Consider the following 514,994-nt stretch of genomic DNA (forward strand, 5'->3'; position numbering starts at 1 on the left):
ATTTTGCTTTTTGACTTCCCACCCCTCCCTCCTTGTTCTTTTTATTCTTATTCTCAGCTATTACATTATACTGTTTGGTAAACCTATTATTATTATTAGTCCTTCACCTGAAGGTCCCAAATCAGGCTACAGCATTAAAACGCAAAATTAAAAACAATGCAGAATAACTTACAACTATAAAAATAAGGTAGGTCCTAAAAACGTTTAAAAAAGGGAAAGGACCCCTGGACGGTTAAGTCCTGTCAAAGGCGACTATGGGGCTGTAGCGCTCGTCTCACTTTCAGGCCAAGGGAGCCGACGTTTGTCCACAGACAGCTTTCCGGGTCGTGTGGCCAGCAGGACTAAACCGCTTCTGGCACAACGGGACACCGTGACGGAAACCAGAGCGCACGGAAACGCCGTTTACCTTCCCGCCAGAGCGGTACCTATTTATCTACTTGCACTGGTGTGCTTTCGAACTGCTCGGTTGGCAGGAGCAGGGACAGAGCAACGGGAGCTCACCCCGTCGTGGGGATTCAAACCATTGATCTTTCGATCAGCAAGCCCAAGAGGCTCGGTGGTTTAGATCACAGCGTTACCCGCTCCTCAAGGGGTCAAAAGCCAGGGTAAATGGTTCTTTCCCAGCTTGCACGGCTGGACTAAGATCCCTTCATCCAACACTCGGGCAAAAGGGCTGCAGAGGAAGCTTTCCCAGCTGCAAAAACAGTTGCCCAAGTTGGTTTTCCCACCCCAAAAACAGATACAACAAACCGCTTTCTGCACAGCCCAGGACGGAGAACGGTAGCGGGTGGCGGTGCTTATTTCCAATTTGGACGCCTAGAAAGATCGCCAGGCAGGGGGGTCAAGACAAGCCTCTCTTGGTGGCCATCCACCCCAGCCCCTCAGGTAGGCCCCCGCCTGTTCCCATTGAAGGAAGAGAGACACCTTCAGCCATGTGTCCTTAGCAAGGGGACTGGGCTGCTTGCCACAGTGGCTGGTGAAATCTGTCTTGTCCAGAACTCCCTTTATCTCCTGCCCGGGAGTGATGAACTGCCAAAGCCGACCTTGCAATCCTGCTACTGAAATTGCTGCTAAGTTGCGGAGGGAGATAGCAAGGTGCTAATAAAGCAGTTGGGGTGAGAGCAAGGGGGTGGTTTTGTGGGGGGAGGAGAGATTTTGACCTCTCTCCTCCATTACACATTCTGTTTTCCCCTCTTTCTTTAGCAGAATCATAATTGTAGAGTTGCAAGGGATCCACTTCTAGTCCAAACCCCTGCAATGCAGGGATTGCAACTCATTAGCTGCCGGTTCTTAATTGCGGTGTCCAATTCTGGACGCCACAGTTTAAGAAGGATATTGACAAGCTGGAAGGTGTGCAGAGGAGGACAACCAAGGTGATCAACGGTCTGGAAACCAAGCTTGATGAGGAGTGGTTGAAGGAGCTGGGTATCTTTAGCCTGGGAAAGACGAGACTGAGAGGAGATAGGAGAGCCATATTCAAATGTCTCAAAGGCTCTCACATGGGAGAGGGAGCAAGCTTGTTTTCTCCTGCTCTGGAGGGCAGGACTCGAACCCATGGCTTCAAGTTGCAAGAAAGAAGATTCCAACTAAACATCAGGAAGAACTTTATGACAGTAGATGCTGTTTGACAGTGGAACGGTCTCTCCTTGGAGGTTTCAAAGCAGAGGTTGGATGGCCATCTGTCATGGATGCTTTAGCTGAGATTGGGTTGGACTAGATGACCCCCGGGTCCCTTCCAACTCTACAATTCCATGTTCCTATATGATAAGCCCTCAGTGGCCAGATATGGGCGCTGACACTTTTCCCAAATGATGTTTCCTTTGCTAGGGTGTCTTTGAACCTAGTTTTGGTGGGTGTGCCTTATTTTGAAGAGGATTGGTTGGGGTGAGGGAAAACCCTGTGTTGACTGTCAGAAAACATATGTGTTGGAGGAGGGAGAGAGGAGGGTCGGATCCGGCCCAATCGCCTTCTCAATCCGGCCTGTGGACGGTCCGGGAATCAGCGTGTTTTTACATGAGTAGAATGTGTCTTTTTATTTAAAATGCATCTCTGGGTTATTTGTGGGGCATAGTAATTCATTCATCCTCCCCCCCAAAAAAGTATAGTCTGCCCCCCCCCAAGGTCTGAGGGACAGTGGACCGGCCCCCTGCTGAAAACGTTTGCTGACCCCTGGGCCCAGGGGCTTATGATGCAGACCCCACACTCAGGGTCCACATGTGCAGACCCTTGCCAAGACTATACCACCCCTGCCCCCTAAGCTTTGAGGGTCAACAGGTGCAATCCTGACCTCCCACGGCATCAGTCGGTGCTTTGCAATGAACTGCAGAGCAGACCCAGTTTCTCCAAACAGGTAAGTCAAGTTATGCAGTTTTTGAGAGGAGGGGAGTGGAATACGTTTGAGGGCTTGGCAAAGAAGGGCTTGCCCTTCTTGAAAAGGTCTACTAAAAACTATCTGATGGGGAGAATTCAGAGCCCCATATATGGCTTGATTTTGTTCCTTAGATGGCTGTGGGGAGGTGGGGACTGGTCCATAGCAGAATACCTACCGGGGATGAACTGCTGCACTCATGAAACTTAGCACATTTCCCGCGGTGTTTGTGTGTGTATCAGATTTCTAATTTTATTTATCATTTTTCATTATAATGTTTCACATTTCATTGATTACAACCATACATTCAATCACTGACTTCTTCGCTTCGCTCCCTTCCGTGGTTCTATTTATTTATCCGTTAAGGCTGCATATTCTAATTTCCCCATATATTCATATTTCTCCCTTCCCCCTATATCTTTTAATACTTTAACAGTACTGAATTTACACTAACCCTGCTAACGTTTTAACCTGATTAACATAGTTCTTCTGATATTCTGCAAACATTTCCCACTCTTCCTTAAATACTCAATCTTCCTGATCTCTTATTCTCTTAGTTAAATTTGCTAATTCTACATCATCATCATCATTATTAATTGAGTTTATATACTGCCCTATATATGGAGGGAGGTCTCAGGGCAGTTCACAGAAAATATCACAACATATATAAATAAAAACATCAACCCAATAACACTCCTCCCCCCCCCAAGAGCCACATTTTAAAAGGGTACAGGATGCCAAACAGATCAACCAAAGGCCTGGTTACAAAGGAACGTTTTTGCCTGGCGCCTCAAGGTGTATAATGAAGGCATCAGGCAAACTTCCCTGGGGGGAGCATTCCACAGACAGGGAGCCACTGCAGAGAAGGCCCTGTTCTCGTGTTGCCACCCTCCGGACCTCTTGAGGAGGAGGCACACGAAGGAGGGCCTCAGAAGATTATCTCAGGGTCTGGGTAGGTTCATATGGAAAGAGGCGGTCCTTGAGGTATTGCGGTCCTGAGCTGTTTAAGGCTCTATAGGTCAAAACCAGCACTTTTAATTGGGCCCGGAAACTAACTGGCAGCCAGTGCAGTCAGACCAGGATCGGTGTAAGATGCTCAAACAGTCTTACTCCGGTGAGCAACCTGGCTGCTGAATTCCGCACTAGCTGAAGTTTCTGAACCATCTTCAGAGGCAGCTCTACATATAACACATTGCAGTAATCTTGAGGTTACTAGAGCATATTCAACAGTAGGCTATCCCTGTCCAGATATGGGAGTAGCTGGGCCACCAGCCAAAGCTGATGGAAGGCACTCTGGGCCACTGAGGCCACCTGAGCCTCAGACAACAGCACAGGATCCTGGACTACCCCCAAGCTACGAACCTGCTCCTTCAGAGGAAGTGTAACCCCATCAATAGGGAACCACCCCTCTAGGGAACCACGCACGAACAGAGCGTCAGTCTTATCTGGATTGAGTTTCAGTTTGTGGGCTCTCATCCTGTCCATTACCAAGGAAAGACAATCGATTTCACCCATGAGATATTAGAAGGTGGCTCTCATATCTTCTCCCAGTCTCCTCTTTTCCAGGCTAAACATTCCAACTCCTTCAACCGTTCCTCATAAGGCTTGTCTTCCAGACCCTTGATGACCTTGGTGGCCCTTGTGCACATGGCTTGGCTGGAACCTGGCCCAGGACTTCTGTCCAATCCAGCTGGAGACTTGGGGTGGGGCAGAGAGATAGGTTTCCTGAGAGTTCAAAGACCCCTGGACCATTTTACCCGGAAGCGTCGCTTAGAGTCGATGAACTGCCTTCGACGTTGAACGAGAGGATGACGTCCATGCTTGGGGAGTCCCGGGAGAATTTGACGGCCACCTTCAGCATCGTCGCAGCGAGGCCAGTGTAGACCTCTCCCTCCCACACTTTGTTCTGGCCCAGTTGCAGCTCCCATCGTGAAGGACCGACAACGTGAGCGCTGCAGGCCTCAGGCATCTTGATCCGAAACCTCACCCAGCTTTTCTCTTGCAGGACTCCTGACCTGGGTTCTAGGAGGACACACCCCTTCCTCCACAAGCTGTAGACCCGGGGAAAGGGGAGCCACTGGGGGTTGGTGAAGCAGCGGATGATGTAATCACATACGTGGACAAACTCTTTGTTTTCGGCGTCCCTCCCATACAAGCTGAGCCTGTAGACTCCCGATTCAGGGAGCAAGACGGAGACACTCACCTTATTCTCCAGGTGGGTAACCAAGACGAACCGTTCCATCGGGTACGTTTTGCTGGTGATTTTGTCCTTGCCCAAAGTGGCGGTGACTTCAAAGCCTGGCTGAGTACGAAAAGTGACAGTGCACCGTCCCTTTTTGGTATTGATGATGGGGGCAATGTGGCTGGGATTCGAAAGACCTCTCCACTGGGAGCTGATCCCAGCTCCGCAATGTGCGCTGAGACCCGACGGGAAGAGCTCGTTGTGGTTGACGGGGCTGGAGCAGCGTATAAGGAAGTTTGCGGCGTTCTTGAACCTGTCTTCGTCAAGCTCCTTGACAAACACCGAGAGCCTGTAGTGGCCCACGAAAGGACAGAGGATGTGGCAGCTGAGTTTCTGCTCTTCCACTTGGGACACCAAACACTTCCTGCTCAGAGAGCTGTCCATCTCTGGGTGAACCAACTCGTAGGTGGCCAAGAGAGGCCTCTGGGTCTGCAAAGCCAGCTTCAGGGCCCCCGTGGTGGCAACGATCAGGTCTTCTTCCCAGTTGCACTCTTCAATCCCAAACTCTCTTGCTTTGGGGTGGAGCCCCCAGAAAGCGAAAGGATTATCCGGCAGCCCCTCTTGCCGGTGGGGCTCCAGGCACTCGATCTGGTGGGAACACACCCAAGTGCACGGCTCCGGGGAATCGGAAGGGCGGGCAAAGATTTGCAGTTCGAAGAGCCCCTCTGTTGGGGGGAAGACTTTGAGGACCATCTTTTTGTCAGACATGGTTAACATCCCGTGAGTCTTGCCCATATCCTCTTTGCTGTCGTCGTCCTGGCAAAGCTTCAACAGCTGGTAAGTGAACTCTGTTGAACGGGCACTTGCTAACGAAATGGTTGCTTCCCCTTGGTCTGTGAAAAGGAAGGGGGAGAGGGATTGTTCTTGCCTGTTTTTAACTGCAGAGCACCACACTAGAGCAGTTAACCTTGGGGTTTTTTTTTACTGCAGTCCCACAATTGCCTAACTCTTCCCTTGGGTATGTATTTGCCCTAAACACCCCCAAAGCAGCACCCCCCGAACCTGCTGCTCTCCAGATGCTTTGGCCTGGCTCAGGTGATGGGAGTCATAGTCCAAAACATCTGGAGGGCATCAACTTGAGGAAGGTTGCCTGAAATTTTAGCGAGCTTTTGTTAGGGGCTCAAAATTTCAACTTCTGTTGCTGCCTCAATATAGTTCTGTATTTCTGTCCCTGGGCTCCATTGAAAACAGCTTCTCCATGTGAACCAGGAAGTGACCTCTCCAGCAACGGAATTACTCTTCTTTTCTTAATTTATGCAGCTGTGATCCCCTGGGTGACACAGACGCCGTTAGGCAACTGAATGCACATGCTTACTCCTTCTCTTTCCCTCCCATCCAACCTGCACGGCCCCAGGCACTGGAAACCCACGCTACGCCACCGACGCCATGCCACTTCCTTTCAGCGGGATTAAATTTCTGAGTGTGCCAAAGCAACCCAATGCATCCTTCTGTGAACATACCTGTTTTAAGCCTGGAGGTGTCTGGAGAGAGGAGGGCAAGCTGAAGTTTGAAAAACTCTGGCGTCTTGAAAACTCTCCCTTCGAAAACCTGCAGTGGGACGGGAGGCTGAGTGAGCTGCCATTTTGGCTCATCGGGCCAGTGGCTTTCGACGAAATCTTCAGGGTCGGTTAGGAAGAAAAAATCCTCGTGCCTGGGGGAGTGGGGGAAATGGGGGGCGTCTTAGACATCACATGAAACAAAGCACATTCCAGAATGGCAAACAAGGAAGGGGGCAGGAGGCTAATAGCTTGTCTGTTGTTAAAAGATGAAAAGTGGGTGGCTTGATGGGTAAGGAGTACTGTAATAAAAAAATTAAGGTCTTATATATATAATAAATGTTCATAAATGTATCAACCAAGCACGTACATAGATATGTGGACCACATGTCTGGAGCAGTACAGGAAGATCGCCCTGAAACCATTTTGACTCCCAAACTGACCAAATGTTTTCTCTGCGAGGAGGGAGGGGGTGAGGGAACCTTCCCATTGTCTCAGGAATTGGGTAATCACCATCTCAAAGGAATGGCCAGACTACCAGGAAAGGCAATCAGATAAGGCATTAGATAACCTGGCCAACAGGAAAAACAACATTCAAATTTCTGTTGTAGACCGCCTTTTCTGTGATGTATGTACGATGTATGGAGGGGTGGTCTTGAGCTCCAGGGCAGGGAATTTAAAATGTCTATATAAGGGCGGGTACACCTTTGTTCGGGGTCCTCCTCCTTTCCTGCGTGTGAGGGGAGCACCCTGTTGCAACAGTTCAATAAAGATCAGGCTTACGAGCTGCTGTGCTTCTCAATATTCTCTGGTTGGCCTCTGTTATTTTCTCCGATTGATGGAGAACCTGCAAAGGACTCTATAAAGGCTCTTGGATACCCCATAAGGGAAGAAGGGCAGATTTTGTTTACAACAGTACCCTGCTGGGTCCGGCCAAGAACCCATTTAGTCCATCATCCCTGCTCTCATAGTGACTGACTAGATGCCCCAAAGGAAATTCCACAAACGGGACATAAGCACAACAACTGCTCTCCCCAACAGCTCTGTATGAACAAGGTGTGCAGCCTAGAAGAAGTCCCAAGATCCTTTGCGGTACATGATGCTCAGTCAGCATGCTACTATTTATTTCTTTTTATTTCTTTTTATTGAATTTCTATACTGCCCTATACCTGGAGGCCTCAAGGCGATTCACAGAAAAGATCACAATATATAAAATAAAAATAAAAACAACAACCCAAATAACTAACACACACACACACACACACACTCAAAAGAGTCAGTCAGGTCAACCAAAGACCTGGTTAAAAAGGACTGTTTTTGCCTGGCGCCTAAAGGTGTGTAATGAGGGCATCAGGTGAACTTCCTTGGGGAGAGCATTCCACAGACAGGGAGCCACTGCAGAGAAGGCCCTGTTCTCATGTTGCCGCCCTCCAGACCTCTTGAGGCAGCCATCTCCTAATGTAAAATATTGAGGAAATGCATGTTTAAAGGGAAGTGTGGGCTCAGCTTGAAAGTAAATGTGAAAATGTGGGTCCCCGGAAAGTATCTCCAGAGTCGCATTTTAACTCTTCCCATTTCAAGGCCTTGCTTCTCTCACCTTGCACATTCAAAACAACAAATCGATCTCTCTTCCCCATGCATGCTCACACACACACACACTCACACCCCAGAGCAAATTTGTTCCACATAACATGATTAGATGTTGCAAATGCCACACGGGCTCTTATTATTTTGCATTGGCTGGAAAGTGACAAGTGCATAATGCATCTAGCGGAAAATAATTTAACACGATTAATAATTTTTGAGGCAAGTCATTATTTACTCTCGGTCTGAAACGTGTGGAGGAGGCTCGCGTAATTACATCTCAGGCCACCTAATAAACCTGCTGGGGAGCGGGAAATTAATCATTTTATCAAAGGGTGGCTCTGCTGTCTAATTAAAGCAATGAAGGGGAAGAAGCAGAGCATCCGATCCAAAGTTATTTGCAACTATAAGAGGCCGGCTAGTGGCCAGATTGGCTGCTCTCTGCAGATTTGTCCATCCCCAATCGCATGCTCTGAAAACTCTGGTTTCGCTCTTAAAAGGGGAATAATTTAAGGGCTGTCTGAATTTCCTGGACATATCCAGGATTCATCCGCCAAAAATAGTGTCTGGGTGGAGTTTTCAGAAATCGGTTAAAATGTCCGGGAAAATCCCGGCGTATGGCAGCCCATATCGGAAGTACAGTCGTACGTTGGATCTCAAACGCCTTGGCTCCTAAACAACTCGGCTCATGAACAATCGAAACTCAGGAGTGTTCCGGTTTGCGAATGTCTGATGGGGCTTCCGATTGGCTGCAACTGTGCTTTGGTTTCTGAACATTTTGGAAGTTGAACGGACTTCCGGAACCGATTCCGTTTAACTTCCGAGGTATGTCTGTAGTGGGTTTTTTTGTGAGTTTCCTAAAAAAACCCTCAATTTTTTTTTTTTTATTATTATTACTGAGATTTTGAGGGAGAAAGCTCCACAACTTTTGTGTCCGGATTTTGAATATGGCAACCCTAGTCTTAAAATATTAGCAACCTGCAAAGACAAAGCTTAAGGCAGCCTCTCAGTTGCTTTTAACCTTAGGCCAGGAGAACATGCGTTTTGGTTTTCTTACTTTAGGACTGGCTTCCTCAGCCTTGGCCCTCCAGATGTTTTTTGGCCTACAACTCCCATGATCCCTAGCTAGCAGGACCAGTGGCCAGGGATGATGGGAATGGTAGTCTCAAAACAGCTGGAGGGCCGGAGAAGCAGGACTAAGATGTGGAGATATGCTTCAGAGATCCAGACCGTGGGGAGCTCTGAGAAATTAGTAAATACAATTTGGACTATAATTTGATCTTTTTTATTTTAATTGAAGTACAGTGGTGCCCCGCAAGACGAATGCCTCGCAAGACGGAAAACTCGCTAGACAAAAGAGTTTTCGGTTTTGGAGGTGCTTCGCAAAACGAATCTCCTATGAGCTTGCTTCGCAAGACGAAAATGTCTTGCGAGTTCCTGCGGGGGTTTTTTCCTCCCCCCCTTTTTCTAAGCCGCTAAGCCGCTTATCAGCTGATCCGATAAGCTGATAAGCCGCTAAAAGCCGCTAATAGCGCTAATCCTCTAATCCGTCAATGGGCTTGCTTCGCAAGACGAAAAAACCGCTAGACGAAGAGAATCACGGAGCGGGTTCTTTTCATCTTGCGAGGCACCACTGTATTCTGACTGGGTATTTAATGTCCCAGCGCCTGCCAACCTAGCAGTTCGAAAGCACCCCCGGGGGCAAGTAGATAAATAGGTACCGCATACCAGCGGGAAGGTAAACGACGTTCCGTGTGCTGCGCTGGCTCGCCAGATGCAGCTTTGTCACGCTGGCCACGTGACCCGGAAGTGTCTCCGGACAGCGCTGGCCCCCGGCCAATAGATGTGAGATGGGCGCACAAACCCCAGAGTCTGTCAAGACTGGCCCGTTCGGGCAGGGGTACCTTTACCTTTTATTTAATTGGATGTTTTTTATTGGAAAATCAATAAAAATGATTTTTTTAAATAAAAAAAAACATCTGGAGGGCCGAGGTTGAGGAAGCCTGCTTTAGGAAATTCTGAACCACAGGCTAGTGGTCTGATCAGACAGGGCTGCTCTTGCCTTCCCCACACCAGGGCTTAGAACTTATAAACACCGAGAGATCTCACCGAGGGATGAACAGCTTCTTTTCGACATCCACGAGGCCGGCTCCCCAGCAGACGTCCAGAAGGAACCACTGGGCTCCCAATTGCACGGCGTTCCACATGTGGTCGGACTTCTTCTGCAGGCAGCTCTGGCCTCGGCTGTACCCGGCCCCTCGGCCGTATCCCGAAACTTCGGCGCAGGTCAAGCCCGCTTCCCTGTAAGGATTCACAAGAGGGCACGGAGGCTGGGCAAACTCAACGTACGGGGGTGGGCAGCTGGATACAAGAGTTACGGTGCCGCCAAGTTGCTCCTTGCACTTGGACTCCAGGTGCAGATCATAGCATGGCTCAGTGGCAGAGCATCCATCCCCAGAAGTATTTCCGGGTACGATAATCTTTATTGTCATTGTCCCATACAGAACAACGAAATTGAAAAAAATTGCATCAGACATTCAAAAACTCACAAGCCAGCTCTCCCAGCCTGGTTAATCCCCTAAAAACTCTGATACCCCATAATTAAATACAATATGCTCCCACGGAGACTACCTTAAAGGTAAAGGTAAAGGGACCCCTGACCATTAGGTCCAGTCGCGGCCGACTCTGGGGTTGTGGCACTCATCTCGCTTTATTGGCCGAGGGAGCCAGCATACAGCTTCTGGGTCATGTGGCCAGCATGACTAAACCGCTTCTGGCGAACCAGAGCAGCGCACGGAAACGCCGTTTACCTTCCCGCCGGAGTGGTACCTATTTATGTACTTGCACTTTGACGTGCTTTCGAACTGCTAGGTTGGCAGGAGCAGGGACTGAGCAACGGAAGCTCACCCCGTCACAGGGATTCGAACCACCAACCTTCTGATCGGCAAGTCCTAGGCTCTGTGGTTTAACCCACAGCGCCACCCTTCTGGAGACTACCTTACACTGCGTTTAAAACCCAAATCACATCTGGATAGAAACTGTTTCTCAGGCAGCTGGTCCTAGTCTTTATAACCCTGTACCTTCTTCCAGAAGGCAGAAGCTGAAAGAGATCATTTCCGGGGTGCGCACTATCCTGGGCTGGGAGAGACCCCCACCTGCATTCTTGGACAGCCATTGCCAGTCTGAAGCCAGAAGCCAGAGAGTCTAACTCAGTATAAGGCCATTTCATGTGTTCGTACGTTCTGCATTTCTTAACTGGCTGGCTCGCTTTCGTATCAGAGGCCCTGGTCAATAATAACTGACACTTATATTATGACGTCTGCCATTATCCCCACACTTTCCTGTGCGTTTTCTTATCACCGCCAAAAGATATAATAAAATAAAATAAATAATCATTGGGGGTTTATTTTGGAAGAGGATTGCGCAAGTACTCAAGAGCACTGAATTCATTTTACAGGTGAAAGTCAAAAAATTAGAATATCGTGGAAAAGTTCCTTTATTTCAGTAATACAACTTAAAAGGTGAAACTAATATATGAGATCGACTCATGACATGCCAAGCGAGATATGTCAAGCCTTGATTTGTTATCATTGTGATGATCATGGCATACAGCTGGTGAAAACCCCAAATTAACCATCTCAGAAAATTAGAATATTCAATGAAATCAGCAAAACAAGGATTGCAAACAGAGCAAGACTGGACCTCTGAGAAGTAGAAGCATGTCTCGCTTTGCATGTCATGAGTCAATCTCCTATATTAGTTTCACCTTTTAAGTTGAGTTACTGAAATAAATGAAGTTTTCCACGATATTCTAATATTTCGAGTTTCACCTGTAATTGCACAACCAGAATTTGTTGGTATACAATGAAATCATGCCTGCGCAATAGTGGAAGTGGCCTGGAAGCAGGCTATGAATGGCCGAGGATAGATATTGGACTGTTTTCCCCGTATGTGCCATCTGTTCCATATTTAAATGGTTACATTGAGGAGATGCTCTAAGCTTTAAGGAAGTGGATCATAGAATCATGGAACCCTAGAATTGGAAGGGACCCCAGGGGTCATCTAGTCCAACCCCCTGCAATGCAGGAATCTCGGCTAAAGCAGCCATGACAGATGACCATCCAACCTCTGCTTAAAAGCCACTGAGGAAGGAGAGTCTGTTAGAATTCCTGCTCCATGGTTGCAGTCATAGGATTGTTGTCTGTCACATGATGGTGTATGTTTTGTCTCCACAGAGTGGGAAGTGATGGAAACAGGATGTTTGTGTTCCTGTGTTCCGTGAAGTGGGACTATTGTCCTTTGTTCTTTTTCTCTTTGCTGTCTGATGCTAGAGAGAGAGGGAGCCATGTTTCATTACTCCGCGTGTGTTTATATGTAAATAAAGTAGATTAGCCAAAATGCTGAGTTGCTGAGGTCTGTCACGCAAGTTGCACAAACTCTGCGGATCCCTAAGTGTGCCGATTTCTGTTGGCATCGGTCGCTGTAATGTTCGGGCTGAAGAAAGCTTTTGAAGCCCCTGAACGATCGACCAGGAGGGAGAGAACATGCCAGAAGGGCATGTGTTTCTGCCAGAGTCCTACTTGAGTGTAGGCTCAACTCCTGACAGAGTCCACCACCTCCCGAGGGAGTCCGTTCCACTGTTGAACACCAGTTCTTCCTGGTGGTTAGTCAGAATCTCCTTTCTTGTAACTTGAAGCCTTGGGTTCGAGTCCTACCCTCCAGAGCAGGAGAAAAGAAGCCCATTCCCTCTTCCATGTGACAGCCCTTGAGATGGGACATGTTAAAAGCCACAGCAGCGCATACCTGCACATGTCACGGTACAGATGGGCATACCCAGAGCACACGCCTCTCCTGGTGTGAAGGACCTGCTCAGGGGTGTGGATCTTCTCTGAGAACCCCAAGAAGCCGTTGACATCGTACTCTATTGCGGAACAAAATCAAAACATTGCTTTACCAAGAGGTTGTTACGATAGCAAGCACCCCATCTGTCTTGCTTGTGTTGGAAGAAAGGTGGGTTAGGCTTATGAAATCCATACGTCACTGCCCCCCCTAAAAATACCCCCAAAGGAGGTTTGCATGAGAACATACTTACCGATATTGTGGCACAGCCAGATCCATATGGCTCGCGCCTTCTCCAGCTGGCTGTTGGCTCCTTTGGTAATCAGTGGAACGATGGTCTGGACGGACCAGGATTCCTGGTTGGTTTTCAGCTAGGGAAGATAGGTTGGGATTTGGACAATCAGCAGCAATCTGTTTCATAGGATAAGCAGCCATTCATTTGTCTAGCCCAGCCATTGCCAACATCTAGCCATTGCTAGATGTTTTGGATGAGGACATCCGTCAGCCCCAGCCAGCCCATGCTGGTTGTAGTCAAAATCTCTGGAGGCCGCTAGGTTGGTGAAGGCTACTTTGTCCCATCCCAGCTGGAATTCTGCTCAGCATTTGTAGAGAATGCCTGGATGAAGGAACTGGGCAGCCTGTGGCCCTTCCAGATGTCGCGGGACTACAAATCCCATCATCCTCCCATCCACCTTCCATGTTGGCTGGGGCTGATGGATGTCAGAGTCCAACAGTGCCTGGAGGGACCACACATTGATCATCTGTGACCCATCTGGGTAGCAGGACCAACTCAAAGGTCCACCTAGCCTCGCATGCTTTCGCCCACTATGGCCAGCCAAATGCCCCCCAAGTAGGCTTTGAAGGGGGCAGCTCCCTGCCCCACTGTCAGCTTGTGTTTGGGAGTCGGTGGAAGACTGCCTCTGGGTATGAGCTCTTCAACCTTAGCCCTGCTGATTTCGATCTGAGCTTAAAAGCTTTAGCCAGTGACCGTTTAAGTCCGCTCCACTTCCCCATGTGGAGGAGTTGCAGTGGACCGCGTGGCCACACACTTTCCTCCGGGGGTGGGGGACTTAGTCTCCCATTGCCCGGGGGATCTCGGCCACATCAGCGACCGGTCAGCCAATCCGCTGGCCAGGGGGCGTGGCCAGGACCATTTAAGCAGAGGGCTTCCTCTTTGGCTCGCTTCCTCAATCACCCGTCCTCCCTCCCTATTTTGCAGGTTCTAGTCATTGGCCTTGCTATAGACCTTGGTTGGTCACACTTGAGGGGCCTGGTAGGAATTTTTCCACTTGCCAAATTGGCACAGGCCATTTGGTTTTCGCCTACCTCGTAGCAATCGTCACAACTTTGTTAGGGTTGCGGTTAGGCATTGTTTGACCTCGTGATGGGGGAGGGGAGGTGTGGCCATCACCTGCCCCTCCAAGCTTAAGGGTATTCCGTTAAAGGAATCCAGGGTGTGGATCTTGTCCGAAGCCCAGGGCAGGGCTAGGGCCATGACACGACCCCAACAGGAACACCAGGGGGAACTCGAGTTGGTCTGCATCGACGGGGCTCCCCCTTCCAGTGGTTTACCCTTACTGGACTTCCTGTGCATCTGGCAGGAGTCAGATATAGTCGGGTCCATTCAATGCCTAATACCGCTCACATTCTGCAACCAATAAAGCTGTGGCCAAAATTTGCCCAATAACAGTAACCTAATGTCTGTGTCCTTGTGTGTGTTATTTCTCAACGATGGGGTGGCTTCAGGGTCTCGACACACAAATGGAAGACCACCTGCAGCTCTAGCGGAAAGGAGAAATGGTAGAACTTTGGGACGTTCTTTTCTCCACCCACCTGCTCACTCACACGAAGAACGTGGGCGTCCAGCTGTCTGAAAACCTCTGAGTCTGGGAAAAGATCTCTCCGCCTCTTCCGCTGGGTTGTTTCAGGGCTGGTGGGAGGAGACCAGCATCTTCCCTTTGAGTCTTCTGCGTCTTGTTCCTCACATCGGTCCATCATCTCTTGCACCTGGTGTGCCTTTTTGGAGCCTGATCTCCATGGGGCCATCTCGTTGCCATTGCCAGCTTTCTTTGTCCAGAACAGAAATACGTCCTTTCTGGGGAAACCTTGCTGGGTAATTCTGGTGGGCGGGATTTCTTTGCACCGCTGGCCAAAATGTCGAAGCTGCTTGTTCCCTCCATTGCTTCCTGGAAGCTTTTGGCAGGAGACCGCCAAAGACCAACTGCAGAGAGCTTCGGAGGGTCCTCCTCCTCCCTTGGGAAAGTTGCCATTGCAGATGTCCGTCATTTGACTCTCTCTAGCAGTGGACGAGATGGCATCTTCCTTGGTCTGTGCCATTTTCCCTCTGCAATTTGAGATGTTTGATTTGTTTATAGCAGGACAGCCCCAGTTGGCATTGCGGTGTGTTGCTGATGGGCTGATAAAGGGCACCATGATGTCCTCTGTGTTTTGGGTAAGTCTTTGGTGCCCATCTCGCTTCATCCTTTCCCACTGAGACTGGCGTGGAGTGGAGATGGCCTGTTAGTTCACCCTCCCTTTTTTCACAGGAGACTTTTCTTGCCTGAGAAGAGCTTCCTCAGATCTTGTCTAGAGTTGTGCTGTAATAAACAGAGGTAAGAGTTTTACAGAATGGGCTTCAGGCCAGAATAAGACTTGGTTCCTACAGCCAACAGAAAAAACAATGCAAACTGTAAAGGCTATACGACTTTCAGGGAAGGACTGTTCACATCGGCTGCCACAGATTCATCCTCATTGCCTCAGTCCTCTTAATCTGCTCCAAGCAGATCACGGACCAAACCCTAGGGGTATAGCGTCTGATTTGCATGGTCCAAGGTTTCAGTCCCTCACAGCATCTCCCGGTAGGGCTTGCAATGCCCCCTGTCTTCCCTGTGAGAATGTTCATTGATGCAGGAGAGGATATATTGTTTGATTATATCCTTTCCAACTTGTGTTAACAAGTTCTACAATTTAGCAGAGTAACATTCCCCTTTTTAAACTTGCACAGCCGATGCGTTTGCTCAGGCTCGCTAAAGCCTCTAAAATGTGTTTTCCTTTTTGGTAATTCCCCATTTAGTCCCTCATAAAAAGATAGACACGATACAGTCTTCTATAAAAGTATAAAAAGAGTTTACTCACACATTCTGTTCACAACTGGATCCCAGAAGGCAGACTTTAAGTTACAAAAGTAATATACATGTGGAAACTATCCCATAAGGAGACAGCTCCTCTGTCCTCTCTTGGCTGGAAGCATCTTAGGCTAAGCAGATGTTGCTTCTTCGACAAATGTGGTCAGAGAGAGAGAGATGGCTGACCGACCAGTCCTGCTCTTTTGTTACCTGGGCAGGTGAGGTCATGCCCACCTCTAGTCACATGCAGAGGAAGTCTGTCCCAGCCTGGGAGAAACAGGAAGTTCTGACTGGCTGGTCCAGACACCCCCTTTTATGTCCACTCTAAGGATGCTGTACTTGACTGCTCTTGTGTTTCACATCCCACAAAAACACCTACACAAATTGGGAGTGGAGTCCCTAAAGCTGTTAAATGGTCTCCTTCCAGCAGCTCCTGCAGCCAAGCTGCTGCCAAACATCTTGCTCTGCTTTCCTTTGGACCCCATCAGAAAAGTGCCCAGGTTTGTGCCCCGGGAAAGTCACTTTGGTGCTGCAAACACCCCCGGAGGCACCCTCCATTGTCTCTCGAGACAGACAGATGCCAACAACATTTATTTACAGAGAGCTTTTCCGCTTTCTCTTGAAGCTGTAAAAAGAACATAGCAGAATCTCTGCAGATTCCTCTGATCAGAATGAAGTGTGGGGTGTGTCTGTGTTTAAACTTTCCTTCTCTGGGGGCTTGTTAGAGACTGGTCTGCAAAAGCCAGTGAGTGGGCAGCTGTGGAGGAGCCAGCAAATGCCTATGGTTTCTGCAAATGCCCCTCGCAGGAGAAAGGCAGGATGTCGTTACGAGAAATAAAGAAAGGAATAATACTTAGCAGTTATCTTAGCGCAGAATTTCTATCCTGCCTGCTCGCCAGATGGCCTGGAGCCAGATTATAATGTAAAGTGCTAAAAGAGAGCCAGCAGCAAATAGAAACAGCCATTGAGAGAGAGAGAGAGAGAGAGAGAGAGAGAGAGAGAGAGAGATTAAAAATTGCAACTAAAAAAGAGCAGCAAAGGCAATTACAAGGATCTCAGTTACAGATAGGTAGCCGTGTTGGTCTGCCATAGTCAAAATAAAAAATTCCTTCCAGTAGCACCTTAAAGACCAACTAAGTTAGTTCTTGGTATGAGAACCCAGATGCCAACTTTGCTGCCACATACACCCGGACAACACCATTACTGGCCCCAACAACATCACACATACCATCTCGGGACTATTTAATTGCTCATCGTCTAACATTGTGTATGCCATCAAATGCCAACAGTGTCCTTCAGCTCTCTATATTGGACAAACAGGCCAAACCTTACGCCAAAGAATAAACGGACATAAATCTGACATCAAGAATCACAAAACAGAGAAACCAGTAGGAGAACACTTCAATCTCCCAGGACATTCTATACAAGATCTCAAAGTAGCTGTTTTACTACAAAGGAACTTCAGAAATAGACTGGAAAGAGAAGCTGCTGAATTGCAACTCGTTACCAAACTTAAAACTATGGAGAGACCTGGTCTGAACAGAGACATTGGATTCTTATCTCATTATACATGACTAAGCCATTTCTCACCTTCTCACCCCTTGCCTTTTCCTGTAAGACCTACTGCAGTCGTTAAGAGTCGTCAACAGGCTCATCTCAGCTATCTGCCAATCTCCCATTCCCACCACCCTTCTGAGTAATACCCCTCCCCACCTTCTCACTATATAGAAGGATCTGGCAACTTCTGTTTCAGTGTATCTGAAGAAGTGTGCATGCACACGAAAGCTCATACCAAGAACTAACTTAGTTGGTCTTTAAGGTGCTACTGGAAGGAATTTTTTACAAGGATCTCAGATGCCACTGAAAGCACATGGCACTTCTGACTGTTCAGAGCACGATTTCATGGCAGTCCTGACAGCGAGAGCACTGCAAGGGAAGCCAGTATGAATGTCCCCCTATTCCAAGGGAGGAAGCTGCTTCTGGGAAGAGTAGAGCTTGCAGAACTGGGGTCCTGCTCATAGCTCCTTCTCTTGCCCCCCAAGGTGAAAACTTCCCCATGGAGGGCACCTCTTACTAAGTACCGCATTGGCCTGAATATAAGCCGCACCCGAATATAAGCCGCTCCCTTAAAATTCCGCAGGCACTCACACCCATTCCGTTTCTCCCGGCGTTTTCAGCTGTACGCAGACCAATAGTTCTAACTGGCTTAGCATTGCCCACACGGACTGGCAGCAGCATTCCAGGGTTTCAGGCAGGGGAACAAATGCTAGTTCTACCTGGAGATGTCTGGGACTGAACCTGGGACCTTCGGTATGCAAAGCAGACCCTCTTCCACTGAGCTACCTCCCCCAAACCAGAGGAAATTGCCATTCTGGAGAGTCAGAACATTGGCCCACCTGCCTCCATACTGTCCACACCGACTGGCAGCTGCTCTCCAGAGTTTCACAAGGGACGATTCCCGCCCCTACCTGGAGTTGAAGTTGGGACCTTCCGTATGCCAAGCATATGCCCTGATCACTGAGCTAAAGCCCTACAGGAAGTGGCCTTATACTACCCGCCTAGGGAATTTAGGGGAGCGCGGCCTGTTTGCCCGCACTGGGCATTAAACCAAGAGGGAGGTACAGCAATGACTTAGACCGGAAGGCGAGAGGTGCCAAATTTTGGCATCGCTGCTGGAATCTGAAAGCCCCAAGACCTCCACTGATCTCAGTATTGTCTACTCTGATTGGCAGTGGCTGTTCAGAGTTCTCATTCTCAGACTGAGCCGGAGACCTTCTGCCTGCCCTCTCTCTGGGCAAAAGCCATTCGTCGCATGCTTTTACCTCCCGGTTTCATCCTTGGATGTCTCAGGGAACCGTCTGCCTGGTCCCTGGATGCCAGTCTAGTCTGATTCTTCTTGCCGTTGCGATCTCCAGGCACCGTGCTTCTGCCAGGGTAGCGAAAGGTCCTTGCGGGAAGCTCTATATGTACCAAGCCTCCTTCCTTCCCTCCCTGCCGGGGCCTCGGCTGTCCTGATCTTCACCTCCCCGGTGCCAACGGGTCTAAAAATATTACAAAGCCCCGAAGGACTCAGCACAGACTTTCCACCGAGCGACCACTCCACGGGGCCTGATAGCGGGCGAAATCGGAGATTATTTTCGAATATTATCAGAAGCTGGCATTCAGAGGTGCAACGGCTCCCTGTGATCATTCAGCGGACGCGGCAAGATTCAGAACAGGAGCTGAACTTTTAACATTGGGGGGGGGAGTGGTGTGTCGAGGAGAGGCAGTGCGGCACAGTGGTTAGAGTGCCGGGCAAAAGCCTGGGAGACTGGGTTCCAAATACTCAATTGGTCATGAGTTTGAGGCTGAGCTGGGTAAAGATGATAGAATATATAGAATTAGCCAAAATGACGGGAAGATTAAGAAACGACTCAAAACAGAGATTAAATAAAAAATGGAATGTCCCTAGGCAAACTAAGGCCCAGGGGCCGGATCCGGCCCAATCGTCTTCTAAATCCGGCCCACAGACAGTCCAGGAATCAGTGTGTTTTTACATGAGTAGAATGTGTCCTTGTATTTAAAACGCATCTCTGGGCTATTTGTGGGGCCTGCCTGGTGTTTTTACATGGGTAGAATGTGTACTTTTATTTAAAATGCATCTCTAGGTTATACATTTTACAAAAACAAAACACAACAAAAGAAAAGAAAACAATAACAACAAACCGAAACACCAAAAACCTCACATGTTCTCTTGACTTCCATTCATCCCCTTCATTTTTCATTTCACACTTCTATATTTCTTCTTTCTAAATATTTAAAATTACTGTGTTATTTCTTCCTCTATTGTCTTGCAAGATTCAGTCCAGACCCATCAAAGCATTTAGATTTTTACAGTACTGTTTTATATACTCTCTAAAGCAGGGGTCAGCAAACTTTTTCAGCAGGGGCCGGTCCACTGTCCCTCAGAACTTGTGGGGGGCCAGACTATATTGGGGGGGGGGAATGAACGAATTCCTATGCCCCACAAATTGTAGGTATTGTTCTAAAAAAGCTTTTTTTTAAAAAAGAGGCTGAGCCAATTACTGCCTCTCAGTCTACGCTATCTCACAGGGTTGTCGTATACTGACTGCCCAGAACCTGCAGATCTGTGGGTGGTTCATATATAATTTGCTTTTGTAAAAAAATGCAATAGAGGAACGTTCAGCTTCTGATTTCTATTTGATTCTTAAACAAAAGTTTAAAAGCTTCTTTAAAAAGAAGAAGATGAAGCCAGCCTAGGGATAAAGAGCTGTGTTTTATTTTAGCAAAACAGCAGACTCCTGCTGGATCCGACCAAAGTCTTGATCTATCCCATAATCCTGGTGCAACTAGTGAGGCATCAGGCATAAGCCTGCATTTTATTAATGTTTGATCAGGACTTGTATATTAAAGAGAGAGCTTAAATTTTCAAAAGTTTCAAGCCAGAAGACCAGCAGTTTACAACCTTGGTAATGTTTATTCTTCTAGACAAGGGCCCCTTTGATTGATAGCAGAAAACAATTCTCAAAGTCGTAAAAGCTGGAATTACAGACTGAGTGAGGACACTGACCCTATATGTTACAGAAGATAAAAAAGGCAGAAATAAATAATTAGGAATGAGTAAATAGTAAAATAATGCCAATGTGCCTCCCAGTAAAATGAGCCAGATCTTCTTTCCAAGGTTAAAGACCAAATGGAGAAGCATCTAGCTGGCAAGTCTTTTTTTAAAACTGTTTCTTTCTTAAACTGAAGAGAGTTAAAGGGCAATAAATGTTGGGAAGAGCTAATGGAAAAAGCAGCTGGCTGGAGAAGGGGGGGGGAATTGTAAACAGGGGAAGAGGCTTCTTTTAAAGCGGTTTTTTACTGTGTTCCTTTTTACTGAGTTCCTTTTCTACTTTACAAAAGGCCTTATTCCTTTTAAAAGGCTACCTATGTTATGTATTAAATATATTGTCTTAAATGTAATTATGCAAAGGATTTGAGAAATGCTAGATTTCATATAGTTGTAAGAGTTAAATTAAGTCAGCCACCAGCCTAGCCCTGCCAGACAAGAAGACGCCATCCGAGCAGTCCTGATTTATTAGTTGTCAAACATTTGTTTAGAAACCTTCAAATGAGGGAGATCTTTCAATGTTGATGTGAAACTCAAGATCCTTGACATATGTTTAAGATAAAAATTTAAGATTAACCATTTGTTTTAGAAGGCAATAGGGCAAGGAGGGCAAGAGGTGAGCTGGTAATTAAGATGCCTTGTTGAGACACATGTAAGATATATTACTACTTATTTGTCATTTATAGATGTAACAATATATAGCTCTTTGTGTTCCATATAAGGACAGGAGGATATGGGTGTATCTTCTAGGATTGGTTCTAGCAATCAGCCAATAGGAAATTCAACCAGGCTGATTGGACAGAGGTAGCCACAGGAGGAGCAAAGGGGGCTGGATTGAGGGAATATAAGTGCTGGCCATAATGGCAGGAGGCCAGGCCAGAGCTTGGTAACCATATACCACTGTGCCTCTCATTTATTTGTCTGACAAATAAATAATTATTTTAATTTCTCTATTGCTGCGTTGAATATTTCATTCCAGCTAAGCGTTAACCACAAGCAGGGTGCTACATTTTATGGTGCCTGCGACTCGGATAAGTGGTCTGCTGGAACGCAGCCCCTTCGCCCTACTGGGCAGGGTACAAGAGAGAGGACCACTCACTGCCTACCCAGCGCGCACTGGAAAGTTTTTTTCCAGGGGAACGCAGAAGTCTCATCTGTCTGATACCCTGCTCACTGGCGGCGACGGACCGGGGGGAAACGGAACCAACCAAGGGTAAGTGCACAAAGGGATTTTTGGCCCTCCAATTAACTGGGAGGAAGAGAAGTCTTGATCAAACTTCTGCGTCTCAGTAAGTGGGAACTGAGTACGCTAGGTGGTTGGGTATATCAGATGGTGGTCTGGTGGGGGAAAAGGGAAGAATGGGAGGTAGTGTGTGGTGAAGTATCTAGCGCATTGTATGTGTGAGAAAGTACAGAGCAATCTGTAGCTGACCTGAGTGTGGAGTGGGCAGTACTTCGGTTCCTGGTAAGGCGACTTCACCAGGCAAGGAAACCCACGAAGCGTGTGTGTGAGTGACTGAGTGGATACTTCACAGGGCCATACAATGGGAGTTGGGGGTTCAAAGGGGGGAAATACACCTCTTGAATGTATGTTAAATAATTTTAAGAAAGCCTTCTCAGGGGCGTATGGAGTCAAAATGACGCCAGAGCGCCTGAGAACGTTATGTGAATTAGAGTGGCCGAAGCAAAATACTGAATGGCCATCTCAAGGAACCTTTGATATAAATTTAGTAAGCAAACTTTGGTCTAACATCGCCAAAGAAACTGGAGGGTGCCCAGAACAATTTTCATATATAGATTCTTGGCTGAGCACATTAAATAAAAATCCTCCATGGATAAGGGAATGCAAAGTCCAACGATGCAAATTATTGGCTGTAAAAGCCGAAGCTAGGAAAGGAATCTTGCCAAATAAACTCAAACCCATTTTTGAGGGACCAGAGGAAGAGCTGCTTCCACCTCCACCCTATGCTCCACATCGAAGGGAGCCTAATCCAAACACTCCACCAGTTGTAACCCCAAGGCAAGAAAGTGGAATGAATAATGGGGCTGGAGTCACAGAACTTGATTCCTTGATAGATTATGATAAATATCTTCAGGAGGCATTGGAGGCCTATAATAAAGCCCAAGCAGAAGTGGTTATTCCACCTGTGAGTCCCAGTAGAACTCCATCTACAGTCTCTTTTAGTGGAATAACTGATTGCCTACCCCAAACTCCTGTACATCCAAGTCCTAGAGAATTATTACAGAAGTTACAGGGAGACCTTAATCGGTCAGCAAGCAATACAGCCAGGCGTATAAGGCTGCTAAAAGAACGCCTTGGGACAAATACCATCCCCTATGATTTGAGGCCCCTAGAGCAAAGCGAAGAGAAAGATCACGTACTAGCCCCTCTCAGAAGAGTATTTGATGCACTTGAGGAGCCTGTGCTGGTTAACGGGCAACCCGGACCACGGCCACCTCGAACTTCGACCCTCCAGTACATTCCATTCACAACTACGGATCTGATGAACTGGAAAACACACACCCCATCTTTTGCAGAAAAACCTCAGGCTATGATGGACTTGGTGACTTCAATAATAAACACTCATAGTCCTACTTGGACAGATTGCCGCCAGCTCCTGAATACTCTGTTCACCACTGAGGAAAGGAGAGACATAATTGAAAAGGCACAGATATATTTGCGTGAGCAGGCCAGAGTGGGAAATATTTATAATATTGACCGTCATCTCCAAGACCACTTTCCCTTGGAAGATCCTAATTGGGATCCAAACAATGTAATTCACCTGGCCAGACTTACCACCTATCGCCAGACGCTTGTGCAAGGTATCCGCAGGGCATGCCAGAAGCCCACTAATATGTCTAAAGTCTCAGAAGTAGAACAGAAATCAAATGAGAGTCCAGGAGACTTTTTAGAGAGGCTGCAAGAAGCCTATCGTATATGGACTCCTTTTGACCCTGAAGCCCCTGAAAACAGTAGAATGATTACTGCTACATTTGTGGCCCAGTGCGCTTCCGACATTCGTAAGAAAATTCAGAAATCAGAAGGATGGGAAGGGATGCTGATGAGCCAAATTATGGCCATTGCATGCAGAGTTTATCGGAATAGGGATGAGGCTGAGAAGCAAGAGAAGAAGAAGTGGCAGAAGGAAAAGATGGTAATGCTGGCCACAGCAGTGAAGCAAGACTACCGCCCCTTAAATGGAGGAAGAGGGCGGGGAAGGAATCCACCACTGGGAAGGAATCAATGTGCGAATTGCAAGAAGGAGGGTCATTGGAAGCGGGAATGTCCTGAACCTCTGAGGTTGGAAGAAGTACGCCCAGGCCCAGGCCCAGGCCCAGGCTCCGGCCCAAGAAACCAGGGACGGGGACGGGGAATGATCCGAAATGGAAGATATCAGAGACCTGGACAAGGACAGAGTAGAGACAATTTCATTGGACTGGCAGAGGAGGATTTTACCCAAGACTAGGAAAGACCGGACTCCATAAAGTTAGGCTTCCAGGAGCCCACGGTCACGATTCAATTAGGAAGCCATTTAATAGACTTTATGATTGATACTGGGGCTGAATACTCAGTACTCCCAGAACTATTGCAGAAAAAGGCATCCAAAAGTGTAGTCATTAAAAGTGCCACTGGTCAGTCAGCTAAGAGGTCTTTCCTCCAACCTTTGGAATGCCAGATTGGGGGACATCGTTTAACCCATCAGTTTTTGTATATACCTGAGTGTCCAATACCTCTCTTAGGTAGAGATATGCTGTCCAAATTGCAGGCCCAAATCACCTTCACTCCTCGAGGTCCAGAAATGAAACTGCCATCAAAGGCAGCAGGAATAATTTCCCTCTCAGTACCTAAGGAACAATCATGGCGCCTAATGTCAGCCCTGCAAGTCCAACCCACATTGGATACAGAGTTAAACAAGCTCCTCCGAACCCTACAGGTGCCACCAGGAGTATGGGCCGAAAATAGCCCACCAGGAATGGCCAAGAATATAGCTCCAATTGTAGTAACCTTAAAACCTATGGCTACCCCTGTATCTGTAAAGCAATATCCTTTACCCCGGCGAGCAGCAGAGGGCATCCAGAAACATTTGGACCGCCTATTAAAATATGGTCTGCTTAAGCCCTGCCAATCAGAATGGAACACACCCCTTTTGCCTGTTCGAAAACCTGGGACAGATGAATACAGGCCAGTGCAGGACTTGAGGCTCGTAAACCAGGCTATCGAGACCTTGCACCCAAATGTACCAAACCCATATACCTTGCTGAGTTTGATCCCACCAGAAGCAACATTTTTTACTGTATTGGACTTGAAAGATGCATTCTTCTGTTGCCGGCTGGCACCACAGAGCCAACCTATATTTGCCTTCCAGTGGGAAGACCCTTTGACAGGAACAAAAGGCCAGCTAACCTGGACAAGATTGCCCCAGGGATTCAAAAATTCCCCAACTTTATTTGGCACTGCCTTGGCGAAGGATCTAACAAGTTACCCCTCAATACCTGGAGAAAAGGTGGTTCTGCAATATGTAGATGACCTTATACTAGCAGCAAAGGATTTTGATACCTGTAAAGAAGGTACAGAGGAACTGCTCCACTTGCTCTGGCAAGCTGGCTATCGAATTTCCCAGAAAAAGGCACAGTTATGTTTAGAAAAGGTCAAATATTTGGGCTTTGACATCTCACACCAACAACGAGCATTGAGACCAGAGAGGAAAGAAGCTATTTGCCTTATCAAGGAACCCACCACAAGGAAACAACTCAGAGGATTCCTGGGAATAGCAGGGTTTTGTAGACTATGGATACCTGATTTCAGCAGTCTGGCCAAGCCCTTACATGAAAGCACTCGAGGTGCAGAAAAGGACCCATTCGTATGGGGACCTGAGCAGCAACAAGCCTTTTTAGTTATCAAACAACGACTTATGGAGGCCCCAGCCCTTGGACTGCCTAATTCAGAAAAACCCTTTCAGCTGTATGTACATGAACAGAATGGGATTGCAGCGGCAGTCCTGACCCAGAGATTAGGAAGTTGGAACCGTCCAGTAGCTTATTTGTCAAAACAATTGGACTCAGTAGCAAAAGGATGGCCTCCATGCCTAAGGGCAGTAGCGGCCACTGCAAGCCTTGTCAAAGAAGCTGATAAATTTACCTTCGGCCAGACGATGTACGTGAATGTACCTCATGCTGTTCTGACACTCATGGAATATAAGGGTAGTTATTGGCTAACGAACCCAAGGATGGCTAGGTACCAAGGCCTATTGTGTGAAAATCCCAGGATTCATCTACGAGTAGTGAATATGCTCAATCCAGCGACTTTGCTGCCCCTACCAGAGGTAGATGATGAAGAATCACATGATTGTCTCCAAATAATGGATGAAGTTTATTCCAGTAGACCCGATCTGAAAGATGAACCATTGAAAAATCCAGATGTTGTATATTATACTGATGGTAGCAGTTACCTGCATGAAGGTGCCAGACGAGCAGGATATGCTGTGGTCACCAATGAGGAAGTTGTGGAAGCTGAAGCTTTGCCTGCTGGCACCTCAGCACAAAAAGCTGAACTTATAGGTTTAACTAGAGCTCTGCAATTGGCAGCCGGATGTAAGGCAAACATCTATACTGATTCTAAATATGCCTTCTTAACCCTGCATGCACATGGTGCTCTATGGAAAGAAAGAGGTCTAATAGGAGCCCACGGGAAGGCCTTGAAATATGGACCTGAAGTAGAAATCCTGTTAGAAGCAGTATGGGCTCCAGAACAGATTGCTGTAATGCACTGCAAAGGTCATGGACGAGGAAGGGATCCAATAACCAGAGGAAATCATGCTGCTGACAAAGCAGCTCGAGAGGCAGCCCAAAAGCCTGTGGGAGGATTTATAGCAGCCCTCATACCAGAGGTAGTTCCAGAAGAAGTTAAACCTCACTATACCCCAGAAGAGAGGAAGTGGGCTGAACAGGAAGGAGCGGTTGTGAAGGACGGTTGGATGATCCTGCCGGACAATAGGATTTATGTACCTCATCATCTAGCAGGCACAATTGTAAGAAATTATCATGAATCTACTCACCTTGGCGGTACTGCAACCAGAGAGAGTCTCAGTCGGAAGTTGTATATTATTAATCTATCACAATTAGCAACTTGCATTTCACAGAAATGTGTTCTTTGTGCTAAAAACAATCCCAGGCAGGGACCGGTACAACCTCCTGGAATCCAACATGTGGGATATGTCCCCATGGAAAGCCTAATTGTGGACTTCACAGAGCTGGTCCCTTCTAAGGGATTCAAGTATCTCCTTGTGTTTGTGGATACTCTTACCGGATGGGTTGAAGCTTTTCCCACCCGAACTGAAAAGGCACGAGAGGTAACTAAGAGACTCCTCACTGAATTGATCCCGAGATTTGGGTTACCTAGATGCATTGGAAGTGACAATGGGCCAGCGTTCATTGATCAAGTAGTACAAGAAGTATGTCGAGTCCTACAAGTGAAATGGAGACTGCATGCAGCCTATAGGCCTCAGAGTTCAGGGAAAACTGAAAGAATGAATCGGACTCTGAAAACCCAATTGGCAAAATTAACCCAGGAAACGGGATTGGGATGGGTAGATGTGTTACCCATAACACTGTTTCGTGTTCGGTGTGCACCCACAAAAAGACTTAAGTTGTCACCTTTTGAGCTCCTGTATGGGAGACCGCCCTCCTTTGTTCAGGATATTTCAGTTGACCTTAAACAAATAGGAGACCATGTGACACAGGGACAAGTGCAATCTCTCTCCCGTGTTTTTGTTTCTCTTAACAGGTGGGCCCTCGAGCGCACGCTGTGCAGCATTGCCGAGCCGATTCATCAGTTCCAGGCTGGCGATAGCGTATGGGTGAAAGAGTGGAAACGTGATCCACTTGCACCTAAGTGGCGTGGACCTTACACCGTCTTGCTCTCTACTCCAACAGCGGTGAAGGTAGCTGAGGTGACCCCCTGGATTCATCACTCCCGTTTGAAGAAGTCCGAAGGCAGTTGGACGTGCAAAGGTGACCCCTCTAATCCTCTTAAACTGACTCTCTCCAAAAACCCCTGTATCTAGCCCTACCGGGAACGGGCTAGGTCACGGGCAACATTAGACGACCGGCCTGCTGCAGCCACAACCTGGAAGCTGGCTGACCTGCGCACGCCTGAAGCTTGAGGAGCATCTGAACCAGCGATTGTGAAAGGAAAGATTCTCTTATACAATTAATTGACTGCCCCCCCCTTGTGGAACAATTATCAGAGATATTACTCATTGGGGATCCTCGGGATATATGTTTTGGTCTTGGTGGTTCCCCATTTCTGACACTGGGGGAATTATATTGGGACTAATATTTATCTGCTATCACAATAAGGTAATCTTTTGTGGAAGGAATGCATATGCTAGACATCAACATGATTTTATTATTAATCCTGATCCCTTGGAAAGGGGAAGGGTCCTTGAATCTGACCAAATTGACTAAATATGGATTCCGCCATGACCACAATATGTGGGTAGGTTTAGCTGAGATGGTAGCCAATGTTGCAAATAGGACCAATTGCCTTGTTTGCTCTCTTGGGCCAGATGATTCAGAGGGAGGTATGCCCTTATTACCGATACCATTAGATGCCATTGGTATGGTAAGCGAAATACCACACCAAACAGAAATACAGAATTTCCCCGGATGGAACTCAACTAAACCAATACGAGTTATACCTGTACAAGGGGAATTCTGTGTACATAAATCATCAGATGCAGCTGATTCTATCATGATAGGCTCTTCTCATTGTCGCTATACTTGGGATAATATTAAGAATACCTGGGCACACGGTACTACCTATCGAACTCGGAATGCCTTGCCCTGTGCACCTCCTTTTATTCATGCATGGAAAGTGGTATGGAACATAACTGTGACAGAAAAAGGCAATCTAACATACTGCACTGTGAACTCTCTACCTCTTTTGCTATTTCGCCTTCTGTACTCCACGTACCAAAAACCTCAGACCCGATGGTTGTGGTGGATATGTGGAGAATGGGCATACAAGAAACTCCCCTCCAAATGGAGTGGGACTTGTTTCCTGGGATGGGTATTACCACCAATGTGGATTATGCCCACTAATTTGGCCAAGCGTACACGAAGAAACGCTGATATTTCTCATATAGCAGGAGGAAGTACCCAAAGTTGGAGCGGTACTGATGATTGGCCACCAGAGCGTATTATAGCCTATTATGATCCTGCCTCCTGGAATCCTGGTGAGCTCATACAAGGGGCACGGGATCCTATTTATAATCTAAACAGAATAATTCGATTGCAAGCAGTAGTGGAACTTGTAACCAATGCAACGGCCCAGAGTTTGAGACTTATTGCACAACAGTTGGATGAAAGTAGAGCCGCCATTTTGCAGCTGAAAATGGGAATGGATTATGTACTTGCCAAGCAGGGAGGCCTATGTGGAGTCTTGAACTTGACAGGGAATGCCTGTTGCTTTAACATTTCAGATAATGGTGAGGCAATCCGTGTGTTGGCCACAAAGATGGAGAATATAGCACATGTCCCAGTACAAACATGGGAAGGATGGGATATGGGATGGCTCACCAATTGGTTACCTAATGTCACAGGACTCAAAGGGATACTATTGTCTTGCTTGTTTTTCTTGACAGTAGTGGTAATGGTTTTATGTATGATGCCATGTATCATTTCATGTTTTAGAAGTACAATTAGCAAGATGGTTTCAAATGAAACTCTACCTCATATCATGGCCCTATACAGAGCTTTACCTCAGGAACATGATGAAGGTCAAGCTATCAAGGACACTTGGGATGAAGGTCCTTGAGCTTGAAAGGGGGGAATGAGGCATCAGGCATAAGCCTGCATTTTATTAATGTTTGATCAGGACTTGTATATTAAAGAGAGAGCTTAAATTTTCAAAAGTTTCAAGCCAGAAGACCAGCAGTTTACAACCTTGGTAATGTTTATTCTTCTAGACAAGGGCCCCTTTGATTGATAGCAGAAAACAATTCTCAAAGTCGTAAAAGCTGGAATTACAGACTGAGTGAGGACACTGACCCTATATGTTACAGAAGATAAAAAAGGCAGAAATAAATAATTAGGAATGAGTAAATAGTAAAATAATGCCAATGTGCCTCCCAGTAAAATGAGCCAGATCTTCTTTCCAAGGTTAAAGACCAAATGGAGAAGCATCTAGCTGGCAAGTCTTTTTTTAAAACTGTTTCTTTCTTAAACTGAAGAGAGTTAAAGGGCAATAAATGTTGGGAAGAGCTAATGGAAAAAGCAGCTGGCTGGAGAAGGGGGGGGGAATTGTAAACAGGGGAAGAGGCTTCTTTTAAAGCGGTTTTTTACTGTGTTCCTTTTTACTGAGTTCCTTTTCTACTTTACAAAAGGCCTTATTCCTTTTAAAAGGCTACCTATGTTATGTATTAAATATATTGTCTTAAATGTAATTATGCAAAGGATTTGAGAAATGCTAGATTTCATATAGTTGTAAGAGTTAAATTAAGTCAGCCACCAGCCTAGCCCTGCCAGACAAGAAGACGCCATCCGAGCAGTCCTGATTTATTAGTTGTCAAACATTTGTTTAGAAACCTTCAAATGAGGGAGATCTTTCAATGTTGATGTGAAACTCAAGATCCTTGACATATGTTTAAGATAAAAATTTAAGATTAACCATTTGTTTTAGAAGGCAATAGGGCAAGGAGGGCAAGAGGTGAGCTGGTAATTAAGATGCCTTGTTGAGACACATGTAAGATATATTACTACTTATTTGTCATTTATAGATGTAACAATATATAGCTCTTTGTGTTCCATATAAGGACAGGAGGATATGGGTGTATCTTCTAGGATTGGTTCTAGCAATCAGCCAATAGGAAATTCAACCAGGCTGATTGGACAGAGGTAGCCACAGGAGGAGCAAAGGGGGCTGGATTGAGGGAATATAAGTGCTGGCCATAATGGCAGGAGGCCAGGCCAGAGCTTGGTAACCATATACCACTGTGCCTCTCATTTATTTGTCTGACAAATAAATAATTATTTTAATTTCTCTATTGCTGCGTTGAATATTTCATTCCAGCTAAGCGTTAACCACAAGCAGGGTGCTACACTAGAGGTTTTTGGAAGCTCACAAGCAGAGTTATGCCCTTCCTCCTGGTTTGTCTGCAGCAATTGATATTCAAAAGTAGTACCTTCTGAATGCTACCTGTAAGGTAGCAAAAGGATTTTGGGAAATGATATATAATGAGTGGGGAAAAAATGTTTAAAATAACCTTTGCTAAAAAAAACCCTGAAGCTTTTTTTAAAGGAATTCTAGGTGCTGAAATCCCCAGGGAGCAGAAAAGACTTTTTATGTATGTGACCACGGCTGCACGGATGTTACTGGCCCCAGAGATGGAAAGAAGATAAAGTCGCTACCAGAGAAGAATGGCAGATGAACTTGATGGACTATGCTGAAATGGCTAAAATGACTGGAAGAGTCAGAAATCAGGAAGACCAAAATTTTAATAAAGGATGGGGAAATGTATAACTTATCTTAAAGACCATTGTAAAACTCGTCAGTTGGATTGGAATATCCCTGGTAGTTTAAGGGTGAATTCTGGGCACAATGGAGATGTACAGTGGTACCTCAGGTTACATATGCTTCAGGTTATATATGCTTCAGGTTACAGACTCCGCTAACCGAGAAATAGTGCTTCAGGTTAAGAACTTTGCTTCAGGATGAGAACAGAAATCACGCGGTGGCAGCAGGAGGCCCCATTAGCTAAAGTGGTGCTTCAGGTTAAGAACAGTTTCAGGTTAAGAACAGACCTCCAGAACGAATTAAGTACTTAACCCGAGGTACCACTGTAAAAGATTTGGATCATCATAAAAGATGTGGGAGGAAATGATTAATAATTGGATCCACAAAGGGGAGGATGGAAGTTTTTATGTTTTTATGATTTATGTTTGATATATCTGTAAAATTTTAATTTGAAAAACCAAATAAATAAATAAATAAATAAGAAAGACATTCAGATGTAGCAGACTGCTTCTGAACATAGAAGTTCTGTTAGCTATAGGTAAAGGTAAAGGGACCCCTGACTGTTCAGTCCAGTCATGACCGACTCTGGGGTTGCGGCGCTCATCTCGCTTTATTGGCCACGGGAGCCGGCATACAGCTTCCGGGTCATGTGGCCAGCATGACTAAGCCACTTCTGGCAAACCAGAGCAGTGCATGGAAATGCCGTTTACCTTCCCGCCGCAGTGGTACCTATTTATCTACTTGCACTTTGACGTGCTTTCAAACTGCTAGGTTGGCAGGAGCAGGGACCGAGCAACAAGAGCTCACCCCGTCACAGGGATTTGAACCGCCGACCTTCTGATCAGCAAGCCCTAGGCTCTGTGGTTTAACCCACAGCACCATCCACGTCCCCTCTTTTAGCTATGGAACTACACTATTTGTAAAGTAGGTGGTGCAAACCATCTAACTGGGATGGGGAGGACACAAATATCTTCTGCAACAGATCCCTGACAGCCTCAAAGGACGCAACACACCCAGGCTGCTTGCCCAATTAACATAAACGGGCCCTACAATCCACTACAGGGCATCCACATCTATAATTTTTTGCTTCTTCCTTCCGTTGCTTTACTCATCCGGCTTCCCATCTGCCACCTACTGGTCGCAGAGAAAACTCAAGTCCCGATTAATGGATAGATCCATCTGGATTCTGCAGGGTCTTCTAGACTTTGGGCATTCTTGCTTCAGAGAATTGTAGAGTTGGAAGGGACCACAAGGGTCATCTAGTCCAACCCCCCGCGATGGAGGAATCTTTTGCCCAACGTGCGGCTCGAACTCACAGCACTGAGATTAAGAGTCCCATGCTCTACTGCCTGAGCTATCCAACAGTCTGTGGGAATCTGCAGCTTGAGTCATCCTATAGATATTCGGTCCAGTATACCTGAAGGAGCGTCTCCATCCCCATCGTTCAGCCTGGACACTGAGGTCCAGCGCCGAGGGCTTTCTGGAGGTTCACTCACTGCAAGAAGCCAAGTTACAGGGAACCAGGCAGAGCGCCTGCTCAGTGGTGGCGCCCGTCCTGTGGAACTCTCTCCCACCAGATGTCAAAGAGAAGAACTATCAGACTTTTAGAAGACATCTGAAGGCAGCCCTGTTTAGGGAAGCTTTTAATGTTTAATAGACTACTGTTTATACCCCAGCCAGATGGGCGGGGTATAAATAATAAATTATTATTATTATTATTATTTATTCTGTATTTGTATTCTGCACTGTAGACTTGTGTAAGCTTTTCTCTCTATTCCATGGGGTTGCTAGTGGACAAAATCAAACCTTGATTGCAATCCAATGAATCTACATTGGCCAGGATTTGGCCCGGTGTGCACTGACGTTCATGGGATCTGCGGAAGAACACGCACAAATTTCCACGCTGCAATCCTTTAACTCTTAAAATGCTTCCCTTTAGCTCATTTTTTTTAAAAAAAGCTCTGGAGTAAGAATGTTTCAGACTGTGCCTTTACCTGAGAGTACAAATTGTTGGACAGGGGTGGGGTGGGACTAACTCACCTGCCCCAGCTGCAACAAAACATGTCTCCTGCATCAGTCTCTACAGCCACGGCAGCGGTTTGACTTCACAATGGGGCGCACTCCCCCATTGTCTCCCGAGACAGATGGGTGCCAACAACTTGGGAGGGTGAAAGGCTCAGCAAGTCCTATATTTGATGTCACCGGTGTTGCTATGGTAACCCAATGCACCTGGTATCTTATATCTGAACATCCAGATGTGGGGGATGTGCTCCTCAAGACACGAGCCCAGGGTGTAACTTAACCAATTTCTCACAGTACACCAACACCCCAGCTCTACCCTAGAGAACCACCCTATGTCAAAGTTCATATTGTGGGCTACATGGACTAAGGGTCTGACTCAAAACAAGGTAGTTTTACCTGCTCACTAGCTTTTACTGCTTTTAACCTGACTCAGAATAAGGTAGTTTTTCTACGTGCCTTTGAAGGTGACCCGGAAACTGCAATTAATCCAGAATGCAGCAGCTAGACTGGTGACTGGGAGCAGCCGCCGGGACCACATAACACCGGTCCTGAGAGATCTGCATTGGCTCCCAGTACGTTTCCGTGCACAATTCATAGTGTTGGTGCTGGCCTTTAAAGCCCTAAACGGCCTCAGCCCAGTATACCTGAAGGGCGTCTCCACCCCCATTGTTCAGCCCAGACACTGAGGTCCAGCTCCAAGGGCCTTCTGGCGGTTCCCTCATTGCAAGAAGTGAGGTTTCAGGGAACCAGGCAGAGGGCCTTCTCGGTAGTGGCGCCTGCCCTGTGGAACGCCCTCCCACCAGATGTCAAGGAAATAAACAACTATCTGACTTTTAGAAGACATCTGAAGGCAGCCCTGTTTAGGGAAGTCGTTAATGTTTGATCGTGTTTTTAATATTCTGTTGGGAGCTGCCCAGAGTGGCTGGTAAAACCCAGCCAGATGGGTGGGGTATAAATAAATTATTATTATTATTATTACTACTACTACTACTACTACTACTACCTGCTCACTAGCTTTTACTGCTTTTAACCTATTTCATACACCATTCACACACCTCCCTGCAGCGGAGCTCCAATGAACACACCCTCAGGGAGACTGATTCACCATGGAGTTGTCAGCGACAGAGACGTCAAACTCAGTCCCAGGCCACGTGGTTCAAGCAAGGACCACCTTCAGGGCAAATGGCACCCTGCGTGGCTCAGCTGCCGCTACAGCGCAGCTTCCAAGCTTACTTTACTTTTCCCGAGCCGAGCAGAATCTCACCCCGTGTCCTCATGCTCTCTTGCCTTCCAGCTAGGGTTTCTGTCCTTTTCCATTTGCTGTCCTCAGCCAACCTGCGCTGTGCGCAGAGAAGAGTCTGTCATCAGGGATGAGCAAAGCAGCCAGAGGACACTGACGGCGTCCCGGCTCCCGCCCAAGGCACACTGACAGAGGCTGCTACTTAGAAGGAAGAAAAAATAGATTTCATGGAATCGCAGAATTGAAAGGGACCCCAAAGGACATCCAGTCCAACCCCCTGCAAAGCAGGAATCTGAGCTAGATCATCCATGACAGATGGCCATCTGATCTCTGCTTAATACTTGACATGAGCCAACAGTGTGACGCGGCAGCTAAAAAAGCCAATGCAATTCTGGGCCTCATCAATAGGAGTATAGCATCTAGATCAAGGGAAGTAATAGTGCCACTGTATTCTGCTCTGGTCAGACCACACCTGGAGTACTGTGTCCAGTTCTGGGCACCACAGTTCAAGAAGGACACTGACAAACTGGAACGTGTCCAGAGGAGGGCAACCAAAATGGTCAAAGGCCTGGAAACGATGCCTTATGAGGAACGGCTAAGGGAGCTGGGCATGTTTAGCCTGGAGAAGAGGAGGTTAAGGGGTGATATGATAGCCATGTTCAAATATATAAAAGGATGTCACATAGAGGAGGGAGAAAGGTTGTTTTCTGCTGCTCCAGAGAAGCGGACACGGAGCAATGGATCCAAACTACAAGAAAGAAGATTCCACCTAAACATTAGGAAGAACTTCCTGACAGTAAGAGCTGTTCGACAGTGGAATTTGCTGCCAAGGAGTGTGGTGGAGTCTCCTACTTTGGAGGTCTTTAAGCAGAGGCTTGACAACCATATGTCAGGAGTGCTCTGATGGTGTTTCCTGCTTGGCAGGGGGTTGGACTCGATGGCCCTTGTGGTCTCTTCCAACTCTATGATTCTATGATTCTAATAACCTCCAGTGAAGGGAGTCCATTTCACTGCTGAACAGCTCATATCGTCAGAAAGTTCTTCCTGTTACAGTGGTACCTTGGGTTAAGTACTTAATTCGTTCCGGAGGTCTGTACTTAACCTGAAACTGTTCTTAACCTGAAGCACCACTTTAGCTAATGGGGCCTCCCACTGCCGCCGCACCGCAGGAGCACGATTTTTGTTCTCATCCTGAAGCAAAGTTCTTAACCTGAAGCACTATTTCTGGGTTAGCGGGGTCTGTAACCTGAAGCGTATGTAACCCGAGGTACCACTGTATTTAGTTAGAATCGCCTTCTTGTTACTTGAACAAGTATCTGAAGAAGTGTGCATGCACACGAAAGCTCATACCAAGAACTAACTTAGTTGGTCTTTAAGGTGCTACTGGAAGGAATTTTTTTATTGTAACTTGAAGACATTGGTTCGTGTCCTTCCCTGCAAAGCAGGAGAAAACAAGCTTGCTCCATCTTCCATGTGTCAGCCCTTAAGATATCTGAACCACATAACAAGACCACATAACACCGGTCTTGAAAGACCTATACTGGCTCCCAGTACGTTTCCGAGCACCATTCAAAATGTTGGTGCTGACCTTCAAAGCCCTAAACGGCCCGGCCCAGTATACCTGAAGGAGCATCTCCACCTCCATCGTTTTGCCCGGACACTAAGGTCCAGCTCTGAGGGCCTTTTGGTGGTTCCCTCCCTGCGAGAAGCAAGGTTACAGGGAACCAGGCAGAGGGCCTTCTTGGTGGTGGCACCCGCCCTGTGGAACGCCCTCCCTTCAGATGTCAATGAAATAAACAACTACCAGACTTTTAGAAGACATCTGAAGGCAGCCCTGTGCTCTTCTCATGTTCATACGAACTAGACAGGGCTTGGATTGGATGTGGCAAGGCTGTTCTCAAAGGCAGGATGACTCAGACAAACCTCTTCCTCATTGCTGAGGCTCACATGTCTCTACAGCAGCAAGCACCCTAGGAGAGTAGGCAGTTTCCATGGCAGACCTCTTACCAGCTCTGGAAAGTCCTCAGCGGAGTTGACTTCACCCAGTTTCTCATTAGGAAACTTGCCTAATTAAGACCAGGCTCCTTCCTAATAATCAACCTCGGCTTTATGAAGGGGAGATGACTTCATAGCAATGTCTTTGTTGATACACAATAGATAATACCTGGAGAACTCTGTCCCTGTTAGGATATAGCAAATAGCTGGAGTCTACGCAAAAAACAAAACAAAACAAAAAAGCATCGCAGACTGATGTTTCCTTTTGTACTTCTGCAATTCCCATCCAAATAATTTGCCTGTTTTTTGCTCCCAGATTTGACCTGTGATGTGGGAGAAAAGAAACTGAAGGCAAGTGAAGAGCTCTTCAAAGAGAGCATGCGAGTCTTAATCTCAGGGTTGTGGGTTTGAGCCTGTGATGGCCTGGGACTCAGGCTAGGACTCGGAACCAGAGGAGTCTCAGTCCACACCGGATCCTTTGCCTCGGGCATCATCTGAACTGAGTCTGGGGCCTGATCCTGAAGAGTCCCAGTCTGCACAGGTTCCCCTGCCACAAACACCAGCTGAGCCAAGTCAGGGGCCTGAGTCTGCCCTGGCTCCAGATGTGGGGATGACCTCGTTGCCTCCAGCTGGGCCATCACTTATAGCTGCTCCACTACCGGTTGGGTCAGGGGAGGCTGAGGTGGCCCCTGGGTCTAGTAACCCACCGACGTCTGATCAAGTCCAGTGATGCTTCTTGATCCACAGAAAAGACTTCTGGGTCAGTTTTGCTTACTGACCCTGAGCACCCAAGAGACTTGCATACCTTCCAACATTTCTCCAATGAAAATAGGGATGCCCTGTTCCATTATTATTGATATTAGTAGTAGTAGTAACAGTGTCCCTGAAGGACCAGGTGTGCATCCTGTGGGTCATTTTGGACTCACAGCTGTCCATGGAGGTGCAGGTCAATTCTGTGTCCAGGGCTCTACCAGTTCCATCTGGTACATGTGCTGAGACCCTCCCTGCCCACAGACTGTCTGGCCAGAGTGGTGCATGCTCTGGTTATCTCCCGCTTGGACTACTGCAATGCACTCTACGTGGGGCTACCTTTGAAGGTGACTTGGAAACTGCAACTAATCCAGAATGCGGCAGCTAGACTGGTGACTGGGAGTGGCCACAGAGACCATATAACACCGGTCCTGAGAGATCTGCATTGATTCCCAATATGTTTCCTAGCACAATTCAAAGTGTTGGTGCTTTAAAGCCCTAAATGGCCTCAGCCCAGTATAGCGTCTCCACCCCCATCGTTCAGCCTGGACGCTGAGGTCCAGCTCCAAGGGCCTTCTGGCAGTTCCCTCCCTGCGAGAAGCCAAGTTACAGGGAACCAGGCAGAGGGCCTTCTCGGTAGTGGCGCCTGCCCTGTGGAATGCCCTCCCATCAGATGTCAATGAAATAAACAACTGTCCCACTTTTAGAAGACATCCGAAGGCAGCCCTGTTTAGGTTGGTTTTTAATGTTTTATGTTTTATTGCTTTATTATTAATAATAGTAATGTTCTCTTGGGAGCTGCCCAGAGTGGCTGGGGAAACCCAGCCAGATGGGTGGGGTAAAAATAATAAATTCTTCTTCTTCTTCTTCTTCTTCTTCTTCTTCTTCTTCTTCTTCTTCTTCTTCTTCTTCTTCTTCTTCTCATCCTCCTCCTCCTCCTTCCCCCTTTGTGCATCTGAGGAAGTGAGCTGGAGTTCAGAAAAGCCTTGCCCAGTAATACCCTGTTTCCCTGAAAGTAAGACATCCCCCCAAAATAAGACCTACTTCCAGTTTTGCCTCTCGCTGTAATATTAGGCATCCCCCAAAAATAAGACCTCCCTGATAATAAGGCCTCCCCCGAACACAAGGCCTCCCCAGAATTCTTCTTCATGGAAAAATAAGACCTAGCGCATCTTTGGGAGCAAAAATTAATATAAGACGCTGTCTTATTTTCGGGAAAACAGGGTAGGTTTGTTAGTCTTTAGAGTGCCACGAGGCTCTGTTGTCTCTGTGTCATCCTCGGCCAACTCAGGACGGCTCTCTGGCACAGCAGGCTGGCTTTGAAGATGGCACTTGCAACTGGGATGTGTTCCTGGGCAAGTTACAAGCTCATGCTCTGCTGGCGGATGGCACGGTGCCCGCTGGCAGCCTAGAATATTGCCGTCCATTTTTAATGAAGCCCAGACTGGAGCCTGCTGCCTCTCGCTTTGATTTAATTCATTTCTCGAAAAGGGGGAGAGATTTACTCCAGTTACTTGATTCCTGCGATAATTAATTTCCAATCAAGTCGGAGTTAAAGTAATTGCACCCAGACAGCTCACCGAAAAGGAAGCATGCTTGTAGACACTCCTTGGCTTGGCCATTTGGACGCCTTCCCAATTTCTGAATGGAGGTTCTTTAAAGAGAGATGTTGACATCCTTTTTAGCCGGTTGCCGTGGAAACAGCATCAGCACCCGTGCTGCCATTCCCCCCCCCACCGCCACCACCTTTGCCGCCCTCAAGGCTCTCAACCAAATTGTTTCCAGCAGCTCACAAACCAATGTCTGATTAGCTGAAGCCTTGCCAAAAAAAGAAAACTTTGCAGGAGGCCCAAAGGAACAAATACATTTTTTTCCTCAGCAATGAAGAAATTGAATCTGTGTACCCTCACCAGGTGAAGCTTTTCATAAGGGCTATTTCACGCACAGTAGATCCTGGGTTGGTTCTGAGAGGATCCCGTGAGAGATCCGCAGCCAGTCCAAGCTCTTGGTTGGGTGCCCTTGTAGGAAGCACATTTCGGAAAGGCCAGGCACTCACAATGTACAGGCAAGAACTTAGGAGGAGCCTCCAGCATCAGGTCAATGGACCCAACTATTCCATCCCAATGCACAGCATCTTCAGACAGGGCTGAGAGATGCCCCATTGGAAAGAGAGATCAGGGCAGACAACACTGAGCTAGATGAACCAATGGTCTGATTCAGTATAATAATAATAATAATTTTATTATTTATACCCCACCCATCTGGCTGGGTTTTACCAGCCACTCCAGGTGGCTCCTAACAGAATATTAGAAACACGAGAAAACATCAAACATTCAAAACTTCCCTAAACAGGGATCTACACGTCCTTCCACAGTGGGGAATTTGGTTTCCAGGCGGAAGTTGATCACGGTGTGGATTTGCCAAGCGTGCCTTCCTGTTAGCACGTTTCTCCCTTTTGTCCTGAGTTTGAGTGTCTTCAAAGCCCAGGACACCTTTGGTAAAGGATGTTCTCCAATTGGAGCGCTCGCAGGCAAGTGTTTCCCAATTGTTTGCGTTTATACTACATTTTTTAAACTTTGCCTTGAGAGAGTCTTTGGACCTCTTTTGTTGACCACCAGCCACCAGCATTACTCAGTCGCTGGATCATCGCCTTGTCGTGGTGAGTGGGCTTACACGTTCCTACGACCCTTGTGAGCAAAGCCGTCGGGAAAGCCACTTCCGCCTTCAGAGGAGGTCGTGTTGCGGGCTTCATGCCCCCACCATGCGCGTGGTGGCTGGCTCTCAGCCTCTGCGCGATCGAGGGAATCCCGGCTGCGTCATCCCCTGGACAGCCAATCAGCTGGCTCAGGGGCGTGGTCTGCCCTATTTAAAGCAGGATGCGCCGGGGATCTCCCTCTTTTGCTGCCTCCAGCTGCTCCAGTTTCCCATCCTCCCGCCCTATAAGGTTTTCGTTCCTTGACTTTGCTATGGACCTTGGTTGGTCGCCGTTGAGGGGCCTGGTAGGATTTTTTTCCACTTGGCAAATTGGCACCAGCCACTTGGTTTTTTGCCTACCTTGCAGCAAATCGTCACAACTTTCCTGGTATTGGCGGTTAGGCATTGGTATAGTTCTGTAGATGGAAGAGGGGAGGTAGCGTCATCACCTCCTCCGCATATGTGTGACGCAGCAGCTAAAAAAGCCAATGCAATTCTGGGCTGCATCAATAGGAGTATAGCATCTAGATCAAGGGAAGTAATAGTGCCACTGTATTCTGCTCTGGTCAGACCTCTCCTGGAGTACTGTGTCCAGTTCTGGGCACCACAGTTCAAGAAGGACACTGACAAACTGGAACGTGTCCAGAGGAGGGCAACCAAAATGGTCAAAGGCCTGGAAACGATGCCTTATGAGGAACGGCTAAGGGAGCTGGGCATGTTTAGCCTGGAGAAGAGGAGGTTAAGGGGTGATATGATAGCCACATTCAAATATATAAAAGGATGTCATATAGAGGAGGGAGAAAGGTTGTTTTCTGCTGCTCCAGAGAAGCGGACACGGAGCAATGGATCCAAACTACAAGAAAGAAGATTCCACCTAAACATTAGGAAGAACTTCCTGACAGTAAGAGCTGTTCGAAAGTGGAATTTGCTGCCAAGGAGTGTGGTGGAGTCTCCTCCTTTGGAGGTCTTTAAGCAGAGGCTTGACAACCATATGTCAGGAGTGCTCTGATGGTGTTTCCTGCTTGGCAGGGGGTTGGACTCGATGGCCCTTGTGGTCTCTTCCAACTCTATGATTCTATGATTCTATGATTCTATGATTCTAGCCACTCCAGGTGGCTCCTAACAGAATATTAGAAACACGAGAAAACATCAAACATTCAAAACTTCCCTAAACAGGGATCTACACGTCCTTCCACAGTGGGGAATTTGGTTTCCAGGCGGAAGTTGATCACGGTGTGGATTTGCCAAGCGTGCCTTCCTGTTAGCACGTTTCTCCCTTTTGTCCTGAGTTTGAGTGTCTTCAAAGCCCAGGACACCTTTGGTAAAGGATGTTCTCCAATTGGAGTGCTCGCAGGCAAGTGTTTCCCAATTGTTTGTGTTTATACTACATTTTTTAAACTTTGCCTTGAGAGAGTCTTTGGACCTCTTTTGTTGACCACCAGCCACCAGCATTACTCAGTCGCTGGATCATCGCCTTGTCGTGGTGAGTGGGCTTACACGTTCCTACGACCCTTGTGAGCAAAGCCGTCGGGAAAGCCACTTCCGCCTTCAGAGGAGGTCGTGTTGCGGGCTTCATGCCCCCACCATGCGCGCGGTGGCTGGCTCCCAGCCTCCGAGCGATCGAGGGAATCCCGGCTGCGTCATCCCCTGGACAGCCAATCAGCTGGCTCAGGGGGTGTGGTCTGCCCTATTTAATGCAGACACGGCCGGGGATCTCCCTCTTTTGCTGCCTCCAGCTGCTCCAGTTTCCCATCCTCCCGCCCTGTAAGGTTTTTGTTCCTTGACCTTGCTATGGACCTTGGTTGGTCGCTGTTGAGGGGCCTGGTAGGGTTTTTTTCCACTTGGCTAATTGGCACCAGCCACTTGGTTTTTTGCCTACCTTGCAGCAAATCGTCACAACTTTCCTGGTATTGGCGGTTAGGCATTTGTATTGTTTTGTAGATGGAAGAGGGGAGGTAGCGTCATCACCTGCCCCGCATATTGAAGGGTAGTCCATTAAAGGATTCCGGAGGGCGTGGCCCTGTCTGAAGCCTGGGGAGGTGAGGGCCTAAGGCATGCCGCCTATCGGTGGCCCCGGGGGAGTTCCTAGTTGATGTGCATCAGCAGGACTCCCCCTTCTGGAGGTTAACCCTTCCCGGACTTCAAGCGGACGGGCTGAAGTCGGATATAGTCGGTTAGGACCAATGCCTAAGCCAATACCGCTCATCACTTGTAACCAATAAAGTTGTGGCCTTATTTATCCCATTAACCTTAATAATTGTGTCATGTGTCTTTATTTCCACTGGGGGGGGGGTGGAACTCGCCATGAAATTTCGTACTCCCATCAGGGTCACCCAAGGATGTAAGATCAAAGGGAAGGAGCTAGACAAAGGATGATCCAAGAAGTCCTCAACAGCAGAGCAGGCAGATGATAACAAGCAGTTTGTTACAACGGCTGTGAAGGCAGCAGCAGATAAGAATCTACCAATTGTCGTGATACTCATGCCATCGGAACAGAGCCTCTCTGCGAAGACTCTGTGTTGGTCAGCATGCACTGATCTACACACATAAAACAAATTGACGCACAGGCATCTATAGTTCTATGCCTGATTAGAAGCAAATCCCATAGAGTTCAATGGAACTTACTCCCAGGTAGATGTGTGTGCGACCGGTACCTGAAATGCGCAGCGCTTCCAGCATTTGAGACTGGCTAACCTGGAGACATTCTGAGAATGCATTTGAAGTAGATCTCGAGAGAGCGTCCATGTAACCCTATATGGAGATTAACTCTTATTGGATCTGGTTTCCTGTTGCTGTTGCAAGTTTATACTTTCAGCCCTGTATCCTATTGCCTTCAGTCCAAAGACAAATCGAATTACAGCGAGTCATGGCTGTCTCTCTCGAAAGAACAACAAACTCTTCCAAATTTAGGTATGGTTAATGGAAGCCTGTTTTGAGGGAAAGAGAATTAAAGTGGGGTGGGGAGTGGGGGGACAAGGTTAATGAGCTCATTAAAAAGATCCATCTCTGATCAAAAGAAAGGCTTTGCAAAAGAGGATTCAAAATTCAATGCTATAATAATTCAGAACAATAAGAAATTGCTATCAAAAACATATAATCTTTTAATGGACTGGGAATTGATGGATGAAGAAGTGAAAGAAATGGTTAAATGGGCCCAGGATGTCGGTCACACTATCTATCTAGAGCAATGGGAGAAATTCTGGCGAGAAGATATACAATTTACCGCCTCATATACAATCAAAGAAAACTTTGTTAAGATGTTCCATAGCTGGTATTTAACACCAGTTAAGCTGGCAAAGATATACAAATTGAAATCCAACCTTTGTTAGAGATGTGGTAAAGAAATAGGAACAACAATACATATGTGGTGGAGGTGTGAGGAAATTAATAAATTTTGGACAATAATACATGAAGAATTAAAGAAGATGTTGAAAATATCAATAATAATAAAAAACCAGAGATATATCTCCTTGGATTAATAGGGTAAGAGATACCATGGGGGGAAACAAAGAATCTTCATATATGCAAGTACAGCAGCTAGAGTAGTGATTGCTGCTAAGTGGAAGTCACAAACTTAAGGGAGGAATGGATTTGTAAACTAAATGAATACTTAACTCTGGCAAAACGAACAGCTATTATAAGAAACCAATCAAATCAAAAAAGGAGTGGGGATGTTTGGACGAATATATGGTAAAATATTGCTCAAAAAAAATGCGCTAATATGCCTAGATTAAAATGTAAAGTATCTGAGGGAAGGTAAATTAGTAAGGAAAGATAATAAGAATATATAGAAGATTTGAGAAGATAAACGTAATCTCAGAATGTAGATGAAATCGAGTGGGGGCGGAGGGGAGTGGGGGGAGGGACAAAAGAATATTAGGTTTGATTGATGGATATATGGGGGAATGGGGAGGATGTGGTGATGGCTTTGGTTTATTTATATTGTGATGTAATATGGAAAAAACCAATAAAATATTGTATGGGGGGGGGAGAGAATACAGTAAAAAAAGAGCCATGGATCTTAAGACCTGCTCAGAAACTGGGGGCGGGGGGAGGAGAGAAAGATATGAATGGTTCTCAAACTCTACATGTGCTGTTGTGAGTGGGTGTACATTTCATTCTCCCTGTCAAAAAAGTTGGGGTTACTTGTTGTTGTTGTTTAGTCGTTTAGTCGTGTCCGACTCTTTGTGACCACATGGACCAGAGCACACCAGGCACTCCTGTCTTCCACTGCCTCCCGCAGTTTGGTCAAACTCATGCTGGTAGCTTCAAGAACACTATCCAACCATCTTGTCCTCTGTCGTCCCCTTCTCCTTGTGTCCTCCATCTTTCCCAACATCAGGGTCTTTTCCAGGGAGTCTTCTCTTCTCAATGAGGTGGCCAAAGTCTTGGAGCCGCAGCTTCACGATCTGTCCTTCCAGTGAGCACTCAGGGCTGATTTCCTTCCGAATGGAGAGGTTTGATCTTCTTGCAGTCCATGGGACTCTCAAGAGTCTCCTCCAGCACCATAATTCAAAAGCATCAATTCTTCAGTGATCAGCCTTCTTGATGGTCCTGCTCTCACTTCCATACAGCACTACTGGGAAAGCCATAGCTTTAACTATACGGACTAGCCGAGGCTTTCGCATGATGAATTCTGCATATAAGTTAAATAAGCAAAGAGACAATATACAGCCTTGCCGTATTCCTTTCCTAATTTTGAACCAATCAGTTTTTCCATATCCAGTTCTAACTGTATCTTCTTGTCCCACATAAAGATTTCTCAGGAGACAGATGAGGTGACCAGGCACTCCCATTTGGGGTTACATAGATCATATAATTATTTATTACTAATTTCCACCCCACCTTTTCCTCCAAGGAGCTCTGGGTGACATTCATCTTTCTCCCCTGCTTCATTTAATCCCCGCCACATCCCTGTGAGGTAGATTACGCTAAGAGAGATTGACTGGCCAAAAGTCACCTAATGGACTTCATGACTGAACAGGGATTTGAACCCAGGTCTCCCAGGTCCTAGTCCAGCACTCTAGTCACTCCTCCACACAGGGTCAACCCAATCAGAATGACATGTGACATTGACCAATCACGATGACCCATTGCCATGGCCAATCAGAAGTCCTGAGCTTGGGAGACCTCAGGCTAAGGGGAGGGGAGACAGACTTTGTGCTGGCCGATGGGCAATGGCTTTTTCCACCTGCCCTGCTCCTCCCTCCAGCCCCAGGAGTTATTTACAGATCGCGTTATTTAAGAAAAGAAGAAGCAACAGAAAGGAGAAATGTGTGGTTTTTATATATATATATATATATATATGCAGGTTTTGGTGTCTTCGGGTGTCTTCCCGTGTAAGAGTCGGGGTGTCTGGGCGACGTTTCGACGAGGTCTCACTCGTCATCTTCAGGCTGGTGCTTTCGGCTTCTTGTTACTGGAACAGAGCAGAGTCTGGTGTTTGAGTTCCTATAAATACTGTTGAGGGGTGTGGTGTATAGCCTCCAACGTTCTGGGCAGAGAGGAAGTTCCTAGATTAGTGTGCCTTTTCTTCTTTTGTTCCTTAATTACTTGAGGGATATCTTGGGTGATTTCATGAGTGATATTCTGAATACCACTGGGTGGGTCATTAAGTGTAGATTAGTTGCTAAAGCTTTCGTGTCTTGACCTCTTGAGCTTGTGAAGAGTTTTTCTGAGAAGATGGCTGTGCTGCATTTAGTTGTGCTCTGGCTTGGCTTCGTGTATAGGGGCGAGCTGTGGTTTTGTGCCTTGTGCCAGCCAGATCTGTGTAGGGATTGCAGGGGGGTGCAGCATCCGGAGGTGCCACTATAGTTTGGCTACTGGATGGAGTCTGTAATATGTCTGTGGAGAGGGTCTGGGTTTGGGTCTGGTGTGGTTGATTGGTGACGGCGTTCTGTGTGCCTCTGGTTCTGGTGTCGGTTTTTGTGGGGAGGGCTAATTTCCAGATGTCTGGCAGGCGGGACGTGTCGTCACGCTTGTTCATGTTGTGAGGGTGTTTCTCTATCTCGATGGCTTCCATGATTATTCTCTTGTGGTGATGTTCCATGTTAAAGAGCAATTTGGAATCTGCAAAATTAATTTCGTGTCCTGTTTCTTTCATGTGTTGGAAAAGAGAGGAAGTTTTTTCTTCTTTTTTGACGGCATTCTTGTGTTCTGCGATACGTGCATTTATTCGTCTGTTTGTTTGTCCAATGTACGTGGCTGGGCAGACTTTGCAGGGTATTTCATAGACCCCTTGGTTTTCCAGCTGGATTTTGTCTTTTGGGTTTCTGAGGATATTGGCTATTTTTTGGTTGGTGCAGAAGGCTGTTTTGATATTGTGTTTATGGAGGATTTTGCTAATTTTGTCTGTAGTGCCCTTGATATAAGGAAGGAGGGCCATGCCATTGTTTTCTTCTGTGTCTTGGTTTTTGGGGGGTGTTTCTTTTTGGATTAGCTTCGTAACCCTGTTTTTCTGGTATCCATTGGCGATTAACACATTTGAGAGATTCTGTAACTCAGTTGTCAAGTGGTCTTTGTCAGCCAGGCGTTTGGTTCTGGAGATGAGAGTCTTGGCTACGGAGTTTATTTGTGCAGGGTGGTGGTGTGATTGTGCATGTAAGTAGCGGTTGGTGTGTGTTTTTTTCCGGTAGATAGTGTGTCCTAGGGAGCCATCAGGTTTTTTGTAGATTAGGACGTCAAGAAAGGGGAGTTGGTTGTTGTCTTCTATTTCCATAGTGAATTGTATTTTGGGGTGTAGGCTGTTGAGATGTGTGAGGAAGCTATCTAGTTTTTCTTTCCCGTGTGGCCAGATTACAAAGGTGTCGTCAACATATCTGAGCCAAAGTTTGGGTTTGTGTTCTGACTTGTCTAAAGCATTGGTTTCAAAGTGTTCCATGTACAAATTTGCGATGACCGGTGAGAGGGGTGATCCCATAGGTGCTCCTTCTATCTGTTTGTATCTTTGTCCATTGTGGATGAAGTACGTGTTGGTTAGGCAGTGGTTGGTCAGGTCCAGGATGTGTTTGGGGGGGTTGTATTTGTTTTGAATGGCTGTCAAGGCTTCATTAATGGGCACTTGAGTGAAGAGAGATACAACATCGAAGCTCACAAGTAGGTCATCGGGATGTAGGTATTGCTTTTTTATTGTTTCTATGAACTGGAAGGAGTTAGTAACGTGTGAAGCGATGGATTCTGCATAGGGCTGAAGTTGCTTAGCGAGAAATTTAGCGAGATTTTGTAGAGGTGAGCCTATGGAGCTGACTATTGGTCTGAGTGGTGTTCCTTCTTTGTGTATCTTGGGGAGACCGTAGAGTTTGGGGCATCTGGATGATTTTTCTCTGGGGATGATTCTTAGCTGGATTTCTTCACTGATAGGAGAGGCTTTTATTTTGGATTTGGTGGTTTTTTCCAGATAGGTGGTGGGATCTGTTTTTATAGGTTGGTAGGTAGGGTCTTGGAGTAGATTTGATAGTTTATTTATAGGAACTCAAACACCAGATTCTGCTCTGTTCCAGTAACAAGAAGCCAAAAGCACCAGCCTGAAGATGACGAGTGAGACCTCGTCGAAACGTCGCCCAGACACCCCGACTCTTACACGGGAAGACACCCGAAGACACCAAAACCTGCATTCCTGTACCCGTGAAAATCTACGAAAGCATATATATATATATATATATATATATATATATATATATATATATGCAGGTTTTGGTGTCTTCGGGTGTCTTCCCGTGTAAGAGTCGGGGTGTCTGGGCGACGTTTCGACGAGGTCTCACTCGTCATCTTCAGGCTGGTGCTTTCGGCTTCTTGTTACTGGAACAGAGCAGAGTCTGGTATTTGAGTTCCTATAAATACTGTTGAGGGGTGTGGTGTATAGCCTCCAACGTTCTGGGCAGAGAGGAAGTTCCTAGATTAGTGTGCCTTTTCTTCTTTTGTTCCTTAATTACTTGAGGGATATCTTGAGTGATTTCATGAGTGATATTCTGAATACCACTGGGTGGGTCATTAAGTGTAGATTAGTTGCTAAAGCTTTCGTGTCTTGACCTCTTGAGCTTGTGAAGAGTTTTTCTGAGAAGATGGCTGAGCTGCATTTAGTTGTGCTCTGGCTTGGCTTCGTGTATAGGGGCGAGCTGTGGTTTTGTGCCTTGTGCCAGCCAGATCTGTGTAGGGATTGCAGGGGGGTGCAGCATCCGGAGGTGCCACTATAGTTTGGCTACTGGATGGAGTCTGTAATATGTCTGTGGAGAGGGTCTGGGTTTGGGTCTGGTGTGGTTGATTGGTGACGGCGTTCTGTGTGCCTCTGGTTCTGGTGTCGGTTTTTGTGGGGAGGGCTAATTTCCAGATGTCTGGCAGGCGGGACGTGTCGTCACGCTTGTTCATGTTGTGAGGGTGTTTCTCTATCTCGATGGCTTCCATGATTATTCTCTTGTGGTGATGTTCCATGTTAAAGAGCAATTTGGAATCTGCAAAATTAATTTCGTGTCCTGTTTCTTTCATGTGTTGGAAAAGAGAGGAAGTTTTTTCTTCTTTTTTGACGGCATTCTTGTGTTCTGCGATACGTGCATTTATTCGTCTGTTTGTTTGTCCAATGTACGTGGCTGGGCAGACTTTGCAGGGTATTTCATAGACCCCTTGGTTTTCCAGCTGGATTCCTATTTATAGGAACTCAAACACCAGATTCTGCTCTGTTCCAGTAACAAGAAGCCGAAAGCACCAGCCTGAAGATGACGAGTGAGACCTCGTCGAAACGTCGCACAGACACCCCGACTCTTACACGGGAAGACACCCGAAGACACCAAAACCTGCATTCCTGTACCCGTGAAAATCTACGAAAGCATATATATATATATACACACACACACACACACACACACATATATATATATATATATATATATATATATATATATATACACACACACACACACACACACACATATATATATATATATATGCTTTCGTAGATTTTCACGGGTACAGGAATGCAGGTTTTGGTGTCTTCGGGTGTCTTCCCGTGTAAGAGTCGGGGTGTCTGTGCGACGTTTCGACGAGGTCTCACTCGTCATCTTCAGGCTGGTGCTTTCGGCTTCTTGTTACTGGAACAGAGCAGAGTCTGGTGTTTGAGTTCCTATAAATAAGTTTCCAGAGAAAAATCATCCAGATGCCCCAAACTCTACGGTCTCCCCAAGATACACAAAGAAGGAACACCACTCAGACCAATAGTCAGCTCCATAGGCTCACCTCTACAAAATCTCGCTAAATTTCTCGCTAAGCAACTTCAGCCCTATGCAGAATCCATCGCTTCACACGTTACTAACTCCTTCCAGTTCATAGAAACAATAAAGAAACAATACCTACATCCCGATGACCTACTTGTGAGCTTCGATGTTGTATCTCTCTTCACTCAAGTGCCCATTAATGAAGCCTTGACAGCCATTCAAAACAAATACAACCCCCCCAAATACATCCTGGACCTGACCAACCACTGCCTAACCAACACGTACTTCATCCACAATGGACAAAGATACAAACAGATAGAAGGAGCACCTATGGGATCACCCCTCTCACCGGTCATCGCAAATTTGTACATGGAACACTTTGAAACCAATGCTTTAGACAAGTCAGAACACAAACCCAAACTTTGGCTCAGATATGTTGACGACACCTTTGTAATTTGGCCACACGGGAAAGAAAAACTAGATAGCTTCCTCACACATCTCAACAGCCTACACCCCAAAATACAATTCACTATGGAAATAGAAGACAACAACCAACTCCCCTTTCTTGACGTCCTAATCTACAAAAAACCTGATGGCTCCCTAGGACACACTATCTACCGGAAAAAAACACACACCAACCGCTACTTACATGCACAATCACACCACCACCCTGCACAAATAAACTCCGTAGCCAAGACTCTCATCTCCAGAACCAAACGCCTGGCTGACAAAGACCACTTGACAACTGAGTTACAGAATCTCTCAAATGTGTTAATCGCCAATGGATACCAGAAAAACAGGGTTACGAAGCTAATCCAAAAAGAAACACCCCCCAAAAACCAAGACACAGAAGAAAACAATGGCATGGCCCTCCTTCCTTATATCAAGGGCACTACAGACAAAATCAGCAAAATCCTCCATAAACACAGTATCAAAACAGCCTTCTGCACCAACCAAAAAATAGCCAATATCCTCAGAAACCCAAAAGACAAAATCCAGCTGGAAAACCAAGGGGTCTATGAAATACCCTGCAAAGTCTGCCCAGCCACGTACATTGGACAAACAAACAGACGAATAAATGCACGTATCGCAGAACACAAGAATGCCGTCAAAAAAGAAGAAAAAACTTCCTCTCTTTTCCAACACATGAAAGAAACAGGACACGAAATTAATTTTGCAGATTCCAAATTGCTCTTTAACATGGAACATCACCACAAGAGAATAATCATGGAAGCCATCGAGATAGAGAAACACCCTCACAACATGAACAAGCGTGACGACACGTCCCGCCTGCCAGACATCTGGAAATTAGCCCTCCCCACAAAAACCGACACCAGAACCAGAGGCACACAGAACGCCGTCACCAATCAACCACACCAGACCCAAACCCAGACCCTCTCCACAGACATATTACAGACTCCATCCAGTAGCCAAACTATAGTGGCACCTCCGGATGCTGCACCCCCCTGCAATCCCTACACAGATCTGGCTGGCACAAGGCACAAAACCATAGCTCGCCCCTATACACGAAGCCAAGCCAGAGCACAACTAAATGCAGCACAGCCATCTTCTCAGAAAAACTCTTCACAAGCTCAAGAGGTCAAGACACGAAAGCTTTAGCAACTAATCTACACTTAATGACCCACCCAGTGATATTCAGAATATCACTCATGAAATCACCCAAGATATCCCTCAAGTAATTAAGGAACAAAAGAAGAAAAGGCACACTAATCTAGGAACTTCCTCTCTGCCCAGAACGTTGGAGGCTATACACCACACCCCTCAACAGTATTTAGAGGAACTCAAACACCAGACTCTGCTCTGTTCCAGTAACAAGAAGCCGAAAGCACCAGCCTGAAGATGACGAGTGAGACCTCGTCGAAACGTCGCACAGACACCCCGACTCTTACACGGGAAGACACCCGAAGACACCAAAACCTGCATATATATATATATATATATATATATATAAAACTTTTTACACGGTTTTTTGTATGTATTGTGGTATTTAGTGCACTGTGACTTGCTGTTATTTTTACTGATTGTAGCTTAGTAATTTATCACAATTGTTAAGAGTGAATTTCTTATTTGCTGATATTTTATTTTATTGTGTACTATTATATTTTAAAAGATTGTTGAATATTGCTTTATTTTATATAAGTTGCATAAGAATGTATGATCATTATAATAGGCTTTTGAGTCGCCTTCTACCATGGAAAGTGTTCAAGGCGATGTACAAAATGATATCACCATCATCATCATCATATATAGTCTTTTCAAGGTGGGGGCCACAACCATAAAGGCCATGTTACATCCCTGGAGTCTGATGATCAGTTTAGTGTAGACATACTATGAACTGGGCAGCCAAACCCACCACTCAGCATCTGTGCAGGGCCCATGTTAATAATTTCCAGGTCAGTGGGGCGGGGTGGAAACCATCATGAATTCTACTTTCATTAAGGTAAAGGTAAAGGGACCCCTGACCATTACATCCAGTCGTGACCAACTCTGGGGTTGTGGCGCTCATCTCGCTTTATTAGCCGAGGGAGCCGGCGTACAGCTTCCAGGTCACGTGGCCAGCATGACTAAGCCGCTTCTGGCGAACCAGAGCAGCGCACGGAAACGCCGTTTACCTTCCCGCCGGAGCAGTACCTATTTATCTACTTGCACTTCGTGCTTTCGAACTGCTAGGTTGGCAGGAGCAGGGAACCGAGCAACGGGAGCTCAGCCCGTCATGGGGATTCGAACTGCCAACCTTCTGATCAGCAAGTCCTAGGCTCTGTGGTTTAACCCACAGCGCCACCCGCATCCCTTCTACTTCCATTAGCCACTACTAATTGGGAAGATGACAGATTGATGGCAAGATTTCTAGTCACAGAATCATAGAATTGTAGACATGGAAGGGACCCTATGCCGAAGATCATCCAGTCCAGTGTTCCCCAAACTTGGCTCTCCAGCTGTTTTGGGACTACAACTCCCATCATCCCTAGCTAGCAAGACCAGTGGTCAGGGATGATGGGAACTGTAGTTCAAAAACAACTGGAGACCCAAGTTTGGGAAACCGTAAATTCCAGTCCAACCCCCTGCAATGCTGGAATATGCAGTTGTCCCATACAGGAATCGAACCTGCAGCCTTGGCATTATCAGGACCTTGCTCTAACCAATTGAGCTGCTGTCATATGAAACTAATATAGTAAGTCCCCAAAAGCTATTCTGCCTCCCTGCTGTTCCATTCTGTTGCCCTCCAGATGTTGCTGAGCTCCAGCTGCCAGCTCTCCGGCCATTTCCCTTGCTGGCTGGGGCTAACATCTGGAAGCCCAAAAAGGTTCACCCATACCGGCCGTAGTGTACTGTGTAGACCTCAGGAGCGAACATGGCTTCTTCCATCAAGTCCTGGGTTTTTGTGGGGCATGCAGGCAGGATGGAATAGAGTTCAGTGTCAGGTGTGCATGAAGGAGCCAGGCCCTGTGACTAATAGGACTTTGCAGGACTGGGGTGTTCCTATGTTTGTTCTGAAGAGACAAGGCGTGGCCGCCCAGGTGAGGCCGATTGGTAACTCACTGCACCTGGTGGCAAGAGCCGGGAAGCGATATAAGGTCAGCATTTCCCTTTGGCTCTTTGCCACAGCAACATATTCTCCTGGCTTCTGGACTCCCGTTCCTGCTCCCACCCTGCCATCTTGTCCCCGGTCCCAACGTCCTCCGCCAGGACTTCGATTGCCCATAGACTGGACTGTGACATTCAGGGCAAACTCTCAGCTAAAGGAGGTGGAAAGACGAGACTCTGGAGCTCCAGGAAATATACCTTGCAAAATGTTTTAGTGGTGAGGAGAGGGCGGCTGCTTGGCGGGTCAGCAGTTGCCTGCAGAGCAAATGGCGCGGCAGAAAGCAGGCTGTGCAGCTTAATCCATGCAGACACATCCTTGCTTGAACCCACAAGCGCCTCCGTGAATTTCTCTCTGGAGAGAAGCTTATCCCCAGCAGTGAGGTGAAAAGGGAAGCCTCAGGGGGTTCGCCTTGCTCATTCCAGCGCATTATTTTATAGGATTTGGAGGCTTGAGAAAGGGAGCGTGGAGTCTGCATTAATGCAGTCTTCCTTTCTATGGTTTGCTTGTTGCAAGTCAGGGCTGGGGCCTCTTTTCTTTAATTTAGAAATTTCAATCATTGCAATGACATAATAAATACAAAATAAAAATATTCCTTCCAGTAGCACCTTAAAGACCAACTAAGTTAGTTCTTGGTATGAGCTTTCGTGTGCATGCACACTTCTTCCAATACACTGAAACAGAAGTTGCCAGATCCTTCGATATAGTGAGAAGGTGGGGAGGGGTATTACTCAGAAGGAATTTCAGAAATAGACTGGAAAGAGAAGTTGCTGAATTGCAACTCATTACCAAACTTAAAACCATGGAGAGACCTGGTCTGAACAAAGACATTGTATTCTTATCTCATTATACATGACTGTCAGGGGTTCAGGAGCAGAGGCGAGGGAAAGGGAGGAAACAGAGAGCGAGGGGGAGGAGGCAGAAGAGAAGATGAGTGATGACGACGACCCGAGATCTCCGAGTCTGTCCAGTGAATCAGAAGATTCACAAAAAGGAACACCAGTGGCCAGGGCAAGGGGGGAGACTAGGGGGACACCCCAGGAAGATAGAGCCAGAGGGGACTCAGAGGGGAGCAGTTGGAAATCGGGACCAGCGTCACCGCCAGAGAGCAGGGATGAGGAAGGGCGCCAGGGATCAAGCGCTGGCAGCTCACAACAGGAGGGAGGGCACGAGTCAGGAGTGGCCACACCTCCATCGGGGAGCGAAGAGACGGTTAGACAGAAAGTGGAAGGTTGGGCGCGCGCGCCAAGTTCAAATGCACAGGAAGGTGGCGCAGTAGGCAGCCCGGAAAGGGAGCCAGGTCCTAAAGCCCGGCGCAAGGAGACAGAAGGGTCCGGGGGGTCAGCGTCAGAAGAATCCCGGAAGGAAGAGACCCCGGGAGGCAGAGGGACCCAGAGGAGAACTGTCAGGCGGAAAAGGTGGAGCAGGGCTAGGATATTAAGTTGGTGCACAAGGGGCGGAGACTCAGACGGAGCTTCGCCGATCTAAGCATAAGACGTAGAGTTGCGCGCAGCAGCTTGAGAATGGAGACTGTAACTCAATAAAGACTTTTATTTAATGATCGCTGGCTGGCGTGATCCTCTGTGAGCTAGGATCTGGAAGCAACCCTGACAGTAAGCTCCGTCCCTTCAAATTGTGGGCATCCACGGCCTCGCGGAGAGGAGAGAAAGCGGGTGCCTACTAGAGAGCTCACGAACGGCAGACGCTATGACGGCCGAACAGCAAATAGCGGAACTGAGAGAAGCAGTTTCACGACTGAATGCCGAGGCGCTGGCGTCCAGGAAGAGAGAGGAGGAAGCAGCTGCCGCCTACAGGGATCTCCAGGTCAGGTTGGACGTGCTTACGAAGCAAGGGCAACAGACACCCAAATCAGGGGGGATTGGGTTGGGGAGACGCACAGGCGGTCTGGTCTCTCACTTCGATGGGAATTTGCAACAGTACCCCAACTTTAGAGCAGACGTAATGTGTGCACTGCAACTACTGCACAAAGACTTTAGAGATGAACAAGAGAAAGTGGGGTTCATCATGTCCCATTTGCATGGAGACGCAAAAGCATGGCTGCGCAATTTGTGGAGAGATAAGGATCCTGCGCTCCAAAATGCGGACGCCTTTATTAAAGCGATGGATGGGTGTTTTTTATCAAGCATTGACGTGGATCTTGCCCGGAAGGAGGTGCATGGACTAAGGCAAGGGAGAGCCAGCGTAAGGCAGTACCATGCCCGCTTTTTCGCTTTGGTCAGTGCCCTGGAATGGGACAGAGATTCGGCTCCTGTCAGAGACCTTTTTTGGGAGGGCTTGCACAGCTCGGTTAAAGATGAGATTGCGAGGGGGGAGAGACCCCGGACCACGCAGGAGATCGTTCAGAGGGCGCTGGCGGTGGGGGTGCGGCTGGAAGAACGTCCGTGGAGCAGGGAAGAAGGGCGCAGCGGGCGCGAACCAGCCAGGGGCTCCTCCTTCCTTCCCAGAGAAGCAGCGCGTGCGCAATCCACGCCTCCAACAGGGGGAGGGGTGGAACCGATGGAGGTTGGGAGTGCAAGGGCTCAGTCAGCAGCCAGAGCCCTAGCACCGGCAGCAGTGAAAGCGAAGCCTCCTAGAGGGAACAGGAAGTGTTATATCTGCGAGGATCCAGGGCATATGGCGAAAGAGTGTCCCCGGAGGCTCCACAAGCACACTGCAGCTTCGGCAATGGTGACTGCAGCAACGCAGCAAGGAGAACCGCAACAGGGAAACGACGATGTCTGGCTGGAGGAAGAGGCACTGGGGCCCAGCCAGACGTGTCAGTGAAGCAGTCCCCAGGGAATTTACCGCCCATGGACCCCCTCCCGCCCAAGCCAGTAGTGAGGCTCACCGCATCGCTCCAGCTACCCAATGGAATCACCATGGACGTGCCAATCACCGTCGACTCGGGAAGCAATGCAGACTTCATAGGGCAGGACTTTGTCGACCGGCACGCTATACAGTTGCTGCCTGCCACGCTGCCCCTGCAGGTTGTCACGGTGGATGGCAGGGAGCTGCTAGGGGGGCAAGTGGTGAAGCAGACGCCACCTATGGTGCTGCGGCTTGGAAATCACAAGGAAATCATCAGCTTCAACGTCACTCAACTGTCGGACACGCCTATTGTATTGGGCATGAGTTGGCTGGACAAGCACAGCCCGACGCTGGCTTGGTACCAGAGGCAGCTGACCTTCGGCTCTTCCTTTTGTGCTGAACACTGCATCATGCCCCGGCAGGAAGGGGAGCAAGAGGAGTCACAGCTGCTGCTAGGCACGCTGCAAGCGATTCCCCACAAGTACGCAGAATTTTTGGAGGTTTTCTGCGAGAAGGAGGCAGACAAGCTACCCCCCCACAGACCATATGACTGCAAAATTGACCTGCTGCCGGGGGCGGCGCTGCCCAAAGGGAAGCTGTATTCCATGTCTGAGGACGAACTGCAGGAACTCAAAGAGTTCATAGATCATAATTTGGAGCGCGGTTTCATCCGAGAGTCCAGGGCAGCGGGGGGCAGTCCGGTATTCTTTGTTAAGAAGCGAGACACGCCCCAAAAAAGACTCGTGGTGGACTACCGCATTTTGAACAGTGTCACCAAGCCATCGGACTTCCCCATGTCCCGAATCGACGACCTCCTCGCAAAAGTACGCAAGGGCAGCGTGTTCACCAAGTTGGACCTGCGAGGGGCGTACAACCTCATTCGCATGCGGGAAGGAGATGAGTGGAAGACAGCCATGTTCACGCCCCTGGGCACCTATGAATATAGAGTTATGCCTTTTGGATTACAAAATGGCTCCCACGTTTTTCAAGCTTTCATGCATCACGTGTTGGCGGGGCTCCTCTACAAGACGTGCGTCTGTTTCTTGGATGACATCCTGATCTTTTCGGAATCGCAGCAGGAGCATGACAGACACGTCAGGGAAGTGCTGAGCAGGCTGCAGCAACATAGGCTGTACGCCAAGCTTGAGAAGTGCCAATTCGACGTAACGGAGGTGGATTTCCTGGGCTACAAGTTGTCTGACAAGGGGCTCGCCATGGACAGCACCAAGGTTCGAGCGGTGTTGGATTGGAAAAGCCCACGCAACCGGAAGGAGGTCCAACGGTTTGTCGGCTTCGCGAACTTCTATCGCAAGTTTATCAAAGGCTTTGCTATGCAGACAGCGGCCATCACGGACACGCTCAGCTCCAAGAAGAAGAAGTTCATCTGGACAGCGCAGGCGGAGCAGTCCTTTCAGGCACTCAAGCGTCTCTTCGCGTCGGAAGAACAGCTGCTTCATGTCAACCCCAGCAAGCCGATGAGGGTTGAAACAGACGCCTCAGACAGGGCCGTCGGAGCCGTCCTGCTGCAGAAGGACCCGCAGGGGGTTTGGAGGCCGGGAGCGTTTTACTCCAGGAAGCTCAGCAAGTCCGAACAGAACTACACCATCTGGGACAGGGAGTTGCTGGCCATTCATGCAGCATTCAAAGCGTGGAGGCACTTCCTGATCGGCGCCAAGCACACGGTGCAGGTATGCACGGACCACAAGAATCTGGAGCACTGGCGCACGGCACAGTTCCTGAACCAGAGGCAGATACGTTGGGCTGAGTTCTTTGCGAACTTCGACTTCCGAATAGAGTATGTCCCGGGGGACACCAACATCATGGCGGACGCGCTCTCCCGTAAGCCACAGTATCTGGAGGACGCCACGCCAGCGGCCGCCATGCACATCTTCGCACCAACAGTGTGGGCGTGCGCTGCGGCGACAGTGGACCTGGAGGCGGTGCGACGAGCGTTGCAGAATGACTCCTTCGCGCAAGCTAAGATGGCAGAGATACAAAGGGGCACGGCGGCGACCGAGGGGTTCCAGCTGAGAGATGGATTGCTCATCCGTAAAGGGGCCATCTACGTGCCGGGAGACGAACTTCGCGCCAAGGTACTGCATCAGCTGCACGACGCGCCCACTGCCGGGCACTTTGGCAAGGAGAAGACGGTGGAATTAGTCGCCAGGGATTTCTGGTGGCCCGGAATGAGAGAGGAGGTCGCGGACTACGTGGCGAGGTGCGACACCTGCCAGAGGGCCAAACCAGTGCACAGACCGCCGGCCGGACTGTTGGAACCGCTGCAAACTCCGGTCGAACCATGGGAGAGAGTCGCCCTGGATTTCGTCACGGATCTGCCCAGCTCGAGGGGCAAGACAGCTGTGCTGGTGGTGGTGGACTTGTTCTCCAAGATGGCACATTTCATCCCGTGTGCAAAGGTGGCCACGGCGGAACAAACAGCCAAACTGTTCATAGACCACGTGTTCAAGGTTCACGGTCTGCCACGGTCTATTCTGTCCGACCGCGGGCGGCAGTTCATCTCGAATTTCTGGCAGAAGCTGATGGGCTTCCTAAACGTCAAGATCAACCTGGCGTCGGCGAGACACCCGCAGACCAACGGGCAAGCGGAGCGGGTCAATGCCATCATGCAGCAGTACCTGAGATGCTATGCGAATCAACAGCCTGCGACGTGGGTGGATTACCTGCCGCTTGCCGAGTTCGCCTACAACAACACGAAGCACGTGTCCACGGGGGTCACGCCGTTCTTCGCCAACAATGGGAGGCACCCCAGAACCTTCCCGGGACTGGAAAGAATGGTGGAGGGGGAGCCGCAGACAGCAGATGCATTCGCGTCGGAGTTGCAGGAGGTCCACGATCAGCTGCGGCGGCACCTGGAGCTGGCCAAACACGCATACAAGGTGCAGGCAGACAAACACAGAAGGGTTGGCGAAGAGATCCATGTGGGAGACTGGGTCTGGTTAGCAGCCCACGCAGTGCCGGCCAGGTCGTTGGCCAAGAAGAAACTAAGGCATAAGCAACTGGGGCCCTACCAAGTCGAAGAGCAGGTCAACCCGGTGGCTTTCAGGCTGGCGCTTCCGGAGGGTTCCAGGATGCATCCGGTGTTCCACAGATCGGTGCTCACTCCCTACAAGGCACCTCACAGATTTCAGGAACCAGGAACGGCGCCGAGTCCGCTCCGAGAGGGAACCGGGCAACGGGGAGTGGCACAGGAGGTGCGCATCAACGAAGTCACGGAGATTTTGGACTCCAGATGGGGGGAAGAGGGGGTAGAATACCTTCTCGCTAAGGAGGGCACCCCGGCCAGTGCCAACAGCTGGGTGCCGGGCTACGCTTTAGACGAACCTCTGCTCAAGGAAGAGTTTCATGCCCTCTTCCCGCATAGGCCAATGCCAGCGGACTTTTTCGACGACTGGCTTTTCACGCCCACGCTTTCAGCCAGCACGTTCCGGGGGTTCGACTCGGATGAGGAACCGACACGAGACGCCAGTTCCCCGGAGGGGTCGCCCTCGGGATCTGCTTCAGAACCCTCGTATTGGTGGGATGATCGACCAGAGGAGCAGTGGCGCAGGAAGTGGCTGGAGGGTCCAGGACGAGCAACGCCTCCAGAAGAAAGCGAGGGAGAGACGGACATGGACGTTTTCGGGGACGACCAGGGTTTCGAGCACGGCGGCACAGAGATGGAAGCAGAGGTGACCGTCGTCGACGAGAGCAGGGAGGAAGAACCGGAAGACTTCAGATGGAGGCCCGCCACGGGAAGCGAACTGTACCCGACATTCGTTCCCTTGACACGGCAGCACCCAGCTCCAGCACCGGAAGGCGGGGAGGGGGGAAGAGGGGGCTTCGAGGGGGGGATGGATGTCAGGGGTTCAGGAGCAGAGGCGAGGGAAAGGGAGGAAACAGAGAGCGAGGGGGAGGAGGCAGAAGAGAAGATGAGTGATGACGACGACCCGAGATCTCTGAGTCTGTCCAGTGAATCAGAAGATTCACAAAAAGGAGCACCAGTGGCCAGGGCAAGGGGGGAGACTAGGGGGACACCCCAGGAAGATAGAGCCAGAGGGGACTCAGAGGGGAGCAGTTGGAAATCGGGACCAGCGTCACCGCCAGAGAGCAGGGATGAGGAAGGGCGCCAGGGATCAAGCGCTGGCAGCTCACAACAGGAGGGAGGGCACGAGTCAGGAGTGGCCACACCTCCATCGGGGAGCGAAGAGACGGTTAGACAGAAAGTGGAAGGTTGGGCGCGCGCGCCAAGTTCAAATGCACAGGAAGGTGGCGCAGTAGGCAGCCCGGAAAGGGAGCCAGGTCCTAAAGCCCGGCGCAAGGAGACAGAAGGGTCCGGGGGGTCAGCGTCAGAAGAATCCCGGAAGGAAGAGACCCCGGGAGGCAGAGGGACCCAGAGGAGAACTGTCAGGCGGAAAAGGTGGAGCAGGGCTAGGATATTAAGTTGGTGCACAAGGGGCGGAGACTCAGACGGAGCTTCGCCGATCTAAGCATAAGACGTAGAGTTGCGCGCAGCAGCTTGAGAATGGAGACTGTAACTCAATAAAGACTTTTATTTAATGATCGCTGGCTGGCGTGATCCTCTGTGAGCTAGGATCTGGAAGCAACCCTGACAATGACTAAGCCATTTTTCACCTTCTCACCCCTTGCCTTTTCCTGTAAGACCTATTGCAGTCGTTAAGAGTCGTCAACAGGCTCATCTCAGCTATCTGCCAATCTCCCATTCCCACCTTCCTTCTGAGTAATACCCCTCCCCACCTTCTCACTATATAGAAGGATCTGGCAACTTCTGTTTCAGTGTATCTGAAGAAGTGTGCATGCACACGAAAGCTCATACCAAGAACTAACTTAGTTGGTCTTTAAGGTGCTACTGGAAGGAATTTTTTTATTTTGACTATGGCAGACCAACACGGCTACCTATCTATAATAAATACAAATATGGGTCCAGATTCATGTTCTATCTCTATATCTATCTATCATCTATCTATCTATCTATCTATCTATCTATCTATCTATCTATCTATCTATCTATCATCTACCACCTCTCTCTCTCTCTTTCTATCTATCTATCTATAGCTCATAGACGTAAATACCATTATTACCAATACTATAATGCAATAATTGTAAAATGTTCTTCATTTACCACATAGGAATACTGCTGTACTCATCAATATTTATCTTGCATCTCTTTCTTTACGTATTCGATTAAGGGATTCCATTTGCCTAATTCCTCCTCCCTCTTGTTTACCACCCCTCAGTCTTATTAATCCTGTAATTTTATACCTTACCGCTCCCGTTCAAATCTTTGCCGGCTATTCTTTCGTTGTTGAGGCTGACCTATTTTCCCATTTTTGTGCAACTGGCAGGCGAGCAGTGACTGTTACCTTCCCTATTAGCTCCTGAGGCTTAACTCTTTGACTCAAATAGCCCCATAAATGCCGTTAGGCGAGTCTAAGGGCAAAGTAGTAGACGTGGTCAGTGAGATGGTTCTAATCACTTTCTCTCCCAAACGCAGGCCTCTGTTTTTGGCCCTCGCAACCCTCTCCAGGTGACTAACTCACAAACCTCACCAGCCTAACTTCACATCCTCCTGGAGAGTTTTTGCTTCCCTGAGACCTGTCATTGGATTGTCATTATGCCCTTTGCTTAGCTAGCTGGGATGGCTCTGTTGGTGGGGGTTTTTTTTTGGGGGGGGGGTTATTTGGTTGTTTTTATTCTGACTACAGTGGTGCCTCGCAAGACGAAATTAATTCGTTCCGCAAGTTTTTTCTTCTTGCGAGTTTTTCGTCTTGCGAAGCACGGTTTCCCATAGGAATGCATTGAAAATCAATCAATGCGTTCCTATGGAGACCGTCCGGGGACAGAGCGGAAGCGCCGCGCCCCTTCCCCTCTGTCCCCGGACCTGTTTAAAGCAAGGGGCGGCGGGGAGAAGATCGCTTCTCCCCGTTGCCAGCCCCGCAATCTCCGGGGACAGAGGGGAAGGCGCGCGCACCTTCCCCTCTGTCCCCGGACCTGTTTTAAAACAAGGGAAGGGGCAGCGGGGAGAATCGCTTCTCCCAGTTGTCGCCCCTTGGTTCAAAAGGGGTCTGGGGACAGAGGGGAAGGCGTGTGCGCCTTCCCCTCTGTCCCTGGAGATTGCGGGGCTGGCAACGGGGAGAAGCGATCTTCTCCCCGCCGCCCCTTCCTTCAAAAGAGGTCTGGGGACAGCGGGGAAGACGCGCTGCGCTTCCCCGCTATCCCTGGAGCTTGCAGGGCAAGCTTCGTTTTGCGAAGCAAGCCCATAGGAAAATGCGTCTTGCGAAGCGGCTAAGAAAACAAAAAACTCCTTCATCTAGCGAGTTTTTCGTCTTCTGAGGCGTTCGTCTTGCGGGGCACCACTGTATATATTTTGTGGTTTAATATTTTGATTTTGTTCTGTGAATTGCCCTGAGACCTCCAGATCTAGGGCATGATATAAATTCAGTAAATATTATTATTATTATTAATAATAATAATCTCAGGGTTGTGGGTTTGAGCCCCACTCTGGGCAAAAGATTCCTGCATTGCAGGCTGTTGGACGAACCTCGTGGTCCCTTAGGTAAAGGGACCCCTGACCATTAGGTCCAGTCGAGGACGACTGTGAGGTTGTGGCGCTCATCTCGCTTTATTGGCCGAGGGAGCCGGCGTACAGCTTCCAGGTCATGTGGCCAGCATGACTAAGCCCCTTCTGGCGAACCAGAGCAGCGCATGGAAATGCCGTTTACCTTCCCGCTGGAGTGGTACCTATTTATCTACTTGCACTTTGTGCTTTCGAACTGCTAGGTTGGCAGGAGCAGGGACCGAGCAACGGGAGCTCACCTCGTTGCAGGGATTCGAACCGCCGACCTTCTGATCGGCAAGTCTTAGGCTCTGTGGTTTAACCCACGGCGCCACCCGTGTCCTTTTACAACTCCACAAATTCTATGGTTCTATGAATCCGTGGATCGAGGTTAGATAGATTTGTGTGTCTAGAAACTCATCTACTGTACAAAGGCACATATTACATTCTTTGATCCACCAGCTTTTGTCTCTGCCGATGCCCAACACTGTCATTGTCCAGAATTGAATGAGGCTCTTAAATGAGGCTCTATACACCTGCAATGGGTACTGGGTTAAGTTAATTGACATTCAGGGCCCTTTCTAATGCTGCGATTCTATTATTTGAATGCCGACGCATTTAACTTTTTGCGGCACATGTTTAAAACCCGAAGCAGAACCTCTTGCGAATTCTCAAGGTGTTTGCAGACCTGCAGGTTGTACTACCTGTCAAGATTCCTCCCTCTGGTACCAGTCCTCTTGAGTGTGCAAATCACTGTATCCTTTTGTTGCCAAGGCAACAGCAGCATCCTCTTTAGGAACCAGAAGCAGCCTTGCTCCCGTTGCTTTTATCTTGTGGGTTCCTCCTGTGTGACTCTCGTTAATCTGCTTCCATCTTCTGGGGATGTTCCTAGTAATTTTTCATTGCTTCCTGCTCCAGGGAGACTTCCGGCCATTCTTCTTACTCAGAAGTTTGCAAAATGTCCTGTGTCTTGTGATTTTTGAAGGAATTATTTCAATTGTGTGGGTTTATTTTTTAGAAGACATCTGAAGGCAGCCCTGTTTAGGGAGGCGTTTAATGTTTAACAGGCTATTGTATTTTAACATTTTGTTGGAAGCCGCCCAGAGTGGCTGGGGAAACCCAGCCAGATGGGCGGGGTATAAATAATAATAATAATAATAATAATAATAATAATAATAATAATAATTTATTCTTTTATTATTATTTCCTCCTCCTCCTCCTCCTCTCTCTCCCCTTCCCACCCCCCAAAAGAAAAAGGAGAGAACCATTCATGGGGAGCTCCCATTAAAATGGAAGCTGAAATCATCATCTCTTTTTTAAATGCAAATAAAACTCAGTGGGCCACAATCCAAGAGAAAAATCTCCCGTGATCAGTTATGGCTGGAGAGACTTGTAGGGCAGATGGCAAATGATAAGGCCCAGACAACTAATTCTGATTTTCTCTTCATTATCCTCCCTGCCACAGAAGGGCAGCGCTGAGGAAGCTCATAGTCAGTGCTACCCCTTGTCCTGCTTGCAATTCAAAAGGCAAAGAGGCAGGAGGGCTCTGGCATAAGGAAGTGATAGGGCATTGCCCCGTTTGCTCAAATGTGCCAGCGCTCGCTGCATGTAATCCTTCCACAGTTATGCAGAAGATGGAACAAGCTTTTCTGCTGTGCATTGCTTGGACTTGAAACAATGGATTGCACGCCCCCGAGTGGTGACACCCGTGGGATCCTAGTTGGCGTACTTCAACAGGACTCCCACGGCTTGTGGATAACCCTTCCCGGTCTCCATGCCGGGTAGTCGATAGGAGCCAATGCCTAAGGCCAATACCTTTCAATTCTGTAATCAATAAAGTTGTGGCCTTTTTATGCCCATTAACCTTAAATAACGTGTCCAGTGTCTTCATTTCACATGGGGGAGGGGACTTGCCACGCAAAGCCATTTCCGAGCTTGGGAGGAGAGGGGGTTGCGGGTTACCCCCCTCTCACACACGCGGGGGCTGGCCTTTTGCCCCTGCGAGATCCAGGGAATCCCCGGGTGTGCCCGCGACCCGGCCCGCCAACCGGCGGGCTGGGGAGGCGTGGCCTAGCCTACTTAAGGCCAGGCACGCCCGGGGACCGCCCTCTTTCCCCTTTCCAGCTGAGCGGTTTTCCCATCCCACCCACCCTTAGGCTTAGCTAGCTATGACCTTGCTATGGACTCCGGTTGGTCGCCGCAAGGGGCCTGGTAGGAATTTTTCCAATTTGGCTCACTGTCAGCCTTTTGGTTTTTTCGCCTACCTCGTAGCAATCGTCACAACTTCCGCGGTATTGGCGGTTAGGCATTGGCAGGGGCTTATTCTTAGGCAAATGAATGGGGGGGAAGGAAGCGCCATCACCTTCCCCCAATGTGAAGGGGTAGTCCGGTAGAGGACTCCGGGGGGCGTTGCCTTGTCTGAAACCTAGGGAGGTAAGTGCCTCCGGCACACCCCCGAGCGGTGACACCCGTGGGATCCTAGTTGGCGTACTTCAACAGGACTCCCACGGCTTGTGGATAACCCTTCCCGGTCTCCATGCCGGGTAGTCGATAGGAGCCAATGCCTAAGGCCAATACCTTTCAATTCTGTAATCAATAAAGTTGTGGCCTTTTTATGCCCATTAACCTTAAATAAAGTGTCCAGTGTCTTCATTTCACATGGGGGAGGGGACTTGCCACGCAAGAAAGGAGATTGTGGCTTAACTTCAGGAAGAACTTTCTGATCATAAGAGCGGCTCAACAGTGGAACGGTCTCTCTTTGAAGGTGGCAGACTCTCCTTCCTTGGAGGTTTTCAAGCAGAGGTTGGATGGCGACCTGTCCTGGATGCTTGAGCAGAGATTCCTGCATTCCCAGGGGGTTGGACTAGATGACCCTCGTGGTCCCCCCCAACTCTACAATTCTATGATTCTAAGCTTCTCTGAATACACATGTGCAGTATATACATGGCACTCAATGAATACAACATTTAATTTAAAACTGGTTAATCGAGATTCAAAATGACCTGAACAGATGGGGGAATGGGGCCCAAACTAACCAAATGAATTTCAAATGTAAGGCAGAAATAATCCGATGCACAAATGTAACATAGGGGACACCTGGCTTGCCAGTAGTTGGTGCGAAAGTGATCTAGGGGTCTTGGTGGACCACAAGTGCAAGGTGAGTCAACAGGGTGATGCAGCAGCAGCAAAAAAGCTACTGCTATTCTAGGCTGCATCCACAGAAGTCTGGTGTCCAGATGGCTCACAGCACAAACGAAAAGAGAGACAACAGAAAACATGGAATAAATATAAGTGTTTTTTTAAAAAACACACACACAATGACAACAGTTTAATCAGTAAACCTATCAGAAGCAGCACTGAAAACACTTAAAAGCATTTAAAAGCACCATAAATAAAATGAATCCCAATCAAGGACTGCTAAATAGAAGGCCGATTCTTCCCTGCTGACTTTCCTGAAATAGCAAAACCCTCCACCCAGTCGTCTGACAGCATTTGGAGCCAGAAGCCCTGGCAGGGTGTGTAGCAGGATCGAGTTGCCGGAGAACAATCCCCACACCTGATGGGCAGGCCTGGAAAGCTGTGCAAACAAGCCGAGGGGAGGAAAGGGGAAGCCTTTGTGAAGGACAAGTTGGGCAGAACAAGGGAGGTTTGCATGGCTCATTCGCAAAGCGAATCGAAACTGCAAGGTGTTTCTGCTCAGAATCTAAGAAGGAGCAAAGTCTAGGGACGCGTCGGGGATCCAGGACTGGCTATACCAACTCCTATCCCTGCAACAAAAGGTCAAAATAGGGTTAAGCGTAGGTCCAGGCCACCTGAAGGACTGTATTTTCTCATATGGATGCGCCCAGGCTCTGAGATCCTCAGGGGAGGCTGTTCTCTGGGTCCTGCCCCTCTGCCAGGCATCCTTGATATGGACCCAGGTGAGGGCCTTTTCGGTGGCTGCTCCCAGACTTTGGAACTCCCTCCCTAGAAAAGCCAGACTGGTTCCCTCCTCGTCCTTCTGCCAGCAGTTGAAGACTTTCTTGTTCCAACAGGCTTCTGGCAACTGACTGTGTTTGTTTGTTTTTTAAAGGAGAGGGTTTTAAATAGTGCTGTGCTGTTTTTAATATCTTTAATAGATCTGCTTTGATTCAATTTGTTGTTGTTTAGTTGTTTTGTCGTGTCCGACTCTTCGTGACCCCCTGGACCAGAGCATGCCAGGCACTCCTGTCTTCCACTGCCTCCCACAGTTTGGTCAAACTCATGCTGGTAGCTTCAAGAACACTGTCCCACCATCTTGTCCTCTGTCGTCCCCTTCTCCTTGCGCCTGCCATCTTTCCCAAGAAGAAAAGTCTTCTCTTCTCATGAGGTGGCCAAAGTCTTGGAGCCTCAGCTTCAGGATCTGTCCTTCCAGTTAGCACTCAGGGCTGATTTCCTTCAGAATGGATAGGTTTGATCTTCTTGCAGTCCATGGGACTCTCAAGAGTCTCCTCCAGCACCAGAATTCAAAAGCATCACTTCTTCGGCGATCAGCCTACTTTATGGTCCAGCTCTCACTTCCATACATCACTACTGGGAAAACCATAGCTTTAACTATATGGACCTTTGATTCTATTAGATTTGAATTATTTTTTTAACAATTGCCTCTGATATGTTTCTAGCTTTTTGTTGTTTTGATTTGTGCAAGCCGCCTTGAGTCCCAGTTAAGAAAACAGCCGGAACTGTCAATCAATAATTCTTTCTATTTTTTAAAAAATAATTTTTATTAACAGGCCAATCAAATCACATTAATTCCAAATCACATTAGTTCCAAATTATACAGCCAAATTTTAAAAATTTTATTGGGGGTGCCCATACTTCGAGCTCCGAAAGGGATCCAATCATGTAATAGGTATGAGTTACTCGTGCGTAAGCTGGTGCCTTTCTCGGTTAATTTGCCTTGTTAAACCTTTCTGACTGCACAGCCCCTTCTCATCGTGGCTGCCTCAGTCACTGGCAGAATCCGTCAGTGGGCGTTTCTTGAACCTCTTCCAACATAAAAGTTGTTTGACACCCAGTCTCCTCCTCCTCTCACTGCGCGGGAGTCTTCTGCGCAGGGAAGGCGTGGGTAGCGGAGGACCTGGGCTCTCCTCACTGATGTCCAGTGAAGAGTCCTGGAGCCCTCTCTCCAATTCCCCCGTCTGCCCCCCTTTATCCCTGGTGTTGCGCTGATTGGCTTCCCCCTCTACTGAGCTGTTTCTCCCCCTGCTGCTGGGTCCTTCACCAGCATCATCTGGGAGCCTCCCCTTCACCTCTCCCTCCGATGTCAGTTCCCTGACAAAACATCACTCTTGTTGCTGCTTTAATTACACAGTTCTGTCCAATTCTGTCCAGATAGTCTCTTTGTTATTTTCCTCATCTTCTTGTTATCATATATTCCTTTCTTTGTGATCTCTGATAATCTTCACAAGCAGGTTGAAAACAAACATATCCTGTGTGGATTTTACACTCTCCAAGAGCCATATCACATAAAGGACAGGCGCCATTTCCACACCTCCGCAAAGAACATTCTCACAGTCTGTCCGTTGATTTCCACAGGCCTGCGAATCTATATCTCAGGGGGGCCCTGCCAGGTCAAATCCACATTCCGATAACCATACATTTACATTCCGATGACCATGGTCCTCCTCCCCCTCGTCCTCCTGTGGGCAGGCCTGTCTTAACGAATCTCCATTTGAAACTGCGTCACAAAGCTTTCTTTCCATCCGACGTTCCCACCAGTCCTCTCTTTGATCAGTAATTCATTTCCACACAGTTCTTAATCTCCTTCTTGTGATTAGTAATTTGCAACGATTCTTTCTCTCTGGGAGGGAGGATTATTGGGTACTCACATAAGACAAAAAAAGAAAAGTTTTTCCTCCCCCCTTCTGTTTCGCTCCGACATACCGATCTTTTAATGATGAGTCTTCACTTGATTTATTGTCCAACCCATCGCTCCGCTCACAGAGATCCCATTAATCAGCAGTCTTTACTCCCGATCTTCACTTGAAGTATGTGCATTTGCTTCTATTTCCAATTATATATTTCGAGCTGATGCAAACCAGTGCGCGATTCGGAGACAGCGTCCGGGAGAGCCGACTCCACCTGAGGGCTTTGTGCCTAGTGTCCTCACCCCGTTCTTTCGAATCTGGGGGTGAATTATGGACACAGCAGGCAAGGTAGTACCCCCCATTCCCTTGGGGGCAAGGGAGGTTGCATACTCCCACATCAGTCTCTCAATTACCTCGTGTGGGTCGGAGAGATGTTATTGTCGGCCATCTTCCAATGCGCCCCCTGGTGGCCCCCCAATCAATCATTCTTTCTAAGGGTTGTTGCTGGGCTTGGGACAGGACACCAATGTATGGAGCAGTAGTCTTTGAACTTTTTGGGGGCCTGGGATGGGGTTACACCTGAAAATCTAAAGGATTTTCTTGGGCACCACCAAATGCCCATTTCACAGAAGAAAAGCTTGCAACGCTCAGATCCTGGTCTCCCAACAATAACAGGCAAAGCACCTCTCCCCAACCCAACCTCATTCCGCGGTGGGCAAAGCGTTCAGAAAAATGACAAGAAAAGATCTGCAGGCTTGTGCAGGAAGAGATTTAGCTGTAGCAGAGATTCCTGCATTCCAGGGGGGTTGGACTAGATGACCCAAGACCCCACCGATCTGGCTGGGTTTCCCCAGCCACTCTGGACAGCTCCTAGATGGGCTATGGAGCTTTGCAAGTTCGGACCCAGAAACGCCCCCCCCCCAATAAATTCACACATGACTCAAATTTTGGTTTGGTTTTTGGCAGAATTTAGGCCACAACTTTATTGATTACAGAAAGTGACTGGTTGCATAGGCTCTGGTTCGACTAGCTCCCTGCCATACAGGTAGCGCTGACCCAGGGTTCCAGCATTGGTGAGCCAAGGGTGAACACCTGGATAAACGTTAAGCCGAGAACGGGCTAACTCCGCCACCCAAATATCTGTATCCAGGGCAGCTGTCTACCAACTCCACCTGGTACGCAGGCTGAGACCCTACCTGCCCGTGGACTGTCTCGCCAGAGTGGTGCATGCTCTAGTTATCTCCCGCTTGGACTACTGCAATGCGCTCTACGTGGGGCTACCTTTGAAGGTGACTCGGAAACTACAGCTAATCCAGAATGCGGCAGCTAGACTGGTGACTGGGAGTGGCTGCCGAGACCACATAACACCGGTCTTGAAAGACCTACATTGGCTCCCAGTATGTTTCCGAGCACAATTCAAAGTGCTGGTGTGACCTTTAATTTGACCTTTAAAGCCCTAAACGGCCTCGGCCCAGTATACCTGAAGGAGCATCTCCACCCGCATCGTTCTGCCCGGACGCTGAGGTCCAGCGCCAAGGGCCTTCTGGCGGTTCCCTCATTGCGAGAAGCAAAGCTACAGGGAACCAGGCAGAGGGCCTTCTCGGTGGTGGCACCCGCCCTGTGGAACGCCCTCCCATCAGATGTCAAAACGATAAACAACTACCTGACATTCAGAAGACATCTTAAGGCAGCCCTGTTCAGGGAAGTTTTTAATGTATGATATTTTAGTGTTTTTTTGGTTTCTATGGAAGCCGCCCAGAGTGGCTGGGGAAACCCAGCCAGATGGGCGGGGTACAAATAATAAATTATTATTATTATTATTATTATTATTATTATTATTATTATTATTATTATTATCTCCCTGGACTCAGGCACGGGCACAGCCCCCTCTCAGGGGTTGACCAAACCATTGAGTCCCTGGATTCCTTTACCAGAATAACCTTCACATAGGGATGGCGAGAACGTTCTCCCATCCCTATCACCTGAACCAGAGCCTATCCGCAACCTTACAAGTTGTGGCGATTTGCTACGCAGCAGGCGAAACCCAAATGGCAACAGCCAATCAGCCAAGTGGGGGAAATTCCTGCTGTGCCCCTGTCCCAAAGACAGACGACACACGACAGCATAGCAAGGTCAAGTGCACAGCCCTAAATATAGGGAGAGGTGGGCGGGTGTTCCAAATGCACGTGCCGAAAGAGGAAGCTCTGGGTCACGTGCATGGGAATAAATAGGTCCCTTGAACTGTTTGGACTCCGTCCCATTGGCCAGATTGCACCCAGCTTCGAGGGACCTATCAGTCGGGTGTTGTGGCTGACCAATCGTATCCGCCCACAACGCAGGGTGTCGGTTTTTCCAGGTCTCTCCGCAATGTGTGCCCTCTTTAAGGGAGGACCCGATTTCTCGCACAAAAGGATGTGATGGCCACCAGCCTGGATGGAGTTAAAAGAGGATTGGAATAATTCATGGAAGGGGGGGGTCACCTAATCCAATTCCTGCAGTGCAGGAATGTTCCACCAACATGGGATTCGAACCCAGAACCCCGAGATTATAAGCCTCATGCTCTGCTGACTGAGCGGCCAGGCTCCTGACTTATCCTAATGCCATCAGTGCCGATCACCTTTCAAGGGAACAACAAGCTGTTTTATCGACTCTCTGCTACTTCTTTTTTAAATTTGAAAACAGAGGTTTAGATCTTGATGATATCGCTTATAATTCCACAATGCAGAGAGCTGGAGCGAGACTAAATCAAAGGATGGGGTGTCAAATATAAAGGCATTTAATTAAAGGAATGAAAGGTCTTTTGCTTGCATATATAATAATAATACGTCACAAAGCCCAGAGCTGAATGTTCCGCAGGTCTCTTTGCCGCATAATGGCAAGATTTGCAAAGATTTCCATATGTAATGTTTAGAAGACAAAAGACGTACCATGTTCACTAGTCTGTTTTATTCTGCATCGATCATTGTTTAAGAAACGGCCTTGGAACATCACCAAGGTCTTTGAATGTTCCAGTTTCACAGTCTTTTGTCATACAACTGTCAGTCAAAAGGAGACAAGCATCACGTTTGGATCTGAAGTACCATGATAAGTATTTTTCCTCCCTCCCTCCCTTTTGTGTTTTACAAAGTCCCAATCTTTAAGGAATGTTGAGTGTGCAGAAGGAAGAGATTTACTCCCCAGCTGTGAGCAGGTAGGTACTGTCCATGCTTTGCTCTTCGCCAGACTCCCACCAGACTTTTTCTTTTTAAACAAAGTAGTTTTTCTAACACACTTTTGTAGGCAGCCTTACCAAAATATCGACAGCAAGAGGCGTATTTTATTTTACGTTGATTTCAGCTGGAGAATTTTGCACACACTTATTAGGGAAGCATAGGAAACAAACGGCATTAAGCCAAAATAAAGTCCTCCTTCATTCAGGGAATAGTTAAACTATGGAACTCCCTGCCACAGTAGGCAGCAATGGCCACCAATCTAGATGGCTTTACAAGAGCATTAGAAAAATTCATGAATAAGAAGAGGGCTATCAATAACCAGAAGCTTTTCTTTGGGAATTATAGGGACAGAACTACCTGAAATGTATAGAAACTGATTCATGTATGCTACTACAGCGGCAAAAATGTTACTTCCCCAAAAACGGAAAGAAGCAAGAAGTCCCTGTAAAGGAAGAATGGATACAAAAAGTTATGGAATATGCAGAAATAGCAAAACTCACTGGAAGAATAAGAAATCAAGATAACAATTTTTTAAAAAATAAAAGAATGGAAATGGTTTAAATTTGCAGATGACACCAAACTGGGAGGGGTGGCTAACACCCCAGAGGACAGGATCACACTTCAAAACGACCTTGACAGATTAGAGAACTGGGCCAAAACAAACAAGATGAATTTTAACAGGGAGAAATGTAAAGTATTGCACTTGGGCAAAAAAAATGAGAGGCACAAATACAAGATGGGTGACACCTGGCTTGAGAGCAGTACATGTGAAAAGGATCTAGGAGTCTTGGTTGACCACAAACTTGACATGAGCCAACAGTGTGACGCGGCAGCTAAAAAAGCCAATGCAATTCTGGGCTACATCAATAGGAGTATAGCATCTAGATCAAGGGAAGTAATAGTGCCACTGTATTCTGCTCTGGTCAGACCTCACCTGGAGTACTGTGTCCAGTTCTGGGCACCACAGTTCAAGAAGGACACTGACAAACTGGAACGTGTCCAGAGGAGGGCAACCAAAATGGTCAAAGGCCTGGAAACGATGCCTTATGAGGAACGGCTAAGGGAGCTGGGCATGTTTAGCCTGGAGAAGAGGAGGTTAAGGGGTGATATGATAGCCATGTTCAAATACAGTATATAAAAGGATGTCACATAGAGGAGGGAGAAAGGTTGTTTTCTGCTGCTCCAGAGAAGCGGACACAGAGCAATGGATCCAAACTACAAGAAAGAAGATTCCACCTAAACATTAGGAAGAACTTCCTGACAGTAAGAGTTGTTCGACATTGGAATTTGCTGCCAAGGAGTGTGGTGGAGTCTCCTCCTTTGGAGGTTTTTAAGCAGAGGCTTGACAACCATATGTCAGGAGTGCTCTGATGGTGTTTCCTGCTTGGCAGGGGGTTGGACTCGATGGCCCTTGTGGTCTCTTCCAACTCTATGATTCTATGATTCTACGGTTTATTGAATACTTACAGATAAATTATAAACAGATAGAAACATTGGCAGGATTATTGTCACAACCTGCAATTCTATAAGAGAATATATTTTAAAAAGGGACGTGGGTGGCGCTGTGGGTTAAACCACCGAGCCTAGGACTTGCCGATCAGAAGGTTGGTAGTTCGAATCCCCGCAATGGGGTGAGCTCCCGTTGCTCGGTCCCTGCTCCTGCCAACCTATCAGTTCAAAAGCACATCAAAGTGCAAGTAGATAAATAGGTACCATTCTGGCGGGAAGGTAAATGGCGTTTCTGTGCGCTGCTCTGGTTTGCCAGAAGCGGCTTAGTCATACTGGCCACATGACCCAGAAGCTGTACGCTGACTTCCTCGGCCAGTAGAGCGAGATGAGCGCCGCAACCCCAGAGTCGGCCACGACTGGACCTAATGGTCAGGGGTCCCTTTACCTTTAGGCTCCTATGATGTAAGTCATGGGCCCCGCCTGCTTGCCTGCTCCCTAAAATATCACTGGTTTGCTCATTTCTATATACAGTGGTACCTTAGTTCTCAAACTTAATCCGTTCTAGTAGTCTGTTCCAAAACCAAAGCGTTCAAAAACCAAGGTTGGCAGGAGCAGGGACCGAGCAACGGGAGCTCACCCTGTCGCGGGGATTCGAACCGCCAACCTTCTGATCGGCAAGCCCTAGGCTCTGTGGTTTAACCCATAGCGCCACCCACATCCTCATAGGAGCCTACACAACACAAAACACTGTTGCTGCACGTAGGTTTTATTTTATTTGTTTTTTATCTTATATTTTGGAAATGTGCATCCAGGTTTTTTTTTCCTTTAAATTTTTTTGGGGGACCCAAGAGAGTGGGGCCCTAAGCTATAGCTTGTTTAGCTTATATGTAAATCTGGCACTGCCATGTTCTACCCAACACATCTATCTGGCACTGCCATGTTCTACCCAACACAGCTATTCCTCAGGAACCTGGACTTGAGGTTCTCCACTCCACCCCTGACTAAAAGATTTGGCACCCTTTCTCCTTTCTTCGCAAAGAAGCCAGCCATTGCTTGTTTTTTTATGGGAAATTGCTCAGAACAGGGACTTCCAATCGATGGAGGTTGCTCAGAGCATTGGCTTGATTGATCGGGACGACGATCGACCGACAGATGCTGACGCTGACCCAACGGCTTATTGGAAGAGTCGCGTGACCTTGCAACCTGGACTGTGCATTAACTGTCACAGGGGATATGCAGAAAGGAAAAAGGTCGGGGAACAATTTATTAAGGGTTGTTAATAAATCCTGTAAGCAGTCTTGCGTGGGTTGCTATTTGGCAACAACTCTTAAAGGTTCCAGAAGCAAAAAAATCACAATATTGATTCCATTCCTCTCCTACCCAGCTCCAAAACAGTGGTGGCATGTTTTGTTGGAACCAATTCCTGAATCTTTTTTTTAAAAAAACTGAGTCAAAAGAGGGTGGTTGTTTGTTACATGTCAAAATTTATACCCTTAAGACCACTGGATTTTGAGATCAAAGTCGTGAAGGTTAGTAAAATCACTTAAATAACACAGGTGGGGTGTAGAGAAAAGGAATTGTTATGTACTGAAGTTCTCATCCTGGGCCAGCAGGGGGATACTGTAGATAGTTATGCAAATGAAGGATCGAAAGTGACGTTCAATGATTGGATAGTTTTAGAAAGTTGTTACAGTAACGAGGTACTGGAGCTCTATATAAGCAGGCTGACTGAGCTCCTCAGTTCAGTTCTGTTCCAGCTTACAAATAAAGAGCTGCTTTGGAAGAATTGCTGTGTCGTCTGATATGTTCGCCCACAACTTAACAGGAATTAGGAATGGAAACTGTCCAAAAGCAGTGTACAGTCAAACCTCTGTTCCCAAACGCCTCCGTTATCATATGTTTTGGTTCCTGAACGCCGAAAACCCGGAAGTAAGTATTCTGGTTTTTGGACGTTTTTCAGAAGCCAAATGTCCAACAATCTTGCAATCAATTGGAAGCCATGCCTCGGTTTTCAAATGGGCTTCCGGAACGAATTAAGTTCGACAACTGAGGTTTGATTATATAATTTTGGGAGAAATTGTAAACAGAGAGACTTTGTCTTTCTTACTTGAGGCCTGGTAAGTAGCAAGGAAACATTCAACTAAACACAGAAGAAAACTCGCTCAGAACTACTCAGCCAATCAAGGCAACAAGGCATATGCTACCTCAGTAGAGATCATGTCGCTCTTGCTGCTAAGCAACAGTTCCCGCCCCCCACCCCCGGTTGGCTGACTTAGTGTTGTTGTTGTTGTTGTTTAGTCGTTTAGTCGTGTCCGACTCTTCGTGACCCCATGGACCAGGGCACGCCAGGCACTCCTATCTTCCACTGCCTCTCGCAGTTTGGTCAGACTCATGTTTGTAGCTTCGAGAACACTGTCCCACCATCTCGTCCTCTGTCGTCCCCTTCTCCTTGCGCCCTCCATCTTTCCCAACATCAGGGTCTTTTTCCAGGGAGTCTTCTCTTCTCATGAGGTGGCCAAAGTATTGGAGCCTCAGCTTCAGGATCTGTCCTTCCAGTGAGCACTCAGGGCTGATTTCCTTCAGAATGGATAGGTTTGATCTTCTTGCAGTCCATGGGACTCTCAAGAGTCTCCTCCAGCACCAGAATTCAAAGGCATCAATTCTTGAGCGACCAGCCTTCTTTATGGTCCAGCTCTCACTTCCATGCATCACTACTGGGAAAACCATGGCTTTAACTATACGGACCTTTGTTGGCAGGGTGATGTCTCTGCTTTTTAAGATGCTGTTTAGGTTTGCCATCGCCTTTCTCCCAAGAAGCAGGCATCTTTTAATTTCCTGACTGCTGTCACCATCTGCAGTGATCATGGAGCCCAAGAAAGTAAAATCTCTCATTGCCTCCATTTCTTCCCCTTCTATTTTCCAGGAGGTGATAGGCCCAGTGGCCATGATCTTCATGGCTGACTTAGTAATAACAGAATTAACCCTCAAGTAACAAACTGAATGATCCTTGCTGTTGCACACCCAGCAACACATGCACCCTGTCCTCTGTTTAGGTAGCATCATGCGCTGCGGAGCAGGGAAAGAAGCACTGAAAACAAAAAGTTTGCTTAAACTTTCCAAGTTCATTTCTTTGTTAAACTGACATGGTAAACACAACGTAAAGCTTGCGCATGCTTGCAATATGTTATGTAATGGGCACAAAAGCATCGCAGTTACGTGACTCCAGCCCATTCTTTCCGCTGCGGTCTGTGTGCTCTTTGAGTTACTGCGCAAGCAAGATCAAGTGTCTAGGCCAACTCTATTGTTGCTCGCAAGACAATGCCTTGCCTGATTGCAATAGGGTTAGTCTCTTGTCCTCCAACCTCCCTCCTCCAAAACCAGCCCTGAGAGCCAGTTGCAAAAGTGCAATGCTCTGGAAAGAGCAGATTGAGGTTTGCAGCCAATGCCAGAATTTTTGAAGGACGTGGCAGGTCCCACGAAGCAATCAAACGAGTGCAAATTTGGAAAGGCCTGCTATTTCCCACCTGCGAATGTGCTGGCATTTATTTGATGTGCCAAGGCGTTCATCTGATAGGCGTGATTTCACAAAGAAGTAAGCAGAGACAAAGGCGGAGGGCAAGTCCTTGCCTGGGATATAACGTTACAGGTTTTGGATGAGGAACAAGAACAACATAGAAGGGGGGAAAGTGATGCTGTTCCTGTGCGCATTTTGCAGTGTGCTCTAAAGCAGAGCTTCTCAGCTCTCTGGTGTGGTGAGGCAGCAGTTATTCCCACCCCCAATGTTCCACAGCAAGGCACCATATCAGATCACTGAAGTGTCCCACTCAACCTGGACTGTGGTGGAATCACGATGAATGGTCAGCTGATGGTTTGTGAACTGGTACCGTTCCGTGGACCATCACTTTGAGTTGCTGTTGGCATCCGTCAGCCTCGAGAGACAATGGGCTGCATCTCTGGTCTGCCCCGTAGAGGACCTTAAGGTCAATGAATAACCATAGTTTAGAAGTCCTGGGCCCCAAGGAAGTCAGACTATCCTCCACCAGGGCCAGGGCCTTCTCAGTGATGGCTCTGACCTGGTGGAATGCTCTGTCCCAGGAGACCAGGGCCCTGCAGAATTTAACTTCCTTCTGCAGGGCCTGTAAGACAGAGCTATTCCACCTGGCTTTCAATGTGAACTAAGCCTGATCTTTTATTCCCCTTCTTTCCCTCCCTCTCCCCTTTTTATGAAGATTACCTGCTCTGGTATCCCACAGCTATAATAATAATAATAATAATAATAATAATAATAATAATAATAATAATAATAATAATAATTTATTTGTACCCCGCCCATCTGGCTAGGTTTCCCCAGCCACTCTGGGCGGCTTCCACAGAAACCAAAAATACACTAAAATCACACATTAAAAACTTCCCTGAACAGAGCTGCCTTAAGATTTCTTCTGCTAATTCTCCCCTAGTCTCCTCGCTGGCCCAAATAGGACTCATTTAGCCAGCTAGCAGCACTGAAGTGACCTCCCTGGGGCGCAAACCTGGGCAGTGTGGATGAGGTCCTGGGCTGCACAGAAGACAATACCCTCCTGTCAGCTACACTGATGGGGTCCAAAGGAAAGCAGAGCAATGCGTTTGACACCAGGAGTTGCTGGAAGAAGACGTATAAGGTGCCATCCAACCACCTTAGGGACTCCAGATTTGTGTAGGGTTTACTCCTCAGCATTTTCTTCTCCTGAAGATGTCCTGCAAGGCAGTGAAAGTTTAGGGTGAGAGTTTTCCTTCACCTAGATGGGCTACTTCCCCAGGTTGATAGTTCCCCATCTGCCCCTCACTTCCTTCTACAATCACGTGCAGAACCCGCCTTCTTGACCAATGGATCCATTCTTGGTCTTGTCTGCTCCATCTGCCAGAGCCTGTCTTTACATGCAGAGGAAGTCCCTAACTCACTGAGAGTTTGAGACCCATCAGCTACCCTCACCTGGTTTAGATGGCCAGTCGAAGCCGTTCCCTAGTTGTGGCTGCTGTCTCATTTTGGCAGTTTCCAGGAGCCACAGGTGAGACCTGAGTGCAGGATGGACATCAAAGTTAGACCTACTACCCCAGAAGGAGCATGGCGTGTCCCCCACCAGAGGTGCCAGCCCTCCCTTAACACCCCACCCCACTCCACCCCTTTGAGTTGTTGTTGTTGTTGTTTAGTCGTTCAGTCGTGTCTTCATGACCCCATGGCCCAGAGCACGCCAGGCACTCCTGTCTTCCACTACCTCCCGCAGTTTGGTCAAACTCATACTGGTCTCTTCCAGAACACTGTCCCACCATCTCGTCCTCCGTCGTCCCCTTCTCCTTGTGCCCTCCATCTTTCCCAACATCAGGGTCTTTTCCAGGGAGTCTTCTCTTCTCATGAGGTGGCCAAAGTCTTGGAGCCTCAGCTTCAGGATCTGTCCTTCCAGTGAGCACTCAGGGCTGATTTCCTTCAGAATGGAGAGGTGTGATCTTCTTGCAGTCCATGGGACTCTCCAGAGTCCCCCTTTGAGTAGCACTGCTCTAAAGCTCCCACAACACATGCTTTAAATATATATATATATGCAGGTTTTGGTGTCTTCGGGTGTCTTCCCGTGTAAGAGTCGGGGTGTCTGTGCGACGTTTCGACGAGGTCTCACTCGTCATCTTCAGGCTGGTGCTTTCGGCTTCTTGTTACTGGAACAGAGCAGAATCTGGTGTTTGAGTTCCTATAAATACTGCTGAGGGGTGTGGTGTATAGCCTCCAACGTTCTGGGCAGAGAGGAAGTTCCTAGATTAGTGTGCCTTTTCTTCTTTTGTTCCTTAATTACTTGAGGGATATCTTGAGTGATTTCATGAGTGATATTCTGAATACCACTGGGTGGGTCATTAAGTGTAGATTAGTTGCTAAAGCTTTTGTGTCTTGACCTCTTGAGCTTGTGAAGAGTTTTTCTGAGAAGATGGCTGTGCTGCATTTAGTTGTGCTCTGGCTTGGCTTCGTGTATAGGGGCGAGCTGTGGTTTTGTGCCTTGTGCCAGCCAGATCTGTGTAGGGATTGCAGGGGGGTGCAGCATCCGGAGGTGCCACTATAGTTTGGCTACTGGATGGAGTCTGTAATATGTCTGTGGAGAGGGTCTGGGTTTGGGTCTGGTGTGGTTGATTGGTGACGGCGTTCTGTGTGCCTCTGGTTCTGGTGTCGGTTTTTGTGGGGAGGGCTAATTTCCAGATGTCTGGCAGGCGGGACGTGTCGTCACGCTTGTTCATGTTGTGAGGGTGTTTCTCTATCTCGATGGCTTCCATGATTATTCTCTTGTGGTGATGTTCCATGTTAAAGAGCAATTTGGAATCTGCAAAATTAATTTCGTGTCCTGTTTCTTTCATGTGTTGGAAAAGAGAGGAAGTTTTTTCTTCTTTTTTGACGGCATTCTTGTGTTCTGCGATACGTGCATTTATTCGTCTGTTTGTTTGTCCAATGTACGTGGCTGGGCAGACTTTGCAGGGTATTTCATAGACCCCTTGGTTTTCCAGCTGGATTTTGTCTTTTGGGTTTCTGAGGATATTGGCTATTTTTTGGTTGGTGCAGAAGGCTGTTTTGATATTGTGTTTATGGAGGATTTTGCTGATTTTGTCTGTAGTGCCCTTGATATAAGGAAGGAGGGCCATGCCATTGTTTTCTTCTGTGTCTACACACTATCTACCGGAAAAAAACACACACCAACCGCTACTTACATGCACAATCACACCACCACCCTACCGGAAAAAACACCACCCTACCGGAAAAAAACACACACACACTATCTACCGGAAAAAAACACACACCAACCGCTACTTACATGCACAATCACACCACCACCCTGCACAAATAAACTCCGTAGCCAAGACTCTCATCTCCAGAACCAAACGCCTGGCTGACAAAGACCACTTGACAACTGAGTTACAGAATCTCTCAAATGTGTTAATCGCCAATGGATACCAGAAAAACAGGGTTACGAAGCTAATCCAAAAAGAAACACCCCCCAAAAACCAAGACACAGAAGAAAACAATGGCATGGCCCTCCTTCCTTATATCAAGGGCACTACAGACAAAATCAGCAAAATCCTCCATAAACACAATATCAAAACAGCCTTCTGCACCAACCAAAAAATAGCCAATATCCTCAGAAACCCAAAAGACAAAATCCAGCTGGAAAACCAAGGGGTCTATGAAATACCCTGCAAAGTCTGCCCAGCCACGTACATTGGACAAACAAACAGACGAATAAATGCACGTATCGCAGAACACAAGAATGCCGTCAAAAAAGAAGAAAAAACTTCCTCTCTTTTCCAACACATGAAAGAAACAGGACACGAAATTAATTTTGCAGATTCCAAATTGCTCTTTAACATGGAACATCACCACAAGAGAATAATCATGGAAGCCATCGAGATAGAGAAACACCCTCACAACATGAACAAGCGTGACGACACGTCCCGCCTGCCAGACATCTGGAAATTAGCCCTCCCCACAAAAACCGACACCAGAACCAGAGGCACACAGAACGCCGTCACCAATCAACCACACCAGACCCAAACCCAGACCCTCTCCACAGACATATTACAGACTCCATCCAGTAGCCAAACTATAGTGGCACCTCCGGATGCTGCACCCCCCTGCAATCCCTACACAGATCTGGCTGGCACAAAGCACAAAACCACAGCTCGCCCCTATACACGAAGCCAAGCCAGAGCACAACTAAATGCAGCACAGCCATCTTCTCAGAAAAACTCTTCACAAGCTCAAGAGGTCAAGACACAAAAGCTTTAGCAACTAATCTACACTTAATGACCCACCCAGTGGTATTCAGAATATCACTCATGAAATCACTCAAGATATCCCTCAAGTAATTAAGGAACAAAAGAAGAAAAGGCACACTAATCTAGGAACTTCCTCTCTGCCCAGAACGTTGGAGGCTATACACCACACCCCTCAGCAGTATTTATAGGAACTCAAACACCAGATTCTGCTCTGTTCCAGTAACAAGAAGCCGAAAGCACCAGCCTGAAGATGACGAGTGAGACCTCGTCGAAACGTCGCACAGACACCCCGACTCTTACACGGGAAGACACCCGAAGACACCAAAACCTGCATTCCTGTACCCGTGAAAATCTACGAAAGCATATATAATTAAATTTTCAACAACCCCCCCAACAAAACAAGCAATAACATACCCAACTACAACAGCAAACAAAAAAAGTATACACAAAAACAATATCAAATCCATAAAATGGGATTCTCTGAACCCCATGTCTTCCCTCCATCCCCATCCCTGGTGCCTTAAATTTTCTTTTCAACTGCATATCATTTCTGCTCCAAATTATTTTTTCAACTCAACTTCCAACAAGTGCTGGAAATGTAAAGAAAAGGGAGGTACCTTTTTCATATGCGGTGGAACTGTAAAATAATTAGAAATTACTGGGATATGATTTACAGTGGTGCCCCGCAAGACGAATGCTTCGCAAGACGGAAAACCCGCTAGACGAAAGGGTTTTCTGTTTTTGAGCTGCTTCGCAAGACGATTTTCCCTATGGGCTTGCTTTGCAAGACGAAAACGTCTTGCGAGTGTTCCGATTTTTTTTCCGCTCCCCCCCTTTTCTAAGCTGCTAAGCCGCTAATAGCCATTTAGCCGCTAATCCGCTAAGCCTTTAATAGCCGCTAAGCCTTTAATAGCCGCTAAACCGCTAATAGCGCTAATCCGCTAATAGGGTTGCTTCGCAAGACGAAAAAACCGCTAGACAAAGAGACTCGCGGAACGGATTAATTTTGTCTTGCAAGGCACTACTGTGAAATGAAATGAAAAAAATGTTCAAGATAACCTTTGTTAAAAGACGTGAAGCATTTTAATTAGGTATTGTAGGTCAAGATTTACCAAAAGACAAGAACAGTCTATTTGACTTCACCCATGGAGGTTCACTCCATTGTCTCTCAAGCCAGAAGGATGCTAACAACTTACTATATTTTTCACTCCGCAGTACGCACCTGACCATAAGATGCACCTAGTTTTTAGAGGAGGAAAACAAGAAAAAAAAATAAATATTCTGAACGAAACAGTGGATGCATGATTTTTGCGGTTATACTGTGGCCACAGACATGTGATTTGATGGTGAGGATGCGGGTGGTGCTGTGAGTTAAACCATAGAGCCTAGGGCTTGCCGATCAGAAGGTCGGTGGTTCGAATCCCTGCGACGGGGTGAGCTCCCGTTGCTCGGTCCCTGCTCCTGCCAACCTAGCAGTTCAAAAGCACGTCAAAGTGCAAGTAGATAAATAGGTACTGCTCCGGAGGGAAGGTAAACGGCGTTTCCGTGCGCTGCTCTGGTTTGCCAGAAGCGGCTTAGTTATGCTGGTCACATGACCCGGAAGCTGTACGCCGGCTCCCTCGGCCAATAAAGTGAAATGAGCGCCGCAACCCCAGAATCGGCCACGACTGGACCTAATGGTCAGGGGTCCCTTTACCTTTACCGTAGCCCAATGCAAAAATCCTGAAAATCCATGTGGGTCCGTGCTTTGTAACCATGTTTTTGCGCCATTGTAGCCCCACGAAACAGTGGATGTTTTTGTGTGCAGTCTGTAGCCATGGACATGCAATGTGATCTGATGGTGAATTTGGGGTAACCCAATGCAAAAATCCTGAGGATCCATGTGGATCTGTGCTTTGTAACCTAAGAACTATGAGACCTACTTTCACAGCCTGTTCATTTCAACCACTGGTTTTGCGGTGGGTGCAGGCCTGAGCCCCACAAACTTTTTTTCTTTCTTTTTTTTACTGCCGCCTTGCTGTTAGAAAAGCATCCTACTGAACACACAAAGTTACAGCAGGCAGCCTTTTCCTGATAAGGGGATAAAGGAGTGTGGGGAACTGGCCTCACGAAGTGCGTATCTATCAGGCACCGGAGCCGGCCTAGTAGGAAAGTTGGCAACCTTAGGCCTACATTATTTCCCGCTCTGTCTGCAGATTTCGGCACACTCCCTCAGCAGGTATTTCTCCAAACTCAGACCTGTGACTGCACACCCATTTGTCAAGAGGCCTGCTCCACGTTTTGTGGACTTGGGAGAGGGGAAAACCAGTCTCTGCAATGGCTGGCTTCTTGCAAAAACTTCTGCATTAATTCTCAACCTCCTCCTCCTCCTCTTTGAAACAAAGGCATGCAAATAACTAAAATAAAAAAAATTCCTTCCAGTAGCACCTTACAGACCAACTAAATTACTTCTTGGTATGAGCTTTCGTGTGCATGCACACTTCTTCAGATACACTGAAACAGAAGTTGCCAGATCCTTCTATATAGTGAGAAGGTGGGGAGGGGTATTACTCAGAAGGGCGGTGGGAATGGGAGATTGGCAGATAGCTGAGAAAAAGCCTTTTCCTGTAAGACCTATTACAGTCGTTAAGAGTCGTCAACAGGCTCATCTCAGCTATCTGCCAATCTCCCATTCCCACCACCCTTCTGAGTATTACCCCTCCCCACCTTCTCACTATATAGAAGGATCTGGCAACTTCTGTTTCAGTGTATCTGAAGAAGTGTGCATGCACACGAAAGCTCATACCAAGAACTAACTTATTTGGTCTTTAAGGTGCTACTGGAAGGAATTTTTTTATTTTGACTATGGCAGACCAACACGGCTACCTATCTGTAAATGCAAATAACTGTTTGCAAACGACTTGGAGCTGCAGTCCTGGGTGCATGGATTTAACCCTTGCTCTGCAAGGCCGTGAGAGCCACCCGAAAACCCACACACCCCTTTCCTCTTGCAACACAGACCCCATCCTAGGATCATAGCTGTTTTATTGTGTGTCTCTGCATATATACCGTGTGTGTGTTATTCTCCCCTTCACACGTCATCGGCCGCAAGCTGAAATTGTCCGTGCATCTATATACATGTTTCCCCAAATGCAAACTAAAAAAGAAAGAAAAGGGGAAAAAAATGTGTTTACAGTGTTATGTATTGTTATTTGATTCTCTTTCTTTTTCTTTTCTTGTAAAATTCAATAAAATATTAAAATTAAGAACAGTCACTAGTGATGTACTAGATAATCTGTACTAAATAAACAGAAGAGAATATTTATTTGGAAACAAAAAAGAGAAATTGTGCGTGCATCATTTTTCCAGAATAAAGTGCGGGGCTTTGAAGGTCCCCCCACAAAAACCTATTTCTATTGCATCATTTCCTGTCCCCCAAGGCTTTTCCAAGGAGAAAATCCGGCCTGCTCTTGCCATTTCCACACTCTGCAAAGCAGTGCACTTTGGGCAAAATGAAGCCTGATTCAGAGAGGACCGTGTGTGAGAGCTACCTCTTGCCTGTAGTGGAAGGTAAGCATTTCTTTATTTTTAGGCCTGCAAGCAGCAAAAAGCCACTGTTGAAACAGGTGTGGTAAAGAGATGCATGCATAAAAGACTGTTGTGTGTTGAGAGCTCAGAGAGTTGTTGCAGCAGGCGAGCGAACAAAATGGCGGCCTGGATAGATGGAGACTCAACTGGGAGAAACAGGCCCTTTGGGGAAAGTCTTCTCATTCCTCTTGATAAGCGGTTCTCAAACTTCTTTTTTTTTGGTTCGTCCCCACCAACCTCGGTTCTGTAAATTCATCCCCAACCCTAAGGAGGACACTAACACAATAGAATAACACAATAACAATTGAATAACAATAACAATAGAATAACACAATAACACAATAGGTGCTACTGGAAGGAATTTTTTTATTTCGACAATAGAATTCAGAACATCAAAGGTCAATTGCACATTCTGCTCAAAACCCAGCCCAAACTTCTTCCTCTTTTAATTTAATTTTAAGATTTTGAAATTTACAAACAATCATCAAACAACCAAAACAGAAAGATAATTCCCTAAATTTCCATGGACATCTTCTGTATTAATCTACTCTATTAAATCTCCACTGCAACCATAGTCCAACGTTCAACTACGTTCCAGTCCTCCTATTAATTTTAATTGTTTACAATGTTTACAATGATTTTTAAAGTAAATTATATATATTTATCCATTCCTGATTAAAATTTTGGTCTTCCTGGTTTCTAATTCTTACGGTCATTTTTGCCATTTCAGCAAAATCCATCAGTTTAATTTGCCATTCTTCTCTGGTAGGGACTATATCTTCTTTCCATCTCTTGGGCTAGTAACATCTGAGCAGCATGCTTTCTGTTTTGGTGGTTTGACAATTGTTTGTAAATAATAATAATAATAATAATAATAATAATAATAATAATAACAACAACAACAACAACACCCAGCCAAAACTATTTAGTTTAATTAATTCAACAACAACAAAGTTATTATTTATAGCCTGCCCATCTGGCTGGGTTTCCCCAGCCATTCTGGGCGACTCACAGCATATCTAAAAACATAATAAAAACACCAAACATTAAAAACTTCCCGATACAGGGCTGCCTTCAGATGTCTTCTAGAAGTTATGTAGTTCTTTATCTCCTTGACATCTACCGAAAATGGATGGGCTTGATCCAGAGATGTCAGATAACTGCATTTCAAATATTTTTACTAAGGGAAATGTAAGGATGAAGGCAAGGCATAATATAAAAGACTCATATATAACATGCACAAACCCTTAGTTTTTTACCTGTAATTAATTACAGTGGTACCTTGGTTCTCAAACTTAATCCGTTCCGGAAGTCCGTTCCAAAACCAAAGCGTTCCAAAACCAAGCCACGCTTTCCCATAGAAAGTCATCCAAAACAGATTAATCCGTTCCAGACTTTTAAAAACAACCCCTTTTTACCCATCGTTGTCTTTTTAATTGTATATATTGCTTTTATATGTTGCTATGGCCGTTGGCTAATGTGAATAAAGTTTATCTATCTCCCCTAAAATAGCAATTTAACATGAATTTTACTATGTAACGAAACCATACAATGAAAGCAATAATCAATGTATAAAGGTAAAGGGACCCCTGACAGTTAAGTCCAGTCGCAAATGACTCTGGGGTTGCAGTGCTCATCTCGCTTTACTGGCCAAGGGAGCCAGTGTTTGTCTGCTGACAGTTTTTCCGGGTCATGTCGCCAGCATGACTAAACCGCTTCTGGTGAACCAGAGCAGCGCACGGAAACGCCGTTTACCTTCCCGCCGGAGTGGTACCTATTTATCTACTTGCACTTTGATATGCTTTCAAACTGCTAGGTTGGCAGGAGCTGGAACCGAGCAACGGGAGCTCACCCCGTCGCGGGGATTAGAACCGCCGACCTTCTGATCGGCAAGCCCAAGAGGCTCAGTAGTTTACACCACAGCGCCACCCATGTCCCAATAAAAAAGACAGTACTGTATTGTAGATGATAAAAATTAAAATTAATTTTTTTCTTAGCTGCACTGATGTTAGTCATTGTTTGGATTGGGGGCTTTTATCCATTTCTGCAGTCACAGAATCAAGCAACCAATCAGTAGCTGAACTGGGTTCCACACAGTCACAAAAACAAATTAACCGAAAAAGCCTCAAAAACAAAAAGGCAAAATAAACAGCAAAAGCGCCAAACTTAATCCGTTCCAGAACGCTGTTTGACTTCCAAAATGTTTGAAAACCAAGGCGCAGTTTCTGATTGGTGCAGGTGCCCCAGAAACAATAGCTGACAGCCGCAACAGACGTTCGGCTTCCGAAAAACGTTTGAAAACCGGAACATTTACTTCAGGGTTTTTGCTGTTTGGGAACCAAGGCGTTTGAGTACCCAGGCATTTGAGAACCAAGGTACCAACTGTATAAGCAAATCAATAACTATGACCAATAATTTGCTATATTGTGGAGTGTGACGACTTAGATCCGAAAATACAAACAAACATGGACAAAGGGAATAGTTCTGGAAGCGACAAGAGCAGTAAAATTTAAGTATCCAGTGAGGAACGTGTTTCGCTCTGCTAAATTTCCACTCGTGTCTGTTGTAGCCTACAGCAGAAAGCCTGTAACTTTCTATACCACAAATATGTTCCCGCTTATTTATCTATTTTGTGTCCCGCTTTCGTCATGCTTTATAGTGCAAGACCGCCCCTCCGGACGGCGATATTGTGGTAACATTGGGGAAGCATTGCAGAACAACCAGTAAAGCAGAATGTCGTGCCGACGGTCCAGTATGAATCCGCAACAATTTTGTTCTTGTTCCGTGTTTGCCACTACTGAAAAAAAATGCCCAAAGGGGCATCATTTGCTATTGAAACTGAGAGTCCGTGCATTGCGTTATGAGTTTGGGGAGGGGTAGGCTGTACGCGGAGGCCCTTCTAATTCCCGGAATAGTCAGGCTAGTTTCATGGTGAGGTATTGGCTCTAAGTATGGGTCATTAAGGTAACAAAGGAAGTGGCTCCGTGCCAGATGACAGGCGAATGGGTTCCCCCTCCCTCAACTCGCTCGTAGTTAGAAAAACAGCCCAGAGTTGGCAATTTTGAGTTAAGTGTGCTAGAAGCTAGAGGAACAGGCAGGCTGGAACCTGAGAGGGGGATACATGCTTGATTTCTGCTCGATTGGGGTGTTAATGCTGTGAACCCTTCCATTGCAGGCTCAGGTTGTAGATATGTGCGTATACAATACAGTCGTGCAAAAACCAGGAGTTTCTGCACCACATTTAACACAAGAGGCATTGCACATATCCAGCGTAGTGGGCAATTTATGATTTTGCTATTTCATATTATTTGATGCATTGATTGCCGTTTTGTTACATCTTGGTCTTGTATTAATGGGACGTTCTCTTCTGCGGGGGCTTACCTACCAAAAAATGATGTATAAATAAAATGTGGACTGTCCTGCCTTGGAGCTTTCTAAGCAGAGGTTGGATAGCCATCTGTCATGGATGATCTAGCTGAGATTCCTGCATTTCCGGGGGTTGGACTAGATGACCCCCAGGGTCCCTTCAAATTCTACGATTCTGTGATTTTATAATGCAACAATTAAAGAGCAAATCCTGACCATGCAAAACCACTCAGAGCTGGGCCAGTGAGGGAGTGTGGCCTTCCATCATGTAGAATGGATTGGTGAGTTGCATTCAGCCGGTTCCTCACTGGTTGTTGTTTAGTCGTTCAGCCATGTCCGACTCTTCGTGACCCTGTGGACCAGAGCACGCCAGGCACTCCTGTCTTCCACTGCCTCCCGCAGTTTGGTCAAACTCATGCTGGTAGCTTTGAGAACACTGTCCAACCATCTCGTCCTCTGTTGTCCCTTCTCCTTGTGCCCTCCATCTTTCCCAACATCAGGGTCTTTTCCAGGGAGTCTTCTCTTCTCATGAGGTGGCCAAAGTCTTGGAGCTTCAGCTTCAGGATCTGTCCTTCCAGTGAGCACTCAGGGCTGATTTCCTTCAGAATGGAGAGGTTTGATCTTCTTGCAGTCCATGGGTCTCTCAAAAGTCTCCTCCAGCACCAGAATTCAAAAGCATCAATTCTTCGGCAATCAGCCTTCTTTATGGTCCAGCTCTCACTTTCATACATCACTACTGGGAAAACCATAGCTTTAACTGTACGAACCTTTGTTGGCAAGGTGATGTCTCTGCTTTTTAAGATGCTGTCTAGGTTTGTCATTGCTTTTCTCCCAAGAAGCAGGCGTCTTTTAATTTCGTGACTGCTGTCACCATCTGCAGTGATCATGGAGCCCAAGAAAGTAAAATCTCTCACTGCCTCCATTTCTTTCCCTTCTATTTGCCAGGAAGTAATGTGACCAGTGGCCATGATCTTGGTTTTTTTGATGTTGAGCTTCAGACCATATTTTGCGCTCTCCTCTTTCACCCTCATTAAAAGGTTCTTTAATTCCTCCTCACTTTCTGCCATCAATGTTGTGTCATCTGCATATCTGAGGTTGTTGATATTTCTTCCAGCAATCTTAATTCCGTTTTGGGATTCATCCAGCCCAGCCTTTCGCATGATGAATTCTGCATATAAGTTAAATAAATTAGTGCTTTGCAAACCAGCTGAACGTCCCAAACAAACCAGCCCTGTATGGTGGGTTAGGAGCATAATGCCACACTTCAGATCCCGTCCCGCGTACAATCCCGGAGGATACAGTCCAGTCCAGCCCGTGGCATCCTCGCTTGCCCCTTTGCACACCATCTCTGGTGCACTAAAGTGTTTTAACACCGCAGACTCTGGGGTGTCAAAATGCAATTCTTGTGTAACGTTCCGTTTTGTCTGGGGAGCAAATGTTCCATCATTTTCCTCCCTCCCCAACTCCTTTCTATAGCATAGGAGACATCGGGAGAAAAACGAAGATAGCGAGGATTCTCCGCCACCCGAGCTGGAATGATGGAAAGCGTGAAAGTAAACTAATTTGGAACAAAACCGTTCCAAAGTGCCACCGATGATTGAGAGCGAGTGTTCTTTAAAAACAGAGCGCTGAAGTGGGCAGGCTGTCGTGGCAAAATGCCACATCAAATTGGTCTGTTGGTTTAAAGCTCTGGAAAGTTTATTATCGTTCAGCATCCAAGGGCTCAGCTTTTCTAATGCGAAAAAAGCAGAGAGTTTATGTTTCGCAAGTGGGGGATCTCAAGTGGGGAGGAGCGAAGCAGGGGTCCCCCCTACAGGTGACTCCCACAACCGGCATTCAAAGAGTAAAGGTAAAGGTAAAGGGAACCCTGACCATTAGGTCCAGTCGTGGCTGACTCTGGGGTTGCGGCGCTCATCTCGCTTTATTGGCCGAGGGATCTGGCGTACAGCTTCCGGGTCATGTGGCCAGCATGACTAAGCCACTTCTGGCAAACCAGAGCAGCACACGGAAAACCATTTACCTTCCCGCCGGAGTGGTACCTATTTATCTACTTGCACTTTTTGTGCTTTCGAACTGCTAGGTTGGCAAGAGCAGGGACCAAGCAACGGGAGCTCACCCTGTCACGGGGATTCAAACCATAACCTTCTGATCGGCAAGTCCTAGGCTCGGTGGTTTAACCCACAGTGCCACCCGCGTCCCTTATTCAAAGAGTACAGGCCCTCCAAACATCCCTATGTTCCAGGGACCATCCCAGATTTACAGAAGTCATCCCGGTTTCTGATAAGATGTGCAGTAGCTCAGTGGCTTAGAGCATGGTGCCGATAATGCCAAGGTCGCAGGTTCAATCCCCGTATGGTACAGCTGCATATTCCTGCACTGCAGGGGGGTCAGGCTAGATGATCCACAGGATCCCTTCCAACTGTGTTCCTCCCAAGAGTGATTTATGTGTTGTGGATAGATACATAATTTATTACAGTCAGAGACCAGCTTATAAAACACACTTGGGGGTAAAATCCTAGAAAGAAAACAAACAGTTAAAACAATGTACAACAATAAATTTAAAATTTATAAATGCGATAAGCATATAGACACTTAAAACTAAGCTACCGCAGAGAGTTGACCCAGAGTCACCCATGGAACCGAGTTTGGGGATTTTCTTCACGAACTAGTTTGAGTCGGGGGACGGTCTGCGCCTACAGATCTGTACACAGATTCTGCCGACCATCCAGGTCGTCTTATGATCTTTCCCTAACAGGAAAAGGTCGAATTTTGGGGGGTGCTCGTGTAATCTCACTGTATACAAGTTGTACAAGTGACAATAAAGTATTTCCATTTCAATTTTATTTCCATTTCAATTTTCCGGGAGGTCAGCGAGCCTCACCAGCAGGGGATCAATGGTCTTACTAGGTGCCTCTTCATAAAAAGGGACATCTAAAGAGCAAGTGCTCTGGGCTTCCTATCTCCCCCAATGAACAGGCACAAAATCTCTGAGCATATGGGACTTTTTTAAAGGCTCCTTCCAGGACCGGCGAGGGCAAAGCCGAGCTTCTAACCCTTCTAGCATTTTTGGATACGAGAAAGAAGAAATATGCTGCCGGTGCGGCTATCTCTCTCTCAATTTCTCCAATTTTATAGTCGGGGCACCTTGAGCAGTCCTGTTGTCTCTCGGTGTCTATGATTCTTTACCTGACTGTAGCTTTTGCCTGGCCCAATCCCAGACTTAGAAGGGCTTGGGGGGCAAAACCCAGTTTCTGGAGGGTGCAGTGGCGTAGCGTGGGGGGTGTAGGGGGGCCCGGCCGCACCGGGCGCAACATCTGGGGGTTAGGGTTAGGGGGCGCAAATCCACGGGTTAGGGGGCACAAAATACTTGCCTTGCCCCGGGTGCTGACAACCCATGCTATGCCACTGGGAGGGTTTTCAGTAGTGGTGTCAGCCAGCCTGACTGATTATGTGTTGTGAGTTGACGATTTGCATAGTTGGCCATATTGATGACCCCCACCCCCACCCCCTTAGCAGGCCAGTGCTAAAAGCTCTCCAGTAAAATGGTTTCTGTACGCCACCACAGCAGCAAGAGTACTCTACGCACAAAAATGGAAAACATCAGAAATCCCAACAAAGGAGGAATGAGTACTCGAGAGGAATGAGGCACACAGAAATGGCGGAACTCATGGTTTAAATAAGAAATCAGAAAGATGAAATATCTTTGGAAGAACGGAGACTCTTTTCAGTCTAGATAAGCCCACAATACAGCCAAATAAAAGTTCAAACAGGTTTTGACTTACGAGCAATGGAAAGAAAATAGAAAAACATTGTAATAGAGGTTTTAGGTCAGGGGCCAGCAAACTTTTTCAGCAGGGGGCCGGTCCACTGTTCCTCAGACCTTGTGGAGGGCCAGACTATATATATTTTTTTTTGGGGGGGGGGAATGAACAAATTCCTATGCCCCACAAATAACCCAGAGATGCATTTTAAATAAAAGCACACATTCTGCTCATGTAAAAACACCAGGCAGACCCCACAAATAACCCAGAGATGCATTTTAAAAAAGAAGGACACATCCTACTCATGTAAAAACACCCTGATTCCTGGACCGTCTGCGGGCCGGATTTAGAAGGCGATTGGGTCGGATCCGGCCCCCGGGCCTTGGTTTGCCTACCCATGGTTTAGGTGGATAGGTAAGGTTAAGAAGTTGGACTGGCAGCAGGCAGGAGAGAGAACGAGACCCTCATGGATGTAAGGATGAGAAGTCACCAAGATAAATAGATTTTGATGTACAGTGGTGCCGCACAAGACGAAATTAATTCGTTCCGCAAGTTTTTTCTTCTTGCGAGTTTTTCTTCTTGCGAAGCACGGTTTCCCATAGGAATGCATTGAAAATCAATCAATGTGTTGCTATGGAGACCGTCCGGGGACAGAGGGGAAGCGCCGCGCGCCTTCCCCTCTGTCCCCGGACCTGTTTTAAAGCAAGGGAAGGGGCAGCAGGGAGAATCGCTTCTCCCCGTCGCCGCCCCTTGGTTCAAAACAGGTCCCCGGAGATTGCAGGGCTGGCAACGGGGAGAAGCAATCTTCTCCCCGCCGTCCCTTGCTTCAAAAGAGGTCCGGGGACAGCGGGGGAGACGCGCTGCGCTTCCCCGCTATCCCCGGAGCTTGCGGGGCAAGCTTCGTTTTGTGAAGCAAGCCCATAGGGAAATGCGTCTTGTGAAGCGGCTAAGAAAACGAAAAACTCCTTCGTCTAGTGAGTTTTTCGTCTTCCGAGGCGTTCGTCTTGCGGGGCACCACTGTAAATTGTATGTTACGCGATCTGAATGTAAGTCAATGTGGAAAAAAAACATATTTTCAAAGAAAAGAACAAGCTCTCCAGTAGTACAGGGGCTTTTCTGGGCACTTAGACATGAGATTTGTAAGGGCAGCTCGACAGGAATGCCGAGTGTCAAACTGCTACCTTTTGGAAGATTTGCACCTGCAATTTAACTACCAGTGGCTTTTCCCTTAATGTACTTTAAAAATACTTTTGATTAAAAGCCTAGCTAGAGAGAGAAGCAAGTGTAAGGCCTGCCAAACCTTTGATCAACCCTGTTAATTTATCAAGCCCAGAAAGTGTGGCTTTGCCATTTAAGCATTGCTAGCAACGCACAGCGTAAGAAGAAAACCGATAGCTGAACTCCCTCCAGCTTTTGTGACTCAAGGAGCTAATGGAATTATTTTCTTGGGTTGTCGATAAGATGCGACTGTGATTGATGGCGCATGCTGCCGCCTCATTTATAGAGCGCCCCGTATTATCTCTGAGGGTTATGCACACTGGATTAGGCAGCTTTAATTCCCGATGGATTAATCATAGATAAATGTTCCCTTTTGGGTTTTATGCATGCAGTAACAAGCTCAGACTAGAAGTACATGCAGAGCATAAGTTTTCAGTAAATGATAATGGGGGATGTAATCCACTGGGAGCAGTCAAATACAACATTCCTTGTTTTCCTAGAGTGGACATGCAAGGGGATGTTTGGTCCAGCCAATCGAAGCTTCCTGTTTCCTCCTGGGCTGGAGCATCCTTCCTTGCATGTGACTAGAAGTGGGCGTGACCTTACCTGTCCAGGTAACAAAAAGGACGAGTCACGCAGCACTCTCTCTCTTTTTGACTTCCTTATTCGTTGGACCAGCTTTTTAGCTAAGGATTTCTATGCTAGCTTTCAGCTAGCATAAGCACTTGGATTATACCCCCATATGGGGTAGATCCACATGTACATATTTGTAACTAAGTCTGCCTTCAGGGATCCAACTGTGAACTGATGTGAGTAAACTTCTTTTATTGACTTTAGGTAAGATTGTTTGCAGTGATAGTTTTAGCTATAGTATGAGAGGGAAAAGTATACTACAGTGGTGTGTGTGTGTATGAGTGTATGTATGTGTTTTCTTTAAATAGGGGGGGGGGAGAGAAAAAGAGAGAAGGAAGAGGAGACAAGGGAAGAAGAGGAGGGGGTGGGAGAGGTAACTATAGCAGTGGCAGTGGTGTGGGGAAAAGTTTGTTTTAAAGGAGGGAGTTTAGGTAAGATTGTTGTGTCTTTATTCTTTTATGAGGGATTAAAGGAAATTTACCAGGAACTATACAATTCAATCTGAGACAGACTGAATTGTATAATAGTGAGAGGCTTACACAAGCCTGCAACCAGCTATCTGCTGTGCATGTAAAGGGGAATGTAAACTCTGCTAAATAAAGGAACTTGCTAGCACAAGTTAGGAAGGATATTAATAAACAATATATCTTCTCCTGCCACCCTGAACATTCGCACAGATAATTTGGTCCACCCGCTTTATTAGGTTAAAGTGTAAAGCATGGGTGGACTTCAGTTGCACAGTGAGGATTTAATATTTGGCCAATGAGTATGAGTTGAGATGAGAGAGAGAAAATATTCTCTGGAGAGAATAACAAACAAAATGGCATTTGCTGAGTTTGAATATCTGCATCCTGTTTCAGCCTAATTGAATATAGTCTCCTTCAGAGAATTACTCTGAAGGCACGTTGCAATTTTCTGATTTGTATGATCTGCGAGCCTTCCACTGAAAGACAGATAATGGCCTTTGCTTGCTTATCTTGCTTATCCCATTGTTCACAATTAGCAGCTGGGCATGGGTCAGCAATAGCTCTGCCACAAATCTTCCTTACCAAGGAGATTCTATAATTTGAACTTCCACAGTTGAAAATTTTGCTCGTTCAACTTGCAGATTATTTTATTTGCATACATTCTAGCCATTTTGTTTGTCGTTCTCTTCAGAGAATATATCTGCTATTTCTTTCATCTCCACTCATCCTGCAAACAGTACCTGCATAAATAAAGCCTTTGAACTCCAGAAACTGTAAGTCACTATTCCAATCTATTTCACCTAAACAGCAAGTTCTGCTAACAGCAGTGTGCTAACTCCAAGTGTTTTATATAGAAGCACAGTTGGTATTTCCACCTATCCTATAACCATCTTGGGAGGAGTGGTGCTTATTATTGATTAAAGTTGGAGTCTTGACAAATTACTTTCCCCAGTGAATTGGAAACCATCAGTCAGTCACTTGCCCTTGAGAAAGCTTCATCTTTTAGTCTTTAGTTATTATAAGACCACTTCCGAATGATGTTTTATTAAGCATTCATTCTGATTTGTTCATGACATTGGACCAAGCAAACGTTGCCCCACACTTTCCAGTACATTTCCCTGTGACTTTGCTTTGTGCAAAGATTCCAGTGTTGGAGGGGAGAGAGGAGTGAGGTTGTTGCAGTAGAGCACTTCCATTTAAACAGCTGGCATGGAACAGGAATCCCAACAAACAGAAGAGGCATCTAGCTAATTTGGTATTTGTGCTAGTTTGCCACCAACTTTATATAGAACTTGAAAGCCTCGTTATCACTCCATTCCCTGTCCAGAGCAAGGAGGGTTCCTCAGTTACTTTGGCGCTCTTGCAGGTGACGTCATTGCTCTGTATTTTTTAAAAAAAGCCATGGACCCTTGTTCATCCTCCTTTATAGCATGGCTTGTACCGTTAACAAGACGTCTGTACTGTATCATGATTACTGTTAATGGTGGTGTTAAGGGCTGAGATGGTTTTGTCGCTTATCAGAAATAACAGCCTAAAATAATTGGGTGCTAACAGTCCTTTAGCAGATGCTTTAAATTAGCACTTCTCCTTTGCAGGTTGTTCACATTTCCTGTTAAGGTGTTTCTCTCCCCCCCCCTTTTTTAAATGCCACTTTTGATCATGCGTTAGTTTTATGAGGTGAAAATTACCCGCTCCATAAACATTTCTCTTTCAATACATGCTTTTGCCGCCTAATGAAAAGCACTTATGAGTAAGCACTGTCGTGGGGGAGATGAGATCTCAAGTTCTCACTATTATGTTGGGGATCTTAAGAATTCATTATGTGTGCAGAGGGGGAAGCATTTCGGAGCTGAAACAACTACAGACATTATAAACACCCCCCTCCCTCAAAAATGCATGCTACTATATAATGCTTTTAAACTGTGTGATGCAGCAGCAAAAAAGCTAATGGTATTCTAGACAGCATCAACAGAATTCTAGTGTCCAGATCAAGGGAAGTAATGTTGTTGTTGTTAGTCGTTTAGTCGTGAACGACTCTTTGTGACCCCCTGGACCAGAGCACGCCAGGCACTCCTGCCTCCCGCAGTTTGGTCAAACTCATGCTGGTAGCTTTGAGAACACTGTCCAGTCATCTCGTCCTCTGTCGTCCCCTTCTCCTTGTGCCCTCCATCTTTCCCCACATCAAGGTCTTTTCCAGGAAGTCTTCTCTTCTCATGAGGTGGCCAAAGTCTTGGAGCCTCAGCTTCAGGATCTGTCCTTCCAGTGAGCACTCAGGGCTGATTTCCTTCAGAATGGAGAGGTTTGATCTTCTTGCAGTCCATGGGACTCTCAAGAGTTTCCTCCAGCACCAGAATTCAAAAGCATCAATTCTTCGGTGATCAGCCTTCTTTATGGTCCAGCTCTCACTTCCATACATCACTACTGGGAAAACCATAGTTTTCCCTATACTGGCCTTTGTTGCCAAGGTGATGTCTCTGCTTTTTAAGATGCTGTTTAGGTTTGTCATTGCTTTTCTCCCAAGAAGCAGGCGTCTTTTAATTTCGCGACTGCTGTCACCATAAGGGAAGTAATAGTACCACTCTATTCAGCCTTGGCCAGACCACACCTGGAATACTGTGTCCAGTTCTGGGCACCACAGTTTAAGAAGGATGTTGATAAGCTGGAAGGTGTGCAGAGGAGTGAGACTGAGATGATCAAGGGTCTGGAAACCAAGCCTTATGAGGAACAGTTGAAGGAGCTGGGTATGTTTAGTCTGAGAAAGAGGAGACTGAAAGGAGATATGAGAGCCATCTATTGATATCTAAAGTGCTGTCACAGGGAAGATGGAGCAAGCTTGTTTTCACCTGCTCTGGAGGGTAGGACTCGAACCCATGGCTTCAAGTTACGAGGAAGGAGATTCCAACTAAAGATCAGGAAGAACGTCCTGACAGAAAGAGCTGTTCATCAGTGGAACGGATGCCCTCTGGAGGTGGTGGACTGTCCTTCATGGGGGGCTTTTAAGCAGAGGTTGGATGGCCCCCTGGATGCTTTAGCTGAGATTCCTGCATTGCAGGGGGTTGGATCAGGCATGGCCAAACTTGGCCCTCCAGCTGTTTTGGAACTACAGTTCCCATCATCCCTGACCACTGGTCCTGTTACTTAGGGATGGTGGGAGTTGTAGTCCCAAAACAGCTGGAGTGCCAAGTTTGGCCATGCCTAGACTACATGAATCCTGGGGTAACTTCCAAATCTACAATTCTACAGTGGTCAATTCTGTGTCCAGAGCAGCTGTTTACCAGGCTGAGACCCTCCCTGCCCGCGGACTGTCTCGCCAGAGTGGTGCATGCTCTGGTTATCTCCCACTTGGACTACTGCAATGTGCTCTATGTGGGGCTACCTTTGAAGGTGACCCAGAAACTACAACTAATCCAGAATGCGGCAGCTAGACTAGTGACTGGGAGTGGCCACCGGGACCATTTAACACCGGTCCTGAAAGTCCTACATTGGCTCCCAGTATGTTTCCAAGCACAATTCAAAGTGTTGGTGTTGACTTTTAAAGCCCTAAACGGCCTTGGTCCAGTATACCTGAAGGAACGTCTCCACCACCATTGTTTAGCCCGGACAATGAGGTCCAGCGCCGAGGGCCTTCTGGCGGTTCCCTCATTGTGAGAAGCCAAGTTACAGGGAACCAGGTGGAGGGCCTTCTCAGTGGTGGTACCCTCCCTGTGGAAAGCCCTCCCATCAGGTGTCAAAGAAATAAGCAGCTATCCTATTTTTAAAAGACATCTGAAGGCAGTCCTGTTTAGGGAAGTTTTTAATATTTAATGCTGTATTTTTTTAAACACTCGGTTAGGAGCCACCCAGAGTGGCTGGGGAAACTCAGCCAGATGGGTGGGGTATAAATAAATTATTATTATTATTATTATTATTATTATTATTATTATTATTATTGGAAAATCAGTGGTTAAGGTCAAGCACACGGTGTGGATTCAAGCAGCAAGGAGATTGTTCAAAGCAGAGCTGACTTACTTGGACTCAGGGGAGAACTTTGTTAATATGGCACCCTGAGCAAGGACAAAACTTTCCCCTCCCCAGATATTTATTATAATTTTCACAATAATTCATTTTGGTCCAGTTGCTTTTTATGGATCTTTTCAGTAGTTACCTGTATAGATATAGGTTATTCTTATTCTTGTATAAATATAGGTGGTTGTTGTTTTTTTGTGCCCCCTCGATTTGGTGCCTTGTGTGGGGAAGAACTGCTTACACTGCCCTAACTCTGGACTGTCTTCATCCCTGCGGCCAGTTTCATAACAAGCTTGTTAGTCTTCGTTGTAAGGAATATTCCCTGGGCAATTGCTATGTAAACTGATAGCATCTGCTGCCTCAGTGAGTGCGGGAGAATGAAAAGCACTTTCTCTTCTCCATTTAGTCGCTGTTCTCGTTCTGGTGTTTTCCATTCGCCGGCGTTTATGAAGCGTGCCGCCGTCCTAACGCTCGTCGCAATAAAAGATGCGCCTGAGCATCCTAGTTGCAAGGGATGCGTAAAAAATAAGCAGCGTCCGGGCCTTTTTGTTTTGGTTCTGTCTAGGGGGAAAGGTGTGCCAGGGCAGAATGCGACAGAGGCGTACAGAATTATTCAGGGCCTGGGAAAAGTGGATAGGAATAATAGTAGAACTCAGGGAGACTGAGCTGAGCTGGGTGTCAGAAAATGAAAAACAGGCAAAAGAAAGTACTCTCGCCAGAGTGGTGCATGTTCTGGTGATCTCCTGCTTGGACTACTGCAATGCGCTCTATGTGGGGCTACCTTTGAAGGTGACCCGGAAACTACAACTAATCCAGAATGCGGCAGCTAGACTGGTGACTGGGAGCGGCCGCCGAGACCACATAACACCAGTCTTGAAAGACCTACACTGGCTCCCAGTATGTTTCCAAGCAAAATTCAAGGTGTTGGTGCTGACCTTTCAAGCCCTAAACGGCCTCGGTCCAGTAGACCTGAAGGAGCGTCTCCACCCCCATCGTCCAGCCCGGACACCTGGGTCCATCTCCCGAGGGCCTTCTGGCGGTTCCCTCCATGTGAGAAGCCAAGTTACAGGGAACCAGGCAGAGGGCCTTCTCGGTGGTGGCGCCCTCCCTGTGGAACACCCTCCCACTAGATGTCAAAGAGAACAACAACTACCAGACTTTTAGAAGACATCTGAAGGCAGCCCTCTTTAGGGAAGCTTTTAATGTTTGATGCATTACGGTATTTTAATATTTTTTTGGAAGGCGCCCAGAGTGGCTGGGGAAGCCCAGACAGATGGGTGGAGTATAAATAATGAATTATTATTATTATTATTATTATTATTATTATTATTATTATTATTCTGCTGGCATCCGTCTGTCTTGAGCGTCGATGGAGTTCTCCTCCAGGGCTGAAGTCAAACAGCTGTTTTAGCAGCACTGAAGTGACCTCCCCGGGCAGGAGTTGCCGGAAGGAGGCATACAAGGTGCGATCCAACCATCTTACGGACTCCACTCCAGATTTGTGTACGGTTTCCTCCTTGGCCCTTTCTTCTCCCAAAGATATCCCACAAGGCAGCGGAGGTTTAGGGTCAGGGTTTTCTTCTGCCAACCCTCGGGGTCATTATTTTCTTTTTTTGGCTCCTGTCGTTGTTTAAAACCCAACCGGGACACATTTGCCAAGCCCTGCAAAGCTGGAAGAGGTTTGTCAGTGAGAATTTGCGAACAGCGGACAGGCAGGCAATTGGATTTCTCTTTTGCTTTCGACGCCTCTTTTGCGAAACCTGCTGGCTTCCCTCAGAATTCCTACAGGTGCATTCCTCCCAAATTGGCTCCAGTTATTCCTTCAGGCGAAAAGCTCCTATTTTGAATCATTCTCCATCTCTTTCTCCCCACCCCAATAAAACAAAAATCCCTCTGCCTTTAATCCGTGGCTGGAGGAAAGACTATATACCCAGACGACTCAAGGGGATGTATGCGCGACGTTGTTCCATTGGCACAAAATACGACAGGCTTATTTCTTTTACCCTGATATTGCCTATGGTTCTGAAACCCTACCAGGCCCAAGGCAGTTTACAAAGAAAAGAAAGAAAGAAAGAAAGAAAGAAAGAAAGAAAGGCAATTTTTTTTATTCCTTTTTTTCGTCCACATAACTACGCAACTAACAAAAGATCATCACAACATATTGGTCGTCACAAGCTCCTGCAAGAATGAAACTTTAACGGTATTGACACAGTTCAGTAGATCATTCCACAAGCACAATACAGACTGCAGAGGTGATCTTTCATTGTCTTCTGTTTTTTACGTAGTCTAGAAATGGTTGGCAACTGTTGTGAAAGGAAAAGTGATTTGACTTCCCTTGAGCAGCTCTAATCTGATTAGTTAATTTTTCTGCTAAGGCAGTTTTATTGTATTTTTAATATTTTGTTGGAAGCTGCCCAGGGTGGTTGGAGAAACTCAGCCAGATGGGTGAGGTATTAAAAATTATTATTATTATCCAAACTCTTATGTCTTGTGTGTCCGAAGTAAGACCCTTGTCCCTCCGCCAGGATTGAGTGATTTCCATCCCAGCAGCTACAAATGAAAACCTTAATAGGTCTTTATGTGTAATCCATCTTGGAGGTTTTTCTTCCCATAACCCGAGCAATGCTGGCACGATAACATTTGTCCTGGAAACGAGGCTTATTTCTCTGAAAACCATAGTTGAAATTTGACTACAACTCAATCACATACGAAAATGAGACGTTTGATCCACACATACCCTCCAGCAGTTGAGATCTATATTATTATGCGACAATCTTAAAGGCATCCATGAAGAAGTTTAACGAGTTTTCCATCATTTTAGCCAGCACCAATATTAAAGGTCCTTTTTTCCCCATAGAACGTTTCGCCGTTCATGAGTAATTTCAACTTCTGAGTCCGTCCCCCATAATCTCCCTGCGGACCTAACTTACAGAATAAGAGAACAAGAAGAACATACAGTGGTACCTCGGGTTAAGAACTTAATTCGTTCTGGAGGTCCATTTTTAACCTGAAACTGTTCTTAACCTGAAGCACCACTTTAGCTAATGGGGCCTCCTGCTGCTGCCACGCAATTTCTGTTCTCATCCTGAAGCAAAGTTCTTAACCTGAGGTACTATTTCTGAGTTAGCGGAGTCTGTAACCTGAAGCGTATGTGACCCGAGGTACCACTGTAGATTGGAAAATGTTTATTGAATATACGGGGGATAATAGTGTACACTTGAAAACATGGGCAGCCTTAAGATAAATTCAGCAGTGTAAATAAGTGTTGATGGATGTAATAATGGAATACGGAATGGCTTAGTTTATATAAAATATGCAGGGATTTATGCTATGTAAAATGAACCATGGAAAGAGAAGAAGAGAAATCATTGATATTTTAAGGTTTTTTATATGAATCCAGTGGTACCTTGGTTCTCAAACAACTTGGAACCCAAACACTGCAACCCCGGAAGTAAGTGTTACGGTTTGCAAACTTTTTTCAGGAGCCGAATGTGCTCTTTTTTTGAGTGTTACGCTGAGATCTGTCTGTTTTTGCTATTTATTTTGCGTTTTTGTTTTTGCGGCTCTTGTTTTCGTGACTGTGGAACCCAGTTCAGCTTCTGATGGATTGATTGTGTGACTGCAGTACATTATCTATTGCTTCCATTTTATGGATCGATGGTCTCGTTAGAGAGTAAAATTCATGTTGAGTTGCTGTTCTAGGGGTTGTTTTTAAAAATCTGGAACGGATTAATCCGTTTTGCATGACTTTCTATGGGAAAGCGCGCCTTGGTTTTGGAACGCTTTGGTTTTGGAACGGACTTTCGGAACGGATTAAGTTTGAGAACCAAGGTGCCACTGTATTCTAAACTGTAAAACAGAAAATTTAATAATAATTATATAAAAAAATAAAGAAATTAAACGGCAGCTCTTGGGCACGATATCACCCAGGAGATGAATGCAGTCTCCTCTGATATCCGAACTTTCCGCTATCCAGCTCCCCTTGTTGGTGGGAAAACTTAAATACCAGGAAAGGAATGAGCTTTTTCTTTCGGCATTCCCTTGGGGAATGAGGCGACTTGTGTCGCAATGCTTTGGCGCCTAATGGAGTTGTTTTCGTCTAAGAAGGCTTTCCCGAAGGTCCCCGTCCTCGGTGTAACATTAATTGCACATTTGTAGGAACGGTTTTATTTATTTTTAGAACTTTTGGGGAGGCAGTTTCATATCTCATTTTTTATTGCCGTACACAGCTTCGAGGACTTCAAGGCGGCCAAGCGGTTTATAAATGTGTAGTATAAGTAAGACAAATAAATAAATTTCAAAAGTGGCGCTTGGGAAGCAGGATGCTTTTGCCCAGGTTCATCAATGCATAGCTGTCAACTTACAGTTTGAAAATAAGGGACCAGCAGCCTCAAAAATAAGGGACCCGCAGCCAAAATAAGGGATTTTAGTCAACCAGCTGAAATACGAAGTTAAAAGGGACCAGATAATTTTGGAGAGCAGCTCCGGTTTTTAGCCCTTCGTTTCCAGAGGTTGCTGCTCAAGACACCAGCTGATGAAACACTGCAATTAAATAACTACAAGCAGCAACCACTTTTTGCACAAAACAAAGTCCAAGCTACGAAGATGCTGCTGCTGTTCTGTATCTTTTCTCTCGTGCTCCATCTGCAGCTCTCAGTTCCATCAGGCAGGGCGTAAACCCGCAGATCAGACCATCTATGCTAGTCTACCACTACAAATCTATGGGAGAAGTGCTTGTGGTCCTTCCTCCACTTTCCCCCAATATGGTTAGCCCTTGGAACACCTGCCCACGCCTCCTCTCTCTGAACTGCTTTCTCGCTCTCCTCTCAAGGCTCCTCAGTCCCAGCAGGGAGGGGATCCCGGGGGCCAAGGCTGGTGAGAGGAGGCTGCAGGGGGCCGGGCTGAATCATAGAATCATAGAGTTGGAAGAGACCACAAGGGCCATTGAGTCCAACCCCCTGCCAAGCAGGAAACACCATCAGAGCACTCCTGACATATGGTTGTCAAGCCTCTGCTTAAAGACCCCCAAAGTAGGAGACTCCACCACACTCCTTGGCAGCAAATTCCACTGTCAAACAGCTCTTACTGTCAGGAAGTTCTTCCTAATGTTTAGGTGGAATCTTCTTTCTTGTAGTTTGGATCCATTGCTCCGTGTCCGCTTCTCTGGAGCAGCAGAAAACAACCTTTCTCCCTCCTCTATGTGACATCCTTTTATATATTTGAACATGGCTATCATATCACCCCTTAACCTCCTCTTCTCCAGGCTAAACATGCCCAGCTCCCTTAGCCGTTCCTCATAAGGCATCGTTTCCAGGCCTTTGACCATTTTGGTTGCCCTCCTCTGGACACGTTCCAGTTTGTCAGTGTCCTTCTTGAACTGTGGTGCCCAGAACTGGACACAGTACTCCAGGTGAGGTCTGACCAGAGCAGAATACAGTGGCACTATTAATTCCCTGAGCAGCCAAGCAACACAGTTGGAGCCTCCCTCCTCCCTGGCCTGCAGGGAGGGAGGGATGGAGAGGAGCTGCTTCCTTTGAAACCCGGGAAATTTAAGGGACATCATCAATAAGGGACAGCAGCGGGACACGGAGCTGGCATAAGGGAGTTTCCCACCAAATAGGTGACGGCTGACAGCTATGCATCAATGGTCCATCAGGTTCCAACAACAGATACTGGGGTTCTGTACAAAGTAGGGGAAGGAAAACCCCCAAACCCTCAAAGAAACAGTATTTTTTTTGTTAAGAAATGTAAAAGGGATTAGGGCAAAATTAATACCAATACCACATAACAATTATATTAAAGTTGCCTAAGAATTTCCATTTGTTGGAATACAGACTTTGCAATCAGGGTGGATATGATCACATCAGTGAGACTTGATTTACATCGTATTTTTTTTACAGAAAGGCGCATTCTTGCTGGTATAATCTTAATATTTTCAAATGAATACAGATGAAGCTTTTGTTTTTGGAATAATAAATTTTCAGAGTAGCTTTTACATTTATATCAAAAATTACTGATTTGGTTATACTATTAGAAAAACATAAACAGATAATTATGAAATTATTGTGAAGTTTAAGAAGTTAACTGTTTATATTTGGACAACTTTTCTGCTGTCCTTTATTGGAAGGAGAAAAATGATCATTTCCTTAATAACAATTTAAACAATTTATTTAACTAAAACAATAACATTATAGCATATGTATCCATGTTTTTTAACTGACTTGGTGAAACGGTGGTGGTTTTTTTGTTTTAAACAGACTGAGTTTTAGCACACATGAAAAACTTAAACAGATCCTTATTTCTTGCTGAATAGCCTTTGGACTATAATGTAACTTAAATAGAAAACTAACTTTAGAAAGATTTTTCCTCCAAAGGCATTTTATTTTAAAAATCCAATTTAAATAAAAAAAAACTGATTTAAATTTAAAAAAATCAGATTCTTTTATTTTTTGTTAAAAAAAAGATCATAGATTTTTATCCACCCTGTTTGCAACTATTTATTTATTTTTATTCCATGACCACGACGTCTAAGGGGTGCACCTGAGGGGCAAATAAATCTGGGGTCTTCTCCAGACTCCCTGTTTGGTGAAGAAACTGCAAGCGATTATGGGGTCGGTTCTCCCATTGCTACTTCCAGCTGAGTTTCCCCCCGTTATTGGCGCCTATAGAAAACACTCCCAAATTAAAGGAAGTGAACACACAGAGACAGAGTTGGGAATCTTTCAGTATGCATTTGCGTTATCTTTTGAGGTGTTTTAATTAGACCCTTAGATTAGTCAGCTAGCTGGATTTATTGGATCAGAAACCTGCAAATAAACTGACAAGGTGTATCTATTTAATTGGGCCATGTGTGTTTTTAAAACCGAAAGACATTTTTAATATCAGTGCTTAGAAACGCCGCAGATGTCTGGCACCATCTAAGAAAAGTCATTTTGCTTCTCTCTCGCAAAGCAGAGTTTTAAAGGAAGCAGAACTGCTTGCCCAACCCATAGTAGTTTTTTTTTTAGTTTTTTTTAATGACCAACCAATTTAATGGACATATTAAATTCGTGTCTGAACCAATTAGGACCAAAGCCATTAATTGGCAAGATGCATTAATTGGCACATGCATTAACTGTTCTAACAAATTAATCACAAATGTTCAGAGTCCCCTTCACTCACCCAATGAAACTGTCACTGAGAATGCCTGTTCAGACATCTTCCAGTCTCTCTCTCTCTCTCTCTCTCTCTCTCTCTCTCTCTCTCTCTCTCGATAGCACGCAGTGTGTTTAAAATTACTCTTATTATTTTGTGGCGATGTTCTTTTGCTGACTCCCCCCTCCTCCATATTTTCTGGGCATGCACGGTTACAAATCAGTTTTGGGGAAAAGATACTGTTTTTGGGAGACAGGGAGCGGGCGTGTGTGGAGGACTTCCTGGTCCTGAATGGGGTAACTGTGCCCCTGAAGGACCAGGTGTGCAGCCTGGGAGTCATTCTGGACGCACAGCTGTCCATGGAGGTGACGGTCAATTCTGTGTCCAGGGCAGATGTCTACCAACTCCATCTGATACGCAGGCTGAGACCCTACCTGCCCGCGGACTGTCTCGCCAGAGTAGTGCATGCTCTGGTTATCTCTCGCTTGGACTACTGCAATGTGCTCTACGTGGGGCTACCTTTGAAGGTGACCCGGAAACTACAACTAATCCAGAATACAGCAGCTAGATTGGTGACTGGGAACGGCTGCCGAGACCATATAACACCGGTCTTGAAAGACCTACATTCGCTCCCAGTACGTTTCCAAGCACAATTCAAAGTGTTGGTGCTGACCTTGAAAGCCCAAAACGGCCTCGGTCCAGTATACCTGAAGGAGCGTCTCCACCCCCATCGTTCAACCCGGACACTGAGGTCCAGCGCTGAGGGAATAGCTGCCAACTTTCCCCTTATCTTGTGAGGAATCCTATTCGGAACAAGGGAATTTCCCTTAAAAAAATGGAAACGTTGACAGCTATGGCTGAGGGCCTTCTGGCGGTTCCCTCGCTGCGAGAAATGAGGTTACAGGGAACCAGGCAGAGGGCCTTCTTGGTAGTGGCGCCTGCCCTGTGGAACACCCTCCCATCAGATGTCAAGGAAATAAACAACTACCTGAATTTTGGAAGAGATCTGAAGGCAGGCAGCCCTGTTTAGGGAAGTTTTTAATGTTTAATGCTGTATTGTGTTTTTAATATTCTGTTGGGCTGAGGAAACTCAGCCAGATGGGTGGGGTCGTTTAGGGCTTTACAGGTCAGTAGTTTGTGTGAAAGGGATCTAGGGGTCTTGCTGGACCACAAGTTGAACACGAGTCAACAGGGTGATGCAGCAGCAAAAAAAGCAAATGCTATTCTAGGCTGCATCAACAGGAGTCTAGTGTCCAGATGAAGGGAAATCATAGCACTGCTCTATTCTGCCTTGGTTAGACCACACTTGGAATACTGTGTCCAATTCTGGGCACCACAATTTATGAAGGATGTTGACAAGTTGGAACGTGTGCAGAGGAGGGCGACTAAGATGATCAAAGGTCTAGAAACCAAGCCTTATGAAGAACAGTTGAAGGAGCTGGGTATGTTTAGCCTGGAAAAATGGAGACTGAGAGGAGATATGTGAGCCATCATCTAATATCTCAAGGGCTGTCACGAGGAAGAGAGAACAAGCTTGTTTTCTCCTGCTCTGGAGGGTAGGACTCGAACCCAAGGCTTCATGTTGCAAGAAAGGAGATTCCAACTAAACTTCAGGAAAAACATATGACAGTAAGAGCCATTTGACAGCGGAACCGTCTCAAATGAAACGTGGTGGACTTTTCTTCCTTGGAGGTTTTTAAGCAGAGGTTGGGTGGCCATCAGTCATGGATGCTGTAGCTGAGATTCCTGCGTTGCGGGGGTTGGACTAGATGACCCCTGGGGTCCCAACTCTACAATTCTACGATTCCATGAACCTATGATTCATTGCTGTGCCCACTTTTGCCCCTGGGCTAGCCCAATACTTGCGTGCGGCCCCCGCAAGGTGGCCCTCAGGCTGCAAAGACTTTGTGTTGCCCTGATCTAGATAGAAAGTAAAAAAGCCAAGTGTCGTGCTGCTGCTTTGAAGACTCAGGGCTGCTGCGGCCCCAGCGGAACAGACTTTTGCAATGGTATTTCCCTTTCCCCTCTCCCCCCTTCAGTCTCCTATGCACCCTTAAAACCTGCAGGTTCTTTGGGGCACATGTTTGTAGGATCTCGTGGAGAAATTGGGGAAATCCTCTTTTGTGACTGGAACCCGTGCCAAATGGGATACAACTTACTGGATGCAATTTATTATGGCGTCGCCTTCCGTGGACAGGAGTTGATTTCGCCAGATGCGGACTGTTGACCGAGGTCGAAAGCAAGCTCTTGGACCCGGGCCCGGGCCCAAAGCCAACTAATCCAAGATCCAGGAAAAGGAATCCGGGTGTGTCTGTAGGGGTTGGACAGGATTAATAGTGACCACAACAATTGCTGTTTAGGGTTGTGCTGTGTTCAAACACATATCCAGAGCGGGCAGGTAGAGCGCTGAGCCCGTGCTACTCAAAACATTGCTTTCCTTTTAAATTGCTTTTGTTTTGGAGTAGTTAAATAATAGCCTACCTTGTGAACCCGGCTGAACAATGGCTCTATTCAGCTCTTGCCTTCTCTCTCCCGTAAGGAAGCAATGTTTATGTGACATGTACAGCCACTTGCTAGAATTAGCCCTCACGGCAAAGGGACAACTTTGGGACTATGTTGCAGATTGAATGGAGAAAATCGGGGGGCTATCTGTGGCGAAAGCACGTTTTGCCAGTGCTGGTGGGATTGTAAACCCGCCCTGAAAAGTGGGAAGGGGCTTAGAGAGGGATGGATGCTTTTGTCAACTTGGGTAATTCATTTTTCCAATCTTAATTCCAGTTCTCCACATTTTCTCATCCACTTGTGATATATATATATATTTAATTCACAGACATTTTAGTGCATGTTAATGTACGTTTCTCCAAAAGTAATCATTTTCGCAAGCAGTTTCCCTCAATTCAATATGGTTTTTTTTTGTGTTACTTTGACTGCTATTTGAGAAACGCCTTAGTGCAGCTGCAGCAGCACAACTGGATGCCTTCGTCTGCCCCAGCTGCAACAAAACATGTCTCTCCCATATCGGTCTCTATGGTCACAGCAGGCTCTGCAACCGTCCAACAGCTTGACCTTACTCTTATCCACAGGCGAAGGTGTCCAGTTGTGCTGTTGCAGATGCACCAGGGAGTGTTTATTCTCTCTGCGCTCCTCCCAGCAGTCATTCCTCCTCTGGTTGTTGTTGTGGATACACGACTTGGCTGCCTGTCTCCAGGCACTGCGGTCACTTGCAAGAATGCTCATTAAATAGCAATAGTGTCGTCTATTAGCATTGCTTAATCTGCCTGCAAACAAAGGGGCTATATTTTCAGGTTTGCCTTGTTTTCACCTTTTAAGCAACTGAAATGTGTTCCTGTTCGTTTTATTGATCAGATAGTCCAGCACCTTTGGGAGGGCCACAGGTTCCCCCGTCCATGATATATGTTTTCATCTTTCTTGCCACCCCCACCCCAGTATCACATTTATCCTATCCACCGACTAATCGGTCCAGGGCATGTTTAGCTGCAACATCAGTATTCAAAATTCACCAGGTGAATTTTGCACCTGGCTCCCAGTCAGGTTTGAAGATGTTTGGGGGCCAGGATGGCTCCTGAAGTCTCCACCATTTGGGGATCGTTGGATCTGGACTGTTTTCATAGCCTCCAACGTTTCTCCGATGAAAATAGGGACAGCCCATTCCATCATGTTAATTTTACTATTTGTACGCAGATCCTTCTTGCTGGGTTGCCCCAGCCACTCTGGGCAGCTTCCAACATATAGAAAAACATAATAAAACATTAAACATTTTTAAAATGTTAAACCTTCCCTATACAGGATTGCTTTCAGACAGCTTGGGGGCTGGATAACTCCATACCTTCCAACATTTCTCCAACGAAAACAGGGACAGCCTACTATACAGTCATACCTCGGGTTGAAGTAGCTTCGGGATGAGTATTTTTGGGTTGTGCTCCGTGGCGACCCAGAAGTAATGGATCATGTTACTTCCGGGTTTCGCCGCTTGCACATGCACAGATGCTCAAAATGATGTCACGTGCATGCACGGAAGCGACAAAGCGTGATTGCAGATGCGTGGCCGCGGGTTGCGTTCGCTTCAGGATGCGAACGGAACACTGGAACGGATGCCATTCGCATCCAGAGGTACCAGGATGAATTAGGAATGTCCCTGGAAAATAGGGACAGTGTTTTTCACACATTAATACCACATCCTGTAGAATTCTATCTGTTATATTTTATATGCACAATCGGAATGAATTTTAGGAACCAAATTGCTTTTTCTGTGCAGCCTGAGCAGGGGCAGTGAACAATGGTATAGTTAATTGTTGTAACTTGTCTAAGACAATTGCCCCACTGCCCTGCTCACAGTTGTGAGGAATATTCTTATGTTACGAATGGTCCATGTCACCTTTAAGAAAAAGCAGTCGGAATTGGACAATATATATGTAGACGGTCCCTGGATCAAGGGACTTTTCATTAAGTTCTCAAAGCTCTTAACCTGGCTCAAAGTTGCCACCTGAACTAGGCAGATGTTTAACTGAGAAGCAATCATAGCTCGGGATGCAGGTGGCGCTGTGGGTTAAACCACAGAGCCTAGGACTTGCCGATCAGAAGGTCGGTGGTTCGAATCCCCGTGACAGGGTGAGCTCCCGTTGCTCGGTCCCTGCTCCTACCCACCTAGCAGTTCGAAAGCACGTCAAAGTGCAAGTAGATAAATAGGTACCGCTCCAGCAGGAAGGTAAACGGTGTTTCCATGCGCTGCTCTGGTTTGTCAGAAGCGGCTGAGTCATGCTGGCCACATGACCCGGAAGCTGTACGCCGGCTCCCTCGGCCAATAAAGCGAGATGAGCACCGCAACCCCTGAGTCGGTCACGACTGGACCTAATGGTCAGGGGTCCCCTTTACCTTTACCCTTTAATCATAGCCCATCATTTGAAAAATAAGACATCCTTGCATACATGCTCCTTGCATACATGCTCCTAAAAACAAGAGACCTACTAGTTGTTGCTCCTGAATAATTTGGCCTCATTCAACAGGCTCCCACCAACCACTGCTTGATCATTAGGGACGGGAAATAAATTTGCTTAGGCTTTTAACATCAACCTACATATTTCACGTCTTCCAGGACAATATGTGAGCCACCCTCTGAAATTTGCACTCCCCCAAATTTTGTGGCACAGTTCTTCAATCAAATACTATATATTTATATATTACGGGGAAGTGTGCTTTTAAATGTATATGCTATAGAACATGCAAAATGCATTATATTGGGGGAATATTGCTTAAATATATGCATGCATGTCAGATACAACTGCATACCTAAATAAATCTACGAGGAGAAATTTGCACCAAAATATTGGTGAATTTTTATGAGGACGTTAAGAGAAAGTTGCAAACCCGATGAAGAAATGTAGAGAACTGAACTAAACTGAAAAACAGCAACAGAGACTGACAGATCCATTCATCCCTACTGATAGTTCCTTCTCTGCTCATTCTGCATAATGCACAAAATGTCAGCTTTTTAAAAATTGCTTATATAGAGGAAGAGATTGGTTTTTCTTTTTCTTTTTTTTTTAAAAAAGAGAGGGTTCTTTTGTATTGCTTTTTCACTTAAATTGCACCAGTCCTAGATGTACAGCGCATAAATCTTGTCAAAGGAGGTTTCGTAATGTTGAGGATAAGGAAGGACACCCTGTACGGGGCTCTCAGCTGGCTCTTTGCACTTCCATTGTTCTCGCAGGAGCGGGGGAATAATTTCTGACCACAGAAAGGAAATGAATGCTGCTGAGTTGGTGCCCTTTCTTGTTTTGATGAAAATGCAATGCCTTGCAGGGAAGCTTCCTCCTTTAACGATAGCCGAAGATGCCTTCGCAGCGGGCACAATTGGTGTGTTTTAATATACAGCAGTCTGGGGTGAGTGATTTTGGCATGCAAATGACAATAGCGCTGCCCAGCTTGGAAAAGCAGGGGGAATCTCTACTGCTGCTGGATTATTGGCCTGCTTTTTAAAACCGTGATGGCCCTTTTCATAAAAATATCACGATGCTATTCTTTGAAGGGAAGGAATTACAGTGGTACCTTGGTTCTCAAACTTAATCCGTTCCGGAAGTCCGTTCCAAAACCAAAGCGTTCTAAAACCAAGGCGCGTTTTCCTGTAGAAAGTCATGCAAAATGGATTAATCCGTTCCAGACTTTAAAAAACAACCCCTAAAACAGCAATTGAACATCACAGCGTTTCTTCTCTCTGCGGTCCTCCCAGCAGTCATTAGGGAAGCGGCTGGCGCTGTGATCTAAACTACTCAGCCTCTTGCGCTTGCCGACTGGAAGGTCGGTGGTTTGAATCCCCGCGACGGGGTGAGCTCCCGTTGCTCGGTCCCAGCTCCTGCCAACTTTGAAAGCAACAGTTTGAAAGCACGCCAGTGCAAGTAGATAAACAGGTACTGCTGAGACAGGAAGGGAAATGGTGTTTCCGTGCGCTCTGGTTTCCATCACAGTGTCATTGCACCAGAAGTGGTTTAGTCATGCTGGTCACATGACCTGGAAAGCTGTCCGTGGACAAACACCGGCTCCCTGGGACTGAAAAGTGAGATGAGCTCTACACCCCAAAGTCGCCTTTGACTGGGCTTAACTGTCCAGGGGTCTTATACCAGCGGACATGTCTCCTTTGGTCACTGCTACGTATGCACAGTCTGACTTTGCAAATGACCTAATCTACACTTTCTGAAACACTGTGCGAAGCAAACACGAAGCCATCCGAAATTCACTGAATTTTGTAGTGATGCTCTCCGACCAAGAAAGACGCAAAAGCCAAAGGGTAAAGTATGTACGGCAGTCCATGCCTTTGTGAAAACGACGTACTGAAATGCATAAATATTAGGAGGGGGGAAGCTTTGCAAAAATGCGCGTATTGGAATAAATTCACACCAATGAATTTTCATGAGAGCTATATGTTTTCATTGCAAACTGGTGAGGAAATGTGGAGACCTGAAATTAAGAAGAGAAAGATGAGGAACTGAGATGGACCAGAACGGACATATTATTTGCCCACCCCCGACTACAGCTCCCATCAGCACCAGCCAATCTGGCCAACGGTGAGGGATGATGGGTGTTGTGGTTCTGCAACATTTGGAGAGACACAGATTCCCTGCTCCTGACATAGGCTAATTCAGTTTTAACTGTTTCCAAGTTGGAATTTTAAATTCATGTAACCCACCCTGGGGCCTGCGGGTGAAGGGCTAGTAAATAATAATAATAATAATAATAATAATAATAATAATAATAATAATAGTTCCCAGAGAGGACATTGGACCCCTCCTTCTTTAAGGGCCAGTTTCATTTTAAAAACCAAGCCGACAGAAGTTAAAGTCTAATGTAAGTAATCAGGAAAAAGAAAAATGAGCTTTTCAGTTGACCCAGACACATTTCTACCACACACGGTTAAGATTTCCTATAACAAAATATGTGTGTGCATTTGTCTCTCTTACGGTTCTCAAGAACTAGTGTGGCTTGATATCTTGGCTGCCGTGGGTAGTTTCAGGCGAGGAACATCCTGCATGCCAGTGAAAACTGACTTGGCAACACTAATACAAAACAAAAGGTGCAGCAGCCAGAAAAAGGAATGCATTCCTTACCCGGATTAAAATTCCAAGTACCGTATTTTTTGCACCATAACACTCACTTTTTTCCTCCTAGAAAGTAAGGGGAAATGTCTGTGCGTGTTATGGAGGAAATGCCTACGGGTGGCATGCCTACGGATTTTCCTCCTCTAAAAACTACGTGTATGTTATGGTCGGGTGCGTGTTATAGAGCGAAAAATACAGTAATTCCTGGGTTTCCTGGTTGCATTGGGCAAGGTGTGCTTACAGTCTCCTCCTGGAAACACCCAAAGCTCACAATGCTCTTTGCTAACAGAACTGTTCTTAGGAGGAAGAAAAAATAATATTTATTGGAAGCAATCCAGCAAGTTAGAAAGTGGCTGCAGTTGTGGCATGTTGGGAGACAGAGGACAGAAGTAACGATAGTGTGGCATTATCATTTTGAGTTGAAGGAGGGGGCGTAGAGAATAGCTGTCATAAAGGTAAAGGGACCCCTGACCGTTAGCTCCAGTCATGACTGACTCTGGGGTTGCGGTGCTCATCTCGCTTTATTGGCCGAGGGAGACGGCGTACAGCTTCCGGGTCATGTGGCCAGCATGACTAAGCTGCTTCTGGTGAACCAGAGCAGCGCATGGAAATGCCGTTTACCTTCCCGCCAGAGTGGTACCTATTTATCTACTTGAACTTGATGTGCTTTTGAACTGCTAGGTTGGCAGGAGCAGGGACCGAGCGACGGGAGCTCACCCCGTCACGGGGATTTGAACCGCCAACCTTCTGATTGGCAAGTCCTAGTCTCTGTGGTTTAACCCACAGCGCCATCCGCATCCCTGTAGATTAGGTAGGCTTGCCTTTAAATGCAAATGGAATTGAATTTCAACCCCCCCTTGCTTCTAATCCCACATTTGTCAGAAGTTGGCTAATGCTGATGTTAGTTGGACCTCAGCTATGCACCCCCTAGCTTATGCAAACCAAAACAGGGCCTTTCTAGAAAGTTCTGGCTCCCTTCTGCCCGTGAGCAGTCATGTTCTGTTCTTGGGGCTGGGATTGAGGAGGAATCTGCTCTTTCAGACACATTTCCATTCTTTCTGCAAAGAACATGCAAAGAGAAGAAGATCACTTTCTCTTTCTGTCTGTCTCTCCGAGTTTGGGTGCAATTTTGGGTTTTCGTTGAATCAAGTGTCCCCAAGTGTCCAGCACCCTGCAATGCAGAGATCGCCATCATTTCTCGACAACTGGGATAGCTCTGTTGGTAGTGCAGGACACTCTTGTCCTCAGGGTTGCGGGTTTGAGCCCCACTGTGCTGGGCGTGGGGGTAACCTGTGAAACGCGGTCCAGGACCGGTCCAGAATCCGAAGGTTCTGCTGGGAGTCAGTGTGACAGGACCAAGGCAGGAAACCAGGCAAGGACAGGTACAGGATCTGGCATACAGCAATGTTGCTCCCACAACCTGGGGTGGGTCCAACAGCCTTTTATCTTTGTTAGGGTAACGGCCGGTCCTGATCCCCCCGGCGACTCACCTCCCTGTTTTGCCTGAAGGCGAGCACTCCTCCTGTGAGTACTCAGGTCTCTTCTTCTCTCAGACCTGAGTCTCTGCAGCTTGGGAGACGTCGGTGGGTTACCAGACCCAGGGACCGCCTCAGCCTCCCTTGACCCAACTGGTAGTGGAGCAGCTGTAAGCGATGGCCCAGCTGAAGGCAACGAGGTCATTCCCGCATCTGGAGCCAGGGCAGGCTCAGGCCCCTGACTTGGCCCAGCTGGGGCTTGTTGCAGGGGAACCTGTGCAGACTGGGACTCTTCAGAATCAGGCCCCAGACTCGGTTCAGATGAAGCCTGAGGCAAAGGATCTGGTGATATATAATGAACTGAAAAAGGTATTTAAATATATATACCTTCCTGAAGAAACCAGAGGCCTTTCTCCTGGGCATTGTCGGCCAATTGGAGCCAAAGAAGGACAGAACTTATTTTATGTATGCTACACCAGCAGGAAGAATACTCATTGCAAAGTACTGGAAGACACAAGATCTACCCACTCTGGAAGAATGGCAGATGAAAGTGATCGACTACATGGAATTGGCAGAAATGACTGGCAGAATCCGAGACCAGGGAGAAGAGTTGGTGAAAGAAGACCGGAAGAAATTTAAAGATTATTTACAGAAATATTGTAAAATTAATGAATGTTAGAAGGATGTTGGATAGAAACTAAGGGGTTTCCAGCTGTAATGCTTTAAGAGATACGGGGGAAAAAAAGGTTTATAAATGGGTAAAAGCTTAATGGTAAGGATTTGCTGAACTAACAAATTGAAGTGGAATACAAAGAAGGGAGGTATGAGGAGGTCTGTGGAAATAAGCGTAAGAAAGATATGTTATGGAAAATTATTTGTTTTTTAACTGTTTTTATGTTGTATTTTGTATTTTGTTTTTTTCTATTTTTTATTTTTTTCATTGTTATATTTTAAAAAACTCTAATAAATCTCTTTAAAAAAAAAAAAAAGGATCTGGTGCAGACTGAGACTCCTCTGGCTCCAAGTCCGAGTCCCAGGCCATCACACCCACATTGGGCAAAAATATTCTTGGGCTAGATCATCCTTGGGGTCCCTTCCAACTCTACAGTTCTGCGATTCTGATCTCTGTCATTTCCCACAGACGCAGGGAAACGCAGGAAACAGGCAAGGCTGGACAAATGTTTCTAGACCACGGACAGCTCCGAATGAGCAAAGAGCTCTGATAAAAGTTGGGAGTTGACTGAGACAGAGGCATAACGCTCCGGAGACCGCCTCTTCCAGGCTGCAACTCCTTGTTAGAGAGCTTCAGGCTCTGAAAAGGTCTAGTCTCTGAACTGAAGACTCTTTCTTCGTTCTATAGCCTCCCTGCTTGCACAGGGCAGACACCAGGAAATCTGGGGGGGGGGGGAATCTAGATCTGACCGATGGATGGCATGATCAGAGTATCCTTGGATTACATTTGGCCAAGAATGCTGCTCGCTCCAAAATGGAAAGAAGCAGAAGTCCCAGCAAAGGAAGAATGGATGCAAAAACTTACGGGATATGCAGAAATGGCAAAACTCACCGGAAGATAAGAAAGCAAGTAAACAAACTAAAAAACAACAACAAAAAACAGAATGGAAATGGTTTATCGAATACTTACAGATGAATTGCAAACAGGTAAAAACATTGGGAGGATTATCGTAATAACCCACGGTTTCGTAAGAGTTTATATTTAGGTAATTCAATGAGCAAATTAAATGAATTTGGATATGCAGAAGATTTTAAAAAATAAGGAACTGCAGAAAAAGGGGGAAGGAAGTCAAACTTTGAAACGTTAAAATAATTGTGAAATTAATGATAGGTATAAATTTGGTATAAATTTGGCCACGTGACCCGGAAGTGTCTTCGGACAGCGCCGGCCCCCGGCCAATAGATGTGAGATGGGCGCACAAACCCCAGAGTCTGGCAAGACTAGCCCGTTCGGGCAGGGGTACCTTTACCTTTACCTATAAATTTGGAAAGTGTAATAAAAACTAAAAAAATATATCTTTGCCTATATTTCATAGAATTGTAGAGTTGGAAGGGACCCCGAGAGTCATCTAGTCCACCCCCTTGCAATGCAAGAATATCAGCAAAAGCATCCAACCTCTGCTTAAAATACCAGGATCTCATTAAATCTACACATCATTCCCTTGGAGTTCATAAAGATGACAAGTAGGAAGAGAACAGGGCTTTGATGGATTTGCGTCTCCTACTTTTCTGGCTGTTAACTAAAGGATGAGAGACTGCGGCTGTTATTTGCGTGACTACAGAGAAGGCGAATGTAGACATTAATGAGCAATATAACTAGTGATAAACACCTCTGGGAAGAGAGAAATGCCTCATTAAGGACTTCTTTTTTCGGTGGGGGGCGCGCGCGAATGGGCTTTATCGGTACATACCTTGGATCATTACAGGCCTAACAAAATTAATACTTGTGGCTATTTCGGCATACTAGGGCAAATAAATAAATGAATCACAAAATGGCGGGCAAGCTTTTGAAGAAGCCACCCTCCTAGGGGCACAGCTTTAAAACTGCAGGCACATTTTCAAAGTTAAGCAGGGTCCGTGTCAGGAGTGCGTGCAGGAGCCAGGCCCTGTGACCAGTAGGGCTTCACAGGACAGGGACCTTCCTAAGTTTCTTCTGAAGAGGCAAGGTGTGGCCGCACAGGTGAAGCCGATTGGTAACTTGCTGCACCTGGTGGCAAGAGCCGGGAAGGTATATAAGGTCAGCATTTCCCTTCGGCTCTTTATCACAGCAACACGTTTCCTGCCTTGCGGTGTTTGGCTTCTTGTTTCTTGGCCCTCGGACCCTTGACCTTGTGACTCCTTGCTTCTGACCCTCAGACCTCAACTTCTTGACTCCTTGCTTCTCAACCCTCAGACCCTTGACTCCGTGACTCCTTGCGTCTCGACCCTCGGACCCTTGACTCCATGACTCCTTGCATCTCGACCCTTGGACCCTTGACTTCGTGACTCTCTGCTTCCTGACCCTCGGACCCCTGGCTTCTGGACTCTTGTTCCTGCTCCCACCCCGCCATCTTGCCCCCGGTCCCGACATCCTCAGCTGGGACTTGGATCGCCCGTAGACCTGACCATGACAGTCCGGTCCGGTTTCAAATTGGATGGGAGAACCACGCGCTTAGATTCCTGCACGGCTGGGGGTTGGATTGGATGACCCTCGGGGTCCCTTCCAGTTCTGTGATGCTACGCCAGGGGTGGGTGAGGTGAGAGACAAAAGGGGGTGGAGCAAGGAATGCAATGCTTACCTTTGTACAAGAGGAGGCTGGTTTTGACTAACACACCCCTCTCCATTTTATGCCCAGGCCAGCAAGAGACATTATCAGAGTTTGACACATCCCATTCTGGAAAAAAACAATATTCAAGGGGTGTGTAAAAAAAGGCCAGTGAAGGGTGTGTCTGGGAAGGGGGGGCAGCCTGGGGGTGGTCCCAGGGCGAGAGAGAGAGAGAGAGAGAGAGAGAGAGAGAGAGAGAGATAGGTTTGGGGGTCCACATTTGCCCTCCAGGCTGAAGAACCAAGTACGTTCTACGCTTGGATATCTTTCGGAGTCATCTAAGGTTCTACAGCCTTGGGAGTTTCCAAAATGTTCTTGTCAACATCGTGACAACAAATACAGCAGGATTAGGAGGGGGAAAAACAAAAAAATCCCAGGAATTCACGATGTGCTTTGGAGAGACAGAAGAAAGGGGAGAGATGATTTCCTCAATAAATGCACACTGTCTCGCGCTTCCACTTAATAAATCACTATTCACTTCGTTGTCCTTGTGTGCTGGATTTTGTGAGCAGCGTCGAAGTGTAGAATTGTTATCTCCTAGCAACTTCAATCCCACCCTCCAGCTACTGCCCCATTCAGCAAAGGGCTCTTTATTTTAATTGTAATTCGCATCAATTTGTTTCATGTTAAGGCAGGTCAGTGATTTCTGCCCCCCCCCCGCCGAAATAGCTTGGCGCCGTTTAATCTTCAGACGTTAAATTGATTTCACCTCTGTAATGCACGAATCTTCTGCTCAAAACGGGACTCGAAACGACAATCCTGAGATGAAGAAGTTTCGTTCTCTACCTTGAAATGCAAACATTTTTTTCACTTCTTTGCTGAATTTGTATACCATGTTTCATCTGAAGATCAGATAAAAAGTGCAAAACGAAAACACAAAAATACAGAATGAAATGAAAGCAAAACAAACCAGTAACACGCACACCCCGGCACATTTAAAAGGCCATAGACGCCGAACGGCTGGTTGAAGAGAAATGCTTTTTCCTGGCGCCTAAAAATATGCAATGAAAAATGGCGTCTTCCTTTAGGCTATTTTTGTTGGGATCATGGCAAGGAGGGAGAGATTTTTAAAATTTCATTTTAAATACTCGCTGCCTGTTGTGGTGCCAAGATTGTACAGGGCTCTTGGGCACCAGTTACATTAAATTAGGAATGTGCGTATTAATTCCATTTGAGCAACTAGCCTCAAATCTACTTTGGCCCCTAAACATGTGGGGTTATTTCCTCCCGCCACTCCCCAGACATCAGTAGGGTATTAACTTCCTTGCCCAAGTCTTCAGGATGGGGTGAGGCACAAGGAAGACTAAATAGCGTCGGCGCATAGTAACCACTTTCAGGTTTGCTAATGACTGTTGCAAGAACTCGTCCCATAAGCACCTGACGATACTATTCAAAAGACGCCCATTTTAATAAATGGGGGCAGCAAGTTTGTCATTGCAGTCCAGGGCGTTCTCTTCTGCTAGAAGTCAGCCACACCTTGTTTCGATGATCTCTGAGCACAGTCGTGCCAAGGTCTTGCACAGCTGCCTCTAGGTATCATGTTTCGAAGTGTGTTCTAATGCATGTGCATTTGATGGTTATCGTGATGCGCTGAGTGTCTTCGAGGACACGCTCCAAGAGCTGCAACTGCAAAAGGATGCTGACAAGCTGGAAGGTGTGCAGAGGAGGGCAACCAAGATGATTAAGGGTCTGGGAACAAAGCCTGATGAGGAACAGTTGAAGGAGCTGGGTTTGTTTAGCCTGAAAAAGAGGAGACTGAGAGCCATGTTCAAGTATCTCAGGGGCTGTCACATGGAAGAGGGAACAGGCTTTTTTTTAAACTCCTGCTCTGGGGGGGTAGGACTCAAACCAATAGCTTCAAGGTACAAGGAAGGGACGCGGGTGGCGCTGTGGGTTAAACAATAGAGCCTAGGACTTGCCGATCAGAAGGTCAGCGGTTCAAATCCCCACGAAGGGGTGAGCTCCCGTTGCTCGGTCCCAGCTCCTGCCAACCTAGCAGTTCGAAAGCACGTCAAAGTGCAAGTAGATAAATAGGTACCGCTCCAGCGGGAAGATAAACGGCATTTCTGTGCACTGCTCTGGTTCGCCAGAAGCGGTTTAGTCATGCTGGCCACATGACCCGGAAGCTGTATGCCAGCTCCCTCGGCCAGTAAAGCGAGATGAGCGTTGCAACCCCAGAGTTGGTTATGACTGGACCTAATGGTCAGGGGTCCCTTTACCTTTACTTTACAAAGAAGGACTAAACAGCTCAGGACCGCAATATCTCAAGGACCACCTCTTTCCATATGAACCTACCCAGACCCTGAGATCATCTTCTGAGACCCTTCTTTGTGTGCCTCCTCCTCAAGAGGTCAGGAGGGTGGCAAGACGAGAACAGGGCCTTCTCTGCAGTGGCTCCCCGTCTGTGGAATGTTCTCCCTAGGGATGTTCGCCTGGCGCCTTCATTATACACCTTTAGGCACCAGGCAAAAACGTTCCTTTTTAACCAATCTTTTTAACCAGGTTGATCTGCGTGACATCTGATGCCCTTTGAAAACGTGGCTCTTTTCTGGGCTGTGTGTGTTATTGGGTTGTTGTTTTTATTCTGATTATATATGTTGCCATCTTTTCTGGGACCTCAGGGTATAGGGCGGTATATAAACTCAATAAATAATAATAATAAGCATCAGGAAGAACTTTCTGACGGTAGAAGCTGCTGGAAAGTGGAACAGACTCCCTTGGGAAATGGTGGACTCTCCTTTCATGGAGGTTTCTAAGCAGAGCTTGGATGGCCATCTCTCATGGATGCTTTAACTGAGATTCCTGCATATCAGGCGGGGTTGGGCTAGAGGACGCTTGGAGTCCTTTTTCCTTTAGTAAATCCTTATATGTAGCCCAATTTTGTTCCATGTTTTTCTTTTTTACCTTTATCGCTTCTGAAGGTGAAATCCACCAGGGTGTCTTAGGTTCCAGTAATTCCTTGTACTTTACCCATACTCTATATATTGGTTTCCTTACTATGTGATTAAGAAATCCCCTGTGGACTTTCACCTTTTCATATCTTAAATAAGCATGCCACCCATAGGTAAAAGGGACCCCTGACCATTAGGTCCAGTTGTCGCCGACTCTGGGGTTGTGGCGCTCATCTCGCTTTATTGGCCAAGGGAGCCGGCGTACAGCTTCTGGGTCATGTGGCTAGCATGACTAAGCCGCTTCTGGCGAACCAGAGCAGCGCATGGAAACGCCGTTTACCTTCCCGCTGTAGCAGTACCTATTTATCTACTTGCACTTTGATGTGCTTTCGAACTGCTAGGTTGGCAGGAGTAGGGACCGAGCAACGGGAGCTCACCCCGTCGCGGGGATTCAAACCGCCGACCTTCTGATTGGCAAGTCCTAGGCTCTGTGGTTTAACCCACAGCGCCACCCACGTCCCTCCAGGGTGTCTTAGGTTCCAGTAATTCCTTGTATTTTACCCATACTCTATATATTGGTGTCCTTATGATGTGATTAAGAAATCCCCTGTGGACTTTCACCTTTTCATATCCTAAATAAGCATGCCACCCATAACGGTTGTTAAACCCTTCCAAATCCAATAGGTCTCCATCTTGTAATGTTATCCACTCTTTCAACCAATCTAAGCAGACTGAGTCATAGTACAAATTTAGGTCAGGTTGGAGTCCTTTTCAGCTCTATGAGACGATGATTCTAATATTCTACGAAATGTGTCTGTTTACCAGGAATACATTTTGTGAGCCTCGGCAGGGCAGACACAGCACACTCGTTTCATGCTAGTTGCAGTCTCTGCTTTCTGTTGCCTTCTCTCAACAATACCAGCCTTGGTTTTGATCGGGGAAGCCCCTTAGTTCCAGCACCTCTCCGGTGGGTGCCATTGCCAATCTAAGAGAACAGGAGAGGTGTTCATGGCGAGTTCTGGCACTTCTTTTTGTTAAGATAATAATATCTATATTCCAGCCTTCACCAGAAGATCACAGGGCGGTTTACAGTGTAAAACCACAAAAATGCATGGCACAACATCAATGAGAACAACCCAGTCCCAAAGAGTCCTCCTGCCCATGTCGTGCCACTCTTCCCATTTCTGAATTAGCATGAAATCAATTCCACGTTCAATAGCTGGCATTCATCTTCCATAGGGGGGAATCATGCTTGGCCCATAAGAGCTTTGATGGAACAATCCTGTGTAGACCAGTTTTGTCGTGGTGAGACTTAAACGAAACCACAGGGTTTAAAATTTTTATTTCTGGAAGTTTCAGCTTTAGGGTGAACTTGCACAGAAATGGGATTGTTCTGCATTCATGGGAGCTTTTGATTCCGGAGTGTCAAGCAGTTTGGAGTGCATTTAAATAGTTCCTCACTTAAAACAGTTGATGGTGCTCAAGCGATCGCTGCCATCATTCACTCCCCGGAACCACAAGCACTCTGCGCTCTTGCCTCTAGCAGAACACGATCTGAATATATTATGTAGTCCAAGGATCCGTGTGATTTGCTGGCAGTCTTGTGCTGCTGTTTATTTATATTTATTCAGTTTATATATTGCCCTTTATCAAAAGATCCCAGGGTGGTGTACAACATTAAAAACACATTGCAGAACTTCAGTGATAAAAACATAATAAAAGGCATAATAATAATAAAATAGTCATCATAATAACAGTCCACTTTTGCACACTTTCAAAGGCCGTAGATTATTTAATAGTCCTGGGGAAAGAGGAATGTTTTTGCCTGGAACCTAAGGACGTGCAATGGTGGTGCCAGGCGAGCCTCTCTGGGAGGAGCGTTCCACAACTGGGGGGCCACCACAGAAAAGGCCCAGCTCTTTAAATAAGTTGTAGGCCAGCCCTGTTCATAGTAGAAGCCATGGTAGAAGCTGACAAAGCGGTGTAGGACAGAGCTGAAGCTTGTACTCTGTGTGTGTGTGTGTGTGTGTGTGTGTGTGTGTGTGTGTGTTTGTGTGTGTGTGTGTCTAACGTGGCTCTCTAGATGTTGCTGGACTCCAACTCCCATCACCCCCAACTTGCATGGGCTAGTAGCCAAGGATGATGGGAGTTGTAGTCCAGCCACGTGAGGAGGCTCGGAGGTGAGCCACCCCTGCAATAAAGGACGAAGGAGGCGAAATCGGGGTCTCAATCCAAGTCCGCTGGATTCTTTTGCATTGTGCCCTTCAATATTGGGTGCCAGGTGCGAGCAAAGCATAGAAACGGCACAATATTCATCCCCATTTGGGTTGGCTGGCAACAGTTATGTTAAAGGTAAAGGTAAAGGGACCCGTGACCATTAGGTCCAGTCGTGGCTGACTCTGGGGTTGCAGCGCTCATCTTGCTTTATTGGCCGAGGGAGCCGGCGTACAGCTTCCGGTCATGTGGCCAGCATGACTAACCCACCTCTGGCGAAACCAGAGCAGCACACGGAAACGCCGTTTACCTTCCCGCTGGAGCAGTACCTATTTATCTACTTGCACTTTGACGTGCTTTTGAACTGCTAGGTTGGCACGAGCAACGGGAGCTCACCCCGTCGCGGGGATTCGAACCGCTGACCTTCTGATTGGCAAGTCCTAGGCTCTGTGGTTTAACCCACAGTGCCACCCGCATCCCTAACAACTACGTTACAAAGGCTTATTTCATTTAAAAACAGTTGGTACCAGATCTTAAGTCATAAATGTCATCGGTGTGCATCAGCAGAGCAGGACTTCAGCGTCGTTGTTTGTGGAGGCAACTATCCTGGTCTCCAGACCTAAATTATTTTCAGCAATGCATGCGCAGTTCTGATGCACTTTCTTAACATGAAATATGTCGTGTGGAATGAGAGGAATTGAGAACCTACAGTGCTGTTCTTTCAACGAGTTGGGGAAGCAAAACCTTCTGATTCTCTCCCACCCCCTTTAAAAAAATGCTTTCCAACCCCCCCCCTTCTTGATTCAGTGTCGTTTGAGGCTGGCATGTACCAAGTGTTCGCTGCGTTCTGCATGCTGCTTCCGACCTGTCAGCAGCTGTTAAGGCTGTGACAGCGAGATAAAAGGCGATGTTCTGAAGTCTGAAGGTTTCTCGAAACCACATCCCAGGCTCTCACAATTCTTGTTTTCAATGTTCGGAAGTAGAATTGAGCAGAGCTCGCACACGGCTCTGAGTTGCACATGAGTGGCAGATCTGCTTTGTGGGCATCGGCTGAGGTTCTTGGCTTCTCGGGTCCATCTTTCGGCGCAGAAGATGGCTTGGAAAGTTAGGCTGCCTCTCGCTGTTTGGGGCACACGCTCTGGTCGCCAGTTGCAACCGTCATGCGCCGTGGGTCCCAGCACTCCGTGACACGATGTTCGTGACAATATCGGGTAAAGTGAAATCCCTCCCATTTTCCAATATTTGTGTGTGAGTGCGTGTGTGTGAGAGAGAAGTAATTTGAACAAAAAAATAGTGCCATGCTTTTCGTTCTGAAAAAACGAAACCAATGTTTGTGTGTGTTTCAGTAACTGGGGCATGACTCTGTTTTCCCCCTCTGGTTGTGGTGCTCAACAGGAGAGTGCTCTTGTGTTGTGGCTTCCAGCTGCAATTAAGGCTCTTTTCAAGCATCCTTTTTGCTTTTGCTGAATATGCGCTGTGCCTCTGCACTTTATGTTTAAGAGCAGGAAATCTTGGACTCGGAGCCTCTTATTGTCCCTCCGTTTTAAAAATAACTACCCTCCTTATCTAGCGAAGGATGCCTCCGGCAATAGCAGGAATGCATTCCCTCGGTTTGAGTCATAGCGAAATAGCATGGAGGGAAAGAGAAAGGAGATGTTGACAAGGAGACCCTGGATGGCGAAGCTTTAAATTCAGCTCTTGCACAGGAGAATTGGCAATACGGCTTTGGATGGGATTTACGTTTTTCTCCTCCAGTGAGAGCCGCTTTCCGAGCATCTGTTGACGTATTCTGCCTTGGACGAAGGAAGCTTTATATAACCCACTTGAGCTGGGGCACTTCCGTTGCTCCTTTCATTCTTTGCACCCCGGAAAGTAGAAGTTCGGTGCTGCAGCAGCACATTTTGGCGACCCTGCTGCTGCCGTTTCCCCAAATCATTTGGCAAACCTGGGTTATTACAGGTGTGTACATTTCCTTGAGAGCATCTGGCCCGAGGAGGAACTCACTTTTCAATCAGCTGCTTCACCTGTTCCCACCAAAAGCTTAAGCCCACCATTTCCCAACTGAACATTAAAGGTAAAGGGTAAAGGGACCCCTGACCATTAGGTCCACTCGTGGCCGACTCTGGGGTTGCGGCGCTCATCTCGCTTTATTGGCCGAGGGAGCTGGCGTACAGCTTCCGGGTCATGTGGCCAGCATGACTAAGCCGCTTCAGGCGAACTACAGCAGCGCATGGAAACACCATTTAGCTTCCCGCTGGAGCGGTATCTATTTATCTACTTGCACTTTGAGGTGCTTTCGAACTGCTAGGTTGGCAGGAGCAGGGACCGAGCAACAGGAGCTCGCCCCGTCACGGGGATTCGAACCGCCAACCTTCCGATTGGCAGGTCCTAGGCTCTGTGGTTTAACCCACAGCGCCACCCGTGTCCCTGTGATGCAATGGGGATTGTACAAAAAGAACTGAATATTAGTAATTATTTTGGCCCTGTTTTGTGGATCAGATCCTAACAGATAACATATCTTTGGACCAGTTCCTATTTCTAATGCCCTGCAAAGATTTGGTTTATCTTTTACAAATATAAGAATCCAGAATCTGGATGCATGCAGATGCACGCACATCAGTCTCTACTTCTGTTTTCTTCTTCGGTCTGAACTCTGCTGCCCGAAGGATACAAAGTTCAAGCTTGCAAAGCTTTTAGTGGGCTATGTAAGCAATTTATTTTTATCTTACAACTGAAATATAAGGGCCTTTTGATTTTGTTAGCTTGGTTCATAATACCGAAAGCAGAAAGGTATTTTGTCACTTCTAAAGAGGAATGAATGGTATTATGACTAGTGATAGAAAAAGGAATTAGGTCTTGTTTGCATTTGGATGCAAATCTAATTAATCCGTGTGTCCTGAAGCGGTATGTGAAACAAAATGCAACTATTCAAAATCTGCACTTCTGTAACCATAAAAAATGTGCATATTATGGGAATGTGTGCTTAAGAACGCATATATTAGTGAGAAAAACATAGGAAGATGCACTGTGTTAGGGGAAATCACTTGCAAAATCTGCACGTTGGGCAAAACTGCAAAGGAAAATATGCGTGTTAGGATTAATGGATGCTAAAGCACTGAGGAATCACTGGGAGGATTTTAAATAAAACATTCAGAAAGCGACGCTGAAATGAGGCAAACAGAACCTGTGTCTGAAAAATGAGAAACGAAAATGGACAGAGCCACTCTATAAACATTTGTGAGCGAGGTTGCGCTTCTGAGAAAGTGGACTCCGGTCAACAGAAACGTTTGCCGTAATAAATTTATTGTGCCTTTTAAGATGCCTCAAGACTCTTGACTGGTTTGGCAGCTGTAGACCAGCAGAGCTACCTCTCTGGAAATTGGGGGAAAGCAAAGTTCTCTTCTGGGGTGAGATGCAGTTGCGCAGCTAGATAAGGAATATACAGACAGCTTTGACACTGGTAATCATGTTGTGCGGATGCATGATTATCGTCTTCCAAAGCAACTACTCTATTCCGAACTTAAAAATGGAAAGCGTAATGCTGGTGGTCACCAAAAGAGGTTTAAAGACTCTCTCAAGGAAAATCTAAAAAAAATGTTGTATAAACACAGACAACTGGGAAACACTGGCTTGCGAGCCCTCCAGTTGGAGAACAGCCTTTACCAAAGGTGTCATGGGCTTTGAAGATACTCGAACTCAGAATGCAAGGAAGAAATGTGTTAAGAGGAAGGCACACTTGGCAAATCCACACCGTGATCAACTCCCGCCTGGAAACCAATGTCCCCACTGTGGAAGGACGTGTGGATCCAGAATTGGCCTCCACGGTCACTTACGGACTCACTGTTAAGACCGTGTTCATGGAAGACAATCTTACTCAGCTACGAGTGATCACCAAAGAGGAATAAATGCAGACAGCATATGCAAGAACATTAAACCCCACATCGTATCTGAAACCCTCTTGCGGTCAAAGCTCTCCAATACAAACACCCATGCGGAATAGTTGCGATAGAGCTGGAAGCATCTTTGCCCACCTGCTATGCCAAAAAGCTCTGTGTACTAGCAGACGGTAGTGGCTGCTGGGGCACACGGCGTAATAAAATTTGGCCGGAGACGTGATGTTCTGCTAGGCTAATGACCTGTGAAAATATGGAAGAGGGGCTCCGGTAGTTGTTAAGTGCTGCAACAGAGAAGGAAACCAAGGATGGGTACGGAAAGCAAGGCTGGAGCCGAGAGATTCTTGTTGCTGCTGATTGACTCCGCAGATCCCGTTCTGCAGCATTCCCCCGACAGTTGAATGGGACCCGTCCCCTGCGGTTCCAGCACCCAGGAGGTGGCTCCAGCCCTGGGGATGTGCCATGGGGTGAGGGCGTGTGGAAAGGGCTTCCTGATAAACCGGGGCCTTCGGCTTCGGAGCCGAGTTCACAATTTTGCCATGCGACGGTGGGAAAATAGCTGTGGGGGCTCCAACGCGGAGTGTCTGCTCTGAGTTCTTCCAAGAACAGCTTGTTTAGGCCTTGAGTCTTTCCAAGGGGACTGGAGGCAGCAGGAAAAGGCAAACAAAACTATAGAAGGGGCTTCCCTCATGGACAAGTAGCAAAGTTTGAGGATTTTTTTTTTTTTTAATTTAGAGGGAAGGCAAGTAAGCAGGTTTATGATAGAGGTGTGTGATGTGGAGAAACTAGATGTCCTGGCTGGAGTCCTGTATTTATCCCTGTTTTGCTTTTTAAATATTGTGGGTTTGTGCACCGCTTAGAAATTACAAGAATATTAAGCCGTCCAGAAATACCTTTAAATCAAAAAATCTCTTACCTTTAAAGCCAAAATAAAATTGGGGGGAACTTATAACATTAGTTTTTCTAAGACAAGGTGAAAATCCAGTCTATTCCTAGGTAAAGGTAAAGGTAAAGGTAAAGGGACCCCTGACCATTAGGTCCAGTCGTGACCGACTTTGGGGCTGCGGTGCTTATCTCGCTTTATTGGCCGAGGGAGCCACAGTTTCCTTTTTTTCCCCAAGTGAATTTTTATTGTTTTCCTTACATATTCTTTTCCAACAAATTGTAATAGCACCATACATTCCCTTTGACTCTGCCGAGTCACGACCCCCCTCCCTCCCCACAACTGGTATATTTATCCTCTTTCCATCACAAACATCATTCTCAAATTAGTACTATTGTACATTAGAGGTGTTATGTCAATCCTGCTAGTGTCTTGACCTCTTTACAATTCTTCTTTAAATATTCAATAAATTTACTCCAGTTATTTTGGTATCTTTGAGGGAGCCACAGTTTCCGGGTCATGTGGCGAACCAGAGCAGTGCACGAAAACGCTGTTTACCTTCCTGCCAGAGTGGTACCTATTTATCTAATTGAACTTGATGTGCTTTTGAACTGCTAAGTGGGCAGGAGCAGGGACCAAGCAACGGGAGCTCACCCCGTCGCGGGGATTTGAACCGCCGACCTTCTGATCGGCAAGTCCTAGGCTCTGCGGTTTAACCCACAGTGCCACGCGCGTCCCAGTCTATTCCTAGGGAAACACAAAATCCCATATCTAGATTCTTCAGGCAACCCGTTAGGTTTGGATTTTACTGCCTTTTGGACTCATTGGAGTTACTCTAAATATAACAGGGCAGACAGAAGGACAACACACACATATAGAACACAGACAACATTTAACTCTTAACCCTTGGTATTTTCTACAATCGTTAAGAAGATATTGGCAGAACGAGACTGTTGCAGCAGAAGAGGTCAGTTTGTTAAAAAGCACCTTATGAAAAGAAAGTTTTGCATCTCCTCCAAAATGGGAAGCCAGGGAGCTTCCTTGTGAAGACAGTCCTGTAGCTGTGGAAAGTCCTTCCTTGGTACCCGATAATAGAATAGTAAATACAGGAAGAGAGTGCCTTAAAGCATGGACAGAGTGCCTTCTCCCCCTGCACAGATTGACCACAGCCTGTCATTAAGAAGCAGGGGGTCAATGGCCTACCAGCCCACCCATTAATCCTAGCTTGCCAACTCTTGAACTCGCTTCAGCCTTTTGTTACTTTACTGGCAGCGTACAAAGGTAAAGGTAAAGGGACCCCTGACCATTAGGTCCAGTCATGGCCGACTCTGGGGTTGCGGCGCTCATCTCGCTTTACTGGCTGAGGGAGCCGGCGTACAGCTTCCGGGTCATGTGGCCAGCATGACTAAGCCGCTTCTGGCGAACCAGAGCAGCGCACGGAAGCGCCGTTTACCTTTCCGCCGGAGCGGTACCTATTTATCTACTTGCCCTTTGACACGCTTTCAAACTGCTAGGTTGGCAGGAGCTGGGACCGAGCAACGGGAGCTCACCCTGTCGCGGGGATTCGGACCGCCGACTTTCTGATCGGCAAGCCCTAGGCTCTGTGGTTTAACCCACAGCGCCACCCATGTCAGCGGCGTACAAACCATGCCTTTAATTCATATTTTTATAACATAATTCCCCCCTAAGAGTCCTGGGAGCTGGACTTCATGCTTCATAAAGCTACAATTCCCAGCACCCTGAACAAACTACGGATCCCAGGGATCCTTGGGGCCATTTTCTGACAGACTCTTCCTTCCTGGTACTGACTAAAGCTCCGCGTGCCTGGCGTGCATTTAAAGCACCCGCCCTCTAGAATCTAGGGACGTGTAGTTTGCCACTCGCAGAACTACAATTCCTTCACAGACGCCAGCTCCCAGGTTTCTTTGGGTGAAGTCGCATAATGTACTTTAAATACTCGGTGTATATGAAGCCTACATGTGCGCAGGATGAGTCACAGGCTGGGATGAGCTGGAAGACTCAGAAATGCCTGCCAAGCTCATGGGCTCGTGTATCACCTCTTTGTCCTCCTGGCACAAGCGATCTCGTCATTCGCAGTTCCACGCAGAAACACAGTGCTCTGCGAGTGACTCAAGCGGTTGAAACGCCCTGGGATTTCTTGTCTGTAGAGTCGGGGCCCCGCTCTGAATTGTAATGCGTTCTCCTGCAAAGCGTATTTGAGTGTTGGAGAATTCTGTTGGAAACTGAAATGGGAGTGGACGTTGCCTCGGTTTTTACGTTCGTCTTGAGGTCAGGAATGGAAATCACGCAAGCGGATATGGTCACTGGTTTTTTTTAGTCCACGATCACCTCATCAGTAATTACATTGTGTTGTGCATTGTTTCTGACATTTCCATTCTGCTGAAATGCATTGACATCAATTGCAATTACAGTGGACGCTTGGGTGGCGAATGTGATCTGTTCAGGATGTACATTCGCAACCCGCAGTGGTGCGTCTGCACAGTCGCGGGTTGCGATTCGGCACTTCTGTGCATGTACAAAGTGTGATTTAGCGCTTCTGCGCATGCGCGACCACCAAAACCTGGAAATAACCTGTTCTGGTACTTCTGGGTTTTGGCAGCCCGTAACCTGAAAAAACGCAACCTGAAGCATCTGTAACCCAAGGTATGACTGTATTGAAATCTTTTTCAATAGCAAAATAGCAAGATGAATAATGTACATTTTTGCAGAAGCAGAACTGCATAACGATGGAAAGAGCGCCGATTTCAAATTAAAAAGGACGGGACAGAAACTGCTGCCTCCTTGCAACCCAGGTCCTGGATGTGTTAGCAACTTAAGGGCTGTTTAGTAGACAGTGGAGCTGACACGGCAAATCGCTGCAAAATTCTAAGTCATGTTTTTTTGGTGTGTCTTCTTTAGCAAAGCATACAAAGGGAAGCTGAAACACCCTCAGAATGTCTCAAGGGGCTTTGCATATCCCTAGCTGAGAACTGGTTTTCGACGCCACAAATTGCCATGCATTTGCATTGTGCAAAGTGCAGAGAGCATGCCACAAGGCGGTCATGGTACATGCACCCAGCACCATGTGACAGGGCATGGTAGATGTTCCCCGTAATTGCTAAGTGTGACAGCTCTCTGTGACAGCTGTTTTCTAATGGTGCATTCATGTTGAGTTCACTTCCTTAAATAATATAATGAACCTCCTCCAAACCTTGCCCTGTAAACCAAGTGGAACACAGACGCGGCAGATGCAGCATCTGGAATCCGAATGTGAATGTCTTCTTCTGCATTTTTCATGCGCCCAGCTTCTCAGGAAAGCACCTGCAACTAGCTATGTGATCTCCAGGTCTCCCTCGCCAACAGAAGATCTTGCATTTGCAAACCCTCCTGGCCTGTGTTGGGTCATGGAGATGCCCCCAGAGGAAGATTTTGTGCTATCTCTCCTCTCTTAAATAATAATAATAATAATAATAATAATAATAATAATAATAATAATAATAATTTATATCCCCAGCCACTTTGGGCAGCTTCCAACAAAATATTAAAAATACAATAAATCATCAAACATTAAAAACTTCCCTAAACAGGGCTGCCTTCAGACGTCTTCTAAAAGTCAGATAGTTGTTTGTTTCCTTGACATCTGGTGGGAGGGCTTTCCACAGGATGGGTGCCGCTACCGAGAAGGCCCTCTGTCTGGTTCCCTGTAATCTCACATCTTGCAGGGAGGGAACTGCTAGGAAGGCCCTCGGCGCTGGACCTCAGTGTCTGGGCAGAACGATGGGGGTGGAGACGCTCCTTCAGGTATACTGGGCCGAGGCCGTTTAGGGCTTTAAAGGTCAACACCAACACTTTGAATTGTGCTCGGAAACGTACCGGGAGCCAACGTAGGACTTTCAGGACCAGTGTTATATGGTCTTGGTGGCTGCTCCCAGTCACCAGTCTAGCTGCCGCATTCTGGATTAGTTGTAGTTTCCGGGTCACCTTCAAAAGTAGCCCCACATAGAGCGCATTGCAGTAGTCCAAGCGGGAGATAACCAGAGCATCCCAAGCAGACACTGCCTCTTTCTGATCTGCTCCTGTGCTGATGGCGACTGCCAGGGCAGAAAGGGGATTTCTCTGTACATTTCTTAAGGTCACGGTTTTTAGGGCTCGTTCACCACTGCGGCTTACATCTGATCCACCCCGAAGCAGCTGAAACTATTAACCCAGCAAAGCTTTCGTTTGACGTAAGCCCTGCCCTTTAAGCGCCTTTGCGGAAGCCACGGACTGACGCAGGATCGACCAGCCCTCCTCTGTGCTGCTGCTTGCTATCGAATGATTGCTCACTCACTGGGAACGGCATGCACCACGGCAACATCTTGAGAGGTTCTGCACATTCTCGCCCACGCATATGACATTGGGCACACCTAGCTGCTTTCGTGTGTCCCATCTTGGCAGGGGGTTGGACTCGATGGCCCTTGTGGTCTCTTCCAACTCTATGATTCTATGATTGTATCTGCATACCCAGACGCTCTTCCTAGTCCTGGGCCATGGGTTTCACCCTGGCAACACTGCTTCTTGGCACGGCTTTCACCTGCTTCTTGGCAATCTCCCCCATGAAACTCCTTGAAGGGGTTGTGTTTGAAGTTCTTTGAACATGTGCAGAGTAGAGTGTCTTTGGCAGAGCGCCAACACTACCTCCCCTCCAACAGAACTGGGGGTAGGTCTGATTTACAGTGGTGCCCCGCAAGACGAATGCCTCGCAAGACGGAAAACTCGCTAGACGAAAGAGTTTTCCGTTTTGGAGGTGCTTCGCAAAACGAATCTCCTATGGGCTTGCTTCGCAAGACGACAATGTCTTGCGGGTTCCTGCGGGTTTTTTCCCCTCCTCCCCCCCTTTTTCTAAGCTGCTAAGCCGCTTATCAGCTGATCCGATAAGCCGATAAGCCGCTAAAAGCCGCTAAAAGCCGCTAATAGCGCTAATCCGTCAATGGGCTTGCTTCGCAAGACGAAAAAACCGCTAGACGAAGAGAATCACAGAACGGATTCTTTTCGTCTTGCGAGGCACCACTGTACTTGGGGTTTTTCCTCCTTACACAAAGGTGCACCTGTGTTCTGTGAGATTACAGTGGTCCCTCAGGTTATGAACTTAATTCCTCCCGGAGGTCTGTTCGTAACTCAAAACCGTTCTTAACCTGAGGCGCACTTTCGCTAATGGGGCCTCCCGCTGCCACCGTGCCGGCGGCGTGCGATTTCCGTTCTCATCCTGGGGCAAAGTTCTCAACCTGAGGTACTGCTTTCGGGTTAGCGGAGTTTGTAACTTGAAGCGCTCGTAACCTGAGGTACCACTGTACTGTTGAAATTCAGCACTAGGTGTCATTCATTTTTGATGAAAGCAGGAGCTGAATTTGCGGGTGTTCGCTTATTTGTTCCATATCCATAATGCAATCAATTATGCAAATGATGGTACTCTGTTGTTGTTGTTGTTATTTATATCCCGTTTCTCCCCAGACTGGGACTCAAGGTGGCTTACACAAATTAGAACCACAGAGATGAAACACGAAAAGCTTTTTTAAAAAAGAAGTTAAAAAGTAATTTAACGTATTTGATTATGTCCTCACCCCCTTTGCATTGCAGTTCCTCTGCACTGAAATGAATGCTGTGGAATATGACTTATTGACAACATAATTTACCTAGTTCATTCTGTAAATTATGTAACTTACATAATTTGGCCACAGTGGACGGCGAGACAAATAATGTACGTTTTGGTGGAATACCAGCTGCAATGGAATGGAAACAGTGCGGCCTGCGACTTATACAGGGTGGAATGGAAAATGATGCTTTCTTACATCCCAAAGGTGTTAAATAAGAATAAGAATGAAATAATCAATTATTATATTTATATACCACCTTTCTTTCCAAGAAGCTCAAAGTAGTGTACACGGTGTAGTGGTTAAGAGCGGTGGACTCGTAATCTGGTGAATGGGGTTCGCTTCCCTGCTCCTCCACATGCAGCTGCTGGGTGACCTTGGGCCAGTCACACGTCTCTCAGCCCCACTCACCTCACAGAGTGTTTGTTGTGGGGGAGGAAGGGAAAGGAGATTGCTAGCCGGTTTGAGACTCCTTCAGGTAGTGATAAAGTGGGATATCAAGTCCAAACTCTTCTTCTTCTTATATGCTCACAACAGCCCTGTATGTTAGGCTAGGCTGAGAGGCAAGGGCTGGTCTCCAAGGTCTCCCCAGTGAGTGTCATGGGGCTGAGTGGGGATTCGAACCCTGCTCTCCCAGGTCCTATTCCGACACTCTTAACTGCGGCGTTGCAGATTGTGTTCCACTGTTTGTATTGGGAGGTTTTCCTCGTGGGAAAACAGAGCTTGTAAATGCTGACAGATTTCATTCTCCCCTTCTCTCTTAAACACTAACATAGATGTGGCCTCCCTGCTGGGAGAAATCGAGATGTGCGAAAGAAGTTCAAGATGTTCTGGCTTTTGCCCGGGAGGGATACCCTCTCACTGTGAAAAAGGGCCTGCTTCCCACATTAGCTCTTTTAGGGAAGGAGCGTGCAGCCAGCGTTTACTCACAACATAAAAATAAAACAAAACAGCCACCCTCGGCCCTGAATGCATTTTGGCACAAAAGCACCATTAAGGACATTTGTTTGGCGTGTGTGTCCAGCCGGCTGGCCCAGAAACTGCAATCCTGGCTGCCTTTTGGGAAGGCAGATCTAGCCAATAAATTCCAGAATTAGCAGTAAACAGCCCCATTTCCTAGGAAACTCTGGCATGAAGTCGGAGGGGAAATCCCTGCTTGTTTGGCCCCAGCATATCCTCCGCCGCTGTGCTGGACCATGGATGGAAGAGACCATGTTTAACGTTGGAAAAGATGGCGAGCAGGGGACCTCGTCTGCAGGAATGTGCAAGAGCCACATCGTTCGGGGTTGCTGAAAGAAAAGGAGGTGGCGAAGATCTCCAAAAGGACCTCTTTTCAAACTAAGTGGATGGGCAGGAAAACGGCGAATGCAATTCAGTGTAGACAAATGTAAAGTGATAGGGGGCGGGAACCTTAATTTTGCATATATGCAAATGGGTTCTGAACTGGCAGTGATGGACCAGGAATGAGACCTTGGAGATATCTTGATGAACATGTCAACCCCACTGGGAGCAGCTCTGAACAAGGCAAGTTCGGTGCTAGGGATCATTATAAAAGGAACTGTGAATAATGGTGCCAGAATCCTAACGCAGGGATACAAATCTGTAGTGCAACCACATTTGGAATACTGTCTGCAGTTCTGGTCGCCTCACCTGTGCTGGAAACCATAGGAGGAGAGAGGGCTGTTGTGCTCACATCCTGCTTGTGAGCTTCCAACAATGGGCATCTGGTTGTGTTTTTTTAAAAAAGGTAAAGGACCCCCGGATGGATGGTTAAGTCCAGTCAAAGGCGACTATGGGGTTGTGGTGCTCATCTCGCTTTCAGGCCGAGGGAGCCGGCGTTTGTCCACAGACAGCTTTCTGGGTCATGTGGCCAGCATGACTAAACTGCTTCTGGCACAACAGAACACTGTGGCGGAAACCAGAGCGCATGGAAATTCCGTTTACCTTCCCGCCGGAGCGGTACCTATTTATCTACTTGCACTGGTGTGCTTTCGAACTGCTAGGTTGGCAGGAGCTGGGACAGAGCAACGGGAGCTCCGTCGCGGGGATTCGAACCGTCAACCTTCCGATCGGCAAGCCAAAGAGGCTCAGTGGTTTAGACCACAGCGCCACCCGCCTCTGGTTAACCACTGGGCGAACAGGGTGCTGGATGAGATGGGCACCCTTGGGCCTGACCCGTAACACTTGCTGATGACCACATCATGAAAGATGGGTCTATCATTGGGTGATAATTCTTATGGACCAAGTAGAATCTCCATCATTAAAGTAGTGTATCTCTTTGTTGATGGTTGCGGAGAACAAACACATTGACCATCGCCTTCATGCCCACCTTGAAAATTTCCTAGGTGACCTAATGATGCTGCTGAACCCCAACTCCCATCAGTGCCCGCTGAGGTCCAGCACAGAGGGCCTTCTGGCAGTTCCCTCATTGCAAGAAGCAAAGTTACAGGGAACCAGGCAGAGGGTCTTCTTGGTAGTGGCACCCACCCTGTGGAACGCCCTCCCATCAGATGTCAAAGAGATAAACTACATGACATTCAGAAGACATCTGAAGGCAGCCCTGTTCAGGGAAGTTTTTAATGTGTGACATTTTAGTGTATTTTTGGTCTTTGTTGGACGCTGCCCAGAGTGGTTGGGGAAACCCAGCCAGATGTGCGGGGTACAAATAAATAATAATAATAATAATAATAATAATTATTATTATTATTATTATTATTATTATTATTATTATTATTATCCCCAAAACTCTGGGCAATCATCCCCCCAAAAAGTTCAAAGCTCAACAACTCTGGGCCATCTCCCCCCTCCCCATTTTCTTAAATTTGAGTCCTGCAAAATATAGGTAGTCTTGTACGGGGGCATGTTATACACGGAAAAATGCTGTATAATCCTCCTTCTCCTCAGCCAGAGCTAATTGATTTGTGTGACTTGCTTGCTCATTCATTCTCCCTGTACTTTGTCGCTCTCTTGATTGTGCAACCACGAGGAGCTATCCACGGCAGCACTTCTGCAAGGGAGAAAAAGACAGGGCTGCTTGCTGGAGCAGCTGCCTTAACCTTAATTGCCTGCGTTCTGTCACTTACCTGAGGCTGCTAGCTAGGAAAGCAGTAGGAAAGGAACTTTGCTTTCCAAAGCAGCTGGTTTTGCTCTTGCTGTTCTGCGCCTGACTTTGCCTTTGTCTGGTGAAGTGTCAGAGACTCTGGAGACAGGCAGGAATACAGTGGTACCTCGGGTTAAGTACTTAATTCGTTCTGGAGGTCCGTTCTTAACCTGAAACTGTTCTTTTTTTAATTATATGATATTTATTAAAGTTTCAAAGAAAAGATTACATAAATAAAAAGAGAAAAAGAAAAAAGAAAGAAATTTAAAAAAATACAAAATACAGAAAAAAGATAATAAACATTAAAAAAAACACATCAATCTTTCCGTACCTTACATTTCATTTCCTTGCTTCCCTGACCTCCCCACACCTCCCTTTTTTGTATTCCAGTTCTATTAATTGATTCAGCAATTCCTTTCCCTCTTTGTTTTTATCTTAATCCTTTAACTTAATAAATTACGACTTTGGATTTTCATCTGTTAACAATCCATTTTTACATACACCTTAATAACATTGCTGCTAAAACCACTTAACTTCATTCAGACATCATTCTAACATTCATTAATTTTGCAATATTTCTGTAAATAGTCTTTAAATTTCTTCCAATCTTCTTCCACCGACTCTTCTCCCTGGTCTCGGATTCTGCCAGTCATTTCCACCAATTCCATATAGTCCATCACCTTCATCTGCCATTCTTCCAGAGTGGGTAAATCTTGTGTCTTCCAATACTTTGCAATAAGTATTCTTGCTGCTGTTGTAGCATACATAAAAAAAGTTCTGTCCTTCTTTGGCACCAATTGGCCAACCATGCCCAGGAGAAAGGCTTCTGGTTTCTTCAGGAAGGTATATTTATATACCTTTTTCATTTCATTATAGATCATCTCCCAGAAAGCCTTAATCCTTGGGCATGTCCACCAAAGGTGAAAGAATGTACCTTCAGTTTCTTTACATTTCCAACATTTGTTATCGGGCAAATGATAGATTTTTGCAAGCTTGACTGGTGTCATGTACCACCTGTATATCATTTTCATAATATTCTCTCTTAAGGCATTACATGCCGTAAATTTCATACCTGTGGTCCATAACTGTTCCCAGTCAGCCATCATTATGTTATGTCCAACATCTTGTGCCATAACAGATTTCACCGTTTCATCCTGAGTATTCCATTTCAACAGCAAGTTATACATCTTTGACAAAATCTTAGTTTTGGGTTCTAGCAGTTCTGTTTCTAATTTTGATTTTTCCACCTGGAAGCCAATTTTCTTGTAACCTGAAACTGTTCTTAACCTGAAGCACCACTTTAGCTAATGGGGCCTCCTGCTGCCGCCGCGCCGCTGGAGCACGATTTCTGTTCTCATTCCTGAAGCAAAGTTCTTAACCTGAAGCACTATTTCTGGGTTAGCGGAGTCTGTAACCTGAAGCGTATGAAACCTGAAACATATTTAACCCAAGGTACCACTGTACCTGCCCCCTTGCCCTGTCTTTCTATACGGTGTAGAAAGATAAAGTCTCTGAAAAGTACAATAGATAGTCTGCTGCAACGTGGCATTGCCACGCAGATGCATGAAAACAGATTCTAAGATTTTGCACCAGTGAATTTGCTCCCGTGAGCCAGTGGTTGCAATCGCAAATGCACCCGAGTCAGACCAGAAACAAAATGAATTCGAAAGATTTGCTTAAATCGCAGCGCAGGAACAATGAAGATAAACACACCCAGCGATATCTGAAATACAAGGAGAGAAAATAATGCACGAGAAAATAATGCAGAGGACAGCGATTTGTAAAGGGAAAGCATAGTTAGACTAGCAAATAAAGTTTTTTTTTTAATTGTTATTATGCCCTGATTGAAAACCTCCAGAAAAATCCCTTCCATCAGTTCAAACTAGTTAAAAGTTTACTAAACTGCCTTATAGCAGTGTAACCTGAAGATTAAGGAGTGGATTATAGTCTGTGTGGACGAATGAGGAAAGTTGAGAAAGATGAAACGGATGAACAGGAGCCCAAATGGCACAAATCGGAAATTAGTTCAGGAAAAAATCGAGAAGTGTTTAAAATTGAAAAAAGGGAAGCTTAAGGCTCACAAAGGAATAAACAGAAATGTCAGGGGTTCAGGAGCAGAGGCGAGGGCAAGGGAGGAAACAGAGAGCGAGGGGGAGGAGGCAGAAGAAAGGATGAGTGATGACGACGACCCGAGATCTCCGAGTCTTTCCAGTGAATCAGAAGATTCACAAAAAGGAGCACCAGTGGCCAGGGCAAGGGGGGAGACTAGGGGGACACCCCAGGAAGAAAGAGCCAGAGGGGACTCAGAGGGGAGCAGTTGGAGATCGGGACCAACGTCACCGCCAGAGAGTAGGAAAGAGGAAGAGCGCCAGGGAGCAAGCGCTGGCAGCTCGCAACAGGAGGGAGGGCACGAGTCAGGAGTGGCCACACCTTCATCGGGGAGCGAAGTGACGGTTAGACGGAAAGTGGAAGGTTGGGCGCGCGCGCCAAGTTCAAATGCACAGGAAGGTGGCGCAGTAGGCAGCCCGGAAAGGGAGCCAGGTCCTAAAGCCCGGCGCAAGGAGACAGGAGAGTCAGGGGGGTCAGCGTCAGAAGAATCCCGGAAGGAAGAGACCCAGGGGGGCAGAGGGACCCAGAGGAGAACTGTCAGGCGGAAAAGGTGGAGCAGGGCTAGGATATTAAGTTGGTGCGCAAGGGGCGGAGACTCAGACGGAGCTTCGCCGATCTAAGCATAAGACGTAGGGTTGCACGCAGCAGCTCGAGAATGGAGACTGTAACTCAATAAAGACTTTTATTTAACGATCGCTGGCTAGCGTGATCCTCTGTGAGCTAGGATCTGGAAGTAACCCTGACAGTAAGCTCCGTCACTTCAAATTGTGGGCATCCACGGCCTCGCGGAGAGGAGGGAAAGCGGGTGCCTACAAGAGAGCTCACGAACGGCAGACAATATGACAACCGAACAGCAAATAACGGAACTCAGAGAAGCAGTTTCACGACTGAATGCCGAGGCGCTGGCGTCCAGGAAGAGAGAGGAGGAAGCAGCTGCCGCCTACAGGGATCTCCAGGTCAGGTTGGATGTGCTTACGAAGCAAGGGCAACAGACACCCAAATCAGAGGGGATTGGGTTGGGGAGACGCACAGGCGGTCTGGTCTCGCACTTCGATGGGAATTTGCAACAGTACCCCAACTTTAGAGCAGACGTCATGTGTGCACTGCAACTACTGCACAAAGACTTTAGAGATGAACAAGAGAAAGTGGGGTTCATCATGTCCCATTTGCATGGAGACGCAAAAGCATGGCTGCGCAATTTGTGGAGAGATAAGGATCCGGCGCTCCTAAATGCGGACGCCTTTATTAAAGCGATGGATGGCTGTTTTTTATCAAGCATTGACGTGGATCTTGCCCGAAAGGAGGTGCATGGACTAAGGCAAGGGAGGGCCAGCGTAAGGCAGTATCATGCCCGCTTTTTCGCTTTGGTCAGTGCCCTGGAATGGGACAGAGATTCGGCTCCTGTCAGAGACCTTTTTTGGGAGGGCTTGCACAACTCGGTTAAAGATGAGATTGCGAGGGGGGAGAGACCCCGGACCACGCAGGAGATCGTTCAGAGGGCGCTGGCGGTGGGGGTGCGGCTGGAAGAACGTCCGTGGAGCAGGGACGAAGGGCGCAGCGGGCGCGAACCAGCCAGAGGCTCCTCCTTCCTTCCCAGAGAAGCAGCGCGTGCGCAATCCACGCCTCCAACAGGGGGAGGGGTGGAACCGATGGAGGTTGGGAGTGCAAGGGCTCAGTCAGCAGCCAGAGCCCTAGCACCAGCAGCAGTGAAAGCGAAGCCTCCTAGAGGGAACAGGAAGTGTTATATCTGCGAGGATCCAGGGCATATGGCGAAAGAGTGTCCCCGGAGGCTCCACAAGCACACTGCAGCCTCAGCAATGGTGACTGCAGCAACGCAGCACGGAGAACCACAGCAGGGAAACGACGATGTCTGGCTGGAGGAAGAGGCACTGGGGCCCAGCCAGACGTGTCAGTGAAGCAGTCCCCAGAGATTTTACCGCCCATGGACCCCCTCCCGCCCAAGCCAGTAGTGAGGCTCACCGCATCGCTCCAGCTACCCAATGGAATCACCATGGACGTGCCAATCACCGTCGACTCGGGAAGCAATGCAGACTTCATAGGGCAGGACTTTGTCGACCGGCACGCTATACAGTTGCTGCCTGCCACGCTGCCCCTGCAGGTTGTCACGGTGGATGGCAGGGAGCTGTTAGGGGGGCAAGTGGTGAAGCAGACGCCACCTATGGTGCTGCGGCTTGGAAATCACAGGGAAATCATCAGCTTCAACGTCACTCAACTCTCGGACACGCCTATTGTATTGGGCATGAGTTGGCTGGACAAGCACAGCCCGACGCTGGCTTGGTACCAGAGGCAGCTGACCTTCGGCTCTTCCTTTTGTGCTGAACACTGCATCATGCCCCAGCAGGAAGGGGAGCAAGAGGAGTCACAGCTGCTGCTAGGCACGCTGCAAGCGATTCCCCACAAGTACGCAGAATTTTTGGAGGTTTTCTGCGAGAAGGAGGCAGACAAGCTACCCCCCCACAGACCATATGACTGCAAAATTGACCTGCTGCCGGGGGCGGCGCTGCCCAAAGGGAAGCTGTATTCCATGTCTGAAGACGAACTGCAGGAACTCAAAGAGTTCATAGATCATAATTTGAAGCGCGGTTTCATCCGAGAGTCCCAGGCAGCGGGGGGCAGTCCTGTATTCTTTGTGAAGAAGCGAGACACGCCCCAAAAAAGACTCGTAGTGGACTACCGCATTTTGAACAGTGTCACCAAGCCATCGGACTTCCCCATGCCCCGAATCGACGACCTCCTCGCAAAAGTACGCAAGGGCAGCGTGTTCACCAAGTTGGACCTGCGAGGGGCGTACAACCTCATTCGCATGCGGGAAGGAGATGAGTGGAAGACAGCCATGTTCACGCCCCTGGGCACCTACGAATATAGAGTTATGCCTTTTGGATTGCAAAATGGCTCCCACGTTTTTCAAGCTTTCATGCATCACGTGTTGGCGGGGCTCCTCTACAAGACGTGTGTCTGTTTCTTGGATGACATCCTGATCTTTTCGGAATCGCAGCAGGAGCATGACAGACACGTCAGGGAAGTGCTGAGCAGGCTACAGCAACATAGGCTTTACGCCAAGCTGGAGAAGTGCCAGTTCGACGTGACGGAGGTGGATTTCCTGGGCTACAAGTTGTCTGACAAGGGGCTCGCCATGGACAGCGCCAAGGTTCGAGCGGTGTTGGATTGGAAAAGCCCACGCAACCGGAAGGAGGTCCAACGGTTTGTCGGCTTCGCGAACTTCTATCGCAAGTTCATCAAAGGCTTCGCTATGCAGACAGCGGCCATCACGGACACGCTCAGTTCCAAGAAAAAGAAGTTCATCTGGACAGCGCAGGCGGAGCAGTCCTTTCAGGCACTCAAGCGTCTTTTCGCATCGGAGGAACAGCTGCTTCATGTCGACCCCAGCAGGCCGATGAGAGTTGAAACAGACGCCTCGGACAGGGCCGTCGGAGCAGTCCTGCTGCAGAAGGACCCGCAGGGGGTTTGGAGGCCCGGAGCATTTTACTCCAGGAAGCTCAGCAAGTCCGAACAGAACTACACCATCTGGGACAGGGAGTTGCTGGCTATTCATGCAGCGTTCAAAGCATGGAGGCACTTCCTGATTGGAGCCAAGCACACGGTGCAGGTCTGCACAGACCACAAGAATCTGGAGCACTGGCGCACGGCACAGTTCCTGAACCAGAGGCAGATACGTTGGGCTGAGTTCTTTGCGAACTTCGACTTCCGAATAGAGTATGTCCCGGGGGACACCAACATCATGGCGGACGCGCTCTCCCGTAAGCCACAGTATCTGGAGGACGCCACGCCAGCGGCCGCCATGCACATCTTCGCACCAACAGTGTGGGCGTGCGCTGCGGCGACAGTGGACCTGGAGGCGGTGCGACGAGCGTTGCAGAATGACTCCTTCGCGCAAGCAAAGATGGCAGAGATGCAAAGGGGCACGGCAGCGACCGACGGGTTCCAGCTGAGAGATGGATTGCTCATCCGTAAAGGGGCCATCTACGTGCCGGGAGACGAACTTCGCGCCAAGGTACTGCATCAGCTGCACGACGCGCCCACTGCCGGGCACTTTGGCAAGGAGAAGACGGTGGAATTAGTCGCCAGGGATTTCTGGTGGCCCGGAATGAGAGGGGAGGTCGCGGACTACGTGGCGAGGTGCGACACCTGCCAGAGGGCCAAACCAGTGCACAGACCGCCGGCCGGACTGTTGGAACCGCTGCAAACTCCGGTCGAGCCATGGGAGAGAGTCGCCCTGGACTTCGTCACGGATCTGCCCAGCTCGAGGGGCAAGACGGCCGTGCTGGTGGTGGTGGACTTGTTCTCCAAGATGGCACATTTCATCCCGTGTGCGAAGGTGGCCACGGCGGAACAAACCGCCAAACTGTTCATAGACCACGTGTTCAAGGTTCACGGTCTGCCACGGTCTATTCTGTCCGACCGCGGGCGGCAGTTCATCTCGAATTTCTGGCAGAAGCTGATGGGCTTCCTAAACGTCAAGATCAACCTGGCGTCGGCGAGACACCCGCAGACCAACGGGCAAGCGGAGCGGGTCAATGCCATCATGCAGCAGTACCTGAGATGCTATGCGAATCAACAGCCTGCGACGTGGGTGGATTACCTGCCGCTCGCCGAGTTCGCCTACAACAACACGAAGCACGTGTCCACGGGGGTCACGCCGTTCTTCGCCAACAACGGGAGGCACCCCAGAACCTTCCCGGGACTGGAAAGACTGGTGGAGGGGGAGCCGCAGACAGCAGATGCGTTCGCGTCGGAGTTGCAGGAGGTCCACGATCAGCTGCGGCGGCACCTGGAGTTGGCCAAACACGCATACAAGGTGCAGGCAGACAAACACAGAAGGGTTGGCGAAGAGATCCATGTGGGAGACTGGGTCTGGTTAGCAGCCCACGCAGTGCCGGCCAGGTCGTTGGCCAAGAAGAAACTAGGGCATAAGCAACTGGGGCCCTACCAAGTCGAAGAGCAGGTCAACCCGGTGGCCTTCAGGCTGGCGCTTCCGGAGGGTTCCAGAATGCATCCGGTGTTCCACAGATCGGTGCTCACTCCCTACAAGGCACCGCACAGGTTTCAGGAACCAGGAACAGCGCCGAGTCCGCTCCGAGAGGGAACCGGGCAATGGGGAGTGGCACAGGAGGTGCGCCTCAACGAAGTCACGGAGATTTTGGACTCCAGATGGGGGGAAGAGGGGGTAGAATACCTTCTCGCTAAGGAGGGCACCCCGGCCAGTGCCAACAGCTGGGTGCCGGGCTACGCTTTAGATGAACCTCTGCTCAAGGAAGAGTTTCATGCCCTCTTCCCCCATAGGCCAATGCCAGCGGACTTTTTCGACGACTGGCTTTTCACGCCCACGCTTTCAGCCAGCACGTTCCGGGGGTTCGACTCGGATGAGGAACCGACACGAGACGCCCGTTCCCCGGAGGGGTCGCCCTCGGGATCTGCTTCAGAACCCTCGTATTGGTGGGATGATCGACCAGAGGAGCAGTGGCGCAGGAAGTGGCTGGAGGGTCCAGGACGAGCAACGCCTCCAGAAGGAAGCGAGGGAGAGACGGACATGGACGTTTTCGGGGACGACCAGGGTCTCGAGCACAGCGGCACAGAGATGGAAGCAGAGGTGACCGTCGTCGACGAGAGCAGGGAGGAAGAACCGGAAGACTTCGGATGGAGGCCCGCCACGGGAAGCGAACTGTACCCGACGTTCGTCCCCTTGACACTGCAGCACCCAGTTCCCGCACCGGAAGGAGGGGAGGGGGGAAGAGGGGGCTTCGAGGGGGGGATGGATGTCAGGGGTTCAGGAGCAGAGGCGAGGGCAAGGGAGGAAACAGAGAGCGAGGGGGAGGAGGCAGAAGAAAGGATGAGTGATGACGACGACCCGAGATCTCCGAGTCTTTCCAGTGAATCAGAAGATTCACAAAAAGGAGCACCAGTGGCCAGGGCAAGGGGGGAGACTAGGGGGACACCCCAGGAAGAAAGAGCCAGAGGGGACTCAGAGGGGAGCAGTTGGAGATCGGGACCAACGTCACCGCCAGAGAGTAGGAAAGAGGAAGAGCGCCAGGGAGCAAGCGCTGGCAGCTCGCAACAGGAGGGAGGGCACGAGTCAGGAGTGGCCACACCTTCATCGGGGAGCGAAGTGACGGTTAGACGGAAAGTGGAAGGTTGGGCGCGCGCGCCAAGTTCAAATGCACAGGAAGGTGGCGCAGTAGGCAGCCCGGAAAGGGAGCCAGGTCCTAAAGCCCGGCGCAAGGAGACAGGAGAGTCAGGGGGGTCAGCGTCAGAAGAATCCCGGAAGGAAGAGACCCAGGGGGGCAGAGGGACCCAGAGGAGAACTGTCAGGCGGAAAAGGTGGAGCAGGGCTAGGATATTAAGTTGGTGCGCAAGGGGCGGAGACTCAGACGGAGCTTCGCCGATCTAAGCATAAGACGTAGGGTTGCACGCAGCAGCTCGAGAATGGAGACTGTAACTCAATAAAGACTTTTATTTAACGATCGCTGGCTAGCGTGATCCTCTGTGAGCTAGGATCTGGAAGTAACCCTGACAAGAAAGTAAAATGAAAATGAATTTAGGGGAAGCAAAAACCCTATAAATATTGCATCTGTTTCAGAACTGTTCATCCTGGCTCAGGAAAAATGCCCAAGATCAGCTTCTGGAACTAAATGAGGTTATTTTCTGAGTCACTTTTCTCTCTTGCCCCATTCCCCCCACTAAAATTCACTTCTGTATTGGCAAATGATCCATCGAGGGCAGGCCCCTGCTAAAAGCAGGTGTTTTGCTTTAGATGATTTTAAATTATTTTGGGGGAGTGACATATTCCCAAGGAGTCTCCCGAAGGCCACTCTAAGCTGCTAATGAGCCTTCTATCTTCGCCCGGCCTCGTGATCTCAGCTTGACTAAAGCCTCGCCAAGCTTTCTGCTTCCAGGCAGATGGAGAGACTTTTGTGCCTTTGAAGGAGACAGCTCTGCCTGCTTAAAACCGTGAGCCACAGCACTCTGGAGCAATGTTTATTCCCACTTGGTTCCTGGAGATTCTCTTCTACCCTGCAAGCAGACACACGTCTCTGAAAAAGAGCAGAGTAACAGAATCATGGGATTGGAAACGGCAGTCTATCGGAGATGCCAACAGGTTCAGAGGTTGATCATCTGCTGTGCTTGCAGAAGTTCTTGGGTTCAATCCCAGGCATCTCCAGGTGGGCCTAAGAAAAGGCTTCCTGGCTGAAACCCTGGAGAGGGCTGCTGCCAGTCTGAGTAGACAGTATTGGGCTAGATGTGCCCAATGGTGTCGCTCTGTATAATGCAGTTTCTTATTCTGATTTCTGGGCCTGCCTTTCCGTCTTGCTGGAGAGAGGCGAACAGCCTAATTTGAGCTCAACAGACACCAGCCCAGGGAAGAGCAGCCACATCAACCTCGAAGCACCCTACTTTCGCCTGCTTGCTCGTTTCATTTATTTGTAGAAAACTGTACCGCTTAATATAATAAAGTCTCTCCAAGCAGTTTGTGTTAAAGTGCTTTTAAAATAAAAATAAAACTCAGCAAACGTTTCCTGAAAACTAGATCAAAACAAAGGAAAAGTGCATGTCACCCGTAAAACTGAGCCCTGCACATACCGGAACAACTGCCTCACGTAATGTGCGCGAGAAATGTCAGCCTTTATGTCCCCGTCTAATTTAATTCCGTGGGATCAGTGTTGGGTTTCCTTCGCGTTGTTTACCCTGAGGCTTTGAGCTCTGTGTGAGCTGGCCGGCCGTTCTCCTCTCCCAGGCTCCCAACGCTTGTTGACATTTGTCTCATGCTCTTTTTTGATGAAAAGGTATATTTGGTGTGGCAGGAGAAGATCCTGGCTGCTGGGCCAGACCAAAAGCCTGTCTGGTCCAGCATTGGATTCTCAACCAGAGGCAGACCAGAGGTTGATGGAGGAGCCTGTAAGGGGCACATGGACAGGGCAAGAATACTCTTCCCACTGGCTTCCCAGCAACTCGCATTCGGAGGCACGCAGTCTCTGATCCCGGAGAGGGCATGCAGTTAACGTGATCAGTAGCCATTGTCTAGTCACTTTCTAAAGCCATCTGAGATGGTTGCCATCACTACCGTGCTTCCTTTATTCTTTCCCCGAGTCTTCCATCATTCAGCTGCAAGGAATGACCCTATTGGGTCTTAATAGCATGACAGAAGGAGGAAAACCTCTCCGTAATATCCAGGCATAGTTTTATGTATCAACCCCCCATCCTTCTGCCCAGGCTTCAACCCTCAAGGTCCTTGGTCCTCGCTTCACACCTTCCTCCTGGCAGGAATGCATTCTTCAGCTGGAATGTGCCCTTTTGTCAGATAGAAGTCGTCTCCAAACCATCCCGTTCTCACCATTTTATTATTCTGGGAATTGTGATAGTGTCTCTTTCTTGCTGGGAAGGAGATAAGTGCTTGTGTGCTGTTGGGGTAAAACCTTTGTGTGCAGGATGGAATGTAGCCTGCAGCCTCAGTTCCCAAGTTTTTCTCTCCCTGAGCGGCTTGAAAATTGCTGACGGCGAAACACTTAATTTTTTTTTTATTTTTTTCCTGCCTGTCGCAGCAAGTGCAATGCGCTGTGCTAGATGCTGCATGGTCTGAAATCCCATCTTAATGGCTTCTTTCGCTTCTTATGCATTGCACTTTATCCATAGGATTCAAGCGGAAAGGCAATGTAAGATGCAAAATAAAAACGCAATTGCGTGTGGACCCCCAAGATACCCTTGAATAAAAACACATTCACACATCATTTTGTTTGTTTGTTTGTTTTTGGCATAATTTTTGGCCACAACTTTATTGAATTACAGTATGTGAATGGTTGCTTAGGCATTGGTTAGCGACTATCTGGTCCCACTTGGAAGTAGGAACAGAACTGACAGCCACACCCGTGCAGGAGTCAGTAAGGGTAAGCAATTTTGGGGAGAGAATAAAGCTGGGTGCCAGGCTCTCACCTCTTCCCAAATGCTCCCTGGGGCTCTTGCATGGCCCTAGCCCTTTGTCAGGGATACGGACAAAAGCATGGCGAGCCCCTGGATTCTTTTTTTAAAAAATAAATATTTATTAAGTTTTCGCACATTTTAAAAACACATACAATACACACCAAACAAAAATATACATACAATAACAAACAAACACATATAGTTTCAACTCCTTTTTTTCTTAAACTTACTTCCTCGACTTCCCCATACCTCCCCTTTCTGCATTCCAATTCCCAAAATTATTTCAGCAAATCCTTCCCCTTAATTTAACCATTTTTTCCCCTTTCTTTTCTTTTACTTAATCCTTAACAGCTGTAATCCCTTACTTTATATAACCACAACACTTTAACATTCATTAATTTTACAATATTTCTTAGGATAAATTTTAAATTTCTTCCAATCTTCTTCCGCCGTCTCTTTCCCCTGGTCTCGGATTCTGTCAGTCATTTCAGCCAGTCCCATGTAGTCTATTACCTTCATCTGCCATTCTTCCAGAGTGGGTAGATCTTGTGTCTTCCAATACTTTGCAATGAGTATTCTTGCTGCTGTTGTAGCATACATAAAGAATGTTCTATCCCTCTTTGGCACCGACAATTGGCAGACAATGCCCAAGAGAAAGGCCTCTGGTTTCTTGGGAAAAGTACATTTAAGTACCTTTTTCATTTCATTATATATCATTTCCCAGAAGGCCTTAATCTTCGGGCACGTCCACCAAAGGTGAAAGAAAGTACCTTCAGTTTCTTTACATTTCCAACATTTATTATCGGGCAAATGATAGATCTTTGCAAGCTTGACTGGGGTCATGTACCACCTGTAAATCATTTTCATAATATTCTCTCTTAAGGCATTACATGCCGTAAACTTTATACCGGTGGTCCACAACTGTTCCCAGTCAGCAAACATGATGTTATGACCAATGTCTTGTGCCCACTTAATCATAGCTGATTTAACTGTTTCATCGAGCCCCTGGATTCCTTTAACGGAATACGCTTGCAGCAGCAGCAGCAGCAGCATTGGAGGGGCAGGCACAGCCAACCTCATCCCCTCCACCAACCCAAAAAATTAACCTGCAATCTTACAAGTTGTGACGATTTGCTACGCAGTAGGCAAAACCCAAATGGCACCAGCCAATCAGCCAAATGGTAAAATTCCTACCAGGCCCCTGCTCCAAAGCAGACGACCCCATGACAGGTATAGCAAGGTCAGCGCAAACAAACCCTAAATAAAGGAAGGGTGGGCGGGTGATCTGATGCGCGCAGCAAAAAGAGGAAGCTCAACGCTGCACACAGGTACCTATATAGCACCCCCGTCAATCAAATAAAATAGCAACAATCAATTTCCCCCAGCAACATTGGAGGTGCCCAATCAAATCCGTGGCCATCCAAACTAACCCACCCAGCAACAGGGGATGTCATGGTTGCTCCCACCGCAACACGTGCTCTCCATGTAGGAAAACCCGCTTTAGCAATCATTAGGGATATTTAACGTGATGGAGATATGTAGATGTTCCATGGAGCACCTGAATGAAGCTTGCAGACCACTTGGGGACCCCCGTCTCGTGTACAAGCCACATCCATTGAGCCTTCCACTTCCAGCACCACACTTGCCCCCACCAAGCGGCCCCCAGATTCCTGGGTCATGAGGTAGACTAGGGCTGCAAGCTTTAATTAACTGCTAGATTAATCACTGAGAATTGCTCCCTCTATGTGTGTTTTTAATTGCAGAGTGAACCTTGCCTCGCAGTTGATGGGCAGAGTTGGGATTGTTCAGCAGTTATCCCTTTCAATCTGCATAAACTCATTTCATTTTCCTTATGCTAACATAGTTGGGGGCGGGGGGGGGTAGCAAATTAAAGATGTGTGGTTTTGGGCAGGGATCCTTGTTCCCTAAAACACCTGCCAGTTTTGCATTTCAGGGTGAGAGATGAGAATGACTTCCTTCTAGCAATCCAAAACGAGAGTCAACTGAATCTGACAATGATCAGACGAAAACTGGAGCCGACACAATCTCTTTAATCTGGATCTCCTGCAATACTTGTTGGTTTTGCTGATGCTGCTTTGATGTGTTACTAATAATAGGAAATCATATTCTAGGTTTCTCAACATGACAAGCACACTTATCAGGAAGTAAACCCTCCTGAACTCAGTGTGACCTCATTCCGGGTAGATGTGTTGAAGACCGGGTTGCAGATTATCTCCCAGTCGAAAAGCAACAACTCCCTTCCTCCAGCCTCCTTACAAAGGCATCTTCAAAAGATTAGGATACGAAATCAAATCACTTAACTAGTAAATGGCTGGCTAAAATCCGCAAGTGCTCAAGTTCAGTTTAATTCCGCCTTTGTGTGGCTTTTGATGTTAGAATTTGATGTGTGTTTTTATTGCTTGTATCAGTTGCAATAACTTTGTTCTGTTGTGGAAAGAAAGAAAAATCTGGTCAAAGAAAGTGTTGGAAGGTGACCCTGAGGATCATCTAGGGCAGGCACCCCCAAACTCGGCCCGCCAGATGTTTTGGGACTACAATTCCCATCATCCCTGACCACTGGTCCTGTTAGCTAGGGATGATGTGAGTTGTAGTCCTAAATCATCTGGAGGGCCGAGTTTGGGGATGCCTGATCTAGGCCAGCCTTTCTCAACCTGTGGGCCTAGATGTTGTTGAACTACAACTCCCATCACCCCTAGCTAGCAAGGCCAGAGCTCCAACAACATCTGGGTACCCACAAGTTGAGAACTGCTGATAGGCCAAGGTTTCCCAAACCTGGGTCTCCAGCTGTTTTTGAACTACAACTCCCATCATCCCTAGCTATCAGGACCAGTGGTCAGGGATGATGGGAATGGTAGTCCAAAAACAGCTGGAGGGACAAGTTCAGGAAACCCTGAATCCTAGTCCAACCCCCTGCCTGCAATGAAGGAATATGCACCTGTCCCTTATGGGAACCAAACCTGCAACCTTGGCATTATCAGCACCTTGCTCTAACTAGCTGAGCTATTCCTCACCACATCTCTGTCTTTTGTGTATAAAGAAAGAAGAGAAGCTAACGATAAAGGGAAAATTTTAATCGTTAAACTGTGGGATCCTCCCCAGAGTTGCCGCGATAGCCTTATCTTCCTCCTAGAATTTGCCTAATCCTCTTTTAAAGCCATCCAAATCGGTGTCTGTCAGTGGATATTGCTTAGGAAGCATGGGCTCTGTGCTAGCTCACCATATTGGATGCAACATCCCTCTTAGTGCCAATTCCTGCGCATTCCAGTACACCTTCTCTCGCGTCCTCCTTGCAGGCTCCCATCCCATAATCATCTGGTTGTCCGTGACGGGAAACGGGGGAGTGGGCTAGAATAATCCAGCTGCACCCTTTTAATATTTTTCTGCTAAACCTTCACGGCAAACAAAAAAGAACAACACAAACCTAACACATCACAAACTGTCCATTATCCAAGTCATTCCCCGCCGGTATTTAAAACAAAGTTTAGATGCTATAGCCAGAGCCTTGTTGCGGTTAATGAGTAGAACTTACAGTATATCTGTTGCTGATCTGACCCATGTCTGGGAGGGCCCTTATCTAGCCAGCGAAGAAATGCTCTCCTCTGTTCTGAGAAAACTTGGAGAACAAAAGGAGGGTTGTGTGTAATCTTAAGTGGTTCTCAGCCCCTAGGTGAGGCAGAAGGTATTTTCCAGCGGAGCAATGAACGTTTTGCAGGTGCAAGCACTTCCAACGCAGGGATGGGATGGGAAATTTTCAGGCATGGGACGTCCTCAGGGCTCTTGCAGAAGCGCTGCTCGGGGGCCCTGTGTCGCAACGGCTAACCTCTGATCTTGCCAAACCCGCTAGGGGAGAGACTGCAATCTGCATGTTAAGGGGTGTGTGTGTGGGACAGGGACTGCAGGCGACTGGCTCCAGGCCCTCTGAGAAGAATGCGGCTGTTGGCACGTCACCAAGGATGCTCTCTGGCTATGTGAACAGAAACAGGCCTCTGCACAAAATCGGAAAGAGGCAGCGGTCTGTAAAAAAATCCAATGCTTCCATGCACAAATAGTTTGCAATGCAGGCGTGGGTGTTTTGTGGCCAGCTGTCCATGGAGGCACCAGAGTGGTGCATGCTCTGGTTATCTCCCGCTTGGACTACTGCAATGCGCTCTACGTGGGGCTACCTTTGAAGGTGACCTGGAAACTACAACTAATCCAGAATGCGGCAGCTAGACTGGTGGCTGGGAGCGGCCGCCGAGACCACATAACACCGGTCTTGAAAGACCTACATTGGCTCCCAATATGTTTCCAAGCACAATTGAAAGTGTTGGTGCTGACCTTTAAAGCCCTAAACGGCCTCAGCCCAGTATATCTGAAGGAGCATCTCCACCCCCATCGTTCTAGCCGGACACTGAGGTCCAACACCGAGGGCCTTCTGGCAGTTCCCTCATTGCGAGAAGCAAAGCTACAGGGAACCAGGCAGAGGGCCTTCTCGGTAGTGGCACCCTCCCTGTGGAACACCCTCCCACCAGATGTCAAAGAGGAAAACAACTACCAGACTTTTAGAAGACATCTGAAAGCAGCCCTGTATAGGGAAGCTTTTAATGTTTGATGTATTACAGTATTTTAATATTTTTTTGGAAGCTGCCCAGAGTGCCTGGGGAAACCCAGCCAGATGGGCGGGGTATAAATAAATTATTATTATTATTATTATTATTATTATTATTATTATTATTATTATTATAGCGGTACAGCTGTCACATTTGGGGATTGGCATTCGTCTCTCTCGGGAGATAACGGAGGAGTGCGCCTTTGGGGGTGAGGTCAAGCTGTTGGCAGACTGCAGCACCTGCTGCGGCTGCAGAGACCGATGCAGGAGAGACATGTTTCATTGCAGCCGGGGCAAAGGAAGGCGTTCGGTTGTGCGGATGCGCCAGGGCGTTCCTTCTCCCAGCGGTCCTTCCTCCTCTGGTCCTAGAAATGGGCCGTATAAAGGGCAAAACGAGAAGGCCCCGAGCTCAGGGGGAGCACATCTCTTTGCACGCAGAAGCTCCTGGGTCCAACGGGTTACGAATGTCTCCAGCCTCAAGCCCTGGAGAGCTGCTGCCGGCCAGTGTAGCCAATACAGTGGTACGTCGTGTTAAGTACTTAATTCGTTCCGGAGGTCCATTCTTAACCTGAAAGTGTTCTTAACCTGAAGCACCACTTTAACTAAAGGGCCCTCCTGCTGCCACGCTGCCGGAGCACGATTTCTATTCTCATCCTGAAGCAAAGTTCTTAACCCGAGGTACTATTTCTGGGTTAGCGGAGTCTGTAACCTGAAGCGTATGTAACCCGAGGTACCACTGTACTGTGGAATAGTGGTCTGACTTGAGCATAAGGCAGTGTCCTGTCTAAAGGATCACAGAGAAAAAAGCCTTCATTGTTTACGGGTCCTGGTCATAGCTATCAACGTTTCCTTTTTTTAAAGGGAAATTCCCTTATTCCCAATAGGATTCCTCACAAGAAAAGGGAAAAGTTGACAGCTATGGTCCTGGCGGCTGCATACCGCTTCGAGTTTCCTAGTACTGCCTGCAGATGTTGAGGATTGAACTTGGGACCTTTTGATTTATTATTTGTACCCCTCTCATCTGGCTGAGCTTCCCTGCCACTCCGGGCGGCTTCCAACAAAATATTTAAATACAGTAATGCATCAAACAATAAAAGCTTCCCTAAACAGGGCTGCCCTCAGATGTCTTCTAAAGGTCTGGTAGTTGTTGTTCTCTTTGACATCTGATGGGAGGGCGTTCCACAGGGCGGGTGCCACTACAGTGGTACCTCAGGTTACAGACGCTTCAGGTTACAGACTCCGCTATCCCAGAAATATTACCTCGGGTTAGGAACTTTGCTTCAGGATGAGAACAGATATCGTGCTCCGGTGGCACGGCGGCAGCGGGAGGCCCCATTAGCTAAAGTGGTGCTTCAGGTTAAGAACAGGTTTCAGGTTAAGAGCGGATCTCCGGAACGAATTAAGTACTTAACCCGAGGTACCACTGTACTGAGAAGGCCCTTTGCCTGGTTCCCTGTAACTTGGCTTCTCGCAGTGAGGGAACTGCCAGAAGGCCCTCGGCGCTGGACCTCAGTGTCCGGGGAGAACGATGGGGGTGGAGACACTTCTTATACATTTTAGCAAGTCTAAAAGGTAAAGGGACCCCTGACAGTTAAGTCCAGTCGCAAACGATTCTGGCGTTGCAGTGCTCATCTTGCTTTACAGGCCGAGGGAGCCGGCGTTTGTCCACAGACAGTTTTTCCGGGTCATGTGGCCAGCAGGACTAAGTTGCTTCTGGCGAACCAGAGCAGCGCACAGAAACACCGTTTACCTTCCTGCCGGAGCCAGATTAGCTCAGTTGGTTAGAACAGGGTGACAACGACAAGGTCGTGGGTTCGATAGCCATACAGGCCACCTGCATATTCCTACAGGATCCTTTGGGTTCCTTGCATCTTTACGGTTTAAGGAAACCTGCCTGTCTTTTTCCCACCTGGTTGGCCACTGTGGGAACAGGGTGCTGGACCTTTGATCCTGCAAGGGGCTTCTGATATTCTTTAGACAGTGCATCTCTTCTTTGCACAGTCCCACTGTTTGTTTGTGTCTTGCTTTTCTACTTGGCTCTGCCCTGGCAAATATATCGGTCAGTTTGTACCACCTCTCAGATGCCTTTGCTTAGCTCCCCAACATACATGCCAAAATCTCCCCCCCCCCCAATTGAAGAGCTGCTGTTGCACTTGGGTCCATCTTATGGACATCCCATAATGCGTGCCTGGTTGGCCACCATGAGAACGAGATGCTGGGCTAGATGGGCTGCAGACCTGATCCTGCATGATTCTTAGAATCATCGAATTGTAGAGTCGGAAGGGACCCCCAGAGTCATCTAGACCCACCTGCTGCAAAGGCAGGAATCTTTTGCCCAACGTGGGGCTCGAACCCCAAACCCTGAAATTACGAGTCTCATCATGCTCTGCTGACTGAGCTATCCAGGTAAGACTTCACATCCCTAATCCACAAAAGCTTTTCCCGCAATACAGTATATTTGATAGTCCTGATAAAGCACCACAAGACTCGTTTGGGCTGCGGTCACTGGACTCGCCTGCAGCGATGGCTGCTGCCCGTTGGGACTGGAAGGGGGGGGGGAAGGACCACAGCAGGCGGAGCCAGCGTGAATGAGAGGCGGAGCCACAGCTCAATGAGAGGCGGAGCCAACTAATGCTAGTTAAATACCCCATATCCCCCTGCTCTTTGGCAAGGGGGCACCACTCTCCCACTCACACAAGGCAGATCCATATCTAGAGGGAAGTAAGGAACCCAAGAGTCCCACAGGCTGAATCAGTTCTTCAAAGGCAACACAGAGGAGGAGGTTGATTCCAGCCGGCAGCGCCACCCCCTGGACTGGTTGTAAGTAAGTACCAAAGCAAGACAGGTACAGGCAGGTGGGCGGAGGTTTGTTGGGCAGCTGGTTGCCCTGATAAGTTTACAAGGACCCTACTGGTTGCAGTGGCGAACTCTGATCTCTGCAAACTGAATGTGCATTTTGGGAAGCTGTGTCACTTACTTGGGAAAGTCAAAAGCTGCTAAAAAAAATCACCTCAATTCCTTCCTTCCTTTTCTTTTTCCTTCCTTCCTTTCTGTTGCAGAGTTTCTTTTAAGAGCAGTTGAGAGTCGGAACTGGAGAGGGTTTTGAAGGAGTTTCCAGGTCTATTGTCTTCTTAGGACATAGCTTGGGATCTGCTGGGTGCTGGGCTTTCTTGCAAAGAGTGCTGGGTGGGTTGGATTTTGGTATCTATCATCTGTCTATCATCTATCATCTATCTATCTATTTCATTTGAATCCCACCCTTGCCCCTAGTGGAGCCCAGGGTGGTAAACAGAGTAAGCTCATAAAACTCTTAACCTTGGAGTCATGAATTCAACCCCACAGATCCCTGCATTGCAGGGGGTTGGACTAGATGACTCCGGTGGTCCCTTCCAACTCTACAAATCTATGAACTTCAAGCAGCCAGCAAGGCCACTCAGGGATAAGAGGGTGAGAGCTGTAATCTGCAAGCCTTTGGAGGGCTGTGGGGTCCCTTTTCCCTCTATAATGCAGCGAAGATCCTGTTGGTGGAGCGCAGTGGCTCCTCTCTCTCCCTCCAGTACTGAAATCCAAAGACAACCAACAGAAGCTGAATGTTGTGCTTTTCCACCCATTGCATAGTTAAATTATGAAACTCACACCTGTTTTTCTTGGTGTTTTTGTAAAAAAAATAGCTCAGCAACAACTTTGGGGTTTGTCAAAAAAGAAAAAAGCCCAACAATTTTGGGGTGTTCTGGCAACTCCAAAACCACTTTGAGGTTTCCACACAAGCGACATAAACAACAGGTAAATAATAAGGGAAAATAAGCGTGCTCCCCAGAGATCCGAATTCCAAAGGGAAGCTGAAACAACCGAGATCCGCAGGGCTTCTCCCTCCTTATCCGTGCAAAACGAATTATTATTATTAAATTAATTTGTGTACCACCCGTCCCTCGTAGGCATAGGAGCCAACTCCTAGGGGCCGAGGTCCTTTCGCCCCCCCCCGAAATATTTGAGGGAGTGGGTCCCCTCAAAGTTGATAGGCATTACAAATAGTGTTTGTGCGTGATCTTGTGATCGATTATGTTGGGTGGGGCTTACACGGCCCCCTCTATGGGTGTAGCCAGGATTTATGATGGAGGGGCAGGCTTTATGGTAGGGGGAGCAGAACCTCAGCTACAATATTTTTATTGATTTCTGTTGATTTGGGGGGCATCTGCCTCCACTGCCCCCCCTTGGCTACGCCCTTGGCCCCCTCCCCAACATTTTACCCAAGTCGGCACTCTGCCCGTGGCTCTTGGATCAGTTCAAGGCGACTCTGTATCCCCCTCCCCATCCTGGGGCGCAGCGTTCGTGCGCAAAGAGGCGCTGGGTCCTGCTCGACGGCTGCTGCGCGCAATTGCGCCTCCTTTTGGAAAGCGCCCCTAGGGGGCTCGAGCGCGCCAGGGGCGAGGCGCCCCAGGGTGCGGGCGCAGCGGGAGGTCGCCGGGGCCTCTCCTCCCTCCGCCTCCCACGCCTCCTTGGGGAGAGCCTCGCCGCGGGAAGCGCGCTAGGACCGGCGCGGGAGGGAGGGAGGTGTGTCCCTCGGCGCGGCTGCTGCTGCCGCCGCTTCTGCTGCGCCTCCGCCGCCGCCTCCTCCTGCTCCTCCTCGGCCGTCCCTTCCCCTTTCCACCCTCCGCCACCCGGGCCGATGCGCGGGCGCTTTCAGTTCGGGCTGCTCTGCTCCTTCCGACGGCGGCGGCGAGGCGGCAGGCGTGGCGCGCCTCGGCGATGGTGTGAAGCGCAGCCCCGGAGCGGCGGCGGCGGCGGCGATGGCAACGGCGAGGCGCGTCTTCCACCTCCAGCCATGCGGTGAGCGTCTGCTTTTGCCGGGGCGGGCGGAGGCAGGAAGGAGCCCGGGCAGCCGCAGCAGCCGGCGAAGGTGCCCCTCGCCCGGCGGGGTCACGGGCCAGCTGTTGCAGCTCGCTTGCAAAGTTGCAGCTCCTCCCCGGAGCGCCTTTTGCAACTGCGCGCTCCGTCCGGTTTCTGGGGGCAAACACTCCCAGCTCTTCATAAAAAAAGAGGGCTGACGGTTCCCCCCGCTTCCGCAACTTTGGGAAGACTTCCTCACCCCCTGAAAAGCCCACAAAACCGTCTCCCTCCAGTTTGGCTTTTGCACGGCTCTGCAAAAGTTTTTTGCAAACCAGCGAAAGAGCCGAGCTCGCTTTGCGCACGCAGAAGGGGAAGCAAAAGGGAAGCGGCCCTTTTTTGACAGGAGGATGGAGGGGAATTTAAACAAAAGGGAGGGCAGGTTTCGCTGCGCGTAAACAACTCCGAGCAAGAAGGCAGATCCTGTACTGGCCCGTGTCAAGGGCTTGGGGAAGGGGCACATACAAAAATTAAAGGGTTTGGGGGCGCTTCTTCTTGGCCAGCCGCAACTCCCCAAAGATCTGCGGAGCGAGCAGCGAGCTCTCCTTTTTGCTCCTAGCTTAAGGGAACAAGAGGTTTGAAGCCTTTGTCAAATACTGGGTTTTCAAGCTATTGTTAGTGAAAAGGGTGTGCTGTTTTGGCAACATCCAGCGATATTTTCTGTACTTGACTATTTGAAGACAAAACAAAACATAATGGGCTTTAGTTGCTGCAATTGCTCTTGTTGAAATAAGGTAGTTGATGGTCTTCGAGTTATTTGCAAGCGAAACAGGCAGTGGATGTTGTGCAATTCAGTTTGTTTTTGGTTTTTAAAGCGGTTATCAGCACTTCCTTGAGTCTTTTTTTTTTGTTTTTTTTTTTTGAGGTTGCTGGGCTTCTCTCCTCCCTCGCCTCCCTTTCCTTAGAAGCAAAGTGACTCCGGTATAATCTTGTGGGGGGAACTTCTCCAGCGTTAGACCATTGGAGTGAACGGGGCGATTCTTATCCCTAATTTTGCAGGATGCACAAATCCCATTCATTCCCTTTTCTGGCGTTCTGGTTGCTTTGCTCCGCAGCAGAAAGAGCTGTAGGTGGCAGAGCAGTTCAGCTCATTGGGGACTCACAAATCTTGACCGCTGCAAGCATTTCCTGTAAGGTGTCCAGTCCCGGGATGTGTGTGGCTGACCAATATATGAGTTGCAAAAGGTGCCATTAACTCTGCGAGGCCCTTTCCAAACAAGTGCACCTGTTCTCTTTTTATAGCTATATTCTTTGTCTCTTGTTACTAGAATTACCTGTCCTGGGGTAGCCACAATATCGGAACCCAAGTGGACTTCTGGGATTATCCAGCTGAGTATAAAGACAAGTGTTTGTGTTGATGATGGTCAACGCATAGCCTTTGATGATGAGGCAGCTTTTCTTGCCTCATGTGAAACTGTCAGCTTCTCCAGATTGTTGTATTCTGCAGCTGCTAAACCAGATGAGGGTTTGAGCCAATGAGTCTCAAAGCCTTTCTGAGTTAGGGATGTGAACACCTGGGAAGGAAGCCCTTCTAGGAGAAGGAAAGCTCTGGTCCTAAACCTCCGCTGTCTTGTGGGATAGCTTTGGGAGACGAAAAGGCTAAGGCAGAGCTTTCCAAACTTTTCACGTTGGTGACACACTTTTTAGACATGCATCATTTTGCGACACAGTGGGGAGCGTCCGTGCGACACACCTAGACACTGCCGCTGACGCACTAATGTGTCTTGAGACACAGTTTGGAATGCTCTGAGCTAAGAAGTACAGAGGTGCCTTAGTTCTCGAACGGCTTAGTTGTCGAACAAATCGGCTCCCGAACGGCGCAAACCCAGAAGTAAGTGTTCCGGTTTGCGAATGTTTTTCGGAAGCCAAACATCTGACGTGGCTTCCACTTAGCAAGCTCCTGCAGCCAATCAGAAGGCATGCCTTGGTTTTCGAAGGGTTTTGAACAGACTCCCAGAACATATTAAGTTCGAGAACCAAGGTATCACTGTGAACCCTACACAAATCTAGAGTGAGGTCCCTAAGACAGTTAGATGGCGCCTTGTACTCCTCCTTCTGGCAACTGCTGCAACTAAGTTGGTACGTCTTGCTCTGCTTTCCTTTGTACCACAGCAGTGAGGCCGAGGGGGGGGGGGTCTTGTCACCTGGGCAGCCGAGGACCTCCAGTCACACTCCATACATTGCAGGGGGTTGGACTATTACTATTATTTATTAACTTTGTATACCGCCCTTCATCTGAAGGGCAAGCCAGTGTGGCATAATGGTTATCGTGCGTTGGACTAGGACCTGGGAGACCAGGGTTCAAATCCCCGCATGAAGCACACTGGGTGACGTTGGGGTGGTTGCCTTCTCTTAGCCTAATCCGCCTCGCAGGGGTGTTGTGAAGATGCAATGGGGGAGGAGCAGAACCACGTACGCCACCTTGAGCTGCTTGGAAGAAAAAGATGGTATACAGATGTAATAAATGAATAATAAATAAAAAAATAAAATGAGGATACAAAATACACAATGACGCGAAAACATAGCAATAATCCACCTCCCATAAACACATTTTAAAAGCCATAGAATGTTAATCAGCTGAATAATAATAATAATAATAATAATAATAATAATAATAATTTATTATTTATACCCTGCTATCTGACTGGGTTTCCCCAGCCACTCTGGGTGGCTTACAACAGATTATTAAACGACAATAATCTATTAAACATTAAATGCTTCCCTAAACAGGGCTGCCTTCAGATGTCTTCTAAAAGTCTGGTAGTTGTTATTCTCTTTGACATCTGGTGGGAGGGCGTTCCACAGGGCGGGTGCCACTACCGAGAAGGCCCTCTGCCTGGTTCCCTGTAACTTGGCTTCTTGCAATGAGGGAACCACCAGAAGGCCCTCGGAGCTGGACCTCAGTGTCCAGGCAGAACGATGGGGGTGGAGACGCTCCTTCAGGTCTACTGGGCCAAGGCCGTTTAGGGCTTTAAAGGTCAGCACCAACACTTTGAATTGTGCTCGGAAACGTACTGGCTTGGAATGCCTGGCAGAAGAGAAGCATTTGTGCTTGGCACCTTAATATATGTAATGAAGGTGCCTGGAGAGCCTTCTTGGGGAGAGCGTTCCACAAACAGGGAGCCACCGCAGAAAAGGCCCTTTCTCATGTTTCCACCCTCTGGAGACTAGGTGAACCTCATGGTCTCTTCTAGCTCTACGAATCTGTGATTCTATAAAAAAGAGGGGAGCTGGCTTCTTGAACATTTGGAGCTGTCCTTATGTTGGGGAAGGGGGGGCTTTTTCGTTCAGGGTAGCTGAGTGCTGCATACTTTAACTGGCAGTGCATCTCCAGAGTCCCTGGCTTTTGTTATTCGGCTACCCGGGACCCCTTTTCTTCTGGAGCTACACAAAGGTGATGAACCTGCAAGCCTTACACATGTAAGGTCTGTGTCCTGCCGCTTGGCTGTGTCAAACCGCGATCAAATAGGGAATGGCAGCTCCAGACCTTGGGAGCAATAGAAATTAGGAATGGAAGAGAGAGAGAAAGAGAGAACTTCTTAGTAATGGAGGAAGGAGGGGAGAACTTTGAAAGTAAGGGCTGCTATGGCAGCATGACGGCGTCAGCTCTTAAAGAGAGGAATGTAACGGGCAGAAATGCAGAGTTCTTGCAAAACCCACTTCCATGCTTCTGGAGGTGGGATGGATGGATGGAAGGAAATGGGGATTGTGTCCTGGCCCAGTTCCCATGAAATTGTTCTCCTTGGCCATAGCACCCCGGGTATAGGGCAGTGGGTGATGCGGGTGGCGCTGTGGGTTAAAACACAGAGCCTAGGACTTGCCGATCAGAAGGTCGGTGGTTCAAATCCCCACGACGGGGTGGGCTCCCGTTGCTCGGTCCCTGCTCCTGCCAACCTAGCAGTTCAAAAGCACGTCAAAGTGCAAGTAGATAAATAGGTACCACTCTGGCAGGAAGGTATATGGCGTTTCTGTGCACTGCTCTGGTTCGCCAGAAGCAGCTTAGTTCTGCTGGCCACATGACTCGGAAACTGTACACCAGCTCCCTCGGCCAATAAAGCAAGATGAGCACCACAACCCCAGAGTCGGCCACGACTGGACCTAATGGCCAGGGGTCCCTTTACCTTTATAGGGCAATATATAAATTTAAGTAATAAATTAAGTGCTCCTTCTAGAACACTGCGAGCCGGAGCGTCTCACCTTCTCCAGGTAAGTGGAAGGCGGTCCCCCAGGTATGATGCTCAAGAGATCTGGAACAAGCACAATCTTCATTTGCACTGTCCTGGGATTGTCATTTGCCTTAAAACGATTCCAAATGTTGTTTCTGAACTGTTGTGACCCGCCCTGGGACCTTAGGGCAGAGGGCAGGCAAAATAAAAAAACAACAAAGGCCGGGACATCAGGATGGGTTGGTTTGACACCGAAATTACGATGCACGTTACGATTTAGCAAATGCATCCCACTGGTGTTGAGGGTTGAGGCTGCAGCGATGATGAGTCACAGAGGAGGCTGAAAGGTGTTGCAATTAGGGAGATCCACAATCACTAGTTGGGATGGTGGGGGCATTTGTGGTCGGCCAATTATATCGAGAGAGAAAAGGGGAGTTATCTCTTCAAAAACAATGAATAATATTTCGTCAAACGGAATGGCAGGTGGAAGCTGAGAAAGATCTAGAATGCTCTCTTGGATTTCTCCCTTGGTTTCTGATAGAAAGGTTTGGGTATGAGGCAGGGCTTTAAACGAGGGCTCGGATTTGTGTTTGCACAATAAACTGTGGTTTCTTGTTGTTGTTTAGTCATTTAGTCACATCCGACTCTTCGTGACCCCCTGGACCAGAGCACACCTGGTACTCCTGTCTTCCACTGCCTCCCGCAGTTTGGTCAAACTCATGCTGGTAGCTTCGAGAACACTGTCCAGCCATCTCATCCTCTGTCGTCCCCTTCTCCTTCTGACCTCCATCTTTCCCAACATCAGGGTCTTTTCCAGGGAGTCTTCTCTTCTCATGAGGTGGCCAAAGTCTTGGAGCCTCAGCTTCAGGATCTGTCCTTCCAGTGAGCACTCAGGGCTGATTTCCTTCAGAATGGAGAGGTTTGATCTTCTTGCAGTCCACGGGACTCTCAAGAGTCTCCTCCAGCACCATAATTCAAAAGCATCCATTCTTCGGCGATCGGCGAGTAGCCCACTGGTGGTATATGCTGCTCAGTTGCTCTGGCTTAGCTCTTCTCCTAGAGAGAGCAAGATGAACAAATCGGACCAGCAGCAAACAATGGTTTATGTTTAGGAGCAGCCAGCCACTACCAAGTATTTAACCATAACTAGAAGCCAAGGTTAGTTGTGGATTCTGAGTTTGTTCTTTCTGCTTGCATTAGAGGAGAAGGAATGCAAGAGTGCTTGGGCAGTGTCAGTTCTCTGCTTTTTCACAGTAAACCATGACAAGCCAGAAACCATCGCTTTTCGTAATGCATGAGTGCAGCCTTTATTTTGCAACGTTTTTGAGAGCTGGCTACCCTAGAAAAACTAAAGCTGGCAAACCTGGTGCAGTATTTCCAAGCTGCAGAGCAGCTTTGAGCAGTTTGGTCGGCTGTCTGTACCTGCACTCAAGAGTTTTAATTGTTGGGCACCGACAATCCCGTAGTCTCTGTGGGAGTGTTCTGGTCTCTTGAAGGCCAAGCAAATTGCCTAGATCCGTGGTACAAAATGAATAAATCTCATACCTGTCCAAGCTTCAGGGAATATATTTTCAAACAAGCACAGGACGTACTGTTCTGTGCTGATGGAGAGCTGTAAATATCCAGTTTTACATGAGCAGTCATCACTTCCTAAAGTGAAGCCTCTTGCTTGTAGGCGTCACTCCAAAATCACAGCGTGTAGGATACATTAAGCAGCTCATATGGATGGAGTTTGGTTGACAGTAGGGCTGTAAGGCCTTGACCTTCATCTTCTCTTCCCTCTTCCCTTGTAGAACTTGTAATTATGTACAGGAATGATAATTTGGGGAAGGGCCATAGCTCAGTCATAGAATCGTAGAATTGTAGATTTGGAAGGGACCCTAAGAGTCATCTCGGCCAACCCCCTGCAATGCAGGGATCTCAACACACAGTTGGTCTCCCATCCAATTTGAAAGCATACCAGACCCTGCTTAGCTTTGCAAACGTGCCAGCAGACTGTCCTGAGCTTAGATATTCCAATTGTCAGACTCAGGCCTCATCTGTGTTGCACATTTAAAGCTGTATCATACCACTTTAAGTAGTACTGGCTTCCCCCAGAGAATCCTGGGAGGTGTAGTTTGTTACGGGTGCGGAGATATGTTAGCAAACCCATTTTCCCTTTGCAGAGCCACACTTCCCAGAGTTCCCAGGGAAGAGGGATTGATTGTCAAACGAAGGTCAATGGTTCGAATCCCCGCAATGGGGTGAGCTTCCGTTCCTCGGTCCCTGTTCCTGCCAACCTAGCAGTTTGAAAGCATGTCAAAGTGCAAGTAGATAAATAGGTACCTCTCTGGCGGGAAGGTAAACGCCATTTCCGTGCGCTGCTCTGGTTTTTCCAGAAGCGGCTTAGTCCTGCTGGCCACATGACCCGGAAGCTGTACGCCGGCTCCCTCAGCCAGTAAAGCGAGATGAGCGCCGTAACCCCAAAGTCGGTCACGACTGGACCTAATGGTCAGGGGTCCCTTTATCTTACCTAACATCGCTCAGCACCCTGAAAAAACTACAGTTCCCAGGATTTGGGGGGGCGCCTCTCCTGGTATGCCTCGCGGAAGACCTTAAGGTCCACAAATGACAACACTTTGGAGGTCCCAAGCCGCAAGGTGGTTAGATTGGTCTCAACTAGGGCCAGGTACTGGCCCCGTCTTGGTGGAATGCTCTGTCCCAAGAGACCAGGGCCCTGTGGGACTTGACATCTTTCCGCAGGGCCTGCAAGACAGAGCTGTTCCGCCTGGCCTTTGGTTTGGACTCAGTCTGACCCTTATGTTTCCCTCCCCTTATGGTTTTGATCTGTGGGCTACAATTAAAATGAGGCTGCTTTTTAAATTGTATTTTAACCTGTATTTTAAATTGGTTTTTTTTCTTCCCCCTATTATGTTGTTATTGTTATTTTACTAGTGTTAGCCGCCCTGAGCCCAGCTCTGGCCGGGGAGGGCGGGGTATAAATAAAATTTATTGTTATTATTATTATGACTGTTAAAAGTGTGTGTGTGTGTGTGTGCGCGCGCGCTTTCAATGTATATTGCAGATGCAACCTCAGCGAAAGGCAGTTTCCTGTCTTCCTAAGTGAATGGTTATTCATCTTTTGCAGAACATGTCTTCTTTCTGAAGGTTCTGTTCTGCTTTTATCTGTGCCCTTTCCTTCAGCGCAAACCTGCCTGGAATATGATTCTTGTTACAGATTGTCACGTACTTATAAGGAAGGGAAGCATTTGTCCACAAAAACACACACAAATCTACCTGTAGGGGAGTCTGGCAAATCTTTGCTTCCTTCATTTCTGCCCCTCACTCCTGACAAGATTGGGCATGCCACATTTCCTCTGGTTTTTTTGGTGCTTTTGTTTGTGGCGATCATATTTGTGGATTGGTAGTTGTCAATAATTAAAAAATGCATTGCCTTGGACTTTCTGGGCGGCCAGATTTACCGGATATGTGGGCCTTTAAGATGCCATTAGAGCCTATCTCCAGTTCTGAAGCCATCTATGGCTTTGCAAGGCGTAGAAATGACAGAAATAAACCCCTAGAGCCCAGGCAAACTGCTTGATGTACGATCTTATGCAAGGTTCCCAACTGACACTTCGTTTGAGGACAGTTTGCATAATTAACTGTTGGGTAACATGCCTGACCCCCATCGCATGCCAGTAAACACATTATCCGACTTGTGTTTTGATTTTGTGTCTCAACGTTTCATTCTTCATTCTTGTCACTTGCAAAAATGATGTGTGAGGCTGTTCCTTACATCCATATGCCTGGAGGGCAAGGGATCTGCGGCTTCAGATGTTTCTGTGCCACAGGGACAGATCTATACTTGCCTGGTTTCTTTTCCTGGTTTCCGTTCAAAATTGCAAAACAAAAGTTGCAAATGCTTGAAATCTCCCTGTTGGGCTGTCCAATAAGTCCAATAAGTTCGAGCGGAGTTGGCGCTGGCTATAATATACGGCAAATGGCAATTTTCAAAACAAGCGTCCTCGTCATCCAAGGAACACCTTTTTTCTTTAAGAGGGCAATTTCCTTGTAAGGGATTTGGTTGCAGAGGGGGAAGCAACAACAGCCCGAGTTGTTGTTTTGCTATTGTCTGAAATAACACATCATTCCAGAGACGTTTTCCGCCCTTTAATTAGATGGATCACAAAGGCGTGGCCCAAACATAATTTGGCTGCTTATTACACAAGCAAGGGGGGATGAACGTCTGGTTAGCTAACTTGACCTTTTTCAGAGCTTCAGTTTTCCATCTGTGAAATGGGAACAATCTGCTCCCAAATACAAGTTGCAAGAGAGCCGGTGGGTCTTCTGTTAGCTGGATATTCTTGCATACAGTGCAAGAACAGCTGTGATTCCTGCATTTTTTTGGGGGGGGGGGTCTTGACTGGATAACCCTTTGAGTCTCTTCCATCTCTACAATTCTGTGATTCCACAAATGCCTCGACTGACAATATGAGGAAGTGCTTTAGTTTCAGATCCTCATCACTTTCGTTTCTGCAGAAGAAACTGGTGTAGCTCTATCTTAGCCTTTTCTGACTTGGTACCAGCATTAAAAACTCAGATATATAAGCTAATTGCCAATTGGCACCTTAGACCTTGTTGTTTAGTTGTTTAGTCGTGTCTGACTCTTCGTGACCCCCTGGACCAGAGCACGCCAGGCACTCCTGTCTTCCACTGCCTCCCGCAGTTTGGTCAAACTGATGCTGGTAGCTTCAAGAACACTGTCCCACCATCTCGTCCTCCGTCATCCCCTTCTCCTTCTGACCTCAATCTTTCCCAGCATCAGGGTCTTTTCCAGGGAGTCTTCTCTTCTCCTGAGGTGGCCAAAGTATTGGAGCCTCAGCTTCAGGATCTGTCCTTCCAGTGAGCACTCAGGGCTGATTTCCTTCAGAATGGAGAGGTTTGATCTTCTTGCAGTCCATGGGACTCTCAAGAGCCTCCTTCAGCACCAACCTTAAACCTAGGTTGCCACAATGGAATGTTTAGGCGCCATTTCCCCCGCAATTGAATTTATTATTATTACTCATTTCATTTCTATACTGCTTTCTATTTTAAAGGAAAAAATCTCAATGCGGTTTGCAAGACATTCAAACGTCAAATAAAACAAATCCAGAATGAAACAAATTCACAAGGAAAAGATTTCAGGACCTTCTCCAACTGATATTTTGCTTTCCCCATATTTTATCTACCTACTTAATTTATATAGCTGCCCCATAGCAGACGTACTCTAGGAAGCCAGTGTGGTTTAGTGGTTTGAGAGTCGGACTAGGACCTGGGAAATCAGGGTTCAAATCCCCACTTGGCTATGACCTTGGACCAGTCACAGCCTCATAACCTACCTCACAGGGTCATTGTAGGGATTAACTGAGGTGGGGGGTGAAGCATATACTCCGTGGAGAAAAAGGTGGGATGTACATTCAATAGGTAAGGGACGCGGGTGGCGCTGTGGGTTAAACCACCGAGCCTAGGACTTGCCGATCAGAAGGTTGGCGGTTCGAATCCCCGCGACGGGGTGAGTTCCCGTTGCTCGGTCCCTGCTCCTGCCCACCTAGCAGTTCAAAAGCACGTCAAAGTGCAAGTAGATAAATAGGTACCACTCCAGTGGGAAGGTAAATGGTGTTTCTGTGTGCTGCTCTGGTTCTCCAGAAGCGGCTTATTCATGCTGGCCACATGACCCGGAAGCTGTACGCCGGCTCCCTCGGCCAATAAAGCGAGATGAGCGCCGCAACCCCAGAGTCGGCCACGACTGGACCTAATGGTCAGGGGTCCCTTTACCCTTTACCTAGGTAAGCTCTTTTGCTGACCTGCTTAAGAAAGCCGGAGGGGCCAGCCAGATGGAGGTGTCATTCACCAACCGGGCATTCAGAGATCTCCATATGGTCTCAATTGGACCTGCACCATTTGCAATACGTGCCTGGGGAGTTCCTAGCTTGGTGGCTCCTTGCAGATTTTCATTTGTTTGTTTTGAAATCGTTTTTTTTAATTTTCCAATACAAAATTATAAAAAATTCAAATACATATCCATATACAGAGATTCCTCCGAACCCTTTTTAGATTAATTTTTATTAATTCTCCATTATATAATATTTAAACACATCATCATTATCCATTTTACTTCTTTAGCTCTTAAGAGCCTGTCGACTCCCCTCCTTTCCGCCTCATGGTTTTCAAAGTTAACCTTTATCTCATAGCATTTATACGTTTTCCAGTTTACGTTTCACTCCTTCAAAATGTCACAATTTTTAAATAAATATAAAAAGGGAAGAACAGTTGTCATTACAAGTCTTTTTATGACCCTGCTAGTGTTGTTAATTGCTTGCAATAGTCCTTCAGATATTGTATAAATTTACTCCAATCTTTTTGGAATGCTCGGTCACGATGGTTTCGGATTTTCCCCGCCAGCTTCGCCAATTCTGCAAAGTCCATCATCTTCGTCTGCCACTTTTCTTTCGTTGGGACTTCTTGTTGCTTCCATTTTTGGGCTAAAATAATTCCTGCTGCAGTTGTTGCATACATAAACAGTTTTCTTTATCTCCTTTTGGTATCTCTTCCCCCACTATACCCAGTAAAAATGCTTCTGGTTTTTTAACAAAAGTATTTTTATAGGTTTTCTTTAACTCCGATTCCTCCAAATCTCAGGACTTCCCCTGGAGTCCCATTTTAAACATTTAAAACTGCATCTTCTTCCAGACTCTTTATATCAGTCCGTATTTTCCATGGTAATTGTTACACCACAAGTGAAATCAAAATCCTGTCAATGTTTCCATCGGCTTGCGGTGGTCTCTTAGATAACTTAGAAATTTTCCCCATTCTTTTGTAAAGTTTTTGTCCTCTTGGTTCCTGAGTTTTCCGGTCAGCTTTGCCCTCACCCACAGCCCATCAGCTTGGTTTGTCATTCCTCTCTGGTAGGAAGAACCTTGCAGATATTTTGTTGTTTTTTAAAAAAAACAATTTTATTGAAAATTTAAACAAAACATATTATCCAAAAACATATCATCCTTAATTCCCCCCCCCCCATTTTTCCTCCCTCTCCCCTTCCTCCCACACATAACCCACCCTCTCAGTTCCAGTCTTTGGTTTCTCTGTAAATGCTGTTCTCTGCATGTTACAAAGTTGTATAGATCCTTAAATTATATGACTTATTATTATCAATAAAAAGTTTGTGAATGTTTATTCAAAACCTGCCAAGGAGTCCAGTTCACTTTGTTGCCTCTTCAAATGTTTTGTAAAGGGCTCCCACTCATCTTTAAAATCACAGTTATCCTTGTCCCATAGCTTATGTGTCAATTTTGCCAGTTCCGCATAGTCCATCAATTTTTCTTGCCATGATTCTTTAGTTGGGGTTTCTTCAGTCTTCCATCCTTGTGCTATTAGGACTCTCGCAGCCGTTGTCGCATACATGAATATGTTTTTCAGCTTTTTTGGCAGGTCTTTCCCTACAATTCCTAGCAAAAATGCTTCAGGTTTTTAAACAAATGTTAGATGGAACATTTTTTTCAATTCATTATATATCATTTCCCCAATTTTTTAAATTACATTACAGTCCCACCACATAAAACGTCCCCTCCTTTTCCTTACACTTCCAACATATATTTGAACTAGTTTTATACATTTTCCCTAACTGCACTGGTGTCGCATACCATCTGTACATCATCTTCATGTAGTTCTCCTTCAACAGGGAACAGTCTGTGAATTTTAAATCCGTTTTCCATAATTTCCCCCAATCTTCCATCATAATGTTGTGACACCTTGCAGATATTTTGGACTCCAAGCCAGCGTGGCTGTTGTGCCTGAGGCTGCTGGAAACTGTAGCCCAAAACATTTCGGCAGGAGGGAAAGGCAATGTTCTTTGTCAAGGTGGGCAGTGCGCGACATGTTGTGGCATTCCCTCGTTGGCTGTTCCTGCTGCGCTTGGAACAGGAAGGTCTGGATTTCTGCCTGTGGCTAAGCGCCGTCCAGGATGGAACCATTTTCTTTTCTTTGGGAGGGACAGGGAGCATCTGAGAAGTGGTATGTGCCAATTGCCTCAAGGGTTCATCGCGGGCACCACATAAACAGACAGACGCTCCCCGTGAGCATTGCAGGGAGACTGAGTTGTCAGAACAAGGATGCTCAGAAGCTGTGAGGCACTTTCTGTTTCATAACTGGGATGTTGCAAAGTAAGGAATGTTGTCTAACTGGGCACGGGCTGCCCCAAAGTGGACCGCGAGGCCCACGAGCGAATTGTGGGGGCCCTGTGTGCGAGTTGTCGAGCCGGATGTTGCCAGTCTGGGTGTCTTCAGCTCCTCACCTGTTGAGGGTGCTTTGAGAAGATATCTGAAGGCAGTCCTGTTCAGGGAAGCTTTTAATGTTTGATGCATTACAGTCATACCTTGGGTTGAATATTCTTCAGGTTGAGCATTTTCAAGTTACGCTCCGCGGCAACCCGGAAGTAACCACCCTGGGTTTCCCCAACTGGTTCCTTCCACCATTCCTCTGCATCCAACCAGTCCATGAAGTGCTGTGGTTGGGAGCTCTGACCATTGAAGGCTTTGAACAGCAGCTGAAGCCAGAATCTGTGCAAAGCAGCAGAGAGACATATTTAAGTTGTGTCACTGCTGTGCCATGTTGCTCTGGTGGAGAGCGTGGGTTGTGTATGTGTGTTTGTGTAGAGTCTTCCACATGCAGGAGCGTTTTAGCTCTTACATCCAGAATCCTTTCAATATTAGATGGAGGGAAGAAGGTGGAAGTAAGCAGCTCCCCCACCAACACCCCAGCATTTCAGAAGCCATTCTCTGGAAATGCTGGAGATCTTACTCGCATTGCACACAGCAATGTGAGCGCACTGTCAGCAAACACATCGTCCAAGTTGTTCCTGGAAGAGGCTGGAGTGCTGCTGCTGCTGCTACTTGAATATTGAAACCTGCCTTATCGATTCCTGGCACGGGAAGATGGGGTTTGGCCTTTTCCTGCTCGGCTTTTGCTGTTTTGCATATTTTCCTCGCTTTCCAACATGGCTTAGAGAAGCTGCTGGTGGCGAAGCACAGAGGAGCATCGTTCAGGCTGGCCGCTTGTTCCCGTTGCAACTCAGCATTGCCATGGGAGGAAAACAGGGCAGTGCATGTCTTTGGGGCCCCCCAGCTGCTTTCTGCAGAATGCATTTATTCACTTGGACTTCTGTCCAGCCCTGGCATGTATGTTCTAGAAGGTGCTTGCCAGCCAGGCTAGTTATCCTCTTGGCTTTGATTGCACCACCAAGTTTTCAGATCCTGGGCACGGCTGGCAAAATCACAGCTGCCTGCTGATTGGCCAGGAGCCTATTGGATCCCTCCAGCATCCCTGGACTGTGGGATGATTAGGAGCACTTTCCAGCAGGGAGGGGCAACCTGTTGGGCTCCAGCTGCCATCAGCTGCAGCTCCTGTGGTCAATAATAATAATAATAATAATAATAATAATAATAATAAATTTTTATTTATATCCCGCCTTTCCCAGTTCAAAAACTGGGCTCAGGGCGGCTAATAACAAATTTAAAACACTTAATTGTAAAAGCAGCATAAAATACAGGAGAAAAACATGAATACAGTGGTACCTCTGGTTACATTCGCTTCAGGTTACACACTCCACTAACCCAGAAATAGTGCTTCAGGTTAAGAACTTTGCTTCAGGTTGAGAACAGAAATTGTGCAGCAGTGGCGCGGCAGCAGCGGGAGGCCCCATTAGCTAAAGTGGTGCTTCAAGTTAAGAACAGTTTCAGGTTAAGTATGGACCTCCAGAACGAATTAAGTACTTAACCCGAAGTACCACTGTAACAATAAAATTCAAAGTTCAGAAATCAGTTTAGGGGAAATCCATCTAATAAGCATTAGATAACCACCAGGGCTAGCTAGCTGAATTAGTCCTGCTTGGGCCAGCGAGGAGGCCAGGGGAGAATTAGCTGTGGGGTCTCAGAGCAGGTGATCTTCATAAAAGGGGAGGGAAGAGAAGGGAAATAAAAGATCAGGCTGAATTCAAATTGAAAGCCAGGCGAAATAGCTCTGTCTTACAGGCCCGACAGAAGGGGGTTAAATCTTGCAGGGCCCTGGTCTCATGGGACAAAGCATCCCACCAGGTCGGAGCCATCACTGAAAAGGCCCTGGCCCTGGTGGAGGATAGTCTGACTTCCTTAGGGTCCGGGACCTCTAAACTATGGTTGTTCATGGACCTGAAGGTCCTCTGCAGGGCAGACCAGGAGAGGAGGTCCCGTAATACAAGAGGCAGGGGTGATGGCAGCTGGGAGTCTGGAGCGCCCTGGGTCTCCCAACCATACTTTTAAAGCTTATGTCACAGGCTGGTTGGATGCAAAGGAATGGTGGGAGGAACCAGTTGGAGAACCCCTAAAGGGGGAAGGCTCAGCCCAGGGATTGGTGGTGGGGTGGTGATGAGGGGTCAGAGGGGGAAAATGGGAAGAGGAGATGTCGGACGATGAGGAGGCAACAGGGCTTTTTGAGCAGGGGGAGTTGGTGGCAGAGAGAAGTACAGAATCGGAAGCAGGAAAGAAGGGAGACCAAGAGGCAGAGATGACACAGGGGTGTCTCCCCCTCTTGCTATGACCAGCTCCTCTCTCGAACCAGGAGAGGCATGAACAGGGCAGAGGAGAGGTTGGCTTCATGCAGGCGTAGTCTCCGATCGCTTGGGAAAAGCCCCGTGGAAGAGGGGGATCTAGGCAGCTGTGAGAAGAAGAGTTTGGATTTGATATCCTGCCTTTCACTCCCTTTAAGGAGTCTCAAAGCGGCTAACATTCTCCTTTCCCTTCCTCCCCCACAACAAACACTCTGTGAGGTGAGTGGGGCTGAGAGACTTCAGAGAAGTGTGACTGGCCCAAGGTCACCCAGCAGCTGCATGTGGAGGAGCGGAGACGCGAACCCGGTTCCCCAGATTATGAGACTACTGCTCTTAACCACTACACCACACAGGGGACCTTCCATCTCAGCAACTGCTTCATGGGGGCAAGACCAGCCGGAGATGAGTTGCTGTGCTCATTAGGCCTGACACCCCTGTGCTGATCCTGTTTTTGCTAATGAAGAGTTTGCACAGTGTGATTTACTGCCGGCTTGTTCCTGCCAGCTTAGAAAGGACATCTTGTCTCTGCCTTTGCAAACCTGGTTTCCGCCAGATGTTGTGGAGCACAACTCCCATCAGCCCCTGCCAGCACATGCTCAGCAGTTAGGTATGATGGGAATTGTAGTCCAAAGGAGCTGGAGGGCACTGTTTGGACTCTTGATGACAAGCATTCAGGCCTTGCAGATGATGATGATGATGATGATGATAAATAATAATAATACTTTATTATTTATACCCCGCCCGTCTGGCTGGGTTTCCCCAGCCACTCTGGGTGGCTTCCAACCGAGTATTAAAAACAATACAGCGTCAGGCATTAAAAACGTCCCTAAACAGGGCCGCCTTCAGTTGTCTTTTAAAAGTAAAATAGCTGTTTATTGCCTTGACATCTGCTGGGAAGGCATTTCACAGGGTGGGAGCCACCACTGAGAAGGCCCTCTGGTTCCCTGTAACCTCACTTCTTGCAGTGAGGGAACCGCCAGAAGGCCCTCGGCGCTGGACCTCAGTGTCTGGGCTGGACGATGGGGGTGGAGACGCTCCTTCAGGTATACAGGACCGAGGCTGTTTAGGGCTTTCAAGGTCAGCACCAACACTTTGAATTGTGCTCGGAAACGTACTGGGAGCCAATGAAGATCTTTCAGGACTGGTGTTATACGGTCTCTGTGGTAGAGATGCATCTGAGTATAATCGGAAAGAGACGTAGAGGATCGGTCAGGGTGAAAGCAAAGATGAAGAGCAAAGATAGCTGTATAGGGAGCTACTCCCATAACTCTTCCTCACCCTAAGTAAATAAGCATTGCTACCAACCTGAAGATGGAGGTTGGGAAGGGGGACCCCTGAGGGTCATCCAGTCCAACCCCTGCAATGCATTTCAGGGGGTAAGACTATATGTGCCTTGTAGGCCCTTCCAACTCTATAATTCTATGATTCTTCGATTCAAAGCAATTCCCATGTGGGCATCCACTGCAGGGGAAATTAGGGAATCCTCTCCTTCCTTTCCTGCTTGGCAGGGGGTTGGACTCGATGGCCCTTGTGGTCTCTTCCAACTCTATGATTCTATGATTCTAGGTGAACCATACCCCCCCCCCAAATTCCCAGTTTCCTTCCGTCCCATTTCCAGCAAAATGTGCAGGCACAGTTCTTCTCTTTTGGTGTGTGTGTGTGAAATGAATCTGCTCCCCTCTTTACAGTGTTTCAGGTTGCTCCTGCCTCTGGAGGAATTCCTCCCGTAGCTTCCTAATAAGCCCCACATTTGCTTGGCTTTGGAAATGCCTCCGTTTCCGGGGCCTCCATCTCTCGTACGTGAGAACTCTCCTTGCTGGGTCTGGGCAAGGAAGGTCCATCAGGATGGACTCCCCATCAGTCCCATCACACAACATCCATAGTTGTGGGATGATGGGAATGGTCTTCCAGCAACTTCCAAGGCACTACAGATGCCCCCTCTCAGGTCTAGTCGAACACCCTGCTTATCACAGCACCCACCCAGATGTTCCCAGATGTTCCTTCAAGCAGGCCATGCGGACGTCTGTCCTTCCCTGGTTGCCTATTCCCCAGCAAGTGACACCTACAGATACACTGCCACTGAATCTGGAGTCTCCATTTAACTATCCTCGTGGCTAATAATAGCTGCTGATAAAACTTCCTAGTCTAGTTCAATAGGGTCTGAAAGTGAAGTGTTGAGGACTAACGCTGTCGAATTTGGGCACCCCACACCCCCACGTTGTAGAGAAGCGGTTCCCAAAATTGGCTGCTACTGCCCCCTGGGGGGGAATTACTGGGGGTGTGTTTGTGCTAAGAGGTGGCAGGGGGCCACTGAAGTGTAAAGTGACTCTCAGACTTTGAAAAGCTGGTGTCCCTGGACCAATTTTGTTGAATTAATTAAACTGGCTTTAATTGGCTTTCGAACAAATGTGCAATTCATGTTTGGAATTTCATGGCGTTCTTACGGGGCACAGGGGATGGGCTTATGGGTGTCTCCACGGACGTAGATTTAAGTGGCATTGCTTATCTTCTGCTTGTACCCGTAAGTATAAAAATATCAGCCTCTCTCTCCCCAGTTTGTCTACACATACCTGTGCTGGACTGAGTGATGGAGAGAGTCCGATGGTTTTGCCTAAGGCCGGGGCATAATTAAGCTCCCGAGTTCGGATTTCTTGTAAATTTCTTGCGGAAGGAGCGATGGAATGCGGCGGGTTACTTTTTCAACCTGAAGTTCCAGTTTCGGAAGTGTTTGCGCGGTTATGCGTCCAGTTTGGGAAAACAGAAAAGCCCGTAAATTAACCAATCAGGGTTAGAGATGACTTGTTAATCCTCCAGCGCCTTATAGCCAGCCTTGGGAAAAGTGCTCAGAACCGCCTAGTAATTATAGTGTTGCCTTTACACCCCCCCCCCCAAAGAAAACATTGAATAGCTATCCATCTATATGGGAAAGGAGTATAGAGTTTAAGTAAACACGGAATCCTCTGGTAGTCTAGCAAGGAATGCTACACCATGGGGAAGTAAGCTGAAATTCCTCTCTGGTTTATGCTTCTAATGCAGATATGTGAGATACACGCACATATATACATATATGACCTATTTAGTCTGGTATTGGGGGTTTCATGTCTCCTCCACCCCCATTCTGCTCTGCTTTACTTTTTCTGGAATAACATTAAAGCAGATACTGACTCCTTCCGATCAGTGATTTTCTTTGGGGTTTAATCCCCTATTATTCAGCTTTCGGGTCCCAAGACTCCACACTCCAGTATAGAGTTCCTTGAGCATGTGCAGAGTGCCTTGCCACCTCTGTAAACTAGGCGCAGTCCTACCTTGGTTTTGGAACTTCTTAGTTCCCGAATGTTGTGGCTCCCGAATGGACTGTTCTGGTTTGCAAACTATTTTTGGAAGCCGAACGTCCAACAGGGCTTCCGCGGCTTCTGATTGGCTGCAGGAGCTTCCGGCAGCCAATCAGAAGCCGTGCTTTGGTTTCTGAACGTTTTGGAAGTCAAACTGACTTTTGGAAAGGATTCTGTTCGACTTCCAAGGTACGACTGTGCAACCCTGCTGCGTAAATCGGCAATAAAGGGGAAAGGGGTTGTTGGGCATAGGACCTAAAGGAGCTGCCCTTTAACCAAGCCGTAGAATTATTGAATTGGACGGGACCCTAAGACAGTGTTTCCCAACCGGTGTTCCGCGGCACACTACTGTGCCGTGAGACGTTGGCTGGTGTGCCGTGGGAGGGAGGCGGGCGAGTCGGGCGGTGAGAGGCGGCGGCAGCGAGGATCCGCGTCGAGCCGGGGGCGGCTCCGGAGCGCAAGACAGCGGAGGAGGAGGAGGCCGGCATGTCCGGGCAGCAGCAGCAACAACAGCAGCAGCAACTCCCGGCGACGGCTCCTCAAGCTCCGCCGCCGCCCCCTCCTCCGCCCGCTATCGCCGCCACCACCACAAAAGCCGCCGCCGCCTCAGTTGCCGCCGTCCCTCAGTCCCTCACTCTGCTGCCTCCTCCCACCCCCAAAGCTTGGAGGTTCCCCGGCAAGGGGGAGGGAAAAAACTTTCACTTTCGTGCGTCCCTCCCGGCGTGACGCTGTGCGCTGACGTCACGGGGCTGTAATGGTGGTGTGCCGCGAGATTTTTTTCATTAAACAGGTGTGCCGTTGCCCAAAAAAGTTTGGGAAACACTGCCCTAAGAATCATCTAGTAGTCCAACGCCCTGCAATGCAGGGATATGCAGCTATCCTATACAGGGATCGAACCTGCAACCTTGCCATTCTCCGCACCATGCTCTATCCTGAGCTATCCTGTGAGTCACACTGCCATGCAAGAATCTTTTGCCCAACGTTGGGCTCGAACCCACAACCCTGAGATTAATAATCTAATTTATTTATTACAGTTGCTGTTATATTTGTGTCCTCTCCTTCCTTGGAGCTTTTTTAAGCAGAGGTTGGATGGCCATCTGTCATGTGTGATCTAGTTTAGGTTCCTTCAGTGCAGGGGGTTGGACTAGATGACCTGGGAGTGTCCCTTCCAACTCTAACAATTCTACGACCCTATGATTCATTTATATTCTACAATCCCCCAGACCGGGAGTCCAAGCGGTTTACACAAATTAAAACAATGCCGGTAAAAGGCAGAAGGCTGAAAAAGTATTTTAAATAGTACTTAAACTGTAAAAGGATTAAAGCAATAGAAAAACAGTTCTACAGTGGTACCTCAGGTTAAGTACTTAATTCGTTCCGGAGGTCTGTTCTTAACCTGAAACTGTTCTTAACCTGAAGCACCACTTTAGGTAATAGGGTTTCCTAATTCCGCCACACCGGCGGAGCACGATTTCTGTTCCCATCCTGAAGCAAAGTTCTTAACCTGAAGCACTATTTCTGGGTTAGCGGAGTCTGTAACCTGAATCGTATGTAACCTGAAGCGTATGTAACCTGAGGTACCACTGTATTAAAAGGCTGATAGGAAAAGCAGTGCAGCACTATTTAAAATCCTGTTCCTTTAAAAAAAAAAAAAAGGCAGACTCCCCAAATCTGGCTGGAATAAAACAGTCTCTACCCGCCAGCAAAAGGAGAGCAAGGATAGAGCCAGTCTAGCTTGCCTAGGAAGGAAGTTCCAAAGTCTGGGAGCCACCACTGAGAAGGCCCCGCAAAAATAATAATTACCTTATACCAGGGGATCTCATTGTCCTGTCTAGCTCATTCTTGACTGCAGAGACTGGGTTTCAGGTCGGGACCATTCTCAGCCAGACCTGGAGAATCTGGTAGCAGGACTGAACCTGGGACCTTTCCCACAAAAAACAGGTGCCCTCTCATTGCAGTTGCATCCGCACTGGACATTCAAAGCACTTTTATACCCCTTTAACAGTTGTGGGGGATCCTGGAGGCTGTAGTTTGTTGAGGATCCTGAGAACTGCAGCTCTGTGAGAGGTCAGCACCCTAAGCAAACTACAGATCCCAGGATCCTTTGCAAGGCGGGGAAAGAAAACCGGGGCTGTTAAAGGGACGCAGGAGTGCTTTAAATGCACAGAGTGGGCGTGACCTGAGCTGTGTGGTTGTGTGAATTGAGCCCCAGATCTTTGCCCCTGTGCTGCTGAACCCCAGAGGCAAGCAGGGGCTGTCATTCTTTGCAGCCTTCCCCTTTGCTTTACTGCCTCCCAGTGGCTCATAGCTTCCCCTCGCATCTGAGAGATGCTTCCAGGTGTGGAAGCATCGGCAGAGAGGCCGTTCCTTGCACACAAGGAGGTTTCGCGCTGTCCTCTTCTGCGCCATCCCCTCTTCCCCAGATGGCGGGTTATAAACGTGGGCAAGCAGAACTGGCAGGGAACTCCTGCTTTTTGCCCTCAAGCCGCGGCCTTGCCCACCCCCTCCTCTCTTCACCCCCTTCCTCCTCCTGCTGCCCTCCTCTGGGTACCATGCCTCTCTCAGTTCCAGCATCTTGCAAGGCTTTTTAAAGGAGAAAACAGCCAGCTTTGCCGGGTATCCAACCTAAAAGCAGCGGCTGAAATGTGCAGGGTCGCTTTAATTGTTCAATCCCCCCCTCCTCTTTCTTCCTATAGACCAGCAGAGGCAGGAAAAAAAATATGTTGCGATCCAGCAAAGTGCAGAGGCAGGCAGTGTCGTCTAGGGAAGGAGGGAGAGTCCAGCTTCCCGGACTAATCCGCTGTGCCACGGAATGCAAATTTGCAAGGAATTAGCTTCGCGAATCCTCCTGGCACCTTTTGGCTTGGGAAGCCGTTTTCCAAAGACCTCTGTGGACGAGGCATCATCTCTCTGCCTCTCTCTAAACTGGATTCGAGGCTTGCCTTTCTGCAATCTGACGGGTCCGTTCTCTTTTTCCCACCCATCGGCCGCTCTCCAATTGGAATCGAGTTGGGTGGGGGGGGGAGGAGAAGAGATGCCCAGGCTTGATTGATATTAATATTGAAGCCACGGCTGGGACCACGAGCTACTCCCTTTCCTGGCCACCTGGGTGCAAACTGTCACCAGAGGAACAAGTGTTGCTGGCTGAAGCCTTTAAGGGGAAGGAGATCTGCAAAGGGGAGAGAGACCGGTCCTGCCTTTTGGCTCTAGAGCATCTCCCTTTAAAGTTGCAGCCTAGGTAAGTTCTCTCTCTCTCTCTCTCTCTCTCTGAGAATAAACACACAATCTCCTACCTTCGATTTGGGCGCTGCTGTTGCCGGGCGATGCGTCCCCTTCAACAGGTGATTCCGCGAACTCTTAATCCGCCAGCTTTTTAAATATTTAATTGCAGAGAGTAAGGCGATACTTTGTTGTTTTTCCTTACGAGCCGTTCTGCCTTAATAATGAAACATCTGGGTCGATTCCTATCCGGACGCTGAACGAAAAGGAAATGTATCGGGGTTATTAAAACAAGGTTGCTTGTGTTTGCTGTGAAGGGAAATAAACCAAGGTGTGTGTGTGTGTGTTCTCAACTAATACATCCTAACAGCACAGATTTTTGCACACTGTTGATCCTGCCCAGGGTGACGTGTAGAATAAAGGGGGGGGGGAGACCCATCACCATCGATCATGGGATTAATTGATCGGCCAACTGCATGTAAAGTGCCAGTCCAATGCTGAAATCTTTGCTCCTGTGGCTTTGCAGCTGTGCAGCTTGGCTAATTAATCTGCGCAGGGTTATGTATGAGATGAATGAAAATTCAGAAGTGCCTAGCCATTTGGGGTCCCCACCTCCCCGGAAAGGTACGACTTGTGTTTTGATGGGCAAGAATCTGAAGATTCTGCCTTACCTTGATTTCCAGCATAGAAATTCAGAGTTCTTTCTCGAGATCCGTGGCGTGGGAGTTTATCTGTTTGTTCATAGGTGTGTGTGTGTTCACGTTTATCTGACCAGATGGATGGATTGATGGATAGATTTTGGGTTTCACCCTGGCTGCCACTCCCCACTTCCCTGGTGGCGTTAAAGTTCCTGTAGTCCCGAGATCTTCCTCCTCACGCTTCTGTCTGTACACAGCTTGCCAATATTAGGACACAGCTTCTCTGGAAACAATGTCCACCCCTCTCCCAATTCCATGAAGTACAGTGGGAATACTCTGATTGTCTAGTCTGTGATGCTCTCTGATTATTTAGCTCGCCCACAGCATTGCGGCCAGATTGATTCTTTCCCAAATCCCTGCTAATACATCTTCGTTTTGTGGCTTAATAGTTTCCGCTGAGTTGAAATGGCCACAAGTTTGGATCAAGGTGTCGTCTTCTTGTCGTTGCTATTTCTCTCCCTGTCTGTATTATTACTTTCTTCTGCCTCACACACATCTAGGGACATGAATTTCTTATCTCCAATGGTTTTGCAACACTATCTTCTATTTTTGGGGGGATCCAAAATTCAGTATATTTTGGATTTGTTGGTGTACCTTTGGCTATTACAGATGAAGATCAACATCTGCTTTGAATTCTCTCGTTAATTTAGTTTTAAGTGGGGATCTTCAGACAACCTGTTGCTGCAGGCACACCTGTGCCCTGTCTTAGAATCAGTGTGAAGGTGGTTGTTGTTTTTAATGTTGTGGCAGGTTCTTGTGCTTTTATTCATTTATTGGGGGGTGGGAATTATACACATTTCTTCATCAGGGAAATAAAAATGCTCGTTCAACAGGATGGCTTGTAGGACGGCTATACTGTGAATAATCCATATCATCTTGTTACCCCTGTGTGATCCGGAGGGGTTTGGATACGTCCATTTCTGCTGTTGCTCATCGTTTAAATGTAGCGTGTTAAATTAGTTACCCCCTTAGGACCTGAATGATCTCGGATCTTAAAGTTTTCAGTAGCTTATGTGCAGGCAAAGATCCTACCAGATTGTGGCCCATGCAAAATTTACGTAGCAATTAAAAATCTGCAAGCCGCTGCATCCTCCTTATTTATTCCTAGTCGGCTCGTGTTATTATACCCATTTCATGGACAGGGTACTGTGAGGCTAAGACGACCCAACCAAGGAGCCTCTCCCATCCAGATCCTTCCTCCGGAGGATTTTATCCCCTGGGCTTCCACAGCCTAGCCTTTGAGTCAACAGAAGACATGGGATTAGCTCTCTGATTTTATGACGATTGCATAGGATGCTTGTCTAGGATCATAGTGTGAACACCGCGGTGGGGAAAAGTGTTCAGAGGTTGTGTGGCACAGATGATCACATTTCTTTTTTAAAAAAAACCCTGTTTGGAAGCATGAAGGCTGGAGGCTTTAAAGAAACGAAACAGCAGAACACACAAAGGTGAGGTAGCTAAGAATCTCAGGTGTTCCTCCAAGGACTATGCAACTTGCCAGGTACTTTTCAAAGCGTGGCTTTTGAGTTTTTATGTAGCAGAGCCTGTGGCTCTGGGGATGTTGCTGGACTCTTATTATCAGATAGGACTTTATTCGATATACGTCGTTCCATTTTAAAGTTTTTGTATTGGATCTGATTATTATAAGGCATGTGTTCTTTGTTGTATATTTTGTAGCTGTACATCGCCTTGGGCATAGTAATAAAGGTGGTATACAAATGTGGCTGAATCCGAGACCAGGGAGAAGAGTTGGTGGAAGAAGATTGGAGGAAATTTAAAACTTATTTACAGAAACATTGTAAAATTTTTGAATGCTGATGACATTGAAATGAATTGAAGGGGTTCTAGCAACAAGGTAAAATGTAAGATGGGATTGATAATAGATAAACTAATAGGATATGAATTTGCTGAACCAATTTGCAAAAGGGATACAAAAAAGGGAGGCGTGAGGAAGTCAGGAAAATAAGTTAACTAAAGATGAGAAATCAAAAAAAGAGGGAGTTTTGTTTTCTTTTATATGTGTTTTTTCTTCTTCTTTTTCGTGTTTAATGTTTGTATTTTGTATTTTTTTGTTTTTGTATTTTTCTGAACTTTTCTATTGATAAAACTTAATAAAATATTAATAAATAAATAAAAGGCGGTATACAAATGAAAAGTGAAATGAACTCCACCTAGCCTAGCTCACTGGTCAGGGATGATGGCAGCTGCACATTCAGGGCGGCAGAGATAACCTTTCTGATAGGAATAATTATACTTCAGATCAGAAAGCATTTCAGGGATTCATCCAGTCTTGCATTCTGTTCTCCACAAAGGCCAATCAGGTGGTTTTTCTGCCTTGTTCCCCTTCAGAAACCATGGACCTGCTTTTCTGAGTTTCCACTAGTAGACTTGACACCCGATAAAATTCCCTTTAAAAGCGGGGAAAGGAGACCAGTGCGTTCCCATGGCCTTGACATTCGCCTGTCCCGTTAGTCTTGTCCCTGTCCCTTCCCGATCAAACTCGCAATTGTGAAAACTCACTGTTGTCCGCTGCCAAAAAGAGGAGCAGTTGGCGTGGTGGGTTTTCTCTGTGTCCCTGTAGTTCCTTCCTCCAGAGTTGTTGTTTTGTGGGGGGCGGAAAACTAGCCGGCCTTTGCTTCTTGGTGACACCTGTAAGGGAACGCCGGCCAAGATGGGGAGGATGGGAGAGGAGAAATAAAAAATTTAAAAACAAGCGTAGCTGCTTCCTGGTTGCTTTCGACAGCTGCCCAGTCCGCTCGGTTGCGGGGAGACGTTTCCCCCCCCCTTTGGACTTTTCTCAGGGAGGCAGACTTGCTATGAAAAAGAGCCCCGGATCGCGGACACCTTTGCCTGGGCTCGCTTGGTTGTTGTTGTTGTTGTTGTTGTTATGGCTCTTGTCCCTAGCGTTGGCTGGAGCTGAGCCGCCGGTTTCAGCAGCAACCTGTTTCCACTCCAGACACACGGTGTGTGTGGGTGGATGTTTTTGCCTGCAAAGCCCTCAGCCGCTGGAGAATCCCCTCCTGTTTCTGCCGGTGGGGGATGAGATTGATTTTCCACTTTGCATCATTATACCCGTTTCTGCGCTCTCTGCCTTTAAAAATTCGTTCTGCAGGCGCTGTGTTCTGTGCACAGCTTCCCGGTGTATATATGTATGTGTGTGTGTGTGAGAGAGATCCGTCCTAGGCTCCTATTACAGAGGGGAAACTGAGGCTGAGATGGGGCGGCGGTGCTTTGCTGTAGGTGTGTGGCAGGAAGACTTGAACTCGAGTCAAACTCTATAGGGAGCTGGTGAAGGCTGCCATCCTAGGAACGCGAAATTGGCAGGTCAGGCCAATTGTGTGCCGTTTTTATGGGAGGTTTGATAGTTTTGCAGCTTTGTGAGGAATATCTGTCATCCGGCTTAGTACTGTCTGCACTGACTGACAGCTGCTCTTCAGAATTTCAAATGGGGGATTTCTCCCAGCCTTGCCTGGGGATTGAGCGTGAGACCGTTTCTACCAGATGCTCTGCCCGTGAACTATGCCTTCGTTCAGAGCCAAATGCTCCCCTACCCAAACTGAGCATAGAAGTGCTGGTTTTCCTCTTCCTGGCTCACCCCTGGAAGTGTAACAAAACCGATTTTGCCTCACATCATGTGCAGAGTGTTTTCCCGTCTTTACTGAACAACTCCAGCTTTGATCAGGTTGGTGTTCCCTGTTGCAGAATGTGATTTTTTTTTTTTTTTTTTTTTGCAGTCAATGGAAAAGAGGGGGACGGGACAATAAGGCTTCTGTTTCCTTCTCCCCTCAAACCTTCTTGCAAGGAATTGATCTCTGGTTTTACTTTCTTGGGTTCCATGATCACTGCACATGGTGACAACGGTCACGAAATTAAAAGACACCTGCTTCTTGGGAGAAAAGCAATGACAAACCTAGGCAGCATCTTAAAAAGCCGAGACATCACCTTGCCAACAAAGGCCTGTGCAGTTAAAGCTATGGTTTTCCCAGTACAGTGGTATCTCGGGTTAAGTACTTAAATCGTTCCAGAGGTCCGTTCTTAACCTGAAACTGTTCTTAACCTGAAGCACCACTTTAGCTAATTGGGCCTCCTGCTGCTGCTGCTGCGCCGCCAGAGCACAATTTCTGTTCTCATCCTGAAGCAAAGTTCTTAACCCAAGGTACTATTTCTGGATTAGCGGAGTCTGTAACCTGAAGTATATGTAACCCGAGGTACCACTGTAGTGATGTATGGAAGTGAGAGCTGGTCCATAAAGAAGGCTGATCGCCGAAGAATTGATGCTTTTGAATTCTGGTGCTGGAGGAGACTCGTGAGAGTCCCATGGACTGCAAGAAGATCAAACCTATCCATTCTTAAGGAAATCAGCCCTGAGTGCTCACTGGAAGGACAGATCCTGAAGCTGAGGCTCCAAGACTTTGGCCACCTCATGAGAAGAGAAGACTCCCTGGAAAAGACCCAGTGAGCTTCATGGCTGAGTGGGGATTTGAAACTTGTTCTCTCCCAGGAGCGGGTGAAGGTTGTCATCCTAGGAACGCGAAATTGGCAGGTCAGGCCAATTGTGTGCCGTTTTTTTGAGCGGTTTGATAATTTTGCAGCTTTGTGAGGAATATCTGTCATCCGGCTTAGGCCACCTCATGAGAAGAGAAGACTCCCTGGAAAAGACCCTGACGTTGGGAAAGATGGAGGGCACAAGGAGAAGGGGATGACAGAGGACGAGGTGGTGGGACAGTGTTCTCAAAGCTATGAACATGAGTTTGACCAAACTATGGGAGACAGTGGAGGACAGGAGTGCCTGGCGTGCTCTGGTCCACATGGTCACGAAGAGTCGGACACGACTAAACGACTAAACAACAACAAAAATATATTTCCTTCTCCAGAAGTTGCCTTATTAATTAATTAAAAGGATCTATAACCCACCCTTTACCCGAAGGCACCAGGGCAAGAATGGGTACAACCTGTGCCAAAATCCAGCAATTATTTTATATATTCCACATTCGAATTCTATTCCGTACACGATGCTACATTTGAACATATGTCTTAGAATCAACAATCTTGTTTGGGCATATGGGCCGCCTCTGCAAATATCTGTGTTTAAGTCAGGATTCGTAGACCGTTCTTATTGTAAATGGGAGAGCGCATTTCTTTCTGTTGCATTTGCAATAAAAATAAGGGTTAAAGATAATGTTAAAAGTGCGTAAAAAACAAAAGACAGACTTCCAGTTAAAATCATGGAAAGATAGAATTTGTAGAGTTGGAAGGGACCCCGAGGGACATCTAGCCCAACCCCCTAAAATGCAGGAATCTCAACCAGATCCTCCATGACAGATGTGCCTCCAACATCTGCTTAGAAGCCTCCAAGGAAGGAGAGGCCACCATTTCTTGTGGATGTCTGTTCCACTGTCAAACAGCTCATACTGTCAGTTACAAAGAAACCAGCAACGATGTCAGATTTCCAGATGCCCAGTATTCATATGATAGTTTAGTTGGCCGAGCATCTCAGGTTCACGAGTTCGAGCCCCACGTTGGGCAAAAGATTCCTGCATTGCAGGGGGTTGGACTAGATGACCCTGAGGTCCCTTCCAACTCCAGAGTTCTATGAGTCTATATCCCAACTTTTTCTCCAAGGAGCTCATGGTGGAACAGATGGTTCTTCCCCTACCCCATTTAATCCCCTGGTCCACTTCTCATAAAGAAGGCTGATCGCCGAAGAATTGATGCTTTTGAATTATGGTGCTGGAGGAGACTCTTGAGAGTCCCATGGACTGCAAGAAGATCCAACCTCTCCATTCGGAAGGAAATCAGCCCTGAGTGCTCACTGGAAGGACAGATCCTGAAGCTGAGGCTCCAAGACTTTGGCCACCTCATGAGAAGAGAAGACTCCCTGGAAAAGACCCTGATGTTGGGAAAGATGGAGGGCACAATGAGAAGCGGACGATGGAGGACGAGATGGTTGGATAGTGTTCTCGAAGCTACGAACATGAGTTTGACCAAACTGCGGGAGGCAGTGGAAGACAGGAGTGCCTGGCGTGCTCTGGTCCAGGGGGTCATGAAGAGTCGGACACAACTAAACGACTAAAGAACAAAAAATACAACCAGAGCCTAAGATGGCAGGGCCCAGGGCACCAGCACCCCAGAAGGTCTTGCTTCTCCCATCGTCAAAGCCTTGAATTCCAGCAGAAGCCGAGTGTGGCTCCCCCTCTCTGGCTTCTGCCTGCAGCCTGCTTCCAAAAACTACTGGCTAGTGTCCTTCTCACCACCAGTCAAGTGAGGAAGGGGTCCAGACACCAGGCACAAAGCGACCCTCTTTTTAATGCTAGCGACCAGACTTCTAGAATTGTAGAGTCAGAAGAGACCCCCAGATTCATCTAGTCCAACTCCTTGCAATGCAGGAATCTTTTGCCCAACGTGGGGCTCGAACCCATGAACCTGAGATCCAGAGTCTCATGCTCTGCCAATTGAACTATCATATATCATCCTTCCTTGGGTGGCCATCTGTCATGGATGATCTAGTTGAGATTCCTGCACCGCAGGGAGTTGGACCCTTCTGTAAATTCTGTGGTCCATGATTTTAACTGGAAGTCTGTCTTTTGCTTTGCAGTGGTGCCTCGCAAGACGAAATTAATTCGTTCTGCGAGTTTTTTCGTCTTGCGAAGCACGGTTTCCCAAAGTCTTCAAATTCACCAAAGTCTTCAAAAAACCTCAAAAAGGCTACCACACCGCGTGCTATGAGTTGCTCCTCGAAGTCACCCTGGGTATTAACGGTTTTAAGAAAAAGGAAACAAACTTGCAAGACGTTTTCGTTTTTCGTCTTGCGAAGCAAGCCCATAGGGAAATTCGTCTTGTGAAGCAACTCAAAAAACGAAAAACTCTTTCGTCTTGCGAGTTTTTCGTCTTGCGAGGCATTCGTCTTGTGAGGTACCACTGTACGCTCTTTTGACATTATCTTTAGCCTCCATTGGATTTTAACTCTTCCTGGATCCAGGGCCCCAGGAATTGCTTAAGGGACTCTGGCATCAAGCAGACCAACCCCACAGCACACAACCACACGCCACATGCTTAAGAGCATAAACAGGTACATCTTCAAAGGTGATGAAAGCTTCAGAATGAGGGTGCCGAATGCACTTCTGTGGGGAGGGAATTCCATAAGATTAGAGTTTGTTGGCTGTTGGATCTCCCTCCCTCCTTCCCTCCCTCCCTCCGATAGTCTCCCTTCTTTAAAAAATAAAATAAAATGCAATTCTGTCTGTCCTACATTTTCTGAAGTGAGGGCAGACACAAAGAATTAATTCAGCTGCCTTGCCCTGCTGTCTCCTCCTTTAATGCTCCTTTCAGTAGTGCTTTGTCTTCTGTGGCCAGTTCTTCTAATGTATTGTATTATTATTATAATTATTATTATTTATTATTAGGCTTAAACGGTCTTAGCAATGGACATTTCAGATTCTCCTTTCCCTTCCATTATCAGCTGCGAACTTGCCAAAGTTTTTGTGTTCCTTTTTGGTCTTGTTTGGGCAAGACTTAATGAGGGGCTCGCTTTGCCGTGTTCTCTCTCTATATATATATACTTATATATCACACCATAAAAAAGACAAAACCATGGGAACTAGTTCACTCACCATGGAACTACAACTCCCAGTACCATTAACAAACTACAGTTCTCAGGATTCTTGGGCGGGGGGAGAGAGAAATGTGCTTTAAATGGATGCTACGATGGATGCGACCTACCAGTTTGTGGCAGCTCAGTGTTTTGCTGCCGTTCAGATCTGCACTGGAAACTGCCAGTACTGTAATATTGATTGATTGATTGATTTTATTCTATTTCTGTGCTGCTTTTTATTCAAATACATCCCAAAGCGGCTTACAAACAAAAGATAAAAATAACATAATGGTAATCTGCAGTCGGTAGAACATGCGGCTCTTAGGGTCTTGGGTTCGAGCCCCACGTTGGGCAAAAGAATCTTGCATTGCAGGGGGTTGGACTAGATGACCCCCGGGGTCCCTTCTGTTATGTACTGAAGTTCTCACCCTGGGCCAGCAGGGGGATACTGTAGTTTTCACTCAGGTCCACATATGCAAATAAGGGATTGAAAGTGACGTTCAGTGATTGGATAGTTACAGAAAGTTGTTACTGTTGCTTTGTAGTGGAGCTCTATATAAGCAGATTGGCTGAACCCTTCAGCCCAGTTCTGTTCTGGCCTGTGAATAAACAAGAGCTGTTTGAAGAATCGCTGTGTTGTCTGATATGTTCACCCACAACTTAACACCTTCCAACTCTACAGTTCTGTGATTCCTTTCATGCGCTCGACGCTGTTTGGGTGCCATTTGAGCCCTGTCCTTTCTTGCCATCATCCAGAAGGAAGCTACTCACCTGGAATTGCTCCTTTCTTCCATTTCCAACTCAACTCAAGTCTAAGATAGTTGGGACGCAGGTAGCGCTGTGGATTAAACCACAGAGCCTAGGATTTGCCGATCAGAAGGTCGGCGGTTCGAATCCCCGCGACGGGGTGAGCTCCCCTTGCTCGGTCCCTGCTCCTGCCAACCTAGCATTTCGAAAGCACAAAGTGCAAGTAGATAAATAGGTACCACTCCGGCGGGAAGGTAAATGGCGTTTCTGTGCGCTGCTCTGGTTCACCAGAAGTGGCTTTGTCATGCTGGCCACATGACCCGGAAGCTGTACGCCGGCTCCCTTGGCCAATAAAGCGAGATGAGCACCGCAACCCCAGAGTCAGTCACGACTGGACCTAATGGTCGCAGGTCCCTTTACCTTTAAGATAGTTGCAATTTCCACTTTCTGCAGCCTGTTCCTCTTTGCACCAGCTGTGGACCACCTGTTCCCTCTCACTTTTCAAAACGGCACTTTCTTCTTCCACGAACAACTGGGCCTTTACGTTTCCGCTTGCCCTTTTCACGCACAGACTTTCTCATTCCATCCCGGTGCTTTTCTTTTTTTTTTAAAAAAGATATTTATTAATTTTTTTTTAAATATAACAGTAAAAATGAAAAAGAAAAAAGAAAAATACAAAATAAAAACAGTTAAAAACATACATTTTTCCTTTTACTTATTTTCTTTTAACTTATTTCCCGGACCTCCTCATACCTCCCTTTTTTGTATTCCACTTCAATTTATTGGTTCAGCAAATCCTTACCATTAGATTTTAACCCATTTATAACCCCTTTTTCATATTCCCTTAAATCATTACAGCTGGAAACCCCTTAGTTGCTATCCAACATCATTCTATCATTCATTAATTTTACAATATTTCTGTAGATAGTCTTTAAATTTCTTCCAGTCTTCTTCCACCAACTCTTCTCCCTGGTCTCGGATTCTGCCAGTCATTTCTGCCCCATCCCGGTGCTTTTATTTCAACTTGTGGCAATTGGCTTCTCTGCCGAGTCTTCACCAACGGGCGCAGAGAAGTTATTTTTGCTCTTCCCGCTGGCTCTCTGGCTCCCGTGGGCTCCATTTGCAGACGCACACAGCAGCTGCTACGACCAGGATCCTGCCGGGCTGCAAGCTTCCTCTGTGGCAAAGGGGAAACATAAAGTGAATGGAACGATGCTTTCTAATGGGTCCAGCTGGCGGCTTTTGAACTGTGTGCTCTTCGTTAGGGATGCTTGCATGCAGTTTCGGAAGAGAGATGGAGATGGCTTGGCTGCATCTGTGAAACCATATCCAGTAGCAAAGGATATCTAACTAGGTTTCAGGTGCCTTGTGGTCTGAAGTTCATTTTTTGTTCTATACACTCCACTGCCCATTTCCCGTTATTAGAGACATGTGGAGGATAAGTGATTTTCCTTGGTATTCAGTTGGTGAATCTGAACTACACCAAAATGTTCTATATCAGCATCAGCACTGAGGTTGAATCCTGACAAGACAGAAGTACTGTTTTTGGGGGACAGGAGGCGGGCAGGTGTGGAGGACTCCCTGGTCCTGAATGGGGTAACTGTGCCCCTGAAGGACCAGGTGCGCAGCCTGGGAGTCATTTTGGACTCACAGCTGTCAATGGAAGCACAGGTCAATTCTGTATCCAGGGCAGCTGTTTACCAGCTCTATCTGTTACACAGGATGAGACCTTCCCTGCCTGCAGACTGTCTTGCCAGAGTGGTGCATGCTCTGGTTATCTCCAGCTTGGACTACTGCAATGCACTCTACGTGGGGCTACCTTTGAAGGTGACCCAGAAACTACAACTAATCCAGAATGTGGCAGCTAGACTGGTGACTGGGGGCAGCCGCCAGGACTACATAACACCAGTCCTGAGAGATCTGCATTGGCTCCCAGTACGTTTCCGAGCACGATTCAAAGTGTTGGTGCTGACCTTTAAAGCCCTAAATGGCCTCGGTCCAGTATATCTGAAGGAGCGTCTCCACCCCCATCGTTCAGCCCGGACACTGAGGTCCAGCACCGAGGGCCTTCTGGCAGTTCCCTCCCTGCAAGAAGCAAAGCTAGAGGGAACCAGGCAGAGGGCCTTCTCGGTGGTGACGCCCACTCTGTGGAACGCCCTCCCATCAGATGTCAAGGAAATAAACAACTACCAGACTTTTAGAAGACATCTGAAGGCAGCCCTATTTAGGGAAGTTTGTAATGTTTGATGTTGATGTGTTTTTAATAATCTGTTGGGAGCCACCCAGAGTGGGCAGGGATAAATAATAAATTATTATTATTATTATTATTATTATTATTATTATTATTATTATTATTAACATCTGCTGTTGTCTGTCCGGTGTGATGGCTGTTGTGAGTCTGAAGTTGTTGTGAGTCTGAAGTTGATCTCTTGGTGGCTCCAGCAGGAAAACCATGGGATTCAGTGGTTTGTAGAAGTTCCTTCTTGGGGCTTCAGTTTCCTGCAATATGCAGTTTTCTTGCTTCCTCTAGAGTCAGTTTTGCCAGCCTAGAGGTTCCAATTTATTTCATTTATCTATTTTGACAGTGTATATACTGCTCAACTGCAGCAGTCTTTACAAGCAACTCAATCCAGTGAAAACAAAAGCAGTTAAGTTCATAAAATGCTTGCTGGAATGAAAAGTGTTCGTTGTGATGGACGTTTAACGTACTGCAAAATTTGTTAGGATGCTTTAACCTTTCTCTTCTGCATATTGCAAAGCACAGCTAATACATAAACACATACATCAGACATGGAGTGAAAACTTAATTGCTAAACTTTAGGAAATGAACTTGCATTCATTTAGCGCCTGTTTTTTTTAGTCCAGTACTGTATTGTCATGCCCCTACAACTTCCCTCTACTTATATTTTTCTGTCCTCCTCCTACCCTCTTCAGAATTCGTTTCCTACCCCCGTTCACTTGGCATTTCAGCAGGCAGAGATCCATCCAGTCCAGGGGGCAGCAAACTTTTTCAGCAGGGGGCCGGTCCACTGTCCCTCAGACCTTGTGAGGGACTGGACTATATTTTGGGAAGGAAAAAAATGAACGAATTCCTATGCCCCACAAATAACCCAGAGATGCATTTTTAATAAAAGGGCACATTCTATTCGTGTAAAAACACGCTGATTCCTGGACCGTCTGTGGGCTGGATTTAGAAGCCGATTGGGCCGGATCCAGCCCCCGGGCCTTAGTTTGCCTACCCATGCTCCAGTCCATCTCTCATTGGGCAGGATTGCTGAATCATTTCTTCCAAATCCTTTTCATTTCCTCTGTGCCCGCAGAGCTCCAAGCTGTAGCAGTATTCAAATCTTTCCTTCCTCTTTGCATATTAGATTGTTCTCTCTCTCTCTCTCTCTCTCTCTCTCTCTCTCTCTCCAGCTTTCTCTCTTCATAAAATGCCTCTTCTCTTCTCCCTAGAGGGAATTTGCGCTCTTTCTGGTCTCTGCTTATGGGGCACATAGCTTATTGCAAGGCCCTGGCCTCCACTTGCCCCCCTTGCCCATCTCTTTCCACCTGAACTCTTCTGTGACCCTTCCTAACTTGGCTACAGCCCTCCGTTCTTTGAGTTTTTCATCATCCTTTGAAGCTGTGTACACCTGGGTACCAAAGGCTGATTGAGTCCTCACTATTACTGTGACACAGCAAGGGACGGGCATGAGGTCACTTGCCTGGTTAAACTGGAACGGTGCTTTGCAGAAGCATCGTAAAGAACTGGAAAGTACCTAGGAGGTCATTTGTTGTTGTTTAGTCATTTAGTCATGTCTGACTCTTCGTGACCACATGGACCAGAGCACGCCAGGCACTCCTGTCTTCTACTGCCTCCCGCAGTTTGGTCAAACTCATGCTGGTAGCTTCGAGAACACTGTCCCACCATCTCGTCCTCTGTTGTCCCCTTCTCCTTGTGCCCTCCATCTTTCCCAGCATCAGGGTCTTTTCCAGGGAGTCTTTTCTTCTCATGAGGTGGCCAAAGTATTGGAGCCTCAGCTTCAGGATCTGCCCTTCCAGTGAGCACACAGGGCTGATTTCCTTCAGAATGGAGAGGTTGGATCTTCTTGCAGTCCATGGGACTCTCAAGAGTCTCCTCCAGCACCAGAATTCAAAAGCATCAATTCTTTGGCAATCAGCCTTCTTTATGGTCCAGCTCTAACTTCCATACATCACTACTGGGAAAACCATAGCTTTAACTATAAGGACCTTTGTTGGCAAGGTGATGTCTCTGCTTTTTAAGAGTTTTGACCAAACGTGATCCACCGGAGCAGGAACCGGCAAGCCACTCCAGTATCCCTGCCAAGAAAACTTCATGGACAAAGACAACAGGAGGTCATAGAAGCCATAGAATTGTAGAGTTGATCATCTTGGTCGCTCTCCTCTGTACACTTTCCAGCTTGTCAACAGCCTTCTTAAATTGTGATGCTCAGAACAGGACCCAGATGTGGTCTTACTATCTCAACCCCAGCTCATTGTAGGAGCTGCAATATGAGATGCCTGGCCTTTGCTTCCATTGCCTGGGATGCTGTCATGGTTGTTTTCAGTGTCTGCAGCTGAAAAGTTGTGTAGAACCCATGGTGGGGTCAGAGGGAGGGCAGGTCCTGATGTTGTGCATTGAACAGTTACGATGCCTGGTTTGCACTGGAAAACTTTACGGTTCCAAAAATCTACAGACAACTCCCGTCACCGATTTATTGCAAACTTAGAAAACAGGAACAGAACAAATGGAGGAATGAGAAGCACACATGCAGAGAGGGGCAGGCACACGACCGGAAGCAATCTCATACTGACACAAGAAGGGCTTTTACTCTTGCTAGAAGCTCAGCCTTGCCCTCACCGGTTCTGGAAGGCTCCTATAGAAGAGTCTTATACACACAGAGACTTTGTGCCTGCCCATTAGGGGGAAATAGGAAGCCCCAAACACATATTTTTTAGATGTCCTTTTTATGTTGAGATTCGTAGAGACACCATTGATCCTTTGCTGAAGAGGCTCGCCGATCTTTCAGACGAGTCTAAATTTAATTCTCTCCTCTTAGGCAAAGATCACAAGACGACCTGGCTGTTAGCCAGATTCTGCGCCCAGATTTGTAGGCACAGATCATCCTCTAGAATAAAATAGCTTACTAGGGAAATGCTGAAGTTGCCCTTTGGAGCGCCTCAGGGTCAATTTTTTATGGTAGCCCAAATCTCAGTTGTGCGGGTGTATGGATATATCTCAATTTTAACTCATGAGCTATTGCTGCAATCTGCTCTGATTGTATATTTTATCTTTATGAACGCTGTTTTTATTGTGTTATGTTATGTGAGCTGGTATTTGACCGTAATAAATTATCTATCTAATTTGATGCTGGCATACTCTTTAAAAAAACAAAAAACACCAGCACATCTACAGTGGTGCCCCGCAAGACGAATGCCTCGCAAGACGGAAAACCCGCTAGACGACAGAGTTTTCTGTTTTGGAGGTGCTTCGCAAAACGAATTTCCTATGGGCTTGCTTCGCAAGACGACAATGTCTTGCGAGTTCCTGCTGGTTTTTTCCCCTCCCCCCTTTTGCTAAGCCGCTAAGCCGCTTATCAGCTGATCTGATCAGCAGATAAGCCGCTAAAAGCCGCTAAAAGCGCTAATCCGCTAATCCTTCAATGGGCTTGCTTCGCAAGACGAAAAAACCGCTAGACGAAGAGAATCACAGAACGGATTCTTTTTGTCTTGCGAGGCACCACTGTATATCCAAAAACAGCATGCAGGAGCTGGGTTTCTTTGAGATTGGCGCAGGTCCAGTTACCCAGGTGCCTGTCATGTTTTGTAACTGATGTGGGTCCAGTTGTGGCCACGTGGAGATCTCTGGATCTCAGGTTGGCGACTGACCTCTCCACCTGGCTGGCCCTTTCAGCTTTCTTAAACAGGTGAGCAGAAGAGCTTTTTATATCCCACCTTTTTCTCCAGGGAGTACGTGGCCGTCTCCTTCCCGCTCAGTTAATCCCTGCAACAACTCCGTGAGGTAGGTTAAGACTGACTCCAAGGTCACCTTTCATGGCTGAGTGGGGATTTGAACCCTGATCTCCCAGGTCCTCATCTGACACCCTAACCCCACTGGCTTCCTAGAGTACTGCCTGAGGCAGCTTCCCCAATGTGCTTAAGGATAGGGCCGGCCGTCTGCCTTAATATCCTTGCAAGAACGACAGGCTGGAAGTGTGATGAATAATAACAAGAAAGAGGGAAATTAAAACTCTTGTTGCTCCTTCGGGATGGAGAGAAGGGTCCCCTCTGCTGGTTCCCGTGCTATTTTTAAAAAAACGGAGGCGGCTTCTTTCTGCAAAGCAATCCCTTTAGTGCCTGCAGAGAGCGATCCTGGCAGGGGGTCTACTGTAGCCGGCGCCTGGCTGGCTTGGGAAATGAGAGGGGCTAGAGGCTGAGCTGCGAAACCTCCCTTTCACTCTTCTCCCTTGCCTGTGAAATCAGAGCAACCAGAAAGTCGTGTTGAAAAATAATACAACTTTTGAGCTGTCTGCCCTCTGAAATGGCAACTATGCATTCCGTCTTGGCGACTGTAACCCTGGTTTAAGGAGCCGTTTTGAGCCTAGCTTATACAGTCATACCTCAGATTACAGACGCTTCAGGTTGCGTTTTTTTGGGTTACGGACTGCTGAAATCTGGAAGTACCGGAATGGATTACTTCCGGGTTTCGGCGGTCGCACATGCACACAAGCACTAAATCGCGCTTTGCGCATGCGCAGAAGCGCTGAATCACAACATGCGCAGACGTGGGTTGCGAATGCTGCGGGTTGCAAACGTGCATCCCGCATGGATCACGTTAGCAAACCGAGTGTCCACTGTATAGTGAGTTGAGTTTCTAACCCTGCCTGTAGAGTGGTCCTACGAAAGGAGCAAAATTGGGTGTGTTTTCGGCTTAGGGAGCGAGCAGCCCAGATTTGGCCTAGATGTAACCCCCCCCCCCACGACTGTCTCCGAACCGAAATCTCATTTTGAGACGCAGAGCTTGGCAAGATCAATAAACGAACTATATTAGGGGGTTAGGCAACCAGTTGCAGAATTTTGGAACTATCCAAACACGAGGCTGTTTCTTGTCCCCTGGGGTTGCTGTGGGATTGTCGGAGGCAGGCACCAAGCTGGACCCCTTCTCAGAGATGGCTCCGTTGTGGATGCCTTTGCCCTCTGCCCATAATAATAATAATAAATAATAATAATAAATAATAATAATAATAAAATTTTATTTATATCCCGCCCTCCCCAGCCAAAGCCGGGCTCAGAGCGGCTAACAACAATAAAAGTAACACAACATTCTAAAATCAATTCATTTTAAAATCAGTTCAAAATTAAATCAAATCAAGTTCAAAATCAAATTAATGGCAACCATTAAGGTAAGGGAGGGAGGTAGGAGGGAGGGAGACTGACAGGCAGGCGCCCCCGGGTCCTCCTGACTGGGTGTTGCTGTTTCCGCGTCCTCTTCATTTTCATGGGCAGGTGTTATTCCTCCTTAGCCGTGGCTCTGAGTGATGCCGCGCAATATGAGGGAGGCCTGACCTACTTAGCGAGCTTGTACAGCATTTCTTATTTCTCATTAGCGAAGCTTCCCCTTCCCTGTTTCTGTCAATCTCTTCAGCCGCAACAGAAGCAAAACTGGGTTAGGGCTTGAAGTTTGACAAAGGTGTGTTGGCAGCGGAGATGTGTTTGGCACCAGGAAGGAGGGGAACGCTTCCTGATGCATTTTTTCAGCAGAAACCAGAACAGAATTAATGATCATTCACATGAGCTTAGCTTCTCTGCTGGGGAAATACAGCGGTGTCTTGACCCAAGCGAAGTTGTTGGCATTTTCCCATTGTTAAGATCTGTGACAAAGTTAAGGTAAAGGTAAAGGGACCCGTGACCATTAGGTCCAGTCGTGGCTGACTCTGGGGTTGCGCCGCTCATCTGGCTTTATTGGCCGAGGGAGCCGGCGTACAGCTTCCAGGTCATGTGGCCAGCATGACTAAACCGCTTCTGGCGAACCAGAGCAGCGCACGGAAACGCCGTTTACCTTCCCGCCGGAGCAGTACCTATTTATCTACTTGCACTTTGATGTGCTTTCAAACTGCTAGGTTGGCAGGAGCAGGGACCGAGCAACGGGAGCTCACCCCGTCGCAGGGATTCAAACCACTGACCTTCTGATCGGCAAGTCCTAGGCTCTGTGGTTTAACCCATAGCGCCACCCACGTCCCGTGACAAAGTTAGCGAGTAGTTAATAAAGTGAGTAGTTCAAAATGTTGGTGCTGACCTTTAAAGCCCTAAATCCGGGGTAGGCAAACTAAGGCCTATACAAACAAAGACACACAACTTCTAAAACCGCTAAACTCCACCTTCCCACCCTCCTGGTGGTACGAAATAACCGGCCAAATGTAGGCACAAACCCTCTCTTTCCTTAATTGTCCACCTATTGAATCCTGGGCCAACAGCCAAAAAAAGGCCAAAATATGGATGAATAAAGACTGTCCAGCATCTTGCATCCGGAAGAGGCTGCTGTCTGTGAGCCTGTTCACTGTTCCTTGAGGATGTGGACCTCACCCTTTCCGAAACAGACCTTGTCTCATAAGTTCTGTAAGCAGCGGCTGCACGGACACCCTAATAGGATGTTGCAAAAGCAAATTGGCAGTGTCTGTTCAGGGTTGGACTGGAAGGTGCACCTCCCAGCTCCCACTCTTTGGAAAGGGGTGTGCAGGAAAGAGACTGTAAAGACAGAAGCTTAGCGAAATATTGTGGGCAAATCGTTTTATGCATTAATCAGATACAGTGGTACCTTGGTACTCGAACGCTGCAAACCCAGAAGTAAGTGTTCTGGTTTGCGACCGTTTTTCTGCAGCCAGTCGGAAGCCGCGCCTTGGTTTTCGAACGGTTTCGGGAGCCAAACAGACTCCCGGAATGGATTAAATTCAAGAACCATGATACTACTGTATTGTGAAGGCCCACTAAGGCATTGGCAGCAAATTCCCCTGTCTCTTCCCTGCCCTCATTGTAATTTAGAGCTGTTTGCACCCAGCAATCTGTTGCAAAATGTAGGGTTAGGGTGGGTTTTGAACCTGGAGGACCTGGGTTCGAATGTCACCTTGGCTCCAGGCTCAGCTGCTTCCAGTATCCTTGGGAGTAGGGAAGGACCTCCTCAGATCTTGCATGGCTTTGTTGTGATCCCTAAAGGTACTGCAACAACTGTTTGGGGTTGTGTCTTGTGCTGGCCTCGGGCCTAACGTTGCGTTCCAGGATAAAAAATCCTGTGAGCAGATAATACATTCACCTTTTGCACTGGAGAGAATTGCTTCCCCTTTGGGCAGTGGTAGAGCATTTGCTTGGCATGTAGAAGGTCCCAGCCAGGTGCAATCCTGAGCATCTCAAGGAAGGACCAGGAGAGACTCAGGCCAGAGAATCCTGGAGAGCTGTTGCCAGTTAGAACTGACGGTATGTTGCTAGATGAACCAATGGCCATACCAAGTCAGTTTCATGTGTTTTCAAACCAAAGGGCGTCACTGAAGTGCCACAGAATGGTGGGTGGCAAGAAGACAAGACGGTGACCCCGTTCTGTGCCTGCCCCAAAGCTTAGTGCCCTTCCTTTTCCCGGTGCCTGCTCTTCTTCTTTCTGAATCTCATTGTGCTCATCCATCACCCCTATCATGGTGAGATTCCTAGCAGCCTGTTTGCCTGGAAATGAAGACGAAAGTTCAGGACGAATCTGGATAGGATGGCTTCAACTTGCACATGGGACGTTTAAGAGTTGCCATTTTGGTAAAAACACGTCGACTTTAGTCTACTTCTTCACGAAGCGCATTGTCAAAGGAAGGCTCGCCTGGCGCCTTTATTGCATGTATTTAGGCACCAAGCAAAAACTTTATTCTATAACCAGGCTTTTGACTGTCTGTGGCCTTTTAGAAGTGGGTGAGATGTTTTTAATCCATTTCTTTTCCCTCTTGGGTTTAACGAATCTCTGTGGGAGGTTTTGCCTGTCTGTTTGGTTGGTTGTAAGTTGTTTTTGTGAGATAAAGTGAATACTAATAATAATGAATACTAATAAATAAAGGCTTATGGAAACCCCTATGAAATGGGGAGTTTTGCAGGGCCGTGGAACAGTGGCTTAACTGCAAATGATTTTGGGCATCTGAATAAAAGGACGTGATGGGTGGAAACAACAGCATGGAACTGGGGAGGTATTCCCTTCAGGTTGCCCCCAAGTTAGAAATGCTTCTGTGAAGTATTCGGGGAATGCAAGGTTGTCTTTTTATGTTGGGGATATAGCAGAGCTCAGGAGACTAGAATTTGCAGGTTTTGTTATGTTTTTAATATCAAGGAAGCTGGCTGGCAAGACACCGAGGAATTCCTCTTCTGAGGAATTTAATAACGGAATGTTGTTGGATGCAAATGTGCAAATGTGAAAGGGGGGAAAAATCTATGAAATGGAAAGAGGAAAAGAAAGAGAGGCAATATCCCTTCTTGTCTCTCAGCTGCAGTTGACCCCTTCACCTTGATGGGGCCGGAGTTTCAAGACGTTCTTTTGCAGCATCCCTTATTAAGGAATGTTTTCAATTCCAGGGTAATATTCCTCGTGTCAGAATGGCTCAACGCAGAAGCACTGCAGAACGCACACGAGCTAATAATATTCTGACTATTATTATTTTTTGGAAAAACATTGATCTGACAAGCCTGCTCCTGTGTCTTGTTCTGCTTTCTTGTGCTTTCCTGAGATTCCGGTATTTGCACAGCAACATGTCTTGAGTGTGTTCTGTCTCGGGGACATTTCTGAAAACACTGCCGTTTAAAGGCACAGGGTTAGCCCTTCAAATTGCTCTGTTCTTCTAGATCTCTATCTCTTTATTGAACGTTTTGTGCATGGGATCCTCTTCTTATTGAATGCTTCATGCATGGGGTCCATTGCGGCCTCATTCTGTGACAAGAAGTATAAGGGCTGCATCTAGACGCAGGAGGAGCAGAAGCAACACCTTCATGCTCAGGTCCACAAAGCAGATACCTGTTCGAATTCCTAGCCCTGGGACCTAATGGCTTCCAATTTGGCTGTGCTCACGTGCGATGTTAAACCAGACCTCTCCAAAGTGGTGCTGTCCAGGTAATTTTTGTCGTTTAGTCGTGTCCGCCTCTTCGTGACCCCCTGGACCAGAGCACGCCAGACCCTCCTGTGTTCCACTGCCTCCCGCAGTTTGGTCAAACTCATGCTGGTAGCTTCGAGGACACTGTCCCCCCATCTCGTCCTCTGTCGTCCCCTTCTCCTTGTGCCCTCCATCTTTCCCAACATCAGGGTCTTTTCCAGGGAGTCTTCTCTTCTCATGAGGTGGCCAAAGTCTTGGAGCCTCAGCTTCAGGATCTGTCCTTCCAGTGAGCACTCAGGGCTGATTTCCCTAAGAATGGAGAGGTTTGATCTTCTTGCAGTCCATGGGACTCCCAAGAGTCTCCTCCAGCACCAGAATTCAAAAGCATCACTTCTTCAGCGATCAGCCTTCTGTATGGTCCAGCTCTCACTTCCATACATCACTAGTCCAGGTAATAATAGAATAGTATTATTTGTCCCCTGCCATCTGACTGGGTTGCCCCAGTCACTCTGGGTGGCTTCCATCAGCTACAAAAACATAATCATGGCTGTCTTCTAAAACATGGGACACGGGTGGCGCTGTTGTCTAAACCACTGAGCCTCTTGGGCTTGCCGATCAGAAGGTCGGTGGTTTGAATCTCCGTGACAGGGTGAGCTCCCGTTGTTCGGTCCCAGCTCCTGCCAACGTAGCAGTTTGAAAGCACACCAGTGCAAGTGGATAAATAGGTACCACTGCAGCAGGAAGGTAAATAGCGTTTCCGTGTGCTCTGGTTTCCATCGCGGTGTCCTGTTGCGCCAGAAGCGGTTTAGACATGCCGGCCACATGACCCGGAAAGCTGTCTGTGGACAAACGCCGGCTCCCTTGGCCTGAAAGTGAGATGAGTGCCTCAACCCCATAGACTCCTTTGACTGGACTTAACCGACCAGGGGTCCTTTACTTTTAAAAAAACTTGTATGTAGAACTTCTATCTCCTTTTCATCTGGCAGGAGGGCTTTGCACAGGGCGGGCGCCACTACCAAGAAGGCTCTGCCTGGTTTGCTAGACTACTACTCCCACCATACCAGAGTCCCTCAACTTCTGCAGATTCCCCATCTTTGCCTTAAGAGGCAAGGGCTCATTTTTTTGATATACGAGCACCTGGAGGAAAGTGAGGGATGTGCCTGTAAACAAAGGCAGAGATGGGCCTCCGGGTGACCCTGGGATTATGTAACGGTGAAAGAGAGTAGCCTCTTTGCTGCCTCCTGGCAAACCTTGTGTGCCGTTTCACGTTGCATTAGCCTCTTGTGTGAGTCGCCCCGAAGCTTTGTGCCCTTCCCGGTGCCTGCTCTCTTTCCGAATCTCATTGTGCTCATCCATCACCCCTATCGCGGTGAGATTCCTAGCAGCCTGTTTGCCTGGAAATGAAGACGAAAGTTCAGGACGGATCCGGATAGGATGGCTTCAACTTGCACATGGGATGTTTAAGAGTTGCCATTTCTGTAAAAACACGTTGACTTTAGTCTACTTTTTCACGAAGCGTGTAGTCAAAGGAAGACTCACCTGGCGCCCTTATAGCATGTATTTAGGTACCAGGCAAAAACTTTATAATCAGGCTTTTGACTGTCTCTGGCCTTTTAGAAGTGGGTGAGATGTTTTTAATCCATTTCTTTCCCTTCTTGGGTTTAATGAATCTCTGTGGGAGGTTTTGCCTGTCTGTTTGGTTGGTTGTAAGTCGTTTTTGTGTTGCCCTGGGTGAGATAAAGTGAATACTAATAAATAAAGGCTAATGGAAACCAGCGCTTGCAAATATACCTACGTTTTCATATGTTAAATCCATGTAACGGAGACATTCCGGAAGAAAAGTGAAGCATGCCAAAGAATAAATGTCCATTCGTTTAAAAAGAAACCCCTGAATTGTCTGAGATGCCCTCTTAATTTGTTTTTCTCTTATTTCTCCTCTTAGAAAGCCCACCGGCAGCGATGTCCAGGAACGGCTACTTCTTCGAAGAAACAGGCAAGTAGAATCCTACCTTACGAGTAGCAAATTCAACTTCTGCTAATGTAGCCCAAATGGCAACACTCTGCGCTGCAACACCTTGTTGCAGAGCCCACATGTTTGTTTGTTTTATCTCCCGCTGGCTGACTTCTTTGCATTTTATCTCTTTGCTGTCTGTTCTTCCTTCAAAGCAGCAGTTCCCAAATGTTTCCTGGAGGGAGGAGACTCGCTCCCTTCATCCAGAACTTAGCAATCAGAAATCTTATCATTTCTTGCAGCGTCCTACGGGGAGTTAATCTTGTTCTCCATTGCTATTCACCAGTTATATGAAAGCACCGGGGGACTTTGTCAGGGTGTGACACACAACTCCATCTCTCCGTACCATCTGAATCGGGAGAAGGCAGCTCAAGTGTTTGACCGTTGCCTGGAGGTGGCGATGAGATGGATTGGGGCCAATAAATAGAAACTGGCATGATGGAGGGTGCTCTGTGTTACGAGCTCTTGGGTCCAGGAAGCAAGTAGATTTCCTTCTCTGGGGAATATGGCCCTCGCCTGGAGGGATCATAGAGTTGGAAGGGACCAGGGGCCAGCAAACATTTTCAGCAGGAGGCCGGTCCACTGTCCTTCAGACCTTGTGGGGGGCTGGACTATATTTTGGGGAACAAACATGATGCAAAGGCACCACGAGCCCCGGTGGCTGCTTACCAGTGTCTTCCGAGCGGCAGGGTCTGGTGGCGGCGGAATGATGAGCGGCATGAGAAAGGGCTCTGGAGAGGGGCTGCTTAAAATGGCAGCCGCTCGAGTGCAACAGCTGCTGCTGGCACCAACAAGGCCCAGCCCCCTTCCTCCTCTAGGCACGGTGGGGAGAAGCCAGGAGAAGCCACTCCCACCGTATGAGGGAGAGGGAAGGAACGTGCACGCTGGCGATCCATGCAGCAATTCCCGGACCGTCTGCGGACCGGATCCAGAAGGCAATTGGGCCTGATCCGGCCTGCATGCCTTAGTTTGCCGACCCACGATCTAGTCCAATTCCCTGCAATATACAGTGGTCTGTTAAACATTAAAAGCTTCCCTGAACACGGCTGCCTTCAGATGTCTTCCAATAGTCTGGTAGTTGTTATTCTCTTTGACATCTGGTCGGAGGGTGTTCTACAGGGTGGGTGCCACTACCAAGAAGGCCCTCTGCCTGGTTCCCTGTAACTTGGCTTCTTGCAGTGAGGGAACCACCAGAAGGCCCTCGGCACTGGACCTCAGTGTCTGGGCAGAACGATGGGGGTGGAGACGCTCCTTCAGGTATACTGGATCGAGGCCGTTTAGGGCTTTCAAGGTCAGCACCAGCACTTTGAATTGTGCTCAGAAATGTACTGGGAGCCAGTGTAGATCTTTCAAGACTGGTGTTATGTGGTCTCAGCAGCCGCTCCCAGTCACCAGTCTAGCTGCCGCATTCTGGATTAGTTGTGGTTTCCGGGCCACCCAACCTCTGCTTAGAAACCTCCAATGAGTCCTCCACCTCCTGAGGTCATCAATTCCACTGCCAAACAGCTCAAGGAAGTTACTTGGAATCTATTTTCTTGTCATTTGACTCCATTGGTTTGGGTCTTCCCCTGTAGAGCAGGAGAAAACATGGTGGCTCCATCTTTGATGTGACAGCCCTTCCAATATGAAAATAGCTGTTATCTCCATCTCCTGTGGATAGCTCAGTTGGTAGACCACGAGGCTCTTAATCTCGGGGCCGGGAGTTCGAGCCCCACACTGCACGATAGATAACCCTTGCGGTCCTTTCTGACTCTACAATTCTGCAATTCCTCTTTCCCAGCTCTCAACTGTCCTTCGTAAGGCTTGGTTTCCGAGACCCCTTCATCATCTCCCTCCTCTGCAAGTAACATGGATTAATGGTTCTGAGCGATTTGCAGCCCTCCCTGGTTACATGCCTTGCTTAGTGCCTCTCCGTCTTGGCGAACTTCAGGGATCGACTAATTGGTTTTGCTGGCAATGCAGAGCTGCAGTCTTGCTCCAGGGCACTGAGGTCCCCAGACAACTCCAGTTGTTGTCTCTGGTTCCTCTGTCTCTCTCCCCCCCCCCCCAGCCTTTTTGAATTGCATTCCCCCCCCATTACTTTTGTCATTGCGTTTGGTATGTCTGCCTTGTTTATAACTCTCCAAATTCTTTGCCTGACTGTGGAATTAACCCAAATGCTTTACTGAAGCAAATCCATTCAAGATGGTCCTGGGATATTTCCTTGCTGTCTGCCTTGTTTTACCAAATGAACACACAGACAGATACACACAGTGAATTGTCAAGGGGTCTTGGAATGGCAGGCTCTCTTTTCTAGGGCAGATCCATACTGCTGGCTGCATGCATGGTTCTTTAACCAGAGGGGATGCAGAGAAGGACTATTGCATTGCAAGCATTGCTGTAAGGTAAAGGGACCCCTGTCCATTAGATCCAGTTGCAGACGACTCTGGGGTTACGGCACTCATCTCGCTTTACTGGCCGAGGGAGCCGGCATACAGCTTCCGGGTCATGTGGCCAGCATGACTAAGCCGCTTCTGGCGAACCAGAGCAGCGCATAGAAATGCCATTTACCTTCCCGCCGGGGCGGTACCTATTTATCTACCGTATTTTTCGCTCCATAAGACGCACCTGACGATAAGGCACACCTAGTTTTTAGAGGGGGAATACAAGAAAAAAAATATTCTTTACAGAACAACAAGAAAAAAAATACAAGAAAAAAATTTTCTTTAAAGAACAACAACAGCAGCAAGATTACTCATTGCGAAGTATTGGAAGACCCAGGAGCTACCCACACTGGAAGAATGGCAGATGAAAGTGATGGACTACATGGAATTGGCAGAAATGACTGGCAGAATTCGTGACCAGGGAGAAGAGTTGGTGGAGGAAGACTGGAAGAAATTTAAATACTATTTGCAGAAGCACTGTAAAATTAAGGAATGTTAAAATGACATTTGATTGAAAAGAAGTGGAATTGGTAAAAATATTTTTAAGAAAATGTAAATGGAGATTGATAAAGGATAAATGCTAGAGGGTAAGGATTTGCTGAATTTAATATTTGAACTGGAATACAAAATGGGAGGTGTGAGGAGGTCAAGAAACTAGCGAATGAACTATAAGAGATGAAAATCTTAATTTATTCTCTGTTCTGTTTTTTGGTTTTTCTCTTTTTTCCTTTCTTTTTCTAATGGTTTGTTACTGTGTATTTTTTATATGCTTTGTTTTTGTATGCTTTTATTCTTGAAGTTTTCCTTATGTTTAAATCTTGAAATTTTTTATTGTCTGTGAAAATTTAATAAACATTATTTTAAAAATAAATAAATAAAGGGAGCGCTGAGCAGAGCCTATATGCGTCCCAGGCTCTGCTCAGCGCTCCCTTTCACGAGCCGCGTGGAGCGTGTGTGTGGCACTTGCAGGCTTTTCCCCAAGGAGGGAGAAGGGCAGCCCCTCACTGATGGCTCTTTAAAGGGAGTGCGGCTCTTGGGGGTTTTCCGGGAGGTGGGGGGAGGGATAGAGGGGCTAAGCCAGGAGCTAGAACAGCAAGAGGGAGCGCGGCACAGCAATCCCTCTCGCTATTCTTGCTTCTGGGATAGCTGTGCAGCCTGCATTCGCTCCATAAGATGCACACACATTTCCCCTTACTTTTTAGGAGGGGGAAAGCGCGTCTTATACAGCGAAAAATACAGTACTTGCGCTTTGACGTGCTTTCGAAGTGCTAGGTTGGCAGGAGCAGGGGCCGAGCAACGGGAGCTGACCCCATCGCGGGGATTTGAACCACCGACCTTCTGATCGGCAAGTCCTAGGCTTTGTGGTTTAACCCACAGCGCCACCCGCGTCCCAGCATTGCTGTAGGATGGTGCAAAGGACAAGGATCCGAGGAAACCGAAAAGAGCCGAAAGCAACATGTGCCCACAGTTTTTCCGTTTTGCCTGTTCCGCCTCCTGCCATTTGCCATCTCACCTGTAGTTAAGACTTCATGCCATCTTGAGGCATCTCAAAACCTGCAGAATGGTTTACATTCCTTCCCACTTGCAGCCAAAGACTTAAGGAAACCAGATGGAGAAGGCTACAGTTTATAGTGTATTCTGGGGTCTCCGTTAGGAAAAGGCTTGAGACTCTCCGGCTTGTTTATATTGGGGGTGGGAAAGGGGGGGAGGGTAAGGGAATGTTGATACTGGGAATACTTCGCGAAAAGTCTTGCCAATTCTGTCTGATTTGTATTTAAAGCATCTGCCCCCCCTCCCCACCCGCCGCCAAACTGACAAGTTTAGAAAAGGAAAAGGGTGAAGGGGGGGGGGGTTGGGGGAGCCGGAGCTGGCTGGAAAAGGCCGAGGATGAAGCCTTCTGATTTTGCGTGCAAATTCTCTCTTTCGTATGAGAGCTAGATTATAGATTAAATGCAGCGCTCCAGCGCTGTCGGGAATAGTGCCGCAGGGCTCACTTTAAGACAAATCCCGAGCGATCTGTGCGACTTAAAGGTTTGTGCGGTTCTTCAAGCTGTGTTGACACACAAACAATTATTTTCAGGATTAAAAAAAAGGAAGAACCAGTTCAGGCATTTCAAGCATCTTTTTCAGAACATAAGGAAATCCTGCCCGCTGGATGGGGCCAAAGCGGGTTGGACTAGATGAGCACTGGGTGCCTTCCAACTCTAGGATTCTGCTCCTGCACTCCATTCTCACAGGGACCAACCAGATGCCCATGGGAAATCCGGAAGCTGCTTCTCAGTGCGCCCCCCCGCTTGTGATTTACACCAGTTGGCAGGCCTCCTGGGGGATGCCAGGACTCGAACCCGGGACCTTCTGCTTGCACGGCTAGTGCTCTGCCACTGAGCTACGGTCTTTGCCAACTCAAGAGGCAGCCATATAACCATATACACTGTGACCACTTCTTCTTCTTCTTCTTCTTCTGGATGTTTATTATTTATTTTTCTTTTAAAAAAGCATCCTTAAAATATCAAGGACTTCCCTTCTTCTCCTTCCATGCTTCATTTTCCATATCATAAATCCCTGCATATTTTACATAAACTGAACCATTCAGTATTCTATTGTTACATCCATCAAGACTTATTTACACTGTTGAATTTATCTTAATGCTGCCAGCGTTTTCAAGTGTATACAGTCCCCCCCCCATATATTCAATAAACATTTTCCAATCTTCTCTAAACGTATGATCTTCTTGTTCTCTTATGTTAAGTCCGCAAGCTGCGCGTATTCCATCAGCTTAAGTTGCCATTCTTCTTTAGTTGGGACCTCGCTCGTTCGCCATTTTGGGGCTAACGAAACACAAGCTGCAGTAGTGGCATACATAAATAACCTTTTTTGACACCTGGTAATTTCCATCTGAATTATCCCCAAAAGAAAGGACTCTGGGGGGTTTTTTTGGAACACTCCTTTTAAACACTTTTTTCAATTCATTATGGATCATTTCCCAATACCCTTTTACCATTTAATAGGTCCACCGCATCTGAGAGAACGTTCCCTCCATCTCTTTGCATCTCCAACACTTACCTGATTCAGTCTTTTACACCTTAGCAAGCCTGCTACTCCGACTCTTCTGTCTCCCCCCCCATTTTATTGCACACATGTGATTTGTTTGCATGTTGGTGCAGTAGGAGGGTGCTTCAACCCTTTCTCTCTTACCCCAACAGCTCTCTGGATCCGTGCTTATCTAGAACCCACAGGGTTGGTGCAGCAGCGGGGTAGAGTTCAGTGGGAAAGCAGTTGCCGCGAGTTGGGTTAGACATGTCTCTTCCTGCTCCCCCTTGCTTCTTCTTCTTCTGCACCAGTGTGGTGTAGTGGTTAAGAGCAGTGGACTCGTAATCTGGTGAACCGGGTTCGCTTCCCCGCTCCCCCACATGCAGCTGCTGGGTGACCTTGGGCTAGTCACACTTCTCTGAAGTCTCTCAGCCCCACTGACCTCACAGAGTGTTTGTTGTGGGGGAAGAAGGGAAAGGAGAATGTTAGTCGCTTTGAGACTCCTTAGGGTAGTGATAAAGCGGGATATCAAATCCAAGCTCCTCCTCCTCCTCCTCCTCCTTCTTCTTCTTCCTTCGGCAATCACTTTGTCGAGTAAGACTGTCTTCCATAAACATGGTTTTAACAGTGGGTTCGTAAGCGACTGTGGAGGCCAATTCTGGATCCACACGTCCTTCCGCAGTGGGGACATTGGTTCCCGGGTGGGAGTTGAGCATGGCGAGGGTTTGCATCAATTGCCGATTGCCGTGGGACTTTGGGTTAGGAATGGGTTTTTGGAAGACGCCTGTGCGTGAATTTGTTTTGTGTGTGCAGATCAGTGCACACTGACCAGTGCACAGTCTTCGCAGTAAGGCTCTACAGTGGTACCTTGGGTTACAGACGCTTTAGGTTACAGACGCTTCAGATTACAGACTCCACTAACTCAGAAATAGTACCTCGGGTTAAGAACTTTGCTTCAGAATGAGAACAGAAATCGTGCGGCGGCGGGAGGCCCCATTAGCTAAAGTGGTGCTTCAGGTTAAGAACAGTTTCAGAACAAATTAAGTTCTTAACCAGAGGTACCACTGTATTCCGATGGCATGAGCATCACCACGACCAGTAGATTCTTATCTGCTGCAGCCTTCACAGCCATTGTAACATACCGCTTGTTATCATCCACCTGTTCTTCCATTGAGAACTTCTTGGATCATTCTTTGTCCACCTCCTTCCCTTTGACCTTTCCGCCTTGGGTGAGCCTGCTGGGAGTACGAGATTCCCGACGGCTTCGCTCACAAGGGTCTTAGGAACGTCAAGCCCACTCCCCACGACAAGGTGATGATCCCTTGCAATGCACACCCATCTCCCAAGGTGTTTTGCAGAATTCTAAAACGAAAGAACCTCCCCAAATTCCAAGAGATTTCGATGCATTCTTCTGCGTCTTGTAGATTCTTGCAGAAAGGTAGGAAATATCATTCACCGGCCTTTGGGTGGTTGCCAGTGTTGATAAGCGCAGAATTCTTTTTTGCAGCCGAAGCAAGGACAGTCTGATTGATGCTAAAACCTAATAGAAATGGATACAGCAGAGATCCGAGACACTGAAGTCGAAGGTGGTTCTTACAAAAAAGGGAGAAAGTAGCACCATGTGCCACTTAGCAGTTTTAACAGATGGTGGTCGTTGCACGAAAGGAAATTTGCACAGAATGTTGTGCAATTATTATTATTATTTGTTTTACGAACCGCTCAGAAGCAATTTTGGTTATCAAGTGGCAGTGTTTAATAATAGGTGAAATCTGGCTCAGACGTCCGCCTTTCTGATATCTCTTGCCAATAATTCCATAAATCTTGTTGCATGCACTCACAGCGCCGATGCAGATCTGCTCTCTTGCCTTCTAAGCTCAAAGCAAAATTTATTTATGATTTTGTTTGTTTTTCTTTGTCAGCTGCTTTGAGACACATGTGAAAAGCAGGGTGTGATTTTTTAAAAAAATAAATAAAAGCATGAGTGTCTGCAAAAACCAATTATGACACATACCCTGCGCTGCTTGTCGGTTAATTGAAAAATAACCCCTCTGTCTTAAGTTCAACTGTTATTAGATTGGGATACAGATTCAAAGAAGTGATTGACTGGTTTCTGTCTGTTCCCCCAATCTCTTTAAAACATGTGGGCAACCTCATGTCTTTTGCCTAATGTTTGCAAGCCCCCCCCCAAAAAAAACAACCCCTAATTTCAAAAGCTCTCTGCAAACAATTCAGTTCAGATCTCTGGCAAGAATGATGTGATACCTGCCTGCTACACAGAGAGAGAATAACCACTGAATTTAAGGGGTTATTAGCTGTAATGATTAAGATAATTGGGGGGGGGGAGAAGAAAGGAAGGTGTAAAATTAAGTGAAAATTAAGGGAGAGGATTTGCTGAAGGAATAATCTGAATTGGAATACAAAAAGGGGAGGTATGAGGAGGTCCGAGAAATAAGTTAAAAGAAAACAAGTGAGTGAGATTATATGTGTTTTTAATTTTTTGTATTTTTGTTTTTTGTCTTTTTTGTATAAACTTTGAAAAGTTAATAAATATATATTTTTTTAAAAAGAGAGAAAGGCAATGGGGTGGCTGGAAGAGAAAAGAGGTGGCCCCATCCATTTCCTTCTCTGGTACCCCACGCACAATCCACATGCAGCCCCCTAATGGATTTCTTATGGTAGGGGTCGGCAACCTTTTTCAGCTGTAGGTCGGTCCACCATCCCTCAGGCCATGTGGTGGGCCAGACTATATTTTTTTGGGGGGGAATGAATGGATTCCTATGCCCCCCAAATAACCCAGAGATGCGTTTTAAATAAAAGCACACACTCTACTCATATAAAAACACCAGGCAGGCCCCACAAATAACCCAGAGATGCATTTTAAATAAAAGGACACATTCTACTCATGTAAAAACACGCTGATTCCCGGACTGTCCGGGGGCCGGATTGAGAAGGCGATTGGGCCGGATCCGGCCCCCGGGCCTTAGTTTGCCTACCCCTGACTTATGGAATCAACAGGCAGCCCTGTTTAGGGAAGCTTTTAATGTTTAATAGGTTATTGTATTTTAATATTCTGTTGGGAGCCGCCCAGAGTGGCTGGGGAAACCCAGCCAGGTGGCCGGGGTATAAATAATAAATTATTATTATTATTATTATTATTATTATTATTATTGAATGGTTGAGTTGGAAGAGACCCTGAGGATCATCTAGTCCAACCCCCTGCAAGGCAGGAAAATGTTGCTGCCCCATACGGGGACCGAACCTGCAACCTTGGCGTTATCAGCATCACTCTCTAACCAAACTGAGCCAGACGTTTTCAACCTTTTTGGGTCCACGGCTCCCTTGACCAACTGCATTCTTTCTGTGGCTCCCCTGTGGGGCTCAGGAGCCCTGTTAGGTCACCCCTTTGCCTGTGGAGCTGGCGGTCTATCATGTTTTTTGAAACCCTCCCTTGTGGGGCGTTCCCTCCTCTCCCCTCTCCTTGGGAGTCCTCTGGGCAGCCATTGCTACTGCCCCTGCTCCCCAAGCTGCCCCCTTTGCCCCAAAGAGAGATGCCTCTTCACACTGCCCCACAGGGGCCTGGGAAGCACCCCCTGGCCAGCACCAGAGACGCCATTCACCTGGAGAGCTTGTGGCCAGGGCTGCTGCAAGAAACAGCTGTGCAAGGCTTGGGGAGGCAGAGATGCAAGAGGTTCATCAGGGATGGAAAGAGGGACAGAGGCCAGTGCTGCCCGTGGCACGACTGACCATCATTCAAGGCACCCCAGGGTGCCACGACACACTGGTTGAAAACACTGAACTGGGCTGTCCAGGAATACAGCTCTTAATAGCAAAAAGATTGGCTTCCCTAACTTTGAAAAAAGGTGTTACCTTTTGACGCTGGGCATCGCCTCTCCTGGTATGTCCCACGGAGGACCTTACGGTCTTCAAATAAAAACATCTTGGAGCTCCTGGGCCACAGGGAGGTTAGGCTGGCCTCAACCAGAGCCAGGGCTTTTTCGGCTGTGGCCCCGATCTGGTGGAACGCTCTGTCCCAAGAGACTAGGGCCTTGCAGGACTTGATATCTTTCCGCAGGGCCTGCAAGACAGAGGTGTTCCACCAGGCCTTTGGCCAAGGCACAGTCTGACCCCCTCCCTTGGCAATTCTCATAGAACTCTAGCCCAATGGTTGCCATTAATTTGATTCTGAATTGATTTTAGAATGAATTGATTTTAGAATGCATGTCAATTAATTGATTGTGATTTTATGTAAACTGTGTTACTTTTACTGTTGTTAGCCGCTCTGAGCCCGGCTTCGGCTGGGGAAGGCGGGATATAAATAAAAATGTATTATTATTATTATTATTATTTCATGCTACGGCGGTATAGAAATATTTCTCTAAATAAATCACATTTTTTTGTTATTGCCTTTTGCACCCCATCTTTCCTCAGCTACACGGGGGTAGTTCTTGTTCTCCACCCACGTTTTGCCCTGTCATAACCGAAGAGCAAACAGATCCCCACATTGTTTAAAAACTAGGTGACGCTTGAAACATTAGCTCGCTTTCCCCAGGAGCGATTGTTTATGAAAAAGCCCGTGAACCTCCTATTATTAAACCAATTGCATGTTGCAAGACTACTTGGGCTGCTTAATCCTTTAGAGCCAGTTCACTGCGGCATGTCTACATCAAGCCAATAATTTGTGCTTGCAAGATGTTAAAAAAAGCGAGCGAAGCACTTCTAATTAATTTAATCCGGCTGGCAATCTAGGTGTGATTCTTCACCCCCCCCCCCCAGTATTGTTTCTGCAATCAAAACCCCGTGTGTCCGTATCTCAAAAATTCCTGGTAGTTCTCATTCCGGGTGGTTTGGGACGCTGTGGCACAGTGCATGCTCTCACGAAGAGCTGCCTGTTTTGCATTAGACCAATACCCATCCCCTCCAATCACCAGTGAGATGAACATATACGAGTGAAGTTTGTTTCCTCACCTGCCTTTCAAAGCCATCTCAGCTGGAGGCTGTCTCTGTCTCCTCTTTGCAGCAGCAAACTCTGTATGCTGAACATGCGTTGCATGATGTAATAGGAGCGAGTGGGAAATGTTGAAACGAAACCTTTCTGGCGACTGGCGCGGAGCAGCCTAGTTGTCCAAGGACGTGTTCAGAATCCAGCCTGAAGATGGCAGCCTTAAAAGGATGCTTGCTGTCTTTGTGTGACATGGATCGGTTCCCGTCGGAACGCACAGAAACCAGATTTCCTCGAGGGCTCCTGCTTAAATGTAGTAGCTGTACTTTGGGGAGGAAGCCAGGTCTGAGTCTGAGCAGTGGGAGGCTGCAAGGGAACCGTAAGCTGCTGCCCCGGGTTCCAAGATGGAAGAAAAGCGATGGGCATATGGAAATACAGCAGTACCTTGCTTCTCAAAAGGCTTACTTAACAGACAAATTGGCTCCCGAACGCCAAAAACCCAGAAGTTGAAATATACTCGGAGTCGAGAGTGGATTTCATGCTCTTTATTCAGCTCATAGTGTTGAGGAGGAATGGAAGTTCCCCCAGAATGTCTGCTTTATATACATTATTTACACAATGGGCCCCACGTGATTGGCCAATTCCGGGATTCTCCTGTAGGCCAATCAGGTTCTGGATTCACTTCCACCTGGAGCTGGATTGGGTGGCTCCTGTGGACCAATCAGACTGCTGCATTTTGGGTCCTATTATTCTAGGACCAATCAGACTGCTGCATTTTGAATCCTATTCAACTCAGTACATAACATAAGTGTTCCGGTTTGCAGACTTTTTCGGAAGCCAAACGTCCGCCGCAGTTTCCGCTTGAGTGCAGGAAGCTCCTGCAGCCAATCAGAAACCATGTCTTGGTTTTCGAACGGTTTCGGGAGTCGAACGGATTAAGTTCGAGAACCAAGGTTCCACTGTAAATAAATGATTTGTGTGCAGGAAGCTCCAGGTTCAGTTCATCTCAGAAGGATGAAGGTAGCAGGTGATATGGAAGACGCCAGAAGACTTGGAGAGGCACTGGCAGCGTGCTCTCAAGGTTGGGCTGGACACCCAAATAGCCTGACCTAGAATGATAGAGTTGGCAGGGACCCTGAGAATCATCAAGTCCACCCCCTTGCCGTGCAGGAATAGGCAGCTGTCTCTTACAGGGATCGAACCTGCAACCTTGGCACTGTCACCAGCATGCTTTAACCAACTGAGCTTGCTATAACTGTCCTGTATTCCGTTGATCTCTTGTGCAAGGGCAAGGGCTATAGTAAAATGGTAGGGCATCTGTTCTGCATGCAGAAGGTCCCTGGTTCAGTCCTTCCCATTTCCAGGTATGGCTGGGGGAAAGACCTGAAACCGCAGAGAGCTGCTGCCAGCCAGTGTGGGCAGTTCTGAGTTAGAAGGACCCGTGGCCTGATTCAGTGGAAGGCACCTTCCAATGCTCCAACTCCCTTTATAGTGTTCATTTTATTGCATCTTCCTCTTGGACTTTCCCCAAAATCCTGGAACAAGATTTTATTAAAATGTGGAGGCTCTCTGCTTTCTCTCTTCTTTTCTTTAAGTTTTGAACCCTCTTGACTTCAAGGAGCAATTACAAAAGGCAAGCTTTGGTCAGCCTTTAAGTTGCACGAAGCCAATTTATTGCTCTGGTACCTTTTTCTTATTTCTCCCTCCTGAGTCTGAAATTCCTTTGACCCGCTCAGAGAATACGCTTGGAACGTGCCTGGTGGGAACAACATGGTTCCGCCGAGAGCAAAAATGGCTGCTTTGTTCTGCCTTTGCAAAAAACACCTTGATAAGACTTTGCTTTGATTCCCTGAGATGTGTGGCAGAGAGTGAGCAATAAAACAGTCTCTCTCTTCTTGCAGGCTACCTTAAGTGCGATACGGACGATGGCTGTGAGACCAAAGAAGAAGTCGGGGGTGAAGAACTTTTTGACACCGTCAATTCCTCGATCGTCTCCGGGGACAGCATCAGGTTCTTTGTGAATGTCAACTTGGATGTACAGCAGAACGTTACAGGTAAGGATGCTGCGTCCTTCAGACCTGAGACCATCTTGGTGTGTCTCTCTCTCATAAATTCCTGTCTGGTTGTAAAATTGTTTTCCATGGCCTGCTTTGCACATCACTTTTTAGATCGCAGCTAAGTTTAACGATGGGACGCGGGTGGCGCTGTGGGTTAAACCACAGAGACGAGGACTTGCCAATCAGAAGGTCGGCAGTTTGAATCCCTGCAACGGGGTGAGCTCCCGTTGCTCGGTCCCTGCTTCTGCCAACCTAGCAGTTCGAAAGCACGTCAGAGTGCAAGTAGATAAATAGGTACCACTCCGGTGGGAAGGTAAACGGCGTTTCTGTGCGCTGCTCTGGTTCGCCAGAAGCGGCTTAGTCATGCTGGCCACATGACCCGGAAGCTGTATGCCGGCTCCCTCGGCCAATAAAGCGAGATGAGCACCGCAGCCCCAGAGTCGGTCACGACTGGACCTAATGGTCAGGGGTCCCTTTACCTTTTAAGCTTAACGATGGCTTAAAGGTGGATACCATTGTGTTGGTGATGGGGAGAAAATCATCCCTCCTTTGCTCCTTCTCTGGTCCTGCTGCCGCCACGCTACTGGCAACTAAACCATGGTTTGATTGAACCTTGTATCCAAGCCCAGACTCATGGTTTATCTCTATCCCAACAAGCCTTTGTTTGGATGTTAACACTAAACCAAAACACGTCTCAACTCCAAGTAGCGGCTGTGATCTTCTCCCCGTGCAACACCAGGCTATGAGTTCACCTTTAAACCATAGTTAAGCTTACCCATGGTTTACAGTGTTGTGCGAACGAGAACGGGGCCATTTCTCATTTTGCACAAGGCGGTCGTCTTGGCACCTGTTAGAGGACTCGGTTGTGTGACGGCGCATAAGTGTTCAGAATGGGAAGACTCTTTGGGGTGTGTATTGAACTCAAACAGGAATTGGCCTCACTTCTGTAGGTGTGACCGTGCGACTAATACAAGTTGAGCCAAGGCTGGGTGGACTGGCCTAAGCAGAGGGAGAGATGGGTAAAGAGGCTGCCCTTAAAAAAATATCCTTTTCCTGGCACACTTGGAAAATACTTCCATCTTCCCAGAGAGAGATTTGTAAAAAGCTGGGAAACACTGAATTAGCCCCTAAATTGTTAAGACTTAACAGAATGCTCTCCCCCCACAAAAAACACACACCTAAGACTACGGAAGTCAATTTTGAAGACACAGGCTGCTTTCTATTTGCAGAAGAATTGGAAGGTTTTTTTATTTGAAACTCTGTTTGCATGTGCGTTTGTGTCATGTTTCTATATGCAACGAGGTGTATAATGGTACAGTTGATCGCATCAGGAGGAGAACAAAGCACGGGCACAACAGAGGCACAAAGAGTCGTCTGCATCATTTTTACAATACATAATTTCCCCCGTAATGTCCCGCTTGTCTTCGCTTCCATCTGCGATGTTTGCTGACTGTGTTAGCACAACAGCAGGTGCCTGAGCTTCTGGGAAATCTCGTTCCGTGCCAGGGGTTGTCAAACATTTTGGGCCTATGGATACATTTCCAGGCGGGGGAAACTGTTGTGAGAATTGCACACACACACACACACACACACACACACACACTGCAACCAAGCACACACCACAAATCTCTTCAGTTGCCTTCAACAGAATGCTGCCTCCATGCTTAATTTCAGCAAGAGGAAAGGTGGGGGAAGGGGACACTGTGGGCACCAGGGAAGGCCTCTGCAGATGTGCCCTTGGGCACCACACTGGTAACCCCCTGTAAAGCCCATCTGAACCCCTGCTGCCAGTCAGCTTGATGGCCCAATATCCTGGTCCAGTATAAAGCACTTCCTTCGTTCTTAAAATTGAAAGAAAAGACTGTAGCTGTCAGGAGCAGGTCAGCAAGAAATCACACGGCATCAGCGAAGTTAACTGTTTACTCACAGAAACAAGGTTGACGCAGGAGGTCAGGCCTAGCAAGCTCAGCAACTCGAATTGGTAGATCTTGCCCCTGTTGTGGAGACTGAAGATCCCACAGTTCCCTAAGTCTCCTCCCTTCCTGGGTCCTTCCCAAGCAATCTGAGACTATGCCACCATGCCAGAATTTGCTCCTCCCGCTTCATACCTCTTCTGGTTCTGGGAGACCACTGGGGAGGGGAGCTGGTTGCAGCAGGAGGGAGATACTCCCTGGATTCTTCAGCCTCATCGCTGCCTCTTGGCCCCTCCCCTACTCTCCAACCTTTGCTTTTGCCTCTGATTCTGGACTGCTCTCTGCCACAGACTCTCCCAGCTCACGAAACCCTGCTGCCTCTTCCTCCCAGTCTGCTCCCTCTTCTCCCTCTGACCCACCACTAATCCCCTGACTCTGAGCTTTCTTCCCCTGGCAATTCCCAGCGGTTGCCTCCCTCCCACTCCTCTGCATCCAGCCAGTCCATGACAGTAGCTCAGCTGGAAAACTGCTGCCAGACAATGTAGACCACACTGAGTTAAATGGACCGGTGCTCTGATTTGGCACAAAGCAATTTCTTATGTTTCTGTGGCCCTGTGTAGCGCATCTCTCTCACTGTCTCTGGCTAGGCTGCCCTTCTTCGCCTAGGGAGAAACCACCTCCTTGACTCATCTGCATTAGCTCCTGCTATGTTTCTCTCCCATGAACTGCGATGTATATCTTTCCATCTTTCTCCTTGCACCACGAGGCGCTTTCTTCTCTCTGCACCTTGAGATACGCCGGCGCTGACAATGCAATAAGCCCAGCGGCCCCCGGAGGGTTGGGTGGGGAGGTGGACGCAGGGCGAGGCGAGGCGAAATGAGGGGCAGCTAAATTTAGCACCTTCCCGTGGGGGTGTGCATGGAGGAATGCCAGAATGCCGGCCTGCTCATTGTGCCCCCGCTGCGTCCCTATCTTGCTATTCTGTTTACGCAATCGATTGTGCCATTATTTGCCTCTCTGCTATTCGAAAAATCCTGCCCTTGTGAATTAGCATTGTTTGACTGCAGAGGGAAAAAACCCTCGCCGGAATGAATAGAGGATGCCGGCCCCTTGCTCTTAGCTTTCCCCGGCGGGTCTAAGGCCGTTTCCCCTGCTGCTTTCGCAAGCTGCAAGTTACGTGACTCCCATCGCCTGCTGAACCCAAACATGCGCCGTATAACGCTTGGCCCACAGCTGTGAGGCGTCTGTCTTGCAGTGCAGAGAGAAGTCCGGCTCATAGCTGCCAACTTTTCCCTTTTCTTGCGAGGAATCCTATTCAGAATAAGGGAATTTCCCTTTAAAAAAGGGGAAAGTTGACAGCTAAGGTCCGGCTGCCGGATCAGGCCAAAGGCTCATCCAATCCAGGGGCCAGCCAGATGCGGCGATGGGAAACCTCTGAGCTAGACCTGAGTTCTGCCTGGAACTGCCTGCCTGTTAACAATGGGCAGGCACTTTTGCTATGCTCTTTTACGACTTCTTCTAAAAACGTCACTCCATGCCAGTAAGGCTACCCAGACACATTGTTTAGTTATATATACACTAGTGGTTTTTTTTTAAAAAAATCTGCTGATTACTATCTGTGCATCATGGATGATCGCTTTATATACCCTGCCTAGAGATGTATAGTGGAACCTTGCTTCTCAAACTTAATCCGTTCGACTCCCAAAACCATTCGAAAACCAAGGCACGGCTTCCGATTGGCTGCAGGAGGTTCCTGCAGTTAAACAGAAGCTGCGTCGGATGTTCAGCTTCCGAAAAACATTCAAAAACCGGAACACTTACTTCCGGGTTTTCGGCGTTTGGGAACCGATTTATTCGTCAACTAAGCCGTTTGAGAAACAAGGTATTTCTTTTTGATTAAGCAGTTTGCAAGTTTTCCCAAGTAAATAATAACAGCGCATGAGAGAGGTTGGCGCACTTTGGAGAAGGTGGCGCACCTCTTTATGCACGTCCAGAAACTGACAATCCGTTCTCTAAAACGGGGGGGGGGGCAACTTGAATAAAATATTGCGGGGTGCAGATAAGCCCCACCCCCCCACATCATTGATCACACACCATTTGAATGGCAACGGCCGTCAACTTTGGGGAGGCTAGGCCCTCACAAATAATTTATTGGCGGGGCTGAAAAGACCTCAGCCCCTAGGAGTTGACTTGTATGCTCTAAAATAACATGTCACCCTTCCTGTTACTCTTCCTCCTAAACTCTGGTGGGCTCTTAGGGCTGCTAGTAACCGCCATTCCATATTTTGTCTTGTGGATCTAGGGATCTTAGTGGATCCAGCAGCAAATAAAGCTAATGCTGTTCTAGGCTGCATCGACAGGGTCAAAGGAAGTACTGCTCTATTGTGCCTTGGTCATACCACACCACTATTGTTTCCAGTTCTGGGTACCACAATGGAAGAAGGCTGTGGACAAGCTGGGACATGTACAGAGGAGGCCAGCCAAGATGATCAAAGGCCTGAAAACCAAGCCTGATGAGGAATGGTTGAGGGAATTGGGTATGTTTAACCAGGAAAAGACTCCCTGGAAGACTCCCTGGAAAAGACCCTGATGTTGGGAAAGATGGAGGGCACAAGGAGAAGGGGATGACAGAGGATGAGATGGTTGGATAGTGTTCTCGAAGCTACCAGCATGAGTTTGACCAAACTGCGGGAGGCAGTGGAAGACAGGAGTGCCTGGTGTGCTCTGGTCCAGGGGGTCACGAAGAGTCGGACACGACTAAATGACTAAACAACAACAACCAGGAAAAGAGGAGACGGAGGAGATGTGATAGGCATCTTAAGGGTTGTCACTTGAGAGAGGGAACAAGCTTTTTTTCTCCCACTCTGGAGGGTAGAACTCAAACCCAAGGCTTCAAGTTACAAGAAAGGAGATTTCGACTAAACGTAGGGAAGAACTTTCTGGTGGTAAGAGCTGTTGGAGAGTCGAACGGACTCTCTCGCTCCCTGGACCAAAGACTTGGTTTGGGGTTCTTTGGCTAAGTTCTCACAGCCATCACTATTTGATGGAAGGGAGAAATTCCTACTTGAACGTTTGGTACTGTATCTCTTTGATAGCAATTTCTTGGGAACAGATTGCACAGAGGCCACTGCACATCTCAGAGACTCACTTTTAACAATGAAGAGTTAAATAAAATTTGAAGCCGTCCGCTCTCTATGCACGGGCTCATAGGTATGACTCATGCAACCTCAGTCTTCAGAAGGCTGTTAGAATATAAATTTCTCTGGGCGTTAGTGCTTCCTAGAAATTGCGCGACACGCTTAGTTTCTAAAGTATCTCTTCCAAATCATTATGCACTGTAGAAGAGCAATTTAAAAATGCAGTGCATTCAAATTTAATCTAAGCACACAGGCTGTTCAAATATTATTGTTATTGCCCATTAGACTGCTGCTGCCACATTCTGAAATTAATGATTAATTGAACTCCACAGCTGCACACAAATGTGTCCCAGTTTCCTGCAAAAACTGGCAATTTTGGTTGAGGTAGGAAGGCTAAGGCCTGTTAAGGGTTGTCCAATTTGGTGGTGGCTGATTTCTCCCTTGGCTGTATTGGTCCATGGATGTCTCAGCCAATCAGGGAACATGTCAAAATACTACATAGCCAATCAGATTTGATCTGCAAGATGATGCAAGTGAGAGCAATTGCAATAATTAAATGTTTTCACAAAGAGAGCTGAAACATTGCCAGAGACAGACATCCTTTTTTGGTGTGATTGACACCATTTGTCAAAACGAAACGAAACACCTTGCTCTGCTAATCTTTAAATGTTAAGTTTTAATCTGTGCTCAGGAGGCATGCCTAGTCTTTGCTCAGTGCTTCGTTCTCCTATCTGAGAAGCAGTTTTGGTATACAGTCATACCTCATGTTACATTTGCTTCATGTTACGTTTTTTCAGGTTGCGTCCTGGGGTGACCCGGAAGTGCCAGAAAGGGTTATTTCTGGGTTTCGCTGCTCGCGCATGTGCAGTAGAGCTAAATTGTGCTTCGCACAAGCGCCAAATCACGCTGCACTCCTGTGCAGATATGGCGCTTCAAGTTGCAGGCTTTTCATCATTAAATTTGTCCATGCTATGTAGCGGTAAGGGATGCGGGTGGCGCTGTGGGTTAAACCACAGAGCCCAGGACTTGCCGATCAGAAGATCGGCGGTTCGAATCCCCACAACGCAGTGAGCTCCCATTGCTCAGTCCCTGCTTCTGCCAACCTAGCAGTTCAAAAGCATGTCAAAGTGCAAGTAGATAAATAGATACCGCTCTGGCAGGAAGGTAAATGGCGTTTCCGTGCGCTGCTCTGGTTCGCCAGAAGCAGCTTAGTCATCCTGGCCACATGACCTGGAAGCTGTACGCCGGCTCCCTCGACCAGTAAAGCGAGATGAGCGCCACAACCCCAGTGTCGGCCACGACTGGACCTAATGGTCAGGGATCACTTTACCTTATGTAATGGTAAACTACCTTAAAAGCCTTTTCAGGAGAGGGTTTTTTATTATTTTTTATTTAACACCTCAGCTTGATGGAACAGAATCCAGGAGGAAGAGAGTCTACAGTGATGACCGTTACATTTTTATCCCACCTTTCCTCTGAAGAGTTAAAGGTGCTGCACGCGATTCTTTGCCTCCTCATTTTATCCCCACAATGACCCTTTGGGGTAGGTTAGAGTGAAATAAGAGTGCCCCAATGAGCTTTGTGGTTGGCCCGGGATCTGAATCCGGGTCTCCCAGATCCTGGTCAAACACTCATAACCAAGATTAGCATTCGGAGTTGAGCCTGGAAACCGACTGACAGAAAACGCAGCCAGGCCAGAATTCAGGTTATAACCTTGGGTCCTCCTGGTCCCGTTCAGCAACTCGGCTGCCGAATTCTGCGCCAGCCAAAGTTTCTGCAACTGTCTCCAAACGCAGCCCCAAGCGCCGCACAGTGCAGTAGTCTAACCTAGATTGCTAAAACGGCGTCGGTACAGAAGCCCAGCGTTGCCAACACCATACCCTCCAACATTTCTCCGATGAAAATATAGTGGACGCTCAGGTTGTGAACATGACCCATGCGGGATGCATGTTCGCAACCTGCAGTGGCGTGTCACGATTCGGCGCGTCTGTGCATGCGCAAAGTGCGATTTAGCGCTTCTGCGCATGCACGACTGCTGAAACCCGGAAGTAACCCGTTCCGCTACTTCCGGGTTTCGGCGGGTGCGCAACCCGAAAAAACTCAACCTGAAGTGGCTGTAACTCGAGGTGTGACTGGAAGTGTACAGCGGGACATTGCGGGATCAAATCGGAAACCAGGACGGCTTCTGTAAATCTGAGGCTGTCCCTGGAAAACAGGGACACTTGGAGGATCTGCAATGCTCCCTTTTGTCTGTGACGTTTCTGGCTTCTCTGCTGGTCTTAAACATGACGGCAATTATTGCAAAGGCAGAATTTCTGGTGGTTTGGGGGGGGGGCTTGTAGCTTGCTGTGGCTGCTCTCATTTTCCCTTCCAACCCCCTAAGTCACTGACTAGATGGACAACTGACCTAGTTGTCCCCCTGCCCCACTGATAGGTCAGACCGCTCTTGTAATAGCATTCAACTCCTGTTTTAATAGACCATTGGGAACAGACGTTTTATACCCTTTAAAACTATGTTCTGAGCTCTCTGGGAGCACTTAACTCCTAACAGGCTCATCTGAGCCATGCGATTGAAAGCAACAACCCCTTACTGTTCATGTTGTTATTTATTAGGTTTAGAAAACATGCCCAGAGCCTCAAGGCGTTTGGATGCATGTGCATAATGCAAGTATAATAAATCTCATACTTGGCCTGTCATAGGCTTGCTTTTAAAACTGCCAATGTGCTAAACTTTAGCATAATTTCGCCTGGGGGAGTGAAGGAGAGGGAGGGGGAAAAGAACAGGGCTTGCACAATTTATTGAAGCTAGTCAAATTGGAAGTCTGTCTTGTGGAATTCAGGGCTGCGCTATGTTTTTAAATGCCCCCCCCCATCCCACCTTAGAATCATAGAATAACAGAATTGGAAGGAAACTGGAAGATTGCTTAGTCCAAGCCCCTGCAATGCAGTCGTCCCGGTCGGGGATCGAACCTGCAATCTTGGCGTGATCAGCACCACTCTCTCAACAACTGAGCTATCCAGGCTGACATTGGAACTTTTTGAATACAGTGGTACCTTGGTTCTCAGACTTAATCCATTCTGGAAGTCTGTTCCAAAACCAAAGCGTTCCAAAACCAAGGCGCGCTTTCCCATAGAAAGTCATGCAAACTGGATCAGTCCGTTCCAGACTTTTAAAAACAACCTCTAAAACAGCAGTTTAACATGAATTTTACTATCTAACAAGACCATTGATCCATAAAATGAAAGCAATAAACAATGTACTGCAGTCATACAATCAATCAATCAGTAGCTGAACTGGGTTCCACACAGTCACAGGAGAGAGAAAAAGAGCCACAAAAACGCAAAATAAATAGCAAAAACAGATAGACTTCAGCGCAAGACTCTAAACAGAAGTGTGGCACTCAAAACGGAAGCGCAACACTCAAAACAGAGCACGTTCGGCTCCCGAAAAACGTTCACAAACCGGAACAGTTACTCCCAGGTTTGCAGTGTTTGGGTTCCAAGTTGTTTGAGTACCAAGGCGTTTGAGTACCAAGGTACCACTGTATTGGAAAAGAACTGTCCTGTACCCTACACATGGCAGGTCTTCTTTTTTGGGGTGGGGGTAAGGATAAGAGCATTCAGAAATATGACCTGAGTCCGCCTCTCAGGTTTCTGGGGCCACTTCCATGTCTTAAGAGCAAAGGCGGATTCATAGAACTATGTTAAATTTTATGTGCCCGAGAAATTACTAGTCCTTAGGAAGGTATATGACGAGTCTGCAGGTTTGTGATAGCTTTAGTGGTGGAAGGAAGTAGCTCTGTGTACAGTAACTACTACAACATTCCAGCAGATTGAAAAATACAGGGAATTAGACCTGAGACTTTTTGCTCAAAGTTAGGAGAATAATGCAGCTATTTAGAATCAGAAAATTGTAGAATTGGAAGGGACCCCGAGGGTCATCTAGTCCAACCCAATCTCAGCTGAAACATCCAGGACAGATGGCCACACAACCTTTGGAACTTAAGCCTCTGAAGATAAAAGGTTTGATTCACACATTCTGTCTTTCAGGTACAGGGTGTCTGCTGTGGATAATTCCTCTGCCCTGAACTTGCAAGCATTTTGCATTGTCCTAGACCAGGGGTCAGCAAACTTTTTCAGCAGGGGGCCGGTCCACAGTCCCTCAGACGTTGGGGGGGTGGACTGTATTTTTTGGGGGGAAATGAACAAATTCCTGTGCCCCACAAATAACCCAGAGATGCATTTTAAATCAAAGGACACATTCTACTCGTGTGAAAATACGCTGATTCCCGGACCGTCCACGGGCTGGATTGAGAAGGTGATTGGGCCAGATCCGCCCCCCCAGGCCTTAGTTTGCCTAGACCTAGACCTAGACCTAGACAACCAGCAACAGGAGGGAAACACAAGTTATTCGGTGGTGACGCCATTTCTCGTTCCACAGCACAATTTGATTGATTGATTGATTGATTGATTGTATTTCTACCCCACTGTTCAAAGGAATCCCAAAGCAGCTTACAAGCAATAAATAATAATAAAAATAATTTATTTGTATCCCACCCTCCCCAGACGCAGGGACCCCCCGAAATGTCCTTGCCTCAGCCATCTTCAGCTCATTGTACATCTCCTTTAGCAAAATGACAGACTTGAGACTGAGAGGCTTTCTGTGGGGAAACTGAAAGGTGAGCCCATTTCTGATCTCAGATTCAAGATTGTGAAGTTAAATATTGGATATTGCCAGCTGGGGAAGAGTGTAGCTCCATTAAAGAAGACCTGCTGTACGTGCAGAAGGTCCCGAGTTCCAATCCTGACATCTCCAGGAAAGGCCAATCTGGAATCCTGGAGAGCTTCTGCCAGTCAGTGTAGACAATACTGACCAAGATGGGAGCAAGGACAGGTCATTTTTTTATTTCCCCCGTCTGTGCTCACTCTTTTACTAGCTGGCTTGTTTGCTAATGGCAAACGCTTCTCCGTGCATCTGTGCCTGAGGTCGAAAACAAGAAAGGAAAAAGTTTCTGGCAGTGGTTGTGTCCACCCCCCCCTTTTCCTAAATCATTATTATTATTTTCTCGGTGGTAGCAATTTGGTGGAGAGCCAGTTGGAAGGCAGGAAGTGGCTTTGTTTAGCTGTAATAATGGGGCAGCCTTTACACTTTCTTGCACACAAACACCCACTTTTAATAAGGCTTGTCCCACCCTCCACACAATAGACCGTGCCGAGATACTGAATCGACAGTTTCCTGAAAAGCGCTCCAGACGCATCGCAGGCACACCCGGGGCAAACCACCGGGAAACTTAACCGGCAAGCGAGAGCTTCCAAAACATGGGGGGGGGGTGAGAGCAGGAGGTGGGTCCCGCTGCTGAGATACCCCCCCCCAAAAAAAAGGAGGGGTTGCGTGGATATAAGAAGGAGCCCACTCTGTCGGCGCCAAGGAATTCCAGAGAGAGAGCCGTCCAGAGACAAGTGGTCTGGGACGGCATGGGTATCATTCTGCACACAATAGTTGCGTTTCCTCACATTAATAGCAAAGCCCTTTTCATGTCGCCAGGCACAATGCCGGCCCCGCGAGCTCCATCTGATAAATCCTATTTTAGAAACCCTGAAGTCAGGGTGGGATGCCGGCCACTTCAGCGCTTCCGACTCCGAGAATGGAAAATGGATGGGCCAATTGTGTTCCCCAATAGGTTAGGCCTCTGTCCGTGCTTCCTGGTTGACAAGGGCAGATCAAGAAGGGGGGGAAAGAATTTAAATGTCTCTTAGGAACTTCGCTCGCCCGGCTTAAAGCCTTTGGAGCGCTTATGCGCAGATCTCGCGTGCGATTTCGAGGTCGGAGGCCGGAGGGTTTTGTTTCAGATGGGCCAGGATAAACCCCAAATGAGCAAGGGGAAAGTCAAAATGGTCTGGCCTCTGTAGAGTTTGCAGAAGAGGCTGCTGTGTATATGGGGAGGTCAGCAATGTCTACGCAACACAATGACCATGTACATACGCAATGGACAATCTTTATAGAATTCCTTGGGACACGGGTGGGTTAAACCACAGAGCCTAGGACTTGCCGATCAGAAGTTCGGCGGTTCAAATTGCCGCAATGGGGTGCGCTCCCGTTGTTCCGTCCCTGCTCCTGCCAACCTAGCAGTTCAAATGCATGTCAAAATGCAAGTAGATAAATAGGTACCACTCCGGCAGGAAGGTAGACAGCGTTTCCATGCACTGCTCTGGTTCGCCAGAAGCGGCTTAGGCATGCTGGCCACATTACCCAGAAGCGAGATGAGCACCGCAACCCCAGAGTCGGTCACGACTGGACCTAATGGTCAGGGGTCCCTTTACCTTTACCTATAGAATTCCTTCAAACCATAACAAGTACAAAATATCTTTAGACTCAAAGTCTGAAAATCTTTAAATGAAGCGAGGTACCAGACTTTGTACGATGAAAGACGAGCTGTGAAGCTTTCTGTATTCAGCAAATATGATGTCCAGCACTGAACGGTGATTCCAGATGTTGACTACTGTTTCGTAGAATTCTTTGTCAGCGTGGTGGGAGGATATAGAACTGCTTCGTAAACTGAAAAAAAATTTTTTACAGACGATGGCTTGCGTGCACATATCATTTTACAAAAATTATAAACCATAATACAAACAGTAATGAAAAAGAGTACATACCCCATCTTATTTCGAATGAATATATGTAAATGAAAATATTAAATGCTATGTATGTGAGGAGGCCAGGCGCTGCCCAGGTCTAGAGATTCCTTCCAGTGCTCAAATAAGGCAAGCTCTGGTCTCAGGGTGCCCATGTGTCCTACTTTGCAGAAGACAGTCCTCTATTTGAATGGCTGCCAGGGTATCTGAAGAAGTGTGCATGCACACGAAAGCTCATACCAACAACTAACTTAGTTGGTCTCTAAGGTGCTACTGGAAATAATTTTTTTTATTATTATTATTTAGTTTCGGCTGCCAGGGGGACAGTCTTCTGCCAGAAGCCATCCCCTCCTGCAATAGCTGCCCAGGACTAGTCTGGCTTTAAGGGGCCATGGTGGAAGTTGCTTGTCTATTGCAACCACCTCAACACCAGACCTAGCAGGGATGCGAGCAACCTGGGTACCATATTCCTTTTCTATGGTGAGATAGGTTGCATCTCTTTTTAAATTGGAATCTCAGTGGTACCTTGGTTCTCAAATGCCTTGGTAGTCAAACAACTTGGAAGTAAATGTTCTGGTTTGTGAACTTTTTTCGGAAGTTGGACGTGCTCTCTTTTGAGAGTTACGCTTCCGATTTGAGTGCCATGCTTCCATTTTGAGTGCAACACTTCCATGTTGAGTGTTACCCTGAGGTCTGTCTGTTTTTGCTGTTTATTTTGCATTTTTGAGCATCAGCTGCTGGAAACCACAGGATTTGGGAGTGCTCTTGCACTCTTGCGCTCTTGCGCTTGCAAGTTTCCCACAGGCATCTGATCCTGATCCGGCAGTCCCTCCTTGCGTTCTCTTGTGTCGCCTGGCAGGTCCACCTCAAACGGTCTCAGTTTAATTGCCCCAGAGCCTCGTATACACTTCAGAATGCAGGTTCTCGGTGCACGTTGGAGAATGGATTTTTCCCCTTCCCTGTCTGACGGAATGAGCAAGTTATTGTGGGGTGCGATGAAACCTGCGGCTTCCAGGGGGTTGGAAATCTCAGCCCCGCCTGCTCTGCCGCAGGGTGAGAAGTGAAATAGCCGCAGCTCAGGGGATGCAACAGGTTCTTTCGACGAGAAAGCGAAAGGGGCTGCTATTTTTTAGAACTGGCGATGGCAACACAGCTGTCTCTTCGCCACGCATGCAAAGGAAAGAGCTCAGCCAGGCTCAGCGAGGGACCCAAAAGGGCGATGGAAGCCTTATTGGATGTTTCACACCTCCTTCAACATGACATGGGCTTCCAGACACCTGCTTATAAGCTCTCCGGGGTTGGCAGAGGTTGCAATTTCTTAGGATCCCTGTTGTTTCTCTCCCTTGTTGCGACATCTGCAGCACCACCCCAGGTCTCAGTTGCATCCCTGAAATTAAAAAATATATATACCAAGGAATAATAGCGAGGTGGTCTTAAAAGCTCAGAAAAGACAAAAGACAACAGGCCGGTTTTTGTTTTTCTTCAGATTTAGGTGCGAGCTATTTTCCTATTTTTAAGCATGATTCCAATTAGGTGTTTGTGTTTTCTTTCTGCAAATAGGAACGGATGACTAATTCTGACCTAGGAGAGAGAGATCCTGGGTAGAAATCTCAGAACAGCTCGCTCGGCTTTAGTAATGAGAGCTGCTTTTGAAGTATTAAAACAGGCGAAGGAAAAAAGTTACATCAGTTGTATAATGTCAGCAGAGCTAAGCAGCTCTTTACTGCATCTCAAGTGTTTTTGAGTATATCTTCCATCCCTTAAATCATCTGGTGTCCTCCAGGTATTTTGGACCAGAGCTCTCTCCCATCATCCTGGCTATCGGCTGTGTATGTTGACTGATGGGAATTGGAGTCCAGAAGAGGGCACCATGTTGGGGAAGCTGGCTTTAGCAATCTTCAGAACAGCCCTGTAAGGCGAGGCAGGCTGCATTAGGAATATGTGTGCGTGCAGTTTAGGTTCCCCAGGACACTCGGTGTTTCGCCTTGGTGAAGAATCATAGAATCATAGAATCCTAGAGTTGGAAGAGACCCCAAGGGCCATCGAGTCCAACCCCCTGCCAAGCAGGAAACACCATCAGAGCACTCCTGACATATGGTTGTCAAGCCTCTGCTTAAAGACCTCCAAAGGAGGAGACTCCACCACACTCCAAAGTAGGAGACTCCACCACACACCTGTGAGAGCCAGTGTGGTGTAGTGGTTAAGAGTGGTAGTCTTGTAATCTGGGAAACCGGGTTCGTGTCTCCGCTCCTCCACATGCAGCTGCTGGGTGACCTTGGGCCAGTCACACTTCTTTGAAGTCTCTCAGCCCCACTCACCTCACAGAGTGTTTGTTGTGGGGGAGGAAGGGAAAGGAGATTGTTAGCCGCTTTGAGACTCCTGAAGGGGAGTGAAAGGCGGGATATCAAATCCAAACTACTCCTCCTCTTCTTCTTCTTCTTCTTCTTCTTCTTCTTCTTCTTCTTCTTCTTCGCAGCAAATTCCACTGTCAAACAGCTCTTACTGTCAGGAAGTTCTTCCTAATGTTTAGGTGGAATCTTCTTTCTTGTAGTTTGGATCCATTGCTCCGTGTCCGCTTCTCTGGAGCAGCAGAAAACAACCTTTCTCCCTCCTCTATGTGACATCCTTTTATATATTTGAACATGGCTATCATATCACCCCTTAACCTCCTCTTCTCCAGGCTAAACATGCCCAGCTCCCTTAGCCGTTCCTCATAAGGCATCGTTTCCAGGCCTTTGACCATTTTGGTTGCCCTCCTCTGGACACGTTCCAGTTTGTCAGTGTCCTTCTTGAATTGTGGTGCCCAGAACTGGACACAATACTCCAGAATAAGGTGTTTGTGATGCAGAGGCTGTGTTAAGAGGACAGCTCAAACAGCCTTGGTCTATTCTCATTCATGATGACCTATGCAGTTGTCCTGAGTGTGATGATCGTCCCCAGCTCTGGCATTGAAACCTCCCAGCTAGGAAGAGGTCTTCGCAATCCGGGACCCTCCTGGCAGCCCGGAGCAGTTCCTCGTAGAACTGGTTCTTGGTTTGTACATCAAAGCATATAGTGGGTGCATAGATGTTCAGGATGTTGACCGGACCGGAACTGGTTGTGAGGCAGAGGGAACTGTTCTGAGCCCTTGCTTGGTGGTTCTTTTGCAGGCAGAAGGGAGCTACTCACTGCGAAGCTGTGCTTCCACAGTTGGAGACATCAATGTTCCTGAATACCAGTTGCTATAAGCCACAGGAGGGGAGAGGCCTCTTTGTGCACAGATTCTGCTTTTGTGGTTCCCTGATGAGGCATCTGGTTCGCCACTGTGAGAACAGAACGCTGGACTAGATGGGACATTGGCCGGATGATGATGATGATAATGATGATGACGATAATAATAATAATAGTACTACAGTAGATGCTTGGGTTGCGAATGTGATCCGTGCAGGATGAACGTTCGCAACCCGCAGCGTTTGCAACCTGTGTCTGTGAACGCGCGGGTTGCGATTCAGCGCTTCTGCGCATGCACGACTGCCGAAACCTGGAAGTAACCTGTTCTGGTACTTCTGGGTTTTGGCGGTCCGTAACCTGAAAAAACGCAACCTGAAGCATCTGTAATCCGAGGTATGACTGTAATATTCATTCATTCCCCCCCAGCCACTCTGGGTGGCTCCCAACAGAATACTAAAAACACAATAAAACATCAGACATTAAAAGCTTCCCTAAACAGGGCTGCCTTCAGATGTCTTCTAAAAGTCAGGTAGTTATTTATCTCCTTGACATCTGATGGGAGGGCATTCCATAGGGCAGGCGCCACCACCAAGAAGGCCCTCTGCCTGGTTCCCTGTAACCTCACTTCTCGCAGGGAGGGAACCGCCAGAAGGCCCTCGGTGCTGGACCTCAGTGTCTGGGCTGAACGATGGGAGTGGAGACGCTCCTTCAGGTATACTGGGCCAAGGCCATGCTCGGAAACGTACTGGGAGCCAATGTAGGTCTTTCAAGACCGGTGTTATATGGTCTTAGCGGCCACAGCAGGACTCTTCTTCCATTCTTATGGCATAGGCAAGAGACTGACCACCTGCCTCTGCAAAAGGCATCTTTCCAATGTTCCCCATTCATCTCTCCCTAATTTTAAATCTGGTTCTCCCGACTTGCCCATTGATGAATTAAAGAAGCAAGTTGGTCTTTTTAACCCTCTGAAACTTGGGCTGCAAAGGCACTTCTACCCCCCCAAAATCCTTCATAAATTTCATGCCCAAGTCAGCATATAATTACACTAATGGCATGGGCATTCTGCCACTCAGGTTTTGAGAAGGCAGATTTTGATTCGTCAGCAAAGCCATGCTAGATTCCTCTTGCATTGCATCTAATTATTTGCATATTTTTATTGGATTCCTCCACACCAGTTTGTGTTTTTTTAAAAGACAATAGGAGAGGGGGAAATGTATGTTCTCTGAAGGAAGACAAGACAAGACTGTGGTTAGCAGTTCTGCTCCTGTCAGCATATTCGCTTCAATATTTCTTCGGCAAGTGGCAGGCATTTTTGCTGCAGGGCTGATGAATAGCCGCTTGCAATCCCTAGGAATTTAATGCACGTCACGAAAGGCTGGTGGGTTTTTTTTAAGAAACTGTATTTATGAAACAATAAGAAGTGCATGAGGTCAGGAGCATCTGTATTGGGCCAGAATGGCTGGCATGCGATCGTTCTGAAAATGGGGCCAAAACTTATATTACCGCTTCACATGGGAAAGCTGTGAAGGCCAGCCTGTCTTCATAGATCATAGAAATGTAGAGTTGGAAAGGGGTCCCACGGGGTCATCCAGTCCAGCCCCCTGCAATCTGCTATATTAGTAGTTCTGCAGTGCTTCCTCAGAGTTTCTGCATCTTGAAGAGCCTATAGTGCAAAAGATAAAATAAAATAAAAAATAGCCAGGAATGGGTGGGGATTAAAAGCCTGCAACAGGTGCTATAAGGAGTTGAAGGATTTCAGCAGCGAGTGAGAGGCATGTCCTGACTGGAAACAAATCATTGTGTCTGCCCCAAAACCTTTGCAGGTGCAGTATTATTGCTATTATTTTATTTTTATTATTTATTGAATTTATATACCGCCCTATACCCAGAGGTCTCAGGGCGGTTCACAGAAAAGATCACAACATATAAAATCAAAACAAATACAATAACCCAATAACACACACAGGCCCCCAAAAGAGCCACATTTTAAAAGGGTATAGGATGTCAATCATGTCAACCAAAGACCTGGTTAAAAGCAGCATCACATCTAACTGCCTTGTAAGCACCGTGAGCACGAATCATCATCAATGCAATAAAAGGGACATATCCTTGGACCTCTCAAAGTCATTTTCGTTTTATAAGAAGCATGGAATCATGGAATTGTAGAAGAGTTGGAAGGGATCCTGACGGTCAGCAACTTAGGAAGTCCCGCCGGTGCCTGGGATGCATGTGAGCTCTATGTCATGGAGGCGAGGCAGGGCCGGATTTAGGTTTGATGCGGCCCCAAGCTACTGAAGGTAATGGGGCCCTTTATTATATGTCCACCTGTCCTTTGTCGACAACAAATTGCCGCTGTTTTTTGTGTTGAATATATGCTATATGGTCATTTATGGACCTAATAGGTATCTAAAACTATTTGTGCATGCAGAATGTAGGCACCCTATATATAGAAATGAGCAAACCAGTGATATTTGAGGGAGCAGGCTAGCAGGCAGGGCCCATGACTTACATCACAGGAGCCTACACAATACAAAACACTGTTGCTGTATGTAGGTTTAATTTCATTTCTTTTTTATCTTCTATTTCGGAAATGTACATCTAGGTTTTTTCCCTTTAATTTTTTTTGGGGGCCCCCAAGAGAGTGGAGCCCGGAGTGGTTGTGTCCCAGACATGTGCCGGCCCTGTGCTGCTTTTTCGGGCAGCGCTGGGCCTGCAGGGAGTCCAAGCCATTGTATCCCTCCTGGGCGCCCTCCAGCCAGGAAAGATATAATATATATAATATAATTTATTATTTATACCCTGCCCATCTGGCTGGGCTTCCCCAGCCACTCTGATCGGCTTCCAACAAAATATTAAAATACAGTAATGCATCAAACATTAAAAGCTTCCCTAAACAGGGCTGCCTTCAGATGTCTTCTAAAAGTCTGGTAGTTGTTTATTTCCTTGACATCTGAAGAGAGGACGTTCCACAGGGCGGGTGCCACTACCGAGAAGGCCCTGTGCCTTGTTCCCTGTAACCTCACTTCTCGCAGTGAGGGAACCGCCAGAAGGCCCTCGGCGCTGGATCTCAGTGTCCGGGTAGAACGATGGAGGTGGAGACGCTCCTTCAGTTATACTGGGCTGAGGCCATTTAGGGCTTTCAAGGTCAGCACCAACACTTTGAATTGTGCTCGGAAACGTACTGGGAGCCAATGTAGGTCTTTCAAGACCGGTGTTATATGGTCTCGGCGGCCGCTCCCAGTCACCAGTCTGGCTGCCGCGTTCTGGATTAGTTGCAGTTTCCGGGTCACCTTCAAAGGTAGCCCCACGTAGAGCGCATTGCAGTAGTCCAAGCGGGAGATAACCAGAGCATGCACCACTCTGGTGAGACAGTCTGCAGGCAGGGAAGGTCTCATCCTGCGTAACAGATAGAGCTGGTAAACAGCTGCCCTGGCGGCTCAGACGCCCTGCAGGTCCAGTGCCGCCCGGGTGAACCGCCCCCCTGCACACCCATAACTCCCCCACGACTGAGGGTTCTGCAATTCAGGAATCTAAATGAAAGTATCTATGACGCTTGGCCATCCAACCTCTGTTGAAAAACCTCCAAGGAAGGAAAGTCCACCACGTTTCATAGGAGACGGTTCCACTGTCAAACTGCTCTTACTGCCAGAAAGTTCTTTCTGATGTTCAGTCGGAATCTCCTTTCTTGTAACGTGAAGCCATGGGTTTGAGTCCTGCCCTCCAGAGCAGGAGAAAACAAGCTTGCTCCCTCTTCCATGAGATATTTCATAGAATCCTAGAGTTGGAAGAGACCCCAAGGGCCATCGAGTCCAACCCCCTGCCAAGCAGGAAACACCATCAGAGCACTCCTGACATATGGTTGTCAAGCCTCTGCTTAAAGGCCTCCAAAGCAGGAGACTCCACCACACTCCTTGGCAGCAAATTCCACTGTCGAACAGCTCTTACTGTCAGGAAGTTCTTCCTAATGTTTAGGTGGAATCTTCTTTCTTGTAGTTTGGATCCATTGCTCTGTGTCCGCTTCTCTGGAGCAGCAGAAAACAACCTTTCTCCCTCCTCCATGTGACATCCTTTTATATATTTGAACATGGCTATCATATCACCCCTTAACCTCCTCTTCTCCAGGCTAAACATGCCCAGCTCCCTTAGCCGTTCCTCATAAGGCATTGTTTCCAGGCCTTTGACCATTTTGGTTGCCCTCCTCTGGACACCTTCCAGCTTGTCAATATCCTTCTTTAATTGGGGTCCCCCAGAAGTGGACACAGGACTCCAGGTGTGCTCTGACCTAGTGGTGGTTGAGGTCCTGATCAGCTCTCCACCAAGCTGTTATTAACCATGGAATGCAAGGGTTCAGATTCCTGGTTGGAGTAAACCAGATTTGGGGGCGCAGCGCATCAGGGAAGGGTTAGAGCTCCTCGCCCCATGGCTCAACCCAAATCAAAGATGCTTCCGCAGAAAGAAAATTTCACCAAGAGCTCTCAAACGCCATAATGTGTTGTCTGGCTCAGTAGCTGGCCTTTCTGAGATGAAATGGGATGAACATTTAAATACGAAAACATGGGTCACAAAGCTGGGATTTCCCCCGTAGGTGTGTTGCGAACCTAAAATTGCAACTTTCCCTCTTCTTTTCCAGCAGAAAGCGAAGGCGCTGGGTGCGTTTTATTACACACATCAAGAAAAGTAGGTACAATTGTCTTTATTTATTATTGTTGTCTTTTAAGAACAACTTGCCTTTAATACGCTCTCAGCGCAGAAAGAAAGGTGTTTAGCCTTTGTCCAGCCATTCCCTTTTCCGTAGAGTAGAGGAAATGTGCGTCTCTTGCTGTCTCTAAAAATCTGTTCACCTAAATCCCTAAAGTTTGATGTTCTTCTGAAATAATAATGATTTTCACTCTCCTTAGTGCAGTAGTTCTCCCTTTGATGATGCTGGTGATGGTAATAATAATAATAATAATAATACAGTTTTATTATTTATATGTCACCTGTCTGACAGGGTATTCCTGCTTTACAAGATGCTCCTAGACCTAGGGTTCAATTGTGGGCTCTCTTAGCTGTTTTTTTCCTTGCCGTCAAGATTCCTCCCTCCCTAGGACTGCTTTGCATCTTTTTTGAGGGTTTCTGCCTACCTGGAATACACCTCTGAACTCTGGCAGTGCATCTGAGAAAGATCAGAGAGGGGTGTGTGGGTGTGCAGAAAATAGCCTACTGCACAAAGGTGACATTTACTCCACCCACTTTTCCCTCTGGCTCCACCCACCGCTGCCCATGCGGCCCCTGAGAAGTTGCCCAGAAGCGAATGCGGCCCCTGAGCTCAAAAACATTCACCGCCTCTGCCATTCTGGAAGAAAACGTAGAACCAAATAAACATAAGTCTTGTAAGTCTCTGGAAGTCTTTGTAGACTATGCAAGTCTCTGAAAGAAGCAATGGGTCAGATTCTTATCTGGTGAACACAAGCCGTAAAGCTTTGTATTATGACGTCCAACACTGCCGAAGTGGTCTGCAAACAGACGTAGTGAACAGTGATTCCGGATATACCCACTGTTTCGTGGAATTCTTCTTCAGCACAGCAGAAGGATACAGAAATGCTTCATAAACCCATCTATATGGTAAATGGAATTGTGTAACAACAATATCTATGGAGCAGTGGTCATAAAGTTATTTGGTTCTATGTTTTCAAGAGAATCCATCAAGAGTGCATATTTAGAGACTTTCGGAGATTTATAAGATTTCTGTTTATCTGGTTTCTCATATTGTTCAATGTTCCATATAGACTATATAAAGAGTTTATATTGATATTGCATTGTTGTACTTGGTCATCGTGATGCCTTGGATATTACTGATAATTGTTTGCAACACAGGGGTTTAATTGTCTGGTTACTTATTCCGGAAGAGAAGGCGTGTTTCTCCTTACGTTGGCCTGAGTCTGATACTGGCAAATCACAGAGAGTATTTGTGCAGAAGGCTCTCAGTTCCAGCTTGGAAAGGCTCCATCTCCCATCAGCCACAGCCAGCATGCCCAGTGAGCAGGAATGATGGGAGTTGTAGTCTCAGAGCATCCTGAAGACCACAGGTTTCCCCATCCCTTTGTGTAGACAACATTGAGGTAGAGGGGCCCAGTGGTCTGTTCCAGAACAAAGCATCTTCCGCTTTAAGTGCAATCACACCTCCTGACATATGAATTATAGCTCGGTTGCCCTCTCCACAGGTCCCTCGTGCCCCATCCTGGCTGGCTGATGCCAGTATTTATTTACGACTTGGTATAGCTATAGTAACATTTGCCCCCTGCCAACGAACGGTGTGGCGATGACTACATAATTACCGTAAAGGAAAGTTAGATTTCCTGTTTCACAAGCACCGGTGCCAACTCCGCAGCCTGGCAAATTAAAGCAGCCTTCCTAAAGCTTTAATCTTTTCTGCCGACATTCTTCCACTGCAGCCCACTCCCTCGAAGGGGGCGATGCCTTTGATGTATATTCCAGCCTGTTAACCTATCCCAGGCTCTTCCTTCCGCACTCGGCGGCTGTGGCAGTTTATGCGCAAGGAACGCATGAAATCCCATAAGGCGCTTATCTGCTTGCTGGGTGGAGAGGAAGGCACATCTGAAACTCAGAAGGTCTTGCTCTTTGTGCCCAAGGGGGGAGCTGGCCGGGCAAACTGTTGGCAGCGCTGACGGGGATTCCTGCTCCATCCTAGATGGTGGGCATTCAGAATGAAAGGCAGAAACCAGGTGTTTTTCAGGGTCTGCCTTCTTTGTTGTCTTGTACCTCTTCTGGGGAGGGACGCAGGTGGCGCTGTGGGTTAAAACACTGAGCCTAGGGCTTGCCAATCAGAAGGTCGGCGGTTCGAATCCCCGTAACGGGGTGAGCTCCCGTTGCTCGGTCCCTGCTCCTGCCAACCTAGTAGTTCGAAAGCACGAAGTGCAAGTAGATAAATAGGCACCACTCCGGCGGGAAGGTAAACGGCGTTTCCGTGTGCTGCTCTGGTTCACCAGAAGTGGCTTAGTCATGCTGGCTACATGACTCAGAAGCTGTACACCGGCTCCCTCGGCCAGCAAAGCGAGATGAGCGCTGCAACCCCAGAGTCAGCCACGACTGGACCTAATGGTCAGGGGTGCGTTTACCTTTACCTTTACCTCTGCTGGGAGATTGAACTTTGTCCGCTCACGTTAAGCAGTTGGGGAACTGAGGCCGAGGGAGGGTGACTTGCGCAGAACCTCCTAAGCCTCCTTTAAAATAAAAATATAAATCAATTTCTTCCTATCTGGGTTGAGCTGCTCAAGACCTCAGCCTGGCTTGAGCATATTCCTTAAATGAAAGTAGCATGCACCTGACTGTTTCAAAGTGATGTTTGCATAACTCGTTGGCGAGGAGCAAGGACATACAACTTATAAAATTGTGTTTTTAAAAAACATTCTCTTCTCTCTTTCCCAGCTGCTTTTGTCATGGTCTGGGAAAGGCTGCTAGGGCTTTAGGGTGGGGCAAAGCAGGTGGGAAAAGCCATTGCCTGATAAACAGCAGAAAGTCTCTCTTACCTTGGATAATGTAATAGAAAAGATTCAGAAATTTGGGGAAGTGGCAGGATTTAAACTAAATAGGAACAAAACTAAACTACTAGTCAAAAACTTGAAGGAAGAAGAAAAAAAGGATATTGAGATAGAAGTCCATAAAAAGGTTAAGTATTTAGGCAATATGGTTAACATCACAAAATATAAACTTATATAAAGATAATTATGAAAAAAATTGGTTTGAGGTAAAAAGAAATTTAGAAATATGGAGCAGAATGAATCTCTCATTGCTAGGGAAACGTTTCTAAAGCATCGCCTTTCCATTGCAGTACCTAAAGTTAAAGAATTTTGAGGAAGAAGTCCGAGCTCACCGCGACCTCGACGGGTTCCTCGCCAGAGCTAGCATCATCCTGGACGAGACGGCAACTTCTCTGGACGATGTCCTGCGGGAGATGCTGAAACACTTTGCGGAGGACTCTGACAACGCGGAGCCCAGCTGCAACTTTGACAAAATCATGAGCACTTTATTCACCGATTCGGGAGCCCCCAGAGAAGGGAATGGTGAGATACCTCTTCGTTCTTCCTATTTGCCTGAGCTGAAAGAGGTCGAGTGTCAGTCCGAAGCCCTGGAGACGCTTCCAGTCAGTGTCGACAACACAGAGTTACGTGGCGAGTTCCCGCCCTCCCCCCAGTGGAAATAATCACACAATTATTAAGGTTAATGGCCTAAATAAGGACACAACTTTATTGGTTACAGGTGATGAGTGGTATTGGCTTAGGCATTGGTCCTCACCGACTATATCCGACTCCAGCCCGTCTGCTTGAAGTCTCGGAAGGGTTAACCACCAGTAGGGGGAGTCCTGCTGATGCACATCAACTAGGAACTCCCCCGGGGTCACCGATAGGGGGCGTGCCTTAGGCCCTCACCTCCCTAGGCTTCAGACAGGGCCACGCCCCCCCCCCCCGGAATCCTTTATCGGACTACCCTTCAATATGCGGGGCAGGTGATGGCGCTACCTCCCCCTCTTCCATCTACTAAACAATACCAATGCCTAACCACCAATACCCAGAAAGTTGTGACGATTTGCTACGAGGTAGGCGAAAACCAAGTGGCTGGTGCCAGTTTGCCAAGTGGAAAAATTCCTACCAGGCACCTCAACGGCAACCAGCCAAGGTCCACAGCCAAGGTCCATAGCAAGGAACGAAAACCTTATAGGGCAGGAGGGTGGGAAAACAGAACAGCTGGTGAGCAGCAAAGAGGGAGATCCCCAGCCGGTGCTGCCTTAAATAAGGGAGGCCACGCCCCCTGAGCCAGCTGATTGGCTGGCCAGGGGGTGACAAGGCCAGGAATCCCCCCCAATCGTGTGGGGGGCCCGTGAAGCCCGCCACCCCACCTCCTCCATAGGATGGATGTGGCTTTAGATGATCCCAATAGTCTGATGTTTTAAGGCGAGGTTTTCCTGCACTGCTGCTACCTCTGGCATTTTTATTTATTTGTGAAACTTCCACCCCCTTCCTCTTCATCACCAAGTCCTCTTCAGACGGGTTACATAATAAATGGACATGCACAATGGACTCAACCAGCGTGACATTAAAACCCCGCAAAACAGCGTAAAACACAGCAAGGGTGGAATCCAAATCAAGACTTTCAGTTTTGCAAAAGAGCTTTGCCTTTTCTCTGCTTGCCTGGCAGTCCAGATACTCCCTTCTCCCAAGGCTCCTCTAATTCTAGAGGAAGAGGAAGGGTTTTAGGGGACGCCAGCCATGTTTGGGAGGGTGGGAGGAGCATTCCCCAGCCAGGGTGCCACCACTAAGAAGTCCCCGTCTTGGGTCAGAGCTTCCTGTGAGCATCTGATTGGCTGCCCGAGAAATGGAGTGCTAGACTAGAAGGGTCTTTTGCCTTTTTCCAGTAGGGCGCAATTCTTATATTGCCACAGCTCCATTAGCAGCCCCAAATGGACCCCACCCCCACCCTGAGGGGAAACCCTGGGCAGTGTCTATTTAATGTCCTGGGCTGCCCGGATGTTCCCTCTCTTGGCTTCGCTGATGTGGCCCAAAGGAAAGCAGAGCAATATGTTTGGCCCCAGCTTGGCTGCAGGAGTTGCTAGGAGGAGAGTCCAATATTTGTGTCGAAAGAACTTAATGTAGTTCCTAATGTAAGTTAGCTTACAGGTACTGATAAACTGCTGGGATTTTTGCATGCCGAAAGACTAGTAGAACAATTCCATGCAATCTGATGGAACTAAATAATAATAATAATAATAATAATAATAATAATAATAATAATAATAATAATGAAATAATTTATTTATACCCTGCCCATCTGGCTGGGTTTCCCCAGCCACTCTGGCTGGCTTCCAGCAAAATATTAAAATACAGTAGCCCTTCAGATATTGAATGCTTCCCCAAACAGGGCTGCTTTCAGATGTCTTCTAAAAGTTGGATAGATGTTTATTTCCTTGACATCTGATGAGAGGACGTTCCATAGGCGGGTGCCACTACTGAAAAGGCCCTCTGCCTGGTGCCCTGTAACTTCGATTCTCACAGGGAGGGAACCGCCAGAAGGCCCTCAGCGCTGGACCTCAGTGTCTGGGCAGAACGATGGGGGTGGAGACGCTCCTACAGGTATACTGGACCGAGGCCATTTAGGGCTTTCAAGGTCAGCACCAACACTTTGAATTGTGCTCAGGAACATACTGGGAGCCAATGTAGGTCTTTCAAGACCGGTGTTATGTGGTCTCGGCAGCCACTCCCACTTTCCAGTTATTATACGTTTCAACCAATGACCTGCACGACTCCTTACCTGCAAAGAAACAAAGTTCACCTGAATTATGTGTTATTTTAATATACCTATGTAGAATTGTACCTACCATTATTGTACAGTGGTACCTTGGGTTACAGACGCTTCAGGTTACAGACGCTTCAGGTTACAGACTCCGCTAACCCAGAAATAGTACCTCGGGTTAAGCACTTTGCTTCAGGATGAGAACAGAAATCACATGGCAGTAGCAGGAGGCCCCATTAGCTAAAGTGGTGCTTCAGGTTAAGAACAGTTTCAGATTAAGAATGGACCTCTGGAACGAATTAAGTTCTTGACCCAAGGTACCACTGTATAAGCATCTGATGAGTTTCTGTGGTTTTGTGTCGCTGGTTGTCATTGTTTTAAAGCTATCGCGTATATGAAAAGAATTGAAATTATCACATGTGTATGATAATATACATAATATAATGCAGATGGAACCTCTCTAATATGTAGCGGGATGGTATATACGCACTCATTTGTCACTGATTTAGCCTCTAGCATTTTCTCTCTGCTTTTGTCTCCCATAACACCGCTTGTGTCTTCGGTCCAAGCCATACTTGGCCAGAACGTTTCGTTTCCCAATTAAGCAGGAAGTTGCAAAATGGAACGAGCAGGGAGAATAACCCGATCCTACCCTCTCGGAAAACCTAGCAAGCCACATTAGCCATTGTTCCTCTTTTCTTTTCAGCTCGAGAGAGGCTGAAACTTCACACTTCAAAGCTGCAATGGGTTTTTCAAGGATGGCGTTTCATTGAGATTTCCCTTTTTTTAATGCTTCTTATCTCTTTATACCAAGGCCATTGAGCGGCTGAGAGTGACCCGGCCTGTTAAAAAGCTCAGATAATAGTTTGTGTCTGAATGAAGATGTAATTCCATATATGATAGTCCTTGAATATAATTCGAAATGTATTTAATTTCCTCTTCCTCCCCCTTTTCTGCAGTTCACCTCTTGTCAGATACAATTCAGGGCGTCACAGCGACAGTCACTGGGGTACAGTATCAACAGTCCTGGCTTTGTATCATGTAAGTACAGTATGTTTCTGTTGAAATTTGCCAGAGCATCTCTGTCCAAACTGTGTGGCGGGCACTATATTTCTTTGCTCTTATCGCAAGGCTCCATCTCCTTTTTCTCCTTTCTGCGCACAAGTTTCCGGAGGGAAAGCGCTATAGCTCAGTCCTAAATTATCTGCTTTTGCACACAGAAGCCCCCCCAAGTTGAATCCTCGGCTCCTCTAGGTAGGAATGTCTCTAGCCTCAAACCCTGGAGAGCTGCTGCCAGCCAGTGTATACAGTAATGAGCTAAATGGGCCAGTTGTCTTGACTTGGTATACAATAGCTTCCTGTGTCTAGGGGGTTGGGGTTAGTTTAGAACAGGCCACCGCCTACAGATCAATTGAAATCCGGTGTTTTTGCAAGCAGAATTCTGGTGAAAAGGACTACTCCACTAGGAAATCTTGTCCTAGAATGGAAGGGACCCTGAGGGTCATCTAGTCCAACCCCCTGCAATGCAAGAATTTCAGCTGAAGCATCCATGGCAGATGGCCATCCAACCTCTGCTTAAAAACCTCCAAGAAAGGAGAGGCCACAACCTTCCATCCTACGGTCAAATTAGCTCTTACTGTCAGAAAAATCTTCCTGATGGTTAGCAGGGGTGTTATGTACTGAGAACAATAGGATCCAAATTGCAGCAGTCTGATTAGTCCTAGAACAATAGGATTCAGAATGCAGCAGTCTGATTGGCCCTGGAACAATGCAGCAGCATGATTGGTTGGCAGGAACCACCCAATCCTGTTCCAGATTGAAGTGAATCCACAACCTGATTGGCTTACAGTAGAATTCTGGAATTAGCCAATCATGTGCAGCCCATTGTGTAAATAATGTATATAAGGCAGATACTGGGAGGGGACTTCCATTCATTCCTCCTCACCACTATGAGCTGAATAAAGAGCATGAAATCACTTTGCGACTCTGAGTATATTTCACTGGCGACGAAGGTGGGATCCCGCTGAGCTGACTGCCACACACAGCACCGCAGCACCGCCACCTGCCGCACCGCTGCCTCGCACCGTGTATCCAGGCTTCAGCTCCGAGACACAAGGAACTCAGAATGGCAACCAACAGCAGCTTCTCGCCATTCAACCCAGCATCTGGAGACTGGGAAGCGTACGCCTCCCGTTTCACCTTCCTCCTGGAAGCCAAAGGGGTCACCGACGAAGAAGACGCCAAGAAGAGGGCAATATTCTTCAGCGTCTGCGGAGAGGAGACGTTTGAAATCGCCCGGGCTCTCCTTGCGCCTGAAGACGTCGCTACTGTTCCATACAAAACAATAATGGAACAGCTGAAGGGGCACTTTTCGCCACAGCCCTCAGTGGTGGCTCGTCGAAATGCCTTCTACGCAAAGCGACAAGCCCCTGGGGAAACCATAACTGGGTTTGTGACCTCTCTCCGCCAAGCCGCCCGGTTCTGCAACTTCTCAGAGCTGGAGAACATGCTTCGTGACCGCCTCGTCGGTGGCCTGAAGGATGAGAAGCTGCAACGACGCCTCTACGCTAAGAAGGACCTAACGTTCCAGGTCGCTCTGGAGGAGGCCCTGGCAACGGAAGCTGCCGAGAGGTCAACGCAAGAGGCACGGCCGAGCCTGCCATCCCAACCAAGGGTCCACCACGAAGACCTCACCGACGACTCAGGATCCGACAGGGAGGAGGTGCACCGAGTACAGCAGCGCACTCAAGCAGCGCACAGACCACAGCTGCCTCGACGAGAAGGAGGAAACTGCGCAAGCTGCGGGGAGAGTCACGAGAGGAGGACCTGCCGTTTCCGCAACGCAGAGTGCAGGCAGTGCAGAAAATCGGGACACATCGCCCGGGTGTGTCGGGCTCGGCCCACCCGACACCAGGCATCAGATGACCAACCCAAGAGCCCCAGGTCCCGGGGCCCAACGCACCAAGGCAACTCGACGGAGCTCACGGACTGCCAGGTATACCAGTTGCCCCACCCCAACGTAGAGAAAATTTATGTAGAGGTACAGATAGAGGGGGCCCCATGCCGCATGGAGCTTGACACGGGTTCAACTCTATCCATAATCTCGGCAAAGACCTTAAGGAAACTGTGTCCTACTGGGGGTCCCAAACTCAGGCCGGCCCCATTCACCCTACGGGACTTCCAGAAACGTAAGGTCCCCACAATGGGGGTGGGGACCTTCAGGGTGCAATACCGAGGGCGGACGCGGCAACTGGACTTGCTTGTGGTCAAGGGCCCCTACATTAGCTTACTGGGATTGGCATGGTTTGGACCACTGGGGCTAGCTGTCACCGGGGTGAACCACACTACCTTACAAGTGGACGTGGACGCCATATGCAAGGAATTTCCAGGGGTTTTCGACGGGAAATTGGGACAGTATACGGGCCCCCCCATTGCGCTACAGCTTGACCCCGCAGTACGACCGGTCAGGCTCAAGGCCCGCCGAGTCCCGTTCGCCTTGAAACCCCGTATAGACGAGGAATTGGACCGACTCGTGGAGCAAGGAGTGCTGGAGCCAGTGCCTAATGCCCCCTGGGAAACCCCAATCGTCACACCCGTCAAGCCTAATGGTTCGGTCCGCATCTGCGCAGACTACAAATGTACCATAAACAAGGCCCTCATGGCCCACGCATACCCAGTGCCAGTGGTCAGCCATGTCCTTGCCACCCTGGCTGGGTCGAAAATTTTTGGCAAGCTGGACTTGGCCCAAGCATATCAACAGCTGCCAGTAGATGAGGCCACAGCAGAGGCACAGACGATTGTGACGCACAGAGGAGCGTTCAGAGTAAAGCGGCTGCAATTCGGGGTCAGCGTGGCACCAGGCATATTCCAGAATCTAATGGACTCTCTCCTTAAAGGGATTCCTGGTGTCACCCCCTTCTTCGATGATGTGTTGATTGCCGGGCCCACACCAGAGGAGTTTGAGGACCGCCTCCGCACCGTTCTGCACCGTTTCCAGACGGCGGGTCTCAAGGTGAAGCGGGAAAAATGTCTACTAGGAGTGCCTCAGGTGGACTTTCTGGGATTTATGGTGGACGCAGAAGGGGTCCACCCGACTGGGGACAAGGTACGGGCCATTTGTGATGCCCCCGCGCCCAAGAGCAAGACTGAACTTCAGGCCTTCTTGGGATTATTGAACTTTTACCATTCCTTCCTTCCCCACAAGGCGGCGGTAGCGGAGCCCCTACACAGACTCCTGGACAAGCGGGCCCCTTGGGTGTGGGGCCAGCGCCAGGAGGCCGCATTCCAGGCAGTCAAGGACTTGCTTGTCTCAAACTCTGTCTTGGCACACTTCGACGAGAGGCTGCCGGTGGTGCTAGCATGCGACGCCTCACCCTATGGCATTGGCGCTGTCCTGGGGCACCAACTCCCGGATGGAAGAGAGGTACCGGTGGCGTACTTTTCCCAGACACTCAACGCAACCGAGCGGAACTACTCGCAAATTGACAAGGAGGGTCTGGCAATTGTGAAGGGAGTAAAAAAATTCCATGATTTCTTGTACAGGCGGCCCTTCACCGTGGTGACTGACCACAAGCCGTTGCTTGGCTTGTTTGCCCCCGAAAAGCAGACCCCCCAAGTGCTGTCTCCTCGCGTCCTCAGGTGGTCAATTTTCCTTGCCAGCTACCAGTATGCACTGATTCACCGACCTGGGAAGGCGATGGGCCATGCGGACGCCCTCAGCAGGCTACCACTACCGGAAACAGGCCCTGACCCAGCACCGGCACAAGAGGTTATGAGCCTGGAGCTGCTTCCCGACCGCCCCATTCAGGCACAAGAAGTTGCACACCATTCCAAGAAAGATAGGGTCATCTCCCGGGTCCTGGACTGGGTGTGGAGGGGATGGCCCAGCAGCAGCCCCGGGCCAGAATTCGCCGGCTACACAACCCGCAAACATGAACTGTCGGCCCACAAGGGGTGCCTGTTATGGGGAAGCAGAGTCGTTGTTCCCCAGCCCCTCCGCAAAAGGATCCTCACAGCCCTACACGAGACACATCCAGGGGTAGTAAGAATGAAGGCCCTTGCCAGGAGTTATGTGTGGTGGCCAGGGATCGACGGAGAGATAGAGGCCTGGGTCAAACACTGCCAGGCCTGCCAAGAATCCCGCCCAGATCCCCCAAGGGCCCCAGTCCAATCCTGGGAGTCCGCCCGAGCACCATGGTCACGCCTGCACGTGGATTTCGCTGGCCCCTTTCAGGGGAAAACATTCTTCATAGTGGTGGACTCCTACACCAAATGGCTGGAAGTCGCACTGGTACCGTCCACTTCCACGTCCGCAGCCATCCGGGTACTACGCAGGCTGTTTGCAACCCACGGGCTCCCTGACACTCTCGTCTCAGACAACGGGACTGCATTTACGTCAGGAGAATTCCAAACCTTCACAGCACAGAACGCCATCCGCCACATCCGTTCGGCGCCGTTCCACCCTGCCACCAATGGCCAAGCAGAACGCATGGTGCGGACCACCAAGGACACCCTTCGCCGCATGACGCAAGGGGACTGGGAGTACCGCCTTGCCACATTCCTTCTAGCACAGCACAGCACCCCCAGCTCAACGACTGGCCGGAGCCCCGCTGAACTACTAATGGGTCGGCGCCTTGCAATCAGATTGGACCGCCTTCACCCCGATAGAGCTCAGGATGAGGTAGTGGTGGGGGAAGGCAGGAACCCCCGGACCTTCGAGGCCCAGGACCCAGTGTACGCAAAGAATTTTGGGGCAGGCCCAGCATGGGTACCCGCCACAGTCACCAGGGTCACTGGCCCAGTGTCGTACGAGGTGCTAACGGATGGGGGGCAATGCTGGCGCCGCCACTGCGACCAGATACGGCGACGATTCCCGGGAGAAACCCAGGAGGAGGACAGGTCAGAGGAGTCCCAAGGGAACAGCGGGGCAGTGAGGCCCATAGAGCAAGAGGGGCCAGCAGGAGAGGCAGAATCAGTAAATACAGAGAGGACCCGTGAGGCCGAAAGGACACCAGAACCAGAACCACGACTGAGCGAGCCGGTTGCACCAGACCAAACAACCCCATCACAGCCAGCACCCTTGGAACACGAGCCAGAACCTGAACCCCAGACCAGGGAACACCACAGGCCGCAACGCACACGTAGGCCACCGGCATACCTTGAGGACTATGAATGCGACCTCCCGGGCAGGACTGGAACTTAGAGGGGAGGGGTGTTATGTACTGAGAACAATAGGATCCAAATTGCAGCAGTCTGATTAGTCCTAGAACAATAGGATTCAGAATGCAGCAGTCTGATTGGCCCTGGAACAATGCAGCAGCATGATTGGTTGGCAGGAACCACCCAATCCTGTTCCAGATTGAAGTGAATCCACAACCTGATTGGCTTACAGTAGAATTCTGGAATTAGCCAATCATGTGCAGCCCATTGTGTAAATAATGTATATAAGGCAGATACTGGGAGGGGACTTCCATTCATTCCTCCTCACCACTATGAGCTGAATAAAGAGCATGAAATCACTTTGCGATCTCCTTTCTTGTAACTTGAAATCTCCTTTCTTGTAACTTGAAATCTCCTTTCTTGTAACTTGAAGCCATTGGATTGAGTCTTGCCCTCCACGGCAGGAGAAAACGAGTTTACTTTCAACCCATCCTTCCCCACAGAATCTCACGAACATCTCTTTGCTGTATAATACTAATACTAATAATTTATTGTTTCTACCCCGCCCATCTGGCTGGGTTTCCCCAGCTACTCTGGGCGGCTTTCAACGGAACATTAAAAACGGAATAAAACTTCAAACATTAAAAACTTCCCTAAACAGGGCTGCCTTCAGATGTCTTCTAAAAGTCGGATAGTTGTTTATTGCCTTGACATCTGATGGGAGGGCGTTCCACAGGGCGGGTGCCACCACCGAGAAGGCCCTCTGCCTGGTTCCCTGTAACTTCACTTCTCACAGTGAGGGAACCGCCAGAAGGCCCTTGGAGCTGGACCTCAGTGTCTGGGTTGGATGATGGGAGTGGAGACGCTCCTTCAGGTATACTGGGCCGTTCTTTATCTCCCATAAATTAACACACACACCCCAACTGCTGGGATAAACCCTCTACAGAAATTGAGCCAGTGGGGGCCGGTTTGTTTGGAGAAATGGGGCACTGCCCCACCAATCTGCCCTTCTCACAACCAATCCAGGGGGTCACACTTCCTATCAGGTTCCTGCTCCTTAAGCCACAGAATTCACAGAACCTTAAACGGCGGAGTTTGAAGAAACCATGATCCAACCCTTTGCAATACAGGAATCTTTTTGCCCAACCTGGGATTCGAACCCACAACCCAGAAATTGAGTGTCTCGTGCTCTACCACCGGAGCTAGTTAGTTGGCTATTCCTGTCTTCCAACCTACCAGTCCCAAAAGGCGCTGCTGGCTTTCCTCTCCCTCTTACACCTGGGGAGGTTATGCCACCCCACCATATAAATATAAAAGAAAGTAAACTGGAACAAAAGCCTGGAACATTTCTGCCTGATAAGCTGCGTTGGAAAAGGGCCATAACTTGGCAGAAGAGCACCTGTATTTGATATCCCAACGTCTCCAGACAAGGCTGGGAAAATAATCCTTTCCAAAACCCTGGAGAGCTATTGCTCATCTGCATAGAACAGCAACCCTCAAACTTCGCAGTTAATGCAAACCTTTGAAAAATTGCTGGGGGTCTTGGCAGACCACTTGGCAAACTTTCGTTTTCTTTTATCAAAAACAGTGCCGTTCAATGGAAATTGTGGGCCCTCGGCCAACCGGTTAAGAAAGGCCCACTTTTTTCCTTTAAAAAGGGAGTTATTTTGGGGGAAGAATTAGCAGACTGCACCCGCTCCATTGCGGACGTCATTGGCCTTGCCAGCCTGCTTCGTAAATCTGGCACTAATTTTATCAGCTTTGGTTGTGATGATCAGGGGTTGTGTCCATGGCCAAGTGAGTCAACCGTCTTGACTTTTTCCGCAACTGAGTGGTGCTCACAAGCAACCCTTTGAAAACCTCTGCTCTGAATGATTCTGTACTAGGTGGACCAATGTCTGGCCTTTGTAGAAGGGAGCATCTTGTGTTTGCAAGGCCATCTGATTGGGAGAATTACCTTGCAAACTGGATACGAGGTTCCTTTAACCAGGGTAAAGGTAAAGGGACCCCTGGCCATTAGGTCCAGGCGTGGCCGACTCTGGGGTTGCTGCGCTCATCTCACTTTATTGGCCGAGGGAGCCGGCGTACAGCTTCCGAGTCATGTGGCCAGCATGACTAAGCCACTTCTGGTGAACCAGAGCAGTGCACAGAAACGGCGTTTACCTTCCCACCGGAGTGGTACCTATTTATCTACTTGCACTTTGACGTGCTTTCAAACTGCTAGGTTGGCAGGAGCAGGGACCGAGCAACAGGAGCTCACCCCGTGGCGGGGATTCGAACCACCGACCTTCTGATCGGCAAGCCCTAGGCTCTGTGGTTTAGACCACAGCGCCACCCACATCCCTTTTAACCAGGGTAGCCTTAATGCAAAAAAAGCAAAAAATAAATAAATAGTCTCTCCGTGATGGTTAAGCAAAAAACCAACACAAAACCAGAACCCACACAGGAACACAATTCTTAACAATTTTCCATTCACTGATTTTCGGCAGCTAAAAGTTGTTCACATTTTGGTGACTGGGAAAGGAAACGAGGCACATTTAACTGTAAATGTATAGTTTGTGTGTGTTTGTGTGATGTTGTGACTTTTGTACCAACGGTCCTTGGTGAAAGTTGAATGCTGGAGGAATTAATTATTCCCCGATCACCTTTTAAATTTGCTTTGTGCATCCTTTCTTTGAGGTTCAAATGAGACAGGCTTTGTAAATATATGTCTTTTTAAAGCACGTTCGAGTTAATAAAAACTCTGACCTTTCAAGCTCTCAGAGACATAGGGTTTTTTTCCCCCTTGGAGAAAAAGAAAAGTCATTTAAAAAAAAATAATTTGGCTGGTGCTTGGCTGGTTGATCCCCCTGAATGCTCTATTGTGAGGACAAAGAGTGTGTCTAGGTCAATTAGTTTCTAATAGAATCTGAGCTCGCTTGCCTTTTCCAGGAAAGATGGGCTGGGCTGAGATTCTCAGGGCTTTGAGTCAGAGGAGAGCAGCAGAATGGATGTTCTTATGTGATAGAATTATTATTAAGTGAATTTACAGCCTACCCTTTATTGCAAGAGATCCCAGGCCAAGGGACAGCACTCACATTACATGAAACAAACTATTATAAACTATAAACTTTAGAATGAAGAATCAGAGCTGTTTATAAACTACAGAGCGGGCTACTCGCTGTCAATCAACAAATGCACTCAAACGCTGCTGTCAGGGGTTCAGAAGCAGAGACGCAGAGAAGGGTGGAAACAGAGAGCGAGGGGGAGGAAGCCGAAGGGAGAATGAGTGATGATGACGACCCGAGATCTCCAAGCCTAAGCAGTGAGTCAGAGGACTCCCAAAAGGGAGCCCCAGTGAGCAGAGCAAGGGGGGGATCCGGGGGGACACCCCAGGAGGAAGGGAACAGAGGAGATTCAGAGAGCAGCAGCTGGAAGTCGGGACCCACGCTCATAACTGAGGGCGGCAGCAGCTGGAAGTCGGGACCCACGCTCAAGACTGAGAGCAGCAGGGAGGAAGGTAGCCAGGCATCGGGTTCCGGAGGCTGTCAGCAGGAGGGAGGGCACGAGTCAGGGGTGGTCACGCCCTCCTCAGAGAGCGAGGCAACGGTTAAGAGGAAAGTAGAGAGTTGGGCGCGCGCGCCAAGTTCAAATGCAGCGGAAGCTGGAGCAGTAAGCAGCCCGGAGAGTGAGCCAGGTCCTAAAGCCCGCCGCAAGGAGGCAGAAGGATCAGGGGGGTCAGCGTCAGAGGAGAGTAGAAGGGAGGAGGCCCAGGGGGGCAGAAGGACCCAGAGACGTAGGGAGAAGCGAAGGAGGTGGAGCAAGGCTAGGGTATTAAGCTGGTGTGCAAGAGGCGGGGACTCAGACGGGTCTTCGCCGACCTAGAGCAGAAGGTGTAGAGCTGCACGCTGCAGTTCGGAAATGAAACCTGTAACTCAATAAAGACTCTTTTAAAGTGGACGCTGTGTGGCGTGGTCCTATGTGAGCTGGGACCTGGTAGCAGCTCTGACAGTAAGACCCGTCTCCTTCAAAGCTTCAGAAACCTGAAACCTCGCAGCGGGAGCAGAAGCCGCTAGGGGAGGAAGAGGGGTGTCTGTAAGCGAGCTCACAAAGGTTAGCAAGATGACGGAAGAACAGAGGATCTCCGCGCTGCAAGAGGCAGTGACCCAGTTGTCCTCAGAGGTATTGGCTTCCAAGAAACGGGAGGAGGAGACTACAGCCGCCTACAGAGACCTACACGCCAGGTTTGAAATGCTTGTTAAGCAAGGGCAACCGGGACCCAGACCGGAGGGCGTGGGATTGGCACGGAGAGCAGGAGGGCTTGTGGCTCACTTCGATGGGACTTTGCAACAGTACCCTAATTTTAGAGCAGACGTAATGTGCGCACTGCAACTGCTGGCAAAAGACTTTAGAGATGAGGAAGAGAAGGTGGGGTTCATATTGTCCCATTTGCATGGGGATGCCAAAGCCTGGCTGCGCAATTTGTGGAGGGATAAAGATCCGGCGCTTCAGAATGCAGATGCCTTTATCAAAGCGATGGATGCGTGTTTTTTGTCTACTATTGATGTGGATCTTGCCAGACGGGAGATTCATGGACTAAAACAAGGGAGGGCGAGCGTCCGGCAGTATCACGCCCGATTTTTTGCGCTGGTCAGTGCTTTAGAATGGGATCGGGATTCGCCCCCTGTCAGAGACCTCTTCTGGGAGGGTCTAAGTTCAGCGGTTAAGGATGAAATTGCAAGGGGGGAGAGGCCCCGAAGCACGCAGGAGGTGGTCCAAAGGGCGCTGACTGTGGGGGTGAGGCTGGAAGAACGTCCATGGTGCAGAGATGAAGGACGTGGAGGGCGCGAAGCAGCGAGAAGTTTCTCTTTCGTTCCGAGGGAAGCAGCGCGTGCGCAATCCACACCTCCGCCAGGAGGGGGAGGGGAACCGATGGAGGTTGGAGGTGCAAGGGCTCAGTCAGCAGCCAGAGCCCTAGCACCGGCAGCAGTGAAAGCGAAGCCTCCTAGAGGGAACAGGAAGTGTTACATCTGCGAGGATCCAGGCCATTTGGCGAAGGAGTGTCCCCGGAGGCTCCACAAGCACACTGCAGCCTCAGCAATGGTGACTGCAGCAACGCAGCAAGGAGAACCACAGCAGGGAAACGACAATGTCTGGCTGGAGACGGAGGCACTGGGGCCCAGCCAGACGCATCTGTGAAGCAGTCCCCAGCAATCTTGCAACCCACGGATCCCCTCCCACCCAAACCAGTAGTGCAGCTCACAGCATCTCTCCAGCTACCCGACGGCGTCACTATCGAAGTGCCGCTTTCTGTGGATTCTGGAAGCAACGCAGACTTTATAGCGCAGAGCTTTGTGGAGCAGCACGCTATACAGCTATTGCCTGCCACTCTGCCCCTGCAAGTCGTCACAGTGGATGGCAGAGAGTTGCTAGGGGGGCAGGTGGTGAAGCAGACGCCACCGATGGTGATGCGCCTTGGCAACCACAGGGAAGTCATCAGTTTTAATGTCACCCAACTGTCGGACACGCCCATTGTGTTGGGCATGAGTTGGCTGGACAGGCACAGTCCGACACTGGCTTGGTACCAGAGACAACTGATCTTCGGCTCCTCTTATTGCGCAGAACACTGCATCCTGCCCCGACGGGAGGGAGAGGAGGAGGAATCACAACTGCAGTTGGGAACGTTGCAAGCGGTCCCCCACAAATACGCGAGCTTTTTGGAGGTCTTCTGCGAGAAGGAGGCGGACAAGCTACCCCCTCACCGGCCATATGACTGCAAGATTGACCTCCTACCGGGGGCGACGCTGCCGAAGGGGCGGCTATACTCCATGTCTGAAGATGAAATGCAGGAACTCAAACAGTTCATCGAGCATAATCTGGAGCGTGGCTTCATCAGAGAGTCCAAGGCAGTGGGGGGCAGTCCCGTTTTCTTCGTGAAAAAGAAAGACACGCCCCAAAAAAGACTAGTTGTGGACTACCGCCTGTTGAACCAGATGACCAAACCGTCTGATTACCCCATGCCCAGGATTGACGACCTCCTCGCGACGGTGCGCAAGGGACGCGTGTTCACCAAGTTGGACCTGCGAGGGGCGTACAATCTCATCCGCATGCGGGAGGGCGATGAGTGGAAGACGGCCATGTTCACACCGCTGGGCACCTACGAATACAGAGTTATGCCCTTTGGATTACAAAATGGCTCTCACTGTTTTCAAGCTTTTATGCATCACGTGTTGGAGGGACTCCTCTACAAGACATGCGTCTGCTTCCTGGATGACATCCTGATTTTCTCTGACTCGCAGCAAGCTCACGACCGAGACGTGAGGGAGGTGCTCAGCAGGTTGCAACAACATAGACTGTACGCCAAGCTGGAGAAGTGCCAGTTCGACACGACGGAGGTGGATTTCCTGGGATACAAGTTGTCGGACAAGGGGATAGCCATGGACAGCACCAAGGTTCGTGCGGTATTGGATTGGAAAAGCCCGCGCAACCGGAAGGAGGTCCAGCGGTTTGTCGGCTTCGCCAACTTCTATCGCAAGTTTATCAAGGGGTTCGCGATGCAGACGGCAGCAATTACGGACACGCTCAGCTCCAAAAAAAAGAAATTCATCTGGACGGAGCAGGCGGAACAGTCCTTTCAAGCGCTCAAGCATCTCTTCGCATCGGAGAAGCAACTGCTGCATATCGACCCCAGTAAACCGTTGAGGGTAGAGACAGACGCGTCAGACAGAGCCGTGGGAGCTGTCCTGCTGCAGCGAGACCCGCAGGGGGTGTGGCGGCCGGGAGCGTTCTACTCCAGAAAGCTCAGCAAGTCGGAGCAGAACTACACCATCTGGGACAGGGAGTTGCTGGCCATTCATGCAGCTTTCAAGGCGTGGAGGCACTTCCTAATCGGCGCCAAGCACACGGTGCAGGTCTGCACGGACCACAAGAATCTGGAGCACTGGCGCACGGCTCAGTTCCTGAACCAGAGGCAGATACGTTGGGCGGAGTTCTTTGCTGACTTCAATTTCCGAATAGAGTACGTCCCAGGCGACACCAACATCATGGCGGATGCACTGTCCCGAAAACCGCAATACCTAGAAGAGGTGACGCCAGCGGCGGCCATGCACATCTTCGCACCGACGGCGTGGGCGTGTGCCTCAGCTACAGTAGACCTGGATGCGGTGCGACGTGCATTGCGGGACGACTCATTCGCGCAAGACAAGATGGCGGAACTGCTCAGAGGTACGGCTACCACGGACGAGTTCCAGGTGCGGGACGGCTTGCTCCTACGCAAAGGGGCTGTCTATGCACCAGGAGACGACCTTCGCGCCAAGGTACTGCAACAGTTGCACGACGCACCCACGGCCGGTCACTTTGGCACAGAGAAAACGATGGAATTAGTCGCGAGAGACTTCTGGTGGCCCAGGCTGAGAGGAGAGGTCGCGGACTACGTCGCGAGGTGCGACACCTGCCAGAGGGCCAAGCCGGTACACAGACCACCGGCGGGACTGTTAGAACCGCTGCAAACACCGTTTGAACCGTGGGAGAGGGTGGCCCTGGACTTTGTGACGGATTTACCCAACTCGAGAGGCAAGACAGCTGTGCTAGTGGTGGTGGACTTGTTCACCAAGATGGCACATTTCATTCCGTGTGCGAAGGTGGCCACGGCGGAACAAACCGCCAAACTGTTCATAGATCACGTGTTCAAAGTGCATGGCCTGCCACGGTCTATCCTGTCCGACCGCGGACGCCAGTTCATCTCGTCTTTCTGGCAGAAGCTGATGGGTTTTCTAAATGTCAAGGTCAATCTGGCATCAGCAAGACACCCGCAGACCAACGGGCAAGCAGAGAGGGTCAATGCCATCATGCAGCAGTACCTGAGATGCTATGCCAATCAACAGCCTGCGACGTGGGTGGATTACCTGCCGCTAGCCGAGTTCGCTTACAACAACACGAAGCACGTGTCCACAGGAGTGACGCCGTTCTTTGCCAACAATGGGAGGAATCCCAGAACCTTCCCGGGACTGGAGAGAGTGGGGGAAGGAGAACCACAGACGGCGGACGCGTTCGCGTCAGAGCTGCAGGCGGTCCACGATCAACTCAGACGGCAGCTGGAGCTAGCTAAGCACGCCTACAAGGTGCAAGCTGACAAGCACAGGCGGGTTGGCGAAGTGATCCAAGTGGGAGACTGGGTCTGGTTGGCAGCCCACGCAGTGCCGACCAGGTCGCTTGCCAAGAAGAAGTTGGGGCACAAGCAGATCGGTCCGTACCAAGTCGAAGCGCAGATCAACCCGGTAGCCTTCCGACTGGCGCTGCCGGAGGGTTCCAGAATGCATCCGGTGTTCCACAGGTCGGTGCTCACTCCCTACAAGGCACCTCACAGGTTCCAGGAGCCAGGGACGGCGCCAAGTCCGCTCCGGGAACGGACGGAGACGCGGGAGGTGAAGCACCAGGACCACATCAACGAGGTCACGGAGATTTTGGACTCCAGATGGGGGGAAGAGGGAGTCGAATACCTCTTAGCCAGAGAGGGCACCCGGGCCAGCGCCAATAGCTGGGTACCAGACTACGCTTTGGAGGAACCCCTGCTCAAGGACGAGTTTCATGCCCTCTTCCCACACAAACCCATGCCAGCGAGCTTCTTCGACGACTGGTTGTTCACACCCACACTTTCTTCCAGCACGTTCCATGGATTCGACTCAGAAGGGGAACCCGCACGGAGCACCCGTTCCCCAGAAGGTTCACCGGCAGGTTCGGCATCAGGCAACTCGTATTGGTGGGACGATCGACCAGAGGAGCGATGGCGCAGGAAGTGGCTGGAGATGCCAGGTCGAGCGACCGACGCAGAGACTGACATGGACGTGTTCGGGGAGGACCTCGGGTTCGAGCACGGCGGTACAGAGATGGAAGAGCAACAAGTCAACGTCGACGACCGCGAGGGGGAAGACTCGGAGGTCTTCAGTTGGCGGCCACCCACGGGGAGCGACCTGTATCCAGCATTCCCTCCCATGATGATGGAGCGCCCAGCACCCACACCTGACAGCGGGGAGGGGGGAAGGGGGGGCTTCGAGGGGGGGATGGATGTCAGGGGTTCAGAAGCAGAGACGCAGAGAAGGGTGGAAACAGAGAGCGAGGGGGAGGAAGCCGAAGGGAGAATGAGTGATGATGACGACCCGAGATCTCCAAGCCTAAGCAGTGAGTCAGAGGACTCCCAAAAGGGAGCCCCAGTGAGCAGAGCAAGGGGGGGGATCCGGGGGGACACCCCAGGAGGAAGGGAACAGAGGAGATTCAGAGAGCAGCAGCTGGAAGTCGGGACCCACGCTCATAACTGAGGGCGGCAGCAGCTGGAAGTCGGGACCCACGCTCAAGACTGAGAGCAGCAGGGAGGAAGGTAGCCAGGCATCGGGTTCCGGAGGCTGTCAGCAGGAGGGAGGGCACGAGTCAGGGGTGGTCACGCCCTCCTCAGAGAGCGAGGCAACGGTTAAGAGGAAAGTAGAGAGTTGGGCGCGCGCGCCAAGTTCAAATGCAGCGGAAGCTGGAGCAGTAAGCAGCCCGGAGAGTGAGCCAGGTCCTAAAGCCCGCCGCAAGGAGGCAGAAGGATCAGGGGGGTCAGCGTCAGAGGAGAGTAGAAGGGAGGAGGCCCAGGGGGGCAGAAGGACCCAGAGACGTAGGGAGAAGCGAAGGAGGTGGAGCAAGGCTAGGGTATTAAGCTGGTGTGCAAGAGGCGGGGACTCAGACGGGTCTTCGCCGACCTAGAGCAGAAGGTGTAGAGCTGCACGCTGCAGTTCGGAAATGAAACCTGTAACTCAATAAAGACTCTTTTAAAGTGGACGCTGTGTGGCGTGGTCCTATGTGAGCTGGGACCTGGTAGCAGCTCTGACAGCTGCAAACACCTTATGCCCATATAACTCAGTACTGTACAGACCAGAATTCCCCGACCTGTTGCTTTGTACAGTGGTACCTCAGTTGTCGAACGTAATCCGTTCCGGAAGACCGTTAGACTCCTGAAACGTTCGACAACCGAGGCGCAAAGGGCCGTTGGCAAAGTCAATGGAGAAAAAAGAAAAAAACTGAGGTACCACTGTAGATGTTTTGGACTACAACTCCCATGATCCCCGGTGTGCTGACAGGGGATTATAGGAGTTGTGGTCCAACAACAGCTGGGGACCCAAGTTTTAGAAACACTGCTCTTGATGTTGGGCACAGTGGCCTTGAATCATAGAATCAGGATTCCCCTCACAGGAATCGAACCTGCAACCTTGTCATTATCAGCAGCATGCTCTAAGCAGCTGAGTTATCAAGCTGGCTTTAATTACTGCAACACACCCTATGTAGTAGTAGTAGTAGTAGTAGTAGTAATAATAATAATAATAATAATAATAATAATAATAATAATATATTTATACCCCGCCCATCTGGCTGGGTTCCCTAGCCACTCTGGGCTGCTTCCAACCAAATATTAAAAACAATACAGCATCAAACTTTAAAAACTTCCCTAAACAGGGCCGCCTTCAGTTGTCTTTTAAAAGTAAAATAGATCTGCTGGGAGGGCGTTCCACAGGACAGGTGCCACCACCGAGAAGGCCCTCTGCCTGGTTCCCTGTAACCTCACTTCTTGCAATGAGGGAACCGCCAGAAGGCCCTCAACACTGGACCTCAGTGTCCGGGCTGAACGATGGGGGTGGAGACGCTCCTTCAGGTATACAGGACCGAGACCGTTTAGGGCTTTCAGGGTCAGACCAACACTTTGAATTGTGCTCAGAAACATATGTAGGGATATATGTAGCTGCTGCAGAACAAAATATCTGAATTGTTGACTGTCTTATCCCATTGACATGATAGAATTTCTCTACTGAAGGTATTGCAGTAGAGTTTTGTCAGTGTGGTTTAAGATGGTCACAAAGCAGAAAAATGAAATGGGTTTTTAGATAGAGAGATATTTTATTAGTTGTCGTCTAGCTTCCTCTGCAGATTTGTGTCTTAAGACCGTTATAAGATTCAGCTTCATTAGTTTCTCATTATGAGCTTTGCAAAATCTGGCATTTTCTTTGGCGCTGAACATTATCCGTGGTATGTGTACAATGCACTATTGAATAAGAGAAAGAAGAATGTTTTTAAGGTGCATTAACAATATGAAGGCCGGGGGGGGGGGGGAGAGAAGAGAGACCAGGACGTGTGCTATCGGTAAACACTCTGACGTGATGTGTGAAATCTCTGCTTTGAGGATAGAGAACCTTATCGGCCGCCCACCAAGGTCTCCCTTTGGGCAAACTCATGATGAGACCCTTCCCGTGTGTTAACAGAGGTTGTCTTCAATCAGGCACTATGAATCACAGGTGAGCAGGTACATTTTGCCCGAAAAACAGCAACCCCAAACACCCACACACCTCTCCTAAAATGTTCCAGCCAGTGCGGCTGTTTACCTACAATTCTTATCTCTCAGACATCTAATTGTGTTTTTGTCAAGTCTTTGGAAGGGAAGATTCCCACGCTAGGAATAAGCTTTAAAAAATTTCAGTCTTGGCTTGGTAGAAAAACATGAGCGCTTGACGACGACATTACAACCATGTTATATGGCAGGCCTGGGGAACCTCAGGTCCTGAGGCCAGATCTGGCCCCCCCAGATCTATTTGTCTGGCCCTCAGGACTCTCTCCAGACTTCACCCCAGCAGCAACCCCTACTAGCTCAGTTTTGTGGCCTCCTTGAGTTTTTCTTTCTTTAGCTGAAATGTGTTCTCCAGTTCTGAAAATGCATCTCACTTCCTTGGATGGAGGTTTGAGTGGGTTGCGTAGCAACTAGCCTGCTGCACAAAGGGGAGACATGCATTTGTTTCTCGGCCCACTTCTGCCTCTGCCCACCACTTGAACACGGCCCCCAGAAGAAGGCCGAAAAGCCCTCCCCCCCCTCCCATCCCTTCTACAAGGCAACCGTCCTCATATAAAGTCCTCTCTCCAGGGAGGCGTTTGCTGGTGAGATTCACAACGCACCTCTTTGCGTCCTTGCTCTCTTGCCATATTTTGATGTGGGAGAATTTCCTAGGGAGCAAAGGTTCTGGTTAATTAAATGCATGTGGCAAGCTGCTGTCGATTCCGATGTTCCCTTCTTCGGAAGGCAGGCAGCCGCCCGCAAGGAGTGAATAACACAGAGCATCTGAGTCATGCATCCTTCCGTGGCAGCCTTCGTCAACCTAGTGCCCTCTAGACATTTTGGGCCACAACTCCCAAAATGTTGGTTGTCCAACACATCTGGAGGGGGCACTTGGTTGAGGAAGGCCTCAAGAAATTGGTTTATATCCAAATTTTTCTGCTAGTATGTTGGTTAGTTTTCTACACACACACACACAGAGAGAGAGAGAGAGAGAGAGAGAGAGAGAGAGAGAGAGAGAGAGCTTTTGTATGCCTTATTTTAATCAGAGTAACCGCATGTATTTTTGCTGGACAGCGGCGGATACGTTAATTGCAGTGATGACTCTTAAGAAACTATTTCCCCCATATCCTTCCCCCACTGTCCGCGTTTTAGAAAAGCTTTAAATAGCAGCATGAGTTTTGTTTTGTTTTGGACAATGTGTTATTGTGCCTTTACATATGTGTGTATTTATATATATTAGAAACACTTTATAAATACAGGGTATAAGCAGCAAAGATGTTAAGGCACTTGTGGTTTGTCAGATGAAACAAAAACTCATTTCTATTTTTAAGACCTTGTAGCCGGAAATGTCTCGAATGTGTTGTGTCCCAACCGTGGGCATGAACATAAACGCATCGTCCCTCGTTGCTCTTCTGCGGGCGACACTTCGGATCTGCTCTGTTTGTTGACAGCAGAGATGATAACAAAACACGTTTTCAAAGGGCAGCCTGAGACAGAAAGAGGCCAACACAGTGCCTCCTGAAAGGGTGGTATTAATTGATTAGAACCTGCAAATGAGCAGAGGATCTCTTCTCTTGTGGCGTGAAAAATCAAAGCCACCCAAAAGGGAATCCATTAAAGTCTGATCCTTGCACCAGCAGCAGCTGAAGCGCGCACACACACACACACACAAAAAATAAACTTTGCCCCAAAGCTTTTCTTCCTAAGCCCATCTGTCAAATGCTGCAGCTGGCACAGATTTCTTCAGAGAGCAGTCTGGATAGTATCTGCAAAAACTGTCTTGCCAATATGGATGACTTCAACTTAGCTCTCTCTCTCTCTCTCTGGCATTGCTCTCCACTTGAAATGTACAGTCGATTTTCTTTCAGAATATTCCCCTGAAATATGGCATTAAGATGCACTACGTGGGAAATTGTCCAAGAAATCACGGTTTATTTTTTTCTCTGTGAAGTGGCACTTCCTGTGTATATCGAGCATTCATCCTGATTTGTTTGCTTCGGAGATTGGAAGACTTCTTCGCAGGCAGGTTGGATGGAATTGTGTTATCACACACTTTCCTTGTGGGCCTACCTTTGAAGGTGACCCAGAAACTACAACTAATCCAGAATGCGGCAGCTAGACTGGTGACTGGGGACCACATCACACCGGTCTTGAAACCACATCACACCGGTCTTGAAAGACCTACATTAGCTCCCAGTACGTTTCCAAGCACAATTCAAAGTGTTGGTGCTGACCTTTAAAGCCCTAAAGGGCCTCAGCCCAGTATACCTGAAGGAGCGTCTCCTCCCTCATCGTTCTGCCCGGACACAGCGGTTCCTTCCCTGTGAGATGTGAGGTTACAGGGAACCAGGCAGAGGGCCTTCTTGGTAGTGGCACCCGCCCTGTGGAACGCCCTCCCACCAGATGTCAAAGAGAACAACAACTACCTGACATTTAGAAGACATCTGAAGGCAGCCCTGTTCAGGGAAGTTTTTAATGTGTGATATTTTAATGTATTTTTTAATCTTTGTTGGAAGCCGCCCAGAGTGGCTGGGAAGCCCAGCCAGATGGGCGGGGTACAAATAAATTATTATTATTATTATTATTATTATTATTATTATTATTGCAAAAAGTCCAACAATTTGGGGAAGTGGGTTACAGCAACCACACTCAATCCGCCAGAGCCTGTCTTCCCATATTCAAATATATTTAATATGTGTTTCTCTTGATTACGGCCCCACTTGAATTCTACATTGAAAGCGGTATCATGCCACTTTAAAGAGTCATGGCTTTCCCCAACGAATCCTGGGTTGTGTAATTTGTTAAGAGTGCTGGGAGTTGTTAGGAGATACCTACTTCCCCCTCTCCCCGCAAGCTGCAATTCCTGGTGTTCCCTGGGAAGAGAGGACTGTGAAGCCAGTCTGAGCATAACCGCATCCGCAGAGGAATTTTCCCACCCACCTTCAGGTGTCACAATTTGATGGGTGTGATATTTTCTGCCTCCATGCATGGAGGAATTTCCATCTCCGGTTTTCGGAGACTTATTGAGCTTCGAGGGCGGCAGTTGTCATCTTGACAGCTCCTGGGAGCTTGTCTGCAGAGCTCACTGGGCCTCCGCACAGATCTGCTTGCTCAGAGTGTTCGGGGGCTATTGAGTGTGCGCATGCAAAGAGGTGAAAGTCAGCTCTGTGTCCTTCAATCTATCGAGCCCTTGCTGGTTTTGTAGAGCTCCAACATGAGCTTCCTTTTGGCTATAACTTACAGAATCCTAGAATTGTAGGGTTGGAAGAGGCACCCAAAGGTCAACTAGTCAATGCAGAAATCACAGCTAAAGCATCCTTGACAGATGGCCATCCAACCTCCGTTTGCAAACCTCTCAGTGAAGGTCCACCACTTCTGAGGTCATTCGTTCCTCCATCAAACAGCTCCTCCCATCAGAAGGTTAGTCGGAATCTCCGGATCCATTGGTTCAGATCTTCCCATCTGGAGCAGCAGAAAACAAGATTGCTCCGTCTTCACATAGGACAGCCCTCCAGGTATTTGAAGATGGCAATCATATCACCTTCCAGTCTTCTCCTGGCTAAACATTCCCAGGTCCCTCAACTGTTTGTCCCCTTGAACTTTTGATTTGCCTCCGGTATTTGTACCAAATCACAAATCTGAGCCAGAGGGTTATAAGCTTTATAAGCAACAACCAGTGTGGCTGTAACTCAGTGTTTCTCAGACATGGGTCCCCAGCTATCGTTGGACTACAACTCCCATCATCCCTGACCACTGGTCCTGCTAGCTATGGATGATGGGAGTTGTAGTCCAACAACAGGAGGAGGCCCGAGTTTGAGAAACACTGTTGGAACTCCTTGGTGAGTGGTCTGCTGGATTCTTCTGGCTTTTGTGTGTGTTTGTTTAGGATTGCACTGTTCATGATTCCTCACAAGTGCTTGCTGGGGCTGATGGGACTTGTAGTCTAAAGCATCTGGATGGGACCAGGTTGGGGGTGTCTGGAGAGCCTCACTCCTGCAATATTCACTGCTGCTTGCTGGAGACCACATTTGCAAAGCTGAGGTTCTGAGAACCTTAGCACCCCACCTAGAGCTTGTGGCTGAGTAACCACTCAGTTGATTTCTTGCTTTCTGCAGCAGACAGACAACGGCGAACGCTTCTGTTTGTGCAATCGCGGCCCACGCTTTGCCCTGTAATAGGCGACAGTCCAGAATGCGCTTGTCTGCTTTATTATCATTATTATTATTATTATTCAGAAAACCCTGCCAACTGGTGCGATGAACAGAGCTGCCTCCTTCTGTCACAGTTATTAGGCATTTGAAGGGCAGCGAAATCTTCCTCTTAATTCAATAAAGCCACATAGCTGCTGAGCGGGGAGGCAAAAATAGCCTTCGACTGAAACGCGGGCAATGATGCCGTACATTGGATTATTCCTCTAATCTGCAAATGAAGCTGTCCTCGTGGGAATCCGGAATGATCAGCGACACACAAACAAACAACAGGTTTCCCCTTTACGGAACAAGTATCGGAGTCGTCCGAGCCAGCGGCCTCAGCAGGTTTGCAGAGCAGAAAGATCTGAAGCTGGCAAGTGGCCACTCAGTTCCCTTAATGCGAACAATTCGTCTTCATATGACACATTTTCCCACCCCCGAGCCCTGGGATGTGCTGAGGAGCAGTGAATTATTTCTGCGAGTGATTTAATAGTAATTTTCTCCCTGGACTTGAGGCCACTTTTCTTTTGGTCTTCTGGGGCTTGAATTACTGTGGTGAATCCAGGTCATTATCATGCAGTATTTTAAAAAGGAACATGCGTTTTACATCTAAGGCGCCTAAAGTGCCACAATTAATTAGAAGTTGTGCCCTGGAATTACGCAGCCAAGTGTTATTGATTTTCTTTTAGTATTTTACCCACACCCTTAAAGTGTTTTTTTTAAGCAGTAACTTATTTTCTGATTTTATCTTTTATTTTTATGTTGCGAACTGCCCTGAGATGTACGGATGGAGGGCAGTATTCAAATCTAATGGCGCAGCAGCAGCAACAACAAATAATTTGCTGAGGTTGCTGAATATCTTCCTTTTTTCTTCTTGACTCTCTCCTGCCCTGCCAAACTAAGCATGCAGAACTTTCTGTTGAGGCAGTGATAGACAGCCTGTGGTCTTCCAGATGTTTTTGGACTACAAATCCCAGCATCCCTGACCATTAGTCACGCTGACTCTGACAGATGGGAGTCCACTTTCACTCTGCTGCCTTTTGGCCACTTCCAGGCCAAAGGTTGCTGAACCCTGTGCAGTTTGCTCAGCATATCGATTCTCACTCTCTCTTTTTTTTAAAAAAAGATATTTATTAAAGTTTTTAAAGTATAACAGAAAAAAATGAAAAATAAAAAGAAACATACAAAGTAAAAACAATTAAAAAACACATTGATTTTCCATAACATATCTTCCTTACACTTATTTCCCCGGACCTCCTCATACCTCCTTTTTTTGTATTCCACTTCAGTTTGTTGGTTCAGCAAATCCTTACCATTAAGCTTTTACCCTTTTGCATACCTTTTTTCCTATCTCTTAAAGCATTACAGCTGGAAACCACTTAGTTTCTATCCAACATTCTTCTAGCATTCATTAATTTTACAATATTTCTGTAAATAGTCTTTAAATTTCTTCCAGTCTTCTTTCACCGACTCTTCTCCCTGGTCTCGAATTCTGCCAGTCATTTCTGCCAATTCCATGTAATCCATTACCTTCATCTGCCATTCTTCCAGAGTGGGTAAATCTTGTGTCTTCCAATACTTTGCAATGAGTATTCTTGCTGTTGTGGCATACATAAAAAAAGTTCTGTCCTTCTTTGGCACCAATTGGCCGACAATGCCCAGGAGAAAAGCCTCTGGTTTCTTCAAGAAGGTATATTTAAATACCTTTTTCAATTCATTATATATCATCTCCCAGAAAGCCTTAATGCTTGGGCACGTCCACCAAAGGTGAAAGAATGTACCTTCAGTTTCTTTACATTTCCAACATTTATTATCGGGCAAGTGATAATAAATCACTCTCTGCGAGCCTAGGAACCGTCTTGGCCTCCAGAGCAGGACTGCATAAGAAGAGTTCTGCTGAAGCCGAGCAAGAGTCCCTTTAGTCCAGCGGTTCTCAACCTGTGGCTCCCCAGATGTTGTTGGACTACAACTCCCGTCATCCCTGAGCTTTGGCCTTGCTAGCTAGGGGTGATGGGAGTTGTAGTTCAACAACATCTGGGGACCCACAGGTTGAGAAAGGCTTGTTGTTTAGTCGTTTAGTCATGTCCGCCTCTTCGTGACCCCATGGACCAGAGCACGCCAGGTCTTCCACTGCCTCCCGCAGTTTGGTCAAACTCATGCTGGTAGTTTCGAGAACGCTGTCCAACCATCTTGTCCTCTGTCGTCCCCTTCTCCTTGTGCCCTCCATCTTTCCCAACATCAGGGTCTTTTCCAGGGAGTCTTCTCATGAGGTGGCCCAAGTCTTGGAGCCTCAGCTTCAGGATCTGTCCTTCCAGTGAGCACTCAGGGCTGATTTCCTTCGAAATGGAGAGGTTTGATCTTCTTGCGGTTCATGGGACTCTCAAGAGTCTCCTCCAGCACCATAATTCAAAAGCATCCATTCTTCGGCGATCAGCCTTCTTTATGGTCCAGCTCTCACTTCCATACATCGCTACTGGGGAAACTAGAGCTTTAACTATACGGACCTTTGTTGGCAAGGTGATGTCTCTGCTTTTTAAGATGCGGTCTAAAGGCTGCTTTAGTCCAATTCCCTAATTAAAACAGTAGCCAATAAAGTGCTTCCAGGGGGGCAGGGCAGGAAAACAACAGACCACTCACACCACATGCCTTCAGCATTTTGTATTCTCAGCTATGCTGCCTTTGCATCTGGAGAATCTACTTATCTTTTGTTGATGGCCTTGCCGTCTGTGGCTCTTTCTGCTCCCCTTTCAGCGCCATCTCAAGTCCTTGCCCTTGCCACATCTTGTGGCAGCGAGTTCTGTAAATTAATCCTGCACTGCGTGCAATATTTTATCACAGCATGTTCCATAATTCCATACCCCGCAACTGGCCCATTTTGAGCGGGTACGATCCGGATCCCGGCTTCTGTTTGGATCCCTTTTAAGACTGCCACCCTTGTGCGAGTCAGCGGGGTCGTGCCAGAGCCTGCTGACGGGCACCAGAGTGTCTTCTTGGATCGCTTTGGCGCGACCGTCAAAGGGTTGTGCAAAACCACCTCATCGTTGGCACGATCTTTTCACGGTCGCCTTCCAGGAAGGCACTTTGGCCGCAGTGGCAGAGGAGAAGGCAGGAGAAGATTTTTTTTGGGGGGGGGGGTAAGACAAGTCAAGTAACCTTGATTGGCATCACATAAGAACATTCAGAATACATTCAGAATAAATAGGCCAGTGCGATCTCGTTGCCATTTCAACAGTAGAGTCATTTGCCAAAGAGAAGAAGAGGCGAGCAATCCAGTGGCGTAGCGTGGGGGGTGCAGGGGGGGCCGGCCGCACTGGGTGCAACATCTGGGGGTTAGGGTTAGGGGGCGCAAATCCATGGGTTAGGGGGCGCAAATCCACGGGTTAGGGCGCGCAAATTACTTGCCTTGCCCCGGGTGCTGACTACCCACGCTACGCCACTGGAGCAATCTATTTCACCTCTGTGGGTCTCCTGCAAGGGCAGGATCCTGCAGCGTACTTTGGTGGCAAAAAATCAAATAGAGGAACTTAGCTACTGTCTTGGTGAGCTCCTGGTCTCTCCCCTGTAATAAGAAGCGTATAACCTCTGTCTCCGGTTTCCATGTTGGAATACATAGATGGTCTAGAAATTGTTGGCGGAGATCATCATACGTTTTACATTTAAGGGCCATGTGAGCTAGAGTTTCCACCAGGTGGGCATCGCATGGGCACATCCTGTCTCCTGCCATACCCGCAAACCTACCCCAAAGGAGGTTAGAAGGATCAGAATTGAATCTAGCCAGCCAAAAAGCCCTTCTTTCTTGCGGGTTAAACAAAAATTGTAAGTCATTGGGCAGGAAGGCAAGGGAGCGGGTGTGTGATGAGTGGGCGCACGATGGCAGCGGGATGGTGCGAGGGTGCTGGTCCCAATTTGCCCTCCCCAAATTTTGGAAGGGTATGTAATTCAGCAGCAGCAGCAGCAGCACATAAAGGCAGAGAATCATTCCTGCCCCCCCCCTCTTTGCTAAGTGGAAAATAACTTGCTTTGAGAGCAAAAAAACCTGTCTGGGTCACTGACTCTGGACTAAGCAAACCAGGCCTTGCTTGGATCACGTCCGACGCAATATGGTTTCAGTCTGTGGTTGTTGTTTTTTTACTCTCGGCATGAGGAAGTTGTTTTTTTTGTGGTTCAGGTATGTGGTGTTCCCTTTGTTGCCATGTGTTCGGATGACATTTTGGCAGGACAACGAATGACGTCACTGCGTCATTGTCGGGGATTGTTGTCTCCTGTGAAAAGCCCACTAGGAAAACTGCACACTCTTGAGAATCTGTTCGGGGCTTTTGGCTCAGGCAGTAGCTGTGGATACTTTATTTTCAGATGTTGTTTTCCCTGTTCTTGCCCATAATTTTATTTTTTAAAGCACCTGCATCCCTTTGTCCCAATCTGCTGAGCCTCCTAGCCCAGCCCTTTCAGCAATATCCTGGCTAGCTTGCCCATCTGAAAAAGAGCTAGTAAAAGAGTCTGTGTTCCCCCCGCCAAAGCCCTGAGCCCACCAGCACCATCATAGATCGCTCTGTTCTGTTAAACCAGCATCACCAGCAGTCTGTAGATTCAATCATTGATGGCAGAACTCAAAAAACCCGAGCATGACCAGTAAGCTGCTCTTCTCCTCTTTGGGCCTGCCTGTGCTACGAAATCTTCCAGACATGCCTTTCTCTCAGTCCTGTCAACATCTGAAGTGTGTTTGGCAGAACTCAAAAGAAGGGCCTTTTCGGTGGCTGCCCCAGGATTCTGTTAAGTCATAGGGAGCCACCTCTCTCCTCCTGCCAACACATAGAGGCATTTTTATTTAGACAGTTCTTTGGCCCGTCGAATCAGGTTCGTTTTCCTTGCTGCGTCTTAATAGGACTTCAACCTGATCTCTGTTTTACAGCTGTCCTGTTTTATTCAATCCTCCGACTGGTTTTTATTGGCTTCTGTTTAATGTGTATGTTGTGATTTGCACTGTTTTTGGGTGTGTGTGTTTTTGCAGAGTGCAATGCACGGAAAGGTATCAATGTGGTATTTAGACAGATAAATTAAGAACCAGCATGGGGTAGTGGGCAGTTTTTGATTTAGACCAGACGGACCTGAGTTCAAATCCTGGGTCTGCCGTGGAACTTACATGGGTGACTTTGGCCAGTGTACCTCTGCTAAGGATCCTTCCTCTTCGTATTTTAAACATGATTCATCTGATCAAAGGAGTCTTGGCTTTAACCTCCGACCAGACGAGAACTTCGCATGACAACGTCAGAGCCAACAAACCAGAGATCCCGACCTACAATTAGGGGTGGGGGAAGAATCCGCCAATCTCGGATTCCAAAGCAAACTCCCCTCATCCAATCCGGGTGAATCAAGACCCAAATTGGATCAGGGAAACCTAGGGAGATGGGCGGGGCATAAATAATAAAATTATTTAAAAATCGTAAGTTATTATGGCCACGTTTTTGCCTCTTATACAATTCTCCCTAAGAGTGATGGGTTGCTTCCCGGGGGACTTGCTCCATTGCATTCAAAGTGTGCAGTGGCAAGGAGTCCCATAGGCTTTATGTTGCAGGCCGGTTGTATTCAATGTTTTTACAGGTTTAAAGGGCAAATATCCCATTCTGAAGATTCAGGCCAGCAGTGCAGCCATTGGACTGGCTTGTAAGTCCTCTTTAAAGGATTTTCCATTTAAAAATCTTTGCGGAACTGGGATCGACCAGGCAGTCCCATTGCTTCTTACAATGCAGTCATCAGTGTTGATGTACAGAACAAGGTTCTTGTGAGGATACAGTTAGGTAGCCCTCCGTGTCTGCCACCCTGAGAAGCAGAAAGAACAGCAAACATGAACAGTTATTATTATTATTATTATTATTATTACTTAGCATTCATACTCATGATTCCAGATAGCACCTGGGTATGTAATCAAACCATTGTTCCTTACCGCTGGGGGTGATACATTTCAGCTTCATTGCCATGGCAAAGGTAATTAATTATTTTTCCTTGTTGGAACCCCCTTAGTTATATATTGTCTTCTAATGATGCCATTCCAAAAACTGGACCCCCCCCTCCCATTTAAAATCAGGGTGGCACTAAAAATATAATCGAAGTATTTATTCCCAGCCCTGGTGAGCTTGCTTCAGTCACAGAGATCTTGTGAGTTTATAAACTGTTAAGGCATAAACACTCAGGTCAGCTGTCGGTTTTTACATGCTCACACACATTTTCCCTTTTCTCCCATATGCCTTAAAAAAACAACCCCAAACCCTTGACTCTTGATTTTGCCTCACAACCAGGAGATGCCTTACGTGTCTCGAGGCAGCCGCCTGCCGAAAAGATCTCCAGGTTTCCCTTCGGTGTGTGGTTTGATTAGGCCAAGTTGGTTGACAAGATAATCATTGTCAGCTGTTTGTCACATTGTCATGGGGAATTTTTGGAGGTCAAGCCAAGGGCCCTATGATCTGTCCTAGCCGAGTCTTCTTGTTAACATGTGGAAAGAATGCTTGGCGTTGAGATTGTTAATGATGTTGCAAAGAATAAAAGTGATGGGAGGCTTTCCTCCTCCTCCTCCTCCTCCTCCTCCTCCTCCTTCTTCTTCTTCTTCTTCACTGGTTTCCTTTTTGTTGTTGTTGTTTAGTTATTTAGTCGTGTCCGACTCTTCGTGACCCCATGGACCAGAGCACGCCAGGCACTCCTGTCTTCCACTGCCTCCCACAGTTTGGTCAGACTCATGTTTGTAGCTTCGAGAACACTGTCCAACCATCTCGTCCTCTGTCGTCCCCTTCTCCTTGTGCCCTCCATCTTTCCCACCATCAGGGTCTTTTCCAGGGAGTCTTCTCTTCTCATGAGGTGGCCAAAGTCTTAGAGCCTCAGCTTCAGGATCTGTCCTTCCAGTGAGCACTCAGGGCTGATTACTGATAGGTTTGATTTTCTTGCAGTCCATGGGACTCTCAAGAGTCTCCTCCAGCACTATAATTCAAAAGCATCCATTCTTCGGCGATCAGCCTTCTTGATGGTCCAGCTCTCACTTCCATACATCACTACTGGGAAAACCATAGCTTTAACTATACGGACCTTTGTTGGCAAGGTGATGTCTCTGCTTTTTAAGATGCTGTCTAGGTTTGTCATTGCTTTTCTCCCAAGAAGCAGGCGTCTTTTAATTTCGTGACTGCTGTCACCATCTGCAGTGATAATGGAGCCCAAGAAAGGAAAATCTCTCACTGCCTCCATTTCTTCCCCTTCAGTTTGCCAAGAGGTGATGGGCCCAGTGGCCATGATCTTTGACTGGTTTACTAGTGGACCACATTCAGAGCCTTTAAATAAGGGGTTGAGGAAGCTGTAGTCCTTTGGACGCTGCTGAATTACAACTCCCATCATTGTCCCAGTCCATGAGAACTGGAGACTATTGGAGGGCCCCAGGTCCCTCACCTGTGCTTTAGAGGCTATATTTCAATGGTCGGGGAGCCATTGCGCTGAGTCCCCTTTCCATTCTGTTTGGTAATGCCTGCCTCTTGGGGAGTGTCTACTCTGCAGTTTGCCTCAGGCCACTTTGGGCCTTCAGATTTGCTGAGGAAATACTGTGCGGACTCGTCTTACGCAACCTCAAGACAAATTCGCCAAAGTGACCTCCCCGGGGCGCAAGACCGGGCAGTGTGTCTGGACGTCCTGGGCTGCGCAGACTACAAGACGCTTGGTGGACCAAAGGAAAGCAGAGCAAGATGGTTGGCACTAGGAGTTGCCGAAAAGAGGCGGACAAGGCTGTGGGAATGTTATGGATAGTAGAAAAGGATATACTAAATAAGTATTATCCTTCCTTCACTCACGCTAGTAAGTGATAATAATAATAATAATAATAATAATAATAATAATAATAATAATAATTTATTATTTATACCCCGCCCATCTGGCTGGGTTTCCCCAGCCACTCTGGGCAGCTGCCAAAAGAATATTAAAAGACTGTGATACATCAAACATTAAAAGCGTCCCTAAACAGGGCTGCCTTCAGATGTCTTCTAAAAGTCTGGTAGTTGTTGTTCTCTTTGACATCTGGTGGGAGCGTGTTCCACAGGGAGGGCGCCACTACCGAGAAGGCCCTCTACCTGGTTCCCTGTAACTTGGCTTCTCGCAGTGAGGGAACCGCCAGAAGGCCCTCGGCGCTGGACCTCAGCATCCGGGCAGAACGATGGAGGTGGAGACGCTCCTTCAGGTATACTGGACCGAGGCCGTTTAGGGCTTTAAAGGTCAGCACCAACACTTTGAATTGTGCTCGGAAACGTACTGGGAGCCAATGTAGGTCTTTCAAGACCGGTGTTATATGGTCTCAGCGGCCGCTCCCAGTCACCAGTCTGGCTGCTGCATTCTGGATTAGTTGTAGTTTCTGGGTCACCTTCAAAGGTAGCCCCACGTAGAGCGCATTGCAGTAGTCCAAGCGGGAGATAACCAGAGCATGCACCACTCTGGCGAGACAGTCTGCGGGCAGGTAGGGTCTCAGCCTGCGTACCAGATGGAGCTGGTACACAGCTGCCCTGGACACGGATTTAACCTGTGCCTCCATGGACAGCTGTGAGTCCAAAATGACTCCCAGGCTGCGCACCTGGTCCTTCAGGGGCACAGTTACCCCATTCAGGACCAGGGAATCCTCCACACCTGCCCGCCTCCTGTCCGCAAAGATGTAGCAGAACAGATTTCTCTCAATGTAGGTGGAAGCTAGTTTGCAGATTCGTTAGTTAAGGATATTTCCTGGTGTCCCCTTTAATCCCTCTCAAAAGAATAAGGACACCAGAGACTTTCTGAGTAAAGTAACAAAAAGTTTACTCACATTTCAGTTCACGATTTGATCCTTGAAAGGCGGGCTTTACTTGGTAGTTTCATCAAGAAACAGCGTGAGTTCATTCTTGACCATTGGTCCCACTCTCGGTCTTGTCCACTCCATCTGCAGGAGCCTGTCTTTACATGCAGGGGAAATCCCTAACTCACTGAGGGTTCGAGACCCTTTGGCTACCGCCACCTGGTTTAGCCAGCCAGTTGAAGCCCTTTGCTGGGTGTGGCTGCTGTCACATGTTGACAGCTTCCAGGAGCCACAGGTGAGAGCTGAGTGCACCGTGGGGACCCAAGGTGAACAAACTACCCCAGAAGGAGCATGACATGTCCCCCACCAGAGGTATTACCCCTGCCCTGATACCCCATGCACCCCAACATGAGTGCACAGAGAAAAGGACATGTGATGGGGCCCCTCGTTGAGTCAAACATAAAGCAAGTGAGGTGTGCTTAAACACAATCCTAAAACTAGTACAGGAATCTTTCCTTTTTATTCCCTCCGCCTCTCTCAAGCTTCCAGAATTTTAACCTTTAAGGGTGAAAAGGGTTGCTCACTGAACACACAGAACAAAATGGCAAATTGCAAACAGTACATTAGCTCCTCACCTCTCGGTTCACTCGCCGGCTCTGCTGATGAATATGTATGAGAGTAAAATGATCTGCGAAGCTAGATGACTGAACACCCAAATAGTCCTAGGAACTGAACAGCCTATTTATCTGGAGCGTTCCATGGCAATAAATACGAATTTGCACAAGAGGGTGTGAGTGCAATTAAATCGAAGCACACTTGATGACTCTGGGGAATTGAAATTAGCTTCTTGGAGCAAATGATATTCAAGTTCTGTTTGTTTAGCTCAATGGAGGGATGTCATAGAAGGTTTTCCACCTGCGCTGACGCATCGATGTCTCCAGGCTTTCAAATGAGTTTATACAAGCCATTTTATGTAGTACTTATTTGTCACCTAGCGTGGAGCTGTAGCCAATCCCAGTTCTTGCTCTTTCTTTCGCTGGCATATAAATTTTATTTTTGCATGTGTGATCTTGCTCTGACTGACAAATCGTTATAGACAAATCGGCTGTTTCTGCAGGAAGGTGCAGAGAATGCTTTGCATTATTGTGGGGAAGCAATTTGTCAATGCACTTCAGCCAACCAGGGAACGCAGAGCAGGATCTCAGGTGTTGAGCGGAAATTGCAAGGATGAATCTGCAACAGGAGAAGGAAGGCCTTCATGGTAAAACCAGCAACTTTAATTGAGCTCAGAAATGAACAGGTGACCTATGCAGGTCAACTCGGACCAGAGTGGTTTGATCTTTTCACAGGAATGAGAGAGAAATACTATTCCATTGACTTGTAAGGGCGAACCCACCTAATCTGTACTTCCTGAAATAATGAACCTGAAACAGAGGAATCCTTCGAAAATTGTACATTGCTGAATTTTGCAGTGGGCTTCTCCAGCCGAATAGTGTGCATGAAAATGCACTGCCTTGGGGGAAGTTCCATACAAAAAATACCCAGGAGAAATTCACATGCTGGTGAATTTTCACTCTTTAAAAAATAATAATCACAAATTGATGTGGAAAACTGGACTTAAAGTTGGAAAAATGAGAAAGTGGGAGAAACATGGGCAGATTCCCTCTCTGCTCATAGGCAGTAGGTTGGTGGCAACATTGTGGACCAGTTAAGAACATAGGACAAGCCGGCTGGATCAGGCCAGTGACATATCGGAAGGCAGCCCTGTTTAGGGAAGTTTTAAATGTTTAATGTGATATTGTGTTTTTAATATTTGGTTGGGAGCCACCCAGAGTGGCTGGGGAAACTCAGTCCGACGGGCGGAGTATAATGATTATTATTATCTGGTCCAGCATCCTATTCTCACATTGACCACTCAGATGCCTCTTGGAAACCTGAAAGAAAGACTCCTGAATCTGGGAGAACTCTCTGTTCCTGAAGCTGAAGTTTTTGGGTGCTTTTCATTATTGGAAATCATGTCTCCAATTTTTGTGATTCAGTTATAAACCTAACCCATAAATGATCCTCATAGCCCCAGAACGTTTGGTTTTATCAAGAATAATTAAATAATAATAATAGGGCCCTAGTCTCTTGTGACAGAGCATTCCACCAAGTCGGGGCCAGTACTGAAAAGGCCCTGGCCCTAGTTGAGACCAATCTAACCACCTTGTGACTTGGGACCTCCAAGGTGTTGTCATTTGTGGACCTTAAGGTCCTCCGTGGGGCATACCAGGAGAGGCAGTCCCATAGGTAAGAGGGTCCTAGGCCACATAGGGCTTTAAAGGTCAAAAGCAGCACCTTAAACCTGACCCTGTACTCCACCGGGAGCCAGCGCAGTTGGTAAAGCACTAGATGAATGTGATCCCGCGGCAAGCATTGGAGGAGAGTATTGCACCTTTCTCCCTGCAAGAAAGAGGCGCAGTCTAACCTTGTTATAATAATAATAATAATTTATTATTTATACCCCACCCATCTGGCTGGGTTTCCCCAGCCACTCTGGGCGGCTTCCAATAAAACACTAAAATACAATAACCTATTAAACATTAAAAGCTTCCCTAAACAGGGCTGCCTTCAGATGTCTTCTAAAAGTTTGGTAGTTATTTTCTCTTTTACATCTGCTGGGAGGGCGTTCCACAGGGCGGGTGCCACCACCAAGAAGGCCCTCTGCCTGGTTCCCTGTAACTTGGCTTCTCACAGCGAGGGAACCGCCAGAAGGCCCTCAGTGCTGGACCTCAGTGTCCGGGCAGAACGATGGAGGTGGAGACGCTCCTTCAGGTATACTGGACCAGATGGAGCTGATAAACAGCTGCCCTGGACACAGATTTGACCTGTGCCTCCATGGACAGCTGTGAGTCCAAAATGACTCCCAGGCTGTGTACCTGGTCCTTCAGAGTCACAGTTACCCCATTCAGGACCAGGGAGTCCTCCACACCCACCCACCTCCTGTCCTCCAAAAACAGTACTTCTGTCTTGTCAGGATTCAACCTCAAACTGTTAGCTGTTCTGCCCGGACACTGGGAAGCCCCCTCTGAGTGCATTTTTGTTGGCGAGAAGATATTCAGAATAGGAGAGGTTTGGCATTTCTCCTGGGAGGCCGGGTCATTTAGAAAGTTGGGTCAGAAAGAAAGCAGGCAGCAGAGAGAGGCCGTGCGAGAGAAACGGAATATCTTGCATGCCTGAGAAACTCTCTAACCGTCCTCATCAGCATAATGGAAATGAAAAAATTCCTTCCAGTAGCACCTTAAAGACCAACTAAGTTAGTTCTTGGTATGAGCTTTCGTGTGCATGCACACTTCTTCAGATACACAGATATAATGGAAATGAGCTTGTCTTTGTTACGGTTCGCGGGCGGCTTTCATTTGCATGACTTAACTACCAAGGTGTCGATCATAAAGGGGCCCTCCTTCAACATTCGGAAACTCTCATATGGATTCACTTATGTGCTAACCAATGGCACCTGGGTGGAAGGAATTAATTCAGATCTGGCAGACTCCGTCCGAGACCCAGAGAATCTCGCTCTGAGCAATTTGACTCAGGATGTTTATGGAGGTGTTGATAAAGAAAAATGTGTGCGGGGAGAAGGAAGCCCAAGTTTTGGTCCAGATCCTGGTGGGGCCTCATCCAACTCCTTTAATCATCGGCCATTCTTTGATTGGCTGGCTAATGCCTCGCATTTGAGGAAAGGATGCATGTGTTTTCAGACTGAGGATGGGAGGTAGGCGAGGGGAGATTGCTCTTGAGAGATGTTGTATCTGCCCAGAGTGGCTGGGGAGGCCCAGCCAGATGGGTGGGGTATAAGTAATAAATGGTACCTCTGGATGCAAACGGGATCTGTTCCAGAGCCCCGTTCACATCCAGAGTAGAACGTAACATGCGTCTGTGCGTGCACGGGTCGTGTTTCGCTTCTTCTGCACATGCGCGTGACGTCATTTTGTGTGTCTGTGCATGCGTGAGCGGCGAAACCCGGAAGTAATGCGCTCTGTTACTTCCGGGTCGTCGCGGAGCGTAACCTGAAAACGCTCAACCTGAAGCATATTTAACCCAAGGTATTATTATTATTATTATTATTATTACTCTGGACCTTACGAAGAAGGGAAGGGGGGGGGAATCCACGAACTGGTCTTACGCCTTAGTTGTTCAGTTTAATGTCATGGATAAAAATGGTCAAGGACCCCAGAAAGTTAAGTTCAGTTTCCTTGAGGAAGGGGAGAAGGAAGGCTAAAGAGAGGTTTGGCTTGGGGATAACACAAGTGGCTGGAGTGGAGGCAAGGCCAGGGAGAGAGATTTGTTCCCTTGGCCTGGGGCTCCTCACCTCTGCATTAACGAGATGGCCCATTTGGTTACCAACCCAGCTTGAATGATTGATCTCTAAGGTTAAACTCACATTTTTGCTAGCAGAAAACAATAATAGTTAGTTACCAACTCAGTTAGAGCTCAGTCTTTTATTTGGTGTCAATATATAAAAAAAGGTAAAGGACCTCTGACCGTTAAGTCCAGCCACAAACGACTCTGGGGTTGCGGTTGTCATCTCGCTTTACTGGCCGAGAGACCCAGTTTTTCCGGGTCATGTGGACAGCATGACTAAGCCGCTTTTGGAGAAACCAGAACAGCGCATGGAAACGCCATTTGCCTTCCCGCCGGAGTGGTACCTATTTATCTACTTGCACTTCGACGTGCTTCCAAATGTCATGGATTGAACAGACATATATTTTTGTTTGTTTGCTTGTTAATTGGATATATGGGCACCTGGCAATGGATCGTTGCTAGCTACCCCAGCATTATTTCACTGAAATGCCAAAATCCGTCATTTAAAACCTTGCAGAAATCTTTTTTTAAAAAACATCTTAAAAAGGTGGGGAACCGTGGGCCTGTCAGATGTTGCTGAACTAAAACTCCCAGCATCCCTTGCAAGCATGGCCAGTGGCCAGGGATGATGGGAGCTGCAGTTCAGCCGCATATGGAGGGCCATCGGATTTAACACACCATCCCCATAGGTGCGCTTCAAAGTTACTAGTCTACATGCGTTCCTTTATCAGTCGTCTGTGATAACAGTGTCCTACTGCCCTTACTTAGGAACCTGATTTCCTTCTTTGAAGGCAATGGTCTGCCACCCTCTGCTTTGCTTTGACGACTGATAATATTCTTATATTGTTTGACAGTTGCACTATAAAATCCCTTCAGCGTCGCCATGTTTGCATCAGCCGCCTCGAAAGGCCTCAGAACTGGGGGGAGAACTCCTGCGAAGTGCGATTCGTCATTCTGGTCCTTGCTCCTCCGAAAATGGTAGGGTTGAGCTCCTCCTCCGTTTTATTTTATTTATTTTTTTAAAAAATAAATCCTGTGCCTTTCCCCTTATCCTTTGATATGCCATTATAATAGAATATAAGAATATGTATGGTATTTTTATATATAAATAAAAGTTGCAAGCAGCTTGGGATCTGAACATCAAAATCCCACAAAGAAAGATAATTGTATCCACTAGTTATATCACAAAACATGAGCAAGAGTTGTTGAGCTTTTTTGAAGGGGGGAATAACCTTCATCGCTCACCTTAAAGTACGCCGCTAACAAACGCACGCAGCGCAAGAAACAATCATTGTATTCCCAATCGCCAACAGAAAGCGCCAAACGACGCCCACTGGACGAGGCGGAGGGGCAGAGCGAGGGGGGCGGGGGTAAAGACATTCATTTCCCAGTTTTTTTCAACCCAGCGATCAATAAGGATGCCACAATCGACCAGGATCACCCAGGGATCTACCTGTCGATCGCGGTTGATCAGTTTAAGCTGTCTGATCTAAGGTATAACATAAAACTCAAGCTGTGGTGTAGGTAACTCAAACCACTCACGGATGTGCCCTGTTTTTCCTCCCTCAGAAAAGTACCAAAACTGCAACTGAAGTGGGCCGGACATTTGCCACAATGTTCTCAGATATAACCTTCCGGCAGAAGCTTCTAGAAACAAAAACGGAGGAAGAGTTCAAGGAGGCTTTGGTTCACCAACGCCATCTGCTGACCGTCGTGAACCAGAGGCCATCGGCAATGGCCGACGGGCACATAGTACACAACCACAAGCCCCTCAAGGTACGTGTGGCAAAGGTCCACTCTTTCAGGTGGACCTTACAAAGCCAAATCATCTTGAGATGAATACCAGACGCTCGTCCGAGGAGGCCCAAGTTGCGTCAATCCTGACAGGGAGTTGGGCATCCCGTCAGAGTCAAGGTCCAGGTCTCTCATCCTGGGTCGACAGAGCTCATCCAGCCCTCAAAGTCCCATATGTCCATTGTATGAAGAGAAGTCCCACCAAAAAAAGTTCAGGACTTCTCTGCTGAGTGAAAAGCAAGTTAAGCACAGAGGTGGGCATGATAGAGGTGCATAGAATTGTGCACAGTGGATCGAAAAAAGTATAACCGCCCCCTTGCTGAATTGGTCACAATCCTTTTCCTTCTCCCTTTTCTGCCCTGTAACGCCAGCAGCTTCTCGCATGTCACGGCGGGACAAGTTTGCTAGAAGCTGTTGTGCTCTTTCCTTTGACCTCTTCCATTGGGAGTGTAGCAGGAACCCCACCCCCACCCCAATCATTCTGTTTGTACAAACTTCACACACACTCACACTCACACACTACATACGCCATATTTCTGTTATAAATTCATAGAAAAATCAACCATACATCAGATTTGCACTGTTCCATTTTTATTTTACTCCATATGACAAGGACTATCAGAGGGGGGTGGCTTGGTTCTGGTCAGCCATAATCCCTTCACTATCCCAGCACATCCACAGGAGCCCTGCCCAGTTGCTATGCCAACCCTGATGGTCCTAGACAGAAGACAATCAAAATCACAAAGAACTTGCATATGGGAGTGGATTCAGCATGGACTGAAACAAAGGACAATGATCAGATCTTCCCTCTGGGGGCAGGAAACTGCAAACTCCCCTTTGTCTCCTGGAGGTGACTCATGGGGAGGGGGGAAGCCAGGTGACAGGACACTCAGGTTACCACCACAACTCCTCCCTCAACCCCTCCTTTCTGTAATGTATGCATGATGTCAACCCCTCCTTTCTGTAATGTATGCATGATGTTTCTGGGGGTGGGCTTGACCTAGAGGATGGGAATTTCAAAAGTTTTTATAAGGTCTTGCACACCATCTTTCTGGGTCTTTCCTCTCTCCTGCAAGTGAGGGGAACACCCTGTTGCAACAGTTCAATAAAGGCCAAGCCTACAGGCTGCTGTTTTGCTCCAAATTATCCTGGTTGGTGTCTTTGTTTTTGTCCAAGGGAGCCCTCGGATTTTTCCGGTAACAGGAGCTACTTAAAAAGAAAGAAAGACAGAAAGAATCTTAAAAATAGGCCTTTTAAACTCTGCTCAAATCATTCTGCACTTTAAACCCACCCTCTCCCTGCCACCAGCCCTGTAGACAATTGTGTCTCAAAACAAAGGAGCAGAAATGAATTTTCTCCCTGGAGGGAGAAGAGGGGCAGAGGTTAGAAATCCCTGTTGCTGTAACAGGTTGTCCCACAAGTGGAGAGACGTAATGGGGATGAGGCAGGGAGAGGCTGGAAGGGACAGACAGGGAGCCAAGCAGCGAGGGGGCAGGCGAGGGCCATGGAGGGCTGGCAGCAAATGCCACAGCATATTCCAGGTACCCCTGCTGGGTTTTGGAAGCTGCTGTTGACAGATGCACTTTGCATCCCTTTTGTTTCCAAGTGTATGTCGGAAACATGCAAAGCTGCCGCGTACAGACCCAGGAAAAGGCTATCTTCCGACCACTAGGAGTGGGAGAGAAATGCAATCCTGTTCCCATTCAAAGGCGAATTTTCCCCATTCGGACTTACCCAAACAATACGTGCACCTAAACACAGTTGTCCTTCAAAATCTGCACTCCTCCAAATGTTACGTTGCACTTCTGGGGACTGTAGTTTATCCCTTGGCTCCCAAACGCCGCAAACCCAGAAATGAGTGTTCTGGTTTGTGAACGTTCTTTGGAATCCAAATGTCCGACAGGGCTTCTGCGGCTTCCGATTGGCTGCAGGAGCTTCCTGCAGCCAATCAGAAGCCGCGCTTTGGCTTTCAAGCGTTTTGGAAGTCGAACGGATTTTGTTCGACTTCCAAGGTACGGCTGTATATGCAAAATCTGACTGCTGATTGGCAAGAGGGGGGAGCCTTCACGAAAGCCCTCCCCGTATCTCACCTGCCTCCTCTCCTCCCTGCACAGAGGTAGTATCAAGAGAGTCAGTCAGTCAGTTTTATTGCACATAGCCAAAGGCTGCCGCAATGTACACAGAATCATTCAACAATTAAAAGAAAATATGCTGGATTAATACAAAAAACTTAAAATATTTATATTATCAAGACGTTAAACAGAGCTATAAAAGTACCTGATTATACAGGTTCAGACATTAAACAGTAAAATTTCTAGGCTAAAATCACCACATGGCCACTAATATATTAACAAAACCATGTTAATTAATACAATGTGCAATTATATTCAGAGTTTGGTGATAAAGATAGATTATAGCTTGATGTAGATAGGGTCAAATTAATTCATCTCCTTTACAGTTGGTGACTATCTTGGCTATATAATTTGCTCTGATTTTCCTAGCGGCAGTTGCAAGGAGTGCTACACGCCAGGTCACATACTTATCTGTGTCTGTGAGGAGATATGAAATCATGTCAGAGGGGTTCTGGCCAGGGGACCTTGTCATTACAGGTGCTAAAAATCGTTCTCTTGCTTCATTATATAAGGGGCAGCACAAGATATAATGCATAAGGTCCTCTACTTCAGGACATCCCCTAATGCAAACACGTTCATTTGCTGGTATGCCTCTGGGAGCGGGAGAGATAGGAAGCCATTTTACAAATATGGCGCACACAGTAGAGGCAGAGTTCCTTTTCTTGCTCTTTGGGCGGTGCTGAGACGGGGTGGTCGCTTTGCCAAACCACGTGCATTGCCTCGTTTGCACAGTGGCGGGTTGGTCTAGATGACCCTCGGGGTCCCTTCTATGATTCTGTGATTTAGCATCTCCTCTGTATAGCCTTTAAAGGAAAGCCGTTGGTTTTAAAGGTCTCGTGGCAGGCGGCTCAAGCCTCCCTCTCCTCTCTCAACAATAGATGAGCATTTGAACTGACATAACATTTCCTTCCTCTCTCCAGCTCCACGAGTTCTTCAATGTTGGCAAGGGAATTTTTGATGACATCGCACGAAGGTTTCCAGTGTACGCGCTGGACTTTACTGATGGTAGGTGAGCCATTGTTTACGACAACGCCGGCCTGACTGGGGTCCTCGTAGCACCGTGTCCTGTTTACAGAGCACTCTCTTATTTTTTGGGGAGGGCAGGGAAATGTCTGCAGTAGCTCTGTTGTTTCTGAAAGACAATCACACACTGGACCAGGAAGGATCCCATGTGTTGGGCTTATGGATTATTCCTAATGTCTTCAGCCAAAGCTGGTGCTTTAGATAAATTCCTTGATCCACTGAGGCTAATCCACATGTAGAAACACATTTTCATTCATAAGCAAGGGAAAATCCAACAGAACTAGAGTTCTCATCCTTGTTTTTGGCAAAATCGTACTGCTGGCGCTTTTTAAATGAGATTTCTGTAAGCTAAATGATGAGTAATGTCTCCATAGAGTAGAGATTGGCAATTCTGTCAATTTCATTTTCTCATTAATTTCGGTTTTCCGTGGAGTTTTTCTTTTTAAAGTCATTTTTAAAAATAAAAAAAACAGCATTTTAGCGCAATTTCTCCTACAGTACACAATTTTTTACACTATTTTGTCTAATCACATTTTTGCAAAGCATACCCCCCTAAAGATTGCATTTTTTAGTATTGTTTTCGCTGCTTCAAGAAAAAAAATGATATGAAAAGGTTAATACACTGAATGCCAAGATCCAAGGCTGGGGCAATTACTCTTTTGTGAGAGGACCCCAGCAGAGATTTAAAGTCACAAAATATGCAACAGAACAAATTTGGAAATATAGGCTGTTAGACCCTTAAAATATACCCTTTCAAGGGCGTTCCAAAGTTTCCTTCTCCCCCCAGCGAAGAAAAAGCCCACACATTTGGGAAGTTTAAAATGGTTTACTTACAAACTCTCCAAAGGTCATATTCATGTGCCTTTCCATGTAGCATTCAGAAAAAGTTGCACAGGCAGTAAAACTTAGCTTAGTTACAAAGTGTTGAGAGTTTCTAAATTATTGGTATATGAACTCGGAGAGTGGCTTGTGAGAGCTGCCTGGGGCTGGTGGGGGTTGAGCAATATCGGGAGGGGCCCAGATTCCTGGCACCTGAGGAAATGGAATGATGGTCTGACTCTGTATAAAGGCAGTTTTGTATGAGAGGCTTCACATTCGCGGCCTGTGCCCTTCCATGTGCCATCCATCCCCTTCCCTCATTGCCTAAGAGCTCTGCAGGACTGCTTTTTTCTACCTAAATAGCTTTGTGGGAATGCAAAGAAAAGCAATCATTGCATGCTCTGGATAGAGCACTATTGCTTATGTACATATATCTCAGTGATGTGATTTCCCATAAATTTGGGTAGGATTCCTAGGCAGAAGCTATTACCGGCCTTGTCTGACTGCCGACAATTTCATCTGCAGTTTGCCATTTATCTCGCGAAGGGGCCTGTTTCAGAAATGCCGAGAGCTGATTCTGGCATAAATGCCTGCGATACTTTCTCTGTTTTCCTTTTATTTACTGCGCGCACGTCCCTCTTTCTCTGGGAAGCTCAGAGCAGATTACGCGGGGCTCCAGGCAGTCTCCTGCCTCCTCGCTGTGACTAAGCTGAGGCTCGCTGAGCTGCGATAAAAGCTGTGCAACAGCCATAGGTGAGTTTTGAAACAGCTTTGCAGGGTTGGTGTAGTCCCCCCTCTGGCCTAATGCCTTCGGTCATCCATGCACCCGTTACTGCAGCTGTTCACATGGGGCTAACTGTGTCCCAGTCGAAACCTCCATGTTCCTTATACAGTACATGATCAGGTTTATTTAAAAATAATATTGATAGGGCAAAGAGTGTAAACAAAGAGTGACAGTACAACAGAAAGGCACCAGGGAGAGGAAAGCAGGCAGGCATTCTTCACTTCCTTGGCAAAGGAAGTTTGCCAATCAGTGTTTTCAGCAGGGAACTCTGTCTTGCACCCGGTTGTTACAGGACTTGCTGTCGCTGCCGACCAGCTGATTGGCAGCGACAGCAAGTCCTCCCTTGCCAATTGCAAGTGTGTTTTGGTATTTCTGGTTCTTCGTTGGGAGGCATATTTTTCCCTGCCCCATGCCTGACGTCATGCACAGGCGTCCCCCCCCCCATTAATGCGCAGTCAACTTGTGTGTGACTGTGTTTGCGTGCAAGCCGGGAAAGAAATCAGTCAACGGAAGCAGTACGTTTCAGAGCACAATTCAAAGTGTTGGTGCTGACCTTGAAAGCCCTAAACAGCCTCAGTCTAGTATACCTGAAGGAGCATCTCCACCCCCATCGTTCTCCCCGGACACTGAGGTCCAGCTCCGAGGGCCTTCTGGCGGTTCCCTCACTGCGAGAAGCCAAGTTACAGGGAACCAGGCAGAGGGCCTTCTCGGTAGTGGCTCCCGCCCTGTGGAACGCCCTCCCACCAGATGTCAAAGAGAACAACTACCAGACTTTTAGACAACATCTGAAGGCAGCCCTGTTTAGGGAAGCTTTTAACGTTTAATAGGTTATTGTATTTTAGTGTCCTGTTGGAAGCCGCCCAGAGTGGCTGGGGAAACCCAGCCAAATGGGCGGGGTATAAATATATTATTATTATTATTATTATTATTATTATTATTATTATTATTATACCAGGAAACGGCGGGAGAAAGCTAGAGAGTCCTTGTGGCTCGTGAGAAGACACACACACACCCCGAACCTGAAGAGGACATCAGTGAGGGCAGAGAAGGGGCTCGGGGCTCGGTGGGGCTTTGCTTAGGCTGCTCAGCCTCTCCGCCCAACAGCTGGCTTGCGTGGCAGCATGGCAGCTGCAGTTTTCCAGCACCTCCTTCAGCTTCTTGCCAACCTGGTCTGGATTGGAGAGAGAGCGGGAGAACGGGGGAATAGGCATTTAGGAGCTTTTTTTTAGAGGATGCTCCCCACTTTGCACGATTTCACTTGAGTGTGGGGGCCCAGAACGTAACCTGCGCATTAGTGGGAGGAGGCCTGTATAAGATGGGGTGTGGGGCACGTGGGCATGGTTGGGGGAAACAGGCTCATGGGTCAAATTAGGCCCCATGTTGGGCTTAATTAGGCCCATGGGCCAAACGCTCCTCACCTTTGCTGGATAGGTTCAGCCGGCCTGATTTGGCCCGCAGGCTTCCTGTGGTGAGGTCATGCTAGCTGTTGACTTCGGGCCTGCAGAGAACTTTAGCCACAAAGAGGCTGTTAATTCCTTGAATATCCATGTAGCTTAGCATTAAGCTGTGGTTTCTCAACTGAGAGTGTATATTTGGGGCTTCAATGACACACACACCTGTCCTATGAAATCCAAGTTCTTGGGAATGCTGTTTGGAGATGTGCAGCAACTCTGTGGCATTTCTCTTCCCAGTTCTGGCACCATGGGCTCAATTCCACAGCCAAGCACCTCTTGGCAACTGCTTTTCCTGCATTCTTTTTTTGGACTTGATATTATTTTTTTATTAATTTTTCTTATTTTCGGTTAATTCACACTACATGTTAATTGCCATACACCTTCAGCCTTGTACCGTAGATTCCGGCATATAAGACGACTTTTTAACCCCGGGAAAGAGGTTAAAAGTCGGAGGTCGTTTTATACACCGGGTATGGCTGCAGTGGGCGGCGGACTCCGCTCTCCGCCAGGAAGAAGCCACCCAATGAAGCTGGGTTAGTATTGCTGGGCAGCTTCCTCCGGACGCAGAGCCTGCTGCCCACTGCTGCTGCCGAAGCGTATAAGACGACCCCCTCCCTCCCAAATTGGCATCTTATATGCCCAGTCACCTAATACGCTGGAATCTATGGCACATAACATGAATATATTGTTTCTGCAAATTCCCCACATCTAACCCTGCAAGACAGGAGGGCCTGTCATGCTCGGGTCCAGGGGGTTACGAAGAGTCGGACACGACTAAACAACAATCCTGCAACCACCTCTCCTTATACCCAAATGCCCAAAATAAGTTGTGTGACATCCAACTTATTACTTAATAAAAACCTCTAACATTCATTTTTATTCGTTACGATAGTCATTCATCTACAGTGGTGCCCCGCAAGACGAATGCCTCGCAAGACGGAAAACTCGCTAGACGAAAGAGTTTTCCGTTTTGGAGGTGCTTCGCAAAACGAATTTCCTATGGGCTTGCTTCGCAAGACGACAATGTCTTGCGAGTTCCTGCTGTTTTTTCCCCCCTTCCCCCCCTTTTTCTAAGCCACTAAGCCGCTTATCAGCTGATCCGATCAGCAGATAAGCCGCTAATAGCGCTAATCCTCTAATCCTTCAGTGGGCTTGCTTCGCAAGACGAAAAAACCGCTAGACGAAGAGAATCACAGAACGGATTCTTTTCGTCTTGCGAGGCACCACTGTATTTGAAAAAAAGGAGCGGGGAAGGAAAACATAACTTCTTCACTTAATGGGTTCAGTCTATACTTATCCAGAGATTTCTGATAGAATGATTTTGTACAATATATTCTTCAAAACATTTCCATTCCTTGCTTTTTCTGCCTTCTTGTTGCTACACAGAGGAGTAAAGGAAAAGAAAATGCCAGGGAGCACTGTAAGCAAGGTGGCCTTCTGGGTCTCCCCTCTATCATGTTAGCATCCGGCAGCCAGGATAGCTCAGTTGGTAGAGCATGAGACTCTTGATCTCAAGTTCGTGGGTTTGAGCCCCACGTTGGGAGAAAGATTCCTGAATTGCTGGGGGTTGGACTAGATGACCCTGATGGCCCCTTCCAATTCTACAATTCTATTATATTTGCTGTGAACTGGGAATTCCACTTGCCCTTGGGACAGACTTAGGGAGGGGGTGGAAATTCGGTTTGCATTTTAATGCGAACCTCCCTCATCCTCGCTTTTCAAAACGGCATGCAAAAGGGAACACGGCTGTCCCTCAAAATTCGCACTTCTCCAAATTTTGCAGCTCTCCAGCCAAACAAGGTTTACAAAAACGTGCATGTTAGGGTGATATGTGTAGATAAAAACACATGGCACTGGCGAAAATACCACATGGATATGCATTGCATTAGGAATGTCGCTTGCAAGAATGTACATCAGGAGAAATTTGGTTTAAAATGCTGATGCACAAAAATGGAGAACTGAACATGAGATTGGAAAAATTAGAAATGGGGGGAAATGAAATTGAGAGATTTCTCTGCCCCTAGAAAAGCTGCACAGCAGAATATTTTGATATGCCGCACACTGAAATGAAAGAGGGCAGCCTGCTTTTAAGTGTACATGTTCAATAGCAAAACATTGAACTGCTACAGAAAGTAGTTTTAGGCTTGCTGTGAGGTTGAACCTGTTGTCCTTATATTACATTGGGTCGGGCACACCATTCTATGCCTGGGTCCATGCAAATGCAGCTTATTATAAACTGCATTATGCTGCAGCCTGAACACTTTGGCAGTGATGCTGCCTTCATGCAAGTGAGATCACCAAACCATGAAAGGCTTGGTTTAGCTTAGCATGGCATCTGAACCCAGGATTGTGGTTTCTTTTACTCTAGCCAGCCGCAGTTACCAAGCCAATCACAAAACTATGGTTTAAAGCTGTCTAGCCATCATGGTTTGTTGTTAGGGCGAAACAAACCAAAACTCCAGGTTTGTTTGTGTGTTTTTTAAAAATATTTTATTAAGTTTCATCAATAGAAAAGTTCGGAGAAATACAAAAACAGAAAAATACAAAATTACAAAATACAAAAATACAAACATTAAACACAAAAAAGAAGAAGAAAAAACACATATAAAAGAAAACAAAACTCCCTCTTTTTTGATTTCTCATCTTTAGTTAACTTATTTTCCTGACTTCCTCACGCCTCCCTTTTTTGTATCCCTTTAAAAAATTGGTTTGAGCACCACACTAAACAAACTCGTGGAATCATGGAATTTTAGACTTGGAAAGGACCCCTGCAATGCATGGCTTCTACAAACTGCCTCCCCCCAACATAAATTCTGGCTACGTCCATCCTCAGGCCTTCTTTAAACCATGAGCCAGGGTTTCATGACCAATGTTTGCTTCCATTCCACTCCATAATACATCCAAATGCTCTCCCCTCACCAAAGCATCTAAGTAACACTAGGAATGCCTATATCCAGAATTTCTCAGAAATTTCCCAGGAATGTCAGCTATAAATAGTGTCAGCGCAGAATTTTCAAAAATTGGTAAAATGTCTGGGAAGTGTTTTTTGGTGAATTCCCTGAAAAAAAAGCTCAAAAACTTTGCATTATTTTTTTTGTGTGTGTTTGCAAAAAACAAACAAACAAACAAACAAACACAAAAAAACCAACGTAAGCAGTTTTGCCAGAAATAAAAGCTCAACAACTTTTTGAAATATGGCAACCCTAAGTAACAAAGAGGTGTATAAAAAAAGACTTTCTGAGGTCTGGAGCTCAGTCACGCAGCTGTAGTTGTCTGAATGCAATTTTGCCCTTCTTTTCCTTTCCCTGCCCACCTTCCCCAACCCCAAATATTAATATTTGAGTTTTGAACTGTAGGAATAATAGGCACTTTCAGTTATACCACCCTAGGCTGTTTGTGGCTTTGTTAATTTCTCAAGTGGCTTCCTGTACAAAGCCGGACGTTGCAGACTCTGAACACAGCAAGCATGTGATTCATTTGTCGTAAGAACTCTGCATCGCCTTTGCAGCCACAAATGTAACTTTTGGTTTTTGTTTCACTCCTAGTGCGTCGTGCCTACTCCCCTTAGAACAACTTTGTAATTCTGCAAACTGGAATAAATATGCTTAATTTACATGCTTTTAAATACAGTCGTACCTTGGAAGTCGAACGGAACCCGTTCCAGAAGTCCATTCAACTTCCAAAACGTTCGAAAACCAATCACTGTTATGCTCCATCTTACTTTTTCAGCAGTGAAAACTCCCTTGACAACACTAATTAATTTTTTGCTTCATTTAACTAATGGAGACCATGGACTTTCAAACTGTTTGTGTCTTTGTGTCCCTTCCTTTAATCTTATTCTGTAATTTAAAGACTTTCTTTGACATACTATATTTTGTTAAACCACTCTCGTTCCGAGGGTGCTTCTGATCAGCGCCATTTAGCAGCTAACAACGTTTTTGCAGCTCTTTAATAGATTTCCTTAAAATTAAAATAAGATGTTTTGGACCAACATCATTTTGCAGGTATCACAGCAGAACTTGTAATGGATTTAAAGGTGTGGTATAATTAACCATATCTTCTGATAAATTTAAGATTTTCTCCCAATAAGTTCTAATCTCATCACAACTCCACCAAACATGTAGTTAACTTTATTTCTTCTGCTTTTCCAACAATGATCACTAAGGTTGCACACCTTTTAATCTGATTGAAAAATTTAAATTATAGGGATTCCCCCCCACCCCCTCCAGGGACTAAGGAAGATGGAGGTACCTCAGAGATTGAGGAATGATTTATGTAGAGGCCAGAAGGATGGAGCAGAGTACAAAATCGCCCATCTGATTTTGCAGATACCTGCCCAATTTTTTGTATATTTCTTTACAGATTTAATATCCCACCAGTCCTGTGCAGCTTGCAACTCTTGCAAAATTCCTAAAAGTGAGAGCCAGTAGCTTGAGACATGAGAAATGTGTGCGTTGTAAAAATGTCGTAAGTCAACTGTGATATCTGAAGAAACAAGCCAGATACGTGTTCTAATCAAGTTTAACATACCAAATAAAAAAGTTTCCCAAGTAAGAAGTCTCCTCCTTTTCCCTGCAAGGCTAGGCTCAGATTAGCCTCTCTGGAAAATTGTGGAGAAGTCTCTACTCCACATCCCCAACCTTTCTGCCAGTAGAAATGAGTCTTTTGAGCCGAGGTCTTACTATAGATCAGGGTTTCCCCAGTTGGGTCTCTGGCTATTGTTGGACTACAACTCCCATCATCCCTAGCTAGAAGAAGCAGTTGTTGGAGATGATGGGAATGGTAGTCCAAAAAGAGCTGGACAGCCAATTTTGGGAAACCTTGTTCTGTATCTCATGTTGTGTGCCCCTGCAAAGTACGCAGGACCCCAGGAAGAGACCCAATGCTTTGAGTCACTACCATTTTGCTTCGTAGCCAAAAGGACTAAAAAAATGTGCAGTGTGTACATCAAGAGAACTCTGATGCTTGCTTTTAGAAATGGGAAAATCGCCCAACACAATGTGCTCCCAGCCGCGCATAGCGTTAGATATCTTGGTTCAAAGTGTGCTGTTTCCCAAGAAGGTCTGATTAAGGTCTTTCCAGATAGCATGTGCCTACTTTGGGGGATGTGTAGTTGTCACTTAATTCCTTGTGGGATGTAGAGGAGGCTGCATTCTCGCTCTCCCGCCGCCCCTGCTGAGTTGGACACGGTGAGCTGGGTATGTTTTCGCCTGGAGGAGAGACGATTAAGGGGAAACCCGATAGAATTCTTCAAATACCTGAGGAGCTGTCAGGCAGCAGACAGAACACACTTGCTTCCCTGCTGCTCCTGTGGACGTGACTAGAACTAATGGGTGGAGATTGCAAGAAGGCCGATCTTGGTTAAGCGTTAAGAGAAAGAGCTGTCGGACAGTAGAACAACGGGCCTCTGGAAGTGGGAACTTTTCAGCAGAGCAGGAGTACCACTTTGGCCCCGTGACCGTGGGTGCCCAGGGCCATGGGTTCCATGCAACATGCATGGCCCTAGTGCCGAAATTTGTGGGTGCCCAGCCACTTCATGTAGAATTTTATGGGTGCTTGGGCACCCAGGGCCCGAGGGAGCCAGCACCTATGAAGCAGAGGGTGGATGGCCACCTGTCAAGGATGTCGTTGTTGCATCCTGCACTCATTTAGCAGAAGGTTGGGCTAGAAGCTCTCAGGCTCCCTTGCAACACTATGATTCTTCCCCGATGAGTGGATGCTGCTGGGGTTGCCATGTGGCCTCTTTTTCCTGGACACGTCCTCTTTTTCATAGGTATGTAGGAGGAGAGTCGCCATTCATGGTTTAAGGTAAAGGGACCCCTGACCGTTAAGACCAGTCGCGGACGACTCTGGGGTTGCGGCATTCATCTCGCTTTTTTGGCCAAGGGAGCCAGCATACAGCTTCTGGGTCATGTGGCCAGCATGACTAAGCCGCTTGTGGTGAACCAGAGCAGCGCACGGAAATGCCATTTACCTTCCCACTGGAGTGGTACCTATTTATCTACTTGCACTGTGTGCTTTCGAACTGCTAGGTTGGCAGGAGCAGTGACCGAGCAATGGGAGTTCACCCCGTCACAGGGCTTCGAACCGCTGACCTTTTGATCGCCAAGCCCTAGGCTCTGTGGAAGTCATCAAATGTGCCCTCTTTTTGGCTCTTCAAAATATGCATCTCCCTTTGCTCAGCCTCTCTGGCATTCTCTCTCTTCATTCTGGCCACAGTTGTCTATCAGTTCTTTGGCTGTTTCTCTCTCTCTTTTTAAAAAGGTGGGATGAGAACAGGGTTCTCAGTCTCCTGCTACTTTCTTACAGTGTGAATGTGTCCCTTGAAGCTAGAGTTTCAGAGCAGATAGTTTGGAGCCTATTGCAGGCCAAGTCGTTTCCCTATGTGAGGGCGAACCATGTTTGTCATGAGCAAACGCTTGCACTTCAGAGTGGTGAGATCACTGGGAGTGGAGACTTGCAGTGATGGATGCTGCTGCCTCTTCCCTGCCAAAGGCTAGCCTTGAATTTGTCACTTCCAGCCTTGTTTTCTTCACACGGGTGTTGTGTCACCTAATTAGAGTTTTGTGTTTTTGCAGTTCTGCAAGGAGCGCGATTGGCAAGGACTGCAAAACAGTGAGCATCCGTCTGCACAGATTTTTCCTCTTTCCATTATATTGCAGCTGTTCAACATGCGTAGTTGGGGAAAGGCGGGAGATCCAATTCGGTTTGCGTTTAAAGGCGAACCTTCGTCATTCTCACTCGCAAGAACCAGGATGCTGCCATCTTTCGAAATTCGCACTTCTCTGAATTTTGCAAGGTGGTTCTCCAACCGAGTGATGCGTTTAGAAATGCATACATTGGGATAAAGCTTGTGTTAAGGATGCATATATCACTTTAAAAAAACGCGTGCTGAGGAATTTTCATGGGGACTTTTTAAAAAAGGCAAATAGATAAGGAAACATGGAGAACTGAACTTAAAATAAGAAACGGAGAGAAAACAAAACTTACTGATTTGCTCTCTTTTTTTGTGGGAGCTGCATTTAGAGATGCGTTCAGAAATGCATACATTGGGATAAAGAGATTTAGAGATGGAGCGCTTGCTTGGTATTCATAGGTGACAAGAAAAGCTTGCAGGTGTGAGCAGAACTAATGGAGAGGAGTCCGGGTGCTCCATCTCTCTGGAATACAGCAATGGAAACCAGAGAGTCTGGAAGAGCAGGAAAACCCTCTTCCACTTACCTAGTATAGAAGAGCAGTGAGCTGCTGCAAGAGGCATGGTGCTTCTCATCCCTTCCGCTGCCAGCCCACAGTAGGCTAGGTGGAAAAATGATTCTGTACAGGCTAGTAACTTCTCTGCACCTATTTGCAAGGCTGGACAAATAGTCTGGCTCAGCATAAGGCTATGTTCCATGAATTCATAAATATTTTTTTAGAAAATTCGAAAGCAACATTTATCTCCCCCAGGGATAATGTTTGTTTGTCAGCGTGCTTTCGAGCTGGAAGCTCCAGTCTCAAGGGCTCACACAAACACATCTATTGAGCATAGTCTAAAATAACACCCAGACAAACAATTATTGAGCATAGTCTAAAATAACACCCAGACAAACTCAGCATGTAAGGAATACGATGCCGTGTGCATTCAGCTGTGTGCAAATACAGATTGCCAAATTTGTGGCGAAAAGTGAACACTTTGATTAAAAGTGTGTGTGTGTGTGTGTGTGTGTGTGTGTGTGTGTGTGTGTGTCCTCTCTGTGAGATATAATAACCGTGAGGAGTAGAAGCTGTAGAGCCATTGAAATCCCCTGGGTGTTCTGTTTATTTTCTCAAATTTAGTTTCCTCGCCTGGGAGTATTTTCCTCTGCTTAAAAAGAAATCTTATCTTCAGCAAGGAGGAGTGTGTGTGTGCATGTGTGCATTGCAGAGCCTTATTCAGCTATTTCGCAGGCAGTCTTTGGCCAAGTCAGAGGAAATCCTTCATTCTGACCCTCTGCCCTTTGTTATATTCAGGAAAAGCAGGCAGATTCTGGTTCAGCTGCTGCTAGTTATTTTTCCCCTCCCTCCCTCCCTCCCTCCTGCTAGTTTGAGTCCTCGCCTTATACATGAGTGTACAAGCCAGGGCTTCATTTATTCGCAGGAATCAATCGCCCACCAACTTCCCCAAAGGAGCCTCTGTGATGCTTTAGCATGGGTCCATGTTTGATTTTCCTTTGTCTGTTTGGAGGATTTTAAAAATAAAATAATTGACTCACGTCCAGGGAAGTAAATGCCAGCACTTGAAGCAAGCCAGCGAAGCCGTTTTTGAGGTGCTGTTTTGCTGCGTGTTTTTCCTTTTCGGCATTTCGTCATACATTCTGCTAAGTCTCCTGCAGCGCTGTGTAAACCCCTGGAGGCTGGCTGCCAGGGCAACAGGGTGTGCAAGATTTGGTTTGCATTGGGTTTTCCCCTAAGGGCTTCTTGGTCTCTTCCTGCCACCCCACGTCACGCTATAATTGGAAACATTTGCTAAAGATTTTGCAGTGGGTGCAAACCCAATATGCAAAAGAGGGCGGCTGTACAATGATGGCTTTTTCCTTGGACCAGGAATTTAACATGACCTGGTATAAAGTGAAACAGAGGGGTTTTTTGGGCGGGGGCCAAAATTACCCACTAAGAGGCAAGGAGACGGGTGCTTGCAAGGTGCAAATGACTACCGGACTTTGAAAAGCTGGTACATCGGGGTTTTTTGAATGAATTAAACCAACTAGTTTTCACTGGAATAAATGTGCAATGAGTTGTTACCGATTTGAATTTTATTGCATTGCTATCTTCGTGCAAACCGCTATTCTGATTACAGTGGTACCTTGGTTGTCAAACTTAATCTGTTCCGGGAGTCCATTCGACTCCTGAAACGGTTCGAAAACCAAGGCGCGGCTTCTGATTGGCTGCAGGAGCTTCCTGCACTCAATCGGAAGCCACGTCGGACGTTCGGCTTCCAAAAAACGTTCGCAAACCGGAACACACACTCACGGGTTTGCAGCGTCCGGGAGCCAAAACATCTGAGTACCGAGGCGTTCAGGATCCAAGGTACGACTGTAATGCGCACTCTTCTCTCTATAGGGTTTTATAAACAAGAATAATGCTTTTTATAGGGTAGGGGGCACGAGGGACTGCATTTATCTTTTATTCCCCTTCCTTCCCTCCTCCTTCCCTTTTTATGAAGATTACCCGCTCTGGGATCCCACTGCTAATTCTCCCCTGGTCTCCTCGCTGGCCGAAATAGAACTAATTTAGCCAGCTAGCCCTGGTGATCATCTAATGTTTATTGGATGGATTTCCCCCCTAAATTGATTTTTGATTTTATTGTTATTCACGTTTTATACTGTACTTTATGCTGTTTTTTGTAGCATCAATTAAGTGTTTTAGATTTGTTGTTAGCCGCCCTGAGCCCGGTTTTCTGAACCGGGAAGGGCGGGGTATAAATAATTTATTATTATTATTATTATTATTATTATTATTATTATTATTATTATTGGAACTAAGGGGCAGTGGCCCCCAAATTGTTTAGGGAACACTGATAGTGAAGCATAGCAGCAGATTCACTCAGGGAAGTCTCCAGACCAGCAGTGGCTAGTCCAGTAGGGCAAATGGGGCACTGTCCCAGCCAACCCCCTCTTAAAAGGGGTGACTCTTCTTGTCCATGTGCTTCTTATTAGAATCATAGAGTTGGAAGGTACCGTGAGGATTGTCCAGTCCTTTCCTCTGCACTGTGGGTCTGCCCTTTTGGTTACGGCTTTGGCGTCGAGCGCGCTTCGATCCATGTGGAGTTCCCCCACCCCTTTCTTCACTTTACTCTTTGGGGTTTGTTTCAGGCATCATCGGCAACAACAAAGCCATAGGCAAATACATCACCACCATGATCTTTCTGTACTTCGCCTGCCTCCTGCCTTCCATCGCTTTTGGCTCCCTCAATGACGAAAACACGGACGGGGTCATCGGTGAGTCTTCCCTCCTTCCTGCCCCATCCCTCGCTCGCCCCCCTGGAAGTTCCGGTTCTCACTGGGGACCTCGGAGGGAAGATCTAATCTGTGTGATCACAACCAAAGAAACCACTGTTGTCTAAACAAAGGAAAATAAAAAAATTCCTTCCAGTAGCACCTTAAAGACCAACTAAGTTAGTTCTTGGTATGAGCTTTCGTGTGCATGCACACTTCTTCAGATGCACACGAAAGCTCATACCAAGAACTAACTTAGTTGGTCTTTAAGGTGCTACTGGAAAGAATTTTTTTATTTTGACTATGGCAGACCAACACGGCTACCTATCTGTAACTTAAACAAAGGAAGCCCTTTTAAGGGCGATTTTTCTTCTCTCCCCAAGATAAGCTTAAAGGTAAAGGTAAAGGGACCCCTGACCATTAGGTCCAGTCGTGACCGACTCTGGGGTTGCGGCGCTCATCTCGCTTTATTGGCCGAGGGAGCCGGCGTACAGCTTCTGGGTCATGTGGCCAGCATGACTAAGCCACTTCTGGCGAACCAGAGCAGCACACGGAAACGCCGTTTACCTTCCCGCCAGAGCAGTACCTATTTATCTACTTGCACTTTGATGTGCTTTCGGACTGCTAGGTTGGCAGGAGCAGGGACCGAGCAACGGGAGCTCACCCCGTCGCGGGGATTCGAACCGCTGACCTTCTGATTGGCAAGTCCTAGGCTCTGTGGTTTAACCCACAGCGCCACCTGCGTCCCAATATAAGCTTGCTGCTTAGATTAGACTAGTAGTTCACAGACACACACACTCGGCCTGGGCGATCTATTGGTATATCGCCCAGAACTGGTTTGAGAGCCAGTAGAGTGCATGGCGCATTCACCCGGTGGTATGTCAGAAGTAAAGCCCATTGGCTTGCTCTAATGAAAAAGTACAAATGGAGCAAATTTGCAGGTTCACTATAGCTTTGCATAACACATGCTTCATTTCAGCGTTTATAGTCTGCTTTTTCCAGTTCATGGTGGCTTGCAGAAACTGAAAGCAATGCATGATAATAATAAATTATTATTATTATTGGAAAATATCCAGCGCAATTGAAAAAGGGCGAAAAGTCAGCAGTGCCTTAAAAGAGCTTACTGGAGTAAAACTGCCTTGACTGCTTGTCTGAAAGGAAGCCGTGTTTATTAATGTTATTTATTCTGGCTTTGCCAGTCAGAACGAGGGGTATCAAAGACTCGCCCCCAACCCCTGGAAATTAGACCCAGACCCTGCCCTGCCAGTTCCTCAGATTTCCACACTCATTGTTTGCATGTGGTTCTTCACTGTCAAATGGACTGTGAGCTTTCTTGAAAGCTGAAAATCTGAAGTTGGTGCTTAGCACTGCATCCAGTTCCACTGTACTTTGTTAGGATACTTTTTTAAAAGATATATGCAGTGCAGGCACTGTGGCTGCAGTACGAAGGAGAAGACTGTTACAAGGAGGAGGAGGGACTTAACTGTTTTGCTTTTGCACCAAAAAAGATGCAGGCATCTACACAACTGTGTCCAGTGTGACAGTCCATGCTCCCACAGCTCCGCTCCTAGCTAATGCTTTGAGCATGTCTGTTGCACCAGCGTGCATAGTGCACTGTGCTCTTTGCACCATCAGTGGTGCCATCATTTAACGCAAGCTTGCTTCGACAACCACCTGATTCTTGCAAATTCATCTTTCTCTCCCCCCCTCCTAACTTTTCAGATGTGCAGAAAACCATCGTTGGCCAGTGCATTGGTGGTCTTCTCTATGCGCTGTTCTCAGGCCAGCCACTTGTGGTGCTGTTGACGACGGCTCCTTTAGCGCTCTACATCAATGGTGAGTTTGTCGCGCCAGCTGCTTGTGTTGCATCTGAAGGCAGCCCCGTTTAGGGAAGTTTTAAAATGTTGGATGTTTTAGCGTGTTTTTTAATATTCTCTTGGGAGCCGTCCAGTGTGGCTGGGAAAACCCAGCCAGATGGGTAGGATATAAAAGAAAAGTAGTAGTAGTAGTAGTAGTAGTAGTAGTAGTAGTAGTAGTTATTGTTGTCATTGTTGTTGTTGTTGTTATTGCATGTTTACAATATGTATAAACAAATCAAGCCCCATGTGGCACTACAGTTCTGCAACATGATTTAATAACTATATTCATGTACATGCCTTCTTTGTGCAACTGCATGCGTTGTTGCATCCAATTGTTTATGTGCTGGTTACTTTAGGCGTAGAATATTACTTGTATATAATTATTGTTATTGACTATATTTATATACTGCCTGTTTTCCAAGGATCGCAGGGTGGGTTACAATATAAAAACACAGAAACCTAATTCTTGTACGTGGCTGGTGGTTGTATTTGGTTAGCTGAGGCTGCCATTGGTACATTTCTGTCTTTGTGTGATGATGCTCTTTTCGTTTTCAGTGATCAAAGGGATCTGCACTGACTACAACTTGGAATTTCGCGCTTTCTACGCCTGGGTGGGACTCTGGAACAGTTTCTTCCTGATGCTCTACTCCCTTTTCAATTTCAGTCTTGTAATGAAGCTCTTCAAAAGGTAACTCCTCACATTGTCTGCACCACTTTGGTAGGCGGGAAATTGCCACCATAGGACTTGGAAGGGACCCTGAGGATCATCTAGTCCAGAGCTTTCCAAACTGTGTTTCGCGACACTTCAATGTGTAGGTGTGTCACACGAACGCTCCCCGTGCTCCTCACGGGGCTGGAAAGGGGTTTGTTTAACTTCCGGTTTGCTAGTAAAACTGAATTACTGTGTCACGAAAGGATGCATATCAAAAAAGTGTGTCACCAACATGGAATTATTATTTTTTTAAATCCAGTAGCACCTTAGAGACCAACTAAGTTTGTTCTGGGTATGAGTTTTCGTGTGCATGCACACTTCTTCAGATACACTGAGACAGAAGTCACCAGACCCTTATATATAGGGAGAGGGTGGGGAGGGGTATTACTCAGAAGGGTGGTGGGAATTAATGATTGGCTGATAGGTGTGGTAAACCTGTTGGCGACTGTTAATGACTGCAATTGGTCTTACAGGAAAAAGCAAGGGGTGAGATGGCTAAAAATAGCTATATCATGTATAATGAGATAAGAATCCAATGTCTCTATTCAGACCAGGTCTCTCCATGGTTTTAAGTTTGGTAATAAGTTGTAATTCAGCAACTTCTCTTTCCAGTCTGTTTCTGAAATTCTTTTGTAACACGACAGCTACTTTGAGATCTTGTATAGAATGTCCTGGGAGATTGAAGGGTTCTCCAACTGGTTTCTCTGTCTTGTGATTCCTGATATCAGATTTATGTCCATTTATCCTTTGGCGTAGGGTTTCACCCCTTGCTTTTTCCTTAAAATATATTTTAAAACGCTGATGCAAATAAGACCTTGTAACTCATATTCAATGACCCACATGGAATTTCTTCACAGGTCGACGGAAGAAATCATTGCACTTTTTATCTCCATCACATTTGTCCTTGATGCTCTCAAGGGCATAACGAAAGGTAAGCCAGGCAGCAGGTGACTCTCTTTGTTGTTGGTTGTGGAAGCCACGAGGAATTGTGTTGTTGCAGCCTTCTGTTCTTTTGTTGTTGTTGTTTAGTTGTTTAGTCATGGCCGACTCTTTGTGACCCCGTGGACCAGAGCACGCCAGTCACTCCCATCTTCCACTGCCTCCCGCAGTTTGGTCAAACTCATGCTGGTAGCTTCAAGAACACTGTCCAACCATCTCGTCCTCTGTCGTCCCCTTCTCCTTGTGCCCTCCATCTTTCCCAACATCAGGGTCTTTTCCAGGGAGTCTTCTCTTCTCATGAGGTGGCCAAAGTATTGGAGCCTCAGCTTCACGACCTGTCCTTCCAGTGAGCACTCAGGGCTGATTTCCTTCAGAATGGAGAGGTTTGATCTTCTTGCAGTCCATGGGACTCTCAAGAGTCTCCTCCAGCACCATAATTCAAAAGCATCAATTCTTTGGCGATCAGCCTTCTTTATGGTCCAGCTCTCACTTCCACACATCACTACTGGGAAAACCATAGCTTTAACTATGCAGTCCTTTGTTGGCAAGGTGATGTCTCTGCTTTTTAAGATGCTGTCTAGGTTTGTCATCGCTTTTCTCCCAAGAAGCAGGCGTCTTTTAATTTCGTGACTGCTGTCCCCATCTGCAGTGATTCTGTTCTTTAGTCATGCAAAAAGGGCTTTGTAGAACGAGGTGTGGAAAGTGTTTGGAACTGAGGACCTTCATTCGTGCCTTGTTTTTGTGCCGTGATTCCAAAGGGTAGAATCGGCACAGATCATACCGCAGATCTGCTGAACGCTTGGACTCCTAACCTTAAAAAGCAAGTTCAAGTTCAATTTGGAGGCCTCTAATAGCGGTTGCTGGTTGAGAGGCTGAGGCCCAGAACATTTAGGGTGCGCCGGGCCGGCAAAATGCTGCCTGTGGACACATTCATTCCATAAATTTAAAGCTCTGTGACGCCACTTTAAACAGTGGTAGTTTCCCCCAAAGAATCCTGGGAGATGTAGTCTGTTAAGGGTGTTGGGAGGAGACCCCCCTGTTCCACTCACAGAACTACAGTTCCCAGAGCTCCCTGTGAAGAGGGATTGATCATCAAATCAACCTGGGAACTGTAGTTTTGGGAGGGGAAATGGGGGTCTCCTCACAACTCCCAGCACCCTTAACAAGCTACGACTTGCCCAAATATTTAATCAGGATAAAGCAATAGGATTTGAAATTAAGAATACAAAATTACAAAAACTATTATTACAAAACTCGAAAAAGAGTATATCCAAAATGTATAATTTATTATTAGAATGTGAGTTAAAGGATGAAGAAGTAAAATAAGTTATGACTAAATGGGCATGCGATATAGGTGACGCAATTCGGCTGGACCAATGGGAGAAATTATGGAAATGTGATATTAAATTTACGGCATGTTACACAATCAGAGAAAATTTGGGGGGGGTGTTCTTTTTTGTTTGTTTTTGTTTTCCTTTTTTTTGTATCCTCCCCACCCCCCATGTTTGTATGGTATTATTTTTGATTCAATGTTTGTAATTTCTGTTATAATTTTGCATGGGGGGGGGGACAAGCTACGACTCCCAGAATTCTTTGGGTGGAAACCATGACCGCTTAAAGTGGGGTGAAAGTGCTTCGAATGTAAGGCATGAATGTTCACAATTTCCTCTGCCCCAAATGAGTGCAAGAAATGAGTTGTTTTCCTCTGCCCCTGTGGTCTGCAGATGTACGGAATAACCAGAATCTCTAGCCCTCATTAACCCCCCGATTGTTTTTTTCGGAACTCGCTTGCTGGGGGCTTGGAGGGGGGAGGCCGTGTCCTTTTCCATCCCTGTGTATGACCCATTTCCTTCCAACGGGAAGATCAGTTGAATATCTCTCCTAATTTCTAAAGCTCCGCTGGTCCAGCGGCTGTGCAGGAAAGGGGCGTGGGAGGTTTCCCGCTCCCTCTCTTTTTAAAATCTCATCACGTTCAAGCCGCACATTCTTCTCACTAGCTTAATGACACTTTGTTTTCCAAAGTTGTGGCTGAGCCACCTAAGCTGGACTCCTGTTTGATCTTGACTTCTGCACTTTGCAGGAAACAGCCAGGCAGCAGCTGAAGCAAACAACATCAGAGGGACCTTAAATAACTCCCCGAAGCCGCCACAGCTCTGCTTTAGTCAGGAGACGCCTTTTGTGTTATTTAAAGGGCAATCTCTTAATCAATTTTCGTGCAGAGAGGGATCCCTTCAGCTGTCCTCCTGCGCCGCATCAGCCGAAAGTTGTTAATAAGCAGCAGTTGAATATTAAATACTAAATTCCTAATTACGCGACGGGCTTGGGGAGATAACCTGCCAGTCAGTTATCACGAACCGAGAAATGGGAGCAGGAGACAGAGCGTGTGCTTAGGATAGTTGGGAGGGACCACAAGGGTCATCTAGTCCAACCCCCCTATAATTCAGAAATTTTCCACCCCACATAGGGTTCAAACCCACAACCTGGAGATTAAGAGTCTCAGTCCCTACCGACTGAGCTATCCCCCATGCTTGTAGTGCCAGACATCAGCAGTGGGGGGTGTTTTTCAGCCTGAGGGCCACCTTCCTTGTAAGCAACCTTTGAGGGGCCACATGGCAGTGGGTGGGGCCAGGAGCAGAAGTGGGTGTGGCAATGGGCGTGGCTCTTACTCTTGCCCAGATAGGAATGTGGCCTTCAGCTTGGACGACAGTGTTCCCCAGCCCAGCAGCACAAAGCTGGAAATAAGTTCTGCTGGTGTAAATGGATGCCTGAATCAAATACCTGAAGGAGCCTCTCCACCCCCATCGTTCTGCCCGGACGCTGAGGTCCAGCGCCAAAGTCCTTCTGGTGGTTCCCGCATTGCGAGAAGCCAAGTTACAGGAAACCAGGCAGAGGGCCTTCTCGGTGGTGGTGCCCGCCCTGTGGAACGCCCTCCCATCAGATGTCAAAGCGATAAACAACTACCTGACATTCAAAATACATCTTAAGGCAGGCCTGTTCAGGGAAGGTTTTAATGTGTGACATTTTAGTGTATTTTTGGTCTCTGTGGAAGCTGCCCAGAGTGGCTGGGGAAACCCAGCCAGATGGGCGGGGTACAAATAATAAATAATAATAATAATAATAATAATAATAATAATAATAATAATTATTATTATGGAAGCTCCAAGCGAGCATAGATAGGGACGGAGATGCAAATCTTGGAAGAGAATGTTGCAAAAAGGGCCGGGGGCTGTGGCCTTGGGGTTCCCTCGAGTATTCCAGCCGACAGCCACAAGTTCCCCACTTTATTATTGTCATTTTATTATTATGTATTTATTTAATTTCTATGCCACCCTTCATCCAGTGATCACAGACCGGTTTACAGTACAAAAACACAAAAAACATACCATAATAACAAACAAAAACCTTCCCCACCACAGAATTTAAAAGGCCATAGATTGGCTACTTAGCCAAAAACCTGGGAGAAGTGGAATGTTTTTGCCTGGCACTTAAAGGAAATAATTTATTACATTTTTATGCCGCTTTTCAGTGAAACGAATTGCAAAGTGGCTTATGAACAATAAAAGACGGTAACATGATGGAACTTCATAGAATAGGGGTCAGCAAACTTTTTCAGCAAGGGGCCAGTTCACTGTCCCTCAGACCTTGTGGGGAGCCGGACTATATTTTGGGTGGGGAATGAATGAATTCCTATGCCCCACAAATAACCCAGAGATGCATTTTAAACAAAAGCACACATTCTACTCATGTAAAAACATGCTAATTCCTGGACCATCCGCGGGCTGGATTGAGAAGGCGATTGGGCTGCATCCGGCCCACGGGCCTTAGGTTGCTTACCCCCCTCATAGAACATCACAAATGCAACACAAATCATATAGAAAAATAAGGGAGCCGCCGTTTTATGCAGTTCTTCATGTGCACAGACAAAGGAGCAGAGACCCTAGGTGTTATTGGCAAAAGTTGGCTTTATTCATCCAAAGCATAGGAACATGACGTAAAGATCAGCCATTTTCTACAGACGTATATATCCCGTGGCATTTCAAAGGTGCACACATCAGATCTTAGGTTATATATTAAAATGACGTTCATCAGCTTCCAGGGAACAACAATTGAACTGTGGAACAATGGTTAGCAAACACCTGTGCTTAGCCGGCTCTTGCATGAGAGCACATCTACACTGTTGTCCGCTGCTCAGCATCTTTACCTGTTACCGTATTTTCAGCCCTATAGGACGCACTTTTTCCCCTCCAAAAATGAAGGGGAAATCTGGGTGCGTCCTATGGGGCGAATGCAGGCTTTCGCTGAAGCTTGGAGAGCGAGAGGGGTCGGTGCGCACAGACCCCTCTCGCTCTCCAGGCTTCAGGAAGACATCCGCAGCCTAGGCAGCCCTGCGGGAGGTCCCGCAGGGCTGTCTAGGCTGCGGATAGCAGCCTGCTTCCCAGAGCGCTGGGCACCCTGAAAGCAGAGCACCCGGCGCTTCGGGAACACCTCCGCAGCCTAGGCAGCCCTGCAGGAGTTCCCCGCAGGGCTCCCCATGCTGCAAATAGCAGCCTGCTGCCCGGCGGGCAGAGCACCCTGAAGCAGAGCGCCCCGCGCGCCGGACAGACATCCGCAGCGTGGGGAGCCCTGCAGAAGTTCCCCGCAGGGCTCCCTACGCTGCGGATAGCAGCCTGGCGCGCGGGGTGCCCTGGAGCAGAGCGCCCCTCCGGCCGGGCAGACATCGGCCAGCCCCACAAGCTCGGGGGACAGCAGGGAGGCGCAGCGCCGCCATCCCGCTATTCCTTGACCTGGTTCGGTTTCCCCGACCTGCTTTTGGGGGGGAAATAAGGGGGAGGATTTTCTTTCTTCCCCCCCAAAAAAACTAGGTGCGTCCTATGGGACGGAGCGTCCTATGGGACCAAAAATACGGTAACTTCATGATGTCTTAAAAGGGTCTGCAGCTCTTTTAACTGGCTGAAAGGCTGGGCTTGGAGGCATGGTCCTGTCTTGTTTACCCTTTCAACCAGTGCATGACCTATGTCAGCTTGTTCCCTTCACGATTCTGCCTTCTTTCTGCGAAAACAATCTCTCTCTGGCAGGCAGAAAAATCCTCTCCACCTGACGGAACCCCAGACTTTGCGTAAACAGTGATTCTAACCAGCACCATATTTTGTGTGGTTTTATGTGTGAGGGAGATGGAGCGTCTTCAAGGTGTCTGAGCGAGCAAGACTAGACACTTCTGGATTTAGGTCAGGCTCCCCATGCAAAGCCTTCGAAATATGAGACGAATATCATATTTCACAGACTGGGAGAGTCTGTGGCAGGGAGAATCAGAAACTGAAGTGGAGGAGGACAGAGACTAAGAGGCAGAGATAAGTCCGGCTGGTGAAGAGTCATGGCTATTTCCTATTCCTGCTGCGACAAGCTCCCCTCCCCACTTGTCTCCCAGGACCAGAAGAGGCATGAAGAGGGCAGAGGAGAAATTAGGGTCACGCAGGCACAGTCTCAGATTGCTTGGGGGGAAACCCTGAAGAGAAGGGGACTTAGGCAGCTGTGGGGAGGTGAGGAACTTCAGTCTGAGCAACTGCTTCATGGCGGAAAGACCTGCCGGCGTTGAGTCGCTGAGCTCATTAGGCATGACACCCCTCTGGAGATCCTGCTTTCTGCTAATAAAGACTTAGCTCAGCTTGTTTGGGCGATTCACTGCTGGCTCACTCCTAACAAAGAGAAACCTTGTGTGCTGAGCCTAGCATGTAGTTTGACCAAAGATGTCTTCCTTTTCTTAGAAAGATCAGAGAAGGTAATACAGTGGTACCTTGGTTTTTGAACGTCTCCATTGCCAAATGTTTCGGTTTTCGAACGCCAAAAACCAGGAAGAAAATGCTTCCGTTTTTTAACGTGCCTCGGAAGTTTAACAGCTTCCTCTGCGTGTATCTGTTGTTTTTCACAATTTTCTCTATTGAATTAGCAGGCCTCGGTTTTCAAACATTTTGGAAGTCGAACGGTCTTTGGAACAGATTATGTTTGAAAACCAAGAAAGATTGTGTGATCCTCTGGAACAAGAAACAAGTTCTCCTCGCCCTTGTCCCTGTCCCAGCCCCACCTATGGATGCCATAGGCCTGGCTTCTATTAAAATGCACTCATTTTTCTTCTCTCTCTCTCTCCCTCTCTGTTTTAGTTTTTACAAAGTACTACCATTTCCCGAGAGTGCACAGCACACCAATTGATAACACCACCTTCTTCTTGAACATGTCAGCTGAGCGCTCGGCGCTGGGGAACCAGACGGACGCCCCCCCTGCCGCTACGCAGTACGGGCGAGAGACGGCCGTTCTTAGTCTCATGCTGATGCTAGGAACCCTTTGGCTCGGTCACACGCTGTATCAGTTTAAGAAAAGGTACGTCAAAGCTGATGGGGAGCCCTTGGCCCTCGGGGTATTGCTGGCATCCCATTGGCCCCAGTCGGCATGAGCAGTGATGAGGAATTATGGGAGTTATAGAGCAGCAAAAAAAAGCAAAAAAAAAAAAAAGCTGGGACACAGGTGCTGCTGTGGGTTAAACCACAGAGCCTAGGACTTGCCGATCAGAAGGTTGGCGGTTTGAAGAAGAAGAAGAAGAAGAAGAAGAGTTTGGATTTGATATCCCGCCTTTCACTCCCTTTAAGGAGTCTCAAAGCGGCTAACATTCTCCTTTCCCTTCCTCCCCCACAACAAACACTCTGTGAGGTGAGTGGGGCTGAGAGACTTCAAAGAAGTGCGACTGGCCCAAGGTCACCCAGCAGCTGCATGTGGAGGAGCGGAGACGCGAACCCGGTTCCCCCGATTACGAGACTACCGCTCTTAACCACTACACCACACTGGCTCTCACTGGTTTGAATCCCCGCGACGGGGTGAGCTCCCATTGCTTGGTCCCTGCTCCTGCCCACCTAGCAGTTCGAAAGCACATCAAAGTGCAAGTAGATAAATAGGTACCACTCTGGCGGGAAGGTAAACGGCGTTTCCGTGCGCTGCTCTGGTTCGCCAGAAGCAGCTTAGTCCTGCTGGCCACATAACCTGGAAGCTGTATGCTGGCTTCCTCGGCCAATACAGCAAGATGAGCGCTACAACCCCAGAGTCAGTCACGACTGGACCTAATGGTCAGGGGTCCCTTTACCTTTAGAGCAGCAAAAATAAAAATAAAAATGGAATAGCAAAGCCAGACATAGTACCAATACTTGGTGGGTTGCAAACATCTTAGAACCCGGTACATTAGATTGAAGGGGAAGGCCTGTGGCTCAATGATAAAATGCTGCTTTATATGTTGTGAACTGTCCTGAGATCTACATAAGGAGGACAGTATAAAAATTGAATACCTAGATATGCAGAAGTTCGCAAGTTCAAACCTTGGCATCTCCAGGTCTTTTTAAAAAAATAATAATCTGTGTTTCAAGTATTTTTAACTTGGCTTATGTGCTGTGTGTTGGTTAGTTAATCTGATTTTACTCCTCCCTTCGCTAGAAATATAGGTGCAAACTTAGAAATAAAAGCAGTCTAAATTGGTTCATCCATCCTATGTCCATAAAGATTCCAGGGGGGATGATGATGATGATGATGATGATGATGATGATCGGCAGCAGCACCATGCTCTAACGCACTAACTTATCCAGCTGGGTCTGCTCTGAGTAGGACCAGTTCTGTATAACCACCCGCCATTCTGCCATTTTAAGCCCCTGAAGTAGAAATGCTGTATTCCTTTGCCCTGACTTGAGTATTTTTTATATATTTATCCTTGCAGCCCTTATTTGCACGCCAGAGTCCGCGAAATCCTGTCCGACTGTGCCTTGCCCATTTCTGTCCTAACCTTTTCCGCTGTGGGGTCTTATTTCTTCAAGGAAATAACAAGTAAGTCTTTGGTCTCCTCGCAGCCGGGAGGTTTTTGGGATCGCAAACATGCCTGAGGAAGGTATAGCTCAGAACTGTGACTCCGAAACCCCAGAGCTTCCCCGCCTGACCCCCCACAACCCAAATAATCACCTCCCAAGTTCACAGTCGGCGTTAATTCATGCGGCGAGCTAATCAGACGAGATGGTATCAGCTGGGTTTGTTTTGTTCCTGCGAGTTATTCCAGCCTGTAATTTAATTTCAGAGTAATAAAAATGCCGCTTTTTTGCATTGTTTATTATTATTAAAGACCTGATCCTCCGTATGGTTCTGGCAAGGGAACAAAAGTCTCTCCTAATTGCCAAAGGCAGGAAGACTTGTCAGCAAACCTACAGATGTTCTGGTGATGGGTTTGACCTGTGAGCTTTCCCCTCCGTCCGCCACTTAATATTTTTCCTAATTGAAACGTGCTGATGGCCTGGTACATCTGCTAGGACGATCAGATGCACAAGGAAACCTGAAAAATTATCCAGGCTCCCTCTTGGCCAAGCGGGTCACCTTTTCCACATCAGGAAGGCAGGAATCGCCTGCCCCAGTGATGACGCGCATGGGAAGTGCGAGGAAATGAATGGAAGAGAATTAAGAAAGGTTCCTCTCCCCCCCACTTTCACCCCCCCCCCAGGTGACCATCATTCCATCCATTCGGAACTGGAAAGTGGGCAGCTTTCGGTTGCGTGTGTCCATGCCTGCGCCCTGACTTCCTTAATGACAATTGCTCCCTTGCCACCTGTCAGAAAGCAAACTAATGCGGGGTATTTTGTGGAAATCCCCGTTGCGCAGCTTGCAAAGGAACAGCTTCAGATGCCCCTCAGCTGCTGAGATGGGAACTGGCCCAAGCGCTGGAGGGATGAAAGATTTAACTCTGGTGTTTTGCCTGAAGCCCTTGGCCATCTTCTGAGTGCAGCCACTCTGGTTTCCAGGCGCACAGACACACAAACGCCATCACACACCCAATAACAACAACAGCTGCCAGCTGTTCTTCCTGCTGCGTACGGAGAACGGGGAAGACTGACCTTGCAATTTCTGGTCCACAGTCGTCTTCTACCTTGGGTCGCCATCGGCTGTTTGACTACGGCGCCCATCATCCCTAGCTCTCTTAGGCAAAGGGTTGGGGGTGATGGGAGTTGTAGTCCAACAATATTTGGAGGACACTGAACTAGAGGACATGCTTTTTCAAGCCTTGCTGGACCAGGCTTGCTTTGGCTGTGTAGCTTAAAAGAGGGGGGGGCATGGATATTGTGGGTCCTGGTGGGGTTTAGGGGAGGGGAGGGTTAGGAAGAATGTGGGAGGCGGGTGGCACTGTGGGTTAAACCACAGAACCTAGGACTTGCAGATCAGAAGGTCGGCAGTTCGAATCCCCGCGACGGGGTGAGCTCCCATTGCTCGGTCCCTGCTCCTGCCAACCTAGCAGTTTGAAAGCACATCAAAGTGCAAGTAGATAAATAGGTAAGGTAAATGACGTTTCCGTGCACTGCTCTGGTTTGCCAGAAGCGGCTTAGTCATGCTGGCCACATGACCCGGAAGCTGTATGCTGGCTCCCTCGGCCAATAAAGTGAGATGAGCACCACAACCCCAGAGTCGGCCATGACTGGACCTAATGGTCAGGGGTCCTTTAAGGAAGAATGCCAGAGTCACTGCCACTGCTAAGGAACTCCAGGGATCTTGAATAGATCTTGGCTAAGGGTCACAATTCCATAGGGAGAAGTCATCTTCAGAGCAAACGGCAATATTCTGCAGCTCTATGTCTACTGTAAAATGATAATGGGAACAGCTTCTGTTGGGACCGGAGTCCAAATTGCAGATGTCCCATGCATTGCACCAAATGTGCATTTTGGGGGAATAATAATAATAATAATATTTATACCCCACTCATCTGGCTGGGTTTCCCCAGCCACTCTGGGCGGCTCCCAACAGGATATTAAAAACACGATAAAACATCAAACATTAAAAACTTCCCTAAACATAGCATGGCTGGTGGCCCGAATTTGCACATGAGAGGCAGGTCAGACCATGCTTGGGATCCCAGAATGGTTCGTCCCAAAGGTGAAGGCTTGGATCACCCACCTCCAGGGTAGCAAAACTGACCAAGTGACTTTGCAAGGCTGCATTTCACACTACAGAAGTCTGTAGCTAGTTCACTGCTGCCTACTCAACTAAAATTGCCTCCGTCCAACAGGGTTGCATGATCCCTTGGTTCAGATTCTTCCAAAATTAGCACTTCCCATCCCCAGCTATATCCAGGTGATCCATTGACTCCTTGCCCCTGGTTGCTCAGGAAGATCAGGGCAGTTTTGCAAGGTCCCATCCGCCATCTTGTTTCAAAATGGTATCCATTGGTTGTGATATCGCAAGAGTGTTCAAATGTATACCAAACACACAACTTTCCAAACAAATGTGGTAGATCCATCCTGATTTGTTTGCACAAATTTTGAACAGGTGTGTTACCTCTTTTTATTACCCTGGGGGCCCACTCTTCCATTGACAGACGGATAACAACTAATTTGCAACTATTACATTTATTGAACATTCGTTCTTCACGTTGCATATGACATTGCCCAACATCATTGTTTATCCCACACTTCCAAGCGCATTTTCCTTTTTATCCCAAATTATTTTTTATTCATTTTCCAAGTGATTACAAATCAAACCAAATTACTTTAATTTAATGCAATTTCTTAAAATCAAGTTTCTCGCTCCTGTTGCAAACTTATGTCGATCGTTTCCTCCCGTAGACGCATCATTTCTTATTTAATGTCCAATTGATCTTTCACTTGTCGTTAGTCCATTCTTTCAGCTGACCACATTTTTTCCTCCTTACAGAAAGCGCCTCTGTTACATCTTATAAATATAAAATCCATTTCACATAGACATAGTTGTTTCAGACCTGGGAGAGTTAATTACTATCTTCCATTGTTCAGCGCATTTTCCCATCTCTGTTCTTGCTGTAAAAAGGCCTCCCCCTTACTTTTTCTTTCTTTGGAAATGGGTTTCTTGCACAAGAGCAGCGAGTCCACTTTCTTTCCGCAGCCTAAGTCTGCCCGCAAAACCGTGGCAGTCGGGAAGCAGTTTCTGAAGAAGCCTTTACTGCCTGTTTGTGTCTTTCAGTGTCTAAGTTTAATTACAACCCATCGGAGAGCTTGTTCGTGTTGGCCCCCCTCCTAGAGCTCTCCATTGGCTCCGTTATGAGTGCGATGGGCCTGGGATTCCTGCTCTCCATGCTTTTCTTCATCGAGCAAAATATAGTGGCATCACTCACAAACGCTCCAGAAAACAGGTATTTTTGTGTGTGTGTCTGTTTTGTGTTCACCTGTCCTGTTATAATTCTTCCACGTTTAAGGTGGAAGTGGGGTGGGGGTAGGGGCAGGGGGCATGCTGGGAAATTCTGCTTCCTTCACAATGAGGACAATACACTGATGAAGCGTCTCCACCCCCGTCATTCAGCTCGGACACTGAGGTCCAACTCCAAGGGTCTTCTGGTGGTTCCCTTACTACAAGAAGCCAAGTTACAGGGAACCAGGCAGAGGGCCTTCTCGGTGGTGGCGCCCGCTCTGTGGAATGCCCTCCCATCAGATGTCAAATAAATAAACAACTGTATGACTTTTAGAAGACGTCTGAAGGCAGCCCTGTTTAGGGAAGTTTTTAATGTTTGAGGTTTTAATGTGTTTTTAATATTCTGTTGGAGGGACGCGGGTGGCGCTGTGGGTTAAACCACAGAGCCTAGGACTTGCCGATCAGAAGGTCGGCGGTTCGAATCCCTGCGGTGGGGTGAGCTCCCATTGCTCTGTCCCTGCTCCTGCCAACTTAGCAGTTGGAAAGCACGTCAAAGTAGATAAATAGGTACCGCTCCGGTGGGAAGGTAAACGGCGTTTCCATGCGCTGCTCTGGTTCGCCAGAAGCAGCTTAGTCATGCTGGCCACATGAGATGTACACCAGCTCCCTCGGCCAGTAAAGCGAGATGAGCGCTGCAACCCCAGAGTCAGTCACGACTGGACCTAATGGTCAGGGTTCCCTTTAACTTTTTACAAGCCTGGCAGAAGGAGGTTAAATCCTGCTGGGCCCTGGTCTCCTGGGACAGAGCATTCCACCAGGTTGGAGCCATCACTGAAAAGGCCCTGGCCCTGGTGGAGGATAGTCTGACTTCCTTAGGGCCCGGGACCTCTAAACTATGGTTATTCATGCACCTTAAGTTCCTCTGCGGGGCAGACCAGGAGAGGCAGTCCTGTAAATACAACTCTCCAGCCCTCACAGTCTGTCTGTGTCTCCAGAATCATCCTGCTCTGGTCCCCCACATGCCGGGCAGCATTGACCAAAGGCTGTGAATATGAATTAAGAGGCCGGTATATCCAGAATCCCTTTCAGCCAGAGATAGAGACCAGCGCAGAGACGTAAGAGTCTTGCTGCCAGGTCATAGAATCATAGAATCATAGAGTTGGAAGAGACCACAAGGGCCATCGAGTCCAACCCCCTGCCAAGCAGGAAACACCATCAGAGCACTCCTGACATATAGCCTCTGCTTAAAGACCTCCAAAGAAGGAGACTCCACCACACTCCTTGGCAGCAAATTCCACTGTCGAACAGCTCTTACTGTCAGGAAGTTCTTCCAACTAGCCCAACATCCTGTTGCGTGGCAAGTCCCCCCCCCCAGTGGAAATAATGACACATAACACAATTATTAAGGTTAATGGGCTAAATAAGGACACAACATTATTGGTTACAGGTGATGAGCGGTATTGGCTTAGGCATTGGTCCTAACCGACTATATCCGACTTCAGCCCGTCTGCTTGAAGTCCGGGAAGGGTTAACCACCAGTAGGGGGAGTCCTACTGATGCACATCAACTAGGAACTCCCCCAGGGTCACCGAAAGGGGGCGTGCCTTAGGCCCTCACCTCCCTAGGCTTCAGACAGGGCCACGCCCCCCGGAATCCTCTATCGGACCACCCTTCAATCTGTGGGGCAGGTGATGGCGCTTCCTCCCTTCTTCCATCTTCAAAACAATACAAATGCCTAACTGCCAATACCCAGAAAATTGTGACGATTTGCTACCAGGCAGGCGAAAACCAAGTGGCTGGTGCCAGTTTGCCAAGTGGAAGAAAACCCTGCCAGGCCCCTCAGTGGCGACCAACCAAGGTCCATAGCAAGGTCCAAGAAGGAAAACTTTATAGGGCGGGAGGGTGGGAAAAGCTGGAACAGCTGACAGCAAAGAGAACAGCAAAGAGAGAGATCCCCGGCCGCGTCCTTCCTTAAATAGGGCAGGGCACGCCCCCTGAGCCAGCTGATTGGCTGGCTGAGGATTCCCCCAATTGCCTGGGGGCTGGGGGCGTGAAGCCCGCAACACCACCTTCTTTGCAGGGTGGAAGTGGCTTTCTCACAGTGGCCAACGAAATGCTTCCCACCCTGCTCTCCGGTCTACAAGGCAGCGCAGCCCTCAAAGGGATTTGCGCCGCGGAGCTGCTCTCCCACGCTGCTGCTGCTGCCGTCATCGTCGCTTCGTTCCCCCGGTGCTTGTGTCTCCCTCTGAGCCGCCCAGCGGGCGGGTGAGCCGAAAGTAGGCCAAGAAATGGAACGTGCTCTTGCTTTTATCCAGCGGAGAGTCCTGATTTATGCACAGGCTCTGCAGCGCTTGAGAATTCCCTTTGATGTTTCTGAGCTAACTAGAACCAAGGGGAGCGTCAGATGTTGGCTGGTGGGAGACGGCGTTATTTTTTCTTCCTCTTCCTATCTGACAGGAGGCTTTCTGAATTTTTTCTTTCTGTATTGGTTGAGAGAGAGAGAGATGGTGTCTATGAGCACCAGAATTCGCCAGAACACAAGGCTCTCTCTTTTTAATAATAATAATAATACAGCCATACCTATTATTATTATTATTATTATTATTATTATTATTATTATTATTATTATTATTAATACCCCACCTATCTGGATGGGTTTCCCCAGCCATTCTGGGCGGCTTCCAACAGAAAATTAAAATACAAGAACCTATTAAACATTAAAAGCTTCCCTAAACAGGGCTGCCTTCAGATGCCTTCTAAAAGTCTGGTAGTTGTTCTTCTCTTTGACATCTGGTGGGAGGACGTTCCACAGGGCGGGAGCCACTACCAAGAAGGCCCTCTGCCTGGTTCCCTGTAACTTGGCTTCTCACAGTGAGGGAACCGCCAGAAGGCCTTCGGTGCTGGACCTCAGTGTCCAGGCAGAACGATGGAGGTGGAGACGCTCCTTCAGGTATACTGGACTGAGGCCGTTTAGGGCTTTAAAGGTTGCGTCCCGCAGTGACCTGGAAGTACCGGAAAGGGGTACTTCCAGGTTTCGCCACTTGCTCATGCTAAAAATTACGTCATGCACAGAAGCAGCGAATCACAGCACGTGCAGACACGGGTTGCATTCTGCTCATGTTGGGAATGGGGCTCCGGAACGGATCCCATTCTCAACCAGAGGTATAATAATAATAATAATAATAATAATAATAATAATAATAATAATAATATTTATTTGTACCCCGCCCTCCCCAGCCAAAGCCAGGCTCAGAGCGGCTAGCATCATACAAAAAAGCACAGTATACATAAAAATAGGCATCAATGAATTAAAACACATCTTAAAATTAATTCAGACAAATTAAAATCTGGACAAATGGCTGTTATCAGGTTAAGATTGAGAGCGGTTAATACTTGCCAGGACCAAATGTTTTCGCTGATCATATAGTACCAGTGAATAGGCTGGGAGGCCTCCTTCATGCTTGTTCTTATTCAAAGGAAAGTAGGTCAGATTGCCCCCTGACCAAAGGCCCCCTGGCCAAAGGCCTGGCGGAACAGCTCCATCTTGCAGGCCCTGCGGAAAGACGTCAAGTCCCGCAGGGCCCTAGTCTCTTGTGGAAGAACGTTCCACCAGGCCGGGGCCACAGCTGAAAAGGCCCTGGCTCTAGTCAAGGCCAGTCTAATTTCCTTGGGGCCCAGGATCTTCAGAGTGTTGTTGTTTGCAGACTGTAAGTTCCTCCGTGGGGCATACCAGAGGAGGCGGCCACTGGTGCACGCTTTGCACCTCTTCAAATATCCCCACACTCCTCTACCACCTATTTGCAGCTTTTCACATGTGAATCAAAGGCCTCGGATGCATTGGCGGGGGGTCTCCCGGGTCTTAGTTCTGACTTCCCATTGCCCTGTTCTGGCCTTCTCCCCACAAAGGGCACTGTGCCCCCGTTTTCTGGGAACAGGAGGCCCTGTGCCCTTAGAAGACAGATCTGGAGAGTCACCCAGAAAAATGCACACAGCTTGGTCTAGTGCAGGCACTTGATCTCACAATTCCCAGGGATTGAGGTTGAATCCTGACAAGACAGAAGTACTGTTTTGGGGGGACAGGGAGTGGGTTGGTGTGGGGGATTCCCTGGTCTTGAATGGGGTAACGGTGCCCCTGAAGGACCAGGTGCGCAGCCTGGGAGTCATTCTGGACTCACAGCTGTCCATGGAGGCGCAGGTGAACTCTGTGTCCAGGGCAGCTGTCTACCAGCTCCACCTGGTACGCAGGCTAAGACCCTACCTGCCTGCAGACTGTCTCGCCAGAGTGGTGCATGCTCTAGTTATCTCACGCTTGGACTACTGCAATGCGCTCTACATGGGGCTACCTTTGAAGGTGACCCGGAAACTGCAATTAATCCAGAATGCGGGAGCTAGACTGGTGACTGGGAGTGGCCGCCGGGACTACATAACACCAGTCCTGAGAGATCTGCATTGGCTTCCAGTACATTTCCAAGCACAATTCAAAGGGTTGGGGCTGACCTTTAAAGCCCTAAACGGCCCCGGTCCTGTATACCTGAAGGAGCATCTCCACCCCCATCGTTCAGCCCGGACACTGAGATCCAGCGCCGAGGGCCTTCTGGCGGTTCCCTCATTGCGAGAAGTGAGGCTACAGGGAACCAGGCAGAGGGCCTTCTCGGTAGTGGCGCCCGCCCTGTGGAGCGCCCTCCCATCAGATGTCAAAGAGATAAATAATTACCTGACATTCAGAAGACATCTTAAGGCAGCTCTGTTCAGGGAAGTTTTTAATATGTAACGCTGTACTGTTTTTAATACTGATTGGGAGCCGCCCAGAGTGGCTGGGGAAACTCAGCCAGATGGGCGGGGTATAAATAATATATTATTATTATTATTATTATTATTATTATTATTATTATTATTAGCAGCTCTGCTAGTCCCATGACTCTTACCTGGTCAAGGGCTTAGCCCAAGACCCTGTTTTTTCAGCCCAGAGCTCCATCTTGGACTTATCTCTGGGTGTCCACGCTCGCCTCTCCATCGCTTGAAATTTGCCATCACCATTCATCAACTGCTGCCAATTTTAAGTTGCCTCTTGTTAAGGATGAGGACTTCTGAAACTGCCCTGAGCCCAACACTGGTCTGTCAGCTGCAACATCATTCATTCATTCATTCATTCATTCATTCATTCATTCCACTTGTGTCCCACAGTTCCTTCAAGTTACTCAAGGTGGAGTACATGCTTTCCCCTTCCCAATTAATCTTCACAACCACCCTGTGGGGTAGATTAGGCTGAGAGACAGGGTCTGACCCCCAAGGCCACCCAGTGGGCTTCCTGGCAAAGGGTGGATTTGAACCCTAGTCTTCCAAGCTGTAGCCTGACACTCAGACATGGAGGAAGAAAAAGTGATAGTTGGACTCCAACTCCCATTAGCCACAGCCAACATGGCCAAGAGTCAAGGATGTTGGGTATTGTAGTCCAACAAAATCCGGAGGGCATCAGGCTGGCTAGCCCTGCTCTAAGCACTGCACCACCCTCCCTCTTACCAATATTCCCTGCCTCTAGCCTTTCCCAGTCTCTCCTTTACTAATGTGGGTCCCCCCCCCCTAAATGTAAATAGATGCAGCCTTCAGACTCAAACCCTGACAGTGTTTTGTCTTGGCATTATAAGCAACCAGGCAATCCTTTCTGACTTGTGGTCTGGGCTTTGTGTTAAAAGAGATGTTTGGGGCAATATTATTAAATGCGAACATGCTCAGAGGTCATTGTGGGCCCAATGCAGACGAGGCCAAGAGCAAGTTTAGCTCAGTTGGTAGAGCATGAGGCTCTGAATCTCAGGGTTGTGGGTTTGAGCCCCATATGGGGCGAAAGTTTCCTAAATTGCAGAGGGTTGGAGTAGACTGTTCCTCGTGGTCCTTTCCAACTCATTGATTCTATTATTATTATTACTATTACTATTATTATTATTATTATTATTAAATGTGTATACTGCCCTATACCCATAGATATCATGGTGGTTCACAAGTTAAAATTACAATATAAAACACAAAATACATAATAAAAATAAGAACAGAAACAAACCATTAATCTCCACTTCCATAACACATTTAAAAGAGCATTAGATGTCAATCAGCCAAAGGCCTGGTGGAAGAGGAACTTCTTTGCCTGGCACATAAAGTTGTATAATGAAGGCGGCGCCATGCGAACTTCCCTGGGGAGAGCATTCCACAAACGGGGCCACTGCAGAGAAGGCCCTGTTCTCGTGTTGCTACCCTCTGGACCTCTCAAGGAGGAGACACACAAAGGAGGGTCTCAGAAGATGATCTCAGGGTCTGGGTAGGTTCACATGGAAAGAGGCGGTCCTTGACGTATTGCGGTCCTGAGCCACTTAAGTCTATATAGGTCAAAACCAGCACTTTGAATTGGGCCCGGAAACTAATAGGCAGCCAGTGCAATTGGACCAGGATCGGTGTAAGATGCTCTAACCGTTTTGCCCCAGTGAGCAAGCTGGCCATTATGGTTTTCTGTGATTCTCTTAAGTCTCTTGTTTCCCAAGTGCATAATGCTCTGTGTGACCCAAGAGGCTTGCTGTGCATTGGGGGGGGGGGGTGCTGTTCTGACTTGGGTCTACTTGCTGCCACCTCCTGGCTAGCATGCATTTACAACTGTACTAACAAGAGTTTATTTCAGGTTAGTGAAGGGAACGGCTTATCACTGGGACCTCCTCCTTGTGGCTTTGATCAACATAGGGCTCTCCATCTTTGGGCTGCCGTGGATCCACGCTGCATTCCCCCACTCGCCGATGCACGTCCGAGCCCTGGCCTACGTGGAGGAGAGGGTGGAGAACGGGCACATCTACGAGACGTAAGTCGGGGTTAACGTTTGTTTGTTTGTTTGTTTGTTTGGAGGCCAGGGCAATCAACAGCGTATGAAATATAAGATAAAGGTAAAGGGGCCCCTTACCATTAGGTCCAGTCGTGGCCGACTCTGGGGTTGCGGCACTCATCTCGCTTTACTGGCCGAGGGAGCCGGCGTACAGCTTCTGGGTCATGTGGCTAGCATGGCTAAGCCGCTTCTGACGAACCAGAGCAGCGCTTGGAAACGCCGTTTATCTTCCCGCAGGAGCGGTACCTATTTATCCACTTGCACTTTGATGTGCTTTCGAACTGCTAGGTTGGCAGGGACCGAGCAATGGGAGCTCACCCCGTCGCCGGGATTCGAACCGCCAACCTTCTGACCTGCAAGCCCTAGGTGCTGTGCTTTAGACTACAGCGCCACCTGCTTCCCATAATGAATTATAATCAGTGCTTTTTTCTGGGGGGACACAGAGGGACGCGTACCCTTAAACATTTTGCGTTGCCCCAACTGACCAACGGACGAACTGACATGTCAGCTGTCTCCGCGGTAAAAGCGCGGACTGGATCTCCATCGTTCTCCCCATTGGTGCCCGGGGAGGGGAGTCTGGGGCACCCACAGTGGAGGCGACAGAATTCGCCTCCTCCTCTTGCCAGGCTGGAGCCAGCCGGCGAGCGCTCGCCCCTCCTTGCTGAAGCTGAACCGCTGTCGCCGGGGGCCTTCCAGTCCTCTCAGTGCCACCGCTGCCTTGAGTCCCTCATCCGGGAGTTGGGAGGGAAGAAGAGGGGGAGCAGCAAAATGAAAGTATTGCAATAATAAAAAATAAAAGCAGCCTGCTGGATCGGACCTCTGGGTCATCTAGTCCAGCGTCCTGTTCTTACTGTGGCCAACCAGATGCAGCAAGCAGGATCTGAGCGCTAGATCCCTTCCCCTTCCTGCTGTTTTCAGCAGCTGGTATTTAGACGCATTTCTGCCTTCGACTGCAGAGTCAGAGCAGAGCTGTCTGGGCTGGTAGCCATTGCCTGATCCTCTTTCAAAGGCATCTAAGCTGGTGGGCAACTGGAGGAGGGAGTATCTCAGGATCGCCCTCTGCCCATGATCAGATGAAATCTTTTAATTTTGGGCATGTTTAGCCTGGAGAAGAGGAGGTTAAGGGGTGATATGATAGCCATGTTCAAATATATAAAAGGATGTCACATAGAGGAGGGAGAAAGGTTGTTTTCTGCTGCTCCAGAGAAGCGGACACGGAGCAATGGATCCAAACTACAAGAAAGAAGATTCCACCTAAACATTAGGAAGAACTTCCTGACAGTAAGAGCTGTTTGACAGTGGAATTTGCTGCCAAGGAGTGTGGTGGAGTCTCCTACTTTGGAGGTCTTTAAGCAGAGGCTTGACAACCATATGTCAGGAGTGCTCTGATGGTGTTTCCTGCTTGGCAGGGGGTTGGACTCGATGGCCCTTGTGGTCTCTTCCAACTCTATGATTCTATGATTCTATGATTCTATTTTAAGAAATGCTGTGGCCGCTAGAGGGCGCCTTGCAGTTAGGAACATCTATGTTGGATGCATAGTCTATTCGTTTTGGTTGGCTGTAAAGAGGGATTCAGCAGGAAGACTGTGCCGATCAATGGCTATAAAAGTGAGCCTCCGGGTTCAGAGGCAGTCTGGGCCACTGTTTTCCTTCATCCTCCACTTGTGGACTTCCCTGAGGAATCTGAGATACTACAGCTGTGATCTGATCTATCAGGGTACTTTAGGAATAGTAGTAGTAGTAGTAGTAGTAGTAATAATAAATTTATACCCTGCCTATCTGGATAGGTTTCCCCAGCCACTCTGGGCAGCCCCCAACAGAACATTAAAAACACAATAAACCATCAAACATTAAAAACTTCCCTAAACAGGGGCTGCCTTCAGATGTCTTCTAGAAGTCAGATAGTTGTTTATTTCCTTAACATCTGGTGGGAGGGCGTTCCACAGGGCAGGCACCACCACCCAGAAGGCCCTCTGCCTGGTTCCCTGTAACCTCACTAATCTCAGTGAGGGAACCGCCAGAAGGCCCTCGGAGCTGGACCTCAGTGTCCGGGCAGAACGATGGGGTTGGAGACGCTCCTTCAGGTATAGCCCTCTGGAATTACAGTGGTACCTCAGTTACAGATAGGTAGCCGTGTTGGTCTGCCATAGTCAAAATAAAAAAATTCCTTCCAGTAGCACCTTAAAGACCAACTAAGTTAGTTCTTGGTATGAGCTTTCGTGTGCATGCACACTTCTTCAGATACACAAAAAGTGGTACCTCAGGTTACATACGCTTCAGGTTACAGACTCCGCTAACCCAGAAATAGTGCTTCAGGTTTAGATCTTTTGCTTCAGGATGAGAACAGAAATCGTGCAGCAGCGGCACGGCAGCAGCGGGAGGCCCCATTAGCTAAAATGGTGCTTCAGGTTAAGAACAGTTTCAGGTTAAGTACGGACCTCTGGAACAAATTAAGTACTTAACCTGAGGTACCACTGTAGTGGGTCTGTTTTCTCAAGGGCAGAAGCAGGGCTAGAGGGCCTGGGCTGAGAGTCCTGCGTCTCTGCATATTGTTGAACTGCCAACCCCCAGCCAGTATGGCCCAGTGTCCACGGTGGGAAGGTAGGAAGCTCCCTTATTTACCAACCATCTCAGTATGGACCTCACCGACTTTCAGTGGTTCTGCAGGGGTCTCTCCCAGCCAGCGGTGTGCAGTCAGTGAACTGGGGGACTAGGCTAATCCCCTAAATGCTCCCTTCCCTCTTGGCGCCTCCTTCCCAAAACCTGGGAAGCTTTTGCCCAGTTTAGGGAGGGAGGAGGTGCGATGCTCATGCACACAGTGTCCAGACGTCCTGGCACCTCTGCCCCTAACTGTTCCCCTATGAAAAATTTCACTGCACCCCACTGCTCCAAGATTGAGCTCGGGGCCTTCTGAATGCAAAGCAGATGCTCTCGCTGGATAGGAGTGGGGGAAGAAACGAGATTCAATTCTCATTTAAAGGTGAACTTCCTGAACCTGCAGCATCTGAAAATTCACAAACCGAAACAGACCCATCTTTTGACATTCTCGCTTCCCTGAATTTTGCAGTGTGGTTCACCAACCTAGTCTTGTGTGAAAACCCATGGGCCAGGGTAAAGCATGCATAAGAATGCCTACGTTATCAAAATTTTTGCTGCACGCGGGGGAATTTGTTTTGCAAACGAATGTGTGTTAGGATAAGTTTGCATGAAAGGCTGATGAATTTTCTCAGGGACTTGAAGCAGACAAACTAAATGGTTGTGGAAATGTGGAGAGCTGAGCTTAATAAGAGAAAAAGATGTTGAGGTTGACAGATTTGATCACCCCTAAAAAGCAGAGCCAACAAAGGTCCGTATAGTCAAAGCTATGGTTTTCCCAGTAGTGATGTATGGAAGTGAGAGCTGGACCATAAAGAAGGCTGATCGCCGAAGAATGGATGCTTTTGAATTATGGTGCTGGAGGAGACTCTTGAAAGTCCCATAGACTGCAAGAAGATCAAACCGATCCATTTTGAAGGAAATCAGCCCTGAGTGCTCACTGGAAGGACAGATCCTGAAGCTGAGGCTCCAAGACTTTGGCCACCTCATGAGAAGAGAAGACTCCCTGGAAAAGACCCTGATGTTGGGAAAGATGGGGGGCACAAGGAGAAGGGGACGACAGAGGACGAGATGGTTGGCCAGTGTTCTCGAAGCTACCAGCATTAGTTTGACCAAACTGTGGGAGGCAGTGGAAGACAGGAGTGCCTGGTGTGCTCTGGTCCAGGGGGTCACGAAGAGTCAGACACGACTAAACAACAACAACCCTTGAGCCACAGTCCTTTCCCCTTTGATAATGAGAGTCATTGTCCTGCAATATCTCAGAGGCCACAGCTGCCCCCATTCCTGCTGTCTAAGCACTGGGGACAGCTTTGCTGACCCAGAGTAAGCCTGTCTTTGCACACTCAGCCCTGCCCAAGAATTATAGAATTGTGGAGTTGGAAAGGACCCCAAGGGTGAACCCCTTGCAATGCAGAAATCTCGGCTAAAGCATCCATGACAAATGGCCCCTCAGCCTCTGCTTAAAAACCTCCAAGGAAGGAGAGTTCACCACCTTCCAAGGGGGTCCATTCCACTGTCGAACAGCTCTTACTATCAGAAAGTTCTTCCTGAGCTTTAGTCGGAATCTCCTTTCTTGTAACTTGGAGCCGCTGGTTCGAGTCCAACCCGCAGGAGCAGGTAGCAGAAGGGCAGCGTAATTAAAACTCGTTTAAACATTGTGCTCCAGGAACAGCCTTGCGCCCGTTCTCCTCCTTTGGGATGGTTGCGGCTTCGTAGAACAGCATGGAGGTTGTGTGCTGTGTCTCTGTACAGCAAACCGTGTCTTTGGACCCGCGTGAACCCAAGGATGCAGACATGGGTGGAAAACAATTCCATCTGCCACTAAACATCCTGTTTCCACACCGGTGCACTTTAGAAGAAGGTTTATCATGATGCATGTAGCTGGCGGGTAATAATAATAATAATAATAATTTATTATTTATACCCCGCCCATCTGGCTGGGCTTCCCCAGCCACTCTGGGCGGCTTCCAAAAGAATATTAAAATACTATAATACATCAAACATTAAAAGCTTCCCGAAACAGGGCTGCCTTCAGATGTCTTCTAAAAGCCTGGTAGTTGTTGTTCTCTTTGACATCTGGTGGGAGGGCATTCCACAGGGCGGGAGCCACCACCAAGAAGGCCCTCTGCCTGGTTCCCTGTAACTTGGCTTCTCACAGTGAGGGAACCGCCAGAAGGCCCTCGGTGCTGGACCTCAGTGTCCGGGTAGAACGATGGGAGTGGAGATGCTCCTTCAGATATACTGGACCAAGGCCGTTTAGGGCTTTAAAGGTCAGCACCAACACTTTGAATTGTGCTCGGAAACAAACTGGGAGCCAATGTAGGTCTTTCAAGACCGGTGTTATGTGGTCTCTGCGGCCGCTTCCAGTCACCAGTCTAGCTGCCGCGTTCTGGATTAGTTGTAGTTTCCGGGTCACCTTCAAAGGTAGCCCCACGTAGAGCGCATTGCGGTATTACGATACCTCCTGGCACTTGGAGCATATTTTCCAGATTCTGCTCCCTCTCCCCTAGCCCGCCCCCTGGAAGTTTCTGCTAGGCATGTGGAATCGTAGCAAATGTATTCATATGTATAGGATCCAGGTACATATTGAAAATCAGGCCTGTTCTGCTTGTGTGTGGGGGAATCCTGTAGGCTCAGATTATAGGTGCAAAACAAAATAAAACCATTATACCTGCGTGGCAAATGCCCTTCGCTCCCCAGCCCTCCCCCCTACTCCCTTCTGCTTGCTTAGCCTTAAGCCCCCGAACAAGTTTTCAAATGCTTCCCAAATGTGCTCAAGCTTGGACTGAAGTAAGCATTCAGGGACCGAGTGATCTGCAGCTGGTCTACAAGTCACCGATAACTCCTCTGATGGCAGCCTTTCTTGTCTGAATGTGACGCAGAATGCGAGAGGCTGTGGTAGTAGAGGGGGGCTATGGAATCATCCACAATTCCGCTTGTCCTGCCACTTTCCGCTGGGGAAACCCACTGTTCGCTGCTGAATCGGAGCAAACGTCGATCAGGTTTTCTCCGGATTTCTGTTTTCCCCGATTTAGCACCAAAGAGCAGGTTTTCTGGGGAAAGCAGTAGGGCAAAGGGGAAACCGCATGGACCCATGCCTTGAAAGTGTGGGGAAGCGCTTGGAGCTGTGCTTTCTAGGCATAGGGCAAGCAGGACTATGGGGGAGCCCTGTCTTACGCTACCATTTCAACAAGGTAATGTCACTCTCCATCTCAGATTTTGATGAAACTTGGTGTACACCCTTCCCTTGTGGTTGAAAGAACCCCCTTTAAATTTGCCTCCTCTATCTGAAACAGTTTTGATTTTATAACACTTCAAAGTTTCATTAAGTATCTTGTGCGGAGGGTCTCAAGAGGGACAGACAACGCAGATTTAACGAAACATCAAAGTGCTACAAAATTAAAACCATTTGAGATAGGGGGGGGGAATTCAAGGGTGTTTCTTTCAACCATAAGGGAAGGGTATACACCAAGTTTCATCAAAATCTGAGACGGAGAGTGACAAAACCCTTGTTTTTTGCGTCATAATTATAATAAGTAATAATAATAATTTATTATTTATAACCCACCCATCTGGTAGTTTGGTAGTTATTTTTCTCTTTGACATCTGGTGGGAGGGCGTTCCACAGGGTGCCACCACCGAGAAGGCCCTCTGCCTGGTTCCCTGTAACTTGGCCTCTCGCAGTGAGGGAACCGCCAGAAGGCCCTCGGTGCTGGACCTCAGTGTACGGGTAGAACGATGGAGGTGGAGACGCTCCTTCAGGTATACTGGACCGAGGCAGTTTAGGGCTTTAAAGGTCAGCACCAACACTTTGAATTGTGCTCGGAAACATACTGGGAGCCAGTGTAGGTCTTTCAGGACTGGTGTTATATGGTCTCGGCGGCCGCCCCCAGTCACCAGTCTAGCTGCCGCATTCTGGATTAGTTGTAGTTTCCAGGTCACTTCCACCTTCACCTGGATTAGTTGTAGTTCTGGGTCACACCACATAGAGTGCATTGCAGTAGTCCAAGCGAGAGATAATTAGACTGTCTGGCGAGACAGTCTGTGGACAGGGAGGGTCTCATCCTGCGTACCAGATGGGGCTGGTAAACAGCTGCCCTGGACACAGAATGGACCTGCGACTCCATGGACAGCTGTGAGTCCAGAATGACTCCTAGGCTGCGCACCTGGTCCTTCAGGGGCACAGTTACCCCATTCAGGACCAGGGAGTCCTCCACACCTGCCCGCCTCCTGTCCCCCCAAAACAGTACTTCTGTCTTGTCAGGATTCAACCTCAATCTGTTAGCCGCCATCCATCCTCCAACCGTTAATTTGATGTGGAATGACCCTTGCACCTCTCAACCCCAGGGATCCCTTATTAAGGGGTCTGTGGCTGAGACCCTGGCAAAGACCTGCCTGAGATACTGCAGGTCTGTATGTGATACCCTCTGCTGATGCTGCTTAAAAACTCACGACGTTCTCCCTAGCTGAGAACATGCTCTATAAACGTCTTGCCCATTTTGCCGCTGGCCGGACCCGGAGTTTGCAAGAGGGATGCTTGGTGCATGTGAGCTCACTAAATTCCAAAAAGGTTGCCCCGCTACTTGCCATTTGATCTTGGGAGTTTTGCCGATGTTATCTCCCGTAATCCACATCAAGGCTGAAGTTCCTAATCCCCCCATAGAAATTACACTTTGCGCTATAAACAGGATTATCCTTGAAGTTCATCAGAACGCCTGGCCCCCTCAAGGTGATGGGTTTTCTGTTTCTGCTGAGATGCCCTTCGATTTTTTCCCCGCTTTCCTTTGGTTATTTGGGTGCCACGAAAATGAAGGAAATCAATGCCCTCCTCTGAGATCTGATAGTTGCTGCTTGGAGAGGATCAAAAGGTAGGAAAGGGGGATTTGAACCGTTCGAAGAGATTTTGTGTAGCGTGCCGCAAAGCCTAAATTAGTTTCAAGCTCTGAATGTGGGAACGAGAATAAGAGAATCGCTGGAGCTGTGTGTGCTCATTGCTAAAGAAAACACATGAATTGTGCGTCTGGAGAAGCAGGGTCTCTGGCCCGTATAAATTATGCACTTTCAACAAATCCTGACACTTGGCTAGCCACACATCCCTAAATACCAGAAAGCCCATTTAACTTTGGAGGTTTCTTCAGATGTTGCACAAATAAGTCTGCATTTTCCATCGATAAGGACTAGAAACTTGATTTTTAAAAAAATTCAAGGTATTTTCAGAGTGCTGATTTTCCCCCCCTTACTGCAACTCCAGATCCCAACCTTGCACGGAACCCTTCAATTTCCATAGAATTATGGGTGAACATAGAAAGCTTCGTTGACGCCTTTTCAGACCCCTGGTTTCTCTATTCTCTATTGTTTCTACTTCCTTTGGCCTTGCAGAATTCCTGGTCAGGGGCTAAGTCCTGCCCCTGAGACATGGCACATCCAAGGCGCTCACTATATAGCAAAACAAAAAGTAGGTCAGTGCCCCAGGTGTGGTCCAGAATCCCGACTCTAGTATGACGCGTGGGACTCGTTCACACATGCATGCAGACTGCTTGCTTCTTCTGTTTACCCAAGGGCTCAGCTGCTTGCATGTGAATCAACGGGAGATAGCTCAGTGAGCTAGAGTGCGGTGCTGATAACGCCAGGGTTGCAGGTTCGATTCCCGTATGGGACAGCTGCAGATTCCCGCATTGCAGCGGGTTGGACTGGATGATACTCAGGGTCCCTTCGAACTCTACAGTTCTGATTCTATGACTCCTACTAAGTACCAATTGCAGCCGGAATAGCAGGAGCGATGCAACATTCAGTCTGCGGTGGTTGATCTTCGATGGCTCCTCCTCTCATGTAAATCATCTCTCGGCACCCAGCCATCAAGTGTGCCCGGGTTCTTTGTGGTTCTTTGTTGTTATTTGCTGATATTTAATTTTACTGTTCACTATTAGATTCTAAACGACTGTTGAATTTTGCTTTATTTGATACAAGTTGTTTATTTTAAAGTTTTTGTGACTTTTTTGTATTGGATCAGATTGTAATTACAGTGGTGCCCCGCAAGACGAATGCCTCGCAAGACGGAAAACCCACTAGACGAAAGGGTTTTCCGTTTTTGAGCTGCTTCTCAAGACGATTTTCCCTATGGGCTTGCTTTGCAAGATGAAAACGTCTTGCAAGTGTTCCAATTTTTTTCCGCTCCCCCCTTTTTCTAAGCCGCTAATAGCCTTTTAGCCGCTAATCCGCTAAGCCTTTAATAGCCGCTAAGCCTTTAATAGCCGCTAAACCGCTAATAGCACTAATCCGCTAAGCCGCTAATAGGGTTGCTTCGCAAGACGAAAAAACCGCTAGACGAAGAGACTCGCGGAACGGATTAATTTCGTCTTGCGAGGCACCACTGTATTAACATTTGACATTTTTTTATGTTTTTATATGTGTCGGAAGCCGCCCAGAGTGGCTGGGGCGACCCAGCCATACCCAGCCAGATGGGCGGGCTATAAATTAAAAAAGAATACAGTGGTACTTTGGTTTTCGAACGTAATCCGTTCTGGAAGACCGTTTGACTTACGAAACGTTCGAAAACCGAGGAGCAAGGGGAAATCTGCAAACTCAGAGCAAGTCGTTCAACTTCCGAGATGTGTTCGACTTCCAAAATGTTCAAAAACCGAGGTACCACTGTATTATTATTATTTTTACTACTACTACTACTACTACAGTCATACCTCGGGTTACATACACTTCAGGTTACATACACTTCAGGTTACAGACTCCGCTAGCCCAGAAATATTACCTCGGGTTAAGAACTTTACTTCAGAATGAGAACAGAAATCGTTCTCCGGCGGCGCGGCGGCAGCGGGAGGCCCCATTAGCTAAAGTCGTGCTTCAGGTTAAGAACAGTTTCAGGTTAAGAACGGACCTCCGGAAAGAATTAAGTACGTAACCAGAGGTACCACTGTACAGACACTTCAGGTTGTGTTTTTTCAGGTTACGGACCCGCCAACACCCGGAAGGGGTTACTTCTGGGTTTCGGGTTCGCACATGCGCAGAAGCACCGAATTGCAACCCATGTGTGCGTAGATGTGCCGCTGCAGGTTGCAAATGTGCCTCCTGCACTGATCCTGTTCGCAACCCGAGCGTCCACTGTACTATTATTTGCTCTCTCAAACGCTTGCACGCATCCTTGCGGGATGGGCTATCTCGCTGCTCAGTAACACACCCTGCTTCTGTCCTTCCTCCCCGGCCAGGATTGTGAGCGTGAAGGAGACCCGGCTGACCACCCTGGTAGCCAACTTCCTGGTGGGCCTCTCCCTGCTTCTCCTGCCTTTCCCGCTACAACTGATCCCGAAGCCCGTCCTCTACGGCCTGTTCCTCTACATCGCCCTGACCTCCATCGACGGGAACCAGCTCTTTGAGAGGGTCGCCCTCCTGCTGAAAGAGCAGGTAAGCGCACCGGGGGGGGGCAGCACCAATTTTGCAAGCTGTGCAGGATAAGGAGCTGAGGCCCCGGCGGACCTGCACGCCTCTGTTTCCTGAGGAAGCTCATAATCACGAGTTGATTGCCGCAACTTGAAAAACACGGCCGTTAAAAAGCCTCTGATTGCTTTTTATGATCTCCCTCTGCTCCTGCCACCACCGCTGCTGCCTCACGGCCTGTTTGTTGTCTTGGCTCCGCTCCGGCAGCAAAAAACCCTACGGGCGAAATGCCGCTGGGACAGTTGCCAGCAAGAACATCCCAGTCATCCGGTCCGGGGGGGAAAACAGCAACTTTCACCTCCTGGCACCAGAAGTGGCCTTGGTCTTGCCCTCTGCTTGTGCAGCGGCATAGCAGCCACTGTTTAGCCTTTTCGAAATAAAAGGGGCCCCTCCCACACTGCGCAGTCGCAGCGGCAGGGGCGCCGTTTCCGCAGCGAGCGAGACCCTCTCCGCTGGGGCAAGGCGCCGACTCGGATTGAGTGGGCTTCCCCCCCAGCCCCCCCCCAAAAATGCTGAGCCAAAATCCCATGGGAAATGGCTTTTAGCAAGGCTCTCGCTTGCAGTTGCATGTGGTTAGCCTCCGTTAATGCCACCGTCTTGTGGAGGAAGGAGAGGTCAGGCCTAAGGCTAAGGTGTATTGACGTGGCTGACTGTTTTGGGTGGAACGTTTTTCTTGCAAGTGTGTCAGCTGGGAAGCTTTCCAAAATGCTTCCCTGCACCACCAATGCACATGTGTATGCTCTCTGCAGAAAAATTATTATTATTATTATTATTATTATTAGCCTACCCAGACTCTATGTTCATTCTCTGAGTCCCTTCTTTATGTGCCTCCTCCACGAGAGGTCCAGAGGGTGACATCACAAGAACGGGGCCTTTTCTGCAGTGGCTCCCCATCATGCGATGCTCTCCCCAGAGAGGCTCGCCTGCCACCTTCATTATACACCATGAGTTGCCAGGTGATAACGTTCCTCTTTAACCAGCCCTTTGGTTAATTGACATCCAATGCCCTTTCAATATGTGTATGGGAATGGTGGTTATTGGGTTGCTTTCATTTTTATTTGAATTATGTATTTTGTGGTTTTATATTGTGATTTGATCCTGTGAACCGCCCTGGAACCTTCAGGTATAGGGCTGTCTAACAACAACAACAACAACAACAACAACAACAACTTTATTAAACTTACAGTTTATTGCCCCACAAGACGAATGCCTCGCAAGACGAAAAACTCGCTAGACAAAAGAGTTTTCCGTTTTGGAGGTGCTTCGCAAAACGAATCTCCTATGGGCTTGCTTCGCAAGACGACAATGCCTTGCGAGTTCCTGCGGGGTTTTTCCCCTCCCCCCCCTTTTCTAAGCCGCTAAGCCGCTTATCAGCTGATCCGATCAGCAGATAAGCCGCTAATAGCGCTAATCCGCTAATCCGTCAATGGGCTTGCTTCGCAAGACGAAAAGACCGCTAGACGAAGAGAATCACAGAACGGATTCTTTTCGTCTTGCGAGGCACCACTGTATTAGGATCTCGAAGCAACTTTGAACATCAAATAAATAGCACGTACATTAAAACCAACATAAAACGAAGCAGAGAAAAACCCAAAGCACATTTGTATTTTTAAAAGGCAGGATCAGAACATCCCACCCACTGAAGGAGGCCGCAGATAATTACCCTTCAGCCTGGCAGTCCATCTGCAGCTAGGGGATTTTTTGCTTTCATCTCCCCTTCTCCTTTCTGCTTCCTAACGCAGCAAGCTTAACCAGTGCCCTGTTTGTGTTCCCCTGAGCCTCTTTTTGTGCCGCACAATTTCTGTGCTTCTGATTGCAACCTTTGGCACTGGGTTGTGTACCGCTCCCTCCCAGCAGAAACAGAAGGGTGCTTGTACAGCACAGCCGTGAGCTAGGGGCACAGCGATGCGGGTGTCACAAACCTCCTGGGTTTGGGCCTCCCGAACTCCTAATGGTTCCACACCCTCTTGAACTCCCTCTTCCATGTCCCCTCCAGCTTTCCTTGATGGTGCTTGTTGACCGCAGGACTCGTGCCTGTATTTAGCTGTTGTCGGAGTTGACTTCCCATGTTGGGCTGGTGTCCAAAGCGTCCCTGCCACAGGAAGACAGTCCCAGCATGCTTTCGGGGGGGGGGGGGCATTGAAAAATCCACAGGCAATGCCCTGATCAGAAGGCACTCAGTACCATGAAAGGAAGCAGCTGGAGATCAGGAAGCTTTTATCTGCTTCCACATCAGAGGCGCCCGCAGGACCAGGCTGGGCAGAACATCTCAAACAGCTGGTGATTGATTCCTAACACATGGAAGCCCAGCTGTGGCTTGGGAGCAATGCTCCGGCCAGGCCAAGCCACCCTCTCGTTCCCTGCTTGATGCAAAGAGCTGCTTGCCAACAGAAGAAGAGACGATCGCAGCATCTATTTCCATTTGCCTGCCTTTGTTCTAAGCCATGAGTAGGCAATTGCCTTCTAAATCCGGATCTGGCCCAATTGCCTTCTAAATCCGGCCCGCAGACGGTCCAGGAATCAGCGTGTTTTTACAAGAGTAGAATGCGTCCTTTTATTTAAAATGCACCTCCGGGTTATTTGAGGGGCATAGGAATGCGTTCTTTTTTTTCTCTTCCAAAATATAGTCCGGCCCCTCACAAGGTCTGAGGCAGTGGCGTAGCGTGGGGGGTGCAGGGGGGGCCGGCCGCACCGGGCGCAACATCTGGGGGTTAGGGTTAGGGGGCGCAAATCCACAGGATAGGGGGCGCAAATTACTTGCCTTGCCCCAGGTGCTGACAACCCACGCTACGCCACTGGTCTGAGGGACAGTGGACTAGCACCCTGCTGAAAAAGTTTGCTGACCCCTGTTCTAAGCCATCCCTGCAGGCCGTTTCAACTGGGAGATTGTCCGGACTTCTTTCCTCTGATCCCACCCCACTCACCATTCCCCCTCCCCTTCCTCCCTTCTTCCTCCCTCCTTCCTTCCTTCCTTTCTTTTTCTTTCTCCTTAACTGTTTAAACCAATTCATGAACCAAGAACCTGCACATTGACCACTAATCATGAAACATATGTTGCAGATATTTTTCCACATTTACAGTGGTACCTCGGGTTACGAACTTAATCCATTCTGGAGGTCAGTTCTTAACCCGAAACCGTTCTTAGCCTGAGCCGCGCTTTCGCTAATGGGGCCTGCTGCTGCTGCTGCTGCTGCCGCGTGATTTCCGTTCTCATCCTGGGGCAAAGTTTGCAACCCGGAGCAACTACTTCCGGGTTAGAGGACTTTGTAACCCTAAGCGTTTGTAACCCGAGGTACCACTGTATCATGTTATTTTTGTGATATACAAATGACATGAGAAAACTCGGTATACCTGTTTGTATAACATTATTCTTGTTTATAAAACCCAATAAAAAAGATTTTATTTTTTTTATGGCACAGCCCTAAAAGGCCAGGAAATCCCCTCACAGATTTTCTCCTAGAAACAGCTCCTCTGATGAGGGGTGGGGTGGAGAATGCGGCAGCCTCAGTCTCTCGCTAACACCCTTGTCGTTTCCTTTTTTAAAAAAGATATTTATTGAAGTTTTACAAATTATATCAAACAAAACAATACACAAACACAAAAAAAGAACAAGTATAATTTCAGAACCTTATTTTCTTAAAACTTACTTTACCGACCTCCTCATACCTCCCCTTTCTGCATTCCCATTTTAAATATTTAGTTCAGCAAATCCTCACCCTTAATTTTATTTAATTGTCAACCTTTCTTTTCTTTTAACTTAATCTTTACAGCTATACTCCATTTGATTTTTAAAGCCGCCTCATTCTAACACACATTGATTTTGCAATATTTCTTAAGATAGTTGTTAAATTTCTTCCAATCTTCTTCCGCCGTCTCTTTTCCCTGGTCTCGGATTCTGCCAGTCATTTCTGCCAATCCCATATAGTCTATCACCTTCATCTGCCATTCTTCCAAGGTGGGTAGGTCTTGTGTCTTCCAATACTTTGCGATGAGTATTCTTGCTGCTGTTGTAGCATACATAAAGAATGTTCTGTCTTTCTTTGACACCAATTGGCCGACAATGCCCAGGAGAAAGGCCTCTGGTTTCTTAAGGAAGGTATATTTAAATACCTTTTTCATTTCATTATATATCATTTCCCAGAAGGCCTTAATCCTTGGGCACGTCCACCAAAGGTGAAAGAATGTACCTTCAGTTTCTTTACATTTCCAACATTTATTATCAGGCAGATGGTAAATTTTTGCAAGCTTGACTGGGGTCATGTACCACCTATAAATCATTTTCATAATATTTTCCTTTAAGGCATTACATGCCGTAAATTTCATACCGGTGGTCCATAACTGTTCACAGTCAGCAAACATAATGTTATGACCAATGTCCACCCTTGTCGTTTCCAGACGGCCTACCCTCCGACGCATTACATCCGCCGCGTGCCCCAGAGGAAGATCCACTACTTCACGGGTCTGCAGGTCCTCCAGCTCCTCATCCTTTGTGGATTTGGGATGTCTCCCCTGCCCTATATGAAGATGATCTTCCCCCTCATCATGATTGGAATGGTCCCTATCAGGTATGCTCTGGGGATGTGCTCCTTGCCCAAGAGGGCTTTGGGCTCTTTTATCCTGCTGGTAGTGGTTAGAGCAGTGATGGCCAAACTCTGCCCTCCAGATGTTTTGGGACTACAACTCCCATCATCCCTAGCTAACAGGACCAGTGGTCAGGGATGATGGCAATTGTAGTCCCAAAACAGCTGGAAGGCCGAGTTTGGCCATCATTGGGTTAGAGGACCAGGCTATAAGAGCCAGGTGCAACCAGCGTTGAAATGCGCACTCAGCCATGAAATGCGCTTTAGGGGGCGGGCTAGACAGTAGACCAGCTGCTGCCTCTTTCAGCCTGACCTGTTTTGCAGGGATGTTGTGAGGAGCAAAATGGAAGCGGGGCAGGGAAGCATGTAAGCAACCCTACGCTCATTCGAGGAAAGGTGGGATGTAAATATTTAGCTGGCATCAGCCTGTCCCGGGAGACAAGAGAGGAGTGCACCTTGCGGGGTGTTGGAGAGTTACAGCGCCTGCTGTGGCTGCAGAGACCGATGCAGGAGAGACATGTTTTGTTGCAGCTGGGACAGCGGAAGGCGTCAGGTTGTGCTGCTGCAAATGCACCATGACTTTTCTGCTCTTTGCACTCCTCCCAGTGGTCATTCCTCCAATGCTCACTGCTGTGGGTGCACAACTTGCCTCTCTGCCTCCAGGCACTGCGGTCGTCTGCAAGGGGTTACCACACGGTGGGGCTGATGTGGCAGACATCTTTGTAACTCAGAGCTGGTCTGCCAACAGGCCTGGTGCCGGAAGCCACAGAGATCACCTTGGAGATGATGATGATGATGATGATGATGATAAGAAGAAGAAGAAGAAGAGCCAGTGTGGTGTAGTGGTTAAGAGCAGTAGTCTCGTAATCTGGGGAACCGGGTTCGCGTCTCCGCTCCTCCACATGCAGCTGCTGGGTGACCTTGGGCTAGTCACACTTCTCTGAAGTCTCTCAGCCCCTCTCACCTCACAGTGTGTTTGTTGTGGGGGAGGAAAGGAAAGGAGAATGTTAGCCGCTTTGAGACTCCTTAAAGGGAGTGAAAGGCGGGATATCAAATCCAAACTCTTCTTCTTCTAATAATAATAATTTATTATTTATACTCCGCCCATTTGGCTGGGTTTTCCCAGCCACTCTGGGCGGCTTCCAACCGAATATTAAAAACAATACAGCGTCAGACATTAAAAACATCCCTAAACAGGGCCACCTTCAGTTGTCTTTTAAAAGTAAAATAGTTGTTTATTTCCATAACATCTGCTTGGAGGGTGTTCCACAGGGTGGGTGCCACTACCGAGAAGGCCCTCTGCGTGGTTCCCTATGTCCTCGCTTCTTGCAGCGAGGGAACCGCTAGAAGGCCCTTGGAGCTGGACCTCAGTGTCAGCTGAACTATGGGGGTGGAGACGCTCCTTCAGGTATACAGGACTGAGGCCATTTAGGGCTTTAAAGGTCAGCACCAACACTTTGAATTGTGCTTGGAAACGTACTGGGAGCCAATGAAGATTTTTCAGTACCAGTGTTATATGGTCTCGGCAGCCACTCCCAGTCACCAGCCTAGCTGCTGCATTCTGGATTAATTGCAGTTTCTGAGTCATCTTCAAAGGTAGCCCCATGTAGATCGCATTGCAGTAGTCTAAGCGGGAGATAACCAGAACATGCACCACTCTGGCGAAACAGTTTGTGGGCAGGTAGGGTCTCAGCCTGCATACCAGATGGAGCTGGTAGACAGCCGCCCTGGATACTGAACTGACCTGCGCCTCCATGGACAGCTGTGATGATGATGATGATGATTGCTATTATGACGTACCCTGCATTTCTCATTGCAAATTATCCTGGGGTCTTTCTTGCATGCACAGCAGATTCTCTTCCCAGGTCGTAAGGGAAAGATGGCAGCTCGGAAATCTGCTCATCTGCTTTCCACGCAGAAAAGTCCCGGGTTTGACTCCCCGGGTAGCTCTGGGATAGATTCCCTGCTCTGAATTCCCAGAGAGTCACTGCCAGCCAGTGTAGGAGGTGCTGAGCTCGCTGGACCACTGGTGTGGCTCAGTGTATGGCGCTTTCCTGTGTCCTTGCAGTGCGCTAGGTGCAGAGCCTGAAAGAGCCACGCGGAAAGTCTTCTGCTTAGGGCAGAATCTAACGGTGTCCCCCTTCTTCCACCCAGGTATAACTTGCTCCCAAGGATCATTGAAGCGAAATACTTGGACGCAATGGATGCTGAGCACTAGGGAAGGAAGCAGCCGTGTTTCCCTTGCATCAGCCAACGGGCTTCTATCTTTTTCAAACGGAAAGGAAGCTGGCGTCTGGCTGGGCGACTCGCCGGACCTTTGGTTTGGTCCCCGAACCTCTCGTGACTTGATTTTTGTACTCCTGCACAACTGACTACCCAAAGGCATGTTGCTAGAGACCAACCAAGTGCCCAGATTTCAGGGGGGGGGGGTTGGGGTAGGGTGGGGAGGGGGGAACCAGCGCTCTTTGAAGCTGGAGCGGCAAGTGTGCTTTACGGAAACCCCAAAGACAAAAGTTTGGCATTGCGTCCCCGCTTCTTTGTTTTAGGGAAGGGCAGCACCGTTTTTATAGACATTTTTGACACACACACACACACACACACCCAAACACACACCCTGTACTGTGCTGCTCTGCGAGAGGAACAGTAGGACGCTCCTTTTTAACCCGACAGAATTACAGCGTCCTCTGGGCAGTTGCCTCTGCTTCTGAAAACAACCTCTCATGCCAGGAGCCCCGGAGATCGGTGGGTGGCTGATTCGGTCAAGAGCCACCAGAAGACCAACGTGGAGCAGACCCGGGACAGATTTTTGCTCCAGTTCTGTATCATATTCTGTCTTGGGGCATCTGCATTGACGCAGAGGCAGCTCCCTGCTTTTGAGCGGAAGCCCAGAGGCGGATGCGAATTAGCCAAACCCTCTTGCAGACGGTCCCGACTTGGAACAGCAGATTTGCACGATGGCGACTGAACCAGGCACTGAAACATTTGGCAGAATCCCTCTTCCCTTCCCCTGTGTGTACAGTACTACTTATGTGTACATATATACATAGCTAATCTAGATTTGTGTATATATTTTGCATATAAATGTCCTGGGTAATTGATGCCTGTCGTCCCCCCCCCTCTTTCCCACCAGAGAGTGAAAGGGTTCTCGTGCAATCAGTGTTAACATGTACTGTATCTTGCCATCAACTTAAATTCTCTCCTCCTCCCTCTTCTTTTCTCCTTCGCACTCTGCTCTTTCCCACCTCTCCTCCGTTTAAATCCTAGCCCTTTGGCTCCCATCAGTTTTGATTTGCTCTTGGCGTTTAATTTTAACGTACAGTACATAGTGAACATTGGGGTCCTGGGCAGGGTCTCGTTCCAGGTTAGGGTTTGTCTCGTTCCACCCCCCACCCCCCAAAGGCTGTGTTTCTGCTGCTTGTCTCTGCCCTGTTCCAATTTTGTAGCTAACCTCCTCCTTCCCCCCCCCCCCTGCAAAACATGACATTATATTTCTGGAAAATCCGAATGCTCCCGATGTCTGCTTTATACACTGCGGGTCCTAATTATAATTTGTGTGTGCGTGTTCTATGTTCCAGCCTGTTGGTCCCGCCTCCTTTTTATTTTAAGTACTGCAAAAAAAGAAAGAACAAAAATCCATATTGTATTAGGCATATGTGTCAAACTCCCCTGTTATCTACATTTCTCAATATTCCTCTTCCGTGCAAGGTAAGATTTTTTAAAAAATTCTTTTTGCAAGAAAGAGAGCTAAAGACTTTGCAGAAGGCTAGATTGGCAGGGTTGTTCCTGAACCCAAGCCGCTGGTTGGAGAGACTTGATGTCTGTAGATAGTTCGATAGTTCAGAGTCAAGGATGTTCCCAGCTTGGTCTGCATAAACAGCAGGTGAGGTATAGATACTGTTTTATGTTTCAGTGGTTTATCATCTCTCTCTCTCCTTACATGTAGAAAACCAGAGGTCAGGGAGACAGATTCTCCCCTCCTTTCCTACCTAACATGGAAATCCTCTGAGTAATATAGCATTTCCCCCCTTCTTGACCCAGGAACATTGTTCAGATCCCAATGGACAAGCACATATGTGTGTAATTCACACTTGTTGCAGCCCAGTGCAGTAGACCAGTTCTAAGTTAGCGAGACGTGGGGAGCTGTTGTTCTTGTTGTTTTAACAAGTCCTGAGCATCGCTTTTTGCAGTGAGAACGATGACCAAATAAAAGAACCGCATCTGGAAATTCAGAGAGGTTGTCCCTTTGGCCAACTGGGTGCTCCCCGGATTATTCGGACTACAACTCCCAACTGCGCTGGCTGGGGCTGATGGGAGTTGAAGTCAAAGACGTCTTGAGGGCACCCGGTTGGCCAAGGCTGCATAGGATGGCCACCTTTGCGGCCAAAGGACACAGTCCACCTTTGAACAAGTGCAAAGGGGCTTTTCGCCTTTGCCGGTGACATATTCTCATGCTGAGCTTTCCAAAAGCATAAAAATATATCTCTGGAGTTGCTCGTTTGGCCTGAATTAATCCAGCTTAGCATCTTGGCTCTGCAAAGTCCTACCAGGCCTGGTCTGCAAAGTCCTGTCCGAAACGTTGCAGTTTGTGATTCTGCCCCGAGCTGCTTAATCACAGGGAATAATTACGGACACACCATGTAGTCGGTCATGGGTGGGAACCTTAAGATAGTCCACCTATGTATGTATGTATGTATGTATAATACAAGAAACCAGATTTATTGTTCCATAGGAGGTTCACAAACAACACTCTGCTCTCTCTGGTTTTATTTTTAACTAAGAACTCTCCTCTGCACTCAAGCTCCCACTGCCTTGAATTCCTCCGCTAAGGCTGGTAGGACATGTAGCCATATTTTGCAGGGGCTGCTCTTAACTCATTTCCGGGGTTGACACCGGTGTTCCTGCGCTGAGAAAATTTGGGAGCCATCTTTGCAGGAGATTTGACTCCAGAAGGCCAAGGGGAGTTGTGTGTGGAGTAGCTGGATTTTGTTTTGTTTTTTAGCATGTAAACAGATTTTAAAACTCAAGACTGCTGCCAAAAATGGCAGCCTCTTGCCCCACCACAAGAGGTAGTAAAGCATGTCATAAGTTCATTATTGCATGTTACAGGGCCGGGGCAAGGGAGCATAGCTAGATGTGAGGCTGCCATGGTTAGCAGGGTCTGTGGTCCTCCCCAAATGCGTCTCTCTGACGGAGCCTGTCGCCCAACGTAATAGAACCGCACATTAGTCATGCGATGGATATGAAACCTGCCTGTGGGTACAGAGAGTTCATTTACAAAGGCCAGTTTTTCAGTTCTACAGGGAAGCAAAGCAGAGTAAAAGCTCTCCTCTTAATTAATATTTTTTTAAAAAGCCAAATCGCTAGCGCGTGGCACACGTGATCTGTGGCTGGCTGTGGAGGTTGCTGCAGATAATAGAAACACTTAAATATATCCGTGCACACAACCCAAGTTTCTTATCTTGCAGCTTACAATAAGTGGATGTGCAGGGTTTAACGCAGACTGGGCAAGTGCAAACAGAGAGTAACTTCAAGGAATGCAGATCTCGTTTGCCGACATGCGCATCCCTGATGTTCTCATGTGAACTTTAAAAAATAATACTTTTGGTTTCAGCTTCTGTGCAGCTTCTCTGTGCGCTTCCCACCCGTGGTCCTCAGGAAATACTCTGTGCACTGCGTGGGGGCAGAGTCCTCTGAGGTTTCTAGATCTATATGCCCAGGGGTAGCGTAGGGGGTAGCCTGTATGCCGTGTGAAATAGGCAGAGCTTGTTGAGATTTAACAGCAAGCAGTGTGCTTAGATACCTTTATGAAAATGGTCCTCTCTTGCCCAGGACTGCTCCTGCTTTTAAGATTTAATTGCACAGTGCCCACCCACACCCACCCCCCCTCCACACACAGTAGCACACATTTCATAGTCTTTTTCCAGTTATTACCCAGAGCTTCAGAGCTTGCAAATCTGAGCAGCTTAGCACATTTTAAGGCCAGTAACCTTCCACCCCCTAGTCTTGGTCTTGTACTTGAACAGGTAGCAGACCAGAAACCGAGCTGTCTCAGAACATGTCTTACTTCGGATGGTTTTCCCCGACTGCCCGTCCCTCAATCTTTCCCTCCTTTCCTGCTGCAAACGGTGTTGGTTTTTGGGGTTTTTTTCAGTTTTATTGTTCTATTTTCTGTTTCTTGTTTCTACTGACCTCCGCTTGGGTTACCAGGAAACAGACTTTGCGAAGGAAGAGTGTCTGTCGTAGACGGAACAAATTCTGCACTTTAATAACCACTGCGAAGGTTTTAAGACGGTTAGAATGTACATACCAAATGCTTTTATTATGAGCTCTGTAGAGAAGATGACTTTTTTATTATTTTAACTTCATTTTCTTTCTTTGCATGAATCTTGCCAAAGAAACGGGTGTGAGGAAGATATCTCTGTACGTGTTCTGCTCGTCGGGAGATACTGTGAATGCCTTTTGTGATTATGGGGTGCTTTCGCCTCCCTTAACGCAAGCAGAGTTTGCAAAAAAAGAGGAGCGTTGTTAGGCCAAATTTGTCTTGATGCCATAAACTCCCCTTAAACTTTCCTCCTGAACTTGCTCCAAGCAAAATTGAGATACCACCCCCTGGAAAATGATCAAAAAAGCTAAATCTGGGGACCCAATAGGGGACGGTCTTGTGAATCGTTCCTTCCTGTCTCAAGGACTAGGGAGGGATACACAAACTTTCCCACCCCCCAAATTCTCTTTTCTTCTTATCTGCTGATCCATACATGCTCATCATGAGTACCACGAATGGCTTAACGGTTGTGGGCTGATCCATTTTCAACAGTCTTCTTTTCTGAAAATTAAAAAAATTGATTTCCCAGGAAGTGACTTTCAGAGGGGGAATTATTAGGGGACAGGGAAATGGTCACATCTGATCGTGTGACTTGAGTCCCAGGAGTTAGCCACAATGAGACAAGACATCTCTGGTGGAAAATTGGTGATGGGCCCATCCATTTAAACAACCCAGAGACAATTGTCTGCAGAAAAAACGTGTTAACGCTTCGCTTTAAAGATCCATAAATAGTTCACCTCGCGAGTAAGAGGGACTTTGGGCCAGCTAACCTGAGGCGAGCCGTGGGTGGTGTTTCGTAGCAGTAGACTGATAACGGCCCACCGAGACTCACCACCAAATCGGTTTCGTGTTAGCTCCTCTTTCGAAACTGACCCAACCTCTAAATTCCTTTGTCTCCATATCTGCCTTGAATTCTATTCTCATCCCCTGCCGTTGTCTGGAAACACACCAGTTGGCAAGTCCGCCCACCTGTGTACCTTCAGCCTTCTTGTTGTCTTCTGATGATTCCTCCTCATCCGTCTTGCAGCGAAAGGACCGTCCCGTGTGGGGTTGCATGTGTCTCTGCGCAAGCCATTTTGAGGGGAGTTTTCCCTCTCCCCAAAGTTTGCTATGCAGTTGTCCTCTGCTGTATCGTTCCTCTTCCCCACCCCGCAAGACCCTGATTTCCTCGCATTCCCACTTCTAGCTATTTTTAAAGCCAACGTTGGAGGCAGCACCTGCTGTTCTGTTGCAGACATGCTTGTGCTCTCAAGAGTTCAGTGCTGCTGATTTTAATGCATTTGATGGTGCATCGGCCCAAAGATTTCCCTGGGGACCAGCTCCGCATACCTGATCCCCAGAGGATGTGGCTACCTGGCCCTGAGCTGGCATTGGCCACCAGCCCTCCCAGGCGAAACCACAGCAAAAGATCATTGGGTGCTGTGCAGAAACTGGTCTTGGCATCTCTCGGGTGGCAGCAAAAGAGCCTCAGGTGGGCATCTTGAGATAAAAGCATGACTGCCACGAAAATAGATCTATAAAGGGTTTGAGGAATCACCTTGGCCAGCAGTGGAGTCCTGCACATGCTCCTGGACTACAGTTACCATCATCCACCCTGACTGCTGGCTGGGGCTGATGGGAACTGGAGTCCACCATTCTCTAGAGGGCCACAGGCTCCCCATCCCTCACCTTGGTGTTCAGCCTACTGTGAATCAAGTGTTCAATTCTTCAGTTCCATCTTCTAGTCACGGTATATTTTGGCAGGAATCTAGTTAACTTCCTCAGTCAGTCACTGTTTTATTGTGGCCTGGTAGGCGCTGCTGTATAGCTGACCAGGGTTTTAAGCCAGTATTTGAATGTATGCAGTTTTTAGGCATCTCCTTCATTGCTCCTTTTTAAAAATTTTGAGCAGCTCTGTAAGCCCCTATCCCGGACTTGCATCCGATTTGTTCCCTGCACCCATAGCTGCTCTGTTTAGAGGAAATGTGTGTTTTCAGAAGCAGTGGCATATGTGCATTTGAATTATTGATTTCTACCAGCTCTCACCCCTGCCGCCTTGCCGCTTTCCCACTGCGGAACGGTTTTTGAATTCGTGAGCTTTTGTTCATCAAAGGGAGATTTGGCAAAAGCAGCCACGGCACACGCTTCACTGATCTGCTCCCAGATTTAAAGTGCTAAGATCCCACGCCAGTGCTTGATATTTTCCCCTGCAAACCAACATGGTTTTGAACCTTCTCGCCAAAAAAGTCTGCTTCCACTGACTTATCTGTGTGTCCGCTTTTAAACTGATAGCGGTGATTCACGTGTGTGCAAAATATTATAGAGCTGGAACGTGGCACTGCGATCCATATCCCTGCTGGGCGGATCCAGCAGAGATTAACTGTTCCGCAGCCTTTGTCACTCGCTTCCTTCCTGTACCCTTTTCTCTAGCAACCGCTAAACACCTGCAATTCATTCGGCCGCCATTTTCTGAATGTACCCATTGCGATCCGATTGCATGCACACAGCGACCGTTACTGACCAATGCTCAGGTTCCTGACGATGCTACATCTCTTTGCCACATGACAGCACTCAACATTCTGGATATTCGCCAGGGTTGGGGTGTCAGGGTGCAACATAACTGAGGACATCATATCCGCTTGTAGTTGCTCCATTGCACAGGAAACAGTTGCATGAAACATCTCAGAGCATATCCTTTGTGCATGTCTGGACTCAAATGAAATGGGGATGGGTGACGTTCATTTTCCACAGCCCCCCTACCTTTGTTAGACACATGGGTTAATGTACAGAACCCAAGACAGGATTGGGGGTATTTCGATATTCCTTACTTCACATTTTTCTTGAGCCAGGAGTCCTGCAAACCTTGTGCCCTGCTAATGGGCCATCTAAGTGGAGATATTGTGCATAGACAATCTGAAACACAACTGGGAGATTTGGTTTGCCTTGCCCTTATTTTGTCCCCCTGCCCCCCATTCTCTGACTTGGAATGTAGCCGGTTCATGTTAACTGCTGTACTTTGTAGCAAAAAGGGGGGGGGGTTTGCTTACCAAGTGGCCTGGAGGTTGGTTCTAAATGCTTATTTTTTAAAGTGACCTAATGCAAGGGTTTTGAATATAGAATGCGAGAGAGAAGAGCCAATGTTTTATTTTGCACTCGCTCTGTTGGGATTGCAATGCATGCTTATTAGCTAGTGTTGATGACTTCTTTTCTTTTCCGTTAATGGTTTTCTTTTGATAAAAGAATTGCTTCTTGGAAACAACAGAAAGTCCTTTATTTGTATAAGGAACTTGGTTGTATTTTAATAAAATAATAATAAAGAAATCTCTATTTCTACTCATTGTCTAAAGGTTCTGCTTCCTATAGTTAATTTGTGTGTGTGTGTGTGTGTGTGTGTGTGTGTGTGTCCCTCCCCACACGTTGTAAACGTTGAGCATTGAAATCCTCCCCTTAATTGATGGCTGGCGAGACTTCAGGTGCCATATATGAAACTCACAGGGGCATTTTCAAGTGTATCAATTGCTACATAGGGACGTCCCCTCCTGTATCAGATAAAAGACATCAGTAGCATTGTTTTCCTACTATGCTTTTACCACAATCTGTTCATTTAATGTGGGAGAAGCTACTCTCTCAATCCTGACATGGTTGGTGATCATGCTTATAAGCCTTCCTTAACTGGCCACCCTCCAGATGATGTTGAGTTACAACTTCCATCCTGCCTTTCCATTGGAAAAGGTTCAGGTGAGGGCAACCCAAATAATCAAGGGCGTGGGACTTTTGAGTTGAGAGGAAAGATGAGGAAGAGGCAACAGGATAAAAGTTTATAAAATGATGGAGAAAGTGTACAAAGAAGGGTTTTTTATCCCTCTCTTGTAGGACCAGAACTCATAGAATCTTAAGAGTTGGAAGGGACCCTGAGGGTCATCTGGTCCAACCCCCTGCAAAGCAGGAATCTCAGCTAAAGCATTCATGGCAGAAGGCCGTCCAACTCAGACATCCAATGAAGCCGAATATTGGAATAACAATAATAAATTATTATTTATATGCCGTCCATCTGATTGGGTTTCCCCAGCCACTCTGGGCGGTTTCCAGCAAAAAATAAAAACACCAAGCATTAAAAACTTCCCAATGCAGGGTTGACTTCAGATGTCTTCTAGAAGTCAGATAGTTGTTTATTTCCTTTACACCTGATGGGAGGGCGTTCCACAGGGCAGGTGCCACTACCGATAAGGCCCACTGCCTGGTTCCCTGTAACCTCACTTCTTGCAGTGAGGGAACCACCAGAACAGGGGTCCGCAAACTTTTTCAGCAGGGGGCCGGTCCACTGTCCCTCAGACCTTGTGCTGGGCCAGACTATATTTTTGGGGGGGATGAACGAATTCCTAGGCCCCACAAATAACCCAGAGATGCATTTTAAATAAAAGCACACATTCTACTCATGTAAAAACATGCTGATTCCCAGACTGTCTGTGTGCCGGATTTAGAAGGCGATTGGGCTGGATCTGGCCCTCAGGCCTTATTTTGCCTACTGATACACCAGAAGGCCCTCGGAACTGGACCTCAGTGTCTGGGCTGAGTGATGGGGGTGGAGACGCTCCTTCAGACCAATGAGGACTGAGTTAGTTTAGTGGCCACAGGCTGCTGGCTCCCTCAGAGTGGAAGGAAAGTTGGAAAATGGAAGTCCCCATAGATGTCACTCCCCCTGCCACTGTTGATGCTTTAAATAATACCACACTGGACTGTGGAAGTCCAGTTATAGTCATTATTAAAATGGAATGGTGGAGGTTGTTCGGAGAGAATGCAGTTATCCGCTAAACGAGAGGAGAGACTCTAGAATGGTTTTCGCTCAGACTGATGAATCAGCCCAATAATCCAATCAAACAGGCACTTTTTTGGAGGGTTGCCAGGAAATCAATACCTTGAATTCCAAAACCCAGATTGTCGCTACCAAATTGATTCCCTCCCTCCCGAAAGAAATGAGAGAAACTCAAATTTACCTTGGCTTGTAAGGCTAGAATGAGAAGGGTTCAAAAGTAGGAGAAGCTCTTGAGTTGGTATGTTTAGCCTGGAAATGAGGAGATTGAGGGGAGATGTGATAGCCGTATTCAAATACCTAAAGGGCTGCCACATGGAAGATGGAATAATAATAATAATAATAATAATTTATTATTTGTACCCCACCCATCTGTCTGGGTTTCCCCAGCCACTCTGGGCAGCTTCCAACAAAGATTTTTAAAAAATAAAATGTCCCTAAACAAACTTCCCTAAACAAGCTTGTTCTCTCCTGCTCTGGACGGTAGGACTCGAACCCGTGGCTTCAAGTTACTGGAAAGGAGATTCCAACTAAACATACAGAAAAACTTTCTGATAATAAGAGTCATTTGACAGTGGAACGGTCCCCTTTGGGTGGATATGGACTCTCCTTCCTTGGACTTCTTAAGCAGCGGTTTGACAGCCACCTGTCATTGATACTTTAGCTGAGATTCCTGAATTTCAGGGGGTTGGACTAGATGACCCTAAAGATCCCTTCCAACTCTACAATTCTAAGAGCTTGTGACCACAAAAAAGGTAAAAGAGAGCTCAGGGCGTATCGGGAAAGGAAAGAGTTGCTGTTGCAGCAGGCTCACTAATCAAAATGGAACGGGGGAGTAGCGAACAAATAATAATCTTTTCCAAACTGAAGGGAGGATGAACGCTAGGCACACAGAAACATTTCACCCTCAACTTGCCTGATTTGTTGAGAAAAGCTGCCATCTACAGTTTACGGAGGAGAAAACAAAAGGCCTTTCTAATGAGTACTGAACCTGGTTTCTGTTTGCTGGTAGGGTTGCCAACTTTTCTCTCCCTTCACCGCCATGCCTCTGCCAGCAAGAATTAAGCAGGTGAAACTTTCGCCACCATGTTATCTCCCCTGCTTAAGGTTGCAGCGTATTGGACTGCTCTTAAAGACAGAGGAACAACTTGGCAATGAAAATTGATTCAGCATGAATGAAGACGTGTGCTTTGAGCAGCTCCAGAACTTGCAACAAGCTTCAAGTATGTGTGTGTGTATATATATACATATACATACATACATACATACATACACACACACACACACACACACACACAGTGGACGCTCGGGTTGCGAACGTGATCCGTGCAGGATGCACGTTCGCAACCCGCAGCATTTGCAACCCGCGTCTGCACACTCACAGGTTGCAATTCAGCACTTCTGTGCATGCGCAAAGGGAAATTTAGTGCTTCTGCGCATGCGCGACCGCCGAAACCCAGAAGTAACCCATCCGGTACTTCCAGGTTTTGGCGGTCCGCAACCCAAAAAAATGCAACCTGAAGCGTTTGTAACCCGAGGTATGACTGTACACACACACACACACACACAACAACAACAACAACAACAACACAACAACACATGCATAGGGCCAGATTAAGACATTTAGAGGCACTAAGCCCTTAAAAGATTTTGGTGTCCCCGCAAGATCTAATTCAAAATATAAACAAAAATAAACCATAAAATGGAATTCTATTTTTCAAAATAAGACCTACAGTAAGATGAAAAACAATGTTTATTTTTGCATTCTTCCACTTTATATTTGATTTTTTTATTTTTGCAGCCTTTGATCAGATCCTCACAACTAATCTTACGTGAACGCATTTGCTTCTATACTTCACAGCCATAAGGCATCCAGCCTGTCTCATTCCACAGTTGTTCCTTTGTGATCTTTCATATACTTCCAACTGAGAAAATGCTCAGCTGAGCAATTTGGGTGCACTTCTTATGGGTGCCTTGATTTGAAAATCCAGGTTTGTTGCATTCATGCTTCACATTAAAAAAAATAAAAATAAATCACAGATAGGTGTACCTTTTAAATCATAATGTGTGAAAAGAATGACAAGCTTGGGGTGAACAGATTTATCTGTAGGAACTGGGCGAGTGCAAGGCCTCGTCTTGGAGCAGAAAATCCTCCTTTGCCTTCTGGTTCCCCTGCAGGCCTGTGAAACCATTACTCTTTTTTTCTTGCTGCAATTTAATTTGCCTTAATGTGATTCTCATTCCCCTACCCTGTCCTTCTCCTCCCTCTTCCCTTGTATCCCTGATCTTTCTTAAATGTAGGACCCTATCTGTTGCGATGGAAAACAACACGCCAGCCCTAGATTTTCCTCTGTAGTTTCTTACGCTCTCATTGCAAGCTGAGCAAATGTCCTCTAGTGGCTACGTCCTAATGTGAATGCTTTCAAAAGGCTTTCTGACAGGAGTAACACAACCTTAAAATGTGAATCTCAGCCTCTGTGAGCTCCTGGATTGGCCCCCTTTGGCCTGATTCAGCAGGGCTCTTCTTACAGAATCACAGCAATGCAGAGCTCAAAGGGACCACGAGGGTCATCTAGTCCAACCCCCTGAAATGCAGGAATCTTTTGCCCAATGTGGGGCTCGAACCCATGAACCTAGGATTAAAAGTGTCAGGCAATAGATTTAGGACACAATATAGATTTCCAGAAAAACTCTGGAAAAGCAACTTGAAATTTACAGCATGTTATTCTTTGAAGGTTAAAAAGCATCACCTTGCTGACAAAGGTCCGTATAGTTAAAGCTATGGTTTTCCCAGTAGTGATGTATGGAAGTGAGAGCTGGACCATAAAGAAGGCTGATCGCCGAAGAATTGATGCTTTTGAATTATGGTGCTGGAGGAGACTCTTGAGAGTCCCATGGACTGCAAGAAGATCAAACCTATCCATTCTTAAGGAAATCAGCCCTGAGTGCTCACTGGAAGGACAGATCCTGAAGCTGAGACTCCAAGACTTTGGCCACCTCATGAGAAGAGAAGACTCCCTGGAAAAGACCCTGATGTTGGGAAAGATGGAGGGCACAAGGAGAAGGGGACGGCAGAGGACGAGATGGTGGGACAGTGTCCTCGAAGCTACCAGCATGAGCTTGACCAAGGAAAGGAGCAGCCAAGCATACTAGGACTCAATTTCTTGACTTTAAGAAAGCCGACTTCATAAAACTTAGGGAAGTGCTGGGTGAGATCCCATGGACAGCAATACTAAAAGGAAAGGGAGTTCATGATGGGTGGGAGTTTGTTAAGAGGGAGATAGTAAAAGCACAACTTCAGGCAATACCAATGAGACGGAAACATGGAAGGTGCCTAAAGAAGCCAGGGTGGCTATCTAAAGAACTTTTAACTGAGTTAAGATTAAAAAAGGATGTGTACAAAAAATGGAAAAGGGGGGGAAACCACCAAAGAGGAATTCAAACAAATAGCCAGCACGTGTAGACACAAAGTCAGAAAAGCTAAAGCACAGAATGAACTCAGGCTTGCTAGAGAGGTTAAAAGCAACAAAAAAGGCTTTTATGGGTATGTCCGTAGCAAAAGGAAGAAGAAAGAAACAGTGGGGTCACTCAGAGGAGAAGATGGTGAAATGCAAACAGGGGACACAGAAAGGGCTGAACTCCTCAATGCCTTCTTTGCCTCAGTCTTATCCAATAAAGAAAACAATGCCAGACCGGAAGAATTTGGAGCAAATGATTCAGCAAAGGAAACACAGCCCAGAATAACTAAGGAGATAGTACAAGAATATTTGGCTAGTTTAGATGTATTCAAGTCTCCAGGGCCAGATGAACTGCATCCAAGAGTATTAAAAGAACTGGCAGATGTGATCTCAGAACCACTGGCAGTCATCTTTGAGAATTCCTGGAGAACAGGCGAAGTCCCGGCAGACTGGAGGAGGGCAAATGTTGTCCCTATTTTCAAAAAGGGGGAAAGAGAGGACCCAAATAATTACCGCCCAGTCAGTCTGACATCAATACCAGGGAAGATTCTGGAGCAGATCATTAAGCAAACAGTCTGTGAGCACCTAGAAAGGAATGCTGTGATCACCAATAGTCAGCATGGATTTCTGAAAAATAAGTCATGTCAGACTAACCTGATCTCGTTTTTTGACAGAATTACAAGCCTGGTAGATGAAGGGAACGCAGTGGATGTAGCCTACCTTGATTTCAGCAAGGCATTTGATAAGGTGCCCCATGATATTCTTGTAAAGAAGCTGGTAAAATGCGGTCTTGACTATGCTACCACTCAGTGGATTTGTAACTGGCTGACTGACCGAACCCAAAGGGTGCTCCTCAATGGTTCCTCTTCATCCTGGAGAAGAGTGACTAGTGGGGTGCCACAGGGTTCTGTCTTGGGCCCGGTCTTATTCAACATCTTTATCAACGACTTGGATGATGGACTCAAGGGCATCCTGATCAAATTTGCAGATGACACCAAACTGGGAGGGGTGGCTAACACCCCAGAGGACAGGATCACACTTCAAAACGACCTTGACAGATTAGAGAACTGGGCCAAAACAAACAAGATGAATTTTAACAGGGAGAAATGTAAAGTATTGCACTTGGGCAAAAAAAAATGAGAGGCACAAATGCAAGATGGGTGACACCTGGCTTGAGAGCAGTACATGTGAAAAGGATCTAGGAGTCTTGGTTGACCACAAACTTGACATGAGCCAACAGTGTGACGCGGCAGCTAAAAAAGCCAATGCAATTCTGGGCTGCATCAATAGGAGTATAGCATCTAGATCAAGGGAAGTAATAGTGCCACTGTATTCTGCTCTGGTCAGACCTCACCTGGAGTACTGTGTCCAGTTCTGGGCACCACAATTCAAGAAGGACACTGACAAACTGGAACGTGTCCAGAGGAGGAAACCAAAATGGTCAAAGGCCTGGAAACGATGCCTTATGAGGAACGGCTAAGGGAGCTGGGCATGTTTAGCCTGGAGAAGAGGAGGTTAAGGGGTGATATGATAGCCATGTTCAAATATATAAAAGGATGTCACATAGAGGAGGGAGAAAGGTTGTTTTCTGCTGCTCCAGAGAAGCGGACACGGAGCAATGGATCCAAACTACAAGAAAGAAGATTCCACCTAAACATTAGGAAGAACTTCCTGAGAGTAAGAGCTGTTTGACAGTGGAATTTGCTGCCAAGGAGTGTGGTGGAGTCTCCTACTTTGGGGGTCTTTAAGCAGAGGCTTGACAACCATATGTCAGGAGTGCTCTGATGGTGTTTCCTGCTTGGCAGGGGGTTGGACTCGATGGCCCTTGTGGTCTATTCCAACTCTATGATTCTATGAAACTGCGGGAGGCAGTGGAAGACAGGAGTGCCTGGCGTGCTCTGGTCCATGGGGTCACAAAGAGTCGGACACGGCTAAACGACTAAACAACAACAACAAATTCTTTGAAGGAGAACTACCTGAAAATGATTCACAGATGGTATTTAACTCTGAGTTGGCTTGCTAAGATGTACAAGACAGAATCAGATAAGTGTAGGAGTTGTAAAGAATAGGAGGGAACGTGGACATGTAAAAGGATAAAAGAGTATTGGGAAATGATCTATAATGAATTGAAAGAAATGGTTTAAAGTACTTTCCCCAAAAAATCCAGAGTTCTTTCTGTTGGCAATAATTCAGACTGAAATCCCCAGGTGTCAGAAAAGGTTATTTATGTATGCAACAACTGTGGCCCATGTTTTGTTAGCTCCAAAATGGAAAATGAGTGAGGTACCAACCAAAAAAGAATGGCACCTTAAGTTGACAGAATATGCACAACTTGCAAACTTAACCTATAGAATAGGAGAACAAGAAGAACATATGTTTAAAGATTGGAAAGTGTTTATTGAATATTTGGGAAATAATTGTATACAGCCAGGCATGGCCAAACTCGGCCCTCCAGATGTTTTGGGACTACAACTCCCATCATCCCTAGCTAACAGGACCAGTGGTCAGGGATGATGGGAATTGTAGTCCCAAAACATCTGGAGGGCCAAGTTTGACCGTACCTGTGTACAGCTGAAAACTCTGGCAGTATTAAGATAAATTCAAGAGTGTAAATAAGTTTTGATGGATGCAAGAATGGAAAACTGATTGGTATAGTTAAATATGCAGGGATTTAAGATACGTAACATGAACCATGGAAAGAGAAGAGGGGAATTCATTTATATTTTAAGGATGTAAAATGAGTATTTGAAATTGTAAAACAGAAAATGTAATTAATTTTTTTTTAAGAAAAGTGTCAGACTCCGCCCACTAAGTCAGTGTTCTCACCCACTCACATAAACCCTTCTTCTGCCTTGCCCCCCAGTGCATTCATTCCAATCCCTATTGGCCTTAGGACTGCATATTGGGCAGGCACCCCTATTGCATAACTTAGACAAATCGCCAGAACTGGGAGGCAGCCAGTCACAAAATTTGGAAACATAGGGAGAAGACTTAAGCGGGGACATGATAAAGGTGTTTATCATTACAGAGAAACAAGGTAGAGCAGGGTTTCTGCCCTCCCTCTCTCATATTACCATAACTCGGTTTCGTTTCATGAAATTCGTCGGCGACAGATTCAGGACAGGCAAAAGGAAATACAGTCATACCTCATGTTATGTCTGCTTCATTTTACGTTCTTTCAGGTTATGTCCCGCGACAACCTGGAAGTACCGGAAAGGGTTACTTCTGGGTTTCGATACTCGTGCATGCGCAGACGCACAAAATCATAGAATCATAGAATCATAGAGTTGGAAGAGACCACAAGGGCCATCGAGTCCAACCCCCTGCCAAGCAGGAAACACCATCAGAGCACTCCTGCCATATGGTTGTCAAGCCTCTGCTTAAAGACCTCCAAAGTAGGAGACTCCACCACACTCCTTGGCAGCAAATTCCACTGTCGAACAGCTCTTACTGTCAGGAAGTTCTTCCTAATGTTTAGGTGGAATCTTCTTTCTTGTAGTTTGGATCCATTGCTCCGTGTCCGCTTCTCTGGAGCAGCAGAAAACAACCTTTCTCCCTCCTCTATGTGACATCCTTTTATATATTTGAACATGGCTATCATATCACCCCTTAACCTCCTCTTCTCCAGGCTAAACATGCCCAGCTCCCTTAGCCGTTCCTCATAAGGCATCGTTTCCAGGCCTTTGACCATTTTGGTTGCCCTCCTCTGGACACGTTCCAGTTTGTCAGTGTCCTTCTTGAACTGTGGTGCCCAGAACTGGACACAGTACTCCAGGTGAGGTCTGACCAGAGCAGAATACAGTGGCACTATTACTTCCCTTGATCTAGATGCTATACTCCTATTGATGCATCCCAGAATTGCATTGGCTTTTTTAGCTGCCGCGTCACACTGTTGCCTCATGTCAAGTTTGTGGTCAACCAAGACTCCTAGATCCTTTTCACATGTACTGCTCTCAAGCCAGGTGTCCCCCATCTTGTATTTGTGCCTCTCATTTTTTTTGCCCAAGTGCAATACTTTACATTTCTCCCTGTTAAAATTCATCTTGTTTGTTTTTGCCCAGTTCTCTAATCTGTCAAGGTCGTTTTGAAGTGTCATCCTGTCCTCTGGGGTGTTAGCCACCCCTCCCAGTTTGGTGTCATCTGCAAATTTGATCAGGGTGCCCTTGAGTCCATCATCCAAGTCGTTGATAAAGATGTTGAATAAGACCGGGCCCAAGACAGAACCCTGTGGCACCCCACTAGTCACTCTTCTCCAGGATGAAGAGGAACCATTGATGAGCACCCTTTGGGTTCGGTCAGTCAGCCAGTTACAAATCCACTGAGTGGTAGCATAGTCAAGACCACATTTTACCAGCTTCTTTACAAGAATATCATGGGGCACCTTATCAAATGCCTTGCTGAAATCAAGGTAGGCTACATCCACTGCGTTCCCTTCATCTACCAGGCTTGTAATTCTGTCAAAAAACGAGATCAGGTTAGTCTGACATGACTTATTTTTCAGAAATCCATGCTGACTATTGGTGATCACAGCATTCCTTTCTAGGTGCTCACAGACTGTTTGCTTAATGATCTGCTCCAGAATCTTCCCTGGTATTGATGTCAGACTGACTGGGCGGTAATTATTTGGGTCCTCTCTTTCCCCCTTTTTGAAAATAGGGACAACATTTGCCCTCCTCCAGTCTGCCGGGACTTCGCCTGTTCTCCAGGAATTCTCAAAGATGACTGCCAGTGGTTCTGAGATCACATCTGCCAGTTCTTTTAATACTCTTGGATGCAGTTCATCTGGCCCTGGAGACTTGAATACATCTAAACTAGCCAAATATTCTTGTACTATCTCCTTAGTTATTCTGGGCTGTGTTTCCTTTGCTGAATCATTTGCTCCAAATTCTTCAGGTTGGGCATTGTTTTCTTTATCGGATAAGACTGAGGCAAAGAAGGCATTGAGGAGTTCAGCCCTTTCTGTGTCCCCTGTTTGCATTTCACCATCTTCTCCTCTGAGTGACCCCACTGTTTCTTTGTTCTTCCTTTTGCTACGAACATACCCATAAAAGCCTTTTTTGTTGCTTTTAACCTCTCTAGCAAGCCTGAGTTCATTCTGTGCTTTAGCTTTTCTGACTTTGTGTCTACACGTGCTGGCTATTTGTTTGAATTCCTCTTTGGTGGTTTCCCCCCTTTTCCATTTTTTGTACACATCCTTTTTTAATCTTAATTCAGTTAAAAGTTCTTTAGATAGCCACCCTGGCTTCTTTAGGCACCTTCCATGTTTCCATCTCATTGGTATTGCCTGACGTTGTGCTTTTACTATCTCCCTCTTAACAAACTCCCAGCCATCATGAACTCCCTTTCCTTTTAGTATTGCTGTCCATGGGATCTCACCCAGCACTTCCCTAAGTTTTATGAAGTCGGCTTTCTTAAAGTCAAGAAATTGAGTCCTAGTATGCTTGGCTGCTCCTTTCCGCTGTATAGTAAACTTCAGAAGAGCATGATCACTCACGCCTAATGATCCTTCCACATCTACCCCACTAACCAGGTCATCGACATTGGTTAGGACCAGATCTAAAATGGCTGTTCCTCTTGTTGCTTCTCCCACTTTCTGGACAATGAAGTTGTCTGCAAGGCCAGTGAGGAATCTGTTTGACCTTATGCTCTTGGCTGAGTTTGACGTCCAACAAATATCCGGGTAATTGAAGTCCCCCATTACTACTATCTCCCTTCCTTTTGCATGCTTGGCCATCTGTTCCAGGAAGGCATCATCTATGTCCTCCGTTTGGCTTGGGGATCTATAGTAAACTCCCACAATGAGGTCTCTGTTATTCTTCTCTCCCTTAATTTTGACCCAAATGCTCTCACTTTGGCTTTGAGGTTCTAAATCTTGGATCTCTTCACAGGTATACACATCCCTGACATATAACGCCACTCCTCCTCCTTTCTTGTCTGGTCTGTTTCTCTGAAATAGATTGTACCCCCCCATTATTACATTCCAATCGTGGGACTTATCCCACCAGGTTTCAGTGATGCCTATTATGTCATATTTAGTTTGCTGTACCAAGAGCTCAAGCTCATCTTGTTTATTTCCCATGCTTTGCGCATTAGTGTACAGACATTGAAGTCCATTAATCATTCCCCCATGTCTCTTATTTAAGGATTTTTTCCTCCCACCACTAGGTCTGCGTGCTGTTTGCTCCATTTGGTCTATGACATCTGGATGATCATCTTCATTAATTGATAAACTCCTACCTTCAGGAGCACTGTCTCCCTCCCCCACATTAGTCAGTTTAAAGCCCTCCTGATGAGGTTTCTGAGATTTTTGGCAAAAACATTTCTCCCAACCGTTGTGAGGTGCAGCCCATCACTTGCCAGAAGTCCATCTTCAAGAAACTGCAGTCCGTGATCTAAGAATCCAAACCGTTCCTGTTTACACCATTTGCGAAGCCAGCTGTTCACTTCCACTATTTTCCCCTCTCTCCCTGTGCCACGTCGTTCAACTGGGAGGACAGACGAGATGACAATTTGTGCATTTAGTTGCTTCAATTTCCTGCTGAGAGCCTCGTAGTCTCTTTTGATCTTCTGGAGACTATTGCTTGCAGTGTCATTGGTTCCCACATGAACCAAGAGGAAGGGGTAATTGTCAGTGGGTTTTATGATTCCTTGCAGTCGTTCAGTTACATCTTGGATCTTAGCCCCCGGGAGACAGCACACTTCCCGAGACATCTTGTCAGGCCCACAGATCACTGCCTCTGTTCCCCTCAGTAGGGAATCCCCTATCACCACTACACGCCTCCTCTTGGGTTTGGTCGGGGTTCTTCCGTGAGCTGTCCGTTCCAAGGTCGCCTGCACATTCCCTGAGGACTGACTTTGCTGCTCGTCTTCATATACCTGATCGACTGTAATGAGGGAGAGATCCTCAAATGGAGTATGCTCTCCGTCTTCCATGCTAGGGGAGAGGACCTCAAAGCGATTGTGTATTTCTAAACAATCAGAGTGAACCCTGGGCCTCCTACTTCTTTGAGTCACGTTTCTCCATATATCTGGCTCCTGTGTTGGTGAACTAGCCTCCTTCTCAGGGGAGTCCCCTGTCTCCTCCTTGGTGGGGACGGTGTGCTCTGTTGCTTCCAAGAAGAGCTCCAGCTCTCTAATTCTTTGGAGCGTAGCTACACGTTCCTCCAGTTGCTGGACTTTGTCTTTTAAAAGGGCAATCAACATGCAATTGCTGCAGGTAAATGACGTCATGCACATGCGCAGAAGCAGCGAATTGCAATCTGCGCATGTGCAGATGTACCGCTGCAGGTTGCATTCCTTTCATGTTGCGAACGGACCTCCAGAACGGATGGATCCCATTCGCAACCAGAGGTACCACTGTACTTCTTCACACAATAAACAATAAACATATGGAATCTGATGCTACGAGAAGCCAAAGCTTTTGAAAATAAAACCAGCACCCCAAACCCACACGTCGCCCCCAAAGCCAAGACCCCCTGATGTTCCTACAAGCCTTGCCTCCGAAAGGCAAATGTGCGCTCATGTTCATGGGGGAGGGCACATGGAGAACAGGGGTCTCCTCTGATTTCGAACAGATGTGAGCTCGGAGCGAAGTTTGCAGTGGGAGGTTAAAGCTCTTGCCAGTTAATGAGTTTTCTGAACATTTGCATAGCAATCACAAGAGCGTGCAACTTTCTCATTAAAAACCGCTGAACGATATGAATGCTGCTGATGGATCTGTCAGCGAGGGTATCGCGCACTAAATCTACCGGCAGGAAAAAGACAAACTGGCTTGAGATGTCGCCCAGGAAAACAACATGTGGCTCCTCATCTCCTCTGGGAATTTATTTCAGAACTTTGTTACACAGCCTCATAGTGGAGATGGTGTTTCTGGTTTGATTATTGTCGGTGGTGATGGTAGTATAATCATAGGATCGTAGAGTTGAAAGGGACCCTGAGGGTTATCTAGTCCAATAATGCAGGAATCTGAGGATGTCCCATACGGGGATCGAACCTGGAACCTTGGCATTATCAGCACCACGCTCTAACCAACTGAGTAGCAGTCGTTCTAAGAGCAGTTCTGCAGAGTTCCTAACAGGAGGAGGGGCTGTGTGGGAGGCTGCTTTTCCTTAAAATATCCAAGTGATCCAGTGATCCGGTGGGTGGTGAAGGAGGAGGAAGGGATGGGAAAGGAGAAAATAGCCCGTACAGTGTAGCTTTCTTTTTCCACCCCTGCAGCTAGCTAGCTACTCACTCACTCAGATGTTTAAAGGGCTTTAATTCCCCCCCCCCAATAATCTTTATTAGCTTTCCAGTTGCATACTCCACATACACACAATGTGTTGCATTTTACATTTATACTTGCTCCAAAGCACTGACTTCCCTCCTTCCTCCTTCTGGTTTTTTCATCCATTTTGTATATTGTTATTCATTTCCCATATTTGTCCATAGTATATCGGTGCTGTGGGTTAAACCACAGAGCCTAGGACTTGCCGATCAGAAGGTCGGTGGTTCGAATCCCCGCAACGGGTTGAGCTCCCGTTGCTCGGTCCCTGCTCCTGCCAACCTAGCAGTTCGAAAGCACGGCAAAGTGCAAGTAGATAAATAGGTACCACTCCGGCGGGAAGGTAAATGGCGTTTCCGTGCGCTGCTCTGGTTCGCCAGGAGCACCTTAGTCACCTGTATGCCAGCTCCCTCGGCCAGTAAAGCGAGATGAGCGCCACAACCCCAGAGTCGGCCACGACTGGTCCTAATGGTCCCTTTACCTTTACTATATCCATAAACAAATAAATCCTCCTGTTTATACAATTCTTGTTGTCTGTATTCATTTACAACTACTGTTAGTTATATTAATCTCCTTATACATTTTGCTTCTTATTGTTTTCATTATCCATCACTTTTCTTAATCTTTCCAATTATGAGGTTTATTTCCAATTCTACTGGTTTCACTATTTCATCTTATCTTTCCTATATACGACACAAATTTTTCCCATTCTTTTTGAAATGTTTCCTTGCCCTGTTGTCTAATTTCCCCTGTTAATTTGGCTATTTCTGCATATTCCATTATCTTCTGTCATCATTCTTCTACTGTTGGTATTTGCTGTTGTTTCCAGACCTGGGCTAGCAGTAACCTTGCCGCTGTGGTTGCATATAAAAACAATTTCTGGTCGTTCTTGACTATATCATCTCCTACCATTCCTAACAAGAATGCCTCTGGCTTTTTCAAAAACATATATCTAAAGATCTTCTTTAGTTTGTTGTATATATTTTCCCAGTACGTTTTTACCTTATCATAATAGGCATTTAAAGTGGTGTCAGGGACTGTACAAAGGAGGAATAATGGAGACTGCCTCCCCATCCGGACCCTTCCAGGGAGGAGGAAGAGGAAGACAGTATAGACTGACAAAGACTCTCCTCCCTGAAAGAGAGGGGAGTGGTTGTGGGCGGGAGCCGAGCACCACCCAGCAGGGGGTGTCACCCCCTGCCTCCAGCTCACCTGGCTGGCGCTCACACCCCCCCCCCCGGTGGCCACCCAACCAGGTGCCGCGGAGGGGGCGTGTTCAGCAGCCTTTTGCTGCAGCGCCAGCCTCTCCCTGGCCTCATTCCTCGTCGTCGTCCCATCGGTTAGGCATTGGAATAATGTGTTGTGGTGTGTCGAAGTGCTAGGTGTGGCCATCGCCTATGCCTTCAATTTTTAGGGGTATTCCGTTAAAGGAATCTGGGGGTCGTGTATTCTGTCCGATGCCTGCTTGGTGGGAGGCCATGGCACGACCCTCGGTGACAGCAGGGGTGAGCCTATAGTTGGATGAGCATCAACAGGCTCCACCTACTGGTGAATAAACCCACTTGTTTCGATCCAATGCCTAAGCCAATACCTTTTCATTGCTGTAATCAATAAAGTTGTGGCCTTTCCATGCCCATCAACCTTATATCACGTGTCCTTGTGTTTTCATTTCACTTCGCGGGGGTCGGGTCCTCGAACCACAACAGGGGTTTGAGGGAGGTCGCAGCTCAGAGGCAGATGAGGGGGGGGGGAGTTGGGAAATAATGGGAGAGGAGAAGGAGGCAGAACCAGAGCAGCAGCTGGCTGACATGTCGTCACTAGAAAACATCCTAGGCCCTCCATCTCCCAGGACCCAGCGAGCCTTAAAAGTAGGAGAGCAGAGACAGAGGTCACGTAGTGGCACCCGTAGGGAAGATAACGAGAATGATTAATGAGGAAGTGGGAGAGATGGAAGAGGAGGAGATTCATTCGGGACATTATCCAAGAGGCTGGGTTCTATAGCCTATTTCTGAAAAGATTGAAATAAAACAGGACTGTAATAAACTTTTACAGAGCCAGTGTGGTGTAGTGATTAAGAGCGGTAGTCTTGTAATCTGGGAAACTGGGTTCGCGTCTCCGCTCCTCCACATGCAGCTGCTGGGTGACCTTGGAATAGTCACACTTCTCTTAAGTCCCTCAGCCCCACTCACCTCACCGAGTGTTTGTTGTGGAGGAGGAAAGGAAAGGAGAATGTTAGCCGCTTTGAGACTCCTAAGGGTAAAGGTAAAGGTCCAGTCATGACCGACTCTGGGGTTACGGTGCTCATCTCGTTCCATTGGCCGAGGGAGCCGGCGTACAGCTTCTGGGTCATGTGGCCAGCATGACTAAGCCGCTTCTGGCGAACCAGAGCAGCACACGGAAACGCTGTTTACCTTCCCGCAGTAGTGGTACCTATTTATCTACTTGCACTTTGATGTGCTTTCAAACTGCTAAGTCAGCAGGAGCAGGGACCGAGCAATGGGAGCTCACCCTGCCGACCTTCTGATCGGCAAACCCTAGGCTCTGTGGTTTAACCCACAGCACCACCCGCGTCCCTTGAGACTCCTTAGGGTAGTGATAAAGTGGGATATCAAATCCAAACTCTTCTTCTTCTTTTCATTGTCTTTATACTTTCCCCTGGGCAACCAGCCGGGAGCTGCTAACAGCATCCTGACAAGTGGGAGCATTGGAAACTCGCAAAGACCTGCACAGCGTTTGGATAACTGGGTGGGGCAACGCACCTGCCAGTCAATGTGATGGACAGTTGGGCAGCCTCATCTTTGGCTCCTAACGGGGTAGGATTTTGGAAGCAGGAAGATCCAGGCTTCCCTATGACTTTCTGTTATGCCGTGAGCTTTCTGACACCCAGGAAAGATGGGAGAAGAATTCCGTGCTGCTCAAAAGCTTGCTTCCAGCCCTTTCATAGAATCATAGAATCATGGAATCATGGAATCATGGAATCATGGAATCATGGAATCATGGAATCATGGAATCATAGAATCATAGAGTTGGAAGAGACCACAAGGGCCATCGAGTCCAACCCCCTGCCAAGCAGGAAACACCATCAGAGCACTCCTGACATATGGTTGTCAAGCCTCTGCTTAAAGACCTCCAAAGTAGGAGACTCCACCACACTCCTTGGCAGCAAATTCCACTGTCGAACAGCTCTTACTGTCAGGAAGTTCTTCCTAATGTTTAGGTGGAATCTTCTTTCTTGTAGTTGGGATCCATTGCTCCGTGTCCGCTTCTCCGGAGCAGCAGAAAACAACCTTCCTCCCTCCTCTATGTGACATCCTTTTATATATTTGAACATGGCTATCATATCACCCCTTAACCTCCTCTTCTCCAGACTAAACATGCCCAGCTCCCTTAGCCGTTCCTCATAAGGCATCAACACCCGTTCTTTCAATAAAGGCATTGGATGGATCGACACACCGGGGGGCGGGGGGGGGCAAGGCTATAAATAAGTCAGAAATTAAATCACCATAACCAAAGGGGGGGGGAACCCTATGTAAAAATGGCAAATTGTTTGCTCTCTGGCGCCATCTGGTGTTGCATGTCTATAACGCATACAAAGCGTTGGGGTTTTTTTGACTAATGTAGCTGAGTCCATTGTCTCCCTTAAAGGTAAAGGGACCCCTGACCATTAGGTCTAGTCATGGCCGACTCTGGGGTTGCGATGCTCATCTCGCTTTAGTGGCCGAGGGAGCCGGCGTACAGCTTCCGGGTCATGTGGTCAGCATGACTAAGCCGCTTCTGGCGAACCAGAGCAGCACACGGAAACACCCTTTACCTTCCCGTCTGAGCGGTACCTATTTATCTACTTGCACTTTGTTTTTTTATATGATGTTTATTGAAATTTCATAAAAAGAAAAGAAAAAAGGATAAAAGAAAACAAAAAAGAAAAATAAGAAATAGATAGATAGATAGATAGATAGATAGATAGATAGATTGATAGATAGATAGATAGATAGATAGATAGATAGAACATTTTCAGGAAAAAACATAACCATTGTACAACCATCATATCCATTTTAGACTTCCTTCAACGTCACTGACAATCATTCGTAGTTATCCCTTTAATACGCATTTCATCTTTTTTTTCATATTGCCACTTATTCCTCCCTTCCTCATCATCTCTACAAAACAATATTTATTGGTTCTTTACAAAGCCTCTTTAAATCCCACTAGCGTTGTTTTAACACCATAATTTTTTTCCAGATAACACACAAATTTCTCCCAGTCCTTTATAAATTTTTGATCTTTGGTATATCTGATTTTCCCTGTTAGTTTATCCAATTCGGCGTATTCTATCAATTTTGCTCTCCACTCTTCTACCGTTGGAACTTCCTCCTGTTTCCACTTTTGAGCTAGCACCATTCTGGCTGCTGTCACCGCATACTGGAAAAGTTTACAATCCTTTCTTCTAACATCCTTCCCTACCATACCCAGTAAGAATGCTTCTGGTTTTTTCACGAAAGTGTACTTCAACATCTTTTTCAACTCGTTATAAATCTCTTCCCAGAAGCATTTAACTTTCGTACACTCCCACCACTGGTGGAAGAAGGTCCCTTCTTTATGTTTACATTTCCAGCATTTGTTGTCCACCTTATACATCTTTGCTAGTTTTGTGGGTGACAGGTACCATCTGTAGAGCATTTTCATCATGTTTTCCCTCAATAAGGTGCAAGCCGTGAATTTTATATTTTCCTTCCACAACCTTTCCCAGTCCTCTAATTGAACATTGTAACCAAAGTCTCTAGCCCATTGTACCATCACCGATTTCACCTCCTCATCCTTCGTGTGCCACTCCAGCAGTATTTTGTACATTTTTGACAGATTTTTATATTAATTATTTATTATCTCTTTTTGGAAGATTGATTCTTTTTCTACACAATTCCTTTCCTTCAACTCTTTTTTAAACATTTCGTTTATCTGAAAGTAATGTAACCAATCATATGTTAATACCTTAATTTGGTCGTAGGGTTTTAGTTTCCACTTCCCTCCTTCATTACTAACCATTTCTCCATAGTTTCCCCACTTCCCTCTCATGTTAATTGTCTTAACACACATCATCTCTAGCGGGGATAACCAATGCGGGATTTTTGGTTCTAATATATTTTTATATCTATCCCAGACCTCTAAAAGAGCGCCTCTGAAAATATGATTTGAAAATCCCTTGTGTACCCTCTTTTTGTCACTCCATAAGTACGCATGCCACCCGAATTTGTTGTTAAACCCTTCGAGATCTAATAATTCCTTATTTTCCAACTTTACCCATTCTTTTACCCAGCACAAACATGCTGCCTCGTAATAGAGTCTCATGTCTGGTAGAGTGAAGCCGCCTCTTTCTTTTGTGTCTGTTAATAACTTAAATTTAATTCTAGGCTTCTTCCCTTCCCAGACATATCTTGAAATCGCCTTTTGCCACTCTTTAAAAATTTTTGTACCTTTAATTATGGGTATAGTTTGGAATAAAAACAACAATTTAGGAAGCACCATCATTTTTACCATCGATATTCTTCCCCAGAATGATAATTTCATTCTGGCCCAAATCTCCAAATCTCTCTTTACTCCTTTCCATACAGGGATATAGTTGTATTGATATAAGTCTATGTTCTTATCGGAAAGCCAGATTCCTAAATATTTAATCTTCTTTACTACTTCAATCTCCGTTCTTTGTTGTAGTAGTTCAATCTTGTCTCGATCCATATTTTTAACTATCATTTTGGTCTTTTTCTTATTCAATCTGAATCCTGCTAATTTTCCAAATTGATCCATCTCATTTAGAATTTCCTTTATACTTTCTGTAGGTTCTTCCACAGTCAAAACCACGTCATCTGCGAAGGCCTTAATTTTATATTCATTTGCCCCTAATGTCACCCCTTTGATTTGCTTATTTTGTCTAATTGCATTTAGTAGAACTTCCAAGACCACGATAAATAATAGTGGCGAGAGTGGACACCCCTGCCTTGTACCCTTACATATTTTTATTTCTTCCGTGGTGATGTTGTTTACTATCAATCTTGCTTTCTGGTCTGTATAAATTGCTTCAATACCATTGGAAAATTCTTGACCCACCTCCATGGCTTCCTATTTTTCAACATAAATTCCCAAATTACGTTATCAAAAGCTTTTTCCGCGTCCACGAAAATTAAGCTTGCTGGTTTATCACATCTATCGGACAAGTATTCAATGACATTCACTATATTTCTTATGTTATTTCTTATTTGTCTGCCCGGTAGGAAACCTTCTTGGTCTTTGTGTATAATCTTTATCAGTATCTTTTTTAATCTGTTAGCTAGAATTCCCGCGAAGATCTTATAATCTATATTTAATAACGAGATGGGCCTATAGTTCTTGACTTGTGTTAGGTCAGAATCTTGTTTTGGTATTATTGTAATAAAAGCCTCTTTCCATGTTCCTGGAATGTCCTTTTCTATTAAGATGTTATCCATTACTTTAATCAACGGGGTCGTCAAAACGTCTCTCATTTCTTTGTAATAGCTAGAAGTAAACCCATCTGGCCCCGGTGCTTTCCCTCTTTTTAACTCTTTTGTGGCCAGCAGGACTAAACCACTTCTGGTGCAACGGAACACCATGACAGAAACCAGAGAGCATGGAAATGCTGTTTACCTTCCCGCTACAGTGGTACCTATTTATCTACTTGCACTTTGACGTGCTTTCGAACTGTTAGGTTGGCAGGAGCTGGGACTGAGCAACGGGAGCTCACTTCGTTGCAGGGATTCGAACCACCGACCTTCTGATCGGCAAGTCCTAGGCTCTGTGGTTTAACCCACAGCGCCACCCGTGTCCCTATTGTCTCCCTTACTGAGGAATAAATGCTATGAAAAATTCCAACATGGCAGGCCAGTCGAGTAGAGATGATGTCCAAGGAAGATTAGCGTAGAGGGAGATCAAAGTCTAGCTAGAAAAAACCCCAGCAGCTAGCAACTCCCAGCAGAAAAGTGTCCTGGCCCCTTTGTTCTCCTGCAAAAAAAACCCCCACACACATCTGGCTTTGTACTGTCATGTCTCTCGCAATCCTTTCGCTTGTTTGCACTGTGGGTTGAGCTCTATTCAGCAGCTTCTCGGCTCGCGCTCAGAACAAGCTCTCCTTTTGCCACAGCCATCAAGCCGAGAGAAACTTCAAAGGGCTATTCTTCTCCCTAACAAAAGAAGGGGGGAACTGGAGCCTCGCTAGTTCTGTAGATGGCCCACAATTTAGAAGGAACATCCATGCGCACGCTTTGGAAATCGCTGCTGTGAGAATGCAGTGCTTTCGCATGCCATTGTGTACCTCCCGAGTGACGATGACACACAACAGACACTAATGGGGTGTCATCAGAAAGGGGATAATGCACAAGAATTTTTAATCTTGCAGAAGAAGCTAAAAATGGATGCAACCCGATGGGAAAGAGAGAGAAAAGCTCTTTTTCGGATATTACTTATTTATCTTGATGGAGTAGCCTCTTTTCCCCGCTTTTAAACATGATTCCCTTGTTTGCATGTTTAAGGCAGTAGCTCTTTTTGCCACCTCAGACCACGTGAAAATTGCTGATTGCAGCTGGTGGTTTTTCATTCTGCTTCTTGTTCTTAGGCAAGAAGCATATTCCTTAAAAAATAATAATGAGGTTTATAGAGAAAACTACAAAACTTAATATCTTTCCCCCTTTTTTTAACCAAACGAAGACATTTATCTAGATACAATGAGAACACAAAAAAGGTGGAGAGGAAGAAATAGAGAAAGGACAAGAAAGAAAAAATAGCAGAAAAGAAAAATAAGAAAGAAAAATAAGATTCCGAAAATAAAGAACTTCTGATTCTTCATCTGTCTGCTATATGAAAACAATATTCACTTTGTCCAATCCGATATAACAGCCAAATAAAGCCACTTTCTATAAACAAGCATTATCTCCAATCCTCAGAGTCCTCAAAGTCGAAGCGTATTCTTAACTCAAATTGTAATCGTGCAACCGGCGTGATCGTTAAAACCAGTGCCGTGCCTGTTCTGAAAGTCAGAAAACATAAATCGCTTTCAGATCATCTGTTTTGCGTGCAGAAGGTCCCAGGTTCAGAGCTGCTGAAAGTCAGTGTATGCAGGGACTTCCGGAGGCGGCGTGAAACAGCAATGGCGGTCCTCTTTACGCTGTGAAGAGGGGCTCCGCGGAAAAGGGTCGTCCGCTGCGGCAGAGCGGAGACCCGTTAAGAAAAACCACGGGTAGAGTGAGCCCGTGGTTGTGGGACTCGGTGGGCACCAGGAGCAACCTCGGAAACGAAGAAGGGATCCCGTAAGGGGCTCCGGAACGTGAAAGGGGTAGCGGTGCTGTGAGTTCATCGCTCTTTCCGCGGAAGTGAAGCCGCGTGGCTGCTGCTGATGAGCGCTGACCTTTCTTCTTTGAACGAGAAATCGAAATTAGAGACAGAATTACTTGAACCAAAGACAAAAGTGCTTTCAAGAATGTATAACTTGCTGCTTAAATGGAATACTCAGGATGAGATAGTCAAATAAGCCATGATAAAATGGGCTCAGGACATTGGGCACAGCATTATGTTTGAAGACTGGGAAAGGTTATGGACCACCGGCTTGAAATTCACAGCAGGCAATGCTTTGAAAGAAAATATTATGAAAATGATATATAGGTGGTACATGACTCCAGTCAAACTTGCAAAGATATACCATTTGTCTGATAATAAATGTTGGAAATGCAGGGAGGCTGAAGGGACATTCTTTCACCTCTGGTGGACTTGCCCGAGAGTGAAGGCTTTCTGGGAAATGATTTATAACGAGTTAAAAAAGATATTTAAGTACACTTTCCATAAGAAACCAGAGGCCTTCCTCCTGGGTATTGTCGGCCAGAAAGTGTTAAAGAAGGATAGAACTTTCTTCTTATACGCAACTACAGCAGCAAGAATTCTTATTGCCAAACATTGGAAGACACAAGATTTACCCACGCTGGAAGAATGGCATACGCAATTGATGGACTACATGGAGTTGGCGGAAATGACTGGCAGAATCCGAGATCTGGGAGAGGAAGCAACAGAAGAGGACTGGAGGAAATTTAAGGATTATTTACAAAAATACTATAAGTTATATGAATGTTGAGAATTTGCTAAGCTTTGGAGAAAACTAGCTTCAGTAAAAATGTTTGAAGGAAATTAGGTTATAATCATGAAAGTATTAAAGTTTAGAGTAATTTTTGGACTTAGTATATGGTACTAAAATGATTTAATAATAGGTACTTTAAACTGAAAATATGGTTAGTGGAAAATACAAAAAACGCATGAAACAAGGTAACAATTTGCTGTTATTTTTATTGTAAAGAATGCAGGGTTCGGAAGATGTGGGGAAGTGGATTTTGAAAATTGTGATGGAAAAATGAAAAATTTCTTTTTTTAATCTTCTCTTTTCTTTTTTTTTTGTAAAGCTGCTTTTGCTGTATATCTGATTATACATTTGTACCTGGAAAGAAGCAATAAAAAATATTATAAAAAAAATGAAAGTCAGTGTATGCAGTACTGAGCTAGATGGATCCATGAGTCAGATTCAGGGGTGGAGGGAGGGGGTGTGGTGGGGGCGGGACGCCCCGGGTGTCTTCGCTGAGGGGGGGGTGACATTTGGCAGTCATGGGGGGGCGGCGCGCTGAATGTCCGCCATTAGCAGCTCACTCTGCCCCTGACTGCTCGGATTAATAATAATAATTTATTATTTATATTCCGCCCATCTGGCTGGGGTTCCCCAGCCACTCTGGGTGGCTTCCAACAGAACACTAAAATACAATAACCTATTAAACATTAAAAGCTTCCCTAAACAAGGCTGCCTTCAGATGTCTTCTAATAGTTTGGTAGTTGTTTTTCTCTTTGGCATCTGATGGGAGGGCGTTCCACAGGGCGGGAGCCACTACCGAGAAGGCCCTCTGCCTGGTTCCCTGTAACTTGGCTTCTCACAGTGAGGGAACCGCCAGAAGGCCCTCAGAGCTGGACCTCAATGTCCGGGCTGAACGATGGAGGTGGAGATGCTCCTTCAGGTATACTGGACCAAGGCCGTTTAGGGCTTTAAAGGTCAGCACCAACACTTTGAATTGTGCTTGGAAACGTACTGGAAGCCAATGTAGGTCTTTCAAGACCGGTGTTATATGGTCTCGGTGGCTGCTCCCAGTCACCATTTTAGCTGCTGCATTCTGGATTAGCTGTACTTTCTGGGTCACCTTCAAAGGTAGCCCCACGTAGAGCGCATTGCAGTAGTCCAAGCGGGAGATAACCAGAGCATGCACCACTCTGGTGAGACAGTCCGCAGACAGATAGGTTCTCATCTTTTGTACCAGATGGAGCTGACAAACAGCTGTCCTGGACACGGAATTAACCTGCGCCTCCATGGATAGCTGTGAGTCCAGAATGACTCCCAGGCTGCGCACCTGGTCCTTCAGGGCTACAGTTAACCCATTCAGGACCTGGGAGTCCTCCTGTACCCCCAAAACAGTACTTCTGTCTTGACTTTGCACCAATGTTCCTCTAGGCAGAGTCCAGTGTGGATTTTGTGGAATCTTCGGCAGTCTTTCCTTGTTCCTCTTACAGAGCTACGATTCCCAGAGTGGTTTAAGACTCAAATCCCCAAGGGTGGCGTGAGGGTGCCCTGTTTGGGTGGTTGCCGCTGTGGGAAGCAGGTGCCCCACAGAGTCCCGGCTCCGCTTTGATTTCCACTGGCCTCTTTTAGGAGTTCCTCCCCGCCCTCCTAATTCCCTCACATATCCTTTCTTGAAACAGAGAGACCCAGGAAAACAGAGCGCTGTGCTCTAATGGCCTCCTGCCAGGCAAGGAACAGAGCGGAATAATTGAATTGCTGGCTTTACGCAGAAGAGGGACATTCTGCCTTTTGTCCTTAACGTTTGGCCCGTCCGTTCCAAAAGTCATTTCTCTAATCTGGTCCCCACACCCCAATGCACACACGCTCCGAATCCTTTTATGCCTCACCAGAAGCAAACAACAAGCATCTCTCATCATGTCTGTTAGCATTAAGGCAGACTCGAGGGTTTCCTTCAGGAGAAAGGGATTTTTTCTCTCACATAGAACCATAGAACAGTTGGAAGGGGTGCAGGAAAGGTGGGATATTCAAATAGAATCACATGGAATTAAGAGGATTATTTGCTGTCCAGGTAGATCCAGTGGAAGCTCACCTTGGTGGGTGAAGCAAGTCCAGGACCTGTTCACATTCTTGTTTTTTTATTATTATGTACCTCCTGGTTTAATTCTGCTTTTTTATGCTGGAAACCACCTTGAGATCTTCAGATGAATGGCGGCATCGCAAATTCAACAGGTAAATAAATAGGAAGAAACGCCTCCTGCAGTTCTGGGGTTTACCACTTGGGGGAGCTGCACACGGTTTCAGCGACTCCCAACAAAGGAGTCTCTCTAGGACAGGCTTCCTCAACCTCAGCCCTCCAGATGTTTTTGGCCTACAACTCCCATGATCCCTAGCTGGCAGAACCAGTGGTCAGGGATGATGGGAATTGTAGTCTCAAAACATCTGGAGGGCCGAGGTTGAGGAAGCCTGCTCTAGGAGATGCTGTGTGGATGGCTGCTGGTTTAGATGGCTAGAAAAAGAAAAAAGGAGATAAATTCATGGAGGAGAAATGACAGTGAGCTTCCATGTTCAGAGGCAATGTACCTCTGAGTAATAGAGACTTGAAGGCGGGGCAGGAACCATGGTGACAGCTGCCATTTCCATGTCCAGTTTGAGAGCCTGGTTGGCTTTGGTTGGGAATAATATGCTGCAGAAAGTGGAGGACAGCTCAATTGGTAGACCACGAGACTCTTGATCTCAAGGTCATGAGTTCGAGTCCCGTGTTGGACAAAAGATGCCTGCATTGCAGGGGGTTGGTCTGGATGACCCTTGTGGTTCAAATCTAGAATTCTGTGATGTGATGAAAGGGAAATGCGACCGTGGCTTATGAAGGATTCTAAGCCCTTTTTACAAATTAAACACTGATGAAACACAGGGTCCTGGTGGTATCAGGCTAGAGGGACTCAAATGTGAAATGGCTGAACTTCTAACAAAAACGTGCTATTTGCCATAACAACATGAGAATAGCCTGCTGGCCCAGAAAGCTCCTACATAAAATGATTCCCATCACCTTTTCTTCCAAACTAGTTAACTCACCTGCTAGCTAAAGTAAGAAGGAATTTAGAAATCTGCTTTATATGAAATCGGACCGTGAGTCCACCTAGCTCAATATTGTCTGCACTGGAGATGGGGAATCTGCAGCCCTTCAGATGTCATTGAGTTCTAAGTCCCATCATTCAGACACTGGCCAAGATGGGTGGTGTTGATGGGTGTTGGAGCCCAACAACAACATCTAGAAGACCCCAAGTTATACACCCGTAGCCTATGCTGATGGGCAGTGTAATCCCAACATTCTTCAGCTGAACTTAATGCATCTGGACACCAGGTGAGGACTTTATTTTAAAGAAAATACATTCAACATCTGTGCAAGAAATGTGTAGACTAAGGGAAAGTGTACCAAAAGATCTTTACATTAGTGAAAATAGCATGCCAGAATTCATTGCGTTAAGAAAAATTGTGTATGTTCTTTTAATTAATATAAGGATCTTGGTGTACACTTTCCCCATGTATACAGTGGTACCTCGGGTTACATACGCTTCAGATTACAGACTCCGCTAACCCAGAAATAGTACCTCGGGTTAAGAACTTTGCTTCAGGATGAGAACAGAAATCGTGCTCTGGTGGTGCGGCAGCAGCAGGAGGCCCCATTAGCTAAAGTGGTGCTTCAGGTTAAGAACAGTTTCAGGTTAAGAACGGACCTCCGGAACGAATTGAGTACTTAAACCGAGGTACCACTGTATTAAGCTTTGTACAGTTTTTTTGTTGGAGAATTGGATCACGAAATCTCACAGGATAACTGCATCCCATTTAGCACAGCTGGACAGCTCTGTTGGTTTAAGTGTGGTGCTGATAACGCCAAGGTTGCAGGTTCAATCCCCATATGGGACAGCTGCATATTCCTGCATTGCATTGATTGGACTAGATGATCCTCAGGGTCCCTTCCAACCAGTGGCGTAGCGTGGGTTGTCCGCACCCGGGGCAAGGCAAGTAATTTGTGCCCCCTTACCCGTGGATTTGCGCCCCCTAACTCGTGGATTTGTGCCCCCTAACTCGTGGATTTGCGCAGTGGCGTAGCGTGGGTTGTCAGCACCCGGGGCAAGGCAAGTAATTTGTGCCCCCTAACCCGTGGATTTGTGCCCCCTAACCCGTGGATTTGCGCCCCCTAACCCGTGGATTTGCTCCCCCTAACCCGTGGATTTGCGCCCCCTAACCCTAACCCCCAGATGTTGCGCCCGGTGCAGCTGGCCCCCCTGCACCCCCCACGCTACGCCACTGCTTCCAACTCTACAAGCCTGTGATTCTATGATCAGTAGCCAGCATCGAGTCCAGCATGCTGTTCTCACAGTAGCAAACCAGATGCCTGTCAGAAGCGTGCAAGCATGAGAGCCCTCTCTTGTGGATTTCAGCAACGGGTATTTGGAAGCTGCAGAGACAGAGCATAGCCATTGTAGCTATGGACAAGCCTCACATCGATGAATTTGTCGATCCTATTTTAAAGCCATTCAAGTTGGTGCCTATCGCTGCCTCCCGTGGCAAGGAGTTCCATAAGCGCTGCATGAAGAAGTACGTTATTTTATTTGTCCCAAATCTTCCTTTTTTAAAAAAACAAACAAACTGTCTTTATTAATTTAAAATACAATCATACATTACAGATGGGTACATCAGAGTTGAACCCAAAAAGGAAAAAGGAAAAAGAAAAAAGGGGAAAAGAAAAAAGACATAAAAAGAATTAACAGTAGCAAAAAAAAATCAGTTAAAAAAGCCAATTATTTATATAGCATCATATCCTATCCAATAAAGTCTAATGAAGAAAACTTCCAATCATTCTCATTGTACTTATTATGCTGTCATGATTTTATCGCAGTTTATGACATTTTCTATTTATTCCTCTAAGATGTTTATTTCGTTAGTTTATTATATTTGTCCCGAATCTTCCAACACTCAGCTTCATTGGATACCAGTAAGTTCTAGTGAGTGAGAGAGAGAGAAAATCTTTTCTCTATTTACTTTCTCCAAGCCATAGTTAATTTTTAAAAACTTCTATCACGTTGCCTCTTACTCGCCCAAGTTCATTTCCCATCCCCAAGGTCTGGGAAAGTGGCCAATCCAATACCAAAAAGGACCTTTGAAATTGCAGGCTCATTAGCTTGACATCTGCTGTGGGGGGAAAACGAGTGGAAAGCATTGTCAAGAATAAAATTACCCAGCGCGTCGAAGAATGAGCCTCGCTGACAAAGAATCAGCATGGCTTCGGCAACGTTGAGTCCTGTCTAACCAGCCTTTCAGTGTTACACACGGCGTACTTGCATTTTCAAGAATAAATCGTTTGATGAGGTTCTTTACGAAAAAGAAAACTCCTCCTGAGTAAGCTCGGCAGCCACGAGATGAAGAGGACAGGTTCTCTTATGGGTCAGACACAGCAGAATCATAGAACTGAAGAATTGTAGAGTTGGAAGGGACCCCATGGGTCATCTAGTCCAACCCCTTGCAGTGGAGGAAACTCAACTAAAGCATCTATTTCAGAAGGCCCTCCAACCTCTGCTGAAAAATGTCCAAGGAAGGAGAGTCCATATCCACCCAAAGGGGACCGTTCCACTGTCAATCAGCTCTTCCTGTCAGATAGTTTTCCTGATTTTTAGTTGGAATCTTCTTTCTTGTAACTTGAATCCTACCCTCCGGAGCAGAAGAAAACAAGCTTGTTCCCTCCTCCATGTGACAGCCCTTGAGATAGTTGAAAATGGCGATTGATGGTTAATTTTCAAGGTAAAAGTTCAGATTATCAGTGAGGAGTCAGCCCCACACAAACCCTGCTCTCTGGCTGTGGTGAAATAGCAGAGCAGCTGGATTGGGGGAACTCAATGAGGCTTGGAAATCAGAAGTCATAAGTTTTAGCTTATCCGCCTCTAGTGAACACCATTGCTGTGTTGTTGTTGTTGTTTAGTCGTTTAGTCGTGTCCGACACTTCGTGACCCCATGGACCAGAGCACGTCAGGCACTCCTGTCTTCTACTGCCTCCCACAGTTTGGTCAAACTCATGCTGGTAGCTTCGAGAACACTATCCAACCATCTCGTCCTCTGTCATCCCCTTCTCCTTGTGCCCTCCATCTTTCCCAGCATCACGGTCTTTTCCAGGGAGTCTTCTCTTCTCATGAGGTGGCCCAAGTATTGGAGCCTCAGCTTCAGGATCTGTCCTTCCAGTGAGCACTCAGGGCTGATTTACCTAAGAATGGAGAGGTCTGATCTTCTTGCAGTCCATGGGACTCTCAAGAGTCTCCTCCAGCACCATAATTCAAAAGCATCAATTCTTCGGCGAGCAGCCTTCTTTATGGTCCAGCTTTCACTTCCATACATCACTACTGGGAAAACCATGGCTTTAACTATATGGACCTTTGTTGGCAAGGTGATGTCTCTGCTTTTTAAGATGCTGTCTAGGTTTGTCATTGCTTTTCTCCCAAGAAGCATTGCTGTGTTATTTCAGTCTAAATACAGTAAAATGGTAGATATGGACCAGAACGACATGGAGCTCACACACACACACACAGCCATGAAACTGGCTAGGTGACCAAAAAGGATGTTACTTTTTTCTGTATGCCACAACAGCTGCGAGAATATTGCTAGCGAAGAATTGGAAGAAACACAATTTACCAACTATCGAAGAATGGCAGATGAATGTGATGGACTATATGGAACTTGCCGAACTGACCGGGAGACTCCGAGACCAGAGAGAGGAGACGGTGGAAGAAGACTGGAAGAAGTTTAAGGAATATTTGAAAAACTATGTTAATATTTAAATCTTTGAATAGCTTTGAATCGGCTGTAGGGTTAGAAGTAGAAGATAGTGTATTTTAAAATAGTATTATTTGTAAGTGATAAAATGTGAAGTTATTTTACGTGTGATTAAAAAAAAAGATGATTAGAAACTATGATATATGTAAACTGCTAAAGATGAAGTAAAATGAAAATCAGAAAGGTGGGACCTGGGGAAGCCCACTTAACAATGTTTCGAAAAATAAGGATATGACAAGAATTTGTTTGTTTGTGTTCTTTGTTGTTGTTGTTGTTTAGTCGTTTAGTCGTGTCCGACTCTTCATGACCCCATGGACCAGAGCACGCCAGGCACTCCTGTCTTCCACTGCCTCCCGCAGCTTGGTCAAACTCATGCTGGGAGCTTCGAGAACACTGTCCAACCATCTTGTCATCTGTCGTCCCCTTCTCCTTGTGCCCTCCATCTTTCCCAACATCAGCGTCTTTTCCAGGGTGTCTTCTCTTCTCATGAGGTGGCCAAAGTCTTGGAGCCTCAGCTTCAGGATCTGTCCTTCCAGTGAGCACTCAGGGCTGATTTCCTTCAGAATGGAGAGGTTGGATCTTCTTGCAGTCCATGGGACTCTCAAGAGTCTCCTCCAGCGCCAGAATTCAAAAGCATCAATTTTTCGGGGATCAGCCTTCTTTATGGTCCAGCTCTCACTTCCATACAACACTACTGGGAAAACCATAGCTTTAACTATACAGACCTTTGTTGGCAAGGTGGTGTCTCTACTTTTTAAGATGCTGTCTAGGTTTGTCATTGCTTTTCTCCCAAGAAGCATTGCTGTGTTATTTCAGTCTAAATACAGTAAAATGGTAGATATGGACCAGAACGACATGGAGCTCCCACACACACTCAGCCATGAAACTGGCTAGGTGACCAAAAAGGATGTTACTTTTTTCTGTATGCCACAACAGCTGCAACAATATTACTAGCGAAGATTTGGAAGAAACACGATTTACCAACTATTGAAGAATGGCAGATGAAGATGATGGACTATACGGAACTTGCTGAACTGACAGGGAGACTCCGAGACCAGAGAGAGGAGACGGTGGAAGAAGACTGGAAGAAGTTTAAGGAATATTTGAAAACATATGCTTGGGGAAGCCCACTTAACAATGTTTAGAAAAATAAGGATATGACAAGAATTTGTTTGTATTGTTTGTTTGTTTGTGTTCTTTATTTGTGTTATAAAATGAATTAAAAAATTTGGGGAAAAAGAAAGAAAGAAACTGGATAGGCGAGATTGAGCCCAGCAAGGCTTTTCCCGTCTCAACCCAGCCTACCTTGCAAGGCCGTTGTGAGGATAAATTGGGATCTTTCCCCTGAGCACCTGGGCTATAATTAGACATGATCAACTAATAATCTCTCATTCCTCTGAACAGTCTGAGCGTCCTGCAAGCCAGATGGGGAGATGAATCATCTTGCGTATTTTTAAGAAGATTGCAAGGCACATGCTAATAAGTCAGGATATTTCTGGGCCCACATCTTATCGTCAGCTTCCTCCATTCTGATTCCCGGGAGGAAAAGTCCTTGGGAAAGAGCCCATCCTCGCAGTAAACAGTGACTTTACTATTAACAGGTACTTCGTAGGATCACACGGAGAAGACTGCCTGCTCCTCCCTCGACTTGGACAGCTTTTTGAGAGTGTCCGTGCTTGTGCCTGTTGTTGATGCTGTTGCTGTTTGTAAACCGCCGTATACCTGCTGGTTTCAGTTCACAAGAAATAATAATAATAATAATAATAATAATAATAATAATAATAATAATAATAACAACAACAACAACAACAATAATAATAATTTATTTATTTATACCCCGCCCATGTGGCTGGGTTTCCCCAGTCACTCTGGGCAGCTTTCAACAGTATATTAAAATAGAATAGTCGATTAAACATTAAAAGCTTCCCTAAACAGGGCTGCCTTCAGATGTCTTCTAAAAGTCTGGTAGTTTTTCTCTCTTTGATATCTGATGGGAGGGTGTTCCACAGGGTGGGTGCCACTACCGAGAAGGCCCTCTGCCTGGTTCCCTGTAGCTTTGCTTCTTGCAATGAGGGAACTGCCAGAAGGCCCTCGGCACTGGACCTCAGTGTCCGGGCAGAACGATTGGGGTGGAGACGCTCCTTCAGGTATACTGGACCAAGGCCGTTTAGGGCTTTAAAGGTCAGCACCAACACTTTGAATTGTGCTTGGAAATGTACTGGGAGCCAGTGTAGATCTTTCAAGACTGATGTTATGTGGTCTCGGTGGCCGCTCCCAGTCACCATTTTAGCTGCTGCATTCTGGATTAGCTGTAGTTTCCGGGTCACCTTCAAAGGTAGCCCCACGTAGAGCGCATTGCAGTAATAGAAGATAGAGAGATAGCTAGAGCATGCACCACTCTGGCGAGACAGTCCGCAGGGCAGGGAGGGTCTCATCCTGCGTACCAGATGGAGATGGTAAACAGCTGCCCTGGACACAGAATTGACCTGCACTTCCATGGACAGCTGTGAGTCCAGAATGACTCCCAGGCTGCACACCTGGTCCTTCAGGGGCACAGTTACCCCATTCAGGACCAGGGAGTCCTCCACACCCGCCCGCCCCCTGTCCCCCAAAAACAGTACTTCTGTCTTGTCAGGATTCAACCTCAATTCGTTAGCTGCCATCCATCCTCCAACCGCCTCCAGACACTCACACAGGACCTTCACCGCCTCCACTGGTTCTGATTTGAAAGCGAGGTAGAGCTGGGTATCATCCGCATACTGATGAACACCCAGCCCAAACCCCCTGATAAAAGACAGAATAAAAACAACAACCATCTTCTTCACTCCAGGGGGTTGAGCTAGATGCCCCGCCATGGTCCCTTCCAATTCTACAATTCTATGACTCCAATAATCCCCCTCCCTTCCCCTTTGATTCACACAGGCCTGCACTTCTCATAACCTGCCAGGTCGAACGTAGCCCTCTAGCTACGTATTACGATTGCCGGGACATCAGAAGCTGCCTTTCTGCTGAACCAGACATTGTTCTATCTAGCTATTGTCTGCACTGGCTGGCAGCAGCTCTCCAGGGTTCCACACCTGCAGAGGCACCGACTTGCACAGAAAAAAGAAGAAGTTAAAGGATCCCTGGACAGTTAAGTCTAGTCAAAGGCAACTATGGGGTTGTAGCGCTCATCTTGCTTTCAGGCCGAGGGAGCCGCATTTGTCCACAGACAGCTTTCTGGGTCATGTGGCCGGCAGGACTAAACCACTTCTGGTGCAACGGAACACCATGACAGAAACCAGAGCGCATGGAAACGCTGTTTACCTTCCCGCTACAGTGGTACCTATTTATCTACTTGCACTGGTGTGATTTCAAACTGCTAGGTTGGCAGGAGCTGGGACAGAGCAACGGGAGCTCACCCCATTGCGGGGATTCGAACCACCAACCTTCTGATCTGTAAGCCCAAGAGGCTCAGTGGTTTAGACTGGGGTGGGCAGGCGCGGTGACACGTCAGGAGGAGCCAGGGAGCAGAGCTGAACATGGTGGCAGCACAGCTTCAGTGGCTGGTGGCTCCTACTTTCAATGGCTCTCAGCTCTCAGCTTCCTTCTCCTCATTCTGAACATTGGGGGGGTATTGGGGGCTCCCAAAGTGCTGTCCCCTAGAAGCTGGAGCCAATGCACACATGAGTTTCTCCCAGTCCTATCCGGAGGTGCTGGGAATTGAGCCAGGCACCTTTAGCATGCAAGACAGGTGCTCTAACCACTGGGGAAAAGTGCTTTCCTCGAGAAATAGGAAACTGTCTTATATGCAGTCAGTCCATTGGTCTGGCTCTGGCTGAGTCTCGTCAACACTAACAATTCATGCCCAAGCAGTCAGCAAAACCGAGGTGGAGGGGATGGAATAGGACGCCCCTATTTTCATTGGAGAAATGTTGGAGAGGATGGAATAGGATGTCTCCAGCGAGTGCAGATTGCTCAGTACGTAGCAACTTCCAGTGATACTAAAGCAGCTTACGGAAACTCATGACAGAAACAAAAAGAGAGATCATCACAGAGCAGCAATAAAAGCTGCCAATCTGAAACAGCAGCCAATTTGAAAGTGGGCTGCATCAGGCACATTGAAAGCATGTTGATGGGCTACGCATTTGCTTCTAAGCAGTGCTGTGTGCGTTGCAGGACGGTGCTATTTAAGAAGAATATGTGTTATACATTATACATAAAGTCTTGTTCAAACACTAAGACCGTTCGATCGATGAAGGAGACGCGTTTTCTAAATGCTCCTCTGGGAAGTGTCAAACTGCTGCTTGCGGAAAGGACCGTTTGCTGAGTTATTTGTTCCAAAGACCATTTTCAAGCACACAGAAAAAAGGAAAGAAAACCAGAGGTGTCTGAGAAGGGGATGGGGAGATGGGGTATTAACATTTTATATTTTTTATTTTGCTTCCCACCTGCTGGTGATCAATTTGTGGTGGGCAAAGGGGAAATCTCTTTTAGCTGCATCTCATAAGCTACCTGTGGATCTCAGTAGCGGAAAGGGACCAGTTCGCTACCAAAGACATTTTCCACTTTAATTTTACTTCACATGCTCTGTGGATGACTTTCAACACTGAACACCACAGGCCTTCGAACACAGGCCTGGCTTAGATTCAGTCCTGCAGTAGTGGTAGCCAGGAGAGAAATTTGATAATACAGCTCAGGTTTTACAAGATCCTCTTTTTTCCTGACACTTTGGAAAAGTTTACACTTTGAACAATATTATTAGGGAAAGAATATATACATACATTTAAAAATCATAATTTCAAAAGGGGGGAAGGGTGTAAAACCCATATATTCAGACATAAGCAGGGGGACGGGGATGACATCTAAAATAGCATTGTAAGGGGGGGGGGCTTTAAATTTTAAATAATATTTGACGATGCAGAAATGCTTTATATATCCATAGCAGGTTTCTCATGACTGAAAACTTTTCATTTTGCAACGCTGAGGTTTTGTTATGGTGACAACTGTGATCCAATTAACCAGCTCCCAAATCTTAATGAATGAAGTCATCCTTTTTAGGTTTGAGGTTGCTTGTTCAGATGATCTGTGTAGACTTCAATATATAAAGAAAGGGTTCTCATATAAAGAAGGTATATTTTTAGTCTGGCTGAAAGGAAACAATAGCAGGTCTTGGTTTACTTGCAGATGAAAGACTTTAACTGCCGGCTACCACCATTCGCTCCAGCGAGGTTCCTGCAAGGCGTCTCCACTGGGCTTTTCTCGATGCTCCCTCGAAAAAAGCAGCAAAAGAAGTGTGACAGAATCGATTGCACCTTCGTGGCAATTCTTGCAGCCCTGACAAGGCTCGTTTCCTTCCTCGCGCAGCTCGCCTCCGGCAGTCCAGGTTGCTGATGCCCTGGCAAGGAAGGATGGAATAGGAGAGACCCAGATTCTCTTTCTGCTCAGGGAAACGAGAAGAGATCCCCCAGGCTGTTCTCCCTGAGTTTTTGCAGCAGCCGCCAAGACCAGCCTGGTGTTTCCTTGCCACTCTCTGTGTGTCTGCAGCAGAATGATGCTTAGGAGGGGAGGGGGAGAGGGGGGGAGAGAGAGAGTTGAGGGAGCCTGCTTCTTTGCATCTTCTCCTCCTGCTGTGGCAGTTCTTAGCTTGCCCGGGAAATAGAAGCAGCCTCCAGAGGCTGTAACCTGGCGACCTGCAGCCATCCTTTTCACTCTTGGATCTTTCTCAGGGAACACTTGGACCACTGAAAGTCAGGCTTGAAGAGTCTCCAGCAATTTCAAAAAGGTAAAGGGACTCTGTGCTCCTGGACAGAAGATGTCCATCTCAAGAGACCAGGCAAAAGCCATCTCCTCCCTGACATTTCTCCCTCCTCGCTGCCTTAGAGGTGAGACTTCTTTTTCCCATTCTTTTGCAGGAAGGGTATCTGAAGTTATCAGAGGGGCAGCCTCTCATGCGCTATGTGCAGAAAGCCAATCTCAGCCTGGGATTTTGCAGGGCACAGTGGGGGAAGGGGAGAAGTTGTACTTCTTCTGCAGTAGATGTTTGGCATTTGTTTAAAGTGTTTTTAAGGGGAGTGGGCAGGAGAGAGACTTTTGAGAAGATGTATCTCTCTCCGAAAGAGCGCAGCCGATTCATTGTTAACAGCCGAGGGAGACGAGACAGAGAGATGCGAGTACTAATGGGCACTCAGGAAGACGTCTAACCTGGGGTGATGTTGCAGTTCAGCACGACTATGTGGGGTGCAGAGGTTGTTTCACTGCCTAACGCTTTGCCTGCGTGGCGCGCACGAAATCTAAAATGGTCCAAGCATCCATGGTGTTTAAAGAGATGGGATTTGGGAGAGTGATGTCTATCACTCAGCGAACAAAGGAGTGCCAACTCTCTTAAGAGAAGCGGTGCACCTAAAGGTCCTAAAGTCTGACCCCCACAAGCTCCCACTCTCCTACACATCCCATTTGCAAATAAAACCTTTGCTAGATCTCACGTTGGCTGAAGACATCCAGTCAAGACTTGTTTGCTGCCAAGTTCAAATGCCCTCTCTGTGGTTGGCAGCCCATCCCTGTTGCCTTCAGACGGTGTCCCTAAATATCATTTTATTCAGCTGCTGGCTGTGGTAGGCCAGTTTCCCCCACCTAGTGCTGGCCAGTTGTTTTGTACTACAATTCCCATCAGCTGGGACTGATGGGTGTAGTCTAAACATAGGGGGTGCACCAAGTCAAGGAAGGCTCTTCTAGGCTATATATGGCCATTGAGTTCCTTAATGCAAACCTTGTTAAATAGAGGGCATATTGTTTAATACTTGCACGGTACCATTTGTGTAAAATGAGGTCCCTGGTCTCAAGGACCTTCCAGTGTAAATACCAGGATCTGGGTGAAAGGCAGAAAAAAGTTGAGGAATGGATACCATGAGAGCTATGAACATAATTATGTTTGTGTGCTGGATTAGAAGTCTTATTGCCACTGCTCAGTTTTCGGAACTTCTCGATGATTAGAATTCATTGTTTGTCATGATAATCTCTTTCTCTCTCTCTCTAAATTTTAACTCACCAATTTGATTTATCTGCACTTCTGATTATCTGAACAATTCGGATGTCTCAGGCTATTTTGCTAAAGGAGAATTTTGTGTGTGTGTGTGTGTGTGTGTGTGTGTGTGTGTACCTTTGCAATATGCATCAATGAATTCACACTTGAATATATAAAATCAATCCAATATTAGACTTTCCAACTCCTTCCCACATCCCTTCCCAGTGACTTGGCTGCAACATTTAATCTAGTTCCCTAATTAGAGAAGAAAGAATGCGGGGGATGGGGAGGTCCCTTAATGAAATCCACAAGTGACATCCCTTCTCACTCCAGCAAATCACATTCTCCCTCCACCTTTTGAAGTCTTCTAAAATCAGTCATGAATGGGACCGGGCCATTTCTCCCACCTTCCGCTCCAGCCACCGGTGACCCAAATGCTGGTTTGGAAGAGGTACCTGCAAAGGAAACAGGGAAAAAACGGATCTGAGATTAAGGCATCACCTTGCTTGGAGAAACTGCTGGGTGACCCTAAGCTTGTGACTCAGAGGTTTGCCCAAGCGAGCCCCTTTGAAATGGAAGAAGGGCGTGTGGAGGCTAGTCCATTAATGCAAACGGGTCACTACCCCACGAACATCAGCCTTGATTCTTCCAAACCTGCCTGCCTTCTTTTGACCAGCCCAGAGGATGATCTTGAATGTTTCCTTCTCCTCCCTAGTCTCGCTTTTGCAGGGAGAACAACGGGGGGAAACGTAGAATTAATTTGCTCTACCTGTCACTGGCTCCATCTCTGTCTATCATTGGTTCTGTTGGCTTCTCTGCCCCGGCATCGTTTTTACGGTGTAAAAACACAGTAGAGAATGTCCATTTGGATTGTGCCCATTATCTGATGCTACAAAACTGGGGTAGCCAGAACGCTACCTTCCAGATGTTGTTGGATTACACGTGAGGTAATGTGGGGTATTACGTTCTGAGGCAGCACACGTCTCAGTGAAATTGTGTATATCTGGAGCACAACTGGAAAAGCCCGCAAGCACCCTCTAAACATCTGTAAACCCTTGAAAACCCCCCTTTAAAAAAAATAATCAGAACTTACCATGTCCACCAAACTCCATCACATTCGCTCCCTGCAAGCCTCCTTGCTCAAAGGTGGCTAGGTTCATAGCAGGGGCAATCAGAATAAGGGCCACTAACTGACGGCTGATGCAGGACTGTAAATTGTGCTCTTATATCAAATTCCCTTTTCTGCGTATACTGTAATGTTTTACTGTTGCTATGGCCATTGGCTAATGCGAATAAAGTTCTATCTTATCTCCTTGCTCAAACTCCAACTCTCCACAGACCTCAAAGGCAGTGGCGTAGGAAGGGGGCGTGCGGTGGGTGAGGGCCGCCCCGGGTGTCATCACTGAGGGGGTGTGTGTGTGACAAACTGACAAAAATATGTGTTTTTGAAAAATAATAATTCCTGCACCTGCCGCACCCCCCTCTTCCTACGCCACAGCAGGAGCACTCTCCCCTCAAGTGATTTCCAAAAACCAGAAGCATTTCTGCTTCCAAATTTGCAGGCAGAGCATGGCTTTTATGACTAGTAGCCTTCCACAGCCCTCTCCCCCATAAATCTGCCTAATCCAGACGCATAGCTAGGTGAGGCGGGGGGCACTGGGTGCCAGACCACGGGGCCTGCATCGTGCCTGAGCCACGCGCCTCTCCTGAGGGGGAGGCGGTTGGCGGACTGCCTGCAAGTTCTGCGCTGCTTTTTCGAGCAGCGCGGGGCTTGTGTCTGCCCAACGCCTCAGCTGTCCTACAGCTGAGGGGGAGGCTTAGCCCGCCCTGCCCCCACGGGCAGCTCTCCTCCCCCCATGGGCGGCTTGCTCCGCCCCCAGCTGCAGGGCACGCGCGCCGCCCCGGGCACCCGAGCGACTAGCTATGCCACTGCTCAAAGGCTGGGGCAAGAGCTCATAGGGTTGCTTTTTTTTTTGCTTTTTTTTTTTTTTTGCTGTTTCCACAATCTTTCGAGGCTGTTTTTTTTTCCTTTTTCAATTTTTTTTATTGATTTTCCAGAATTTTAAACAAACAAACAAACATTTATCTTAACTATACTTAATCCAATCTTAGTAACATTGTTAAATGGCTTCCTCGAATCCCCCTGGCTGAGTTTCATTGTATATCTTTGTAACAGTTTTCCAAAACCAATTTTCTCATAAAATTAACTTAGTCACTTAACATCTTTCTTCCTTCTCGTTTTAACTTTAAACATATTATTCTCTAACATCACATATTTAAATCCTAAGCCTATCTGGTATTTGCAAGTTTTTCCAATTAAGTTATCTTAGCATATTTAACTAAATAGTCTTTGAATTTCATCCAGTCGTCCTGGTACTCCTCCTCTTTCTGGTCGCGGACTCTTCCAGTCAGGTCGGCTAGCTCTGAAAAGTCCATCATCTTCATCTGCCATTCCTTTTGGGGCTGTTTTTGCCCCTTTTCATGCCACTTCTAGGTTCACAGCGATGCACACATGCGCGGTTGTGTGTGCCTTGAATGAGCATTGAAATACACTCAGAGTCGCAAAGTGATTTCATGCTCTTTATTCAGCTCATAGTGGTGAGGAGGAATGAATGAATGTCCCCTCAGAGTATCAGCTTTATATACATTATTTACACAATGGTCTGCACATGATTGGCTAATTCCGGAATTCTACTGTAAGCCAATCAGGTTGTGGATTCACTTCTATCTGGAGCAGGATTGGGTGGTTCCTGCCAACCAATCATACTGCTGTATTGTTCTAGGACCAATCAGACTGCTGCATTCTGAATCCTATTGTTCTAGGACCAATCAGACTGCTGCATTTTGGATCCTATTGTTCTAGGACCAATCAGACTGCTGCAGTTTGGATCCTATTCAACTCAGTACATAACAAGCATGAATGGGGAGTTGCCTGTTCAACTTCCATCAGCCCCAAGCAGCATGGAATCATGGGAGAAGTAGTCCAGCAACACCTGAAGGCTGCCATATTGACTAACGCTGCAAAAATGTGTTGTTTACAGGGGAAGGGTCCAGCCTCAGAATTTGTGCCCTGCCAGTGTTCATATTTCCGAAGCAAACAATATTAATAAAGAGAGTGATCCTTTAGTGAGGAGATTTGTTGGGGTGGATTCAGCAGCACCCTTTCCCAACCTTCCAGATATTTTGTACTACAATTCCCATCGCAATGGCCATGGCGACTGGGGCTGGCAGGAGTTATAGTTCTACAACAACGAGAGGGCACTCGGCTGGGGAAGGCTGTAGCAGTACACTACAGTGGTGCCCCGCAAGACGAATGCCTCGCAAGACGGAAAGCCCGCTAGACGACAGAGTTTTCCGTTTTGGAGGTGCTTCGCAAAACGAATTTCCTATGGGCTTGCTTCGCAAGACGACAATGTCTTGCGAGTTCCTGCTGGTTCCCCCCCTTTTCTAAGCCGCTAAGCCGCTTATCAGCTGATCCGATCAGCAGATAAGCTGCTAAAAGCCGCTAAAAGCCGCTAAAAGCTGCTAATAGCGCTAATCCGCTAATCCTTCAATTGGCTTGCTTCACAAGACGAAAAAACCACTAGACGAAGAGAATCACGGAACGGATTCTTTTCGCCTTGTGAGGCACCACTGTAGGCCCAAATGATTGATGACCACCCGGTTGCACATCAGAATTTGCACTCAGCTCTCCGCAGTGTAGAAGAGCCGATTCATATTGTAATGACTACATAGAATAAATCTTCCTGATAATATTAGTGCAGCTATAATATCTAAATGATTCATCAGCACGATTTAGCAATTTCAAGCACTTCCGATCTACTAAAAAGATGCTGTAGGCAGCAGGTTTTTTTTAAAAAAACACATATTATTTTTAATAAAAGGACTTATAAGAATTGCAGGTGGCAAGTACTGTCTTAAAAGCGACATGCCTCTTCCCTTTGACGAAGGATTAAATGCCACTTCTTGGAAGATTATACCTGCTATGAGGTCATCATCTAGCAAAGAAAGCATGCCTCTCTTTTTTCCTTTAGGACAATTCTTTTCAAACATTTGCAGATTTATGCCAGTTTTATTAATGGACCAGTGGGTAATTCAGCGTAACGGCCTTATATTTTACCGTGCCCGTTTCATTATGATTGAACTGCACTTGGGGAAACATAGAATATATATTTAAAAAGGAGACGGCGAAGAATAAGCGTTGAAAAGGAGACTGATAACTATGCTTACACGAGCTGTCTTAACTATTTATTCTCTTAGTCGCTGTGCATCCTGAAATTGAGTAATCTTTGCCTGCAGAAGTTAGTCTGCAGTATATAAAGCATGAAACTCACAGATCCGCATAAATGCTTTTGCCAACTTCCCATCTCCTCCATCAGATCAAGGCAGGCTGCCGTCTTTCAAACCTCCCTAGCTATGAGCTAGCGAGATAACTAGATTGAGTTGGCTGAAATCAGCTGTTTGCTTAAGCTGCTGGGGTGTCATGGAATGCTCACAAACATTTCCCAACTGCTTCGAAGTGTCAAGGATTCTCCGCCCATAGAGTCCAGGAACAACTGGTGTTGGTGGAAAGGCCACAATTCCACCATTGGTGAACTCTTAAACTAGCCTCTGTCCAGCCTAGTGCCCTTCAATGCTACCTGCTCCCTGGTAGCTGTAGTCCAAATCAGCTAGAGGGCACCAGGTTGGCAAAGACTGCCTCAGACCGTGTGTCTATGAGAGTGGCAGGTGAGCAGTATGTGTGAATGGGGTTTATGGCTGGCTCAAGATTTTATGTTGCCTAAAGCAAAGAAATGGGATGCAGGTAGCCTTGAATGCAGGTTAAATCACTGAGCCTAGGACTTGCCAATCAGAAGGTTGGCGGTTCGAATCCCTGCGATGGGGTGAGCTCCCGTTGCTCGGTCCCTGCTCCTGCCAACCTAGCTGTTTGAAAGCACGCCAAAGTGCACTTAGATAAATAGGTACTGCTCCGGCAGGAAGGTAAACGGCGTTTCCGTGCGCTGCTCTGGTTCGCCAGAAGCAGCTTAGTCATGCTGGCCACATGACCCGGAAGCTGTACGCCGGCTTCCTCGGCCAATAAAGCGAGATGAGCACCGCAACCCCAGAGTCGGTCACGACTGGACCGAACAGTCAGAAGTCCCTTTACTTTAAAGCAAAGAAGAAGAGTTTGGATTTGATATCCAGCTTTTTCACTACCCGAAGGAGTAGGCCAGATGTCCTCTCCTTATTCCATGTAGGGGAACAGAGTGGAAGTTAACTCATATTTCAACACCAGCAATGAGACAGGGTTCCCACCCCACCCCTGAGGCAACTGCTGAGCTTAAGAGCAGCTCTGCTCAGCAGGAATGGCCAGGAATAACCCCTCTCCTAGGCACACCAGCATCTGTTGCGAGAGGCAGCCGAATCAATTGACCTAACGGTAGGGCCGGCCCTGATAATTTCTGTATCCGAGTGCTGCATTTTATTTCCAAGTGGGAGAGCATCTGAGAGCATCGGTGGGGAAGCAGACAAAGCACACATCTGCGTATTTGCATCAGTCTCCATTTGTGCGTCTAACTTGCCGGAGGTTTGTTTTATTTATTTTTTTGCAGCTGAAGCAATTGGCCTGAAATAATAACAAGCTCGTGTCTCTTCTCTACACAGCAGTCTGCTCGAAGCATGTTGGTCAGGATCGGCCCCAGCCCGTTTTCGGAACAACATATTCTCGCCGTGGAGGATTCGGGTCAGGAGTATTCCACCCGGAAGTCACCCTCAGCTCCATTCATGCCTGAAGGACCCTCCGCGTCCCCTGAGCCAGACCTTCTCCTGCCCGCCAATGCCACCAACGCCACGGACTGCGGGGAGGATATACTGCTGTACGGGGACACTGAGAAGGTCATCATCGGGACGGTCCTCTCAGTCATCACTCTGCTGACCATTGCGGGCAACAGCTTGGTCATCATCTCCGTATGCATCGTCAAAAAGCTCCGCCAGCCGTCCAACTACCTGGTGGTCTCCTTGGCTGCGGCTGACTTGTCTGTGGCCTTTGCCGTCATGCCCTTCGTCATCATCACCGACCTGGTGGGAGGGGAGTGGCTCTTTGGGGAGGTCTTCTGCAACGTCTTCATTGCCATGGACGTCATGTGCTGCACGGCATCCATCATGACGCTTTGTGTCATCAGCGTGGACCGGTAAGGATGGTCTCCTGTTTTACGAATCATAGGCTCACAGAATTATGTGTGTTTGTGTGCGTATGCGTGTGGAAATGTTCAGTGGAAACAGCAGCAGGGGCAGAAAACAGAAGAGACTGTCCAGGTTCATAGAATCATTGGATTGTTGTGGGAATGTTCAGGGATGCAGGAGAGGACATATTGTTTTATTATAGCCTTTCCAACTTGTGTTAACAAGTTCACAATTTAGCAATGTAACAGTCCCCCTTTTAAACTCACAGCGGATACATTTGCTCAGGCTCACTAAAGCCTCTATAACTGTTCTGGTATTTCCCCCTTATTCCCTCATAAAAGATAAGACACAACACAGTCTTCTATAAAAGTGTAAAGAGTTTACTCACATTTTGCTCACAGTTGGATCCCAGAAGGCAGACTTAGCTTAGAAAAGTAACAATTACCTGGAAAATATCTCATAAGAAGACAGTCCCTTTGTCCTCTCTTGGCTGAAGCCAAGAGAGCATCTTTGGCTAAGCAGATGTTGCTTCTTCGGTGCATGTAGTCAAAGAGAGAGAGATGGCTGCCCTGCCCTGTGCTTTTGTTGTTACCTGCACAGGTGAGGCCACGCCCACCTCTAGTCACATGCAGAGGAAGTCTGTCCCAGCCCAGAAGGAAACAGGAAGTTTACCTGCTGACTGGACAAACATTCCTTCCCATGTGTAAACATGTTCACTCTAGGAATGTTGTACTTGACTGCTCTTGTGTTTCACATCCCACAAAATGCGCACATGGCCTTTGCAGGTCATCTAGACCAGCTTTTCTCAACCCTGGGTCCAAGATGTCATTGGACTACAACTCCCACCATCCCCTGACCACTGTTCCTGCTAGCTAGGGATGATTGGAGTTGAGAAAGGTCTAGATCTAGATCAAAACAGGAAACCCCCGGCTAGAGCATTTGCTACGCAACTCGTTCTGTCGGCGCAAGGATTTGCCCTTGTGCGAAGGAACTTTCTCCCCTCTCCTTCCCCCCCTCCCCAAATAAAACCTTTCCGAAGCAAATTTGGAGAAGGCATGGAGTGCACTCAGGGGAAGAAGTAGGAGAGAGGTTCCATTTTATACCTACAAATCCTTGCGTGAACAGAACGAGCGTGTTGGATACCACCCATGGTCCCTGATAATTTATTGCTGCTGAATGTGAAATGTATGCTATTGAAGGAGCACCGCTAAATAAGCAACTACCTTATGGATGATGATTGTGGATGTGGGTGTGCAGCCTTTGCATTCAGATCCTTTTGCTCGATTGGGAACAGTACGAGGATGCGTGAAGATTGAATTCAGATGGGCAGAGTCATTGCTTAGAGGCAGAGCACATGTCGTGCATACAGAAAACCTTAACCAGGCCGATTATTTAGAATCACTGTCATTGTCTGGTGTGCTCTGTACTCAACTGCAAATGAAACTCTCTCTAAGTTTCTCACTGAAGTACAGGGAAATTAAGAGGATGGTATGCGTGGCCTAAAGGTGACATTTCCTGACGGAGGTCACCCGATAGTCTAACCAATTCAGTTGTCTGAGTGTCTTTATTTATGTGCTGAGAACAGCCACAGGGAGATGCCAGCAGGCTTGGGGGAAATCGGAGACTTGCAGATGTAGGAGTAAGGAGAATCTGTAGAACATCACCCCTCCAAAAAACAAAACAGCCCAATGAAGATGGCGTGTACTCAGTGCCTGCAGAATGTTGAGAGGGGTGAAACTGAAAATAATAATAATAATAATAATAATAATAATAATAATAATAATAATAATAATTTATTTATACCCCACCCATCGGGCTGAGTTTCCCCAGCCACTCTGAGTAGCTCCCAACAGAATATTAAAAATAGAAACAAACATTAAAAACTTCCCTGAACAGGGCTGCCTTCAGATGTCTTTTAAAGAGAAGATAGCTGCTTATTTCCTTCACATCTGAAGCTGCTTATTTCCTTCACATCTGAAGGGAGGGCATTCCACGGGGTGGGCGCCACCACTGAGAAGGCCCTCTGTCTGGGTCCTTGTAACGTCACTTCTCGCAGTGAGGGAACCGCCAGAAGGCCCTCGGCACTGGATCTCAGTGTCTGGGCTGAACAATGGGGGTGGAGACGCTCCTTCAGGTATACAGGACCGAGGCTGTTTAGGGCTTTAAAGGTCAGCACCAACACTTTGAATTGTGCTCGGAAACATACTGGGAGCCAATGCAGATCTCTCAGAACCAGTGTTATGTGGTCCCGGTGGCCACTCCCAGTCACCAGTCTAGCTGCCGCATTCTGGATTAATTGCAGAGTCCGGGTCACCTTCAAAGGTAGCGGTTTCAGCTCAGAGAGTATGGAGGATGCCATGGAATGCCAAATTTTTGTAGGGATGGGTTAATGAAAAACTGGGGGTGTGGGAGAGAGAGAGAAGTAATGGACTGGAATATTCGTTTTTCACTTTTCCTTTGTTATACATTTTTATTGGTTTTTTAAACATATTTCCAACAATTACTTTTCCATTTTTCACTTTTCCATACCAGTTCGTGATTGATTGATTGATTGATTGATTGATTTTTAAGGGGTCTGCACAAAAATCCATCAAAAATATGAATGCAGCTTTCCCCTATGCACACATCGATACTTTGAGAGTACAGTACTTTGACACAGAAGCCATGGGTCATACTTTGCTTTGTTGCCTCCTTCCCAAAGCTTACCCAGCTTTGAGAAGGCAGTGCGAGGGCGGGGAGTCAAATGTTGCCGAGGGCTGCCAAAAAAGGGCTGTATGTGTGTTGGACCACCCTGGTCTAGCACAGCCTCGCACCACAAGGAAATGCCTATACCACAAAATTAAGCCCATTTCAACTGAGCCACGTTGCGTCCAAACAACCTGTTTGTTGATTTGCTTGCACAAAGATTATGGCTGGGTGTTGCAACATCCGCTGTTCATCATGATGTCTTGGTGGAAAGATTGTGTCAAGCCATAGTGCCTTTTCCCATTGCTTTCCTTTCTAGGGGAGGGGGGGAGTTGGGGAGGGGTTGAAAGCAGTTTATGGTGCAAGAGCACCCAAACCACTTTAATTTTACATCCTGAATTTTCTGGTAAGTCCTTGAATCCCAGCTACAAAACGGTCTGGAAGTCTAGAAGCCAAGGGGGCCTCACTACTGTAAATCCAAACCAAATCTGCCAAGATAATGAATTTGTTTCTTTGCGGTGTTTATATCCCACTTGTCCAAGGACCAAAAAGGGGGGGGGCGTATGGACCTCTCCCTCCTCTCTTAATCCCCACAACAATCCTTTGAGGTAGGTTAGGCTGAGGTCACCCCGTGCCTAAGTGGGGATTTGAACTCGTGTCCCTCCCGGGTCCTAGTCTGGCACTCTGCACCGCACTGTACAGCTATCCCTTGATGCTTTTAAAATACCCTGTTCTTCTCCCCCCAGTCTGTGCACTTAATTCCTTGTCTGTGCGACTTTCTATCTTTGAAACAAAAACAAAGGAAAGAAATCTGAGCAGAATTAGGAAGCAGACACTTAAAGTTAATTGCGCAAGTTACAGCAGCAGCGTCTCTGAATGCAAAGGGTAGGCGTGTGGAATTCAAAAGCAATCCCAGACTGCACGTATTTAATGTTTGGTGCTCCTGTTAGAAGGAGCCATAAAGTCTGAGAGGTAGAGATTTATTTTATTTATTTGGAAATGTCTGCACTGCCCTTCAGTATAAATATGCAGAGAAATAAAAAGGAGCAGCCTCTTCGGTGAAGGGCGCCCATTGTACACAAGCTGGGTTCAGCAATCGCATTTATCACTGCCTGTTGTTGTTGTTGTGGCTTTTAAAAAAAGATTGCTTACGAAGCAGAAGTCCCTTGTAGCAGGGATGGGGAGCTGTTTCCAGCCTGAGAACTGTCTTTCCTTCTGGGCAATCTTGCAAGGGCCACATGCCAGTGTTTGGAGGGCCAGAGGCAAAGGCAGGTGGAACAATGAATATTTTTTTATAGCTTTGTACAACAGGCTGGTTCCTACACATACTCATACCCCTCTCTCTGCCCTCCATCCAAACAAGGAAGAGACATGATCAGAGTTCAACAACAACAACAACAACAACAACAACAACAATAATTATTATTATTATTATTATTATTATTATTATTATTATTTATTATTTGTACCCCGCCCATCTGGCTGGGTTTCCCCAGCCACTCTGGGCGGCTTCCAACAAGGATTAAAAATACATCAAAATGTCACACATTAAAACCTCCCTGAACAGGGCTGCCTTCAGATGTCTTGTAAATGTCAGGTAGTTGTTTATCTCTTTGCCATCTGATGGGAGGGCGTTCCACAGGGCGGGTGCCACCACCGAGAAGGCCCTCTGCCTGGTTCCCTGTAGCAAGGCCAGGGAGAGAGATCTAAGGGGCTGCATTTGTTCCCTTGGCCTGAGTCTCCTCACCTCTGCATTAAAGAGATGGCCCATTTGGTGGCCAACCCAGCTCGAGTGATTGGTCCCTTCATCCATCCCTCTGAGATACCTTTGATCTAAGGTTAAACACTCACATTTTTGCTAGCAGAAAACAACAATAGTTAGTTACCAACTCAGTTAGAGCTCAGTCTTTTCTTCAGCTTCAATATAAAAAAAAGGTAAAGGACCCCTGACAGTTAAGTCCAGTCGCGGACGACTCTGGGGTTGCGGCACTCATCTCGCTTTACAGGCCGAGGGAGCTGGCATTTGTCCGCAGACAATTTTTTCCGGGTCATGTGGACAGCATGACTAGGCTGCTTCTGGTGAGACCAGAGCAGCGCACAGAAACACCGTTTACCTTCCTGCCAGAGTGGTACCTATTTATCTACTTGCACTTTGATGTGCTTTCGAACTGCTAGGTTGGCAGGAGCAGGGACTGAGCAATGGAAGCTCACCCCATCGCGGGGATTCGATATAAAAAAGGTAAAGGGGCCCCTGACCATTAGGTCCAGTCGTGACCGACTCTGGGGTTGCAGCGCTCATCTCGCTTTACTGGCCGAGGGAGCCAGCGTACAGCTTCCGGGTCATGTAGCCAGCATGACTAAGCCGCTTCTGGCGAACCAGAGCAGCACACGGAAACACCGTTTACCTTCCCGCTGGAGCGGTACCTATTTATCTACTTGCACTTTGATGTGCTTTTGAACTGCTAGGTTGGCAGGAGCAGGGACTGAGCAACGGGAGCTCACCCCGTCGCGGGGATTCGATATAGCCACGTGGAAAATCCCCACATTCAAGAATTCGTTAATGTACATTTGGGAATTCCCCATTTCAGTGTCAATTAAACAATTTGTGGCTATTTGTTTATATCCGTGACTCCCGCTAATTGATTTGCGAACCTCAATTAGCAATTTATGGCCGCCCGGCACACTTCTGCTGCGGCTTTCCGTCACGACTCAGCAGAGCTTCGCACAGCGGTGTAGAACTGTCACGTAGCTTGTCTCAGCTCTCAGACAAACACACAGAGTCCAGGTTTGTCTATTTACAGCTTTTATTCCAGCATTTCTTAGGAATTTCCAGGACTATTTGCAGCCATGACAAAACTGCATCCTTTCCCCACAAAATACCGAGTGGGACTGACAAACTCCTCCCAAGCTCCTCCCAAGCTTCCAAAACTGACGTCAGAATGGTGTGGCATCCTGGGAAGAACTTAACCTGTTAAGTTCCAAACCCAACACCCCCCTTTGCCGCACATTCTGACAAGACCTTTTTGAGCTCAACACCTTACCCTTTGCCTTGTGCTCCTTCCCAGCATCTTTCCCAGGCACCTGTTGAACCCTTTCAACACTCCCAGAATCACACTGTGCGAATCTCGCCCACGCACATGTTGCCTGGTATCTTTCAGGTGGAATGCCCTTTGTTGTGCGACTAGACCTTCTGGGCATAAACTCAGATGTTACCTCTGACTCACTGCCACCAGGAAATGTGTCCTCAGCATCACGGGATTCCCCCTCTGACTTAAAACGTTTTCGAATCCTCTCCATTACACTCACAGGGGAACTGGGCTCGCTTTTGGCCTCCTTTTTTACAACTTGTGGAGAAACTACCGATACCTCCTCCTGTTCCTGACTTTGGTCAGTTACCTGATCGTCATCATCAGACTCAGCTTCTTCTTCCTCCCCCTCAGAATCTTCCTGTTCTGAGAGACACTCTGAAAGAACATCACGCTTGACAGCAGCTTTTGTCTTTTTATCCTGCTCATAGAACTCAGCGTGTTTACTGATCAGTAACTTACTCTGATCACCTGATGGAAATGCAAATCTCCATGCACTTGCTGTTGGCTCATACCCACAGAAGATCATTTTTCGGAACTTGGATCCATCTGGCCCCTGCAAAGCAGCAGGTACCGGCACAGACGCACGTGACCCGAACATACGCAAAAAATGAATCTGGGGTTTCCTGCCATGCAACAACCCAAACGGTGTGTCCCCTACCATGGAATTGTAGGTGCGATTCCAGGTGAAGCTTACATACTTGATTGCCTCCAGCCAAAACCTTGGAGGTAACCCAGAGTCTTCCAGCAACACCTGTGCAGTTTTAACCAGAGCCTGACACTTTAGCTCTGACACTCCCCTCTCATTGGGTGAAGTCACTGTGTGACGTATCCCTTTCTTGTGAAAGTACTTCTGCAAAGCAGAACCTGTAAACTCAGCTCCTCTGTCACTTGTGACAGCTTGCACTTTGGTGGAAAACCTTTGTTCCACCTCCTCAATCCACCCTTTGATCAGCTGTGCTGCATCATCCTTGGATTTGAGACCATGTATCCAGGAATTCTGAGTAAAATCCTCCTGCATCGAGAGCAGAAACCTTGACCCTCCCAGACTTGGTTCCTTCACAGGACCCCACAAATCTATGTGAACCAGTTCAAAAGGCCTTGTTGTTATCCTTTCAACCTTTGGATAACTGCATCCTTTTACCTTTGCCAGTTTGCAAGTTTCACAACTTATAGCATGTCCACATTCTGAGATCTTACAACCATTGGAAACTTCTGGCAGCACCTGTAGTTCTTCAAGAGAACTATGAGCTGTACGTGTATGCCAAGCATGTACGCATGAATCATGATTGGGAATTGTAGCACGCAGTGCTTGTGCTTTCTCAACCTTCCCACCATCCTCCAGAGACGTTTTAAGAATGAAGAGATCATTCTGCCCCTTTTTAACCTTGGCAAGCATCCTCCCTCCTTTGGAGATTGTGCACACATCACCCTGAAAACAAACCGTAAATCCCTTTTTCAGTAAATAAGGCACAGATAAAAGACAGTGTTGCATCCCAGGAACAGTACAACACTCCAACGTTTCCTGTAAAACACAAAAATGCAAATTTACAGCATTAGTCATTTGTCTTTTCTGTCCATTTGCAAACAGTACAGTTTTCCCGGCAGGAATTGCCGTGCAGTTCCACCTCTCGACAGCAGGTGTCTCTGGAATCAAATTGCGATTAGCTGCAGAGTCAATAACAAAACTTAGCTCTGTCCCACAGCTGTCTTCAGCCAACGCCAGACTAGCCGTGATCTGATACGTCTCCTCCTGGCACCTGGCACGTCCACCAGCCTCAGTCTCACGCCTGGTTGTTTTTCCAGACCGGTTGCCATGGAAACCCGCCTGTTTCCCATGAGAAGTGTCCTTGAAACCTTCCTGTGCAGCTGCCCTCTGTGGGCAGTCTTGACGCAGATGTCCTGTTGCTTTACACACGTAGCAACGACGAACTCCAGTGGAAAAACACTGCCTGGGGCTCCTCCCAGCTGGCCTCCTTCTCCTTCTTCCGGAAAAGCACTCCTTGCCAGATCCGCCCCCCCTGAACTGCCGCTCCATTCCAGCAGGTTCAGTGGAAAACTTTTCAAACTTGCCTTTGGAACTTTCCGCCCCCCCGACTTGCTCACTAGCACTCCTTGAGGCTAAATCATCAGGAACAGGGGCTCCAGCCATCTCTAGGCTTTCAGCTTCCATCTGCCCTAGGCCTCCTGCTGAGCCTTCACACAGACGTTTCAGCACACTCCAGGCCTCACACGCAGATTTAACGCCATCCAGATGATGTTGCAAATTAGCATGAACACCTGCTCTCAACATGCAGACCTCAGCTCTCATAGCTTTCTCCCTCTGCATTTTCTCCTCCAGAGAAACAGACTTCAGCTTTCCTGCATCTCTGTCCACCAGTTGCACTGGTTCCCTCTGGGAAATGTCCCAAACCTCCGTGGCTATAAACCACGCTCTCACCCATCTTGCCCAGGTATTCCACGCTTGGGCGGTGAGTTCCTCAAGCTGTTCAAACGGAGCTTGAATCACCTCCTGGCCATCTGCCATGTTCTCCCGTTCTCCCAAATCGCCCCAAGCTGTACTCACAAAAGCTCCTCTGGCGTGGAGAAACGATTCCTTGCTGCTCTCAGCTCACAGCTTTCAGCATTCAGCAACAGCGTCTTTCAGCTTGCTTGCTTGCTTGCTTCCGTGCTCCTCTGCTAGACACCGCAGATTTCTCAGCTCCCGGCAGCTCTTCCGTGACAGTTTTACGATAGGTGATTTAGGTTACCCATAACCTGTGGCTATTTGTTTATATCCGTGACTCCCGCTAATTGATTTGCGAACCTCAATTAGCAATTTATGGCCGCCCGGCACACTTCTGCTGCGGCTTTCCGTCACGACTCAGCAGAGCTTCGCACAGCGGTGTAGAACTGTCACGTAGCTTGTCTCAGCTCTCAGACAAACACACAGAGTCCAGGTTTGTCTATTTACAGCTTTTATTCCAGCATTTCTTAGGAATTTCCAGGACTATTTGCAGCCATGACAAAACTGCATCCTTTCCCCACAAAATACCGAGTGGGACTGACAAACTCCTCCCAAGCTCCTCCCAAGCTTCCAAAACTGACGTCAGAATGGTGTGGCATCCTGGGAAGAACTTAACCTGTTAAGTTCCAAACCCAACACAATTGTACTTAACAAGTCCATCGCCTTGGGCTTGGGCTGGGCACACCTGACTTGACTGTGTTGCAGGTGGTGGATGGTGGGGGCGCAATGGCAACACTCACCTGACCTCCAGTCGGTTGCATCATTGCTGCTTACTGGGAGGTTAGAGGGGGAGAGGAGTCAGGAAGTTGGTGCAGTGTTGACGCACCAGAGGGAGTGCAGGATTGGCTCCGCTGGTACATTTGCTCCACTGCGACCTCGCATGCCCCCTCAGCAGCGACGCAACTGATGGGAGGTTGGGTGAGTAACACCACCACACCTTCTTGAAATAATAGGTCCGGAATTGCCCAAGAAAGATGTTAGATTGCTTTTGTACGCCACAACTGCTGCTAGGATTTTGTTAGCCAAGAACTGGAAATTACAAGAAGTGCCAACAGTGGAGGAACGGCAGATGGAGATGATGGATTTTTGGGAGCTAGCCGACTTGACCGGAAGAGTCCGTGACCAGAAGGAGGAGGAGTACCAGGAGGAATGGATGAAATTCAAAGACTATTTAGCTAAATAGGCTAAGATAATTTAAATAGAAATACTTGCAATTACCAGATTGGCTTAGGATTTAAATATGTAATGTTATAGAACTATATGTTTAAAGTTAATATGAAAAGAAAGAAAGATGTTACTTGACTAAGTAAATGTTATGAGAAATTAGTTTTGGAAAACTGATACAATGACATACACTGAAATTCACGGCGTAGGACCCTCGTACCTACGGAACCGCCTCTCTCGGTGTGCCCCACGGAGGACCTTAAGGTCCATAAATAGCAACACCCTAGAGGTCCTGGGCCCTAAGGAAGTCAGATTAGCCTCAAACGGAGGCAGGGCCTTTTCAACACTGGCCCCAGCCTGGTGGAATGCTCTGTCTCATGAGACCAGGGCCCTGCAGGATCTGATTTCTTTCCACAGGGCCTGTAAGACAGAGTTGTTCTGCCTGGCCTTCGGCTTGGAGCCAATTTGATTCCCTCCCCCTCTTTCTTTTTTCCTTTCTCCTCCTGTGATGAGGCTGCATTTTAATATTTTAATGTTTCAATATTTTAATGATGTCTTTTAATCTTGTTTTTAAGTTGTATTCATTCAACTTGTTTTTATTATTGCTTGTTAGCTGCCCTGAGCCCGGCCTTGGCTGGGGAGGGCGGGGTATAAATAAAAATTATTATTATTATTATTATTATTATTATTATTATTATTATTATTATTTGTCAGAGCTGCTACCCAGTCCCAGCTCACATAGGACCACGTTAGCCAGCGTTCACGTTAAAAGAGTCTTTATTGGGTTACAGGTTCCATTTCCAAACTGCAATGTGCAGCCCCACGTCTTCTATGTCAGACCGGCGAAGACCCGTCTGAGTCTCCGCCTCTAGCACACCAGCTTAATACCCTAGCCTTGCTCCACCTCTTGCGCCTTTCCTTCCGTCTCTGGGTCCTTCTGCCCCCCGTGGTCTCTTCTCTCCTACTCTCTTCTGACGCGGACCCCCCTGACCCTTCCGCCTCCTTGCGGCGGGCTTTGGGACCTGGCTCACTCTCCGGGCTGCTTACTGCGCCAGCTTCCGCTGCATTTGAACTTGGCGCGCGCGCCCAACTCTCTACCTTCCTCTTGATCGTTTCGTCGCTCCCCGAGGTGGGCGTGACTACTCCTGACTCATGCCCTCCCTCCTGCTGAAAGCCTCCGGAACCCGATGTCTGGTCCCCTTTCTCCCCGCTGCTCCCGGCTGGGCACGTGGGTCCCGATCTCCAACTGCTGCTCTCTGATCCCTCTCTGGACCCTTCTTCCTGGGGTGTCCCCCTGCTGTCCCCCCTTGCTCTGACCGCTGGCGCTCCCTTCTGGGAATCCTCGGACTCACTGGACAGGCTCGGTGATCTCGGGTCGTCATCCCCACTCATCCTTCCTTCGTATTCCTCCCCCTCGCTCTCTGTCTCCTCCCTTCTCTGCGTCTCTGCTCCTGAACCCCTGACATCCATCCCCCCCTCGAAGCCCCCCCTTCCCCCCTCCCCACTTTCAGGTGTGGGTGCTGGGTGCTCCATCATCACGGGAGTGAATGCCGGATACAGTTCGCTCCCCGTCGCTGGCCGCCAACTGAAGACCTCCGAGTCTTCCTCCTCGCGTTCGTCAACGTTGATCTGCTCCGCCTCCATTTCAGTGCCGCCGTGCTCGAACCCAAGATCCTCCCCGAACACGTCCATGTCAGTCTCTGCGTCGGTCGCTCGACCTGGCATCTCCAGCCACCTCCGGCGCCACTGCTCCTCTGGTCGATCGTCCCACCAATACGAGGAGTCTGACGCCGAACCCTCCGGTGACCCCTCTGGGGAACGGGTGCCCGGTGCGGGCTCCCCGTCCGAGTCGAATCCATGGAATGTGCTGGAGGAAAGTGTGGGCGTGAACAACCAGTCGTCGAAGAAGCCTGCTGGCATGGGTCTGTGTGGGAAAAGGGCATGAAACTCGTCCTTGAGCAGGGGTTCCTCCAAAGCGTAGTCTTGCACCCAGCTATTAGCACTGGCCCGGGTGCCCTCTCTGGCTAGGAGGTATTCTACTCCCTCTTCCCCCCATCTGGAGTCCAAAATCTCCATGACTTCGTTGATGGGGTCCTGCTGTGGCAATCTCCCCGCCTCCGTCCGCTCCTGAGACGGACTCGGTGCTGTTCCTGGTTCCTGGAATCTGTGAGGTGCCTTGTAGGGAGTGAGCACCGACCTGTGGAACACCGGATGCATCCTGGAACCCTCCGGCAGCACCAGCCGGAAAGCTACTGGGTTGATCTGTGCTTCGACTTGGTATGGACCGAGTTGCTTGTGCCCCAACTTCTTCTTGGCTAACGATCTGGTCGGCACTGCGTGGGCTGTCAACCAGACCCAGTCTCCCACTCGGATCTCTTCGCCAACCCGCCTGTGCTTGTCAGCTTGCACCTTGTATGCGTGCTTCGCTAGCTCCAGCTGCCGTCGGAGTTGATCGTGGACCTCCTGCAACTCAGACGCGAAAGCGTCCGCCGTCTGCGGTTCCCCTTCCCCCACTCTCTCCAGTCCCGGGAAGGTTCTGGGATTCCTCCCATTGTTGGCGAAGAACGGCGTCACCCCTGTGGATACGTGCTTCGTGTTGTTGTAGGCGAACTCGGCGAGCGGCAGGTAATCCACCCACGTCGCAGGCTGTTGATTGGCATAGCATCTCAGGTACTGCTGCATGATGGCATTGACCCTCTCCGCTTGCCCGTTGGTCTGCGGGTGTCTCGCTGATGTCAGGTTGATCTTGACGTTCAGGAAGCCCATCAGCTTCTGCCAGAAATTCGAGATGAACTGGCGTCCGCGGTCGGACAGTATAGACCGCGGCAGACCGTGCACTTTGAACACGTGATCTATGAACAGTTTGGCTGTTTGTTCCGCCGTGGCCACCTTCGCACACGGTATGAAATGTGCCATCTTGGTGAACAAGTCCACCACCACTAGTACAGCTGTCTTGCCTCTCGAGCTGGGTAGATCCGTGACAAAGTCCAGGGCCACCCTCTCCCACGGTTCAAACGGCGTTTGCAGCGGTTCCAGCAGTCCCGCCGGTGGTTTGTGCACCGGCTTGGCCCTCTGGCAGGTGTCGCACCTCGCGACGTAGTCCGCGACCTCCCCTCTCAGTCTGGGCCACCAAAAGTCCCTTGCGACTAATTCCACCGTTTTTTCTGTGCCAAAGTGTCCGGCCGTGGGTGCGTCGTGCAACTGTTGCAGTACCTTGGCGCGAAGTTCGTCTCCCGGCACGTAGATGGCCCCTTTACGTAAGAGCAAGCCGTCTCGTATCTGGAACTCGTCGCTCTTCGCCGTGCCCTTGTGCACCTCGGCCATCTTCGCCTGCGCGAATGAGTCGTCCTGCAACGCCCGCCGCACCGCATCCAGGTCTACCGTGGCTGAAGCGCACGCCCACGCTGTTGGCGCGAAGATGTGCATGGCTGCCGCTGGTGTCGCCTCTTCGAGGTATTGCGGTTTTCGGGACAGTGCATCCGCCATGATGTTGGTGTCGCCTGGGACGTACTCTATTCGGAAATCGAAGTCAGCAAAGAACTCTGCCCAACGTATCTGCCTCTGGTTCAGGAACTGCGCCCTGCGCCAGTGCTCCAGATTCTTGTGGTCCGTGCAGACTTGCACTGTGTGCTTGGCTCCGATCAGGAAATGCCTCCATGCTTTGAACGCTGCATGAATGGCCAGCAACTCCCTGTCCCAGATAGTGTAGTTCTGCTCCGACTTGCTGAGCTTTCTGGAGTAGAACGCTCCCGGCCTCCAGACCCCCTGCAGGTCTCTCTGCAGCAGGACAGCTCCCACGGCTCTATCGGACGCGTCTGTCTCTACCCGCATCGGTCTGCTGGGGTCGATATGCAGCAGTTGCTCTTCCGACGTGAAGAGACGCTTGAGTGCTTGAAAGGACTGCTCCGCCTGCTCCGTCCAGATGAATTTCTTTTTCTTGGAGCTTAGCGTGTCCGTAATAGCCGCCGTCTGCATCGCGAACCCCTTGATAAACTTGCGATAGAAGTTGGCGAAGCCCACAAACTGCTGGACCTCCTTCCGGTTGCGCGGGCTCTTCCAATCCAACACCGCGCGAACCTTGGCGCTGTCCATGGCTAGCCCCTTGTCCGACAATTTGTAGCCCAAGAAATCCACCTCCGTCGTGTCGAACTGGCACTTCTCCAGTTTGGCGTACAGTCTATGCTGCTGCAGCCTCTTCAGCACCTCCCGAACGTCTTGGTCATGTGCTTGCTGCGATTCGGAGAATATCAGGATGTCATCCAGGAAGCAGACGCACTTCTTGTAGAGGAGTCCCGCCAACACATGATGCATGAAAGCTGGAAAACAGTGAGAACCGTTTTGCAATCCAAACGGCATCACTCTGTATTCGTAGGTACCCAGAGGCGTGAACATGGCTGTCTTCCACTCATCGCCTTCCCTCATGCGGATGAGATTGTACGCCCCTCGCAGGTCCAACTTGGTGAACACGCGTCCCTTGCGCACCGTCGCTAGGAGGTCGTCAATCCTGGGCATGGGGAAATCAGAGGGCTTGGTCATCTTGTTCAAGAGGCGAAAATCAACTACAAGTCTTTTTGGGGGCGTGTCTTTCTTCTTCACGAAGAAAACAGGACTGCCCCCCACTGCCTTGGACTCCCGGATGAAACCGCGCTCCAAATTGTGATCTATGAACTGTTTGAGTTCCTGTAGTTCGTCCTCAGACATGGAATACAGCTTCCCTTTCGGCAGCGTCGCCCCTGGTAGGAGGTCAATCTTGCAGTCATACTGCCTGTGAGGGGGTAGCTTGTCCGCCTCCTTCTCGCAGAAGACCTCCAGAAAGTCCGCGTATTTGTGGGGGACTGCTTGCAACGTTCCCAACTGCAGCTGTGATTCCTCCTCCTCTCCCTCCTGTCTGGGCAGGATGCAGTGCTCGGCACAATAAGAAGAGCCGAAGATCAGCTGTCGCTGGTACCAAGCCAGTGTCGGACTGTGCCTGTCCAGCCAACTCATGCCCAACAATATGGGCGTGTCCGACAGTCGGGTGACATTAAAACTGATGACTTCCCTGTGGTTACCAAGTCGCATCACCATTGGCGGCGTCTGCTTCACCACCTGCCCCCCCAGCAACTCTCTGCCATCCACTGTGACGACTTGCAGGGGCAGAGTAGCAGGCAGTAGCTGTATAGCGTGCTGCTCCACAAAATCCTGCGCTATAAAGTCTGCATTGCTTCCAGAGTCCACAGAAAGCGGCACGTCCATAGTGATGCCATTGGGTAGCTGGAGAGATGCGGTGAGCTGCACTACTGGTTTGGGTGGGAGGGGGTCTGTGGGTTGCAAGATCGCTGGGGACTGCTTCACTGATTCGTCTGGCTGGGCCCCAGTGCCTCTGCCTCCAGCCAGACATCGTCGTTTCCCTGCTGGGGTTCGCTGTGCTGCGTGGCTGCTATCACCGTTGCGGAGGCTGCAGTGTGCTTGGAGTTCCTCTGGGGACACTCTCTCGCCAAGTGTTGAGGGCTGTCGCAGATGTAACACTTCCGGTTCCCTCTAGGAGGCTTAGTCTTGACTGCTCCCGGTGCTGGGGCTCTGGTAGCTGACTGAGCCCTGGCGCCTCCCACCTCCATAGGTTCCACTCCCCCTCCTGGCGGAGGTGTGGATTGCGCATGCGCTGCTTCCCTGGGAACGAAAGAGAAACTTCTCGCTGCTTCGCGCCCTCCACGTCCTTCGTCTCTGCACCATGGACGTTCTTCCAGCCTCACCCCCACAGTCAGCGCCCTTTGGACCACCTCCTGCGTGCTCCGGGGCCTCTCCCCCCTCGCAATTTCGTCTTTAACAGCACTGCTCAGACCCTCCCAGAACAGGTCTCTGACTGGAGGTGAATCCCGGTCCCATTCCAAGGCACTGACCAGCGCAAAAAAGCGGGCGTGATACTGCCGTACGCTCGCCCTCCCTTGTCTCAGTCCATGTATCTCCCTTCGAGCAAGATCCACGTCAATGGTAGATAAAAAGCACGCATCCATCGCTTTGATAAAGGCATCTGCACTCTGAAGCGCTGGATCTTTATCCCTCCACAAATTGCGCAGCCACGCTTTAGCATCCCCATGCAAATGGGATAGTATAAACCCCACTTTCTCTTCCTCATCTCTAAAGTCTTTTGCCAGCAGTTGCAGTGCGCACATTACGTCTGCTCGAAAATTGGGGTACTGTTGCAAATTCCCATCGAAGTGAGCCACAAGCCCTCCTGCTCTCCGTGCCAACCCAACCCCCTCCGGTCTGGGTCCCGGTTGCCCTTGCTTAACCAACGCTTCAAACCTGGCGTGGAGATCTCTGTAGGCGGCCGCAGCATCCTGCTCCCTTTTCTTGGATGCCAGTACCTCTGCGTTCAATTGGGTCACAGCCTGTTGCAGCGCTGAAATTTTTTCTGCTTCCGTCATCTCTGCCAACCTTTGTGAGCTTGCTCCCAAACACCAATTTCCTCCTCTCACTGCTTCTGCCTCCGCTGCGAGGTTTCAGGTGTCCGAAGCTATATTGAGACGGGTCTTACTGTCAGGGCTGCTACCCAGTCCCAGCTCACATAGGACCACGTTAGCCAGCGTTCACGTTAAAAGAGTCTTTATTGGGTTACAGGTTCCATTTCCAAACTGCAATGTGCAGCCCCACGTCTTCTATGTCAGACCGGCGAAGACCCATCTGAGTTTCCGCCTCTAGCACACCAGCTTAATACCCTAGCCTTGCTCCACCTCTTGCGCCTTTCCTTCCGTCTCTGGGTCCTTCTGCCCCCCGTGGTCTCTTCTCTCCTACTCTCTTCTGACGCGGACCCCCCTGACCCTTCCGCCTCCTTGCGGCGGGCTTTGGGACCTGGCTCACTCTCCGGGCTGCTTACTGCGCCAGCTTCCGCTGCATTTGAACTTGGCGCGCGCGCCCAACTCTCTACCTTCCTCTTGATCGTTTCGTCGCTCCCCGAGGTGGGCGTGACTACTCCTGACTCATGCCCTCCCTCCTGCTGAAAGCCTCCGGAACCCGATGTCTGGTCCCCTTTCTCCCCGCTGCTCCCGGCTGGGCACGTGAGTCCCGATCTCCAACTGCTGCTCTCTGATCCCTCTCTGGACCCTTCTTCCTGGGGTGTCCCCCTGCTGTCCCCCCTTGCTCTGACCGCTGGCGCTCCCTTCTGGGAATCCTCGGACTCACTGGACAGGCTCGGTGATCTCGGGTCGTCATCCCCACTCATCCTTCCTTCGTATTCCTCCCCCTCGCTCTCTGTCTCCTCCCTTCTCTGCGTCTCTGCTCCTGAACCCCTGACATTATTATTCACTGAAATTCAGCCAGGGGGATTTGAGGACGTCATTCAATAATGTTAACAAAAGTGGAATTATTACAGTTAGGATCAATGTTTGTTTGTTTGTTCATAAATTTTGAAAATCAATTTAAAAAATCGGAAAAAACAAACAAACACCACCACACCTCCCTGCGTGTTGCATGTCTTGCGCACGTGGTCCCTGGGGACTCAGCATGGGTGTCGGTGGGTCTGGCACCCGACCCCTCCTCACGTGTGTCTCGACGGGCTTCTGCGTGCTCTGAAATGGATAAATCCTGAGAGGTGCTGCCTGCCTGCAGGTGTCACCGAAGCAAATAGGACCTGACACTGTGCCCAGCAACTGGAGCAGACCCTGAACAGCATTTAAGCATGCATGCAGCACCCTTCTCTAAGCCTTACTTGACTCCAGATCAAAGTACAGATTAATTAATCACTTAACGATCCCTTGCAAGTCTTTTCACGGCCTCCTTCCAGATGCTGTGTACATGGAGGAGGGGGACTTCATTGCTGGTGATAGAAGCACTGCTAATCCGGATCTGTTTTTTAAAAAACACTGAACTGAAATAATCTCTGCCGTCCTGAGGAATTTTCAGCCGAGTGCTCTTTTCTGGGAAGCCTCGGAAACCTCCGCCTGTTACGTCCATCTGAGACCTGCACCGGTGGCTGAATTGCTACTGGGCCAGGTTCAAGGTGGGGTTATTAGTATGCAAAGCGCTTAACAACTTGGGACCAGTTTGCCTACAAGAACGCCTGGCCCCACAGGCACCCACTCGACTGCTGCAATTGGCAGAACTGGCACGGTTACAAGTGCCACATAAAACCCATTTCTCATTGGTAAGAACTCAGTCTTTTACTGTGGCAGCACCTGCCCTTTGGAACCCCCCGCTACTTGATATCAGGCAGGCACCTTCGCTGTACTCTTTTTGGCACCTGCTAAAAACATTCTTGTTTAGACAAGCCTACCCAGATGGTTAAATAGTTGGTGCAAGTTGTTATTGTTGTTCACATATACCCTGCCCATCTGATTGGGTTGCCCCAGCCAAAGTTTAATCTATTTTTAGTCTATTATCTTAACTTTTCAAAAGTTTTAAATTACCATTGTTAAAGTTTTAAATTTTTCTTATTGATAATTTTGTTGTTCTATCTTTTTTGCGAACTGCTTTGAGGCTGTTTTGTGGGTTGGTGGGGTTTCTTTAAAACAACTGAGAGATGTATAATTTTTGTGAACTAAATAAACATCATTTTTTTATTTTATTTTTTGAGGTGGGTGGTTTGAGATAGTCACACACCTCTTGTTCCACGAAGGATGTCTACGTAGCTTTTGCCTTTCTAAACTTTCTAAATCCAGTCATTCCGGCATTTCTTCCACAATAAACATAATCAGCATTGAGACCATTAGAATAAAATTATTCTCAACCCGGCTCTCTCAGGCCGGCTCCCTCCAGATGTTTTGGACCTCAACTCTCATCAGTCCTGACCAGCCCAGATCCCAGTGCACCTTTGGAGGGGTTTCTGGGGTCACAGAGATTTCCTGGGATCTGGGTCACGACACTGCCTGCCCACGCATGCCCATTTCTGTTTTGCTGATTAAATCCTTACAGTTACAGATAGGTAGCCGTGTTGGTCTGCCATAGTCAAAATAAAAAAATTCCTTCCAGTAGCACCTTAAAGACCAACTAAGTTAGTTCTTGGTATGAGCTTTCGTGTGCATGCACACTTCTTCAGATACACTGAAACAGAAGTTTCCAGATCCTTCTATATAGTGAGAAGGTGGGGAGGGGTATTACTCAGAAGGGTGGTGGGAATGGGAGATTGGCAGATAGCTGAGATGAGCCTGTTGACGACTCTTAACGACTGCAATAGGTCTTACAGGAAAAGGCAAGGGGTGAGAAGGTGAAAAATGGCTTAGTCATGTATAATGAGATAAGAATCCAATGTCTTTGTTCAGACCAGGTCTCTCCATGGTTTTAAGTTTGGTAATGAGTTGCAATTCAGCAGCTTCTCTTTCCAGTCTATTTCACACTATATAGAAGGATCTGGCAACTTCTGTTTCAGTGTATCTGAAGAAGTGTGCATGCACACAAAAGCTCATACCAAGAACTAACTTAGTTGGTCTTTAAGGTGCTACTGGAAGGAATTTTTTTATTTAAATCCTTACAGCAATTGCAAACAGTCCTCCATATGATCTGCCACCGCAACGTGGTTATGCAACGGACCCTGGACCCTGCTATTTTTACATTAACTCCAAGAGCTAGCTGGACCCCCTGTAGGACAAGCACCCACGTTGTTGCCTGGTAACCAAAGAGATGTAATTAGAACAGAGTAATTTTTTAAAAAGAGAGAGAGAGAAACCCTACCACGTGGGTTCTAGTGGCGGTTCCTGAGAGGGTGGTTAAAAGGTGGCTGTGTTCACTGCTGCAAAGATTTGTGACCCACTTTGCATCGCCCAAAAGAAACCCAGTTCAGCAGCCGCAGTGTCGTGGGCAGAGGGAATAAGTGACCTGTGCGGAGCTTTGTTTTGCTGAGTTAGAGCATCGAGCCAGCTAGCCCTGAGCAGCGTCTCCTTGGAAGGGAGAACTGAGCTTTTCCCCATCCCTGCTAACTGTGACACCGGCTGGAGAGACCAGGGATTGAATTCACCCTGGACGCAGCGCATGACAAGCACATGGCTCCACCTCAATCACTGGTTCTTCTCCATATGTTGGGGAGTGATGCGAGTGATGGGAATTGCGTTCAGGTCACATTTAAAGGTGTCCCTGCTTAATTTGACTTTCGGAAATAGCATGAGAGTCGAAACGTGGCCACCTTTTAAAAATTCACACTTCCCCGAATTTTGCAGTGCAGTTTGCCAGTCAAGTAATGTGTATAAAAAATGCATATGGCATGAATAGGCATGCCTGTGTGAAGACAACATACAACATGCATGAACCTACCTGGACCCTGAGAATCATCCTCTGAGGCCCTTCTTTGTGTGCGTCCTCCACGTGAGGGTGGCAACATAAGAATGGGCCTTTTCTGTGGTGCCTCCCCATTTGTGGAATGCTCTCCAAGGCAGGCTCATCTGTTGCCTTCATTATACATCTTTAGGTGCCAAGCAAGAATATTCCTCTTCTCCCAAGCCTTTGGCTAATTACACTATCTATGACCTTTTAAACTGTGGGGGTACTGTTTTCGTTTGTTACGAAAATCCTCGTTATTGCATATTTTTACATGGCTGTTTATTCGTATATATTTTTTAAAAAATGTATATGGATGTTTAATGATGGCCTATATTTCTAATTGGGACTCGGGTGGTGCTGTGGTCTAAACCCCTGAGCCTCTTGGGCTTGCTGATCAGAAGGTCAGCGGTTCAGATCCCTGCCACAGGGTGAGCTCCCGTTGCTCTGTCCCAGCTCCTGCCAACCTAGCAGTTCAAAAGCACACCAGTGCAAGTAGATAAATAGGTACCGCTGTGATGGGAAGGTAAACAGTGTTTCCATGCACTCTGGTTTCCATCACGGTATCCTGTTGTGCCAGAAGCAGTTTAGTCATGCCGGCCACATGACCCGGAAAGCTGTCTGTGGACAAACGCCGGCTCCCTCAGCCTGAAAATTGAGATGAGCGCCACAACCCCATAGTCACCTTTGACTGGACTCAACCGTCCAGGGGTCCTTTACCTTTTTACCTTACCTTATACAAGGTAAAGGTAAAGGGACCCCTGACCATTAGGTCCAGTCATGACTGACTCTGGGGTTGCGGCACTCATCTCGCTTTATTGGCCGAGGGAGCTGGCGTACAGCTTCCAGGTCATGTGGCCAGCATGACTAAGCCACTTCTGGTGAACCAGAGCAGTGCACAGAAACGCCGTTTACCTTCCCGCTGGAGCGGTAACTATTTATCTACTTGCACTTTGTGCTTTCAAACTGCTAGGTTGGCAGGAGCTGGGACCGAGCAACAGGAACTCACCCCACTGCGGGGATTCGAACCGCCAACCTTCTGATCGGCAAGTCCTAGGCTCTGTGGTTTAACCCACAGCACCACCCACGTACCTTATATATCTAATGCCTAATAAAGGTTTGACGAAGCCAAATCCAACCTACCAATCTTTCCTTGGTGTTTTCCAGGTACCTGGGAATAACCCGGCCGCTGACGTATCCCGTGAGGCAAGACGGGAAGTTGATGGCCAAGATGGTGTTCATCGTTTGGCTCCTCTCGGCCTCCATCACTCTGCCCCCTTTGTTTGGCTGGGCGAAGAACATCACGGTGGAACGGGTGTGCCTCATCAGTCAGGACTTTGGCTACACCGTGTACTCCACCGGCGTCGCCTTCTACATACCCATGGCCGTCATGCTCGTCATGTACAACAGGATCTACAAGGCAGCCAAGGCCAGCGCTCAGAAACACCGCTTTATGGACTTCCCCAGGCCTTACGAGCCAGACGGAGCCTACTGCATCGAGCCTGGCGTCCGGCGCCAGCACAGCACCAGGAGGAGCAAGGCTGTGGAGCAATGCGCCACCTTGTCCAAACTCCTCCGCCAAGACCGGAAGAACATCTCCATCTTCAAGAGGGAGCAGAAAGCAGCCAGGACCCTGGGCATCATTGTGGGGGCCTTCACCTTTTGCTGGCTCCCCTTCTTCCTGATGTCAACGGCCCGGCCGTTCATCTGCGGCAGCCGCTGCAGCTGCATCCCTTTGAGGCTGGAGAGGACTCTCCTCTGGCTGGGGTACGCCAACTCCCTCATCAACCCCTTGATCTACGCCCTCTTCAACCGGGACCTGAGGACTACTTTCTGGAACCTCCTGCGCTGCAGCTACCGCAACATCAACCGCAGGCTGTCGGCCGCAAGCATGCACGAGGCCCTGAAAGTCACAGAGAAACACGAGGGCATCATCTAAGGCTGCGGGCCCATGTGGACGTTGGCATTTACAAGCGTTGTGGTCACTCACTAAGGGAGGCAGACCCTCCCTGCAGCTGCCCGCTCACACCAAGGATTGGGGGCTCACCTGGATGGGCATCACCAAAGCAGGGCAACGATTATCCGGTTCCCCTGCAGCTTTGCAAATAAGTCTATGGAAGATGCTAGTTCACAAAAGGACCCAAATAAATCTGTGCATCAACGGCAGCCGTTTGCGGTATAAAGGGGAAACAATATTTTGCCACTTTCAAGAATTTTCCTACGTGTGGAAATTGGGGAGAGGGGATTACAAGATCCTAGTAAACTCCTTGTAAAGGAGAGGAAATTAGCTGGCAAGCCAAGCGAGAATTGTATATCCGAGAGGCCATAGCAAGGATGCTCAACAGAAGGCCTAGATCAGCTTTCCCTGACCTGATGCCCTCCAGATAATTTGGACTTCAACTCCCATCACCCCTGACCTTTGGCCATTCCGGCTGGAGCTGATGGGAGTTGGAGTCTCACGACATCTGGAAGTCACCAGGATGAAGAAGGCATGACATCTGCTGTGGAGCTCTTATGTAATAATAATACTTAACATTTATACAGTTCTTCCCGAGTGCCCAGGGCATTTCGCATTCATTTGCCTCGATTATCCTTACCGTACGACCCGTGAGGATAGTTATAGCCACTAGGGACTGAGAGAGAGGAAGTGGTTTATGTTAACAGACCATAGATGAGGCAAGATCTCTATGTAGGGCTCTTCGTTTTCATGGGTGCACACACTGACCAAGTGAGGACTTCGATTTTGAGTATGGAATCCAGCATGCTGAGATGCTCTGTCCCCATCTGAAATAAAAACAAATAGACAAGTTTCTAGTCCTTTGGCTACAAAGGGAAGGCAAAAAGGGAAAGGGAGCAAAAATTTCCAGGGGACCTGACATTAGCACCTTGTGCCTCACTATGGAGGAGAGAAGTGGAGCCAGGCAGTGTGTCCATCTTGGCCAGCAATGTCTGCTCTGACTGGCAGCATGTCCCCAGGGTCTGAGGCAGCAAAAGGTCTTCCCCGGCCCCTGTTCTCTGATTCTTCTACCTGGAGATGCAAGGAATTGAACCAGGGCCTTCTACAAGCATAGCATTTGCTCCACCACTAAGCATTGGTTCAGTCCAGAAGGAGTTAAGCCAAATGAGTCAATACATTCTCATACATTCCTGACAAGACAGAAGTACTGTTTTGGGAGGACAGGAGGCGGGCGGGTGTGGAGGACTCCCTGGCCCTGAATGGGGTAACTGTGCCCCCTAAGGACCAGGTGCGCAACCTGGGAGTCATTTTGAACTCACAGCTGTCCATGGAGGCGCAGGTCCATTCTGTGTCCAGGGCAGCTGTCTACCAGCCCCACCTGGTACGCAGGATGAGACAATTTCCCCCTGTTTTTCCCCGTTTCCCCCCAAAGCCATTTTTTTCCAGAAAAATTGAAAAAAACAAACAGTTTGATATAGTTTGAATATTCTACACACTCTTTCCTCCATTTTTCTGGAAAAAAACGACTTTGGGGAAAAAATGGGGGGGACCTGTCTCCCCAATTTTTCCAGTTTCCCCCCAGAACTTCCCATCTCTACCAAGGAGCCTTTTTCCATCTGAAGGCTACATTCCCTTCTCACCCCCAGAAACAAAAGCCGGCAGAACGACGAGTGTGAATTTTACATTTGTATGATAAGTTTATACACACACATAGCCTGCAAGTCTCCCAGCATAACCAGGACATCCCTTTTTTTTTATTGCTCGAGAACGGCTTGATTTTTTGAAAATAAAACTGATCTGAGAGAACACTGACAGATTCCAACCAGACTGAACTGATATGGAGAGGGTTTGTTTAAAAACACAGTGGCATTTTTTTCTGCTGGGGCTGATGGGAATCTTGAGGGCACCTCCTTGGGAAAGGCTTTTTCTACCAGGAACCAGGGAAACAGGCCAGTTTTTCCAAGGGCTGAGGGTGAAATCTGCGGTAATTCAAGAGTCCAAATTAAATAAAGGTTTTACTGACTTACCAGCTGAGCGCCCTGGTTATTTGAATTTTGTGCATGCCCCATGGTACGTTTAGGTTGAAAACAAGTTGGGTTGGACTAGATGACCCTTGTGCTCCCTTCCAATTCCACAATTCTGTGATTCCAATGTACAGTGGTACCTCAGGTTACAGACGCTTCAGGTTACAGACTCGGCTAACCCAGAAATAGTACCTCGAGTTAAGAACTTTGCTTCAGGATGAGAACAGAAATCGCAAGGTGGCGGCAGCAGGAGGCCCCATTAGCTAAAGTAGTACCTCAGGTTAAGAACAGTTTCAGGTTAAGAAGGGACCTCCAGAAAGAATTAAGTTCTTAACCCGAGATACCACTGTAGATTGTTTACCTGTCAGGGGCCACCTTATCTTACTCAGTCATGACTGTAGTGGCAGGGCTGTCTTGCATACAGCACTGGCGGTTTGAGGGGTGCTCTGTGAAGCCCATGAGGAATCCCCTAACCCACAACATCACCTGCTGGAGGGGATTATTTCATAGAATCATAGAATCATAGAGTTGGAAGAGACCACAAGGGCCATCGAGTCCAACCCCCTGCCAAGCAGGAAACACCATCAGAGCACTCCTGACATATGGTTGTCAAGCCTCTGCTTAAAGACCTCCAAAGGAGGAGACTCCACCACACTCCTTGGCAGCAAATTCCACTGTCAAACAGCTCTTACTGTCAGGAAGTTCTTCCTAATGTTTAGGTGGAATCTTCTTTCTTGTAGTTTGGATCCATTGCTCCGTGTCCGCTTCTCTGGAGCAGCAGAAAACAACCTTTCTCCCTCCTCTATGTGACATCCTTTTATATATTTGAACATGGCTATCATATCACCCCTTAACCTCCTCTTCTCCAGGCTAAACATGCCCAGCTCCCTTAGCCGTTCCTCATAAGGCATCGTTTCCAGGCCTTTGACCATTTTGGTTGCCCTCCTCTGGACACATTCCAGTTTGTCAGTGTCCTTCTTGAACTGTGGTGCCCAGAACTGGACACAGTACTCCAGGTGAGGTCTGACCAGAGCAGAATACAGTGGCACTATTACTTCCCTTGATCTAGATGCTATACTCCTATTGAGGCAGCCCAGGCACCTTCTATTTCCCTTTCTCCGGTTGATGCAGATGGCAGATTGACTTTTCCTTCAGTCCTTTGCATCTTCCTTCCCAGGGCTGCTACATCCTCACATGCCACCTTCTTAAGTACGGTATAAAGAGTAACAGCAAGGAGAAGAGAGGAGAAGAAAGGAGAAGAAAGGGGAGGAGAGGAGAGGAGAGGAGAGAGAGAGAGAGAGAGAGAGAGAGAGAGAAGGGGCGTCTTGCCCATAGAGGCAAGTGGTGCAGAGCGCCAGGGCGCCATGTTCTGGAGGGCGCCAGGGAAGAGGCAGAGGCTGGATGTGGCGCCTCCTAGCATCAGCTCGCTGCCCTCGCCCGCCTCTGCCATGCCGCGCCAAAGCAGCACCTCGCTCAGAGCCTCCGCCTGCCACAGCCACCGTGGCACGGGCGCCAGGGAAGAGGCGGAGGTTGGGTGTGGCGCCTCCCGGCATCAACTCGCCGCTCTCGTCCGCCTCGCTGAAGCAGCGCAGCACCGCACCCAGAGCCTCCGCCTCTTCCCCGTCGAAGGAGCTGCCCTCCAGCCACTGCCCGCCTCCTCCAGCCCCGCAAAGCTGCCAGCAACGCCGTAAAAAGGTTGGCAACTCTGGGAAACAGGGTGTCTGTGCACGCCGGAGGGATCTTTGCACCACGGCGCCGGATATACTTAAGATGGCCCTGTGAGAGACAGACAGACACTCAGAGAGAGAGAGAGAGAGAGAGATAGACAGACAGACAGACAGACAGACAGACAGACAGACAGACAGAAAGACAGGGCTCTTTTCCTCCCTTTTGCCAAATTGTGCTCTCTGCTATGCAGGCTCAATACGAGCAGGCCGTATATCACAATTTGCGCAGACATTTTTTTTCATAGCAATGCAAATCACCCAGAAATGTTTCTGATCATCTTCTGGCTCCCATCGACGCTGGGAAAGGAGCAGCTCACGACTTCATGGAGTAGCAGAGTACAAAGAAATAAAGTGACAAAGCAGAGGGGCTGGGCAATATCTGGTTTTCAACATTGTGATATATTGCCAGCTAAACACTGCGATATACTGATACATCACAATGTCTGAAAGAAGGATGAAGCGATGTAGAGGCATTGGCTGGCTTCATGGTCTTTCCCAAATTGTAATTTTTGCATGGCACACGTGTGCACGCGCGCGCACACACACACATCATGGTTCGCGATATATCAAGAGGTCAAAAATTATGAAACTGGTATCACGATATGGACTTCAAGCCGGTTTGGGATGATATATCAAAATATCGCCCAGCCCTGCAAAGCAGTGACACAAAAATGATGGGAAAGGTACTTGCTCACCTGTTGAGCATGATGTGCTTTGAGCCCAAGAGGATCATATTGAGAGGAGGAACATCGATTTCAAAAAGGAGTGGGAACCATTTATAAACTATATAAAAAGACAGTATAAAGATTTGGACCCATTGGCAGGTTTTGACTAAATGTTCACCACTATATAAGAGGTAAAACCAGCAGGGTCCAGAATTTGTTTAATAAATCAATACGGAAATACGGGGGAATCTAAGGGGAAAAATGTGGATATAGAAATTGTTCAATTAAGATTTGTTGAAAATTCGTTGTTACAATTTGAAAATTCAATAAAATTTATTGAGAGAGAGAGAGAGAGGGAGGGAGGGAGAAAGAGAGAGAGGAGAAACATGTAAGAGTGTACCAAGGGCCACATTCCTTCATGGACAACCTTTTGGGGGCCACACACCAGCAATGGATGAGGCCAGAAGCAAAAGTGGGTATGGCTAGAGGAAAAGCAGGTGGCGAAATGGATAGGAGTCCTTGCATCAGAAGCATTATTGGCGATGGAAGAGAGACAGCCTTCTCTGTGGTTGCTCCCATTTTGTGGAATTCCTTCCTGAAAGAGGTTAGACTGGCTCCGTTTTCCTTATCCTTCTGCCAGCAGATGAAGATCTTCAGACCAGCCCTTGGAAACTAAGGTGCAAACAGTGCTGGTTGCTCGCTCTTTCAGGAGGCAGAGACAGTCACCAACTTGAATGGCTTTAAAAGAGGGTTGGAAAAATTCATGGAGGAGAAAAGGGCAATCAATGTAATGATCTCAGACAGGCAAGCAAGCCTTGATAAGAATTAATAACTCTCTGGCAGTTTTATGGTATGTTTATTTATGAATTACATCAAGAGTGCGGCTCCCAGCTTGCTGCTCTTTGAAACGAGTTGGTCACTCTGAGTCTCCGCCCCGTCACAGCAAGAAGGGTGCCAAAGTCCAGCCCTTCCTCTTTTGCACTTTTGTTGCATTTTAACCCTTTCAGCTCTCCGGGTTCGGGGAGAAGGAGGGTGGAATGCCCCCCCTGCTCTCAAAAGAACTCTCAGCAGGCTGTTTCTCTGCTGGTTGCATAGCAACTCTCTCACTGCCGTCTATCTCTCCCCCTCCACCTTCTAGTGAGCTGTCTGTGTCTGCTGCTCTAGCTGAGTCATGGAACTCTTGGTGAAGGGGGGGGCAAGCCCTCCCCTTCCTGCTCTGTCTGCAATCTTTCTTCTCCAGAGTTGGACTCTGTCTCTCTTTGTACTGGCAATCCCTCATCTCCTGAGTCTGACTCTTCCCAGGCGTTCGATTCAGCCACGTCCCTGACAATCAATGGCTTCTAGCCACAATGGCCCCTGCAGCTGGAAAAAGCAATGTTCCTGGATGTCAGTTGCTGGGAAACATGGGAGGGGAGAGGGCTCTAGGGCTTGAATCCTGCTTGCTGGTTTCCCAAAAGAGGCATCTGGTCATGTGAGAACAAGGATGTGGGACTAGATGGGCCATTGGCCTGACCCAGTAGGTTTTTCTTATGTTCACCAAAGACAGAGGGGGAAGAATGTACAAAGCCTTGCACTCCTAGATGGCTCAGTCAGCAGAGCACGGAACTCTTAATCTCAGAGTTGGGAGTTCGAGCCCCACGTTGGGCAAAAGATTCTTGCATTACAGGGGGTTGGACTAGATTACAGAGGGTGTTGGGCTTTTGGTCCCTTCCAAACCTACAGTTCTATGATTCCAAACCAATTGACTCATACCCTTTTGACTTGAACACAAATCTCTTTGTAGAACTGCGACAGTTCCATTGTTATGGGCGTGCAAAGTTAAACGAGAAAAATGAGATTCAGTCACGTTGCCCTTCATGACACCATAGCGAAAGACAGAATACATGGTGCGTTTCCAAACATGGAGCTTGCACTATGTGTTTTTCTGACACTGGTGATTACTAACTGCTCTAAAGAAAGCCTTTTTTCTCAGCTGAAAAGAATGGGGAAGGGAACCCACGGAACACAACAATATTTTAGGACAAATTTGACTCACTTTCCCTAGTGTGTTTTGTTGAGTCAGCTTCAATAAACTTATCCAGAATTCTGCAATCAGAAAACCTAGAAAGAAGCTATTTTAATTTTGGTATGCATCCTCCATGTGTCATTTTGAAATAAATTAAGCTTTATCTTATGGTTTAGCATTCATTCTATTTTGAATTACATATTTGGGGCACCCTAATCTTTTCAGTGCGTAGGGTCTCTAAAGGTCTTAATCTGTCCCTGCCTCCATCCTGATGATCTATATAGTTCCCTATTCTGTTTTTTTTAATAGCCAGCCCAGCCCTGTTTCTCCAGCCCCTGCTGCCTGAGGCTGCCATCTCAACTCTGCCTAACGGGAGGGCTGGCCCAATGCCTCCAGGATGTCTTCAAACAAGACATGGATGCAGCAGCCTTCCACCACTGATTGTTGTCCAACAAGAGATACTCACAGGTACAGTGTCTCCAAAGCTGGAGGCTCCATTGAAGTGCAATGGCTAAATGCAGGGAGCGGAGAAGCACACAGAATCTCCCCATTGCTTTTTATATCGGTCCTGGAAGTTCTGCTGAATATGATTAGAAGGGACTAGTTGGTTAAAGGTATACAAGTCGGAGCTAAACAGTACAAGTTGAGAGAATTTGCAGATGACTTAGTATTGACGTTACAGGAGCCAGAATCTAGTACTAAAGGGTTTTGGAACTGATTCAAGAATTTGGTCAGGTTGCAGGATTTAAACTGAATAAGTTAAAAACTAAGGTTTTAGAGAAAAATTTAACACCGATTGAGAGAGAGAGGTTTCAGAATGAGACAGGTTTAAACAGTGGTTAAGAAAGTGAAATACCTGGGGATTAACATGACAGCAAAAAGATTTAGAAATTTGGTCAAATTTGAAGCTTTCACTGCTAGGCCGTATTGCTGCGATAAAAATGAATGTATTGCCTAGAATGTTGTTTTTGTTTCAAACATTGTAAATTTTGGACAAAATGGATTGTTTCAAGAAGTGGCAGAGAGATATGGGCAAGAAGCCCAGAATAAAATTTAAAATACTAACAGATGCAAAGGAAAGAGGTGGATTTGCCCTGCCAGACCTTAAACTCTATTATGAATCAGCAGCTTTTTGCTGGTTGAAAGAATGGCTGCTTCTTGAAAACACAGACATTTTGGATTTAGAGGGTTTTAATAATGTATTTGGATGGCATGCATACTTGTGGTATGATAAGGTCAAAGCACACAAAGCATTTAAAAACCATATTGTCTATTGTCAGGAAAGCAATGTTTAATGTTTGGATAAGATATAAGGACCTACTGGAAAACAAAACCCCAAGGTGGCTGTCACCGATGGAAGCAAAAGCTCAGAACAAGCTCAATATGGAGGTTAAATGGCCGAAATATTGGGAAATTTTGGAACAAGAGGGAGATAGACTGAAATTGCAGAGTTTTGAGAAATTAAAAAACAAAGTGCGAGACTGGCTTCATTATTATCAGATAATGGAGGCATACAATTTGGACAAGAAAATTGGCTTCCAGGTGGAAAAATCAAAATTAGAAACAGAACTGCTAGAACCCAAAACTAAGATTTTGTCAAAGATGTATAACTTGCTGTTGAAATGGAATACACAGGATGAAACGGTGAAATCTGCTATGATTAAATGGGCACAAGATGTTGGACATAACATAATGATGGCTGACTGGGAACAGTTATGGACCACAGGTATGAAGTTTATGGCATGTAATGCCTTAAGAGAGAATATTATGAAAATGATATACAGGTGGTACATGACACCAGTCAAGCTTGCAAAAATCTATCATTTGCCCGATAATAAATGTTGGAAATGTAAAGAGACTGAAGGTACATTCTTTCACCTTTGGTGGACGTGCCCAAGGATTAAGGCTTTCTGGGAGATGATGTATAATGAAATGAAAAGGGTATTTAAATATACCTTTCTGAAGAAACCAGAGGTCTTTCTCCTGGGCATGGTCAGCCAAATGGTGCCAAAGAAGGACAGAACTTTCTTTATGTATGCCACAACAGCAGCAAGAATACTTATTGCAAAGTATTGGAAGACACAAGATCTACCCACCTTGGAAGAATGGCAGATGAAGGTGATGGACTACATGGAATTGGCAGAAATGACTGGCAGAATCCGAGACCAGGGAGAAGAGTCGATGGAAGAAGATTGGAAGAAATTTAAAGATTATTTACAGAAATATTGCAAAATTAATGAATGTTAGAATGATGTCAGAATGAAGTTAAGTGGTTTAAGCAGCAATGTTATAAAGGTGTATGTAAAAATGGATTATTAACAGGTGAGAATCCAAAGTTATAATATATTATGTTAAAGGACTAAGATAAAAACAAATAGGGAAAGAAATTGCTGAATTAACTAACTGAATTGGAATACAAAAAAGGGAGGCGTGAGGAGGTCAGGGAAACAAGGAAATGAATGTAAGGTATGGAAAGACAGATGTATTTTTTAAGTGTTTTTCATCTTTTTTGTATTTTGTATTTTTTCTTTTATTTTTATTTTTGTCTTTTTTTCTTTCTTTTTTTAATTCATGTAATTCTTTTCTTTGAAACCTTAATAAATATCATTTTTAAAAAAGAGAGAAGCACACAGATGTTTGAGGGCATCATTTTTAAAAGCAAATATTTATTGGACTATTAAACACTTATACATCTGGATTGTTTTGTGTCCGTTGAGTTTAGACATAAACTTACACATGCAGGGTTCGAACATATTAATTAGCGTAAACTATCCACCAAGATTGGGGATGTGGGTGGTGCTGTGGTCTAAACCACAAAGCCTAGAGCTTGCCGATCAGAAGGTCGGTGGTTCGAATCCCCGCAACGGGGTGAGCTCCTGTTGCCCGATCCCAGCTCCTGCCAACCTAGCAGTTCAAAAGCACGTCAAGTGCAAATAAATAAATAGGTACCACTCCGGCGGGAAGGCAAACGGCGTTTCCGTGCGCTGCTCTGGTTCGCCATGCTGGCCACATGACCCAGAAGCTGTCTCCGGACAAATGCCGGCTCCCTCGGCCTATAGAGTGAGATGAGCACCACAACCACAGAGTCGTCGTCTGTGACTGGACCTAATGGTCAGGGGTACCTTTACCTTTACCTTTATCCACCAAGAATATTGAGTGGTTGGTATATCAAGGTCTTGATTTGGGCCATTAGCCTAGTTAAAGAAAGTGGTCGATGTTTCTTGGAAGGTTTCTCTATTCGTTATGCCTTTAATTGGTGTCTGGTAAGATGCTCAGACATTGCCCTATTCCAGATATTATTTTCCATGTGTCCAAGGGTATTTCAGTCTAGCTCTACTTGTGCCACAGTCAGTAAGAAGCCTACCAGTTCTCTGTGGCGCAGGGTCTATGTCCAAAGATAGTAGGGCTAAGGCAGGATTTGGAGAAAGAGGTTGGTGTCAGGTTTGCGATGTCTCTCTCACACCAAGACGCAGCAAGCTGGCAGGTTTATTACTCTTAGATTTATGGAGTATTTACACAGTAGCTCAGCCTGAGTCCTCTCAGCTCAGTCCTCTCCCGAGGAGAGAGTTGGACGCACTGGATGACGCTGTCGACACCAGCAGGATATCCTCCACCGGTTGCTCCACCTCTTGCTGGGCTGGCATTGCACCTGTACTCTACTCTTCTGCCTACTCCGAGGAGACGCAGGAGCAGCCTGGTCGCTCTGGGAAGAGAAGTCCCAGACAGTTGACTTGTAATGATGGATATAATAGAGAATGCTCGGTTCCAAAAGTTTTTAACATAGAATCATAGAGTTGGAAGAGACCACAAGGGCCATCGAGTCCAACCCCCTGCCAAGCAGGAAACACCATCAGAGCACTCCTGACATATGGTTGTCAAGCCTCTGCTTAAAGACCTCCAAAGGAGGAGACTCCACCACACTCCTTGGCAGCAAATTCCACTGTCAAACAGCTCTTACTGTCAGGAAGTTCTTCCTAATGTTTAGGTGGAATCTTCTTTCTTGTAGTTTGGATCCATTGCTCCGTGTCCGCTTCTCTGGAGCAGCAGAAAACAACCTTTCTCCCTCCTCTATGTGACATCCTTTTATATATTTGAACATGGCTATCATATCACCCCTTAACCTCCTCTTCTCCAGGCTAAACATGCCCAGCTCCCTTAGCCGTTCCTCATAAGGCATTGTTTCCAGGCCTTGGACCATTTTGGTTGCCCTCCTCTGGACACGTTCCAGTTTGTCAGTGTCCTTCTTGAACTGTGGTGCCCAAAACTGGACACAGTACTCCAGGTGAGGTCTGACCAGAGCAGACCATGGGGGCATTCCCATCAAACGTGAATCATGAATCAAGTTTTCCACAACCAAAGGGGAAAGGGAGGGATTCATTTGTGCTGGCCTGGCTATCCGGTGCCATCGGAGGATGACTTTGGGTGAAGCCTCCTGTAAGTGAGCAGAGATGGTTTCAAGGGGGCAAGTGATCCAAATACTCGTCTGAGGGCATCCTTAGCAAAACAGCTGTTTTTCTGACTCAGGTTTTAGAGCAGAAAACAATGAAAGCGGCTAAAATGAGGATAATTCTGAAAACAGAGACTTCTGGGGGTCTTCTGTTTGGGGACCTCTGGGACACAGCCTTGGAGATCTCTGGACTTAGCTAAGGCTGTGTTTCCTTTGACAGAAGCTGGCACCATAACACAGCTATTTCTGAATATGTCTCTAAGGCAGTCGCTGTTCTGGGACAGCATCCAAGAAAGGTAAATGTTTGAAAGGCAAATCAAACAACTGCGCTCAGCTTTAGCTGGGAAGCGGAGCAATCTAGTTACATTTTTTTAAAAAAAGCACCATAATAACAAAATGTGGTTTTTGGGGTAGCCTTAAGGGACTGTGTTATCCTGAAGGAAGATGTGAGGAACTTCCCTGACTTGAAATGTTGTGTCCATATGGTTCCCTTTAAAAAAAGAGGAACTGCATATGTTTGCCGCTTGGGAAACATCAAAAGTCATCTGTTTCCCAGCAGGACCGCATTCTCCAGGTGAAACAACATCTGTCTTTCCACCTCGACAGATCGTAATGCCGTTCCGGAATCAAACAGCATGAAATGAAGAAATGCTTTCTGGAGGAATGTGCAGCTGGCAATTTGACCAAAAGGATGCCCTTCAAATTCTCCATCCAGGGGATTAAGTTGTCTCATGCAAAAAAGAAAATTACACACACACACACAGAGAGAGAGAGAGAGAGAGAGAGAGAGAGAGAGAGAGAGAGAGAGAGAGTTGTACCTTGGAAGTCGAACGGAATCCGTTCCACAAGTCCATTTGACTTCCAAAACTTTCGGAAACCAAAGTGTGGCTTCTGATTGGCTGCAGGAAGCTCCTGCAGCCAATCGGAAGGTGCAGAAGCCACGTCGGACATTTGGCTTCCAAAAATAGCTCGCAAACCAGAACATTCACTTCCAGGTTTGCGGCATTCGGGAGCCAAAACGTTTGAGAACTGAGCTGTTCAAAAACAAAGGTAAGACTCGTGTGTGTGTGTGTGTGTTAACATGTATATGTAGGATGCAGATATATACACACACACACACACACACACACACACACACATATATATATATATAAAGGTAAAGGGACCCCTGACCGTTAAGTCCAGTCGTGGACGACGCTGGAGTTGCACGCTTATCTCGCTCTATAGACCGTGTTTGTCCGCAGACAGCTTCTGGATCATGTGGCCAGCATGACTAAGCCGTTTCTGGCAAAACCAGAGCAGCTCTGTCCCAGCTCCTGCCAACTTAGCAGTTAGAAAGCATACCAGTGCAAGTAGATAAATAGGTACTGCTGTGGCAGGAAGGTAAACAGCATTTCCGTGCGCTCTGGTTTCTGTCACGGTGTTCCGTTGCGCCAGAAGCGGTTTAGTCCTGCAGGCCACATGACCCAGAAAGCTGTCTGTTGACAAACGCCGGCTCCCTCGGCCTGAAAGCAAGATGAGCGCCACAACCCTATAGTCCCTTTGATTGGATTTAACCTTCCAGGGGTCCTTTACCTTTACCATTACCTTACAGCAAAGCACTAAGACTGAGCCGTTCCAGTTGAGAAGATAATTTTAGCAGATACAACTTATTATAATCCATTAATGGCTCAGCCTAATACAACTGAGCGGCGTCTTGAAATTTCCACCGTCAAAAGCCCAGCCAAAGACTTTCTCACTTCCTGCCAGAAAACAAAATGTGTGTTCAGCAAGCTGGAGCATAATTAAGAAGATTGTCGTGTGCTACGTTCCCTTGAATGTGCCTGATGGCAGCGAAGACGGAACAGCTGCCCGATTGCATCCCTCTGCTTGGCCAGGTTTCGTGGAATTGCTAATGCAAAAGTGTTGGGCGCCTCCTGGCTCCCGCCCTTTAAAGAGATGTGTCATTAGGAAATGTGTCATTGGCAGCGATGGACTGGGCTGGTTGGACGCAGAGGAACAGTGGGAGGAACCAGCTGGGGAACCACCAAGGGAAGAAGGCTCAGAGCCCGAGTTTGGTGGTGGGACAACCATGAGTGGTCAGAGGGAGAAGAGGAGGTGCCAGAAGCCGAAGAGGTAACAGGGCTTAGTGAGCGGGGGGAGTCTGTGGCAGAGAGAAGTTCAGAATCAGAGGTGGAAGATGAAGCAGAAGAGGAGGGAGACCAAGAGGCAGAGAAAAGTCAGGATTGGGGGAACCAGAAGAGGCACGAAAAGGGCGGAGGATAGGCTGGCTGAACGCAGGCACAGTCTCCGATTGCTTGGGGAAAGCTCTGGACAGGAGGGGACTTAGACGGCTGTGGGGAATCGGAGACTGATTCAGTCTCGGCGACTGATTCATGGGATGAGCTGCTGTGCTCATTAGGCCTGACATCCAGCCAAGTCTGTGAAGATTGTGTTTTTACTAATAAAATGTTAACTGCAACTTTGGACAGTGATTTATTGCCGGCTCGCTCTCTGACAAGCGGTTTACTTAAGCATGAGCAAACTGAACGGAGGATTCGTCTACTGGTAGTTACTAGTCGTGGCAGTTTTACTACCTCTGGTATCAGATGCAACATGCCTCTAAATATCAGGTTTTGGAAATTGCAAGCGGGCAGAGTGCTGCCCTTCTCATGCCCTGCTTGTTAAATTCCGATTTGGGGATTTGCTATGCCACTGGGGGAACAGAGTGCCCCCCACTCTTCCTTATGAGGGTCTCACGCAGGTGGGACATGAATCAGGGAAACTTAAAAACCTTGCCCATTGTTGCCCCAAATGCAACCTCACCTCCACCCAGTTGTTGTTGACAGAAATCTGCACAAATTCTCTTTTCCCTGTGCTATCGACCTGGGCAGCACACCGTCTTAGCTCAGGATATCCTTTTAAAATTTGAAATTTGATAAGGCAAAGTCGAAAGGTGAGACCAGAGCTGCTGATACAGAAGGCAGCTCCACATTTGTCAAAATGACAAGGAACTGGTTGTGACGTTTACATATGAGAGAGTGCAGGAGGTGAAATAGTTAAACAGGTTGCCCAGTCTGGGAGGATAGATCCTGAAGCTGAGGCTCCAAGACTTTGGCCACCTCAGGAGAAGAGAAGACTCCCTGGAAAACACCCTGATGTTGGGAAAGGTGGAGGGCACAAGGAGAAGGGGACGACAGAGGACGAGATGGTGGGACAGTGTTCTCGAAGCTACAAACATGAGTTTGACCAAACTGCAGGAGGCAGTGGAAGACAGAAGTGCCTGGCGTGCTCTGGTCCAGGGGGTCACGAAGAGTAGGTCACGACTAAATGACTAAACAACAACAAGCATTGGAAGGGACCCCCAAAGGTCATCTAGTCCAACCCCATGCAATGCAGGAATCTCAACTGAAGCATCCAGGGCAGATGGCCATCCATCTTAAAAACCTTTTTTAAAAACCCGCTTGAAAACCTCCAAGGAAGTAGAATCCGTGTGGAGGCCCATCTGTCATGGATGTCCCTCAAAAATAAATAAATAAATATTTTTAATGTATGCAGAAAGAATGAAATGCAAATGTGATTAATAGATAGGCAGGAAGGGATGTTCTCCCCACGCCTCGAATTTTTGTGACACACTTAGCATTGATTAAAAATCTGCTTCCCTCGGGATTCCTGCATTTGCTCCTCAACATTTTTGCTTCAGGAACTTGCATCGGTTCCAAAAACAAGGCCATATTCCAACGTCTCTCTCCCCCGCCCCCAAACTTATCTAATCCATGCAGACATCCACCCCCCTCCTCTTAATAAATAGCTTCCTCGTTGGTCTAAATGCCTCTCTCTTCGCCTCCTTCAAAGTGACAGCTGTTATCATAACCACTATCCTGATGACTGTCTTCAAGAAATGTGCTTTTATCGTAATTTTTTTGTCCTTCCTGCGGCACATTTGTATTTATAGAATTCCATTATTATCTGTCAATCACAAGCCATGTTGAAAGCTGGAAAGAGCAATTGCTAAGCAGATCAAGGTAGAAAACCTCCAGGTAGGACCAAGGAAGGAATTGGGAAGAATTTTATTTATTTATTTATACATACATACATACATACATACCCCGCCCATTTGGCTGGGTTTCCCCAGCCACTCTGGATGGCTCCCAGCAGAATATTAACAATAACAATTAAAAAGCGATAAAACATCAAATATTAAAAAAACTTCCCTGCACAGGGTTGCCTTCAGATGTCTTCTAAAAGTCAGATAGTTGTTGATTTCCTTGACATCTGATGGATGGCGTTCCACAGGGCGGGTGCCACCACCGAGAAGGCCCTGTTACTGGTTCCCTGTAACTTCGCTTCTTGCAGTGAGGAAACAGCCAGAATCGTCTGGCTTTCAGAACATGAAGGGGGGGGGGGGGCTAAGAAGATTCTATGGAAGGTGAAGACTGTCAGGCTTCTATCCCAAAATACAAAAAAACCCAAAACTTTTTTCTTGTAAGTAAGAAAGTGATTAAGAGACGCAGGTGGCGCTGTGGGTTAAATCAGAGAGCCTAGGGCTTGCCGATCAGAAGGTTGCCGGTTCGAATCCCCGCGACGGGGTGAGCTTCCATTGCTCGGTCCCTGCTCCTGCCAACCCAGCAGTTTGAAAGCACAAAAAGTGCAAGTAGATAAATAGGTACCGCTCCAGCGGGAAGGTAAATGGCGTTTCCATGAGGCTTAGTCTGCGGACAAATGCCGGCTCCCTCGGCCAGTAAAGCAAGATGAGCGCTGCAACCCCAGAGTCGTCCATGCCTGGACTTAACTGTCAGGGGTCCCTTTACCTTTTCTGAAAGTGATTGGCCCTAACTTTGAGTCACTCTGATCAATGCTTCTTGCTTGCTTGGCTAGAGAGGGATGTTCGAGTGTGTTGTTAGCACCCATCTGTCTCAAGAGACAATGGAGTGCACCTCCAGGGGTGAAATCAAACCGCTGCATTAACCGCTGCACTGATGGCCTCCCAGGGGCTGAAGCCTGGGCGAGGTATACGGAGATTCTGGGTTGTCTGAAGGAGCGTCTCCACACCCATCGTCCTACCTGGACACAGGTCCAGCGCTGAGGGCCTTCTGGCAGTTAGAATCATAGAATCATAGAGTTGGAAGAGACCACAAGGGCCATCGAGTCCAACCCCCTGCCAAGCAGGAAACACCATCAGAGCACTCCTGACATATGGTTGTCAAGCCTCTGCTTAGTTCCCTCTCAGTTCCCTCCCTGCAAGAAGCCAAGTTACAGGGAACCAGGCAGAGGGCCTTCTCGGTAGTGGCACCCGCCCTGTGGAACGCCCTCCCACCAGATGTCAAAGAGGAAAACAACTACCAGACTTTTAGAAGACATCTGAAGGCAGCCCTGTTTAGGGAAGCTTTTAATGTTTGATGCATTACTGTATTTTAATATTTTGTTGGAAGCCACTCAGAGCAGAGTGGCTGTGGAAGCCCAGCCAGATGGGTGGGGTATGTATAAATAAATAAATAAATAAATAAATAAATAAATAAATAAATAAATATAATAATTAGCAGTAGCAGCAGCAGCATGCAACAGCGGCCACAACTTGGGAAGCGGCTTTGGCTGGCCGGCTAAACCAGGTGAGGGGAGCCAGTGGGACTCAAACCTTCAGTGAGTTAGGGACTCCCCCTGCATGTGATGACAGGCTCTGGCAAATTCATAGAATCATAGAGTTGGAAGAGACCACAAGGGCCATCGAGTCCAACCCCCTGCCAAGCAGGAAACACCATCAGAGCACTCCTGACATATGGTTGTCAAGCCTCTGCTTAAAGACCTCCAAAAAAGGAGACTCCACCACACTCCTTGGCAGCAAATTCCACTGTCGAACAGCTCTTACTGTCAGGAAGTTCTTCCTAATGTTTAGGTGGAATCTTCTTTCTTGTAGTTTGGATCCATTGCTCCGTGTCTGCTTCTCCGGAGCAGCAGAAAACAACCTTTCTCCCTCCTCTATGTGACATCCTTTTGTATATTTGAACATGGCTATCATATCACCCCTTAACCTCCTCTTCTCCAGGCTAAACATGCCCAGCTCCCTTAGCCGTTCCTCATAAGGCATCGTTTCCAGGCCTTTGACCATTTTGGTTGCCCTCCTCTGGACACATTCCAGTTTGTCAGTGTCCTTCTTGAATTGTGGTGCCCAGAACTGGACACAGTACTCCAGGTGTGGTCTGACCAGAGCAGAATACAGTGGCACTATTACTTCCCTTGACCTAGATGCTATACTCCTATTGATGCAGCCCAGAATTGCATTGGCTTTTTTAGCTGCCGCGTCACACTGTTGGCTCATGTCAAGTTTGTGGTCAACCAAGACTCCTAGATCCTTTTCACATGTACTGCTCTCAAGCCAGGTGTCAACCATCTTGTATTTGTGCCTCTCATTTTTTTTGCCCAAGTGCAATACTTTACATTTCTCCGTTAAAATTCATCTTGTTTGTTTTTGCCCAGTTCTCTAATCTGTCAAGGTCGTTTTGAAGTGTGATCCTGTCCTCTGGGGTGTTAGCCACCCCTCCCAGTTTGGTGTCATCTGCAAATTTGATCAGGATGCCCTTGAGTCCATCATCCAAGTCGTTGATAAAGATGTTGAATAAGACCGGGCCCAAGACAGAACCCTGTGGCACCCCACTAGTCACTCTTCTCCAGGATGAAGAGGAACCATTGATGAGCACCCTTTGGGTTCGGTCAGTCAGCCAGTTACAAATCCACTGAGTGGTAGCATAGTCAAGACCGCATTTTACCAGCTTCTTTACAAGAATATAATGGGGCACCTTGTCAAATGCCTTGCTAAAATCAAGGTAGGCTACATCCACTGCGTTCCCTTCATCTACCAGGCTTGTAATTCTGTCATAAAACGAGATCAGGTTAGTCTGACATGACCTATTTTTCAGAAATCCATGCTGACTATTGGTGATCACAGCATTCCTTTCTAGGTGCTCACAGACTGTTTGCTTAATGATCTGCTCCAGAATCTTCCCTGCTATTGATGTCAGACTGACTGGGAGGTAATTATTTGGGTCCTCTCTTTTTCCCTTTTTGAAAATAGGGACAACATTTGCCCTCCTGCTCAACATTTGAGCAGATGAGATGAATAGGAGACCCAAACAACAGCCATGGAGCCGGTTTCTGCACTTGCTGTAGAGGGAAGTGAGACTCAGGTGGGGCTGGTCCACCAGGGAAGGTAGCTCATCTAGGAGAATGACCTAACCTGGGGAGAAAACAGCAAAGACCTGATGAAGAGAGCACAGAAGGTTATATTTTCTGAGAATCCTCCGGAAAAACAATCTCTCAAAGGACCTGTTGATGGCATTTTACCATTGCACTGTGGAGAGTGTATTAACTTATTGTCTGTGCATGTGGTTTGGGAGCTGCATGGTCAAAGGAAAAAACAATGCTGTCCAGGGTTGTAAAGACTGCGGAGAGAATAATTGGGTGCACTCTTCCCACCTTGGATCAAATCTATGCTTCCAGGTGTCTTAAGAAAGCTGCAGAGATAGTGCAGGATAGTGCGCACCCCGGAAATGATCTCTTTCAGCTTCTGCCTTCTGGAAGAAGGTACAGGGTTATAAAGACTAGGACTAGCCGCCTGAGAAACAGTTTCTATCCAAATGCGATTTTGGTTTTAAATGCAGTGTAAGGTAGTCTCTATAAATAAAATAAATCAAAGGAAGTATTTACTACAAAATAGGAAGTCTTTAAAATTTATTTGAAAAGTAGCAATGACAGTTTGAACCCTAATATGGCACTGAATAACAGATGAAAAATAGAAGTAAGGAGTAGACAGGAAGTCAGCTACACAGGAAAAATTCAATATTCAATGTATTGGTGGTGGTGTTGTCGTTTTATTTTTATTTTATTTCTTTCTTTCTTTCTTAGTTGTTAGGAGGTGATGGATATCTGTGTGTCTTCATATTTTCTTTTTGTATGTAGTGTATTAAAATGGAATAAAAACTAATTACAAATAAAAAAATACTCAGGATCTGGGCCACAAAGGGCTCCCACTTGCTGAGGGTTGGTTCATTCTGTAACTTCCTAAACTCTGTCCTTGCAGAATGTTGTTTCCTGGCATGGTGCGCTTACATGCCAGTCTGTCTGCCAGGGCGCCAGTAAACACAAATCCATTTTCTCCTGTTCTGTTTGGCAATGCAGAAGTGGCGCAGGAGCTTTAACGGACCTTTCCTTGCACCGGATCCGCTATTTCCCTTTCTTCTGTCCCTGCCGAGAGTTATTTAAGGTGTCGTCATGACTACTGGAGAATAATCCAACTTCCTTTAGGAGTCTTTTATTTCTTAGTTTAAATAACGGGGGATCCTTTTTTTTGTTTGTAGCTGTTCTCTCCTCTCCCTGTGTGTCTAAAAATGCATATTCCTTTTGAAGGGTTTCTCTCCGGCATCAGCCAACGCTGCCACATCGTCTTTTTAAAAATGCGAGGCTGCAGATTCAATTATCAGCCTTCGCAGTTTTGGCAACCCGCAGGTCTCTTTGTACAGAGCAAAAGGTTAATCAGATAGGAGGCCGGCCAAACTTTTGAAAAACCTTCCCATTCTAATGTACCCAAAAAGCCTTCTGGTCTGCATTTAAAAAATCATTGACTTCTTTAAATTTTAATAATGAGATATCCACAGGAGGCTAGATTCTGAAACGCCATCGAAAAGCAGGGAAGTGGATCAAATGAATTGGTGGCATGCCTCCCCCCTAAGACCAGGTTCCAGAATCTGCCAGAGACCATCTCCTGAGAGCCCTTGGTTTGCAAAGGCATTGAAACAAGGAGGGAGGCACTGTGTCATGTGATTGGTTATGTGGGTGGGGCTTACCTGCTCCCCCTCAAATATTTTATTCAAGTTGGCACCCCTGCGAGTGAAGATGCAGAACTGAGCCCCCACACATACCCACACAACGGTTTCCATTTTCATATTTTCTTTTTAAAAGGGGGCAAATCAAGTTATTGTTTTTTTATGGGGGATGGAATCAAGCTTTGAAGTGGGGTGTTATGTACTGAGCTGAATCTTAGAACAATAGGATCCAGAATGCAGCAGTCTGATTGGTCCGCAGGAGCCACCCAATCAGCTCCAGGTGGAAGTGACTCAGCAACCTGATTGGCTTGCAGGAGCAGCATCAGGCTCCTGGATGAAGTGAATCAGCAACCTGACTGGCCTGCAGGAGCAACCTATCAGGCTCCTGGATGAAGTGAATCAGCAACCTGATTGGCCTACAGGAGCAGCCCGGAATTAGCCAATCACATGTGGCCCATTGTGTAAATAATGTATATATAGCTAGATGTTTTGGGGGAAGTTTCATTCATTGCTATTATGAGCTGAATAAAGAGCATGAAATTCACACTTGACTCCAAGTATATTTCATGGGGGAATCAAGATTGCAAAGGCAGGCATTGCAAATAGAGCCCTCGAAATTATTAAGGCAGGGTTGGACACTTGTGGCTTTCCAGATATTGTTGGACTCAACCCCCCCCCCTCCACCCCCAGCCAGTATGGCCAATTGTAAGGCAAGGAGTGTTCAGGGTGAGGAATTAACTCTTCATTGTCAAAAGTATACTTGCAGGTTAGGAAAAGGTATGTCCCACGTCTCTCAGCGACTTCTAGGCGTGGACCCGATGAGGCAGTTGCAGCAACAGAGACCCCCGACCCCAGCTTATGGATCTCTCCTTGCGCTCAAATAAGCAGAGACTAAGCCTGCATGCAACCTGCTTCTGTTCCTCCCTCTTCAATACTCTCCTGGTCCTGGGAAAGAGTGGAACAGGACAGGTGTGGGCAAGAAGAGGAATTTCTGTTTTGGGGGGACAGGGGGCAGGCAAGTGTGAGGGACTCCCTGTTCCTGAATGGGGTAACTGTGCCCCTCAAGGACCAGGTGTGCAGCCTGGGAGTCATTTTGGACTCACAGCTGTCCATGGAGATGCAGGTCAATTCTGTGTCCAGGGCAGCTGTCTACCAGCTCCATCTGGTACCCAGGCTGAGACCCTACCTATCCGCAGACTGTCTTGCCAGAGCGGTACCTGCTCTGGTTATCTCCCACTTGGACTACTGCAATACGCTCTATGTGGAGCTACCTTTGAAGGTGACCCGGAAATTACAACTAATCCAGAATGTGGCAGCTAGACTGGTGACTGGGAGCGGCCACCAGGACCACACAACACCGGCTCCCTACATTGGCTCCCAGTATGTTTCCAAGCACAATTCAAAGTAACATGTTTGCTTGCCTGCGGTAAGAAGTGAGAGTTTATTCTGCGGTTATTATGAGAAGTAGAGAGGGATCGGGGTGTTTCCTGGCTGAAAAGGTGCATTGTGAACCTATCATTCAGAAAGCTTTCTGGAATGTTTGTCATGCCTTCTTACGGGTTTGCGAAAGGAAGCCTATTGTGCAGTAAATATTTTGCAAAGCTCAAAGCTCATTGACTTTGACAGTAAAGTTATGAGCATTTTTCTCAGTCCCACTCTCCCTACGTGCTTGTCGATGATCGCATTGTAGTGTGCACTAACTGTTCCTAACACTGTGGTTTTTTTTGTACTGCTGTTGTAATACAATAGTAAAACTGATTTTTTTGAGAGAAAAAGTTCCATGCTCATTTTTAACTACTTAGCTACAGAATAAATCATTTCATTTGCTTTGCACCTTTCACTTTCCCCTTGTTCACTGTCCCCTTTGCATCCCTTTTTGCTTTTGAAACCAAAAATACGCCAGTCATTTAATTCTTGCAGTTTATATTAAATTCTCTGCCACTTGACCTTTACATAACTCATTATGTAAGTTAGCATACACTCTCTGCATGGAGGGGAAGGTCACTGACTTCCCCTTCCGCTGGCCTGGCCTTCACATCTTCCCCACCTCACATCTTTCCATGGGTGCGGGAAGTCGAGCATTATGCGCACATATCCATGCCCCACTTACAAATGTGGCTGCCCCACCTAACAAGGAAGGCTGGCGACAGGGCTGGTTAGAGTACAAATCTCAGCGTGTAGTTAAGCTACAGGATTTTCTGACAGTGAGAGCTGTTTGACAGTGGAATGTTGCGTGGCGAGTTCCCGGCCCCCCCAGTGGAAATAATGACACATGACACAATTATTAAGGTTAATGAGCTAAATAAGGCCACAACTTTATTGGTTACAGGTGATGAGCGGTATCGGCTTAGGCATTGGTCCTAACCGACTATATCTGACTTCAGCCCGTCCGGTTGAAGTCTGGGAAGGGTTAACCACCAGTGGGGGGAGTCCTGCTGATGCACATCAACTAGGAACTCCCCCAGGGTCACCGATAGGGGGCGTGCCTTAGGCCCTCACCTCCCCAGGCTTCGGACAGGGCCACGCCCCCCAGAATCCTTTACCAGACTACCCTTCAATATGTGGGGCAGGTGATGGCGCTACCTCCCCTCTTCCAACTACAGAACTATACCAATGCCTAACCGCCAATACCCAAAAAGTTGTGACAATTTGCTACGAGGTAGGCGAAAACCAAGTGGCTGGTGCCAGTTTGCCAAGTGGAAAAATTCCTACCAGGCCCCTCAACAGCGACCAACCAAGGTCCATAGCAAGGTCAAGGAACGAAAACCTTATAGGGCGGAGGGTGGGAAACAGGAACAGCTGGGAGGCGAGCAAGAGGGAGATCCCTGGCTATGTCCTGCCTTAAATAGGGCAGGCCACGCCCCCTGAGCCAGCCGATTGGCCAGCCAGGGAGTGATGTGGCCGGGAATCCCCCCAATCACGCGGGGGCTGGGCTCCAGCCTCTGAGCGCATCGAGGGGACGTGAAGCCCGCAACCCGACCTCCTCCATAGGGCAGAAGTGGCTTTCTCCCCTGGGAGGTTGTGGTCTGTCTTTTCTTGGAGGTTTCTAAGCAGCGGTTGAATGGTCATCTGTCAAGGGTACTTTAGCTGAGATTTCTGCATTGCAGGGGGTTGGACTGGATGACCCTCAGGGTCCCTTCCAACTCTACAGTTCTATGATTCTGTGATTCACCTCCATGCTCTAACACCAACATAAGGACAGCTGATCAGAGAGCAGGAATAATCAGATTTCACTTGCAAAAAAACACAAACCAGATACGCATTGGAAACATTATTCCGTGACCTCAGAACAAAGTTCCCTTGGTTCTAAATAGATGCAATTCGTCCGAACCGTTTTCCGCATCTGCTTGACACTGCTGCTTTCCAAACAGCTTGTATGCTCCCTGACACCTCTAGGCTACAGGCGGCAGTTGAGTCAGGACATAAACCCAGAATTCGTTTCTCTACCCCAGTTGCACCTTGAAGTACAGCGGATCAGACAGTGTGTCTTACAAGATTCTTCCTTCTGTCTCTCAAGAATTCAGTTCTTCTGCATCTGAAATTCAGGTGTTGTAAAAGGTACACGGTAGAGTAAGGCTAGAGGATGGCTTGTTTGATTGTGTTGGACTGCTGGCTGCTTCCAGATATGGGTGATTATTGTGGGATGGGAGCTCTTCAAGAAGGCAAGTTATTTTGCAGTGTCCACACAATGTTGTTGGCACTAATATGTCAGCCTATATTTCTTCCCCATTGACTCCAGATGCACCATTTCCAGGGGAAATTGAATAAGTTAAAAACACACACATAAAACCTGTTATCCACCAGGCATCTGAAAGCTAGACTTTAGCAAATCTTTATTTTCTATTTGATGCCTGTGGGTGTTATATTTATGATGACAGAGCTATACATAGGACAATCCTCGGATTTTGTTCTTCCTTTCTTCATTATGTCATTTGGGAATTATCAAACATATATGCAGGAAAGTACATTTTGATATATATATATTTTTTAAAGCCAACACACACAGCAAAAAACCTGTGGCTGTCTACCTGCTTGCAATCTCTCAATGACCTGTTTGCAAATTAAGACCCCAAGTAGACTCTCAGACACCCCCTTTTATTATTTGGTCCTCCCTGTGATCTCAAATGGGACGCGGGTGGCGCTGTGGGTTAAACCACAGAGCCTAGGACTTGCCGATCAGAAGGTCGGCGGTTCGAATCCCCACGACGGGGTGAGCTCCCGTTGCTCAGTCCCTGCTCCTGCCAACCTAGCAGTTCAAAAGCACTTCAAAAGTGCAAGTAGATAAATAGGTACTGCTCTGGGGGGGAGGTAAACGGCGTTTCCATGCGCTACTCTGGTTTGCCAGAAGCAGCTTAGTCATGACCCAGAAGCTGTACGCCGGCTCCCTCAGCCAGTAAAGCGAGATGAGCGCTGCAACCCCAGAGTCGGCCACGACTGGACCTAACGGTCGTGGGTCCCTTTATGATCTCAAATAGGGCATGGCACAAACACCCCACACTATAATTTCATGGAACCATACAATCATTTTCTAAACTGCTCAGTAATGCCGTCATATTATCTACAGTGCCAAGAATGGCCACCATCATTCCTTGCAAGAGGCAAACCCTTTTCAGGCATCTCCTTGGCACACACATAAACACACTGTGACCTCATTTCTTAAAGGAGCCCATCCCAACATTGGCCAAAAGAAACACCCTCTGAACAGCCGGCATAGCTCAGTCGGTAGAGTTTGAGACTCTTAATCTCAGGGTTGTGAGTTTGAGCCCCATGATGGGAAAAGGATCCCTGCATTGCAGGGGGTTGGAATAGATGACCCTCGGGGTCCCTTCCAACTCTACAATTCTGTGATGGCCTGGGACTCAGGCTCAGACTCGGAACCAGAGGAGTCTCAGTCTGCACCGGATCCTTTGCCTCAGGCATCATCTGAACCAAGTCTGGGGCCTGATCCTGAAGAGTCCCAGTCTGCACAGGTCCCCCTGCAACAAGCACCAGCTGGGCCGAGTCAGGGGCCTGAGCCTGCCCTGACTCCAGATACGGGGATGACCTCCTTGCCTCCAGCTGGGCCATCACTTACAGCTGCTCCACTACCGGTTGGGTCAGGGGAGGCTGAGGTGACCCCTGGGTCTAGTAACCCACCGACGTCTCGCGAGCTGCAGAGATGAAGGTCTGAGAGAAGGAGAGACCTGAGTACTCGCAGGAGGAGTGCTCGCCTTCGGGTGAAACAGGGAGGTGAGTCACCGGGGGATCAGGACCGGCCGTTACCCCGACAAAGATAAAAGGCTGTCGGACCCCACCCCAGGTTGCGGGAGCAACATTGCTGTATGCCAGATCCTGCCTAAGATCCTGTACCTGTCCTTGCCTGGTTTCCTGCCTCCTGTCCTGCCTTGGTCCTGTCGGACTGACTCCCAGCGGAACCTTCGGATTCTGGACCGGACCTGGACCGCGTTTCATGGGTTACCCCCAGGTGCAGCACAGATTCTACGATTCCAAGCTCCAAACCATTGCCATTTTCTTTTCCGCCCGCAGATTGCTCCCCGTGCTTCCTGCGTGAGCAGATTTTTTTTTCTCTCAGAAGGCTTTAGCAGCTGGGAGGGAGGCCTCCCACCCCCCTTGACTCATCAGAGCATGGCGAGCATGAAAAGTGGGGCATTTTAAAAACAGCATGCAGAAATCAGATGCGCTGCACATGACAACACCTAGCAAAGAGGTCCCTAGGCAGCACGATGCAGAGTAATGTGTTGTGCATAAAACATGGGGTAAGCATATGTCAGCTATGCGCGATCCAGTAGCTACAAAAAGTACCAGGATTAGACCATTGTTGGCAGCAGTTATGTGAAGCAGCGCAGGACATTATGTTTCGCACAGAATTTCACCACCGGGGAAAAATACCCATGGATGCCGACATTGCGTGAGGGGAGCCTGGACAGCAATGTGGGGGCAAATGGGTACATGAAAGTCTAATCAGGCTAGGTCATGGATAGGCAAACTAAGGCCTGGGGGCCGGATCCGGCCCAATCACCTTCTCAATCCGGCCCGCAGACGGTCCGGGAATCAGCATGTTTTTACATGAGTAAAATGTGTCCTTTTATTTAAAATGCATCTCTGTGTTATTTGTGGGGCATAGGAATTCGTTCGTTTATTTATTTATTCAAAATATAGTCTGGCCCCTTACAAGGTCTGAGGGACAGGGGACCAGCCCCCTGCTGAAAAAGTGTGCTGGCCCCTGGGCTAGGTGATGGAAGTGTGGGGGGAAGCGTTCTGCAAGTGATTGATTTTGATCTCAGACAAGAGCATCCTGCCCATCAACTCTATGATTCTACGGTCATGTCTTACCTCTCTAGGAAGATGGGGAGCTTAGCAGCTGGCCTTACAACAGTGGAACTCAGAGTTTGCATTGCAGAAGGCTCCAGGTTCAAACGCTGAGAGCATCTCCAGGCAGGTCTGGGAATGTCCCCCAACTGAAACCTTGGAGAATCTGCTGGCAGTCAGGGTAGACAACACTGGCTATATACATACATACTTTTTATACCTTGGTTCTTGAACACCTTGGTACTCGTACGTTTTGGCTCCCGAATGCCGAAAACCTGGAAGTAAATGTTCTGGTTTTCGAACACTTTTCGGAAGCCAAACATCCGACGCGGATTCTGATTTGAGTACAGGAAGCTCCTGCAGCCAATCGGAAGCCGCGCCTTGGTTTTTGAACAGTTTCGGGAGTTGAATGGACTCCTGGAATGGATTAAGTGTGAGAACCAAGGTAGACGAAAGAAGAATGGCAGAGGAAATTAATGGACTATGCAGAATTGGACAAAATGACAGGAAGGATTCGAAACCTGCGGGAACAGAGATTTACGGAAGATTGGAAGAAGTATATGAACTATTTGAAGAGCAATTGTAACCAACAAATTACGCTAGTAGGATTACAAGAAGTTTTGTAAGGAGAAATATATGAAATGTTACAAACTAGATAAAGAGATATCGGTTGTGAGTTTTAAATGTAATAGGGAAAGTAAGAAATGTATACTAAGAGATTAGATTGGAAAATTTTCAGACAGGATTGATGAAAGTCAAAAAATTGTATAAGATGTAAAAGTATGTTTAATTACTGTTGAAAATGGTATGTTAATATATTAGTTTGAGAACCAAGGTACGACTGTATTAGAAATGGTTGAAATGCTATACATTATTGTTAAGGATTTTTTGTAAGCTACACACAGAGTTGCTAAGTTTCTGATTCATCTCTCCGTATTCCTTGTCCGTTTTAAAAGCTAGCAGAGGCACACAACTTTTAAAAGTAAAGACACTTGGAGAGAGAGATAGCAAACTGAGTGGACAAATATAATAATAATAACAATAACAATAATAATATACTATTTATATGCCGCCCATCTGACTGGGCTGCCCCAGCCACTCTGGGAAGCTTCCAACACATTAAGACATCCCAAAAGTATCGTCCCAACCTTCCTCTGCCCTCTGAATGATAACACTGTGTACGTCACACTCAGAACGTTACTTTTCAATCTTGCGTCTAAATCAGACTTGGAATAGAAGATGCAATTGTACCATCTCTGTTCCGCAGATTTGGGGAGATGGGTCTCCAGCCTGGGGCAAAATCATCGAATGGAATTAATGTTGTGTCTCCTAACCTGGAAAGGCAATCAGCACCGTAACGGATGGGATTCTTTTCTGAAATTGAACGGCGAGGGAGACAGTGATTGGTACAAATGCTCTTTCACGGAAAGGTCATTGAGAATTGTAAATGCCACTCCGGTCCATCTCTACACCGTCAGTGATGCTTCCTTTTTCATCTTTCCGCTGTTTCTGCGCCTTGCCAATGCTCCCGTTGTTTGCCTGCACAAATAAAGAGCTGGCGAGGAAGGCTGCCTTGCCCTTGTCATCGCTGGCATTAGGGACTGCTAAATCCATCCATCTTTTAATGAGGGTGAAAGAGGAGAGCGCAAAATAATGGTTTGAAGCTCAACATCAAAAAAAACGAAGATCATGGCCACTGGTTCCATCACCTCCTGGCAAATAGAAGGAGAAGAAATGGAGGCAATGAGAGATTTTACTTTCTTGGGCTCCATGATCACTGCAGCTGGTGACAGCAGTCATGAAATTAAAAGATGCCTGCTTCTTGGGAGAAAAGCAATGACAAACCTAGACAGCATCTTAAAAAGCAGAGACATCACCTTGTCAACAAAGGTCCGTATAGCATATATTCAACATAAAAAACAGCGGCAATTTGTTGTTGACAAAGGACAGTTGGACATATAAAGGGCTCCATCAAACATAAATCCAGCCCTGTCTGTGCTGTGTAGGTTTCATCCTTTTCCAAAGGAGAGCAAAGACCTGTCTTTGTAAGAAGTGCATTCTTCAAAGTGTTCTGAGGGGTCTCCTGTCAGAGTCACTCTCATCGAACGTCGGGGAGCCTCTTCGTTTGTGTCAACGAGCTGTCAGCCAGCAGACATTTTCTCAAAAGGCACTGTGCCCTGCCTATGTGTCAGGGAACACAGAGAGGAAGGAACTCGTTTGCCTTTTCCCCTTTTCCCCTTGGAGTGGGATGACATTAGGTGTCTTCTATTTGTGCATAGAAAGAGATGGCCTGGCCAAACCTTGTGTGGCACTGATGAGCACCTTTGGCCATGAGCAAATGTTAAGAGCCTGAGAAATGTACTGCAGTGGTGCACGGAAATAAATAGTCTGGCTAGACCAATGGTTGGAAGAATAAATAAATTTATTGTTTATTGCTTCTGGCCAACAAAGCCTTGCTGAGTGCAAGCTTTGGCCAAGATGGGTCCAGGAAGTTCACACTGACACACTGACAATACTGGCCAACTTTGGAGAAGAAGCAGGAAGGAAGTAAAGGCTGACAGGAAGTGATGTCATTTACCAACAAGTACGTACTAAAAGAGAGAAGTGATCAGTGAGGAGGAAGGACGAGGAGTCTATCTGTCGCCCCCCAGTGGTTCAAGTAGTTTATTGCACACCCTGTTGTTTTCCGCCCAACGCTAAACACCTGGCAACATCCTGTAATTCAGGAGGTAGCATACAGCCATCACGATCAATGGCTACTAATTTTAATGGCCATAGGCGACCTCTTGAATCAGAGGCATCCCACCTCTTAATACCAATTGCTGAGGAGAGGCTCTTTAAAAAAAGTATATATTCTTACCATTCATGTCTTCCATGCGTTGACCCCCAGCATGTTACTGAAGTACCCCTGGCACACCTGCTTAGGAGAAAAGCCATCTGCTTTGCATGCAGAAAGTTCCAGGTTTGATCCCCAGCATCTCCAGGTAGGGCTAGAAATGGCCTCTGCCTAGTCCAAAAAGGACCGGAAAAATCAGGAAGACCAAAATGTTAATAAGGAACAGGGGGAAATTATAATCTATCTTAAAAACCATTGTAAACATGTAAAATCATTAGTGGGACTGGAATAATACTTGTAGTTTAATGGTGAATTTTGGACACAATGGAGATGCAAAAGATTTGGATTATTATAAAAGATGCAGGAGGAAAGGACTAACAATAGGACCCCCAAAGGGGAGAAGAAGAAGAAGAGTTTGGATTGGATATCCCGCTTTATCACTACCCTAAGGAGTCTCAAAGCGGCTAACATTCTCCTTTCCCTTCCTCCCCCACAACAAACACTCTGTGAGGTGAGTGGGGCTGAGAGACTTCAGAGAAGTGTGACTGGCCCAAGGTCACCCAGCAGCTGCATGTGGAGGAGCTGAGATGTGAACCTGGTTCCCCAGATTGCAAGACTACCGCTCTTAACCACTACACCACACTGGCTCCACCACACTGGAGGAGGAAAGTCCAGGAGATTCTGTGGAATCTTTTTTCTATATTGTATGTTGATATGTTATTGTAAAAATTTTAATTTGAAAAACCCAAATAAAACAAACCTAGACAGCATCTTAACCTAGACAGCATCTTAAAAAGCAGAGACATCACCTTGCCGACAAAGGTCCATATAGTTAAAGCTATGGTTTTCCCAGTAGTGATGTATGGAAGTGAGAGCTGGACCATAAAGAAGGCTGATCGCCGAAGAATTGATGCTTTTGAATTCTGGTGCTGGAGGAGACTCGTGAGAGTCATATGGACTGCAAGAAGATCAAACCTCTCCATTCTGAAGGAAATCAGCCCTGAGTGCTCACTGGAAGGGCAGATCATGAAGCTGAGGCTCCAAGACTTTGGCCACCTCATGAGAAGAGAAGACTCCCTGGAAAAGACCCTGATGCTGGGAAAGATAGAGGGCACAAGGAGAAGCAGACGACAGAGGATGAGATGGTTGGACAGTGTTCTCGAAGCTATCAGCATGAGTTTGACCAAACTGCGGGAGCCAGTGGAAGACAGGAGTGCCTGGCGTGCTCTGGTCCATGGGGTCATGAAGAGTCGGACACGACTAAATGACTAAACAACAACAACCACAAAAAAAGGAAATGCCCTCTGCCTGAAATACTACAGGTCCCCTGCCAGAAGACAATACTGAGCTAAATGGAACCACAAAACACCCATTTCACAGAACAAAAATTGATGGTGCTCAGAAACAGCAATTTGGACTGCACTCCTATTTTATACTGAGGACAATAAAGGTGGAAAAACCGACCAAGAAATATTGATTGAACTCCCTTGCCCCCACCCCCCACCCCTGCAACTCCCACTAACTCAGGCTTGCCACTCCAAGTCTGAATATAACAATCTAATTTCACACTTCCTAAACATAACAATTATCACTGCTGGATTGCTTCCACCGTGAGAGGAAGCAGCGCCCGCAAACCTGCGCTTTCATTCCTCCCAGAGTATTTATTTAATCGACACGGGCCTTGACTAAAAGGGTTTAACACTTATCATTCCCAAATATGCATGGAATTAAGAAGAACCATATTTCCAGGTCTAGATCTCTGCTACCTTTGCAGCCGGCATTGTTCCACACCAGGGTATCTGCTGCTTTTTGCCTAACGGGTTGGGGTCCCAATCATTTTTGGACTGAAGGCACCTTTGAAAATCTAATAAATTGCCACAGGCACCACAAAATGCCCACATCTCCATTTGGAAAGGAGAGAAGGTTGTGGGGAGAGAAAGAGACATGCAAAATGAAATCAAAGCAAGGACCCGGCTGTATAATGATGATTTATCCACACAAAGACCCCATGAGCCTTTCGGAGATCAGGCAGCTCTCGCAAACACAGTCCAACCACTAGGACTCGTTTCCTTCATCCTATAAACACGATCACTCTGATTTGCAACATTGCTAGGTTTTTTGCCTGTCATGTAAACCATCACAAGACTCTTTGCAACGTTCCTCCTGCCCTGGGTATTCATTTTTGCAGCGGCATTTTGTCCAGGCAAGCAGAATACTCTTGTCACCTGATTCCCAAGCAGGAAATGTTAATTCCCCCCAAACTCCATCTATAGAACAAACAAACAAACAAACAAACAAACTCCCCAGGAATCGGAAGCAGGCAAGTTGATTAATAATAATAATAATAATAATAATAATAATAATTTATTATTTGTACCCCGCCCATCTGGCTGGACTTCCCCAGCCACTCTGGGCGGCTTACAAAAAAATATTAAAATACTGTAATACACCAAACATTAAAAGCTTCCCTGAACAGGGCTGCCTTCAGATGTCTTCTAGAAGTCTGGTAGTTGTTTTTCTCTTTGACATCTGGTGGGAGGGCGTTCCACAGGGCGGGCGCCACTACCGAGAAGGCCCTCTGCCTGGTTCCCTGTAGCTTTGCTTCTTGCAGTGAGGGAACCACCAGAAGGCCCTCGGTGCTGGACCTCAGTATCCGGGCAGAACGATGGGAGTGGAGATGCTCTTTCAGATATACTGGACTGAGGCCACTAGATTGATGGGCTTCCAAGTTACAGGAGTACTAGCCTTGGCAGTCTGACATTAACCGAAAGCTTGTTGCCTGAACAAAATGGGGCGAAAAAATTGTTTAGTTTGGACTTCTCAAAACAATGCATGAGCTGAAACAAAGTGATCCCTCAACAGTTGGACTTCTCCAGAGTTTGCAGTGCAGTCCTCCTCCCAAATAATTTGCATGGTAGGGGAAAGTGGGCATAAAAATGCATGTATTTGTGAACTTCATTGGGAGTAAAGCAGTGATGAGCAAACTTGGCCCTCCAGCTGTTTTGGGACTACAACTCCCATCATCCCTAGCTAACAGGACCAGTGGTCAGGGATGGTGGGAACTTTAGTCCCAAAACAGCTGGAGGGCCAAGTTTGGCCATCGCTGGAGTAAAGCAACAACGCTTGCAATATGTTACCTGAACCAGTGGGGAGCAATAGACAGAAAGGCAACCTGTTCTTCCTCATCACGGACTCCTCCTTGATAACCCGTAGACAGTTGTTTCTCAGACTTTTCCTTCCTTCCTCCCTCCTCAGTTCAGTGAGGGTTGAGTTTTAGGCCTTCTTTGGTTGACGTCATGACTCCATTACAGCCACATAGAAACTGGTGCTCAGAATGGGCTTCTTTGCCAGGAATAATAAATCCAAGTTTTGTGTTGTTTTTTTAAAAAAATCATTCTTTCAATCAGCACACTTACCAGACGATTTATTTCGGCATTCTGCTGCTATATATACCAAACTCCAACCAAAACAACAGACAAAGAATGCATTGTATTAGGGGAAATTGCTTGCAAGTATGCATACATTAGCGGCACTAAAATAGTCAATGAATATTCATGAGGGCCGATTATTTTTTAAGCAAACTGGTGTGGAAATGTGGAGGCCGAGGAGGAGAAGAAGACGAAGAAGAAGAGGAGGAAGAAGAAGAGGAGGAGGAGTTTGGATTTGATATCCCGCTTTATCACTAGCCTAAGGAGTCTCAAAGCAGCTAACTTTCTCCTTTATTTTTATTTTTTTATAAAATATTTATTTACACAAAACATACAAAACATAATTTTTTAAAAAAAGTTAAAAGTACAAAAAAGGAAAAAGGAAAAAAGAACAATAACTAACACGAAAAAAGAAACCTAAAAAGCTGATAGTTGAAAAAATAAAAAAGAGGGGGGGAAAGAAAAATATCTTAAAAAGGAATAATCCATTTTTCAATATCTTTAAATTCATTTGCTTATTTCCTTGACCTCCTCACACCTCCCCTTTTGTATTCCCGTTTACAAAGTCCTGTCAGCAAATCCTTACCCTCTTTCATTTATCTTTACTCTATAATCTTAACCTATTATAACTATATATTTTCATCCAAATAACTATCTATATTTACATATTCTTATTAGCCTTATTACCAAAACCACTTATTTTCAGTCCAACATCATTTTAACATTCATTAATTTTACAGTATTTCTGTAGATAGTCTTTAAATTTCTTCCAGTCTACTTCCACCATTTCTTCTCCCTGGTCTCGGATTCTGCCAGTCATTTCTGCCAATTCCATGTAGTCCATCACCTTCATCTGCCATTCTTCCTCCCCCACAACAAACCCTCTGTGAGGTGAGTGGGGCTGAGCGACTTCAGAGAAGTGTGACTGGCCCAAGGTCACCCAGCAGCTGCATGTGGAGGAGCGGGGAATCGAACCTGGCTCACCAGATTACGATTCCACCGCTCTTAACCACCACACCACGCTGGAGTCAAGACGAGAAAAATGAGAAACAGAAATGGGCAGAGTGCCCCATCCCTAGTGGTGACAGCCAATGCCTTAAGACGGTGGTTTCCAACCAGTGTGCCGTGGTACCCGGGAGTGCCTTGAATGATGGTCAGTTATGCCGCGGGCAACACTGGCCTCTGTCCCTCTTTCCTTTCCTCCCTCCTCTGATGCCCTCTTGAGTCTCCACCTCCCAAAGGCTTGTGGGGCTGTTTGTTGCAGCAGCCCTGGCTACGAGCTGCAGGCAAATGGTGCCTCTGGGACTGGCCAGGGGTGCTGGGTGCCAGGAGCTGAGGTGGCCTCGGAGTAAGCAAGCAAGTGGGTGAGGGAGTTCAGCTGGCCAGTCTGCCAGCCCTTGCTGTTTTTTTTTGTTTTTTTTATATAAATATTTATTAAATTTTCACAAATTTTAAAAACACATACAATACACACAATACACACAATATACATACAATAACAAACAAACACGTATAATTTCAACTCCTTTTTTTCTTAAACTTACTTCGTCGACTTCCCCATACCTCCCCTTTCTGCATTCCAATTCCCAAAATTATTTCAGCAAATCCTTCCCCTTAAGTTTTATCCAATTTTTCCTTTCCTTTTCTTTTACTTAATCTTTAACAGCTGTAATCCCTTACTTTATATAACCACAACATTTTAACATTCATTAATTTTGCAATATTTCTTAAGATAAATTTTAAATTTCTTCCAATCTTCTTCCGCCGTCTCTTTCCCCTGGTCTCGGATTCTGTCAGTCATTTCAGCCAGTCCCATGTAGTCAATCACCTTCATCTGCCATTCTTCCAAGGTGGGTAGATCTTGTGTCTTCCGATACTTTGCTATGAGTATTCTTGCTGCTGTTGTAGCGTACATAAAGAATGTTCTGTCCCTCTTTGACACCAATTGGCCGGCAATGCCCAGGAGAAAGGCCTCTGGTTTCTTAGGGAAAGTACATTTAAGTACCTTTTTCATTTCATTATATATCATTTCCCAGAAGGCCTTAATCTTCCCAGAAGGCCCTTGCTGTTGGGAATGGACAAACAAGTGGGAGGCCGGGCACAGCATATGACCGCGCTGCCCAGGGCGGGCGCGCTCCAGAGAGGGGCGTAGGGTGCCCTCGCAGGCACGGGATAACCACTCAGGTAAACGGAGCAGCATGTACGCCCTGCAGCCAGGGGCAGAGCATGCCACCGACAGAGTCAGAGTGAGCCACTGATGGTGGACATTTGGCGCACCATCCGCCCAGGACTCCCAAGCCATCAAAATAAAGCGGGAAGGAGGGTAGGCTTGGGAGTCGTGGGCAGGTGGCCCGCCAAATGTCACCCCCCTCAGTGAAGATACCCAGGGCAGTCCGCCCCCACCGCCCCCTCCTTCCTCCACCCATGGCCAGGCAGGCAGGCAACGCATTGACTCACAACTTTGGGTTGAGCATGGAGAAAGATGAGTCTCTGTGTCTCCAGCTTCCATCATGGATGGATGGCAGCTAATGGACAAGACAGAAGTACTGTTCTTGGGGGACAGGGGGCGGGCTGGTGTGGAGGACTCCTTGGTTTTGAATGGGGTTACTGTGCCCCTGAAGGACCAGGTGCGCAGCCTGGGAGTCATTTTGGACTCACAGCTGTCCATGGAGGCGCAGGTCAATTCTGTGTCCAGGTCAGCTGTTTACCAGCTCTGTCTGGTACGCAGGATGAGACCCTACCTGCCTGCGGACTGTCTCGCCAGAGTGGTGCATGTTCTGGTTATCTCCCTCTTGGACTACTGCAATGCGCTCTACGTGTGGCTACCTTTGAAGGTGCCCCGGAAACTACAACTAATCCAGAATGTGGCAGCTAGACTGGTGACTGGGGGCAGCCGCTGAGACCACATAACACCGGTCTCAAAAGACCTACATTGGCTCCCAGTACATTTCCAAGCACAATTCAAAGTGTTGGTGCTGACCTCTAAAGCCCGAAACGGCCTTGGCCCAGTATACCTGAAGGAGTGTCTCCACCCCCATCATTCTGCCCAGACGCTGAGGTCCAGCGCCGATGGCCTTCTGGCAGTTCCCTCATTGCGAGAAGCAAAGCTACAGGGAACCAGGCAGAGGGCCTTCTTGGTAGTGGCACCCGCCCTGTGGAACGCCCTCCCATCAGATGTCAAAGAGATAAACAACTACCTGACATTTAGAAGACATCTTAAGGCAGCCCTGTTGTGTGACATTTTAATGTATTTTTAATCTTTGTTGGAAGCCACCCAGAGTGGTTGGGGAAACCCAGCCAGATGGGTGGGGTACAAATAAATTATTATTATTATTATTATTATTATTATTATTATTATTATTAATTATTATCAACCAAACCACACACACACACCTCCCTTGGCCTACTGCTCTCCATCCTAGGATAACATGGTGTCCAGACAGAGGTACACAGACAGTTTGAGACTGCTTCAGAAACATCTGGGAGGGGAGGGGCCTTAAGAGCAGTGGAAAGCAACGGATATAGGACACAATATAGATTTTAATCTCTGGGGGAAACTTTGGAAGAGCGATCTGAAATTTACAGCATGCTTGAAGGAGAACGACCTGAAAATGATTTCCAGATGGTATCAAACTCTGAGTAGACTTGCTATAAGATGGAATCAGATAAGTGCTGGAGATGCAATGAGACTGAGGGTACGTTCTTTCATAATGAACTGGGGGGAAATGTATAAGTACTTTTCCAAAAAAAATCCCAGAGTACTTTTTGTTGGGGATAATTCAGATGGAAATTCCCAGGTGTCAAAAGAGACTATTTTTGCAGGCCGCTACTGCAGCTTGTGTTTTGTTAGCCCAAAAATGGAAAACGACTGAGGTCCCAACTAAAGAAGAACGGCAACTTAAGTTGATGGAATATGCGGAGCTTGCAAACTTAAGAGAACAAGAAGAACATACGTTTAAAGAAGACTGGAAAATGTTTATTGAATATATGGAGGAAAATTGTGTATATTTGAAAATGTGGGCAGCATTAGGATAAATTCAATAGTGTAAACAAGTTTTGATGGATGTAATAATGGATTACTGAATGTTTTGGTTTATGTAAAATATGCAGGGGTTTGCGATATGCAAAATGAACCATGGAAAGAGAAGGGAAGTCATTGATAGTTTAAGGTTTATGAGAGTCCCATGGACTGCAAGAAGATCGAACGTATCCATTCTTAAGGAAATCAGCCCTGAGTGCTCACTGGAAGGGCAGATCCTGAAGCTGAGGCTCCAATACTTTGGCCACCTCATGAGAAGAGAAGACTCCCTGGAAAAGACCCTGATGTTGGGAAAGATGGAGGGCACAAGGAGAAGGGGACAACAGAGAACGAGATGGTGGGACAGTGTTCTCAAAGGTACCAGCATGAGGCAGTGGAAGACAGGAGGGCCTGGCGTGCTCTGGTCCATGGAGTCACGAAGAGTCGGACACAACTAAATGACTAAACAACAACAAATGAATATTTTAAAATGTAAAACTGAAAATTTAATAAAAATTGTGGGGGGGGGGGAATCAGTAGAAGTCAGAGACCTTCACGCCTTGCATCTTCTCCATAGGGGCAAGACCTACTGGGATGGGTTGCTGAGACCACTAGGCAGATTTGCATTTTTGTTTCCTGGAAGAAAGAGTTCACTTCACTGGCATCTTGTGTCCTTTCTTGCTGATCTGCACCTGACTCCCACCCTGACAGGTGTTCTGGACCACAGCTCCCATCCGCCCCAGCCAGCACGGCCAATGGTCAAGGATGATGGGGTGGTAGTTCAAAACATACGGAGGGCACCACCAGTTTGGAGAAGGTTGCTCTACGCTGTAAGAAGCAGCAGGCCTTAAAGCTGCGCAGCGCATCCCGACACATCCCCATGCGTGCTGCAAATAAGTACAAGGTTCGCTAACATACAAAATTATCCCGCTGGGCAGTGGAAAGGTAAAGGGACCCCTGACCATTAGGTCCAGTCGTGGCCGACTCTGGGGTTGCGGCGCTCATCTCGCTTTATTGGCCGAGGCAGCCGGCGTACAGCTTCCGGGTCATGTGGCCAGTATGACTAAGCCACTTCTGGCAAACCAGAGCAGCGCACGGAAACACCATTTACCTTCCCGCCAGAATGGTACCTATTTATCTATTTGCACTTGATGTGCTTTTGAACTGATAGGAGCTCACCCCATTGCAGGGATTCGAACCACCAACCTTCTGATCGGCAAGTCCAAGGCTCTGTGGTTTAACCCACTCTAAAACCTAAACCAGGGCTGGCAAAAGCCATGGGCAGGAAAAATGAGACGAGGTATTGGGGGACCTCCAGGGACCATGGCTGCATCTGAATGATGCCTCATGCATTATGAAGAATGGCTGGGTTGCATAAGAAACTCTCGCCAGCATTCACCAGAGGCTAAACCCAGAAAAAAAAAGTGCTGATGCTAATTCATAGCACGCAGTACTCTGGGCAAAACAAAATGCTTTTTTAAAAAAAACAACAACAACAGCAACCATAAAAACCTGGTCATCGTTGAAAGGGGAGCAAGCAGCCGATGGCAATATCTTAACTTGATTGCATGAAAGGATATTTTTTCATTCAGGCTTCTTACAAGTAAATCTGCATTGCTTCTCATTTTAACAGCTGCACAGATGTGTGCATTCCATATCTCTAGGTATACTTTTGGTGCCACATGCAAAATTCAACACCCAAGAATCTCAACATTTTATTTTAATAAAACCACAAGTTTCTATATCATAATGCTGCAGGCAATGTGAAGGGAAATCTGATTGGTTGATAGGCATGGAGAACAGTGTACTCCTATATCTGACACCGGTCAGAAAGCTAAAATAGTCACCTTGGTTGTTATTTTTTTAAAAATAAAACCACAATTGCTTTGAAGAGCCACAAAAGCCTCTGCAGCTAAATGAGGTTGTCTTTATTTATAAGAAGTAAAGGTAAAGGTACCCCTGCCCGTATGGGCCAGTCTTGTCAGACTCTAGGGTTGTGCGCCCATCTCACTTAAGAGGCTGGGGGCCAGCGCTGTCCAGAGACACTTCCGGGTCACGTGGCCAGCGTGACGAAGCTGCTCTGGCGAGCCAGCACCAGCGCAACACACGGAAACGCCGTTTACCTTCCTGCTAGAAAGCGGTACCTATTTATCTACTTGCACTTTAGAGGTGCTTTCGAACTGCTAGGTGGGCAGGAGCTGGGACCGCAGACGGGAGCTCACCCCGCCGCGGGGATTCGAATCGCCGACCATGCGATTGGCAAGCCCTAGGCGCTGAGGATTTACCCACAGCGCCACCCGCGTCCCTATTTATAAGAAGAGGTTGCCTCAAATAGAGGTTCCTTGTGACCAGTACTTGTGACCACAAGTAACCAGGTGAAAGCTCACTTCCCATGAACGTTTCACCACAACAGCTGACAATATTTTTCTGGTGCAAAACTCTGAGTTATGTTTTGTTTACATCTGTATCCTGCCTTTTTCTGCAAGAGCAAGCAAGAAAAAAACAATGCAACAGTAAATCTTCATTAAAATACATTAGAAAAAAAACCCAGATAATTAGAACAAAGCACAAGCAAGGAAACAAACAATCCTGACGTTTGATACAAAATTTGTCTTTAGCGCCCTTTTAAAATTGGCTGGTGGTTGGTCCAGCCACAAGGAAAGAAGGCATCCCTCTGGGGAGGCAGTTCCTTAGTCTCATCCAGCAAAGCGGTTTGCATGCATTGCTAGGCCCACCCCAGTGGGGCAAAAAATCCAAGGGGTGTAGCTTGGGTCTTGAATGGAATCCGTTCCAGAAGTCCTATCAACTTCCAAAAACATTTGAAAACCAAGGCACAGCTTCCAAATCGCTGCAGGAGCTTCCTGCACTCAATCGGAAGCCATGGAAGCCATGTCAGACGTTTGGCTTCCAAAAAATGTTCGCAAACTGGAACACTTACTTGTGGGTTTGCAGTGTTCGGGAGCCAAAACGTTTGAGTCACAAGGCATTCAAGAAGCAAGGTACGACTGTAGTGCTGAACCAGGTTTGGTTGAGCTTTGGAAGAAAGTTACTCCAGAATCCTTGGCATTTTAATATATGGTTACCAGATGTCCCCATTTCCCAGGGACAGTCCCCGGATTTACAAATCTGTCCCCAGACAAAATTCGTCCCCGGAATGTCCCCAGATTTCATTTAATGTCCCGGATTTATATTTTAATGGTTGTAGATTTCTTAGTAGGGAATGAATGTTGCGTGATTTGTTCTGTAGCACCCTGCTTGTGGTTAACGCTTAGCTGGAATGAAATATTCAACGCAGCAATAGAGAAATTAAAATAATAATTTATTTGTCAGACAAATAAATGAGAGACACAGTGGTATATGGTTACCAAAGCTCTGCCCTTCCAGCCCTAATGGCCAGCACTTATAATCCCTCAGCCCAGCCCCCTTGCTCCTCCTTTGGCTGTCTCTGTCCAATCAGCCTGGTTGAAATTCCTATTGGCTGTTTGCTAGAACCAATCATAAAAGATACACCCATTTCCTATTACCTTTTATGGGAGACAAAGAGCTATATTTCCTTCTATCTATAAATGGCAAACAAGTAGCCATATATCTTACATTTACCTCGACCAGGCACCTTAATTACCAGATAACCTTTGGCCCCTGTTGCCCTATTCACTGCAAAACAGATGGCTAAAGCAGATGGTGCATGGTCTTTAATTTTTATCTTAAAGAGATCTTGGGTTCACCTTCTCACACACCATCAATGAAATAAGAATCTAACATAAGAATCTAACATTTCTTACTTTCTAAATCCTTTGCATAATTACATTTAAGCCAATATATTTCATACATAACATATATAGATTTTTAGAAGAAAAGGAACTTAGAGAACTTAGCTTTTACTAAGTTCTCTGAAGCTTCAAAGCAGCTTCAGAGAGAAGCCTCTTTCCCTAGTCCAGCTGCTGTTTCTATTTGCCCTTTTAACCTTATGAAAATGTGGCTCAAGTTTTAATGGGAGGGACAATAATTCTTACTATTTACCAACTCTTAATTGTGTTTTTGCAGCTTGATTGTATTCTGTAATTTGTATGATCAGTGTGACCTTTTGCTCCTAGCCTATAATTTCCTTTTACAACCCTGAGGCACTGCTTATAGATCAGTGGGGCCCTTAAACAGGAAGATAAACAGCTGCCAGCTGCTTTATGCCTGGCATGAGATACAAACATTTACAAATATATTTTTTAAGCTCATTTTAAAAATGCAGGTCTTCATCAGATGCCTCAGTTCAATGGCACAAGACACATCATATGGGGACTTCCGGCAAGGCAAAATGGCAGGCGCCACGGCAGTGGGCAGCTCCTGAAGCCAGCCAGAGCCAACTGCGCTACCAGGCTGGCTCCGGGCTGCTGAGACTGCCGCTGCCACTGCTGAGGGGGAATCGGGGACGCCCGGTACATCAACTGGGGGAACCACTGACACACACACCCCGCGACCCAAATCAAGCCAGGAGCGAGAGTGCCCGGCCAACTGCCCAGCAGTGCTCTGGGGCCAAGAAAACCCAGAGCCGATGCAGGGAGAAGGAGGAGAGTAGAAGGAGAAGGAAGAGAGAAAGAGAAAGGAGAAAAAAGAGGGGAGCCACAGCTAGGGAGGAGAGGAAGGAGAGCACTGGGAGGGCAAGGACACGTGGCTGAGCCCAGGTCCGACCCAAGCCTACTCCATGGCAGCTACCACTCCAAGAGAGCAGTCTGGGGCCCAGAGGAAGGTCGTGTGACAGAGGAGACCACAGAAGAGATTAGTTCTTAATTTGTTTTTGTTTTTAAGTAACTTTTTAAAATAACTTTTGTTACGGAAAAATCTGGGTGCGGGGCTACTCTGCCACCCAGCTCGTCGGACTAGGTCCGCAGGTCCCTGCGGAAGAAAATGAGCTCAGCCGGAGACAGGAGCAAACTGCAGAAGATCCAAGTTTATTGCGCAACAGGTTCAAGGCGAGATTGAACAGCGAGAAAGGGGTGACATGAACTTTTGAAATTTCCCTCCATGTCCCAGAATACAGTGCAAAATACATCCCAGTTACATCATGAATACATTAAGAAGAGGTTGGGTTACACAGATTACATCACGAATACATTAGGAAGAGGTTGGGTTACACCGGATTAACATATGGAGGAGGGAGGGGGGGATATGCAGAGCTGGAGATATGCGCAGATAAGCACATCCTGAGAAGACAATGGTCCATGTATGCATAGTCTGTCACCTGGCATCCCCCGGAGGAAGGGCTTGGCAGAGCGATTTGACCGGATTAGGGTCTTGACACCTTGCTTGAGGGATTATGGAGGACAGGGGAGGTGTCATGGGGTCCTAGAGAAATTGAGCAAATTGGCACGTTGATTTTCTATGAATTTTATAGATTTTAGTCCCTTTTGACATTGACAATTGGAAATAAATGGATATATTGTAGCGAAGAAGGAGGTGAAGAAGACATCCCCCCCTTCCGTATCACTTTTTTCTCTATTAAAAAAAAACCCAAGTGTCCCCGGATTCTTTGAAAAAAATCTGGTAACCTTATTTTAATATTTTGTATTCATTTACAGAAATTCAGGTTGAGCCTAGGTGGCGATTTCACAGCTCAGACACCCAAACAGGCAAAGACCGCTGCTCCCCTCATCAAATCTGCAGGGAGGCTGCCAACATCCTACAATGTCCAAACTCAGATCTCTTTGCCTTTCTTAGACTGCAGCCATAACACCACTTTACACAGGAGTAAGCCCCTTTGGATGCATTAGAACTTCCTTCCGAGTAGATTATTCTCCAGACTCCTCCTGTGCAATGCAAAGTCTTCCAACAGTGTTCTAAACCCTGGGCATTATCTGGGACACTCTGCCTTTGCAAACTCTCCTTCAAGGTAATGCTGCCCTGCCTGTCAATCACAACAATTCCACGCTTCCCCTCCTATTCCCTCTCCTCCTTTGAATTTCGGCAGAATGCATTATATGCGCTTTGCTAAGCATAGCAGCACACTGAGCTGACATCTCCGTGGGGCTGTCAATGCAAACGCCGAGATCTTCTGGGCATCGTATATATATTTATATATTCCGTCTTCCTTTCCTGGAGAGAGTTGAGGAAGCGGCAGCATGTACAAATGCCCTAAATTGGCCCCTTCTGCATGCATTATGTTCGGCATAATCGAACAGCAGGTTTTGCACATCAGGTCACAAAGCTGTGTGTTCCACTCGTAGGTTTGCTGGAGTCTTTAGTGGTGCATTGTGGGAAATGGACTTGATGGACCTTTGAGATGATCCCGTAGGGATCTTATTCTTATTTTTTTCTTTTTTTTCTTTTTTAAAATAATATTTTTTCTTGGTTTTACACAATTTTGTGCATTTTAACTTTAACCATTTCAAACATTAAAATAAGAGATTCTTTTGAATCTTCGGACCTCTTTCCCTCCCTCCATGGGTTCCATATTTAAGATTATTATTAATATTTTTCATCTTTTGCCGTTATCCATCTGTTATATATCCATAATTACAATAGTTAATTCCACATTACAAGTGTCATTACATCCCTGCCAATGATTTTAACTGTTTACAGAGGTCTTTTAAGTAAATTAAGAATTTACTCCAGTCCTTTGAAAATACTTGATCTTCCTGGTTTCTGATCTTCCCCGTCAGTTTCGCCATCTCTGCATACTCCATCAGTTTCTTCTGCCATTCTTCTCTTGTTGGTACTTTCCCTTCCTTCGATCTCTGGGCAAGTAGCATTCTCGCTGCCGTCATTACATACCTAAAAAGCCTTTTATCCTCTCTCAGTATCTCTTCACCTATTATTCCTAACAGAAGACTTTTTGGTTTTTTTAACAAAGGTATTTTTAAACATTTTCTTTAATTCATTATATATCATTTCCCAGAAAGCCTTTACCAGTGTACATGTCCACCACACATGGTAAAAGTACCCTCCTCTGAGAAGGGCCTTCTCGGTCGTGGCACCCGCCCTGTGGAACGCCCTCCCATCAGGTGTCAAGGAAATAAGCAGATATCCTATTTTTAAAAGACATCTGAAGGGAAGTTTGATGCTGTATTGTTTTTAACACTCGATTGGGAGCAGCCCAGAGTGGCTGGGGAAACTCAGCCAGACGGGCGGGGTATAAATAATAAATTATTATTATTATTATTATTATTATTATTATTATTATTATTATTATTATTATTATTATTATAGAGGAGGGAGAAAGGTTGTTTTCTGCTGCTCCAGAGAAGCAGACACGGAGCAATGGATCCAAACTACAAGAAAGAAGATTCCACCTAAACATTAGGAAGAACTTCCTGACAGTAAGAGCTGTTCGACAGTGGAATTTGCTGCCAAGGAGTGTGGTGGAGTCTCCTACTTTGGAAGTCTTTAAACAGAGGCTTGACAACCATATGTCAGGAGTGCTCTGATGGTGTTTCCTGCTTGGCAGGGGGTTGGACTCGATGGCCCTTGTGGTCTATTCCAACTCTATGATTCTATGATTCTATCATCATCATCATCATCAACATCAACATTATTTCCAACACATATTTGAACTCGTTCTGTACATTTTTGCAATTTTACTCAGTGTTAGATACGAATGATACATCATTTTCATATAGTTTACTTTCAACAAACAGCATGCAGTAAATTTTAATTCCTCTTTCCATAAATTTCCCCAATATGAAAGTTGGATATTATACTCAAAATCTCTAGGCCAGTGTATCACCAGGGATCCTCTTAGGTTCTGGTGTCCTTCTGCTCATGGGTCTCATCTTGCCCCCCATGCATGCCTCCCTATTTGGCCTGCATGGTGTGGGGCAGCTAAAGCCATGGTGTGCGCAAAAGCGAGGGTTGCTGGTGTCACCAATCAGCTGATCGGGGCCACCTACAAATCCCTGCACACAACACTTTGCAAGCCTTGCCAATCAGATGGTTGGGGCATGCGAAGCTTCTGCGCACGACACCCTGAAAAAACAGGTCATGTGGCATTGTGATGGCAAATGGTACCTGATACCGAGCAAGTTAGCAAGGATATATAAACCAGAATCATTTGCCCGTTGGAAATGTCAGGAAATGGAAGGCACATTTCAACACATGTGGTGGACATATAGGGTATCTAAAGCCCTCTGAGATATACAATGGATGAAAAAATGTTTTTAAAGTTGTTATGTACTGAGTTGAATAGGATCCAAAATGCAGCAGTCTGATTGGTCCTAGAACAATAGGATTCAGAATGCAGCAGTCTGATTGGTCCTAGAACAATAGGATCCAAACTGCAGCAGTCTGATTGGTCCTAGAACAATAGGATCCAAACTGCAGGAAATGTAAGGAGGCTGAAGGGACATTCTTTCACCTCTGGTGGACCTGTCCAAAAGTGAAGGCCTTCTGGGAAATTATCTACAATGAGTTAAAAAAGGTATTTAAGTATACCTTTCCCAAGAAACCAGAGGCCTTCCTTCTGGGCATTGTTGGCCAGAAAGTGTTAAAGAAGGATAGAACTTTCTTTATGTATGCAACTACAGCAGCAAGAATTCTCATCGCAAAATACTGGAAGACACAAGATTTACCCACATTGGAGGAGTGGCAGACGCAATTGATGGACTATATGGAATTGGCTGAAATGACTGGCAGAATCCGAGATTCGGGAGAAGAAACAATGGAGGAGGACTGGAAAAAATTTAAGGACTATTTACAAAATTATTATAAGTTATATGAATGTTAAGAATTTGCATGATCTGGAAAATCTAGCTTCAGCAATAAGATTTAGTGATATGGGAAATTAAGTTACAATTATGAAAGGACTAAAGTTTAAAGTTACATTATATTTATTTTAGGGCAAAAGTAAATCGATAACAAGAATTTTAAACCTAAAATATAATTATTTGGAATTACAAAGGAACGCACGAAACAAGGTAACAATTTGCTGATATTTTTATTGTAAAGAATGCAGGGTGAGGGAGATGTGGGGAAGTCCGTTTGGTTATGAAAAAATGTCTTGGAAATATGGATTTCTTTTTTTTTCTTTTTCTTTTTTCTGTTATTTTCTTTATATATCTGTCTTTTCATCTGTATCTGGAAAAAAAGCAATAAAAATATTATAAAAAAAAACAACAAACTGCAGCAGATTGCAGAAGACTGATTGGTCCGCAGGAGCCACCCAATCCAACTCTGGGTGGAAGTGAATCCGCAACCTGAATGGCCTACAGGAGAATCCCAGAATTAGCCAATCACATGGGGCCCATTGTGTAAATAATGTATATAAAGCAGACATTCTGGGGGAAATTCATTCCTCCTCACCACTATGAGCTGAATAAAGAGCATAAAATCCACTCTCGACTCCGAGAAAATTTCAAAAGTCTTTTATAAAGAGATCAGAGGAGTTTCTTTTAGGTATTACTGGGTCAGAGGTTCCTAAGAATCAAAAGAACTTGTTCCTTTCTGCAACTACAGCAGCACGAATGCTGTATGCTGAAAAATGGAAAGAAGGAGCAGTACCAATAAGTGAGGAGCGGCAGTTGAAGATGATGGGATACACAGAATTGGTGAGTCTAACCAGCAGTATCAATATATACAAGGAGGATTGGAAAACATTTGTAGAATATATGAAGAATTACTGTAAACAGGTCAAAACGTTAACCGTACAATTCAGCAGTACAAGCTATGCTGAGATAAAACGAAATAGAGAAGATATGGAAAGAAAAAGTCCCAGCAAAAGAAGAATGGATACAAAAACTTAAGGAATGTGCAGAAATGGCGAAACTTACCGGAAAAATAAGAAATCAAGATAACAAACTTTCTACAAAAGAATGGAAACGGTTTATTGAATATTTGCAAACAAATTGTAAACAGATAAGAACACTGGCGAGATTAATGTAGTAACCTGAAGTTTCATGAGAGTATATATTTGAAGTAGATGAGTAAGTGAAGAAATTAAGTTAATTTGGATATGCAGAAGATATTAAAAATAAATTTAAGGAACCGCAGAAAGATGAGGAAGGAAGTCAAGTTTTGAAATGTTAAAATGACTGTAAGATTATTGAACTGTATAAACCTAAAAATCATAGATAGAGAGAGAGAGAAGATATGGATTAACTAGAATATGCCATAGTAATGGAAGCTTGGAGGAAAACATGGAAGGGGGGAAAGGGAAGTTTAATGGATTGTTATTTTCAATGTGGAAAAATTATAATGATGAAAATTATATATTTTTTAAAAAAAATTAAGACATTATTGTGACACCAGGTGATTGGCAGGAAAGGCCCCGCTCATGGGTCAAAGTTGGCTGCAGCAGGTGAAAGGATGAGGGAAGGATACGCTGTCAGCATCCACTTACCTGGCCCAGCAATACTGCAATCCTAAAATACCGTATTACCTCATATGGAATCATAGAATCATAGAGTTGGAAGAGACCACAAGGGCCATCGAGTCCAATCCCCTGCCAAGCAGGAAACACCATCAGAGCACTCCTGACATATGGTTGTCAAGCCTCTGCTGAAAGACCTCCAAAGGAGGAGACTCCACCACACTCCTTGGCAGCAAATTCCACTGTCCAACAGCTCTTACTGTCAGGAAGTTCTTCCTAATGTTTAGGTGGAATCTTCTTTCTTGTAGTTTGGGTCCATTGCTCCGTGTCCGCTTCTCTGGAGCAGCAGAAAACAACCTTTCTCCCTCCTCTATACGACATCCTTTTATATATTTGAACATGGCTATCATCTCACCCCTTAACCTCCTCTTCTCCAGGCTAAACATGCCCAGCTCCCTTAGCCGTTCCTCATAAGGCATCGTTTCCAGGCCTTGGACCATTTTGGTTGCCCTCCTCTGGACACGTTCCAGTTTGTCAGTGTCCTTCTTGAACTGTAGTGCCCAGAACTGGACACAGTACTCCAGGTGAGGTCTGACCAGAGCAGAATACAGTGGCACTATTACTTCCCTTGATCTAGATGCTATACTCCTATTGATGCAGCCCAGAATTGCATTGGCTTTTTTAGCTGCCGCGTCACACTGTTGGCTCATGTCAAGTTTGTGGTCAACCAAGACTCCTAGATCCTTTTCACATGTACTGCTCTCAAGCCAGGTGTCCCCCATCTTGTATTTGTGCCTCTCATTCCCCCCCCCCAAGTGCAATACTTTACATTTCTCCCTGTTAAAATTCATCTTGTTTGTTTTTGCCCAGTTCTCTAATCTGCCTGGGCTCTGAGAGCTTCAGGAAAGGCCCTTCTTCTGGTCCATGCACTATTACAGGCACACTTGGTGGGGACTCAAGAGATGGCCTTCTTGGTGGCAGCTCCCAGACAACTTTGGAACTCCCTTCCTAGAGAAGCCAGACTGGCTCCTTCCTTGTCCTTCCTCCAGAGGGTGAAGACTTTCTTATTCCAACAGGCTTCCGGGAACAGACTGCTTTTAATGAAAAGTCTGGTGCTTACACGTCAAGCTCTGAATAAACATATGTTTCATGAGGACTGGAATCTTAACTTTGGACCTCTGCAGACTGGTGTCTTTCTGCAGATGTATTCTGCGACAAGTTATTGATGCAATAGTGGTTGATTTATACAGTGGTAGCTCGGGTTAGGGACGCGGGTGGGTTCAACCAGTGAGCCTAGGGCTTGCAGAACAGAAGGTTGGCGGTTCAAATCCCCGCGACGAGGTGAGCTCCTGTTGCTCGGTCCCTGCTCCTGCCAATCTAGCAGTTCGAAAGCATGTCAAAGTGCAAGTAGATGAGTAGGTACCGATCCAGCGGGAAGGTAAATGGTGTTTCCGTGGGCTGCTCTGGTTCGCCAGAAGCGGCTTAGTCATGCTGGCCACATGACCCGGAAGCTGTACGCCGGCTCCCGGCGAGATGAGCGCCGCAACCCCAGAGTCAGTCACGTCTGGACCTAAGGGTCAGGGGTCCCTTTACCTTTACCTTTACCTCGGGTTAAGAACTTAATTCGTTCTGGAGGTCCATTCTTAACCTGAAACTGTTCTTAACCTGAGGTACCACTTTAGCTAATGGGGCCTCCCGCTGCCACATGATTTCTGTTCTCATCCTGAAGCAAAGTTCTTAACCCAAGGTACTATTTCTGGGTTAGCGGAGTCTGTAACTTGAAGCGTCTGTAACCCAAGGTACCACTGTACTGGATTTTCCATGCCTCATTCTGCTTCATTAGATGCACGCAGAAAGCCCAAATTTAGACCCCTGGCATCACCAGGCAGAAAAGACCCCTGCCTCAAATCATGGGGAAGTGCTTTCACTGAATCGCACTCATGAGAGACGGTGGAAATTGTTGGGGAACCTCCTTAAGAGTTTTAGTCAAAGTCAAGTTTGGCCATCAGGCCTAGGCACGTAATAAAGAGATTGGGATGTTCTACCCTCGTTTTATAGATGCGCTGCTTTTAAAGCATTATCCTGTCAGAGCGCGACGGGCGGGGTGGAAGAGAAACCGATATAATAAATATTTTAGCTGTAGGTGAAAGGCACCCTGGATCTGTCGGTTCTGATTTCCGCAATGCGCTCTGCTTCGTTGCCTTAGAAGACTCCTGTAGAGTTCAAGCTCTCTCAAACGCAGGCCCAGGAGAGTGCGAGAGAATGCAGGGAAGGTTATGTAGACAAGAGCATTTCTTCATTATCAGGAGTTTAAATGGGAACAGCGAATTTTTTAAAAAGAATAAAATTACTATACTGAGAGTTTGGTATTTTGTTGGGCAGAGTGGGGCACCCCAGACACTTCCCCCTGTTTGTCAGAGGCACCATCTTCTTAGGAGAATTGAGGGGACCTTTGGATGATGCCGTGGGACACGGGTGGCGCTGTGGGTTAAACCACAGAGCCTAGGGCTTGCCGATCAGAAGGTGGCAGTTCGAATCCCCACGACGGGGTGAGCTCCCGTTGCTCGGTCCCTGCTCCTGCCAACCTAGCAGTTTGAAAGCATGTCAAAGTGCAAGTAGATAAATAGGTACCGCTCCAGCGGGAAGGTAAACGGCGCTTCCGTGCGCTGCTCTGGTTTGCCAGAAGTGGCTTAGTCATGCTGGCCACGTGACCCGGAAGCTGTACTCCGGCTCCCTCGGCCAATAAAGCGAGATGAGCACCCCTACCCCCATTTTGCCTTTCCTCCAGTCGGGAACATGGGGTGCCTTAAAAGTATTCTTCTTTGGCGATCACTTGTAGCCAAGTAAGATTGTCTTCCATAAACACGGTTTTAACAATGAGTCCATAAATGACTGTGGAGGCCAATTCTGGATCCACACGTCCTTCCACAGTGGGGACATTGGTTTCCAGGTGGGAGTCGATCACGGTGAGGGTTTGCCAAGCGTGTCTTCCTCTTAGCATGTTTCTCCCTCGCGTCCTGAGTTCGAGTGTCTTCAAAGCCCATGACACCTTTGGTAAAGGCTGTTCTCCAACTGGAGCGCTTGCAGGCCAGTGTTTCCCAGTTGTCAGTGTTTATACTACATTTTTTTAGATTTGCCTTGAGACAGTCTTTAAACCTCTTTTGTTGACCACCAGCATTACGCTTTCCATTTTTAAGTTCAGAATGGAGTAGTTGCTTTGGAAGACAATCATCAGGCATCCGCACAACATGACCAGTCCAATGAAGTTGATGTTGAAGAATCATTGCTTCAACACTGGTGATCTTTGCTTCTTCCAGTACGCTGATATTAGTTTGCCTGTCTTCCCAAGTGATGTGTAAATTTTTTCAGAGACACCGTTGATGGAATCTTTCGAGGAGTTGGAGATGGTGTTTGTAAGTGGACCGTGTTTCACAAGCATACAGTAAGGTTAGGAGTACAATAGCTTTGTAAACAAGCATTTTGGTTTCCCTGCAAATGTCCCGGTCCTCAAACAGTCTGCACTTCAATCAGCAGAAAGCCGCACTCACAGAGTTCAGGGGATGCTGGATATTGGCATCAGTGTTGATCCTTGTGGAAAGATAACTGCCTAGGTAGGAGAAGTGATCGACATTTTCCAACGTTACACCATTGAGTTGGATTTGTGGCGCTGCAAAGGGGTTATTTTGTACTTGTTGGTGCAGCACTTTGGTTTTTTGACAGTGACAGACCTGCCCAGAAGCTGGCATAGTGGTTCCAGCCCACCTGGAAAGTCACTTCTGATTAACCCGCCTCCGCTTTTAAAAACCAAGAGGGATGTAACAAAAGGCAAGGCAGGGACAAAGCATCCTAGGGACACTTTTCCTGTACAAGTCTTATTTTGAGATTTAAAAGAAAATTGAGAGTTTGGGGGGGGGGGAATCCCACCAGGAAAACTGAACAGTAGTTTGCTGACAGCAATCCCTAAAAGGTCTCTCCCCCTGCAGCCTTTGCAGATGTCTTCAGCCAGAGAAGCCCATTCTGCAGCCATCGCTGCCTTCGGTAGGAGGTGCTTGCTAATAACATGTTTCTAATTCCGTCCCACAGTCCTGTCAAGAGGCGAATGGCCCCAAGGCGATCGTTTCCCCTGTCATCGGCTCCCCACCAAGCTGGCAAAGTCCTCATAAAGGGCGCCACGCTGAGTTTATTATCCATCTCTCCGGCGCCCGTCCAGTCTTCCTTCTCTCGCAGGCCTCTTGGCATCTGACAGTAACAAGGGAGAGAGCGATTGCAGCTGCTCTCGCAGCAACACGTTGCAAAATGTCAGATTTAAGTGGTGTTGTTTCCAGGGCTGAAGGCGTGGGAGAACAAGCTACTTCTTCTGGGTTTGCAACTAAGGACGCTTTCAGGATAAAAGACTGGGAACCATGTTGCATTTTGCATGTGTGTGTGTCAATTTTTTAAATTAAACTTTAAACATCTGTACATAAAAATTCCAGATTTCAAATTTATTCTCTCATCCGTGTGACAGCCTTTAAGATGGCTATCATATCTCCTCTCAGGGATTTTTGCCTGTGTTGGCAAAATTTCACCAGCAATTTATTCGAATAGGCATGTTCCCACATGCGTTTGTGCCAAATGGACATATTTTTGCAAGGATTCTCCCCACAATGCGCACGCGGTTTGGGTCCGAGAACTGCGTCAGACAATTCGGCAAAGTACAAATTGCAAAGGACCATTGTGTTTTGAAGGCAGTTGAAATCAGAATGTAAATGGCATGGATTTCCCTAGACATCCCTAGACATCCCTCCTTCAGCCGTAATCCTTTCCATTCAGATCTCAGCTGCCTTGCGTCAAATCTCATTTACGCTGGATCTTTAGGTCTGCAAAATACCCATCAATTTATTTAAACCACTCCACTACATGTTAGATGAGCCGTAAATGCAAGATCAGACTTGTTCAGGGTCTCTGGAGGCTGTTTTGCAGTTTTGAAAGAGTATAATTTTAATTATTATGAAAGCGGTTGCTTTCAGCTTCTTAAATCTACCTCCCTTTATCTCCTGCTGTTGTAACTGCTATCGCCTTAACATTTGCAGGATTTATTGACTTCATCGGAAGAGACATGGCAACTTGCCTGTTGAATTGTGTTTTCCTCCGTGACAGTTCAATAGAATTACTCTGTTTAATAAGCCATATAAGAGCCATTAATTATCATTTACGTGCTCTGTCCTGTCGCCAGCATCAGTAACAAACACAGAGTTCTGCTAGGCTGAATAACCATTTACTGTTTTGTTGTATTGCTCATGGGAGAAGCGAGTTCTTCTAAGGTCTTCTCTTCAGGGTATTTCCACACTTCTCTTTAAGCTGTGAACATCCTTGTTACTGGAACAAAATACAAAACACTGCCCCTCACCAGCCAAATGAAGTGACCGAGGGTGGAAACGGGGGTGTAGCACAAATTTGAGGGGTCACAAACCAGGGCCCCCCATCCTGCTCTGCCTGCCACTGGGGCTCTCTGGGCCCCGGAGCCGGGCTCGGCCTCACCATCTCGCATCCCTGGTCCCCTCACTGAATGGCCGCCTGGCCAGTGCTCGCTGACTCCCTGCTTGGACAGTGAGCGGGTGAGGACAGAAGGACGTGGCAAGGGGTGACCCCAGCGTGGCCCGACCCAGCTTTCATCTCTGTGAGTATCGGGGGGGGGGGTTGCCCGCCAAAACGGTGTTGGCTGGATGGGCCAACCCCTGGGCAGGTGGGCCCACTTGGCTCTGGAGGTGAGGGCAGGGCTGGCATGGCAGGCTCCGTTCATCCTCTGTGCCCTGCTTCTGCCCAGTGCATGCAAGCACACATCCCGGGCACCAGCAAATGCCGCTACGCCACTGGATTGAAAGTTGAAAAGAGTTTATTCAAAGCTGCAGCAGTGAGTCTCGGTTTGGAAGAATCGAGCCCCGAAGAAAGGATACACAAAGCTGTTATACAACTGTAGCAAACACGCAAACACATGCTCTCTCGCGTCACTGCTGGCTAGAAACACACACAGAAAAAACATGCTTAAGTCAGGTCTACTTCTACTGTTAAGGGACGCGGGTGGCACTATGGGTTAAACCACAGAGCCTAGGACTTGCTGATCAGAAGGTCAGCGGTTCGAATCCCTGTGACAGGGTGAGCTCCTGTTGCTCAGTCCTTGCTCCTGCCAACCTAGCAGTTCGAAAGCACATCAAAGTGCAAGTAGATAAATAGGTACCACTCCGTCAGGAAGGTAAATGGCGTTTCCGTGCACTGCTCTGGTTCGCCAGAAGCGGCTTAGTCATGCTGGCCACATGACCCGGAAGCTGTACACCGGTTCCCTTGGCCAATAAAGCGAGATGAGCGCTGCAACCCCAGAGTCAGCCACGATTGGACCTAATGGTCAGGGGTCCCTTTACCTTTACCTTTACTTCTGTTACTTCTCCAGCTCAGGCCCAGCATAACTGGCCTTGTAGTTGCAACTGGGGGAACGCCTTGCGGTTTAAGCAACATTAGATACAGTTCGGTTGTGGCTGTGAGAACATGGTTATGTGGACTCAGCACTCAGGAGGCTGGGGTCAGCTGTGTACATGATGTGCACACTTCAGGGTTATAGCTTTCAGGTGTCAGAAACATGTACCATCTAGGGGAAGAGTTTGTGTGCTGTACTCACCTGAGGGTCTTGCCAGCTGCCCTAGGTCAAGGCATCTTAGCTGGGTTCCAGGTCATGACACCCAGGTATCCTCCTCTTCATGTGTGTGGTTCATCATACTCAAACGTGAATTATCAAGCGCTCAGAACAGAAATGCGCTCCTTTATGCCAATGCACTAATGCTGCAGAAGGGCAGCTTTCTGCATGGGGGCAACCGAAAGGCAGAAATAAAATCTGTGGGACAATTACACAACAATGATGGCAGTACAGTGGTACCTTGGATTACAGACACTTCAGGTTATAGCCGCTTCAGGTTACAGACTCTGCTAACCCAGAAATAGTACCTCAGATTAAGAACTTTGCCTCAGGATGAGAACAGAAATTGTGCTGCAGTGGCGTGGCGGCAGTGGGAGGCCCCATTAGCTAAAGTGGTGCTTCAGGTTAAGAACAGTTTCAGGTTAAGAACAGACCTCCAGAACGAATTAAGTTCTTAACCCGAGGTACCACTGTAATGAAATGGTATTCCAACCAGCAGCTGGCCACAAAGAAGCTCCTGCAGGCTTCGTCAACCTCGTGCCCTCCAGATCTTTTGGACTACAACTTCCATCAGCCCAGTACAGGAGGAAGGGGGTGGGGGGTGCACTGGGCATCATCGCTGAGGGGTGTGTGTGACAAAATGACAAAAACATGAGTTTAAAATAAATGGGCTTACGAAACTTTTTAGTTCAGGCAAGAAACGTAATGAAACACGGCTGGCACTGGGTGCCACACCGCGGGGGCCGGCACTTACCGCGGGGCCTGCAGTGTGCCAGAGCCATGCGTCTCTCCTGGGAGTGATGTTGTTATGTACTGAGTTGAATAGGATCCAAAATGCAGCAGTCCGACTGGTCCTAGAACAATAGGATTCAGAATGCAGCAGTCTGATTGGTCCGCAGGAGCCACCCAATCCAACTCCGGGTGGAAGTGAATCCACAACCTGATTGGCCTACAGGAGAATCCCAGAATTAGCCAATCACGTGGGGCCCATTGTGTAAATAATGTATATAAAGCAGACATTCTGGGGGAAATTCATTCCTCACTACTCTGAGCTGAATCAAGAGCATGAAATCCACACTTGACTCCGAGTATATTTCAGATGTGGTGGCTTGGGAGCCTGAAACGGAAGCGTGAGGCTTGTGTCTGCGCCCTGCTTCTACCTCAGCTGCCCTACAGCTGAGGGGGTGGCGGCGAAGAGGCTCCACGCAGCACGCCCTGCCCCATGAGCGGCTCGCCCCGCCCCTGGCTGCAGGATGCGTACACCGCACCCGGCACCCGAGCAGCTAATTACACCGCTGCATTAGCCCCAGGGCCCTATGGACTGGGACTGATGGGAGTTGTGGTCCAAAATTTCTGGGCAACATCAGGTTGGCGAAGGCTGCCTTAAAATAAAATACAGGAGCCTGAGGCTCACCCAAGAATAAAGAAAATAAGGAGAAATGAAACCTATTAAAATGAAATCTATCCCCAGGACAAAGCTGAGCTAGCTGCGTGTAACAGTTAATCAGTGCTATTAATAAGCCAAGCTGGTAAAGGTTAGCTCTGTGTAAAAATAATCAGGAACAGCTCTGATAAGGAGCGAAGCACAATCTTCCAAATGTAGTAACAAAGATTAATTAGGAGGCCACGGAAGTGTGACAAACTCAGCACAGGGAAACCAAACCTGGTGCGAAATTATTATGAGAGGCAAGAACAGAATATAAAAGCAATTTTCTTCTTGTCTGGGTGTGTTCCAGGAAAGGGGTAAGTTACGGCCCGCAAAGTTATAAGGGTGGGAAAGGTGAAAAGGCTGTAAAGTCAAGGAGTCAGTGAAAGAGATTCAAAGCTTTCTGTCTGCTCCCCAGCACCCCACAATATCTTCCAGCTCAGTGACTGTGTCTTAAATTATCAGTTTCCTCAAAATTTGGCTCTGTGGCCCCGATTCAACTAGCCCAGCACATACCTGTCAACCGTCCCTTATTTGGCGGTAAAGTCCCTTATCCCAGCGCTGTGTCCCGCTGCTGTCCCTTATTGATGATGTCCCTTAAATTTCCCCGGTTTCAAAGGAAGCAGCTCCTCTCCCTCCCTCCCTGCTGAGCTGGGGCTGGGGCTTGAACCTGAAGGGCCCTCACCTGTGCCGGATCCTCAGGTGCAGGCGTCAGCTGAATCTGCTCTGGCTCCTGAGGTGGTTGAGGACCCATTGCCTGCAGGTGCTCCACTTTCAGCGCTGTCAGGGAAAGGTGAGGCTGCCTCTGGGTCCAGTAACCCTCCAGCCTCTCCTGAGCTGCAGAGGCTCAGGGTAGAGAGGCAGAGGGAACTAAGTTCCCGCAGGAGGAGTGCTCGCCTCCAGGCCAGGAGAGGCAAGCCACCTGTGGACCAGGGCTGCCCTATGCCTCATAGGAGATAAAGGCCAGTCAGCCCAGCCCCAGGTTGGGAGGAGCAACATTGGTGGTAACCTGTTCCTGCCGGCACCCTGTCCTGCTTTCTGCCAGAGTTCCTGACCCCACCCAACTCCTTGCCTTGGACCCAGCTTCAGCTTTGACGGACAGCCTCCATACCACACCCTTGACCTCGGACTGGACTCGGACCACGCCACACAGTAACCCCCCATGACTAGCACACTGCCCTTTATCCAAAGATCACAGGACAGTTCACAACATAAAAATGCAAAATGAGAACCCAAAATACATTATAAAACAAGAACAACAACAAACGCAACAGCCCCCTCCCACCAGCACATTTAAAAGGACATTGAATGTATATCAGCCCAAAGCCTGTATTATCAGCTTATTAAAACTGTGTTTGTTAAATGATTAATTCTAAATTTAAAAGACCTATTAGATCACTTTTAGGTAGAGATGAATAGATCTGTTTTTCTCACTTTATGCGTGTGCTTGCAAGTCTGTTCCATTCTGTTTGTTTCTGCATTCATCTGCTTTTTGTTTTAATCCACATGAAAAATCAACTCTCTCTGTTGCGGAGAGACTTTGTGGGCGAGTGATTAGTGTGGCAGATTAAGACTTGGGTGAGCTGGGTTCAAATCAGCCTTGGGCTCTCCACCTTCTTGCAGCCTAACCCACCTCACAGGGTTCTTGTGACTTGTCGCAAGGATAAAATTAGAGACGAACCACGTCGGACAATTTGAGCTCCCTGGGGGAAAGGTCGGGGGAAAATATAAGTGATAAAGAATGTGCTTTCTCTCAAAACATATGATTTAAAAGGCATTTTGATAGACTTAAGCTAACACAAAACTGCACCCCAGCATTTCAGACAGACGTACGGAACGTGATGAGTGGCTACCTTCCAATTCTCACCTTAGTCTGTGAAGTGCAGACCAGGCCAGTACATGTGAGGATCTGCAAATATCAAATTCTCCAAGTATATCTGCCTACACATGGATAAGAAGAAACACCTCCAGCCCTTTCTGAATGTTCATTTTAACAACAACAACATTTTCTGGTCCATCACTCTCCCTCCTACCATAATTGCTAAAGCCTTGAACTGGCCACTAGATGGCAACAGAAACAAAGCCTGTAAAAGGGAAAACAGGTTCTCTTTTGCGCCTTTTCCCATATTTGGTGTCACCCATTTTTATAAAAGTTAAACTGATTTGCCCAGCCCTTGACAGAATGCAGACATCTCACATATTGTCCAGTAGCCCAATAGGAAAATCTAAGATCTGACTCGGAGAATATCCTTCCACAGAGCAGATATGCTGGCTGCTGAAGCTCATCTGTCTCTTCCCGGATGGACATTTCTAGGAGTTGCACTGACCTTGCGGTGCATGAGAAACTTGGTGGTTGGAATATTCTAGAAGAAACTTGTGAATGGCCTTGAACAAGTTGCTAGGCAACGGAAAATTTCCCCAGCAACAGGTGTCCTTACCAGGGCATGCGACCAGCTAAGTCTGGGTCAGTGTAAAATGAGTATGTGAATGAGTCCGCATTAGGTCTCTGGCCAGATGGCTGAAAAGAGAAAAAGATTGTGTTTCTTTATTTGCTTTTTTCTTTATTAATGGTCAGCGTAAAGTTTTGTAAATAATAAAGACTCTAAACAGTGGTGTAGCAAGGTGAGGTGGTGCCCGGTGTGGAAAATTTCTAGTCAGCCCTCCCCACATTGAAATTATTAAAAGAAAGAAAAATAAGATACAATTGCAAGTGTTATTTTCTGGTTTATTTACTTAACATTGTGAGCACAAGCACTTAAAATCTTTTTTTCCTAACTTTGTTCTCTGCAAATTTTGAAATCGCATCATCAAAATCGATTCCTTTCGCTACTTGGACAAGATGGCTTAGCCAGAAAGCCGAGCTTGACTCATAGTGGACATAAGATAACTCTTGATTGAGAAATTTATCCTTACAACAACAACCTTGCGAGGTAGCTTAGACTGCAAGGGAGTGGCCTGCCCAAGTCTCTAAATGGTGTTTATTCCTGTAATGGGAATTTCACTAAGAGAGAGGTGGAATGCTGCTGCTGCTATAAAAAAAGTAAAAGATGCAATAAAAAATTTCTGTTAAAAGAACACTGCTGCAGAAAGAAATGAGAACCCAAGAGTAGATGTTCACGCACCAACAGGTTGGATCTTGATGAACCTCTGACCTCTAGCTGCAGAGCCGCATCCTGCGCCAACACTGGCAGGGAACACATCTCTCTCTTAGCTGCAGCCAGCAAAATTCTTGCAAGGATCTTAGCAAACCGTCTCTTAACAAAATCCGAGGTGACCCTTTCTGAATCCCAAATTGTTTTCGGCCTTCTAGGGGGACAGTGGACATGATTTTCACCGCTCAACAGCTTCAAGAAAAATGCAGAGAGCAAAACCAACCCCTGTATATGGCGTTTATTGACCTAACTAAGGCTTTCGACACTGTAGATCGTAATGCCCTGTGGACTGTCCTTCTGAAAATGGGCTGCCCAGATAAATTTGTAAACATCTTTCGGCTCCTCCATGATAATATGACAGCAACAATCGCAGATAACAATGGCTCTCAAAATGAACCATTTACAGTGGGATCAGGTGTTAAACAGGGTTGTGTTATTGCCCCAACTCTATTCATTATTTTCATTGCCATGATCCTACACTTTGTGGAAGGGAAACTCCCACCATAGTAAAAATCATATATCAAACAGATGGAACGCTCTTCAATCTGAGCAGGCTGAAAGCAAAGAGTAAGGTTACCGTAACTTCCGTCATAGAGCTTCAGTATGCTGATGATAACGTAGTCTGTGCATGCTCAGAGGATGACCTCCAAACCATGCTGAATATCTTTGCAGAAGCTTACGAAAAGCTTGGCCTATCGCTCATCAGTGATTCTTCAACATCAACTTCGTTGGACTGGTCATGTTGTGCGGATGCCTGTTTATCGTCTTCCAAAGCAACTACTCTATTCTGAACTTAAGAATGGAAAGTGTAATGCTGGTGGTCAACAAAAGAGGTTTAAAGACTGTCTCAAGGCAAATCTAAACAAAATGTAGTATAAACACCGACAACTGGGAAACACTGGCCTGCGAGCGCTCCAGTTGGAGAACAGCCTTTACCAAAGGTGTCATGGGCTTTGAAGACACTCGAACTCAGGACGCGAGAGAGAAATGTGCTAAGAGGAAGATGCGCTTGTCAAATCCACACCATGATCAACTCCCGCCCGGGAACCAATGTCCCCACTGTGGAAGGACGTGTGGATCCAGAATTGGCTTCCACAGTCACTAATGGACTCATTGCTAAAACCGTGTTTATGGAAGACAATCTTACTCGGCTATGAAGGATCTCCAAAGAAGAAGAAGAAGAATGCCCAGGGAAAAAACCAAAAGTACCACCACCAAGCTGCAGTTGTGATGGTTGTCCACATGGGGGCAGTCCTACCCAGGGCCTGCCCTTGTTTTAGCCTGATGGTGTAGCAGGGATACCCTCTTAGAAGAGCTATTCTCTTCCATGAGAAAGGTGAGCGAATGCATCTGTGGAAATGCAACTGGCCACCTGCACTTTTTATATGCTCTTGCATTAAAAGTGATAAATATCCGTGCATTTAAATTGCAGCATTTTGTGATTTAAACACAGCGTGATTTGGTGCGTCAGAGTTAATAATGCCGTCTGCTTCATCAGAGGGTGACCTCTAAGTCAATTCAAAGGACTGGGTTTTTCACCGAAAGAATTAAGCTTACAGGAATGGCTGGAGTTACAGATAGGTAGCCGTGTTGGTCTGCCATAGTCAAAATAAAAAAATTTCTTCCAGTAGCACCTTAAAGACCAACTAAGTTAGTTCTTGGTATGAGCTTTCGTGTGCATGCACACTTCTTCAGATACACACTGTATCTGAAATTTTTTTATTTAGGAATGGCTGGGTCTGTGTGCAGCTCCCTCATGTGGCTGAGCTGTTGAACTGCAGGTGGCAGCCTCTTCATCAACGTACGTTGCCTCCACTCACTGTTCGTGGGATTCTTCCGGACAGGAAGCAGTATAAAAGGGCTTCTTGTTCTTTTTAACCTTGCTTGAGCAAAATTGGTCTTCCTGAACTCCCATGTGTTCTTGTATCCTTTTGTGTTCTTCAGTCCTGGCTTGTCCTTCAGTCCTGACTTCTGGCTTGTCCGTTGGTCCTGGCTTCTCCTTCACCCCTGGCTTGTCTGTTGATCCACGTTTGTGCTTCAGTTCTGGCTTGTCCTTCAGTCCTGACTTCTGGCTTGTCCATTGGTCCTGGCTTGTTCTTCAGTCCTGACTTCTGGCTTGTCCTTCAGTTCCGGCTTGCCCTTTGGTCCTGGCTTGTCCTTCAATCCTAACGTCCAGCTTGTTCCACAGCTTTTTTGATCCTGACTCTAGGCGCGCACGAGACAGTTCCTGTGGCCCAGCTCACCAATGAACCAAGACAGCTATATCCCAGATCTTTTCAAGCAAGTGATCAGAGAGACAGAAAGCGAGAGCATGCAACTTTCTGCAGGTTGCCAGCGCTGCTGCTCTCCTGGCAACGATTCACCCCCTTTTGCTAATGTGTTAGTGTTTTTCTGGCTTCTCCCATATGTTTTCATGACGCACACTTGCTTAATTAAAATCACATTTCCCCGATGCAGCTCAACACAAAGTAATTAACTTCACACGTTGCAAGCAGATCTTTGACACAATTGGGAGTGTTCAGAGAAGGTTTGCAAGGGTCGGCTTTTTCAGAAACCCCAATAATGTCATCAAGGTAGATGTGGTTGCTCCGAGTGGGTGGCAAGTAAATGAGCCTAGTTAGGGTGGAGCAGTAGAAACTCAGCCCTTGACATGACTACAAAATGAGCATCAGCAGTTCCCATAACAGATGTCCAGTTATCAAAACCATGCTAACTTATGTAAGTGAGATTCTCTTTCCGCATGGAATTAAGCATGTTTTCAAGGGGGATTTAAGTGACTGCAGCAAGCCTAGCAGAGTAGTGACGTTAGACCTTCTCTAGAGGGTAGGACTCGAACTCATGGCCTCGAGTTACAAGAAAGGAGATTCTGACCGAACATCAGGAATAACTTTCTGATGGTAAAAGCAGTGGAACAGAAGACCGCGAGATGCAGTGGATTCTCCTTGACTGGAGGTTTTTAAGCAGAGGTCATGAATGCTTTAGGTGAGATTCCTGCATGGTGGGGGTGGACTAGATGACCCTGGGTGCCCCTTCCAACTCTGTTATTCTTACAGGATCCAGTGTCATCATCCTAACACAGCAGAGCGTATTCTGACATTAACACACCACTTATGGAAGAGGCAGGATTTTGAGACAGCCGCATTTAGACCAGGAATCCCCAATGTCTGGAGGCAATATTTGGAAAGCTAAGAAACTGCCGAGGTTGCCCACAAGAGACCGATTTCACAGAAGGAAAACTGGTGATACTCAGATTGAGGTTGAATCCTGACAAGACAGAAGTACTGTTTTTGGGGGACAGGACGCGGGCAGGTGTGGAGGACTCCCTGTTCCTGAATGGGGTAACTGTGCCCCTGAAGGACCAGGTGTGCAGCCTGGGAGTCATTTTGGACTCGCAGCTGTCCATGGAGGCACAGGTCAATTCTGTGTCCAGGGCAGCTGTTTACCAGCTCCATCTGGTACGCAGGCTGAGACCCTATCTGCCCACGGACTGTCTCACCAGAGTGGTGCATGCTCTGGTTATCTCTCGCTTGGACTACTGCAACGCGCTCTACATGGGGCTACCTTTGAAGGTGACCTGGAAACTACAACTAATCCAGAATGCAGCAGCTAGACTGGTGACTGGGGGCGGCTGCTGAGACCACATAACACCGGTCTTGAAAGACCTACATTGGCTCCCAGTACGTTTCCAAGATTGGGACGTGGGTGGCGCTGTGGGTAAAACCTCAGCGCCTAGGACTTGCCGATCGTCAGGTCGGCAGTTCGAATCCCCACGGCAGGGTGCGCTCCCGTTGCTTGGTCCCAGCGCCTGCCAACCTAGCAGTTCGAAAGCACCCCCGGGTGCAAGTAGATAAATAGGGACCGCTTACTAGCAGGAAGGTAAACGGCGTTTCCGTGTGCTGCGCTGGCTCGCCAGATGCAGCTTGTCACACTGGCCACATGACCTGCGCACAACCCTAGAGTCTGTCAAGACTGGCCCGTACAGACAGGGGTACCTTTATCTTACGTTTCCGAGCACAATTCAAAGTGTTGGTATTGACCTTGAAAGCCCTAAACAGCCTCAGCCCAATATATCTGAAGGAGCGTCTCCACCCCCATCGTGCTGCTGTGGTTCACCAGAAGCGGCTTAGTCATGCTGGCCACATGACCCAGAAGCTGTACGCCGGCTTCCTTGGCCAGTAAAGCGAGATGAGCGCCGCAACCCCAGAGTCAGTCACGACTGGACCTAACAGTCAGGGGTCCCTTTACCTTTACCTTTAAGGAAAAGTGGGACATTCTGGGATCCAGTCAGAAACTGGGACAGCTTCTCTAAACCAGGGACACCCCTGGAAAATAGGGACACTTGGAGGGTCTGGAATTAGATTTAGGCCACCCCTTTCTCTCTTCTCTCCCCCCAAAATCCCATCCAACATGGGCCGTGGAGAAAGTAAGCTTTGGAAAGAACAAAATTGGGGCAAGAACAATGACAAATGACTGGTGGGTCCTTTCCTGGTTGCAACAATGGTTGAACGACACCAGTTTTCAATCACTGGATAAAGATTTCTGTCCTCAGCAGATTTCCCAGCAACCAACAACAAAGGCACTTCCCGGTTTCCAAGAGATCCTCTGCAGGTCTCTTTGCCGCAATTCAGTAGCCAGCTGTGTGTTCTCATAGCATCTGTGAGCAAAATCCAACCTCCCTTTTACCACCAGATCACGGCCACAGGTGCAAACTACAGATTATGCACGGATGTATTCCTTAAAGACCTACCCATGTCTTTTTTATAAAAAAAGAAAGGAAAAGAAAACAGCTTTGGATGGAGCAAATGAGAAGGGAGGCGCACCCAGGGAGCTGTGTGCTTAACCCTCCTCCCACTGACCACTTTTTGACAATGCTTTCAAAATGTGTGTTTGCAAGGAAATGGACGGGGCAGGACCAGCCCATAGCATCTCTCCAATTGGGCAGTGTAACCGAGAAGGGAGAAACAGCAGGGGAGGTTTGTGCTTAACCCTCCCCCCTCCACAGTTCCTCCACCCCCAAATCTCTTTCCACCCGCTGTACCTTTTAAAAGGTGTGTTTACCTAGGTAGTAGCAGCCTGTGGGGCAGGGCGGATTTAGAAATCTGCCCCCTACCTAGGCGGGGCATCAGTGACTTTGGCGAGGGAGGACAAGACCACTCAGGAAGCAGGATGAGGCAGCTGCACCGGGCAGCAGATCTGGACCCCCTGTGAAGGGTGGCAGATCTGTCTGCTGCCGCCTCTGCCATTGCCAGCTCCTCCTCTTCCAATTCGACAATTCTACATTTCTGTGTATATACAGCTTGCTAGCTAGATCTTGAATGCTGCAAATCTCCTTATTTGCACTTGCAGGATGGAGGATGAATTCAAAGCGGCATAAACTAGAGCGAGTGGTGCACTGAGTGCGTAACACAGGGCCAGTCAACATGGTGTTGTGCAGATGTGGTGGGCCACACCTCCCACCACCCCTAACCATTGGCCACGCTGGTTGGGGCTGGTGCCAACTGAAGTCTGACAGCGCCTGATGGGCATCCCTTCGGCTGCCCCCCTCCGAGCGCATCTGAAAGTTGTTTTGGCCACGTATACGGCCTCGTGTTCCCTCCTGCATCCTGCTCCCTCCCTTGGTTTCCTCCCTGCCTTGGCACATTTCTTATCAGCCCCTGGCTAATCTGCTTTACACCTGACCCTTTTCAGCAAAATAAGATAACAAGCCTTATGCAAATAGCAGAGTAATCATGTCCCCGATGGGAGTGCGGCAGGAGAAGTTGTGCCTATATAAAAGAACACCCGGATCTCATGAGCAGGGGGGAAATCGCCTTCCGGACACTGGTTGCAAAGAAGCTGGTGTCCTGTGTCAGACCGGAGAGCTACCGAAAGGAAGCCAAACAAAGAAGCGAGGCGTCTGGAACCCGGTAATGTGCGCGAGAGACCCTGCCTCACCATGGTGCACGATCTCATGTTCGCGACATCCATCCTTATGTACCTGTCGTCCTTCGTCGGCATGGTCGGAAACCTCATTGTCCTTTTTGCCTTCATCAGCAACGCCATCCGGCACAAATCGCTGCAGCCTCTGGACCGCATCATTGTCAACATGTCCCTGGTGAACTTCCTCCTCTGCTGCTACAAGGCCATTCCAGGGCTCCTTATCTTCAGCAGCACCAAGGTGTTTGGAGAACTGGGCTGCAGGATCCTGCTCTACACCTACCACACCCTGAGACTGATCAGCATTTGGTCGGTGGAGAACCTGAGCTTCCTGCACCTCATCAAGATCCGCCGGCCCAGCTACCGGTGGTCCAAGTTCATTTACCGGCACCAGGGCAAGTACGTCAACAGCACCCTGGCTGGGTGTTGGATAGTCAGCATCTTCTTACAGATACCTTACTTGCAGTATGAGAAGACGGCAGGCAGAAGGAACAAGACCATCGCCTACCTGGCGACATCGACCTGCTTAAGGTCCACGGGGAGCTTCGCCATGAAGTTCACCACATACGCCTCGGTTAGTTTGGACCTCGTCTTCGTCCTCTTGGTCATCGTCCTCAATGTCTTCATCATCGACCTTCTCTGCAAGCACAGCCGAAAAGTGAAAGCGGCTTCTTCGGTCACCACCAGCAGCTGGAACAAGCACACTGCCCAAGCCACCAAGGTCTTGCTCTCCTTGCTGTCCATATATGTGGTCTGCTGGATCTCCAACGACATGGTCTGGATCGCCATCGCCTCGGGGTACATCAAGAGCAGCTTCGAAAATAGCGTCCTCAGCGCCCTCTACGGCATCCTGTCTTCCGTTTATTACTCGGCCAGCTCATATGTTGTGGTCTTTGGCTACAGGAAGGTCCGGGAGTACCTGGTGGAAGCCTGCTGGTGTTTGAGGTGCACCAGGCAAACCATGGTTGAGAACCTGTCCTAGGAGGATGTCCCCCACAGATGGTGGCCAAGTCCAGCTGCCTTGCCCAAACTCACAAAAGGCTGTTCCTCCATAGGGAAGGAAGCCGCAACCTGAGAGAAAACAGATCACAGTTTGGGAGCCAATGTTCCTTCAGAATATCAGCTATCCATCTCCTGGATCCTGACCAGTTGATGTGTTCAGCATCCTCGTTGGTGGGAAAGGATGTCAGAAGACTCCACAAGGAGGATGGCAGCCAGATGGGCATGGAGAACTCATAATTGTTGCACTGGATACTGGCTTTTATGTCGCTGCCTCCAGTTCTTCTTCGCAGGTTACAATTATGGTTATTATTCTTTTGGTATCTTACCTTCTACCTTGAGGTTACATCTCAGATTTCAGGGAAGCAGGGCGGCCACCACCTGACCACCTTTGATCAGTCTAGTTAGCCGTGTAAATGGACATGAGAAGAGGGGAAGGGGACATGCAAGGCAGACAGGATCAGAATACTGGGGAGACAGAAGTCAAGCAGTGGCAATTAGCCCAGGGAAGAGGGGAGCATGCAGAAAACATAGCCTAAACCAGGGGCGGGCCGATGTCAGGCTCATGGGATGCACTTTATCCTTTTACTTCATACCCAAGATCTACCAACCTGAGCCAGGTACACATAGCTGTCAACTTTCCCCTTTTTTAAAGGGAAATTCCCTTATTCTGAATAGGATTCCTCGCAAGAAAAGGGAAAAGTTGACAGCTATGCAGGTACAGAATGAAAGAGCAGGGCGTCTGTGAGTTCAGGCATTATTTTTCAACAACAGAACCGAGCACACAATTCTTTCTCACCATAGTCTGCTCTCTTCGTTTCACTAGCCAAACAGAGGTGGAGTGTGGTCGTTCCATCGGTGCCACTGTTAAAACAATTGAGAGTCGGAAACTCTGGCCACACCCGTTCCGAAGGGGGGAAAGGTGAGAGGCGGGGAAGGAGCGTGTGGTGTGGGATGGGGACTGGAGCTGGCAGTTTTGCGGCCCTGTGTGCGAGGAGGAATGGCCACAAAGGAAGGCAAGGATTGGAGGAGGGAAATGGAAAACCCAGAGCAATTGGTTGGTGTTGTTTTCCCAGTACAGAGTTCCAACTCTGTGTTGACCACCATGGACAGCATCCAAGGGTCCTTTGAAGGAGAGCAATTTTAGATTTATTCTTCCTGAGGCTCTGCTCTACCTGCTGAAATATTGGTAACCTCCCTCAAACCATTTATTGTTGTATGTTTCCAATGTCCCTATTTATCAGGGAGAGGCTTGATTGCCTGGGCAGCAATCTCTGAAGAAGCACTGTCTGCATTCGGTCTCGGTTCTGGCCTTTTGGACATACCTTGCTATTAAAAAAAATTCCAGTGTTCGGATTCAGCTAAATCTCTGACTGCTTGGTTGGGTGGGTGTGCCTTTGACTATTCTTAGGCATTCATTTCTTTGCAATAGGCTGGCTTGTAGCATTCCCAACAGTTTGAAATAAGCCATTGGGTATAACAGGAATACTTGTGCTCCGTTACACCTTAATGTCCTTATGCCCTTCTTCGCACGTAGGTGTGTTGGGGAAAAGATGTGTTCGTACACCCCCACACCCCCATCTCCAGTCAGAGATTTAGCAAGGTATGTCCAAAACCGAGACCGAATGGAGACCGTGTTTCTTTAGAGATTGCTGCCCAGGCAATCAAGCCTCTCCCTGATAAATGTTTTGTGAGCACCTCCATCATATGCTCAGGTTGTACATAGGTGTAAATAATACACCCCGTATACCAGAAGGAACTTCTCCACCCCCATCGTTCAGCCCTCCAGCTCCAAGGGCCTTCTGGGGGTTCCCTCACTGTGAGAAGCGAAGTTACAGGGAACCAGGGAGAGGGCCTTCTCGGTAGTGGCACCCGCCCTGTGGAACGCCCTCCCACCAGATGCCAAGGAAATAAACAACTATCTGACTTTTAGAAGACATCAAAAGGCAACCCTGTTTAGGGAAGTTTTTAATGTTTGATTTTTGTTGTGCTTTTAATATTCTGTTGGGAGCCGGCCAGATGGGTGGGGTATAAGTGATAATTTATTATTATTATTATAAAACCATCTATCCTAAAGACACCACAGTCTCTGCTGATTTTCATTCCGGGGAAATCAAACTTGTAAAAGCGCCTGGAACAACCTGGAGCCCCTCTCTGCTCAGAGATTGGGGTGACGTGTAGCAGCAGAGACTTCTTGGTACCTTTAAAGCAACTCTCAGCCCTGACACCTTGCCTTTGGAACTTCAAAACGGGAGTCCCGGGTTGGTTCCCCTGCTTGATACGAGAACCCTACGTAAGCAACACACCCACTCCTGCCGACCAACTGAACAAGGCATTATCTGGGGGAAAGCGAGTTCTCCTTTCCAAAGGTGAAGGGAGGCTGGTAAACATTTGCCTGCAATCAGCTGGAGGCAAATGAACAGCTCCAAGCATTGCCACCCAGCCTGGAACACGGGAACAAAAGCTCACCGCGTAACTGACCCTTCAGCGTCAAAGTCCTCGTGTTTGGTTATCTTGCAAAGCGGGGGGGGGGGGGCGAGGGAGAGGCACGGTTTTCAGAGGCTGCGTTGAGAATGCCCAAGAGCAGTGAAAGTGAAAAAAATTCAAAGAACTAAAACAGAGTGGGGTAAATTGGCTAGAATATCACCAGCTAACAGCAATGTTCGAGAAGGGGGGGGAAATCAAAGGGTTTTGATATAAAAAAAATCAGTATGGGAAAAGGAAATATTATACAGTAATCAAAAGACTATCTCAAAAATCTACAAATGGTTAAGGTAAAGGGATCCCTGACCATTAGGTCCAGTCGTGGCCGATTCTGGGGTTATGGCGCTCATCTCGCTTTATTGGCCGAGGGAGCCAGTGTACAGCTTCCGGGTCATGTGGCCAGCATGACTAAGCCGCTTCTGGCGAACCAGAGCAGCACACAGAAACGCCGTTTACCTTCCCGCCGGAGCGGTACCTATTTATCTACTTGCACTTTGACGTGCTTTTGAACTGCTAGGTTGGCAAGAGCAGGGACTGAGCAATGGGAGCTCACCCCATCGTGGGGATTCGAACCGCCGACCTTCTGATCAGCAAGGCCTAGGCTCTGTGGTTTAACCCACAGCGCCACCCACATCAGAATGAATAATCAGAAAAGAAGAAAAGGGAAATGCCACTAAAAAGTGGGAACAAGATCTAGGCCATACAATAGAATACATAGAGTGGGGAAAATTATGGACAAAAACCATAAACTTCACAGCATGTTATTTAATAAGAGAGAATTATATGAAAATGTATCATAGGTGGTACTTGGCCCCGGAAAGGCTGGCTAAAATGAACAAAACGCACAATAATAAGTGCTGGAGGTCTATGAAACAAAACGGAACCTTCTACCATATGTGGTGGACATGCCCCGAGATTGAGAAATTTTGGGGCATGATTCATGAGGAGATAAAGAAAATACTAAGAATAACTTATAGTAAAAGTCCAGAGGCATTCCTATTAGGAATATTAAATGATGACATTCCAAAAGATAAAGTTAAAATATTCTTATATGCGATGTCAGCGGCAGGAATCCTGGTAGCTAAGTACTGGAAAGGGAAACAAATACCTATCAGGGAAGAACGGCTATGTAAACTTTGTGAATACTTGGAGTTAGCGAAACTGATGGACATAATAAGACAAAAACCAAAAAGTTTAGTGAAGAAGGAGTGGGACTGTTTGAATGAATACTTCAAATAACAAGGTTCAAGGGTAAAAATCTGGTTGAGTTCAGAATGACCTCATGAATAGAAAGGGAAAGGAATATTGACAAATATATACATAAACAAATTAGGATTGAGATGATAAGGAAATACAGAAAGATATAAAGAGACTGAAATGAAGTGTTGTGAGGTCGGTGAAAGTCTTAGTTTTATCAACTTTGGTTACATAACGATGAATACGGTGTTGGGAATACGTCTGTGTTTCTTCTTCTTCTTTTTTGTCTTTTATCTTCGTTTCTTTCTTTCTTTTTTCTTTTCCTTTTCCTTCATTCTTTGTTTAGTGTTTTAATCTGTAAGATTTGGAACTGTTTCTTCTTTGTTTTGATGTATTGTTATATTTTGTTGTTAATATTATATTTTGTTGGTAATATTATATTTTGTTGTTAATATTAATAAATAATTTTTTCAGTTAAAAAAGAGAGAGAGAGAATTCCCAAGAGTAAAATGAATGCTGCAAACCGGTGGGGCGATTTCAAGCAACGAGTGGGGGGGGGGGACAAAACGAACCACAAAAGTAACGTAGATGACATAACACATCCCAATCCTGCCATATTGTACTCATAAAAAGGAGGCAAACATATATTACCAATCTTGATGGTATAGAAAAACCTAGAACAGGAATGGGTGGCATATACCATAAATACTGACATTATTATTACTATTGCAGACCGAAGGCCACATTTCCCTTTGGGGGGCTGTATGTTGGGGGACAGAGGCAAAAAAGAGTAGAACAGCAAATGTCTATGTTACCTTTCGCTATACAGTGGTACCTCTGGTTGTGAACGGGATCCGTTCCGGAGCTCCGTTCGCAACGTGAGCAGAATGCAACCCGCGTCTGCGCGTGCGTGTGTCGTGATTCACTGCTTCTGCGCATGCGCATGATGTCATTTTTGAGCGTCTGCGCATGCGCAAGTGGCGAAACCTGGAAGTAACCCTTTCCAGTACTTCCGGGTCGCCTCAGGATGCAGCCTGAAAATATTTAACCTGAAGCAAACATAACAAAAGGTATGACTGTACTAGGCTAGTTTCCACACACACTCCAGTCCCGTACGCACCAAACCTTTAAAGTGTGTGACTTTCCCAAAGGATTCTGGGAGCAGCAGCTCACCTGTCACAGAGCCGCCACGATCTCCTTGAACAAACGACAGCTCCCAGAATTCCTTGGGGGAAACCATGGGGTGTTTGTGCAGCCGACACTGAAGCCTCTGAAGTAGGGTTGACATATTTGAAAAAGGCAAAATCCGGACACAAAAGCTGTTCTGCAAATTTTTTTTTAAAAAAAAAACTGAGCTTATTTTCATGGAAATTTGCGATTTCCGCCTGGACGCTGTTTATGAGGGCCGTATCCCGACTATGTGTGGGAAATTCTGGACACATGGAAGCCCTGTTCTGAAGAATTTCAGGGCCTTAGTGGACACCCCATTTGTCCCCACCATTTTACAAGCATGCGATGTTTTGCTCATTTCTCCCCTGGAGAAGATTGGTGGGGCAGGGGGTGGCATTTGCCCTCCCTTTTTTCATTCTGCTTTTATAGAAAGGCAGTATACAAATTGAAAGCGAAATGAAAAAAGGGGGGAAATGTCATAGACAACATAGACAGCCGAGACCACACATGTGATAACAATATGATCCAATAAAAAAAAAATCACAATAGCTTTAAAATGTACAACTTATATCAAATAAAGCAAAATTCAATAACGCATTAGAATATAATAGTAAACAGTCAAATTGTTGTTGTTGTTTAGTCGTTTAGTCGTGTCCGACTCTTCGTGACTCCATGGACCAGAGCACGCCAGGCACTTCTGTCCTCCACTGCCTCCCGCAGTTTGATCAAACTCATGCTAGTAGCTTCAAGAACACCATCCAACCATCTCATTCTCTGTCGTCCCCTTCTCCTTGTGCCCTCCATCTTTCCCAACGTCAGGGTCTTTTCCAGGGAGTCTTCTCTTCTCATGAGGTGGCCAAAGTATTGGAGCCTCAGCTTCACGATCTGTCCTTCCAGTGAGCACTCAGGGCTGATTTCCTTCAGAATGGAGAGGTTTGATCTTCTTGCAGTCCATGGGACTCTCAAGAGTCTCCTCCAGCACCATAATTCAAAAGCATCAATTCTTCGGCGATCAGCCTTCTTTATGGTCCAGCTCTCACTTCCATACATCACTACTGGGAAAACCATGGCTTTTACTATACAGTCAAATTAAATATCAGCAAATAATTTTACAGTTATCAATTATAATAAAGAATTACTAAACTGTAATCAGGGGACGCGGGTGGCGCTGTGGGTTAAACCACAGAGCCTAGGACTTGCCGATCAGAAGGTCAGCGGTTCGAATCCCCGAGACGGGGTGAGCTCCCGTTGCTCGGTCCCTGCTCCTGCCAACCTAGCAGTTCGAAAGCCTGTCAAAGTGCGAGTAGATAAATAGGTACCACTCTGGCAGGAAGGTAAACGGCATTTTCATGCGCTGCTCTGGTTCGGCAGAAGCAGCTTAGTCATGCTAGCCCCATGACCTGGAAGCTGTACACCGGCTCCCTCGGCCAATTAAGCGAGATGAGCACCGCAACCGGAGAGTCGGCCACGACTGGACCTAGTGGTCAGGGGTCCCTTTACCTTTACCTTTAAACTGTAATCAATAAAAAATAACGGCAAGTCACAAGGCATAAAATACCACAGAACACACAAAATGATGTAAAAGGGTCGTATTGGGAAACAAGGACACACAACTTATCATTATTATTATTATTATTTTATATCCCTGAACTCCTCTCTTCCCAGCAGCTTCTGCTATTCTCAAAGTCATGGTCTGGGAAAGGATGCCAGGGCTGGAGGGTGGAACAAGGCAAGTGGAAAAATCCATTGCCTGGTGAACCACACACAGTCTCTCTCCGCTCACGGTGACCCGGCTCTGCAGTTCACCCAACTTCCCCCCAAAATGAGCAGCTCGAGCTGAAGAGCAAACACACCTGGGCGGACTCCGAGGCGGTTTGCTTAGCTGTTTGGCAAACCGGAGCCATCTCGGTATACAAATAGTCAGACGGGAAAAGCGCCCGGCAAAGGGACAGATTAGGACATCTTATCTTTACATTTCCTTCCCGCTGGCTGGCCACGCTCCGATTCTCTCTTTAATCACGCCATTGTAAGATCATCAGTTTTCCTGGACAACAATAACTGTCAGTTTCATATCTGGATGTGGCAAGAACAGATAGGGATACGCAAACAAGAGGGGGACCCCCCCCCCAAGTCTTGTTATAAGGTGGCCAAGTTCCAATTTTGCAGGTGAAATTCCCGTTTCGCAGTATCACTCCGCTCCTAGCAGGCTCGCCGATGGTCTTGATACTATCTTAACAGAAATGAAGGTACCAGCATCACCTGGCGGGATGAAGCCACAGTGGCCGGCCTCCCGACACGGCTGCTGCTGCATCTTACCTGGGCATCTTACCTTACGTTGGATGGCACAGGCAAAGTCAATCTAGTGCTTGTGCCAATGTTCCCAGGAAGCCCCGACCTCACCACCCCCATCCTGCCATTTGGGGAAATCTCCCACCAAGGGCCCTGGCTGTATATTTTCTGAGGCACAGGAAGTAAACAGCAGTGGCGTAGCGTGGGGGGTGCGGGGGGGGGCCGGCCGCACCGGGCGCAACATCTGGGGGTTAGGGTTAGGGGGCGCAAATCCACGGGTTAGGGAGCGCAAATCCACGGGTTAGGGAGCGCAAATCCACGGGTTAGGGAGCGCAAATCCACGGGTTAGGGGGCGCAAATTACTTGCCTTGCCCCGGGTGCTGACAACCCACGCTACGCCACTGGTAAACAGGCACCTGATCAGGAATTGCCCCTTTAGTCTTTGCTCAGATACAGATATAATATTTGATACTTCCAGCTGATGAAGGTGAATACATCGAAACAGGGCCCTGTCCTGGTTTCTGATCCATAATTGACTTCTGACTTCTGCTCAATGATTGAAACTAAGACCTTCACGTCGAATCTGACTATGGACTAACATGATCTTATCTCTACTCATAGACTCTTATTTCTAATTCTGTAACGAATTATTGTGTTATACATATTCTTATGAGTTTGAGTTTGTAATCTCTGTTAGAGTTTGTAATCTCTATTTGAGTTTGTAATTCTTGTCAGAATACATACTTTTGAATGGATTAGTTTTTGTTGCAACTATTGATTTGCGAGTAGGGACCACTCCCACTACTGAAACTTACACTGGCCTGAGTTCTTGGTGTGCTTTTTTCTTGATATATTTAATAACAAGAACTCCAACTTATTTAACGATAGAACAGGGGTCAGCAAACTTTTTCAACAGGGGGCCAGTCCACTGTTCCTCAGACCTTGTGGGGGGGGGCGGGGTATATTTTGGAGAGAGAAAAAAGAATGAATTCCTATGCCCCACAAATAACCCAGAGATGCATTTTAAATAAAAGAACACATTCTACTCATGTAAAAACACGCTGATTTCCGGACCATCCACAGGCCAGAATTAGAAGGCAATTGGGCCGAATCCAGCCCCTGGGCCTTAGTTTGCTTACCCATGCCATAGAAATCATAAGAGTTGGAAGGGAATTTAGAGATGGGAAGGCCTGGGGGAAAAACCCAGAAAAATGTGAGGGACCATTTTTTTCCTGTTTTTCCCCATTTCTTCGCCTAAAGCCATTTTTTTCCAGAAAAAATTGAAAAAACAACATTTGATATAGTTTGAATATTCCACACACTTTTTTTTTCTTCATTTTTTTCTGGGAAAAGATAGCTTTGGAAAAAAACAGAAAAAATCTGGGTTCCCTCCATCCCAGTTTTTCCGGGGGTTTTCCAGGCCTTTCCATCTCTAGAAGGGATCCCAAGGGTCATCTAGTCTAACCCCGCCTGCAATGCAGGGATCTCAGCTAAACCACCCATGGCAAATGGCCACCCAACCTCTGCTTAGAAACCTCCAAGGAAGGAGAGTCCACCACCTGTAAAGGCTTACCTAGCACTTTTGTTACATATCTTTAGGCACCAGGCAAAAACATTTCTTCATAACGAGGCATTTGGCTGATTAAACCATCTTTAGCCTTTTAAATGTGCTTTGGGGAGGGGGCGCTATTTGTTTTTGTTTGTTATGCATTCTGTGATCTCATTTTGTATCTTTATGTCGTGAAATGCTCTATGATCTTGGGATGACAGGTGGTATACAAATAATAATACAGTGGTACCTCGGGTTAAGAACTTTATTCGTTCTGGAGGTCCGTTCTTAACCTGAAACTGTTCTTAACCTGAAGCACCACTTTAGCTAATGGGGCCTCCTGCTGCTGCCAAAGCACAATTTCTGTTCTCATCCTGAAGCAAAGTTCTTAACCCAAGGTACTATTTCTGGATTAGCGGATACACTGTTATCTGAATTCAGTGTATCTGAAGAAGTGTGCATGCACACGAAAGCTCATACCAAGAACTAACTTAGTTGGTCTTTAAGGTGCTACTGGAAGGAATTTTTTTATTTGGATTAGCGGAGTCTGTAACCTGAAGCGTCTGTAACCCGAGGTACCATTGTAATAATATTAAACTACCCTGATTATTGTAGGAAAATGCATCTTAATCCAGCCTTTCCATTGAAATCTCTGGTGAAGTACAGTGGTACCTTGGGTTGCAGACACTTCAGGTTACAGACTCCGCTAACCTAGAAATAGTACCTTGGGTTAAGAACTTTGCTTCAGGATGAGAACAGAAATCATGCGGCGGCAGTGGGAGGCCCCATTAGCTAAAGTGGTGCTTCAGGTTAAGAACAGTTTCAGGTTAAGAACGGACCTCCGGAACGAATTAAGTTCTTAACCCGAGGTACCACTGTATGTAAGAATGCAGCCAGACCCCCAAACTGCTAAGAACCAGCTTAGGAGGAAACTAGTGATGACTGTTAAAGTAAAAACAAAAAAACCCACACAACCCCAGATAAAGTACAGTGGTACCTCGGGTTACAGATGCTTCAGGTTACAGACTCCGCTAACCCAGAAATAGTACCTCAGGTTAAGAAATTTGCTTCAGGATGAGAACAGAAGTTGTGTGGCGGCGGCGCAGCGGCAGCTGGAGGCCCCATTAGCTAAAGTGGTGCTTCAGGTTAAGAACAGTTTCAGGTTAAGAACGGACCTCCAGAACAAATTAAGTTCTTAACCCGAGGTACCACTGTATCTGCAAGAGACGTTGCAGGAGCAGATTTGCAAAGGGTCGCTGGTACCCCTGACTTCTGTAATAAAATGCATCTTAAATGAGATATTCCTTTGAAATCTTCGGTGGCTGTGCTTGTTTGTATTAAGTATCTACAGGAAACGGTGCAAGGAACAGATTTGCAAGAGATGTTGGTACCCTGAGAATGGTAAGAATGTGCAATTCTGCCCCCACTACCTTTTTCAGCGCACTTGCAAGGGCAACCTTTGTCCCCATCAGAGGTCTATGGAGCATCTTTGGAACTGCAGCGACATCTAGTGGCCAGACAAGGAAATTGCAGGGACACTATTATTTGTGTGGAGGGGGAATATCCCCAAGGAATACACGGGCAGCCGCATCTTAATGCCGTCCAGGTGTTTTGGACTACAACTCCCATCAGCCATAGCGTACCTGTAGAGTCAAGACCCAACGCCCACTGCTCAGCAGGCAGCTACTTAGCCAGCCCCTCGGGTCCGTTTTTTTAAAAAGGGTCCTATCTTTAAAAAGCTACAGGAAGCGGCACCGCAACAGAAAGCAACAGCGCTGGGGTTCATTTAGGGCGGGCCTTGGCCTGCTTTTCAATCGCAAAGCGAGGGGAAACTTGGCACTTTCCAAGCAGGCAACCTCACTAGCCAGCCATAACAACGGCCGGGCGGGGTCCTCTCCGGTTGCTAGGCTACGCCGCGAGAGAACGCCCCTTAGCGCTTCAGCTTCCTCACCCCGGAAAGCTTCGTCGGCGGTTGGCTCTGGAACCGCCCCAGAAGTGGGCGTGGTTTGCTTTCCCGAGCCGCGCCGAGCACGTCGCCTCTGCCGGATTGGCCGGGCTCCTCTCGGCGTCGGAGGGAGGGGCGTGGCCAAAAGGGGCGGAGCTTGCGAGGCGAAGATGGACCCGGTGCTTTACGTCTTGGCGGCGGCGCTGCTGGCGGCGCTTCTCGTCTTCGTCAGCCGCGTCAGGGGACAGGCGCGCGCGGGTAGGACGCGGAAGGGGGGGGGCGAGTTCTCTACCTGGTCCGCAAGGGGGGGGGGAATCTCCCACCTGCTTGGAAAGGGGGGGGGGAGGAAGGTTGTGGGAAAGAGAAGCCTATGGGGGGGGGAGTCCTAATACGTATAATAATATTATATTATAATTGTATTATAATATAATATAATATAATATAATATGGAATAATATAATATAATGTAGTATAGAATAATATAACATAATATAATATAATATAGTATAGAATAATATAATATAATATAATATAATATAATATAATGTAGTATAGAATTATATTATATTATATTATATTATATTATATTATATTATATTATATTATATTATATTATATTATATTATATTATATTATATTATATTATATTATATTATATTATATTATACAACATTTTTAAGAGCTTTTTCCCCTTGGGGTGGGTGTCTGAATAAGACTGCCTCTGAGCATGTGCCGAGCGCCTCTTCCTTTCCTCCCAACCTCATGACTGATACCCATTCCCCAGCCCCAGAGGCTGCTTTTCGCTTCCTCCTGCAACCCAGTCAGATGGGTGGCTGCGTGTTGTTATTATCAGTGCTTTTCTCTAAAAAAATATTTAGAGTTACTTTCATTTTCCTAAATAAAAAAACGCCTTCCAGTAGCACCTTAAAGACCAACTAAGTTAGTTCTTGGTATGAGCTTTCGTGTGCATGCACACTTCTTCAGATACACTGAAACAGAAGTTGCCAGACCCTTCTATATAGTGAGAAGGTGGGGAGGGGTATTACTCAGAAGGGTGGTGGGAATGGGAGATTGGCAGATAGCTGAGATGAGCCTGTTGACGACTCTTAACGACTCTTTCATTTTCCTACTCATATTGAAACACTGCCGCTCAATGAGGCCAAACTTAGATACACAAAATGTTTAGGGGGATGTGTACCCCTGCACCATCCCCCCAAACAAAAAAAAAAGCGCTGATATTGTTACTATTATTGCTTGTGCTACCGAATGCGGTGTGCTGTATCAATAAGTTTTTTCCTGCATTTCTGGTCTCCTCTCTGCCAAGTTAGGGCCATCTTGTTAGGATGCAACAGATTGTAATGGATTGCTTTGAAGTCACTTCAGCGCCAGATTTTTTGAAAAATAAAATAAAATCGGTCACCACTCACCCCGCCCTGTCCTGTATTTTGCCAGAACAAAGGTGGCAACCCTACTCACAGAGTGCCTCACACAGGATGGAGTCAGCCCATTACATTATTGTTATTTATTAAATTTGTATACCACCCATCATCCGAAGATCTCGGTGTGCTTCACAACGTAAAATTACAAGATATAATGTAATTTTAAACAGTGGATATAATCACAGCTGCACGCCTTACTGTGCTTTAGCTGTGCTGGCGGTGCTCACCAGAAATTTTAAAAAAATAACCACTCTTATTAGATGCACACATGTATGCACTTTGGGTTCTGCTGTATTTGAGGGCACATCAATCCAAGTGTTTAGAGCATCTGCCCCTGTGGCCCCAAAACGAGCCTTTTTAAGCAATTCCACCCTGAACCACAAAGAGGTGCGCCAGACCTGGCATCCAGTATTTGAACTCTGTGCCCCGTATGGTTGGGGGGGACGGGGACAGAGAAGCCAGAAATTATTTCTGGTCCTTTCTGCGGGAGTTACTGTACGTCTGACATCCCTTCTTCGTGGCACTTCACGGCAGATCATTAATGACATCTCAGGCATCCACGTCAGCAGACTTGACATTTCGCAAGCCAAGGAGGGCTTAGTTGGGTATTTGAATCTGAGGCATTGCAGGATGTGGTGCAGCAGGAGGGAAAAGATAACTGCACAATTGCACAACTCCATGTGTCTAGGACACTTCTGTGCACGTGTGCATGCGTGCGCACACGTGCGCGCACACACACACCACTTTTACACTTGTGGGATATGTTGCATATAACTCTGGGGCAGGGGACAGAACACAGGGCATTTTTTGAGTGCGGAAAACCCAATCCTTGGCATCTCCAGGTTGGACCGGGGTTGCCCCTAGCCTGCAGCTAATAATAATAATTTTTATTTATAAACCACCCTCCCCAGCCAAGACTGGGCTCAGGGCGGCTAACACCAAATATAAACAAAATTGATTGAAATACAGCTTAAAAAACAAGATTAAAATACAACATTAAAACATTAAAATGCAACCTCATTTCAGTGGAAACTCAATCAAAAACTTTTGGGGGGATAAAAACGTCAAGTCTTCACCAAGGCTAACTATCCAGACTGGTCCTACATGGGCCAGAAAAAAGCCAGGGATCAGTGTAGACAATACTAACCTAAATGCGCCAATTGGCTCATGGCAGCTTCCTGTGTTCCTGTGCCCCCTCCCGTTAACAAAGAGACCCTACCTTTGGAAACAAAAATAAGATAGGATATATATATCACACCCAAGCCACACAAAGTTCTTTGTTTCGGTTCAGCACTGAGGCCGAGAGTTCTGTGAAATTCAAAAGTTAGCTCACTGCTTTGTAGTTTTAGTTGGTCCTGTTTATTTATTTACAATCTGCCATTATCATTATTATTATTAAAATTTGTCTACCGCCCTTCATCCATAGATGTCAGGGCAGTTCCTAATGGGGTATCATGATAAGGTGCCTGTTTTGATTTTCCCCCCAACCCCCAGTAGCCAAAACTACTGCATGCATTTGTGTCCACTTCAGGCAAAGTTTTTCTGCACTGGAAAAGTACAAAAGTTAGCTGTATAGGAGAGAAAATCCTAGAGCTCAGGCGAGATTGCTTTCTGCCACCTAATGATGGGACTAAATTACATCCCCCATTTTGCAATAAAAAAAAATTTCCGTCCTTCTGCTCTCGTCCTTTGAAGGGGCCTGTGGGTTCCAGTTAGTGCTGGAGTCAGATTCAAGTTAGTGCTGCCTTTTTATTACTATTCTCAAAGGGATTTTGGCCATTGCTTCTTGGTCTCGGCATGCCTTGCTGCATCCTTTCAGGGCACAAGCTTTTATTGGTCTGCAGAATTGTTTCCTGACTCTCCACCTTTACACAGGTAAAGGTCTTATACGATGTGTCTTGACGGTAGCATCTTCCCTCTCCCCTTTTTGGTTTAACATCAAGGCTGCAGGAGAGTTCAGTAAAACTCAAAAGCCAGTTCACTTGTGATGGGGGGGGGGGTGCAGCGGCAAGCCAACAAAGTTGCTATGACGCTGTTCTTATTTGGATATTTCCATGAAGCACATGCAAAATAAAATTTAAAAAATCATGTGGTCCTTTATCCACATCCTGGCAGTGTGTATCCGTGAAGAACTATTTTCTTAGATAAATAATTTGCACGCAGAAGTTTCTGTAGTTTTGTGCGAGTGTTGGAAATTATTTCAATACTGCCCTTCATCTGAAGATCACAGGGTGGTTTACAATATAAAAACACATACCATAGTAACAAACAAACAAAATACCCCCACCCACACATTTTAAAAGGCCATAGATTAGTTAATTAGCCATAGGCCTGGGAGAAGAGGAATGCTTTTGCCAGGCACCCAAAGATCCTGAGTGAAGGTATATAAGGCAAGCATTCCACAAACAGGGAGCCACTGCAATTAGATGAACTTTAGAAGTTGAATTTAAGTGCAGGCATAACAGGCAACATTTAGAATTACAGCTGAAGTCCCTAATATATGTGTATATACTGTATATTCTAAGCCCATAGCCCAGTTTGCTGTAGAAACCATTACTTTACTCAGATGAACTTTGTGTGGCTGATCATGCAGGGCACAAGGAAGAAGACATTTTCCACTTCCTCAGACCCACACAGTCATGGATGTGCTGCAACAGGGATTCCTGCCGCACGTTTTGAAATAAGCAAAGTAATACATGTTGCTACCTAAAACAGCCTCCCTCCTCTCCCCTTAAGAACCTTAATTCAGGAGTCTAAAAATTACCTGATTAAAGCACTCCTTTATTTATTTATTTATTTATTTATTTATTTATTTATTTATTTATTATTGGTACTTCTCACAAGAGACGAGGCAGGCAAGACCCACCTTGTCTTCTGATGGGACCGGTTCAAAGTGTCTTGTAAATATTACCCCAGCAAGAAGAGGCAAGATTCATCGTGCTGGTTCCATCAGTGCAAGGACTTTTGGCTGCATGCCAGAACTGTACCCCTTTTCTCCCTGTGTGTCCCCAAAATCTGTTTCTGGGCTTCCCCAACAGATTCTGAGAGAGCGGAGTGCAACGGAGAAGCTTGGGGGTGGGTGGGGAGTGCTGCATACAGTAAATGGAAGTCCTTGTGCTCACAGAAAAAACACACAGAATACCACTCCAGGCCTGAAAGCACTGTTGCAGTTTGCTCCTTGGGATATCCCGACTTTCTCCAATAGCATAAAACTCTGAGAAACCTCAGGGCGTATTTCAAAATTCCCGGCTTAACACGGGTGGCGCTGTGGGTTAAACCACAGAGCCAACACTTGCAGATTAGAAGGTTGGCAGTTCGAATCCCCGTGACAGGGTGAGCTCCCGTTGCTCGGTCCCTGCTCCTGCCAACCTAGCAGTTCGAAAGCACGTCAAAGTGCAAGTAGATAAATAGGTACCACTCAGGCGGGAAGGTAAACGGCGTTTCCGTGCGCTGCTCTGGTGCGCCAGAAGCAGCTTAGTCACATGACCCAGAAGCTGTACGCCGGCTCCCTCGGCCAATAAAGTGAGATGAGTGCCGCAACCCCAGAGTCGGCCACGACTGGACCTAATGGTCAGGGGTCCCTTTACGTTTACCTTTACTGAATACTTAACATGTTGGCTCTGCCATTGGTTTTCCTGTTTGTAGAGTTGCAGCTAGCAGGGGAAATCAGATTTTCAGATGCATCGCCGTCTCGATCTCTGTTGAGCAGTGCTTTCTGGGGCATTTGGGTTGTAACCCTATACAGCAGAAGAGATGAACCTGTTTACCCCCTGCCCCGTGAGGTTCTTGGACTCCCAACTCCCATCAGCTGCAGCCAGCAAGGCCAATGGCCTTGATGACATTGGATGCAGTCGTTCCGCAACATCTGGCCACAGGATTCCCCACCCCTGCTAACCTCAGTCGCCTGAACTCAATGGGACTTGCTTCTAAGTAGACATGCATAGGATTGAGCTGTGTGCCCTGTGGGTGGTGCCATTGAGCCATGAGTTCAGTACGCATTTAACTCCATGCTTAGGGTGCGCCGTTACATTCTTTTCAAAAGCATTTTGCGCACAAATTCCTTAGTAATAGTACTGAAGCAAAAGACTCGGTTCTGAATAAGCTAGCTGTGGTGGAGACACAATCAAAGATGTCCCCTTTCTCTAGGTGATGAGGAGCACCAGCAGAATGTGGCGGCCGTTGTTGCAGCTGGCAGGCCTCAACCCCACACCAGCGAGCGGGGAGAGGGGATGCCCCGACGTCGGAGGAACCTGGGGAACAGAGTGCTGGTTCAGAGACGCTCGCAGCAGGCAGAGGATGCGGCAGAAGGTAACCGATGCAACCAGCTTCTCCTTGTCAGATTAGTTTTTGGCTATTCGAAGAGTCTGTTTGACCCTTCTCGTCCAGCATCCCATCTCCATCCACAGTGGCCAACTAGGACCCATGTGCTCGCTTCACAAATGTCTGTTTATTTCTAGCATTTACACCCCACTTTTTGAGGATCCAAGACAACGCACCACGGCGGTTAAAAAACACTTAAAGTACAGTGATCCAGTTTGGACGCTAACGCCAAGTCAAACCATGACCAAGTGCCAACAATCATAATAATAATACAGTGCTACCTCGGGTTACATACGCTTCAGGTTACATACGCTTCAGGTTACACCCTCCGCTAACCCAGAAATAGTGCTTCAGGTTAAGAACTTTGCTTCAGGTTGAGAACAGAAATTGTGCTCTGGTGGCGCCCCATTAGCTAAAGTGGTGCTTCAGGTTAAGAACAGTTTCAGGTTAAGAACGGACCTCCGGAACGAATTAAGTACTTAACCTGAGGTACCACTGTAATAAAATTTTATTTATATCCTGCCCTCCCCAGCCGAAGCAGGGCTCAGAGCGGCTAAAAACAGTAAAATGATACAACTTTCTAAAATCATTTCAAAGGTCGGGGTACTCAGAGCAGAAATGGCAGCCACTTCGCTCTTTCCCTTCTGTTGCCATTCTGCTGAGAGTAAAGCCATGGTTTGGCTTAGCATTAACATCCAAATGCAGGCTTGCGGTTTGCATGAACCCAAGTTTGGACATAACACTAAGACCAAACCACGGCTCACCCTTGCGTCTCCACATGCTTGGTTGTTCACGCTAAACCATGGTTTGGTTTAACATTACGTGCTCACTGTTTTACTATGCGGCCTAGGACCCATGTACCAACAGGACCGCCTCTCCTGGTATGACCCGCGGAGGACCTTAAGGTCCACATATGACAAAGTTTTGGAGGTCCCAGGTCACATGGTGGTTAGATTGGTCTCAACTAGGGCCAGGGCCTTTTCAGTACTGGTCCCGACTTGGTGGAACACTGTCACAAGAGACTAGGGCCCTGTGGGACTTGACATCTTTCTGCAGGGCCTGCAAGACAGAGCTATTCCGCCTGGCCTTTGGTTTGGACTCAGTCTGACCCTTATGTTTCCCTCCCCTTATGGTTTTGGTCTATGAGCTACTTTTACAGTGAGGCTGCATTTTAAATTGCATTTTAACCTGTATTTTAAATTGGCTTGTTTTTGTGTGTGTGTGTTTTCCTATTACATTTTTATTGTAATTTTACTGGTGTTAGCTGCCCTGAGCCCGGCTCTGGCCGGGGAGGGCGGGGTATAAATAAAATTTATTATTATTATTAATACTACTACTACTATGCCAGTAAAATTGCAAACAATTATTACAAAATCTATTATTATTGTTATTATTACTATTATGCCAGTAAAATTGCAAACAGCACTAAATCTGGAATACAAAAGCAGCTGAGCCAGCTGACAAATATCAGTATTCTAGGAATATCACCTCCAGATTCATGATAGATCATCTAAAAACAGGCAGCTTTCACATAGCACTGGGGCCATTTTCTGGTTTGGCCACAACAGTGTAGCAGGCGATAATCTATGCCGGAGTTTGAATGTGGGATAGGAAATGGATCTTGCAGTTCTCCCCAGGCCACATGGGTGACACCTGGCTTGAGAGCAGTACATGTGAAAAGGATCTAGGAGTCTTGGTTGACCACAAACTTGACATGAGCCAGCAGTGTGACGCGGCAGCTAAAAAAGCCAATGCAATTCTGGGCTGCATCAATAGGAGTATAGCATCTAGATCAAGGGAAGTAATAGTGCCACTGTATTCTGCTCTGGTCAGACCACACCTGGAGTACTGTGTCCAGTTCTGGGCACCACAATTCAAGGAGGACACTGACAAACTGGAACGTGTCCAGAGGAGGGCAACCAAAATGGTCAAAGGCCTGGAAACGATGCCTTATGAGGAACGGCTAAGGGAGCTGGGCATGTTTAGCCTGGAGAAGAGGAGGTTAAGGGGTGATATGATAGCCATGTTCAAATATATAAAAGGATGTCACATAGAGGAGGGAGAAAGGTTGTTTTCTGCTGCTCCAGAGAAGCGGACACGGAGCAATGGATCCAAACTACAAGAAAGAAGATTCCACCTAAACATTAGGAAGAACTTCCTGACAGTAAGAGCTGTTTGACAGTGGAATTTGCTGCCAAGGAGTGTGGTGGAGTCTCCTACTTTGGAGGTCTTTAAGCAGAGGCTTGACAACCATATGTCAGGAGTGCTCTGATGGTGTTTCCTGCTTGGCAGGGGGTTGGACTCGATGGCCCTTGTGGTCTCTTCCAACTCTAGGATTCTATGATTCTATGACATGCCTCAGCCACACCCAGGCCACGCTCCCTCACCTGCTTTGCCTCACATCCTCCTTGGGTGTTTTTGCCTAGCTGGAAAGTGCCCTTGAGCCCTGGCCATGCTTCTTGTTTCTCTGGGTGGAAGATAGAGAGGGTGCATGGGAAAGTGTGTTCAAAATAGCCTACCGTAGAAAGGTACATTTTAAATTATTATTATTTTTTATTATTTATACCCCGCCCATCTGGCTGGGTTTCCCCAGCCACTCTGGGCGGCTTCCAACAGAACACTAAAATACAATAACCTATTAAACATTAAAAGCTTCCCTGAACAGGGCTGCCTTCAGATGTCTTCTAAAAGTTTGGTAATTATTTTTCTCTTTGACATCTGGTGGGAGGGCATTCCACAGGACGGGCACCACTACCGAGAAGGCCCTCTGCCTGGTTCCCTGCCTGGTTCCTCGGAGCTGGACCTCAGCATCCGGGCAGAACGATGGAGGTGGAGACGCTCCTTCAGGTATACTGGACCAAGGCTGTTCAGGGCTTTAAAAGCACATATTCCTTCCTTCACCCTGCCATGTGGCCCCCGGAATGTTCCTCCAATGGAATTGCGGCCCTCGGGCTGGAAAAAAAGATTTCCCTGCTCCAGAGATGGGAAATGGTGGCTCCCAGCATATACGTAGAGTCAGTAAGAGAAGTTCCTAGGGGAGGGAGTCATGGGTTAATGTCGATCAGCAGCCATTGGTTATGTTGATAACTCCACACTGAGAAGTCCTTGCTACTGCAGCCAGCTTGCCACGCGGCCTGGAACAGTTCTGTTGGTGGGAACTTGCACAACCGCTGGAATGGAAGGTGCTTTCTTTGCTGTGAAATTGGTAGCACATAAAAAGCGTGCAAGCTTGCCTTCCCTCTTTGAAAGGGGACTGTGCTTTCCCACTTTGAAAGTGGCAGAGCCTCGTCTTTGATCTGCACGATCCGTTCGCCTGCTGAATTCACGATTGCGTTTTAGCGGCGCACAGATGGCAAATTGACAGCTCTGAACTTTTCAACTTGGGGTGGAACTCTTTGAAGTGCGGAGGCATTTCAAAAAGAGTGAAATAAGAAAAAAGCGCTTTTGATGTTTTCAGGCCAGGCTGCTTATAATTTCTGTCAAATTACCAAACCCATTGAAGTAATCTCGGAGGCCCGGCGCTGCTTGTGTTGAATCTTTCAGTTCAGCGAAGGAGTTCACCACTGGGGATTGAGTCGAGGCTGCGTTAGGCTTGAGTCACTTGCTTGCTGACCAGGCCAATGCCATAAGTTGGCTCCCTGCTTTTTGACCATGGCTGCTCGATATTGTCAGACACGTCGCAAAGTAAAAAATATTTTGACCTAGTTCATAAGGAACAGTTGTTTAGGGAAGTTTTTAACGTTTGAAGTTTTAGTCTGTCTTTAGTGTTCTGTTGGGAGCCGTCCAGAGTGGCTGAGGAAACACAGCCAGATGGGCGGGGTATAAATAATAAAATTATTATTATTATTATTATTATTATGCACGTATGGGAAACCTGTGTCTCTCCTGATATTTTTGGAGTGCAGTTTCCATCATCCTTGGTCACTGACCATGCCTGCTGAGGCTGATGGGAGTTTGAATCCACAACATTTGGAAGTTCACTTCCCCACCTGTAGCTACATAATTTAGCTTTGGGCTTGTACGCTCCTCCCTTGCGGTTGCAACAAGGAGACTGGAAGCTTCCCACCACCCCGTCCCCTGGCAGCAGCTTGTCAGACTTTGAACCTTGCATAAACCATGGTTTACAGCTGGATAAACCATGGTTAAATCTAACTTCAGATCCTGGTTCGGATGTAGCAAATGTTGGTTAGTTGAAAACGGAAGCAGGCGCTTCCATCCTCCTCCTCGCAGCTGTTCTGTGGGAGGAGAGAAGACAGAGAAGGCTTGTGGATGTTAAACCACAGTTTAGTGTTACACCAAAATCTCATTTGGGAATAAGTGGCAGCCTAACTTTCTGATTGTGTTGTGGGGTCATCTGATGAGAGTCGCAACAGTAAGGTTGACAGTCCCTCACACACGGACCCTGCAAAAGTCAGGATCAAACTTGAATGCACCCTTCGTTCAGGAGCAAATACACACACCCCGACACACACAGAGTTAAGCCACACATTGCCTTAGGGTCTCCTTTGGCCTCGTGTTGCAAATGCCAGAATCTCTGAACAGAAACAAGAACATAGAACCACGCTTATTGCACGCAAGTAGTCGTCGCAACAGGGCAGGTGTCCTATAGTGATACAGGCATATTTCAGAACTGGGGGTTCAGAATATGAACCCCTCTAGTTTGGGAAGCTGCAACCTGTTATGAACCGGGTTCAGACTCCTCCCAATGCAGCCAGCCTTCTTTTCCAGGTCTCCACAACCAGCTCACAACTGATAAGGAGTAAAGTGTTATTAGTTAAGCCTTGCTGCCCTCTTCCCAATTCCCAAGTATGTTCAAGAGTTATAGTTTCTTGGAGTCCTGAATCTTTGCCTGCTGATTCAGGTCATTCTCTCTGTCCAGCGTCTGATTAGGGTTGGGTGATACATCAATATCCAAAACCAGTTTGAAGTCCATATTGTGATAGGGGTTTCATAATTTCTGACTCTGCGATATATCGCATATCATGATGTGCGTGTGTGCACTATGAAGAAATCATGGTGCAAGGGAAACCGTGAATGCCTCTGCATAGCCCCATCCTTATTTCAGACATCATGCCATATTGGTATTTTTTGCAATGTTTACCTGGTGATACATCATGATGTCAAAAACCAGGTATCGCCCAGCCCTAACGCCAATATTTTTTGTGTTAAGATAGATTCCCCTCCAACCCATTCAAAGCTTCTCTAAGGAGCCGGCAATAAATATTCAGCGAAACAGATGAACAATTTATAACTACCCTATATAAATAGCCTAAAATCAGAATCTTTTGCGCATGAATAGCATCACGTCCCAGCCCCCAGGAAAGACTTAAGAAGTTTCCTGAAAGACAGGTAGGAGCCAGCCAAGTTGGCCCCCTGTTGTGCGATCCCTTTGATAATGGGCTCTCTCTCGTTACTTTTTCATTTTCTCTTCTTAATCATTTAATATCCTTATGCAGAGGAGAACGAGGGAGCCGAAGCGGCTGAATCTCAGTTTTCTGGGAAGGTTGGAGCAAAGAAACAGCGGAAGCTAGAGGAGAAACAAGCCAGAAAGGCTCAGCGGGAGGTGAGTGGTCTCCAGAGTTGGCAAAGTAGGGATAAGGAACTTCAGGCTTGCTTGCAGGCCAGTCGCAGCCCTGCAGGATTCCCCCTTCATGGACCTGGTTTGCATGACTCCCTCCAAGGCATACACCTCACAAGCCTTTATTTGTACCCGAACCGCTTTTGCGTGGCTGGAATGTGATGCTTGTCTGGATGGGGGATAGAGAGAGGTTTGTGAGTGTATTTCGTTTCATTCCACTATTATTAATATTATTATTATCATTATTATTTTTAAATAAATATTTTATTTGATTTCCTAAAATATAAACGTACAACACAAAACAGTACAAAATCCAAATATCGATATTGCTCTGAATCTCCTGACTTCCCCCCAAACCTTCCATGGGTCCTATTGATTCTATTTTCAACTGCATATCAGTACTTCTCCAATTTTTCATCTTCCTAGATTATCTATCTGTTCTGTTGCATTACAAGTGTACAGTGGTGCCTCGCAAGACAAAAAGAATTCGTTCTGTGATTCTCTTCGTCTAGCGGTTTTTTGTCTTGCGAAGCAAGCCCATTGACGGATTAGCGCTTTTAGCGGCTTTTAGCAGCTTATCTGCTGATCGGATCAGCTGATAAGCGGCTTAGCGGCTTAGAAAAGGGGGGGGGAGGAAAAAAACCAGCAGGAACTCGCAAGACATTGTCATCTTGCGAAGCAAGCCCATAGGAAATTCGTTTTGCGAAGCACCTCCAAAACAGAAAACTTTCGTCTAGCGAGTTTTCCGTCTTGCGAGGCATTCGTTTTGCGGGGCACCACTGTATTTAAAATCCTCCTAAGGTTTTGACCTGTTTACAATGATTTTGTATATACATTATAAACATTTCCCATTCTTTTTGAAATTTCTTGTCTTCTTGATTCCTCAGCTTCCCATTTAATTTTGCCATTTCGGCATAGTCCATCAACTCATTTGCCATTCCACTCTGGTCAGGGTTGTCTCTTCCTTCCATCTCAGAGCTAGTAATTATTTCTTCTTCTTCTTCTAATTCTATGCTGCCCATCTGATTGGGCAGTTTCCAGCAGAATATGAAAGAACCACGAAACATTAAACATGGAAAACTTGCCCATACAGGGCTGCCTTCAGATGCATATATTTCTATGCTGCTTTAAAATAAGCACAACCACAGCAAAAGTCGTACGATAAGACTTGCAAAGCATCACAGCACAAATAACCCATGAAACAATGTTTGCAACATTAGCAAACTAGCAACCAAAAACGAACGAAGCACTGCTGAATTCACATGCTCTCTCTCCCCACCTCCATGACTCATAGTCTTCCGCTCGGTTCATGAAAGACACAGAGACATAAAAAAAAGAAAGAAAGAAAAACATAGAAAATAGAAACAGTTAAAAACATATTAATTTTCGTAACATATCTTCATACACTTATTTCCCCAGACCTCCTCATCCCTCCCTTTTTTGTATTCCAGTTCAATTTGTTAGTTCAGGAAATCCTTACCATCAAATTTTTACCCTATTCTAATCCTTCATTACATTACCTTACTCTATTCTCCTCATTGTCTTATAATGAACCTTAACCTAAATTTTATTTTTGATAACTTCTCTTAACCGTTGTATTCTTTCCTAATCCCTTAAACTTTTATACCAGAGCCAAGCAATTTCATTTCATGCATCCTTCTAATATTCATCAATTATATAAAATTGTCCTAATAACAAAGGATAAAAGTCTTCATCCAACATCCCTTCCCCCAGGTCCCGGGTTTGTCAGTCCATTTTTTTTAAATTTATTTTTTCATTTGTCTTGTTATAATTTGGAAACTTTAATAAAATATCATTTTAAAATAAAATAAAATAAAAGAGACAGAGACATAAGGCCCATGGCAGCAACTCTGTTCTGAAGGCAAGGCGGGTGGGGAAAACCCTTGTCTGACGGTCAGCACAATGTCTCACTTCCCCTGGAAATGAAAGGAAATGAGTGTGTGCAGAAATTAGCCCGGGTTACAATGGTAAAAAATCTGCCTTTGGGCCAGCGACAGTCTTTTGGCCTCGCCTACCTTCTGGTGAGGATGAAATGGGGAGGAAGGGAACCATGTGACCAACTTTGAGCTCCTTGGACGAATGGTGGGATATAAATGCAAAAAATAAAATTAAATTAAGAGGGGGGCAGAGGTACTTTGCCAAGGGGACAGGGCCATGACAGAGTGTTGGGATTCAAGCCTGCCTTCAGGAGAAACTGGCCACTCTCCAGGCACCCGGCTTGATCTCCGGTTGACCTCCCTGTCTGCATTCCCCGGCAGGATACAGGCTAGGTCGCGATCGGCGATCCTCCTCAGCGTGAGAAGAACACACCACTCTTCCCTGCCCCCCCCCCCCGGCAGGGGAAAGAGATAGACAGAAACGTATTTACATGCCTTTATTTCTGTCTTTGCAGCATTACAGAAAACATGTCTGCTCTCTTCAAACTCCAACAGCAGAGAGACAAACTCCTCCTGTGCTTCCTGTACAGCTCATATTACACTCTGAGCTAATTCCGGTGCTTCGCACTGTGAAAAGACTGTCCCTCTGTTTCCCACGGAACAGTCCCAACATTCCCATTATGTTTTGCTTTCAAGCTAGCAGCTCGCGGCCGCATTGCTTCTATATCGTAACACAGAGAAGGCCCTGGGGTGGGTGAACACCTAGGCAGCGCCCAGAGGTGGCTCCACTAAGAGAGCTTTCTGATTACAAGGACCAACCGGGAAGGTTGATATGGGGGGAGATGATCTTCTGGTCAAGGTTCGAGAATCAAGGGCTGGGCGTGGACCCCCAGACCTTCTCCCCTGGCCTTCAAAGCCACAGACACACACATCACAAGCCCTGCTTGTCTCGCCAAGTGGTTTTGCCGGCCTGGAATGTGTCCTTGGACTCTGGCCGTGTCTCTGGCTGGGATGGAGGCTGTTTGAGTGTGCCTACAGACCAGCCTTCTGCACAAAGGTCACATTTACGTTTGTGGCTCCGCCTCCTTTGGCCCCGCCCACCGATGGAATGCGGCCCTTGGGAGGTTACTCAGAAGGGAATCTGGCCCCTGGACTGAGAAAGGTTCCCTCCCCACTCCTGTCTGATGTACTTGGGTCACATGCCCTACATACATGTGTGTGTACGTGTGTTAGGTGGTTAGGTAGCAAGTAGGTGGACTTAGCTTGCAAACTTGCCAGAGAATAACACTTGCTTTTTTCTCCCTGCTCCCCAATTTCCAAAGGCCGAAGATGCGGAACGGGAGGAACGGAAGAAGCTTGAGCAGAAGCGAGAGGAGGAGCGGCGCAAAGAGGAGGAGCGACTGCGCCTGGAGGAGGAAAAGCAGGTAGGGGCGAAAGGATTGGGATTTGAGATGGGTGTGCTGTGGATTCAGAAACGTCCCATGTGGGGACCTGGTGCAAAGACATCAGATAATAAACCACCAGAGAGAAGGCTGCTTGGGACATGCTGGGACGCAACCAGGAGCTTTCCCGAGAAAAGTCAAAAATATAAATATCCAATTCATCTTACACAGGGGCTCAGTTCCAAGGGTTCCATGTACAGTGGTGCCCCGCAAGACGAATGCCTCACAAGACGGAAAACTCGCTAGACAAAAGAGTTTTCCGTTTTGGAGGTGCTTCGCAAAATGAATTTCCTATGGGCTTGCTTCGCAAGACGAAAATGTCTTGCGAGTTCCTGCTGGTTTTTTTTCCTTCCCCCCCCCCTTTTGCTAAGCCGCTTATCAGCTGATCCGATCAGCAGATAAGCCGCTAATAGCGCTAATCCGCTAATCCTTCAATGGCTTTGCTTCACAAGACGAAAAAACCGCTAGACGAAGAGAATCACAGAACGGATTCTTTTCGTCTTGCGAGGCACCACTGTATCCATGGAAATTGCGTAGTCTCAAACCCTTGGCTAGCGAGCGAAGGGGAGAGAGAAAGAATGCCCCACACTGCTGGTGCAAAGCTTTTGAGGTCTCTGCCTTGCTTGTGGGGCGATCGATGGGGGAGACCCACTCAGCATGCCAGCTCTTGAAGGCCAGGGATGCTCAGACAAGATCTCTTGAGAATTCAGATGGCCTTGCGAGAGCATCCTAGAGCCAGCGGGCTGAACCTTTAAGTTTTTTCCCTAGCTTGGATTTAACTTGTGCACTTTCAGCCAGCTTGTGCTGGGCCCGGGGGTTAATCCGAGCAACGCAGTCCAGGTGCGGTCCCAAATCCAAGGGTTCCGCGAGGCAGGAATCCAGGCAAGGACAAGTACAGGATCTCAGGCAGATCTCCATACAGCAATATTGCTCCCGCAACCTGGGGTGGGGTCCGACAGCCTTTTATCTTTGTCGGGGTAACGGCCGGTCCTGATCCCCCGGCGACTCACCTCCCTGTCTCGCCTGAAGGTGAGCACTCCTCCTGCGAGTACTCAGGTCTCTTCTTCTCTCAGACCTGAGTCTCTGCAGCTCGGGAGACGTCGGTGGGTTACTAGACCCAGGGGCTGCCTCGGCCTCCCCTGAGCCGACTGGTAGTGGAGCAGCTGTAAGTGATGGCCCAGCTGGAGGCAACGAGGTCATCTCCGCATCTGGAGCCAGGGCAGGCTCAGGCCCCTGACTCGGCCCAGCTGGTGCTTGTTGCAGGGGAACCTGTGCAGACTGGGACTCTTCAGGATCAGGCCCCAGACTTGGTTCAGATGATGCCTGAGGCAAAGGATCCGGTATAGACTGAGACTCCTCTGGTTCCGAGCCAGAGTCCCAGGCCATCACACAGCTTTCAGCTGCGCATGGTTGAAATCACACACCTAAGATGTGATTGTACTGCGATATGTGTCATAATTTTAATTGGTGATTGTCTCCAACTTGGACAGCTTTGAAAGAGGATTGGGCAAATGATCATGGTGATGATGTGTCGCCCTTCATCATAAGATTTCAGGGCAGCTCACAAGATAAAAATACAAGGTAAAAGCACAAATAAATAGTTAAACAGAAACGACAAAACTTTACCCCCTCCCACAAACACATTTAAAAGGCAGTAGAATATTAATCAACCCAAGGCCCGGTTAAAGAGGAACGATTTTGCCTGGCACCTGAAGATAAATAATAATAATAATAATAATAATAATAATAATAATAATAATAATAATAATAATAATTTATACCCATCCCATCTGGCTGGGCCTCTCCCCAGCCACTCTGGGCGGCTTCCATAGAAACAAAAAAACACTAGAATATCATACATTAAAAACTTCCCTGAACAGGGCTGCCTTAAGATGTCTTCTGAATGTCAGGTAGTTGTTTATCGTTTTGACATCTGATGGGAGGGCGTTCCACAGGGCGGGCGCCACTACCGAGAAGGCCCTGTGCCTGGTTCCCTGTAGCTTTGCTTCTCGCAATGAGGGAACCGCCAGAAGGCCCTCGGCGCTGGACCTCAGCGTCCGGGCAGAACGATGGGGGTGGAGATGCTCCTTCAGGTATACTGGACCGAGGCCGTTTAGGGCTTTGAAGGTCAACACCAGCACTTTGAATTGTGCTCGGAAACGTACTAGGAGCCAATGTAGGTCTTTCAAGACCGGTGTTATGTGGTCTCGGCAGCCGCCCCCAGTCACCAGTCTAGCTGCCGCATTCTGGATTAGTGGTAGTTTCCGAGTCACCTTCAAAGGTAGCCCCACGTAGAGCGCATTTCAGTAGTCCAAGCGGGAGATAACCAGAGCATGCACCACTCTGGCGAGACAGTCCACGGGCAGGTAGCGTCTCAGCCTGCATACCAGGTGGAGTTGGTAGACAGCTGCCCTGGATACAGAATTGACCTGCGCCTCCATGGACAGCTGTGAGTCCAAAATGACTCCCAGGCTACGCACCTGGTCCTTCAGGGGCACAGTTACCCTATTCAGGACCAGGGAGTCCTCCACACCAGCCCGCCCCCTGTCCCCCAAAACCAGTACTTCTGTCTTGTCAGGATTCAACCTCAATCCATTAGCTGCCATCCATCCTCCAACCGCCTCCAGGCACTCACACAGGACCTTCACCGCCTTCACTGGTTCTGATTTGAAAGAGAGGTAGAGCTGGGTATCATCTGCATATTGATGGACACCCAGTCCAAACCCCCTGGAGCCTCCCTGGAGAGAGCATCCCACAAACGTGGAGCCACTGCAGAAAAGGCCCCGTTCTCATGTTGCCACCCTCCTGACCTCTCACAGAGGAGAAGGGACTCAGAGGATGAGCACAGAGTCTGGGTTGGATGCTAGCTACTAGTTCCAATGGCTGTGCTCTGCCACTTCTCTGGAGCACCTACACAAGTGGAAGGCGCAGAATCATGAGACTTCCTTTGCACCCGGGTCCTGTTTGTGGGCCTTCCTGCAGGGATCTGGCTGTCAATCGTAAGACCAAAAGGTAGGACTACGTAGGCCCCCTTTGTCCTCGTCCAGGTCCCAGTCGCTTCTTCAGACATTTTGTATACTTACAACCTGACCGGTACTTCATAAGTTGGGAGACACTAAAAAAGGGTTGCTGTTGTTGCTGTTGCTTTTGTTCTTTGTACAACACCTTAAGTTTTTTTTAGGTGCTTGATTGAAAAGCGACACACAGGCTCACAATCTTAATAGAAATGACGCACAAGATAAAAGGGATCGGGGGAGAGAGAGCGAGAACACAGGAGCATATTCAGGGCACCGTTTCTTCATCAAGTTATATAAATGCGTGCAGTTACAGAGGTTTCGTAATACCCTCAAAATGCTTCGCTCTGCAGCCCTGCAAAAGAAGGTCCTTCTTACTCTCACATTTCAAATGGGGGCGGGGGGAGGCTGAGAAAGAGTGGGTTGTGTGAAATCGTCTGGCGGGTTTATGAGCGAGGTGCGATTGTATTGGGCACTTCCTGCTCTCAGCTCAATCTTTGCCTCTATGCCGCAAGACACCTTAAATTTCATGTGTGGGCGTCTGTACACCCACCCACATATATATTATACAGTTGTACCTTGGATCCCGAACGCCCTGGAACGTTTTGGCTCCTGAATGACGCAAACCCAGAAGTGGTTGTTCCGGTTAGCGAACGTTCTTTTGGAACCCGAACGTCCGACGGGGCTTCCTGCAGCCAATCAGAAGCCGCGATTTGGTTTTCAAATCGAATGGACTTCTGGAACGGATTCCGTTCGATTTCCAAGGTTCAGCTGTATATATTTATTTATACATACACACACACACAATCAGAGAGAGAGAGAGAAATGAGAGAATTGCATAGACGTTGACTAATGCCAAGCAGTATTGCATGGGAAATTTGGGCGCTTAAGGCTTGCACAGAGCTGAGAAACACACACACAGGAGTAAGACCTTTGGTCTAGTTAATATTGTCTGCACGGACTGGCAGCAGCTCTCCAGGGTTTCAGATAAGGGTCTTCCAGCCCCACCTTCAGAGGCTGGGGGTTAAACTTCGGACCTTCTGCGTGCCTATGGATTCTTTGCCACTGAGCTACAGACATCACCCCTACATCCCTTGTTCTTCACGTCCCGCACGGGCAGGCAGTCTTCCCCTTAGTCTCTCAACCCCCACCCCCGGCGAGACAGCAGCTGCAGCACCAGCCATATTTCATGGATTCAGTATATTTGTTGTTGTTGTTTTGTCGTTTAGTCGTGTCCGACTCTTTGTGACCCCATGGACCAGAGCATGCCAGGCACTCCTGTCTTCCACTGCCTCCCGCAGCTTGGTCAAACTCATGCTGGTAGCTTCAAGAACATTATCCAACCATCTCATCCTCTGTCTTCCCCTTTTCCTTGTGCCCTCCATCTTTCCCAACATCAGGGTCTTTTCCAGGGAGTCTTCTCTTCTCATGTGGTGGCCAAAGTCTTGGAGCCTCAGCTTCAGGATTTGTCCTTCCAGTGAGCACTCAGGGCTGATTTCCTTCAGAATGGAGAGGTTTGATCTTCTTGCAGTCCATGGGACTCTCAAGAGTCTCCTCCAGCCCCATAATTCAAAAACATCAATTCTTTGGCGATCAGCCTTCTTTATGGTCCAGCTCTCACTTCCATACATCACTACTGGGAAAAGCATACCTTTAACTATACGGACCTTTGTTGGCAAGGTGATGTCTCTGCTTTTTAAGATGCTGTCTAGATTTGTCATCGCTTTTCACCCAAGAAGCAGGTGTCTTTTAATTTTGTGGCTGCTGTCACTATCTGCAGTGATCATGGAGCCCAAGAAAGTAAAATCTCTCACTGCCTCCATTTCTTCCCCTTCTATTTGCCAGGAGGTGATGGGCCCAGTGGCCATGATCTTCGTTTTTTGGATGTTGCGCTTCAGACCATAGTTTGCGCTCTCCTCTTTCACCCTCATTAAAAGGTTCTTGAATTCCTCCTCACTTTCTGCCATCAGTGTTGTGTCATCAGTATATTTTACAGGACAGTATAATGGTTGCAAGAGGGTCCCTCGGTGCAAGTGTACACGAACACATGGGATCGGGCGGGCGGCTCTTCAAAGCCACTGGTGGCCAAGGTGACACTTGCCCGATGTCGTTGGACTACAACTCCCATCATCCCTGACCTCTGCCCAACCTGGGTGGGACTAGTGGGAGTTCCTGCTGGCTTCTTGTGCTCTCAAAGTCCAGTGCTGTCTATTGGTGAAGCAGTATAGAAGTGATCCAAATAACATATTTTTCGCTCTATAAGACGCACCAGACCACAAGACGCACCTAGTTTTTGGAGGAGGAAAACGGGGGGGGGGGGGATTCTGAATCTCAGAAGCCAGAACAGCAAGAGGGATCGCTGCGCAGTGAAAGCAGCAATCCCTCTTGCTGTTCTGGCTTCTGTGATAGATGCGCGGCCTGCATTCGCTGCAAAAGACGCACACACATTTCATCTTACTTTTTAGGAGGGAAAAAGTGAGTCTTATAGAGCAAAAAATACGGTAAATAAAGATTGCATCAACCTGGGACATTCTGTGAGCAAAACCCGCTATTTACCGCTAAGCTGGCGACTTAACGGATAAGTCATCGGGGTGCAAATCGCATAAGGAATGGAGAGATAACTTGATCTCTTTGCAACTGGTAATAAGGTGCAGAAAACTCCCATGCTGAAAGCCGGCTTGCTTTGCCTGAGTTTCCACGGGAGATCGCAGGAATCGCTTGCTTCAAACTGAGCTTTGCATTGCTTATTCTCAGACTATTTTCTTAACTTCCTCAAAGCAGGGGGGAAATCCCCTGTTACCAAGCAAAACTAAAGCATTTCCAGGTTCTTCTTTCTTTGTTCACGTTTGCAAAAGCCTTTAACGAACAGTTGTCTGTTTGCAATGCAAAATTTAGATTCCTTGCTGATTCCAAAGTAGAGAAGGGAGAGGCTAGCCAATAGAAGTGTCAAAGGGAAGTTTTGGTTTTCATACGCTGGTTGAGCTTGCTTAACTGTTCGAAACTTGTTTCTTGCTTTGAAAATAAATAAATCGGGCCAGTGGTTCCCAAACTTCACTCTCCTCTCCCCGCCACAAACCACCTGAAAAGAGTCGAAGGCCTTGGCCGACTACTTAATGATTTCCCTGCCTGTTGTAGCAATTTTAATGCCCTGTTTTTAACTGCAAATTTATTGCTTCTTCTTTTATTCCTCTATATTGTGTTTTATCGTATGGCAATTTGAATTCCATTGAAACATAATGGTTCTGGGTAAAGGAAAGTATCGTGTGGGAGGTGGGGGTCTCCATTGGAGAGAGGAATTGGGGTCATCCTATCTGCCTGCCCTCCAGTCTACGACTGCCTCTTATGAACACCAGGTCGGTCTTGAATAAGACCTCCCTTATCCATAATTTGATTGTGGATGAGGAGGCTGCCCTGGTTTGTATTACCGAGACCTGGGTGGGTGAGCAGGGAAGAATTGGTCTTGCCCAGCTATGCCCTACTGGGTGCTCTGTCCAGCATCAGAACAGACTTGAGGGTGGCGAACAGGGAGTTTTTGTGATCCACAGAAATCCTCTCTCTCTCTCTGTCTCTCTCCAGGATTCCTGTCCACTTCCTGTTGCATTTGGCATAGGGTAATTGGGACAGATTAGGGATTCTGCTGGTTTGCCACCTGCCCCTCTGCCCGGCCGTCTCCCTGCCTGAGCTGACAGAGATGGTGTTGAGGACTCCCAGTGTTGGTTCTTAGGGGCTTCAATGTCCATCCCAAGATGGTGGTCCCAATATGTCATTGGCCTGACTCATGTGGCAGGCCACACTCTGGATCTCGAGATTATTCAGAAGATAATCTGAAAGTGGGAGGTGGGGTAGGGGTTGCATCAGTCACTTGTCATAGTTGGATCACTTCCTGGTGAGATTTAGGCGTTCAGATCGGCCTAGGACCCACATACCTACGGGACTGCCTCTCCCAGTATGCCCTGCAGAGAACCTTAAGGTCCACAAATGACAACACTTTGGAGGTCCCAAGCTGCAAGGTGGTTAGATTGGTCTCAACTAAGGCCAGGGCCTTTTCAGTACTGGCCCCGACTTGGTGGAACGCTCTGTCACAAGAGACTAGGGCCCTGCGGGACTTGACATCTTTCCGCAGGGCCTGCAAGACAGAGCTGTTCCACCAGGCCTTTGGTTTGGACTCAGTCTGACCCTTATGTTTCCCTCCCCTTATGGTTTTGATCTATGGGCTACTTTTAAAATGAGGCTGCATTTTAAATTGCGTTTTGACCTGTATTTTAAATTGGGGTTTTTTCCCCTATTATGTTTTTGCTGTAATTTTACTGGTGTTAGCTGCCCTGAGCCCGGCTCTGGCCAGGGAGGGCGGGGTATAAATAAAATTTATTATTATTTATTATTATATGGCCCACCCTCAGAGGTTGATGGATCCAGCTGACTTACAGGCAGCTTGGGCTACTGATACAATCACCCCAAGTGTCCTCTCCTGCTTCATAGGGCCCACTTGGGTAAAGGTAAAGGACCCCTGGACGTTTAAGTCCAGTCAAAGGCGACTGGGGTTGCGGCGCTCATCTTGCTTTCAGGCCAAGGGAGCCAGCATTTGTCCACAGACAGCTTTCCGGGTCATGCAGCCAGCATGACTAAATAACTTCTGGTGCAACGGAACACCGTGACAGAAACCAGAGCACACAGAAACGTCGTTTACCTTACCACCCCAGCGGTACCTATTTATCTACTTGCACTGGTGTGCTTTTGAAATGCTAGGTTGTTAGGAGCTGGGACAGAGCAACGGGAGCTCACTCCGTTGTGGGGATTTGAACCGCCGACCTTCTGATCGGCAAGCCCAAGAGGCTAAGTCGTTTAGACCACAGCGCCTTAGCATATACCGGAGCTCAGGGCAATGAAACAAGCCGGGAGACAGCTTGGACGCAATTGCAGAAAAACTAGACAAATGCAGTCAAACACTGGGGAGTGCTCAATATCACGCCTACTCCATGGCAGTGAAGGTAATGCAACAAAGAAATGCCACTTAGCAGAAATTTCCTGGGTGGCATGGGCCCTTTTGCCCACAGTTATCAACGGGGGCTTGCTGTGACTTCTTTGCAAAGCATTTTAGAGATTAAATCACTTGGCTCCACCAAGACCTTGAGTCTACTGTTGCGGCAGATGAATCTCAAGAGGCGTCCATAGTTCTGCCTAGTTCTGTTGTGTCGATTAAGTTTCAGTTAGCATGGCTCAAGGGCATGAACAGGAGGGCATGGTTCGGACTGGGCAGCAATCTGTGCCCTCTGCCCTCGTGGCTGATAAAAACTAGCCGGGAGTAATTATTTTGCATTCATTTTCTAGTCTGGGCTTCCGTTATTCTTGCATTTTCTGGGTCAGACTATTAGAGGGGAAGGGCAGCACTGATTTTGAGCATTCAGGCACACTCTCACGCAGTCTTTTCCGCAAGTCTTTTCTGGCATTTGAAAAAACCAAAATGTATATTTTTAAATTGCTTTGTTTCCTCTCAAAATCCCCAGCAGCCCCGATAGATGCTTCCACCCCACAACCGCCCGTTGCTTCAGCATGCAGCAGCCCTGGGAATTTCCCTTTCGCCCGTGGAGTTTTCTTGTTGGAGGAAATGGTTTACCACAGACACCTGATCAGCGAGAGCAAATATCTCACGTTGCAGAGCTTCAGCTCCTTGCGACGTGCTGCTGCCGAAAAGCCTCCCTTGTGTTATACACACTCCCCGGGTTTTGTTTTTTTACATGCAAACCCAATTTTATATCAATAACATTTGAATGCAGCTTATTGGTTTGAAAGGAGAATAAAGGCTCTTAACGAATTATGCAGGCATCCCCTCGATGTACTGGCCTGGCTCTTCTGTTTTAATTGCCACCTACATTTAAACCACAGAGCCTAGGGCTTGCTGATCAGAAGGTTGGCGGTTCGAATCCCCGCGAAGGGGTGAGCTCCTGTTGCTCGGTCCCTGCTCCTGCCAACCTAGCAGTTCAAAAGCCTGTCAAAGTGCAAGTAGATAAATAGGTACCACTCCGGCGGGAAGGTGAATGGTGTTTCCGTGCACTGCTCTGGTTCGCCAGAAGCGGCTTAGTCATGTTGGCCACATGACTCGGAAGCTGTACGCCAGCTCCCTCGGCCAATAAAGCGAGATGAGCATCACAACCCCAGATTCGTCTGTGACTGGACTTAACGGTCAGGGATCCCTTAACCTTTACATTTAATTGCAGGGATGGGAAACTTGCTGTGGCCCTAAGGTAGTGTTAGAAGCCAACTCCCATCAGCGCCAGCCAGCATGGCCAATGGATCTTGTCAGGGATGGTGGGTGTCGGAGTATGGAAGCAACTGCAGTGCCGCAAGTTCTCCATCTTTTGTCTGTTGCAGTGGGATTCACTGCATGTTTTAATTGCGGGTGCTTAAATGTTTGTGTAACTGGTTTTTACAGCTTGCAATCTGTTTAGAAACCTGTTTTGGCATGTTAAGCAGTATGTTGTCCACAAATGACAACATTTTGGAGGTCCCAGGTCGCAAGGAGGTTAGATTGGTCTCAACTAGGGCCAGGGCCTTTTCAGTACTGGCCCCGACTTGGTGGAACGCTCTGTCACAAGAGACCAGGGCCCTGCGGGACTTGACATCTTTCCGCAGGGCCTGCAAGACAGAACTGTTCCACCTGGCCTTTGCTTGGACTCAGTCTGACCCTTATGTTTCCCTCCCCTTATGGTTTTGATCTATGGGCTATTATTAAAATGAGGCTGCATTTTAAATTGCATTTTAACCTGTATTTTAAATTGGTTTTCCCCCCTCTATTATGTTTTTACTGTAATTTTACTGGTGTTAGCCGCCCTGAGCCCAGCTCTGGCCGGGGAGGGCGGGGTATAAATAAATATTATTATTATTATTATTATTATTAAATAATTTTCTCATGTTCCCCCACAAAGAGGGAAACCAAGATGATCCAGGGTCTGGAAACCAAGCCTTATGAGGAACAGTTGAGGGAGTTGGGTCTGTTTAGCCTGGAAAAGAGGAGACTGAGAGGAGATATGATAGCCATCTTCAAATATCTCAGGGGCTGTCAAATGGAAGAGGGAACAAGCTTGTTTTCTGCTGCTCTGGAGGAGTAGGGCTCGAACCAATGGCTGAAATCACAAGAAAGGAGATTCCCACTAAATATCAGATAGAACTTTCTGATGGTAAGAGCTGTTTGACAGTGGAAGGGACGTGGTGGACTCACCTTCATGAGGGGGCTTCTAGGATGAGGTTGGATGGCCATCTGTCATGGATGTTTTAGCTGAGATTCCTGCATAGCAAGGGGCTAAAATATTTGATCCTTGGGATCCCTTCCAACTCACCAATTCTATGATTTAGAATCATAGAATTATAGAGTTGGAAGAGACCACAAGGGCCATCGAGTCCAACCCCCTGCCAAGCAGGAAACACCATCAGAGCACTCCTGACATATGGTTGTCAAGCCTCTGCTTAAAGACCTCCAAAGTAGGAGACTCCACCACACTCCTTGGCAGCAAATTCCACTGTCAAACAGCTCTTACTGTCAGGAAGTTCTTCCTAATGTTTAGGTGGAATCTTCTTTCTTGTAGTTTGGATCCATTGCTCCGTGTCCGCTTCTCCGGAGCAGCAGAAAACAACCTTTCTCCCTCCTCTATGTGACATCCTTTTATATATTTGAACATGGCTATCATATCACCCCTTAACCTCCTCTTCTCCAGGCTAAACATGCCCAGCTCCCTTAGCCATTCCTCATAAGGCATCGTTTCCAGGCCTTGGACCATTTTGGTTGCCCTCCTCTGGACACGTTCCAGTTTGTCAGTGTCCTTCTAGGGAGCTGGTTGTGCCATTGGAACAGAGGTTGCATCTTTGTGGATTTCAGAAATTAACTTGCACCTTTGCACCAAATCGTGGTCAAATCTGATAACGGGGGGGTGGAAATGATACCTTGGCTTGAGGGGTGGGGACTTCCTCTTCTCTTCTCTGATTAGAGACGGCCTCATGCAAATTGGCAGTGCTGTTTTGTCTATAAGACCGTTGGTTTCCCTTTTGGTCTAAGCCAGCGCATGGAGGTGAGCAGTTCTAGAAACAGAACTTCTCAAGAGGCAGCTTGCTAAAATGAAGAGTTGGAAACAGAGGAGGGTTCTCTGGAACTGTCTCCCCGGCCTGCCTCTCCTCCTGGGGAACTGGAACACTGTCCCTTTAGCAAGGTAAGCAGGAGCCGTGTTGATGAGAAATCCCAGGGAGCTGTCTTAAATCAAATCAGATCCTTGGTCCATCTAGTTTGGTCCTGCTCACACTGACCAGTCATGGCTCTCCAGGGTTTCAGGCAAGAAGTCTTTCCTAGCACCACCCGTCTGCCACGGCCCTTTCAACTGCATTGCTTTCCTTTTCTGAGCTCTTTCCCTTACTGACCCGTCCCCTTGCTGGAAATCGAAAACAGGTTTCCTCCGAGTTCTTTTAAAAAGATAATATAATTTTTATTGAATTTCCAATTTTTTACAAACTGACTTCAAATTAAATAGCTTCATGTATTGACTTCCCACCCATACCTCCACAGTGTTTTCGTTCACAACCTTTTCTCCTGTATTATATATAAGACAATCGTCTCTATTACAGAAATCCCTCTGATACAGTTAAAGCGAGTTTTGCGCTAACACTGGCATTGGCAGTTGGTTGATTTCCCGTTGTTTTACAGCACGGGTAGGCAAACTAAGGCCTGGGGGCCGGATCCGGCCCAATCGCCTTCTAAATCCGGCCCATGGACGGTCCGGGAATCAGCATGTTTTACATGAGTAGACTGTGTCCTTTTATTTAAAATGCATCTCTGGGTTATTTGTGGGGCATAGGAATTTGTTCATATATTTGTTTTTCAAAATATAGTCCGGACTCCCACAAGGTCTGAGGGACAGTGGACTGGCCCCCTGCTGAAAAGGTTTGCTGACCCCTGTTTTACAGCAATCCATTTGATTCATTATGACTTCTGTTGTTCGTTTGATTAGCTGCTTGCTACCACCAAGGTTTTATAATCTGCACTGTTTTAAATTCTGCTTAATTGGTTTCCGACTATTATCTTTTACAAGTTTGGGGCTTTTTTGTATTTGGAGCTGCGGTGTTTGAATTTGTGTGAGCTGCCTCGAGTCCCAGGGTCTGGGGGAAAGGCAGGATATAAAGAAGTATAACACTACTAATATAAATGATGTCTCGCAAGTGACTGGCTGCCCGTAAGCCGTCCTGAGCTGGGTCCAGGCGGCAGGAAGCACTTTGCAAAAATATAGCAATGCGCCATTAAATAATGCAGTTCTGTCTTCCCTCGCTTTGCAGGAAGAAGAAAAGAAGAAGGCGAAAGAGGAAGAGGAGAAGCGGGAATATGAGGAATACCTGAAGCTGAAGGAGAGTTTTGTGGTGGAAGAAGAGGGAGAGGATGAAGGCATGACCGAAGAAGAGGTAAGTTTGGCCGGGCTGGAGTGCAATGACCGGCTTGTGGGATAGTTGCGGGGGCTTCTCTTGAATAGATACAAAAGGTTGGATCCAGCTATGGCAGACACTTGATTAGACTAAGTTGCAATTTCCATGGGTCTACCTTGAGTCTTGACTTGGCTGACTTCACCCCAAAGAGTTCAGGGCTCAGAAGGCTTCTTTTTCCACGTCATATCCATGTCCGTCAGAGAGAGGGTCACGGCATGTCAGCTGCGGGAGGTGGAATTATTAGATTGGCGCAGGACATGAAGCCAAAGAACCCCATTTAGATGAAGGACTACGGCACGTTAGGAAGAAGTCAAGTTCCTAAAAGCAAAGATACTTAAGAATCGGATCAAAGTGACTCCCAGTTAGTGATGGCATTTCAGCCAATGGGTCAGTTGGATAGTGTTAATTGGATGGTCAGCCAACCCACTTGTTATTTGACTGCGGTCCAATATTATCAGGTATCCCCCAAAACATGGGTAAGGCAAACTAAGGCCCAGGGGCCGAATCTGGCCCAATCACCTTCTAAATCCGGACCGTGGACGGTCCAGGAATCAGCGTGTTTTTACATGAGTAGAATGTGTCCTTTTATTTAAAATGCATCTCTGGGTTATTTGTGGGGCCTGCCTGGTGTTTTTACATGAGTAGAATGTGTGCTTTTATTTAATAAGCATCTCTGAGTTATTTGTGGGGCATAGGAATTCGTTCATTTTTTCTTCAAAATATAGTCCGGCCCCCCACAGGATCTGAGGGACAGTGGACTGGCCCTCTGCTGAAAAATTTTGCTGCCTCAAAACGTCACTGTCTCAGTTGCGACAATCATTCTCGGTTTAGTAAACCGGAATTTATGAAGCTAAGAATAATTGCCTTCCCGCTGCAGGCAGGCTTATTCATGAGTATCCTCGTTTGAGTGAAGCCCGGTTTCGTCCAAAGCAGAGAACTTTCCCCTAATGTCAATTAGCAAATAGGATAATGAGCCAGGATAAGATGCTCCTTGGGTGATGCTTGGGCTGCCTTAGCCTATATTATTTTTCAGGGCTGTTGCGAGTTTAAAATGGGGATTCTGTAAGGAGCTAATAAAATAAATGGTTATATGTCTTTCAACAAAAAAACCACAACTACTACTCTGTAATAAAATAATTGCTTTTTTTAAAAAAAAGGAAATAGCAGTATCGCTGCACAATAACTGCTATCTGCCTTTTGGTTTGTAACTGACACTCAAACCTCTTGATAATTTTATTTTTGGTTGATGTCATAATGCTAAATTGTTGTGTGTTTTTTTAAAAAAGAAAACATATAATTTGATAAAATACTATGATTCTTTTTGAGATTCCTGCGTTGTAGGGGGTTGGGGGTAGATGACCTTCGGGGCCCTTCCAACTCTACAATTATATGATTTGACTGGCCAAATGGACAAAAAAGAATTATTTTCTTTTTTGGACTGGTCAGATGTCCAGCCCTTCTCTCAGCAGCTTCTGCTTTGGCTGTATGTCAGGCTAAAAAAATAAGTACCAGGAGCACCAAAGGTTCAGGATTCAACACCGTAGAGTCTTAGTAATTCAGCGCCCGCTGCCATTGAATGATTAAACAAAAGGCACAGTGTCAGCCCAAGTCTCTTTCATGTCGATTGTTGCAGCCCGTCAATGCCGCCAGCTAAATTCTGCTCTCAGGTGGAACATGAACAGACTCGGCTGGAAGGGAGGGTGTGAAACAATTTCCTCTATTAAGAGCAAAAATGATCTTGAGTTGGTAGCAACCTTCTAAGACAGGAACAGGCAAACTCGGCCCTCCAGATGTTTGGGGACTACAGCTCCCATCATCCCTGACCACTGGTCCTGTTAGCTAGGGATGATGGGAGTTGTAGTCCCAAAACATCTGGAGGGCCGTGTTTGCCTATGCCTGTTCTAAGGTCACGTCGCATGAATCTTCATTTTCTCTTGTGCCAAAGGTTTGTTTTTTTTTATTGCAAGCTTATGGGTCAAGTGATAGTCCTTTCCCCATAGTTTTATTTACAAAGGGCGATGGCCAACATAGTCCTACTCAGAGTAGACCCACTGAAATCAGTGGGCGTAAGTATGACTGCATTGGATTTCACCCAAAGATACTCAGTGCTGTTACAATAGTTCTGATACAAAAGCCCAGACCACTTAATACCTCCTGCATTTACTAAGTTCCCTGCGCCAAATCAGAAAAAGTGATTCGACCCCACCCCAAGGTGATGATACCCTACGGTCTTTTGGCAGCTTGTGAAATAGACTTGCCATCTTTGATGAATTCCGTTATTTTGCAAACAGTGTTTTGGGGCAGGGATGAGCCAGTCTGGTACAGAAACAATCTATCATAAATATCTGTCATGTTAGATTCCAGAGTAGCTTTATTTCTCCTCATTTTGTTGTTGACCCATAACATTTTGGCCAGTATTTCTAAACATATACATCAAGCATATTTAAAAAATAAAATAAAATAATAAAATAAATGTGAGTGTTACAATTGTTGCATTTTTAGCACTTAGGCTGCAATTCTTTGCCCAGTTACCTGGGAATAAGTCCCATTGAACTCACAGAGAGTTATTTCTGAATAGACACCTTTGCCCTATAGATTCTGATCCAAATTAACGGCTACCAATATGGAACCCAGGGTGATATCCTCTTTTTTTAAAAAAATACATATTTAATGCAGATTTTTTTTATATAAAAAGCATGTTCATACAGTAGTCACAAGGGGCTGTCCTTAAAAAATGCCATATAGGATTTTGGTGCTCTCTTGTGTGTCTGTCTAATTTCGTTTTTTAAAAAGGAAGAAGTCGGTTGAGTACATAAACACACACACACAAAAACCTTGAGACTGCTCCAAAATAGTGGCTTAATTTGGTGGCCGTACAATAAAGAGTTGAAACATTATGCCTCTGAGCACATGCTCAGTCCAGGAATTTACCGGTATGGTCGGTGCCAGAACCAAGCTCACAAGGCCTTTCATATGAAAATCCATTCCTGGTCCTCTGTCTCTCTCCCTGCTCCCAGCATTCTTTACCATCAACTGGTTTTAAACCATTGCTCTTGTTAAATGATGGGGAATCGGAAATCCAGAGCAACATACCGCAAATCGTTGGAGAAATATGCCAAGTGGTCTGCCCACTCCTGCGATTGTGTACACGGTGCTTTAAAAATAAATATATGCAAAGAGAAAGGGGGAAGTCCCTGCCCCAGTAAGCCTACAGACTCACCAGTTGAGGTGGTTGCAGAGGGTAGACCAGGCATAGGCAAACTCGGCCCCCCAGATGTCTTGGGACTACAATTCCCATCATCCCTGACCACTGGCCCTGTTAGCTAGGGATGATGGGAATTGTAGTCCCAAAACATCTGGAGGGCTGAGTTTGCCTATGCCTGGGGTAGACCGAGGCAAGGGGACAGCAGTAGAGCAGTGAGCATGCAGAGGTGCAGTCACACAAAAAATGTGCTTCGGTTGTGGGTTTCCAGGAAGGATTTGAAGAGGAAGAAGGAGGTGAGAGAGACCATAAGTAAGATTTTGGGGAGGGAGCCCCAGGCATAAATTCCTCACGAATGCAGAGCCGTCTGAACGCAGCACATTTTTGCGTGGCGCCATCTACGAAAGTCAAATAAGTTGGAGTTCTTGTTATTAAATATGCGAAGAAAAAACACACCAAGAACTCAGGCCAATGTAAGTTTCAGTGGTGTGAGTAGTCCCTACTAACAAATAAATAATCAGTTTTAACAAAAACTGATCCATTCAAAAGTATGTATTCTGACAAGGATTACAAACCCAAATAGAGATTACAAACTCTAACAGAGATTACAGACTCAAACTCATAAAGATATGTATAACACAATAATTTGTTACAGATTTAGAAATAAGAATTTATGAATAGAGACAAGTTCATGTTAGTCCATAGTCAGAATTGACGTGGAGGTCTTAGTTTCAATCACTTAGCAGAAGTCAGAAGTCAATTATGGATCTGAAACCAGGACAGGGCCCTGTTTCGATGTATTCACCTTCATCAGCTAATTTTTAAAGTGTCGTGTAAGTTTGAAGACTTTCGGATAAATATATCCTGTTATCTTCTACGTTTCTCAGAGATAGCAACTACGTGTGGGTAGATCAACGTGTTTCTTGAGCTGTTATGTGCGAAAGTTATGCACAAGCCGATTTCATGACACCTGGAAGCAAGACTTCGGCTCTCGGTGGTGGTGGAAAGCTTTTTAAGCGACTTCAGACAAAATCCACAATAAACGGGGTGGTCAGTTGCAGGGCAGAATTTTTTCCGAAAGCGGAATTACCCACCCGGAAATTCCTAACTCCAAGGGGGCTACGCATACTTAAGCAATGAAGGCCTTCTGTCCCTGACACGGTTGGCCCTTTGCGTAGAAATTCAGGCAGAGATTGGTTTTATAATCTATAGCAGCATCAGATTAATAATAGTTTCTTTTGCTGTACCTAGTCCCGCAGCTTCGTATCAGAACTTCTCGACTACATCAAGGTATGTTACACTCCTTTTGCTCTTTTCCTTTAACAATGAATATCATCCCCTTGCGCTGCACATCTGTTGTTCGACAAAGCGCCTCGTTCTCACGCATAAAGTGTTGTGTCTCTTGTAAGCTACTGTTTGTGCTGCATCTGTAAAATGGGTTCACTACTCAGCTTGGTCTGTGGCAGAGAGTGCTGCAGTGAGTTCTTTCAATACTCTGCCCCTTCGGTCGCTCGGGTTCGTCAGCAGAACTGGGATCTGTATCTGCCGTTTGCAAGCCCAAACCGCAGCCACAGAACACGCTCCTGCTACTCTCCTTCAATGGAGGTTTTCTAAATGAAGGTTGGACAGCCACCTGCTGGGGTTTCTACAACTCTTGATTCCTGCATAGAATCATAGAGTTGGAAGAAACCACAAGGGCCATCGAGTCCAACCCCCTGCCAGGCAGGAAACATCATCAGAGCACTCCTGACATATGGTTGTCAAGCCTCTGCTTAAAGACCTCCAAAGTAGGAGACTCCACCACACTCCTTGGCAGCAAATTCCACTGTCAAACAGCTCTTGCTGTCAGGAAGTTCTTCCTCATGTTTAGGTGGAATCTTCTTTCTTGTAGTTTGGATCCATTGCTCCGTGTCCGCTTCTCTGGACATGTTCCAGTTTGTCAGTGTCCTTCTTGAACTGTGGTGCCCAGAATTGGACACAGTACTCCAGGTGAGGTCTGACCAGAGCAGAATACAGTGGCACTATTACTTCCCTTGATCTAGATGCTATACTCCTATAGATGCAGCCCAGAATTGCATTGGCTTTTTTAGCTGCCGCGTCACACTGTTGACTGTGCATTGTGTGGGGTTGGGCTAGATGACCCTTTGATTCCCTTCCAAGTGTACAGCCCTGTGATTCTATGAGCTTTGCAGCCTGTGTGCAGCCCAGGTGCCGGGGGAAGGAAAGAAAAAAAAGGTGGCAGGAATCCGTGAATACAAGCAAGGAAGGGCCAATAGCTTTCAGGGAGGAGGTTTCAATGTCTTGCCCCATTTTGGTCAGACTGTACAGTGGATGCTCAGGTTGCGAATGTGATCTGTGCAGGATGCACGTTCGCAACCCACAGCATTCACAACCCGCGCACGAGCAGGTTGCGATTCGGCACTTCTGCGCAAGCAGAAAGCGCGATTTAGCACTTCTGCGCATGCGCAGCCGCCGAAACCCGGAGGTTACCCGTTCCAGTACTTCCGGGTTTTGGCGGTCTGTAACCCAAAAAAATGCAACCTGAAGCAGCTGTAACGCGAGGTATGACTGTATAACCTTCTCTTAATCATTGAGCTCAGGGGAAGCCGTTTGTAGCAGAGGGGCAATGCACAGCACTGATTGGTCAGCATTCGGAAAAATAAGCCTCCTACTTGACAGTGATTTTTAAAAAAAGTTTTAAGAAAACTGATTGGGGTATTTGAGGGGAACACCCACCTCACCCACACAATACAGTGGTACCTTGGTTCTCAAACTTAATCGGTTCCGGAAATCCGTTCCAAAACCAAAGCATTCCAAAACGAAGGCACACTTTCCCATAGAAAGTAATGCCTTAAACCAGCAATTTAACATGAATTTTACTATCTAACAAGACCATTGAGCCATAAAACAAAAGCAATAATCAATGTTCTGTACTATAAAATAAATAAGACAGTTTTGTAGATTATAAAAATAAAAATTAAATTTTTTTCTTACCTGCACTGATGATAGTCATATTATATATATATATATATACAGCTTAACATTAGGCCAGGATTCTCATCTCTGCCTTGTATTGTCAAGTTCCTTCCCTTATGATTCTCCTGTTTCTATGGTGAATGAATCCGTACACCCTGCCCGCTCAAAGCACATTTTTCACAATTAAGGTCGCATAAAACCTTTAACGCTTCTTCCCCTCCCTGCTCAAACCTGAAAGCCTTAAACCACCAAGTTTCGTACTTGAAGCAATCCCTCCCACGCAGCCCAAATGGAAGCAGAAGATCTTACCTCTTGTCAGATCTCTGCTAACTGAAAGCTTTTCTGAAGAGGAGAAGAAGCAGAGCACGAAACACCGATTCTGGCTTTGGCATTAGCTAGTTGGCGGGACAGCGGCTGTTTGTAAGTAGAGCTCTCTCAGGCCATTTACCCATCTGGTCCGGCCTCCTGCTCTCACAGTAGCCAGCCAGATGTGTGCGAAAAGCCCATTCAGCAGGACCTGAATGCTTGTTCCTCTGAGGCATGAACAAGGCGGAGGAGAGATTGTCTGCACGCATACGCAGTCTATGATTGCTTGGGGAAAACCCTGGAGAGGAAGGGGACTTAGATGGATGTGGGAAGGCAGGGACCTTCAGTCTCAGCACCTGCTTCATGGTAACAAGACCTGCTGGAGATGACTCGCTGCACTCATTAGGGCTACAGTAGTAGAAGTAGTTGTTGTTTAGTCGTGTCCGACTCTTCATGACCCCCTGGACCAGAGCACGCCAGGCACTCCTGTCTTCCACTGCCTCCCGCAGTTTGGTCAAACTCATGCTGGTAGCTTCCAAAACACTGTCCCACCATCTCGCCCTCTGTCATCCCCTTCTCCTTGTGCCCTCCATCTTTCCCAACATCAGGGTCTTTTCCAGGGAGTCTTCTCTTCTCATGAGGTGGCCAAAGTATTGGAGCCTCAGCTTCACGATCTGTCCTTCCAGTGAGCACTCAGGGCTGATTTCCTTCAGAATGGAGAGGTTTGATCTTCTTGCAGTCCATGGGACTCTCAAGAGTCTCCTCCAGCACCAGAATTCAAAAGCATCAATTCTTCGGCGATCAGCCTTCTTTATGGTCCAGCTCTCACTTCCATTCATCACTACTGGGAAAAGCATAGCTTTAACTATACCGGCCTTTGTCGGCAAGGTGATGTCACCCAGTAGTAATAATAATAGTAATATTTTTTATTATTTGTACCCCCACCCATCTGGATGGGTTTCCCCAGCCACTCTGGTGGCTCCCAACAGAATATTAAAAACACAATAAAACATCAAACATTAAAAACTTCCCTAAACAGGGCTGCCTTCAGACATCTTCTAAAAGTTATATAGCTATTTATTTCTTTGACATCTGATGGGAGGGTGTTCTACAGGGCGGGTGCCACTACTGAGAAGGCCCTCTGCCTGGTTCCCTGCAACCTCACTTCTCCCAGTGAGGGAACCGCCTGAAGGCCCTCAGAGATGGACCTCAGTATCCAAGTTGAACGATGGGGGTGGAGACGCTCCTTCAGGTATACTGGGCTGAGGCCGTTTAGGGCTTTAAAGGTCAGCACCAACACTTTGTCACCTCTGTGCAGATCACAGTTTTTTTGCTAATAAAGAGTTAACTCCAACGTGCACAGTGTGATTTACTGCCGGTTAGCTCCTCACATGCCAGCTCCTTATCACCAACCCGGTCAACAATTTGGCTGCAGCTTTATGAACCAGTTGATGTTTCTGAGCCCTTTTTAAAGGCAGCCCCATGTAGAGCAAGTTGCAGTAATCCAAGTGGGATGGAACTAAGGCATGTGCTGGCACATCAGACATCTCAAGGAACGGGCTCAGCCGGCACACTAGTTTTAACTGTGCCAATTCACTCCTGGCTACCGCAGAGACTTGAGTATCCATGCTCAGGGCTGAGTCCAGGAGCATGTTCTAATTGTGAGCCTCAGGAGGAGTGTAACCACACGCAACACGGGTTGAATCCCTATTCCCTGTCCTGCCTTACACGACTGACCAAGAGTTTTGATTTCCTTCGCCCTCATCCAGTCCACCACGGCTGTTGTTGTGCGGGTGACTATGGGCTGTTGGGAACAGGCAGGCAGGATCCTGGCTGCGTCATCCTGGCAAAGCTGGTGCCCAGCTGAGCAGGACTGCAGTTAGCATTCTTCCCCCGTAATCCCTTTAGAAGAAGATATGCAGAACCCTGGCAGTTCCAAGCTCTGAGAACTGGTTTTCATGGACTGGTTCCAGTTCAGTATGTTCAGTCCATAATGCTCAGTTCTCTAGCTCGGCTGCATCTGACTTCATAACTTGGGGACTTGGAAAGGCTGGCCTTTATCCGATGAAATGGGCTTATTTGTTTACACACTGTACATTTCCCTTTCCTTTTTTAAGGACTGCTATTCACATTGGTTGGGACGCGGGCGGCGCTGTGGGTAAAACCTCAGCGCCTAGGACTTGCCGATCGTATGGTCGGCAGTTTGAATCCCTGCGGCGGGGTGAGCTCCCGTCGTTCGGTCCCAGCTCCTGCCCACCTAGCAGTTCGAAAGCACTCTTAAGTGCAAGTAGATAAATAGGAACCGCTTTATAGCGGGAAGGTAAACGGCGTTTCCGGGTGCTGCGCTGGTGCTGGCTCGCCAAGCTGCAGCTTCGTCACGCTGGCCACGTGACCCGGAAGTGTCTTCGGACGGCGCCGGCTCACGGCCTCTAGAGCGAGATGAGTACGCAACCCCAGAGTCGGACACGACTGGCCCGTACGGGCAGGGGTACCTTTACCTTTACCTATTCACATTGGTTATTATTTTTTAGCCAACTTTGCGTTTGGAAAAGTGTCTGTAGGGATAATAATTACCAAGCGCCCAGTGTAAGATTTTGGGCTGTTTTCCATTGAGTTGCAATTACGGCTCACGTTGCCGAGTTCAAGCAGAAGAGCAATTATTTTGACAAATGTATTTTACATTGGTATCATCAAAAAATATTCAGCGACATTCATCTTGGATAGCAAACAACAGTTTCTTTAGCAATATTTATCATTTCTGTCAAAACTAAGTTCCCAAAATCTTTCACCAACTGATAATATAGTACATACCAAAGTCCAGTTTGTGTTAAAATAAAGCTGCAAAATGTGTACTGTTTGACTCGCTAATTTCAGTTTTTTGCCTCTTCCTCATAGAGTGCCAAAGTGGTTCTTTTGGAAGACCTGGCCTCCCACCTGGGCATAAGGACACAGGTACGTGTTTGCAGGCCAGGCCACAGGTGCATCAGCGACAGAGACACCGCCAATCCAATCCATATGTTTTGACACCGACTTCATGGGATGGTGTCCTATCAGGACTGCATATCCTCTCTGTTGGCATCCAGCAACGTTCGCTGGGGAAATGTGCTACCCTGTGTTATCATAGCACAGGAGAAGGGTTCCTGGACATAATGAGAAAATTTGGCACAGTAAATGAGAAAGCCCTAAAACTAGGATTCTCACCAAATGCCACTCTTGCTGTGGATTCTGCAAAAGACAACAAAAACATGCGCCAATGCATCTGGGATGCCAAGTTGCAAAATTATATAAACACAGTTTCTATTTTTCCAGCTTTTAGAATCAGAGCGGGCGTTTCTTCGTGGAGATCATCTGATCCATGTGACTATTCCAAAATTTAGGAAACCATTTACCCAGGCTAAATTTAATGTGCTTCCATCTGCAGTACAGGAGGGTAGTTGCAACAGTGCCATACAATGGGCGCTTATGCCCCTGTCAAACAGAGAAAATAGAAAATGTGGAACATGTTTTATTGCATGTCCTGTTCTTCCTATTGTGATATCCGCCACCATTTCACTAATCAAATTTTACAAAGTATACTAGGCAGATCTGAAGTGTTTTATATTGATTATCTTTTGGTTGACCAGTCTCCCGAGATTATCGCCAAGGTAGCTAGTTTTTGTGCGGCAGCAATAGCTTGTCAGCGTAGGATCTTGCCCTAACTTTAAAATTGCTAACACCTTAAGTTGCTCCTCATCATTAAATTAACATTGTTTTATAGTTCTCCCATCTGTTTTTATATTCTGCATTGTTTTTAAATTCTGTATTTAATATTGAACTTAATGTATCATACTGTGTTTTACGTATTTTCCTTTCTTCCTACCTTCTCAACTTGTTATTGATCGAAATAAATAAATATATAGGCATTCCCTCTTCGCCTTTAATGTATGCTGATGTGTAAGACAAATGTCCCCTGAAGCAGACACTTGCCAGGCCTTTGTGGAAAGGCTGGTGTGTCGTGGGGTTGTCTGAAAACATGCCTCTGCACCTGGAAATGTGATATTTGCTGCTTACGGGGTTTGTTTTTCCTCAACAGGATGCAATTAACAGAGTGCAAGACCTGATGGCTGATGGAACGCTCACAGGTAACAGTGAAAACATTATGGGGCCGATCGCCTTGTTTAGACTGAAGCAGCAATATAGCAGCAGCAGCACCTGAACATCTCTGGTTGATTATTTTTGATATTCAGCTGCTGTTTCAGCTTGGTAACATCCCAGTGCTGAAAATGTCAGCCGTCGGAGTAAAAATAGTTGCAGATGGGTCCAAATTGTTGTTGTTGTTTAGTCGTTTAGTCATTTCTGACTCTTCGTGACCCCCTGGATCAGAGCACACCAGGCACTCCTGTCTTCCACTGCCTCCCGCAGTTTGGTCAGACTCATGCTGGTAGCTTCGAGAACACTGTCCAACCATCTCGTCCTCTGTCGTCCCCTTCTCCTTGTGCCCTCCATCTTTCCCAACATCAGGGTCTTTTCCAGGGAGTCTTCTCTTCTCCTGAGGTGGCCCAAGTATTGGAGCCTCAGCTTCAGGATTTGTCCTTCCAGTGAGCACTCAGGGCTGATTTCCTTCAGAATGGAGAGGTTTGATCTTCTTGCAGTCCATGGGACTCTCAAGAGTCTCCTCCCAACACCATCCATTCTTCGGCGATCAGCCTTCTTTCTGGTCCAGCTCTCACTTCCATACATCCAAATTAGCACAACTTAAACGTCAAGGATTACTTCTGAGAAGACTCGCTTCTGGCCGTTGCTGGCTGACCAAAAACTGAGATAGTAGCAAACATCAAACATTAAAAACTTCCCTGAAAAGGGCTGCCTTAAGATGTCTTCTAAAAGTCAAGTAGTTGTTTGACATCTGATGGGAGGGCAGTCCACAGGGAGGGAGCCAAGAAGCCTGCCGCATTCCTATACTGGGGTGGAGGAGATACTGATTGAATTTTTGTGGAGGGTGCCATCAACTCTTTCCTCCTCCATCAAGCGACATGCTCTAGGCAACACATCCTGCCTCTCCCTTGGCTGGTGATGATAGAGTGATAGAGTAGGCAAATCTGCCAAGAAGAGTAAAAGCAAACCCACCCCCATTAATTAGTGGGACACTTAAAATCACATTTAGGCCCCTAATGGAACCAATTTGTCAATTAGAGGTTACAGGCCTAAGTATTTATATCGTGCAGCCGAACCCAAACCTTTGGAGACGGGCTGATTAAGAAATCCTAGCTAGGCAATAAAACGAATGTAGAAAGAGCAGCTTGCGGAGCTTAATTCCGGTTTGGCCTTGCCTCTAGGCGTAATCGATGACAGAGGAAAGTTCATCTACATCACGACGGAGGAAATGGCGGCCGTGGCCGACTTCATTCGGCGGAGGGGACGCGTCTCCATTACAGAACTGGCTCAGCAGAGCAATTCTCTCATCAACCTGGAACCCGAGGCCAGAGCAATCGCTAAGGGGGTGGCATAAAAAGGCAATTTTTTACATGCACAGAGGAAATAAAGAGTGGTTATAAAACGGGTGTCTCCATCGAGTTTTTGTTTTCCTCCTTGTCATTTCATTTATATGCCACTTAATATATTTTAATATATTATATAAAGTAATATACTGTATAAAATATATTATAATTTATATGCCTCGATGGCTTCTAAGCAGTTTACAAAACCCAAATGCCAACCGTAAAACATTATTAAAATGCGGTGTCGTTTTATGTACTTTCTTATGCTTGTTCAGTATCGTACAGAATCAGAAGACAGGTGTCGTCGCCTCCATTTTTTTAAAAAAATACCAGAACAATTAAAATACATAATGAAGTGGTCTCTTTATAAACTATGCAATAAAACAATCAAATTAAAACAGGAGACTCAGGTGAAGAAATCACCTGATTTCTTGGCGGAAGGCCAAAATAGTGTGTAAAAAAAAAAGTAAGCAAATACATATATAACAAATAATTTTTTTGTTTGTTAAGTGGTGTCATCATTCCCTCTGCTCCTTTTTACACCATGAATGCCATTGTTTCTATAGTCAAACCAGTGTCACTGTCCACAAGAGAGAGGTATTGGTAGGACTGAACAAACCTGCAGGTTTGCAGAACTCCAAAAAATAAAATAAAATAAAGTTTCAGGAGAAGAGAGAAGTGTCAGAAAAGCAGAGGAAACTCCCAGACAGCATGATGAGGGCTTTGATGTAATATTTGGAATTGGGGGGCATTCAATAAAGTTGAGTAAACACTTGCAACTGATGTAAAAAGGATAAGAAAATACTATTGGATATACAGATTTTTTTTATAAAAAAAACATTTTTATTGATTTTCCAATAAAAACAGCCAATCAACATATCCACATCATAATCGAATTAAAAACAAGAAACTAAAATAAAACAAGACCAAATTGTAGTCCAAATTGTAATTATTAATTTTTCCGGGCTCCCCATAGTCTGGACTTCTGAAGCATATCTCCAAATCTTCAGTCCTGCCTAGAATCATAGAAGAATCATAGAATCATAGAATCATAGAGTTGGAAGAGACCACAAGGGCCATCGAGTCCAACCCCCTGCCAAGCAGGAAACACCATCAGAGCACTCCTGACATATGGTTGTCAAGCCTCTGCTTAAAGACCTCTAAAGTAGGAGACTCCACCACACTCCTTGGCAGCAAATTCCACTGTCGAACAGCTCTTACTGTCAGGAAGTTCTTCCTAATGTTTAGGTGGAATCTTCTTTCTTGTAGTTTGGATCCATTGCTCCGTGTCCGCTTCTCTGGAGCAGCAGAAAACAACCTTTCTC

General features: G+C 47.2%; 5 protein-coding genes and 1 long non-coding RNA gene across 14 annotated transcripts; 4 read left to right on the forward strand and 2 right to left on the reverse strand.

The window, feature by feature from the left end:
• Nucleotides 1-3,031: 3,031 nt before the first annotated feature.
• On the reverse strand, nt 3,032-363,350 carry LOC309539925 (kyphoscoliosis peptidase-like). Of its 2 annotated transcripts, none has more exons than XM_082236388.1 (7): nt 363,342-363,350; nt 14,363-14,692; nt 12,783-12,900; nt 12,494-12,611; nt 9,800-9,991; nt 6,071-6,261; nt 3,032-5,443 (listed from the first exon to the last, which is right to left on the reverse strand). In XM_082236388.1, the coding sequence occupies exons 2-7, from the start codon at nt 14,573-14,575 to the stop codon at nt 4,122-4,124; spliced, it is 2,154 nt and encodes a 717-aa protein (XP_082092514.1). In that variant the 5' UTR covers nt 14,576-14,692; nt 363,342-363,350; the 3' UTR covers nt 3,032-4,121. The 2 variants fall into 2 exon arrangements, with proteins under 2 accessions (XP_082092514.1, XP_082092513.1); XM_082236387.1 differs by lacking the exon at nt 363,342-363,350 and adding an exon at nt 18,477-18,648 and having other exon boundaries at nt 3,769-5,443; nt 14,363-15,126.
• Nucleotides 83,385-335,312, forward strand: SLC4A11 (solute carrier family 4 member 11). 6 transcript variants are annotated; one of them, XM_082236390.1, is made up of 20 exons: nt 83,385-83,492; nt 199,062-199,112; nt 211,424-211,576; nt 231,106-231,149; nt 234,304-234,535; nt 237,719-237,800; nt 272,421-272,544; nt 273,136-273,342; nt 276,413-276,497; nt 289,403-289,528; nt 291,248-291,361; nt 291,940-292,072; nt 292,954-293,027; nt 299,191-299,407; nt 300,783-300,889; nt 304,034-304,202; nt 310,863-311,036; nt 320,870-321,065; nt 325,494-325,663; nt 327,833-335,312. In XM_082236390.1, exons 1-20 carry the CDS (start codon nt 83,435-83,437, stop codon nt 327,894-327,896), a joined length of 2,580 nt encoding a protein of 859 aa, XP_082092516.1. In that variant the 5' UTR covers nt 83,385-83,434; the 3' UTR covers nt 327,897-335,312. The 6 variants fall into 6 exon arrangements, with proteins under 6 accessions (XP_082092516.1, XP_082092515.1, XP_082092520.1 ...); XM_082236389.1 differs by having other exon boundaries at nt 83,386-83,492; nt 231,103-231,149; XM_082236394.1 differs by lacking the exon at nt 83,385-83,492 and adding an exon at nt 93,647-93,728 and having other exon boundaries at nt 231,103-231,149.
• Nucleotides 363,351-369,282: 5,932 nt separating the features above from the next.
• On the forward strand, nt 369,283-400,445 carry LOC309540007 (5-hydroxytryptamine receptor 7-like). 2 transcript variants are annotated; one of them, XM_082236565.1, is made up of 3 exons: nt 369,283-370,299; nt 377,082-377,608; nt 398,433-400,445. In XM_082236565.1, the coding sequence occupies exons 2-3, from the start codon at nt 377,097-377,099 to the stop codon at nt 399,202-399,204; spliced, it is 1,284 nt and encodes a 427-aa protein (XP_082092691.1). In that variant the 5' UTR covers nt 369,283-370,299; nt 377,082-377,096; the 3' UTR covers nt 399,205-400,445. The 2 variants fall into 2 exon arrangements, with proteins under 2 accessions (XP_082092691.1, XP_082092692.1); XM_082236566.1 differs by lacking the exon at nt 369,283-370,299 and adding an exon at nt 372,207-372,385.
• Nucleotides 371,642-401,607, reverse strand: LOC309540188. The gene is made up of 2 exons (XR_014223112.1): nt 401,250-401,607; nt 371,642-371,893 (listed from the first exon to the last, which is right to left on the reverse strand). It is a non-coding gene; the product is annotated as an uncharacterized lncRNA (long non-coding RNA).
• A 61,117-nt stretch (nt 401,608-462,724) lies between these two features.
• LOC309540044 (olfactory receptor class A-like protein 1) lies at nt 462,725-466,694 on the forward strand. 2 transcript variants are annotated; one of them, XM_082236632.1, is made up of 2 exons: nt 462,725-462,918; nt 463,046-466,694. In XM_082236632.1, the coding sequence occupies exons 1-2, from the start codon at nt 462,803-462,805 to the stop codon at nt 463,908-463,910; spliced, it is 981 nt and encodes a 326-aa protein (XP_082092758.1). In that variant the 5' UTR covers nt 462,725-462,802; the 3' UTR covers nt 463,911-466,694. The 2 variants fall into 2 exon arrangements, with proteins under 2 accessions (XP_082092758.1, XP_082092759.1); XM_082236633.1 differs by having other exon boundaries at nt 462,850-466,694.
• A 7,976-nt stretch (nt 466,695-474,670) lies between these two features.
• On the forward strand, nt 474,671-513,728 carry DDRGK1 (DDRGK domain containing 1). The gene is made up of 9 exons (XM_082236675.1): nt 474,671-474,819; nt 480,147-480,308; nt 485,777-485,883; nt 489,119-489,220; nt 501,565-501,687; nt 506,162-506,200; nt 511,088-511,144; nt 512,265-512,313; nt 513,508-513,728. Exons 1-9 carry the CDS (start codon nt 474,732-474,734, stop codon nt 513,678-513,680), a joined length of 900 nt encoding a protein of 299 aa, XP_082092801.1. The 5' UTR covers nt 474,671-474,731; the 3' UTR covers nt 513,681-513,728.
• The last annotated feature ends 1,266 nt before the right edge of the window (nt 513,729-514,994 follow it).

This window comes from Podarcis vaucheri (assembly GCF_965113315.1).
Source record: "Podarcis vaucheri genome assembly, chromosome: 9".
In the NCBI taxonomy this organism is placed as follows: Eukaryota; Metazoa; Chordata; class Lepidosauria; order Squamata; family Lacertidae; genus Podarcis; species Podarcis vaucheri.

Coding starts and splice junctions, on each gene's coding strand:
- LOC309540007 (XM_082236565.1), top strand. CDS start 377,097: ATGTTGGTCAGGATCGGCCCCAGCCCGTTTTCGGAACAACATATTCTC. Junction 377,609..398,432: donor TGTGTCATCAGCGTGGACCG/GTAAGGATGGTC, acceptor GGTGTTTTCCAG/GTACCTGGGAATAACCCGGC.
- LOC309539925 (XM_082236387.1), bottom strand. CDS start 15,010: ATGAAGCGAGATGGGCACCAAAGACTTACCCAAAACACAGAGGACATC. Junction 12,612..12,782: donor CTGGCTGTGCCACAATATCG/GTAAGTATGTTC, acceptor GTTCCGCAATAG/AGTACGATGTCAACGGCTTC. Junction 9,992..12,493: donor CTGTACCGTGACATGTGCAG/GTATGCGCTGCT, acceptor GAATCCTTACAG/GGAAGCGGGCTTGACCTGCG.
- SLC4A11 (XM_082236389.1), top strand. CDS start 83,435: ATGAAGCCTGATTCAGAGAGGACCGTGTGTGAGAGCTACCTCTTGCCT. Junction 83,493..199,061: donor CCTCTTGCCTGTAGTGGAAG/GTAAGCATTTCT, acceptor TTCTCCTCTTAG/AAAGCCCACCGGCAGCGATG. Junction 276,498..289,402: donor CGCGCTGGACTTTACTGATG/GTAGGTGAGCCA, acceptor GGTTTGTTTCAG/GCATCATCGGCAACAACAAA.
- DDRGK1 (XM_082236675.1), top strand. CDS start 474,732: ATGGACCCGGTGCTTTACGTCTTGGCGGCGGCGCTGCTGGCGGCGCTT. Junction 485,884..489,118: donor CCAGAAAGGCTCAGCGGGAG/GTGAGTGGTCTC, acceptor CAATTTCCAAAG/GCCGAAGATGCGGAACGGGA. Junction 489,221..501,564: donor GCCTGGAGGAGGAAAAGCAG/GTAGGGGCGAAA, acceptor CTCGCTTTGCAG/GAAGAAGAAAAGAAGAAGGC.
- LOC309540044 (XM_082236632.1), top strand. CDS start 462,803: ATGAGCAGGGGGGAAATCGCCTTCCGGACACTGGTTGCAAAGAAGCTG. Junction 462,919..463,045: donor AGCGAGGCGTCTGGAACCCG/GTAATGTGCGCG, acceptor TGCCTTCATCAG/CAACGCCATCCGGCACAAAT.